The following is a 576,716-nucleotide window of genomic DNA, read 5'->3' as shown; positions in this document are numbered from 1 at the left end:
TACCGCCAGGGTCGTAATGAGGCCCATTGTCACTGAAAGTGAACTGGTGAGGCAAACCAGAAGGAGGGTCAAGTGGACCTTGAGTTGTGTCAAACATTTTAAAAGAATTAAGCAATCGCAGGCCACATGTTGCTGATGTTGACCGCACCAAGGGAATCGCTACAAGCGAGTGTGAACTTGTTGGAGGCATTTGGGGAAGCTTCGTGCTTAAAGATTAACACCAACAAGTCGGAAATGCTGAACCTGACGTTAAGGGCTGAGGAACGGGACAGGTTAAAGGATGGCTCGCAATTTTTGTGGAGCCCGGGAGGGATCAGATACTTGGGGGTGAGAATCACAGCAGCTCTAGCAGGGTGGTATGCGGCTAACTTCCCCCCGCTTCTCAAAGCGGTTAAAAAGGACTTCCAAAGGTGGAGAGAGCTCAGGGTGTCTTGGGTGGGGCGGATAGCCGCGGTTAAGATGGTCACGTTACCAAGGTTGCTTTATCTTTTCCAGGCTATCCCGCTGCCTATCCCGTCAACTTTCTTTAAAGAGTTGGATTCACTTACCAAGGGGTTCATCTGGGAAGGGAATAGGGCTAGGGTGGGCTTTAGGCTCCTGACGGCGGCCAAGGGAGAGGGGGGGCTGGCGCTGCTGAATTTTCAGCGTTATTACGAGGCTGCACAGCTTCGTGTCATCAGGGAATGGCTGACGGGCGACGAAGGCTTGCTAGATAAACTGTGGGTGAAGATGGACAGGGCGGTGGCGCATCGCAACTTACCCGAAATGTTATGGCTTCCCAAACCGCTTAGGCCCCGCACCTTTACGAGAGCGCTATTACTAAGCTTATGGCTGATACCTGGGACAAACTGGCGGGCTCGGGGGTATAACTACATTCCCATCCCCCTTCACTCCCATCTTTGGTAACGGGGACTTCACCCCGGGAATGGAGAAAGGGCATTTGTTAAGTGGCAGGAAGGAGGTTGCAGGAAACTGTCTGATATGTTCCGGGAAGGGGAATTGTTGTCTTTTCAAGACTGTAAGAGGGAATTTGCAGTCCATGAGAGCGAGAGATTGCGGTATGCGCAGATCCGGCATTGGGTCCTGCACCCAGGGGTTAAACAGACGGCCACCCGAGACCCAACGCTATTTGAGAGATTTCTCCTCACTAATGATGGATCGAAAGGCCTAACTTCTAACATCTATAAGATTTTGAACAGTTCTAACGCAGACACCCAATGGCCCTATCTGCGGGAATGGGAACGGGTATTGGGGTGGGAGATTGATAGGCCAGATTGGGAGAGTCTATGGAGAAAAGTACCTAAATTGGTTAAGGCATCCTAACTGCAAGAAACTTGGTACAAGATATTGTATGGGTGGCATTATACCCCTGCCAGGCTCCATAGGATGTACCCAAAGATTTCAGAGAAGTGTTGGAGGGGATGTGGGCTAGTAGGCACTGCAGAGCATATATGGTGGTCATGCCCAAAGATTGAACGATTTTGGGGGGAGATACGGAAGGCACAAGATCTGGCCTTCGGCCCGGGTGACGAAAGAACACCGGTGCACATTCTCTTAGGCATTCGGACAAAAGAGGCGGCGGGTGAACCTAGAGGGAGGGAGAAAGCGAAAGCGATACTGACGTTAGCAGCTATGATGTTAATAGCACAGAGATGGAAGCGCCCTGAGGTCCCTGTGTGCCAGGACTGGCTCTGGAAAATGTGGGAAATAGTAGCTCTGGAATGGGCAACTTATGCCATGAACAACAAAGTACAGAGCTTTGCGGCGGACAGGGGCGAAATGTTGGATTTTCTTAAAGATGACTTTAGGGTGATGTGGTGCCCGCAGCGCCTGTGACTGTTGGACCTCCAATGATCGCGAAATGTCTACCCAGCGGAACGGTGATTTGGGAGGTGGAGGCTCGTTGTCTGGGAGAGGGCAGGAGGGAGGGGGGAACGGTTCTTGCTTTTCTGTTTAATGTGTTGCAAAATTCAATAAATACATTTTTCCAAAAAAAAAAAGAATGAAGTAAGTTTAAGTGGTAAAGAGAAAGTCTTGGGGAAAGGAACCCTGAGATTTGAGAAACCACACGTGTTGTCTGGAAAATGAAGCCTCAAGATCTTTTGATTTTTGAACTGTGTTGCTTGGAACTTGGGAAAGAGAACCAAGAGGACTGTTTAGAACTGTATTGCCTTGAACTGGAGAAAGATAATCTTGAGACTTTTCTGTGGAACTTTCTTACGCTTGAGGGAGCTGAAAGAGAGCTGGGAGCTGAAAGAAGTTCAGAACTTTGAGTTAAACACTATGGGCCTCATCACGAGTTTAACCCTTAAATGCGGTGGTAGCGATATTACCACCGCATTTAAGGGTCCGCCAGATCATGACAGAGCTGGGGGTAAATCCGTGGCGAATGTGCAGATTTTCGGTGCGTTTACCGCCGGCGGTAAATCTGCCGGCGGTAATAGCGTGAATTTTCCCCATTGGGCTGAATGGGAAATGAGGAATTCCCGAATGGGCCCAATGGGGAATGGGCAATAACCGTTCCGCCAAACCCGTGATCCGGCGGGGGTTTTTTCCGGTAGGGCTATTAGCACCGGCGCTATCGCCCAACTCGTGATGAGGCCCTATTTCTTTTATTATTGACATCCCTACACATTGTTAGCTTTAGTTGTGAGGGCAAGTATAGTGTTTGGACACATACCGACTTTTAAATTGAACTCAGACTTTCCTTAGTTTCATTCAGATTGGGAAATCCAACCTTAGAATAGGGCATGTTAGGCCTTCTTCATCCATTGTGTTGGTGGAAAAACCTGATGGAAGCTGTAGATTTAGTATCGACTTCAGGAAAGTCAATGCCAGATCTGCCTTCGATGCGTACCCACTGCCACGTATTGATGACATTATTGACTGGCTGGGTAATGCTATTTATCTCTCTACCATAGACCTTACGAAAGGATTTTGGAAGTTTACTTTATATGGTCTTGACAAGGAAAAATGTGCCTTTGCCACACCTATAGGTCTGTTATATTTTAAAGTCCTCCCATTTGGTCTACATGGGGTCCCTGCAACATTTCAGAGGTTGATGGATAAGATTTTACAACCCTACTCTGACTTCTGCGGGGCCTATATAGACTTTATTGTAATACGCAGTGGGATGTGGGAAGATCATTTTCATCACCTTTACACCATCATGCGAGAATTGAGAAAAAGAGAAATGTAAGTTGCCTCAATCCGCAATCAAATATCTGGGATTTCTCATGGGTAAGGGCACCGTACAGGCCCAACTGGAACACGCCATAGCTGTCCTCGATACCCCCACACCAAAGACCAAAAAAGACCTTAGAGCCTTTTTAGGATTGATCGGCTGCTACTGCCGGTTTATCCCAAATTTCTCAAGTAAAACCGCAAGACTCACAAATAAACTGAAAAATGCTGCGCCCCAAAAGATCAGGTGAGTTGAAGAAGATCAAATCTGTTATACCACATTGAAGGAGATGCTTTGTCAGAACCCCATTTTAAAAGTAGCTGATTTCTCCAAAGAGTTCATCCTGCAAAAAGATGCCTCTTTATTGGGACTGGGAGCAGTTCTCTCTCAAGATCATGATGGACTGGAACACCTCATACTCTACATCAGTAGGAAGTTATTCTCAGAGAGAAGAATTATTCAGTTATTGAGCTTGAGGCCCTGGTAATCAAGTGTGCCATACTCCATCTAAAATACTACATATTGGGTCACAAATTAAGACTAGCTACAGATCATTCTCTTTCAGTGTGGATCCGACAACGAAAAGAAACCAACCCGAGAATTATGCGATGGTTCCTGGACCTTCAGCCATATTGTTTCACAGTGGAACACTGGAAGGGTCGAGATCAGGGCAATGTCGACTTTCTCTCCCGGTTTCCCTGTGAAACATCCAGGTCCAACCGGCATAGGGAAAGGGTATGCGAGGAACCCGAGGGCACCCTCACTTCTTTTCCCTGTGGACCATCCTCTCAGGTGGCCAGGGAAAAGCCATTGCTTTTGGATCCTGACCCTAGGGGTGGATATGTGCATTGCATCTGTGTGGCCCTATGGGGGAAGCACTAACACTTATGTCTCCCCACCCCCCTTAGCAAAAACAAGTGATTGGACTCAGAAGAGCGAAAACAAAACACATAAACCATATAAAATCATAAAACAAATGGCTCATTATAGGCCCTTTATTCACACAATATATGTATATATGTATAGATACAAATAAACAAACATAAACTGAGATATATACGAATTTGAATAAAGGTTACATCACCGTTAAACATGAGGCAGAAGAAAACTTCATCTTGGCCACTATGACACTGCTTAGTCCCTCAGCAGGTAGGCAAAGAGATCACTTCGTCTAACGGGGTCTGAAGCGGAGCATCCTCCCTTTCAGCGAGACTGCATCACGCAGGGGTCCAGATTCAAACTAACTTTTGCCATACAATGCTCTCTCCTTTATGGGGGAGTTTTCCCGCCCTTCTCAGTTGCGTTTTGCTCTTGGCCGAAGAGCAGATCACAAGTCGAAGGGACAGAGGGTGTAAAAATCCTGTTATAAGTGGAAAAACCCAGCGCCCCTCTCTCTCGCATTCATTCCCAGACCCCTTATCATGCACCTGCAGTGTACTCCGACTCCATTTCTGTATTCGCCCTTCAATGGACAATACAATAACTATTCTCTGCAGTAGTAAGTCCACTCGAATAATATTTGTGTGACCTTGTTCTGCTTTCGCTGCTACTTGCCTATTCTATACTTGCGGAAACGCAGACTTTATTACTGTAATGGGAGATGAGTGCTCAAAAATGGCTGCGCCTCGGCCCCATTTTATTCTGGCTTGCATTTTCACACAAGCATTACACTCCACCCCTTGAACACTCAACTACCATAACCCGACGGTCGTTCAAAAGACATCCCAAATCTACTAATCATTCTCCATACATTAGGAATACATGAAGCACAACAACAAAAACAAATTACTACCATAGAAATGCCAAAAAGCCAAAGCAATGCAGAATGCAGTGCTTCAGGAATCCATGATAACAAGTTTCCCCACCAATCTCCATCTTGATCCAGTGTCACCTGTGCCACCAGATCCTTAATACCCTTGATATGCTTCTCAATATAGCAGGAATGGTCACCCAGGTCAAAACAACAAATCCTTTGCATTGTTTCACAACCTAAATTATGCTTCAAAAACAAATAATCAATAGCTGCTCTGTTTAGCAATATAGCTTTTCTAAAATGTCTGTTGTCTAACAACAACTCTATCAAGGCATGTGAGGTTTCATTCATCCCCTTAGCTACCAAACAAGCAAGTTTAATCATAGTTTTATAGCCCCCAACAGCTAAACCCCAAATCCTAACACTTCAGCTTCAGAAAATAAACGTACTTCAGAATTGCAATCCGGAGTCAAAGCAGTATATGAAGCGGCACGTATAGAATGTGTAATAGCAGGTTTAATTGGATACATCATTAAACCAAACAGGGCTAAAGCACACAGGCTACCTGAAATATTAGCAAGAATAAAAAAATAAGTAAAATTACCACAAGAAAATAACCAACCACGTGGAGGTTTTACATGTTTCAGGTGGCTAGCTGTGACGATAGTAAAGTTGCATATCATATTGTTCGAGACATCAGTACACACCTTTGTAGATCTAGTACCTAATCGTCTCTCAAAATCGGTCCTTTTAACGTCTTTGCCAAATTTCAACTGTTGACATTTTTAAATATAGGTTGGATCACACGTCATGTGACAGCAAACGTCCGCAGGAGCAATATCATGTGTCATGATACGGATTATGTTCCTCCATTTGTGAATACTATCATCACAGAATTTATAGAACTCATAAATGGAAAATGAACTTATAATATATGAATGCTCCACTAAGGAATTGTTGTGCAAAACCCCAAATAAATATTTCAAAACCGAACTAGGCATTGGAATCGCCACAAGACAAGTAGAAATCAAATCAGCGGAGCTGTGCACATTCGTTAAACAGAAATGGAAAATGTTCAATACTCGCTGGGCCAAAAAGACCCAAACATTTTCAGGTTGCCTGACCAATGCCGAATAACCGTGATGGGAAAAAGAAGATGTCATTCCAGAAGGAGGCAAAGGCAGGATTTCTTTGCTCACGCTGTTTCCTGAATGCAATATGATAGGCTGCAACAGATGCATCCTCAGGCGCAAAGCTGATGGGCGGAGCGTTAGTCTTCACCCAGATTCCTCGCTCCACTTGGAGAATAGAAAAATCTGCCACATCCTCGGACATGAACTCGGACCCTCCCGAATGGACTCACAGGCACTCAACACACTCAGGATCTAAAGCAACATTTCTGAAAAAGAAAATATCAGTGGGGTACATCACTCACATAAATAACATTTGTTAGCCGGGATATGCATCCATTTCTTTTTCTCAGGTCCCATCACCAATCCCAGTTGATCATCCCCAGCTGCGATTACATCAGCCGGCACAGGCGGACCAGTAGGTTTCTCAACCCATAACTTTGCACCAGGCACCATTGCATCTGATGAGCCAGATCCTTTGTCTCCACAAATCGTTAATACCGTGGGAGGCTCACCTTTCTTTACTGTGGATACTTTAATAGGCACTAATATTAATTGTGCAACTCTGTCCCCTTTATGTATAGGCAGTACATTTTCACCACTGTTCAAAAGAATAACTTTAATGACGCCCTGATAATCAGCATCTTTAATTCCACCCAATTCTTGAATACCTTTTAGGGCTAGGCCAGATCTTAGGGGAATCAATCCCATATGTGCAGACAGGATTTGTACACCAATTCCCGTGCCAATGACAACAATGCCTTTTGGTTACAGCCAAATGTCCTCCATCGAATGCAAATCCACCACAGCAGACTCAGGAGTGGCACGATAAGGAGCTAAACACCAGGGGAAATTGCCCAATACAATAAGGTCTCACAGGATAGATTTGGCTTAATTTGCAAGGCTGGTGATAACATGTGCATTAATGGAGTTTCACCGTTCGCGATGGGATGGTTATTCAAAATCTGAACAGCTTCAAATATATATTCCCGCCAACCTCGCAAAGTACCATCTCCAATTTTGTGCAATGTTTGCTTCAATAAGCCATTCATTCTTTGAATCAGACCATATGCTTCCGGGTGATAAGGGACATGAAAAATCCATTCTATACCCTTATCTTGACAATAATCAATGACCATTTTCCCTTTAAAATGGGATCCATTTTCACTTTGAATTTGTAAAGGGACACCATAATATACGGCTACCTGGACCAGTAATTTAATCGTGTTCAATTGGGTAGCACTCTTGCACAGCAAAACCATTAGGTAGCCGGAATAGGTGTCCACAATAGTGCATGCATATTGACAACCCTTACTCATGAGCATGGGACCAATATAATCAATTTGCCAAATTTGACCAGGCAATTTACCTCATCTCAATGTACCATGAATTATGTGTGGAATAGAACAAGGTTTCTGATGTTGGCATATAGGACAATGCAAAATCATAGCTTTCTCAATCTCTAGCAGGATACTAATTCCCCTATCTTGTGCCCTGCTGATAGTAGCCTTCTCTCCGATATGTCCACTCTTCTGGTGGGCCCATTTGGCAATTCCCTCCAAATCATCTTCCTAAGCCCTTAAGGCCATGATTTCATTCCTTGCATGTTCATCTGCAACAGATTTGAACCAACCTTCCAATGAATCCATTGCACAAGGTGCATCCACGTGATATACTGTCACATTAGTATGCATCAGCATGTCAGCAATGTCTTGCCATATCTCTTTTCCCCACACTTCTTTCGCATGGATTTTCCATCCATTCTTTTTCCAAGTTGGTAGCCAAACCACCAACCCATTAGCAACAGACCATGAATCAGTATAAATATGACAGTTACCTGGCGATTCTTGTTTCAGTGTCTGATATACAACATACAGTTCCGCAAATTGGCTACTCTTCCCCTTTCCTGAGGTGGTAAGCACCTTCTTCACCTTGGGAATGTATGCAACCGCTTTCCAATACCTTTCGATTCCTACATATTAAGCTGCGCCATCAGTAAACCAAGCATGTTCAGCTTGTTCAATAGTCTCAATTCTCCATATGGGATCCCCCACGTAACTGGAGATTTCTCAATAATCATCTCACCCTCCGGTTCGAGATGCATTAGCATCACGCCTGCTACTTGTTCATGCAGTTTTGCTACACTGCTTTTACCAGGCTTGGCATGATCTTTAATGTACCATTTCCATTTAATAACACTAGCTTCTTGTGCATGACCAATTCTGTTCAGAGCCCAATAACAGGCTTACAATTGTTTTTCAAAGGGGGTATATCTATCACCTGCATCAGGTAATTTCCTACTCCAAAATCCTAAAGGCACTCGCTTTCTATCTTGTTTTTGCCATAGGCTCCAATTTGCATTGGAATCTTGCGTGAACACATTCAGCTCCACCTCACCATTCCTCAATGGCCATAAATAAAGCACTTTTTGAATGGCATTTTTCGCTAATTGGAATGACATTACATGTTCTTCACTACATACAAACTCACATTTCTTACCTGTAATCTTATAAAGGGGTGCCAAAATTTGCCCCAAATGAGGAATGTGTTGCCTCCAGAATCCGAACAACCCAATAAACTGTTGCGCCTGCTTTCTGGTTTTCGGAGTCGGAAATTCAGGAATCTTTTGTTTAGCTTTCGGCACCATCTCTCGATGCCCATTGTGCAGTTGGATTCCTAGAAAAATAACAGTCTCTGCCGGAACTTGTGTTTTAGCATAATTTATTTCCCATCCTTCCTTGCGTAAACGCTCCCTAATGAGGTCCAAATGTAACTGCACACTTTGTTCATGCTTACCTTGAATCAATATGTCATCAATGTAATGTACAATTTGCACATCGGGTTTACATGGAATCTTGTACAAATGTTCAGCCACCAGCCGGTGACAAATTGTTGGACTATGCATATAGCCCATAGGCAGGCGATTAAAAATATACTGCATTCCGTTCCAAGAAAATGCAAATTGTTCTTGGAATTCATCCGCAATCGGTACGGTCAAGAGAAAATGGATGTTTCACTACCCTAACGTCAATACTCAAAAAGTTTAACTTCAATTTATCAAAATATACCGGAAGTGCACTGCAAGTGCTCTTGGGCTGGCCTGCTTCTCTGTTCTGCTGCGCTACGCTGATCTGATTGAGCCGCTTTGCTCATCGGCATTTCGCTTGGAAGATTCCTGGCAGACTCGAGTCTGCAAGAAGAAGCCGCGTTGCCATAACTGTGGGTGAAACGCTCCAAGGACTTTAATTCATTACTAAAATAAATATACACATGGGACTTTGACTTTTCCTGGGATAGCGTGTTTGTGGTACTTACACGTGGGACTTTGGACTTTACTGACAACTCATTGTTCTTTTCACGTGTTGGTCTCTCCTTATGGAACTATCTCTATCTTAGAGTTTTGCCATTTTATGCTATCTTTCTTTGTTTTCATTTTAGATTTGTCACTTATGTAGAGGCTGCGGCCCCCACCCCCCAGCAGCCTACTTAGTGCACTCTGCACACGCACCCGGAAGTGCACTGCAAGTGCTGTTGCGCTGTTTAGGTGAGAGGGGTGAGGGGGCCATAATCAGGGTAGGGAAACCATTGACTGTATCCCAATGCATTGGTTAAGTGTTACAAATTAACTGCAGAAAGCTTAGAGCTGACTGCTCAAGGTCATCGTGGTCTTCGTGTGAAATACTTGCAAATTAACGATATTGCACCTGGTGTGAAACCTCTCGTCAGGAATATTTAAGGTGCTTAGTCGAGTTCTATAAACAACTCGGCGTTGGAACCGGGCTACTTAGTGTTGAAAAGGGCAACATATTTAAGAAGTGGGAAAGTCTAATAATGCATATACTGAGACCACATTAGTAGATGAACTGATACCAACAAATAGTGAATCGTGGTCCTTGGGGACTCTCCAAAAATAACCCTCTTGGCAACTCTACCAAATCAGGATGTCAGTCCCTCTATTAAAACTATAAAGGAAGAAGGGTTTGTCCAAGAGGTGACGTTTTCATTAATGCATGCACAAATTCACGCACAATTTCATGCTTGTCACACCATTGGGCAGGAGGGTTTGCCCTCGCCGTCCAAAGGAAACAACTATCCTGATCTCCCTATTCAAAGTAGTTTCCTGAGTGTTTGGGAGAATATTACTCACCTATCTACGAAAGCGATGTCCCTTGAAACTCTAAATCGCCCCATCTCGGATGTTTCCATGATGGCTCAGGCTGTTAGGGTAGAGTTGGGCAAACACATAATGCTTTCCCTTGGCCCATCCACCCCGGTAACTGCTTTAGAGTTCTAGAGATGATATCGATAATGTACATCTACACAATAGTCGACTACCAGAAGGCAGTTAACATTCTCAATGGATGAACGGTAGGCCTAGTAGAAAGCCGTTGCCTTCTGCCCCTCTGTTCAAATGTTCTTTTTCTGATCATTCCCCGTAATCACCTGAATTCTAAATTTATTAGATAAAGGGCACAAGTTAACACAGCTGGTAATAAGAGATCTGAAATGTATATCGTCTGATATACTTATTAAGGTAAATAAATTAGAAGGATTCATGTTGGGAAAGGCAGCTGTTCTTGCACAGACTGCGGTGAGGGAATCATCCCTCCGTTTAACATCTATGAGATCTCAAGGCTCACAAATAAAATTTTCTGCGGTCAGGTTCCAATTATCCAGCATTAAATTCTTGTGCAAATCAGGAAATGCTACCTAAGCTATCGTTTGCACAAGTAGTGAATACCACCTCTGTAACAGACCCTATACCTAATGAACCTGAACTTGTTAAATTATTCCAACATGTTGAGGGATTGTCTGTCAAAATTGTGAAATGGAAATAGGGCTTTCCAAATTCATGTCCACAGTAATCACATCGATAAAATTCAAGAGTACTCAGGATACTGTGGATATGGATTTACCATCTAATGACCCTCTTGACAGTCCAACGGTTCTAACGAATCTATTAGAGCAGGAACAAAGAAGAGAGGGAGTCAAGTTACAAGTCATAAAAACTCGAATTACGAGGGGTGCTTTCTATCTAGGTGACAAAAACAGATTTAAAAGCCAGGAAAAGAAAGGCTCAGAGAAATCATCAGCAAAAAAATTGTACTAAAAAAATTGAAAACATTGGCTTAAATGAGGTGGTCATTTCTGATCTCGATCAGTTAGATGAAGAAAGTCGTAAGGCTCTCCAATTACATGTTACTACTTTTGACTCTTCTGTGAAGAATAAAAATAATAAAAATGATAACAAAATGATAATAACAAATAAAAAAATGCAAGGTGAGGCAAAGAGCTCACCCCAATTGGGTAACAATCCCATTAATGAAGCATTGTGTAGTAAAGTCCCTTCAGACCTATTGGAGAGTAAACATATGAGTGAGTCTAAAGAATTTAAACAGTCTCAACTCTCCACATTTTATCGTGTGGTAGAAAAATCTACACAAAAACAAGGTCAGAAATGCTTGTATCCGAAAACATTACTCTTATCTGCTCAGCTCTGCAAAAGATCCCAGAGAGGGAGTTGCAAACTAATAACAACAGGATGATTGAAGTTGCAGGGCTACAAATAGAGGATATGAGTTCATGTCAAGATCCTCGGTCCCCAATTGTGGCACTGAGGATATCATCCCAAGAAATAAAAACAAACAGGTAATCTCCGGTCAGAGGTGTGTTCCCACTCAGGTTAAGTTCGTAGCTGATGATATTGGGGGAAAATAACAAAGCTCTGGTAAGCCTAATGAAGTCTACTGTGTTGGAATTGATGCCGGCTCTCCCTAAACCTAAAATTTGGCAAAACAGGCTCTAAAAAAATGGCTAAAGAGGCACAAATCATATATGCTACAAGCCGATAATGAGGCGATGTTGAGAGCTCTAAAACAGAGTTCAGCACGTCAGTTTTAGTGCCCGTTAAATCCATTGGAGTCTTCTCAGGTGGCATTACAGTCAAACTGTATTATGGAGGAGACCTGGGTTGCTTATCTGGGTTCCCTCTACGTGGGAAAATATGCCATGCCTGAGGCCCTTAAGAAGCTCAGAAATCAGCCCTGGGAATGTAATTTTTCAATTTTGGATATTGAAAAACAAATCAAATCTTCAAGCTCCTCTAGGGCGTGCGGACCGAATGGTTTAGCAAATGTGAGTATGAAGGCTAATCCGGAGGTCTGGTCAAAAGCCCTCACATTACTGTTTACAGACATAAAATTAAATAGAAGTATACCCGCTTCATGGAATGTTTCTTATATTATTCCTATATATAAGAAAGGAGATAGATGTATGCCTATTAATCACCGACCTATCACCTTGATGGATGTTGAATCTAAAATATTTGCAGGTTTAGTGTTGAATCATGTGGTAGAATGGGCGTAATCAAATAACATCTTATCAAACAGCCAGTTTGGCTTACCCAAAAACATGGGGACTGAAATTGGGGGACTGGTTTTTACCCTACTCTTGGAAAGAGCATGTAGGAAGCTTGCTACCCGATTTACATTGCAGCAATCGACTTGTCGCTTGCATTCGATCAGGTCGACAGGATATTACTCTGGACCAAGCTTTTGCAACTAGGAATCCCGTGCGGATTGCTAGCCATATTGATTCATCTTCATGAAGGGTCATTAATACAGGTGAGACAACATCGAAGGTAAACTATCACGTCAAATAAAAACTACAAACAGTCTCAGGCAGGGGTGCATATTTGCCCCAACACTCTTTAATTTGTATGTGTTAGATGCAGGTAAGAGCATAGATGCAGCATTACTAATATCTCAAAAAATTGAGGGTAAAAAGATTAATTGGTGCGCCTATGCGAATGATTTTCTGTTGATTGCGGGACGCCGATAGGCCTGCAGCGTAAGATCAATGCACTCTCTGTTTACATTAAGGGTAATAGCCTAGTAATAAACAAGAAGAAAACTGTGAACATGCGTCTCACAAATCGTAAAAAAACACCTTATTTTAAATGGAGGCTAAATGATCATAATCTGATAAAAACACGATCAATGCACTATCATGGCTTTCCTGTGTTTGACACGTACAAAAAATACTTGTTTTTGAATTGTATCATGGAACGGTTGGGTAATCTGATACCCCAAATGCTAAAAGTGGGCCATGAATACTGCAAGTATTCTTTGACACCTATGCTCAGGTTTTAAAGGCTCAAAGTGATCCCGAAATTAATTTATGGTTTAGAAATAGTACCACTCTATTCGCCACCACTCTAGAAGAGGCTTGAGGCAAAGGTTTGGCGAAAAGTGATATTCTATTTACCCAAATGTGTACCACTTCCTACCTTGCACTATGAATTAGGATTGTTATGCTTAGAGTGTGTGGTACAATGGAAAATAATGATCCTATATCGAAATTTGATTCTGGCTAAGGAGAACTGTCAAAATGGTGATATAGGGGACAAATTAAGTACGGGTTGCTCAGAGTCACCATGGCTATTGACCCTACAAATAGACTGCCTTAAAGTAATGAACAACATAGGATTATCACATGCGGATCTCATGGCCAACCCTGCCAGAGTAAAACACCTTTTACAAAACAACGATTGGGCAATGACCATGGATAGTGTGCTGACGTCTACTATCTACTACCATTTAGTTTCGCATGGGAAATCCATGGGTAATCCTGAATCCTATCTTTCGAGATTCCCAGATCATAAGTGGCGTATTGCCTATTTAAGGTTTCACTTCAATGTTCTATTGACAGGTGAAATATTGGAAGTTAGAGTGGGGGGAAAAGGTAAACATTTTCCCTGTCGCTTCTGCAAGAGTCTTTCTGCGAGAGAAACTTTGAAACATCTCTCATTAGAATGTGATGCTATTAAGCCTCAAAGGCTGAGTGCCTTTGGTAAGTTTGTCTCAAACCCTGAACGTGTATATACTGATGTCATTTGGTGGAATATGTTACATGGGAAATCTGTTGCACTAAAACTGGCTATTGTTACATATCTATCTGAAGTATGCAGGTTATTGACTATTCCAGGGCAAAAAGAAGTAAGCAGTTGCATCTTAAGTCAATGAAATTGCATTGGTTTGTGGCTCCGAGGACTTTTATGGTCGATTGTAAATGTGTACAAACTTACTGATGCGCTGTTAGCAATGTTTTCAGAGAACAGGAACATACTATGAAAACTATAATATACTTGCAAAATTTTGAGTATGATTGGATGGTATGATCTGTTTTCTCCTTTATATTTTTAATTTAGTGAGCTATTAGAATACAGAGCATTCCTGCTATCTGTTATTGTGTATGTGCTGTCAAATGGTTTTATTTATTTTATCAATTGTTTTGTAAAGGTTTTCTTGTGTCTTTAGAAACCAAAACAAATTTATCAACACGATCCTTTGGCATCCATATCAGCACAAAGATCCTGCTCACAGCGCCAAAATGTTTTGTGTCTGTTTGGCCCTATGGGGAAGCACTAATACTTGTGTCTCCCCGGCCCCCTTAGCAAAAACAAGTGATTGGACCCAGAAGAGTAAAAACAAAACACATAAACCATATAACATCATAAACTAAATGGCTCATTATATGCCCTTTATTCACACAATATATGTATGTATGTATAGATACAAATAAACAAACATGAACTGAGATATATAGGAATTCGAATATAGGTTACATCACCGTTAAAAATGAGGCAGAAGAAAACTTAATCTTGGCCACTACGACACTGCTTAATCCCTCAGCAGGTAGGCAAAGCGATCACTGCATCTAACGGGGTCTGAAGAGGAGTGTCCTCCCTTTCAGCGAGACTACATCACCCGGGGGTCCAGATTCTAACACATTTTTGCCATACAATGCTCTCTCCTTTATGGGGGCATTTCCCCACCCTTCTCAGTTGCGTTTTGCTCTTGGCCGCAGAGCAGATCACAAGTCGAAGGGACAGAGGGTGGAAAAATCCAGTTAGAAGTGGAAAAACCCAGCGCCCCTCTCTCTCGTATTCATTCCCAGACCCCTTATCATGCACCTGCAGTTTGCTCCGACTCCCTTTCTGTATTCGTCCTTCAATGGACAATACAATAACTATTTTCCACAGTAAGTCCACTCGAATAATATTTATGTGACATTGTTCTGCTTTCGCTGCTACTTGCCTATTCTGTGAGGCCCGCGGAAACGTAGACTTTATTACTGTAATGGGAGATGAGTGTTCATAAATGGCTGCACCTCGACGCCATATTATTCTGGCTCGCATTTATGCACAAGCATTACAATATGCCAGGGAGGATCACCAGGGTGGAGGGCACTTGGGGAATGGGGAGAGGATGTCCTTAGGTGAGACACAGCATTCCACTTTCCTTTTTCACAATGAACCCTCTTTCCCTCAAGGCTTTGTAGGCTACTGTCAGCCCTTTGCATTTTCTTCCCTTCAAACTGTCCCCCAGAAACACTACACCAACACTGGGATGAGGAAGAGACCAACTAGTGTGAAGACATCATGAAGCAAGGCACAGACAACAGATTCAAAGTTCAAACGAAAATGTATTTACTAACTTAAATGTCAGGATGGCGTAAGGACTATCTTGCCCTATGCTAAGGTGGGATTTCCCTACCTAAAGAAACTAAGCATAGTCTGAGTCAGTAACTTCAACCTAAAAGTCTGTCTGTGTCCAAAACCTATACTTGCCCTCACAACTAAACCATACAATGTGTAGGGATGTCAGCAACAAATGAAATAGTGTTCCAAATAAAGTTCTGAGCTTCTTGCCACTCTAGGCTTACTTTCCAACGTCGCTTCCCCAAGTTCAAAGCAGCTCCACAAAGCTTCGGGGTTCCTTCCTCCAAGTAGCCAATAAGGTTCCAAGATGGCCTCAGGATTCCCTTCCCCAAGGCTATATCACAGTTCAAGAAAATGGTCCCAGGGCTCACTTCCCCAAGGACATAACACATTTCCAAAATGGCTTCAGGGTTTCTTTCCCCAAGGCTATAACACAGTTCCAAAATGGCCTCAGGGTTCCTTTCCCCAAAGCTATAATTCATCCTGCTTGCCAATGTACAATCAGTTATAGTCCCGTAATTCTCTCCACCAGTTCTAGGTCACTTTTATAATCCTTCAGGTTCAATAGATACAGATTCCTATTTTTCCCATTCACTTCAGCAATCTTAATTATCAGTGAAGACTCTTTATCTGGACATTCCTTGACTTTTCCAGACAGGGTACTCACGGTCTAGGCGCTGTTGTTGGACCACACGGTCCACTCATTACAGGTCACACAACCGATAAATATAGGTTTCTTGCCCACACATGTTTCTCTCCCATCTTTGGTTTGCTTTGGTTTGCATTCACTCTGAATTCTCCTGGCCAGTTTATTGATCTTGCCACCGTGCAATCTTCCACATAGTACACTTCTCCTTGCCAGTGCCTTGACTTTGCCACAGTGTGTTCTTCCACACACCTCACTTTGTAGGGCTCACTCTCTTCCACGACCTTGGTTTCACAAACTTTGTGAATGGTCATCACTGGCTTTTCAGCTTATTCATAACGTTTCATGTTTTGCCTTTCAAAATATTCATCACGTGTGTCTCACACCCGTTTCCATTTCATTCATAGGTTTCTCACAGTTTCCCTTCAATTTGGTATTCAATGATATTTGCAAAGCGTTTCTTTACTTCGATATTCAATAACACAAACTTATTTTTTGAGCTCTTTAACTTTAAAGTTAGGCGTTTTGTTCATAGTATGCAAAACCCCCTTTACTTCGGGCTCACAGTCACTTGCGCTGACATTGCCCTTCAATCTGCATCCCCATGTGCCTTGCAAAAGCCCAAGAGCGCCCCGGTATGAGTGATCCCTTTACTTCACTCACCGGTCCTCAGCGGCACCTCCGGGTGGTCTCTCTCTCTCCCTCTGTTCTCAACTCCGCGCATACGTTCCTGTGGGTCTGCGCACAGCGCTTGCCTGCTACGAATCCCGCTGAAGGTTGCCGGTAGCTCTGCCTTTCTTCCGCTGAAGCTGCCAGTGGCCTGCATCACCTGTGAGTCTATCATGCCCCACAGCTCCGGCAGTGGGCACTAGACAGAAAGGACTCTGTCAGCCTGGATCCTTGCACGGCCCATTCGGGCCCCGCTGTCACAGCTTCCTGACAGCACACACTGGCGTCCTGGCCTTCAGGCAGGACCCTTCTTGACAGCCTTCTTCTCTGCAGGACTCCACCCCTCTCAGGTTCGCTTCTCCCTGCCCGCTCTCTATCCTGCTGCTCTCTCTTTCCCTGTATTTGGTTCCACCTTTTCTGTACCGGTAGCTCATTAACAGGTTGCAGGTGTGAGCCCTTGTGTGTAATTGATTGACTACAATTACTAATACTCTCAGGACATGCCAGATCCCCACAATGGTTCCCAGGCCTCTTCCTCATCTCAGTACCAGAGTGGTGAACCTGTATGTTAGTGTGTATAAGTCCTAGTTGCCTTCTCCTTGATCCAGTACTAGAGTGGTGCAACTGAGAGGAAACAAAAGGAAGTGATTGACAACAATCTATAGAGTAACGGGAGGGTAAGGCTTGTTCTCACAAGAGAACGGGGGGTACCATGTCTCACCTACAGACACCCTCTTCTCAATCGCCAAGGAACCTCCACCCTTGCATCTCCACCCCCAGGGTCAGGATCCAAGAGCGATGGCGTTTCCCTGGCCAACTGAGAAGAGGACCCAAGGGTAGTAGCTGTGAGGATGCCTTCAGGTTTGAAACCTGAGGTTATTCTCACTTCTAAAACCCCAGATTGCCTTCTCAGGTAGCCAGGGAAATGCCATCATTCTTGGATCTCCACCCTGGAGTTGGAGAAGCAAGGGAAGATCACCGGGATGAAGGGTCCTTGGGGATTGGGAGTGGTGTACATACAGGCGAGACATGGTATCCCCCTTTTCCTTTTAAGGACCAGTCTAACCCTCCCCAACCTTTATAGGTTACTGTAAAGCTGTTCCCCTAATTTCCCTATTTGTTACACTGGACAGTACTGGGACGAGGTAGAGGCGAATAGGAGTAGTGAACACTATACCATTTCAACACACTAGTACTGGGATGAAGAAGATGCCTGCAGAGTGTTATAAGAGTCAGGCATATCCCCTTAATTGAAGTCAGGCAGACCCAATTTAGAGAGCACACTTGCAAAGAGAGCAAGAGGGAGGCCTGCGGGGGAGAGACCAGCAGGGGATCATTGAGAAAAGGAGGCAGCCGTGGTGGGACTGTAAAAGGAGCCAATATGTCGGCATATATCCCATATGTCATTGCCACAGGCCTGGGAACATCTGCGACACTGAGGGAGCAGCAGGAGCTGTAAGAGCGCCAGGAGAAGAAAGGACGCTGACCACGTCTGTGAAGAAGCCTACAGGCGTGCAGAAGGAAACACCCAGCAGACAAGCTGGACTTTTAGCAGTGGATGTCGTGGCTTCAGAAGTGCAAAGGAAGCAGCAGGAGCTGCCGAGAGGAGACTCCTGAAGCCGTTGAGTGTCAGGGAGGACGCTCAAACACTGGGGTGCTCCTATCGGACTAGAATTAAGCAACAGTCTGTCAAATGAAACAAAACAAATGGCTATTGAATACCGAACTGAATAGAAACTTTAAATTAAGCAACATGAGTACATATTGAATACTGAACATATTGAACAACGAATTGAGTGAAACCTTGAAACTAAACATATTTAATATTAAATGGAATCCAACCTTATGGTCAAAGCAGACAAAAGAGAACCGCCCAAGTGTCCATGTGAAAGTGAATGACAGAAAAGGGCACAAGTGTGAGAGAATGCCATAAAAGGTTGGTTAAGAGCAAAATAACCCCAAAGATAACTTTTATGAGCGAATGCAGTGTGGCAAGGTCACAGACTGGCAACAGGCATGTGACATGTGATGGGAGCGCCATGAGGCTGACAAAGGGAAGCCAGAGGAGTGTAAAGCAGCACACAAAGCCAAATGCTGATAAAGAGGATCTAACTGAAGGTGATTAGGTACACAGAAGCTAGTGCCAAAGAACCTGTGTGGGCAGAAGAGCCCAAGGAGCCTGGTTGTGCGACCTGTGATGGGTGGACTGTGTCGTCTGACAACTGCGCCTAGACCAGTGAGCCCTGAATGCTGAAAACCAATGACATTGAGCCTCATTCCGAGTCTGGTGGTAACTGTGCCGGTGCTACCGGCGGGCTGCCCCCGGACTCAGATTGATTTACTGGCGCCTGACTTCCCGGTGCTACCTGGAGATTACAACCCCGGCAGCCTGGAAAGTCAGGCGCTGGTAAAATGTTGTTCCCCATTCCCATAGGATTCTATGGCAATTGGGAACCGGAAGTACCAGCACTTTTATTAACAGTGCTGGTACTTCCGTGATGGTCTGGCTACCGTGGCCGCTGTGCCCGGCAGGGTCAGACCTGCCGGGCACGGTGGCTCCTGCAGGCAGACCTGGAATATGCCGGTCCGGAAAAAAACGGTGCCGGTAAGCTGAACACCATGAGCTCTAGGGAAATGATTTTTTCCCTACTGGGTACTTGATAAGACCAAGGAAAGAAGAGACTACACGTGTTAACCTCCACATGTATTCTAGTGGGAAGAATAGCTTAGTGTCATGTATACTTCACTAATTTGCAAACGATACAGGTTACGACCAGAAAAAGGATACAGGTGATGAGAGTAACTTCTGGATCCCTTGCAAACCGGACAACAGCTTGAAGGTAGAGAAGCCAATTATAGAGCTTCCAAGTGATGGCACTCTATGACTGAAAACTCACAACCAGAGAGAGGAATCACTGCAAAGGGCGTGGAGCAACAGTTAAACACCAACCTGTGAGAAAAACAATGGATCATGAATATTATTGTCACTTGCTACTAATCTCTCTATTTAAAGTACAAGGCCACCACTAACCTGTGGACGTTGAAAGGGTTGGAGCAGTTCTGACAAAACACACAGGAAAAATAATCCAATTGGAAATAACGAAAAGGAGGGAAGGTTAGTAAGGGAAACTTATCCTGAACGGCACGAGGGTCACGCTAGATACCGGGTTGGTGCACCACAGGATAGCGTCCAAAGTCTTGTGCACTAATCCTTCTTTGAAACAAACTTAAATATCAGTACTTGTCGAAATGAAACAATTCTTGCCCTTGTAGGTTGGTATAGCAGTTTAGGGAAGTTGATGTCAATGTGGGAAGGACCCCTATATAAACATATATTCCTTAGTGAAATAATTAATCTTACTTGGGTTTCAGATAGTCCTGGATTGCAGCGGTAGTCAGAAACTCCAAGAAATACTGCTGAAATGGAACACTGGACAGTTGGTGAACAGAATCCAAAAAGGTTGCCGCCTTGAGTGCTTCCTGGTAACACATGCAGAATGAAAACACGTTTCAGAGGAGCCGCCGCATGGTAAATGGACTGGAGACACACACAGCCGTAAACGTGTTCAGAAAAGTTGTTATATTCAGTCCCCACAAGAAACACCTGTGGCAACGAAACAAATCCAAGGGAAACTGCTATGTAACTGGCAGCTGTTAACGCACACACAAGCGAGCAGAAGTTCAAAAGGTGGCCGCGTAACTGAATTACAGAGTCAATGCTCCCGCTGCCTGATTTCCTGAATTCGAGGCGGCGGGAACGAGGAGACAAGAAAGTAGCGAGCGGTGCGCGAACTGCTCAGAACTTCAAGCAAACGGAGCTCAGAATAATGCACCGCTAGCCGGAATGAAGGAAAGGCTGAAAACAATTGATGCGAGGAACGCAGGTTAGCTTCAGACAGAGATTCCAGATGAAATGCAATCAGAAGCAGCGAGCGTGAAGCACAACGCTGCTAATAAGCGCAGCGTTTGAAACTCACGTGATAATGCCATTCAAGTGACCTTAACGACGTGCATAATGTAAACACTGTTTTCCTGGCAAAATGTCAAAAAGTCTCCACCTCGAATAGAATGGTTTTACTGTTCTATAGGCAGAACGTGTCCTCTGAGAAGAGGGGGCCCTAGGGACAAGTGCTCCAAGGTTGCCATTCGTGACACTTAGTTGGTTAGGGGTTGATAAACAAACCCCATCTGAGAATGGGGATAGAGATGGGGTTCACACTGTCTTTCTAGGGATAACCAGCCCACTGGTATAAAATGTAACTTTTTAAATCTTTCCTCAGTTATAAGAGATATAGGACTTGACCCTATGCTGGGAGAAGTGATGTTATTCTCCTTACTCCCAATTGTAGGGCTTGTATCTACTATGCTCATAGTGGGTCCCCAGTTTGTATCAACTGTTTCACATCCCCCTTCTGACAATACATGTAAGGGGTCAGCAATGTGAATCAGACAACTGTTTGTTGATTGATCAAAATATGCCATTTTATTAAAGAAATAAATGAAGTAAAATGCCTCACTGTCCCTACTTTGCTGTCGCGACACTCTCTGACCTCGCACTTCCCTACATTGCTGGCGCCTTCCAGGGCGTGTTTCGCAGAGTAAACGAGTTGTTGTGCCTTTACGTTCCAGGCACACAGCAACTCGTGGGTCTACATTTCCCATGATGCTGTGAACAAAGTCACCTGATGCTTCCACGTTCTCACATCACAACGCTGTCTGGAAGTCTTCTGAGCGTCGCAGAGACATGTATTTGTACACTCGCGGAAAGCAGTGCAGTGCTCCTTAAAAGTTTGTTGAAACTTGCAGCAAGCTCCGCTTTCCCGTTCTACTCTGTGCCTTCTTGCTCCTGCTGCTTTTGACTTGTTTCTGTTACCCGGACTGACTGCTCTTGCTCCTTGCCTGTTGTGATCCCTGGTGATACCGCTGGACTCATTCCTTGGCTTTTGAACCCTGTGATCGTTATTCTGGATTGTGCTGCCTTCCTTGTAACTGCTGCAACGTTTTGTACTTTCTGTGGGTTTGATTTTTGCCTTTTTCTTTTTTGTGTATTGATCTACCCAGGAATTTTGGATTACCTCTACTGAATCTGCTGGGTGGAATTGCTGGATTTTGGACATTGTGGCAACTTGCAAGAACTAGACTTGCCTCCTATTTTTGATCCTTTGTCCTTTAAGATTGCTCCCTTGTGTCATACGGGTCAGGTTTGGATACCAAAGAACTCTTGCTTCCCGTATTGAACTACCTCTGACGAAGGTACCTGGAGTAGAACTGCCATTGACGCTGTGGTAGGAGTTCTCTGTGTCAAAATAGGTTCCCCACACTTTCTATCTGAACAACAGGTAGGAGTTGGATGCAAGGGAGGTGGTGGTGTGTTTCTTGTTCACTGTTCTGGTATTGAGCTCACTTGTGTTTGTTTTTTCCCTTTAGCACTGCTGGTTGCACCTGCCTTTTCACTTGAGCCCTTAGCCTGTCAGGTTGTTTCCTATTCACTGCAGGCTGTGCTCTTGAGGGAAAAGTCTCCCTGTGAAAGGAGAACCCAGTCACTATACTCAGGTGACTGGGGTTATCTGTGTTCAAGCAAGTCCTTGACAGATTAAGGAACCTTATACTTACCACTAATGCTATGGATCCAGGAACTGATCCCATGGCTGCCTTGTTGCAGGCCTTTTCCGCTCTTTGCACAGAAATGGTGGCTGACCATACAGAGTTGCATCAACACATGACTTTGTACATCCATTACCCCCGGATGATGAGTTCAGAGACGGTACTGCTGCCCCTGCACATCCACTGCCTACAAAACCAAGCATACAACCCCTAGTTCTACCTGGTCCTTTTCCTTTGGCCCCACCTGAGCGTTTTATGGGTGATCCTAAAACCTATACAACATTTGTTAATCAATGCAGGTTGCATTTTCTTTGTCACCCACTTACATTCCCTGATGCCTCCACTAAAGCAGCCTTTGTGCTCTGATACGTGGGGGGTACATCAGCGGCTTGGGCAAATCCACTACTAGAAGTCGTTGACCCTGCATTATACGATTTCAATACCCTTTTGAGGGCCATGAACCTGGTCTTCGATGCCAGGTGTAAAGCACAGGCTTCTGATCTAGAGTGTTTGGCTCAGACACAAGGAAAACAACCCTTGATTTTGTATCTGGCACATGTCAAACAACTGGCGGTCGAAACTACGTGGCCAGAACAGAAAAAAGCTGCTGTGTTCTATCGTGGTCTTTTGGATGAGCTGAAAGGCACCCTGTAGATGGTTCCGTCACTGCCATCTAGCTTTCCGGACTTCTTGGACCTGGTACTACAAGTGGATGCTCGAATGGTACAAAAACGTGGCGAACGTAGGATCTTGAGTATCAGAATTTTGTTGATGTGTTTGATAAAACCCAGTCGGAATAACTACCCCTACATCGGGAATACGATTGTCCGATAGACTTGATTCCTGGTACTCCCATACCACATGGGCATATCTATTCACTCACAATCGATGAAGAACAGAAACTCAAAGAGTATCGAGGCAGTTGATGAGCAGGTGCAAGTGGATCTAGCTCAGGAAAAACTGAGACTACTCAGACTTCTACTTCAGGAGAACCAGAACCGATGCAAATAGGGGCGACACATGGCGCTTTGACCAAGGAAGAAAGGGAGAGACGATGACCAACAATCTGTGTCTCTATTGTGGGCATACAGGTCATTGCGTCTGTGTCTGCTCTAAACAACATCATCCTAACAGGAAGAGGGTTTTCTTCCGTTTGAGGGTTTCCCTGGAAGCCCTGTCCTGCCCTGACCTTAGAGCCGGAGAGGGTCACCAGGTATTCCTTCACTGCATCTGATTCTGCGGCATCTGCTCCAGGTTGGTGCTTTTCCTGCTATTATTACTCCTTTGCTTGATTGGGCAGTCATTATAACAGTTAGCAATGGCTGATAACTAAGTCCACCATGGATCAGGTGCAGCAATTAGTTGCAGCCATCCAATCCTTGACAGCCGACGTTCAACACCTCAAACAAGAAAACACAGCCCTCTGACAGCAAATGGTGCGCTCTCCCCTTTGCTCAGAAATACCTCCCGGTCCACTCCCTGGGGGTAGATTTGATGGCAATCCTCATCGTGTTAAAGAATTATTGGAAGCCTGCATGGTGCAATTTGAATTCAAGGCTGCCTTTTTCCCTGCAGACCGAGATAAAGTAGGGCATATGATCTCCCAAATGATGAGAATAGTCTTAGCATGGGCTACCCCATTACTCGGTAGTAACAACCCTATTCTAGATTCATAACCCGCCTTTAGCAATGCCATAAAAACCATGTTTGGCCGACAAGAGATCACCATTTACTCGCAGGAACATCTTCTAGGTTTTAAACAGGGTAAACAAGATCTGTTAACCTACATTACGAGATTCAAGCAGATGGCCACCGATACAGCATGGCCGGATGACGTCTTGATTACCATCTTCCACAGGGGATTGACCGAGGAACTCAAGGACGAAGTGTCTCGAGTTACCTGACCACACAATCTAGCAGAGGTGATTACAATTGTAATGCCACTCGATTACCGGCTATAGGAAAGACATGCGGAAACTAGAAAAGGGAGACCATCCCGAATGTACTCCGATGCCCCCCTCACTCCCAACAAGTCAGTTACCCCTGAAGAACTCATGCAGTTGGGAACGGCTCATGGCACTTTGTCTACTGAGGAAAGAAACCGTAGAAGGACGCTCAGTCTCTGTATGTACTGCAGGGCCAAGGATCATTCATTCCAGGAGTGTCCCATCGCTCCCCGACGTAAACAAGGAAGACATGAAAACGCCAGTGCCCTACTGTAGGGCGAACCGCGGTTCGGGATGACGTTTCTGGTTCCCAACGACCTCATTCAATCGTTCCAGACACAGATTCTGCTGATTCCCTCATGTTGGTTATGCTAATTACTCTATCCTGGGAAACCTCTCAGATTGAGCACGTTCCCGCCTTGTGTCAGGTAAGGACAAAGGCAGTGAATATGGCAAGGAAAATGTGCACAAAATCACACAGTGAATAGCTTTGAGTTAAACAACATGCACACAGGAACCAAGTCTCCTGTATACTAAAACCCAGGAGTGCAAACAGAGTGTGACAACAATACAAATATATGAAAAGGGATGTGGGGTAAGCACTTAGAAGCTCCTTATGACTGCAAGGAAAGTCGGCAAGCTCTTTACCCACAATTGGTATTACAGGTACTGACAGCGCTAAACCCACGTAGAGGGCAAGCAACGACAGGATCTGTGATCTAACACTCTTGATGGTATTGAATAAGGAAACTTAAAAACAGTACTCACGAGGACGAGAAATACCACTTGAATGTCAGCAAGTCCACGAACCCTGTTGATCAAACAGGGATCCAGAAAGGCTATAACAGCAATGGGAGGATAACTAAACACATACGACTCAAGACATGGGGCAAGAAGGAATAGTGATTACAGAATTGTGAGGAAAACATAGGCATTCACACAGGAGCTAGCTACAACAGCACACCACACCTAATGATCAATGGGAAATAAATGCAAAAGTGCAAGGGAAAACATGGAATGGATTCCAAGAGAAAGTAAGGAACAGGAGCAGGGGAAAACGAAATTACAAAGGCAAACTTCCCGCACCCTTCCAAGGAAAAAGGCAGGAAGCTAATCTATAAAGAGGAAAGACTAAAGCTTCAAGGTTTACAGCAGCAAAGGACAAAGTCAAAGAAATATAGAACACAGGCAAACTGGGCTGCACCAAAAGGGAAAGCACTGAGAAATGCTGCCTGCAAACAGAGGAAGACAGAAAGGGAATCTGGGAAGCAGAAATCAATTACCCACATCAATTCGAAATCCAGGGATAAGGAACAAGGAATAGAATTTGGAACTAGGCACAAGGCTTAAGAATCAGGAACAAGGGACCAGTCACAAACAGGAACACTGCATCAATGACCAGCGCTGGACTGAAGCAAACTGAGGCTTTTAAACCTGCTTAACGAGCACACGCCACAGGTGTGCTGCTTGCTGCACCTGCAGCCACAGGGGTTGCCTATCCTCCACCTAGCCTTGTCCTGCAAGGGTGGAGATGAAGCTGTGGGCCAGGCATTCTGGGAAGCGTAGTCATTTGATTAAAGCAACGTACTGGCTGCCAAAAACCTGGAATGGATCCAGTAGGGAATAAACCCCAAATGATGCCCCCAAGTGGTGGGAACGGGAGCGAAGGGAGCAAATCGTGACACCTTGACAGTGGAGCTGTGGGAAAATGTATTGACAACACTTGGGCAACCAAGAAAGGAATACCCTGTACCACCAAAGCAGTGTTTATACCAGTGGAGAGTGTGGACGGAAGTCCTCTCACCCCTGGCCCCATCACGGAACAGACGCACCCCCTTCGAATGGGGATTTCGTCCCACAGAGAAGAAGTGGTATTCGATTTAATAAAAGCTGCTCATTATCCGGTTATACTCGGATTACCCTGGTTAAGACGGCATAATTCGTATGTGAACTTGTCAGCAGGTACCTTTTTCCTGGGGTCGGAATATTGCCAAAAGCACTGTATTCCTCGTAAGAGCGGAGAACCCCATCCATTGGCTATCTTAAGGACCCCAAACTGTACTACTGATCTGAATCATGTCCAAGGGGTTCCCACTCCTTACCTACCCTATTAGGAGGTATTTTCCACTTCTGAGTATTATGAACTCCCTCCACATAGGAGGGACAATTGCACCATCAACCTGGTACCTGATAGTCCTTTGCCCTTTGGGCGCATGAACATTCTTTCAGCCAAAGAGAAAGAGGTTCTTAAAGAATATCTTGAGTCCAACCTTAAGAACGGTCTTATCACCGAGCCCACCTGTCCAGCTGCAGCTTCTTTATTCTTTATTCCTAAAAAGGACACCACAGAACTCTGACCGTGTATAGATATTGGAGGTCTTAATAAAATCACAATACCTGACCGTTACCCAATGCCTCTAATTCCAGATATTCTAAAAACTGTTAAAGAAGCTCGACTGTACACCAAATTATACCTGAGAGGAGCCTACTATCTTATTCGAATTAGACAAGGAAATGAGTGAACGACAGCATTTTGCACCCCGTTTGGACACTTTGAGTACAGAGTAATGCCATTCGGACTATACAACTCAACCGCCGTTTTCCAACGGTTTATGGATCATCTTTTCACAGACATTCTTCTGCACTTTGTGATCGTCTATTTAGATGACATTCTGGTTTTCTCTGCCAACGTCGTAGACCATGTGCAGCATGTCCAGGAAGTGCTACGGCGACTCCAGCAGAATCATCTATTCTGTAAGATCGAAAAATGTGAGTTTGACAAGGAAATGGTCTCCTATTTGGGATATATTCTATCAGTTGAAGGGATCGCCATGGATCAAAAGAAGGGGACTGCTGTCCTGGAGTGACCAGCCCCCTCCAGAGTGAAGGATATCTAATGCTTCCTTGACTTTGCCAATTATTTCAGGCTTTTTATTCCCACATTTTCAGCCATTATTCGCCCCTTAACCCTGCCACTCAAAAAAGGAATACCCTTTGTTTGGAACCACTAAGCCCATCTGGCTTTCACGTCGTTAAAGGAATTTTTCACATACGCCCTGTTTTACTCACCCCAGACCAGAACAAAAGATTTTTCCTGGAGTCTGATGCCTCCCACCACGCTTTGGGAGCAGTCCTCTTGCAGGAAGATACCCAAGGATGAGAGTGCTCAGTGGCATATTTATCGAAGACTTTGACTCCTGCAGAATTAAATTACACCGTATTGGAAAAGAAACTTCTCGCGATTAAAAGATCCTTCGAGGAGTGGAGACATCTCCTGCTGGGAGCCAAATATCCGGTGGAAGTACGCATAGATCTCCACAATCTTAGAGCCTTACAATACGCCCAAACCAGAAACAGTAGACAAGCCAGATGGGCTCATTTCTTTTTACATTACAACATAACTGTTACATTTATTCCAAAACATGTCAACCTCCAAGCCGATGCTCTCTCGAGGAAAGATCCAATGAAGGACGCTCATTTCCTGTCCAAACCCGTCTTTCACAAGGCAGTGTTTGTACATGCTATTTTTGATTTACTTCAATCGATCCAGTCTCAGTCCAGACATTTGCATACCACCGACCCTCAGATCATAGCAGAACACTGACTCAGCAGAAGTGAAGGATGCTACTTCCACGATCACCAGGTGTATCTGCCCAATACCTCCCTACGTGAAGAAGTTCTTTGACTCTGCCATGACTCACAAGCAGCCAGACACCGAGGGGTTGCTGGTACGATTGATCTCATCCAAAGACATTTCTGGTGGGCATCCTTGAGAAAAGACTTCCAGGAGTACGGTTCATCCTGTGTGGTATGTCTCCAGACCAAGATACCACAGGCTCACCCATTGGGACATCTGGAAAAGATGCCGGTACCAGACAAACCATGCCAAATTATTTCTACAGATTTCATTGTGGACCTGCCGACATCACAAGGGTGTACAGCAGTTATGGTAACTGTCGACTTCTTTACAAAACTGGCTCATTTCGTCCCTTTACCAGGGATTCCCTTGGTAGCTCAAATGGCACGCATTTTCATCTCTCGTATTTTTTTGCTACATGGACTCCCAGAAGTCATCATATCTAACCGGGGCTCCCAGTAGACCTCAAAATATTGGAAACAGGTATGCTCCATTCTTAACATCCATTGAGCCCTTAGCTCGGGTTACCATCCCCAGACCAATGGTCAGACTGAGCCTTTAAACCAAACCCTGGAAGGTTATCTCCACTGCTACATCTCATCTGCCCAGGGCAATTGGAAGGAATTGCTTCCAGTAGCTGAATTCGCCTACAATAATGCTACAAATGCCTCCCTCAAAATCAGTTCCTTTTTCTGCACCTTTGGTTATCATCCGGTCATCTTCCCTACTTTGGGGCCTCTGGCCTCTTCCTTCCCAGACATGGATGGTTTTGTAGATAACATCAGACAGGGTCATGTCACGCCCCGGATCGTCTTGCTGGAAGCGCAGGAACGTATCAAGTGTTGGGAGGAGCGACGTCGTTCTCTGGCCCCTGTGATCCATGTGGGGGATAAGGTTTGGCTGGCTTCCCGTTTTCTCCCCAGACATCTGGTACCATCTAAACTTTCTCCCTGGTATTTTGGACCTTTCAAGGTACTGGGACTGAGGGGTTCTGCGGCCTTCCTTCTTCAGTTGCCTCCACCTTGGGCCCGGATCCACCTGGTCTTTCATGTGTCGCAATTGAAGCAAGACGTTCCTGGATGTTTTCACCGTACGCATGCTAAACCACCTCCTCCAGTCTCCACTCCTTCAATCCCAGAGTTCAAGGTTGTGGGTATCTGTGATTCACGGTTCTGCAGAGGCGTTTTACAGTATCTGGTGGACTGGAAGATGTGTTCCCCTGCGGACTGTTCATGGGAACCCGCTTCTGCGCTTCATGCCTCTTGGCTGGTTCGGCAGTTCCATTTTTGGCACCTTGGCAAACTGGTGGCTCCTCCTCTTCGGAGGGGGCATACTGTCATGTCTCGGCCGCGCCACTGGTCTCTTTGGCACAGGTGGCGCCGAGTCGCTTCTGTATTACCTAGTCCTCCCAACATGGCTCAGGGAAGTGCAAACAGCATTACAGTTGTTCATTTGGGATCTCGGCTACAGACTCCGCCCGGCTCCTGCAGGGACTCATCTAGCAGCAGAAGCAGAGCAACAGTGCGTTGCTACGTTTTACCAAGCTACACTCGTAAATTCGTTACATACCTCAAATCGAATCCTATCATTCTTACTGCCTATCTTAATCCTGTGTTGTTTCTTTTCCCAGTCTAACTTCGAACCCTCTCACGCATCACCCGGCATCTGCGTTCATTTCTGGCAGGTCAGTCCCGGCTTTCCGATCACGGCCCTTCGACTCTGCTCCCTCTCGGCTACCACACGCTGATCGTAGGAGGAAACGTGTGCTCACCGGAGAACGCTAACTGTATTTTCCCAGGTACGTGTCCTCCCATTTCCTTTCCCTGGTTGTGGGCTTAAAGGCTAGGAATTTATTTCCATTCGCTTTCAGGTCCGGTCCTACTCTTCGGTACGTTCACCGAAAGCGAGAAGACCTGCGTTCCAGTCGCTGAACACTGACCGCCTCCCCTGACCTCTGCGGCCATTATTCTCCTGCTCACCAGCGCTTATGGTAGGCTTTCAGGGTTCCACTTTTTGCCCTCATCTAGTCTTGTCAATCTCTAACCTTTCCTCTCCCTCACATTTTCCATTGAAGAGCGTACTGGAATCATCCCGCTCACGGAAATAATCTGCTAACGGCCATTTACATTTGACAAGGGTAAACCTTTACTGTAATACACAGAATAGAACCCCCTTCCACAATTTCAGAACTAATCTGTTTCATTCTCTTGCAGACCTGCCAAGATTTACCGCTTCAACCACATCAGCACGTCCAATACCATCTCCGCTGAAGTCCTCCCTGTAGTTAGAGAGACAACCTCATCCTAACAGGAACAGGGTTTTCTTCCCCTTGAGGGTTTCCCTGGAAACCCTGTTCTGCCCTGACCATAGAGTCTTTGGGCTGCATCTGATCCCGCCTCATCTGATCCAGGTTGGTGCTTTTCCTGCTAATATTACTCCTTTGCTTGAATGGGCAGTAATTATTACAATTACGTCCTGATGTGCCCTGTATGCACACAATGTAAAATTGTTCCTGGTAAACAGGTGGGTCTTTTGCAAGCTATGCCAATCCCGCATAAACCTTGGTTTATGGTTTCCATGGATTTTGTGGTTGGAATGCTGCCAGTGCAAGGCATGGCTATCGTATTGGTGGGGGTTGATGCCTTTGCGAAAATGGCATGCTTTATCCCTTGTCGAGGATTACCAACTGCTGCTTTGTTTTTTCCCAACATCGTTCAGAGTTTTGGGCTGCCCTCTATAATCATAACGGACCGTAAAAAATGTGAAAACATTTAAAATAAAAACATTTTTAAAAAATAACGGACCGTGGATCACAGACGGATGGTCAAACAGAAAGAGCTAACACACTGATGGACCAGTACCTGCATTGCTTGTGTTTTCAATATCAGAATAATTGGCTTATGGTACTAGGAGCAACTGAATTTGCATAAAACAACTGTGTGCATACTTCAGTGGGCTTTTCTCCTTTTTTTGCTCTACATGGACAACATCCCGTACATTGCGTGCCCTGATTCCTGCGGGTGTGGTGCGTAAAAAATAGATTAAAAAAAAAAAAACATTCATACAGGTGCCACCTGCTCCTGTACACGTCCCTGCCACTAACATGGCACTTCGATCTCTGTTACGGGTTTGCTCTTTTGTGGCACAGCAACTCAAAAAGGGCCAAACCGATACTAAAGCACAAGCAGACAAGCACTGGCGTCCTGCTTGTATATCAGTCTGGGGATAAGGTGTGGTTGTCCACAAACATTTAAACATCTCTGGGAAAAGGAAATTGCTTCCTCAGTATTTTGGTTGTTACAGTGTAGATTGGTGCATTCATCTTGTTGCAGTCTGACTGTTGATTCCTTCTACTTGGCATGTGCATCCCGTCTTTCATGTTGCATTACTCAAGCCATATGTCATGGGTACCCGATTGCCACAGAAACCAGCTCCTGTTCAAGTCCAGGGTGAGGACGAATACGAGCTCCAAGCCATCCTTGGAACTCGTGTCCAAAAAGGAGTCGGTTACTATCTGATCAATTGGAAAGGCTATGAAGGTGACGAGGGGAGAGCGCGGCGAATGGAGGAGGCACCCCGATAACCGGGGCAGGGGCCTTCCTCCTTTACGCTCTCTGGCCCCTCCCCCACAGGGGCAGGGGAGAGGGCGGCAAAGGAGCAAGGGAAAAAGGGCGCCAAGAGCCCTGGAAAAGCCTGCGAAGGGCAACAAAGGAAGGGGGCGGGGCTTGGGGGATAAAGGCGGCGGGTGCCCGGCACAGGAGCACTTGCAGCTCTTCCAGCAGCCGGGCGCCCGTCAAGAGTGGAGGACTCTTTTCTTCGTTTGGACTTCTTTGGACTTCGTGTCGACTTCGTTTCGACTTCGTGTGGCAGCGGTTTCCTCGGACGGCGGAACAGTTGCCTGGAGTTCGTGTCTGCCCGCCCGGGACTTCGTGGCATTGCGAGGAAGCGGCGGCTCTTGCAGCGTGGCGAGGAGCAGTCGCCGAAGGTACTGAAGCAGGCGAGGCCAGCTAACAGAGCTTCGAGGCAGCAGGGAGCTGCACGCTCAGAGACAACAAGGGCAGAGTTTTCCCGCAAAGGAGGCGCCAGGCAGCTGGTCAACGAGGCGGCGGGGTCCTGCAGGCTCACGGCAGTGCGTAGCAACCTGGGAAGCTGAGGTGAGAGGCAGCCACTACCCTAGGTTGGGAGCAGCACGAAATAGCTCAGTGGGGAGAGCCGGAGCCCACAGTGCTAAAGGTCCACGGTTCGATCCCTGTTTACGGCAGGGGATAATTTTCAAAAGCAAGACGCACGGCGCGGGGAACGGCTGCGGGCACAAAGGACTGAGAAGGGGCTGTACTAAGGCGGAAGCGGCGCAATCGGAGGGGTGGATGACAAAGTGCCGGGTGTGTTTTTAAACCCGGACAGCATTTTAAAGAGTTTATTTGGGCGACGTGTGCTGTACATGAAAGGAAGAAGCACATAGGAAATTGAGTTGGGAGGACATTACCTAAAGAAAATCATGCAGATGCAGGGAAAAAACCAGGAGGATCAGCAGAAGGATGACCTGGAGGCATTTTTGATGATGGCAAGAAGGGCTGGGGACAAATACGGCACCAGCTGGATGCAGTTGATGGCAGCACAGGTGGGAGCCGAGATTGCGGGGCGCAACCAGAGGTCCGAGTCACCGCTCTTGTTTCCACCTACACCCATTGAAGAGGCATGGGTGGAAGTGCACTCGCAGGAAGGGAAAGAACTGGACATCGAAGAGCTTGAGGAGGAGGAAGAACCAGTCGCCAAAAGAAAAAGAGTGATGACCAAGAAAGCGAGGGACAGCCAGCAGCCAGCGGCGGCAGCACAGAAGCGGAAAGCCAACCCCAAGGGAAAGGGGAGGGCGCAGGAGGTTGAGGCCATTCCGGCACCTGTCCCTGCTGAGGCTCCAAGACCAGTGGGAGGTCCTCGCAGCACACCTGTAGCCACACCGGCGGTGACAGCGGAGGTGCCAACCACCTTGGAGATGGTGAAAGGTATGTTCAGGGAATGTATGGAAGCTTGGGTGACGGGTGCAAATTGTCAGTTGCCTGTTAATAATAATGCTTTGAACATGGTGGGTAAAGGAACGCAAGGTGGTAGTGGGGTCACGGAGCAGCTTGGCTCGGGGGCGGGGCAGCCCGTGGCGGGCGTAGGGCAGCCAGTAACGGGAGGGAACCCGGGGCAGATGGCGACGCAAGGGGCAAATACCATCTACACGCCGCAAATTGGGGGGACACCTTGGTGGAGGGCACAGGCTCCTTTACAGGTACACGGGCAGGAGCTGGCCAGTAATAACACAATATACGGGAGGCCAATGCCGGGGTTTGCACCGGCCAGAGTGGCGATTAATGCATTGGCATGGCACATCCCGCTGGCGTACAAAGAACGGGTATGGAGGAAGGAGTTCATGGATATTATGGAGTTGTTGGGGATGGTCCCCTCGGGACAAGGCTTCAGCGAGCCCACAGAGAGGGAAAGGGAGAAGGAGAGGGAGAGGCCAAAAATAGAGCTCAATATACATACCTGGTTAAGGGCGTTCAGGGTCTATGCCACTATTATGTTAGAAAAATTCCCTCAAGACGGCGTGGCATTGATGGCGTACGAGCAGTATATTCACGAGCAATACTTGAAGCATGGGGGGGATACATGGAGCAACTACGATAAAGGTTTTAGACTCAAAATGCAGGTATGGCCAGCAATGACCTGGGATGAAGTGGATGTGGGGAGGCGCATAGACACGAAAACGGTCCCAGCCAGGCCGGTAGATGAGAGCGTGGCAAGCGAAAGACCGGCCCAGGGCAGGGGCAGGGGGTCCTACTCAAAAGGGAGGGGGTCCTTTCGTGGGAACTCCTCTTGGAACAGCCGGCCCAATTACCAAGGGGAGTTGCCAGAATGTTGGTTGTTCGCAGAAGGGAGGTGCTCTTATGGTAATACGTGCAGGTTCAAACACTCAAAGGCTGCAAGCGCAGGGAGGCACAGCCCCACCAGCCGAGAGGGTAAGAAAAGGGGCAACGCAAAAGGCAAGGAGAAAAGCAAACATGATTGAAACACAGCTGCCAACGCCAATACGTTTACAGGCCATGATGCCTTTCCTGAATGCATATAACGACAAGGGTGACGCAAAACTGTTATGGGAGGGTTTCAGGTGGGGTTTTAAGATTCCTTTCCAGGGGCAGATAGGACTTAAGGAGGCATGTAATTTGAAATCAGCGCTAGCAATGCCTGAAATCTTGGCGCAAAAAGTGGGGAAAGAGGTACAATTGGGGAGGGTGGCCGGCCCCTTTCGCACACCTCCACTGGAAAACCTGGTAGTATCCCCGTTAGGCTTGGTACCTAAAAAGGAGAAAGGGCAGTACAGACTGATACAGCACTTATCCTTCCCCGAAGGGGAGTCAGTGAACGATGGCATTTCGGGAGAGGAATGCAGGGTTCACTACGCAGCATTTGAAGATGCAGTGGACTTAGTAAAAGCAGCGGGGGTGGGGGCCCTCATGGGGAAGGCGGACATTGAGTCAGCCTTCCGGTTGCTACCAATTCACAAGGACAGCCATCATTTGCTGGGGTTCAAGGTGTTACAGGATTACTTCTACGACAAATGTTTACCGATGGGGTGTGCAATTTCATGTGCGTATTTTGAGAGGTTTAGCAGATTCCTCGAATCTGCAGTAAGGCAAAGAAGCAAAGTCGGGGGGATGGTGCATTACCTTGATGATTTCATGTTTGTGGGGAGCAAAGGGACACAGGATTGCAAGAACCTTATGGCGGTATTTCAGGAGTTGATGGAAGAATTTGGTGTACCTCTGGCTGGGGAAAAAACTATGGGTCCGGTAACATCATTGGTGTTTTTAGGGATTGAAATTGACTCTGTGGCAGGGGTGTGCAGGCTTCCGGGAGACAAAGTACTGAAGTTGAAGGAAGTAATTGCAGGATTGTTGGGCAGAGAGAAAGCCACTTTCAAAGAACTTCAGTCTTTAGCGGGCAGCTTGAATTTTGCAGGCAAAGTGATCCCTCCAGGTAAAGCATTCGCTAGAAGCATAGAATTGAAAACAGTGGGCTTGAAGCACGCGGGTCAACACGTGCGCCTAGGAAAGGAGGTTAAGAAGGACCTGGAAATGTGGAATACCTTTTTGGACCATTTTAACGGGGTATTGGTGTGGAAGGAACCCCTGGGGAAGGGAGATGGACCGAATCTGGTTACCGACTCGTCAGGGGCCCTAGGTTTTGGGGCCATCTTGGGCAAGAGGTGGTGCGGGCAGGCCTGGCCGGCCGAATGGCGGTCCAAGGGGATCTCCAAGGACATTACGGTCCTGGAGTTGTTCCCGATAGTGGTGGCATTTAAGCTCTGGCCGGAACAGATGCAGGACAAAAAGGTGCTAGTTTGGTCGGACAACCTAGCGGTGGTGCAGATTATCAACCAGGGAACGAGCAAGAATGGTAGGGCATTGGGGCTGCTCAGGGAATTGACAAAGTGCCTGCTGCAGCTGAATGCAGAGGTCAGGGTACGTCATATACCCGGGGTTAAGAATGTGGCCGCTGATTCTCTTTCTCGTTTGCAGTGGGGAAGGTTCCGGGAAAACCATCCAGAGGCGAGCGCAAGGATGACACCCTTCCAGACACAATGGTGGGGATTGGTTGGGGAGATCTGAGCGCACTGATCGACACAGCTCTCGCACCAGGCACTATGCGAAGATACAAGGTGTGCTGGGAACGATTCATGGCCTTTCAGAGCAATATATTGCCCGAGAGCGAAAAGGGCAGGCCTGTGCGTGCCTTTGTGGGATGGTCCTGGAGCCAAGGACGGTCCAGGGCGTGGGTGGCGTATCACCTGGCAGCGATTGCTCAATTCTACAAATTAAGGGGCATGCCTGACCCCACTAGGGAACATTACATTGTCATGGCGATGAAGGGCTGGGCCAAACAGGTGATGGCGAAGCCTGACGAGAGGCGGCCCATAGATGTGGGGAAGTTGCATAAATTGATCAGGAGCTTGGGGGTGGTGTGCAGGGACGAGTACGAAAAAGGATTGTTCTCAGCAGCCTTCTCTCTCGCATTTTTTGGGGCTTTAAGGGTAAGCGAGCTGGTGCCAGCCAACAAGAAGGGTAAAGGTTTGAGCTTCCTGAGGAGCTGTGACCTAAGGGTACGGGGGGAGCGGTTATGCATATTTCTGAGGAGGTCCAAGACCGATCAGACGGGGAAAGGCAGAATGATCACGTTGGGGAGTATCCAAGACAGTCCGGTCTGCCCAGTAGGATGCGTGAGCAGGTATTTGAGTCATAGGTGCCACACAGGAGACGAGGCCCCTTTTCTGGTACACAATGACGGGTCAGCGCTAAGCCTGTTTCAGTTTAAAAGGGTGTTGGACAGGACACTGGGGGAGGCGGGGTTCTCAAGAGGGTTTTTTGGGACACATTCCTTCAGGATTGGGGCCGCCACAACTGCGGCTGGGATGGGTCTGGGAGCAGAGACAATCAAACAGATTGGGGGCTGGAAGTCAGGTTGTTTTAAGCGGTATGTCAGGCCTGAAAAAATGTAAGACTAACAATGCCTCCCTCCTGTTTCCTCGCTGTAGCACCAAGGCGGGGAAGGCGGCGGTCTGCCTGGGTGGTGGGCCATTCGTTTGTGGCAAGGGCCAAGCGAAGCTGGTCAGCCAAGCAGGAGGTGCTGACCGCCGGGGAATACCGGGTGCAGTGGCACGGAGTGTCGGGCATGAAATGGGCTCAGTTACAAGGGCACATACGCAGCCTCCTGAGGGGCCACCGGAGGCCTGACGTATTGGTGGTCCACCTCGGTGGCAATGATTTGGCGGAGTTGGGGAGGGGGATCTTACTCAGGGAAATGATGTCCTCATTACAGGAGCTAGCGGCTGAATTAGGGGACACGGAAATCGTGTGGTCCGAAATCATTTCGAGGTGCGAATGGAGGGGCGCCGAGAGTCAGGCAGCCGTGGAAAACTCAAGGAGGAAGTTGAACTGGGCCATGGCTAAGTTTTGCAAAGGGAGAGGCCTTCAACATATCAGGCATGGCTTGATCAATCTGAAAAACAAGGAGTACTACTTGAAGGACGGGGTACATTTATCGGAGCAGGGAATGGATCTGTTTTTCTGGAACATCTGCACGAAACTACTGGAGTTATAAACTAGGAAAGGGGGGGAGCCACGGTGGGCGGTAACCCACCTTTGGCGTGGCGGGTTGTGGCAACATAACATAAGACAAAGACTCCGAATGAGCCATTGCTAAACCGGAAGGGGCTTCGCCCATTCTAGACAGCGCCTCCTGGGAGCCTAAACGGCGGGGGTGTCTGGCGGTAGCAATTGGGGCTCAACTTCCCCCCAACAAACGGCGCTCCCCCAGTCCGCAAAGACCTGCATGGGCAGGCGGTTGCTCAGACTCGAAGGCCTGAGGGGAGTTGTGCCTGCAAACAATATGGAGGAAAAAGGGGTTAGCAGGACGAGGAGCAGTCACCACACCTGTTGGAACTAAATTTTACCTGTTTGCAGTGGTCATGTGTATGTAAAAATAAATCTGCGGCCTTGTTATGCCAAACCAAAGGAAATGTCTCTTGCAGCACCTTACTGGAGGGGAAACGTAAGGGCTGACAGAATGTGGGAGGTCGGATACAAACGGCATAGCTATTGGATAAATGCCCAGGTTATGAAGGTGACGAGGGGAGAGCGCGGCGAATGGAGGAGGCACCCCGAAAACCGGGGCAGGGGCCTTCCTCCTTTACGCTCTCTGGCCCCTCCCCCACAGGGGCAGGGGAGAGGGCGGCAAAGGAGCAAGGGAAAAAGGGCGCCAAGAGCCCTGGAAAAGCCCGCGAAGGGCAACAAAGGAAGGGGGCGGGGCTTGGGGGATAAAGGCGGCGGGCGCCCGGCACAGGAGCACTTGCAGTTCTTCCAGCAGCCGGGCGCCCGTCAAGAGTGGAGGACTTCTTTTTCCACCCACCCACCCTACAGCTACGGCAGAGCCTGGACGTCGTTGTCACAGGATGGACAGGCGGGTTGTGGCAACATAACATAAGACAAAGACTCCGAATGAGCCATTGCTAAACCGGAAGGGGCTTCGCCCATTCTAGACAGCGCCTCCTGGGAGCCTAAACGGCGGGGGTGTCTGGCGGTAGCAATTGGGGCTCAACTTCCCCCCAACAAACGGCGCTCCCCCAGTCCGCAAAGACCTGCATGGGCAGGCGGTTGCTCAGACTCGAAGGCCTGAGGGGAGTTGTGCCTGCAAACAATATGGAGGAAAAAGGGGTTAGCAGGACGAGGAGCAGTCGCCACACCTGTTGGAACTAAATTTTACCTGTTTGCAGTGGTCATGTGTATGTAAAAATAAATCTGCGGCCTTGTTATGCCAAACCAAAGGAAATGTCTCTTGCAGCACCTTACTGGAGGGGAAACGTAAGGGCTGACAGAATGTGGGAGGTCGGATACAAACGGCATAGCTATTGGACAAATGCCCAGGTTATGGTCCTGAGGACAGGACCTGGGAACCCGCTGCAAACATCCACGCCCACTGTCTCATGGGCTCTTTTCACACCTCTTACATGCAATCTTTACAGGGACATGGATCTTTGAGGAGGGGTACTGTCGTGACTCACTTACCACCTGTATACTTCCCTACGTTGCTGACGCCTTCTGTGGCGTCTTTTGCAGAGTAAACGAGTTGTTGTGCCTTTACGTTCCCGGCATAAAGCAACTCACAGGACTACAGTTCCCATGATGCAGCGAACAAAGTCACCTGATGATTTCACGTACTCGCATCACAATGCTGTCCGGAAGTCCTCTGAGCATGGCAAAAACATGTATTTATACACTCGCGGAAAGCAGTGCGGTGCTCCTTAAAAGTTTGTAGAAACTTGCTGCAAACTCTGTTTTCCCGTTCTACTCTGTGCCTTCTTGCTCCTGCTGCTTTTGACTTGTTTCTGTTACCCGGACTGACTGCTCTTGCTCCTTGCCTGTTGAAACCTCTGGACTGATTCCTTGGCTTCTGAAACCTGTGATCGTTATTCTGGATTGCACTGCCTTCCTTGTAACCGCTGCAACATTTTGGACTTTCTGTGGGTTTGATTTTTGCCTTTTTCTTTTTTGTGTATTGATCTACGCCAGAACTTTGATTTACCCCTACTGAATCTGCTGGGTGGAATTGCTGGATTTTGGACATTGTGGCAACTTTCAAGAATTGGACTTGCCTGCTATTGTTGAACCTTTGTCCTTTAAGATTGGGCCCTCGTGCCGTACGGGTCAGGTTTGGATGCCAAAGAACTCTTGTTTCCTGTATTGAACTACCTCTGACGAAGGTGCCTGGAGTAGAACTGGCATTTACACTGCAGTAGGAGTTTTCTGCGTCATAATGGGTTCCCTGCACTTTCTATCTGAACAGGTAGGAGTTGGGTGCAAGGGAGAGGGTGATGGTGTGTTTCTTGTTCACTGTTCTGGTATTGAGCTCACTTGTGTTTGTTTTTTCCCTTTAGCACTGCTGGTTGCTCCTGCCTTTTCACTTGAGCCCTTAGCCTGTCAGGTTGTTTCCTATTCACTGCAGGCTGTGCTCTTGAGGGACAAGTCTCCCTGTGAAAGGAGACCCCAGTCACTATACTCAGGTTACTGGGGTTATCTGTATTCAAGCAAGTCCTTGACATTTGCTGAGGATTTCCCTGCCTAACCAAAGTTAAAGGGAAACACTCTAACACAGGGTGTCTGGCCCTCACACTAAGCAACAAATACACAATGAAAGTATTGGGCAATTCAAATAACAAGAACAACATTCACAGTTTCTTTATAACCTTAGTTATATCCAAATAAAGTGGATGGGTTACCTTCCCCTGGATTCAAAGTGAATTCTGTTAATGTTCAACCAAAGAAAGAAATGAGGAAATCCGGGTAGATATGACAGTCTCAAATAAGTTTTTGATATTTCAAATGTCACAGTAACATTTTGTTCCAACAGTAGGAAATCTTTTATCCTTGGTGAAATGTGGACTTTCCACTTCCTCAGAACAGCACCAATGGTAATCCCAGCCACGATGCTTTGTCACCACTCTTAGTAATCCAAAACGACTTGCTACAGTTCTCAAGAAATGTAACTTCTACAACTGTCAGTTGAACATAGTTCTTGGTTAACAGTTAGTATGTCATTAGTTACAGGATTAGGATTCACAAGAAGTAAGTTTGTATGGATGATTACACAGTGCTGCTGCTTCTACTTTAACAAATTCACTTCTACTCAAGTTTACCATGAGACCAATCTCCTTTGCCTCATAGTATTCCACTTTGTTTAAGCCACTGAAATGTTGCATCTACTGACAACGTGATAAACCACCACAGCTGCAGTACTTTGGAATACTACCACAGCTTCAGTAAGTTGGACTTCAAGACAGTTTTGACAAGATTCACTTCAAGTACTTCAGCACTTTCAAGTAGATAAGGCATTCTTCCTCTGAATATTTCTCTTCAAAAGGAGGCAGCCTCTTTGCCATTCTTGTCTGTCTGCCACAATAGCAACCTAGGTTTTGCCTTTATGACTCACCTCTCTCTTTCTTGGCAATATAGGTTGTGCCAACTTCAAATAATCTTTACAAACTACCTGTTTCCCTTCCAAAACTTTACCTTTACCTCTTTGCCAACTGTTAGCCCAAGTAATTACCCAGAAGCCTTGGTGCCACTCTCTTGACTCCAGGTATTGCGTGAAAACTTGTATCTTAGACCGAGTTGAACTGTTATTGGGGTCACAAAAATAGTTAGATTGCTCTTTGGCTCTGAGAAAGGCGGTTTTCACTCTTAGTATGGGGAGACTCTTGGTTTGGGCAATTCTTGTTCTTCTCTTCAGCTATAGATACATGTTTTAACTGCTTAACTTCTTGTATAGGTAATGAATGCCTGCATGAAAGTAAAGAGTTCGGTCTTCCTGTGGAAAGCAAAATAAGGCACACACAACCACTTCTTTATGTAGTTTTCAAGAAGGTTTTAGCAATGGCCTTTGCAACGTTTACTTTTCATAATGAGCGACACACAACTACTTCTTCATAAGGTTTATAGTCTTTAAGGGTTTAACAATGGTCTTTCACAGCGTTTGCTCTTCACACGAGTAAAAGGAATTACCCAATACACACGAGAACTACTTTTCCACTGTTCCACTGTTCCCTTCTTAAAACTTCAACAAACAACTGCAGCTCGCTTCTGACTATACGCAAGTGAATAGGAAACTGGATACTGTTGCCGGAAGTGCTCGCGCAAGGAATCAGAATGCCAGGTCTGACTCACCGGCTTCTGTAAATCTTTTTCTGTGGCTTGCACAACTTCCACGATTTCTGCTACAATTTCTACTGCTCCAGGCTTTACAGGGACCCACACCCTTACTCGCTAGAGGTGTGTCTGGTTCAGCCTCTCATTTAAGGAGCCCTGCTCGCTCCTGAGACCCACGGCTTGATAACAGCTTCTTGCCTCGGTCTCTGACACGTTCTCTGCTTGGCAACCAGAGCAATCTGGCTCATGTGGGGAAAGACAGCCTTCCTGCACACCTTCTGCTGCGCAGTCTCTGCTCTTCAGAGTTTGGGGGAACAGGACTGAAAGGAAGCGCCCCCAATTTCAGCACGATCCTCCCCGCAATGAGAGACAATAAAGGACTCTCCCGTAATGGGAATAAGGCCAAGACAGAGTGCGGGTGAGCGTAAGTGGGAGTTTATCCAAAGAATGTGGCATGCAAAGAACTCTGCAACCTCCGAGAGCGCTCTGTCTGACAATAGCAAAGACAGGCGTATTTCTAATACAAAAAACGTCATCAGAACCTACATACTATAGGGGGCACAAGTTATTTGGGATTGGGTGGCGTCGACTAACTATAGGTGTTGCTGTAGCGTGGTTGGTCTTGGCGAGAGGACGTCACTGGTCAGCCTCGTGGGTTGGGCCGGGCCTGGCATGCCGGCTTGAGGTCATCTGGGCGGTGTTGGTACGATGGGGCAGCCTGTGACAAAGATGAATACCTTTCCTGACTTATTTGCCCTAGGCCATGCACATTGCAGTTACTTAAAAACGACATTTAACTTTCATTATAAATCTTTTCATTAGGCCTTTGTTCAAATAGATACAACACGTGAGGAATGCACCTTGTGAGGGGTCTGGTGGTTGTCTGTCGGGGTGAGATTTACCTGTGTCCGTGTGACTGGTATTTTAGGTCGAGGGGCTGGGCTCCGGGGCCTGGGACGGGTGGTACATGCCTGTCTGCTGCGTTAGAAGTAGTTATAAATGGTCCACTCTGTCTTGTCCCAGCGTTGGGGGTCGCCCATGCACGGGGCCATGCTTAGGGTGGTCTGGGGGGATTGGGGGATTTACGAGAAGGTGCTGGTAGATCTGTGGATTCAACCGTGGGTTTTATTACCGTGCTGTAAATAACGCAGGTGGCGGGCTGTGGCCTTGGATGCTGTAACGGGGCCTACAAATCTCTGAAGCGGCTCCAGCTTGGTTGGGGGAGGTGGGGGAGCGCGATACAGGCCTTAGCTTTCGTGTCTGGCAGGCTTCACAGGGTGGGAGGGAGAATGGCCTTGCACACATTCACAAAGGTATTTTCCTCGTGCATTGTCGACTTTTGGGTGCAGAACTTCTATAACGTCTGCTTCATTTTAATCTACTGGAACACACATATATTTCAATTACATTAGACATTTCTTTAACACATTCAATCTGAGTACCTTTCTACTGTAGAGCATTCTATCTATTACAGTGTTCGATTCATTATATACACTTTACACTATTGAGGTAGCGCTAGGTTGTGGACCGCAGAGAATGGTACTCGCCACTGCGGGTGGCTAAGAGGACATATATGGGTTAGGGTTTCGTACACAAAACTTAAAAACATTCTCACATATATGGGTTACACGTGTCATTGTATACTTATGTACATCTGTGCTCTAGCAGCATTAGTGTGGTCATGGTGCAAAGTCATTTAAACGTTGCATTTGTATGGTTAATTCGCATTTGCAGGTTCTGTTTAAGAGAATTAGTTCTTTGACACTGATGCTTGTACAGTTTTTCCCCCGGCGCCCCGTCCGTGCTGATCAGGTCGCGCGGGGCGCAGTATTACATTGTGGGCTACAAAATGCTACAGTGTTACCATTGCGGGCTAGCTCATACCCAACTTTCTCATGGGAACGCGCTCGCAGCGGATCTGCCACGGTGCTGCGGCAGCAGGGATGCTTGAAAGTTCTCCAAGGGTGGGGGCCGCGCTGCAGTGCGCTAAACTCACGCCATCTTTGCCAACCAAGATGGCTTCTAGGCCTGTCTGAACTGTAGTGTATGTGAACAGTGGATATGTGGGGGCAATGTCGTCGGTGGGCGCACCCTCCTCCACCTGGGCCCGGGTGGCGTGAGGGGGCACCCAACGAGCCATGGTCCTCACCTGGGGAGAATGATGCAGGTGAGGGGGGCCTTTAAGGCCTGTCCTCCCCTACATTTCCCCCCTTTCGTTACTAAAGTAACGAATTCGTTAGCTCTTTCTTTAGCTCTTTCTTTAGTTCTTCTAGCCTTCTACACTCTTGTGCTTCTATCACTGCATCGTCCCATGCGGGTGTTCCTTCTATGGGCATCCATGCCCGGCACACCCCCCTTAAGCTCTCACCTCTTCTAGCATATTCATCTGGTGTACATGTTAAGTATATACAGTCACCGGTTTCCTCCAAATCTACCCAGACCTCCTTATACCATTCCAGTTCCACATCTCGGGGTTCCTTGATAGTGGTGTGCCATAGTTTGTCTACTATATACTTATCACGGTATATGGGCACTAACTGGTACCTGGGAGTGTTATCTGTCCCTGTCTGTACATGTACTTCTTGTGTTGCTGTAATTGTACCACCAGAGTTGCCCATTGTCACCATCATCATTGCACCGTTAGGCACTGCATTAGCACAACATCGGAGGCCCACCTGGCACAGGCAGAAGACCACAAGGAGGAACACCACGACTGGCACCAGAAATTTCATTGCCATTCCAAGCCACGATGGAACCCAGGAGAAGATATTGTCGAACCACATGCTGTTTTCCGCTCCGCCTTCCATCTTCATTTTCTCCCCCAGGTTATGCACTGCCTCGATCACGTGGGACAGGGAGCCGTTTTCCGCGTCCTCAGAAGGTACGAAAGTGCAGCAGGCACTTCCTATTTTTCGGCAAACACCACCGTCCATCGCTGTTAACAGGTCCAAGACATACCTGTTCTGCATTGTCATCAGTCGTAGAGCTCGTAGTTCCACCTTTATTATGTTGAACCCTTCTTCAGTGTCATTTGCCAGCTGAATTAATTCCCAACGCGTTATCTGGAGCCATTTTGCATTTACCCTTGCTTGGATACTTGGTATTAGTGAGGCAAAGAATGTTTCTACAGAGCTGAACAGTCGATACCTGTCCGGGATCTGTGCCAACAAATCAGATGAGGCTTTTGATATGTAGTTTGAGGCTCTTCTGTTCCGCGATAGCTCTTCTCCCTTCTCTCCGGAGGACAGGACATAGAGGTGTGATGTTGCAGTTGGAGGGGCCACACCTTGGCCTGGTGTCTTTTTATTTTCGTTGACGTGGCTTTCTGGGATCACCATTAGGGCCGAGTGCAGAGTGGCCATTGAGCAGCTGCCACTCCATGCCTGGGGAAGGTGCAGGTAGGCCTGATTCCCACACACCCAGTATGTGTCCATTAATGCTGCTGTTCCTTTTTTCATGTCTGGGATGGTGAGAGTTTTGTTACAGTTCTTGTTGATTCCCATTGCCACCTTCCCTTCTCCCTTGAAACATAGTTCGCTCCTTATTTCACTCTGTAGTTTGAAGGGTTTCTCCATCGCCGTTACCCATGTTAGTTTGGAAATGTGTTCCTTCCATACTGATGTGCACGTTTCTTCTATCCATTTCAGCTTGTCCGGTTGGACACCTCTCAATGCTTCCGCTTTGCACAGTACTTCTTCATCTTTCCATTTGTTGTCAGAAAACAGTGTCCCTTGTATTGCAAAAAATGGTTCTTTAAGACAGATCACTCCGGATGCTTTTGGGTAGCAGGTTTTTTCTGTCTGCATAATCTTGAAAGTGACGTCGTGTGCCTGGAAGGTGTTCTTTATTCGGCATAGCGTGAGATGAAGGAGACATTGGGCATCTATAATGGGCAATTCTTTGGGTAGCAACACTTTGGGTGTGCCTGATGCATGGGGGATGAGAGAGCAGACATAACAGCTCTCGTTCGTTGTTTGTTTAGCTGTTGCACTCATATCTGCATACCATTTATTTGTTTGATGGGGGTGTCGTGGGTCTTCCATTTTGTCTAGGCCCAACCCATAGTACTCATCATACCCCCTCCTACTTGTTTCCCTTTTCCGCCTATTATTTTTGCTATTCTTGCTCCTTCTGTTTCTTTGGTGTGCAATAGATGAAAGGACAGGCCCCCCTTCTGTCTTCCCACCCCCCTTTTCCAGTTCCTCATATGACTCCTCATGTTCTGTCATCATTACCACCTTGCCATCTTCCTCAAAAAATAATAAATCATTGTTTTCCATGGGGGCGGGGTGGGCAGTGGGGCTGTTATATATTTCATGTAGGGGCATCGTGGCATTTTCTATTTTTGATTTTGACAGGGCATCAGTGGGTGGTGTGGTATAGTAACCCCATACGAGGTTTGATCCATCCCACACCAGAAAATCACCTTCTTTCGTATATACACTTGTAGTTGAATTGGTCCCATGGGCTAGGGTGATGTTGCTCCCCCCTCCCCCCTCGTTCATCTCGATAGAGATGAACGCTATGAACCAATATGTTACTAGACAGAAAATTGATATAAAAAATACTATAACACACATTGATAGTCCACATTCGTATGAGTACGTGCATCTCTCTATTATCATTTGTCTAATTCTAACAAATCTATCCGTTGCAGGCTGCCCATTAGATGCCATGGTAGCTCCTGTTTGAGATACAAAAGTGCATTAAGTACAGACATGTAAACATTCTCCATATTGTAGTACCTTATCTTGACCGGGTATGGAAGTGGGTGGGGGAGGGGGTGGTATTCACAGACAAGGGCATATACAATCAGAGCAATAACATCAATACAACACCTTATATATATAGAGAGAACTTCTTTAAAACCAAACCAAAAAATGAAAATTCACATAAAAACCAATAAAAATCAATACAATTGTCATTTTGCCAGTCGTTTCATCATTGATCACTGTACATACACCGTCCTTTCATCCCTTCTGCTCAATCTCACTGTCCGCTGTTGCCTGTGCCTCGTCCTGTACTTCGCCTTCCACAGCGCTATATGCTCTGCGTACATCTGTCAAATGCACCCAGTATCTAAGGCCCTTTACTTTTACTGCCGTGGGCGTGCAAAATACTACTTCATAAGGGCCATGGAAACGTGGTGCATTCCACCTCCGCACAAAACTTCTGACATATATAAAGTCACCTGGCATTAACTGTAATTCTTTGTCAGGCCCTGTCACTTGTTCTGTTGTATTTCCCTCCTCCCTTGTAAAGGGCGGCGCCAGTTGTTTCGCTATTATGCGCGCTGCCTGTGTCAATTTTTTCAAATACTCTGTGAATTCTTCTCCCAACACCGCAGCGCTTCTGTGTGCATCAGAACGTTCACGGAGAGGCGACTGTGTTGTATTCATTCTCCTCCCCGTGACAATCTCATGTGGGGACAAATGGTGGTCCTTGCTAGGTTGGTTGCGTAATTCGAACAGGGCCAGGGGTAGGCAGTACATCCAATTCTTTTTTAGTGAAAAACATAGTTTTGACAATCTACTTTTTAACAGGCCGTTCATCTTTTCCACTACGCCATTACTTTGAGGATGATAAATCGAACATAATTTGTGTTTTATCCCCAACAATGTGGTCACTTCTTTGAATAGTTCATTGACAAAGTGTGTGCCGTGGCTGAGCGAATCACGTCACAAATTCCCCAGCGCGGGAATACTTCCCTCACCAAGAACTTCGCGGCACTTTTCGCGTCCGGGCACGCGCAGGGACCTGCCTCCACCCACCTCGAGAAGGGACATACGACCACAATCATGTAACGAGCCCCGTTGCACCTTTCTCCCATGTCGACATAATCAATGTGGAGCTCTCTGAATGGGCCATTGGGTTTTGGTATTGTGCCTCTCAGTGTGCGTAATGTCATTCCTGAGTTGTAAATTTGACATGTTGTGCACTCCAATGCCAACCTAGTAATGTGTTCCTGGAGGCAAGGTGCGAACCAATCTTCTTGTATCTCTGCCACTATGTGTTGTTTTGCATTGTGTGCAGGGAAGTGTAGTTGTTGAAATGCTATTTCTAACAATGTGACTGGCATCACTGCTTTTCCTGAACTCTCCTGTCGCCACAATAAATCTGTTGGTGATTTGCTGCACCCCCTCTTAGTCCATAGTGATTTCTCCTCTGCACTCGCTCCCTCTTGCAGCTCTAAAATTTCTTGCGTAAGCATCATATTATAGCCTGTAGGGATCTCTGGGCTTGTCGTGTTGTGCAACATGAACTCTCCTACCTCACCTTTCTGGAAATACGAAGCTTCCTTGGCGGCGGCGTCTGCTGCCGCGTTTCCCAAAGACACTACATCTGTGTTAGACGTATGTGCTTGGCATTTCACTATTGCCACTGCCGTGGGGTCTTGTAAAGCCTCAATCAACTCTTTCAATAACTCTGCATGTTGGACCGGTGTTCCATCTGCTCGTCGAAACCCTCTCCGCCCCCACCGTGCCAGCCCTCCGTGTACTGTAGTTGTCATGTACGCTGAGTCAGTGTATATTGTGACTGCGCACCCCTTAGCTGCATGCAATGCTTCAATTAGTGCTATTAGTTCTGCTGCTTGGGCTGAATAGTGTGATGGGAGGCGGTACTGCACTAGTGTCTCATATTCACCTTCCTCTAATCGTACCACTGCCATGCCCACATGTTTCTCTCCTGTTTCCATGTCAATTGATGCTGACCCATCCACGAAATACACCTCTCCTTCGTTTAGTGCATTCTCTGAAACCACCTGATCCTCGCCTTCGTCCCCTGTGTACGTTGCACAGTTGTGGTTCTGCATGTCTTCTATTGTGCATGCCTCTGTAATGAATGTGGCTGGATTTACTGTTTTACATCTTACTATGTGGATGTTTGCACTGGACAGTATTATCTCGTATGCTGTGGCGCGTTGTGTTGTCAATGTGCTCTTTGATCGTTCCAATATTGCAAAAAGTGAGTGTTCCACAAACAATGTAACTGGACAGCCCATTACTATTGTAGCACTTTTTTCAATTGCGAACGCGGCTGCGGCGAGTGATTGCTCGCACGCGAAATGGCCTTGCATTACTGCGTCCAAAGTGCCGCTATAGTAAGCCAGCGGCTTGTGGCCCAATGATGTCTTTTGTGTCAGCACTGCTGTCATCAATGTTCCTTTGCAGTGTGAAAATAAGAAAAATTCGCGTCCATAATCTGGGTTTGCCAAAACGGGAGCGCTTGATATTAACTCCTTCAGTGAGTTAAAGGATGTGTTCATTTCTTCCGACCACTCTATGTGTCTGTTTTCCTGTTGGGCTTCTTTTAGTGTCTGCAATAAGGGCCTCGTGTATGCGGCGTAGTCTAATATCCAGGCTCGACAGTAGTTACACATACCCAGGAATTTCTGCATGTCTTTTACTGTTTTGGGCTCCCCAACTGCTCTGATTGCCTCTGCTCTGTCTGGTATGATCCGTTTCCCATCCTTAGATATCAGCTGTCCCAAGTATAGGACCTCTGTCAGGCAGTATTGTAACTTTCCCTTATCCACCTTGTATCCTTTGTTGGCCAGTAATGTCAGGAGTGTTATCGAATCCTCTCTACACTCTTCCTCGTTCTGAGCGCAAACCAATAAATCGTCTACGTACTGAATCACCGTACTTTCTACAGATAAGTTCCCCAGATCTTCGTGTAGTATTCTGTTGAATATGCTTGGGCTTTCGCAATATCCTTGTGGTAATCTGCAGTGTTCGAACCTCCTCCCCCCTAGTGTAAATGCTGTTAAGTACCTACTTTCTTCTGCTAGGGGAATTGAGAAGAATGCATTTTTCAGGTCAATCACTGTGAAATGAGATGCTTCTTTTGGGATGTTGCATAGTATTGTCGCCGGGTTCGGCACTAAAGGGAACTCTTTCTGAATCACATCATTGAGTGGGCGTAAATCTTGTATCATCCTCCATGAACCTCCCTTCGCCTTTTTGATCGGGTAAATGCATGTGTTACATGGGGAGTTTGAGGGCACTATTATTCCTTGTGCTAGTAGTGCATCGATCGTCTCTTTTATGCCTTCTTCTGCCTCGCGTGACAATGGATATTGTCTTACTCGGGGTAAGATTGCTCCTTCTTTTAGTTTTATTACCACAGGTTGAACTCCATGTAGTAACCCTACATCATGGGGGCCGTTTGTCCATAGGTTAGTGGGTACCAACCTCATGTCATCATCGAAAAATGTGTGTGGTGCTCCTACCACTGCCATTAATTCAACTGGGATTTCTCTGACTGTAACTATAATGTCGCATGGCATTGCTAGCTCCAGCACTATTTCGCCGTCTGTCTCGGCGTCTGAAAAAAGTTCTACGTCTGACAGCTCCCGCAGTGGGATGTTTGCATCTGTACACAGTACCGTCCGCCATTCACATCCTTCCATGTCAATACCAATCACACATATTCTATTTGCTGATACGTGTACTGCGTGTAAATCCAAAGACAGCACTGACCCGAGAGTTGTGTTGGGGCACACTATAGGGCGGAAGAGGAACTCTGCTGGGATCCTCCAATCCATTCTTTTCAATTCTGGTATTATGAGAGCCAATGTTCGTAGGCCTTCAAGAAACATCTCTTCGTTTTTTGGTAATCCTCTAATCTCCTGCGTGATTGCGTGGCTCTCTCTTACTGCCATTATACGCAGCGGACATATGCCGGGTGTTGAGCATACTATACCACTCCCTGTGAATGATATGGTCATGTTTAGTTTGCTTAAGAGATCCCTCCCCAGCAAATTAATTGGAGATCGTTTGTAGTACAGCAAGGGTGCCTTCACTGTCTTTCCTCCTACTGTTACATCCAATTCTTCTGTGTAAGGAACTTCAATTACAGCCCCAGAGAACCCCTGCGTCTCTAACGTCTTGTTAGATAACGGGAACCGGCCCTCTTTAATACATGATTTCTCCGCTCCCGAATCCACCATGAATATAAATTGCTTGTCTCCTATCTGCGCCCCTATCAATGGTTCCTCTGATGCATTGTGGGTCGTAGATAGAACTGGACACGCAAGTGTTCTCTGTGGGCTGTCCTATGCAGGGTGTCTCTGTGCCCCCCCTTGATCGAAAATGTTCCCTGAAACCACTGAAACTCCGCTGTAAGGGGCGGGGGCGGGTGCTCCGTTTGCTGCTGTGGCGAATGTATTGCCTGGCGTGTACTGTGTAATGTCATTATTTTGTGGGTGGTTTTGTGTTCTGTACTGATGTCCTTGTAGTTGTGCATTACCTCTTTGCCCTGTGTTTCCTTGTTGTTGATGCTGTCCCATGGGGAGGCCGTATGGGCTCCCTGGGTGGGGGTGACCGTACTGGTCCCCCTCTTGAAATCCGTTGTTTTGCCTGCTTCTGCACTCCCGTGAGTAATGTCCCCACCTCCCACAATTCCAACAGCTCCCCTGCGGACCCCTGGGACCCTGCCACCCATTTCCTCCCATTCCTCCATACCCTTGTCCGCCTCTTCGACCCCTGTACCCACCTCTTCCCCCTCGTGGGGCCCACTCTTGCCACATTGGACCTCCGCTCTGTTCTTGATCGTTCCATTGCCGCTGTCCTTGTCCTGCCCAATTAGCTGCTATTCTTCCTTGTATTGCTATCTGCCCCTCCTCTCTTTCTTCTCCCTCCCTCATGAGTGGGAGCCCTGCTACCACAGCTGCGACCTTCACCAGCTTTGACTGCACTAGCTTCGCCTCGTCTGCCAGCCTTTTCTGCGCTACTTCCTTCTCTCTTTCTTTTATCCTCTTACAATGGTGCACAATTATGCTTTGGATCTCTGGCCACCCCTTCGCCTCAATGCCCGCTATTTTATCAAGCGCCTTCTGCACCTCTTTTGGGAGCCCTCTCTTAATGATGAAATAAAACAGGGACGTCGACTGGTGCCAAGGCTTGCCCGTTTCCGCTCTCCACATCTCCTGCACCCTAAGGATGTAATCCATAGCATCCTCCCCATCATTCATCGTACATTGCATTACTGACTGTAAATCTGGAGTATCTGGGAACGTCTCCCGCAGCGCGTCCCATACCCTTGCCCGCACTGTATTAAATGAAGCCCCATCATGACGGTCACAATCTAATGTCACGCCTGGGAAACCAGCCTTAGCCCATACTCTGTCTGCTTGATCTCCTACTGCTGATACTATTAGGCTTTTCACATCCCCTACTGCCAACGGTATGCCGGCCGTATGTTTCTCGAATGCATATATCCACTTGCTCGCCCCACCTGACAACGGGGGCAATAACTTCATTAAATTAGCTTTATCCATCTGGGCCCAGGGTACATAATTTGGCCTCCCTCCTCCTCTGTGTATTAATGGGAGCTGCAATTTCCCTTTTGTAGTTGCACCTTCGCTTGCCTTAGGCGTGGCTGTCCCCAACGATGCCATCTTCCCCACTCTATTCCTTAGTCGTCCCATCCAGTCGTCATCTATCGTCCCTAGTGAGCATGCACCGTCCATCTCCTCGCTTTCCCCCCCTACTGCCATACTCAACCTATCACTTTCCTCCATGTCGCCTCTAACATCACATAACAGGTCCTCTCTGATCCCTGTCTGTCGTGATACATCACCAATACTCCCCTCCTGTGCGCCCAACTCTATTATCCGTGTCGGCTCCTCCTCAATCCTGAACAGTATTTCACCCTTTTTCCATCCTTCCTCTACTTGCCTACTTTCACTTGATGCTCTAGACGTGCGTCCCGATCGTGTTGGAGTGCATGCTGTGCGCTCGCATATGTCCTTTATTCTCGAAAGTTCATCTCTTGCTATCGAGAGCCTCGATTCTAAGTCATTCGTTAATTTTTCCACGTCCACTCTTAGTGTGCCTGTCTGGGCCCGCTCCCTGGTACTTTCATATGGCGGGGGGGCTGTTGGTCTTTGGGGCGTTGTTGTTGTAGGGGGAGGCACATAAGTGGGATCACTATACCCTGCTGCGGGGGCTGGCTTCTTTAATATCGGGTATAAACTAATTACTTCTGTTGGTTGTTCTGCATTTGGCTGCTCCTTTTCCTCTCTGGGAATCATAAGCGGGTTGTCTGTGGTGGACGGTAAATCAGTGTTTGGTGACGGAGTCTTGGGTGGGGGTACTTCCTCAAACAGTCTCCAGAGATCTAGTATCTCCTTCCTGTTTTGCCACTGTTTTCCCTTGTATTTAATACGAATACAAGTCAATACCATATCTAGAACGCTTTTGTCAAAGGACCCCCCTTCAGGCCATATCTGGGGCAATCCCTCCCCCTTCAATTCTGTTACCCATTGATCGTGATACTTCTTTATTCGTTCCACATACCCTGGTAAGCTCTTACAAATATGTGACAAGGGAGTTTCTGCCCCCATATTTTAAATCAATGGCAGTGATCGTATACAGTTCCTTTTGCTTTTGTTAGATACAGATGTATGTATGTATATCTTTATGGCACAGACAAGAGCGGACTCTCAACGATTTCACCCAAGTTAATTCACTATGCCAATTATTAATTATTCACCACACCTCATTGACTTCTCATTTCTATACGATCTCATATGCTTCTCCTCATAATTGACCATCCACTAGTTATGACCGCCACTCTCTTGCACACCCTAACGGTCAGTTCTCCTTCTTCGCCACTCACACGATGTGCGCACACCTCACAGAGTCGTCCCACTCACACCTCGCTCTTCCTCCCTTTCCTCCCTGTCCAGCTGTCCCTGTTCTTCTGCTCACGTTACTATGTTCACGTCTGTACGTGTCACTACTTTATTCCCACTACCCCAATTGTGCTCCCTATTTTCTTGTTCTCTATGAGTATATGTACCTTATACCCCTTTTCAATTCCGACCCCTGCCCCTTGAAAGAAAGAATAGAAAGAGTAGCAGTTACTAAAAATATTCTCCGTGTCTCCCTTTGCCAGACACCTTAACTTATATTTCACCTCTTCATATATTCCCAGTACTAGCCAAGATAGCACTATGCGGCGCCGCCTTCCACCCCCTTTCGGAGCTAGGTTTCCGTCACTTCTACTTCTTCATTTACTTCTTACTCCTAATGGCCATATGCAAAGAAAAAGATAAAGAATGCCTCAAGACTCGTCTTTAGTAGACCCCCGTAACTCCCTCCTACTACCTGTCCACGTTCTCTTATTCACAAGTTCCCCTCCCACTCCCTTTATGATCGCTCGCACTCGGTACTCACGTGCCCGTCTTGAACCGATAGTCTCCGAAACTGGGTCCGTCCAGGCGGTGTGGCCTTCCTGCTCAACGGTCAGCCCCGGCTCCGGCGAGCGGTACTCAAAGGGGATTTTTCAACCGGGATCCCGTACCCCCTTTAGTTTGAGTGCGCACTTCTGAGCGTACCGGTCGCCGGTGGCGGGTATCTTCCCGGAGCTGGCTCACCGTGCGTTTCCCTTTTTGACCGGAGATTCTCGTGCCAAAAGGGGGTCGTTAAAAGGAGTTGGGAAAAACGATCTGGAGATATCACGCTATCGGGGTCACCACTGAAAGGAAGCGCCCCCAATTTCAGCACGATCCTCCCCGCAATGAGAGACAATAAAGGACTCTCCCGTAATGGGAATAAGGCCAAGACAGAGTGCGGGTGAGCGTAAGTGGGAGTTTATCCAAAGAATGTGGCATGCAAAGAACTCTGCAACCTCCGAGAGCGCTCTGTCTGACAATAGCAAAGACAGGCGTATTTCTAATACAAAAAACGTCATCAGAACCTACATACTATAGGGGGCACAAGTTATTTGGGATTGGGTGGCGTCGACTAACTATAGGTGTTGCTGTAGCGTGGTTGGTCTTGGCGAGAGGACGTCACTGGTCAGCCTCGTGGGTTGGGCCGGGCCTGGCATGCCGGCTTGAGGTCATCTGGGCGGTGTTGGTACGATGGGGCAGCCTGTGACAAAGATGAATACCTTTCCTGACTTATTTGCCCTAGGCCATGCACATTGCAGTTACTTAAAAACGACATTTAACTTTCATTATAAATCTTTTCATTAGGCCTTTGTTCAAATAGATACAACACGTGAGGAATGCACCTTGTGAGGGGTCTGGTGGTTGTCTGTCGGGGTGAGATTTACCTGTGTCCGTGTGACTGGTATTTTAGGTCGAGGGGCTGGGCTCCGGGGCCTGGGACGGGTGGTACATGCCTGTCTGCTGCGTTAGAAGTAGTTATAAATGGTCCACTCTGTCTTGTCCCAGCGTTGGGGGTCGCCCATGCACGGGGCCATGCTTAGGGTGGTCTGGGGGGATTGGGGGATTTACGAGAAGGTGCTGGTAGATCTGTGGATTCAACCGTGGGTTTTATTACCGTGCTGTAAATAACGCAGGTGGCGGGCTGTGGCCTTGGATGCTGTAACGGGGCCTACAAATCTCTGAAGCGGCTCCAGCTTGGTTGGGGGAGGTGGGGGAGCGCGATACAGGCCTTAGCTTTCGTGTCTGGCAGGCTTCACAGGGTGGGAGGGAGAATGGCCTTGCACACATTCACAAAGGTATTTTCCTCGTGCATTGTCGACTTTTGGGTGCAGAACTTCTATAACGTCTGCTTCATTTTAATCTACTGGAACACACATATATTTCAATTACATTAGACATTTCTTTAACACATTCAATCTGAGTACCTTTCTACTGTAGAGCATTCTATCTATTACAGTGTTCGATTCATTATATACACTTTACACTATTGAGGTAGCGCTAGGTTGTGGACCGCAGAGAATGGTACTCGCCGCTGCGGGTGGCTAAGAGGACATATATGGGTTAGGGTTTCGTACACAAAACTTAAAAACATTCTCACATATATGGGTTACACGTGTCATTGTATACTTATGTACATCTGTGCTCTAGCAGCATTAGTGTGGTCATGGTGCAAAGTCATTTAAACGTTGCATTTGTATGGTTAATTCGCATTTGCAGGTTCTGTTTAAGAGAATTAGTTCTTTGACACTGATGCTTGTACAGTTTTTCCCCCGGCGCCCCGTCCTTGCTGATCAGGTCGCGCGGGGCGCAGTATTACATTGTGGGCTACAAAATGCTACAGTGTTACCATTGCGGGCTAGCTCATACCCAACTTTCTCATGGGAACGCGCTCGCAGCGGATCTGCCACGGTGCTGCGGCAGCAGGGATGCTTGAAAGTTCTCCAAGGGTGGGGGCCACGCTGCAGTGCGCTAAACTCACGCCATCTTTGCCAACCAAGATGGCTTCTAGGCCTGTCTGAACTGTAGTGTATGTGAACAGTGGATATGTGGGGGCAATGTCGTCGGTGGGCGCACCCTCCTCCACCTGGGCCCGGGTGGCGTGAGGGGGCACCCAACGAGCCATGGTCCTCACCTGGGGAGAATGATGCAGGTGAGGGGGGCCTTTAAGGCCTGTCCTCCCCTACAGGACCCTCTCAGAACAAGCAGGTGAAATCTGCTGTATCCACGTTCCGGCATCCCTCTGGTTCTCCCACTTCTACTTGGTTTGACAGCTACATGCCTTCTTCTTTCTGCTTCTACTGCCACAGCACGCACTCCAGTCACAGCTCCAGCTGCTTATGATTGCCTACACCTGATGGTCCCATGTATGCCTCCCAGGTTCCTTCAGGTGTGGGCTGTTAGGCTTAATTGCCTGACTACTGCTACTGCATACCTCTTCTGCCTTCTTCCTTGTCCCAGTACTCGTAGTCCCCACCAACAAAGTTAGTTCTCTTAAGTAACTTCTGATTTTTAAGAATAGATGTAGTCCCCTTAAAGTTATTTAAAGAGAAATCATTAGAATGTGTAGTTACAGAGGAAGACTGTTTACTTAAGACGATACGTCTAAATTCCTTTCCATTATACATTTGGGAGTGAGGAGGGTGTTTATCTTTGAATAATTTGAAGGGTCTTTCTGTGGATAAAGCTTGTTCAGGTGTTATAGTACCTGTGCCCAGACCCACAGATGTTATATGTGGTTCAGATATATTATAAAGGCAATAAGCCATTACCTGCTTTGGCAATTAAGAAAGATGTTCTCTTTCAAAGGACACATACTGTGTCTCATCCCACGGGATATCCTCACCACCCTGGGTCTTGTCTCCTCCCAGGTGATCCTCCCGCAGCACACACCCCGAAGGTCAGGATCAGGAAGTGTCTGCTTTCCTTTTTCCACCTGGGAGGAGACATTAGGCAGGGGTTTAGTGAGGGACCGATAGGATTCATCACAGATTGTATTTTAAGTACAAAACTGCCCACTTTATAGCTAGGGTCTCAAGCTCAATTGTGGCAAACTTATTTTCCCGTGGATATAATATCCGAAAAAAAGAATCGGATGTTTGATGCCATTATGATCCTGGGAAAGAATAGCCTCTAACCCAGCATGTCTGTAAATAAATTTTTTATTATTAAAATTGGCTACTTTTAACACTGGCTCACTGCGCACAATTTGTTTCAATTTGTCAAAAGGGTTTTGGTCTTCTGGACTCCATTTTATCTTATGTGGTTTGCTTTTTTAAGCTTATCATTGAGCCAAGAGGTATTAGTGGAATAACTGGGAATAATTTGTCAATAATACCCAACTAACCCAAAAAGGCTCTCAGATCCTTCTTTGTTTGGGGTACTGGGGTTTCCTGCACAACCTTCACCTTTTCATTTTGGGGTTGAACAAGTCCATTTCCCACAAAGAAACCGAGGTACTTGACTGCTGACTGTGTCAAGTGATATCTTTTCGGTAGTAAGGCCGGTTTTCTCAGGGCTCTTATGTCTAAATTGAGATGATGCATATGTTCTTTCCATGTACTACTATGAATGATTATATGATCGATATAAGCCCCACAGAAAGAGGAGCATGGCCAAAGGACTTGGTTCATTGACCTTTGAAATGTAGCTGGTGCCAGATTGTCTATCCTTTGCATAGGATAACTGTTGAATTGGGACACTGCGTTCACCTTCCTGAAATTAATGCAGAATATACACGATTGATCTGGCTTGGCAACGAGTACTATCAGAGAGGACCAAGGACTCTGGGATAGTTCAATAATGTCAGAGCTCAACATCTACTCTACTTCCCATCTGGCTATCCCTTGCCTTGCTTGAGGGATTCAATATGGATTTTAATGGATAACCTTACCTGGGGGTGTGCAGATACAGTGGAAAAAGAAATCTTTACTCTGCCTGGTTCATTTTTAAAGACTTCCAATAAATCTTGTAGATCTTATTTCCGGGTCTGTGATAGGTGGGAATGAATCAAGTTTTTTTAAATCTGACTCCTCTGGTGAATCAGTTAATGTCATCACTCCTTTCCCGGGGATAACCTCTCTTCATGTGGCCAGGGGACAGCAGCTACTACCTGACCCTGGGAATGTCTATTTGAGGGAGGATCACATGAGGGGAGGCGACCCTCAGGGGGATGACACATCATCAGGTGAGACGCGTTAGCCCCGCCAACCAAGGGACCTTAAACCCCCTTTCTACAAGCCGAAGAATAATCCCTTCCCTAAGATCAGTACTGTGATGAGGGAGAAGAATGGAGGAATGAGGATTACATGTACGAACCACATACAGCAGTTTAGTCTTTCCCCAAATCTTATTGGCCAGAGCCAGTATAAAAAAGCAAGGAAGTGTGAGAGAGGCCCTCCCTGGAGGACTAGGGAACAGGAATCGTTTGTTACAGAAGAAAGAGTTTTGGACTGGTGTTCCAGAGGAGAGAAGGGAGAACCCTTGTACCACAAAAGCTTGTGGAGAACTGGGGAAACCCACGGGACTTCTGTGGCCCCCAAAAAGGGGGAGAACCCCTGGACACCAGCAGTGTGGAAGCTCCCTCACTCTGAGAGTTTTTCAGCTTACGGCAGAAAAAGAAAATACTGCCTGGGGAAGTCGAGCCCTCTCTGGGTTGACCGAAGGACTGTGAGGACACCAAGATGACTGTGGAGCCGACAGGCTCAGGAGAAAGGCAAGAGACAGAGGACAGCAGAGGCCGGATCCTTGTGTGGCAAATGCGAGAGGGAAGGAAGAAGACACTTCCTAGCAGCCACAGGAACCTGGGCGCATACACACCACCACCTGAACATGGTGCCATAGCACAGAGGAAAATGGGAGCCGCGAAGGATGTGGAAGCAGTACAGTGAAGCTGGGGAGCCCACGATGTGGAGCCGGGACACCAGAGTACTGCCGCCTGTCTACCGCGAAGGAACCGAAGGACGCCACAAGACACCGGTGAGGCCTAGAGAAAGAGAATGGGACATCAGGGTGCTTCGGCAACGCTGCCAGAGAAAGACAAACATGTATGAAGGATCTCCTTCACATCTGCCATTAACTGGCTCATGAAGGTAGTCCCTGGATCTGTTAGGATATCATTCGGGAAACCAATTTGTGAAAAAAATGGGATAAAATGTTTCAAGATTTGTTGGGACGTATTGCTTCTGGGTCTCGAGTAGCATAATCTACAATTACCAAGATGTAACGATTCCCCAACCTAGATGGCTCAAAGGCTATGTCCATACCTATCGAGTAAAAGGGTACATCAATGACAGGCAAAGGTTGGAGTAGAGCTGGAGGAGGTATTTGGGAAGTGCTCTTTTGAAACAGGGCACAGGTAAGTACGAAGTTGCTCACACCGGCATAGTTTCCAGGCCAATAAAATCACTGTATTACCTGTGCCTGTGTCTTGGCTGTCCCAAAGTGACAACCTGTTAAGTGGGAGTGGGCAATTTCCAGCACCATCCTCTTGTGACTTTTAGGTACCATAATCTGACATCTAGGAGTACCATCAAGGCTAAACTCACCTCTATACACTAGCCCATGCCTGAGAAAGAAGAATGGTCCCCCTTTCAGCCTTCCCTCTTCTTCAGATACATGTTGAAAAGCCTCTTCTAGCAAGAAGTCATTCTGCAGAGCGAATGCTAAATCCGGAATGATCTAGCTTCCTCGCCATTGGTTTTTGGTGGTACTGCCTCAGATGTTAATAAGGGATCTTTATCTGCCTCCTCAAAGCCCATTCCTCCTCTTTCAGTTTTATCGGCTTTTCTGATTTCCTCTATTTTGGGAAACACAGCTCTCTCCAAGATCCCTTGAGCTATTTTCACTCCTACCTTTATTTGATATACCTCTTTACCACTGTTTTGAATTAAGATGTTCACATCACCTCTATAGTCGGGATCTATGACACCTGCTAAAATGTCTAGTTCATGTCGTCAAGCTAAGCCAGACTTAGAGGCTAATCTGATGTAAGTGCCTGGGAGGGTACTAGAAACAGGTCAGTGATTATTAAAATCCTGTCTTGGGGGTGGCACCAAATGTAGCAGTTCGTATGGTTCACATTAATAAAACTCTGAGCCAGTAAGTAGATGGTTTGGATTATAACGTAAACCCAACTCTTTATTTAATAATTATTTGTTTTGAACACAAGGACAAAAGGATACGGTTTCTCTTGAACCTCTTCAGCTTCCAACCATACTTGGCTTGAGGGAACTCAGGTAAGAGTCACTTTAGTTCTTTAAACAATGTCTTCCCTCTCGTCTCTATACTTCTTTTCCTTCTATGCAGCTTTAACCTTTATAGTCTGGAAGGATAACTTACTCCTCTAGTTGTTACTTTCTGTTTCCTTCTTTATCTTTTCTTTATTTATTTATTTATTTATTGTCTAATCTCTTCAGACTTGTTCTTTGCTGCCAGTCTCTGCTATTTATTCAACTAGATTTCACAGGTGGCCCTTGTTATAACTGGAAACATTACTTGACACACTCTCCTTTCTCCGATGCTCTTGTGCACTTTCAATGTAGACTCTCTCTCTCTTTATTCTTTTCTAGTCACGTGTATATCATCCTCGATATTAAAGTCCCTTCAAATTCTTATCTTTATATTGGTCTCACATTCCTTGTTATATGCCCAGTTTTTATCTACTAACACTCAACGTATTCTTGTGTCCAAATAGCGCAACGTCGCTAGGTAAAGAACTCACAGCGCAACGGCGCTTCGTTTCCAATACTCTATGGGCCAACGTTCGCCTCTTCGTTTTAACTTTCTTCTTCACAAAAAACGCAACGGCGTTATTTTATCTTAACTGTAATGTCTCGGTATTAGGCTGAGCTTGGTCTCGTAAGCATTGGTCTATCAGGCAGAACTGCGTTCTCTTCATTCATTCAAACGCGAGCGTTTGCTTACCCGGTTTGAATGAGCGTTGTTCGCCTTCATGCGACGGAGCTGCCTTTCGCCCCTGGCGATAACGATCGCCTCCTTCATCCGATGTGCCTCTTCGCTTCAATTCCTCCAGCGATCCGGCTCATAGCTCAGACTGTCAATCTGGCGTCTGTAATCTCTGTTTTTTCCCAGAATGATAACGATTGTCCGGAATTTTCTCTCTCCTTTCTCTTTTTGTACTTTTCTTGAGACACTCAGCTGCGTAGATCACCGACTTCAGCTGCCCTCGTCCCGTACCTCAGTACGCCCAGCTGTAACTGTCGTCTTCCCCCTCCTCCGTTCCCTAGACAACCAGAAAAATAAAACAACAGCGTCAGACCTCCGTGATTCGCTGTAATCACTGTCCATTACTTTGTCTCCAGCGAACCTCTGCAGTTAACCCTTGACAGCCCGGCTTGTCCGGTGTGTCATTACATTGCCAGAGCCAGCGCCTGATTGTAGATCTCCTGCACGTTTCCCACTGGATTCATCACACACCAATTCTCCCCTACTACTACATAGGTCAAATTCGAAAGATCGGATGTTTTGGTGGCTATGTTTTTCAAATCTGAGGGTTCCCAAGTTTGTGTTAACTGAGCCTGATCCAACTCCTGACACCATATGTGAGGAAGCAGGAATGAGATGTGGACATGGAGGACTCATGTTTGTGGTTATAAACATTTATCCAAGTAATAAATGGGTTAAAAATTCCTCATTATCCCTAATCTAGGAGGTATTTCCTTACCGCAACCCAAAACAAAGGGCCTGTCATGTGTCAAGATGTCCAAAGCAAATATGTCCTGTGTCCGAAATCCTATCCTAGCTCTCACATTATAAAACTACCTCTAAGGTGTAAAGGGTAAAAGTATTTGGTTCCAAAAGTGTACAAAAGGTACAACTACAACAAAAAGGTTTCCACTTAGATGATTTTCACAGTTCCTGGGAATTACTTCCTTCCCCAGGTTTCTTTACATCAAAAACGAAAGTTCAAAAGAATAACCAAATTCTTTGTAGCCCAAGAGGATAACCCTCTCCTCCTGGTGTTGCAATTCACTCCCTGGGAAATGACTCCCTTACCCAGGTTCTTTCCACATACAATACAGTTAAGAATCCTAAGGACATGGATCTTCCTTTGAATTCTCTTTCAAAGTTCCACAACTGTATTCCACAATCCTCAGGCCATGGATCTTCCTTGGGATTCTCCTTTCAAAGTTACACAATTTAGGTGCAGGTCCCAGACTCGCAAATGCCTGGTATACTCTCCTGCCAGGACTTTTATACAACACAGCTGTTTATGGGTGTGGATCCCAGTTATGCTCTTCACCTGGTGTTATTTCCTGCCAGGACTCTTATATAACATAACTCTTTCTCCATTTGGGTGTGGGTCCTAAATTCACACAACATCAGGCAACAACCTTCTCCATGCTTTCCATATCAACTGGGTCAGCGACCCTCTGCTTGGCAATTCATTATTCTCTTTTACTTTACAAAGCTCCCCGCCCACTAAAGTAGTCTCTTCAGGCTTTCCCAGGGTGCAGCGCTTTTGCCGTAAAGTGACCCGGCATCCCACCTCTTCCCACTTGGCTCACCAGTTTGAGGTAGTAACTTCAATGTTCCCCGCGCATCTGGGTTGCTGCTGCTTGCCGGAGCTTCGGGGTAGGCGCTCGTTTCTGCTCGTCTTCCCGTTTGGTCTCCGGCATCTTCTGAGAGCCATGCCTGTCTCAGACCTCACCCTGACTGACATTCGATTCTTCGGTATTCGATGAACAGCATTTCCCAAAATGCTGCAGGCCTTTGTAGCTCTGCGCTCGCTTCCCACAGTCCATCCGGTCCTGTCTGCAACCCAGCCTTCTCCAAGCTGGGAGCCGTCCGCTCCTGTCAGGGACCTCTTTTTTCTCCGCATCAGCTTTCGGGAATTTAAAGGTCCGGCCACGGCGCCACTCCTTCCAACATCTAGAGCATGTTGTTGGCTGTCAGGCGCTGTGGATCTTCATTGCTACGTTCCTCTTCCTCAACCCAATAGTGTAGATTGGGTCATGTACATGTAGGGAATAGTCAGTTGTGTTTGCTGTCTCCTTTTCTACATAACAATATGTCATGAAGGCATGAAGAATGGAGGGGTCCTTCCTAAAAGAGAAAGGGGGATACCATGTCTCATCTGACAAAGTCTCACTCACCTCCTTATGGTCGCCTCTCCCCATGTAATCCTCCCTTGCATATTTCATAGCCACTCCAGGGACAGGATCAGATAGCGGCTGCCATCCCCTGGTCACATGAGGAGAGGCTACCTCCGGAAAAGGAGTGATGACATCATTAGATTCATCACATCACACAATGCACACCCTCGAAACAATTTCAAAGAAAGACATAATGTTCCCTGTTTCCCCAATACATTCTGAACATCACAAAATATCAAGATTGAAATAACTGAAGCATCTTCGAAATTAATCAACAACTATTTTTATGACCCTGACTTCACTTTTCCTAGTGTGGAGGACTTCTCCACCACATTAGAATAGCAAACTACTGCACTGGAGGACGAATGGCTACTATGGGAGTCAAAATACCTTTGCATTTGACAGCTGGCTGCTACAGATTATACAAATGATTAAATACAACTATAGAATAAGTAGGAGGATTTGTGGGAAGCCAATTGTAAAGTTTATTAGAGTGGTAGGTACCAACCTGAAGATAAAGTTTAGCTGTGTCCACCAACACAACACATTTATGTGGTCCTCGCAACCCATTCTTTGAAAAGTGCCTGCCTGAAATGTACTTTGTTCTTCTGCTCTGTTGTACAGTGGATTAACGTTCAGTAAGATTTCATGTTTCTGTAAATTTATAGGACTTGAGTTCCTTGCGAAAACCGCTTATTACAAATATCAGAGAAATTACTTGTTAGCTGCTATTAATCAGGCCTGGAATCTCAAACAAATAACCACAGACAAAGCTCTTGCCGGCAAAAGGGTCAGGCTTGCTGGTGATGGACAATGCAACAGTCCTGTGTTTTTCGGCAAAGACTGCACTAACCTCTTCCAGGACATGGACACCCAAACAATTGTGAGTTCTGTCTTGGTGCAAGTGTCTGAATGTTCATCCTCTGTTGCCATGGAGAAATATGGTTTCATTAAATCCATTGAACTCCTGCAATCAAGCTGAATGCAACTAGAACGGATAGCCATTGACAGGCACATCAGAATAGCAAAGGCCATGCGAGAAACGATCCTGCATATAAAACATCAATTTGATGTATGGCACATCGCAAAGTCAATATCCCAAAAAATAACAGATGCTGAGAAAAAAAGGTTTAGAAGACATTTTCAAATGGTCACAGTCTATCAGCAATAATCTTTGGTGGAGTTAAAAAATGTGTGAGGGTTCCTTATATTCTTGTTGAGAAGTGGTGTTCAATGACCCACCATTGTTCAAACGTTCACTCATGGGAGGAAAACCAGCATTTTCACGAGTGTGTACTGTGAGGTACCAGAAGTAAGCCTTGGACTGTCACTATTATCAACTGTACACTTGACCTGCAATCCAATGTCCCTCATCAGCTTGAAGATATGATATGGATCCCTTACTCTGTGAGAGCCTTGAATAAACACATGGGTCATTCAGAATTGGAGAAACCTTCCAAAGAGTCATGTCCCCAAAACCGATTTCTGTCCCTAACTCTATGAACTAACAAAATGGTGCAAGGATGATCTCACTCTAAAGAAAATAGTGTTCATCAAGCAAACGTACATGTTCTCAGTCAGTCAGGCTTTCAAAGGATTCAAAAACAATGTGCAAGAAATAATGTTCCAATATTATGGCGCTCCTTTCCCCTAGACTTCAAAGAGGACACGTCTTTCCAGTCTCTTCTTATAAAACACAAAGTGGTCTTCCAAACAATACTACAACACGTTTCTCAGTCTTAGGGTTTGAAACCACTTTAGTTCCATCTTTCTATTTTGGGTGTAATCCCAGAATCGCAATACTTGAGGGGTCTTGATGTACTCAACTGCCAAGACCCAGTTATATCATATATTCTCCTTTTTTGTTTGGTGCTCCAGCCCCTGTTATTTCTGATTATGTTTCAAGTCCCAGACCATTTTATCTCTCTTTTGGGTTCAGGTCCCAGACTCACAATGCGATTTCAGGCTTGTTTGGTTTACTGTCCTGCCAAACTCAGCATTCCTTCATTTCAAACTTGCTTTCATGCAGAGCCCCCGACTCCCTTATGGGCTCTACTTCAATTGGGTGAAGGTCCGTGACTCGCAGTTGCTGTCACAATAGCCTGGTTCACTCTCCTGCCAAGCTAATGTGTCTTTAATCTTGCATTTATTTGTCATGCATTCATTTGCCATAGATGCATTATTGATTGGGGTAAATACTCCCCCGGCATTACATATTTTTCTCAGTGGATTAGACCAAAATGTTCTCTGACCCTTATTCGGTCCTTTCTGTGCTTTTCTCTGCGTCCCCGGACTTCGTCTTAACTACCACCAGCATCCGTACCTATGTTCTCGGTTTGTTCCCTCTGGGCTGTCGGATTCCGTCCTGAGGCTACAATAGCCCTCTGGCTTGTTCTAGTTTCGGTTTCTCATTTGCAGCGTTATGCGTCATTTACTCGGTCGGCCCTCACCTCTGCGTTGCTGTGACATGGTAAAATGCCCTCGTTTCTATTCAGTAGGTGAGCTTGAGAATTGCCAGCTTCTAGGCTATGTTTGTTCTCTCTCCTTCCCCGGCAGACTGTGTCTTCTCTCTGTGTCGCTCTTGCGTCTCCGTGCTCTGCTCTCCAGCTGAAAGCTTCGTTTCTCCGGTCACAACTACCTGAGGGATCTTTCTCTGCCTCTCAGCTGTACAACATTTAAACTCCTGCGTTGGGAAAGGGAGTTCTTCTGAACCAATGAGAGTCGCAAAAAACTACACTGCTCACTTCGGTTTACCAAAGTGATCTTCATCCTCGCAGTCCTCTTCCTCGTCTCAGTACCTGGGTCCAGATATAATTAGGCAATACTGGTTTGCTCTTTGCTCTGCATCAACAAATTAGTTGAATTGGTTTCACAATAAAACATATCAGTCACACCAGGGCACATGGGAGGGAATTTAATTCCTGAAAAGGGGTTAAAGGACTGTCAGCCGAGTTATACCTGGTCTCCTGCAGATGATCATCACCAGTCCCATAAAGGTCATCGCTTCCCAGGTGATCCTCCCCCTGTGCACAGCCACCAGTGCGATTATTTTACTGTGGACCCACCACCCTGGCTCCCTGGGAAAGGTCTCCCCTTAATGGAGAAGGGACGATATCCTCAGATTCGTCACAGTACATGGACCATTGAGCAAGGAGCACAAATGTAAGAAAAAGTGGTTGATGCAAGGCTCTCCTCCTCACACAGCCCTTGAAAACATTGTGTGCGACAAAACGCTTACTAGAGTTTTGAATGGCCTCACAGAATTTTGCCACACTGGTGATTTGGAGGTTTTTCATAATATGCGCCTAAAGTACATTTAAATATATAAACATACATAATTACATTTTACACCTCATACCCAAGGGTTAACTTATAATGGTTTTAAATGGGGGCTATTGCAATATTGTTGAAGATGGTGATTCTGCAGTGGTATAAGATGGAAAATCCTACCAACCTAACCTCCATAACAACTATACTCAATCTGATACCATACGCCATGATCACATGAGGATTTATCTTGCAGACAGGACATGGACTGACAGGAAAAGAAGAATTAGTTGTGTGGTTGATATTAATTGTGCATCATGGTCTGTACTTGCACAACGCATAGCAAACAGTATGACAGTGTATGGATTTCATCATGCAACAAACAGGCACTTTATTGTAAAGTAAAAGCAGATTACTTCTCTGAGGCATTACAAAGGCATGGAGGCATTGAATTGGTACAGACTGACTGTTCCACAATTCTTCAATAGGTATATGATTGAAAAAAACATTAATGGGGGGGCGCTTGAGAGCCACGCCAAGATGGCTGCTCCAATGTGAGCTCCTGGAATACCCGCCAGAAATCTGGTGAATATCTTGTTCCATCGGCAATGTAGCACCCTGCATTGCTACTTCTTTGTTGGAGGAGCCAGTGTGTGGAAAGCTAGAGTCCCTGCAGCCCGCGGGTGATGACATAGTGCTGGAAGTTGGTGCGTCTGCCGTGAGGCCCAGGAGTGATTGCTGAGGTGATGGGCAGTGCAGCTGAGTTAACATAACCAAGGCCCAGCTGGACGAAGGTGTGGGGGGCCCCCATAGTCCTGAGGCGAGCCCTCAGGACTATGATTTATGACAGAGCGCCAACGTTATGGCAGACGGAAGTCCAGGGGAGAGACTGTATTAACTCCCATCGGGGCAGGAGAGTGTCTGGCCTTGGCAGCGTGGCCTGCATGGTGGAGCTGGGCATTCTGGCAGCGGAATGCGCCATGGGAGGAAAGAAGGCTTTGCTTGTGCAGGGGGCGCCAGGTTCGCATCCCCTACAGAGCTGACGGGCGCAGAGTTGGTTTTTCAAAAACTAGAGTCTCCATGATTTGGTCTTTCAGGAGGCGTTCTGGGAGGGGCTAATTCACATCTTTCAGAAGAACAAAGGGTCTGTGTCTTCCTATGGAACTCTTTTGGAGGCCTTCAAGTGTGTGATTCAGGGGATATGTATTGCGATAGAGGTATGGGTCCTAAAAGGTATACAGGCTAAGCTAGCTGCCAGTGAGAATCGACTGAAGAGCTTGGAAGCTGAGGCGGAGTGCCTCACAGACTCGGGGCTCCAGGTGCATTTTCATAAGGACCTGGGGTTGTTTAGGCAGAAGGTCGAGAGGAAGGTGAGATTCCTCAATCGACAAGTGGTGGTGCAGCAGTATGGCAAGGGGCAAAGGCTGGGGAGGTGGCTGGTGCGAGCGATAAGGGTGGAAACTGCAAGGACCCATATCTCAGCTATAAAGTCACTAGCATGGCACCTTTTACAGATGGATGAGGAGATTGCAGGGGCGCTGGTAAAATGTATACAGGGCGCTAAACTCATCCAAAACCAGGGTGAGCCAGTTGATATTGATTAATGATTTAGCTCTGGTAGGGCTGTACTGGCTAGCTCAAGAGGAGATAGACCTGTTGACAAGACCGCTTACTGAGCAAGAGATAAATGCAGCCATTAAGACACTCCTAGCGGGAAAAGCCTCTGGCCCAGATAGGCTCTCAGCTGATTTTAATTAAGCATATGCAGCAATCCATGTCCCTCATATGCTAAACATGTATCAACAGGTGCTGGACGAGTGCTGTCTCCCTGAATTGATGCAGTAAGCGGTGGTCACCTTGATATTAAGCCAGGGAAGAGCTCTGGGGACTGCTCATCCTATCAGCTGATTTCTTTGATAAACCTTGATGACAAGATATTGACCAGGGCACTTGCAATCAGACTTGCCCCGTTAATGCAGAGATGCGTCTTGGCTGACTAGGCAGGTTTTATCCCTGGGAGGTCCACCTCGTATGGGTTACGCAGGGTATTCAGCCTTCAACAGCATTCCCCAGTGGTGGAAGCCCTTCTTGATGCAGAGAAGCTGTTTGATTCAATAGAATGGTCTTTCCTATTTTCCATTCTTAGGCATATGGGCGTAGGGGAGGAGTTTATAGCCTTGGTTTCTCTGTTATATAAGGACACTGTGGCAAGGCTATGGGTGAATTGCAGACTATCTGGCCTTATTACGATGGGAAGAGGCACAAGACATGGGTGCCCTCTGTCCCCTCTTCTGTTCAACTCTCTGGGGGGTTCCACTGCAAGGGTGGTCACATCTAGGCACATCCACAGGGTAATAAGTCTGCTCTTTAATAAGTTGGTGATCTCACTCTACATCAACAATTTGAAATTGTTTAATGACCCCAAAACGAATTTAGCACCAATCATGGCTGACGTATTGGACTTTGGGCGGTACTCAGGGCTCAATATTAACCAAGCTAAGTTAGTGTTTTTCCCCCTAACCGACAGAGCGGAGAGGTTCCGGGATGGGATGAACTTCCAGTGGCATACTGAAAGTACTTGTTATCTTGGGGTGGTGCTTGCACAGTCTCTGGAGGTTTTATATCGGGAAAATGATGGGGCAACATTAACATAAGCTGAAGAGTCTCTTTGGAGATGGAAGATTTTGCCATTGTCCCTATACGGATGGATATCGTTAATAAAAATGGTTATCCAACCCAGTAGTTTTTTTGACACTTTCCTTAATGCAGCCATAGTGGTTCCCTCTGCCTTCTTTAAATCTTTGAGATCTTTGATTACAACCTTTCTATGGCGGGGAAGGCAGGCGCGTGGGCGCTGGAGCAAGTTGGTAGCTCCATTGGGGGGGGGGGGTCTTGCGCTCCCTGACACTGAAGCTTATTGTGTTGCAGCACAGGCTTCATTCTTTGCTTATTGGTATGACCCAGTCCGGACAGGTCGCATGTCCAGATTGAAAGAGCGATGGTTGCACCGTCACTCCTGAGAGCAGTTATTCTTACCTCACCACAGCGTGTGGCTAGAGCTAGAAATATGGTTGAGATTTTGTGTGGAGCCTGGCAGCGGATTGAGAACGTTTCACAGCAAGAGGTACTATATTCCCCACTTCTTCCTGTCACGCATGTTCTGTAGATCCCACTGACGGGGGAGAAAGTCTACACACAATGCATGGCCGGGCTGGGATTCTCATGTTGGCAGGATATGTGCCCTAGGGGGCAATTAATGATGTTGGAAGAGTTCAAAGTAAGGGACAGTGTGTCAGCGCTTGACATTTTCCTGTGTTTTAGGCTATGGGCTGCACAACAAAGCTTTACATGGAGCATGCCCTCTTTGCGATACTGCATAAACCAAAAAGCACACTAACAACCCAAAGAGCAAAAGGGTACGAAATACTATTATCCAGACCAGAATTGAAGATCGCAAGGTGTAAAAATGTTAATCCAGCACAATTAATAGCAGATGTTCAGCAACCAGGAGATAGGGCTCATGATTGTGCGCAACACATTGAGTTCTTCACTGAAACACTCAAGGTAGAGGATGATGCACTTGAGTGGGGGGTGGGGGTACTGTATATTGACGGGTCCTCTACAATTGATCAAACTGATGGGATTGGGAGAACTGGAGCAGCAGTGTTAAGGCTGAAGGAAGATTGGACAAGTGAAGTGTATACAATTTTCATTTGTCGCCACATTACTCAGCGCAAGCTGCAGAATTAGTGGCATTAATTTTGGCATTACAAAATAGTGTGGGGAAGCAAGTGAAAATGTATTCCGATAGTGCGTATGTCACCTCCACAGTACATTCAGGGTTGGCAAGGTGGCTCAGAAGGGGATTCAGAAGGGCAGATTGGACCCCAGTGCAGAATGCCCTGCTCCTAGGAGAATTAATAAACGTCATAACATACCCAGAGAAAGTAGCACTAGTGAAGTGCCAAGCGCACACAAATGGAGAAGATCCAATATCAAGAGGAAACTAAGCAGCAGACTATCAGGTAAAACATGCATCATATTTCAGAGAATTATGGGACTTGAAGGAGGAGCAAAAGCAAAGGGGAGGGTTGAGAGATGTTATTGAAGAGTGGATACACCCACTTTCCCGGAAACACAGATAATGGAATTGCAGGCAGCTGCACCAAGAGATGAGAAGGAACTTTGGGTGAAGAGAGGGTGTTCAATGTCCCCCACTGATGCCCTATGGTGACAAAACAACACAGCGAAAGTAGTCATGCAAACACCCCAGACCCTGATGACCCAAAGACAATTGGGCATGCTATGCTCAGACGTTCTCAGGTAAATTGAGCCTCCCACAGCAATACTGGTGCAGATTGACCAGTAATGAACACTGCCCCATCCCCAGGACACTCAGTAACCTAAGTAGAAGTAGTCCTCACCCATATTCCCATATCATACTCACTGCCATAATGTGGAATATACAAAGACATCATATTGTAGCAACATGTTTTAATTTGCCATTCCGCACGCATAGTTCGTACTACCGACTACGAGTAACACTGTCTTAACATTTCTTTTTCCTCACACACGCAGGGTTCTGTGATTGCTGATTGTTGAGTGTAAAAGTGTTATAAGGTGTAGGTGTTAGGGAATAACTCTGATGTTGCCTCCTATTGAGCACCCTGAAGCACTCTCTGACCAATTTGTCCATGCTATAAGAAGACCCATGCATTTTAGGCCCCGATCTCCATGAATTTACTACTACACATTTCTTGAATACTTAGTACAAACATACCCACAACTTGAGCAGAGAGCAGACCCTGTTTTACCCACACTCCGACATCCCTCCATACAGAGGATTTGGGAACAGATGTTTGCATGGGCGCTTAATGATTATTTAGTACGCTGAGCTTAATCATACTTACAAGTACTAACGATAACGCCTATTTTTAGTAATTTTTAGGTGGGCTACTTTATCATCTCAATAGCTGCATTGGCAGTGTAAGTAACAATGATGAAAATAATAAAAAATAGTACTGTTTATTGTGTGGTTACTGCTTTCTGCTAGACTTTTAGCAACTGATTTCTGGCAGCTCTTTTTGCTTTGCATGTCTCCGCTGTATCCCATACTAACTCCCTGATCCAAGCTGCACGGACTGCGATGTCAGGCGGTACAGGCGATACTGCTGAAAAGGTAAGGAGAGGTAAGCGCAGTGTTGCCACAGACATGAAAGGGGTAGAAACGTATCTCACAGAGAGCGCACACATAACCAACAACATTTCGTGTAAACACATGTCCAAATTGGGAGGGACAAAACTGATGAGAGATGTTATGTCTGCTCTTTGATCCCCTATGCCATGAGCGCCTCCAGGAACTTCGGAGCAACAGAAATACCCAAAGCAACAGCACAATGCCTTATGCACAATGCCTTATGCACCTGGCCATGTTTCAAACTCCGGGAAGATTCCAAGGAAAGCAGCCACCTTAAGATGGATGTCCAAGGCGACCTTCCATATGAGAACAGTTCTATCAAGACATTACCCATGATGAACAATTACTGGCAACTCGCTGAAAGCCTGCAGTACATTACAGAAGGACCAGAAAAAGGAGAAACAAAAACTATAACTTTGAACTACCTACCATGCAATTGGAGAGCAAGAGAGATAGGAAGGGGTGCTGGGAAAGACCACAAATATTGATCTATGGACAAATATACACAAATGATGGCTGGGGGTACGGAGCAGTGGGAAGAAAAGCAGTAACATTTCCAAAAACAGCAGTGAATAAAGTAAAAGAAGAAAATGCCAACTGCCTCAAGGAATGGGACAAAAGAGCAGGATTAGAACTACAGCGGCTCTCTGCTTTCAAAACAATGGTGAAGAAGTGGGGGAAAATGTCAGATGCAAGAGAATAGAAATAATACCAGAAATGGGAACAGGGACAATTGTCCTAATGGACCACTATTGGGCTTGTGGAGTGAAGGCATACAACAAGCTACCTCCAAATTGGGGGGAATATGCTCCCAGCCACGTGAATATGCCCTCTCTAGTGGTGCCACGGAAGGACCTCCAATTAAATGAATTCCCAAAAATGCAGTACAACAGAAGAAACCAACCAGAAGACGCCAGCAAACACCAGATGCTCAGCAGGGTGAAGAGAGAGGGAAATTACTTGTGGGGCCGCTCAGAAGCAGCTCTAGACGAAGTACCAGCTTCCCACCGACTATTAAGCAGAACACAAATGTTCTTTGCATCACTGTTTCCTGGGGTACAGGTGTATGGCAATGCCAAATGGCTGCAAATCACCCACTGGGAACGTAAAGTCACCATCAATTCAACGGTGAATAGGTTCAACACAATAAAAGAAGAGCTCAGAGCGATAAGGCTGGTGGCACTACAAAGCAGATACGTCCTAGACCTTCTAGCAGCAATGAAAGGAGGAGTTTGCTCAAAAATAGGAAGTTCCTATTGCACGTTTATTCCTGTCAAGGATGAGGACAACGGAACACTATCAGACGCAGTTGCCCAGTTGGCCCACATGCATGCAAAGATGAAAGCGGAACCGATGGGGGCGGGAAAGGACAAAAGCTGGTTTGCCGCTCTCTGGTCATGGATGCCTTCCTGGCTGGCAGATAGCCTGAAGATACTGGCTGTAGGGATAAAGAGTGCATTGCAAGATGTCAGAAGACAGTGGAAGAAGTGGTAGGGATACAACTACTTATGGAACTCAAAAAGGGAGAGCAAATGGATTACATCATCAAGGAACGAGAGAGGTTGAGGCAACAGATAGCAGCATCTGAAATATACCCCCCTGGAATGAAGGGGGAAAACCCGCGCAAGCCAAAGAAGTACAAGGGAAAGTGGCTAAACTGCAAGCCCGAAGGAGTTTGCGTCTGCATGTACTGGTAATTTGAGGATCATGTCAATTACTATGGGCACTTAGCCGGAGTAACGAAGGTGTGGCGTTTGATAGACAAAGGAAGAAATTATGGTGGTGTGGTCGACAAGTTGACCAGAGGGGGTCTGAAGAGGGAGGATCAGGACATCCCCCCATCCCGGAAGACCCTCTAACAGAAAGAAGCATTTGCGACAATATGGCCATTGTTCATATGAGCTTACACCCATTCCCACTGCTCCCACGATGGATATGTATCATGAGAGATACCGTCCCAGCAGACCCTACAATCCAGCAGTAGTGCAGATCTTACCCAGAGTAAACGCGGAAACACAAGATGGAGCTGGAGATGGTTACATGGTCAGACTTGACTAAGCACTAAGAAAACAAGCCACTTGTCGTTAGAGATACCATGATGACTTAGCTACGCTAGACATGAAGCATATGTGCTATCCGCACACCCCGGACACACACACACACACACACACTCTCAACTACATGAAGAATACAGGCATACAGCTCTATAGTTAGAGGACAGTGACATATACATACTACAGAGTTCGTGTAAATGCTTGCAGACGCTCATATGCAAATAACCCCATGGTGGGCAGGAGCACTCACAAGACCCGACAGCCATAACGTACTAACCTACAGACTATAAGAAGATGTGCACAGTAGAAGCCAGAGCATGGCTTAAAAAATTTAGTAGGCCACAAGGAACGTAGAAAGGGACCCCAAGCCTCACAGAATGCCATGCAAGCAGAACCATTGTGGCAGGAGCAAAGCTGCCATCAAGGTCGCTATGTTGCAAATGACATTCCTCTCTCTGAACCAAAGTAACACCGGCTGCAGGAAAGGTGCGCTCTCTGACAAAATACAGAATAATTCAGATCTCCTGGGCTCACAGACGTGGTCTCCAAGCATGTGACCTGCCGAGCAGAGGGGCTGCCAAGATTTGGGCCGTCCAGACAATAGCTGCAACAAAGTTGTTACTGTCACATGACAGTTCAGCGTTGGGAACCGGAGCATGCTCCGGGCAGCTATGGGCTACACACCGTTACGGCACTGACACATATTTGCACCTTGCAGATACATAATTGCACAAGGCCCCATTCACAGGTGATCCGCGGCTGGGATCAGAGTTAGTCCTAGGCTTGTGGGGCTCATAGCTCATCCAATCATAGCCAAGGACCCTAGGGGTGGACTAATCACAGGGCTTGCTCACTGTAACAAATTTCAAGTAACAACTTTTTGGGAATGGCTAAGCATACCACCTGACACTATGTTGTCCAATAGCACACCACCTCCATGCATTTCTAGATGGGCCTATCCCGAGTGAAGATATGTTTTTGAGACGGTTCCCGAGAATTACGCTAATCGTGATGTCAGATGACATCAAAACTGGCCTGCGAGCCAGCTTCTGTTGAGAGATGCGTTGATGTCCTTCCATGTATGTGATCCCTGTGGTGCTTTGGCTATAATAAACCAAAGTAATTCCTTGCCTTTTGTGTGGACCTGGCATTCTTGATTGGGCAGGGGGAAGGAGTTAGGCCTTCCACGAGTTTGCACCTGTGTGCTCCCCAAGTGGCTCGACCGGGCCGGGCGTCCGCCCCTAACAGCTTCTATGCGCTAAGGGATGTCATTACAGATGTAGTGGGATTGGTTCAGAGTGACTTGTCTATGATTAGAAGTGAATCAAGAATCTGCAGTAAGTCTTTCTGTGGTAACAGATTTTCTGGACACTCTTAGCAGAGGAGTCCCAGATTCAAATGTAATTTCTTGGCCAGAACAAATAAATGCACTTAACTTGTCCAAGGTTGCCATACACCAGGGAATGTCAGGCTCTATGTTCATGTTGCTTAGTGTACTAGGTTTTGCAGCATCATCTGCCTGGGTACCAGGCTTGATTAATTGGCTTTTGCATGGTGTGTTAAATATTCCCCTTCAGACGACATCTTCCATGGTATGTCAGAAACTGCATTCCTGTGGTAATGTGCACTTGGTTAATTAATCTTGGATCAGTGAAGACTATGTTATCGCTTATTCACATGCCTGGGTGTCACCTTCAAGTCCTGAAATAACACTGTACTCATTATGTGAATGCAAAGGCTCCATTCGCATAGTTTTCGCGTATGCTGCGCCAGTGAATTCATGTGACAGTAACACTAAATGCACACTCCATGTTACACCAATTGCATTTTTTCACAGTCAAGTACACAAGTTATCTAATGGCTCATATCTGGTGCAATGCAATGAGTTATGTTGCAATTGGGGTACCAACACTAGTACTGTGAGTATACAAGTGAAGTGCTGTGGGTTTATTCTGAATCCATCCAGGCCACCGCAATTCAAATTTCTATACTGGCTTTGTCTCAAGTTACAACCATTAGACTTTCCAAAATTGAGCTTGCATATGGCAAGCCTGCAAAACATGTGTCTAAGAGTATGCAGCAGTGAAGCTTCTTATCTTGAAGCACACTCTGCAGTAGTCAAACAGATTGCATCTCTACTAGCCTCCAAAGATACAATGAAAGAGGCCATGCATTCTTTAATTGACAGCTCACAGTTAACTGGCATGAATACTGGTCTTTCCGTGGTTACAATGGCTGCCACAAAAGCTCTTTCGAAAAGGGCTGATCATGCTGGACACATGCATTAAAACACTGACTTATTTGCCAATTAGTTCATTTTGCGGACAGCTGCTCATACTTGTAATCTCTAATTTATGTTGCTGTAGACACTGAATTAAGAATGTTCGCAACATGAAGCGCCTTGAAGCAACTCATTTTCGGTTCATAGCTGACCTATGCAGACACCTTGGGTACAAGCAATGTTCTCAATTTCAAAAACATTTCATTTTCTCATTGAGCAGGAAGAAGTCTACTGTATCAGCTATTGCCAGATGCGTGGTGTGTGCCAAGGAATCACTTCTTGTCAAGAACGTGGGGGTCAGAGTCTCATCATCCAGACTTGCATTGATTGTGGCATACCAAACTGGCCAAAACGTTGTGTCTGCACAGAGATGTATGGGGCATCCAGAGATTCTTCCCTCAAGTGTTCTACTGTGATTTCCTTGAAACCCCCAAAAACCACGGTTCACCAAGGGAGCAAGTCAAGGAAAAGGAAATCTCTCGGAGAATGATGAAAGCGACAACTATATCCAGATGTCTCCCGTGAGACCAACACACCAACAAGGGAAACAGCTGATCTTCCAGTCGCAAAGCCTGATTCAAGCCAGACACAAGATCAAAAATGCCTACTCTCAAACCCTGAGTTCCAGGGAGCTTCCACAGTCGAGACAAGTGATGGATACCTCTGGTTACAGGAGTGCATGGCAAAATGAGCCAATGCCCATGTCCTTGCAGAAATATGACATGTACATTTTGTTTCCTTCACCACTTTGCTTCCTAATGCATATCAAAAGAAGATTAGCAGCAAACCCTCAGTTCAGAAAGCCTGAAATTCTGAGAAATCCGCCACTGTTGGCATCACAATCACGGTCCATAGAAATGAAAATATACCTACTTATACCTCAAGGTACAAGTTTGTGCACACAGCATACGTACATCTTCGATGACCTCCACTTGCAAATCACTGTGGGTAACAGAGGCACTCACATTTTGGTCTACCTCAAGGAGCACCAATTTAAATTGTGGACAGTTTACACATGTGGTCATATGCTTAACATCAGACGTTCTAAAGCGCATTGGGTCAGGAGTCAGGAGCCAAGTTATGCTGGCTGTGTAACGCTCACCTGATTCCCACAGAGACGCTGACCCGAACTGGACGGCTACCGTTTCTTCTATCGTGAGGTGCAGGGCCCGGAAGATGCTCTGGACGGGGCCTCCGAATTTGGATTGCCTGGCTTGTAGAGTAAGTTTTCTGCAGGTGGAAGAAAAGGGATTGATTACCAGCTGGGGTGGATATGTGTTCCCACCAATCTCCCGTTTCTCACTCTTCTTGACCCCCAACTTGGTTTCTGCGAGCTCTCACCTTAGGTATTGTAAAGATGAGCTCTCCATCCTGCTTCAGGTGCAGGGGTGCGTAGAATCCAGTTACTTCACTGGATGGGAAATAGTTGCGGACACTGTGTCCTTCGTCTCTCCTACGGTAGCCGTAAGTATGAGTGTCTTTTCTCCAAAAGAGCCGGGGCCCAGAAACCTAAAGCTGGTAAGTCTCTTGGTGAGTATTTGTTCTCCGTGCTTAGTTAGTGCTCACCATGTATTCCTCTTATGCAGGTGCTGGGATGTAGCTGGCGTCGTAGCCGCGGTGGAGGAAGGTAAGTGAAAGAAAAGCGACTGCTTACTTCTAATGATTGTCTTTTTCTGCTTACAGGGGCCGAGATGCTGCCGGCGACACAGCCGCTATCGCGCGTGATGAGGCACGTAAGTGAGTGGAAGAAATGTGGCCGCTTTAGAGCGGGCACCTCTAATGACTGTCTTTTTCTGTTTTTCAGGTGCCGACATGCTGCCGGCGTCGTGGCCGCGGTGGAGTTCAGCGAGGCCACGGATGGGTAAGGCAAGACGGCACGGCTGCGAGCGTTTGAGAGCGCTGCTAATCTTGTACCTTTCCTTTGCAGGATCGTCGGAGGTAGGATTGCTGAGGCCGGATTCCGGTAAGTAATTTCTAATGCTTGCCTTCTCTTTTCTTGTCTGTTTGCAGGTGTTCCGGGTGCTGGCGGGCGTGTCAGGAGCCAGGATGCAGGAGCCGACTCGGTGAGCGTTTTGCTGCTGATGCAGAATAACGCGAAGCACGTGTATTCCATCGGGCGTGGTTTAAATAGCAGAGAAGTGCTTCAGGTGTGTGTTCTTCCACCGGCCCCACCCAGGTAAGAAAAGAGTTCCTGAATAGAGGAAATAGTTCCTCCCAGCCCTGATGGCTGGGGACTTCAGCCAGACTGGATTGTTCTGGGTAAGTATGCAGCATGGTCTGCCTCAGGTAAGTCCACCCAAGCATTATTACACAGTTTATCAATATGAGCCCGGCGCATATGGCGCCGGGACTGAAGTCCTTTATGAGCCTGGCGCCAAAGGCGCCAGGACACGGTCCAAAGGGCCCCTGTAGGGGTCTGCTTCCGGGGGCGCTGGGCCAGTCCTGGCTCCTCGGGAGTAGTGCTCATGACAGCACCCCCCCTCAAGGCCCCTCCCAAAATTGTCTTCCCCGGGGGGTTTGGTTTATCCGGAAAGGTTCGGTGAAATTTCTTGATTAGACGAGGAGTATGGACGTGGTCATAGGGTTCCCATGACCTCTCTTGAGGCCCGTAACCCTTCCAGTCAATCAGGTAGAACAGCTTTGATCTGATGATCTTAGAGTCCAAAATGTTTTTAATCTCGAATTCAGGTTCTCCATTCACTTGAATTGGTTCTGGAGGTTTGGTTAGTCTGGTTCCAGATTGCATGGGTTTCAAAAGCGATACGTGAAAAACAGGATGTATTCGCATATGAGCTGGCAATCCTAGTTTAACGGCCACTGGGTTTATTATGGCCGTAACTGGATATGGCCCCAGATATTTGGGATTAAAAGTGCGAGGTCCTTTGAGTGATAAGTGTTTGGTGGACAACCAGACCTGGTCCCCAATCTGGTATTGAGGGGCCTCGCTTCGGTGTTGATCTGCTCCTCCCTTGTACCTTTCTTTAGCTTGTTGTAAATATGCAGCAGCTTCTTTGAAGGCTTTGGTAATAGCAGTGTGTAACTGATCCACGGCGGGTGTTCCAAGATCTTGAGGTGGATTGAGGTTGGAAGTTCGAGGATGAATTCCATACAAAGTGTAGAAGGGGCTTTGCCCGGTTCCAGAGTGAACGGAATTATTGTATGCATACTCAGCTATCCAAAGGATGTCCTTCCAGTTGCTCTCTGACTGTTGTAGCATGCATCGTAAATATTGTTCGAGAGTCTGGTTAGTTCTTTCAGTTTGACCATCGGTCTGGGGGTGATGGCTGGTTGAGAGTCTTACATCGATTTGAGCCAATTGACAGCAACTACGCCAAAAATGGGAAATAAACTGGCTTCCTCTATCTGAGATTAGTACCGATGGGAATCCGTGTAACCGGACATGTTTTCAAGGAATTCTCTGGCTAGTACCGAAGCTGAGGGTAAGCCTTTTAACGGAATGAAGTGGGCCATCTTGGAAAACAAATCCACAATAACGAGAATAGTGTTGTACCCGGAGCAGGAGGGTAAGTCTGTGATAAAATCCATAGAAAGGGTGTGCCAGGGAGACGGTGGAAAGTCTAATGGTTGGAGAAGACCAGCCGGTCTTTTCTTTTGACCCTTGTTTTGAGCGCACACACCACAGGACATCACAAATTATTTTATGTCTTTTCTCCACGAAGGCCACCAGAATTGTCTTCTCACTTTCTCTTCTGTTTTGGCAATGCCAGGGTGGCCCTCTATCAATGAATTGTGATAGCAGGAGATTACTTGCCTTTGCAAATCGGCGTGTGGTAGGAATAATCGTCCTCGGAAATAAGGCAAGTCATTGTTTAAAGTGAAATCCATTTCTTTTTGTAGCCAGTTCTGCAAGTCTGTTGGGTTCAGAAATTGTTTAACTTTTGCCTCAATGTCCTCGATGGATTGTGAAGAAATCAGGGCCAAGATCCTTTGTTCAGGAATTATTGGTACAGGCTCTGGTTTGACAATGGTGTCTCCCATTCCAATCCGGGAAAGAGCATCTGCTTTGCCATTTTTGCTGCCGGGGCAGTAAGTGATCACAAAGTCAAATTTGGCAAAGAACAGTGCCCAGCGGAGCTGTCGAGAGGATTGAGCCTTGGCGGTTTTCAGATACTGTCAATTCCGATGATCGGTGATCACCGTGATGGTGTGTCTGGCCCCAAGGAGATAATGACACCAGGCCTTAAAGGCGGATTTAATAGCCAACAGTTCCTTGTCTGTGATGGCGTAGTTAACCTCAGGCACCGAGAATTTTCGAGACCAGAACGCCACGGGATGTAATTGGTTAGTCTCTGGGTCTCTTTGTGAGAGGACCGCTCCCATTGCTAAGCTGGATGCATCGGTTTCGACGATATAAGGGAGATCTGGGCGTGGGTGCTTCAGTATTGGCGCAGAAGTAAACTTGACTTTTAGCTGTTGGAAGGCTTGTTCAGCTTCTTCAGACCACTCAACACGTTTATTCTTTCTTAAGAGAGCCGTGATGGGTTGTACCACTCGTGAAAACTCCGGAATGAATCTGCGATAAAAATTGGCAAAGCCTAACATGCTCTGAACACCTTTTACAGAAGTAGGTGATGGCCATTTGAGAATAGCGTCCACCTTTCGCGAGTCCATGTGGACGCCTTTGGGTGTCAGGATAAAACCCAGAAATTCAACTTCAGTGGCATGGAAAACACATTTTTCAAGTTTGGCAAATAGCTTGGGTTGGCGAAGTTTTTCAAGTACTGTTCTAACATGATTTCGGTGATCTGCTTCCGAAGAGGCGTAAACAAGAATGTCATCTATGTAGACGACAACACAGACGTCAATGAGCTCCCTGAGGACATCATTCATAAAATATTGGAAGGCGGCCGGTGCATTACATAGTCCGAAAGGCATCACTTGGTACTCAAATAACCCATATTTAGTGCGAAACGCCATCTTCCATTCATCGCCTTCCTTGATCCGTACCAAGTGATAAGCCCCCCGTAGGTCTAGTTTTGTATATATGCAAGCATCCTTCACCTGGTCAAGGAGTTCTGGGATCAGAGGTAAAGGGTATCTGTTTTTTACCGTTATCTGATTCAGAGCGCGGTAGTCTATACAGGTTCTGAGGTCACCTTCTTTTTTTGGCACGAAGAACAGAGCCGAGGATGCAGGGGACTTCGATGGACGAATAAAACCATTGGCCAAGTACTGGTCCAGGTACTGTCGCAGGTGAAGGTTCTCGGGCTCGGTAAGGGCGTAGATCCTGCTGCAAGGAGGAGTTGCACCGGGTAGTAGATCTATCTGGCAATCGTATGACCTGTGGGGCGGTAAGGTGTTAGCCTGTTCCTTTTGGAAAACATCTTGAAACTCTCGATACTCTAGCGGTAATTGCAAATTGTCTGCCGTTACTGACGCTAGGCCAATGTCTGATCGTAGATAGCAGGTTTGTGCACACTCTGGGAACGTTATCGTCTTTGCTCGCCAATCAATCTGAGGATTGTGTTTTTCCAACCAAGGGATTCCCAGAATTATTTGAAATTGCGGAGCCTTGATCACGTCGAACACTATTACCTCCCGATGCCCGTCTTGGCCTAGTAATGTCACTTCAGTAGTGGTATGGGTTACCGGCCCGGAGGCGATCTCAGTACCATCCACAGTGGTGATGACATCTTTAACAGCTTTTGGGCAAAGAGGTAGGTTCATCCTGGAAGCCAACTCGCGGTCCACGTAATTTCCTATAGCTCCACTGTCCACGTATGCCTTAGTTGTATGCAATCTTTCTGGCTGCTTCGGATTAACGAGGACCATTGGCATAATGAAGTGCAAGGTCAAAGAACTGGTTTTTAAGCTCGGCAAGCGGACCTCTACGCTTGTCGGGCAAGGTCGTTTCCCGGCTCAGACTTTTCAGAATTCTTGTCGGAAGCTCCTACGGTCTTCTTAGGTGGTTTTACAGGGCAGTCTCGAAGGAAATGTCCCGAGTTCCCACAATAGAGACACAGTTGCATTTGCCGTCTTCTGTCACGCCCTTTCTGGGTTAAGGGGCCCTTTACAACCCCAATCTGCATAGGTTCCGTGCCATCGACACTTTTGGAGTTGCTCTGAGTCTTAGTGAAGATTCGGGTTTCAAACCTGGATTAATCCGCCTTCCTGTTTTGAAGCCTGTGATCTAATTGGACCACCAAATCAATATAATCCGAAAAGTCCTGAGGTGGATTTACGACCTGGGCCAGGACGTCTTTGATTTCGCCGCGTATACCTCGGTTAAATAGCGAGATTCTTTTCTCCTCGGGCCATCCAGTTTCCACAACTAACCTATTGAAGGATGCAATGTAGGCTAAGAGATCCTGGTTGCCCTGTCGTAGGGAAAGGAGTTCATTATCCAGGGCCTGCCCCTGGGAATGCCTTGCAAAAAGTCTTTCCATACTCGTCTGGAAGGCTTGGAAATTCCGAAGGATTGGATCATCTTGTGTAACCAGTGGAATTGATACGAAAGTACAAATGCTACCTTGGTCTGGTCATTCGGGAAGGCCGCGGGCCTGCAGAGAAAGTGCAATCGGCATTGATTTATGAACACTGCAAATCTTTTAGGGTCTCCAGCAAAACGTTCAGGTGGTGCCAGTGGCACATTTCCAGGTAGGTTGATTTGAACGGGATTGGTTGAAGTAACTGGGGTAAAATTCCCCCCTGGATTGGGCAGAGGGGTTTGCCCCGCTTGGCTCTGTAATAACTGTCTGGCAAGGTCATCAGTTCGTTCCTTTGACACTATTAACTCTCTCCTGAGGGCGTTCGTCTCCTGGCGAGCAGCATGAACTTCAGCCCTTAATTCCCCCAGTAGCTGGGCCAGTTGATCTGTATCAGAAGTTTCCATAGCGCCTGGGTAGGAGATTATTGGTAGGCTTCGCGTTCTGTAACGCTCACCTGATTCCCACAGAGACGCTGTCCCGAACTGGACTGCTACCGTTTCTTCTATCGTGAGGCGCAGGGCCCGGAAGATGCGCTGGACGGGGCCTCCGAATTTGGATTGCCTGGCTTGTAGAGTACGTTTTCTGCAGGTGGAAGAAAAGGGATTGATTACCAGCTTGGGTGGATATGTGTTCCCACCAATCTCCCGTTTCTCACTCTTCTTGACCCCCAACTTGGTTTCTGCGAGCTCTCATCTTAGGTATTGTAAAGATGAGCTCTCCATCCTGCTTCAGGTGCAGGGGTGCGTAGAATCCAGTTACGTCACTGGATGGGAAATAGTTGCGGACACTGTGTCCTTCGTCTTTCCAACGGTAGCCGTAAGTATGAGTGTCTTTTCTCCACAGGAGCTGGGGCCCAGAGACCTAAAGCTGGTAAGTCTCTTGGTGAGTATTTGTTCTCCGTGCTTAGTTAGTGCTCACCATGTATTCCTCTTATGCAGGTGCTGGGATGTAGCTGGCGTCGTAGCCGCGGTGGAGGAAGGTAAGTGAAAGAAAAGTGACTGCTTACTTCTAATGATTGTCTTTTTCTGCTTACAGGTGCCGAGATGCTGCCGGCGACACAGCCGCTGTCGCGCGTGATGAGGCACGTAAGTAAGTGGAAGAAATGTGACCGCTTTAGAGCGGGCACCTCTAATGACTGTCTTTTTCTGTTTTTCAGGTGCCGAGATGCTGCCGGCGTCGTGGCCGCGGTGGAGTTCGGCGAGGCCACGGATGGGTAAGGCAAGGCGGCGCGGCTGCGATCGTTTGAGAGCGCTGCTAATCTTGTACCTTTCCTTTGCAGGATCGTCAGAGGTAGGATTGCTGAGGCCGGATTCCGGTAAGTAATTTCTAATGCTCGCCTTCTCTTTTCTTGTCTGTTTGCAGGTGTTCCGGGTGCTGGCGGGCGTGTCAGGAGCCAGGATGCAGGAGCCGACTCGGTGAGCGTCCTGCTGCTGATGCAGAATAACGCGAAGCACGTGTATTCCATCGGGCGTGGTTTAAATAGCAGAGAAGTGCTTCAGGTGTGTGTTTTTCCACCGGCCCCACCCAGGTAAGAAAAGAGTTCCTGAATAGAGGAAATAGTTCCTCCCAGCCCTGATGGCTGGGGACTTCAGCCAGACTGGATTGTTCTGGGTAAGTATGCAGCATGGTCTGCCTCAGGTAAGTCCACCCAAGCATTATTACACAGTTTATCAATATGAGCCCGGCGCCTATGGCGCCGGGACTGAAGTCCTTTATGAGCCTGGCGCCAAAGGAGCCAGGACACGGTCCAAAGGGCCCCTGTAGGGGTCTGCTTCCGGGGGCGCTGGGCCAGTCCTGGCTCCTCGGGAGTAGTGCTCATGACAGGATGTTAATTTCTAATGGATTCTCAAAGAATCCCTTGTGTTACATTCAAACTATTGCCAGTAAGGAGTTTGAATTAATCTAAATACCTCACATTAAATACATGCATTCAGTGGTGTAAATGTAAAGAAATTGGTGGGGGATCCCACAAGGAATGGCGTGGGGGTGGAGTTTGGGGTGCGGAACCCGAGGAGGCAGGGTTAAGGGGGGGAGAGCTGGCAGTTGACCTCCAATCAAAGGAAATGTCCAAAATAATAGTTTAAAGCTGCACTATTTCTTTCATGCTGCTTCTTTTCCAAACTATATATCAATGCCAATTTAAACCACTTCCATGGCACTGGTGATGAGTTGATATACTATGCAGTTAATAGTTTTGACAAGTGTTGCTGAGTAAATATTCTTTAAAATGCACAATTTGCATTCCATTTTATTAAAAAAAACGTCCCCTTGGGTACTATTCAAACACAGTGATTTCTGTTCGCGATAAGCAATGTTTTCCTTTACTTGAACCACACCCAGCACAGCTCCTGCAGCTCCCCTCTGAAAGCAGTTGGGTGGCTGCATCATTTGTGATGTTAATAGGGGTATTTATTTATGCAATGTTTGTCGGATACAGGTATCCGACAAATGTTGCAAAAATAAATAAATAATCCGGGTTCATGTATCGACAAACATTGCATAAATAAATAAACCAGGTTGTGGCTGAGGACTGGGTCGTGGCTGAGGACTGTAACTTCCTCTTGTGACCTCTTGCATGGGGTCACCAGAGAAAGTTACAGTTTACTTGCAGGCGCTCTTTTTATTTTTCCTTCTCCCCAACACAGAGCAGGGGTTTGGGGCAGCTGACTCTGTCCAGATCCCAAGATCCGGCTACACATCTGGTGCCGGATCTCGGATCCGGCGAGTGCCGTCCCAATGACCAGCCTCATTCATGTATTCTTAGCTAGTTCCAGTAACAGTAAATTGGCCTTATCCTGAATACCTCACTGTTAAATACATGTATTCATTTATGCGTATGGTAACCATAACCAATAACTGTTTTGAAGTGTGATGCATTTATTAATTACATTTCTTTGTAGCACCTACAATACGTTTCTAGGCACCAAGCAACTCATTTACTTCTGCATGCAGTAATCATTACTCACCATTGCTAAGATGTGTATGCTTTATTTTTGCCACAGACCTAGGCGTCCTGTTTTGCAAATATAGCTCCTAGGCATTTTAATGATGGCTCCACAGTGCTTCAAATCTTTGATCTATGACAACTGTCTTGGGGGGGGTGACATGCACTCAGCCTAATTTAAAGAAATAGTTCGCTCAGAAATATTATTGGCTAAAACGATGGGCAATAGTTTAAAACATATTTTGAATGAAAGTTCCTATGTAAACACTTTGAGCAAACGAGGCTCAAAGCGTTTACATGGGAGCATCTATTTTGCCATTTCAGGCAGCCTCCTCAGCTCTGTCCTGGCGGCACTAAACAAGCAGCAAAAGCCCCATACTGGGAGCTTTTGCTTACTGCAGCCACAGCAGAGCTGAGGAGGCTACCTTCACATTCATTTTATGTTTTCGGTGCTCCCCAAGCCCAGAGAAGCACAGAAAAGGTAAAATAAAGGCAAAAAGCCGAGGCGTGTCAATTAAAAATACAACTTTGTTGTATTTGTGATTGCCGTGGTTGGAAAACCACAGAAATCGTAAATACAACAACATTGTTATTCTGACTGCGGCGGCTTTCACGTGCAGTCTCCTGGGCTCCCGCAACCCTGAAGAAGTCCAGGAGACTCCAAGCGAAAGCCGCCGCATTCAGAATAACAACGTTGTTCTATTTGTAAATACAGCAGCATTTACAAATACAGCGTTGTATTTCTCACTGCAACAACTTTCGCTTGGAGTCTCCTGGACTCCCTCAGGGTTGGGTGAGCCCAGGAGACTCCACGCGAAAGCCATCATAGTGAGAAGCACTGCAGCATTTCAAAACACACCCGCGTTGTGTTTCTGCCTGCAGCGGCTTGCACTTTGGATCTCCTGGGCTGGGGAGCTCAGGAGACCCAAAGTGAAAGCCGCTGCAGGCAAAAACACTGCGGCATGGAAACACAACCGCGTTGTGTTTCTCCCGGGCAGCGTTTGATTATTGGCCATCTTTTTAGCGAATAATATTTATGAACGCACTATTCGTTTAAGACAGCTTTTCATATCTCATGCGGCCTGTAGCCATTGAAGCAATGAAAGATGTCCAGCAAACTTTAACATAGAAAGTTAGTGTGTGACACTTGCTGACAAAATATTTGTAGGCTCTGCAAGGTCAACCAATGTCAGATTCTCTCAGATAACATTAGGTGTTATCTGAGAGAATCTGTTTGACCTCACACTGGTCAAAGTTAACACCAAATGGTGTGAAGTCATAACAGGCTGTTAGCTGTCATTTGTGGTTGGCTCATCTGCATAACAGGAAAGCCCCACTTCCTGGACATTGGTTGACCTTGCAGAGCCTACGAATATTTGCTCAGCAAGTGTCACACACTAACTTTCTATGTTAAATTGTACTGAACATCTTTCATTGCTTCAATGGCTACAGGCCGCATGAGATATAAAAAGCTGTCTTAAATTAGGCTGAGTGCATGTCACCCCTAATGGTGTAGTCTGTGAGAATCCGTATGACCTCTCACTGGCAAGTGTTATATCTGATGAGGATTCAAGAACAGGAAATGGACAGACATGAACAGAAACATTGTGCACATTCGCACAGTTAAGGCGCCATAGAGTACCACAGAGAAAAATAGGTAACAAGTCAGAGAGATGTATCTTGATAACAGATAGCCAACTAATGTAGTAGCCCGCAGAAGCATCCCATGTGTAATGCTGCAGAGCTTCACAAATAACAGAGTACAATGAAGGCATTTACTAAACGGGTGCAGAGATCTCACTGTGAGGCGCAAAAACCTACCTTACGTAGTTTTACATAGGAGGCCAACCTCGAAAGAAGACAGTAACACAATGGGCCTCATTATAAGTTTGCTGGTCCGGTAACAACGGTACCGGTAAGCTTGCAGGTACTGTTGTTACCGGACCAACAAACGATGAGGTCTGCTCGTGGGTGCCTTCCCACTCACCAGGTCTGACCTGGCGGGCGTACTGGCACCCGCAAGCAGACCATGCCGGATGCACCAGCACCATTGAGGAATGGTGCCGGTGCATCCGACCTCCCCTTTCCCATTGAGCCCTATGTGGCTCAAATGGGAATGAGGAGAATTTTTTTCTGGCACCCAGGAATGGGCAATTACTGGGTCTGGCGGGGCCAGAATGCCCCGGTGATTGCCCATTGCCAGGCACTAGTAACATTTGCAAGTTCAGCGGGAGCCTGCCGGTGTTACCGGCAAGGCTACCGCCTCACTTGTAATGAGGCCCAATAGCTCTAACCCTAACTGGTACAAACAGCGGATATGAGGAATGCACACGTGCAGGGCCAGCATGTTACTTGATACATATATAGCCCAGCACAAAAACGGAAAGGAGGAAGCCCAGCAGATTTGCCAATCCATTCAAGCCAGAGAGGCTGCAGAGGAGTGCAGAGCAGCAGCATAGGAGCGAGAGAGCCAGGCCCAGCTAAGCAGAACTCATCAACCCAAGAAGGAGCTGTTTCATTTGAAGCACATTCTGCTTTAAACGTGAGTGACAGATGGGGGCTTGCTGTGTGCATGGAGACTGATGGCGTGCAGTATAGTGTAGCATAGCTCAATAAGAGATACAGAATACCCATGCGTTTAAACAAAATCCACAACTTGTTCTATTATTTACACATTCAAACATGCTCTTTGCCCACATGGCAATCTTGTTCATATGTGTGATGTTATGCTATGCTATATCTGCTTTTGCTTTAGCTTGTTTAATGAAAATAAGAACGATAGGGGGTTGTAACGCTTAGCTGTGAACTCTGCGGGGACGCCCTTGAAAACTCTCTGGAACTTCTGACAAGAAGCAATTTCTGTAGCAATGACAAGAGAACAAATGCCCTTCTTAACCACTGCTCTCTCTCTGAAAACCTCACACCATTTGGTGACTGAAGTAACAATAACGACAAAAGCTCACCTTGATGTTTAATTGTGTAAGCTCTCCATCCTGCGTCACGTAGGGGCGCATGTCCTGAAAAGTGGTGACGAAGTGGAGAACGAACAATAGGGCACTCTATAATAATATGACTGATGTGGAACCTAGCTGAAGGAGGAATATAACAACATAACAAAATGGTGCCTAATATATGGAGCGACTGGTAGCAGCAGTAAGTTCTAACATGTATTAGCGATTGGAATGGAGAGTAAGGCTCTAATAATCCCTATCTCACTAAATACCTAAACTAAATATAAGAAAAGAAAAAATAAACTAAGCGATCTCCAAAGTCATGAAGAAACTGAACAATGTGTGACAGGACCTAAGCAGAAGGAAACGTTATTCAAGGTGTGCGCGAAGCAACGATAATGCGCACACTGCGGGCAATGCAAATGAAAATGTAATTATTGAATAACCAACAACTTCCGTGACCAATAGATACAACCTCACACGAGTGCCACCCAAAATCATCTAAATACACTTGGTAACTAGAAACAGTACTTGCGTGAGGAACAGCAATTTTCAGTCAGGACCTCTGAGGAGGGACATGGGGCGAGTGACAGGAAAAATAAAATAACCGTAAAGGGACTGGGTGCTATATTATGGGAGGGAAGAATAATAACAGATAAGGGGCAAGACTTCGGAGACTGAGGAAAAGGCAAGGGGCTAAAACAGGGGGGCTAAATGCTGTGACTGGAATTCTATGATGACCGCGGTAAGCGTCCGTACTGCAGGGCAGTCAGCAACGCAAAGCGCGAGTCCCTCAGGAAACAACTACTTATAACAGAGTCGGTCAAAGACTAGACTAATAATGTTAGCTTTCTCAATGGCACAACCTGGCGGCCATTGAGGGAAATTAACTTCCATTACTTTCAGTATACAACTGACTTAACAGCAGGACCTCTCAATACCTTTAACAAGGTTAAACCTTAAGGACCCATAGGCTTAATTTGGAAACTGGCGGGTGATCATGACAGTACCCCTCCTCGCCCCCCCCTCAAAGATTTCCTTCCCGGTTTGGTAGGGTGGTTTCTATGGAATCTTTTTAACAGTCTAGGGGCATGAATGTTCTCTAAGGATTCCCAAGATCTATCGAGAGGACCATAACCCTTCCAATCAACCAGGTAAGCGTCCGTACTGCAGGGCAGTCAGCAACGCGAAGCGCGAGTCCCCTCAGGAATTCGACTACTTATAACAGAGTTCGGTCAAAGACTAGACTAGTAATGTTAGCTTTCCCAATGGCACACCCTGGCGGCCATTGAGGGAAATGAACTTCCATTACTTTCAGTATAAATCTGACTTAACAGCAGGACCCCTCAATACCTTTAACAAGGTTAAACTTTAAGGACCCATAGGCTTCATTTGGAAACTGGCTGGTGATCATGACAAGGGTCATATTAAATGCATTAACATGATAACTCCTTAGTCAAGTGTATGATTCAGAGTAATGCATCAGAGTGGTATTTATGATTCTAAGAACTTTACAATTCCTGACTGTAGATGTTTAATCATGTTGATAAACACATGAACCTAGGCATGCATGTCTTTTAGCGCTGCGACACAGCCTAGGGTGAGTGTTGACATGAATGACTGATGATCAGGGGTTTGTTTTCACAGCCCCAAATGAGGTGGATATAAGAGGCTCATGGTCACGTCTAATTATAGGCAATCAAGACGGTGCTGGCTCCTGCAGCTGCTCCAGGGATGACTAGACAACTGCTTCTTTCCTCCTTTTCTACCTTGCTTGAACCAATGAGTAGCCGGCAACCACTGGACTGCTCATTATCGTTCATAAGAGTAATCTTCATGGCTCTGCACCTCCTCATCATCTCAGTACTTTTAATCTGCGTGTTCTACTGAGAGTCAATGGAGTTCTTCGTCTCAGTACTTCTACCCTTGATCTCCCTTGGGTTGGTTGTACTCAGTCTCAGTACTGTTAATATTATGGGTATGAGACATGTACATGAGGAGATAGGGTAAAGGAGGGTTAGGTGAAGGTAACCGGGTGTTATACCATGTTCTACTCTGTCGTCCTTAGTCCCACAGAGGGATCCCTCCCAAGAGGTCCTCCCACTGAGTACTGTGATAAATCCTGCAGAGTCCTCACAGAGATCCTACCTAAAGTCTTCTCCCAGGTGGCCAGTGGAAGGCAGCCGCATCCTGATCCTGGAGGCGGTATTAGCCGGGAAGATCACCTGGGAGGAGAAGGGTCCCAAGGAAACAGGAGGAATCAGTTGGGTGAGATGCTGTATTTGTCTTCCACAAATAAGGAAATATCAATAATACCAGAATATGGGGGCGTGGCCAACTGGCGACCGATGAAGACGTGAGCCCGTAGAGCTCCCGAAGCCACCAGCTACATCCTGAAATATCCTGCGAATTTGGGCAAATCCAGCCCTAAAAAGGTTCCTTCAGGGTGGCGGAAACCTAGTAGGAACGATATCTGCAACTGGTGCTAATTCCGAAGCGTCATTCCTGAGATATCGGCAATTGGAGAGAGAAGCAGTCGGCGCCAAACGAAAATCAAAATGGCCGACGGCGACACAAGCTAGACCTACGGGCGCTGTCTCTCGCGGAAAACGAAGGGAAATCGTGTGAAACTGGGAGAGACCCAACCCGCAGAGCTGACGCCATCCTCCGCCGGGGAGATCAGCCGCCCCGACTCTAACTACCGTTGCTGACCTCACCGTGGCCCTCCTTGGGCTAGCCACCCTCCGGGACGACACCCCGGCTTCGCCGAGGCCTGCAACACCAGCGTACCGTGGGAGACCATCACAACAGGCCAAGCTGAGCGGGCGCTCCGATCCTTCGTAGAGCGCCTGCCACCAGCAGCAGCGATCGCTGCGGTGACGAACGGAACCTGGAGAGCGGTACGCGGCGGAACCGGTAAGGAGAAGGGGGAGGAGGGGAGGCGATCTCCTGAGCCACCGAAGCATAGCAGACGGCACCCCGGACTGACCGTCCGCCAGTCCGCCTCCGCTCCCCCGACCCACTGCTAAGAATAACCGGAAGGAATCCACGAGCAGTACCCCCCCATACACCAGAAATGAGCAAAGACAGGCTTAGAAGAACTGGAACCCAGAACACTATGGAGCAATACACAACGTCTGCCCCGACACCGTCCATGGCCCAGAATAGTACTGTCGAATCACCAGAGCCTGAGGTCGACATATCCCTTAGAGACGTGATGAATGCTATCTCCAATTCTCGATCCGCCATGGAAGTCAAAATGGATAGCATCTGTACAGAGGTCTCCCTGTTGCGCCATGACCTGCAGAAACTATCATTTCGTACAGGGGAGGCGGAAACGCGCATATCAGTGGCAGAGGACACTATGAGAAATATGGGCCAGCAAATGAACGCCGCACTAGATCGCATTAAAATACTGGAGGAGAGGGTGGAAGAAGGAGAAGGCCGATCGAGAAGGAATAATATCCGAATCCTTGGCCTGCCTGAGAAGGAAGAAGGACCCAGCATGGAGCTGTTCCTCGAACAATGGTTCGCAGATCTATTCGCTCCCAAATCCCTCTCAAACTTCTTCTCAATTGAACGGGCACACCAGATACCAACTGGCAGGCCAATTCCCGGAGCACCGCCACGAGCGATAATAGCCAAAATCCTAAATTACAGAGATCGGGATGCGATACTTCACATGGCAAGGACGAAAGGGGCCATGACATATAACGGCTCCAGGATAGCCTTTTTCCCCGACTTTACCAAAGAAGTACAAAGAGCAAGGCAATCCTTTGACACTCTCAAAAGGCGACTGCAAGGGCTGAATGTGAAATACGGCTTGCTATTCCCAGCCCAGCTGAAAATCTACCATAAAGGCACCACAGTGCACTTCACAGATCCAAGGGAGGCATGGAGCTGGGCGGAACGCAACCTAGAAGGTGAATGGGGCCCATGGAGAAGGCAGGAAAATCGGAGGAATAGACCCCGTCCAAACAGGCCGCCAAATGAGCCGCCACAGCAACCAGTGGAAGAAATACCACAGAATGCCGATGTTTAAATACAACCGACAGACAATTGCATGTAACGCTCTCCGCAAGTGAACAAACGGAGGCACAAGCTGGAACGAACACTACTCAGAACGGCTGGCGGCTGCGATAAGACGCACCACGCAAGCCACCCCCCCATTGCAATCGGCATAGAACGACCCTTGCAATCACCCGCCGTGGTATCTCCAATCCACGGCGGCAAATACAAAACACTGACTCTCCACTACGGCGCCTCCAACGCCATAGTGACAAGTGATACCCCAAGTTCAGCGGTTTGACTAAGTTTGGTTGTGTGGGCGACAGATGCTTCAGTTGGGGAAGGAGTATGGGGTGGGGGGAGAGTTGGGACTTGTTCGAGTTATTTGTTGGCAACGAGGAAAGCACGGCGTAGACAAGCACCTTGAGATGGGAAGACAACAGGGCAGTCCAAACATCCATACCGCAGGACTCCTCTCGTCTAAACTGCTATCATTGACACTGACAATCAAACAAGATAAGGAATGAGTGCGAAAGGGCCAAATACCAAAAAACTTAATATCATGACATGGAACGTCAATGGCCTGGGAAACAGTATCAAGAGAAGACTGGTAACACAATACCTGAATCGTCACAACCCGGATATAGTACTGCTTACCGAGGCTCACAAGAATGGTAAATGCCTCATTCAGAGACCAAACTGTCCCAAACACCATCAAAACAGTTACGGTCACTCCCTTACCAAAAAAACCAGACCTTAACCAACAAGACCCTGCCAACCTCAGGCCCATCACAAATTGCAATTTTCTGCTGAAAATTATGGATAAAATAGCTACTGACCAACTTCAAAGCTACATTGATGGAAACAACCTACTTCATCCTTAACAATCTGGGTTTAGATCCAGCCATAGCACCGAGTCAGCACTATTGGACCTCCAAACCGAAATGCTTTCCATTCTGGACAGAGGTAAGGCGGGGCTGCTGATACTACTGGACCTTTCGGCGGCGTTTGACTTGCTAGATCATGTCAAACTCCGCGAGGCCCTTGAAAAATCAGCCAACTGCTCAACGGGAGCCATTGAATGGATTGCCTCTTTCCTACAAAACAGACAATCTAAGATTGTCTGGGGAGACAAAGCATCTAGCGCTAAGCTAGTCGACTGCGGAGTCCCTCAGGGAGCCAGTTTCTCCCCATTACTTTTTAACCTCTATATGCGATGCCTTTGCACCATGTTATCCCAGATGGGCATATTCTTTACCAACTTCGCTGACGATACCCAACTGGTATTTGAACTCAGTGGAAATCATCAAATAGACAACGATAAACTTATCATCCTCTACAACACCATCGAACACTGGATGAAGGAAAACTGGATGTGCCTAAATGGCTCTAAGACCGAGCTCATGATCTTTGGATCCACACAAGCCAGAAAGAAATTGAGCCCTGCCTTTAACTCATTCACCATCAAAAACATCCAGATCCCAATATCAGCAAAAGTAAAGACCCTAGGCGTGTATCTTCAAGCCTCTCTTGGCGCTGAAGCACACACAAGTTACCTTAAAAAAAACTGCCAGTACCATCAAATTCTCCTTAAAAAGATCAGGCCACTGTTAGACCAAAAGAACAGCACCATCATTGCTAGGGCCACTATACTATCTAGATTGGACTACGGAAACTCCATACTCTTGGGAGCAAATAGCAAGTGCCTGAAAAGATGCCAAACCATTCAAAACAACGCCATCAGTACGATCGCTGGAAAATCATGGAGAGAACACATCTCCGGAGAAAGGAAAGCCCTTCACTGGCTGGCTGTGGAGGAGAGAATCTCTTTTAAGTCTCTCACCATAGTACATCGTTGCCTCTACGGCACAGCCCCGGCTTACCTCAAGAAACAGTTTAAATGGTATGAACCATCCCGGAGCCTCAGATCATCAAACACAGGCAAATTACAAACCATTACCACTAAAAAACAACAAGGCCTTGGTAAGGCTTTCCCGACTATAGCCATCGGTAAATGGAACGACCTACCCACCTCACTTAAACTTGAGCCCAACTATCTCATTTTCAGGAAAAAACTGAAAACCTTTCTTTTTAAGTAAAACCTAGAAACACCCAGTACCACTTTGAGTTAATTTAGGCCTCTTCCGCCTAGTCCCGTCATCATTATTTGTTGTCTTGTCTATATGTTAGCGTTCTGATGCCTGCGGGCTTTAACGCTATATAAACAAATAAATAAATAAATAAAATAAAATCTAGCTGGCACACGATGCCAATTCTTCAAGAGAACTAAATACCGTATAGCAGTACATGCAGGTTTTTCAATGGGCTCGCGAGGTGTGTTAATATTAATAAACAAGAGAATCCCTATTGAGATATCCAACATAACCCAGGATACCGGAGGGAGATTTGTCTTCATAAAAGGAACGTTATGGAATCAAACCATTGCCATACTGGCGGTCTATGCTCCTCCGGCGCTTATAACTACTTTACTCGACGATATCACACCGATCATAGCCAACAATACTGCAGATATATTAGTAGTAGGTGGAGACTTCAATGACGTAATGGACGTCAATCTAGACCGCACACATATAAGAGGGAGAAACCCAGCGATATCAACAAAAATAGCCAACTTTGCTACAGCAATGGGACTGAAAGATGCATGGAGGGATCTGCATCCGACGGAGAAGCAATACTCTTTCCATTCAGGCGCACACGCATCATTGTCTAGATTAGACTACTTCTTCCTCCCTGGTGAAGACATACATAAGGTAACGGAGGCAACACTACAGCCCAGAGGGATCTCAGACCACTCTCCGCTGATGATCCTACTCGAAACAGAAAGGCCCATGCCTCCTCTGACCTGGCGCCTGAACTCATATTATCTAGGATTCACGGAGCTAGTAGAAAAGATGCAGGAAGCCACTGCCTCATATTTCGAAATAAACCAGGACTCGATAGAAGACCAAGGAACCATATGGGAAGCGTACAAGGCAACTCTGAGAGGTGAAATACTGAGCTGGACTGCGGCTCACAAAAAAGCACACAGGAAGGAGGTCGAAGACGCTGAAACAGAGGTCAGAAATGCCGAAATGCAATATATAAATACAGGCGCACCAGATGACAACAGAACTCTGCAAGCGGCACAAAAGAAGCTGCATAATATCACACTCACCTGTGTGAAACAAGCACACAGGGCTATGCGCACTAGACTATACGAGACTGGAGACAAAGCCGTCAAGATGCTGGCGTGGTTGGAGAAAAGAGAGGAGGGGCAACGCCAGATAAGATGTATAACCACCATGAATGCAGAACGGACCTGGACTGATTCAGACATTGCTGAAACCTTCGCAGAGTATTATGAGGCACTATACGCTCCCCCGACAACTGCAGTGGATCCCAGCATCCTGGATACACTCACCATTCCGCACCTAAGTGACACGCAAAGAATGAGCTTAGACACAGACATTACAGAGGAAGAACTGTCAACAGCCCTATTCCAACTCCAAAATGGGAAAACCCCAGGGCCTAACGGCTTCCCGGTGGAGGCTTGGAAAAAGATCGGCAATGAACAAATAGTACCACATATGCACAAAATGTTCCTGTATGCCAAAGAAAGAGGAATCCTGCCCCCGGACCTGAGAAAGGCCACTATAGTGGTGATACACAAGGAAGGCAAACCAGCAAACATATGCAGCTCCTACAGGCCGATCTCACTTATAAACATAGAAGCCAAGATATTGGCCAAGATATTAGCTAACAGGCTCCAGACAGTCATAAACACTCTTATTCACCCAGACCAATGTGGCTTCATGCCGCAGAGATCCACACGAATGAATATACATAGGCTGCACGCCGTCATTGAAAAGTCCCCAACACTGCGGGAGTCACTAGCACTCCTCACGATTGACTTCGAAAAAGCCTTCCATTCAGTCCACTGGGAGGCTTTGTGGAGCATTATGGGTAGGATGGGATTGGGTGAGCAATTTATAGGCTGGGTCAAGCTGCTCTACAATACACCGACAGCTGAGATAAGGGTAAGCGGATGGACCTCACGTAGCATTAATCAGGGTAAAGGGACCAGGCAGGGCTGTCCCCTTTCGGCGATGCTATTTGCACTGGCAATTGAGCCCCTGGCAATAATGCTGAGAGAATCACAGCTGTGGAAAGGGTACCAGTGGGCCCGAGATTGGGAGGATAGGGTTTCCCTCTATGCTGACGATCTACTGATCTATATGAGCGATCCATTAGTGGCATACCCCATCGTCACCCAAATACTAAATAGATATGGAGCATTTAGTGGTCTACGGGTAAACTATAGTAAATCCATTCTTTTTCCGATCCAAGGAACTGATGCGACAGCTCTACGCAATTGCCCATACAGAATAGAAACTGAGCAGTTCAAATATCTTGGGGTACAGGTCACGACGGACCTCACGAAATATGTTTCCCAAAATCTTCACCCAATCAGAGATAGATTCGCAAACGATGTGAAACACTGGATGACCCTACCTCTCACCCTATTAGGAAGGGCGGCAATGTTTAAAATGCTCGCTCTACCACGATTCGTGTACATCCTCCAAAACGCTCCACTGTATGTACCCAAAATAGAATTCCACAAAATAGATGAGATTCTCAGGAAGCTCCTTTGGGGTGGAGGGCACCCACGGATTGCACTTAAAACCCTTCAACGCTCCGTATGGGAGGGAGGTATAGGACTTCCCCACCTACAAACATACTATTGGGCAGCCCAGATGCCGATAATAAATGACATCCTTCATAACAACCCTGAACTACCACACATTAAAGCGGATAGCCAGATGAGTGCCGGGCTTACCCCACTAGAGACCCTCTACAATAGCAGGGTACGCATGATCCCCAACACAATTAGAGCACACAGAATGCAAATATGGCTAGACGCACACAAGCACCTAGGATGGGATGGGAAGCTCACGCTGGCACAGCCCCTATGGCGTAACAGACGGTTACCGGAGCTTGGTAAACTGCCGAAATGGGCCGCCTGGGAAGTAGCTGGGATAACAAGGCTAGCAGACATAATACAAAACAGAGTAATAATGCCATTCCAGACCCTGAGGGACAAATTCAACCTACCCCCCACTGAACACTTTCATTATAGACAGATGCATCACGCACTGACCACATGTGCGATAGATCCACCGAACATTCCAGATTGCACGCCAATTGAGAGAAACATTGTGGTAGACTGTATTGATAGTAAAATAACCTCCATAATGTACAATGCAATAGCCTCTTTCGCCACAACGGAACTTACAGACTTGAAAACGAAATGGGAAAGAGATGTGGGACCAATACAACCGGAAGAATGGACCAAAGCACTCATGTACCCAAGGGAAGTCGCCATGTCGGCTAGAATCAGATTGATCCAACTTAAAATTCTACATAGGGTATACTATCCGAGAGAAGCCTTACATCAATGGGGGAGAGCAACTGACCCCAACTGTCTAAGATGCCAACAGGCGAGAGGGACCTTTTTTCACATCTTGTGGGAGTGCCCACGAATCCAGATATATTGGCAGAAGTGTTGTGACAGATTATCGGAGGTCATCGGCCAACAAATACCTATGGACCCCAAACTGCTGTTACTTGGGATGGATGACGACTTAGATATTCCCCGATTTGAGAGACTCATGCTGGCAACAACCACAGGACTCGTAAAAAGGAATCTGGCCCAACTATGGGGCTCACCCTTATCCCCACAATATGACCAATGGATAACGGATGTAGATATCTGTGTGCAAATGGAAAGGAGAATATACACTACCAGAGGGTGCCCAGGGAAAGCACGCAAGATCTGGCAAAAATGGGAAGACACATAGGATTTTGTGAACTCATGCGTAGACTTGATAAACGTTTGGAGTCCTGCAGAGACCCATCTGCACCATGTATAATTTGGACACCTGGTAAATCATTATATGAAGGACTTGCTATTCTGAAACTTGCAATGTGTATGAAGAGCCGTGCTTACTGAATGCTTGTATGCCCGATCGATGTGATCATATTATTTGTTGTTAATTTGTATGTTTATGTTTATAAAATGAATTAAATATGTTATCCAAAAAAAAATAATACCAGCATATGTAATGGCTCACTGTCAAAGCGAGCATTTATTTCCCAAAACATACTTTGAAAATCACTGACATTCATAGAGATGAAAGCTCCAATGACCCGACAAAGGGAATATTAAAGATGAGTCCTTAAATATTACCAACTTAGATTCTGAGAACCATAATTCCCCGATAAAACGGAATTCGTCATTGAATACTTACACTACTACTTTAGGGAATATAATTAAGAGGAGAAATTAATTGAGCATTGAAATTTCCATTAGAAAAGCTGATTTTAATATTGTGGACTCCAAGTCCCACAATGCCCAAAGTACTGGGATGAAGAAAAGGCCTGCATACGCATGAGACAGCAAGTTGCAGCCTAATGGTGTTAATGACCCACACCTGAGGGAGACTGGGGGCGTAAAAAGCCCCCTTTTGTGCAGGCCTTAGGGAGTAGCGGCAGGAGGTTGAGTAGTCGTGATTTCTCCACATTGCATCAGAAGCAGTATCTAGAGGAGATCGGAGATGCTGGAACCACTGTCGTTTATCAAGAAGTTGCTGGTCATGGCAGGGTCTCTTCCTCTGGAGGCCTTGATTGCAGAGGTTGCGCAGTGGGAAGCGTTAGATTGGAAAGCTTTCCCCTGAAGACCAGAATTTCAGAGGTCACGCATAAACTTTGAAAGCTTCCCCCCAAAGTAAGGAGTGCTTCGGTGGCAGGCGAGCACCGGAGATCCTCGGGACAGAGAATGCTCCATTTTCGAGTGGCGCGGGAGCTACAGGTGACCGAAGGAAGCATGTTGCTGGGCCTTGCAAAGCAGCAGAAGCAGAAGACCCGGAGGCAGCGTAGCGAGTGGACACACACACGCTAGAACTGGTGAGTTCACTATTGCATTGTGACCCCGTAGTGCTCCATAATTGCCCGCTGACAAAGCCGGGATACCCTAAGAATAAGGCTAACACAAAGACAGTGAAGTGGCATAACCAACACATTGAAAACAAAACAGATGTAAAGCTGCATAATAATCTGTTCGCAACCCAAGCTGATTTTAAGAGGAGAAGGTGGCAAAATAAGAACTTGTCATATTAAAAGCTTACAGCAAAGCAGTTTGTATGATCGGTACCCAATGGGCCTGAGTGGCTCCAGTTCTATCAGTATTCAGAACCAGCGCCTGTAATTTGGAGATCGTGCTTAGGCCAAACTCTTTACGTTCCTGATTGAGAGCGTGATTCCTGACACTCACCTTATGGTATTGAACTGTACGAATATGTTATCTCTATTAAGAGAGGTTCTTGCTCTGTCCAATATCATCTCTAAGGACTTGGATGAATTTTTTTTATAGATCACTACAGAACTGATCATGCAGTGATCTATGTAAACTTGAGAATGGTCTAAGACATTCTCTTGAAGGAACGAGATAATCTTAGAATGCTGGGATTTGATCTGGTTTCCTTTACTGATAACAGGCTACCTGTGGAGGCTTCAGCAATGGAAAGGCGACATCAGACAAATGCAGAGCAGGCCTCCTTCTCTGGTGGTGGTGTAGCAGTGGAAGAGCAACTCCAGTTATTGAAGCAAAGGATTATGGCCTCAGAGGAGAGTTGTGATTCGTCTTGGATGCTGGGTACTTCTCCAAATTGGACTATCCAGCAGCCCCCCTGAAGCATTGGTCCTTCCAGTCCTACTTGTAACTCTATCATCTCATTGAACACGCTTGGCCATAATCACTTGTTTAATAACGTTCAATTGTGTCACAGCCTTAGGAGTTATACCATTATTACTCTTTGAGGGTCTTGGCCTAGGTCCTCAGTATCCATCAAGGGGTATGTTTTGTCTTTTCAAGGAGCCTGTCAGGGGGTATCTGGACGCCCTTATGGTGGTCTTTTGACTCTTGTGAGATCAAATCCGAGGTCAGTATGGTGGCAAATGTTGACATCAGTTTCGGGATGATGGCCACACATATCAATATTCAGAGGAGAGGTGGCTCAGACCTTTTGATAATTAATGTATATTGGCACCAAGGTATGTGCTCATTGGATGATGAACTGGATTTGATAGCATCATTTATTCCTGAGTGGCTTAATGACTCTCCTATGGGCCACGTTTTACTGGTAGGAGATTTTAATTTGGACTATCTTCAAAGTCACACATTGTTTGAGGTGTGGGACGGGACAAGTCTATAAGGTGCTAAAGTGGTAAATGGGAAAAGGTGGCTAGAAGGTTTCACAGGACTGGGCCTGTCACACATGAATGGGACCACTCACGGTGACATTCATCCTCAGTCCACATGGACCAATGCCTCCTCTAATACTATTATTGTACTATATGTTTGTGGGAAGTTGGCTTTGGGAGAAATGTTCCTGGCTTGAAATATTGCCTACAGACCTGACTGACCACTCTATGCTAACGGCTCATTTTGATACTCTCACATTGGGAGGTTGGGTGGATCACCACATTAATGGTTAACTGACATTCTCCTAAACAGTAGGGAGTAACCGGGTCTCGTGGTCACCAGCATTTGCTCAGTGAGTCAATGAAACCTTTACAAAATGTATTGCCTCAACATCTTGGGAATGGCAGGTTCAAACAATTACAGTGGATAATTTTGAATATTTTGTGCATAATGTAATGGAAGTTAACCTACCTAGGGAAAAACCTATCAGACCAGGTCCGGGGAAACATTGTCACAGCTACAGTATTAAATCAGTGATTAGGAAAAGAGAACGGAGACGGCTGACTAGGAAGATCCAGAGTAACAAATTCCTTACAATTCTTGAGAGAAGAGCTCAGACAAAGAGACTACGTCAAACCTAAAAAACTGTTGGAGTGCTTCACGTGCACAGATGTATCAGTTAGACACTGAGATTATGCTGACAGCCCTCTGTAATAAAAATACTAAGGCTTTCTGGAGACAAATGAAAGATTCTGATGCTCCTCGGTCTGGTAGGTTGGTGAACGCCATTTCAGAGGATGACTGGGCATGATTTTCAAATCCCTTTATGAATTGCTGGAGAGGTCCTCTTACGACATGCAGGTGGTCCCTTCTTTTTGTAATGACACATAGAACATCCATGTTAATTCTTCAGTTGTCTTGGAAATAATTAAAGGGATTAGTTCCTCTCGTGCTCCAGGTCCAAACAGGTTGTCGAATTACCTATTTAAGTTAGATTCGATGACCTGGGTGGGAATATTGACAATTCTGTTCACTCATGTGATGTGTCTGAGCAATATCCTTCTTCTTGGTTGCGGGCACATGTGGTTCCCATCTACAAGAGGGGTTCTAGATCAGATCCATGCAACCACAGGCTCGTTGCGATTCTGGATGCTGACAGCAAAGTCTTTGCTAGCACTCTGCTTCAGCATCTAGAATCCTGGGCCAGTGGATCAGGGATAACTTCAAAGTGGCAGATAGGCTTCAGCAAGAACCTGGGCACATCAATCAATGGCTTAATGGTGAAATGGATACATCATCATGCTTAGGGGAAGGGTAGTAATCCCGTTTATGTTGCCTCTGTTGACCTCACAGCGGCTTTTGACACTGTTAATCGAGCTCTCCTGTGGTATAAGTTACATGGATGGCGTATTTTTGTTGCAGGACTATTGAGGTTTATAGTAGGCCTTTATGATCACTCCACTATACAATTTCATTTAAATCAACAGGGATCACTGTCTTGCCCAATTCCCTCCAGGAGGGGGGGTTAGGCAGGGGTGCCTTTTGACCCTTGCCTATTTAACTTGTATATGGCGGTTATTGGAGAATACCTTCAACCTAAAGCCTTCCTAACTTCAAGACTCCACAAGTTAAGACCTTTATGGCTATCCTATGCAGACAAGCTTTTAATTTTTGATAGCACGCCCATAGGTTTGCAGCATCTTCCTGAAGGATTTTTCAGTTTCGCGGTTGCTCATTCCTTGTCAATTAACCCCACCGAGGCTAAGGTGATGCAATTTTTTGGAGGAATGAATTTGGTTTCAGACATGTTATGTAAATCGAAATTTTATGCGGTCATATAACAGTCCCCAAAAACATATTTCTTCAAAATGGCTGCCATGATGTTGCAAATACAATCGGAGATGCACTCATGAGGAAACCACGTGACCGGTTGCAACCAATCACGTGGCAAGATGTCGGAACAGCACCGAAATATCAGGCATCCACAGATGGCCACTGGTAGCCGTTTCCACTAAGACGCGAGTCGAACGAACAAGGTAAAAAGTAAGTATCTTTGCTTATGCAACGATCGCGCTTCCTTTTTCGTTTTCTTCTAAAACAGTTAGAGTTGATCTCGGGAAACTCCAATCTCGAAGATGAATGATCAATGTGTTATAAATGCATATTCGATTTGACTGAGGTACAAATCGCGCGTAGTATAAATGCCTTGAGGCAAATGCTACGACGCTGTTTTGTTTTGCTGCAACGAAATGAACAAATGGAAAAAAGAGGAATTTAAATGAAAACCAAGTCCAAACAGTTATGTTATAAGAGAGTGTGAAAGTGAAAAATGCGCGCAAATAGTACTAAGTGTGGTGTCACGTGCCCCGCGAGACGGAGGTCACGTGACACGGAAAAGGGGAAAATAAAGTTACAAACCGGAACTGGCGTCACAGCGCCGGTCCGGGATTCAAACCGATAGAGAGTGGTCGCTTCTTTTCTGTGCGTCCGCGAGCTCCAAGCGTTGCGCGCAGCATCTCGGGGCCGGAAGAAGGCCCGAACGTTACGAGCGGTGGGGGCCGGCTCTCTCACCACGCCACCCCCGCCTGCAACATCACACTGGCGACGAAGCGGGATCGGCCCGCACCCTGGAAAACACGCAGATCCGCACAGCATCAACCCGCCCACGAAGTGAAAGCGCAAGAAGAAAAAAAAAAAAAAACAAAGATCCACACAACCACTCCAGAATAACCCTCAGTCTCCGTGAAAAACAGTAGGAGGCACCCAACAAGCCACGGCACAGCGTGCACCTCGCCCCCCCCCCCCCAACACCTCCGAACACTCCACGTGCAGAGGACCAAGATCACAAGGCCCACCGCGCAGTGAGAAGCACCTCGCCGTAAAACCAAGTAAGGAGTACAGTGGCAGGGGAAAAGCGAACAGGCAATACGGCAATAGGGCATTCCAAAACATGTCCAGCCCAAACACCAGTCCTACGAGAACCAGCATAGGCGCATCATCCAGAAGGAGCCTCACCCTGGACCCCCCAGACCCAACACAAACAACGTTTATGCCACCTTTTGACCCTTTCACCACGGGTGCAGCCATAAGGTGGGAGATATGGCTACAACAATTTGAGATGCACCTAGATGCGAGAGACATTACCGTAGCGAAAAAAAGGCGCATTTTCCTCCTACTCAACATTGGAGCAGCCACTCTACGCCTATTCAACGCCACCCCGAACCGGGGCAACAACAACAACTATGACGCAGCCAAAGCCGCACTTACGAACATGTTCAAACCTGACCTCAACCCGGACTACTAACGTTTTCATTTCTGCATGGCGAGGCAGCGCGAGAAAGAGACCGTAGACAAATTCCATGCTCGTCTACGAGAAATGGCGGTAGGATGCGAATTCCCGGATGAAGAGTTCGCCATCCGTCTCCAGATCATCAATGGGATATCCTCAGAAAAACTGAGACGGGCCATCCTGTCCGAGAAAATCATCCGTCTCTCTCGCATCCTAGAAATGGCGCGTCTCCGCAAGCAAACAGATGATCAAGTAGCGATCATGGAAGCCGCCATCCAAAGAATGCCGCTAGACAACCCCAAACCCACGGAAGACGTTGCAGCCATTTCCAAGCATCAGAACAGTCGCACGAAACAGAGCCAAAGGCCCACTACGACACAAGGGCGAGACAGAAACTGCAAGTGGTGCGGAGGCTCATGGCACAAAGGTGATTCGTGTCCAGCATGGGGTTCCACGTGCAGGAAGTGCAATCGCCTTAACCACTACGCTGCAGTGTGCCTGAATCCACCGAACAAACATGACGCAACGCAACAACCCTCGCAAGATCGCAGAAAAAAGTTCGCGCCTAGAGAATCTTCCCACCAACAAGAACGGAAAAGTCAAGCAAGAGCCGTCGACGACCTCCAGAGATCACCTGACACGTGCAGCAGTGACGACAGCGATGACGACTCGTCCCCAGAGAGGAGAGACAAACCTAGACGGAAGAAGGGGAGCAGGCGGATTCACAGGGTACACCTCATCTCAGCGATCGAACCTCATCGAACACGGAAAAGGAAAAGACCATCGTGCACAGTTCTTTCCAACGGAACACCCCTGAAGGTAGTCATAGACACCGGCGCAACCGTGAACGTTATGCCGGTGACGGCATTCAACAAACTCTGCCCAAAGCCTACACTTCAGAGGAAAAAAGTCCAGCTATATGCATACGGAAGCAAGAAGCCATTGCCCGTACGAGGATCGTTCAAGTCAGACTTTACTCACAAGAACACTAACTACAGAGCACGCATCTACGTAGTAGACGCCGGCTGCGAGACACTGATGAGCTGCAGGACAGCAGAAAAACTAGAGCTGATCCACTTCGCCTTCGGGCTCCTACACGACAATCTCGACAACCTGTTGGAAAAACACAAGAAGTTGTTCCAAGGCATCGGGTGCCTAAAAGGGAGAACCATCAAACTCCACATAGACCACACTATCGAACCCAAGGCAGTACGGCATCGTCGGATCCCGTTCCACCTGAGAGGAGCCGTAGAGAAAGAACTAACCAAGCTAGAGGAGGAGGGGATCATTGAGAGAACGTCAGGACCCACCCCGTGAGTCTCGCCCATGGTAGTAGCCCAGAAGCCCAAACAACCAGACGCGGTAAGAATTTGTATCGACATGAGGCTTCCCAACGCAGCCATTGGGAGAGAACGTCATGTAACACCCACGATAGACGAGCTCATCGTAGACCTTACCGGAGCCACCATCTTCAGCAAACTCGACCTCAGATCAGGCTACCACCAACTGAGACTGGCCAGAGAGTCGAGATATATCACTACATTCTCCTCTCACCGCAGCCTAATAAGGTACAAGCGTCTCAACTTTGGAATATCATCCGCCGCTGAAGTGTTCCAGCATGAAATCCGTAAGGTCATCACTGGGCTAGAAGGCACTACCAATATCAGTGACGACATCCTTGTGTATGCGTCGAACAAAAGAGATCACCGCAAACGACTGGAAGCAGTCCTATCAAGACTAGAAGAATCAGGCCTGACACTCAATGCAGAAAAGTGCGAGTTCAACAAAGAGGAGATATGCTTCTTCGGCCACATTTTCAGCGCCAAGGGCGTGTCCCCAGACCCATCCAAGGTTCAGGACATAAAAGACACCAAAGCACCGCAATCAGCCTCCGAAGTCCGAAGCTTCATGGGAATGGCAACATATTGTGCACGTTTCATCCCTGACCTCGCCAGCACAGCAAGCCCGCTCAGAGAACTCACGAAGAAAGACCAGACGTGGGCATGGACCGAAACCCACCAGAAGGCGTTCCAACAGATTAAAGACACCCTTTCGGCGTCCACCACCATGGCATTCTTCAACACCGACCGGCAAACCGAACTCCTGGTCGACGCCAGCCCTGTCGGCCTCGGAGCGGTCCTAACACAGACCGACAATGAAGGAAACGTGTTCCCCGTGGCATTTGCCAGCAGAGCCCTCACAAAACCTAAACAAAACTATGCCCACATAGAAAAGGAAGCCCTAGCCATTCTATGGGGGTGCCGGCATTTCAAAGTATACCTGCTAGGCAAACGAGCAAAAATACTCACAGACCACAAACCACTGATCCCAATATTCCGGGGGTCTGCTCCCCACCCACCGGTGCGCATAGAGAAGTGGATGCTGCAGCTGCAACCCTACAACATTGAGGTAGAATACCGCCCGGGTACTGACAACCCAGCAGACTACTTATCCCACCACCCGCGGCCTGCTACCGACAGTGAGAAGCGTCAAGCAAAAGAAACTGACGAACACGTCTGCCACATAGTCACCTGCGCAAGACCAAGGGCCCTGACCCTGCACGAAGTAGCCACCGAAACTGAAGCGGACACCATCCTACAACATACTACCAATACCATCCGATCAGGAAGCTGGAAGACCTTTCTCACGTCAATAGCCCAGCGCACCGCGCCGGCCCAAGCCAAAGTCAGAGCCCTGTTTGGGATTCGACACGAACTCTCGGTAGCCCCTGAAGGTGTCCTACTCAAGGGACACAGGATCATACTGCCAGAGTCGCTAGAAGAAAGAGCCCTCCTCCTAGCACACAGTGGACACCAGGGTATGGTTAAGACTAACGCCTATCTGAAGTCTAGGATGTGGATGCCGAACATGCAACAAAAAGTGGTAGAGCTAGTAGATGCTTGTGCAGCCTGCCAAGCATCCCGGAGACCGGAAAATCCCGAACCCATCAGCAGTGCCCCAAGGAGCTGCAAACGCTGGGACGCGGTCAGCATGGACCACTGCACGATTGCCGGGGAAGGATACCTCCTCGTGGTGATCGACGAGTTTAGCCGATACCCGGAGGTGGAACACGTAGCATCCACCAACGCAGAGACCACCATCCTCGCACTCGAAAAAATATTTGCCACTCACGGGATTCCGAGAAAAGTGAAAAGTGATAACGGACCATCCTTCACCAGTCAAGAATTACGCGAATATTTCAAAGAAGTAAACGTCAAACACCAGGGAATCACCCCAAGGTGGCCCCAGGCGAATGGAGAGGCCAAAAGATTCATGGGGTCGCTCAACAAAGTCATCAGGATCGCAAAAGAACAAGGACACTCGTGGCTGAAAACAGTTTACCGGTTCCTGAGAACACACAGACAAACCCCACACTCCTCCACGGGCATCAGCCCGGCAGCCCTCATGCTAGGCGTACCCATACAGGCAGAGCTGCCCATACACCCCAATGGATAGCACCGGAACCCGACATCCCCGCCATAGATGCCAAGCGGCAGAGACGAAATGAACAAGAAAGCATCGCCAGGCGAGCCCGGCACAGAGAGCTGGTGCCAGGGGACACCGTCATCGTCAGGAACCGGGCCCCACAAAAAAAAGATGTCCCTCAACTTCGAACTCCAACCATGGACAGTGAGCACCGCAAACCACAGCATGGTCACAGCCACTCGAGGAGGAGAGACAGTGACGAGAAACGTGTCGCACTTCAGGAAAGTACCCCCAGAACAGTGGGAGGAACGGTCGTCACCTCCAAGAGAAGAAACAGAAACACCGCCCTCACCCCCCGACCAAGTGGCACCAAGGAACACAGCCACCCCAGGAACCGCAGACGGCTCACATCAGCAAACAGGAGGAGGCGAGACCCGGTCCCCTACAACAGGGGTACCCGGAAAAAGAAACACACGATATCATCTGAGGGAGAAGCCCCAGCCGTCATCCCGCCTCAAAGAATACGTGGTGGACAGAATAAGCCAGCCAAGACCACGCCGAGGCGAACCCTGAAGACAACCGCAAGTTTTGACCGAAATGTTAAAGTGCATGTTTGTAAGCGCAATTTTGACCCTAGTGTTAAGTACCAGTTAAAGTGTGTAGTTTGACAGCCGTGCAAGCACCTCCAATTTGGGGAGGAATGTGGTGTCACGTGCCCCGCGAGACGGAGGTCACGTGACACGGAAAAGGGGAAAATAAAGTTACACACCGGAACTGGCGTCACAGCGCCAGTCCGGGATTCAAACCGATAGAGAGTGGTCGCTTCTTTTCTGTGCGTCCGCGAGCTCCAAGCGTTGCGCGCAGCATCTCGGGCCCGGAAGAAGGCCCGAACGTTACGAGCGGTGGGGGCCGGCTCTCTCACCACACCGCCCCCGCCTGCAACATCACACTAAGAAAAAGAATTTAGAAAGAAAATGAATACAATGCACGAGAATATGCAAATATGGCTATTCTTTTAAAGTAAAAATATATGTTAGGAAAGAGATAAAATAAAATGGGTTGTCCCCATTTTTCTCTTGTTTATAGGGAAAGACCTGGACAAATATTTGAGAAATTATTTCTGGAAAAAAGCAGATAACGGTTCGGAAATAAACATCCAGCCAGAGATATCACAGAATGAAGAGTGAAGGCCCATACTAGATAGGTCTGTAAAAGCGACTGAGATTAGAATCTGATTTGGGAATAATGATGACAAATCTATACTAAAGGGAACAACCAGAAATATATTTCCTTCTATTTATTTATAGATTGGGTGAACAATATATCCTATTGGAAACAATTGGAAACAAAAGACCAGTGCAAATTATCAGCAATCCGACTACGCTGTTCAAGGTTGCAGGTGGGTAGATACCACACTGATTTTAAATAAGACATGGTTGTCAAATCTCCTAGGTTTTAACACAGCATTGTTTGCTTTTTATTTTTAGTGATTGTGAGAAGAGAGCTTGAAAATCAAAGTTAACTCTGTCCTGAAGATGGCCAAAAATATCAGACAATGATGCTAGAGATGGCTTCTAATTCACTTTTGAATATGGCCGACAACTCTGCAGGCCCTCCACCGCCACTGCTGCGGACGGCCTCCCTTCTGGACATCTATGACAAAGCTTATCATGCATGTCCAAAAAACAATGGTCATGCCACAGTAAGCATGCTGGCAGCATGTTCCTTTGGGGCGGCACGGCCCCTAGGGCCATGGGGCACTGGTCAGCCGCACAGACTGGTCATGCCTCGGGCAGCCCTGAGTGCCCATGTCACACACCGATGCAAGCTGCAGCTTCTACAGTGGGCCATAGGAGGATGGCACATGGAAATGCTCATTTGCATTGCCAGTGATACCGAGCAACATGCCAGCATTTATGGTATGAATACATGCGGATGGCAAAATGCTGCATTTCAACATGAAAGGAGACCTTTTTTCGTCACAAACGGAACGCCATGTGCATCCATTTCAAAACTAAGTAGGAACACAAGTGCATTAGCTTTCACGACACAGAACTTTCACTTAACAATTCAAGTAAAGGTCGATGAAGGCAATGTGAAAACTCTGAATGGAATGTGACAGTTGAACTATGCCTTGTAGTAAACAACGATTTCTTGCAATCATTATATTCTCAAACGTTTTTAATGATTTCTCTCATGTAATCTATGTTTAACTAGAACGTAAAAATATAACAACTTGGTAAAGTCCCGACTGTTTGCATTTTCCTAAAAGTGTAAGTTGTTTTCTTCTTTTTGGGAAAAGAAAGAAACCTTTTATGCTGGTTGTGTGTGTGTGTGCGTTGGTTGATCTTCCCGGTTTTGCAATAGAGAATTTTGATGACGTAGGTGATGACAGGGTACATTTGGCTACGCTGTGCACCAATGTCATGAGAAGAGGTAGAGCATATCAGTTTGACATGTCGCTGTAAACTTGAGGGGTGAGAGATCTGATTTACTGCCATGAGGGCACTTGAACTCAGAGCGATGGATGAACGGATAAGATTAGTACAAGATGGCAGCTTCCGACCCATGAGTTGCGCATATGTAAATGTGAGAAAACTGAAGGCAAGATGCATAGGAAACCAATTTCGGATCGATCAATATATGTTCCAAAATATGGAAAGAGTGGTACTTATTGAATCTGTGGTGACAAAGATGTACTCGAGATGTTGCGACACTTGTTTGCTGAATACGAAGCGCTGAATATGAGAAGGATGCTATATCTAGGTAAATTTGTGCATCACATTGCAAATATAAAATCAGATGATTTCGGGATTTGCTGTTCGTCGGGAGAGAGCATCGCTCTAACTGTTGCATAGTTGTGTATATTGTAGGGAAGGCATGGTAGCACAATTATGACACTAACACAATGGATACAATTTGTAAAACCTTTATTGAAAATATTGGGGTCGGAGAAACTCCTATTTTGCCCTATAACTAATATGGGAGTAGTCTCGACCATCAAACGATAAACAAAACAGTCCTAGTGAAGTCCGTCAAATCAAAATGGCCTATGCTAACAAAAACCTAATGCCTGCCCTATCTCTTGTACATAAAGTGTATAAAGGAGAAATGTATGCAAAGGAAAGAAAAATCAGTGTTCAAAAGAATAAAGGTAGTTGAACCAGCTCTCCTCCTCATGTTAATCCTCATGGAGTAAGGCTACCCTTGTAGGTAGGATGACACAGTCTTGCTTGGTTTCTGACACTCTAAGCAGTTCCAAACCGGGGTTTGAGGCCTGCCTGGCCTTCCACATTAAAGTCCATTTCTTGACTCTCAAAATCATATTCCAATGTAAAGTTCACAAAGGTCCCCATCTGCTGGGCTCATAGCTTACAGCACACAGATCACGTAGGTCCCCCTCTGCCGGGCTCAGAACTCTCTCATCACAGTTCTACACAAACTTGTCGGGGGCCTCTCTTCTGCAAGCTTATTATACGTTGGGTCTCCCTCAATCAGGCTTGGACCCCTTTGCCGGATGTCGAAGACTTTCAAATGTGCGTGGCTCTCTTTATAGACCACCGCAGGACCACTTCGACTCAAAGTTCACGCTTAAATCACTTTTGCTTTTTAACCTCAAACAATGTACCTTTCACAGAGACTTTGAATGGGCTACTTCCTTTTGTCGGACCACTGCGTTACTTGGGATCGCTGATCGCACAGCTGCCTTTTATTTCAAAGTTCATTCACGGGACTACCGTTCTTTGTGTCTCATCCTCACACATGCAGCCTTTACTTGTGATTTAATGTTTCTACTTCATTCGAGTAAACACACACCGTCTCTCAGGTCACTTGCCAACTCACCGGCTGTGTGTGCTTCTTTCTTGTTTTGCCATTTCAATTCACGAGTCAAGGTTAGTACCACAGACTTGGCCTCGCCTCCCCAACTCTGCCATTCACCCGGGAGGGTCGCTGGTGTCCGTGGAACACAGTGAATAATCGCAGGCCCGCTGCCCAGAGCTAACCCACCTATGCCAACGCCCACGAGTAATCCGGTTCAGATTAATCTACCGGGGACAGTGACATTTGCTCCACCGGAGCGTTTCTCGGGGGACCCCTTGTAAATATGCGACCTTCATGAATCAGTGGTGCCTCCACTTTTTGTGTCGACCTGGGGCGTTCCAATGACCAATCGCGAATGGCTTTTGTTTTGTCCTACTTGAGTGGTAGTGCAGCGGACTGGTCGGTGCCATTCATCAGCTGGGACGATCCGCTGTTACATGATTTTGTGGGTTTCCAGATGGAGCTGGAGAAACTTTTCGCCGTCGCTCTCATGGCCAGGCCTTGGACAATGAGCTCTTATCCCTCCGACAAGGGAATCAGGATCTGTTGGCATACATAGCCACCTTTGACAGGTTGGTGGTTGAACCCGAATGGCCGGAGGACAAATTAAAGGATAGTTCCGGGGTTTTTTTTTTTTTATTGTCCCTACGGTTCGGCCATGTGTTTTTAAGCATAAATCGGTAGATCGTAGAAAACTTTCCTATGGACCTTACCCGACTTTTCGTCCATTATCACACTCGAAATCAGCCTCCATTTTGTGATAATCCTATCATTTCCCCCCATCGACCTGGCTCACCTGCGGCACTAAATCAAATCCCCCGCCCCTGAAACAGACTTTATCAAAACATTCATATTCCCCGCCTCTATCCGTGACGTGACTGTGCTGAGTAGGCAAACGCGCCCAGGCGTCTTCTACGCGACTCCACACAGAACCCGGAAATCAACACTGATCAGCTCACAACACAGCGCGCCACAATTCGGAATATGAAACTGTACTTTTAAATCAAAACGCAAGATTGTAAATTTGGTAAAGTACATTTATTTGACATCAAATGTTTAGAGAATATTCAGCGATTTGCATTTTTATTTGCTCACGTTCCAAAAGGTTCGTTTTGGGGCACGCGATGTTCCTTTGCTGTACACAGGGTCTTAGATCATCTCACAATACAGCGCCACAATTCGGAATATGAAACTGTGGTTTAAAAGCAAACGGCAAGATTGTACATTTGGCAAAGTACATTTATTGGACATCAAATGTTTAGAGAATATTCAGCGATTTGTATTTTTCTTTGCTCTCGATCCAAAATAGTTCGTCTTGATGCAAGCGATGTTCGTGTGCAGTACACAGGGTGTTGGTTTACGATAAAATAAGCTCTTCGGTCGCACTGATAATCACTAGGCCACCACAACGGTATGTATGTTGCATCTAGCCGTTAGTACCGCGTAAGGGCATACTTGTACTTGGCGATCGTCCCATAAAATGGTCAGGGTGGTAACGTTGTTCACGCGGAGAAGCAACTGGCGGTTAAAAAAACCATCCGCCGGTGTCTGGTACTCGTGACACAGACAATAATGAAGTATGTACCTGTTTTAAAAACATAAAAAATGAAATTAGTCTCACCATCAGATCTTTATTAAAATTATTCATTTCATAGCTAGGACAGCGCTACTGGGTATTATACGTCATTTCCAGTAACCCACCCCCTCTCCTCCGCCTTTTTCAGAGCCGCCTGAGCGCCAGTGGACCACTTTGTCACTGATATGATATAATATGGCATTTGCAACGCGCCTATACACAAGTGTTTGAAGGCGAGGCAGGGAGGGGGGGGGACAAGGAGAAGACAGACAACGATCCTACTAGGCCAGGTGTCATTCAGATCGCGCAAGTGCAGGGGTTGGGGGAAGGTAAAAGTGCAAGGGGAAGGGGGGGTGGAGTACAAGGTAAGTGGCATAAAATAATAAATACATAGGGCCAGCTGGTGGCAAGTGCAAGGTAAGTGCAGAACAAGTGCTGGGAAGGGGGGGCTGTAGGATACTGAGACAGTCCCCCAGTGCAGGGGTTGACAGGGAGGCAGTGCAGGTGGAGAGTGGAAGGGCCCAGGACCGAGGTCGCAGACAGTGGACCAGTTGTAGCAGGGGAGAGGGAGAGAGAAAGCAGAAGCAAAGAGGAAGGTTTTGAGGTGCTTCCGTAAAAGATAGATAGTGCGCGGTACAAAACAATATGCCACATAGAACGAACAAGTACAACTTAACCCGTCTTTAAAGCCACTGTATAGTAATTAAATTGCGGTATAAACTCATCTAAAGAGTTACTTACATTATATTTGCATTTTCCATTGTGTCTGTGCGTAGGGCAGCCCCGAAATACCACTCCTTCTATGCCGACGTTATTTCTTCTAATGAACGTGGCTATCGTTTCTGAAATTTTATTCATTATCGTTTCTTACGTTATTGCACCACACCCCCAAAAAGAAGTCTTTCGGGATGGTCCCGGCCTGTCAAGGTCAAATAACAATAGAACCTTATACTGAGTCGTGGGCCATTCCGGCACCCGAGCAAAAAATCAAAGCAGCTGACCTTCACTTTGAACGAGCACACATTCCTAGTTAGCTACATACATTCAGTGTAAGGCCATCTCACAGGACTTGAAATTTCCACTCCATCTTTGCATTTTGTCTGCGTGCTTTGCAGCCCCAGAGAAACATAAATATTTTTTGAAAAATTATTTATGAACAAGGTTGGATAGACACATTGCATGTACACTGAGCAATCACTTTTATTTACACATTACATAGATACACATATTCAATGGGCCTGCGACATGAGGAGACTCGAGAGCAAAGTCACAGGTGACACCCGGGTGGTTCGCACTACTGCACGGTGAAGGGAGGGGCAAGGGTGGAGAGACACATTGCATGTACACTGAGCAATCACTTTTATTTACACATTACATAGATACACATATTCAATGGGCCTGCGACATGAGGAGACTCGAGAGAACAGACAATCAAATTACAATCATTTAAACCGTGATGTGTATTTCTCAATGAGCTCTGCTTTAGGTGGACATGGAACAGAGGCAATGTTGGGTGGCAATGCAGTTGTCCCCTGCACAGGTTCGTTCACAACTCCATGTATGTGCCTATCGAGGACATCTACGATAAGTCTCTCAATAAACTCATATTGCATATCCTCAAACACTGGTTTGATCACCCATTGTTTACTTCTTTTAGTGAAGGCCTTATTCTAGCGAAGCGTCCCTAAAGTTCCGGTCGTCCTACTTTGTTGACGGCCAACATTATGGTTATGTGCCAAGACCGCTAGAAGAGTCCGATTTATCATGCCCTCCATGCCAAAATGCAATCGTTTTGGCCTGTACTTTAGGCACATATTGTGGAACACCTCCAAATCTCCTGTGTGGCAGAATTCCGTGAGTCCCCTCAAATCTCTTGTTATAGTTTTATCAAATACAATCTTTTCAATGGCTTTGTGAGTGGGTGATGAAGGAATCAACCACTTCTTCTTCCGTGCCTCCTCTGTGGACAAATGGCCATGTTCACAATTGTGGAAATGTTGGTTTGTGGACCAGTGGTGAACGTTGATACAGTGTAGCATTACTGACCGCCATTTTTCCAGTAGAATTTCCAACGACCCTTCACATGTTTTTGAGCTCCACCAAAGATGGTTGCTGATTGACTTGGACCACTGTGAAATACCTTGCATATCTTTTTTTTTACCTGCAGCCGACATTTTTTTATTGATTGTTTTTGCAAGATGCCATACGTCAAATTGGTGATTTATATTTTTGTACTCTTCTCTCATTGTCTTGGCAATTGAAACGTGTCTGTCCGTGGCTATCAGGTCGATCACCATTCCCTGCGATTGTAGTTCTTGCAATGATGCTACAAAGCCAACTTTCTCCATGGCCACTGAGGATGTACTTTGTGACACCTGCACGACCACCGAACTCACAATTTTCTTACTTTCCATGTCCTGAAAGTGGTAGGTGCAGTACTTGGCTGAAAATCCTGGGCTGTCGCACTGTCCATCACCGGCTAGCCTGAACCGTTTGCCCGCGAATGTACTTTCAATAGACATCTTTCCATTCTCCAAGCTTCGCTAATGGCTGGAAATAGATAATCGGTTTGGTATTTGTAGAACTGAGTTTTCGCAATGAAATGGATTCCCACAAACTGAAAGAAATACTGTAACTTTTTAAAACTTGAACCACTAAAAAGTGCGGCCGATGCACAAAGTAGATTGCCTGCTGGCAGTTGCCCCAGCATGGGTTGTGCAGACCATGAGAACGGATGATATTGTGTACAGGTGGCATGTATTTTAAGGTTAGTGCCTCGAATTGCACGAGTCACATTAATAAATGGCTCCCCACATACTTCCCCACCAACCCAATGCCCACATTTCATCATCATAATAAAATCCATCAAACAACTATCGAATACAATGAATTTGGCCTCTTTCCTTATACTGTCACTCTGCATCCCAGCTGGTTCCGCCTGTAACGTTGAGGACATGTCACTCACATGAAAGGTACAATCTCTGATATCGTCTTCCGCTATGTTCAGTGATATTGATGGTGTTTCATTGTCGTCCATTTCATTCTCTTCCATTGCAACATCTGTTGCTTCTCCGGCGATGGGAGAATAAAACAATTTCTTCAACTTTCTCGCGGTCTTAGTTTTTGCGGGTGTGGATTCTGTGAATTGATCTCCGACTGCATCCGAACTACCAGGAGGACATTCACTATCAATGGCTGGTGGTGGTATAGCTCCGTTGTCAATCACTTCATATTCTTCCCATTGGCACGATGCATCTCCAGTCTCAAGTCCCTGCCAAAAGGTTTGACAAGCAACATCTCTCGTTCGCTTCACTGTCTGTGTAGATCTAGTTCGTACACCCACTCGCAACTAGAGGACAGATTGGAAAAGGGATGTTCAGTTTAAACACAATTTACAGTATTGAACTATTAACAGTGAAAAACAACATAATATAGTGACCAGGACACTAACCTTCTTTTGCTTTCTTTTCTTTGAAACTTTCTTGCCTCGAACTTCAACATCTGGACGCTGTTGCTCCGACTCGTGTGTGCATGTCTCCACTTCCTCTTGCGCTGCAACGACTATATTTTCATGATAAGCACATCCATCACGCACTGACGCTCCATCGACTCCCTGAAACATAGAACTTTCATTAGTATGTATAATAATAATGAAAACACAAAATGTACTTGGGGACCAATACCCACGTACATCTCAATAGCAAAACACGAATGAACGCTTTGTGTAGAACATTCAAACGACAATTATTCACGCATTGTTGATCTAGTTAGATGGAACTGTCAAGATCCATACCTCGGGCTCCGCATAGACTTCCATTGATGATATTATTGAAGATGACGCTTCAGTAACTCCCTGAAACACAGTAATTGCATTAGTATGGTTTTCTATTTTGTTAAAAAGAACATAAACTTTGTGCAGGCGTCAACGGCTCATCTAAATAGACCTGCACAAATGATCAGTTGTCTAAAATAAATAATGGATATCTAAATATGATTCGATTTGCTCGATCATTGGAAGTGTCACCACCCAGAGATCTGCATCAACTACTAGGGCTGATGTTCTTGTAGAAGAAGCTCCGTCATCTCCCTGAAACATAGTACTTGCGTTAATAAAGACGGAAGTATAGCGGATGTAATCACGTCATATGATCTCGCTTGATCGAACTGTCAGTATACATACCTCGAAATGCATAAGAACATCAAGGGACGCTGTAACTGCGGTGCACACTTCTGCAAGCTGTTGCACCGACCCGTAACTGCATGCTCCCCCTTCTTCTTGGACTAATGCTCCATCGACTCCCTGAAACATAGGACTTTCATTAGTAATGAACACAATATTGAAAAAAGAAGACACATAGGAGGGCGACGACAGAAGGACATATCAATGGCTAAAAACGAAAGAAACATTGTGTGTAACAATCACGCTACAAGAATGCAAGATCTGATGATCTCCATCGATGGAACTGTCCGGAAACGTACCTCGAGCATCTGAGTGACATCAACGGTGTCGTCAATGCGTTGGACTCCTCAGCATCTCCCTGAAAGACAGTACTTGCATTATTTTGGATAACAATAATTATAACTGAAAACAAAGACTAGAGGACGAGTACTAGGGTGTACCATTAGGTAAAATAATTACACGATAAATTAAAACTATTGATTTACATGCCTAAAACAAGTCAGTGGCAGAATAGCTAAGTAAGATTACCCGATAGGCGCTTGAAGTGGCTGATGACTGCAATAACGACACGGATGGAGAATCTTCCGCCTTCATATTGAGTGGATACATAAATGGGGAAATTATTGTTAGCTAATGCTACACACTACCGCAAGGCCGAGAGCTAAATCCGTAAACTTGACTCACCAGTGGAGGGATGTGGACGAATAGAGTGGGAATAGCGGTTGAGAGCAATTTTCGCGTCGCTAGTGGTGTTTTCTTCTTTATTAGCAATGATGTGGAGTACATGTCCGAGCTAAAGTGCCTGCTGCAGATGCGGTATCGATCACCCCTCTTGTCCGCAAAGACTGCTAGGACTCTACTTTCTAGCTCAGACGGTGGATATCCGCAATATCGGACCCATTCTCTTATCTGATCTATTGTCTTAGGGAACACATGCATTATAGTACCTTCTGATTTATTATGGGTCTTCGAAGGGCAACCGACAATGGAACAGGCAGGCATTGTGGAAAGTTCTGAAAAGTAAAGATCAACAATTCTCTATGAATACCAATGTGTTAAAAAATTAAATGACACATAAACGGTTCAATGCAAGGTTCGTTTTGGTTCTTGGAACTATACACGTTATTCACATGCGGATAAGTATTTGAATAACTTAAAAAAAATAGAAAAATAATTTGACTAAACTCAGAACATGTGACTAGTTCCTTGCATGTACTGTCGTGAACGAAAAGAAAACATGGATGCAATTTGATGACTACTAGCAAATAGATATAAATTAAAAAATTGGACGCAAAATGATTATGGTACATGGCCTTACCTTGACGAACAAACAGTTAGATGCAGGGATCAGAGTAGTTTCTTGTCGTAGAACAGGGAGCAGTTCACAGGTTGCAAACTGACGAGTTTGCTCAAAGTGGTCAGAAGTGGTCACAGAAGTTCACAGAGACGAAGAGCAGATAAGCAGCACCTTCACGGGTTGACTAGCAAAGCGCAAAGAAGTTCTCATTAGAAATATGAAGTGGGTTATAAAGAATTCGAAACAGGGGTGTGTATGTGAATGAATGACGTGTATATGTCGTGGCATTATGTGGATTGCAGGGGGGGCGTCCAGCGTGAGGGGGGATGCTTGGCAGGAGACACGGGGTCTGGAGGTAGACGTGGGAACAACAACCCATGCTCTATAGACCACTTTGAAGTTTACATGGTCTTTGGCACCTCTTGGCCTTTATCGCTCCCTGACAGCTCCACTTGCCAGCTCAAGTACCCCGGTGCGAACTGCCTTTGATAGGGCGGGGGGTGGATTGGGGCGGTGGTCGTGCAGACAAGACACAGGAAGACTTGTGAATGGAGACACACTTATGTGGATTGCAGGGGGGCGTCCAGCGTGAGGGGGGATGCTTGGCAGGAGACACGGGGTCTGGAGGTAGACATGGGAACAACAACCCATGCTCTATAGACCACTTTGAAGTGTACATGGTCTTTGGCACCTCTTGGCCTTTATCGCTCCCTGACAGCTCCACTTGCCAGCGCAAGTACCCCGGTGCGAACTGCCTTTGATAGGGGGGGGGGTGGATTGGGGCGGTGGTCATGCAGACAAGACACAGGAAGACTCGTGAATAGAGACACACTTATGTGGATTGCAGGGGGGCGTCCAGCGTGAGGGGGGATGCTTGGCAGGAGACACGGGGTCTGGAGGTAGACATGGGAACAACAACCCATGCTCTATAGACCACTTTGAAGTTTACATGGTCTTTGGCACCTCTTGGCCTTTATCGCTCCCTGACAGCTCCACTTGCCAGCGCAAGTACCCCTGTGCGAACTGCCTTTGATAGGGCGGGGGGTGGATTGGGGCGGTGGTCGTGCAGACAAGACACAGGAAGACTCGTGAATGGAGACACACTTATGTGGATTGCAGGGGGGCGTCCAGCGTGAGGGGGGATGCTTGGCAGGAGACACGGGGTCTGGAGGTAGACATGGGAACAACAACCCATTCTCTATAGACCACTTTGAAGTTTACATGGTCTTTGGCACCTCTTGGCCTTTATCGCTCCCTGACAGCTCAACTTGCCAGCGCAAGTACCCCGGTGCGAACTGCCTTTGATAGGGCGGGGGGTGGATTGGGGCGGTGGTCGTGCAGACAAGACCCGTTTGCTGCAGGGCCTCACCAAGGAGAGGCCATCTAACTGCATGTAAGAGGCAGGCTGCAGGATCTAGTACATGGAAGGCAGGGGGGTGAGTTTATAAATACCTCACCCTCCCAGGAGAATATATGGGTGCAGTTCACCCTGGAGACCATGGATGCCTAGGCAGTTAGTCAGCAGCAGGCTGGCCTGTGGTGGCAAGGCGGCACGGGCCAGAGGGGGTCATCTCTGTACCCGGTGCCCAAAAGGATGATTTATTATGATCAACCATATTGATTATTTACCTATAACCATGTTTTGTATCAATAAAATCCAACGGTCTTTTATTGCCAACGCTTGAACAAAGTGGTGTGGTAAGTATTTTCGGGGGAGGAGGCAAGGCCGGGAGGCTTGATGCCAACCCGCAAAATAATATATGTATGACTGCTGCATATGGGTTCAACGGTTATGTGGATTGAAGGTGGGCGGCCAGCGTGAGGGAGGATGCTGGCCGGAGACATGTGGTGTGACAAGACAAGGCACAGGAAGACTATTCAATGGAGACACACTAGATTCATTTAAAAAATCAAAACAACCTTTGTTAAAATATATGTTGGGCTTTATTTTAGATCTTAATTTCAATTGAACATAAATAATAAACATTACACATTGTAAAGTTCCGGTTGCAGCACATCCAGGGAAAACCCGCGGTATTGTCCACTGTCGCTGGGGAAATGTTGTCTAATGGCAAGTACCGCACAGGCAGGTATTACTCTCCGAACGCGGTGTCCGAGCCTCCCGTGAAGCAACGATAGGCCACCAGCCTGTACCACCTGTGAAAAAGAAAGATGCAAACTGTATTAAAATGACAAAACTTTCTTATCAATGTCGATTCAGGTAAAACATGTCATTCTGCTTTGAAAAAAATTATATCTAGAAAATGCACAATATGGAACCAATTTACATGCGTTCGAATGATATGTAGATGTAATTTTATATGTGGGAGACGACCATGAAATAGTAGTGGCATCACTGACATCACAACCAGAGTATACTTACTCGTTACTCGGATTACGCGGACGAACAGTGCCGCGAAGTTCGTGCATAAGCACCATCATCATCCTCAACACGGTCCGTGAGAGGCAGGCTTCCCTGAACTCTGGCAGCTGGGTGATGCATTGCGGACTTGGCTCGCCTTCCGAAATGTAGGCCAAGCACCCGGAATTTTCACGGCAGCAGCAGTTCTCCTCCTCAGTTGGCATTAGCTCGCACCGATTGCACGTGCACCAGGTGGAGACGCCGTCCATGCGACTAGGCCCAGGCTCTTCATCCGTTGACTGGTCCTCCCAACTGCCGTCCGAATCCCCATCGTTTTCGCGTGCTTGCCTTTCCAGTAGTTCCTCCTCGGTGTACTCGGGCTCGTACATATACGGCATTATTGTAGCCATTGTGTGGTAAAGAAAGTAAAATAATTTACAGAGAAGGTACAGGTGTTCACAAGGCCTAGAAGCGGCGAAGGTAGCTGACCAGAGCACAGAAACGAGTCACAGAATACTCAAAGTAACACAGAGAGAGGAATGGAATCGAAAATCTGCTGCTGTGTGTTGTGAAACGGTGTGTTTATACTTATTGAGGAGAGAGGCGTCCTGCCATTTCCATGGCGACACTTCATTAGCTGAGGCGCAGCGATTGTTGACACGAAACGTGCTTTGGCGTTGGGAAATGGGCGGTACGCGTCTGCTGATGTCAGGCTCAGGGGCGGGGGATTTGATTTAGTGCCGCAAAGGCAGGTGAGCCAGGGCGATCGGGGAAAAGATAGGATTATCACAAAATGGCGGCTGATTTCGAGTGCGATAATGGACGAAAAGTCGGGTAAGGTCCATAGGAAAGTTTTCTACGATCTACCGATTTATGCTTAAAAACACATGGCCGAACCGTAGGGACAATAAAAAAATAAGTCCCGGAACTATCCTTTAACCACTTTGTTCCACAGGGGCTTACGAGGGGAGTTAAACGGTGTATTGGCCCAAGTAGTGGATCCACCCAGGGACTGTGCCGAGTTCATTAACCTGGTTGTGCAACTAGACCGGCGATTGCAGGATAGGAGAATAGACGGAAGCAAATCAGATTCACGTCCCATGTTTGCGCGTCTTAAAGACCAAGCCCAGCGGGGATCAGAAAACACCATTGAACCCATGCAACTGGGAGGGTTTAGGCCTCCGTTGACCAAAGCTGAACGAGATGAGAGGAGAAAACAGCAGTTATGCCTGTACTGTGGTAAGGCCGGCCACTTCCTTAAAGACTGCCCTGTCAAGTCGCCAAGAAGAACCGTCGGAGCTACAGACAAGGAGACCCCTAGTGAGGAGTCGGAAAACTACCAAGCCCGGCAATTGTAGGGGTCCATTTGTCGAGTGAAGAGATCCAACTACAGATCTCCCATTTTGCTCTACCAGTGATCCTAATTACCCATCAAAATGCATTCTCTGCAAGCTTACATTGATAGCAGAGCAGTGGGGAATTATATTGACCAGGAACTTGCAGCAAAGATGGGGCTGCTACTCTGCCCTAAGCCTACCGCAGAGACTGTAACCACTGTAGATGGCACCGAGATCGCCTCTAGTTCCGTGTCCGAATGCGCCACAGAACTCACCCTCCTATGTGAAGATGGTTACCGCAAAATCATCACCTTCGACCTTATCAAAGCACCGCAGTTCCGACTAATCCTGGGAATGCCGTGGCTGGTCGCGCATAACCCACGGATCAACTGGCGCACCCGCGAGTTGGTCTTCGCCCATAGCTGCTCATATGCTTGCTATCTAAGCGGACCGAAGGGAAAGCATGCCAGTTCACTCGTTCAAGATGGTACTATAGTTGCTACCCTACCAATGCAGTTCAGGACTTTCAAGACGTATTCCAAAAGGAGCAAGCGAACACTTTGCCACCCCAAAGGCCATACGATTGCCAGATCGACCTATTACCTGGATCCCAAATTCCATGTGGGCGAATTTACGCGCTCACTGAACCTGAAAACCAACACCTGAAGACGTACCTGAAGCAATACCTGGCGAACGGTTTAATTTGTCCTTCGAAGTCATCGGCAGCCGCTCCCTTATTCTTCGTAACGAAGAAGGAAGGAGAATTGAGAACGTGCATCGATTACCGTGCATTGAACCAAATCACCGTCAAGAACCGCTACCCCTGCACCTGATCCCAGAGTTATTAGATCAAGTCAAGGAAGCTCAAATCTACACTAAGTTGGACCTTAGAGGTGCTTACCATCTGGTGCTAATTAAAGAAGGGGACGAACGGAAAACGGCATTCCGTACCAAGTACGGCTTATACGAGTATCAAGTGATGCCGTTTGGCCTGTGCAATGCCCCAGCTGCATTCCAATACTTTATGAATGATGTTCTAAGAGAGCTGATTGATGTCTGCGCTTTAATTTACATCGATGACATCCTGTTGTATTAGGCATCCGAACAAGATCACGTTAGGCATGTACGGGCTGTTCTTACCAAGCTCCGTCAACATCATCTCTACGCCAAGCACGAGAAATGTTCATTCCACGTTACGGAAGTAGAATTCCTGGGGTTTGTCCTCTCACCTAAGGGCATACGGATGGACGCACACAAGGTCGATGCCGTCCTGAACTGGCCAGCTTCGAATTCAATCAAGGGAGTCCAGAGCATGTTAGGCTTTGCGAACTTTTACCGCCGTTTTATCCCTGGGTTCTCTCAAATAGTGCACCCGATCACTTCACTGCTGAGGAAGTGCAACAAGACGTTTCGTTGGACCGAGGAGGCCGAAAAAGCCTTTCAGGAACTCAAGACGAAGTTCAGCACCACACCAATCTTGCGACATCCACGCCCAGATCTCCCCTATGTCGTGGAGACGGATGCTTCCAGCATGGCGATGGGTGCTGTATTATCGCAAAGGGACCCGCGCACTGGCCAGCTACATCCGGTGGCCTGGTCACGGAAATTCTCGCCGCCGGAGCTCAACTATGCCATCACGGATAAGGAGTTGTTGGCCATTAAGGCTGCTTTCAAGGCTTGGCGACACTACCTGTTGGGAGCCAGACACACTATCACCATGATAACGGACCACCGAAATCTTCAATATTTGAAAGATGCAAAGGCTCAATCTTCGCGGCAACTACACTGGTCTCTTTGTTTTGCAGAGTACGATTATGTGATCACGTACCGACCGGGTGTTAAAAATGGCAAGGCTGATGCCCTTTCATGCTTGGGCACTGAAGAAATGGTGCATACACCACCTGACCCCGTAGCCATCAATCCTGGGGACAGAATCTTGGCATCACAACTACCATGACTCAGGACGAGCTGCTGTATGAAGTTCGGCAAGTGTTAACTCAGGAGCAACTACGAGAGTGGAATTCAAGAGGAGAACACTACAGTATTAAGGACCAACTGCCTTGCTACAGAAATTGGCTATTCGTGCTGGTAAAAGAACTCCATGAATAGGTCATTTTGGAATATCATGGAAGGCCACCCGGGAATTGCCAAAACCTTGGCTAAGGTGAAGCGAAGTTGCTGGTGGCCAACGTGGCGTAAGGATGTAATTGAATTCATCACTTCTTGCGGTATCTGTGCTCAGAACAAATTGTCAAAGCAAAGACCCGCTGGACTCCTACAACCTTTGGACATTCCACCGGCCCTGTGGCACACGTTGTCGCTCGATTTCATTACTGATCTACCCTCATGTCAAGGTTACAACACCATTCTGGTGATGGTGGACTTGTTTTCCAAAATGGCCCACTTCTTTGCGTTTAAAGGTCTACCTAACGCATCCGGTCTCGCCAGAACCTTCCTTGAACATGTGGTACGCTTGCACGGGTTCCCATCAGTCTTAAATTCGGATCAAGGTACCTAATTTGTGTCTAACTTCTGGAGAAAGTGTTGCTCGTTGGCCCATATAGACATTCGATTGTCCACTAGCCATCACCCCGAACAGACGGTGAAACCGAGTGGACGAATCAAAAACTCGAGCAATATTTGCACTGCATGCTTCACCAAGTAGAAGGGGATTGGACGGATCTCTTATGGATCGCAGAGTATCCTTATAACAACTCATTGCACAGCAGCACTGGGCAAACGCCGTCCTTTACGGTATATGGAAGACACCCACGCACCTCTGAATTGGAGGTCCCTACGACCCTGGAAATGCCGGCCATCACAGACCTCCACGTGACCATTTTGCAGGCTTTCACGAGAGCCAAGGAACATTTGCATCAGGCCAAGGCGTATCAGAAAAGGTACATGGACCAGCATCGCACCAAAGCCCCAGACTACCAAATAGGGGATATGGAATGGCTAGCCTCAAAACATATACGCCTAAAAGGTACTCAGACATTTTGCCCACGGTTTTGAGGGCCGTACCCAATTGAATCCATCATCAACCCATCCGCAGTAAAGCTGATGCTGCCAACCCACATGCGAATACATCCAGTGTTTCACGTATCCCTTCAGAAGCCAGTGCAGCCTGGAAAGCGGGTAACTACCCCACCAGGGCCCGTAATCATTAATGGGGAACCAGAGTACAAAGTGAAAGACATCCTGGACTCCAAGTACGTGAGGACGAAACTCTATTATTTAGTGGACTGGAAGGGGTATGGTCCGCAGGATAGGACATGGGAGCCCAGTGAGTACATTCATGCTCTGCGACTGATTCAGCGTTTCCATCAAGAATACCCCACCAAACCAGGACCAGACAGAAGAACCACCTCGTGAGGGGCTTTAGGGGGGAGTGCTGTCACGACCTTAACCCCTGGCCAGGACACTCGGGGGCCTTTGGCCCTCGCCACGGTATTTTAACAAAGCCTCAAGGGCCCAATCATGCCCCTCTCGGGTGGCCTGGAGTCAGTCCTCATTTGGCAGGTGTAGTTTCCATTGGGCAGTGGACCAACATGGCTGCCCCCACAAGGATCAATGTGGAACTGCAGCATGCAGTCTAGCATCCAGGGCGTGGCCCGCCCCGAAGGCACCTGGGATACCTGTTGGCTATTTAAACCACGCCCGACTGGAGGCACGCTCTTCGCGTTATTATGCTCTTGCAGCGTGGCGTTCACCGGGCCCTGCTCAGCATCTTTGGTCTGCATCGGCGAGAGAAGAAGAAGAAGAACCATGTTATTTATACTTACCTGCTCAGCATCCAGGTCCTCTAATAATCCAAAGTCTTCCCTGGAATTCGTCATCTTCATCCAGCAACATCCTAAGGAAAAGAGACAAGAAGAAGACAATTAGTAAGTGAGTATTCATCCGCTCCATCATTGCCAGGCTTCACTTACTTACCAAACTCTCCTGGAAGTCTACCGCAGTACGTATACTGTCCATCCGGCGTCTTGTTCCATTTGGCCACAATCTTCCAGGAGTCTTCGGCAACCTGCAAGGAACAGCACAGGTTAGCCCACTTCAAAGGACGCTCATAGCGCCGCACCGTGCACTTACTTACCTTCTTGAGCTTAGACCTCCACATCAGCTCGACGTCTCCATCATCCCTTCTGCATCTGCAAGAAGGAAGGCCAAGGTTATTCAGGGCAACCACAATTACGGACATTCATTCTTAATCATCATACAAGAGACTTACCTAAAGAGTGGAGTCGCAGCCGGACTGGACGCCAGGGCCACAGCAGTGAAGTAACTCTGCAGATCGGTGCCCAGCGACGATGCGCCCGTGCTCTACACGGCAGGACGGAGAGCGCACCTTAATGAAAACCAAGGTGATTAGGGCTCCCAGGGAGGCATCACTAGGGAAGCACGAGGAACGTGGGCTCCGAGAGAGAGAGAGGGTTGTACCTAAACCAAACTCCTGGTTTCCAGAACTGGCCCTTAGCAGCGTGAGCCACTGAGAAGGTGCACCGGTCCCAGAAGCATTCCAGACCAGTCGGGTGGCGTCCCTGTGGATACATGGTGAGCGTTACACTCTTGTCATATGTGGACTTCTGTTGGGCTTGAGCTTTCTCCATGTGAGTGTGGACTATACTCTGGACGAATTTCATGTGTTCTCACAATCGGGTAGCTGTCTGCGAGTGTGGAATAGGTGCCTCTTCTCTCTCTTCCCAGGTTTCTTGGAGCATGTTTAAGACATCTCTTGGTTCTCTAACATAAAGTAATTAAAATGGAGAGAATCCGGTGGATGCTTGAGACGTCTTTCTTACTGCAAATAGGGGCCATGGGATCATTCGATCCCAGTCTTTCCAATCTTCATCTACCAATTTCCTCAAAATCATTTTAAAGGTTTTGTTAAATCTCTCTACCAATCCGTCCATTTGGGGGTGGTAAACTGAGGTTCTTAAGGTGGTAATGTGTAGTAATTCCTTGACTTCCCCCATAAGTTTGCTCATGAAATTGGATCCCTGATCCATTAAAATTTCCTTGGGGAAACCAACCCTAGAAAAGAATGGCAATAGATGTTTTAAAATTTGCTGGGTTGTGTTGTTCCGCATGGGAAAGGCCTCTGGATACCGGGTAGCGTAATCAAAGATTACAAGAACATATTTATCATGCAGTCTATCGGTTTCTAACGGTCCAATAATATCCATCCCAATTCGGGAGAAAGGGACTTCTATTATCGGTAAGGGATTTAGAGGGGCAGGTAAGGAAATATGTGCACTGGTTTTCTGGCACATTTCACATGTTTGAATGAAGTTCTTTATGTCGGCATGGATACCTGTCCAGTAGAATTTCCCACTGATGTGAGCTTGGGTTTTAGACTGCCCTAAATGTCCCCCTGTCAAATGATAATGTGCAATCTCTAGCACGATCTTGCAATGGGGTTTGGGTATTACTAACTGAGTTATACTCAGGCCTTCTCTGGAGGTTTCTTTTCAATATAGTAATCACTCTTTCAGGAAGAAAAAGGGGCTCCTTTTTCGGGCCCTTCTCCCACCGGAATCCCTTGTAAGAACACCTCTGCGAGTGCCACGTCATTTCTGTGGGAGAAGGCTAGATTGGGAAGGATGGTAGGTACTTCTTCCCTTTTTGCCTCAGCGATAGATGTTTCATCAGCTTCCTCAAAGCCTAAGCTGCCTCTCTGTTTCCTCTGGTTCGCTTTCTTCCTTAAAACGGGGAAATAAAGCCTTCTCAAGAATTCCCTGTGCAATTTAGTCCCCACAGTGTATTTCAAATAGAGTTTCACCATGGTTCTGTAGGAGAACCTGTTACACTCACCTGGTCTCTGCAGAAGATTTGGGGCACGGTTGCAGCCCTCCCAGGAATTAGATCACCCCCGTCAGGCCTCTCCCTCTTCAGATAAGCTGTAAGCAGTGGCAACTGGTGACACTTCTCCTGCGTGGATAGGAGAGAATGTGAGTGCGCTGATCTGTGACTATTGTCCTCTCAAACTCTTCTCCCCAAGGTGTGGTTTGTGTGAGCATGTACCGGCCCATAAGGCTCACCTGTTATTTATTGATGATAAGATCTCCGTCCTGCTACTTCTGGCAGGGGCACTTGTCGATGAGACCTAGTTCCTTCACTGATCCCTGGTAAGTAATAGTCCAGTCCAGCTGCGACTATGCTTCTCCTGGTTGGTAGTAAGTGTCCCTCAATATCTCTTATCTCTTTCCCTTTCTGTTTACTCTTTGTCTCTTCCTCGTTTTAATGTCTTTGTATTATTGCTACCAATATTGTTGTCAATTCCTGAATAGTGTTTCTATTCTGTTTTCTTCCCAATAGGTGGAAATGCGGCCCAAAAGCAGCAGTGGGGCACGGGAGGTGGCCGGCTGGTAGATGGCTGAATCCGCAATGTCCGACAGCAGGTAAGTGATGGTTTAAGGAAAAGCGTGAGGTTCGGTGATAGAGCAATCTTAAACTGAATGTCTTTTAAGTGTCTAACCTTGTCTTTCGTTTTTCCTTGCAGGTGCTGCTGTGACGGACGGAGCGCGTCGTGCTGCGGTGCCAAGATGAAGATTTCAGCGTTCCGGAAGATTTGAAGACGAGCTGCGGTGCCAAAATGAAGATTTCAGCGTTCCGGAAGATTTGAAGATGAGCTGCGGTGCCAAGATGAAGATGTCAGCATTCCAGAAGATTTGAAGATGAATGTCAGGATCAACGAAGACGCGCGCAGGTAAGAGCAGGTTTCCCCAGGTGGTAAGTATGATGGCAGGAAGCAGGATTTCCAAAGGTAAGTCTGATCCCATGCAGCGGTGAGCGTTACGCTGCATGAGAGCGTCTGCCTCAGGGATCGGAGCAGCTTATATATAGCCGCGATCGTGGGCACGCCCACTAGTCCTGGCTTCCCTGCCACACCCTGCCACTCCTAGAGAGTCAGCACGTGCAAGGCAACCTAATAGCAGCAGCCACACCCAAGAGTACACGTGGGGCTTCTTTAGTGAATGGAAGTTCCCATGTTAAATGCACTTTGAACCCAAAATGAGGTGCTATGTCTATAATAAAAGCACTCTTGTCCCAAATAAATGTTCTTGCTTACTGTCATTCATGAGCCTGGCACCAAAGGTGCCAGGACTGTGTTCATCCGGGCCCCCTGTGTCTGTGGCCCTTTAATGTTTGCGTTCCTGGCCCGATGACCATGCCAGAACCTTTATGTGTCCCTGAAAGTCTGGATCTATGACACCAGCTAGGACATCTAAACCAAACTTACACGCTAGGCCAGTTTTTAGGGGCAATTATATATAACAACCCACAGGGGTATTAGGAGTAAGTCTGTGGGAATCATCCCTCGTTTCCCAGGGCGGACAGAGGCTTCTCTGCTGCTACAGATATCAAAGCCTATGGATTCTTTTGTAGTGGTGGAGGGCTCGGAGGCTCTTTGACTACATTTCGGGAATTTTAGGGTCCCCCAATTTGTCTCAATTGAGTCGCATTCCCACTTCTGACACCATTTTTAAGGCAGGCATGGTATCACAAGTATGACACTGACACAATGGACACAATTTGGAAAACCCTTGTTGAAAATGTTGGGGTCGGAGGAACTCCTATGTTGCCCTATAACTATGTAGTTGGAGTAGTCCCGACCATCAAACGATAAACAAAACAGTCCTAGTGGAGTTTGTCAAATCAAAATGGCCTATGCTAACAAAAACCTAATGCCTGCCCTATTTCTTGTACAAAAAATGTAAAAAGGAGAAAATGTATGCAAAGGAAAAATCAGTGTTCAAAAGAATAAAAAGGTAGGTGAACCAGCTCTCTTCCTCATGTTAAACCTCATTGAGTAAGGCTATCTTTGCAGGTAGGATGGCACACTCTGGCTCATTTTCTGACACTCTAAGCAGTTCCAAACCGTGGATTGAGGCCCGCCTGGCCTTCCATGATAAACTCTTTTTCTTGGCTCTCATATTTCAACGTAAGGTTTACAAAGGTCCCCCTCTGCCGGGCTCAGACCTCTCTCATCACAGTTCAACACAAATTTGTTGGGGGGCTCCCTTCCGCAAGCTTATTATACTTTGGGTCTCAAACACACAATTCATTTGTATATAGGAAGATAAACTTTAATACTATTAACTTTTTCTGATGATGCTGTTTCTTTCTTCCTTACTTTAGTTTCCATTTATGTGCCTTTTGATTTATATGCATTGTGGGTCTTCATATGTATTGTTTGTACTAGCACAAGTGTGTAGGAAGTCTTGAATTGTTAGCTAGTTATTACATGTTTAACATTACACAATCACCCATGACATCTTGTTACCAACCTAATAAAAACAACCCCTTGTAGGTAGGGACTTTTCATCAACATTAATTTCACATGTGATGTCATCAGTGAGGTCATTAATGACATTTGTGATGTCATCTTTGATGTCCTGGGTGTTTGTCTTAGCAGTGCACGGTGGTGGCGCGAGTTATGCTAACCATAACTGCCGAATTTCTGAGGTTTTTCGGTTTTACCTGTAACTAAAACGTCTCTGTAACAATGTTTTCCCACTGAATTTCATAGGTTTTTATTAGTGCAACTTAACCATAACATCCCCTTAACTAAGTTTTTTAATTGAATTTCATAGGTTTTTATTAGTGCAACTTAACCATAACATCCCTTTAACAAAGTTCTTTCAGTGAATTCATGTTTTTTTACCAGTGCATGCTATTTTCCTACATCTTACTAATATCATACTTAAGCAATATTTTTGTCCAATTTACAAAGTTTCACCTTAGAAATCTGCCATTTCCCACCTTGTAGCATAATTTTTAACACGTCAATACACTTTTTGCAACTTTTTGAAATAATTTTGCATCCATAGACCTCCGGGAACGTCTGACTTCATCGCAGACCTTCTGGACAGTGCCACGTGACCATACGCTTGCGCGCGGCATGTTGAAGTGTTCCCGAAGGTGTCTGCACTTCGTGATCGGATCCGTGCTTTGAAGACAGTTTGGAACTGCATTTTCTACTGATCTAGGAACTTTCAAGTTCAAAATTTCCCTTGCACACCTTCTACACCTTTTCGTACTCATTATCCATTACCAATCTAGTACACAGTAAATATTTCTTTTTTTTTTTTTAATTTCTTTATTGGTTTTAAACAACAACAAAACAATAAAAAGCAAAACACAAAACATACAATCTGGCATGACACAGCATCATTGGCGCGTTAGGATGTTCCTCAGAGCCTGCCGTACTTCCGCAGCCTCGGGGTTCTCAGGCGACCGTATCTTTCGTGTCCATGTATAGTTCTATACAGAGGCGTCTCGCCGCGGCACTCGTGCCGGGTAAGCTCATTCTTGCTCATCATTCCGCTATCCCCATGGGGTCCTCATTATCTCCCTCTTCTCTCGTGTCGAATAAGTCCTGCATCAAGGAGTTCCATGCGGCCAACTTGTGTACTGTTTCCCCTTCCCCACTTTTCACCGCTCTTACCCACACCACAGTCTCTGTCTGCGCCCACTTTCGGAGATCTGACCACCATGCATCTATGTTCGGGCCCTCCTTTGACTTCCATGCCATTGCTATCCTTCTTTTAGTCAAGATGCATATTAGGTCCTTCATTTTTGCTTGGTGCGATTCGTGTCTGCTTCCTCTCGGGAAGAGGCCTAGTAGGTATCTCTCTGGATGCTCTGCTTGTAGCTGGAGTCCGCCTGGTGCTATCTTGATTCTAATTCTGTCCCAAAAAGTCTGTATTACCGGGCATGTCCAGAACATATGGAGCACATCGGCGTCCTCGGCCAGGCAGCGTGGGCACCTGTTTTGGTTCTCCGTCCGCATCTTGTGCATCCTCTTGGGGGTGAGGTATGCTTGGTGTGTGATGTAGAGCTGTGCCTGCCTGAACCGTGCATTCCTTGAAACCTTTTTTGGGTATCTTTGCACCCTAGCCCATTCTTGATCACTAAATGGCCTCTGGAGTTCCTCCTCCCAACGTCGCCTCGTATTTGATCCATGCGGGTCTGCTGCTTTTAGCAATTGTTCATATAACCTGGAGGTTGTGTGGGTTCCCTCCGAGATGTCGTACCATATGTCTAGCTCTATCATCTCCTCCTCCGGGTCTATCCATTCCGGCCATCTTTTCTTGATATTTCGTATTATGCAGTTGTAAAGGATGAATTGGCCTTCGTGTATCTCGTGGTCATCTACTAATTCTCGAAAGTCTGCCCACCTCTCTCCCCTCCTCAGGTCTCTGATTTGTGCTACACCTTTGGCTTCCCAGTGCATTCGATACGTCGCCAGCATGTTAGTGTTCCCCCCTAGGAGGCCCGCCAAAGGGATCTGTGTCGAGCATGGGTCCTTCGTACCCTGGAGTTTCCATGCCCTTTTCCATAGCCCCACTGCAACCTTAAGCATGTTCGGCAGGGTCCTGAGCTGGGGTGTGTCAAGCCACAAGATCTCCCTCAGATAGTATCGTTTCAGTGCTGGCTGAAAGATGATTGTGTCTATCGTTTCATCCTCTCCTAGCCACTTGATTGCGAACTGCAGTTGTCCTGCTAAGTAGTACTTTTCGAAATCCGGTAGCCTAATGCCACCGTCCTCGTAGCCTTTCTGGAGAGTTTCCAAGGCAATTCTGTTCCTCCCTCCTCCCCAAAGGAAATTCCGTGTTATTGTGTTTAGTCTGTTGAAGAAGGCTCTGGGAATGGCGTGTGGGATGTTTGTGAAATAATATAGTAGGCGCGGTAGCACCACCATTTTCAGGAGGGCTGCCCTCCCCATCATCCCCAGTGGGAGTGTTCCCCAAAAGACCATTGATTTCTGTGTTCTTTCCAGTGCCGCCAGTGTGTTCATCCTATGGGTGTCAGCAGTGTCGTGGTGTATTTCTATTCCGAGATATTTAAAAGAGTTTCGTGCCCATGGCAGGCCCAGGTCTGGGAAGCTGTCCAGAGGGACTTGCCTTAGCCCCGCCAGGGGGAATACCAGGGATTTATCCTTGTTAATTGCTATGCCCGATAGTCTAGTGTATGCTCCGATCGCCTCTAGGAGGCATGGTAGATTGGTGGTCGGGTTTTCTACGTATAACAACATATCGTCCGCATACAGCGAGATTTGGTGGAGTACCCCGTTTATGTTTATCCCGGTATCCCCATATTCCACTCTGAGGAAGGCCGCGAGCGGCTCTAGGGCCAGGATATATAATAATGGCGACAGTGGGCATCCCTGTTTGGTGCCCCTGTATATTCTCCACTCCCTTGAGATGAATCGCCCCGTCTTCACCCTCGCTCTAGGTTCGTCGTATAGCAGTTTGATCCATCGGAGGAATCCCTCACCAATGCCAAAGTGGGCGAGTACGCTCACCAGCCACTCCCAACGAACCGAATCAAACGCTTCGACAGCGTCCAAGGACACTATCGCGCTCTCGCCTTGTCTTTGATTCGTCTCTTCTAATACATGGTGCAGTCTGCGAAGATTCCACGACGTGTTCCTCCCCGGGACGTAACCTGTTTGGAGTGGACCAAAGTGGGCACAACTCGTTTCAGGCGGTTGGCTAACACCGCCGTCAGGATTTTAGCATCCTGATTGATCAGGGAGATTGGCCTATAGTAGGTACATTGCCTGGGCGGCTTCCCTGGTTTTAGGATCGGGACTATCGTCGATTCGGACATGCTGGGTGGCAGCCGATTGCTCTCGTATGCGCCATGATACGCATCAAGTAGCTTCTGGGATATGGTACTCTTGAATGTTTTATAAAACTCCCCCGGGAGTCCGTCCGGGCCCGGGGTTTTCCCTGTGGGGAGCTCCATAATCACGCCCTCTATTTCCTCTACCGTGATGGGTGCATCCAAGGACTGGGCCTGTTCTTCTGCCAATTTTGGTAATATGATTTCTGCTAGTGCGTCCACTATATCCTCTGAATCTATCTCTGGGTTCGGGGCATATAGTCGCTGATAGAATTGGGTGAATAAATCGTTAATATGTTCCTGATTTCTGATCTCTTTCCCTGTGTGGTTTTCTAACACTGTTATGGGGTCCATTTTGTTTTCCTGTCTAGTGAGCCATGCTAAAAGTCTACTGGGTTTATCCCCTTCCGCATGCAAGCGTTGTAGATATCTCCCGTAGTTCAACCTTCCCAGTTTTTCCCAAAGTACCATACAGTCTGACCTCAATTCCACTAGCTCTCGGGACTCACTCCCTCCCGTTCCCGCTTGCCGCTCTTCCTTTTCTATCACCCTTTCAAGTTCACCGAGCTCTTTCGTAGCTGCTCCCGTTAACCCCCCTGTTCTGCCTATTGCCGCCCCCCTTATCACCACTTTGAACGCGTCCCAAAGTGTAGAACTACTTTCCACGCTGCCCTCATTCTGCTCGAAGTAATCCTCTATGGACTCTTGGAGGTGTTCCTCCAGCTCTCCCTCTTTTAGGGCCTCTGCCTGGAGCCGCCAGGTGGGTATCAGGTGTGCGCCCATGTTGCTAATACTGGGGCGTGATCGGAGAGTGTGCGTGCTTTGATAGTGATTTCCGTGAAGTCATGTAATGATTCCCTGCCCGTGAATATGTAGTCTAATCGTGTAAATGTCCCATGCGCAGCACTGTAATGTGTATACCCCCTCCCCTCTCCATGTACCTGTCTCCAGATGTCGACCAGTTGTAGTCCCTCTAAGGTCCTATGGAGTTCCTTCGCCGGGGGCGCTGGCTTCCGGTGCCTGTCGTCCGACCTGTCCAGCAACGGGTTTAAGGTGCAGTTGAAGTCGCCGGCCCAGATGAACGTCGCTTCCCTGTACTGGGCCAGCCTGGGCGCCAACCTTTTGAAAAAATCTGCTGCGTCACAGTTCGGGGCATAGGTGTTGATCAGGCACTCTTCCTTATGTTCCAGCATTCCGTGCACCAACACCATCCTCCCCTCCGAGTCCGACTCCTGCCGGAGCATTTGAAACGGCACACCCGGGTCAGTCCATATCAATACTCCCCGTGCATAGTTTGAGTATGTGGCGCTATATGTTTGTCCTCCCCATTTCTTGGTCACCTTGGCCTGCTTTTGTGAGGTTAAATGCGTTTCCTGGAGCATCGCTATTTTGACCTTCATTCGATTTAGCCATGCATAGACTCTAAGTCTCTTGATATACGCATTGAGGCCTCGCACGTTCCAGGTGACTATTGATGCGCTGTCTTGCCCCATTGTGTTTTTTCGCGGTCCGGCTTCCTCATCCCACAGCCGGGTCTCCGTGTCGTTCTCTCAACTCTCCTTGTGTGGGAGTCTCCTGCAATTCCTGTTGCGGGGCCCCCGCATCTAGTGCGGCCATGACTGTCATTTATTTCCACTTGCTGTATATGCCTCTGGTCACTTTCTGCTCGCCTCTTCCCATTATCCTTTGCGGTCGTTTTTCCGTCGCCTGCGCCATGTGCTGTCCATTCACCACACTCAACTTTTTTAACCCAAACAAAAACTAATAAACAAACGCCCAGCCACCCTTCTCCTGCTCAGGCTCCACCGCTTTCCTCCTCGTACTCCCTGGAAAGGGGCCGATTTGCAGCGGCGTGATGCCTTAGAACTGGCATCCAAACTTGGTGATCACTCTCACTGTGCGGGGGCGTCGCCTTTCTCAGCTGACCTGGAGTAGAGTGAGGTTGATCGCTCCTTCATACTTGTCTTCCGGCTTAGTTGCTTATCAATTGTTTGGTGACATTACGCATGGCTGCGTTTTCTCTCCCTCGTTTTACATTATCAGGGTCTGTTTGTATTGTTGTTGGCACTTCTCTGCCTTAGCTGGGGGATGCCCTGTGCGTCCATCCACCTGTGGGCCTCCTCCGTCGAATCGAAGAAACATGATTTGTCCTGGTGTATCACCTTGAGTTTGGCGGGGAACAACAGCATGTATCTCACCCCTGCACGCCTAAGCCGTTCTTTCGTTGGGCCAAACTGTGCTCTCTGCTTTTGGACCAGGGCTGTATAGTCCGGGTAAATCGTAATCTTAGAGGAGTGTCTGACAATCTCCCCCCCCCTCTCTTGAGAACGCCAGTATTTTGTCTATCTCTGTAGTTCATGATCCTGGCAATTATCGGTCTCGGAGGGGCGCCCGGCTGGGGTCTTTTTGTCAGTGCTCTGTGTGCCCTCTCCACCACAAAGCCCTGAGACAACCTCCTGGAGAAGCATGTTTTCTATGTACTCCGTAGGGTCGTTGCCTTCTTCGCCTTCCGGAAGTCCGATTACACGAATGTTGTTCCTCCTAGCTCTGCCCTCTGCGTCCTCTGCTCTCCGTTCCAGGGCCTTGACCCTCTGTAGTACCTCCGTTAATTGCGTCCGTGTTGTGGCGACTCCTGCCATGTTTTGCTGCACCTGTTGCTCTGTCCCCCCCACCCTCTCCGCCAGGTTCCTCGTATCTTGGCGAAGGAGGCCCACATCCACCATCACCGCATCCAGTTTGTTTTCTAGCGACACCTGTAGGGCCCCTATTGTTGCGTCCATTTTGTTTTCAAGAGATGCCTTCATGGCGGCTATCGCTCCTATGATTGCGCCGTCATTTGTATCTTCTGTCGGTGGAGGTGCAGCCATTTCCATGTCTGTTGGCGTTGTCTGTTTTTGCCCTGGTGTCTTGGTGTAGGTGTCCATGGTGCTCTGCTTGACCTTCCCTTCGTTTTTCTTATTCAGCATTGTGCCCCCGCGTGTCCGTCCGCCCTCAGTCCCATGGACAGCTGGGCCGAGGGTGGGGACGACGTTTCCAAGGCGGGATGTTAGTCCTGATAATTCCGTCTCAGTGTTCCCGACCCAGCTCCTCCTCTATCTCCTGCGGGCCTTGAACTTTGGCCCTTCACCTTATTGCCTGGGCGCCACGTTGGTCCATCAGGGGCCCAGAGTTGTCTCAGTGGTACGATGGCGGCAGTTAGGCAGCCCCGCCCGGTGCGTGTTGGTGTCGCCTAGGCCGCTCAGTCAGTAACCTAGAGCCGGGGGGTCCTACCGCTTCATCCGGCGTGCGCTGCCCGGCGTCTCCCCCGCGGGCCCTGGTTCACCATCAGATGTCCGCTGCGCGGCGACCTCCCTTCCGCTGTCCGTGCCCGTCGGGCTCCCCACGAGGGCCGTCTCCTCCGGGTCTCTCCTTCCCCCCAGTGGGGTGCCCTACGTCCTTATCTCGCCGAGCCTGTTTATTGTTTTCCTCTCCACGAGGGGGGAATCGCTGGCTGGTCTGCTCCTTGGCCCAGTCGGATTTGCCCTTCACTTCGAGGTCGCGGCTCCGTCCGCCATCTTGGATTTTCACTGGGCTTTCTTGCCGTCGGACGTTTTACTATATAAACACTCCGTTTTTTCTCGGGCTTTCGCTCACATGTTGCAGGAATACTTCTTCCTCCTTCCTCTGCGCTCGGTCCGCTGCAGCGCGCCCTAGGATATCTCTAAGTCGGATGTGTGCGCGGATCGTAGCGGGAGCTCCGTCTCAAGACGACCTCACTCCATGGGCTCAGGCCACGCCCCCCCACAGTAAATACTTGGATGAATTTTATCAAAACTGCAATTTATCTTAAAAATGGCATTAGTTATTGCCATCCCTCCTCCCCCAAGAGCCACCACCACCGCCACCACCACCAGCTGGAGGACCTTGACAACAAAAAAAGCATAGTACTTTCAAAGACAATGAAGAGGACCAAGAAGATGAGGTAGAGGAAGTGCCTACTTCTAGCACCAAGATCGAATCATGGGTGTGCCAGTTCTTTGTTACTGCTGGGAGTGTACCAAAGGCTAAGCTACCAAAGTGAAATGCACTGAGTGCAATTTTGTACTCAGTCGTAGACTACCTGGACAATACTCCTACTGAACCACCTCCATGCGCCGCCACCCCAAATCCAATGACCGCAATGCTCTCACAAAGGTAGTTCCTTTCTCAGCAAGTAGTAAGCTGTCTTCCTCCACCTCATCTTCCTCAACAAGAACTGTAACCATACAGCCTGATGTCTTGCGGGCTTTGGCGCATTATAAATACATAAATAAATAAGGAGGGCTACGGACCATTATCATCTATTGCAACCCCTGAAATGGGGGATAAATGCCATTAGCACCCCTGGTTCCCAAAGCGGGAACCCAGGGTGCTAAAACATAGATGTTTCTTCCTATAGCGTCCCGTTGTAAGAAGGAAGGATTTTCTTCCTACAGCGGGACGCGAAGGCATGATTATCCTCCCTACAGCGGGAAACGAAGGAAGGAAAATCCTTTTCCAAGACACCCAACATGGAAAGAGAAGATGGGGCTCCGTACACAGCCCCTTTTCCTTTGCCATGGCAGCCTGCAAAACCCTATGATCATATTACCACAAGCACTTTTTTCCCCTTTCAAACCTATTCTACTTTCGAATAACTTTACCACATAGCCGGTCCCAGGTAGACATAGCCACTTTAACACTATTTTTCATCCATAGCGTTCATGGCCAGTAGCCAGATTGTCTGCATCATGACCTTATGCCATGACCCAGACTGTCTGGCTACTGCCCATGGCCACAGGCTATACCTCAGTCACCAAAGGTATATGACTATTTTTTGTACCTACATTATGACACTTGTCAAAAAATAAAACACGGGCACATTCGCAAAACCATGCTTTAATGTCCTTGCCAATGCTCCTCACGAGTTTGCTCGAAATCCGCCCATGTTTTTTTTTTTTTATAAAGTGTCAAAATGTATGTACATACAATAGTCATATAACTTAGCCCACACTTGAGAAATCCATTCAGTCTTTACACAAACATTGAAGGTTGGGTCTATAATCTTAAAACATTTGTCCCACATCCCACTTCTCGTCCATTTTCAAACCCCCTGAGATGAATGTTAAGAACAGAATATCGCCAGTTGCAAACAACGTCTGGGAGGATCTTTCTGACATTGACGACATCAGGCTAGCCATAAAAAGGCTAAAACCATCTAGAGCGCCGGGCCCTGACGGAATTACTAACATCGACCTAAAAAACCATCCCGCAGAATGGGCCTCGCTTATCAGCAAAGTGTTCAAGAACTGTACTCCGTCTAGATCAATTCCGGAGTCCTGGTCTACTTCAGTAGTTGCCCCCATATACAAGAAAGGGGACAGGTCGGCCCCGGTCAACTACCGCCCAATCGCCTTGTTGGACACTATTGGAAAGATCTACGGGTCGCTTCTCCAAAAAAGCTTTCAATCCTGGTCCAAATCGGCAGAATGTAACGATCCCTTCCAAGCGGGCTTTATGAAAAACTGCGGAACCCAAGTCAACATATTGATTCTCAGCATTTTGAAGAGCAAAGTCATCGAAGGGTCCGGGAAGATCTTTTTAGCCTTCATAGACCTTACCCAGGCTTTTGACCAAGTCGATCGAGAGCTACTATGGACCAAACTATCTGCCTGGAACTGCCCGGCATCATTACTGGCACCGATTAAAGCTCTCCATACAGCAACTTCTATGAGAGTAAAATTGAACCGTCAAGGGTTACTTTCTGAAGCTATATCGACCTTCAGAGGGGTAAAGCAGGGCTGCCCCCTTGCCCCGGCCCTGTTTATCTCCTTTTTGGGGGACTTCAAAGAAAGCGCAAGCCAAATAAGATCTTTTCCACCTAAAATTGGCCAAACACCTTTAGCCAGGCTTCGCTACGCCGATGATATTATCCTTCTCGATCAAACAGAAATTGGCCTACAAAGGCAACTTAACAACTTGGCCTCGTATATATCCGCTAACAACTTGGAAATCAATAAGGAGAAGATGAAAATCTTGATAATAGAAAAATGCCAGGGGAAGAAGCAAAGAAAAAAACCAAGCTGGAACATTGACAAAGTGCCCTTGGAGAGTATCAAAACCTATAAATATCTCGGCGTAATGATTGATAGCTCCAAATCTGAACTCGCCATGCAGCACCATCTATGGGACAAAACCCGAAAACTAACAACACAGGCGAGGATCATAGATAGGAAGTTCGGACGCTTCTCGTTGATGCCGGTGCTCAAATTCTACAAGGGTAAGGTAGTTCCTTGCCTGGTCTACGGAGGCGATGCCCTTCCTACCCTCCCGATAGCTTTATGGGGAAAACTGGAGGGGTACTTCTGGCGGAAGGTCCTCAAGCTTCCGAACTCGGCACCGATTGCAGGTATCAGAAGGGAGCTAGGTCTTCGATCGCTGAAAGCAGCTAAAGAGGCAGGAGAAATGTCACTATTCAGGAAAATACTTATGCCCGAGTCACCTCCGCTATACAACCTGTTAAATGCAGAAATGAGCAACAACACCTGTAAGATGCTGACCACATGGGCGTCTAAACAAAGAGCTATTCTTGAGAACATCGCATGCACAGAAGAGACATTGATTGGTAACCCAGTCAAAGTCACACAAAAAATGCACCAAGAGGACTGGATTGAAACCCACACAATGGCCGAAAAGAACAAACTTCTAAAACATCTCCCGTCTCAACCTAAAAAATTGAATGCGATTCCTGAAATAATCAAAATATTTCCGGACAGAGCTCTCCGCTCAACCCTTCTAAGGGTGAGATTGAATCTTTTGCCTACCAACGAAATACGGGCCATAAGAGGCCTTTCTGACTCAAACCTCTGTCGACTGTGTAACACACACTCCGAAAAGGAGTCAGTGAAACACCTTCTCATGAGTTGCCCTAAGACCATCAAATGGAGAAGAGTGTTTTTAGGTCCTCTACTGAAACCCTTTTCACAGTATGATGAAGATGTGTGGTGGTCCCGTTTAATGAGTGGCTCACGGACCACGTAGTCTATAGCAACAGCCAAAATTCTTAATGCCGCGCTGGACGAATGCGCAAAGAAAGGTTTGGTCAACGTCAGTGAATTGTACTGAATCGAACCGAAACGAACTGTTAACTGAAAACACCCACAAACGGACGGTCTAACAAGAACTAAACAAACGAAAAAAGGAAATTAAGTGAAAAGAAATGAAACGTAACAACAATTTTGCAAAATCATAAAAATGATAAAAGCAAAAAAATAAAAAAAAATACAAAAAAATAAAACATTTGTCCACATTCGGCAAATAGCAGCAAAGTTATAAGCCATCTAAAAATGTTGAGACCCCCCTCTAATTTCACCCCCTCTTGAGAAAATCCCACCAAACTTTAGAAAACCATTTATATCTAGATCCAAAATCGTTTTGCCAAATGTTGTGCAGATTCGTCAGATGACACCACATTTATATGACTTTACAATATTTTGTTCCCCCCCCTCTAATTTTGCCCCCTCTTGACAGAATCCCATAAAAGTTTGCATTCAGGATTAGATCTAGAATAAAATTGCAAAATTACATGCAGCTTCATGCAGCTTCATGCAGCTTCATGCAGTGGCGCAAAAGTTATAAGCCATACAAAAACTGCTTTTCCCTAACCCTGTAATGAAGAAATAGGTACATATGTCCTAGGACATCTCAAGTGTCCGCGAACACCATAGGACTGCCCCAGGACGTCTGGAGTGTTTTCTGACTGTTGGGGGTGAAACAACCTGTTTTTTGGCTTCTTATGGCCATATCTCATTCTCACCCCCACCCCACATCCCCAGAGATTGTTTGTTGAGTTTGACAAGTGCAATATTGCTTTTTTTAATGTTTTCACTGCGCTGTCTGCAGACCCAAAAAAAGTCTGCGAATCCAATATGGTGGGCGTTTCAGGAAAACTGACGCATTTCACGTTTTCTCACCACCCAATCAGCGACCACCTCCCGATGTCCGCGGACCACGCAAAAGTCTGAATTTTTCTGGACAATCAGAGGCCAGTCCGCAGACCAAACAGGGAAGCGAGTCCGCGGAGCAGACATACATATAACTAATTTTGTTGCCTTGACGGATTTACACCAAATTAACAAAAGCACGCTGTCGGGACCAAGCCGCTTCTCCTGCTGCAAATTTGGTGAAAATCCGTCCAGCAGTTTGGGCTGTAGGCGTGACCAATGTTTTTTCCCATTATGTCTATGGGAATAAAAGAAATTTTGGCACCCCCCTATAACTTTGCCCCCGCTTGACCAAACATCACCAAACTTGCAATTCAGAGTGGGCCATATACTTTTTTTGCAAAGTTTGGTGAGGATTCGTCCAGGAGGAGCAAAGTTATAAGCCACTCAAAAGGTGCTCTTCCTATGGGTTTAGCAACTTAACAATAACTACATGTCCGCTACCACAGGCCATGTAATATATATATAGGCGGTCGCTGCCCTATAGTTAAGGTGAGCCGGACTCCCATAGAAACCACTCAAAAACGTTTGATTGAAGTAACAGATCTGATTGTACTTTCAAAAGTGATTAAGGACTCACGTCCCCCCCTGCACCCACTGACTGCAGTTTCTTAAAAAATCATTAAAAACTAAAAAAGTTATTAAGAAGACAAAACTTAAATGTTTGCCAAAAGTGTGGCCTCATTTTCCCCATAGACAAACTAGTAACATTTTTGCCAAATCGCACAGCCCAAATGCTGGACGGATTTGGACCAAGACCGAAACTACTTGGCCATGAAAAGTTGACTCGCAATCCATTCTTAGTCTGGGGTTATTCCATGCAGTAGTTATTTCTCTCAAAAATAGATAGCTATTTCTCTAGGATTTACCCAAAACCGGGGAGGGCCACCATCTTGTTTTTCTCTCGATTCGAGAGATAACTGCGGTTCTAGCCAAGGATAACGGGAAAAGAAAAGTAGTTAAATATATCTATATGGCTTTGTTTTGTATGTTTGTGGATTTTATTTTTGTTATAAGTGCTAAAAGTTATAACTATATAATACGTTAAATACATTTAAAAAAAGAACAAGGCATAATCTTTTGTTTTTATTTTCTGCAGGTGCAGCGTTTTTGACCGCAATCCAATCCTAGTGACAGAGCTGTTGGAGGGCGGGGCTTTTCAGCGCGGCCACCTGTATTTTCGTTGTCATGCTGTATGTATGTGTCAGAGCATCTGTGATGGGCGGGGCTGCGAAGTGAGCCTGATCCCGAAGACTGCCGAATACCAGCTCCATCATTCGGCCATGCGGATACAGAATATTTTATAACACCGGTCCGTGCTCATCATCCACAAAAACATGTGGTAGCTAGTCGCAGCACGTGCCGGAGCCCGTGAGGCCTCCAAGCAATCGGCGTGCAGGAGCCTGCAATTGACTTGCTGCGCACTCATGCATGCTGAGCCACGAGGAAACAAAGCTAGGTGTGCCAGTGCCACTTTACAACATCTGACTGATGAGGATAGACAGAGGTAATGGAAGTAATGCAGGAATTTCTCTACCTGAAACCCAGCCCTCTGGTCCTCTCTCACCCCATGGCAAGGCAGGCCTACTCCTACCTCCACGCCCATCCAGGAGATTCAACTGCTAGGCTAAGGGCACAATAAAAGAGAGGGATGATGGGAAAAATATCTGCTATTCTATGCAGGCATGGGTATACTCATGATTTTCAAAACTCGAACACCCCACCAGTGACTCGTATGATATTGCAAAGTGGACATTAGCTGATTATTTCAGCCCCCAAGCTAGTGCGGATTTTGAAGCATGTTCAACAACGTCAAGCAAAGCTGACAGAACACGACCACTATGCACTTTTCTAGCCTTTCGACCCTAGTGTGGGTATTTGGAGGTGGGCGGGGGGGGGGGGGAGCTTTGGAGAGAGTTGTGGGAGTGAGAAGAAGATTGAGTTGAAGTAGTAGGAACAAGGCTGAAGGGAGGTGGCCAGAGAGGAAGGAGGGGAGGAGGTGCAGAAGATCAAGGCAGTGGGGAAGAGAAATATCAAAAGGAGTGAGGGTGGCTGGACGGAGAGCTAAAGGAGACGGGGAAGGAGGAAGGAGGAAGAAGTATGGCGGGTGTTGGAGGTGCTATCTAGAGAGGGGGGAGTGTATTTAGTCGGAGGTAGGAGGATGAATGTATACAGGAGGATGTGGGTGACAGCCAGGGAGAGGAGGGGAGTAGGGCAGCTGGAGGAGAGGTTGAGGAACGTGTTCTGAGGAGGTTAGAGGTGATATTGGAGAAGAGAAAAAGGAGTGTTTTAAGGAGAAAGCCTAAGGAGGAGGATATTACTATCAGAGAGGAGTGTGAAAAATGGACGTTCACAGTGCCAATACCAGTACCAAGTCTATGACCCAGATTGAATTAAATGGCAACTCACCAGGATAGTGCTCATTAGAGATCCAGAGAAGGGAAGCGTGGAAATCCACCCCAAACGGCATCAGGAAGCCCAAAAGAACCAAACAAAGAGTGCAGAGAGCTCCCGGGTAGCACGACGGCACAATCTGAAGTAGGGATACGGAAAAAGAAATCCTACAGCAGTTCAGGAATGATACCAGAAATCCACAAGCAAAAGATACAGCGTATGCCAGGTCCAGATGTCGTCCAAGTTGGTGCATAGGGAAGCTAGAGGTGACAACATAGCAGGTCCAAGACCAGGATCAAGAGGCAGCCCTAAGTAGGTAAGCAAATAACCACAGGCACCAAGCAGAGAGAGAGTCCAAAACAGCAAGGAAAAGGGAAAGGCAAGGTCAATCAAGGCAGGAACGACACGCGAAACTCACTTTAGGTTTGCCAAGCTCAGAACCTTGCTCTTGCCAGCTTCTGGTCTCCTCAGTCTTCTGCCGTATGACGTTGCGGCATCATGTGCCACTCTGTATGCCGCTGCGTGATGTCAGACGATGTCCCACCATTCTGCGTTTCTTACAGAGTGGTTTGGGACCTGGCCTCCCAGTTGCCACAGCAACCGTCATTCTACCCCATACCTGCCATAGTGGAATGCAGGCATGTAGCACTGGAGGCTGTATTTCCTGACGTGAGGATTGGGAAAAAGGATCAGGGGAGGCAAGAGAGGAGCAGGCACACTCTGACTGAGTGGTATGAGTGGAGCATGGCTGGAAGTATGAGCATCTAGTGAAGTGCTGAAGAGTGGACTTGAGAGGGGAAGGAGAGGAGAGGACAAAGTGTACGGGATAGGTCCCCTTCAGCCACAGACCGTTGCGACTTGTTGAGGAAGACAAGGATGTGGTGTTGGGGGCTAGAAGTAGGTCGCTAAGACAGGATGGTAGAAAAGGAAATGGAATGCAACCCGCAGAAAACCTCTGGTGCCTAGCCTCTTGTTAAAAGCTATGGGGTGTATCCCAGTATCATCCAGCTCTAACTTCTACCACTATTCAGGCCTAGCGTGCCGGGACATGTGTGCCCCTCAGACCCCGGTGAAGTGTCTCCCAGGATTTGAGAACGAGAAGCAGAGGACCTGAATATACAGAACCAAGGGTCAGGAAAAAAAGCGTGGGGACACAATCAAACCCACTAGATGGTTAATGAACATGGAGATAAGATAAACCTCGGAAAAGGATCCCCTGATCGAGGATTAGGAAACCCAGAGATGACGTTGTTGGAACCCTAATGTGAAGATGTCCTGTTGTTGAGATATATTTTCCTTAGTTGGCCCACTTGTGCAACAGTCCCTCGTTAATCTTTAAAACGACTAAACGTCCATGTCCGCCTTATATTGATTCTACTTTGTTCATAATAGAATTGTTTCTCCAGCACGTCATCCAGCTTCTTGCATCTGTTTTTATGGGTCACAGAATAAAAGGCTTGCTTGAACATATCTGCAGTGAGCACTGACCGTGGCCAGCGGACATCAGCAGTGGTCACTTTCCCTCTTGCATGGCCCCACTCAATGCCCTGGTCCCGCTAAGCCACCTATAGTGTGCACTGGCTATGGTCTACAGCCATGCTCAGAGGCCATATGGGCTGGGGCATGAACTACTTCGTTCCCCCCATAATGGGCACTAGCCACAGGTTTCGGCAAAGACCAGTGGACACTTTGCATGGAGCATGTCCTACACCATGCTCCAGGACCCCACCAAGCTACCCTAGAAGGGGCATTGTCCATGGCCTTTGGCAATGCCCAGCAGTCACCTGGCTCAGGGCATATTACACCCCCTGGCATCCCTTCACTTTTCCTAAGTGCTTGGTGGCCTCCAGAGGTCTTCAAGGTTGTGTCAGACAGGTTTCACAGAGCCCTGTAAAATGATGCAGACATAAATAGTACATTTTGGAACATAGTTTTAGCCCCAAACACATCATATTGTTTTTTGTTCAACTGGGTAAAACTTGATGCCTCAAATTAAAAGTTGTTGACTCTTTCAGTTACACACATTGGTTAATAGTACCGTAGAAATTGCCCTTTTGGGACTGCAATAGTCTGGGTGAACCCTGATATCGCAAACAGGAATTTGCCCACTTTTGGACACATTTACAACAAAACGGACGGATATGTGCCCAGGATTTTTATGGATTTGTTTTCTTTTGGCTTCACGGCGGAAAAGTCATTCTCAGTTGCAGAACTCTTATGCTATACAATTTGAGTATGGGGGAAGGACATCTGCACCAGAGATTGAGTTCTTCAGCTGCGTGCAGGCCATCCATGCTACTTAGACATGCAAACACTATTGACAATGTGTTTCTTGAATCCTTAGTCTTTCCATTTCTCACTCAAGTGATCTTAATCTTGAACCCCTTATCATTTGAAATGATGTAACCTACTTCGATGCGTAACACATTCCCCCAATTCCTCTTGCGCCAACAACATCTTTACAGCAGGTTTTCTAAAGTTGCAGGGGATGATTTCGTCCATTGCCTGCAGAATCCCTTTGCGCGATATTAACAAGACCTTGGCAAGGCTCAAAAAGCAGAAAGACAGACGAGGGCTGTGAGAAACCTCTCCATTGATTGGTGGATCAGATGTGAGGAGGACACAGGGCCCTGCGTCCACCTGTGATACAACACAGCTTCCGAACCAGCTACATCATGTGTCCGCTCCTACATCCTCACTTTAGAACACTTTTCCCATTGAGAGTGTGAACTGCAGATCTAAAGCACTGGTATCTTTTCACCAACATTGTAGGGAAATGGCATAAAGCATCATGTGACCCAGCCACCCAGCGAATATAACCAACAAAGGTGTGTTGAGCTTTGACCCAGGTATTTGACAATAATTGATCAGTCTCTGGACATGAGCATGATTAAATCCAACAAAGGGAACATAAAAAATCCCACAAAAAGTGAAAAATTGGAAAAGAACTTCAAAATCCTACAGAAGCAGAAAAAAGAGAGGGAAAAGGCATTAGGATCACTGGTGGAAATCCTGGAGACTCTTGAATTACCATCCATCAATTCTTTATTGGTTCTTGCATGGGAGGGCATGCGGTCCATAAAACGTTCAACCGAATAAAGGTTTAAGCATCATCACAATTGACCAATAGAGCGGTACACAGAAATAACTTAAAATATCCTTCGTTTATTGATATATTTTTTTCTAACAAAAACATCTACTCAAATGTTAGCATGTTTTTAATTATTATTTCGACAGAAAGGTTTCATAGTAAGGCTTGTGCACAAACCCCCGGTAGTTTGTGAGGGAGCAAATCCACACTGGCCGTTCAGGCCCACAACGCGTACTGCGTCTTCGTCCAGAACATAGTAGGAACATTCATTCATGTGCTCCGATTCTCATAGTCGATTTACATCCAGCTCATCGAATAAATAAATTCACACTTTCCTCATAAGTTTACAGCCAGAGTTTGAAAACAAAACGTTTTTTTTAAAAAAAACCTTCACAAGCTTAAGTCAATCGGCAAAAGTATATTTGTTTATGGAGCCTGTATAGACATGGGCAAAGTGAGTCGACTTTAGTAGAAGCAACATGGTATGTACATATACATTCACTTAAATCATGTTGTAATACTATCACTCACAGCAGACATGTCTCATCCCAGTTTTTCAGTAAGTTGGGGACCTCATAGCTAAACATTATTTAGAATCATAAAAATATATACCTTACAGTGTCAGCATTACTCTATCTGCATGGACAATATACAACAGGTTTTTTAAAGACTCCCTAAACAGGTTTATAAATACATTTACTACTCTTGTATAGTTGTTTCATAAGTTTAATAAACAATGTTGAAGGCTTAGTCTTCTGGGGACAATATACAAACAGTGCCTGAAACAGGTACCCCTGCCATCAAGCAGCTTCAGGACAATATTATTCACAAAAGAGAAGTTCACGTGGCCACAGGAGACAAGAATGACAGCATTTTCCATGCCAAACAGTCGAGCCACATTGGTCGTCTGTATGGGGCCGCTGAGTTCTGAAGTTGGCTGGTCGGCTCAGCCTTGAGGCTCACATGAGTCGAAGTCTGGCTGTACTGTAAGCGACCTTAGTACTGCTCAAACCGGCACGCAGTTTCAGGACAGGCCACCACCGTTTGAGATCACACTCCCACACAACACTTCCCTACAATGCTCCGAATCATCCCTTCTGCACATGCCAGCTTGTTCTTTGTCCCAACAGTTGCTTTGTTAGAAAGCGCCTCATTCTGGCTTCTCCCACTTCTCAGAGCTGTTGTAATGGCGGTTTATTATCACGCTGACTAGTGGTACTCAATGTATAGACCTTGGAAGGATGAAGCTCAACGCAGACTTTTCACCGCATTTGGTGAATGGACGTTTTACCACATTTTTTGCAGAATTTTATAGGGGCGGGGGGTGGGGAAGTATAGTTTTTTAAATTGATTTTACTGTAGTGGGAGAGGGGTGGGGTATGTACACGGGAAGTATGGGAAACGTGACCCCCATAAAATAAAATGACCACCACGGGGAAGAGTGCCAGATCCATCCATCTTAACATGTGTGTTAAAATCTACATAGCTCGTGCAGATACTTTCTCTCTTATGACTCGGATTCCTTTTCAGTTTTATTTACTATAGAGTAATTATCCACAGAGCAGTTGTGGTTATTGAAATGAAACCCAGCCGGCGCAAAAACACACTCATAAGACCACCATAAGTACCTGGGATTCTCTGGCTGGCCACGAATGACCATAGTCGGCGTTATTTACAATGGACATCGGCACTGTTTTCATCAAGGACTGCATAGAGCAGATGTCTCCAAATCCAGTCCATGTTTTCCAGATAACTGCACAAAATTAATGGAAATACAGTGAATTCAAGCGGGAGTTACAAATATGGTCAGTGCTTGTCGAGCACACTCTGCGTGTTTTGGGCCGGATTGGGAGTACCCTACAGCATAAAAGTGTGCACAATGCCAGAAGTCCATAATAATGAATAAAACTAAACTACATAAGCACCTCAATGGGTGCATGGACGAAGGCTGCATTAAGCACTGCAGGTCCCATATGCCCTGGCAGAAACCCACGCTGGGCAGTTTCTAGCCAACTTAGTGCCCAGGGCTAAACACTAGAATGCGCCCCAGTCCCCCGACTGGCACATATCACTCCCAAACTACACCTGTTTGTCTCGGGACAAGACCCCCTCCTCAATATCAAGCAATCATTGCTATACAAATGAAGCTGGTTTCATTGCATTGTAATTGAAGTACTTTACAGAAGAAATCTAATGTGAAAACACAGCTGTTGCTGCCCAAGTAAGTCGTTCTTCTGTCGCCTGCTCTTAGGGAAGGTCTTGCCTGAAAGCAGTTTCAAACTGTCCATACTGCCACACTACGGTATAACCAGCCTGCTGGGGTCTGAGGGTCCACTGACCACTGGCCCTGTGTTGCAGGCATTCTGTTCGTACCGCCTCACTTGTATTTCGCATGGGGCAATCCTAGACTAACCATATGAATTAATTTCCGATACAAGGCCATCATTCCAAGATGGGCAGTCTGCTACACTTCTTTTGTACTCCTTCAAAATACCTCAAAATACCTATATTAGAGTGGAAACGGGGACAAATAGCACAAATGGGTGTTCCTGTCTGCTTTGCATTAAATCACAAGAGTGTTTCAGGAATACAACAGTGATCAGATATCTCTATATTTGATCAACAGACATCTGTGATAAAAGGGTATTGCGCGGTTTGTCTGAGTTTTTTCAGGAGTTTTTCTGATGGAATTTTTGCTGAACTTAATGTATATAGGGGCAGGGGGTAAAAAAGGTGGCGGGCTGAGGTAGGTGGAATAGCATGGAGACAGAAAAGGCTTTGGGGGGAGCCCCCCCAAAATAAAATAAAAATGTTAGTTTTTTCAATTGAATTGTTTTGGCAAAAACTCCATTGAAAAAACTGCCAGCGAAAGAAAATAGAACCGATAAAAGGGTTGCATGTGTGCATCTCTAAATACATAACAGACACATGGCTTGGTGCTCATATCACACACACAATAACATTAAAATGTTAGTAACCATGACCCATACATACTCCTTTGGACAGCTTACATTTTTGGATTCAACATCAGCCACTCAAATAGGGTGCAAGGGCTCTTTTGCTTCTTGTTTCTGGAGAATTTTAGATGATAAACACAATCCATCAGTTTCAGTTTTGGCTTTTAATGTTGTTGGCACTGCTTGATGGCAGAGCCATGGTATTGGGAAGAACTAGGAATGTCTAGACCTGGGGCCTGCAACATTTGGGTCTCCAGATGTTTTGACTAACATTCCCCTAGATATCTGGCTACTGACTATGCTGCTTAAGGATGATGGGAGTTGCGGTCCAACACATCTGGAGACCCCTGGTCTAGACAAAGTACAGGAATCATTTTCTTTGAAGTGTGTGCTTCTATAGACACCTAAAACCGAGCACACAATGGTCTTTATATGAAGGCTTCTGTGGAGCAGGTAGGAACATCAAGGGCAAAGAATATCTTGGGTTGCCAAGAGGGGGTCGGACCTCGGAGACAGCAGTGCAGTAAAGAGTTATTTGTTTGGGGGTAGATTGAGGGAGTCGAAGGAGCACCCAAGGTCTAAACATCAATAACAAGGTTCATTGGCTGCACAGCTATTGGAGCTGCATACTAAAACATTGTTGAACTAGGCATAGTAATGAGGTAATGAGGTGCATTCCCCTGTGTTGGCGCTATCAGCAATTGCTAGGGGTCAGGAATGCGTTTCATCTGATGGGCTGGATGTGGGTTCCAGTTTGACAAAAGCAAAACCAAATCATGTCTATGTGAAGCCAGAAGAAGTGAACAATTGATTGTCATCCTTGATAATGTGCTTAGATGAGCAAACACATTGTTTTGATGTCACCTTCCTCAAAATGTATATTTTATTTTATTGTAGAAGAGATTGATAGAACTAAACAGATCATAATAGACAGACTTAGCTTACACCTATTGGGACAATCTGTTAACTTATTTGGAGCTATAATAGGATTGTGTCATTGCGCTGCAATAAGGGGACTTATTAAAACAAACAGCAGTGAAGGTCAGGACTGAGGTGTACCTCAGAGCGGCATGTTAGTCCTAGTGTTATAACAGCATGGGCTGGTTCACAATAAGTTGCAATGACAGCTGTATGAGGTTGCCTGCACTCGAAAAGCAGCCAGTCCGGAAGGTCAGAATTGAAGTAACTCCAGGAGGGTGAGGGAGCCCTCCTAGCCACACACGACATCCAATTCCACCAATACGCGGACACACAGCTATACCCCAAGATCGACTCCATCAAGGACAACCATAGGCTCAAAACCAGCCTCTCGCCGATCCAATCATGGATGTCCAGTGCATACTTGAAGCTCAACCCCTTCAAGACTGAATTCCTACTCCTCACCAACAACACTGAGCACCCAGACATACAGACCTGGCGTTCAACCATGAACTCTGAGGACTTCACACCCAAGCTCACCTTGTGCGCCAAGTCCCTTGGTTTCCACATCGACAAACACCTCTTCTTCAAGACACACATAGCTAAGAAAACACAGACAGCTTGGTATCAGCTCTCCCTCCTGTGAAAAGTCAAGCCCTTCCTCCCTCCAGACAGCTTAGAATCACTGTTCAAGCGCTGTTCCCATCACACCTGGATGGAGGCAATACACTCCTTGAAGAACTGCTGTAATCCTCCCTTATGTGCCCAGGAACACGCGGCTGCACGCCTCATCAAAGGTCTACACAGATATGATCACATCACCCCGGCACTAATCGACCTTCACTGGTTTCCACTGCATGCACAAATCACCATCAAGTCTTGCTGCATCATCATAAGGCACTCGCCCTCAAGTCACCCAGCTACCTCGGGACAAACTCTTCATCTCCGGCAGACAGCACACAACCAGAAGCCAGGACACGTGTAGACCTGAAATTCGCTGCTGCAAAAAGGAAAGGACCAGAAAGCAAGCCTTCTCTGCCTACGCCCCAAGACTATGAAACCTCCTCACCATCAGATTTACCCCCACGCTCCTACAATTCAGAAAAGAACTCAAGGCGCACCTCTTCAAGGAGTCTCTCCTCCTCAATACCTAGGCCATCATGGTGGCCCTTTCCTCCATGCCACCCGGTACAGCTGTACCCCTCATCTGTTCCCCTCTATATCCTACCCCTTGATGTATATCTGTTCTGTTGTTACCACTGAAAAGTAGTCTGTTATGCATCTGTAATGTTTTACACCTCTGTAAAGCGCTCTGTTATTTGTCTGTATTGGTGTATACCTCTGTAAAGCGCTCCTTTGCTTCTCAAAGCTAGGTCTGTGCTCAATAAATACCATAGTAATAAAAAAAAGAAGTACATTGTCATAGCGGTGGGTGGGCCAAGTACTAGAACAGCAGCTGTTGTGGCACATTTGAGTGAAGCTGCAGTGGCAGCACTATGTGTTAGAACAAGTAATGAACTAACAAGGGAACAAGGTGCCTTTCAAGAACTTTGTGTTCATCAAAGTAACGCAATTGCATGACGTTGCAGGTCAGACTGAGGTACAAAGTCAGTGGGATGTGTTCACAGTAGTGTAGTAGCATGGGGCTCTGCGGGAAAAGGGTTAAAGTGCTTTGACAGGGCTATGTTTGCCTCCGTATTAAAGACTGGCAGCGGGCACTTCAGCTAAGGTGCACTGGCAGAGCTGTGTGTGGGTCCCAGTACCGTAGCAGCTGCAGGGCAGCATTGGTCTGCACTACAAGAACTGTATATGGGCCTCAGTAAAAGAACAGCATGGGTTTCTGCAGGGCAGAATTGAGGTGGTTCAGCAGAGCTATGTGCGTGTCACTGCTGGAAAAGTAGGAGAAACTGCAAGTCAGGATTGAGGGACATCTGCCCCTTTACCTATGTGTACGTGAGTGTAAATTCAACTATAGACAAGCCAAATCTAATGACTGTCATTGTGTGTTTCTGACACAGTTTAGCGTCATGTGCCACCTAAACCAAAATTAATTACAGCAACATTAATACCTACTTCACATTAAAATGTTATGGAGTGAAGCATTATGTGGCCACATTCCTCGTAAGTCTGTCTCTTGTTAAAAACAATATCACGTAAGGATATCACTTAGGGGCAGAGAAGCCATAATCTCACCGAAGGAGCATAGACAACAAGGGAGCACATATTGACCTTCAAGTATTTTGTGATGCACTGGCGTTCATTTGTCACAGCGTAGAGTGTTCTTCGATCTATGAAATCTTGTCCAACGCAAATAGATAGACGTCTAAAGCTTGATCACATATCATTAGGTAAAAAAAAATGCAAAGATGAATAACTGTCTTTTAAAATTCCAATCCTTGTGTTCCATTTGGGCAATAGACCAGACGGTCACCACCATCCTTGCAAAATTCAAGATCAAAATAATGCAGAGAAAGGTCTGCTCAGTTTGCACTGTCTGTGATTCCTCTTGATCTAAACTTCCTGCAACGGTTCATGATCTCATGGTCATCTGTTCTCCAGGTGGATGTCTACTGGCATGGACATTACAGGATCTGGCTGGCTTCCAACGCTGTTCTTCCCTGATGCACTTAGCGTTTTTCTTTTGGCAGTTGTATTTTGGGATCCAAACTCGCGCTCCGTCCGTAAATTTCTGTTGGGAAAGAATTGACTGCATTAAACTATGGATAAACATCTTTCCCATAATAGAGACTTCACTATAGTTGACAGGTATACGGATGGGGGAAAATTATTCTTGATATTGTGTTTAAACTCTTATTCTAAAGCATACATCAGTTTAAGAGATCAACAGACAATTTGGTGAATAGAGATTTCTTGTTAAGGACCCATTTCTAAGGAGCCATTGGGACAGGTTGAGTGTGAATTACAGGTTTCAAAAGTGGAAAAGCTTGGCATGATGGTATGACCATCAATTTTTTTGAAATACTAATACTGATAATAATCAGAACAATACTAAAACAATATGCTCTTTATATCCGGATTTCTAACATGTGTTTGCCATTTTCATAGCACTGTACATCATATCTGTGACTATGGGCCTCATTTCACGGTAGGTGGTAAGGGTTTAGCGGTACCGGTATTTTACTGGTACCGGTAAATCCTTACCGCCTTACTACGAGGTCCCTTTGCGGGTTGGGAAATTTAACGCCTGCTTTTTGCAGGCGTTAAAAACCAACCCGCAAAGGGACCAGTGGAGCTAATTACGGTACCGCAATTTGCGGTACCGTAATTAGCGCCTTCCCCATTCCCATAGAGCCCTATGGGGCAAAAATGGGAATGGGGAAGGGCAATGGTGGAAGGGGGAATTACCGCCCCGCCAACCTTGGAATGGGGCGGTAATTCCCTTTTCCACCAAGGCGGTGCCGGTATTTTACCGGCATGAACCATGGCGCTATTAGCGCCATGGTTCACCGCCTACCGTGTAATGAGGCCCTATTACTCAATTTAACAGTACTCGATTTATGGACATCAGAAGGATGACAGGTGGTGTCATCTCCAATGGAATTCCAACATGAGACCCTGTGATCTCAGCAGTGCTTGCTAACTCACTCAGCTAATTAACGCTCGTTAGCCTCCCCATAGCACAATTCAGGCAATTTCTCATACCGAGATGCTCCAAACCAAAAAAATGTCATTGTACCTCTAAATTTGTTTTTATATAAAAGATTGAAAACATTATTCCTTGCAGCATCTTGGGCTAACCAACAGTTTGAATTCAACTGGAAAGATACTACTGGGGGTGGTCTGCTTAGTCAACATTGGTGGTCCGCTTGGGAATATGACAGCTCCTATACACATCTTACTTTAAGAGTGAATAAGAGACTTTGGTAAATTCAAAAGAGGTACCTGGAAACTTTGGTAAATTCAAAAGTGCCTGGAAAATTTGAATGAAGTGACCAAGGAAATAGTTTGAGGCACCATGATTGATGTGATCTAGTTAAGCCATAGGCTAGACAGTATTTCATGCATAAAGCTCACAAATAAGCACAGGAGTCATGCGATCATAGTTTGGTTGAAGCAACAGAATTCTCAAATGTTCCCATTCTATTTGTGAGAAAATCCTTTTTTATTTTCTTGGAATTCTCTGACTTGTAATTTTGTCTTTTCCATTTAGGATTACAAATCCTAGAATTCCAAGTGAAAAAAACAGGTCTGGATGTCTTTCTCACACATAGAATGATAAAACGGGAGAGCTTTGAAGCAGGGCTATCCAACCTTTGCCTGTCCCGATGTTTTGGACTACAACTCCCATCAGCCATAGCTACCATAGACAATGAGATTGATCATCCGAGTCATAGTCCAAAACATACAGTGATCCACAGGTTAGTCAACTGTGGCAAGTCAGAAGAGAAGGACACAAACTCTTAAAACATTGTGCATCATATAATCTATTAAATTAAATTAAAAGCCTACCTTTCCCTATCCCTTTGGGTTGTCCCTACCTACGTTACTAAATAAGGTGCTTGTTCGTCAGTCATGAATATCCAAATAAACAAGTCTGCTGTCCACAACAACCATACTACTTGTGTAAACTAACTTAAATTAGTAGAATGACTCCCTTCTCCTGAAAGTACTCATGGTACCCGTATATGTGTTCCTTGTGTTAGGAGGACACTGACTCACAGGTGGCATGCTTTTGGGAAAATACTTATTTATGCCAAAAGAAAAAAGGAAACCTAGCCATCCCCTAATCTAAAAGTGGTTTCCCTGCGTCAACAAAAACTAAGGAGCTGTCAGAACGTCCCTAATTAAAAAATACAACAACAAAAAAAAAAAAAGAGGTGATGGCTGGAAGGTTTAGCATTAATCTTAAACTCTGGCACTGCTCTGACCAACACACCAGACCATGGCTTGGCAGGTGAAGAACAATGGTCTGGAGGGTTGCCCAGAGCAATGCCACAGTTTAAGATACATTTTAAACCTTCCATTCATTGCCTCGTTTGTTTTGCCATAGCTAAAAGTCCACTGTCGGTGTCCAAATCCTACTTCAATCCCTTACAATTACAAATGAACTAAACTGGATCAGTCTCTTCGGAGTCCAAAAGAATGACTTCCTTATTCTGGGCAAACACAGTTCACAAGTAGGTGAACTGTCTCCCTTCCGCTGGCCTTTCTCAGGCTTCGATTTACAGTTTCGCAAAGTAGGGGGACTGGCCTCCGACCCTTGCATTTCTCAGGCTTGTATTTATAGCTTCACAAAGTAGGGGGAAAAGTCTCCCTTCCCCTGGCCTTTCCCAAGCTTGTATTTACAGTTCCACAAAGTAGGCCCTAAGTCTCCCTTCCTGTGACCTTTTTCACACCCCTGTTGAGCCCCACAAGTGACTCACTTGACCAGATCTGTTATTCGACCTTACCAGGTACTTCGACAAAGAAGATGGCTTGTTGAAGGACCTTGTCCTCGTGCTTGGTTGCGTAGGTTTGATTGCTTCTTCACAGTACCCCTGGTCACTCCCCTGCCAGGAATACTGTCTGCTCCAGAGGGTCCTTGATCCTGTTAGGCTTTCTTATCCTTGGGTCCCAGACCCCTTCACATTTGTTTCTCTTTCTTGGGTCTTCGACCACTTTGTATTTGCTACTCCGGTCACAGACCCCTGTTTCTATGTTTCTCTCTCTCGGGTCCTCAACCCCTTTGTATTGGCTTCTGGAGTCCCATACCCCTTTACATTGGCTTCTGTAGTGCGCTTGAGGTCTCTGAGCTGCTTTGTACCTTCTGCATGGGCTCCCAGTCACTCACCTCAGTCTCGGACCTCCTTGCGTCTTCCAACTGTTCTTCTGCGCTGTCTCGAGTTCGCATGTTGCCATATGCAGCTCCCCATCACTTTCCAGGAGCCTGGCTGTGCGTACCTGCGTCTTCCTCATCGCTCTTCCATGTCGGGAAACTCAGCCTCTTCCGGCCTTTGGTCCTCATTCCTCTTCCAAGCAGGTAGGGGTTCTGTTTTTCCTTCCACCACGTCCCGGTCAGTAGCTGCAGGTCCAGCTGTTCCATATGCACCATGCTTGCCTTGCTCGCGGTGTCCCTCAGAGAGAGACTTACAATGTTGTTAGTCCCTCTTCTCTATTTAAGTTCTATGGAATACAAAAGCTAGACTGCTGAATGCAATGGTTTTGTGAGTTCTTTCTCATGCAGAGCTTCTTCCTCGTCTCAGTATATTGACAAGACAGTTCAGCTGAGTCAGTCCTGATCTTCTTCGTCTCAGTACACTGAGGGAATACTTCAGTGGAGTCAGTCCTGACCTTCCTCGTCCCAGTACTAGTGGCACTATTGCTAAAGCAAAAATAATGGGGGGGAACTTGTGTCACCAGAGGAAAGAAAAGGAGGCGAGGGAAGAAAGGTAGGTGAAGGTGCATTAAACAGCGCTAACCCATGATGTCCTCTCTGTATCCCAGAGGGGGAATCCCTCCCCATGAGATCCACCCGCTGAGTACCACCCCCAGGGGGACTATCAGGTAGAGGCCTCACCTCCCTGGCTTCATGGAAGGAGTCTTCCCCCCTCGGGGAGAAGGGATAGCATCACAGGATTCATCACACTTGTTAGTATTTGATTTACAAATAGTCTCTTGTGACTTTGTGAATAAGCCTCTTTAGTTCATCAACAGCATTATCAAATCTTCCTTTCTCTTTGGGAATCCCTTTTGGGACTTTCACATTATATCCATAACTCTTGTTGCTGTGGTTAAAATATCTTGTTAAAATATTCCTGTTCTGGTGACTATTTCCTCCTGGACAATTATGTATCCACTTTAGTTTGGCTACTTCTCTTGTTATATATTACAATTGTCTTATCTTTCTCAGACTCTAGTTCCCACTTGGTTTTCAAATACAGTCCATTTCAAATTCATCCCTGAGGAGAGTTGTTCATGTGGTTTAATGATGCTCTGAGTGCCTCCCGTGATTCCTGTCCTTCCCTTTGTTCATGACGGGGGACGTCCTTGGGAGCTATGTCGGTTAGGCACCTCTCCTCTACTCAAAGACCGCTGCTTGCTTCATTTCGCTGGCGTTTCTCTCTATGCCTTCACTTGCTTCTTCGTAGTGGCCGGTATTGCACGGCATAAATGGACATCTATCGACTTGCTTTTACTGGTGGTCTCGGAGATCGTTTGTGGAAGGACTATCCACCACGGTTGCTTATTCGTGGTCTAGCCGACACCTCTTTGCAGCCTTGCTGGCTTCTCTCAATTCGGGTTTGCAATGTCGCGGGTGTTCTGCACTGCGTTCTCTGGTGAGTTTGAAACGTATAGGCTTCTGGGTTTCTGTCTTCCCCAGTTGTGATGTAGCAGAGGAGTTACCCAAAACTATGTACGTGCTCGTCTTTCTCTGCTTCTCGCTGCCTTCTCCCAGAGGATTCCTTAAGCAGCCTCCTCGCCTTTTATTTAAAGGGATATGCTCGTCTCCTATAGGATAATAGCATCGGTTGGGTGCTTCTTCGTCCCAGTCTTGATAATGTATATCTTTGGGTCCTTTTGATTAACCTGTGGAGGCTACAATATGTCCAGCCTTAGGTAGATCCTCATGGAAACTGGAGTCCTTGCTCACAAAGGGGGAGTGTCTCCGTGTGAGGGTATTGCAGAGCAGGCTCACCTCCCTATCCTCACAGGTGTGGGGGGGCTCCCCTTTGGGGACAATGTACAAGTTCCTTTGATTTGTCAAACAACCCACAGCTAAGTAGTTGGCCAGCTGACTGACAGGAAGCAAAATATGCGCAAAATGAGGTGACAAGTATGGCGCACAAGACACAATCACAATTATTGTATCTTTTCTGCATTCCGCACAGGGATTGCAAAGGAGCATACCAGATTCATATCCAAGTTACTGGATACTAGGATCTGCTACTGGGTTGATACGGAGTGGGATGAAAAGAGACAATTTATAAAAGCTGGAATATTCCCAGGGTTCATTGTCAACAGGATCGACTACCGGGTTGATGGGGAGTGGGAGTGAAGAGACAATTTATAAAAGCTGGAAGAGACCAAGTGTTTGTTACCAATAGGATATGCTACTGGGTTGATTGGGAGTGGTGGGTGAAAAGAGACATGATTTATAAAAGCTGGAAGAGACTCTGTGTTTGTGGCCAATAGGGTTTTAAGTATCCTAATGCACAGTCATGATGACATCCTTTGCAGCACGACATGATGGGACTTGGTGTGTGTGTGGCCCTCAAAATGGAGAGGGAGTGAAGATCGGCCCTCGCCCTACTGACAAATTGACTTTTTGGGTTCTGCCAGAGCAGGCTGTGGGTTACAAATCCTACCCTAGTGCACTCCAAGGGCGGTCAAGTATTCTCTCAAGGGCTGTGCTCTACCCAGCGATATTCATAAGTTTGAACAGCAACCTACACTGGCAGGTTACAGCAGGTGATCTTTGTGCAATCTGAAGTCACAGGTTAAAATACCTGCCGGGTTACCACAGTCCGTCATCCTTCCGAGGCTCGTACAGCCAGTACAGCTGAGGTAGGTGATGGCACACATTGAAGCGGTAGGAATCTGGCATGAAGCGCTATGTACACATGCGATATAAATATTGTGAATGCTCCACAAGCCGAGTGCACATTTGGTTACAGGTAAATATCAACCACAGAACCCCTGGAAGAGCAACACAGATTGGAGCTATTAGTTACCTGTTTTTGTTGCAGGAAAGGTAGCACCTCACTATGATAAGCCTTAGTTAAGTCACAATCCCACTGTTGATTATCAAAGCACTGGTTTGACTTAACCAGTGCATAACGCGGGTGGAAACACTTTCTGCATCACCCAACCTGGATCCATTTTAAATGCAGGACATTTTTTTGACACTTATCTTGACAGCATCCACACCTCTTTGCCATGAGCAGAAAGCGTGGGTGTAATCTTAGATGCATGTCAGCCCCCCTGGCAGCGGGTGCCACCTGCAGGGAAACACTGCAATTTCAAGTGAAGGCGGCTTATGCAAGCCCTCATGCCACTCTCCAAGGATAAGTATGTGTTGCGTCACTGCAGTGAACAATAGCAATACCAATTTTGCATTATAATATAATGATTGGTGTCTAATTGCCCCCCCCGCCCCCTCTTGCAATGTCTTAATATGTGCTATTGCACGATTATTGATACCGAACATGCCAGATTTGGAATCTGTGACAGCAGTTTGCACACTGATACCTTCTGCACTGTCGTTTTTCATCACATTTTCTAATGCACTATTTGACCAAAAGTGGGAGTTTGTCTTCTCACCAGACTTTTAAGACCGGATCGTGTGTGAAAATACTTAAAGAGGTTTCCTTGGCTAATGGTAGCAGAGAACGGACAATGTAACATTGTTTGAAGGCGCGAGTTAGGTTTAATACCATCTCTGAGAATGTCCATCAATATCGGATGCACATCTGGTCTACATCTAATCATTCCCAAAACCAGATGTTGAAAAAGAGGAAGCGAGCCATTATTCTTTCAGGAAACACCTATCTGTAATCTAGCTCAAGAAGATAGCAAACAACTGTTTGAATCTTTAAGGACTGAAAGTAATGACCGCACAAGGCATGATTGACACCCATCAACAAGGATCTTGTAAATTAATGAAATTTTACATTACCTATTGTACATTTTCAGCGCGACCAGAACGAGTGTGAAAATGATGATCACTCCAACAACGATGGCCGCTACTATCGCACCCGCACCTGAAAGGAGAACAGCGTTGAAAACGTATATTCCAAATTTGCACCCCGAAGCAAGACAAAGTTTTGGGATGCAAATCCCCCAAAATAGCCAAACACACATGCAGCGCAAATAGGGTGGCGAGACAAGGAATAGTGTGTGCTCCATTTGTAAGATGAAGAGGCTGATCAATTCAAATATGCTAGAAGATGGGCCTCATTACAGTTTTGCTGGTCCAGTAAAATTGCCGGTAATTCCGGAACTGGCAATTTTACTATACCGGCACATCACACGTTTGCCGGTGGAGCACTGATTCACCCCCAGCCAGGAGCTGGAGGTAAATCACGCCCCTACCAGCAATTACCAGTGCCGGTTATTCCGGCAACACCCTCCATGGAGTATTATGGTACTTCATGAGATGGGGATTTACCTCCTTTCTGCTGCCTCTAATATCCCGGTAGTTCCAGGATATCAGGCAGCGGAAACGGTTGGGGCAGTTTGCCAGTATCCCGCCGGAATTATCGGCGGGATACCGGCAAACTTTTAATAAGTGCAATTTTGTTCTCGAATGAGATTTTATTGTCTGCTTTATTTTGTCCCCAGGATTTTTGGAAAGTTAGACATTATAATTATTGGCAGCGCACCATGCCTGAATAGCAATAAGGCAGCTGGGAATGAGAGAGGAATGAGGGGAGGTAGAGAAGGGAAGCTTAAAGGAAAGCTGTGTGTCCTCTGCATAACACTGGAAATGAGGAAAGAAGGTGGCGATCAAGTGGGCAAGAGGGGCAAGGTAAATGTTGATAAGCCACGGTGAGAGGATAGAGCCCTGAGGGAGGCCGCAGGTAGAGTGTGAGGTTGAGGAGAGGAAAGGGCCCATTTGAACCTGGGAGGGCCGATTGGAAAGGAAAGAGGTCAACCAGGCCAGAGTCCGGTTTGTGATATCCAGAGTATCGTGGAGACGATTTAAGAGGGTGGCATGATTGACAGTGTCGAAAGCAGAGAACAGATCCAGGAGGACGAGAACAGAAGGAGAACAGAACAGAAGTCAAGGTTAGTGAATAAGTCATCACGGGTGTTCAGGAGAGCATTTTACGTCCATCTGGCTGCTCTGAAACCAGACTGGTGGTCATGGAGGCAGCAAGCAGCTTCAGTGTGGTGGGTTAGTTGGGAGATGGCCAGCTTCTCCAAGATTTTTCCCAAGAGGGGGTTACTGGAGATAGGGCGGTAGTTAGCCGGGCAGGAAGGGTCTGCTGACTTCCATTTTAAGAGGGGGTGCATAAAAGAGTGTTTGAGTGGGAAGGAGCCAGTGGCAAAAGAGTGGTTGCAGAACTCAGCTGCCAAAGAGGCAGCAGGGGCAACAACATCCTTGATAGTTCTAGAGGAGCAGGGAAGCACCTGTTTGGAGGAGACTTTCATAGAGCAAACAGTCTTGGCGACCTCAACAGGTGCTATGGGAGAGGAGGAGGAAGTAGTAGGGGGAAGTAGTAGGGGGAAGAGAGAGGGGCCAAGAGAGGCTTGGATGCAGGTGGTGGAGGGAGTGAAAAGGAGAGTGAGGACAGGATGTCCTGAGTTTTTGTTGAAGAGTGGGAGGACACGGCCATGTAGAGGGCCTGGCAAGGGAGAGGAGAAGAAGATACTGCAGTAGGATTGGCAAGTTCCTTACAGATTTTGAAAAGTTCTGCCGTGTTGTTAGTGGCCCCTGAGATGGGGGAATGGATAAGGGCCCAATTCTTGGACCAAATGGAGAGTCTGTAATGCCTTTGGAGCAGGCAGCAGGCCAGTTTGTCAGAGGATGTACGAGACGCCAGCCATTTCCGTTCTGCAATTCTACACTTGCTATTCACCAAGGTTATGTTGGAATCGTGACATGCAAAAAAGTGGACCTTGGTGATGAGGTTAGCTAGACAAAATTCATAATTGTTTTCGATACAACACCATCAATTTAATTTATTACACAAAGTATCAAACTATTAAAAAACCATACAAATTTTCAGTAAAACATACATTTGACATCTATTTATTACCACCTTTCATAGCCATACACTCTCAAACACGCCCAATGCCAATATTTACAACACAACACAAAAGGGTCCACCTATAGCTGGTGCCCTCCTTGTATTCCTACACCAATTTTGTTATTTATGTTACACCCATATCTCCTGTAGGTATGTATATATGTACAATAGCATGACTTATTGACAAAGTCTACATATGTTTTGGTCGGCTAACCAAAGGCTTGAAATTTGAGCCAAGCGTGATTCCGACCTTCTTCAGGACAAACAATGAAGTGCAAATCTTTCCTCTCACTCGCAACATACTCTGGTGGCAGATGCCTTCTAATATGCTATTGTACATATACATACCTGCAGGAGATATGGGTGTAATATATAACAAAATTGGTGTAGGAATACAAGGAGGGCACCAGCTATAGGTGGACCCTTTTGTGTTGTGTTGTGAATATTGGCATTGGATAAGTATTTTGATACTTTGTGTAGTAAATTGATGGTGGTGTATTGAATAGAATTCTGAATTTTGTCTATCTTACCTTATCACCAAGTTCCACTTTTTGCATATCATTGTATTATTGACCGGAAGGACCTCAGTATTTACGGCTATCCTTATAATCTACACGTAGGTTGGGATCGTACCAACCTTTGCATTTGGTGGCAGGCTTCATGCTGATCCTCATGGCAGAGGCAAGAATGTCAAGGGTGTTGGAGATGGAAAGCTGAAAATTAATAAGAACTGACTCAGAATGAGAGTCAAGAGCAGGGGGATGGCAATGCAGATAAAGGCTTAGCTGGGGAGCCCATGAGCTCCAGGTGAGAGGAGAGAATGGCCAGACCAAGAGACAGGTTTGCTGAGAGGGTTAGAGAGAGAGAGAGACAGGTCCGCTGAGATGAGTGCATCAAGAGTATGCACTGCTGAGTGGGTTGGACCGTAGGGAAGAATGGTGAGAGAGAAAGAGTCACCGAGATTGCGGCGGGGAAGTAATGCACCAGGAGAATCCAGGTGGATATTAAAGGCTCAGAGGAGAAGAAACTTAGATCTAGAGGTCAGGAGAGCAGAGGTGAGGTCAGCCCACTCCAATAGGAAGAGGTATGCCGGCCCAGGACACTTGTAGATGGTAGCGAGGGTGATTGATAGGGTAGAAGAGATGCCAAGCTTGCAGACAAGATATTCAATGGAGGAGTAGGATTAAATGGATATGACAGAAGCAGGGATCCATTCAGGAAAGACAAGGGCAACGCCCCCTCAAGGCCAGTTAGGCCTGGAATTGGAGAGGATCTTGTAGCCCTCAGGAAGAAGTGTGTCAAAAGCAGTGACAGAGCTGGCATTGAACCACGTCTCGGTGAGCGCAATGACATTAAGGTCAAAGTCTTCAAGGAGGCGAGAGATGTCAGAAGAGTGTTTGGCAGCAGAGTGAGCATTGAGGGTAGCTAAGGGAAGCTAATGCCACCTTTAACCCTTTGTGGGTACAGGGGAGGGGTACCACCACTTGGGTGGGGGGGAGGGTGAGGAAGGACAGGGGTAGAGGACAGAGGAGTGGCAGGGGGAGGGAGAGAGTTCAAAAGAGATGGAAGATGCCTATCACGGAGGAACAGGTTGGGCTGAGAGCCCTGGCCCATGATACTGCTATTAAAGTAGACATTAATGATGCACCTGGGTGATGAGAAGTGTGTCAAGAGCACTTCCCATCTGGTTCCTCCATTAATGGGTGAGGAAGAGAAAGGGGAGAGGACAGAACCCATATGGGGGGTCCATAGGTCAGGAGAGGGAATGTTGGTGATAGTCTGCCTGGAAGAAGCTTAGCCATAAGTGTCGGCAATGGGCAGACCAGGGTTAGAAACCACAAGGGCTTTCTTAAACGTTGCCTTCCAGGCTTCGAGAGAGAGGGGGGGAAATAGAGAAACAGTTAGAATAAATGGTGGAGATGGGGAGCACCATGGGGAGCGCAGGGGAGGGATAAAGATGCCCAGTGGAGGGAGGGCTGCACAGTGCATAAAGAGCTCACCAGGCAGCCTAGCAGCCAAGTAGTAACAAATGACGCACATACTTTTTAACAAGAATCAGAAGAGGGCAGCAGAGTTAGAAAATGCCCATGTTTGAAAATTCAGACGTACGTGGGGAGCATCAGAGCAGAGCAACACATTTTAAATACATCACAGGAATGGAATTTCAAGAAAACAGGGAGAGAACAGCCCTGCGTAGACAACAGGTATTAGAGGTGCCTAAATATGAAAGTCACACAGTCATGATATCTAAATGACCAACATCCCAGAATCCAATTTACACTCGATGTAAGTACTCCAAGTGTACATTTTCTTGACACTCTAATCACTCCAAATGACAATAAGCTTATACTATCGATCTAGCACAAACCAACAGATGTCAACAACACACTGCACTAGGCAAGTTACCACCCCTCACATCTTAAGAACAACCTGCCGTTAAGCCAATAGATGAGAACGTGTAGGGTCATCTTTGACGATGCCACATATCAAGAAGCAGTAGAAAATGTCACAGACAGGTTTAGAACAAGAAGATATCTGGACACCTTCTTAGAGAAAGCTAACAATAGGAGCAACACACAGACTCGTAAGATTCTTCTCACACCCAAATCAAAAAAGATTAAGCCCCCATTTGTACTTCTGAAGACATTCTTTAAAAAGAAAGTAGACAGATCCATCACATCATCAAAAGGAACTGGAGAATCACAAGGTTAGATCCTGAACTTACCAAATTATTCCCCAAACCACCCATGATAGCCTATACTACAGCCAGAAACCTCAGGGATAACCTCATGAAGGCAGAAAGACTTCACTCACAAAAACAATGTTTCTGTCTAAACCCAAACGCTAAACATTTCCGTGTCTTCATCAGTGGTCGAAGTGTACGAAAAGAAGTAGTGGAACTATGTTCCCTACCGGTCTGGCCCACACCCCCCACACCTCATCCCTGTGCCCCCTTCCACACACAATCCAAACCCCCAAACAAACACACCTGCTATTTATGAGATTGTATAGTGCAGTGCACTGAAGTGCAAGCTTCAACTTCATCCTACACTTTTATTTTACAACTAAACCATTCCAGAACGGTTTCTTTTTAAAATAAAAGGATAGGAACGGTGAAACTTAAAAATAAAAAGTATGGGAACACCGCTCCTGACCGCTCCCGCCCACTTCGACCTCTGGTCTTCATTGCAATAATATATAAAAAGGTGACCATATCAGACATCCCTGTACTGGACACGTACAAATTCCTTGTATGTGGATTGATCTGTCCATGTGGAAAATTCTATGTAGGTGAGATCACAAGGAAGATCAAGGAGAGGTTAACAGAACATAAATCGAACATCAAAACCAATAATCCGAAATCACCAGTTGCCAGACACTTTGCTGAAAACGGATGTACTATAGCACAATTGTAATATGTAGTTCTGGAGATTGTCAAGTCCCCATCGAGTGGAGGGAACACAAATATTCTCCTAGCAAAGAGAGAAGTTTACTGGATCCCCAGGTTAGATTCCATGACCCCCCAGAGGAACGAATGAAGAGTTCTCCCTCACACAGTTTCTCTAAATGTGATTATGGTTTTATACTGTTTGTATATTCTTTGTAGACTGTTGTCTTTAAAAGTCCTCTAGAATTCATCTGACCACACGTAAAACAATTATGAATACGACATAATGGAAGCTGAATGGAATATAATAGAACGATCATATAACCAAGATGGCATACATATACCTCATACAGTGATAACATGCTTAAACAATACATGTATAGAATATCCGATATGACATCTGATGTTATAGACATAACTTTGTTTTCCACAATCTGGCTATCCCACCCGAAATGTTACTATTTGGAAATGTCAAAATTGAATGATCATGTAGCAAGGTTGTAATACCAACAATATGCAATGGGACAACACTATTATGTTGGACTAACTCATTGAAGAAAATGTATCACCTATGGATGACTATGATGTAACTGTATCTTGCAAAATGCTATTGTGATCATGAGCTGTAATTTGCTGAATACATGAATACCCTTGGAGATCAGGGGTAAAAAAATGTACTTACAGGTTGTTAAATTTACATTTTTTTAAACATTTAGTTGTGATTACTGAACTTGGGAATGATGAATGAGGCATAAACAGCTGAGATACAAACATGATGAGATGCATACAGGCATTGCGGTAGCTAGCCGCACATAATGTAAACAAAGGTTCTTACACAGGACGTCAGCGCGCCCACGTGGACGCGCTGTACGTAATTTACAAATGGCCATTTTACCGCACATAGCGTTCCTTCTAAGCCTTGCGATAGGCATGCTAAAAGCTACTCCTGAACGCTGGTAAGTCTTATTTGACATTATTGTAGAAGCACACAACTAATAATCAGAATGGACTTTAGAAAAAGGAACTTAGACTGTTTTATTGATATTTACTCCCCTTCAGTTTTAAGGAACGGGATGTCCTCCTTTTACATTCCACACCTAATGAAGCCTTTGTTTAGTGACTAAAAGCTACTCCTGACCACTGGTAACTCTTACTCCACATTATGATAGCAGCGCACAACTAATAATTAGAATGGGACTTAAGATAAAGTACTTAGACCATTTTATTTACTTTTACTCCCCTCCAGAATTTAAGTAACTGGATAACATTCCTTTACATTCCCAACCTCCATGCCTAATATAGCCTCTTTTTTAGCAGCTATCTTGTGACAATAAGGTAAGCCAAGGCTTCAGTTAATTAGCACATCCAGATGATACTTATACCACCTGACTTGAACATTTATGTTCCTTTTTATACTATCTTCAATTGAAAAAGAGATAATACTACACTAAGCGTAATGAACTGCACTATTTCTAAAAAGCACTGTCCGCCAAGTAGGCATTGTGATGCAAAATAGCACATAGTACAAAAAGATGATGACTAGCAGCGACATATATTACCTTGTTTGGCATTCTTTTCCAGATACATGAATTTAACTATAAATAAGGACAGCAGAGCTAGAAAACTAGTTGACTCCCAAAAAGCAGTATATTATCCACCGTCATCATTGAAGGTGATTTCTATTTGGGTACGAGATTGATTTCTTGGAATACAAATGTATAGTTAAGTGCAAGGCTATTATGCAAGTCTATGCAAAAAGGACGAGCATACTTGTCCTTGGCACTTAAGGGGTTAAGAGTAAGAACAACAATGGCTTAAGTTCTTCCAATCATTTTGTAGATATACTAGAAAGGTTGAAGCTAGAAGACAAACTAAGATTTGAACCGTATGGGTTTTTGCTCCTGATGAAGGGAGACCTTCTCCCGAAACGCATCAAGCTCATTTTATCATATTTGTAATTCTATTTTTGAAATGTGCCGTTTTTTGAGAATAAACTGCTCACTCATGAAATTGTTATATGTGAAGAATTGTTATATGAGACACATAGTCTAGAGGATACCAGAATCATTATTTAATACTCATATATGTATATATATATTAGGTGTGCAGGGGACGGGAGTGTCCACCAATTGAGGACAAATTACTTTTCCTGATAAGTGGTAATGCTGCGATTTGGGTCCAGTCTGTAATTTCAGTGCTTGACGGCATTCTTTTCCAGTTCTTGTCATACAGCAGGGTGCTCTTATTTTTTGAATGTTTGACTTTAAAGAAAGAAAGTAATATCCTGTTCTTTTGAGCCAACTGCAAAAGTACACAAACCACCTGATAAACCAACATGGCAATATTTAAAAAATATCCTTATAGAAACATGTTCTATACAAAGTACCATTTTTATTACTATGGTATTTATTGAGCACAGACCTAGCTTTGAGAGGCAATGGAGCGCTTTACAGGGGTATACACCAATACAGACAAATAACGGAGCGCTTTACAGGGGTATACAACAGTACAGATGCATAACAGAGTGCTTTTTAGAGGTAACAACAGAAAGAGATATACAGCGTGGGGGGATACAGAAGGGCACAGAGAGGGGGTACAGATGTGCACGGTGGCAGGCAGGAGAGTGGCGGGTGGCGTCTAGCGAGTCAGGTGGCACGAGGGGTGATGTGATGGCCTGGGTGTTGAGATGGAGATATTCCCTGAAGAGGTGGGTCTTGAGTTCTTGTCTGATTTGTAGGAGCTTGGGGACACTTCTGATGCTGACCGGGGTTCCCTAGTCTTGGGGCGTAGGCAGAGAAAGCTTGTTTTCCGTCTCCTTTCCTATTTGCAGTGGTGGATTTCAAGCCTGCACACGTCCCGGCTTCTGGTGGTGCGCTGTCCGCCGGAAGTGATGATGTGTTACCGTAAGGTGACTTGAGAGCGACTGCCTTTTAGATGATGCAGCAAGACTTGAAGGTGATTTGTGCATGCAGTGGGAGCTAGTGAAGGCTGATGAGGGCCGGGGTGATGTGGTCGTATCTGCGTAGACCCTTGATGAGGCGTTCTGTAGCCACGTGCAGGACACTTCTTAGGGGCATGATTTTAGCTTATTTCCATTATAGATGGAAGATTACAAGTACCAGAATCCTAGTTGATGATAGCTTTAAAAAAATCTCATTGGGGTTCCACTAGTGTTTTTGAAAGAGGGGAAGGGCTGCAGCTGTCTTGTGGCTGTCCTGCGCGCCTCCAGTCCTCGGGGTGCTGAGTGGATGCCGTCCACATGACCTCAGGTGGAAGAAAGAGGGGACTATAAAACCCCATCCCAGGCACACTTGCGGAAAAGCCCACTATAGGGGAAGGGCTGCAGCTGTCTTGTGGTTGGGAAGGGCTGCAGCTGTCTTGTGGCCACCGTGTGGAGCAGCGGGTGTCCGGCCCCACATGTTATTAGAGTTAGCACTGTTTTATCGGCCATCTGCTGGCCCTCTATGGTGATTAGGTTTCCCTTCCCTCGGCCATAGCTCAGCACTGCCACCTGGTGTTGTAGTGTGGTGTGGTGGGACTTGTGGTTTAAACTTACCAGCCTGCGCCTATTCTGAAGCTGAACAGAGTCCCTGGAGCTGTGTTACTCCACTGCTGGCCTTGATTATTGGATGGGATAGCTACAGTTTTGTGGAGTGAGAAGTTATCTTGGAAATTGCTTTTGACTGGAGAAGTAAGCGCGAGGTAAACCCGAATTCATCTGACTGCTTGGCCCTGCCTGCACTGCACAGCACTGTCTGGACATGTTGAGCCCGAGTGCTTTTGCACTTTATTCGGCCACTATAGAACTGTTGTCGTGCTTGGTACTTGGTAGTAAAGGCAGGCAGTCGGACTCTGGCAGCCCCGTGTTGCATTCGGGCGTTCTTTGCAGGGAGACCAGTCTATTCAATGGAACGTCATTCTGTCCATGGAACTTCCCTTGAATGATCTCGGAATGAATGTTAGTGTTTTTTGTTCATCTACTGCTACTCATTGCTACTGCCCTTTCAAGCAGAAAACCAACTAGCAGCAGTTGCTGGTTTATGCGAAAGGGAGTGAAGTGTCTCGCATTACGACCAAGGGGAAGGCGAGTGTCCCTGTGTCTCCCGGAGCTGGGCAGAGGAACATGCAGAGAGAGGGTGTCCCTTTTCCCAGAAAACAACATTACGGATCTACTGAGCATTCATTGATTAAAGATTATACTGGCTATGATATCAGGATTGTATAACTGGAACATTTGCACAACCTGCTCATTTGCACGCCATGCTTATTTGTGCAACTTGCTCCTTGCACAATAAGTACAATCTGTTATATTTTGCACAGTCTTGTTCATTTGCACGAATGATATGACCGGTTATTTAAAACGCGCTTAATACCCAGAGGTTTCTAAGCTCGGACCGGGGATCGAACCTGTGTGGCTCTGTGCTGTCTTACTTCCAAGGCGAGCATGTTGCTGCTGAACTATCCTCCCGAGACTAAGCACTGATAATTTATCTTGGTTTTAACAATGCTGGTAGACTAAAAACTCACGACAACGGGCCAAAGAAAAGCGGCCAATTCTATCTCCCCAGCGGAAGGCCATAAAAGACTATTTAAACTAATTAAAAATACTTATAACAGAGATCAAAGATATTTTAGGTGACATCGAAGCCATTGACACTGTTGATGTTGGGAAAGGTGCCATTGTGGTACCTGGTGGACGAATCCTAAACTCTAATTGCGGTATGATTTCTAAGGCACCCGACTTAACGCCAATATCCATGGACCGGGTTGGACCCAGACGTATCTTAATCCTGCCATACTGTGTGGACCTAGCGGTATTGAGTTAAAGAAAGTAGGAGATGTTCTGGGTTACAAACCCCCTTGATCAGAGAGGAGGAAGAAATGATGGGATTCCGATCTCCGGCACTGATATTTGCCCAGGAAGAGGTCCTATTGAATGCCACCTGTTTCCCACAGTAGTGTGAAACATCAAGCAGAGCCTAGGTGGGCGGGTCCATAGGGAAAGTTCTGCCCCCAGAGGTAGCGCTAGGAAGGGCATAGAAGCTTTCCCACCCTACAGCTTCAGGTCGATTAAGCTCAGTGACCAAGTATAGGATATGATAAGATGTGGCATTTATAACGCGCCCGCCTGTGCACAGGTGTTTCTAGGCGCGAGTATAACCTGTGTAGATATATCAAAGACTGCAGACCAGTCGACTATGCCCAATCCCAGTGATCCTCAAGAATTTGCCATTGCTACAGTAAAAAGCTGTGGAATTCTGAATGAGGAGGCTCTGGTTCAGGTGGTAGATGAGACGGAGACCGGGTGGACTAAGGGAGGGAGGAAGAAGGTGGGGAAGAAGGGTGAAAGGCTTACTTGTACACCTGGAGTGCAAACCTTTATTGCTGAGCCCACGCCCGAGTATACTCAGTTGCAGTAAACCCCAGCTATAGCTTGTGTTTGTGGTGTTGGGGGTTTTAGTGAAGTAATGGTTGTGTTAAATACCACCACAAAGCAACTAGCAAGCTTGAAAAAGGGATGTGACTAAATTGGTGGAGGCCACTGAGTCAGGGGCCATAGGGCAAACTGTACCAGATCATGGTAAAGGTAATTTAACTCTGATTGGTAAGGCAGTGAAATCGCCTACAGCGATGGCAACAAATGGTGGCCTGGCAATAAGGTTATTCACATTAAAGCTGTAACAACGAAGGATGTTCAGTGCCCTGTAAAGTCCTTTAAGTGCCCTGGTTCCTTTATTAAAGGAGGAGAGAGTATAGGCAGCAACGGGCCAATTACGGGCGTTTTTCAGCCCTGATAATCCCACCTGATAATGTATATAGGAAAGGAGGTGCCAGCGGCTATGCTAATGATTATCGGGGTGCCCACGGTCAATTACCCCACCCCTATAGGAAAGGCATACATTATGTTGATCATGGGGGGTATCCATCGTTGGGCGGGGGAAGAGATGTGTTTATGTACGATGTCCCCCAATTGATTGCAGCCTATTATGAGGACCAAGTGTCATTTTTTAAAAAAAACAATTTGTTTTATTTTTTACATAACCAATACAACTTGCAGACTTGTTTAATCATTTACAAACCATTACACATCAAATGTTTCTGTCTGCTTCCAACACATCCCCCAAAACCCCCCAAACCATCCCAGGCCTACGTCACACACAATGTACCAACTTCCTTCTTTATACCTCATCAACCTTCCTGGCTTCCGTATCCTCTTGTACAAGAGGTTCCTACAAGCCTTTGACACCCTGTTCAGAGGTGGTCAGATCCGCTATCAATTGTCTCCCAGCACCCACCCCCCTTCCTCCTGTTCCGTTTCCTTCCTATCGCTACCTGCAACACCACAGTCTCTGCGCGAGGAAGCGTAAGATCTGTAGTAAGTGGGGCCTCCAGCCATAATAGAGGGACCATACTTGGACTAAGGCTGGTGTACTTGTGATAGCACTGTGTGAAAGGGTGCCAGTCTCTGCGTTAGCCCATTTTAATAGATATCTCCACCACGTCTGCACTGCTGGCCTCGTTCGTGCTTTCCACCCCATCGCTATTCTGCGTTTCACCAGTATATATACCAAGTGCTTGAGCTTACTCACATGTTCCCTAACAGACAAATAATGGGGGATCCCACATCCAGGGTTATCTCTGCCTTCGCTAATGCTTGGGCTACCTCTCCCTAGAATCTGCATATCTCTACGCAGCCCAGAACATATGCACCAGATCTGCATTTATATTACCACACTTCGGGCACGCTTGTGTTTCCATTTGGCTGAATTTGGCTATTTTGGTTGGGTCAGATATGCCCTAAAATTGGATCTGTTGTAGTCGTGCACTCCTCAGCACCTTTTTGTGATACCCCATAACTCTATTCCACACCCCGTCCGGACACTGGCTCCTGTAAGTCTACTTCCCAGTTCTGCCTCGTCTGACCTAATTCCCTTCCTACCTTGGACATCAGTAGCTCATATATCTGCAAGACTTCATGTACTGCCTCTGATACGTCCTATAATGTCTCTATATGCTTGTTTAATTGTAAGGCTATTTCGGACTCAGGCCATCTGCTTCTTAAACTCCACAGGAGTAGGGAATATGTTAGGTGTTTCCCACGGTGTATCCCGGACTCTCTTATCAGTTCCTCAAAATCCTTGGACAACCCCTCCTGTAGCACATCTCCCACCGTCGCCACTCTCATGGGTTCCCAGTACTTCCTATCGTTGAGCCTCACTTGTTCATCCACCCCTTCCAGCACCACTGGTGGGATCTGCAGAGTACGGTGTTGTGTTCTCCAACAGGTGGCAGGCTCTGCGTCACATCAGGCACCCCAGACACAACAGTAAGTGCGAGCCATGTAACTTCGTTCAAAAAGAACAGAGTACTTTCTGCCCTCAGTAACCTTGATTCGGGTGTTTGTCCATCTGACAGGCATTTGGCCACAAATTGCAGTTGGCTAGCTACAAAGTACACCTCAAAATTGGGCAATTTTATCCCCCCTTGTTCGTATGGATTCTGTAGCTTCCACAGTGCCACTCTGCACCTCGAATTATGCCATAAGAAGCTCCTGCATATGCTATGCAGTTTCCCAAAGAACTTTTTCGGTATTGCAAACGGGATATTTGCAAAGCAAAGAAGGAGTCTCGGTAACACCACAATCTTCAGTAATACTGAATGACAAGTAAAGTTGCTGGAAGCGGCTGCCTTTGACGTTGAAGGCGGCAGTGCGGCTTGACGACGGTGTACGCGTATGCGTTCGGAAGGCTCGGAAGGTCCCTTCCTCTAATGCTTTCAGAGGACCAGCGTTTGTTACCGACAGAGACTGGGGCTAAGACTTCATGGAGGCGCCAAAACGCGGGAGATGCTGGTAGACAATTCCACGGTCTCTGCGTCACCAAGACACCACAACATGCCAGTTGAGTAAGGGAGCTGCGGCTGGCTCACTGGTGTGCGAGGGCTTCCAGGACCGGACCGGATGTGAAGTAGAGTGGGGCAGCGGCGTGGTGTTTCCTCCCTTCCCTGCATTACATGCATTTTCCTCCAACATAAGTACTGGTGTATTGGTGCTTTAGCGGTGAGGTGATTGGACCGGGCGCTCCGGTTGATTACTTCTGTTGGCCTTGGACTGCTGTGGTGGCTGGGTGGTCAGTGTAGGGTGTCTAATTTCTGTATATGCCCCTGCTGACCTGCTGGTCACCTAGTTGCCACGACCCCTGGTTGTGACTGCGGGCACACTTGCCTTTGAGCAACCAGGGTGTGGCATACTCCTGTATTGGTCCCTATAGGCTTGTTGGTCACCTGTTCCCCTGAATCCTGGTTGTGACTGTGGGATTATTAACCTTGGAGCAACCAGGTCTCTCATCGGGTATATGGTGAGATTCCTCCGACACCTTGGAACTCAGTTGTGAGGGTCGGTGAGTGAAGTTATTCACCATAAGGTGCCTCACTCCAGCGTGAGGAAGCGTAAGATCTGTAATAAGTGGGGCCTCCAGCCATAATAGGATGACCGTACTTGGACTAAGGCTGAGGCTCATCTAAATCTTTGCCCCTCTAAAAGGTTATATAATCCAACAGCATATTGGGCCTTGTCAACAATCAATGACTTAATCTTTTGGCACCACTGCATCAATTCCGAGAGCCTGCGGACGTTAAAGGCCTTTTACAACATCTGGCTAAGGATTGAAGATACGTTGGGTATCAAGATTTGAATAGCATCCGGAAAATAGTGTGTGACTTATCATACTATATACTCTTGCTCATGCCGTGTGAAGTGATAAATTATGGTCTTAACTGCCAATTGATTAGAGGTTGAATATACTCCTGCCCTGACTCTCATGGATTTATCTTCAGCACATCAATCAGTGATTCTCAGTGTTTTGATGTGCTGTTGATCGTTGCTTTTTATCTTTTTAACTTTATTTTTCGTGCGCATTTATCTTCATGCTCATTTGTACAAACAAGGTGGAAGATTAATTTGGGTGTGTGTTTTTTGATTATTTGTTTTTATGTATACCAATTTCACTTTATATGCTCATATTTGCACTTTTGTTCTTTTATCTTTTATCGGTATCTAATTTTCCCATCATTGTAAACGTCATATTGGAATGTGATATGTATCTTTTAGGATCGCTTGCTAATTGTATTTTTAGGGTCTAATGTATGTTGTTCTAAGCTATTTGTTTTTAGGTACTTTCTACTACATGTTCATGTCTAAATTTAGATTATGTGTAAAGTTTATTAATTTAAACTGTATCACATTAAATAAATTATTACTGCATGTCCCATCATGAACAACGGTAATCATGTCCAGAACGACATGCAGTTTTCAATTTTGCTGACCTCCAACGTGTTTTGTATATGTTCAATCTGAGGGTCGTGGTAGATGTCCACCCTTAAGTACCAAAACATATCTATTTCCCACTGGATTGGCAACACCGGCAGTTTGTGTACGGGCTTCCCAGCGTACTCACCCAAAGGGAACAGACTCGACTTCTGTGGGTTAATATTTATTCCTGACAGTGCGGCATATCGTACCATCACATCCAGGATATATTGCAAATTCGTCTCAGGGTGCTGCAAGTACAGGAGGATGTCATCCGCATACAATGAGATCAGATGCTTCCCTACCAAAGTACTAATGTCTGCCTCTCCGCATTCTTCCCTTAAATAGACCGCTAATGGCTCCAATGTCAGGATTAAGAGGATCGGGGACCATGGACATCCCTGCCTCGTGCCCTTACTCAACTGCCACTGCTCTGAGATACTAGTGCCCATTTTGACCCTTGCTACCGGTTCATTGTACAGCAATCACACCCATTTAATATATGTAGGCCCAATACCAAACTCTTTCAGCACCTCAAACAGCCAAGCCCATCTGACTGAGTCAAAGGCTTTTACTGCATCCAGTGACGCTACAGCCAATTCCTGTGTTTTTACCTGGGTATACTCTGTGATGTGATGCAATCTCCTCAGGAGGACCAAGTGTCATTAGAGAATAAATCCATACATTGGTTGCGTTATGCAAGAGGTTGTAAGTCTGCAATCCGGGAAGACATTGTTCATTGTGTGAGAGGTAAGATACCCGAGGGTAACCAGAACTTTATTCAAATAACACTTATTAACCCGGGCTTGGCTGAGGGGCTATTGTCAGTTGAGCTAAGATCATGCACCCCAGCTTGTACCAATATTACTTTACGCCACAGATTACCAATGTCTAATTACCCTTCCTCTAGTGCTCCTAACAACCTGAGTTTGCAGCAGAGAGTTATGGATGGGACTGCTGAAGAGTTGGGTTGGATTGATTGACTGGCTGGGACAAGCAACATGACTCCTCTTAGTGTGGCACAGGAGCCTAAGCAGAGCCCGCAAGTGGGAGAGATCCTCGCCCCAAAGTCTTAAGGCAGTTATTGTGGAATGTGGCGGGGGTTCATAAACTTATGCTGGACTCTCAATGGGCTTGTTTCATTCATCGATTCGACATTGTATGCCTTCAGGAAACGTGGGCTACGGATAATATAGAACTACAAGGGTTCTGCCTAGGTCTAACAAAAGTCTCTAGAGGAATACCTAAGTGAGGGTTGTTCGTATTGATTAGCCCAGCATTGGATTTGACAGTCAAACCATTGCAGACGGGCTCAGTTGATATGCAGTCTTGATGCGATTACCCCGAATAGGAAGCATACACTGTTCTTTAACATTTATAATAGGCCCATTGGAAGTGTTCCCATGGGAAGCCGCAAGATCATGTGTCATATGATTACAGAAAGCCAGAACATTGATAATCACCCACCCTTTATTATAGCTATGGGGGATTTTAATGTACAATATGAACCTATAGAAGAACTAGACGGATTTTGGGATGATCAGGATGTAGCGCTTGGCATCCCCAAATTGGAGTCTGTTAGCTCTAGCAGGCTCCATCAAGGTCGCCAGGTTAATAAATGAAGTAGGGCTGCGTTTCTGTAATAGGAGGGTCGATTCAGACAAATCTGCAGTAGCTACTTATGTAGGGCACAGGGTAGCTTTTGTATAGATTATATTCTGATTAGTGCAGCCGACTGGGATATGGTCTCTAGAATGGAAGTAATCAATGGGACGGACAGCGACCATCCCCCACTTTTTTTTTTTTTTTTTTTTTTTTTTTTTTAATACAACAATTTTTTATTGTTTTTTCACACAAAGAAAACACACATCTCGCACAGCGAGAAAACAGTTACGTTCCTCCCCCACCCACCAGCAAAACACTTTACACCTATCCATTACTATATTGCTCCTAAGCGTTGTCAACTGTCTTTAACGTGCCAGTAGCATGTAACTCTGTAATATCCGTTCATGTCATTGGGTGCTACCTCCCTGCCGCGCAGGGGGCATCTTTCAGTGTAAGTCTTCCCATTTTTGCCAAATTTTCGGGCCTTTTTCAGGGCATCCCCTGGCCGTGTAGATTCTTTTCTCCATTGCGACACAAATGCTCACGTCCGTAGTCCATTGTTCATATTTTGGCGCTGATTCTGAGCCCCAGAGTTGCGCTATGTTTCTTTTGATTATTGCACTGGCCGTGAACAACAGCACTTTTTCATACCGTGACAGTTCAATCTCATCATCTACCCCTAGTAATAGCAGTTTTGCATTTCTGTGAACCTCTTTGCCCAAAACCCTTGAGAGATCGTCGCAGCACTGCTGCCAATAGTGTTGAATTATGGTGCAGTCCCATAGAATGTGGAAGAAGGTGCCCTCATCTCGTTTGCATCTCAAACACGTGGAAGAGGAAGCCCTACCCCATTTGAAAAGGGCAACCCTCGGGTAATATATTCTATGCAGTATCTTTAGTTGTACCAATCTCAGTCTGGAGGAGATCGCTATTTCTCTGGGGAACATCAGGGCAGTTACCCAATCCTCAGGGAGCATACTACCTATGTCCCCCTCCCATTTCGTTTTCAGGTTCGTCAGTTCCTCGGTGGCAAATGACGTTATGACCCCGTACATGGTAGATGTGACTTTACTTTTAATCATGTCTGGGAATAGGTTACGTTCCAAAGGGGTGTATTCCGGCATGTCTAACATCGCAGGAAGATGAGTTTGTATGGCGTGTTTGAGTTGTGTGTAACGATACTGCTCTTTAGTTGTCAGGTCGGAGTTGGCGATTAGGTTCGCGAGAGGTACCAATTCGTTATTTTGTATTACATCGCCAATTTTGGTGACACCCGCCTGGGTCCAGGAATGCCATTTTGGAAGTTTGTTCACTTCCGGAAGCAGTTTATTATTCCATAAAGGTTGAGCTGGGGTCAGCTTATTATTCCAACCTAGGTATCTGTGGACGTTCGACCATGTTAGAGATAGGTGTGAAAGCATGGATGGGGTAGTGGCTCGATCTTTTCGTCGGTAGAGGTATCGCATTATGGGCCGTTCCTTTTGGGTAGGGTTTGGTTCTCTGTTGTGTGGTAGTGTCATGTCTGCGTGGAGTTTGTCGTTCACTATTGCCATTTGACTGGCCCAGTAATAAGTTTGCACTCGGGGCAATCCAATCCCACCCTCCCATACAGATCTTTGTAGCGTGGTTAGTGCTAAGCACGGGTGACCTCCCTTCCATAACAGCTTGCGTAGCGATTGGTCTATTTTCCGAAATTCGTTAGGAGCTATGGGTAGCGGTGCATTTTGAAGTATGTAAAGGAAGCGGGGGAGTGCCAGCATCTTAAATAGTGCGGCTCTGCCTAGTAGCGTCAGTGGTAGGGACATCCAGTGCTGGACGTCTTCTTTAAATCTCGTCATTATTGGATGCAGGTTATTGGGCCCATAATCTGTCAGGTTGTTCGTGACTTGTATGCCTAGGTATCTGAACTTCCTCTTCTCCACATGATATGGACAGTCATCCGGTACCGCATTGTCTATGTGTTGCAGTGGAAACAATATGGATTTGTTCCAGTTGACGCGAAGACCGCTGAATGCGCCGTATTTGATTAATAGTCGCGTCACTATGGGGCAGGATGTACGTGGGTCTTTCAGGTATACTAACAGATCATCTGCGTAGAGGGATACCCTGTCCTCCCAGTTGTCCGCCCACCTAAAGCCACTCCACGTTTGCGTAGATCGCAGTAGAATTGCTAGGGGTTCAATTGCTATTGCAAAGATCAGGGAAGATAGGGGACACCCTTGTCTCGTGCCTCTGCCTAGATAGAAGGGGTTGGAGACGTGACCATTCACTTTCGTGACTGCTTCGGGGCGATTGTAAAGCAATTTGACCCAGCTCTTGAAGTATGGTCCAAAGCCCATGCGTTGCATGATCGCCCATATTGCCTCCCAATAGACTGAATCGAATGCCTTCTCGAAGTCTACAGCGAGTAAAGCCAAAGGGTCCTGGATCTCAGGTGTTCTCTCCAGTGCAGTATGCAGCCTGTATATGTTTTGTCTAGTAGACCGCTGTGGCATGAATCCACACTGGTCGGGATGTATGAGCGTGTGTATGACCTGTTGGAGGCGGTTGGCTAGCACCTTGGCTAGCACCTTGGCTTCGCAGTTTATAAGAGAGATGGGCCTGTAGGAGCTGCACTTGTCGGGGGGCTTGTCTGCTTTGGGCAGGACCACGATTGTGGCTTTCCTTAGATCAGGGGGGAGACAGCCTTGTGAGTGAGAATGCTGCAGTGCGCGGAGTAAGTGTGGGGAAATTATATGTGCACCTATTTTTTTCCATGTTTCAATGGGGAAGCCATTCGGGCCCGGGGTTTTACCTGATTGGATTTCTGACATGGCTTGGGTCAGTTCGTCTTCATTGATTGTCTGTTCTAACAGGGTGGACTGATCCGCACTTAAGGTAGGGAGGGCAATCTCCTCTAAGACATTCATCACAGGTGGTGAGGCTGGTGCCCTGTATAGCTCAGCATAGTATTTTGCGAACCCCTCCGCTATGTCTGCGTCTTTCACCAATGGGTCTGATTCCCCTGTTGCTAGTTGCCTGACCTGGCTGGATCCCAGGTCTTTGCGTTCCAGCCATGCCAGCATCTTCCCGGCTTTATCCCCCGTTTCGTATATCTTTGCACGCATTGCGGTGTGCGCCTGCTTTGCGTTGTCTAACGTTATGTGCTGGAGTTGCGCCTGCGCCAGTTGTAGTGCACGGTGCGTTTCCAAGTCGTCATGGGCTAGGTGTTCGGTCTCTGCTTTCTGCACGTTTGCTTCGGCATGGTGTATTGCCTCTGTTTGTTTCTTTTTATGGGCTGAGATCCAGGCTATTATTTCCCCTCTAAGTACTGTCTTGAACGCCTCCCACAAGATTACCGGGCTATCTACTGAGTTGGTATTCCTTTCAAAGTATTCTTCAGTGGTCTTTTGGATGTGTTCAACCAGTTCTGGGAAGCCTAAATAGTAACTGTTCAGTCGCCAGCTGGGTGGTGGGATCGAGTTGTTGGTATTAAGTGTTATCACAAGCGGGGAGTGGTCTGATATACCTCTGGGGATAAAGTGTGCCTCACGGACTTCGTGCATGTTGTTCAGTGGCAATAGGAGATAGTCTAACCTAGACAGCGAGGCATGTGCACCGGAGTGGTATGAGTATTCCCTTGTGGCGGGGTGTAGCGTTCTCCACACATCTTGTAGTCCCAATGCGTCTACGAATGTGGCGAGTTTTGTACGTGCATTCGGATTTCTAGATCTTCTGTGTGTTCTGTCAAGGTCCACGTCCATTACCTCATTAAAGTCTCCCCCGATCAACGTGAGGTCTGCAAGGTTGTTCATGATTAGAGGCGTAATATCGTTGGTCAGGGGGGTCAACAGGTTAGGAGGTGCATACACCGCCATCATGGTCACTGAACGCTCTCCAATCGTGCCTGTCGTGAGTACAAACCTCCCTCCCGTGTCTTGCGTGGTGGATTTGGGGACAAAGGGAAGTCTTTTATGTATAAGGATCAGTACCCCTCGTGACCCCATGGTGAAACCGGCGTGGAATGCTAGTCTGTAGTTGGTGCGTCTAAAGAATAAGCAGTTGGTACCGGCCAGGTGTGTTTCCGTCAGGAATACTACATCCGGGGAATGTCTATTCAGCGTTTGCAGCACTAGGCGTCTTTTAATGCAATTGCCGAGCCCATTGACGTTCCAAGTCAACACTCGGATTGTTCTATTTCTGGTCACGTTAGTGATTCCAGCCCTTCGTCATGTGTTTCAGCGATAACAGGGTGCCCTAGTCCCCCGATAGCACTGTGGCGTTTCATATTATAATGAGAGCAGTCAGGGTTGAGACCAGGCTGGTGTTTTATCGTGCGTGGTTCCATTTGTGATGTGTAGAGTGCTAGCAAGTGCGGATTGACAAATGGTGCGCTAAGGGTGGTGTAGTCTTTAGTGTTACAGGTGGCGTGGTATCTCGGAACATAACTAACTTGAAACAAATCCCCATCCCCCCTCCCTATACTCCTCCCCAACATGAAGTATCTGTCGCCCTAACTCTACTGGCTACAAACAACTATATCGCCAGATTCAACTTAATGTGAGCTGTTTACACCTTTCTCTCGACTTACTGTTCTTGTGCAAGTCTGGTGTTCCAGGTCACAAGTCCCGATCTGAGGGCGTGGCTTTGGCCGATGCAGTGAGTGCCCCCGTGCTTCCCAGGCCGCGTGCCTTACATAGCACGGTGTGATCTAATAGTTCGTTAGGTGTGTCGTGGTCGGACAAAATGCCTCATCAGTATCACTGTTTCAGTCCATTTCCTCTTGTTGTGGTGGGTCCTGCACCGGGGGTTGTGGAACTGGGCGTCCTCTGTCTGGCGGTGGGCGGCGGTTTCTGTTTCTGCCTCTGTTGTTTGCGAGTGTCCAGTCGCCTGCGATGTGCTGCTTTGCCCAATTCCATGCTTCTTTCGGGTCTGAGAAATGTATTGTTGTCCCACCATGGTAAATTTTGAGCTGGGCCGGATAGAGCAGGCCGTATTTAACGTGTAAGGATTGGAGTTGCCTTTTGAGCTGATCAAAAGATTGCCTGGCTCTCTGGACCTCCCTTGTGTAGTCAGGGAAGAATGTCACTCTGGATCCATTGAAGGTCAGTGTGCCTTTGGCTCGCGCCGTCTGGAGTAGTGCATCTCTATCCCTGTAGTTCAACAGTCTTGCGACTATGGTGCGTGGCGGGGCGCCGGGTATCGGTTTTCCAGAGGGGACACGATGCGCGCGTTCGATGGAGAAGAACTTCGAGAATGTCTGGGGCTCAAACATGTCGGTGATCCATTGTTCTAGGAACAGTTCCATGGAAGGGCCCTCCGTTTTCTCCGGTACACCCAGGATGCGCACGTTGTTTCGTCTCGATCGGCCTTCGCTGTCCTCGGCCTTCTCCTCTAATGTTTTCAAGCGCGCCACCACTCCGGCCATCCTCTGTTCCATGGTGCGTAGCCCATCTTCATTCCCAGAGATCCGCTGTTCTGCTTCTCCCGTGCGGGAGGACAATTTCTGGAGATCATGGCGAAGAAGCGAGACATCTGTACTGATACTGTCCATCTTTTGTTCCATGGAGGTCCTGGAGTTAGTTATCGCCGCCATGATGTCCTTTAGGGATATGGCTTGTTCTGCTTCTAGTATGGGATTTGATTGTTCGTGGTCCGTTTGTGCGTTCGTTGCGGCCGTGGTGAATTGATCTATCCTACTTTGGCTGGTCCCTCTTTTTGATTTGTCCTTAGTGGCCGGCATGGTTTGTGGCGTTCAAACGGTACCGTCCGGGGCAGATGTTTCGTTGGGCAGCGTCGTTCGGGTGCGGTCCGCTGGACTCCGTAGTGGGGTTTAGTACGCAGTTGGGTCTGTGCGGTGTCCGAAGCCGCGGCCACCAATCAACGGTGTCTCGCCGTGAGTAGATGTGCCGTGAGGTAGTTTCGCCTTGTATTCCGTTGTCAACGGTTCCCGGGCAGCGGAATGGACAAGGATGTAGATCGGTCCCACGGGGTCTCTGTGCCCCAAAATGGCGGGTTCCCGCTTTCCCTTTATCTCCGTCTCCGTACCGCAGGATAGAGGTTGTAGTCGTCCGGTAACGGGCAGGGGTCGCCTCGGGAGTTCAGCGGTCGCTCCGGTGGCCTCTGTAGGCCACGGCCGCATGTGCGGGAGTATTGGTGCGAGGTCGCGTGCCTGCTATCACTGACCATCGACGCCGTGTCCCTTCCTTGTCCTCGAAGTTAGGATCCTTCGTTCGCCGTGCGGTCCGGCTCGACCTCGACCCCGGTGTTCAGGCAAAATTCAGTAGCGCTTGTTGGTGTCCACGGCACCCTTTGTTCATCCGCGGTTCGCGGCGGCCATCTTGCGAGCTCCGCGGCGCGTCCGCTTGCTTTCAGAAATGTCTTATTAAGTGGGTTCCGCGGCACCGATTTCTTCCAGGAACCGGTCGGAACATTCAGCAGAGGTTCCCACGTCGAATAGATGCTTTTTGGTTGTGTAGGAAGCAGGATTGTTTCAGGATACGGCTAGCGGCCCGGGAGCGAAGCGATCTCACGTCCTCATCGCTCGGCTGTTGGCCACGCCCATCCCCCACTTTTTGTCCAGTGTGGGGAGGGAAGGACAACTCTGGAGGACAAAGGGGTGGAAGTAGGATCTCTGTTGCTGGTAATCCGAAACAGGTGGTCAAACGGTCATCTATTGCCCAGAGCGAGACCCTGCCGAGCATTTTTGTAAGTATCGATCCCCATATAGTGGATATTTGTCTAGCAGTTCCATGTCTCCCACTGTGGGAGATCTATATATAGATATGGTGATAGACCTACAAGTAAATTCAGGAAGTATAGCCTGGCCAACAAAGGGTGGTTTGATGATGACTGTCTGTCAGACAAGCAGGACCGAATTAACTATTTTAAAAATGTGGTTATGAGTGACAAGCCCCATCTGAGGCGCCTGCGGGCTAATTACAAAGCGGTCGTGGCCCTTAAGAAGTCACAATATTTGAAGAACAAATGGGATGAGTTACTGTCCTGTAGTGTGAATGGTGATCATGTCAATTTCTGGAGGCTGGTCGGAGGAAATAAGGTGAAGTTGGTGGGTCCTGTCACATTTCACCTGTTGAATGGTTTAACCACTTTAGTAAACTTTACAAGAAAGGACAGAACGAGCCACTCTCATACGCACAGCAGTCTGTTAGGGAGCATTGCGCTGAACCCCCATTGATGTTTTCAATCACTGAAGTGGAAGAAGCTATGGGTGTGGCAAAGCCATATGTTTGGGCCCCCCTATTGCTGCGACTATTTGATTATGTCGCAAGAACGGGGAATGTCCCTTAATCATGGCGTCAAGCTATTGTTATATCCCCTTGTATAAGAAGGGACAAGGACCTTGGGAACTATAGACCGATCTCACTGCTCGACGGGGTGGGAAAGGCATACGCAAAGGTGCTGCTGGCTCGGCTGCAGTGTGGGTTCTTGAGGGTAATCATATAAACCATCTGCAGGCTGGATATCAGTCAGGCATTGGCACAGTGGACCAATGACTTCGACTGCATGCAGTTTTGTCTAAATGGATCTCCCTACAAAACAACAGGATCCACGCCGTATCTGTAGATTTACGTGCAGCATTTGACAGTGTTTCACGCTGCAAGCTTTAGTCAGTGCTGAGAAGTAAGGGTATCCCAAGGCCATTGCTGTTTAGTATTCAATCATTTTATATTAAGAATGGGGCTTCTGTAAGGTTGCGCCTGGATGGGGTTACCACTGAAACCTTTTCGGTACAGAGGGCATCTGACAGGGGTGTGTGCTGACCCCCCTCCTATTTTGTATGTATTTAAATTTAATAATTGACGAACGGTTAGTGTGTGGTCTTGACCCTCCCAAACGTGGTTGTGATATATACCCAGCCCTCTTTTATGCAGATGATACAGTGCTGCTATCCGCTACCCCTATGGCCTTAAGGCATAATTTGAAGGTTTTTATTAAAAAGTGTAATGAACTTTCAATGGAACTTAATATAGCGAAAACTAAGGTAATGGTGTTTGGTCGCAGATTGAGGATTTTAATTAAAGAGTGTGTTTTAGAGCAGGTATGTTTTTATGATTACAGGGGGGTTAGGTTCTCGGGAGATTTATCTTGGCCTGCATTGCATTACACTAAGGTTGTGACCACCCTAGAAAAATACAGCAGCGGACTTCACAATTATTTTTAGTACACATGGGAGAGGAGCAATTCCCCCCGCTCTAAAACAGTATAAAGCCCAGGGATAGGCGTCAACCCTTTATGGGGCCGAGATGTGAGGTCATTGTACGGGCACGCAGATCAAGGTGGCTGACCATCAGTTCCTGTGGTCTTTACTCTTGCAAACTAAGGCACCCTAATGGCTGGTTTGCACTGGGAATTTGACCTCATTACTTTTTGCAAAGTAGCGGCTAGTAAGCCACTATTATTCTGGACTAGACTGTGGCGTACGCCCGAACTTGCAAAATATAGGGAAACGATCATCAGCCCGCAGAATGTGCATGGGTCGAGTTTGCTTCCATGATTCAAACCTGCAACCTGCAGATCTCACACACACATCACAGCAGTAAGCGCTCAATTTACTGAGCTATCTTACCGGCTGTAGCTATCTTACTACTATGGAAAAATTAGCAATTACATATCTGGATGTTCTCAAAGTCAGAAAGTAAATTACACTCTGTAGTGGATACCATTAAACTGGTAATTGAGATTCAACAGCAGGCCAGTTCATCTGCAGGTCTGGTGCAAAGTTGGCCACATGTCAAGGCTGCATGGATCTACTTTTCAGGCCTCAGAAGTTGGCAAAATACATACCATTGGGAGGGTTCATAATTGTGTATTAAAGAATTTAGAGTAGCGCAGGGAAAGCAGCGCACTCACACAGCATCCCATACTCTGGGCACCTGTTACCTCATACACGCACACACACATCCTGAACAGAATGTCATGGAGATGGGAAAGATAGACACATTACAACAAAGCATTACTTGTGGCACAATGAAATCAAGGGCCACTTTATGTCCTATGGTCAAACATTTCTACACTGTGCACAAGCTTTTAGGCACAAAGATTTTGTCAAGTGACTGAGGACACTGTGGTGGAATGTCTTGTGATGATCGTAACAGAGACAACAGCAGGAAAAAAACATGCTGTAACTGCAACTTACAAAAGGCAAAATACATAGTCCGAACGGGTGCTTATTCTTCTCTAAACGCTTTTTGGAAGTTTTTATCGGCATCGTGAATTTGAGATGTTTAAGAACAGACTGTAAGTCTAACAATTATTGTATAGAATTCCAGAAAGACAAATGATTTGCTATTCATAGTCTTTCTTATTTAGGTTCACTGCTCAAAGTGTTACATTTGTGGAACCCCCTGCTTTTTTTTGTTCTTTTTTAAAGAGGCCTGGTCAAGAAAGCAAGCCACTCCAGAAGCAAAGAGGCACATATGGCACTGGCCAAAGCCCAAGAGCTTCAATTACATTTTTTAGGGGTAGCAAGGAGGCAACAGGGATAATAAGGGAGACCTCAGGGGTCACAGCTGCAACCCCTGGTGACCCCCAAATGACGTCCCTGTGTGGCCCCTGGGTATGCGCGAGATTTGTTCTTTCCACTTCGTACCAGCACCCTTAAGGTGGCCACTTTTACTGCAAAATGGACTAGTCCTTCCGACACTCAATGCAAAGTTTGTGGTAACCCAGAGGAATCGTTAAATCACTTTTTCACTCTTTTGCCCTGGTTATCAGGATATTTGGAGGCGCTTCTTTGTCCTTCTCTTTAGATTAAAGCATAGTTTTGCACATGGAAGTGGGCGTGGCATATTCTAAAAGTACCACTGATGTGAGTGAAGTTTATTATATTACAAAATGTCTCCATAGAGCCTAGTTCAGAAGGGCGAGACTGATATTGAGAGGCTGTGAAGCGTTTTTTTTTTTATGAAGTGTTTGTTTTATGTATCTGATGACATTTGTATTCCTGTTTATATGTTTCTTCCTTGTATTGATGAAATGTAGTGATGATTGGTATTTGTTATTTTTGCACTGAATTTTAAAACTTGATCTTAATCTGTCACACATGTATTGATGCTTTTATGGTACCCACTGCCGAATAAAGCTTGTTTTGAACAAGCAAAATAATCTGTGCACTACGGTCACCTGTTTGTATTAACTGTTTGAAACAGACGAGCCACTTGTTATTCATGATGCGTAAAACATTTGGAATTTCAGAAACAGGCAAAACTATTTTTGTGTAAAATAAGCAAAATTAGCGCACCAGAATTCTAAAATATCTCCTTTCTGTTTAGGACCAGTGCCCCTTAAATAGAATTCATAAAAATAAGAGCGAAGGATAGGCTAAAGAAGGCCACCAGGACATGGGGAGGCAAAACGTTCGACCAAATACAGCACTGTATTGTACAGTGAGATGGGTTGATCTGTTCAGGATCAGAGTATTATCCAGTGGCAAAGCCAGGATATGGTCCTCAACTCTTTGGTTCCATCGTCTTGAATTTGGCTACCTACTAACATGCTCTTTCTTGGGAGAGGCTGTCCAGTTTCTAGGTCCCTTATTTGGAAGGACCGAGCACTAGACCTACACTATACGGATTCTAAATTAGTTTTTATACCTAGCATTTCCAGGTGCAGGTACTTTGTGTTGTAGCACGGTAAGAGTCACCATCATGAACGTCTAAAAAACCATGCTAACCCAATACTAAAACCCCAATTTTCCGCAAACACTTCTCCTACAGAAACTCAGACGACCACATCACAGCACAGCAAACCGCCCGTAGTTCAACGCAGTGCAACAACATACAAACTACACATAACCCTGCACAACAGCACATGGGAATCGCTCAGACATGAAAATCGCACCTAAGCTCAGCGAACGGTGCAAACCGAACTGAAGCTGCCAACAGAACATCATCTCTCACTTTCCTATTCCCACTGCACCTTACTAACCGCTCCCACTCCCTCCCTGCTTCACACCATCCTTTTCAAATGTGCCAGAGCACCCAAGGGGACCACTCCTGTGGTGATAGTGCGCAGTACAAATAACCATTAACATTAACATTATCAACACCAAAGGTGAAAGGCTGAGTCTGAATTGGGATTTTGATGCGCCATATGAATTCTTTGCAACAAGTGCAACAAGTAACACACTGAGCTATCTTCTGAACAGTCACTGCACTGACTTAGTAATATGCATTTGTGCGATCAATCTGTTGCAGAAAGCAGTGAAAATGCCACACACGTTGTGCTATATTGAACACACAAACTATGCACTGCAGCGAAGACTCAACACATTACAGGAGGAATTGTTGAGATTGCAACTCAGCCTTCAACACCAGCCAGGCAGTCTCTGTAGTGCACTACGCAATCCCCTGACATGTGTTATTTTGGTTTATGCTGCTCATTTTTGCACTCCACAATCCGGGGGCTGTCCAGATGGCTAACCTGCCCGGTCGGTACCAACCATAGACAACAGAGATTTTCATATCAACACGCAGGTAATGGGTACTTCCGACCTGCATCCTTCCATCAACACCAAACGTTTCTGCATCTGCTTTCCTGCTATCTGATGAACACACTCTGCCCTCCTTTCCTACAGACCCATGCGCAGTGACGCCAACATTATTGGCAGAAGGGCGCTATACAAGACCACTTTACATTTAATTTTGTAAAAATATGTGTACTTTCATCTTTGAATCAGGCAGCCAGGTGTGGTCCACTTTGAGCTCTGAAATGTGGAGGGGTAGAAAGGTTTGTATGGGGGCGGGGGTATGTCCCCCTCGATTCCTACATCACTGGTTGCACCACTTCAAAACAGTTCAAATCCTGCCCGTTCAGTGAAAGATTTTTTTTAGCCCAGTCTCATTGGAATGGCTTAGCACGCAGGAAAGCGACCACTGTGCAATGTCTAAGAGAGTCGAAAAGCGGCCATTTTCAGGTGTAATCCGGATGCGTCATTTCCAGGATATGGAGAAGCGTGAGCCGACAAGTCGCCACTTTTGCAAAAGCGTGCTAAATAAATTACTTGACATAGTTAATCAGTGGCAAAGCCCCAGCTCCCCTCTGGTTCCTAGTGCACGCCACTGCCTCCCGCTGACGCCGTATTATCCACCCCCAGCACTCCACCCCGACACCAAAAAATGCCTACGTCACTGATTGTTACTCTGCAGTTTACTGTGCGCGGGTGCGTTCGATAAATCAGATGTGGAACAAGACTTTTTATGCTCTTCTGCCTTGTGGCCACTGGGTGGCGCGCTTGCTGTACTGTTGACTGCTAGCAATGTGGACAAGCTAGTTGGTCTGCTTGTTAAACGAAAAGAAAATACAAATCCCAATAGGAAAGCTTAGGGGTCTGTGAAACAGGAGTGCACTGCACCAATCAATTTAGTCATGCCGCCATATCAGGCAAGCTGCATCAGTATCACGTATTGCTGCACACACACACTGCTTGGAAACATGTCCTGTAACACAAGGTCATGTTTAACTTACAAGACATGTTTTGTATGGAGTGTGCGCTGTCAACACTTTGATATATAAAACAGTATCAAATTCAACCCAGATTGCTGAAGAATCTTGCTCCAAGTGTAAATGAAATACCAACAATGGATAAAAGGTGCCCCTGTTGGGTGACTTGTTTAATTTCACATGTAAAGGTCTCATTTTCTGCCCATTTAGAAGCCAAAAACAATCAGTTACCTGAGCTCTTAGGTTGTTGTGAAAATCATGTCAGATGCTATTGCGATAGTGCTGTCACCCATCTCTTATCATCCACATCCGTACAGATCCACAATATATTACCCTTCAGTGTGTAATGCATCGCTGGCTTGAATGCCACAGTGCAGGGCAGACGCTGAGCGTAGTCCTTGGAACCAAATAAACCGCTGTCTATTTAGTAAGTAGTCCGCCATTCTGACCTATAAGGTGGTCTAAAGTCAATGGGCCTCATTACGAGGTAGCCATATTAGCACCATAGCTACCCCCTTACCGCATTCCGAGTCCGGGTTCCCGAAATAGGGACTTACCGTGTCATTCTAACCTTGGAGGACCCGGTAAGTCCCCATTCCGGGAACCATTCCCCATTCCCATTCGAGCCCCCATAGGGCTCAATGGGAATGGGGATGGAGCTAATAACGGTACCGCAAATTGCGGTACCGTTATTAGGTCTGAAGTCCCTTAACGGGTCCCATCCATAAGGCCTGGTAAAACCAGGCGTTAAGGAAGGGACCCGCTAAGGGACCTCGGAATAGGGTGGTAAGGGATTACCGGCACCGGTGTCCTTACCGGTGCCGGTAATCTCTTACCACCTACCTCATAATGAGGCCCAATGTATTCAAGCAAGCCCCAACCTGGATATTGAACTGGGTGAGTATCGAGTGGGATTTACCGAGTAATGGGCGCTATGGAATTACGAAATACAAACGATAAATTAAGCTCAGGGAGCGTGACTGCCGCACCCCCGTACAACTGCAGAAGAATCCCAACCTTCACGAATTTGAAAACAAGAAATGTTTTGTATGGGGTGTGCGCGGTCACTACTTTGATATACAAGACAATATCAAATTCAACCCAGATTGCTGAATAATTTTGTTCCTAGTGTAAATGCTCTGCACTGTGGCATTCAAGCCAGGGATGCATTACACACCGAAGGGTCATATATTGTGGATCTGTACGGATGTGGATGATGAGAGATGGGTGACAGCACGATCACAATAGCATCTGACATGATTTCCACAACAATCTAAGAGCTCAGGTAACTGATTGTATTTGGCTTCTAAATGGGCAGCAAATGAGACCTTTACATGTGAAATTAAACAAGTCACCCAACAGGGGCACCTTTTATCCATTGTTGGTATTTCATTTACACATGGAACAAGATTCTTCAGCAATCTGGGTTGAATTTGATATTGTCTTATATATCAAAGTAGTGACCGCGCACACCCCATACAAAACATTTCTTGTTTTCAAATTAGTGCAGGTTGGGATTCTCCTGCAGTTGTATGGGGGTGCATCAGTCACGCTCCCTGAGCTTAACTTATCCTTTGTATTTTGTAATTCCATAGCACCCATTACCTGGCAAATCCCACTCGACACTCACCCATGTTTAATTTACGACCAGGGCACACATGGTAAGGGTGGGGGGTATTGGTTGTTTAGTGCTAGGACAGTTTTTCTGAAGTCCATTCATCGGCATAGTAAAACCATTCAACTGAGGTAGTACACGACTCCATTCTTAGTATAAGCCTGCACCACTTGAGTATATGGTAGCGTAGAAAGAGCATCCAGGCTTATTTTAGGAGGCAGAGTGGGCTGTAGGAAGGTACATGGAACCTGTAGTATACCAAGCATTCAATAGAAACGCAACCAGAAGTATTATATATCAAATAAAGGTTTATTATAAATACAAATAGGCCAAGTCAAATCAGGGGTAAGTACTGGTCATAGAGTCGAAACACATTATACAAACACACCACAATGCTTGAAGATACACAGACCAAAGCATAAAACCTTCTCCAGAATACCAAACAGTAATTCTAGGGAAGTCAGACCTTGTCATACACATTTAGTATAGGCCACACCTATTCATGGGGAGTAAAAACTATCAGTTACTTTTTGATCACAGTAAGTCAACGGTAGTAGACCCTGTCGGTTATGCAGTGATGCAAAGGAATCACACAGTAAACCAACCTGCAAGTATACTTTCCTGAATAGCGGAACACACATTCAAGGAACAGTAACAACATATAATTATTATTCAGGATAACACACAGTTATACTGGGTGAGTTCATTTAGTGTAATATACAATTACAGTTGCTTTTCAGCTCAATGGAACACAGAGTAATTTAAGCAAGAACTCTTTACACTAATTTAGGATTGCACCAGGCAGACCAAGGTCAGCTACACCTACAGAACACTTTTTAAGAATGGCACACTACCATTCTAGGCAGGTATAACCTAATTTTGTAATATGCTATTGCAGTAGCTTTTCAGGCCAGTGGGACACAGACTGAGGTAAGCAATAAACTTATTTTAGGATGGCAAACAACTAACTCAAGGTAAGTAAAACCCATATACTTTTTAAAGGAGCTACCAGCAACCTAAAGATAAGTATAACCTTTGGCAGACTTATTCTAGACAGTCTAACAGCAAGTCAGGGGAAGCAACACCCAATTGGGGCACTCAAACATTTATAACATAACACAAATAGTAAAGTAAAGCCAACAGCATTACTTTTAGGGAAGAGGCACAACCAATTCACAGGTGAGTAAAATAATCTGATACATACTTTTCAGAATGGCACAACACATATTCAAGGGAAGTAAGAACTTTGTAACTGTTCACTCTCAGAGTTACAGTTACCAACCAACTCTTTCACAAGTACTTGTAAATACTTGTTATACTTTTCAAGACATAATGGTTTACTTATCCACTCCTTCCTAGAGGACTCCCAATCACAAGAACACCCCAAAACGTTAAAGAAATCACAAAGGCTTAAGGTAGGTAAATGCCCCAGCCAACATAGTAACTTATCATGGAAGAAGAGTTGCAGAAAGAAGACGTCATGATCTGCAGCCAAAAACCTGGTTGTTGAATTCCTTTATCATGAAGACAGAAGACAGGACACTGGAAGGGCTTTTGCTGCAGGGATAATGGAGAAGGCTTTTGGTAAGAGGATCTTTGCATGTTTTACTCAGCACAGAAGAAAAGGTTGCAACAGGGGAGTCTTCAGGATCTGCAGCCAAAAACCTGGTAGCTGAATTCCTCGTCATGAAGACTAAAGACGGGACACTGGAAGGACTTCTGCAGTGGGAAACGATGGAGAAGGCTCCAGGCAAGAGTTTAATCACAGCTGGATGTGGCTCTGTGTGTTTTGGCTCATTTTTCAGGGGTCAGAAGAAGACTGAATATCGTTGGTTAGAGTTCCGTTGTTTGCGTGGTTCAGCACTCTGATGAGGGGACTTTCTCAGACTCAGTTGATGTCTCTGGAGGTCCCACAGGATGATTCCAAACTTTCAGCTTGATTCGGAATTTGGATGACCATGCATCGCACAATGGCTTGAGATCCCAGGGTATTGAGGTATTGCAGCCCCACAAGAACGCAGCATGATGTGGGATGGGTCAAAATGCACAACGTTTTGAGTCAAGTAGATCTTACCAGTCTCTGGGTTGGGGTCATCTTTTTTGGGATACCCAGGTCGATTGGAAGGAAGGGTAACATCAGGCTCTGGTTAAACAGCAGGCTCTCCTGTCACTGGGAATTGCAGAGCAGATGCCATCGTTTCTTAATCTTCCTCTTTGGCTTCAGCTCCAGTTGTCGACTTGTCAGCAGCTTCCAGGTTTGGAGTATTTATCAGGAACTACAGCCCAACATCTGCCTTCTCTCCCTGCATTTTACAGCAAAGGGCGGTTTGGATGTCCAATCAGGACAGCCAGTCCCCTGTGGGAGTGTGTTCATTTTAGGCAAGGGTAAAGACAAAGGGATGCAGAGTTTTGGACTCCTCCCTCGCTCCCTGCCTTTCCAGAGACTCTGGAGCCTGAGCGGGGAATCCACAAGATTCCCGCCAAAGACAAAACAGCCAATGAGGTCGATCCCACCTAGAATGGCAGGGGAAGACCCCAGAAACAGCAAGCACACAAGAAATGGTAAAAAATAGAAGGAGCCCACCATTTTAGCAAAATGGTGTCCCTTCTTTGCATTACAGAGGCTGCATTAACAGCCTGCGAGCAATGAAGACTAATACGCCATAAAAGTAGTGACACTGCCACCAGCCATTCAAGGAAACTTGCAATTGCAACACAATGTTACCAGTTAAGTAAGAAACACCCAGCGCTACACATAAGGTGGGGGTTTGCAGGCTCACTATATAAAATGTAAAGAGGATTAAAATCCCTCTTTGCTACTTGGGAACAGTAGTTCACTCAAGTACATGAAAGAGAAATTAACAGCAGAGCCCGTAGGGGCAACCCAGCCTAAGCCCAAAAGTTGTAGGAAACTAGAACTTCAACCATACACTATGGAGAGACATAAAAAGGTCACCCATAAATAGAGTAAACACAAGGTGAGCGGGGAAAAAAGATTGCCCTTCACCTAGGGATAAGGTAAAATAGTTACCTAGTGAAATCAAAAAAGTTCTGGGGTTGACGCAGCTCAGGAAGATGTATCATTGATATGAACATCTTACCTAACAGTCAGTGGAAGGACAGCTTGACAGAAATACCTGCTTTAGATTCTCTGAAGCCAGTGCTGACGAGACCTTTTCTACAAAATCCTCGATTGTGTCGATTGAAGACAAAGATTGCTGTTGTATTTTGGAGTACAGACCACTAGGTGGCAGTACAGCAACAATGGAAGCACATTCTAGCCAAACAGGAGCCGTTTAAGAAGATTTATCAAGGGGGTTATGTCCTATTGCAGCAGATAGGTTGACCGTGTTATGGCCTATATGACCTTGCTTGGGTATAGTTGGAGGCCACCCCCAGTGGGTATTTCAGGTAGATGGGCATGCCCATGGGGTCGTGACTGCTGGCTATTTCCCCAGGCAATGCCCTGCAGGCACTGCAAGTAGGCTCTATCTGCACAGAGGGGCTCGCTGAAAGGATTAAGTGGCCGCAAATTTACTTGGCCGACTGAGCTTTTACTCCCTTCGAAGATGGCCGCCTGGGCCGACTCATTTCCATTGAGTCTAGCTCTTTGTGCCCTCGCAACACTCTACCATCTCCAGGCTGCATCTATTGTAGCAACCCGGCCCTCCAATTGATGGAGGCATGAAGCAATCAGAACTTCCCCCCGCCTGCGGGCTTCGCCGGCCCACCACTGAAGGCTCATGCTTGTCTGGGCTTGTCCGGATGGCGCTGCGGTGCTACCGCTTCTTTATCCTTTCACACTCCTGCACAACCTCTTTCTCCAGCCTTCACTTCATGTCCCGCCCGCTCTACCTGTGGTGCTGTCCTATTTTCTTCTCTTCCTAAGGTAAGGTGCCCCCCTCTGTTCCCCGTCTGCACTTCCTTGCTTACACCTGCCTGCCCCCCCTTAATTCTCACCCCACAGCAGCACTTGCCGTGATGTATGCATGCTGACCTTATCTCAGTCTACTTAACCTCTTTTCACCTTTCACTTCTTCCCCCTGAGCTGATTGCTGCCTCCTCCCATTGCGGTATTGTATCATGATACCTCCTCACGTGTTTCTCCGTTACTCGCTTCTGACCTCACTCCTCCGGGTGCAACCTTGCCGCCCACTGGCTACCGGGGTTGCAGCGCTCCTGTACCTCCCGTTACTTCCTTGTCTGCTCGTTGTTCTTGCCACTCGTCTACTCCTCAGGCCCGCTCATTTGACCACTCTGGCCTGCCCAGGTCTCTTCTTGTCACCCTATCACCAGTCCCTGATACACTGCCCTTCTGTGCTTCTATCTGTATCTTGTCCCTTCTTGTCCCTGCATCTGCCCCATAACACACAGTGATTCTCACGTTTCTTGCTTGTCAGCTACCTACAACTGCGTAATTGACATTTTTGAATTGCCTTGCTGTGTTTACACATTCCTGCCTTAGTCCAAAGGTTTGTCTACTCCCTCCGCCCCGTGCTGTGTTCTTACCGACCTCGCTGTTACCACCGCTTGTCTTTTCTCAGCCCCTGTGCTGTGGCTTGCATTTACCGATCTACAACCATTGGTCTGACATTTCGAAGGCCTGTACTGTGTTCTGCATTCACCTGCCTGCAACCTCTGGATTGCCATTCCTAATGCCTGTACTGATTCTCATGTATGTACTGATTCACCGCTCCACCTGACTCTGCCTCCTACAATTTTCTTGCACCGGATGTAGCCCCTCGCTCCTCGAGGCACGGCTTTTCCAGCCTGCAGTCGCCCTTACCTGCTTATTGACAATTGCTTGTCTGCAGGTCTGAGGTAGCCCCTCTTGCCATGAGGCGAGGCTGTGCCAGTCTGTAGACTTTCATACATGTTTGTCACAATTTCATGTCTGATTTTTTCCCCTTTGCAATGTTCCTACTTGAACCTGCACTTTTAATTTGTTTTTCATTTGTACCTCTACCCCTTTCTCCCCCTACTTTTCCCTGCCTCCCCCTCCTCCTCTTCTTTCATGTCTCAGCATTTGCATGATATGAATCGCCTCACAGCCTTGTAGGAACACTTTTTGTTGTTTTTCAACCTTTCCTCCCCTTCCAGCGCTGCCCCTTCTCCCCTTACCCCTTGCACTCATCCTATAGCCCTTGCACATTCTGAATGTTTCAAGACCTTTTAAGAATGTTTTTGTTTTTGTTTTATACCCTCTCCCCCATCCCTTCCCCTTCTCCTTGTCTTGTTGCGCCTTGAAACACAACTTTGCTATATTTATTTTTTTAATTTTCTTATTTATTTAGCAAGCGCTGAAAGCCCGCAGGCATCAGGGCGCCACAAACACACACAAATAAAAAAATGTAGGACAACCCCATTATGTGCAAGCCCACAGGGGTACGGCGGATAACAAGTGTTTTTAGGGTGTGCAGTGCATGTAAGGCATGTCCTCAGGCACAGTGGGCATGAGCACTACGCGTGGAAGTAGTCCACTAGACCCACTACCGGCCGGGCACGCTCACGTTCCTTCTACATACTGGGGCTTGTAGTTTACATTTTCGTGCAATGAATGGGCTTGCAAGCAGTGGTCGAAGTGTACAAACAGAAGTAGAACTATGTCCCCTACTGGCTGCCCCTTCTTCCCACACAATGCATCGTCAGGCCCCCTCCATCAAGCAATACCAACCACCAAACACATGCGCCTACTGTTTAAGGGAACATTCAGAGCAGTGCACTGAAAGTGCACGTTTCAACTGCTTCCTACATTCCGGAACGGTTTCTTTTTAAAATAAAAGTATAGGAACTGTAAAACTTAATTAAAAAAAGTAGAGGAGGACCGCTCCCAGCCACTTTGACCACTTTTTACAAGTGCCAGCATGTAAAGCCAAGCTGGCTGAAAATTTTACCTAAGCCCTGGAGTAGGTTGCCAGCCATATGTTACAATCTGAGATTGACCAGCTCCTCAAGCACATACAATTCTTTGGTTGTACACTCACGGAGGTTCTTAATGATCGAACTAACATTTCCGTTAAATTGTGTGTGAAATATAGATTCTTAATTAAGCACATAGCTTAAGGTTTACGTAGATATACATGAAGTGCCCTTACTTTGATACAGCAGTTGTTCTCTGGAGAGCGTGGTTATGTGCGCCGGCGTTAACGTTGTGTTCATCGACTGCGTCGAAGCTGCCATCTTGACGGTGGTCTATAAGGGGCAAACATAGGAAGATGAAAAATGTGTGACTGTCTTACTCAAAATAGACATAATCGGTTCTACATGAAAATGCAAAAAATAAAATATTGTTCTACATTGAATAACATAAGTAGGTAAGCCAAGATATTTACCTGCAATATTTATCATAGCATCTTGATATTTTATCATGCCTACCCCTTTCTCTAACCACCCATAAAACCAAGGCACCCATGCTTTATGATTGGAACCCTCAAACCCAAAACAATCTCCTGTTCCAACTAACCCTTAAATCCCCATACCAATGTACACCCCAGTAGTGGTACCCCATTACGCACTCTTTTTTTCCATCTCCAAAACGCTCATCACCTCCCCACCTGTCAATAGTCTGTTAATGATTGTTTTATAACTTGATTTATTTCTGCCACATATAATGAACAACTGTATAAAAAAGTTATATTTCAATCTACACTTTTCATTAGAAATGTTTACTTACTATTTACTTATATATACAAGAGGAACAATGGCTCTTTTGATCGCAAAAGAAGATAACATAGATAAGAAATCAGATTATATGGGAAGCAGTGAGCGTCTTACAATGGGGCGAGGTTGAGGGATATTCTAAGCAGGTTGTGGAGGGGAGTAAATGGAACAGTCACTGGGGACAACATATACATGGACATACATAGATTAACGATGATGAACATTGGGCATTTTTAAGTGCTGGTAGGCATTACGGCCAGCTGTGCTCTGGACGTGGCCATGATGGATGAAGTGCTAGAGACGGAGGCAGAGGAAGTAAGAGACAGAGCAGTTTAGAGGCGAGGGAGAAATGCTGGCTAGCAGGCAGATGACAGGTAGGTTAAGAGGGCAACCCTGAGGGAGGAGCTAGGCTTCAAATCAAATCTGTGTGGACTGTTTCTCGGATTTCCGGGGGAAGAGAATTCCATGTAAGTGAAGCAAGAAGAAATAAGGCGCTGAAGTGAGAGGAAGCACCAGGAGGGTGAGTAGCCACAAGGAAAGTCCAGGAGGCAGACCAGTGATTACGAGAAAGCTTATAGAGTTGGATAGAGGAGGATAGATATGGTGCTGCCTTACCAGGGATAGAATTGGATAGAAATGTGAACCAGGAGATGAAATGTATATCTGGCATTGTTTTGCATTTGCCATCTAGACTGGTAATGGTAGGAGGAAGTATGTGTGAGGTGAGGGAGTTCAAAGAGAGTCCTGGTAGAAAAGTAAATGATCTTGTTGAGAGGACAGAAAAATAGTTGGGGAGACCAAAGAGAATGCTGGCACAGTAGTCCAGTTTAGAAAAGACAAGAGTGGTTAAGAGATGCTTGGTGGTGTTGAAAGGAAGCCGGTACCTGATATTCCTAATATCTAGGAGGTTGAGGTGAGCTGCTGTTCCAGTTTTGGAGATCAAAGTAAGTAGAGAAGGTGTGAGAAGGGTCATAGATGATGCAGATGTTTCTAGTTGAAGAAGAGTAGGGGAGAGCGTCAGGTGGGAGCTCGACAGGGAGAGGAAGAGATGAGAGAGAGCTTTTGGCAGGGTCTGTTTTGGGAGAATTTGACATCTGAGAGTGCTAAGCCAGCCAATGTTTAATGGCAGAGAGACAGTTGGATATTTTGATAGAGAGTTCAGAGAAGAGTTTAGGAAAAGAGAAGAAGATATGGGTGTCCCAAGAAGCAAGAGTATCAAGGAGATCAGAGTGATCAACAGTGTCAAAAATAGCAGACTAGTTAAGAAGAATTAGGATAGAGGATAGGTTGGAGTGCTTAGCAGAGGTGATGAAGTTGGACACATTCATGAGAGCAGTTCTGTGGTGGGACAGGAGTGTAAACCTGCTTGTAGGGGTTCTCAGATTTTGTGGATTTCTAAGAAATTAGTAAGACGGTTAAACACAACCCTTTTGAGCACTTTACAGTAGTGCGGAAGGAGAGACAAAGGGCGAAAATTAGCCAGTTGGTTCTGGTCAGCCCTTGCTTTTTTTTTTAGGATAGGGCTGCTTTGGAAACAGAGGCAAAGCAAGCAGAGTCGTAGGACAGGTTGAAGAGTTCAGCAAGGTGAGAGGCCACTAAAGGGGCAATAGCTTGACTAGCGGAGGAGCAAGAGGGTCTGATGGGGCACAAGAGGGGTTAGCTTTCATAAATAGAGATAGCTCTTTGTCAGTATTAGTGTGACAAAAGTGAGAGATAGAGACAGAGGATGATGGTCGAGTAGGCAGAGTGCAAAATGTAGGGGGAGGGAGTGTCAGGAAGGTTAGGAGAGAGTCTCTAATTCTGAACATTTTTGCAGCAAAGTATTGAGTGAGGTCATTAGCTGTGAGAGTGGAGTTGACAATCATAGACTTAGGAGGAATGAGGAGTGAGTTTAGGGTGCCCTGCAGCTGGTAAGGAAGGTTGGCGTTAGAGTCAATGAGGATTGGGTAGAATTCCCTTTGACTATCAAGAGTGGACTTAAGAGAGTTCAGGGCAGAGAGGTAGAGTTGCAGGTCCCTGTGAGAGTGGGTACACCTCCATTTGCGTAGCAGCCGACACATGTATGTGTAGAGAGAGCCTATGAATGGGGTGATCCCTGGCTGAGGATGCAGAGACTTAGGGTTGAAAGTAAGCAGTGGGAAGTGAGAGGAGAATGAGTTATACAGTAGGGCCTGGAAGGTGGAGAAGGCAGTTTTGGTGGAAGAGGTATCGGGTGTGAAGGAGGAGAGTGAGCACTGGAGGGCAGAGTGAAAGTGGGGGAATGGCAGAAGGTATACATGTCATTTTAGTAATGGGTGAAGCAAGTGGTGAGGAAAGGTCAGAGGATGGAAAGGAGATGATGGTAGAAACAATTGAGTGATCACAGTAGTATTAGAGGCTGAGAAAGAGGTGGAGATGAATAAGAGATCCAAAGAGTTACCCCCTATGTCGGTATGTAGGTTATGGATAGAGCGGAGAGTGTGGCCACTAAGAAAAAATGGAAGTTCAGGTTTCTAAGAAGTGGTTGGAGAGGGAAGGTTAAAGTCAATGAAGAGAATGAGGTGATGTTTAGTGGAAAGAGAATCAATGAGTTGCCCAAAATCATTAAAGAATGGTATAGTGGGACCAGGAGGGCAATAGATGGAGATGATGTGAACCGAGCAAGGCAGAGCAATAGTAGAGATGCTGAATTCAAAAGAGGTAGGAGAGGACGTGGTATTGGAGAGTGAGGCGGGAAGAGAGTAGGGGTCTGACGCCTCCACCTCTGTGGAGTCGTGTAGGAACACTAAACTGGCAGTGTCAGTTGGAGAAATCCAGGTTTTAGTGGTAGCAAGAAGGTCTAGAGGAGGAGAGCTGGAGTGAAAGTAGTCAGTGTTAGGAAATATTTCTATTTACAGCACCTTTCCTTCCATTTCTATAGACCCCAAAACTTTTATTTTTATTTTTGTATATGACCTGCTCTTTTTACAGTGCAGTGAAGCCTTTAGCTTCACTACACTGGCTTTTGCTCATTTGTCATGGGGAAATGGACATGTCCTTCAGGCTGTCAGTACTGGGAAACATTGTTTCTCTTAGTCTTGTTACTTGGTTACTACTTTTAGTGGTATCACTTGTGGTAACTTTTTATCATTGCACAGTGCATCTTACAATGCAGTACAATGGGGTACACTTTTTATTTTACCATAGCCTAATACTCAGAGGATTTCTGGTAACTCTAGGTGTGCTAAATGGACAAGCTGGTGGCAGCAGTTACTTTTTGCTATTTTTTGGTGCATTTTCTTTTAGACTTACCACGTTTACCGTGTTTTGCTACTAACTGTGGCTAGTGGTCAAACATGGCCATGCCACAAGGTTTTTCGCTTGTCCTTTGGCCATCTTGTGTTTTACCCTTCTTCCTAGCCTTTGAGGCCAGGAAAATCCTTATATGGACTACCAGTGCCCGGGCGAGCTGAGACACTTGGCTAGCTACTGGAGGGCTTTGTGTGTTTGCTGCCAGGATGTGGGTGGGGACTGTCTTTCTGGTCCCTGATTGGACCACTGCTGGTGTGTGTGTGTGTGTGTGGGCCAGATCTGTGATTGGCTAGTGTGAGTTCCGCTCTTACCTGACTTTTAGGATAAGAAGAGGACACCTGCACCCACTCTAAAGAGATCCTGGAAGAAACCGAGGGAGCCAAGACTCCTGTCCAGCGCAAGACCCGCAAGGAGACCGGAGACCCGTTGGAAGGCCTGGCGGCCAACTTCTGCTGCTGTCCTGGAAGATCCATGTCTTGTAGGTAATCTTCAGCAGTCCTGCAAAGAAGCTGTGACTCTTGGAGTGGAGGGAACAGCCATTCGCGACGTGAGCTCGGAGTCCTATGAAGAAGAGCCTTCGGAAGGGCCCCTGGACCGCCTATTGGCTGACCAGCTCTGTTTTGGGATACTGTGCTGCAGACGTTGCCATTCCGAGTTGAGCCATGGAACTTGGGGAACTTCAGTGTGTGCAACAAGACATGCCTCTGCAGAATTTTGTGGTCCTAGCATTAAGGAGACCCTGAGATAGGAGGCAAAGTCTGACTGCGGCAAGTGAATCCCTTTTCGTCGCCGTGCATTGGTACCCGTCATCCGTAACTGCTTGCCTGCGTCCAGTACTGTCCTACCTAAGAGGAGCACTGCATCGAGTTCTTTTGCATTTCTCAACTGGAAGACCTTGCACCAGCATTAGTCGCCAACCGTAGGATTGTGCAAATCTGCAGCCCCTGGAGAGGGATCAAGGATTGAGGCTGGCAGCGGGAAAAGTGATCTCAGACCCTCTTCTTTCAGACTTGCTAAGTCCCATGAAGAATCGGAGTACGGGGTGGGGAGATTTGAAGCAATACTTGCCTGAACCCCTTAACTCCCTTTTAACATTTTGGTAACTTTTATAAACTTGTGTATTATTTTGGTTTTGCCATTGCTTGTTCACACATGCACTCCGAAAGCTGAGGACATGTTTGTTAGTTCGATTAACTTGTCCCCTAATAGTTGGAACTGTTTATTGGACCCCAGAGATACGACCTTCACAAAACTATATGGAACTTTGTTGAACTTTTGGGTACAAAGACCCATACATTTTAGGGATGGACTTCTGAAGTTAGGATTGAATCTCTGGACCAGTAGTGCTTATACTAATCTGTACCATCCTTTTCAGGGGTTTGATGTGTATTTTGCCCTACTCCAGTGATTGTGTATATGTATCTATTATTAATGTTGTGTGATATTATTACCTATTCATAGTCATTTTTTACTGTGTTATTTGGCTGTAAGTAAAGAAGTACTTTTATACATGAGTTTCCAAGTGTGTTCCTTGACTGTTTCACTGGGTGTGCTCATTGTGGATCCCATACAAACTCACCACCTCTTGAGACTTAGCCTAGACCGAGTGGTCTAGGCTAAGTCTCAAGAGGTGGTGAGCTTGTATGGGCCTTGCTAAATTGAACTGGTTTGGCTACATCTTCCAGAGATTTCCATGTCACAATACTAGGTTGGCCTTCTATACATTTGTCCACCAATCAGTCCTAACAGTCAGTGATACATGATGTTTTGTTGATTACAGACTGAGTATCCCAGAGCGCAATGTACAGTTGATTAGGCAAGGACGAGCATAGAAGTGGAGTCTCAGAGGAAAAGAGGCGAGGTGGATAGGTGTTAGAGGAGGTATGGTTAGCTCATCAACTTTGTTTCTTACAAGGAAGTGGAAGAGAGATTGAGTAATGGGCGTTTCGAGTTGTGAGCTATATAATAGGGGTAGGAAAGGAGGAAGTGGTTGCGTGATTGGAGAAAGCGTAGGGAGAGGGGATTAGGAGGAGCAGTAGGAGCAGCGGAAGTGAATGCACTATAGGTGAGTAGCACAGTGTGGAGAGAAAGCACAGTAATTAGGAGGCTGGGGTACTCACAGGTGCAGGTTTATGCAAATAGTTGTTTTAGTGGAGTGTTGGAGTTTGATTTGAATGTTTATGTGCTGTATGCAAGGTACTTTTGTGGCAACCTGTGGCAAACAGGGGCTAATAGGAAACACAGAATGAAATGGAGAAGTATTTAGTAGCAACCCTTAGCTCGGACTTCCCTTAAAAGCGGACGACAGGGAACACAGAATGAAATAGAGAAAGCTATAGCAGCAACCCTTAGCTCGGTCTTCCCTTAACAGGGAACACAGAATGAAATAGAGAAAGCTATAGCAGCAACCCTTAGCTCTGTCTTCCCTTTGCCCTGGACTCCTGGGCCAATGGACGCCCAAAGGACAGTGCTTATATGCCCAAAGGTACTTTGTCAGAGGTCACAGGGCAGTCCCTAGATCGATCGTGGATGCTTCTTTTGGGTCCCCCTATGTCTGCAGGCAGCCTCTGGCAGATGGAAAGAGGTGTTCTGGTGGTGTTGGGGTGTTGCTTCCACCCCAGTTAAAGCCCCTCTTGGAGGGGAAAGAGCTTCCAAAGATGGCGATTTTGGGGCTAGAGGTCACAGAGCAGTCCCTAGATCGATCCTGGGTGCTTCTTTTGTGTCTCCTGCTAATTAAAAGAAAAAATATGTTTTCTTTTTCTGTGTGTTCTATCGAAGAACTTTCGCTTCAGTATTTTTCTAGAACAATTTATTTACTGCCTTTTTTGTAGCAAGATGTGTGCGGGTGGGGGTGAGAGGAGATCCATACTGTCACAGCCAAACAGCCACCCTCCATTTTACGGCAAAAATATAGTTAATAAAAAGTGTAGTAAAGAATCTGCAGTGAAATTTCATCAATAAAAAGTCTGGATGCCCATTATTTCACTTTTTGTTTTGCTTTAAAGATTTTTTGGGGGGTATTTTATTTAGATTTATATAGCGCCTAACGTCTAAGCGCTGTACAAAGATAAACATGGTACACAGAGAGTGAACATGTTACAAATTAATAAACATTATGACGAAGAAAACGTTTTTTTATGACTTTTTCACTGGTCACCACATCTTTCTACTGCTACTCTGACAGAAATTCCCTTTATTTTATAGCTTTAACCCGGATTCCTCGATAACCACAGCATGAAGTAAAAGTAGAGAGAATTAATGTGATAGTGTTCGGGGCCATCATGATGGAACCATGCGAGCATCATGTCAGCAGCATTGTGAGCCGGGCGCACCAGGGTAAACCTAGGCCTTGAGGTGTTTTCCGAACCAGACTTGAATGGAAAAGAAAATCACACAAAGAGAGGCATTCCGGATAGGCATAGCTCCTGCAGCGCCACCCTGTGGAGCCGGGCAGCATTCATGGAAAGGCCGCCTGACTCCAAAAGGGCCCTTGTACAACCTTGGCGTTCAGGGCCCGGCTTGGGTCACCATGCAAGAAAGCCACTTGGGAAAACGGTACTCTCCTATGATTCCCACTGATCCAACACCCCGCTCCTCGATAACCACACATCTGTTATAGTTATCTTGTTCAGGAGTCCAAGAGTGGCAAAAGGGAGGAGGAGGTGAGAGATCTAAAAAGAAAGGAAGAACAGAAAGAGGAAGTGACACATCCAAGGAGAACGGAAGGATGGTGAAGCATTCAAGGACATGGGGTGGCAAATCGATGGTGAAAGGAGGAGGCAGAACATATAAGGTGTGAAGAGGGAAAGGTAGCCCAGATAGTGATAGAGTAAGAATATGAGGTGGTAGGAAAAGGTGGAGGAAGAGAACAAAGAGGAAGGAAAGGAGGCAGGCATGAAACATCCAGAGGAAGGGGGATGGAACGCAAAATACAGAAGAAAGGTGTAGAAACCTCAAGGTCTGGGGAGATAAGAGGAAAAGGAACAAGGAGTGAAGAGTGAGCGGTCAAGGGCGGCAGGGCCAGCAGGAGAAAAGTAGGGGGCAACAAGCAGTTGGTGCTTTAAGGCCTGGGTCAGGATCCTTCTCCTAAGCAAGTGGAGAGGGGGCATCTCCAGACTCCGAGCTTTTACAGAAGCAAGGAAATCAGGGGGGGATCCCTGCTATGGTCATACGTGGATGGTGTGCATTTCCAAGAGCAAACAGGAAAGGCTGAAGTACCCTGGGGTCCGTCTGTTCTACAGCTTCTGACGTTGGCACCCCATCGGACAATGCAAGGGTACTGGGTGAGAGTAACTGAAAAATGAGCCTAGGAGGACCAACGAGAGACTCCGACAACATCTGCAGTGGCCAAGAAAGAAGTGTTCAGTGCACCATACAATCCCAGAGACTGTGAGTGACTGGTTAAACCAATCCAAGGGGAAGCTCTAACTAAGGGAGAGAGGACGACGGTCCTAAAGGAAGTGAGGGATCAGGTGGGATACTGGAGTGTCCATCTCCATCTCTATTGTCACAGTCAAACCCAATCTCTTTCATAAGCAAAACAAACAAGTGAATAATGAACTTACTACTGGCCTTGAGTCATTTCTTGGATCCTGGACCATCACAGCATGTGTAGTCAGGGAAAGTATTTGCAGGGTCAGGCGTTAAAGGGCAAATCGCTTCAAATTCATCATTTTAAGACAGATAGCCATATATTATTGTTCAGATGAATGTTGTTGGGACAGCACCCGCGGTGGAATTGTGCATTCTGCTGTGCCTGGCCGCTGACTGCGGTGCTTTGTGCAGCCAGCAATTGCTAACCTGAAACAGTGAGTGGGGGTATACAAGCCGGGAATTTACACTTGCCCCTATCCACTGGCTAGTGATAGTTTCTTGGCGAGTAAGAAATGGCATGCTCTGTGCATGTGAAGAACTGGGGTGGTGAGTGACTTTTCATGTCTAGCTAGTAGCTTTCAAATTGACATTGTTACATCTGTCCGCCTCCCTGCCTGTGATTGTTTGAGCCAGAGTGCTCTTGCAAAGCTAAACATTACAGCTGAGCAGTGTGGACATATATCCCAGCAAGGGGAATATATATTTCTGCTAGGGCGGATGATGGTTCCATGTCATTTCAATGCCTGTAATTACTTCGAAGTAATGACTTTGAATTTTCACTTTGATTTTCTTTCTTTTAAATTTCGGGTGTTCCCCCTGCCCTCTTCACTTCTGACCCTACCCCAAGGAAGCCCCCCCACCTCGTTTCACCCCTTAACAACAACCCCTTATATTTTTCAAAGTAATTACATTAAAGTAAATTACTTTGAAGTAATTACTTGCGTTGAAACCACAGGATACCATTGAGATACAGTATTAAACCGGGTATATAAGAAGTTACTGTGAGGAACCTGAGGGCGTCCTCACTTCTTTTCCCCCTGCATCCTTCTCTCAGGTGGCCAGGGAAAGACCATCGCTTTTGAATCCCGACTCTGGGGGTGAATATGCGAGGGAGGATCACCTGGGTGGAGAGAACTTGGGGAGTGGGGAGAGGACGTCCTTAGCAGAGACATGGTATCTCCCATTCCCATTTCAGAATGAACCTCATATCCTTCAAGCCTTTGTATGCTACTGTAAGCCTTTTCCCTTTTCTTCCCTCCAAAATGTCCCCAAAAACACTACTTCAATCCCTTGGATGAGGAAGAGACCAACTACGAGGATACATCCTCATTTGGGTGTGATAAATACATGTCAGCCTTATATTGTTACTACAGTCAAGTACCAAGATGAGGAAGAATCAACACAGAGTTATGCACACTTCCTTTAATTCAGATATCCCCCAAACACCACTCTGGTACTGAGACGAAGAAGACGGCTATGGAGTTGTACCGATGGAACAGCCAGGCATGTCCATCTAATGAGTTTCACTATGGTCAGGCAATTGAACTGAATGACCCACACCTGTGGTCATTTTACAATTCCAATAGGTATAAAAAGCCTTGCCGCACATCAAGTAGGAAACACAGAAGCTGGCTGCAGAAGCGGGCTGGAGAAGGAGGAGCAGGAGACACAGGAACCAGGATTCCCCCTTCATTGAAAAAGCCCATGAAAGTGTCCATAAAGAAGCCTGTGTTTTGCAACAGCCGCTTATGTGATTTTCAAGTCAAGAAACAGACTTATCTTTGTGAACCAGTGAAAAGTACTGATGACAAGAGAGCTGGGAAGTGTCCCAAGGAAAGGTATTGTTTTGAAAAGCTGGAAGATTTGAACTCTTGGGGAAGGGAACCCCCGATATTTTGTGAACTGTTTTGAACTTGGGGAAGGGGAAGATGATTACAAGCTAAGAGCACGAAGAAGCTCAGAACTTTATTTAAAACACTATTTTATTTTGATGCTGACATCCCTACATATTGTATACAGTTAGTCTTGAGAGCAAATATAGGATTTGGACACAGACAGTGTTTTGATTTGAACAGCCTGACACAGACTATCCTTAGTTTTCTTTAGGTAGGGAAACCCCACTTTAGCATAGGGCAAGTCAGGGTTTAATCCATCCTGCATTTAAGTTAAATACAACATTTGAGTACAACTTTGAATCTGTTGTCTGTGTCTACGTCATGATGCCTTCACATTACCTAGATATCCCTTCTCAAGGTATGAAAAGCCAATCATCTAAAAATATACACGGGGCAAAGATAATCCAGCAGTGTATTACGTTTGGTACAGAATATACTTGCAATTTTAGAAAAGAACATGACACAACACCATTGTTTGGTCTTGATGAAAGTGGGGAGTGTGACCCGGCAGAAACCGGCCAGCCATTTTCTCTTGAGTGTGTCTTGAGAGGGAGGACACCAGATAAAATAAATAATATCATACTATTTGGAACTTTTCTTTAAAAAAATTCTAAATGTGGCTACCGACATCATAATAAATTGACTTTAAGAGACCACACCTCATTTTCAATCTTTTGGTGGGCCTTTGTGATTTCAATGTTGGTTTGAATTACTCTTGGTGACATGTTATATAGCTAAATCTTTCTAGTACACCTTAGTGGGACCAAGGATTGACCATTGCTGCTAGTTTCTCTACATCATTCTCACATCCAGGCAGATTTACGAAAGAGAATCAGCCCATGCAAAGGGATTCTGCGTGGGGAGATTTACGTCTGTGAATCATTCCAGCTATAGAATGCTGGTGTTTTGGACTATGTGGGAGGGTATGGGGTGAAACCCCATTAAAAAAAAGTGTAACGTACAAGTGTCGACCAAAATGTGGTTGAAGTAAATGTGGTCAATGACACCTGTAAGGGTGCCGAGTGAGGAGACTGACACACGTGGCATGATTCACAAATCACATTTTATTTTTGGTTTCCAAGAAAAAGAAAACCCTACCTATCCCTAACTCCAAGAGGGGTGTTCCTGCCTCAACGTATATACTAAGGGTCCTGTCAGAATGTCCGAAATCAATAAAGTTCAATGTCCTGTGTTCAAAAACCTCAGTCCGTCCCTTACACTCTTACAAACACAAAAAGGTTGTTGGTCCAGAATAATGACTCCTTCTGAACAGCAGGTTCACACCCAGATTCTCCCTGGGGAGTTCTGCCTGAGAGAATGACTTATTTTTCCCAGACAGCAATCCTTTTCCTCAAGAGGTCAACGAAGCAAAGTTCCACTCAAGGCAAAGCAAGTTGAGTTTATAAAGTTCCCTTTACCAGGAGGAATGGCTCCCTTGCCCTGGCCTTTCCCAGGCGTGTATGACACAACAACACAAAGTTCTCTTCACTAGGGGGAATGTCTCCCTTCCCCTGGTCTTTCTCAAGGCTTTTATTACTCAACACAGTTCACAATGCCGCAGGGACTGACTCCCTTTGACCAGGCTTCCCTTCCAATTGCAAAATCTCTCATAGGTCCCAGACCTCTGCTCCTTTTTCTTTCTGCTTAGTCCTACTTGTTTCACTTCTCTGCCAGGCATGATCCTTAGAAAAAGTCTCTTGTAGGTCTCAGACCTCTGCTTCTCTCTTTTCCTGCTTGGGCTAACTTGGTTCACTTCCCTGTCAAGTATGATCCTTAGTAACTTGCTGTGTGGTTTCCTTTCTTCCCATGGGAGGAGGTCCCACACCCCTCTTCTTTATATTCAGGTACTTGGAGCCCTCTTCTTTCAAGTACCACCACAAGTAAGATGACTTGTGTGGTTCTCGTGTAGTGTGTCACAGACCCGTATTCTTTGTGTGCGGGTGCTGGGAGCCCTCTTCTCTCAAGTACCACCATGAGGAAGAGGACTCATGTTGTTCTCACATAGTGGTTGGTCCCAGACCCCTCTTTGCCTTTTGATACTTGGGTACCTTTCCTCCCAAGTTCTGCCATGAGGAAGATGACTCATGCTGCTTTCGTTTAGTGGGTCCCAGACCCTTAAGCTTCTCTTGTTGCGGGACAGACCTGGTTCACTTGCCTGCCAGGTACTGTGACTATGAAGATGCTGACTGCACCTTATTAGTTTCCCACCAGCCAGCCCGAGTGCTCTCCCTACCTCTAGGGATCCTTGCAGTGGGCTCTGGTCTGTCTGGGAACACTGCAGTCTCAATCTTCCTCTCGGCAGCGCAGTTTTTCCTTCATGCGCTTCCCAGGCTTCAGGAACACAGAGTTTCTCTGTGCCAGCTCGGCTTCTGATCCTTCCACTCAGGACTGGCCCTGGTCCTTGAAGCTCCCTTCTTGGTGTCCTGGTCTGCTTCTTTCCAACTTCCAGCACTGTGCTGGCTCCTGCAGCTCCTCCGGGGAGGACTAGACAACTGCTTCTTGAGTCTCTCTTCCTTTTCTACTCTACATTGACCAATGAGCAGCTGGCAACATCTAGACTGCTCATTATGGTTCCTAGGAGTACTCTTCATTGCTCTGCACCTCCTCCTCATCTCAGTGGTTGTCAATAGTAGATCTTTCAACCCCTCCCTATTCTTCCTCATCTCAGTATTTCTACCCTTGATCTCCCTTGGATCGGTTGTGCTCTTCACAGTCCCAGTACTTTCCAGGGAAATTGTAGGGTGACTATAACTCTTGATTCTATTAGGGAAGGAATTGTTGTTAAGGTTATATAAAGGCGGTCTATGGTCAAGTGATTGGCGGGGATACCAGGTTCTCTTAATATAGTCGTCACTGGTCCCACAGGGGATTTCCCCTCCCATGAGATCCATGCACTGAGTACCAACCCCAAGGGGACTATTGGGTAATGGCCTCACCTCCCTTGCCTCATTGGAAGGGGCTTCTCCTATGGAAGCAGTGATGACACCCTAGGATTCGTCACACAGGCAAGTGGACGCAATGTTTTGAGAATTGGGGGCAACATTTTTTATTTTAGTTTTATTTGCACAGTAAAAGCGTGTCACTTGAGTGCCCACTGGGTAAACACACAGCAAGGCTCCTAGGCTATCCAAAGAACATGATGGATTCGATGTGTTTTCATAGCCTTCTTTTTTTCCCCCCAAAGCTGCAATTTGTTTGTGCAGTTTTGATCGACATGAAGTACCCACCTTTTCTTTTTTTTGTTTTTTTAATGTGGGCCTCCTGCATGCCCCTGCCTATGCCATCGCCACTCTCCCACTCCCCCATTACCACATACACATGTATATGTATATGTAGTTGTTCGCACAGTTTTGGTCAAATTTGACCAAAGTGTCTTTTGGTGAACAGCGATCATTCACCAGGATTTCCCTTTTTACCTTTCAAAATCACCATATGTTGCTAAAAGCCACACTTTTATTCAGACTCTGGTTCACTAAAGAGCAGTCACCATATTTTGATGATCAAATGATTAGTGGTAGTGACATCACTCGCCCACTGATTTCTGTCTGAGGACCGAAAAAGAGACATCACAAAACCTATGAACCAGATGTCAGACATTTGTGTTACTTTTTGACAAATTTGTATTAAAAAGACCAGCAAAAACAAGTGACTAAAATTAAAAAAAGCTAACAAATCTAAGTGTGAAAATCAAGTGGTTGGATAAGTTAAATCCGAGTTGCAAAGCCTTCCAAAGAGATGGCTACTGTGGCGTTTAGAAAGAGGACGGAGACGCTGAGGACATTTTAACTTTTTAAAATTAAAATAATAAAGATAAGGACGATCTTTCCCTATTGCTAGAGGGTTACCCCAGCCTATACAAATAACTAAAGGGGCTCATATGTCCACAGTCCAAAACTAGTTCTAACTAACCCTACCACTATCTCAACTAATTTAAATTATGCTATGACAATATCTCCCCTCGCCGGGAATTCCCTCATGGTAGTCTCTTCATCAGTCAAATGTTCCCTTCAGTAAGTTATCTTCAAAAAGTCTCTTGTCACCTTCTGGCTAAGGTCTTGTAATTCTTTTACAGTGCACTTGGGATTGAGCGCCTCTCTTGGGACAGTTGTTCAACAGTTCTTTTTATCACTCTTTCTTGTACTTTGATCCAAGCTTATACGCCTTTCTGCTTCTTGTAACCTAGGCCTTTTTAGGTTGGGTATTCTTTGTAGGGACTTGACCTTCCCCGTCTCCTGGGGTTGCTCAGTTATCTTATCTCGCCTCTTTTCTGGTTCTCTTGATTTTACTTCCCATTTGTATTTAGATACTTCTTTGTCTGGTTTCCTCCACTCTTTATTTCCTAAACAATGGAATACTTTTGACTCTTCCAGGGTGTTTGTGCCCAGTTCTTAATATCTTCCTTTTAAGGCTTATTCGTTATTCTCTTTTTCACAGTAGGCCAGTTCCACTTAAATGGCTTTATGTCTAGTATCTTGTCAATTTCACTGGGGCAAGCTTCTCTTGCTCGATTCGTATGTCCCGGTGGCCTCCAGGTTCTCCCATTCATCCTGTGAACTCTGTATCTGCTGGGGAACGCTATCAGGTTCGGCACTAACTTGGTTCTCTCCCTCTGCTCTGGGTTTTCGTGATTGTCCTTGTTGTCGGTGTCCCGACCCCCGGTCATCTCTCTCGTTGCACCCGGGTCTGCATGTGGGTCGTACGGAGTCTTGTGGACTCTCCAGCCGGGTGGTTTTGACTCTTTTTGAAGTGGCGCACACCTACTATGAAGTCATTGTGGTCATGCCATCACCTGGACGAGGATCCCCTTCTCCTCGGGTCTCTTCTTCTCGGAAATGCCAGGCCTGCAGTGGTTCATTCTGCTGCTTAGGGCTCTTCAGAATGTCGCAGGCTCTGTGACTCTCCTCTGTTCTGCCTCCTCCTGGCGTCACGTCGTCAGGGGGCTTCCCCTGCTTATGCTTTTTTCTCTGGCTCAGTGCTTTGCCTCCCCTCTGCGGCCTCTCATTGTTCAGCCTACTGGTCTCCGTTAAATGTACGTCTCTTGATCATAATGGGGTATTTTAGTATTGTCTTCAGCCAAATCTTTAGCCGAGTCTCTGGATCTAATAATGTTCTTCATATCTCATAGTCCCATATATACTCCCATGGAGGATGTCTAGGGAGTTCCTCACATGAATGGGAGTCCTTGTCCCCTAAGGGGAGTCTCTCCCATTGAGGTCCCACTTGTCCAGACCCCTAGGGAGGCTCTTGTGGAGCGGGCTCACCTCCCCACCTCAAAGGGAGAGGCTCCCACTTGGGGAGAAGGGTTGAATACCCTTGATTTGTCACACTACCCACAACCAGGAAATCATTAAAGGGTGGACCCTCACTGTATACTAATGGGCATTGGGCACAGTGCTTGATTTGCAAAAAATAAGCACCAGGGCCTAAATATTTTTTAGCACTCCTGTTACACATCGGGGCATGCAGCTCCCAACCCACTGTTGCCACCACCCACGGCTGCTCCCCACAGTGTCAGGATATTTGGGGTTTAAGCTGTAACTCCCACCAGCTCATATGGGGCGATGGATAAACGACCAAGGCATAGGCACGGTTTACAGATACCCATCAGTCTAACACAAAATAACTCAACATGCTAGTTGTGTCTTGAAGTAAGGGAATGATTTCAGAGCTTTTTAAAAAACACATCAGTGTTAACATGTGCTCCAATTCTATAAGTGGCAAGTGGAACATTTTGACCATCTAGCCACAGAAAAAGATCAAATGTACTTTTCTCATTTAGAAAATTTATGAGCAAATTCTGAAAAAATCATGACTGACCTAATGAACTTACCTGTCAAACACTGCAGCTAGAGCCTTTTGTATAGGTTGGCACTCATGACAGGCACTGCTCATGGGCATTGATGTTTTCCCTGTCCGTTTACCCTGTGTTGGACATGCTAAGTCACTCAAGCAAACCTTGCTCTTTGAGGAACATCTGCCAATGCAGCTTGCTCCAGGTTTGCCCCAGGGGTGTTGCTAGGTCTGGAAAAGATCCGGGGCTACGCTAATGTCGGGAATGTCGGGACTCGCAGCTAGCTAGCCTTTTGGTTGCGGCCCCTGAGCTTCTATCCGGGGCTACAACCAGGAGACCCGGGGCTATAGCCCCCTAGAAACTCTTTAGCAACACCTCTGTCCAGTGGTCGAAGTGTACGAAAATAAGTAGTGCAGCTATGTTCCCTACCGGCCTGCACCCACTCACCACAAACCCCATTACTGCGCCACCTCCCACACACAATACATACCCCCAAACAAAGCTGCCTGCTGTTTAAAGGAACGTTCATTGCAGCGCACTGAAAGTGCACGTTTCAACTGCTTCCTACACTTTTATTTTACAATGAAACCATTCTGGAGCGGTTTCTGTTTAAAATAAAAGTATAGGAACAGTAAAGCTTAATTGAAAAAAGTAGAGGAGCACCGCTCCCGACCGCACCCGCTCACTTCGACCACTGCCTCTGTCCAGAAAACCACAATCCTTCTAATTTATCCCTATTTTAATTAAAGCCGCAAGCCGATGGGCAAGCCTTCAGTTTGGTGAATGGCAACAATGGCTTCCGTGTTTTGAGTTTACGTGCCGTGCGGCATGGAAGCCGCCTTGCGCGAAACCGTCTGCCAACGTTCAAAATGGCTTCCTACAGCCAAGGTCCATTATATTAGGTGTCTAAACAAAGCTAAGCCTTTTAATTAATGACTTTTAATTTATTCATAGATATTCTATATCTGTAGACCGAGTCTGGTGTCTGTGGAGCTTACTCAAGTGCGGCTAGTGTGTATGCAAAGATCCTATGTAGGTGTTGCCATTGCTCTATGACGTGAAGCGGGAAAAAGCAAGTGTCCCTTCAATATATTTCCAGAAAAACTCAATTTTTCAAAATGAATAGCACTCCATGTTGCCCAAGTAGGTAGCACTTTAGAAGTAATCGAAGAGAGGCTGATTTGGAAAGGTGCCAGATTGCCCTTTCCAGCCATAGGATGGTAAGCAACTCTTTCAGGACTGCTCATGCATGGCTAAGAAGGGCATCGACACCTAGGTTTATCTCAGGTTACTTTTACTTGTAGACAAAAAAAGATCTCCAGCCTTTTATTGGCACAATGGGGTCTGTGCCGTCTCCACACGACTGGCGTGTGGGCTTAAGGTCGCGCTGGAGGCAGAATAATAAAAACCTCCACACAGCATCAGGGCTGTGCGTGCTCTGTAATTCTCGCTATACAACCAACTAACTTTGCAGGAAACACCAGTGACGTGTTTCCTGCCAACCAGTAACAGACGTAAAAAGGGGCAACAATGGCCCGGACATTAGAACGCTTCAGGTCCAACTTCACATTGGAAACAAGACTCCCTTTCTTTATTTTTAATGTATAACATTTTCTGTAGCGCAGTCAAGGACCCAGAAAGGTGTCAATGCACTTTAAAATGAAGTCAGGAAAAAAATCTTTGGCGTTTAATTTAAGTTAATCACATCACAGCAAGACAACAAAGGGAAGAGAGTCAGCAGTAAGGCTCCCCTTTGCATCATAGCGTCTGGTTGGGGCGATTCTTAGACGGAGAAGGTGGTGAGGCGGGTCGATGGAAACGGGAGAAGCAATAGTCCAGGCACTGCGGATGCTAGGATTACTTACCGGTAATCCCCTTACACTGGGTCCTTCTCTTCCTCGTCAAAGTCCTTAGATTATGAGGCCTCAAACCGCATGACAGGAAAACCCAGTGAAATTAATTATGAATTCCACTCGAGGCTGGCTAGCCCCTCCCCCTCAAGGAAGGGGTATAGCACTGGCCGATCCCCAGCACCTCCTGTTATCCAAGCATAAACCTCCCAATATTCACCAAGGGTACGGCGGGTGGGTTGTATGACTGATGAGAAAGAGAATTATTCAGAGTAATGAGATTACTGGTAAACAACCAGAGCATTACCTCTTCTCTCTCTTCCTCGTCCAAGTCCTTATTTTACGAGAGCTCAAGAGCACTGTGCCAGATATCGGAACAAAGGAAACCAACACACCAGACCAGTAGATGCACTGCTAATTTATTAAAGGTGCAATTTAATCATCAGCGCAAGACAGACCTGGAACCCAAAGAAAGCCTGGTGGGGCCCCACGACCAACTTGTAGCGCATAATGAAAGTGTCCGGCAACAACCATATGGCCATCCTGCAGATATCATCAATTGGAACCCATTTAGCCACAACCCAGGAGGCGGACATAACCCTTGTGATATGACCTAACATTTAGCCCCGGGGGAAGAGTTCTCATCCCCCTGATAGGGCAGTCCAATGGTGCTCCAGAGCCCCCTACTCAAGGTGGTAGTGGAAGGCCTTTTCCCTGCATAACATGGCTCAAAAGACACAAAGAGATAGTCCCCTTCCCTGCACTCAGACATTCTGTCTAGGTACACCCTGACCACACTCCCAACATCAAGGGGATGGGGGCCAGACTATTGGGTGTGCTAGGACCCAAAGTTGGAAGGATAAGGCCATCATGGAGGCGGATGTCTGATAGGACCTCAGGGTGAAAAAAAGGAGAGGACTGAAAGATCAGACCCTCAAGAACAAATGTAAGGAAGCTGCCAGATCCTCAATATCAGATAAGGGGGGCCCCCAAGACCTGTGCACCATCAGCTGCCAGCTGAGCTCTCAAGGAGGAGACGGGCAATCCCAACCTGAAATGTTTCGTTAGGAACCCAAGCACCTCAACAGGATCACAGACCAGCTGCGAGGTTTCTAGACAGTATGGACAGTGGATAGACAAGGTGTTGGTGGTGGCGGCGGCAAAGCAAGTTCTGAAGTTGTGGAAAAGGGTTGAATGATTTACAGGTTTTGTCAGACTTTGAGAGAGTTTAATTTCATAAGCCGTATCGAGAAGACCTGTATCCAGAACTTTGGATGCCCTTTTACAGTTTCTTTTGCTGTTGCACAGTGTTTGATACTTTAAGCGATGTTGCATAGGTTGGCAGGATATTCTGCTATTGCCGGTGGAGTTTTATCCCTGGTGTTATGTTGTATTGCATATGTTTTGTGTGGTTCGGCTTTCTTTATGTGACAAAATGTAAAATCTGTAAATAAAGAGGATAAAAACATTTAAAAAAATAACCGTCCTCTGTCCCAAAAGTCCTCTTCTGTTCCTATCACTAAAAAGAAATAACTAAGGAAGAAAGGCCAGAAGGATGGCTCCATCCTACGGAAATAGTGCAACATAATCCTAACTAGAGAATAGTTCATGTTCAAATGAAGGGCCAGGAGAATGACTCCCTTCTTCTGGTTTATTAAGTTCCAACTGTGAATGAAGGGCCAGGAGAATGGCTTCCTTCTCCTGGTTTATCAAGCTCCAACCGTGAATGAAGGGCCAGGAGAATGATTTCATTCTTCTGGTGCAACGTAGGCATTTTTAAAGATCAAACAATACTTTTCAAGAGCCCTTGTAGCTCCTTCCAACCTCCTTTTAGGGTGAAATTAAACTCCTCCTTCTCCTGCTTTCTCCCCACGGAGGAGACTTAGTTACTTCACCGTTTTGAACTTGAATGTGTCTCAAACAAGCAGTGAGATTCAAAGGGCCACTAGGCCTAGAACGACCAGTCCTGGTGTGATCGTCTTCCTTCTGACTCTTAGTGGTGATTCCTAAACCAGGGAGGCCAATCCGATTGCTTCTTAAGTCTTTCTCTCTTATAACACACTCACAGTGATGAAGGGAATCACGCCCAGTGTATTTGATGTTTAAGTTTCTATTACCGCAGTCTCCACAGTCTCTCTTAGGAGGAAAATCAATCCCGTAGCTTCTCACATCGGCTTTACATTCACCACCCCCTCTGAAACAAGGGATATGCTTCTTATATGTATTCCCACTTGAGGCCCTTTGTTTGTAGTCACTGAGACGGGTGAGATATGCATTGACTACTGGGGATGAGGGAGATCGCTTTTGATGCTGCTCTTGTCTGGCCCCACTCTGCTACCGGGTCTCCTGTGTTACCTGTTACCGGTGCTTGTAGCGGAACATGTCACTGGTCCTTCCAGGGGCAGTGAATCACTGTGTCAGCTTCTATGACTGTTTTCCTCGCTCTCTTGCACCCACTGCGACTCCACAGGCCCCACTACATCCCAAAAGTGTCAGCGCCGATCTTGGAACAGCCGGTTCAACCTCCACGAGGTCGCGCCACCGTTTTCCAATTTCAATATTCCTAGTAAGCCCTAGCTCAGTCGGGCTGCAGCCAACTCACTCGGTTTACCCCAGGTGTCCTCGGTGGTATGGATCAGCTTCCCCAGCATTTGGTCTTCTCACCCATTTCGAATCTCCCAGCTTCTCCAGGCTTCATACCTGGTGCTTCTCATTTCAGGTAGTCCTTCACCTCTTTTTATACAAATAGGCTGGGTTGTCCACAGCGTAAGATCACAGTCCTTCCCCCGTTTCCTTTGGCTCACCTTCATCCTTCCTCGTGGCCACCTCGTCTGAGTAACTAGTGGGCGAACACTCCACATGCTTCCTGGAGTGTTCTAGCTCATCTCAATAGCTTCAGGAAAGACTTGTAAATGCCCTGGAATTTTATTGATTTTACTGTGTTTAACCTCCGAGTAAATATAGGTTGAAGAATTACAGTACCTTTCATATGGGCTGATAATACCTTGTGGAGGTCTTAAAGTCTCAGGGGTTACAGAGTATGGAGGTTTCTGAACGGAAAGGGAGTCCCTATCCCGAGAAGTGGAGTATCTCCCTGTGAGGTCCTCCCACCTTTTACCAGCCCTAGGGGGAGTATTGGGTAGCGCCCCCCTTCCTAGCCTCACAGGGATGGGCTCCCCTCTTGGGAGAAGTGACAAGATCCCGTGAATCGTCACACCACTCAGGTTCTAGTACTAGGATCCTCTGGTGCCCCACAGGCTGTGTTGGCTGAGGTGCTGGGACCTGCGAGCGTGGGCCAGCCAGGGCTAGCCGTGCATCAATAGCACCATTCACGGTCTTGGTAATAAATGTCCTTAAATCAGCTGCCGTCAACGTGATGGAGACTGAGGTGGGGACCAGGGAGTGCCCACCCAGGAGGATCCATTGGCACTACTTCACGAGGAGGTGGAGAATGAGGTCTTCTTTCAGATGGGGGATCGACTCCTGGATCTGCCATGACTCCTGCTTGTACTAGAGAGGGATCTCAATCTGCTCCCGTTTTCATTCAGCATACTGGGAGGCACACAACAGACACACTGTCCGCAGTTACCTGTATAAATGTGCAGGGTGTGCAAGCACGCCCTGGAAAACTGGGCATTCCTTCTCAGACACCTGTACCCAATGTAGCTCTCCTCCTGCATCCAGGCAGAGCAGGTGAGGGAGCACGCCACCCTCACCCACCGGGCAGGAGAGCGAGAGCCCGCCCCTCATCCATCGGTGAGGTGTCAGGGTGAGCAAGGTGGAGGAAGCCAGCTCCCCCGCCATTACACAGCAGGCCCCAAGACGACTCCTGCACAGCTTCATGCCGGAAGACCACCCCACCGGAGAGCCCGGGATGGGGGCTCTTTCTTTTATCCATCCACCATGCTGTCAAGCACGTACTGCAGTGTGGTGCGGGGGAGTCCAGGGGGCTCCTCCGGGAATGGAGGAGCAAAATTCACTGGAATAACACATGTTTGTATCTTTCCCTGTATGGTTATGCTTGTGTGGGGGTGGGTGGGCATGAGGTTGGCAGTAGGCCAAGTAGTGTTAGTCTGGCAGATATGGGTGTGGGTGAAATTAAGGGGGTGGGTATGACATGGTTCAGGTAGGATCGCTGTGATTGAATTGGTAGGGCAGCACCTGATTGAGAGTCTGGTGGGGTGTTATTGGAAGAGGTGTCTGATATGGAGGATGGGTGTCAATTGGGGTCGAATGTGGATGCCCAAAGGGCTGGGGAAGATTTGGATGGCATAGTTGTGTCCGGAGGTGTGTGTATCCTTGGGGGTGTGCTATGCGTCCGATTGGGGGGTACATGTGGTCTCCAAAGGGTGTGTATGTCAACTTTTCTTAACTCTCATGCTGGACTTCCTTTGCATCTTGTACTCGTGGTGGCCCTGAATCATGCTGTTCCCATCTTCATCTTGTATCTAGGCTTGCAACATTATGTGTTACTACTGACTTCTGCAATGGTATTCACTCTCCCCTTGCTTCTCCACTTACTTTTGACTGCTAACTCTCTGTTCTCTCCTCCTCTCCCTTTCTCCCTTTTCCTATCTCCTCCCCTTACTTTCTTCTATGCACTTACTCTATCAGAATTGTCCCTGGACCTAGTATGATAGCAAAACTCGTCGGTCTCCTTGCCCCTCTCCTTACTGTTTTTTTCCTCTCCACCATCCCTCCAGCACTATCTGAAATGTTGTCAGGCCCAGTATGATAGTCGCTAGTTTTGTTCCTCCCCTCCCTTTCTGCACCCCTCTCCCTCACCTTTTGGTTTTCTCCTGCTCTACCAGAAATGTCGCCAGGCCCAGGACGGTAGTCGCCTGTCTGTTTCCATTTCCTTCCCACTCTCCCCCTCCCTTCCTTATCTATGTCTTAGCTCTTGCACTATCTGAAATGTCATCAGGCCGAGTACGATAGTTAATTTCACATCCTTACTGTTCATGGCCTGTAAGAATGTCATTGTATTTTCCCTTGGTCCCTCCCTTGCCTTGAAGCGCTTTGAAACACATTGTGTATAGGCGCTATATAAATAAACTATCATATATCATATCATATGACTTGATGCCATGCCTAGGGTTATGGTTGCCTGATGGTGGAGTTTGTGGGTGTCTGATGTGGGTGTCTGATGGGTGTGGTGGCTGGCTATTGTGAATCTGGGTGAGAGTCGGATAGGGACTTGGGTTATATGATGGGGTACCTGGTGAGTCTGGGGAGGGTGGGGTTTAATTTGGATGTCTGAAGTGGGGATTGGGGCAGTGTTTGAGTGTCTGGGGGCAGTTCCGGTGCATTGTGGGCATCCGATACAGTGACTGGTTATCTTGGCGTGTCTGATGAACATGTACGAGTCTGAAGATATAGGTGTGTGTGGATGTCTGATGGCGGGACAGTTGATGTCTGTTGATAAATAGTCATCACTGTCTAACTCAAAATTGCCAAAATATGATGGTTGAAAAGTGACTGTACAGGTGTGAAGTTAAGATAAACCATGCAATTGGCCACATATACTTCACTTGTTTTTAATCAGTATGTAGTCGTTTAAGTTTATTTTAAAACTTTTATGTGTGGACTGCTCTTTTGGCGATGCCAGTGATGCGATCAGTGTCCTGCACGCCCCCATGATGTTATATGGGATGCCCTTGGGATGCGCAGAGGGCGGCACGCAGATAAGGTGGCATAGCTTCCAACTCGGTGGTGGCTGGGGACCTTTTTAACTGAAGGGGCATCGCATTCCTCAAACAACCAAGCAGAGGGTTCTGGGGGATTTCCCCCCTAGGAACACTTATCAACTAATTGGTAAAAATGGTGCATTCTGCAGCACACCTGGTGAGACATTGGGTGAAAAGCAATATCATTTCCAATCATTTCTATAGGGGAAAACACGGCTTTGAGTTTTTAACATGCTAAGGCTTTTTATGAAAAATATGGGGTTGAGGACATAAGTAGATGGCCTACATCGGTCTGTTTTTTTCTAGGACAATTTTAGGTTCATATTTCAGCTAACAACGTAGTTGTGTGCACTCTGGTGATATGATATATATGATATGATATGATATGGCATTTATAACGCGCCTATACACAAGTGTTTCAAGGTGCGACGTGGCAAGTGAGGGGGAACAAAGGGAAGACAGACAACAATCCTACTAGGCCAGGTGTCATTCAGATCGCGCAAGTGCATGGGAAGGGGGAAAGGGCAAAGTGCGAGGGTGCAGGGGGAGGGGAAAGTGCAGTACATGGGATAGGAGGATAAGAATAAATAAACAGCCAGCTAGTGGCAAGTGCAAGGTAAGTGCAAGCATAAGTGCAGGTAGGGGGACTGTAGGGATACAGAAGTGTGGGTTTGCCACTCTGACCGCCCGAGGTCCAGCACCGGGGCGTGCCCCTGAGCTGCAGAAAGGTATTGCCACTTAGTTTCAGTTATTTTGCAGCTTATTTCTCTCATGCCATCGCTCAGTGTTTCCTTGGCAATACAATATGCCACACTCTCAGACCAGAGTCTCAGGTAAGCAGTGGTCCACCAACAGGCTTTCGTCTCTGCATCACCCCGATTTTACAGCAAGCACCCCTCCTCAAGACAGACTCATTCTTCTCGGTGACATTATGTCATGACATGTTATGACATATCACAGCCCGTATCCCAACACGTATGGCATTACATAACATTTAGGGCCTGATTCATGGAACGTATTCCTATGGGATTGCACCATTATAAACCACTTCCATGAATCAGGCCCTTAGTTATCTGGCACATCATGTCACGACAGATGTCATGCCATTTTATGTCAGGTCATTGCGATGAAATGACATCTGCTCGGTAGCATTACAGGGATGGGTAGTGGCTAAACTTCCTGTGCCCCGCAATGCAACTAAACAAGGAGTAACCCCAATACTAAAGGCGAAACAGGCACAGCCCGAAAGGTAGATCTCCTTCACCTTGTGTGTTAGCGCTGGCCCAGGGCAGGCCATACTCATCGGGAGGGGTGTGATTTAATAACCGCAGCAACCCAAACAACGTAAGTGCACTGGTTTCAAAATCAAAGAATATATATCCAATCAAGGTTCCATAAAAAGAGTAACGTTTAATCAAACAATAATGTGAAATCACCCAACTAGAAACACTACCAAAAACCACACCCCTGTAAAGAAAATATAGACAATGCAGACTGTCGTAGAATGGCGCTCTGGGTAAAATAGTAGGGGCGTCCATGCCCTTAATTGGCACAATGTCAACGTTTAAGAAAGTGTCCGTGATGAAAAAGGCAGAGAAAGAGGGCTTAAAAGTCGCTATAGTCCCAAGAGCGGACAGCGACCCTCATAGTTAGGGGCTTCTCAGCTACGAGCCCGGCTTCTTGGCGCTATAGTTCCAGTCGATGCGATCACACAGGTGATGGTGTTGAATCGATTCGATGATACAGGTTCCCGAAGGGTTGAATCAGTGTTCGAGACAGTGAGACAATGGGCCTCATTAGGAGCCTGGCGGCCCCGGAATGAATGGTGCCGGTAAGGGACTGGCACCGTTCATTCCGGGCCACCCTATTACAAGGTCTGCAGCGGGTCCTGCCCTGGAACGTCTGGTCAGACCAGGTGTCCTTAGCGGGACCCGCTAGCATCCTCCCCATTTCCATTGAGCTCTATGGGGCTCAAATGGGAATGGGGATTAATTTTTACCGGCGCCCAGAAAAGGGCAATTAGGTCGGTCATGGGATGATGGTTTCTGCTGGGTCGAGTCACCATTTGTGAAGGCGGTTTCTCCCGCAAAGGTCGAGAAATGGGTAGAGCTGACGTCTGGATGGTTTGAGATGCAGCAAGAGGTTCAAAGTGTTCACAGAGTGCCAAAACCAGGACCAGGGGTCCTGTGTCAGTTCCAAGGGCATTGAGTGGAGTCAAGGATGTTCAAATATGACCCGAGGTGATGAAACAGGATTCCAGCTGATCTTGCTCTTCTGGATGACCCAATACAGTGGCTCCAGGACAAGGCGAGTCTTTCTTTTGCACTTCCTCCCCTGCAGTAAAGGGGATACGTCACCTTAAGTGAACAGGAGCCTGGTTCCAGTGCAGCCAGAAGAGAGGTCTTTATACAGTAGCAGTCACACATCTGTTCCCAGGGGATGGTTAGTGGATAGAGCTCTCCTCTGCCTTGAATGCCTTCTGCCTTCAATTCCCTGGCAAAGGACTTTTGGATTGACTGTACACCTAACAGAGAGCCAATGAATTCTTCTTGTTCTTCAGAGAGTGCAGAGAGGAATAACAAAATGAGATGGTGTCCCTCTCCTTTTTAAAGTCAGAATGCCACAGGTGGTTGGTCCAAAGCAGGCCCGGTGTAAGGGGTCCAATGCACGTTGCTGTTAACAAGTGCCCTTTGCTTTATAACATCACACCCAGAGAACGTTGCCTGCAAGAAATTGAGGGACAGCAAAAAGGAAGGGAGGCCTAACAGATACTGATATTGTGGGACAGAATGCCAGGCCTACCTTCCCTCTATGGCTATTCTACCTCTGACCCCTTCCAATGTCTCCTTACTTGAAAGGGACACCAATAGTCAGCAAACCGGTGTGAGGCTGGCTTTGTTATGTCAGTGCTTCCGTTGAAGCGCCCGGTCCCGGTGAGACCTCCTGGGGGACGTTCCTATGCCTTGGGGGGAAGGTGCTACCCTTCCCACAAGAAAATCAAAGGGGAAGCATCCTGGCTATGGCGCAACATGGCTGTAGTGGAGACAGTCAGACCAGACACCAATTCATTTCATTCCTGTCATAGATGGCCCTGCAGAAAGAGCTGACACCAGTGAGATATCACATTTCTTTGGCTGTATAATTGTGTGCTCTTATCAGTCACCATGTTGCAACTAGGCATGGCTTTTATTGAAAGATTTATGTGCTGCATGACTAAGGGATACAATAATGAGAATGTATATCAGAGGTACAGACAGTAAAAATTAGGGTGGCCAAAAAAAAAAAAAAAAGGGACAGGCCATAGACATAGAAGTAGGACTACAGTAAACACAAACAGGGCTCTGATAAAAGTGTAGTCCTATTTCTATGTTGCTGGCCTTTTGCAAGGGGGGTGTGTGTTCACAGGCACACTTCTCTCATCTGAGGAGAGTGGCCAGGGAGGGCAAGGGGGTGGAAATGGGGCGTGCAAAGCATTCAAGCATGCATTAATGAGCAGGAATAGTCCACCGGGTCCGATGTTGGGATTTAGGAATTGGTTCCCGGCAATAACTGGGACCATAGCCACCCACCCATCCAATCCCGGGACAGGGTTTATTAAATTAAAAAACTCTTCACTGCTGTGTCCACCTCTGACTGCAGTGGACCCTGCTCCTTTCCGGCACCAACAAAAGATGGCGAAACCTTCCCGGCAAGTCGTGAATGGGTCAAGAGAACATAATGGAAATTGATGTGGGGCCTAACAGAAACTGGTAATGATGTGCAAAGTGCGCATAATGTAAATTATCAGTGATCTGCTAAGTGTGTACACTGCCAATGGACCATAATATGCCAACTCAACATAATGGAAATTAGGAAAGGTCTGTTTGGTTGCCGTGAGCAGGGGTGGACTGGTTTATAGGGAACTCTGGAGATTTCCCGGTGGGCCTCTGCACCCGGGGCCTCTTTTGTGTGATATTTCCACATTTTCTCATAGGAAAAGGGTTGGGCTTGATCAAAATGTGTCATATAGGGCCACTTTGAAAATTATTCCCAGGGCCTCTTTTGCGCCCCCAGTAATTATTTCCAGGGCCTCTTTTTGTTCCCAGTCTACCCCTGGTCGTGAGATAACTTGATAACAAGGCATAATGTAAACTGCTAATGTGTTTACCAGGTTTCAGATATAAATTTATGAATAGCGAAGAGAATCCTAATATTGCCAAAAAATGTGGTACCTTAGGGTGACATTTGTGACTACGTGTTTTAGTTATCTGTGCTGCAACAAGATAGCTCTTCTGTAACTGTCGTTAAGCGGATGTTGCTGCCTCCTAGCAACATGTGTGCATCTATTGGTTTTGCAGGAAAATGACTGTATACGATAACCTCCAGGAAGCGTGGACTCAGCGCTTGTGTTTATATAGAGTCCTATTTTTATATCTTTCAGGAGGGCGTTAATCAGTTCTCAGCACCATGGAGAGGGCTTTCTTTGCCATTAGAAACCGACAGGCTGTTAAGAACCACGGCTACGTATCTGGGCTCAAGTGCAAGCGAGTTTCATTTTTAATGGTTCTAAAACATAGATTTCATGAAATCTCTCCTAGAAGAGATTTTGGTTCTTTTACAATTGAATACAACATTCCCAAATTGTCTCAGAGGTACAACTGATTTGGTTAAAATAACAGGTTACATACTTGAGATTAAAATACACATGTATAGATTTGTGTGCAGGTGGTTTGTTGACACCACTTTTCATCCTATGGGACATGGCCAGGGTCATGAGCCTGTCAAGGGGTAAGATGGGCACCCTTCTCTATCTGTTTCAAAACGTCACCCCTGGTGCCACTATGTCTCTTAATGTCTCCCAATATAGAAGCAGCTAAGAAGTCTTGGTCCGGATTCAAACAAAAGGTGAAACGGCAAACGGGGCAACAAAGACGACCCTGACCCTTCACCACAAAAGCATCCAATACTGCAGACAATCTTAGAATTCATCAAAACAGCAAGAAATCGAATTTCCAGTCCCACCACTTGACATAGCAAAAGCAGAAGAAACTTCAGAGCTGGTTAGACTTTCAGGCCCCGTCAGGGGTGGGTGGGGGCCTGCCACGTCCCAACACCATGCCTCAGTGCCGGGGTTTGGGTAGACAAGCTCCCAGCCGCTCCTTAACTGTGCCAATGGTGGCGTCCTCGCCGCATGGGGCAACGCCAGCATGATGGAGCCGCAGTCAGTGGCGTAACACAAAAGGTGGGAGCCCCCCTGCGAGCCATGCTGAGGGCCGTCCCCCTTCAAGCTCGGCAACAAAGTAGGGCATGCCTAGACAACCATGCATGCATAATGTGCATGCTGATCGTGCTTCTGGAAGGAAATGCCGCGCTCTGCATTAGGCGAAAGATGGAAGTGTGTGCTTTAAGCAAACCTTAAATCTTTCAACTAGCGTAGAAACGGGGGGCTACGCCTGGCTCCTGAGTCCTGATACTCAAATGTACCAGCCAACTCTGTGTGTGGCCAGTAATATTATGCACAGTTATGATACCATAAAACAACATGTTCATGCTGGCACTGCCAGTATTCCCATGTATAAACATTCTCTATTTGGCTTTGCCAGTAAAACTCTCCTATCCACAAGAAGAAAACATGTTACTGCTGCTGCACATATTACTTGCCCAACCCCCGCACCACAATGTAAGAATACTCATGTTGACTTTGCCCTCCATGCAGTAAAACATGCAATGCTACAGTAAGGAACCATTTCCTTGTTTGGCTGCACATGTGCCATCAGCCAATATGTAAGAAGACTCACCATGTTGACTTTACCTTTAACACCAGTAAAACCTGCGATGCCACAGTAAGAAAACATATATTTGTTGACTGCACAAGTGCTCCAACCTCCCCATGTAAGAACAGACATTATGTTGTCCTTGCCCCTTGTGTGAGTGATGACCTGGCCAAAGAAAGAACATTTCCAGTCTGCCTGCCCTATTCTATAAACCCCCACCCCACCACCATGTAATAACATGAATCGAGTTGGCTTTGCCCAATAATACCAGTACAATATGTAAGGAAACATCCATGATACAAGGCTGGGGCCCCTTGCCTCGGCCCCAGCCTTGTATGCTGACATTCATACCCATTCACCCAGCAGCCACTCACCCACTGGCGGATGGTGATTAAGTTAACTGGAGTGGTGTAAACATTTCCCACAAAAATGCCAAAGCAAGCAACAGTAGCAAGGGAGTCCGTACCAACCATAAACTGGTTCAGGTGGGGAAAGGTTCCTCTGTCCCCGAGAAATATATTTCAATACTGAAGCCCCAATGAACAGAGTGTGGACAAAGGTGAACCCGGCAAAGGGGTGTCCACAGCGAAATGTTTAAGAAGACATTAGGACCCGTGAATGTCACAGGTGAGATTGTTCTGAAAAGACGTAGTGAACCCGACGGATGGAGGCAAACCGTTGAGAACGGTCTGAGCCCAGCAGAGGAGGATCCAGGGGTGAAAAGCTAACACCCACCGACACGTGAAGGTAGCAGACCAAGTTATTTGAATCCAAGCCAGAGTGAACCCAACAGTGGGAGGCTGATATACGAGAGGGATCTGAGCCCAGAAGAGGGGGACCCAAGGGTGAGGAATCTCCACCCAAAGTGCAACCAGAAAGGAACATTTGTTGAACTTTTGTTTATTGTTTTGAACTCGTCAGGCCCTCAGAAACAAGAAAACATAACCACTGAAGGTCCTGATAGCTTTAAGAACTTTTTGGGCATCTGAGCCCGGAAGAGGGTGTTCCAGGGGTGAAAACCGATCACCCAATGTACATGTGGAAAGGACATTTTGTTTATTATTTCAAACACATCAGGTTCTCGGAGGCAAGAGACTTTTTATAGAAAAGAGACTCATCCACTGACGATTCTGATATCTGAGAACGGAAAAGTCGTCTCATGCTGGGGAAAGCTCGAGCATGACCCCCGGCTTCCGTATCCTGACTTATCATTTGTGAACACTTCTTTCTTTCTTGTGAACCTTATCCCACACTCTTTTTGTATTAGTTGTAAGGATTGGCAATAGGATTTTCTTAGTATAGGCCTTTTTTATTTTGACAAGATGCCACTAGGACTGACTTATTATTATTTGATGGTCGTAGCTTGCTCCCATCTTAGATTTAGGTTTAGATTAGGGGTTTTCAAACCCACATATACAGTTTAATAAACACCCTTGGACTGTGATCACTTGTGCCTGTCTTTACTATTGCCACCATGACTTCCTTACAGAGGTGAGAAGAAAGAGGAGAAGCTATACCAAAGGGTGGAGGTGGGAAGGTGGAGTGTGAGATCAAAGGGACAACAATACAGTGGGAGGAGAACATCTAAAGAGACCAGGATAGTGAAGGGTCCGGCACGAGCGGGCGTGCAAGGAGTGAGAATGACACTGGGCAGAAGAGGGCACCATCCCTAAAGTCCCTAGAAAACGAAGCAGGTTAGATCAGAGAAAACTAGAAAATCCCTAGGGTGTCGGTTATCTGTTGCATCAGGGAAAACCACAAATAGCCAGAACACAAACAGATAGGTCTCCCCACTAACGAGATACTAACATCACCATTGCAGATGGCTGAGCTAGGGATGGGGTAGACTGGCGGAATCAGATAGAGAGGGACGGCTAACTTCCCTTAAGACCGCAGTAGGTTTTAATGTTTTTCCAGGGAACCCCTGGACCAAACTATCTGTAAAGTCTGTGACGATTCATGTGATTCTGTCACTTCTCCCCGTGGGGGATCCTTCCCTATGGGACTGCAGAGATGAGCCCTCTACCCAATATTCCCCCTAGGGGTGGTAATAAGCAGGTGGACCTCATAGTGAGAGCCTCCCCTCTAGGGGATAGTATGGGTGCAGAAGTTGCAGAAGCAAGATAACTAACAAATGTCCCAGTCAAAACGTCCAGAGCAAAAAGTCCAATGTCCAATGTCAGAATCCTAGCTGTGTCCCTCACACTCTAAGTTAAACTAAAATAAAAAGGAGGTCTTCCATGCCCAGAGGAGTGACTCCCTTCCCCTGGATAAAAAGACAGTTCTGGGTTTGTCAGTTCTTCAATTGTTGGGGGGGGAATGTCTTCCTTCCCCAGCCTCATGCTTGTTCATGCTTATAACCCAGTTCAAAAATTGGGGAGAAAGGTCACCTGCTCCCCAACTGGCCCTTCTCGGGCTTCTTCTCTGTCTCTGGATCCCCGGCCCTGGCTAGCAGACCTGGTTGTTTCCATCAGGCACTGTGACAAAGGAGAGGAGTTTGGATGCTTCTCCAAAAAGTAATAGGTCCCTGGCTCTGGTTGGCAGACCTGGTTCTTCCTGCCAAGCACTGTGATGAAGATGAGTGGCTTGGATGCTACTCCAAGCTGTGGTGGGTCCCTGATCCTGGTTTGTCAGTTCTGGTTTCATCCTACCAGGCACTACGACGAAGAAGATGAGTTTGGAAGATTCTCCAAGTTCTGATGGGTCCTTGACCCTGCTTGTCAGACCTGATTTCTTGCTCTATCAAATTTCTCAGTCCCAAACACAGACTTGGTTTACTCACCTGCCAAGTACTGCCTTCATATTTATCTCTCTCTCACAGTTCTCTTTATGGTTCACATACGGACTTGATTTACTCCCCTGGCAAGTACTGTCTTCATATGTATTTCTCGCATAGTTCTCGTTATGGTTTTTCTCTTGTGAAATCCCTAGGTTGCCTTCCCTCCAAGTACTGCTACAAAGAAGAGTAAGCATTCTTGAGGCTCGATATATCCTTTTCTCTTAAGTGTTCCAGACCCTATTCGCCTTGCTACTGTATCTTGGTAAAGTCTCTCTTGGTATCAACTAGGGGTTACCTTCGCTCCCCCACTTTCCATCCACCATGCTTCTCAGGGTTTCCTGCACCCTCTGAGGACCCCCACCCATAGGTTCAGCCAACTAAATACCTTTAGGGTCTTGGCTGCAGCCCTCGGGTTGGTTGTCACTTCCCTGTGTCCTTCTTTGCTGCGCCAGCGCTCTGGGTATTATTTCGGCTTGCCGCACTGGCTCTGTGATTTCAGACCCTCTTTGGCGTCTCCCTTCTCTCTAGGCCACGTGTTCCAGCAAGGCTGCACTGCTGGCACTTCCCGCAGCCAGCCTCTCGGTTTTCCCAGTGGGTTCTGCGGAAACTGCTCCTTCAGCGTCTAAGTGCCTAGGTCTGCTCTTGCTGTCCCAGTCTGCGAGCCTCAGTGCCTCTCGTGGTTCCTCTCAAGAGCATCTGACATTCAGGTAAGATCGTTGTCAGTTTTTATGTCTGTTCCTGTCAAGGTCTGCTGTTGGAAGCTAGACCGTTCAGGTAAGTTCACTTCAGTGATCCCTGCAGATTCACGTCTCCTCCTCATCGGAGTCCTTTTCTGTGTTGGAGCCTCATGATAGTTACCCTTGTTCTTCCTCGTCTCAGTCCTCTCTACTTCCTGTATGTTACAGAAGCATATGTGATAGGAGGACAGGGGTGGATGGAGTGGGGGTTCAGGAAAGGTGTAGGCATTAGGTGAATACTGCATTCTCCCACAATAGTCATCACTGGTCCCACAGGGGGCTTCCCTTCCCTTGAGGTCCACTCCCGGGGGGACTATCCGGTAGGAGCCTCACCTCCCTGGCCTCATGGAAAGGGGCTCCTCCTATGGAAGCAGTGACGACATGCTGAGATTCGTCACAGGATAAGGACTCACTTTCCTTTACAGAACTCCCTCATAACCTCTTAAAGGACATCCCCACACCCTCTCATCCTTCTAAGGTATCAGTCCCTCAAGTCCTTATTTGTTATTGTAATACAACATTCACACATATACTCTTTTATAGTACTGAGAAGAGGAAGAATGGAAAAACCATAAAGAGTGCTGGTTGGTTGGCAGCCAATCATACTGAGATGAAGAAGAGGGAGAGAAGAATAGAAACCAATCCACAAAGACAAAACAAAGATTGTGCATTTACGCTGGGGAGGGACCAGCTGTACACAAACAAAAGCGAGAAAGGACCAACCTTCAGTGATGGAGGAGCCCGGGACATTCAAATGCGGAGCAGCAGAGAACCGAGAAGTGAGAGCAGGGTGAACGACGGTCACAATGGAAAGTGGTCCATCCCGACCATACTACGAGTAATGGGAAGGCCATCCGTCAATTCAGACAGAAGAAGAAGAAATCCAGGCATTGGCGTGACCCAAGGAGGGTGGACTGACTGGTCCATGAACGACACAGATACTGTGAAGGGCTCAAAGGATGAGGCAAACCACCAGGAAGAAGATGTGAACAAGAGTCAGAGGTTCCACGGTGGAGAGAAGTGGCCTGGACCCCACAGGAAGACCTGTTGAGGATCGCCCTCAAGACAAAAGGTAACGGGCATAGCAGGAGACCCGGAAGGGGGCCAGCACATAACCACATCAAGGTTGTACATCCACGTCACAGTGGTGACCCTTGTGAAACCCAAGAAAAGTATGGGAGTGGTATTCCTCATCACAGTGGTGACCCCTTTGAAACTCAAGAGAAATATTGGAGTGATCTCCCTAGTCATAGTGATAATACTAAGAAAAGCCAAAGAGAAGAAACACTCGAGAATAATCTCCCTCATCATAGTGATAGTGATAATTCTAAGAGAAGCCAAAGAGAAGAAACACTCGGGAGTAATCTCCCTCATCAAACTGGCAACCCCAAGAGAAGTCACAGAGAAGAATCATTTGGGGTTAGCCCACCCTTAATACAGAGGTAGTTGGCAAAGTAAACGAAGTCCAGGGTGCAACAATAGTGATCTTCCTCGTCGTAGTGGTGACAGTGAAATTAATAAAAGTCAAGATTGCCTCTGGAGTATTCTCCCTTGTCACAGTGATTGTGTTGACAGCAGTGTAGAGATGGCCAGACCATAGATAACCCTGTAGAGATAAGGAAAGCTAGTCCCTTTTTTATTGATTAGATAATAAACTAGATTTTAATAATGCCACCTCTTTGTCCGAATCCTCACTCCACCTCGCCACAAGTACCAATGAACACACTTGGAACTACTTTGAGAGTCAGCATGGTTATTTGTGATGGGCTATTCTGTCACACCTGGTTTTCACCTGTGTCCTGGAGAAAAGACAGGCACCAACTGGTGCGAGCAGACATGGGCGCTGCAGTCAATGGGAAGGTTAGGTAGGCACAGAATCTCTAGTCCCACACTGTAAAAGCAGACAGACGGTTAGTCAGATGAGGCTGTAGGAGGAGGTTAAGGTGAAGCGGAGTGCTGGGAAGTTTCTGGCAGGGCTTAGTAAAAGTGAGGTGTTTGTGAATGTTACCCAGTGTGTGTGTATAGTGTTGTGTAGGAAGTGGGGAGGAAGGCACAAAGAAGAAAGAGATAGAGAGAGACAGAGAGAGAGAGAGAGAGAGAGAGAGAGAGAGAGAGAGAGAGAGAGAGAAAGAGAGAGAGAGATAGAGATAGTGTGGGGGATAAAGGAGTGAGTTTTAGAGTGTGATGCTAGCAGAAAGGGGTGTCAGAGTGGGGTGCAAGGAGCAGGGTGTAGGAGGAAAGTGGGGAGGGGGTGAGAGCAGTGAGAGTGAGTGTAGTGGAAGGGTGAGCAGACCACCAAATCCCGAGTTTGGGGAAGAAAAACAATAGTAGCATTGAGAAGATAGAGTAGTAGTCTAGAGGAGAGGATAGAAGAGCAGGAGCAGTGTGAAGGGAATGGTAGTAGTAGGACGGACTGGGGAGCAACCTCAAAGGGTGGAGGTGAGTCCTAGAAATGTGGTAGGTCAATGGAGGGAAGTATGGAGAGGAGAGAGCAGTAGTAATTGTAGTGCGGGATGTGAGAAACCTAGGGGTGTTCGACCGAGTAGAGCCCAGGAATCCCTTATCCATGTGGCCAGGACACGGCCTTCGCTGTTGGATCCAGTTCCAGGGGGTTGACCCGTATGGGAGGATCACCTTGGTTGGGGAACCTGGGGTTGCGCCCCGGGAAATACCCCAGGTGAGACGCAGTATTACATGGGGGAAGACGACGAGGAGGACCAAATCCCTGAGGTTTCAATAAGGAGTTCTAGATCGACCTCTCTTCCACCCTATGTATTTCCCTTACCAAAATTCAACAACCCCTCCTCATCTGGTAAACATATTTGGAATCCAAACCCTGCTACCATGGAAAACTACATCTCCCAGAATCCCTGGTTTTCTGTTGCCTACCTGAGTACTCCCAGTCATTCCACTCAACGTCCCTTTGAATATTATTTCCTGAACACCCAACCTGCTTTAACAAAACACTACCATTCCCACAATCCCGCTGTTCATTTCACAATCATGAACCCGGTCAGTCTCACTTGTTTCCCAAACTTTACCCATCTCATCCTTCTAAGTTTATCAGACCCCTTGGTACAACGGTTGTTATTCTGTATAACACCTTTTCCCAATCCTAAAACGTAGGACAACCAGACACACTAACACCTCCTCTTTCCGACACGAACACTGTTTTACCACACAAAAGAAAACAGACTAATAAAAAAACTGTTTACCTGACATGTCCCAACCCCAGGGTTGGGCAAAGTCAGGCAATTAACCAGAATCACACACACCTGATGTCCCTTTCCTTTCCCCGCAAAGGTAAAGGGTGAAGCACAAGAGCACAGGACGAGCAAGGCAGATTGCACGACGTGAGAACCAACTCAGCACAGCAGTTCAAGAGGAGGAGAAAGACGGTGCAGACTGAGGGGGTGACAAGGATAGAAGTGGCCTTGCCATTCCCGTGCCAGGCCTATGAAACCTCCACAAATGGAAACATAAGACTGCGAACAAAGGCCAGTGTGTGTTACAGCATATGTCTATGGTATGCAAGACCGTCCTCAGCTGATAACCAAGCTGGGGAAGGACGTCGGCCTCAGTGGTACCAACCTTGACAGCAAGGATAAATAAAGGCAAGCGGTTCATCACAGCCAGTGAGCTGAGGGGAGAATCGATAAGAAACCGAACTGTCTTGAACGCAAAGTAGCCAACGGCTAATTTGAACTTTGAAATTGTAAAGATAAGGTTGAAGAAAGAGGCAGACAACCAGATACAGAGGAGGCTGGCATCACGTGGATGTTCAGGCAGGAAACTATGGACGATTACCCGATGGTAGAAAGACTACCATAACCAGAAGCCCTTGGAAAGAGGTGAAGAGAGGTCAAAGTGGTCATACAGGGGTCTTGTAAAATCCTCTGTACTGTTGAAAGTCTTTGACGGCAAACTATAAAGAACGCAAGCAAAGTGAATACTGCACCAAGAGAAAGCAAGGGAAGTGAATCCCGCAATCATAAAAAGTAAAAGAAAATTGGGAAGTTGCAAGAATGAACCTGGCAGAGGGATGTCCACGAGAATTATTTGAAAAGACATTAAGACTGCTCAAAGTTAAAAGGTGAACTGTCTTTGTGCATAGCCATAGTTAAACCAGAAGAGGGAGGCTGACGATTAGAAGGGATCCGAGCCTGAAGGAGTGAGATTCAGGGGTGGAAAGGCATCACCCAAAAGTTGACTACAAGAACTGTTTAAAAGGACATTAAGATTTGTGAAAGCAAGAAGTATTGTAGAACAAGGGGAAGGAAAGTGTCCCCCATTGTCATTTGGGATCCGAGCCCGGTCGAGGGAGATCCAGGGATGAAAAGCTTGCACCCAAAGTTCACTGAGAAGAGACCTTTTTTTTGTTGTTTTATTACATTTCTTTTGGAACTATCACACCCTCAGAAGCTGGAGGCTCAGCCACTGAAGGTTCTGATACCGATAAAGAACTGTTTGAGGGGCCTATGCCCGGAAGAGGGGAACCCAGGGGCGGACACATCACCCAACGTGGAATAAGAACATTTTGTTGGTTTCTTTGCTGGATGCATCAGGCCTTGAAAGCAAGAGACATTTTAATGAAAAGAGACTTTTACCTTCGAAGAACCTGATAGCTGGAACGTAACAGTCAGCTCTCGCTGAGGAAGCCTGAGCATGTACTGTGCTAGCTGGATTGGAACTGTCGGCTCGTGCTGAGAAAGCTTGTGCGTGCTGTGCTCCAAAGTCCCACCTTGTTCCGTACTGAAAACGTGGGGAAGGGAGACCCCTGGCAATTATCTCCTGACTTATTATTTGGAACACTTCTTTTCTTTATTGAAACCCTATCCCACACTCTTTCTATAATTAGTTGTAAGGAATTGACAATAGGTTTTCTTACTATAGGCCCTTCTATTTTGACTCAACCACCTTATTTTTCATTTGATGGACGGGGCTTGCTGCCATCTTCGATGTAGGTGTATCTTAGGCGTTTTTCCACCTTGCATTCTTTGTTCAATAAACCCCCTTGAACTGTAATCACTTGTGTCTGTCTTTTACTGTTGGCACCATGAGTTCCTTACAGGGGAGCATACTAATAGTGAAAACAGGAGAGTAGTAGTGGTCGGATGAGAGTAGTAGTAGCAGTAGTGCAAGGGGAGTAGTTGTGGAGTGGAGAAGGGAGAGTGGTGGAAAGAGGTAGTAACATCAGAGGGCAGAGGTAGGGGGTAGGAAAGAAATATCGGAGAGAAAGGGGGAAGTAGGAGGAGAGTAGTAAAGAGACAGTAGGACTTGAAGATCAAATAGCCCAGTCAGACCCCACCACGGTAGAACTAACCATCGCTAGTGTAGAGCAAAGCCAGAAGGTCCCGGAGGGAGTTTGGATAGCCGGCATATTAGAAAACCATCAGTAGTCAAAGCCAGCTATAAGGCAGAAGGGGCTCACTAGCCCATAGCACTAGTCATGGGTTATGGAGGGAATCCCCTGGGAGACTATAGAAGGACGGCCCCAGAGACACTTCCCAAACCCCATTTCCAGCCGGTGGCTTCGCTTAAACCACCTGCCTTCTTTCTATACTGGGTGACCTATGCACTAAAGAAAGAACAGTCAACATGACTTTTCCTGTAACTCAAAATAAAAGCCGTGAAACTTCGTGGCGAAGTTATTCAGGCCATCTGTGACACCCATCATGTTTGGCAAAATCTGGGCCAATGGGTAGGGAAATGTTAACAGCTGCTGTCCATGCATGGAGGCAATTTGAATTGTAATCTACAACATACTAGTAGTATAGAAGATCATTGTTAATCTTATTATATATATAAGTTTCTTGATCATAGCCAAGGGGAGAGGAAATCTATAAGCGTGTCAAAAACGTAGCACAAGATTAATTTCAGACCTGGGATTGCCTTGTTGGGCGGTATCCCAGTGGTAAGACCGCTGGGATACCGCCGGGGCTATTAGCGTTACCGCCAAACCCCCGATCACGGGTTTGGCGGAACGGTATTTGCCCATTCCTCATTGGGCCCATTCAGGAATTCCCCATTACCCATTGGGCCCAATGGGGAATTTTTGGCGCTACTACCGTCGGTGGTAGTAGCGCACGGTAGTAGGGCTTAAAATCGATACATTTGCAGCAGATTTACCCCAATGTCAGAGCTGGGGGTAAATCCTGGCAACCCCATGATTTGGTGGACCCTTAAATGTGGCAGTAATAACGTTACCGCCTCATTTAAGGGTTACCGCCAAACTCGTGATGAGGCAGTAAGAATGCACAGCAGCGGGAAGAAGTAGCTCCAAGGTAGCGCTTCAACGCCGGTCCATCACACATCTGAAGAGCGATTCCCCGTCAAGTTTCTCCCCCTTCTGCACATGCTGAGCACTTGCCACCCTGCCCCTGCTATGTTATTTAAAAAGCACAGAGACCCCCCTGGCTAATAGTAATACAAATCCCCACTTAGCATTTTACTAAAGATCAGCAATGGCTTTAAGAAACAATATAATGTCTAAGGATGGCGATTCTCTCGTAGAGCTTGCGGACTCATTTATTCCCCATTATTAATACCATTAAATGCGGATTAGGGTCGAATGGGAGGCCTGGGTTCCTTTGGCGGCCTCATGCATGGTCAGTGTGGGTCCAACCAGTGGGTCTAATAACCTTTAAAAGGGGTCTGTCCTCAGGCCATCCAGTTAGAGAAGCAATTCCATTTAAATTCTTTCGCAACCCTCCTAAGTACACCTTCAGTCAGGGGCCTATTAATCTAACTTAACCACAAGCAGATGTAGCTTTAAAAGAAAGACACTGGCCCACTTAAATCCCTTCCTGCATCTCCAAATAGCACTGCACGCAAATCCCCAAGAATCTCTTGTTTTATGAAAGAACAACTTTTTTCTGCCATGCTTGTTATTCTTAGAAAGAATATAAATAAGCATCTGGTCTCCATGCCCTGTGTTATCTGTGTGCCCAGTTGGTTTTCTGTATGCCATGCCATCCTCGCGGAGATCCATGCCGCCAGTAAACCGGCAAGGGGTTAATTACTATTCAATAGCTTCCCTACACAAAACATGCAATCCAAAGACCCAACCACATACGATATGATATGATATGATATGATAAGGCATTTGTAACGCGCCTATACACAAGTGTTTCAAGGCGCGACGAGGCACGGAGGGGGGAACAAGGGGAACACAGACAACGATCCTACTAGGCCAGGTGTAATTCAGATCGCGCAAGTGCAGGGGGAGGGGGAGGGGAGAGGTCCATGGGGAAGTGCAGTACAAGGTAAGTAGAATAAATAAATAAAAGGGCCAGCTGGTGGCAAGTGCAAGGTAAGTGCAGAACAAGTGCTGGGAAGGGGGGGCTGTAGGGATACAGAGACAGTCCCGCAGTGCAGGGGTTGCCAGGGAGGCAGTGCAAGTGGAGAGTGGCTGGGCCCAGGACCGAGGTCGGTGAGAGTGGCCCAGTTGCAGATTCAGTGCAGTTTCAGTGAAGAATTAGCAGGGGAGAGGGAGAGAGAAAGCAGAAGCAAAGAGGAAGGTTTTGAGGTGCTTCCGGAACCGGAGATGGTTCTCCTCAAGTTTCAGGGGGGCAGGAAGGCTGTTCCAGAGGGAGGCCCCTGCCGCGGAGAGAGATCTACCCCCAGCTCGTTGCTTCGAGAAGCGGCTGACCCTGAGGGAGTTGGAGACGGATGAGCGAAGGGCTCGGGAAGGAAGATATTTAGGAAGAGAGAGTTGAAGGTATTTAGGCCCCAGGCCCCAGAAGGCCTTGTGGACAATGCAGAGGGTTTTGAACTTTATCCTCGCAGCCACTGGGAGCCAGTGTAGAGATTTCAGTCCTGGAGAGATACGGTCCCTGGGCTTGAGGCCAAGGACAAGTCTCGCAGTTCTGTTCTGGATGAGTTGCAGAGGGCAGAGTGTGGAGGCAGGCAGATTAAGATAAAGGCTGTTACAGTAGTCCAGTTTTGAGAGAACCAGGGCTCGGGAGACAGCGAGCTTCTGGGGGAAGGAGAGGAAGGGAAGAATACCTCTGAGGAGGTGCAGCTGGTAGTGTGACTTCTTAGAGACGTCAGATATATGAGGAGAGAAGGAGAGTGTGGAGTCGAAGATAACCCCAAGGTTTTTTGCCTTGCAGGTAGGAGCAGGAAGAGGGCCAAGAGAGGCCTCCAGAGAGCTGCAGGGAAGGAGGGAGTGGGTGTGCCGATGAGCAGAATCTCAGTCTTACTGGCATTAAGGCAGAGGTCATTGGCGGCACACCATTCCTGGATAGCAGACAGACAGTCAGAGATGAGGGAGGGAGAGGAGGAGGCCGAGGGTAGCCTGAAAATGAGCTGGGTATCGTCCGCATAGCACTGAAAGTTGGGGCAGAGAGCGGCGAAGCGGTGGGCAAGGAGTGCCAGATACTGGTTGAACAGCCAGGGGGAGAGATTAGATCCCTGGGGGACACCACAGGTGGAGAAAAAGATGTCAGAGAGGAAGGACCCGAGTTGGACCTGGGAGGGTCGAGTGGAGAGGAAAGAGGTCAGCCACGCCAGAGCCTGACCAGTGATACCCAGGTTATCACAGAGACGGTTGAGCAGGATGGCATGGTTGACAGTGTCAAAGGCAGAAGAGAGATCGAGCAGAATGAGAACACACGGAGTGTTGGAGTCGAGGTTCAAAAAGCAGGTCCTCACGGATGTTCAGGAGAGCAGTTTCCGTGCTTCTGGCAGCTCTGAAGCCAGATTGATGGTCATGAAGACTGCCGACAGATTCAGCATGGAGGTTAAGCTGGGAGATGGCCAGTTTCTCCAGGAGCTTGCCCAGGAAGGGAGTGATGGAGTTTGGGCGATAGTTAGCCGGGCAGGAGGGGTCAGAAGAGGGTTTCTTAAGAAGAGGGTGCACAAGGGAGTGCTTAAGGGGGGATGGGAAAACTCCAGAGGCGAAGGAGTGGTTGCAAAAGTCAGCCAGGGCAGGGGCCAGGGAGTCAATGTGGTCCTTGATAGTTTTGGAGGAACAGGGGTGAACCTGTTTAGACGAGACTTTCATAGATCGGACTTGTCTGGAAACCTCGTCAGCAGAAAAAAGGGGAAAGGCAGAGAAGGAGGGAGGAGGGGTGGCTGCAGAAGGGCCCGAGGAAGAGCCGGACAGAGAGGGAGGGAGGTGGTAGGAGGAGAGTGAGGATAGGATATCCTGAGTTTTGGAGATGAAGTGAGAGGCCAGTGCAGTGCAGAGGGCCTGGGAGGGGACAGGAGAGGTAGAGACTGCAGCAGGGTTGGCAAGCTCCTTGCAGATTTTAAATAGTTCGGCCGAGTTGTTAGATGCCGCAGAGATGCGGGCTTGGATAAGGGCTCTCTTCTTGGTGAGAACGGAGAGACGGTATTGCCTTTGGAGCAGGCGGCAGGCCAGTTTGTCAGAGGATGAACATGAAGCACGCCATTTCCTCTCTGCCACCCTGCACTTGCGTTTTAGGGTGACGAGATCCGAGTCATACCAGGAGTTACATTTGGCTTTGGGCTTCAGGCGGATTCTCATGACAGGGGCAAGGATATCAAGAGTATCAGATATAGGAGAGTGGAGCATGGAGAGGGCTGTGTCAGGGTGGGAGTCAGCCGAGGGAGGAGGTGGGGGTGAGAAGGTGGCTGCGAAAGCCTCAACTGACACGCGCTTCATGGGTCGGATGACCGAGAAGGTGGGTGGCAGTGGTGAGGGTGGCTTTGCCTGTGGGGTAGGGAGGGTGAGGTGGGAGGATAGGAGAAAGTGATCACTCCAGGAGAGAGGAGTGGAGAGAGGGACGGAGAGGGGAAGGTCAGAAGAGATCAGAGCATCAAGAGTGTGCCCTGCAGAATGAGTAGGCCCAGACGGGAGAATAGAGAGTGAGAGAGAGTCGCAGAGGTCACGAAAAAGTCCCGTGGGGGGACAGGAGGCATCCAAGTGGATGTTGAAGTCACCAAGAAAGAGGAGTTGAGTGGTAGAGGACAGGAGTGAGGAGGAGAGGTCAGCCCACTCAGAGAGGAAGGAGGAGATTTGACCAGGTGGCCGATAGACAGTAGCCAGGGTAAGGGAATGGCTAGGAGAGAGAGAGAGAGACGGCAGACAAGGCATTCAAAAGAGGAGTAGGTCTGTGTAGGAGTGACAGAGGCAGGAATCCACTCAGGGAAGATAAGGGCCACACCCCCACCAGCACGGTTGGGCCTGGGCACGGAGAGGATCTTGTAACCGTCAGGTAGGAGTGTGTCAAGGCTGGTGACAGAGCTGGCCGTGAACCAGATCTCAGTGAGACCTAGGACGTCAAGGTCCAGTTCCTCAAGAAGGTGACAGATATCAGAAGAATGCTTGATTGCAAAGCGAGAGTTAAGAGTGGCAATGTGGAGAAGGTTGCCATCCTTGAAGGACTTCCGGGGAGGGGTACAGATCAGAGGTACGCCCTGCGGAGGTGTAGAAGAGGGAGGTGACGAAGTAGCACGAGAGGGGGCAGGGAGGGAGCGTAGAGGCAAGGAAGCCGAGGACAGAGGAGGGGGGACAGCAGGAGAGGAAAGGAAGTTGATGAGGCGTGGGAAGCGTCTATCAAAGAGATGAAGGTTGGCCTGAGGGCCTTGGACCAAGACGGTCCCATTAGTGTAGACATTAATGATGGCCTTAGAGGAGTGGAAGGAGGCCAAGAGGACATCCCAGCGGGTGCCACCATTAATGGGAGAAGAGGAGAAAGGAGAGAGCACAGAGACCATATGAAGGGTCCATAGGACAGGCGAAGGTACGAAAAAGAGGATGTCAGTGAGAGTTTCCTTGGAGCAGGCACTAGTGTAGGTGTCAGCGATAGGGAGGCCTGGGTTGGAGCCCAGGATGTCCTTTTTAAACTTTTTCCTACCAGATTTAGTGAGGAGAGCTGGATAGTCAATAGAGAAGCAGTTAGAGAAGATAGGCGAGATAGAGAGCACCATGGAGTAGGAGGCAGTGGGGAGGGGGAGACAGACGATACGAGAGCACAGAGAGCACACAGGCAGGAAGTAAGCGGCAAGGCCAAGTTTACCACATTTCAGAACGGTGAGTGCGTATTAGGTACAGAGGTCACCTAAGTGTGAGAATCCTGCGAGGGGAGAAAAACCCTAGTTACCTCAACTCAACTCAAAAGCCCAACAACAGGCAACTCAAACCTCTAACCATACACAACACAAACCCCCCCCAACCACAGGCAACCCAACACCTCAACCAAATGCAACCCTAACCAGACACAACCCAAATCCTTAACCAAATGCAACCCAAATACCCAACCACACACAACTCAAAAGCCCAACAGGCAACCCAAACCCCTAACCATACCCAACACAAATCCCCCAACCACAGGCAACCCAACACCACAACCAAATGCAACCCGATCCAGACACAACCCAAATCCTTAACCAAATCCAACCTAAATACCCAACCACACAGAACTCAATAGCCCAACAGGCAACCCAAACCCCTAACCATACCCAACACAAATCTCTCAACCACAGGCAGCCCAAAAACTCAACCAAATGCAACCCTAACCAGACACAACCCAAATCCTTAACCAAATGCAACCCAAATACCAGACCACACACAACTCAAATCCTCAGCCACATGCAAACCAAAACCCAAACCACATGGAACTGGAAAAGAATCAACCAAAAGCCAAACTACACGCAACTCAAAAATGCAAGCATCAACATTTAGAAGGAGCAGACTGCGCAGAATATGGTTATGGATCACAGGCTGTCTGTAGATTGTTAGCATGCTTCTTCTAAAAAAACATGCAATGAGCTCCTTGCTATTAGGCAATTACCATCTTATCAGATCATTAACTCATCTCCAAGTGGGTGGAAGAAATTCCAGTCCAGGCACATCTTAAAACAACTTTTTACCTCCCCCAAGCACACACCGCTTGGGTTTAACCTTGCCTGTGGCACAGAGACCTGGTAGCAGCAATGCAGGATGATCTTTTGGAGTTTATTGATTAATGTGGCATGTCCTTGTTGTTGGACCGCTTTCAACACAGTGGATTCGGCCTCCGTGCGATAGTGCCTCAAGGTACACGGCCGGTCTCTGAAGAAACTCTGGATGAGATTGCCTTATTTCTTTAGAGGCACTGCATGAAGCTGGGTTCCTTTTAGTTCCGCAAACTCCTCTGTGCTATGTGGATTACTCCAGGGACCCCATGGTTGCCCTGTAATTTCTGTTATATGAGCCCGCTGTTGAACATTATCCTAAAATTCGGATTGATACATCATTCTCAGGCAAATCTATCCAAAATGGGTCTTCCACATCATACCATGCGCACCACCCAGAATGATGCAATGACTGAAAGCCAATGATTGAAAAACAGTAGTCTGATAGCTCTGCAATTTTGAATGAATCAAACTCTGGCATTACACTGTGCAGCCCTCTAGTCCAGGGGTCTGCAACCTTTATGTTAGCAAGAGCTACTTGTAGTTAATGGCCAATAGGCAGGAGCTACTTGCGAGAGCTACTGGGATGGTGATGTCCATAAGTATGAGAATTTGTACCAAGATTTTTTTGGGTGGTTCATTTGCTCTTTCTATGAAAAAAGGAACAACATATGCATTTACCATGATATTAACAAATTGAAAAACATATTTATTTCATTATTTTCTATTAATTGCCGTCTCCTGACAATTGTCAAGCATATCAGAATGTAGGAAACTAATCGAGACATTGAATGTGAAGGCTGACACTGCTTGCTATCCACAGCGGTCAGTTATCAGGGGTGTAGCTTGAAACAGCAACGGCACCCGGATGCTGTCAGAAGGGATACAAGTTTTGATTTCAGGAAGTTCATGTCTGAACAAGGCAAATTCGTAGAGATAGGCAATTACATAGGCTGGTAGTGCAGTTACCCTCCTTGCCATAGTGTTTGCACCTAACTGCACACCTGACATGGCAGGAGCATTCAGGGCAGCTTTTAAATACCTTACAACAGACTCAGCCACAGGAGTCACTGCGCCCTTCAGAATTGCACCATTGGCAAAAGTACATGAGTTTTGTCATCAAATAATAAGCAACTTTGAAGGATGCCTCTGGAACAGCATTGCCGTGTTTCGTTTAGCTACCTTTTAGGATCGCAGTCAGCTTCCTTTGGAGAAGTGTTTGTATAATGTGTATGGAATATTGAAAAATATCTCTCAACATTACACTTCTATTCTTCCCTCCCCTCCCCCTCGTTACCCCTCCCCGAGTAACTTGGGCACTGTAGATTCAAGGCAGATAAATGCTTGAATCTCTGTTGTGCTGGTGATTCGGGCAACCCATCTCATGGATATGCGACTCCATGGAATGGGGAGTTACCGGCGTCTTTGCCGCCCGTAATATCCTGGTTATTCCGGGATGCCGGGCGGCAGAGACGGTACAGTAGTTTCCCGGTATAATGCCGGAATTACCAGCGGGATACCGGGGAACTCGTATTGAACCTCAGAGTGTGGGAAATCTCTTTTGAATCACGAATAATGGCACGCAGAAACCTGAGATGGGCATAAGGAAGAGATCAGAAGGAAATAAGATGCAGTCTTAACGCATGAGAAAGACTGCCCTTTTAACTAAAGCCACATGAACTTTTCTCAATGTGCACAAAGCAATGTCCAATGTTGATTAGCAAAGTCAAGATCATTTCACCTTTTGTGGTGGAACCAGCCCTGGTATCATTAGGCACCAGGATGCCCTCAAATTTCTATTCAAAATAATAGATTAAGGAGGACAAGAGTCACATAGTTTTCTCTGGATCCTCACAAACTGCGCGTATCATACTTTCTGATTGCACCTGCACATAAATTGCAAGCACATGATTCACAAACAATTCCATGGGCCAGAGTCTAAAACATTTGCAATTGAGCAAATCAGAGATGCCCATGAGCATTTCGGATTTGCAACTGCTACAGTGTACCTGATCTACAAAGGTCAAGATGCAGCAAATATGGAGATTACTAGAGCATCTGCGCTCGCTTCTGCGATCTGAGTGTGATCTGCAGGTCGCAGGTTCGAATCCTGGCAAGGCCAACTCAGTCTTTCATCCTTCCGAGGTCGATAAATGAGTACCAATTTCAGTTGGGTGATATTTTATGTAAATATGTGCTCTGTGAAGTGCTTTGGATTAAGGCGCTATATAAATAACACATCATTATCAATACATGCAATTCTCGACGAATTGGCCAAGGGCATCTCACAGATGCTCTGGCCATCTGCAGATTTGCTCCAGTTGTAGGGTGTGCGGATCAGGTATAGGGGCGCAGCTGCAAATCAGAGATGCTCCAGTTCAAATCTTCTGGAATGCAGCCCATGTGCCTAGTGAGCAACGTGCACCTGCTGCAAATTGGGGCTGCTAGGGTGTCTGAATCACCAAAAAGTAGCAAATGGCCAGGAGCGAGCCCCTCAAAGGGTACTTGCAGATGGGAAATAGAAAATGAAATAAACAGCTAGGTGTCACCCATGTGCAGCACCTGTCCAGGTCTAATCCAGCCACAGCCGGTTTGCATATGGAGATTAGGGTAAATGGAGGGCTATCTCCTGCCTACTGTGCACATGCGGCGCCATCAGTGCACGCCAAGAGTGAGCATCTGCCTGCACAAGGTGCACTTTTGTCGGTGCAAATGAATTTGTGCTCTAAGAAAAGCTTTTTTTCCATGCAACTCTCGGGGCCTCATTACGACCCTGGCGGAATGGGTTAACGGGTGCCGCAAATGGATGTGGACCTGTTATTGGATTGGATTCTGCCTGATTGCAAGGTCCCCTTCTGGGACCCGGTAAGGACACCTGGTAAAACCAGGCATTGTTACCGGGTCCCGCGAGGGGACAAGGGAGCTAACAACAGGCCGGTCGTAATGGGGGCTCGAATGGGAATTGGGAAGGTCCGGGCCCGGGTTCCCTGAGGGAGGAATTACCGGGCCCTCCAAACTCGGAATGGTCCGGTAATTCCCCATTCAGGGAACCTGGACCCGGACCCGGTTTTGGAGGCAGCCATGCCGCCAATAGCAGCATGGCTACCGCCAAAGCCGTAATGAGGCCCTCGTACACTTAATTTCGCAGACAAGGTGAAACATGGGACCAGGATAGAACCTATCATACAGTCAGCTCACTTAATAAAGCCTAAACTTCTGGCCTAAAAAAATAAAGATGAGTATGCAGAGCGGATGCCGGGAGGTGGGAGGGCATTATCAATATTCCTCCCATGCAAACCATGCATTAAGCCACAGGGGCTCTTGTGCTTTTCAGGTGACTGTGTCTGCCTGTAAATGGTCATCTTAAAAGGGAAAGTACTCTCAGCACTCAAGGGCTTCCGATCAGTGGCGTAACACAAAATGTGGGGGCCCCCTTGCGAGCCATGGTGGGGGGGCCCCAACTCAGCAACAAATCACGGGTCGCGCCACACTCGGGGTCGGCCTAGATAACCACGCTTGCGCAATACGCATGAACGTGCTGCTGCAGGGGTACACTGCACTATGAGAAAGATATAAATATGTGTTTTAATGCATTATATAGCACACATTCTGAGAAACATTGGCTAAAAGGCCAAAGTGTTTTCAATTGTTTTGTAGGGTAACACCAATCTAAAAACCAATACATGCAAGTCACCAACAGTGCTCAGGAACATTAATTCTTTAATTAATACAATGCTTTGTTATTTAAAAATGCCACGTCATAATGAAAACATATCCAACTGGCTGCACAATGTAGACCAGTCTAGACACGAATTAACATATTTCAGTAAAGCATGCCAGGCCACTTTTAGACACTGGTTGCACCAAAATGCCAGTGGAAGCAAGAACACTTATCATGGTTATTTTATCACAGATGCCCAGACACATCTACAATGCTGCAGTAAATGCCAGTCTAGCCAGGTATTGGCAGGACTGCTTTATCAGAGATGCCCAGTTAAAAAAAAAAGTCAAGCCAAACTAAGAAATTAATAGACTGACTGCACCAAAATGCCTCTCTGGCCACTAATACCACATAGCAAGCCTGTTTACCCTGGAAATGGATGCCCATTACAATTTATCTCACAATCTTCATCCCAACCCTCCCCCAAAGACCCCACACATTCCCTCTCACTCCCACCCCTTGCCCCAACCCCCAAAATCAGATTCTCACCCAGAATTACCTTCACGTTCTTTTTCCTTGTCACAGTCCTTGCCTCACAGGTAAGTACTGGGATGAGGAAGAGTGGGACTAAGAGTAATGAAGATTACAGGTAACTAAGCCAGGCATTACCTCCATGTCCCTCTACATCATCCCAGTATTTGTGTATGAGTCAAAATGCCTCATACACAAATACTGGGATGAGGAAGAACAGGGCTGTAAGTAATGAAGATTACCAATAAGTAACCAAGGGATTAAACACAAGTAGTGGACGCAAAACACTATTGAGCTGGCTGTGCTTCAGCCCACCGCCCCCTGCCCCCCTTGACATTTTGGGCTATACGGACTCAACGAAGCTGACCTACAGAGCCGCTGCCGGACAGAACAGGACACAGATGTTAAACTGCACCTGGGTTTCGCTGTTAAAAAAGGCCCAGCAATTACTAACGTAAAGCATTTCACTGATAGTCCCTGCATTCAAATGCATAATTCTTTAGGAAATTGAAATCTTGATGTGGGTTTAGTACTCTCATGCCAGGAAAGTGATTGGAAGAGTAGAGAGGGGACAGGAGACCGCTTATTCTCACAGCAGTCCATTAGTGGGTGCTTTCAGACTAGAAGGAGAGAGTTAACTGCTTGTAACATTGAAGCTGCACTAGAATAGTCTCATTAGAATGCATAAAGAAGTTAGATGCCGCACACAAATAAGTTTGCCCCTCTCCCACCACCCGTGAAGTTAGCACCTCTCCCAACATTTGAAATGTTAGCACCCTCTCCCGAAATGTAGGTTTTGTTGCGCCCCTGAAAACAAGCACACACACCATTCAACATACACACAGGCACACCCAGGCAGCCACCCATACATTTAAGTGTGCACCCTTTCACCATACAGGCACACCCCCCCAGGCAGCCACCCATACATTTAAGTGTGCCCCCTTTCACCATACACTCACACAGGCAGTCACCTATACATGGTCTCGGGAGCATAGCTCATGGGCAACGCACTTGCCTTGAAAACAGGATGACGCAAAGTAACACAGGTTCGATCACCGGGTCCGCGCTTAGAAAACTCTGGATGTTAAGCATGTTATAAATAACCAATTACATTTACGTGAGCATCCTTTCACCATGCACTCGCAAAGGCAGCCACCTATACATTTAAGTGTGCTCCCTTTCACCATGCACTCAACATGCATACCCAGCCACCCACACATTTAATTGTGCACCCTTTCACCATACACTCACACAGGCAGTCATCTGTACATTTAAGTGTGCACCCCTTCACCAAACACACACGTCATGGGGTTGAGGGGAGGCTATTACTTCAAAAAGAAATGGTTTCTTTTTAAAGTCACTCCAACTTCATAAGAAAATTATTTCTGTTAAGGACCGACCATAATGGAAATCATTTCTTTATGAAGGCAGAGAGACTTCAAAAAGAAACGATTTCTTTTTTAAGACAGAGTTCGCCCACCTCATGACATGGAGGCCTCCAGCCTAGAGGCTTCCATGTCATTGGGTGGTGGGAGCACTCAGGCTTCAAAAAGAAATAGTTTCTTTTTGTAGTCACTCTGCATTCGTAAAGAATTTATTTCTGTTACAGTCATTCTGCCTTGTCGACATTGAACAGTATTCTGGCAAATGACTGTGTAAAGCTTAAAGCATACCCATTCCTCTAAAGAGGGGGTTTCTGTGCAATGGGGACTTGGACAACAAAGGGATTCAACCCTGGAAGCTCTGGTATTTTGGACCGAAAATGTCCTCTGGAAGTGTCTCCATATCATCTCCCTTGGTCTCCACTGGAATACCGAAACTTAGCAAGTTATTGCAGCTGGCCCTATTCTCCTGGCCTGCTGCTACGCTCTTAAATTCGTTCAACTCTATATCTTTGGACCCATCCTCTGGCTACACCACCCAGTCAATTCACCTTTGGGACGGTAGCGGTCTTCTGGTTGGGCCATTATGTGTTTCTAAAGGTCTGCCAGGTCTGCTGCTGCGACTTGACTACGAGCTTGAAAGTCTTCCATGCGAGGTTGATAAAGCGAGTTCATGAAGTTAGGTTATATTTAAACATGCTACTTTGCAGCTCTTAAAAACAATGAGAATAAGAGAGTAAGTGGAGTATAACGACCAATTATAATTTGAATGCATAACAAGCATGGGAGTCATGTATGAATTAAGGGCAACTCAGTGCAACATTCCAGTGGAGGTTTTACCTCATTCCGCTGCTCCTAGCCTCCACTTCAAGACTCCATTCCTTGCCTAATCTCTATTTACTCAATCCTGCATCTGATCCTGTTATCCAATTTCTTAATCCTGCATGTCGGGTTGTCTCCCCTTCCAGTCCCCAATCCATTTACCCCTGCATCTACTCGCAGTCCCAAACCTCAGATCCCTGCATCTGCTCCTAGTCTTCTCTTCATGTGTTTCCAGTCTCCAATGGATGAAGACAGGTTTTTTGCCGGTAGGCCCTGCTTCCAAAACTCCTTCATTTGTGCCATCGCCTACCCTTTCCCAAATCCTGTTTCTGCTACAAATCTCTACTTTCTGAACCATGCTTCTGCCTCCACCCTCCACATCTAGAACACTGCATCAACACCCAATCTCTGCACTAAATTCCTCCATAACGCGCAACGTACAGTCTCCAGTTGCAAAGATCTTGTTGCTGCATCTAGACTCCATTTTCAGAATCCCTCTTCTGCTCCTATTCTCCACTTCCTGCATCATGTCCCTAAAGTCCATCTCCACTTATCAGGATCCTACTCCTACGACTAATATATACTTGTTGAATCTTGTTTCTTAACCTTGTCTCCATAGCATCCGGCCTCCATTTGACTGAAACACGTCTCTGCATTAGCCTTCAACTTCCTGTAGTGGATCTTAAATCCCCTGCTAATCCCTGGCAACACCTTTTGGTGCCTCTTTTTTGCTGCTCTTTTTCTAACCCAGAACATTCTTTTCTTACTTAACCTGCCTCACACCCTCTTATGCATTTGGTCAGCTGGTACAAATGGATCTGATTTATGTGACCTTGACTCCACTCAACCCATTAGACGTGAGCCCTTTTATCCTCTCTTAGATCATAGGATGTCTCTCGCCCAGGCATCTGAAGAAAAAGGCAAATTCCTGTTTGGTTCTGCCTGCCATCCACGGCTGACAACGCCCACATTGCCCTTCCATTAAGGGATACCAGTAGCGTAGACTGATCCAGCCTCCAGCAGCAAACGTGGAGAGGGTAGAACATGTGAACTTGTTCTTCACAGCTTCCACTGCTGTGCATGGTCCCCTCCCCCTGCCCCTCTTCCCGGGCTTCATTTAAGCAGCCTCCTTTAGGCATCCTCATTGTCGGGCATCCTCGGCAAAGGAGAACAATGACCATGACGTTGCCTGTCTGTGCCTCTATGGACATGGCAAGGCAATGAGCAGACCCAGGCCAATGAGCAGACCCTCAGCACCATACAACTAGTAAAACCTAATCATGTGTCTCTCAAGCATCCAGATCATCCCCACACTCTCTCCAGGGACTGCCTGGGCAAATGCACCGTTCCATGCTAATATCTAACCTTCTCCAAATCCCCCACACCGTCGCTCACCCGTACTCCTCATGTGGACATGCTCTTTAATGCGGAGTAATGCCACTCCACCATCCTACATGCAGCAGACATTACAGACATTAATACCCACAATAAACTCAAGGCTACCTTCCAAAGCCTTGCCCACACCACCCTCCTCTTATATTTTAGTAGTCCTCAACCTATCCAGATGCAGCATTCAACATGTTGGAAACGGGGAGGTGTGGCAGACATCAACAAAATTGACTTACCTGGTACGGTAAGTGATCAATCACCATTTGGTTCAATAGAAACTCTCACTTGCCGATTGCTCTATCACACAAGAGCCCAGCCACTGTCCACCTCATCTACAGACTGGCTCAATGGTGTGCAACTTCCTAGATGAGATTGCAGACTTACTTTTACAGCTTCAGTCTCTTGTGCAACCAACATCTTCTTTGGAGACTTCCACCTTCCCTGGGCACAAGCATCTAAAAACACCAGAGACGCATTCCTGTCCCACACAGAATCACTGGACATAATCCAGTGTGCACCAGCCCCCACACGCATCAGGGGTGATATCCTAGACCTCATCTGAACATCTTCCCACCTCTTAAAATTCACAGAACCCATCTGACTGCATCCTGACTGGATAGACCAAGCTGCCATTTTAGTCTCCTTATCACATTCCTGATAGCTCATAGGGGTCAGGATAATCTCCCAAATGGAGTCTTGTCATGCCTTCAAACACTAACACTGTCCAGTAGAGGCACCGGATAACAGTTTCTCTAATGTCCCCACCTCTGCAAACATCACCTTGCTGTTAGGAACCTTTAGCTAAACCTCAAAGGAGTAGGTAGATACCTTTCAGAAAAATTGGGCCACTCTGGAAACAAACTGTCGACCCTCTGGTATACCCAAGAGCGATCCATCAACAAGCGTTCCATGAGAGCCCTTGAGAAATGCTGGTGTGCGGCACACACATCTAGGACCTTCTATCCCTCAAGGCCTTACGTTACTATGAGTGGATCCTGACATCCTAAGCCAAGGCTACTTATTACACCACTATTACAGCACCCTCTAACGGGAGCGAAAACCTGCAATATTGTTCTCGCTTTACTTTGCCAATGCTGGTTATATTTTTTCGGAGGTTTTACCCCCTCTTTACTTTGACAATGCGGGTTCCTATCTTGGTTCAATATTGTCTCCCTCCTTTCCTTGGCAATGATAGTTGTTATTATTATTATCATCTTTATTGTTTTGGTTTGTATAAACCTTTACAAAATTATTCATGAAATTCTTTTTACAAAACATTTTTAAAATACACAATTTAAACCAATACAAACAGACTAATCATACTCATTACAATCCTATAAAAACTAAAGTGTATACCTTAAGATAATAATTCACTTTGTTAAAACTACCAACCTTTCTTAAAATTACCAAACATTAAAAGACCATTTCACATCACATTAAAACACGTAAAACTTCATCATTTTAAACAGTACTTATAAAAGTAATTCATAACATATCTCATATAATCCTTCAGTTCATTTCACGTATTTCAGTAATTCATGTTACATCACATATTATCCTCAAGAATTTATTAACTCGTGTTTTCATTATCGTTGAGTTACCGTGAAGCATCTCGTACCAAATATTTTCTCTATTTACATTTGATGTATCATTAACAAACTTTGAGAAATATTCAATCCTTTGCTTCATCAGTCTTGGACAAATCAATAACAGATGTAATAGTGATTCCTTTGTATCAGGTATATTACAATGTCTGCAAGTTTTATAAATCATCTCATTTTTGGCACGAATGCTTTGTATCTCATAGGTATTCAAAACGTTAAACCGGAATCTCATTGTTGAGTTACGAAAAGGATCTCGATGGATATTTCACCAAGTATTTCTCTTGTACTGCGTACCATTTCCAAAAGGAGATTAGCTGTGTATATGAAGACGAATTTAGAACCTCCACCTTGTTCTCTAGCCAGTCATATGCTTTTATCAATTTGTTTACTTTCCGTGGGTTTACTATTAAGGTCTCATTTGTAAGTCCGAGATCCAATAATTTCTTATCACATAACTTTTTATAGATCTTTCATAAAAGCTCCATTTAGATCCTTTCCCAGAGTTTGATACAATGAGTTCATTTCTCCAAGAAGACACTTATGCAGTAAACTTAGTTTTTTGCAATATACTATACTTTGTAACAATGTCAATCCTAGTTCATAGCGTATCATTTCCATAGGAATACATTCCGGTATAAAACCTTACGCCATACACATGCTTCAATGTATTTTAGATATGGTAACAAGTCATTTGAACAGAATTCAAGGCCATAAGCCAATTTTGGGATTGCTTTTGTGCGGTAGAATAGAATACAAGCGCTTAAAGTAAATTTTCCATATCTCCTTTCTATTATTAACATCTGATTCGAATGCATAATGCTTTCATTTTGAGTTCCTTCTTCATGTCGCTAAGTGTATGTGTACTGGAGAATGTATAACCCAAGTATTTCAAAATCGGTTGATTTTTTTATTTTTATGCCACCACAAAACATTACCAAAGATTCTTGTTTCAGTGGTTTGGTCCCTGTTTGATAAATCACTGTTTTGTTTGGGTTTATTAGCAGTTTTCTTTCATTTATAAATACTTCAAAAGAAGTCATCATTCTCTGCAGACCATTTTTTGTTCCATCGAACAGGAGGTAGTCATCTGCGCATGCAGTCCACTTTATGGTTGTATTACCAATCTTCGGGGAGACTAAACCGCTTGTATCCAGAATTTTACCTACCCGGGATACATATAGATTAAATAATGTAGCATCAAGTCTACAACCCTGACGCAGTCCATTGTTTGCAATAATTTGTTCTGTTAAGTCACCTTTATTACTTAGGCATACTTTCAATACGGTATCTGTATATAGCATTATTATGAGTTCTAATAGACCTTTATCCATTCCTAGATCATCAAGAGTCCTCCACAGTATATGTCTATCAACCTTATCAAAGGCCATGGAGAGGTCCATTGATGCAATATACAGGGCATGATTACCTTTCGTCTTAGCCTTCTCCTGCAGACTTGTTACTATCAAACCTCCCATATCCGTTCCCATTGATTGTCTAAAACCTATTTGTCTTATATCCAGGATATTATTGAGGTTAATCCATTTATTTATTTCTTCCAGGACTATTTCAGTAAATATTTTTGATTCAACATCTGATAGCATAATTGGTCGGTAGTTTAGAGGGTTAAGTCGGTTACCTTTTTTGAATATTAGGATTGCATACGACAACTTCCAAGATATCGGAATAGTTTTACCCCTTATGATCTGGTTAAATAAGCAGTTCAATAGGTTGGCCCATAAGTCACTATTATGTTTTAAAGTAGTGTATGATAAATTATTTGGACCAGGGGTGGACGACCCTTTTGCCTTTCTAATATACTTCAAGATGTTCTTTGTTGAAATGTCCAAAACCCATCGATGGATGCTATTATAGTTGATCATTTCCTTCACATTCGAACAGTTATATAAATTCTCAAAGTATTTCACCCATACGTCTCCTGCTATCGGATTCATTGAGAGCTGTAACTGCGTAATTTCAGTGCCATTTATGAGTGACCAAATTTTGCGATATCATTGCTTCACCATCTCTTTGAGCCATATGTGCTTGGTGAGATATGATCCAATTTTTATATACTTGTTTGCAATGCTTGATTTTTTTTATAATTTCATCTGAGGTATACTTTGATTTTTTTATACTACGCACCTCTTGACGCAGTTGTGACTTTCTTTCCTTTATTTCTTTATCAAACACATGAATACTCGTACGTGCTATTTTTTGATCATATGTTTTCCTTACATTTGTTCTGTCTAACGTTTGTTGTATATAATCTTTGAAAGTTCCACCGGAATAGGTTACCAATTTCCACTCAAGCGGATAAATCTGATAGTCATGTAATAGTAAAGAATTAACCTTTTCTAGGTTATGACTGGTCCATTTAACCCTATTTCCTGCTACATTAATTTCCAAGCGTACATCACATAAATCTGTCATCAGTTTTTGTTTATACCAGGGAAAACATGTTGATATCATTGCATGATCACTTTCCTTAATACCATGAACTTTCATATTACATCTAACTTCAATAAAATGATTGCTTACTATTATATAGTGTAGAATTGAATTCAAACCTCTAGATTGCCAAGTAGGAGTGGTGTTATACATTGGTTGCATTCCCCAATTTGAGGCGAATTCCAGCCATATTCAACCTCTATATACTTTGTTGGTTGCTGAGGTAGAATTAGCTCTTAATGATGCCAACACCCAAGTAGCGTCAGGAATCTCTAGATTGCAGTCAGCGTTCAGATCACCGGCTAATAAAAGTGCCCCCATTGGATATAATTCAAGCCAGTCCGCTATCCTGAAATGTAGGTAATCCAATAGACCGATAAGCTGTTCATTTGTGCGTGTGAAGCTGCACCTCGACTGGTGCTGCGGCATGTTGCCGACCCGCACGAGTTAGGAGGCGCTGCCATGTCCGCCCTTTCACTTACGGCAAAGGAGGCAAGGGAAGGGAAACCCGCTGCGGGTAACCGCGGCAGGGCCGCGGAGGGGGCCGCCGGGTACTCACCTGATCACCCCGGTCCGGGGGAGGGGAAGCAGTGCACACGAGGACATCAAGATTCGGGAGAACGGCGCCCGGCTCGCCGCCCCCGTGATACTCCTGACGGTGCCAGAGCTGCGCATTACTGGGGAGGGACGCCCAGCATCCGGATGCGTCCTTACACGGCGCGGCCACAACCGCATGGCCAACGCAACCGCCCACCACCACAAGGGGAACGGGAATGGCGACACCTCAGGATGGCAACCCTTAAGAGGGGCGGGACCACGTCCCAGGAACCAATGAGAAGGGGGTTAACCCAGACCCTCAGTGATTGGTGGGGGCTTGAAACCTCCAGGTGTGTTAAAAGCGCGCCAAACGAGACTAATGGGTTCTCATTCCACAGGACACGGAGAAGAGAGAAGAGAGAGAACCAGAGTGGTGGGCCTATCCGAACAGCGGCTCGAGATAGGACCAAGCCAGGACTAAAGCCGCCGTACTACAGGAGGCCAAGACTCCGGTGAAGCTAACCGGGAGACTTGATAGTTATTCCTCCAACATTTGCTACCTTAAACCAGTGAATAAATATTGTTTCAGCAATTGCCTGTCTCCGACTATAATTCCATACTTCACACTGGCGACGAAGGTGGGATTTTAGACAGCGCTATGGAGTCTTTGATAAAGTCCCTGTCTGAGGGCCAACAACAATTGCAACAGATGGTACAACTGCAGTCACAACAAGCAGCTGCGGATCGGCAAGCCTTTCAACAAGCCATCCAGCTGCAGGGCACTATACTGACCACCGCACAGGATAAACAGCATGAGACCATGTCCCGTCTCTCCGATGCAGTAGCCAGTACTAGAAATCAACCACTGGTGCCCTCGGCCCTCCTACAAAAGTATAGGGATGGGGAGGATCCTGCCTTCTTCTTTACTAGTTTTGAACGCATAGCCAGAAACGCCCAGTGGCCTCCGGACCGGTGGGGCCAGTATGTCGCCCCCCTACTGTCTGGGGTGATGCAGGGCGCCTACCAGGCGGTAAACCCCAACGGCAACACACCGTACGGAGAGATCAAGGCTGCCGTACTAGACCGCTTAGGCCTGGATGACGAGGCATACCGGATCCAACTGAGGGAAACCAGGCTCAGGGCCGGGGAGAGTCCACGCCAGCTATACTATAGGATAAAGGATCTAGCCGAGAAGTGGTTGCTGGCTCCAAACCCCGCTAACCAACCCTTGATCAATAAAATTATTCTGGAACAATTTGTTGAAGCCCTGCCCGGCCAGATGCAGAAATGGGTCAGGCAGCACCATCGGCCCACCCTAACCGAGGCTGTGGATATTGCATCTGCATACCAGAAGGCCGGCCACTTCCGACTACCACCTACAGGGGTGTCAGCCCGCATCGCCATCCCAATACCCGAACCCCATGTGATTAGGGGTAACCGTGCCTTGCCCATAAGATGGAGACCCTCCGATGAGAACACCAGGAGACCCGAGGACAAGAGACCAGGAAGCGAGGAGAAGGCCCCAGCACCGACCCCTGGTTACAAGCAACCGCAGTGCTATGAATGCAACGAGTGGGGCCACATAGCCCGGTTTTGTCCCAGGAGAAGAACGGGTGAACCCATGGACATCGGCTATCTGAACCCGATAGATGAGGACGGCGCCCCAGGACCATATGTGGTGGACATTCAGGTCGACGGCAGGCCATCACGGGCACTTTTGGACAGCGGCAGCAGGCAGACCGCTATATCACCAACCGTGAGTAACACTCCCTGCTTACCTAACATAACCGTACCTATCAGATGCATTCACGGGGACACCAAGTGTTACCCGATGAAGGATGTAGTGATTGACTTAAATGAAACCTCCTCTCCCTTGAGGGTTGCCGTCCTACCTTGTCTTCCCACCCCGGTGGTAATTGGAACCGACCTCCCCAGTTTCGATCAGACATTAAGGGATGTAAGGGAAGGGCAATCCACACCCAATTCCGATGTTGCAGGGACGGACCCCATTTCCCGGGAACCACCACCTGGGCGAAAGAGGCGGACCCGGATGGCATGATGTCAGGCCAGTTATATGACCCGGCCTATCGATTGGAAGCTCGAAGGTAACGAAGACACCATAAGGGGGGAGACCCTAACCGACCCCACCATACGAGTGGCCATGGAAAGGGCCGCACGGGAAGGGGGACCCAACCTAGCCAGAGGCCCAGGGTTTCTACTACGACAAGGTCTCCTATACCGGAGGTATAAGGGTGACGACGATGCCACAAAGGAACAACTTGTGCTACCGAAGAGCCACCGTCTTATAGTACTACAGTTGGCCCACAACCATCCCTGTGGGGGTCACATGGCCTCTCTTAAAACCCAACAAAACCTACTAAAGAGGTTTTACTGGCCAGGCATTTATGGGGAGGTCGCCCAATATTGCAAGAACTGCCCCACCTGCCAATTGACTAGCGGGGTTCTACCCGCAAGGGCACCGCTACAGAAAATGCCCCTCATTTCAATCCCATTCCAGAGGATCGGCATGGACATAGTGGGACCCCTGGAACCAGCCAGCCGCGGCTATAGATACTTACTGGTCGTAGTCGACTACGCTACTCGGTATCCAGAGGCCTTTCCCCTAAAGGGAACATCGGCCCGGGTATTGTGCGACCAGCTAATTCCATTCTTTGCCCGAGTGGGGATACCCTCTGAGATAATCACCGACCAGGGTACCAATTTCATGTCTACCCTCCTAAAACAAGTGTTTGGACAGTTCCAGATCAACCAGTTGAGAACCTCAGTATATCATCCCCAGACGGACGGGCTGGTGGAACGTTATAACCAAACAATTAAGAAAATGCTAAGAAGGGTGACGGGACCAGCCGGGAAAAACTGGGATCGGGTGATCCCCCTGGTGTTAATGGTGTTAAGAGACACCCCCCAGTCGTCCACCGGTTTCTCTCCCTTCGAGCTCTTGTTTGGGAGACAACCTAGAACAATACTAGACCTGGTTAAAGAGGAATGGGAATCCACTGAAGAAGTATCTTTAACCGAATATACGGAAGAGTTAAAGGAACACCTGACCGCACTACGTACACTGGCCCAAGACAACCTTGGACATGCCCAAACAACTCAAGAAAGGAATTATAACAAGGGGAGCCGAATGAGAACCTTCAACCCAGGGGACCAGGTATTGGTACTCCTGCCTACCAGCACCAACAAACTATTGGCTAGATGGAGAGGGCCGTACAAGATCACTGATGTACTAAGCCCAGTAACCTACCGGGTACACCAACCTGATCGTACCACCCCAGAGAAGGTTTATCACATCAACCTTCTAAAAAAATGGAATAAGCCTCTTCTGGGTGCCTTTGTATGTATCGAGGAAGCCAAACCGGACGAGATCCTGAACACCGTTCCTGATACCCTGGATTCAGTCAATTGGGGAGACGCCCTAACCCTCGAAATGAAGACGGACATCAGGGACAGGCTGTCCCCTTATGCGGATGCCTTTTCTGCCTTACCTGGACGAACCGATGTTCTTGAGCATACAATCAAAACAGATCCCGGACCACCTGTGAGGCTTAGACCGTACCGGATACCCGAAGCCAGGCGAACCATCATCAATTCCGAGGTGGATGAAATGCTAAGGATGGATATCATCGAGCCTTCTGTCAGCGTTTGGTCGTCCCCCATAGTACTCGTCCCTAAACCGGATGGCTCGGTCCGTTTCTGTATGGACTACAGACAATTGAACGCGGTATCCCGATACGAAGCCTATCCAATGCCTCGGATGGACGAACTCCTGGAGGGCCTTGGGGCAGCCAGCTTCTTAAGTACTTTAGACTTAACCAAGGGCTATTGGCAAATACCCCTTCGCTCCCAGGACAGGGAGAAAACTGCCTTTTCCACTCCACAAGGCTTATATCAGTATAAAGTCCTGCCCTTTGGCCTCCACGGGGCACCCGCCACGTTCCAGAGATTGATGGACATCATACTGAGACCGCATGCCGGATACGCTGCTGCCTACCTGGACGACATTGTGGTATACAGCCAATCCTGGGGATCACATCTAAACCACCTAGAACTAGTAGTGGCTGATTTACAGAAGGCAGGACTACATATCAACCCCAGGAAGACTACGATGGGAACCCACGAAACCAAATATCTGGGCCACATAGTGGGTGGGGGAGTGCTGAAACCGCAGTTATCCAAAACGCAGGCTATCCATGATATACCGACTCCCACCAACAGGAAGCAAATACGAGCGTTCCTGGGGTTGATTGGGTATTACCGAAGATTCATCCCTGACTTCTCCTCGATAGCCGCTCCCTTGACGGACGCATTGAGGCTCAAGGGGAACCCCAACCTGACCAACAACCCGAGCGCCCTGAACGCCATAGCACACCTAAAGCGAAGGATCACGTCCAACCCGGTCCTCTGCTGCCCGGACTTCCAGAAACATTTCTTTTTACAAACGGACGCCTCAAACCAGGGCCTGGGAGCTGTGTTATCCCAGATGAATGGGGAGGACCTGCAGCCGGTGTGCTTCATCAGTCGGAAATTGTTGCCCCATGAAGCGGCTTACTCAACCATTGAGAAGGAGTGTTTGGCCATCAAGTGGGCCGTTGACTCACTTCGGTACTATCTGTTGGGTCGCCGGTTCACTCTGTACACCGACCATGCCCCCCTCCAGTGGCTGGCTCAACATAAGGACACGAACCAGAGGGTGCTCCGCTGGTTTCTCTCCCTTCAGCCTTTCGACTTCGTCACGTTGCACAGGCCCGCCAGGTTCCAGCTGGTGGCTGACTATCTGTCTAGATGTGCACCCTGGCCCGAACGGCCTGGGATTGGGGTGGGGATGTGTGAAGCTGCACCTCGACTGGTGCCGCGGCATGTTGCCGACCCGCACGAGTTAGGAGGCGCTGCCATGTCCGCCCTTTCACTTACGGCAAAGGAGGCAAGGGAAGGGAAACCCGCTGCGGGTAACCGCGGCAGGGCCGCGGAGGGGGCCGCCGGGTACTCACCTGATCACCCCGGTCCGGGGGAGGGGAAGCAGTGCACACGAGGACATCAAGATTCGGGAGAACGGCGCCCGGCTCGCCGCCCCCGTGATACTCCTGACGGTGCCAGAGCTGCGCATTACTGGGGAGGGACGCCCAGCATCCGGATGCGTCCTTACACGGCGCGGCCACAACCGCATGGCCAACGCAACCGCCCACCACCACAAGGGGAACGGGAATGGCGACACCTCAGGATGGCAACCCTTAAGAGGGGCGGGACCACGTCCCAGGAACCAATGAGAAGGGGGTTAACCCAGACCCTCAGTGATTGGTGGGGGCTTGAAACCTCCAGGTGTGTTAAAAGCGCGCCAAACGAGACTAATGGGTTGTTCTCATTCCACAGGACACGGAGAAGAGAGAAGAGAGAGAACCAGAGTGGTGGGCCTATCCGAACAGCGGCTCGAGATAGGACCAAGCCAGGACTAAAGCCGCCGTACTACAGGAGGCCAAGACTCCGGTGAAGCTAACCGGGAGACTTGATAGTTATTCCTCCAACATTTGCTACCTTAAACCAGTGAATAAATATTGTTTCAGCAATTGCCTGTCTCCAACTATAATTCCATACTTCACAGTGCGTGACACTGCATTCCAATAAATATTAATTATCATAATATCTATATCTGTTGGGGTTGGTTTTAATTTAAAGGTTCCAATTATCACGCAATCCATTATCTGCTGATTGGACATCATGGTGATATTTACATCTGATCTGTACGCCATTAAGAGACCTCCACTGGGGCGACCAGATGAGCCTTTATTTGCTTTCAAATTTATGGCACCATAGCCATCCCACAACAAAATTCCAGTTGCCCATGTCTCTTGTAATAATACAAAGTCGTACTCCTCTAGTGAACTCACAAGTTCCTTATTTGTAACCATTTGTGAGTAACCCCTTGTATTCCAAGAGATAATGCTAAAGTTCTCATATTGGCTAAAGCGGTTTCTTCGCCAATTTTAAATTCTCTATCGATTATCTGAGTGACATTGCAAGAGACATCCATTCCTGCATGTCGATCAAGTGAGACCTTGCTTCCACTAGTGCTGTTCTATCATATTCTTTATCTACCGATATCTGGGCTCCACTTCTATCATTACCTGAGACCACTGGCACATGTGTGTTAAACTCCTGATTTTTAGGAGCGTCACTACGCACAACATCCTGAAATTGTAATACATCAAAGCCTCTCTTTTGTAAGGCTCTAGCCTCCTTTAATATTAATGTCCTTACCAGTGGTGAGTTTATAATCAATCTAACATAATCATATTTCTCATTATGAATGAAGTCCACAAGTTGGATATCAGCAGATGATATTAATCTTAATTCAGGTATTTCGCTAAATAAAGATAAGAGGTAATGTCCGTTAAGTGAGCTTGGTCCTCCTTCATCAAACACATAGTATATAACAAGGCTTGGTACATTTGGAAAGGAAAGACGTCTTAGATTTTGAATTACAGGTCTCTTAGCATCTTTGTTCCAATAATTGGAATCATACTCTGATGCAGATGTATATCCACCATTTTGCGTGGAGTTGATTACAGGCTCCTTATATAACGAATAATCGTTTGTTCTAAGTACGTCAGCAGAATGATTTAGATTAGTCACCATGCGTTTTGCTTCACTAAGCTTCTGATTCAAAATATCTTCTATAAGTGTACTTATGTCAGCACTATTTAATTGTGGCAATTTTGCCGCATTAGGACTAGACATCTCACGATCAACACTTGTTTTTTTGTGTGCATTATTGTCTATTGTCTTTTCCTGTACTTGCACAGTATTAAATACTTGTGAGTCATCTAGTCTGCCTTCTAAACAGCGTTCACTAGTGCTGTTCATAATTTTCCCCTTTGCTTTTTTGGTGTATCCATCGTATTAGAATTCTTGCTTTTTGCTTCGTTATTTTTGTTCCAATAGATCTTCAATAATTGAGATTATAGCTTCACCATTGAGTTTAGAATCTTTCATGACAATGTTATTCAGAGCCTCCGTTGGTATCATTACACCATTTATTGTTACTTTGCTAGTATCTTCATTTACTATGGAGTTACTGCATTTAGATTTAACCTCTGATTCCATAGATTTATTTTCAATTATCATTGCAGAAGGGCCAGTTGATACGTTTACACTTTTATAGAGACCAGCTGAATGTTGGTTACCATGGCTTCCGAATTAATTTTATTAACTGGAGTGTTTGGTCTGGATGAAGCCTCTGGATTTTTGAAGATGTCAAAGATATCTTACACACCTCTTTCAAGCGCACGTAGATTACTATCTATCCTTTCTGAGGTCGTTTTATTATTCATTACCTCAGAAAGCATAGATGTCCCCTCGCTGTACTCAGGACGGGGGAATAAACCATTCTCATCAATGATACCAGTCACATTTTTAGTAGATATGTCATTAGTGACAGTAACGCTGTTCTTACTTAGGACTTGTACGTTCTTATTTTTATTTGTTGTTTGGCATTCCGGCCATAATTCGCGTATATCCATATTTCTCAGGAATTTACGTGAGGTCACATTACTAGCCTTTGTTATTTTAGCCTGTTTTTTTCTTTGTTTTTTCTCTTTTCTTTTCCATATTTTCTCAACAAATGTTGAGTTTTCATCGTCGCTTATCACAGTCACACCACCATTTTCCACGTTGTCAACTCCTATATCTTTCCCAGCTAGTGCTGGTGTTATATTCGCTTCAGGGATGGTATGTGTTGGATCTTTTGTTACATACACGTTTGTTGTTAATTCATTTATTTTTAGGGACTCGCTTGCCAGTTGGTCATCGTACTTATTTTCACTGACTGCTCTGTTGGTATTAATTGACAAGCCCTTGGAAGCATGCATATAAGTTTGCTTGTTTACTGTGGTCACTTCACGTGTTTTATTCATCAAATCGTTGATGAGTTCGGGTAAAGCTATATATGCCATCACCATTTCTTTTAGTAAATTCGTGTGTATTTTCAATTCCGACAGGATTAGTGAGTGTTTCTCTGTATTTAAAGACACTACATCAACTTCAGTGTTTATGTTACCAATCATAGGCTCAATCACAGCTTCGGAAATCATACTCTTATCTAAATGCTGTGACATAGCTAGCAGAGAGTTTTCAACTGAATGAAATATTTGTGGAGTATCTGCATACTTATGAGTTGCTAACCAAACCTGCTAATTGAATCATCCCATTCACAACTCCATCCTCAGCAAACAGTGATTGTGAGCTTTTTCGCTCAATTGAACATTATCACTATCATCAGAGATTTCAGCTCCTAATCTTTCTTCTAGTGAGCATTGTTGAGCACAATCAAGAAGTTCCTCCGTTAAGAAGGGTGAATCAGATTGCGAGGCTGCAACGGCACGCGTAAAACTCATGCGAGTAGCCATCTGATTGATAGGCAAAGCTGGAGCCAACTGTTTGCTGATTACTGATTTCTTAACACTCATGACTTGGGCAGTATATCTCTTTACCTCATTTAATTGTAGGTATAATAGTCGAGTCAAAACAGTGTAAGCAATTAGTATATATACTTCTTACCAGCCCCACCAGCCCCACAGCCTGAACAGGCGAAACAGGCCACTTGAGAGGCCACTTGCTGAGGCGCGCGCTGATGGCGCACGGTCTCGTATTGGTATGGGGTCCTCCCCTTCAGTGGGCGTGGCCTATGATAACAGAATAGAATCTGTATTAATATAGTGAACAAATTATGTTATATATATATAGAAGTCCTTAATATATATATTATGTATTCACCAAGTCCTTGTCACGTGTTCACTCGAAAATTGTGTTCCTTTCTTCCTGCATGAAAATAGATGAAGCAGAAGGCTGGGAGTCACGGCAGAGTCTCCAGGCGAAACAGGCCACTTGAGAGGCCACTTGCTGATAGTTGTAACCTTTCAAGTTTTGCCTTCTTTCAAAGTAAGTCTAACACCATCATGACTTGATTGCTTTAGTTCGGTATTCAAAATGTATGTTAGCAGTCAGCGATCGACTACGGAGCGCCCCAGGGTTACCTAGTAACGTCCAACTCACTGGTCTCTCTCTACACGTCCACACGATCCGCTGCCACTGCCACTTCTGCTTCTTCTGGTGATTCCTGAATGTTTGGCAGCTGCAGTCGTATTCCCATGGTCCACACCATTTGGGAAAGGAACCGGTCTTGCTCCTCGTGCACTCCTTTTATTGCCAAACACCAGGACAAGGCACGCAATATTGAGAGCTTCTCTCTTGCATGGGGCAGCTTGTACAACACTGCTTCCCACTGCGCAACCTCTTCAATTCAGGTTTTCTGCTTGGAAGACCCCGTCAGAACCAGCATCCGCTTTAACCATAGCATCTGTCAGCTTCTGCTGCTGCAAAGGCAGTTGCAAACATCTTCTACTGCTCCAACTTCTTGTTCTAAAGGCCTGCACCTGTAGGGGCTTTATATATTCAAACTTCCTGCTCAGGTGTGGGTCATTAGAACCACTAGATATCATACTGCAGTTCTGCACCTCCGAGCCCCTCCTACTCGTCCCAGTACTTAGGGCATTGTGGGACTCGTAGTCCCCAATGTTTTGGTTACTTTTTATATCACAGGCCTACATTTTACAATAGGCCATCAAAACTGTAGGATCTCTGGGGAAGTTAGTTAGAAGGTTCTCCCAGTTCTCCATATTGGAGTACTGAAATATTAGACTATATCGAAATATTGAAATAAGAGACTTTGAATGACAAAGAAACTTTGGCACAGAGTCTTGAACTGCATCCTCGTGCTAGAGAAACCAGAGAGTGTGAAAAGCTCGGGTGTGCCGCCATGTCCCGTGCTGAAAACGTGAGGAAGGGAAGCCAACGTCTTGGATATACTGACATATCATGTCTTGAACACTTTTCTTTTGCATAACATTTTTTCCCACACTATTTGTATTTAGAAGTAAGAATTGCAGGTTTATTAGTATAGGCCCTTTTATTTTGATAAGACACCACTAGGACTGCGTTATTATTTGATGGTCGTAGCTTGCCCCCATCTTTAGATTTAGGATTCGATAGGTGTTTTTCAAACCCAGTTGAAGTTCAATAAACACCCTTGTGTCTCTATCACTGTTTGATACCATGCCTTCCTTACACTGGGCAACTGTAGCATACAGCCAATAGGCTCAAACGCAGGCTGCCAGCAGAGGATGTTCACGGAGGGCCTATATGGCTCCTGCCATCAGCTGGTTATGTTCCGGAACTATTAAGTGTCCGGTAGCCAATCGGTAAAAAGTCAGTATGAAATCTGGAATCAATTCCAAACCGGGACTCAGCTCTGGATCTTGCGGAGCCTTCTGGTCTTTGCCTTTAAACATTTGAAGCATCTGCAGGTGCAAGGGGTCGGCTTGCTTTTGGCTTGAGTCTAGCATACATCCTGTATAGGACTCTGCCGAGAACCAAACTCCAGTCCACAATCAATTTTAGTCTTTTCCATTATTTTCAGTCTTGAGTTCATGCAAAACACAGCCAGGAGGTGGAGTTAACTACTTGCAGGTGGGTCCATTGGCCGATGCTTTCACCTGCCAGCAGAAATCCTCTTAAAGCACTTCGATATCTGTGGCTCAGTGTTCCTGCTACTGCTCTTCTATCAGTGTCTCTGTCACTCTGAACCAGATCCCCAGGCCATTTGGCTGGCTTATTTCCTTTTCTCTTGACTGGCAGATTCCTCTGCACTCCTTTCCAGCTAATAGCCTCATTTGCATACTCCCTGCTTTGCAGTTTGAGGTCTGGCCTGCAGGCTCTTTGTTTCTGCTTGCAAAGTACCCGTGTGGTGCTGATCCCAGCGTGTTTCCAGTCTCCCATGCAGCACTGCTTACATGTTTAATGGTTTAATGGTTGTAGGTACTGTCACAGTATTATCTGTCCCATGTTGCTATTAGGAATACCGATGGTCCAGAGTCCAGGTTTTGTATTTATTTTTTGCTTGACTGTTACGAGTTTTAATTCGATGGTAAATGTTTCGATGGAAAGACCGGATACCCTGTTACGACTACCCTTGCTCCATGATAGATTTCCAACAGTTTCAAAGTGTCTGAGTTAGTGCCAACATGTGGTATAATGTCAGTTCAAGAAAGGGAGATTGCTCTCCACTTCTTTTCATTCTATTAGCTTCCTTTCTCATGTATATACACCCCCTACCTCAGCTCCATAGTTCCACTCACTGACTACCAGATCCAGCCGACCTGTTCCTTTATTCTCCATCATCGATTTCCTTTCTGCTGCTTAATGAGCAGTTATTAACCTCGGAAGAGGGCTGTCCCTACCGGTAACAGCTCTCTGCCCAAGTAAAGGGCCACAGCAACTGAAGGGTCCTTTAAAGGGGCCCACGATACCGCTGCCAGGACGATTGACCCACCGCTGATCGTATCATCTCCATTAGCATCCGTGAAAACCACAGTCTTTTGGTACAAATAAAAGAAGAAAACTAACCTGGGACCACTGAAGTCATGATGTACTTCCACAGTCTGTTTTCCATGTTGATGACCATGAGATCATCAACAAGGGAAATTGACTTCATGAAGATGAGCACAGCTTCAGGGATCCAAGGCAAGTTTTATTTTTGATTTTTCCCAAAAGAGCCCTTAGCACCCACATGTGGTCTTTGCAGGTGCCAAGGGATGAGCGGCCCGCTGTGTGGGAGCCAACAGAACAGGAAGAGCATGAGGGCACAGGCAGATCAACACTCAGTCTGCTTGCAACGCAGGCTTGTGCTATTGAACACAGTCCGCATTCGATCATCCTGCTTGGCCAGCACTACGACTAAAGGTGCTAATGAGACATTTTCAATCCCTGTTCTCTTGGGATTTGTATTTGTTTCAAGGTGCTACCTATCTTTTGCTAAGGGTTCCAGTGGTAGGTTCTTCATAGCATCTTGCGTGCGCAAACAACCTTGTCTCTCTTTATACATGGAGATGATGGGTAATTGTGTAAGAGTAATGGCTGCCATATGATGCATTGATATCTCTGCAATTTCAAGGTTTGCAAACATTCATGCAACCAAAAAAACTATAATTTCTTCCATGGTGGTTTGCCTTACCAGCGCTTCATCATTTGGCCTTGCACCTGTTACGCATATTAAAGCAAAGGAAAAGGACAGTGGGTGTGTATCTCCTGAGCTCTTTATACTGCAGGTGCCAGCAGGCAGTGGAAGTTGACAGGTATGTTGGCTGAATCGTATCATGATCCTTGAGTTGAGCATGTCTACTGGATCTGGCTATCCTGGACCAAATCATTGCCCATTGGCCAGGGTATTTACCCAACTATCTGTGCCAGTCTGCCACAAAGAATATTATAGTCACTTTCTCTGAGTGGCCATCCAGAGGTTTGTATTTCTCTTTACATTTAGTCAAGAATTTATTTGCACCGCCTCAAAAGGACTTGGAAGCCTATGCACAGCCTCGCCTGCCTCATTTCAGAAAACTCTTTGTTGGCCTTAACTGGGGAAAGACCAGAGCTGGTAAAGATTGGTGTACATAGTGTGGGAAACCCAGAGTTTATTTTTAATTACACACCTATCCCAGATGTCCATAGTAAGCGGCATCTGTAGTGTGCTTTCCTCCTACAACTTGATAATACGTATGTTTATGCCTGCAAGACATTTGTCAGTGATCTGATCCCATTTACTACCCCGACCACAAGTGCCTGAATGTTTCTTGGTAGTAATGCTTTGCATCACCCCATACCTCTTGAGAAGCATGCCGGGCAGTTTCTTTGTCTTTATTGTAGACCCGTTCACAAGGCGGCCAAAGTCTGGGCAGACCGCTCGCCCGCGAGACAGTGAGTCATCAGCTCCTCACACCACCAGACTCTTGGCACCCACAGGGCAGGGGAGAGAGAGAGAGAGACAGAGAGAGAGAGACAGTGAACAAGGTTACAGAGAGCCTGCAGAGCATCCAAGGTCACCACACACTTCTCCCCAAGACTGGCGTGCTGACACCCTGGCCAACACAGACAATACATCATGTACTTATGACAGAGCGCCTTTCATATTCAAACAAGAACTATTACTTAACCAATTTCAACGGCATCATAACGCGGCACCTAACATGAACGGGAACACCCTACAATGTGGTATGCCACTGATGCAAAACGGCGGACCCGCGTGCAAGAAGCGTGAGACTGAGAACCAAGGGAGAGCAAGACCAAAGAAGAACAGAGAAGAAACCAGGAAACCCATTAGTTCCAAGATGTGAGATCACAGGGAGAGACACTGTGATGAAAGAGGCCAAAGGGATGGGAATACCAATAAGCGCAAGTTTGGTTTGCACTGTGGATCATCCAGAGGGGCCTCAGGACACCAGAATCCCCATTCAGATTTTCTGGTTTACATTCACCATTCCCATTTCTCGTTTTGACCACCCTGAATTATACTCTCGACATAAAAGAAATGTGTTTTTTCCTGCATGACACAATGTTGCGAGTTTGCAGCTTCCCTGACTCTAGTCCAGTGTGGGCCGAAAGGTTTCAGTAGCATTGCTCCTCCCAGCAAGAAATTAACCTACCGGGGATACAATGTTCCTAGTTCCCCATATTCTCAGTGAAACAAAGTGCTTCAAAAGGATACACAATGTGTTGCCAGCCTTGAAATCACACTGGAAAACTGAAGAGATCAGTAACCAGGAGGGTCAGAGGGGTTAGATTAAACCCCAATATGACATACACACCACTTATAACCTCAGTCTAGCCCTTGTATCCCGAAAAAGCCTCAACTGTACACTGGGAGGACAACCAATCATTCCCCTCACCAAAATATCAGCCACAGGTGCAGACCCTAATTAGGAAACACACCAGGGGGAGGAGGGAACACACTCTAAAAGCAACCTGCTCCAAGCAGTGTCAGAAGGATCCTGTTTGGTGAAGGCTGGAAACTGAAAAGCAGTGGAAGAATGAGAGTTGAGCAGGAAGCAGTGGTAAAAGCTAAGGTGTTCAAGAAGGTGTTCAAGAAGGAGGTGTCAGCATCAGAGGCTGAGAGTAGACATAAGGAGGTGGTGGGAACTAGGAATGGGAAGGGAGAGGTGTTGACACCAAAGGGCGATTGTGAACAGGAGGACTGTCAAGCTTGAGAGGGAGGTCTGACAACTCCTCCCTAACCACAGAGGCCGAATGGAGTACAACCCTCCCCCCGTGGTTGGCATGGAAGCCTGATGTGATACTAAGAGGACACCATGCAGCAATGGGGGAGACGAGGGTTAGAGAGACGTTGTGGATGGGTATGCGGGAGGTTAGGGAAACAAGGAAGAGGTTGAGGGTACATGATTGGATAGGTAAGGGGTACTATAGGGAAGATACAAACAACACATACAAATATCTCATGGGTCCTTTCCATACTCTTACCTCCCTATTGCACCTGCCTACTAACGTAACCCCTCTATGCTGCTATGTTCTGAAGCTAACTCACAACACTGATGAATTGAGCAAACATAATGCCGCACATGACATGGAAGCTTAAACAAAATGTAATGCAGCACATCAGATCGAAGACTGAAGGGGGAAAGCATCCACCGACAAGCAGCATGAGGCAATGTTAGCAATATACATTAAATTTGTAGATGCTTTGCAAGTGTTTAACATAAATTAACTTCTGAAACAGTTAACTGCGAACATGTTTAAATAGCTTTAGCCTGCAAACACACAGAATGTACTTGCTAGGTCACAGCTGTTGGGCCGCCTTCAGAACATGTACAAATAGTGTTAAAATAGCTAGGAGCAGCTGCAGAAGGAAATGGGAGACTCAGGCTGCAGTTCAATTAACACCAAGCCAATGGCTGTTGTTTTGTAATCCATGTTGTGAATTGTATATATATCCCCTTTATGATTGGAAGGGGAGCAGAGACGGAGAGAGAGGGCTCAGATGGTGTTTTTACACCAACTGAGTAAAGCTGCAGCTACCAAATAAATAAGTCTCTCACTGAGCATTTTTAAAATCAATACTCTGTCCTAGTGCTTTATGGTGTCTTGAGATTATTCAAAGAAAAATAGAACTATTATTTTTATTTAACAGAAAAGCAAAGCAAATTTAACACCATGGACCGACCCATCAGCTGAACATGTTTACCAAACTGCAGAGGTCTGCCCTAGTGTGACTTCTCCTGTTCCCAACTCGAGTTGAAGAGTGACTGGCACCTATCACTGCCAACACACAGCATGCCTCTCAGTTCCACAAATGTTGCACTGGTGCCCAGCAACCCTGTTATTTCACAGGGTAACCCCACTAACGGGATTCATAATTTGCATAGCCAGAAAGTCTTAAACACCTCTTATGAACTTCAGAACTCAACACACAGATTACTTATCTCATGCTTGGGGCACACCTGGCCACCTTGAGTGGATGAAATGCAGGCAAAATCAGATTCAGGGTCGTGACGTCCGTGGTGGCTCTCTGCCATGTACCCAGCTGTTTCTCCAGAGACTCTCACAGGGATCCCAGGCCCCGCAGGAGTGGCGCTCAGACATCGCATGTAGAACGCAGACTTGAACTCACCACTGCAGCCCGGTGTAAGGAAGGAGGGGGGCAGTTTAGCCCCCCCATACATTCTACGCAAAAAAGGACCACTTGCTCTTGCACTAGTGGGGGACACCTCTGTGCCCTTCTGCAGTCCTAGTGGACAAGGCTCGAGCATAAGCAGAAGTGGGGCTATTGCAAAACACACTTGGACTCCATTTTGTGTACCCTCGACTCCATCTTTCAACTAGGCCACATTCTGACAGTGCAGAGTCTCCTCTCCCCTTCACAGCGCCGTGCACACAGTGAGTGCTGACAACCCCCACCTTTTTCTCCCCTGTCTTTGCTTCCCAAGTCCCTTTCTCACGGATGCTCTGAGGCAAACTGTTACACTTAAACAATGTATCTTATCATTCTTCCTCTGAGATCACTGTCCTGTGTGTGACCGTGCCGAACCATGACTTGTAGTTCCATCCATCTCCACGAACCTGCTTGTGCACCCCTCACCCCCGCTGTTGGAAAATTACTGCTTGTTTAAACTTGTGCCCCACCAAAGGTATTCTTTTGATGTTACAGAAGTGTGACCCTGCTGTTCTGCCCACTTCAGAGTACCCCCCAGTAAACCCAGACCCCTGTCACAGTATATTCTGTCTTAAACTAACATGTGTTACTCCATTCTCTTTCCCGCTCTGATGTGCCAGACCTGACAGCTATCAATCCTGACCTCCACAGGTTACCTCAGGGGCAAGACCCCCAGACCCTCCACCCTACCAGCGACCCCAATGAGAGACAATACAAAAACATGTGTACAATTTATAGACTTTTAGGATTTACTCAAAGGTGTATTGATGCTCATTGTTTATTACATGTCTAGAATAAGTGTGTAGATCAGTCAGTGAGGTGAAGCCACATCTCCGACTGGCCTAACCTTCACCTCACCCAGTCCGGCCCAGCTGAACCACATGATGTCCACCCTCCCGCCAAGTCATCAGCCAATCCTGTGGAGCTGGCCCATAAAGAACTATATGTGCATCCCCTCTCTAACCAATGAAACTGTAACTAGTAAACATGTATAGAAATCATCACTGATGACGCTGTAACCCTTTAAAACATATTGTATCTGTATTGTTTGCCAGAGCGCTCTTGAGGCAGCAGAGTTTTCTGGATGCTGATTTTTATATAAACACTTTGATGACTCGCACAACCCATTCTCTTAGTCTCATTCCATCCTGGGATGTGCCCTTTATTCTGAGTTTGTTGGTGATGTGGGGAGTGGGCGCCTTCACCGGCATTCCTTATGTTGATGCCGTCGTCACCGCTGCTGCCCAGGAGTAGTGAACTCCACTCAGAACACGCTGCTTGCCCGTGCCTCATCAGGAAATTATCAGCACCTGGCCCGGGTGAGTGGCTTACTTACGAAGCACCAGGCACACGTATGCATGCATTTTCACGTGACGCACAGCCTCATGGGACTTTATGTCTAAATAGAGAAAAGGGTCCGGGGCCCCAGCGCGATGCACATCCAGGGCTTATTAGCCTGCGCTTGGTAGTTCTGGCCACAACAGGCCTTACACAGGTGGGAAATGGCCCCTACGCTGCCTTCATACCTAACGAGGAGGAAGTCACCAGAAAGAAAATGGTAGCAAACGAGGGAGATAGAGAGAGGGAGAAGTGTAATTAGAGGAGTTGTTAGCATCAGGAAGGTGGTAGGAGAAGACAAGAATATCAAAAAGGGGTGAGAAAAGTCAAAAGGGGGTGGTCGGAGCCGCGGTGCAGGCGAATGAGGTGGCAACATCAAAGACCAGCATCGAGATAGATCTTGAGAGGTTGAAGAGAAAACACCCAGAGGAGGAAGCGACCATGGCTCTAAAGGTGGAACAGAGGAGACTCAGGGGATAACATCAGGAGGAGAAAAGGGCAATGAAACAGGAACTTCAGGTTGTGAGGCAAAAGACGAGGAGGAGAGAGAGAAATCCAACCTATCTGGTTAGAACAGGCATGTGCCAGCGGGACAGGTTGACCCAACACAGGACCAGATGGTGGGAGGAGGTACAAGCTGGGTCAGGAAGATTACTGTGAGTTTACAGAGGTGGGGAAAGGGAAATCATGGGGAAGGCTAGGCAGACCCCCAGGGCCACTCCCTTGCTCTTCCTGCCGGCTACATCTACCGACACGCCTGCAATAAGTGCAGAACAAGGGTTCAGTTCACACAAAAACCCACAACACCACAAGGAGTGTAATAACCCCTCCTGAAATTTACCAACTGGGACAACTGCTATTGGGGATAGGGGCATACCCCTGCCTGTGAGAGAAACATTGGCAATGTGGGAGGTTTCTGAGGGCAAAGAACTCACTGCACTGAAAAGAGCTATCCGGACCTATTTTTTTTTCAAAACTTTATTTATACATTTAGAACTTTACAGAAGCAATAGAACATAATACAATATCTCAAATGCACAAGGTGATACTTATTCACCCATAATTTCCTAAATAAATCTTTAAGAAGTAACAGAGGGGAACTAAATACAGGGAGTAAGGTGACAGAAGGTAAAGGAAAGAAATAAAATGAAAAAACAAAAAGAAAGCAAAATAAGAAACCTAGAACACGATCTATTTTAAGCGTAGAGATCATTAAATGCACCCCACATCCTCTCATATTTATCAAGCTGATCTTTTGCTTTAAAGGATATTTTCTCCCTCTTGGACAAAAGGGACAAACCCTGCAGCCAGTCATCAATGTTAGGAGAGGTATCACTTTTCCAAAATTTAAAAATATGCTTCTTGGCTAGCAAAAGAGCTCTATATATCCAAAACAGTTTAGTTGTAGTTAAACCAATATTTGAAGGCAGTAAACCTAGCACAGCAACAGGTGGAGCTCTGGGTATAGAGAGATCCAGAACCAACACCATCCTCTGGAAAACCCCCTCCCAGAATAATTCTATTTTACCACAACATGTGGAGTGTGGTGCCCACCTCCCTATTACAGTTCCAACAACAGTCCACATTACTCAATGTACTCATTCTCATCTTCTATGGGGACCAATATAAATAACGAGTAATTCTTTGTTGTGTATATCTCAAATCTAAATCCACTTTGTATTTATCTGGACCTGCACATATGTGGCTCCAATCAATATCCTACAATGTGCAACCTAAATCTGAATCCCAATTCCCTCTACCACACTGTGATGGTAACTTAGATGCAGAGTATGCATTCAATTCATACAGAGTAGATGCAGACAAGGGCACAGTCCTTGAGAGAACAAAAGTTGTAGGCGAGGCATGCATTGTAGCATTCAACGGCAAGAAAAGTACAACAAAAAGGTCCCGCAGAACATTATATCGACAAATTTCAGACGCTTTCAGCTTATACTTAAAGCGCAGAAACTCAAAATCAACCATATTCTGACCATCATAAACCTGTCCAATCTTCCATTTACCAGCTCTCTGCCACGAGGCCCATGACAAGACATGGTTATTCTGTTTCACAGCCTGGTTTCTCCATAAACTAGAATCTGCACACAATAAGTATTTCTCCTCACGAATCTCATTACTTTTACGCCATTCCTTCACAAAGTGCTTTACAAAAGGCGGAGTGGTACCAACAGACAGTCTCTTATCCATGAACAAAAGAACATCCGGTGGGACGGGAGAAACGGATTCCTCCTCTATTTTAATCCAACCTGCACAAGTACTGCGATCAGACATCAACCAATGATGCAACGTGCGCAGCGTAAATGCAGAGTGATATTGCTTTATGTCGGGAAAACCAAAGCCGCCTAGCTACACTGACTTATAAAGAACATCTTTTGGAACTCTCGCTCTACTTCCTTCCCCCCACACAAACTTATCCAAGGATTTATTGATGCTACCTAATACATTTTTTGAAAGCGGTAGAGGGAGCATGCTAAAAACATATAAAAATTTCGGAAGAAGGGACATCTTAACTACGTTAACCTTCCCCCATAAGGTTAGTTTTAACTTCTCCAATCTACAGCAAAGACTGTCTACCTCTGCAACTTTCAAACAGATATTGTATGCAAGCAAGGACTCCACATCCCTATTTATATAAATACCCAAATATTTAAGACCTGACCCAGCCCACATCTCCCAATCCACCCCGAACAACCCCCTATGACACGATGCTGAAATCGGATAAATCAAAGTCTTTGCTACATTAACTTTATAATTAGAGAATTTGCCAAATTCATGCAGAGTTGCTAAAAGCTCCTGATATGAACGCTCTGGGTTCGAGATTAGGATTAAGAGGTCATCTGCAAACAAAAGTACTTTGGACACATATTCCCCAAACGGCAAAATCATGTTTGTTGAGTTGCCCAATCTTTTAAACAAGCTGCAAATATATAAATAAAAATCTGTTGTTGGCATCCCTTCTTGGTCCTAAATTCAATCGTGTGACAAATCCCAGAAAGTTCAGCTACATAGAAATTCATTGCATAAATGTGCATGATGCAAAAACATTTATTTCCATATAAAAAATCCAGGGGCATTGGTACAAACGTCAACCTGTGACTCATTCTCTAGATATGCACGTGTTACACACACCCTTCAAATGAATGCAGACTTTCAGCGCCATTTTCACTTTGTAGTTATGTGAGAGGAATGAAAACTAGCTATGCTGCAAAAAGGCATGCAAACATTTCAGACATATGTCCATCCCCAATACATAACAGCAGATCATGAAAAATGCTAGTGGACAGCATTGAAAATGAAAAGCAAAAATACTTAGCTCAGTGAGTTGCTGATTCGATCCAGTCAAAGTTGGAAGAGTACCACTGAGTTGACTAATGGTAAAAACTGATATTTATAGTGCTACAAAAATGGCAAACATAGCAATTTTCAAAAGAAACTTACATATCTGGATTTCTATTTAACAATTATACCACTGTGTAACTATAAATTTGTATTTTTTTGTTTTAGAACGCGCCCTATGACAACAGAGACGTTTCAAAGCGCTAGGAGGTAAGTGTGGGTAGAGGGAGGAACATAAATACAATTGATATAGGCAAAGAGGGAGTGCAGCAAATCAATCACAGTGCGATAGAGAGCACAGCACATTCCTAATTAGGAACAGATAATTACATTGTAAGTGTAACTGAACCATATAGCTGGTCTAGAACTCGGTCAGTATATCTGAGGCCGTACAGGAAACAGTGCTGTGTAAATGGTTTACACCAGAGAGTGAGCGGTGGGTACAGGACGGATGATCTCTTCAATAAGAGATAATTAGGTTCAATTCTTAGAAATATTGGTCGACCTTTGGAGTTCTCAGTTGAGATGACTCCGAAAGCTCTTCCACTGTGACACAGTCTCTTGGCTTTTGTCAGAACCAGAAAGTAGTCTTCTTCTGACCCGTTTCTCCTGCTGGGATGGTAGGGTTTTATGAGAACTGAAGTACCACGCGGGGGCAGCAATTGGGTGAGACTTATATATTTATTGGAGTCTCTGTAGAACTGCTCACCAGCAGAGCATCCACTTCTCATCAAGTTTCTCTAACAGTCCTTCATGCATTCTCATTCTAGCACTTACTCAAACACGTACATTCCATGCATCCACACATCACATTCCACACACTCACGTCATCAAGCATACTACACACTTCCCTTCCCCAACCAACCATAATGGTAGAAGGGTTAAAAGAAAAAAGAAAGAGAGAGAAAGGAAGAAAGAGAAAATCTGGAACATTGAACCAATGAACAGCCATTTTCTAAACACTCTTATTCATTTCTGTTGCACATGCCAACTGCATAGTCTTTGAACCTTTCAGGATGCCTTGTGGGTCTTCCTAACTTTCTCAACACGTCAACCATTTCTTTGCTCTCTCCACCAGTGGAAATAGCAGGAACACTTTGAACTTCTACTTTCGCTACTCTACTCACATTCCAGGTCCTACCATCCTCAGTCACGACTGCATTATGGAAAATACTTTTAATTCTACACAGTGTTGACCATTTTAATGGTCCACTTCTCAAAGACTCTGGTAGCTTCACTCTTACCAGATCACCAGTATGCAAACAGCACTCCTTGACTGCTTTCCTTCTGTCATAGTTGATTATGTTGGACGTTTGCCTCTCTTTGACCTGTGCCCTAGCTCCCTGCACACACTTCTAACCCCACATCGCTCTCTTCATCAACGGGGGACACATTTTACAATTCACCTTCCTTCCCTTACTCAACTCAGAGGGGGCCACACCTGTTGCTCCATGTGGCGAATATCGATGCCCCTCAATCTGAATCCTACTTTCCACCACTCTTTCCCAATCTTCTCCATTCACCAAAGCCCATTTTATGCAATCTTTTACCACTTTGTTGAACATTTACGGCCCCACCATTAGCTTGAGGATGATATATGGCTGTGTATTTATGTTCAACTACAGTCTCTAGCCAGGTACAGACACATTTCTTTAAATTTGAATTGGATGCGATTGTCAGTGATCACCACACACAGGCACCCTTCACGCTTAAACACTTGTTCCATGAACTTAATGACATCCTTGGTGGTAATACTCATAGTAATTTTCACCTCCACCCACTTCGACAATATATGCACCAAAACTATGCAGTACTTCGGTACACCCTTGCTCTAAATGGGTGCCACAATGTCCATACCACCTTTCTCCCATGGCAATTGAGATACATAGACCAAGGTCATGGGACTCTCTCTGGTTACCAATCTTGTTTCACTCAATGTGAATGCTACACAATTTCTTACAGCCCGCTCAACTTCTAAATCACATCCTGGCCACCAATACTCTGCATGGACAGCTTGTTTAGTTTTGGGAATGCCTTGATACCCTTAAAGAACAATTTTGACAATTCTTTTTCTCACTCCAATTGGAGGTATGACTGGCACCCCTCATGGTGTATTCATCATTTACATTAAATTCATCCCTCATCATCCATAACCCTTCCAAATCTGAACCCATCACACACTCCTTTGTGATAATTCCATTCTCCTTAAGTTTATCCTTCACATTATTAAGTGTCCCATCCTGTGCCATACCATCATCCCATTCTTCCTTCCCAATCATCTTTTGTTCCGCCAACAACACACAATCACGTTCACTTTCATCTTCTTCATCATCAACGCCCATAGCCGATCGCCGGAATATTCTTCTTCCCCGCAACATATTCGACTTCAAAGCGATACTCTTGGAGTGTTACGGCCCATCTCCTTATCTTGGACAACACTCCATCTAACACTTTCTTGTGCAAAGGTTCTTTTAGAGACATATGATCTGTCCGTATTGTGAAGCTTGAACCCCACAAGAATGTTTGAATTTCCCAGCAGCCCATTTTATACCAAACAGCTCTTTTTCAATGGTTGAATAATGGAGTTCAGCACCTTTCAGTGTACCTGAACCAAAGGCAATGATGAGTTCTTCACTCCCTTCCATCTGCGTAAAAACAATAACCAATCCTGCATTGCTTGCCTCAGTGAAGAGAACAGTTTTTCTTCCTATTTTAAAATTCTTTAGTGAAGGAGTGTTCCACAGTGCTACTTTGATACTACTAAACTTGGAGGCACATTTTTCCAACCAATCAAATAAAGCCTTACTTGTCAATAACGATCTCATGCTGACAGTTTTGTCTGCAGATGTCTGAATTAATTTTGAATAGAATTCGACCATTCCAAGGGAAGAATGTACTTAATCTTTATTGTTTGGTTTTGCCATACTTTTCATGTTATCTACCAATTTTCCTTTAACTTCGACACGTTTGGCTTAGATTGTGTGTCCAAGGTATTCAATATCTTCCTCATTGAACTTCAATTTTTCCTTACTCAAAGTGAGCCCCTTTTCTATCAACTTAACCCATCACTCTTTTCAGGACCAAATACAAGTACATCATCCTGGAAGCAGATTACACCTTGCTCATCTTTAAATATTTGGTGCATGATTCTTTGAAAAACAGACGCCACCTACACTAGACCAAACAGCATCCTAATGAAATGAAAAAGCCCTCTGGTGTAATAAAAGCTGTTCGTTTTTTGGACCCTGGTGTAATTTTATCCGGTGGTACGCTGATGTAATATCTAATGAGGAAAGCCCTTGTGCCTCCCCTAAAGTCAAACACGTTTCTGCAATATTCGGAAGGGGATGCTGATCAGGTATGACACACCTGTTCAGAGACCAAACATCAACACTCCTCAGTCCTTTCAATTATTCCATCTTGCTCCAGTTACAACAGATCCTTTTTTTACTTGATCCCTCAGGGTCAAGGGAATAGATCTTACTTTATGCATAATTGGTTTTGACCCCAGCATTAGTCATATGTTAACCACAAATCCATTTAGATAGCCTATGTTTCCAGAAAAGAGTTGTTTGTGTAACTCATCAGCTTCACACTGAAGTACACAATCATCATCATTGGGGTCCAGTTTGATGCTCAATCCTTTCTGTTGTAGCCAATTTAGCAAGGGAACACTACCTTTTTCAGTAACATATCATTTTCCCAATGCTGATCTACCCTTGAACAGAAAGTTCCCTTTGAACCACTGTGAGAAACCTGAGGGTATTCTCATTCCCTATTCCCCTGTATCCTCTTCTCAGGTGGCCAGAGAAAGGCATTGCTCTTGGATCCAGACCTTGCAGGTGGCGATGCAAGGGAGGATCACTTGGGTGGAGGGAGACCTAGCAGTGTAGTACCCTTGGGAGAGACATGGTATTCCCCATATCCTATTGAAAATCAACCAAATCCTTCTCTGACCTTTATGGGTTATTATAAAGCTACTCTCCTCATTTCCCCACATATGACACTTAACAGTAGTGGGACGAAAAAGAGGCAACTAAGAGTAATGAACACCACACTCTTTCACCACTTTAGTACTGGGACTAGAACGATGCCTACAAGGAGCCATGAGGATCAGGCATGGCCCTTTAATTATGGACAGGCAAGTCTCATTAGAGATCCACATCTGCATTCTGTCAAGGTGCTGCAGGTGTATAAAAAGAAACCAGTGTAGCAGAACATTGAGCAAGACAGAGGCATGTGTGGACGAGACAAGCAGGGGACCGTGCTTTGAGGAGGCAGCCGTGGTGGGACCGGACGAGGAGCCAGTATGCTGGCAAACTTCGCAGAAGACTAACACAGGACATAGCCATTGGGTTGTGCAAGTTGTGCCAGTCTGGGAGCCTCCGTTACAGAAGAGCTGCAGCAAGAGCTGCGAGAGAACACCAAGGGCCTAGGATGCCGTCAGCATCCAGAAATAAGCATTCTATTAACTGGCATGGAGAAAAAGACACGCGAGCAGAGTTCTAGTGGGTGAGTTTCCTGGCTTCAGTGATGCAGGAGAAGCAGAGGGAAGCACTGGCACTCACAAGCCAGTGAGTGTTTGGGAGGACATGCGCATACCGGGGAACTCCTGCGAATGTATATCGAATACAGAACTGAATGGAACTTTACATTTAAGCGACAACAATGCTAATTGAATACCGAATGAGATGGAACTTTAAACATTAAGCGAAAACAATGTTCACTGAATACCTAATGAAATTAAACTTTAAAACACAGTGAGATCAATGCATATTGAATACTGCACTGAATGGAACTTTCACAAATAAGTAGCAGGAATGCTTATCGAATACTGAATTGAATGATACCCTAAAATTAAGCATTCAAAGTGCTGAATGGATTGAAAACCTTCATGGGCCAAGCAAATAAAGTGAATAACCTAAATGCCCAGGTGAAAACTAAGTGCATAAAAGGGCACAAGTGTGAGAGAACCACAAGGAGGTAGGTGTGAGCAAAACACACTTAAATTGAACTTTTATGAATTTTATTTTGTTTAATTTGTTTTTTATAAAGCACCTAATACCGTACCAGAGTACAGTTTCTACACGCAGATTTGGGATTAAAACCTCTGTTGCTCTGTGTGGTCTTGCTTCCAAGACCAGCGCGTTGCCTCTGTACCATCCTCCGTTCACATGAATGAATGCAGTGTGGTAAGGCCAAAGAGTGGAAAGGATGTGTGACCAATAATGGCAGAGCCAAGAGGCCAGTGAGGAAAAACCAGAACACTGTAAATCAACACATCAACGTCAAGAGGATGAGAATCAGGATCCTGGTTGCTCAACCTCTGATGGGTGGACCATTTGTACTGACAACTGCGCCTACACCAGTGAGCCCTAAATGTTCAAAACCCAAAGACATTGAGATGATGAAGTTAAGTCTTGGGGAAGGGAACCCTGAGACTAGAGGAGCTATGTGTGTGGTCTTGAGAACAAAGTCTCAAGCCTTTGTTTTCTGTGAACTGTGGCACTTGGAACTTGGGGAAGGGAACCCCGAAGATTGGTTTTGGACTGTATCACCTTGAACTGGAGAAAGGTCATCTTGAGACTTTTCCGTGGAATTTTCTTATACTTGGGGAAGGGGAGTGGAGAGGAAGCTGCTGGCTGGAAGAAGCTCAGAACTTTAAATTGAACAATATTTCTTTTGATTTTGACATCCCTACACATTGGATAGTTTAAGTTGTGAGGGCAATTATAGATTTTGGACACAGACAGACTTTTTAGTTGAACTCTTTGACTCAGACTTTCCATAGGGATGTTCAGGTAGGGAAATCCCACCTTAGTGTAGTGTGACATTTGATTTAATACATTATTTTATTTTAACTAGTCTGTTGTCTGTGTCTTGCTTCATGATGCCTTGACACCACCCAAGCACTTTCATGCTGGCACCTTCATATGCTCATGGTTTTATGTCAACCTCACTCAACGATAAGTTGGGAAACACCTCTTCGAAAAACCTTCTTGGGAAGCAATCTATATTTCGCTCCCGAGTCTATCATCTTTTTAACTTAATGCCCATTGATGGACACCAAATCTTTAGGCCCCTCTACCTCTTCGTCCTCTTTCAACAACGAAAACAACTTCCTCTTTGTTCTCATGCCTGAAACCTGTTCTGAGGCAATTGCCTGTCCAGTTCCACAAGAGTGCGGTACCGGAGAGTCAAGGAGGACTCGGGGAGCCTCTTCATCATCCCAGTGCAGGCAAGTTAAAGAACGTTGAGAAAGTAGTGAGCAGAAGAAGCCCTTGGAGGGAACTACAAGAGTTGTTGAAAAAGTTGAAAATAAGATAGCTTGAAGAGGCTTATAGAGAACTGGGGACAATCTAGGAGAAGGCATTCCTTCTCCTAGCCCGACCTAGATATTGTGGAACTTTGTTTCTTTTATTTGTGAGCTTTGGAGCCTAGCCTTCGGTTGTGAACCTTGGAACATTTCCTGCATTTGAGAGAACTGCATCTTGAAAGACTCATACCCAGGAGAAGGGAATCATTCTCCTGGGTTGTAGAAGGACCTTTTTTTCTTAGATTAGGAATTTTGTTTAAATTGTAGGGATAGAATAGGAGTTTGGACTAGGGCATTGAACTTTTTGATTTGGACTATGCAGACTTCCGGACTGTCTGAGTTTTAGTGTGTTTGAGGTAGAGAAACCCCTTCTAGTTGGGGATAGATGGGTTTGATTTTTACTTTAATAAATGTCTATTGCAATAACTATGCCAACGTTTGGTCAGACTCCTCATCCCATGCCGTCGCAGTGCTTCTTTGACTGTTGTGACACAGATGGTTTTTACTTTTCCCACTGGTGGCCATTCGTTTTTGGTGATGACTACACAGCTCTATATGGTTTGGATATTTTTTTAAATAAAGAATGCCACATATGTGCTAGTACCAGGCTTTGTTATGCTATTTTTAATGATCAAACAAGGTAGGGTTTGTTAGGATATTTAAGTGCAGTCCTTTAAGAAGCAATAGAATATATTTGTTATTGTGCTGGCCAGCAACATACCCGTTGCAAGGCGGTGGTTGTCTGGCACTTCTGAGACAAACAGGTCATAGTGTTGCAAGTTGGACAGAACATTGACCCAATCAGATTCTTTCTTTGGACTTGATAAATCTATCCTCCAAGGACATTGCACAATTCGTACAAGTCGTCCATGGCTGACCATTCCTATTGATCTGGCGTGCATCCAATTGCAATCCTATTGATCACAACACTGGACCCAGGCTATTTGATTCTCAGGAACCAGGCTGAGAGGAGTCTCTAGTGATAATTGCCAACTTATTTCTACGATATCAAATATGTATGCATAAATTGTCACCGTTTTGTTTGCAAAAGGTTTTATGGAAAGGTTTTTCTGAATAAACATGAATTGACTGATTGAATTGATTGACTGGTACCATTGTAAATCAACCCAAGTGATTGGTGGGTAGGAATGGGTGAATGAAAAGGACTAGCTGGTATGCATCTCATTCCAACCATGACATGGTTGGTCAGCGGTCTCACCTGCATATTTCAATCCACTTGTTTGTCTTACTGCGATTTGAAAATAGGACCTGCAGGTACAGCGAAAGAGTCCCAGCAGCAGGGGTGTTGCTAGGTCTGGAAAAGACCCAGGGCTACGCTGATGTCTGAACTGTTGGGACTGGGGGCTAGCTAGTTTTTTGGCTGTAGCGCCTGAGATTCTATCCGGGGCTACAACCAAAAGATCTGGGGCTATACCCCCTTTAGCCCCCCCCCTAGCAACGCCCCTGCCCAGCAGCATGTGCATTTATCCCCAGAGATAAGTAATTGACTTTGCGTCCTATGTCAAGCAGGTCGCACAGGAACACATGTGACTGAAAATTGATGATTCTAAACAGATCTTTACAGTGGGATGTTTTCACACTTAAGTATATAATAAACAATGGTGGCAGGGAGTATAGAGGAAGCAACTCAGTCAGTTCCTGTCAGAACCCTGCCTCTGAACTATCTGCAGGGATAAGGAGGAGTCAGTCACTTGACAGGTCACTCCGCCATTCTCTCTTCTCAATTTCATAAACATTTTACAACTGAGTGGAGTAATCTTATAAGAAAACATTTCTTAACAATCTAGTGCCTCTGAAAGACTATATGCTGAGAACGCTCTCATTTCTATTATTACGCACCACAAGGGGTAATAAAGGCGGAATCAGAGCCACTCAAACACCAACATTAATGTCAATTCAGTTATCTGGCGACGGCGGGGAGTGATATCTCAAGTACCATTTGCCTAGAGTCGTACACTGCTCTTCCAGATCTATGAATTCATCAGGAAAACAGTTTAGATCCCAGGATGAACAGATAAAGGCGTTCACCAGCATAGCACAGCACTTACTCTTAGCAAACTTGAGCGACGGGGGCTTTGCTGCAATTTCTGCTCTTTGCACTTTGTTAGGCCTAAGGCATTCTGTATGATTATTCAAATTTTACTCAAGGGAGAATTGGTCGAATTTTCTTTTTTCTACAAGGACATTTTACTTCAAATGTATGCGGGGGGAGACCCCTGCACATCCCCCAATCACACTCTACCTTTAGTATTCCCCTAACCCTCCTCCCTCATATCTATTTGAGGTAAAATGCAGCAAAACAAATTCGACCAATTCCTCGATGAGATATACTGCGCCCAAATCTCGTGTTACCGCCTAAGGCAGAGAATAGTCAGTCCTCATACATAAGCTTCCAACCTCTTATTTCATTTTATGGATCGTTGAAAGCATTATGTCTTGTTATGTTCTGTTATGCTATACACTATCTCTACTGTGCCCTTTGCCACCGTAGTGTTATTGCAACTCTATGCACAAAAGAGACCTTTATACATAGGTAGTGAACTGCTGCCAATTATGTTAATTATGTAATGTGTACTGTACAGAATTGGGTCCTCTGTAATCCAAAATGGCCCGCATTACATAGACCGCATTCTGGAACACCATCCCAGGGGCTATCAGGACCGCTTCAATGCTTGCGCAATTCAGGAAACAACTGAACACCCTGCTCTTCTGGGAATTCCTAGGCGTGACTAAGTTAGCTTTGCCCCGATTCTACCACCACTCCCGACCCATTGTAAACTGCCCTCCTGCTCACGGACTATAGTAAAAACTAGCTCTTAAGCTATGCTTTCACTATACAAAACATATACAAAATACAAACACAAAAAATACATTATAAAATTCAAGGTGACTTGAAACAAATGCATTTACCAGTTGATTCTTCTCAGAGAAAGTGAAAAATACAGAAATGTCCTAAGGGTGCGAAGTTGTGGAAAGCAAGACATGGATATCTGACTGATCTGGCTACCCATTGATAATGAAGAGTCAATCATTAACCCTAGATTTCTAACCTTCTGGGCTGGGACATTTAACATACCATAGGGTGTCTCACCTGCTTCTCCCCAGGGATCTCTCCCTCTCAGGTGGCCACGGCACAGCCATCGTCTTTGGATCCAGACCCTGGGGCTGGACAAGTGTGGGAGGATCTCCTGGGTGAGGAGTCTTCGGGGAGTGGGGGTAAGGCGACCAATGGTCAGACACAGTATTCCCCCCTTTCCTGTACACCAAACACGTCGTATTGTTTGGGATTCTCTGATGTCGCAAACCCCCCCCTTTCTACACTAACACTGGGCAGAGGAAGAGGGCGACTGAGACTAAAGAGGCTAACCCTTACATATCACATTGGACATGTCCCGCTAATCAGGTCAGGCACTTGACTTTAAGTGCATTTATCTGATACCAATTAGCTCTCCTCACACGGATAAAAGGCAAAACATAGAGACACACTCTGAGCAAGGCGGGACACGAGCAAGAGCAGAACTTCTGGGACGAAGGCAAACCGACTGGAGCCGACCGACAGAAACGAGAGCAACGGGTCGAGGAGTGCAGGAGTTCCCTACAGAAGGTTGGTGCCTCCAACAGGCTGTGAAAGACACCTGGAGAAGGCTGTACCCCAGACAAGAAGGCTGCATTGTGTTTCAAGGGTGCCAGCGACCCTCCCGGGTGAACGGCAGAGTTGGGGAGGCAAGTCCAAGCCTGTGGTGCTAACCTTGACTCGTGAATTGAAAACTGTAATGACAAGAAAGAATCACACACAGCTGGTGAGTTGGGAAGTGACCTGAAAGACCAGTGTGTTTTAAGGAAAGATTGAAGTTGCAAACTTATATCACACAATTGAAGGCTGCACGCCTGTGGATGAGATGCAAAGAAAGGCAGGTCTGTGAATGAACTTTGAAGTAACGATAACTGTGAAATCAGCGATACTGAGTAACAGAGTGGTCTGGTGAAAGGAAGTAGCCCACTCGAAAGTCTCTGTGAAAGGTGAAATGTTTGTAGCGATAAAAGCAAAGTGATCAAAATTAAGAATAAAATGTGAACGTTGAACTTTTGGTGATTAGAACATTGAACTACCCAGACCAAGAAACACTGGGGCAAATAACACAAGAGTGTGAGTTGAAGGGAAAGTCGAAGTGGTCCTACGGAGGTCTGTAGTAAAAGCCACACACATTCAAAGGTCTTTGACATTAGGAAACGGTGTGAGCCTGGAAGTGCAATCATTTAGGGGAAAAGAACCGGTAAAGGATGTGAATTAAGCTTGGGGAAGGGATCCTGTGCAAAGTCTTTTGAACTTTTGCTTTGAAAGGTCTCAGCCCGACTGAGGGGGACCGATGTGAACATTTGCTTTTAGCGGTCTGAGCCCAACAGAGAAGGACTGGCATGAACATTTTGTTGAACTATGTTTTGAAAGCTGGAAAGAGACTTTAACTTGGAAGGCCAGGCAGACCTCGATCTACGCTTTGAACTGCCTTTGTGTTAAGAACCTGAGCGCGTCATCCTGCCTATGGGGACCACCTTACTCCGTGCTGTCGAATGTGGGGAGGAGCGCTGACTCAGCCACATTTACACTGATTTTCCTTTGCATACATATTCTCCTTTACACACTTTTTGTACAAGAGATAGGGCAGGCATTAGGTTTTGTTAGTATAGGCCATTTTGATTTGACAGACTCAACTAGGATTGTTTTTGTTATTATTTGATGGTCGAGAGTACTCCCATCCTAGTTATAGGGCAGAGTTGGAGTTTTTCCAAACCCAGAAACTTTAATAAAGGTTTTACAAATTGTACCATTTGTGTCAATGTCATACTTGTGATAACATGCCTCCCTTACAGACAGGACATGGCCCAAGAGCAGGTCATTGACAACGGTGAGCCAAACGTTACCCACAGATTTCTAACCTTCTGGACTGGGACAGAACATGGCCAAGAGCAGTCCATTGACAATGACGAGTTAAGCATTACCCCCAGATTTCTAAACTTCTGTGCAGGGATAGGACATGGCCCAAGAGCAGTTCATTGACAATGCTGAGTCAAGCCTTAGCCCCAGACTTCTAACCTTTTGGGCTGAAACAGGACTTGGTTCAAGAGCAGTCCATTGACAATGAAGAGTCAAGCCTGACCTGGTCCAGAAAAGGACTTGGCCCAAGATCAGTCCATTGACAACGGTGAGTCAAGCCTTACCCTCAGATTTCTAACCTTCTGGGCTGGAACAGGATATGGCCCAAGAGTTGTAGGTCAGGGATCTACGTTAAAACAACACGTTTTTACTGCACGGTCAAAATCCTTGAATGTAAACAACAAGGTTTTTCTATTTTAAATGCAGGCGGTGACCCCTGCGTCCCCCCCTAAATCCCTCAATTTTAATATATACCCCAACACAACCCCTCTCTATTTTTTCGTTTCTAATCATTGTTTTCTATGCAAGGTTTTCAACATTGCAGTAATGGTTTGCGTTATAATGGGGCGATACCGTAGGCCAGTAATTATCCAACCATGTCTGGCCGGTTGATACGGAATAAGGATTACTGTATAGCGATCAATTCATCTTTGCCCCCACAGATGTTGTAAACTGGGCCCAGGCTAATCATAACGACGTCCTTAGAAGGCAATATAAGGAGGGTGCGCTCGACTGAAGGGACGTGGTACTGAGTCCCACCATACTGAGGAAGCCTAATATGTCGGTCACTGAAGGGTTCCAAAAGAAACGTGGACTTGGGTAGACATACTGCCATTTTTAATGGGACGACGTGTGCGAATGGACCTTTTACAATGGATTGCTAAAGTTTGCACCTGTGTCCAAATCAAGCAGATTGAAAACATAAACCTGTAAATGCAAAAAGTGTGGATTTTCAAGTGAATTTGGTTGAGGAACTGTTTCTTTCAGGAATGCTGAAAAAACCTAGAGGATTGGGGAAAATATGTATTACTTTGTTCCTAAACTGACCATGAATTACAGTTTTGCTGCATGGCCATTTCAAGTATTTAATTATATGCACTGCTCATTGAATGATATGGAATAAGAATATTTTTTTTCCGAAAAGAAAAAAACCTGCTAAAAAGTCACTTAAAAAATCGAGTTCGTTTGGAGGTGTCTCATATAAACATTTGTACATTCGGTGCCTTTGCTTGAAAAATAAAGTATGCACATACATTAGAAAGTCCTAGGGGGGTTATTATCCTGGGAAAACAGGTCTGAGCAGTCTACACTGGCGTTTTTGTGCCTGCAGCAATGTTTGCATCTGAGAGCAATTTATGTGCAAGTTGACATGGCGAATGACTGCGGTAATATTTCACCGGCTGAACAGGACGGCAGCCATGTCAGTAATGAGCCGGTTGCAATTAAGAGGCCTGTGGCAACATTTTACGGCAATATTTGAAATGTCGAAAGAAAAAGTCAGCAAGAGAGTTGAAAGCAATATCCTTTACCTACCAACTTCAAATGCTATGTTATTATTTTACAAACGGCTGCCAATGGTGTATTACATTTGATAAAATTGCTATTGAGGCCATCAAGGACTGCTCCCAGACCAGTCACTTTGTACACTGACACCACCAGAAGGAAAAAGACGGCTTAGGGATCGCTTTGCTTCTGGTATTCTAGCAGGAGGAGTCAGGCCTCCGCTAGCTTGTGTCTCATCATGGAATCGGCAAGTCATCTTTCAGATGGCCACCAATGCCAACCTCACTCTCCCATCCTCCATCTCTGACACCCAACTTGTTCATTCCATCACCCAAGGCTCGCAGCCTTGGGGCTCTACTCAAGAGATAACTTAAACCCAATATATTTATCACTGTCAAGGCAGGCCAGACCAATCTTCTTAATATTAGGAATCCCCCACCTGCACTTCACCCCCACAGCTCTGCCAAAACTCAATTTTCCTCCCTGATGCTCTGCAAACTGGACTAATGGTCCAAACAGATCTCCCAACAAAGCTCTCAACTTTGCCACTCGCGCGCTCTACAGCCGGCCTAGATCATAATCCACCTTGCCGTAATATCACAACTCCGGGTGGCAATCCATGCAAAAAAGTACTCTCTTCAAATGTGTACTTTAAATCTATTTTTGCCCAGCCGCCTCACACTCTGCTCTACCTCTTTTATCACCTTCTATCTTCTCGTGCCACCTACCACTTCCTTTTCCTACTGGCCCATCTCTACTTCAGTGCTCTCAGATGGCATCCAAGCAATCCAATCAGAGCAGTTATTAAGCTAACACCTAACCTTCACCTGCTAGCCAGTGATGTGACAGTCTGTATGCCCTCAATATATACCCACTTCCACTCTGACCCACCCTACCTGATGCTCATCAATTATATATATCCAAGTAAGCATTCATGTAATTTCTGGCCCATGGCATAAGTACACACTGTATTAATGTTTATCCCTCCTGTGGCTAAGAATCCCCTTTTATATACCAACAGATTTGCCCCTGAATGGTTAGGCTCGCCTCAACCCGGCATAATCATTGAAACCATGCCACGGCACAGTGAAGAGGAACTGCCTACGCTGTAAATGTTTTGCTCTGTGTGTGACGCTTAAGGTAGGAGTGTCTGAACAATCAACCAAATAAATACAAAAATACAGAAGCATTGTACCAGTGCAAGAGCAATTTTGCACAGTATTGGCACTAATGCAAAGATTCCCATTCTTTCTTTCATTTTTGCACCAGGTTATATATACTGTGTCTTATTAGTGGTAGGCAAAGATTGCCTTGGAGCAAAAAAGCATAATTATTTGCAGATGCAGTATTTCTGTAATGAGGCCCACTCTTAATTACAATATAATTACATGTCACAACACTATTTCCACGCCCCCACCCAGACCTTCGGGATCATTGAGCACCGTGTTTTAAGCCCCTTTGGTCTCTGCTCATTTGAACCCTTGTTTTAGACCTCCACTGTTCGTTATACCTTGGCACATGGAGCTATCATCTTGACATCCTGACATCTTGCATCATTGAGATTTGCATGCATCCAGAAACCGTACGTTATAATCTCGAGCACCCATTTAATAAAACATTTAAAACATATAAAACTCGCGTCTGGTCTCAGTTCTGCGAACACTGTGTGATGAATCGTGCAGAGTCCTCACAAATCCCCAGCCTAAAGTCAACTCCCAGGTGGCCTGATCCTGACCCTGGGGTGGGATTAGCCGGGAAGATCACTGGGGAGGAAATGGGCCACAGGGGAACAGGAGGACTCTATTGGGTGAGACGCAGTATTTGTCTTCCTCTAGGGAAGAAATATCAGTGATGCCAAAATATGTAATGGCATGCTGTCAGAGAGAGCTTTTAACTTCCCAAGTTGATTATCTTAATGTGGGTGGAAACATACAAAACCACTTATTCATTGGTAGAAATAAAACCCCTTTTAAAACCATGCAAAGTCATAGAGGGGAAATAATAGTAAAGATGAGTCTTTAAATAATACCAATTTATACAATGAAGATCTTCATTTCTCTGTAAAGACACATATTTAATGTAATCCTTATGATATTCCTTTGGGGAATATAATTAAGGAAAGAACTTAGCATGGTATTAATATTCCCATGGGAAAAGCTGATTTTTACATAGTGGACTCCAAGTTCCACAATCCCTGAAGTACTGGGACGAAGAAGAGGGCTGCAGAGGCACGAAACTGCAAAATGAAGCTTATTAGTGGAAATGATCCACACCTGAGGGAGACTGAGAAGCTTAAAAGGACCCCTCAGGTGCAGGCCATAAAGAAGGAGAAGGAGAATAGTAGCAGTAGGAGGTGGAGTAGTTGTGAACTCTCCATGTTGCAGCAGAAATAGAATCTGGAGGAGAAAGGCGATGCCGTCCCCACTATCGAATGTCAAGCAGTTGACGGTCCTGAGAGGGTCTTTTCTATAGAAGCATTAATTGCAGAGGTTGTGCAGTGGGAAGCATTGGAGTTGCCAGCTTTCCCCCTGGAGACCGGAATTGCAGAGGTTGTGCAGCGGAAAGCATAGACTTTAAAAGCTTTCCCAGAAGTAAAGCTGTCTCTGGTGGCAGGCGAGCACCGGAGAGTCTCTGGAGCAGAGAGAGCTCCTTGTTCAAATGGCACTGACTGCAAGAAACCATAGGAAGCAGGTTGCCGGACCACGAGAAGCAGCAGAAGCACAGGATCTTAGTGATTGTGACACCAGAGCTCGCCGTAATCAGTCACTTGCCAAGTCTGGGTGCCTTAACGTTAGAAATAATACAAGCAGAGTGAAATTAAAAAAGAAACGTTTTTTAAATACATAACTGACAAAGCAGACAAATCACTATTTTACAAACCAAGCAGACTTAAAAAGAAGCAAGTGGAACAATAAGAACTTAATCGCCAGACCAAAATGGTGTGATTATATGCAAGTGGGTCAGATTGAAGGCCAGCAACAAGAGGGGGCAATCATTTGAGAAACCAATACAAACAACTATTCCCACAGCCAAAAAGAACTAAAACAAGGCAAGTTAAAAAGAACAACTATTGTGAAAGCCAAGAGGGGGTAAATGAGAATCTAAATGTTTGTAAAATCTATTGCCCCTATTTGAATTAGCCCATAAGAGGAACTGGCTTATAATCACATTGCCAAAGAACTGTCAGAGTGAGATAGAACCATTGTCAGCATTTGGTTAATGTGGAAGTGGGGAAACAATAGATAGAAGGCAATCAGGAGTGGAGTTTAACCTGCGTTGTGTGAGGCTATCACATTTGTGTACCAAAGAGCACCAGTGTGTTTCTTGTTTCCCAGAAGCAATACTTGAATTTGAAGTTGTGGAGTGGAAGTGGGGAGCCAAGAGTGGTAGGAAGGCTCCCCTTCTGGTAAAAGGTATTCAGAAAGAGTTGAGCATAACCTGCATAGTGCGTGGCAATCACAAATGTGTACCAAATAGCACCAGTGTGGTTCTTGTTTTCCCTGAAGAAATTCTTAAACATGATGTTGTGAAACAAGAGACATTACTAATTTGTTGGATGCTAACCTTTACCACAGAAGTACTCATAGATAGTAGTTTATTCTGGCCTGGCAGGAGAGTACACCAGGTCAGAGGACTTTGTAGCACATTAGTCTGTTTAGTCTGTTCTGGCCGGAGAGTCCACCAGAATGGAGAACTTTGCAGTAGTATGCCTAGCAGGTCAGTGGACCAGGTAGAAGTTCATAAAGTACTGTGGTGTGGTGGTGAAAAGTCATAAAGAAGAATAGTTAGAACCACTGGGATGTCTTTGTGAAGTAGTACAGAATCCTTCTGACAAACATATATTGCTGAAGCAAATGTTGTGTAAACTGCTGCAGAATTATCTAACATTATCAAAGCAAGTGTTTTGTTGCAGACGTATCCTGACAAAAAGAATTTCTGTTGATCCTAATGAACTAAGGATGCGTTCTTGGTTCATGAGAAGACGATTGTTTTGAGTTATTTGTGTCACAAGTGGAAAGAGGAAAAACCTTGTTGAACAATTCTGAAGTACTGGAACCTTTGTTGTCAAGTTGGAATCAAAAGAACTATATTGGAGCTGTGTTAGAAGGCAGGATTTCCTTATTCTTTTGGAACTGTTCAACAGAAGCCTGCATGAATCTGGGGGAAGTGGAATTCACCCAGAGTATAAGGAGAGACAGTTATTATGATGCAAACTTAACTGTTATATTCTTTGGTTTTTGAACTGCGATAAATAACATTTTTCAGTTGTTATATGTACAAGTGTGATGGACGAAACATTTTGTTAGAGTGTTTCCTTTATTTTATTTTAGGCAGGAAATCCTTTTCAGGGTAGGGATAGTGAGACATGTATCCAACCTTTTGAGTTAATAAAATGGCATCTTTTGAAAAATCTTCACAAAGTTGTCCGCCTCACATTTCTGACCCCTCACAACCGTAATAGGCAGATGTTCTACCGGCCTGTCACTGTTCCAATAATTTGAATGCTGGTAGAACAGTACAAATATTGTCACTGAAGCAGATGGCCACATTAGTTGGACTGGGGCAAAAGCTGTGCAAGTAAATGTTGTTGCTGATGTTAAAACAAATATTATGCTTCGATATTAGCTTGGAGTATGCATTGGGAAACAACTCTCAAAGTGATGTTGTGTAGTTTGTCTACCCTGCCACCCCTCTCAGCTGGCTGATTCCAGCCATTTTTGAGAAATAAAATGCACCGTACAACCACCCAAAACTAATACAACATTGGTATTCTTCAACACGTTTCTTATGATGCATGTCCACTGACAAAGAGGAAACACATGCCTACACACTACACAGTGATTTATTTACAGTGACATCCAAGAGGTTAACAACCAGGATGGCCAGATGACATGTCAGTGATTGAACACATTAAATATATTACTCTATATAATCATTAACTCTGTGTTACACTCACTTTAAATATTAAGTAGGTACATCTGTAGTATATTTAAATTCGGTCTTGGGAAGCAGTCTTGTAACGTTAGGCATGGTTTAATTTTAAATGTAAGAGAGTATATATGTTTCTGAAATAACTTCTTTTTGTTTTGAAGTGTTGTTCATAAAGAGGACCTTCGCATTCCCAATGTTTGTAGACTACTTTTTTAAAGGTTGCAACCTTAATGCTTTTTTAAACTGAAATGTAAATGTATATACGTTATACAGTCGAAATTGCGGCACTAGAGTTAAGGTTGCATGTCAATTTGTATAGGAAAAGAAAACGGGTCTTGCTGTAACTTTTCATCTCACCTATAAAAGTTGACCATTTGGTAGGAAATGGACTAATGACCAAAACCAACGCTCTAGAACAGGTGTTTTATGCATTGGGTTTTCCATACATTCACAAAAACATGCTTTTGGGATGCATATCCCAAAATAATCTGCTTCGATTTTTGACATGGACATTGTGCTTATCTTTGCATGCGGCACAAATTCAAAAATTGAGTCTTCAAACCTTGAGATATTAACTTTTTAACAAACAAAAATTGTACCCCAACCTTCGTAAATATGCAACTTGCTAAGGTCAGACACTCTTAGCCAATGGTGCAATGCAACTGTAAGAAACTATGGAAGCAAAAATATAAGAAATACAAACACACATCACAAATGAATAATTAACTATATAAATCTAACAACGTGCATTTGCAACAATACAACCATGCAGACAATCAAAAATCATAAGCCATCAACAAATATACACAAAAAAGTATAGCCACCGGCAAATGCACAAATCATAAATGAAATTCAGAAGACCAACATGCATTGAGAACATGACAACCACAGAAAGAAATTCCTAAGCGACTAACAAAAATGCACCCTGAGTGAATCAAAGTGGTCACAACATGAATTCATACCATGCTCATTCTTCGAAACATGCAGATTCCGGAACAAAGAACTGTGACAAAACAGAGTAACACAGAATTAATGTAAACACACCATGAATATATCCACAACCCGCAAATGGCACACACTCTTACTCAAAAACATACACTGCTAACAGATACATTAAATGGGCAATGGTTAAAATAACATGCTTTTATCACATGCCAATACCTAAACATCCAGACTTAATCGAAGGAAGCTGAAACAAACACACTTGTGGAAGGAAAATGCATGTGTCAACAATCAAAACAACCAAATAAAATAGAGAACACCCATGCCATGCATGCAGTCAATTCACCACAAGGACATTCTTCACATAACTATAGAAATATCAATTCAGTCATCAAATCACACACACAACATACAACCCACTCTGATTGGTTAAAAACATTCAGGACATTCCGTACAGCTAACAACATGAACAACATTCTCTTTCTTTGCAAACCTCGAACAGAACTGACCTGTGGAACTTGTGTTGCGGCCAACACAATCTAAAAGCTTTTAACCAAAGAAAGGCTTTGCCAACCTTTACAGAGGTTAGTGGTTTCACAACTAACACTGTTTAAAAATATAACAATATTGATCCAATATGCATTTAAAGAAATTATCAAAAACTGTTTTAAATAACCACTCAAGTTTAAGGGCTAAATATGGTTGGGAACATTACGATACTTATATTTACTTCAAAATCATTTCAAAAAAGGTAGCAGGTGCTCCTCTCCATGTTCTTTGAGAGGAGCGCCTGCTAAGTTTTTGGAAATATTGGCAAGGAACTTGGGGTTGTTCACCCTGAGTTACCTTGGGGAACCCAGACGTTGACTCCCTGCTCACAGTGTTCAGAGAGGCACAGCTCCACCTCACTGATGAGGCCCAACAAGGCTGAAACACGTGTATGGGGTTGCTGTTGGTACTCTTGTTCAGAGGGGAATTGCCATAGCATTTCGCTGCTGGACTGCCTATGTGGGTGGGACGAAGACTGATATGCAAATAGTATTTCCCATCTGTTAAAGGTACAGTGAGCACAAAGCGTGTGCTGCAAACTCTCATTTCAAAGTGGGAAAGAACCACAGAACAGGTTATCATGCCATGTTCTTTCTGGAGAGGAGTGCCTGCTACCTTTTTTGAAATATTTACTTTAAATTATGTAACCTATATAACCACTAACAAATGAATTCACTTGTAACTAACAAAAGAGTCATCTCAATAAAAAAACGAAATGGAAAATCATGTTTCAAGTCAACAAAATGCATGCCATTCACCTAATCATGCAGGAAGATGTCATACTATGCATACATATTCTGCATATGCAAATGACATGTGCACAGGAATCTAAGCAGAAATTATACACACAGGCGATACATTGACAGATGACAAACATGATTACCGACATTGACCACGAAAAGAAACAAGGCACTTGCAGTGAACAAAAATGTACTCTTGTAAAGAATGCAGGGAAAAGTGAATTGAAAACTTGAATCCAGTCTTGCATTATATTGGGGGATATGGGATACTAATACTTAGGACGTATACAACTATACTGAGTAAACACTATTTCATTGGGAATCGAAACATAAAATTCAACAGGAAAAGAGATCATGCTACAACAAATTAAACAAATGTATTGTAAACTGAAAATATGCAATTCTATCCTTAAGAAAAACATGCAGATCAGACACACTTTACAAACTAGCGTAATAAGCACAAACCAAATGCTGACACACTGCACACATACAAGAATACAGTCAATACGCTGAACTGTAAAGAGAATACACCATTAAAAACATCCATCTTCCATAAATGCAAATCAAACATATACAAACATTAGAAAAATACTCTACTCTTATAAGCACAATGTGACAATTTTTCACAAAAAGAATAAGTAACAACCAAAAGCAAGCCAGAAAAGTCCCAAAATAACATCAGCAAACAAAGTAAAAACACCAACAATACCACAGGCATAACAGCCCAGTCAAAAGCAATGCTAGCTTGGTTTTATGCACAGTGTGCAGTAAGTAGTGTGATATTTAGTAGCTTTTTATTTTTTATATGCAGTAACCATAACGGAAACACACACACACAAACACACACACCCGCCCCCCTACCCTCAAGCCAAGGCTCTCGATTTAGTACTCTTGGCACACCTAGCCCCTGTGCTAAACCACATTGTTCTATGTACTTCGCCTGATGTTTGATATGCTCCCGCTACAAACAAAAAGTTTCTATGCAAAGTGCTCCACACCGTTGGAGCTAGATTTCTGATATTTCAAATACTAAATACAAAATGCAACACTCAGCAAATAACATGCTAGTTTTAATGGAAAAGAAGTTGAAAAAATAAATATCTTTTTATAGCAGTCAGGTGATGTTTGTGCTCACGGTCAATTAAATCTCTTCATTAGTTGCACACATTCAGAGGTCTTTGCATCTCTAGCCATTTTAGTCAGGTGTTTTCTATTCAGTCCATGTGCCAAAGTCTGAGGTTACTTCAAGTCAGACTGTATCCATGCTGCTGCCAAGGAAAAGAAGAATGTTGGTCCTCCAAACACAGCTCTAGTTCTGAAGCTCTCCCATAAAATATGCTTTATATTTAGAAAAGTGGAATGGGAGGGGACTGTACCCTTGGGATAGCAGCAGCATACCAGTTCGAATCTACCCAGAAGCTTCTGGTCAGCCCATAATCAAAATACAGCATTAGCTGTTGATGTTTGTAAATATATCTTCTTTTCTAAAAGTCAATGCTAGAGAAAACAAACATTTCAGATATAGTTCTGTAAGGGGATTGTGACTAATCTAGGGAATTTGTCCCCACTTTACAAAGGGGAGTGTGAGGAGCCAGGAATGAGACGTGGACACAGAGAGCTTATAGTTTTGACTATAAACCTTTTTATTTCAAAATAAAATGGGGTTGGAAAATGCCTTGCTGTCCATATTCTAGGAGGTGTTTCCATACCTCAACCAAAACTAAGGGTCTGTTTGTTGTGAAGATGTCCAAAGCAAAAATGTCCTGTGTCCGAATTACTATTCTGGATCTCACATTCTAAAAGAAACTCGAAGGTTGAAAGTGCACGAATGTTCAAAAAGGAAAAATGTAACTCCAACACAAAGGTTCCCAATGGTTAAAGTTCACAGTTTCAGGGGATTGATCCCTTCCCCAGGTTTTCTCTTTACAATACTTTAGACTCCTAAGGGTATTAGTCTTCCTTGTAACTCTCTGATTAACAAAAAACAGCTGGTATATTGAACAACTTGGTCAGTGTCATAGTATACCTGGTGTACTCCCTTGCCAGGATTCTACTCCTTTTTAATGCAACATTTTCTCACAGTCTTGGCTTTGACTGGTGTCTTCTTTTACCAGCACTTCCTCATGTAAGTCGCTTTACACTCTTCACAACTTGATTCTGCCTGGCACACTCTCTTGGCAGGGCTTTTTAATGTTCTTCAGTTAATATACGTACAAAATTAACTTGACTTGCTTAACACACTTATAAACTCAACTGTGCCTGGTATACTCTCCGGCCAGGGCTTTACTTGACTGTGCATGGTATACTCGCCTGCCAGGACTTTACACATTTGCAAGCTGGTATATTTCTCACATTCATTCTATAAGTCTTTTTCTGAAAATATTGGGTCTCATATTCCCTCTCATTTGTTCTGGTTTCCTTTATCCTTCTTTGCCATTGTTGCTAAAGCGCCCGGTGTCCAGGTCCTCCAGTGCGGGGTCGGCTTCTCATGGCATTCTTCGGTTCCTCTGCAGTAAACAGGAAGTGGCGTGGTGTCTTTTCTCCACTTTGCAGGCTTGTGGGATTCGTCCGGCAACTTCCATGTCATTCGCAGCACCTGCTTGCCTTGCCGAAACACCCTGGTGCCCCAGTTTCTCACTGCAGCACTATCCCTGTCCCTGCAGGATCCTTCCTCTGTCAAAGATTTAAAGATCCAATGAGAGTTTTTTCTCATTGCAGAATGTTCCGCCTGTGTGAAGGCCCTCTTTCTAGGCCACTCAAACTGGTGTTTCGTTGCCGCTGTGAGTGGCCTCTGTAACATGAATCACATTTCTCCTCCCAAACAAGCCACCCTTGCTCTCAGAGTAGCACCACTGAATTGATAGCACCCGAGGAAGAGCACTTTTGTAGAAACATTTTGAGATGAAATGGCTGTGGTGAAATCATTTAAAATTAATTGTAAAGATATATCCGACTGAAACGCAATCAAAAAATAAAATCAAGATTTGTGAAGAAAATTCATGTATGTGGAACACTATTGTGATGGAGCATTAGGCGTAGGGTGGTCATGACCTACATTTAGGAACACGGTTGCTGTCTTTGTATCGTGAGGCTTAGGAGACTGTGCACCAGCTGTGTAAAAAAATAAAATGAGGAGCAGACTTTTTTGGATGATGCCCATAGGCAACCATGCTTAAACTACTCCAGTACTTCCTTCTAAAGTACTAGAAACCAGCATCACTGGAAAATGCTTGGTACTTGTTAGCGTGCCATGGCGGACACCGCCGCATCAGCAGGCCCGCCGCGCCTACCTGAAGGTGGAAGGAGGCTCTGCTCCTCATGGACTGAACATCAGAGGTGCGGGCCTCCATGACTGCAACGGACCAAAAGCTTCGGAGGACAGTTCTTGTCCCGCTATGGATTGCCGTGGCATCTGAGATATTCCAGACGCTACGGTTGGCATCATTTCCTCACGTCTAGCCACCAGTGATGTGGACGTCGCATTGCATGCAATCCGTTCCTCTAACGGCTGCACACATTTCCAGATTCGTATTGCCACGTTGCTCCAGACTCGTGCATCATGGCGCCCAACCATTGTGCCATTCTCATACGTATTTAGGTCGATTCATTAGATTAGAGTAGGGGAGGCACCCAGGATCATTCTCAGAGGTTCCATGACACCCAGGAGTTTCAATCAGAGGGTAAGAGGAGGGGCTGAGATACTGACTAACCAATTGTTGTGAGCTGGGTTAGTTTCCTTTAATACATACTCTTCGGTTTTGTATTACTGTAGCTCCCGTCTTCTCCTTGCTACCAGTTCCAGAGGGGTTGTGCCCAGCAGCACTCCTGCCTGTGGATCAGGCCACAAAAATGGTTTGGTCCTTAATCTGTTGGGCTTGCTCCTTTTAGGACGTGGAGGGCAGCGTCCTAAAGCTTCTGAGAGCCAGGTTCTCGCCAAGAGAGATCTGACAGTACTCCGAGATTTCTTATTATTTCTTCTTCTAGATCTGAATGGCGGCTGATCCAGTGACTACCATTACAAATGCACTACTACTTATTCAATAGTATTTACTCTCCTGTTCCCGCACCCCCTCCTACTATTTCTCCTTTTCATGCATCTTCCTGACCAGACTATGGTCTGGGTGCCCCGGAAGGGGGCATAATGTGTCAATTTCTTGGCAAGGTTCCGGATCCTTAAGACCGCTGTGGTGGGGATGGGTACAGTATAAAAACTTGGTCTTGGTTTGTTGGTCTAGACGGAGGTGCAAGGGTTTTTATGAAAGATTGTGGGGGGCCTATGGCTGTCTCTCTCTCGGTCTCATTTAGCATTGAGCCTCCACCCTAGCCCAGTTGCCCCTAACCCCGGGTTAGTGGATACAGAAGGTTGATCACATTATCTCATTGCTATGTAAATAAGAAGGTAACCACCATGTGGCGGATGTACCCGTCTTCTGCAGCTGGCAAGATTACCACCCTCAAGCCACCTACAATACACGCTGGCATGACATGCAACCCATGCTGCTTAAGGCACCCTTGCCACAAAGCATGTGACATTGGAAGGCCCCACTGATGAAGTAGTCCCCAGGCTCAAAAGAGAAACACTCTCACGACCAGATCATAACAATATCAGGCTTGTATTTAGTGCTTTATGTTGGATTGCTTACACTTCTAAGCACTGTAATAACAGATGTTATTATTATCCAATGTAATAGTACTACATCTATTGACTTGTGAGGCATGAAGGGATTTGAACTTGGTATGCGCATGGTGGCCCCATTACAGATTCCAACATTTTACCCACAAGCAATCATTTCTGACATACAGAGTATACCAGTTGGGGAAAGATTATACTTTTACCAGGTTTGGGCAAGGCCAACTGGGAAAACGTGGTGAACAAAGACTCTGGCACTAAGACTCTTAAATTAGGAGTTCCCTGTGTGCTTTTAAACGACTTACAATAGTGTAATCGACTTGTCGGGATTGGTTCTAACAGACCTTGCTCTTGCACAAATAACTTTTATTGAAAAGAAAAACCCACTTAGACCTACCCGAATGGGCTCACTCTGTGGGTGCATGCACTATGAATGGAATAAAGGGTGTCAGAGGTCCTCAGATGATGCACAGAAAACTAGACCCTGAAGGTACACTTCTAATAGTTTATTGACAGTCAACCCAAAGAATAACATTGGTGCAAACAACACATAAGGAACACAAACCACGTCTATCACACTGGGTGTGATGGGTCCTCACCATCCATTGTTAAGTGTTGGGGGTTCCCACGCTCTTCTTCTGTAGCCTTACTAGATGTTGGATTTCCGGGGACCTTCGCCCCAAGACTCTCCATGAGGCAGTCACAAGTCGTATGCCAATCAGGAAAGGTCTGTCACCAGGTTGTGGTACATCATCAACTCTGCAGCGGAGTGTTTGGGAAATACAGTATACAATGCAAGGTACTTTATTTGCATTACAATTTAGTCCATTATCGCCAAAGTAAATGTATGAGGTACAAAGAATGTTAAATTCTCTTCACTAGTGAGAATGTTGGTCTTCAGTTATCTAATGCATGAATCGTCTTCCTCCTCCTCCTACTCTTCCTCAAATGTTAATGCCCCTTCTCCTATTCCCTCTGTACTCAGGGTGTTCCACCCTTGGGTCCCCCAACATGATCCTCTTTTGACCCCCATGCCTCAGACTCGTTTCTCCACCCATCTCTTTGACCTACCTTAGGCTAACCAGGCCTCCTTGTTCCTTCCTGCTTTGTCTGGATAGAGAATAGTGCTTCACCTCTTCCTTCCCTCTCGGTGTTATTTCCCCTGCCTCCTGAGGACTCCTCAACGTATTCTGATGTCATCTCTTCGTCTTGATTTCCACTTCCTCCTGATGTTACCACCTCCTTTGCCTGATGACCAACTCTGATGTTACAAACTCCTCCCCACTACCATTACCTCTGGATGTTACCATCTCTTCCAGACAACCACCTCCCTAGATGTTATCACCCCCTTCTGTTCCTTCTCCCCTTTCTCCTCCAGTTCAACTAAATATTACTCGCCATGGGCGTAATTTTAGGGGGGGCAGGGGTGTTTGTCCCCCCCCACCCCAACTTTCATGGCGCACTATTTTGTCCCCATTCATTTGGCTGGTGCACCTTTTCTTCAGATGTCATGTCCCCCACAACATTTTCAGCAAAGTTACTCCACTGTTACTCACTAAATGCCTGCCATAACCCCATCCTCGAAAAACCCACAAGAACGGACTGGGGTATCTGGGTTTTATACTGCTCTCGTCCCTCCCCTTCAGTGGGATCCTGAGAGTAACTGCACCCTTGGCCTGCGATTGGGACTGAGCAGGGATTGGTTGTTATTTTCGAGCGCACGTGGGGTTGCATTGGACACAGGGTGGGGGTGGCTGGACTAACCCTTTAACTAACCTGTCCGCCATCTTGGCATTCACTCATTCCAACCCCCTCGCTGGTGCTGCCTGTGCTGTGCTTAGGCCCCCTCTTTTTTTCAGCATCTAGGTAAAGCATGCATGCAGTGAAGTTGTAAGACTATTCCTCTGCATGCAAAGAAAATGCTGGGAGAACATTTTTGTGCCACTTCATTTTTCATGTGATACAATCCGTGGACAAAAAGCTGCAAACTTGCAACATTGTATCAGCTGGATTCCAGTTTCAACTCTTTGAAATGACTTTCCTGATGTTGTGGTCTGACTTGTAACAGTCTCTAAATGCACTCTTATAATGGCGACTAAAGGAGAATGGCCCACTTAAAAGGGAACATGGGTTTTTCAATTCAAGGACTTTGGGACTGCATAGAGGGAGGGGGCACAGGCTCTCTGCGTCGTGGAAGGTCAAAGTGTTTATGATCATTGGACTTGGTATAATCCTGGTAAGAGCCCACCTATTGTCCCCTGCCATGTGACGGGGCAAAGGGAGGGTGACCCATATCGCCCCTAAGCCCACCATCCACTGGCTCAGGCTCCCGGCCCCTTGATTCACCGCTCATGTAGCACCCAGAACCAGGCAGGAGTCTTCGTCACATTGGGCAGAACAGATGAGGTCATGCCATGCGTCACATGCCCTCTCAACCACCAGCCCACAGACGGGTGCCTTTCTGATACAAGAAGCAAATGCAGTGCACCCCACAATCTAGCAGCACAGAGAGCACAACAAAGCAGCAGCAACAAAAACATTCTGTGGAAAAAAGAAAACTAGGAGGGCTTCCAGCATACAAGTCAACAGTGACCGAACATGCTAGCTACATAACAAAAGATGTTATGGCCCATGTGAATGAAAAACGTATTCGCCTCCCCCACATTCCTCAACTGCAGCAGTTTGGAAGTCATGATTCGCAGCGCTTTGAACCAAGAGCATCACTTTGGGGTATGCTGTGAATTTCTGATGTTAATCACAGATATTATTCAGTACAAAACTACTTTAGGCTAATAACGTGCGTGTCCTACTGCATGCTCCATGATGCAGTTACACAAATAATAGTCAGGGAAATATTTGGAAAATCTAAATTTTCGGGAGCAAAACAGTTTTTGGCAAATGTGCTTGGCTTAAGTTCATAGAGAACAGATATCCTAATTAGGGAATAACTTGATCAGATGCTAGGTTTCAGAACAGCCGAGCAATTTAAAAGCCCGAGTGGAGTTCATCTTGAGCTGTAGCCAGAAACAAGTAGCATTTTTAAATGTTGATGTGATTTTGGAGCGGGGCCATCTGAGATCCCACTTTTGTGGGATAGAAGGAGAGACCGGCCTTAAGTGCTGTTTGCATCGAGCCATAATTCCTGAAACACGCCCAAGAATGACTGGTCACAACCCCAACGCTTAAGTTCGGCTAAAAGGATGTTGGACCGTCCAATCTGGATACACCCCAAGATAAAACGAAGGACACACATTCCCACTGGTATTGAGGACTATTTGCATAACCATTAATAAACACAATTGATTCATTCTGGCAAAATGGGGCCTCGTGGAATATCATGTTTGCTACAAACATCACCACCATCCATCCTAAATCTCTTCGTCTTTGCAATTTAGAAAGGACAACCCCATATCCTATTCCTGCTGCAAATGTATCATTTTAAGAACCGTGCAAGCACTATTGGCCTGGGCAGGGAGGCAGGGCAGACATTAAAACCATGTATCTTGAGGCCATGGGTTGGCTTCCATTTGGGGTTTTACATTTTGTTTGCAGGCTGCCTTGCACACAAGGCTTTAAGTGGGCCGGGCCCTGGCAGTCTCCAAAAAGGGCACCCCCCTCACCCCGCTAGCCCCCCCCCGTCCCCCCACAAACCCCAGCCACGCCGACACCTGAGTCAGCCTAAAGATGATACTTTTCCAGAGTCAACTTTTAGTTTGATACCGGAACAGGGTGTGCGTTTACCATTTCTTTGTGGAAAGCGGGAGCATGCCAGGGTTGTCTGATGGGGCTGGTTGACGTTTGGATTATTAGATTAAGCCAAACAAGCAGGCGATGAATGGGAAGGCTTGAGCCAATGATTCTGAACCACCGGAGGATCTTCTGGATAGCCGCTTTCCAGTCCATCATTTTTTTTAGCACCTTTGTTGCATACATATGCAAAAGGGCAATGGAGAGTAATTAGCCAGGTGCAGCTCCCTTGTCTTGACATGGCGAGGAGGGATGTCCACCTGGGTCTCCATGGTTACACTTAGGAAGACTCAGAGAAATTCCACTCTGCATTTGAAACGGTTCTATATTAAAATAGTGAAATTAAATTAACGAGGCCGAAAATAAAGATGTTTTTTGTCTCTACATGTTGGGGGGAACCCCTACCCCGCACATCCCCCTATCTTAATATATACTCTGGCCTTATCCCACCCCGTATTTATTTATTTATATACCAAATTCCCGCATAAATTCGACTTCAAAAACTCGTTATTTTCGGCGTCGTTGTTTTGGTTTTCGTTTTTTGGGGTTGGGGGGTTACCTTTGAATCGTGAATTTTAAAGTTATTACTATACACTTTCTATCGGTGTATCACTGCTTTTCTGTCTCTGTCCTATACGAGCTCAGTGTGCCTTCACTGCATTAAATAAAATAAATAGATGAAAATATCCCACCAGTAATGGTGGAACTTTGAAAGTGCTAAAGCCACAACACGCCATAATTTCCCACAAGCCTGTTCGCCAGTTACTTGCCCTATGTCCTCCTTCTAGCTCAGGGGTGCACAACTGATTTTGACAGAGGGCCGAAAGTACCTTACATGAGGGCTATAGTGGGCCGAAAAGTAAAAGTGGGCGGGCGGTAGGCGGGACATGTCAGGAGGCTTTTTCAACCCCCAATTTGTATTAAACACATGGAAAAAGAATATGTTTTTGAGGGGTAACTATTTTTATTGCATTTCAAACTTACATTTTGTACTACACATTTTCCATTGTTATAATTTATTTCGATTCTATGCCCCCTGTCCCCCTCACCCCCCCCCAAGCAAACACTATGCCCCCTGTCCCTCACCCCCAAGCAAACACTATGCCCCCTGTCCCTCACCCCCAAGCAAACACTATGCCCCCTGTCCTCACCCCCAACCAAACACTATGCCTCCTGTCCCTCACCCACCAAGCAAACACTATGCCCCCTGTCCCTCACCCACCAAGCAAACACTATGCCCCCTGTCCCTCACCCCCAACCAAACACTATGCCTCCTGTCCCTCACCCCCCAAGCAAACACTATGCCCCCTGTCCCTCACCCACCAAGCAAACACTATGCCCCCTGTCCCTCACCCCCAACCAAACACTATGCCCCTTGTCCCTCACCCCCAACCAAACACTATGCCCCCTGTCCCTCACCCACCAAGCAAACACTATGCCCCCTATCCCTCACCCCCAACCAAACACTATGCCCCATGGCCCTGTCACTCCCAACCAAACACTATGCCCCATGGCCCTGTCACCCCCAACCAAACACTATGACCCCTGTCCCTCACCCCCCAAGCAAACACTATGCCCCCTGTCCCTCACCCCCAACCAAACACTATGCCTCCTGTCCCCCTCACCCCCCAAGCAAACACTATGCCCCCTGTCCCTCACCCCCCAAGCAAACACAATGCCCCCTGTCCCTCACCCACCAAGCAAACACTATGCCCCCTGTCCCTCACCCCCAACCAAACACTATGCCCCTTGTCCCTCACCCCCAACCAAACACTATGCCCCCTGTCCCTCACCCACCAAGCAAACACTATGCCCCCTATCGCTCACCCCCAACCAAACACTATGCCCCATGGCCCTGTCACCCCCAACCAAACACTATGCCCCCTGTCCCTCACCCCCAACCAAACACTATGCCCCCTGTCCCTCACCCCCCAAGCAAACACTATGCCCCCTGTCCCTCACCCCCAACCAAACACTATGCCCCCTGTCCCCCTCACCCCCCCAAGCAAACACTATGCCCCCTGTCCCTCACCCCCCAAGCAAACACTATGCCCCCTGTCCCTCACCCCCAACCAAACACTATGCCCCCTGTCCCCCTGACCCCCCCAAGCAAACACTATGCCCCCTGTACCTCACCCCCCAAGCAAACACTATGCTCCCTGTCCCTCACCCACCAAGCAAACACTATGCCCCCTGTCCCTCACCCCCAACCAAACACTATGCCCCCTGTCCCTCACCCCCAACCAAACACTATGCCCCCTGTCCCTCACCCACCAAGCAAACACTATGCCCCCTGTCCCTCACCCCCAACCAAACACTATGCCTCCTGTCCCTCACCCACCAAGCAAACACTATGCCCCCTGTCCCTCACCCCCAACCAAACACTATGCCCCATGGCCCCCTCACCCCCAACCAAACACTATGCCCCATGGCCCAAACCCCCAACCAAACACTATGCCCCAAACACACTCAAGCATGCACCCATACAGACCTGAACCCCCCAAATCAGCACACACACAAACATGCACCCATACAGACCCAAACCCCCCAGCCCCCCAAATCAGCAAACTCTCAAACAAGCACCCATACAGACCTGAACCCCCCATCCCCTCCAACTCAGCACACACACAAACATGCACCCATACAGACCCGAACCCCCCATCCCCTCCAACTCAGCACACAAAAAACATTCAAATACATCCAATACCCCCCCACCCCCGCATCTCAACATACACTCAAAATACATTAAAATTCCAACATTCATACACATCCGACACACCCCCCCCACCCCCGCATCTCAACATGCACACAAAATACATTAAAATTCCAACATTCATACACATCCGACCCCCCCCCACCCCTGCATCTCAACATGCACACAAAATACATTAAAATTCCAACAATCATACACATCCGACCCCTCCCCACCCCCCGCATCTCAACATGCACACAAAATACATTAAAATTCCAACATTCATACACATCCGACACACCCCCCCCACCCCCGCATCTCAACATGCACACAAAATGCATTAAAATTCCAACATTCATACACATCCGACACATCCCCCCCCCACCCCCGCATCTCAACATGCACACAAAATACATTAACATTCCAACATTCATACACATCCGACACCCCCCCCCCACCTCCGCATCTCAACATGCACACAAAATACATTCAAACACATCCGACACCCCCGCATCTCAACATGCACACAAAATACATTCAAACACATCCGACACCCCCGCATCTCAACATGCACACAAAATACATTCAAACACATCCGACACCCCCGCATCTCAACATGCACACAAAATACATTCAAACACATCCGACACCCCCCATCGCAACATACACACACAAACAAAGTAAAACAGACCCGACACACAAACACAAACAGACCACTTACCGGAGACATGCTGGAACTGGAAGGCAGGTAAGCAGGAACGCTGGAATCGTACTACGGCTGGCGTGGTCCAAGGCTGAAATGCCTTCCGGCATCAAGCCTTATGGACCACGCCAGCCGTAGTGCTGGCCCTCCATTGGGTCAGCACACACACACTACGTGGCTCGTAGGAGCAACGTGGTGCATGTGTGCCAAGCGAATGACGGCCAGCGTTTTGTCCGGCCCGGAAGACAACAAAGACTTTCCTAATGGAGGGCGGCCGCGGGCCGCCCTCCATTAGGAAAGTCTTTGTGCCTCGCGGGCCGGACAAAAGAGCATGGCGGGCCGCAACTGGCCCGCGGGCCGTATGTTGTGCACCCATGTTCTAGCTGGTCTTTATTTTGCGCGTCACCGCAGATGTATTTATTCGTGCCGCGGTTGCACGCCTCATCTGACAGAATCTGTCTGCGATTGGTCCAGCAGGAACCAGTCATGGAATCACGCTGTACCCGGAAGTACACTTCAGATTGTGATCGCGAGCGAGTGCCTGTGGCTAAAAAGGTGGAGGAAAAGGAAACCACAGAAGGAGACCACGAAAGCACGATACACTAGGAGAATTGTGTTGTTCTGTATGGGCCCGCTTGACAGTTACACACAAAATGTGGCAAAATATAATAGTGCCACATAAGAAATGGGGCACATTGTCGTTTATTAAATGTTTACTATTTCAGCAGGGGATTTATTTTTTGGGGGGGGGTTGGTCGGAGTGTAGGGCCTGGTGAATAGGGGTGGAGGTGACATTGATATTTCTCCAAATCTGACCATGCGGGCCAGGGGTGGATCGACTCTATTGTTGTGGGGGCCTGCTATGGACAACCGGAAGGCCCCCCGTGGTGCTATGAACATCAGCACTCTGGAGGGCCAGTGTCTCTGGGGGTTGGGGCCTGCTATGGACATCCAGCAGGCTCATGGTGCTATGGGACACCAGCACCATCTGGACTGGGGGCAGTGCGGACCATGCCTATGACCATGCAGACCTCTGCCACCGTACTGGTCCGAGGGTCCCACGGCATCATGGCCTACAGGCCCGTCATCACATGGTGGGTGCCTGCAGGCCTCTACATGAAGGAGATGCGTACTCAGTCGTTCCTCTTTGGGAGTCTGCAGCTGTTCTGGTGCACGTGTCTGCAGAGGCTCCTTTTATTAGCTTGGGCCATGACACAGGCATGTTAAAAGAGCAATACAGAGGGGAGGGACACATTCCCTTAAAGGGGCAACACACTGGGGAGTGTCACACACCACAGCTATGAAAGAGAGCAGGAGAGCAAACATCCGTGACACACTGTCACATTATGGCTAAGGTTTGGCACCATGTTTTTCAAAAGGTACTTTTTTATTTCTGATAAAATCGTTTCAATTTTTAAAACTTGCAAGATCTATAGAGTGTATGAATTGCGGAATAGGAAGAATACATCAGTGTCCAGGTTATTCCTTCACTCTGGTACTGCGTATGGACAGTACCTACCACTTGTACTGCGTATGGAGTACCTACCACTTGTACTGCGTATGGACAGTACCTACCACTTGTACTGCGTATGGAGTACCTACCACTTGTACTGCGTATGGACAGTACCTACCACTTGTACTGCGTATGGAGTACCTACCACTTGTACTGCGTATGGACAGTACCTACCACTTGTACTGCGTATGGACAGTACCTACCACTTGTACTGCGTATGGACAGTACCTACCACTTGTACTGCGTATGGAGTAACTACCACTTGTACTGCGTATGGACAGTTTCTACCACTTGTACTGCGTATGGAGTACCTACCACTTGTACTGCGTATGGACAGTACCTACCACTTGTACTGCGTATGGAGTAACTACCACTTGTACTGCGTATGGACAGTACCTACCACTTGTACTGCGTATGGAGTACCTACCACTTGTACTGCGTATGGACAGTACCTACCACTTGTACTGCGTATGGAGTAACTACCACTTGTACTGCGTATGGACAGTACCTACCACTTGTACTGCGTATGGAGTAACTACCACTTGTACTGCGTATGGACAGTACCTACCACTTGTTAAAGACTGAACTGACAATGTTTAAGAAAGAACTGTCATGGCACAGGTGGCCATACGATTTGGAGGGCCCTGGGTGACAAAACATTTGTGGGCCCCCATCATTTGCATATGTAGTGACGTCACCGAATTAGTTTTTAATACTCGAGGGGATCACAGAAAGCTACATTTAAAGAAATTGCCAGAAATAAGCTGAGACATACTTTGCCTATCCTCAGTTAAGAAAAAGTCCCTGTTACTATTACATATGAGGCAATATAAGGTGTCTTTTTTTCTTTTCAAGAGTAAGGCACATCGTGAGCTGAATCGGTTTTGGGCACTTCTAATTATGACAGATAAGCCTCAGTGAGAAAAATTTGCCCAGGAGCACACTCTTTAGTTAAGCGACGAAGCCGCGATTTGAGACCAGTCTGCAACTCGGGTACATGAGCACATATCTTCTCAGCTGCATATATAGGGAACCAGCAGCTAACTAGTTGACTGGCAAGCTCCAGCTGACTAGTAGTGTGACAGTCATTTTTGATTTATTCCATCTGTGGGTGGGTCTGGGAAGTGCTGATGTGATTGGATGTCCCGTGATCTTTGCTCTTGATTGCCCAGCTCCCCTCTGCCTGGATACATTGGCCCGCTGTATACTCTGGTGTGCAGGTCCGCCGACATAAATCTGATATCGTCCTGGGAGGTTAGCTCAGCAGCAACGTGCTCGCCTTGGAAGCAGGAGGACACGAAGCAACACAGGTTCGATCCCCGGGTCCGTGCTTAGAAACCTCTGGATATTTCAGCGCGTTATTGATACGCAACTAAGACAAAAACAATTAAGCAACTAAAAAAAAAAAAAACATTCCTGTAACAGCGCCTCGATGTGAGCGCTTTGAAAAAATGCAAATAACAAAATAAAATATTTGATTGGCCTGGTAAGATCTTAGAGCTATCCCTATCTTTAATAGTCCTATTCAGCTAGTAATACACGCTAGGAAGAGACGACTGCAATATTTCCAGCTCCGTGCAAATATGGAGTTGATTTGTCAGATACCCCTAAGCCAGCGATAGACCGGAGTCACCTGCAAGCGCCAAAAACAATAGCGAAACCTGAGGTGGCTAGTAAATCTAAAAAACGGACTACCTACTGTTCCAAACGCTCAGAACTAAGCGTAATAGATGAAAATGAGGCTATTGATGAAATCGTAGCTGATCTCAATCTAGCATTGGTACTAAACTCCTAACACAAATAATGAACCCTGATGTTAGTGGCAATGCTGCTAATGATGTCACAATGAATCTGCCTGTGAAAACTAGCACGAGGAGTATTCCAGGGCAGCCAGAACATGAATATCCTGTAGACGTTGAACCGATTAGTCGCACTGTACCCATGTATCCTAAGACACAATTGCAGGCATGTCCGGAGAATAATGTGGAGAACAATGTAGTGTTGATATCGGCATTAATTCATGAGGTTGAGGTGACTGCACAACAAGGGTGTCCAGTCAAAGGATCTAAAACAAAAAGATTGAATGCCTTTTTTTCGACACCAAATAACCCTATATTTCACCTATAACCCACAACAAGTGGCTAAGGCGCATTAGGTGAACGATGTGAATGACTGAAATGCTGAAGGTTTGGATGTACTATTTCATTCTACTTATACACCTGTTCATGAAGTAACCAACAAAGGTATCTCCCCTGCCATGACGTTTGATGCAGACCTGGGGGAAATACATGGTAAAGTACCAGTGAGGCGGGGAAGTATTCCAAAGACGAGTGAACACGATGGAGACGTGGCTGATACCATGGCTGACTGAGCGTCAGCAGCCACGTGGCCAGCCATGAACCTGATATAGATGGCACTGGAAATGCTAGTTTGACATTCAATGAGATGTTTAGTATCTTTGAAAACCTTCTATCCAGTGTGGTTGAAAGATGCGAGCGACTGGAAAATAAGCTCGATATCCAATCGATCTTGCTACTTAAGAGTATTCATAGAGGCCAAAAACCCTTTAGAGAGCAAGAGGTAAATATCACTATATCTAACCATCCTGAAGGACTAGAAGACGGGATGGGGGTAATTAAAAAACACTGGCCCAAATAGAGAAACCAATCCCACACAACCAAGAAGTCAGAAAAAGAAGGTGACTTCACAGGCATGTATGTACAACAAGAAGCGCCAACAATGTAAGAATGCATGTGCAATAACTGAGGCGGAGGCTAACTGTTATTCAAAATGTTGAGTTGCCAAACACAGATACCAGCAGGTTAGTTAACCAAGCTGAGCGAGACGATGGTTTACCTCTAGAGGCCGCTCTGCTCACAAATAAAAAGCACCAGGTGATTCTCTATAACTTTAGCCAGAACACCCCTGAGATTGTTACCAGTACCTCTCCTAATAATGGAAACTCAACTGGGAGCCAGGCCAACGCAGGGAAAGGGAATTTACCTTGCCCTAAACAAAACAAAAACAGGCAAACAAAGAACGAAAAAAGACAAGCAAACAATATAGATGGTGCACTAGAAGATATTGAATGTCTATTCATAAGCGAATGTACCCCCGTGATTAGCAATAACATCACCAAGAATATGACAAGTGATAGACAAATTGCGACTACTGCTTCCCAAACAGTGATGGCTACCAGGCTAACAGAAAATGTGTACATGAGGGATGTAGCATGAATAGTAGAAATGAGACGGAGGCTAGTGGTGGGGGCTATTGGCAGTGGTTGCCCTCTGTTTTTATGTCACACTTTGCAACAATCGGGGTCATTACGAGTTGGGCGGTAAGGGTTTACCGGCATCGTTAAGGATGCCGATGCCGGTAAACCCTTACCGCCCTGTTCCAAGGTCCCTTAGCGGGTCCCAGCAGGAACGGCTGGTCTGACCAGTCGTTCTCTGCGGGAACCATTAAGGGACCATGGAGCTAATAATGGGCCCGCAATTTGCGGGCCCATTATTAGCGCCTTCCCCATTCCCATTGAGCCCTATGGGGGCTCAAATGGGAATGGGGATTGGTTTACTGAATGGGGACTTACCGGGTCCGCATAGGTCAGAATGTCCCGGTAAGTCCCCATTCAGTCAGACCGGACCCAGACCCGGGTTTGGAGGCAGCCATGGCGCTAATAGCGCCATGGCTGCCTCCAAACTGGTAATGACCCCCAAAATCTCTATCACCTGAATTTTTCATGCTCTTGGAATACGAGGGATTTTAGCCATCTAACTGCTGAGGAGGGGTTGTTGAACCACACACACATTTTCTGTTAAGGGGCATTACAAGAAACCTGGATGTTGGGAGCTTGCGAGTTTGATGTTCGTAGTACAATGCATCAACTGTCAACCGAAGGCCCAACTGGACGGCCTAAGGGTGGATTATTGATCATTGCCCGCCACCCATGGGTACTGAAAGAGTTACATGGCTCCTCTGCAATGATCTTGGGAGCTAAAGCCTGTAACAATATGAGCAAGATGAACATTCTGAATATCTATGATCCTCCCAGTGCTGTAGCCACCGCTCAGAATGGGAAAATAGCTAAACAATTACTGGATGCATGTGATCCCAATGTGCCCCTCCCGATTATGGGTATAAAAACACACCACTTTAAACAAAGCTTGGGCCAATAATGCTCACTACTTTAGCATGTTGTATAGATGGAAACTCAACAGTCGCCAGTAGACTCCTCCTTGTAACTATGTAAATAATGTAATGTATCACCTGCTGTACACCGGACTGTCAAAATTGCTGGATATAAATAACCATGACAACAAATGTAACTTTTCTCTGTGAGACAGCGCACAGATGCTTTTTGGCTTGGCGCGCTATATAAGCACCTAAATAAATAAATAAATGGGTGATTTCAATGCCAAGACAGGTAGTGGTGAAGAGGTAATGGAGCAGTCAAAGTTTCAACCTTTAACAAGCCGTCAGCGTTAGATCGCCAAGGCTACGCCTGGATGACACTATTATATTCTTACCCACTTATCAGATTAAATGGCTTCTGCAGAAGTGACTAACCTAAATCGTATACACAGGTATGTGGTAAAAATGCCTTCACCATCGACTAATTATTTGCTAACCCTGCGGCAATGTTGTTGGTGGAGGATATGGCCATTGTGTCACAAGAGGAAAGTGGCCCTATGCCACTTTGTTTTGCAATGAAAGTGTCTCCCACCATCTTAATAGACTTTTTGGAGATAACTGGCCAATTCAAGAAGCAACAAAAGCATGGCAAGCCTATAAAAGTACGCATGAATGCTGGAACTCATCCGAAAACAAAGATCTATGGTTCGATACAAAAATCTCTGCCGCAAAAAAATTATTGAGAAGGCAGATTTCTAGTATATTAAACTTGGCAAGTGTAAACACCTCTGACCACGAGGTGAGCACGAGCATTAAAAAAGCTAAAAGAACTGATCGCAGATGGCTCAAAAACGTCTAAAAACATGTGAAAGAGAAGTCTGGCTAACCATACTCGTATCAGGAACACTAACAGGGTTTGGGCAGTGATTAGAGGGTCCGCAAAACTGGCGGTATCCATATTGAGTGTGGCTGAGAACGCATGGTCTGAACATATTGCTACCACTTTAAATAGCCAGACACCACCAGATAGGGCGATAGAAAGACCTTTTGGAGCATGGATCTGCAAATCCTCCGTTGAAAACTTGACTCGAATTATCCGCAAATTACATTCATCTCGAGTGGCTGGTCCAGATGGAACCTGCAATCGTCTAATGCAAAAATCCCCAGGACTGTGGGCACAGGCTCTGCACATACTCTTTACAGAGATTGCTAAGAGTGGTATTCTCCCTTCATCTTGGTGGGAGACCCATATCTTGCCAGTCTATAAGAAGGGATCCTGTGCATTATAGAATGTTGGCAATGTTGGATATTCCTGCTAAAATGATTGCCATGGTCCTACTAATTGAATTTACCTAATTAATTAATGACAATAACAACTTGCCAACCAACCAGATTGGCTTTAGATTTAACTCCAACACCACCCACAATCTGCTGATATTAATAACAGCAGTGACATATGTTAATGTGATTAAATAATCAGCGGTTTATGGAGCCTACATAGATTTTAGCGCTGCCTTTGATACAGTGATGTGCGATAGGTTATGGTCAAAGCTGACAGCTTGGGATATCCCCAGAGGTATGTTAAATATGTTTATGTTACTCTTTCGGGCCACCAGTATAAGAGTACGTCTTGAAGTCGAAAGCAAACTCTTACCAGAAGAGGAGTTAAACAGGTCTGTATATTGGCCGCAACCCTGTTTCATCTCTATCTAGCAGATTTTACGACAGCATTTTGTAGTTAGGAGTCTCACCCAATTAAAATTGGTAACCAGAAAATTAACTGGCTGGGTTATGCAGATGATTTACTGTTGCTAGATCAAACCCAAAAGGGTCTCCAAAAACTACTAGAGAGTTTGCACATATATGCCAAAGAGAACGGCCTCAAAGTGAATATCAGCAAATCTAAAATTACGATATTCAGGGGGAAATCCACGTGAGCTGGTATACAATATGTGTGGAGGTATGGTGGTATGCCTGTTGAATGTGTGAAATAATACAAATATTTGGGAGTGATTGTTGAAGACCCTCTTACATGGAAGTGCCATTGGAATGAGACCAAAAACAAATGCATGAGAATAGTATATGCATTGAGTTCCTTCATTGGGCGTCAAGGAGGGATATCCATGCAAACTATTCTACTATTGTATTCTGCTAAGATTATCCCTGTTTTAATTTATGGGATTGAAGTGTGGGGGCATAATCTAACCAAAGAGCTAAATTGTTTTGAAGCAAAGATGCTTAGAATGCTTGTGGTTGGAAGTTCTGGAACCGGTGGAGGTTTTGACTTTCTCAGTGAGACGTTCTAGTCCTCTCCAATATGGCGGAAGTTCCTTTAAATCCCGACTTCGCCCACAAGCTGGTGCGTTGTATCTGTTTTTCTGGTTTCAACGCTCGTAGCTTGTTCTACTGTCGTTTCTACGTTCCAATGACTACCCGCTAGTGCCTTCGTTCCTGCTATCCCCGTGTTCCTCCTTCAGCTCCAGTCTGCTTGTTTTCTCCTTCTATTACTTTCTTTCCTGCTCCCTCGGTGGATTTTCGCTTGCACTATTATTCTGGTTCTGTCCTTTCTCAGGCGTCTGCCGTTACGCATGTTGCAACCGGCGTCGCCTTTCGCCTGCTGCGTACACCTTGTTTTCTTTTTTTTTTGTTTACTTACCTGTGATCTTGCCTTCTTGGTTTCCAGCACCTTCTGCACCAATCTTGTTTCTTGCAGAGTACCCGCTGGGTCGCGAGCGGTTACAGCGCTCTACCTGTTTTCTTTCACTGTCCTCGGCGGCGTCTATTTCGCCGTGCCTAACCGTTCCAAACTTTCTCTCTCTCGGCAGGTCTTCCTACTTCGTATGCTCCCAGACTCCTCTTGCTTTAATTAATTTGCCTAGCCTCCGCTCTTCTCTTACGAGTCTTAGTTTCCTTTCCTCTTTTATTTTCTCTTTACCTTCTATCTACTGAATTTCTTATTTTTTCTTCCTCGTACTTGTTCTCCTTATCTCATTCCTTCTAGTTTCCTTCATATCCTTTTTATTCCCTTCTGCTTATGTTTTCCTACTACCATTCAGTCATTGGAGTTCTATCAAAACTATTTCATCTCTAGTCTGGAACATATTTACCCTGAACCATCTATTTTCTTTTGGACTTTGTGCATTGAAATCTGTGCCAACACTTGTGGAACCCATCTATGGACTAGGGTTTTTTCTGCCTTCTGGCTTTTTCCCCTGGTATCAAGGCTGGCCCCCTGGGGTCCCCCGAGGGCAGGTCTCCATCTCTGCCAAGGTGGCCTCCGGTGGGGCCAGACCTTATTTACACGATTGGAAGGCTCGAGTACCCAAGGTCAAGACTTCTACGAAGAAGAAGAGCCAGAGGAAGACTAAGGCAACTCTTCAGGGACTAACCTCAGGGGAATCAGGTGAGGAGAAGGGAGTGGTAGACCTGGAGCCTGACAATGCTTGTCACAATGCCAAAGAGTCTCCCAGTAGAATTCCTCCAGTTTGAGTTTAATATCAAGGGAACCATGGCTGTGTTCATTTCAAGGGTCACCTTCTGGTATGAAAAACTGCTATCCTTGAATAATGGCACTATTATTGTGAGCTTTTTGAAAGCCTTTGCATCGATTGAAGCATATGAATACATGGGGCCCATGGCAAAGATTAGGAAGAACCACCCAACTTCGCTTACCGGTTGTAGTCGGAACAGTAGCATGATTAAACCTTGGTCATGCAAAAGATTGTTAAAACAGACATTGATGAGCTACAGCTATGAGTCTAATCTAATCAAACTAGCGACTAATGTGAACAGTGGGCAATACGTTCCCCGCAGAATGCAGCGTGCCTCTATGCCGAGCTATGTGATGGTGTACCCTAGAAGCTCGAAAAACAGACAATATTCATTGTTGCCATTCAACATATGCCTGGTGCTTGAAATTTTGGGAGCATGCCTTAAAATGAACAGCGAAGCTCGCTTATGCCACCAATATGGCAACAATAAAAGTGAGTCTCTGGAGCACATTCGGATAGATTGTGAACGTCTAGATAACCTGAGAGGTAAATGGATAAAGTCATATAACAATAAAACAGACTGTGAAAGGTAAAACCAGTATGTGGCATACATTTATGGAAGGTAACGTCACACATTCTATTTATTTTATGGTGAGATTTTATATGCAATGTATTGAGATTTTAGAAGAATTGTCAAGAGGTGTCTTTTAATTATTCAATATAATTGATGAATATGGATCAATGTTTTGATTGTGAAGAGTGGTGCCCCACTCTAGCAGTTGTGTCTGTTTGCAAACCCAGATTTTATTTGTGTATAGTGATGTAAGATATTATTAACTGATGTACAACTGATTTAAGATGATGTGTTGTAATGTAAACATAAACATATACAAAGCCGTTTAGGCTGTAATTATATTAAATAAATAAAGAGTGACGAGTAGACAATTATATGATGCCCCAGTGGGGGTCATTTGTCTCCAGATCATTAAAGAAAGGGTGGGCGGTTTAGGAGAGGGGAAGCAGGAGGCTGGAGAGGGAGGATGCGGGGGGCGGCACGGCGACTTCATGACTTTGCTGGGACAGGCAGAAAAATAGAACCCCTGTGCAATTCAATTCGTGTGTCCCCATATATATAAGCGACAGTTGGGAGCTGCAGGGCTCCAATGAACTAGAGGCCCTGGGCTATGGCACAGACTGCCCATGCCTAGGGCCGGCCCTGTGCCTGGAAGCTCTCAAAATCATGCGAGTAGCATCAGATTTCTGACCTGTATCTGTCAAATGGTATGTGACTAGCAGCACCAAGTTCTTTAAATGGGCCGCCCTACCCGGCCCTCAGCACCTGCACCGGGTCCTCTCCAAGTGAAAATGCCAGACTACTACCCAATTATGTGGCCGGGTGGAATGATGGTAACTAGGCTTTATTAAATGTTGATGACCTCGAGGCAAATCTCCCGCACTCTTGTTAGAAGCCGTGCTTGCTAGCCTCTTCCCCTCTCTCCCACGCTGCGCCCCATCCTTCATCGTCCTCCCCAACACCGCATCACAAAAGGAAAGCCACGGATTTGCACTTGTTACAGCCACTGCGTGCTGACGTAAGCGCACACTAGAGAGCCTCAGACTTCACACCTTCTTTGGATGACGATGGCTGGGGCTTGTCTTGCACAATACATTTGCATAGAAGAATTTTTGTGAAGGATAATCTTCACATCTGCTGTTTAGAATGAACAGAGTTACATGCAAGGTATACACATCGCTCTGCCCACTTTAGAGTGAACAGGGTTGCATGCAAGGTATACACATCGCTCTGCCCACTTTAGAATGAACAGGGTTGCATGCAAGGTATACACATCGCTCTGCCCACCTTAGAGTGAACAGGGTTGCATGCAAGGTATACACATCGCTCTGCCCACTTTAGAATGAACAGGGTTGCATGCAAGGTATACACATCGCTCTGCCCACTTTAGAATGAACAGGGTTGCATGCAAGGTATACACATCGCTCTGCCCACTTTAGAATGAACAGAGTTGCATGCAAGGTATACACATCGCTCTGCCCACTTTAGAATGAACAGGGTTGCATGCAAGGTATACACATCGCTCTGCCCACTTTAGAATGAACAGGGTTGCATGCAAGGTATACACATCGCTCTGCCCACTTTAGAATGAACAGGGTTGCATGCAAGGTGAAGCATTTTTGCGGCACAGTTTGTATTAGCTGGAGGGTGTAAGATTGCCACATTGCAGGAAATAGGCAAAGTGCAAGGCTACAAGAGAGCCAGGGTATCATTATTATGTATCTTTTGTATTAATTTAATAGGAAGAGTCCTAGATGTCTCTGGCATGGCAGAACAGTGTTTGATTTGGCTACATTTCTGGTTTAATGTTCATGCCTATTTAATAGTATTAACTAAATTGATCATTATCAATTGTAATGCTGAAAATATTCCCCTTCTATGTTCTCCAATCCCCCAAACACCCACACACCTCTCTCACCAACACACATCTCACCAACTCTCTATTACAACTTACAATACTTAACCTCTCACTCTTTCATACAAATACTCATGTGCTAGGTCACACTGTCAAGTCACAATTTGCACTGCCCAGCCCCTGCCACACTCCAAATCATACTCCCAACTCACACCTTACACTCTACAATTCCTACCGCAATATACAGTCCTTCATTCTTTTGTGCTGCTTCTGCATCTTGCATCCTTTCTCCCATGCTATTGCACTCTTCCCTCATCCTTTTTCCCAATCTGCAGCTCACTGCCGCTTTCTGGCCAACCGCTTCCTCTCTGCTTTCTGGCTCACTGACCACACGCTCCCTCTACTTTCTGTACCTCTGCTCACTCTCAGATTTCTCGCTCACCGCATCACTGCTTCCTCTTCTCTCTTGTGCAGCGCTTACTCCTCTGACCCACTGCTCTCCCTCTGCTTTCTTGCCCATCACTTCACATCTCACCCATCACTCTCCCTCTCTCTCATAGTGTAACCATTTTTTTTATTTTCTTTAAATGTAGATTTTGACCCAGTTCCTCAAATAATGGGGCATTTCAAAAAAGAACGGAGGATATGCTATTTTTAGACAACCCATTTTTGGAAATGAGCAGGTCACCTTATTCTCAAAGGTGACCGGCGCATTTCCACAGGCTTGAGCTGGTGCGCAAATTGTGCGCTGGCCAGCTGCCTTGAATGGTGTTCTGGGTTGTTTGACCGAAGTGTAATTATTTGCGGCGGAATTGACCGTAGTCAATTTCGCTGCGAATTGATTTGCACTTCAGCCAAACAACCCAAAATGTACCTTTCACCACCACCCCGCCCTCTCCCCTAGTTAACTGCTTAGTCGCTGCTGCTTCCCCTGCAACCCTGCGGTGCCAGATCCGTCCCTCGAACGCGGGTCGGATCCGACTCTGCAGGGTCCCTTTTTCGTTATTTTCTTTTTTCTCTGTCCCCACCTCCAATTTTGAGGAAAAAGGGGAAAACATTCTGCAACCACCCTAGACCAAAAATACTGAACATGGGGAGCAGGTGACACCCCCGCAACACATGTTCAGTATTTATCAAAATCGATTGAATAGTACTGGATGAAATAGGTCAAATTGTAACATTCGACAGATTTTTGTCATCAAAATGGCCAGTACTTTGAATAGAATCGCTCTCCCGACAGTGTTCTGCAAGCTCCCAGCGCCTTTCACAGGGGGAAGGCCCTCCAGGTGCCTGCCACTGTAAAATGCGACCCAAAAAATGCATTTTTAGCCTGTTTGAGGAACAGAAATGCAAGCGACAGCAGCAGTTCATACCTTAAAAGAAATGCATGACAGGGTCAGGAAAGACCCTGGGCCTCATTATGACCCTGGCGCTAAGGGATTACCAGTAAGCGTACCGGTAATCCCTTAGCGCCTGATTACGAGGTCCCTTTGCGGGTTCCCACCTTAACGGCTGGTTTTACCAGCTGTTAAGGAATGGACCCGCAAAGGGACCTTGGTGCTAATTGCGGTACCGTAATTACCGCCTTCCCCATTCCCATTATGCCCTATGGGGCAAAAATGGGAATGGGGAAGGGCCATGGTGAAATGGAGAAGTACCGCCCCGCCAACCTTGGAATGGGGTGGTACTTCCCCATTTCACCATGGCAGACTTGTTACAATACCGGCAGCAACCATGGTGCTAATAGCGCCATGGTTTAGCGCCGGTGTTGTAATGAGGGCCCCTGTCATGCAGTGGTAGCCCCACATCCCGTGCGCGTAGGGTTGCCTACAATTTCTGTACATTTAAAAGTGCATCTTGCTTGGAAATGAGGGATGCACTTTTAAATTGACAGAAACGCCACTTTATTTGATCAAGGAGGTGAAAAAGGCCATCTGAATGGGCGCGCATATAAAATGTGCCCATTCATGTGTCCCTTGTGGATTGGGCTGCACTTTTTGGGGGCGCAAGTGATGAGATGTGTTAGCGCATTTCATTTCTTGTGTAAAAAAAAAAAGTTGAGAACCTGGCACCCTGAGTATTATTTTTTTTTAAACAGTAATTTTTGCAGATTACTTAGAAAAGAAATGTACAACAAAAAAAAATAACATTTGGCCGTTTTCGCAGCATTTTGCGGGATCGCAAAATCGCTATAAACTGGAGGGTCTGACTCACGGTGTCCTGCACCTCGGATAACAAGTGGGCCTTACACAGGGAGAACATGATTGGAGGGAGAGGGCGAGAAAGAACGCGTGGATGTGACTAGGAAGACACGGGGGAACGAATAAAAATGGACAGAAAGGACAAACAATGCAACTATAGAGAGAGGAACTAGAAAGAAGGCCTAAACAGAGAGAGAGTGAGTCAAATAGCGATTGACCCACATGAAGGGGGAAGTAGATCTAGACAGAGTGAAACAAGGGCGGTCAGGACGAGACAGAACCGGATGGTGAGACACATGAAGCGAGGGAGACCAAGGCGGGCGGTGGACACAAATAAAGTGGGAAACAAATAGAGGTAGGGGCGGTGAATGCACTGTGAGAGGACTGGCAGAGGAAGAGGCCGAAGCATGAGAGAGGAAGAAGAGATGGAGTGAAAGGGAAAGAGAGGAGCAAGGAGGCAAGAGTAAAATAAAGCCTAAAGAGGAGGGGAAGAGGGAGAAAGAGGAAGTGATGGCAGGCGAGAGAGGGAGAGAGATAACAACAGTTTGTGTGCAAGAGAGTATCAAAGAGGAAGAGAGAATATGAGACAGAAAAGGCGAGTGATGAAGGGAAAGAAAGAGGTGATGAAACAACAGAGTGAGTGTGCAAAGATCCCTAGAGTCATGGAGTGAATGATCCAGCGACAGAGAAAGAAAAAGAGGGAAAGAAAATATAAAAAAATGTAAACCAAAATCTTGAAGGTGCTTTTGTGCCCGAAAGCAACATAGTGGAATGGCGAAAAAAATGTTTTTAGAAATAAGTCCAAAAGAGTAAAAGCATGAAATAAGGTGAACAATATACCACTTACTTGTGAGAGACTGTCCACGATGAACAGTTCACATGAGACCCACAGATACAGATCATAGAGACGCCTAGCGCCAGCGGGGGAGAGACGCCGAGGGCGAAAGAGAGTGCATGCACGACATCACAGAAAGATAGCACGAAACACACTGAAAGAGTAACAGAGAGTATTAAAGGATAGTTCCGGGACTTTTTTTTTATTGTCCCTAGGGGTCGGCCATGTGTTTGTAAGCATAAATCGGTAGATCGTAGAAAACTTTCCTATGGACCTTACCCGACTTTTCGCCCATTATCGCACTCGAAATCAGCCTCCATTTTGTGATAATCCTATCATTTCGCCCCATCGACCTGGCTCACCTGCCTTTTCGGCACTAAATCAAATCCCCCGCCCCTGAGCCTGACATCGGCAGACGTGTACTGCCCATTTCAAGCACGTCTCGTGTCAACAATCGCTGCGCCTCAGCTATTGACGTGTTGCCATGGAAATGGCAGGACGCCTCTTTCCCCAATAAGTATAAACAGACCGTTTCACAACACACAGCAGCAGATTTTCGATTCCATTCCTCTCTCTGTGTTACTTTGAGTATTCTGTGACTCGTTTCTGTGCTCTGGTCAGCTACCTTCGCCGCTTGTAGCCCATGTGAACACCTGTACCATCTCTGTAAATTATTTTACTATCTTTACCGCACAATGGCCACAATAATGCCGTATATGTACGAGCCCGAGTACACCGAGGAGGAACTACTGGAAAGGCAAGCACGCGAAAACGATGGGGATTCGGATGGCAGTTGGGAGGACCAGTCAACGGATGAAGAGCCTGGACCATGTCGCATGGACGGCGTCTCCACCTGGTGCACGTGCAATCGGTGCGAGCTAATGCCCACTGAGGAGGAGAACTGCTGCTGCCGTGAAAATTCCGGGTGCTTGGCCTACATTTCGGAAAGCGAGCAAAGTCTGCAGGAAGGCGAGCAAAGTCCGCAATGCATCACCGAGCTGCCAGAGTTCAGGGAAGCCTGCCTCTCACGGACCGTGTTGAGGATGATGATGGTGCTTATGCACGAACTTCGCGGCACTGTTCGTCCGCGTAATCCGAGTAACGAGTAAGTATACTCTGTTTGTGATGTCAGTGATGCCACTACTATTTCATGGTCGTCTCCCACATATAAAAGTACATCTACATATCATTCGAACGCATGTAAATTGGTTCCATATTGTGCATTTTCTAGATATAATTTTTTTCTAAGAAAAATGACATGTGTTACCTGAATCGACATTGAAAAGAAAGTTTTGTCATTTTAATACAGTTTGCATCTTTCTTTTTCACAGGTGGTACAGGCTGGTGGCCTATCGTTTCTTCACTTGGTGGCTTCACGAGAGGCTCGGACACCGCGTTCGGAGAGTAATACCTGCCTGTGCGGTACTTGCCATTAGACAACATTTCCCCAGTGACAGTGGACAATACCGCGGATTTTCCCTCGATGTGCTGCAACCTCAACTTTACAATGTGTAATGTTTATTATTTATGTTTAATTAAAATCTAAAATAAAGGCCAACATATATTTTAACAATGGTTGTTTTGATTTTTTAAATGAATCTAGTGTGTCTCCGTTGAATAGCCTTCCAGTGCCTTGTCTTGTCACACCACATGTTTCCGGCCAGCATCCTCCCTCACGCTGGCCGCACACCTTCAATCCACATAACCGTTGAACCCATATATGCAGCAGTCATACATATATTATTTTGTGGGTTGGCATCAAGCGTTGGCAATACAAAGCCGTTGGATTTTATTGATACAAAACATGGTTATAGGTAAATAATAAATATGGTTGATCATAATAAATCCTCTTTTCGGGCACCGGGTACAGAGATGATCCCCATATATTCTCCTGGGAGGGTGAGGTATTTATAAACTCACCCCCCTGCCTTCCATGTAGTAGATCCTGCAGCCATCCTCTTACATTCAGTTAGATGGCCTCTCCTTGGTGAGGCCCTGCGGCAAACGGGTCTTGTCTGCACGACCACCGCCCCAATCCACCCCCCCGCCCTATCAAAGGCAGTTCGCACCGGGGTACTTGTGCTGCTGGCAAGTGGAGCTGTCAGGGAGCGATAAAGGCCAAGAGGTGCCAAAGACCATGTACACTTCAAAGTGGTCTATAGAGCATGGGTTGTTGTTCCCATGTCTACCTCCAGACCCCGTGTCTCCTGCCAAGCACCCCCCCTCTCGCTGGACGCCCCCCTGCAATCCACATAAGTGTGTCTCCATTCACGCGTCTTCCTGTGTCTTGTCTGCACGACCACCTCCCCAATCCACCCCCCCCGCCCTATCAAAGGCAGTTCGCACCGGGGTACTTGTGCTGCTGGCAAGTGGAGCTGTCAGGGAGCGATAAAGGCCAAGAGGTGCCAAAGACCATGTACACTTCAAAGTGGTCTATAGAGCATGGGTTGTTGTTCCCATGTCTACCTCCAGACCCCGTGTCTCCTGCCAAGCATCCCCCCTCTCGGTGGACGCCCCCCTGCAATCCACATAAGTGTGTCTCCATTCACGCGTCTTCCTGTGTCTTGTCTGCACGACCAGCGCCCCAATCCACCCCCCCGCCCTATCAAAGGCAGTTCGCACCGGGGTACTTGTGCTGCTGGCAAGTGGAGCTGTCAGGGAGCGATAAAGGCCAAGAGGTGCCAAAGACCATGTACACTTCAAAGTGGTCTATAGAGCATGGGTTGTTGTTCCCATGTCTACCTCCAGACCCCGTGTCTCCTGCCAAGCATCCCCCCTCTCGCTGGACGCCCCCCTGCAATCCGCATAATGCCACGACATATACACGTCATTCATTCACAAACACACCCCTGTTTCGAATTCTTTATAACCCACTTCATATTTCTAATGAGAACTTCTTTGCGCTTTGCTAGTCAACCCGTGAAGGTGCTGGTTATCTGCTCTTCGTCTCTGTGAACTTCCGTGACCACTTTGAGCAAACTCGTCAGTTTGCAACCTGTGAACTGCTCCCTGTTCTACGACAAGAAACTACTCTGATCCCTGCATCTAACTGTTTGTTCGTCAAGGTAAGGCCATGTACCATAATCATTTTGCGTCCAATTTTTTAATTTATATCTATTTGCTAGTAGTCATCAAATTGCATCCATGTTTTCTTTTCGTTCACGACAGTACATGCAAGGAACTAGTCACATGTTCTGAGTTTAGTCAAATTACTTTTTCTATTTTTTGAAAGTTATTGAAATACTTATCCGCATGTGAATAACGTGTATAGTTCCAAGAACCAAAACGGACCTTGCATTGAACCTTTTATGTGTCATTTAATGTTTTAACACATTGGTATTCATAGAGAATTGTTGATCTTTACTTTTCAGAACTTTCCATAATGCCTGCCTGTTCCATTGGCGGTTGCCCTTCGAAGACCCATAACAAATCAGAAGGTACTATAATGCATGTTTTCCCTAAGACAATAGATCAGATAAGAGAATGGGTCCGATATTGCGGATATCCACCGTCTGAGCTTGAAAGTAGAGTCCTAGAAGTCTTTGCGGACAAGAGGGGTGATCGATACCGCATCTGCAGCAGGCACTTTAGCCCAGACATGTACTCCACATCATTGCTAATAAAGAAGAAAACACCGCGAGCGAGGCGAAAATTGCTCTCAACCGCTATTCCCACTCTATTCGTCCACATCCCTCCACTGGTGAGTCAAGTTTACGGATTTAGCTCTCGGCCTTGCGGTAGTGTGTAGCATTAGCTAACAATAATTTCCCCATTTATGTATCCACTCAATATGAAGGCGGAAGATTCTCCATCCGTGTCGTTATTGCAGTCATCAGCCACTTCAAGCGCCTATCGGGTAATCTTACTTAGCTATTCTGACACTGACTTGTTTTAGGCATGTAAATCAATAGTTTTAATTTATCGTGTAATTATTTTACCTAATGGTACACCACAGTACTCGTCCTCTAGTCTTTGTTTTCAGTTATAATTATTGTTATCCAAAATAATGCAAGTACTGTCTTTCAGGGAGATGCTGAGGAGTCCAACTCATTGACGACAACCGTTGATGTCACTCAGATGCTCGAGGTACGTTTCCGGACAGTTCCATCGATGGAGATCATCAGATCTTGCATTCTTGTAGCGTGATTGTTACACACAATGTTTCTTTCGTTTTTAGCCATTGGTATGTCCTTCTGTCGTCGCCCTCCTATGTGTCTTCTTTTTTCAATATTGTGTTCATTACTAATGAAAGTCCTATGTTTCAGGGAGTCGATGGAGCATTAGTCCAAGAAGAAGGGGGAGCATGCAGTTACGGGTCGGCGCAACAGCTTGCAGAAGTGTGCACCGCAGTTACAGCGTCCCTTGATGTTCTTATGCATTTCGAGGTATGGATACTGACAGATCAATCATGCGAGATCAAATGACGTGATTACATCCGCTATACTTCCTTCTTTATTAACGCAAGTACTATGTTTCAGGGAGCTGACGGAGCTTCTTCAACAAGAACATCACCCCTAGTAGTTGATGCAGATCTCTGGGTGGTGACACTTCCAACGATGGAGCAAATCGAATCATATTTAGATATCCATTATTTATTTTAGACAACTGATCATTTGTGCAGGTCTATTTAGATGAGCCGTTGACGCCTGCAGAAAGTTTATGTTCTTTTTAACAAAATAGAAAACCATACTAATGCAATTACTGTGTTTCAGGGAGTAGCTGAAGCGTCATCTTCAATAATATCATCAATGGAAGTCTATGCGGAGCCCGAGGTATGGATCTTGACAGTTCAATCTAACTAGATCAACAATGCGTGAACTATTGTCGTTTGAATGGTATACACAATGCGTTCATTCGTGTTTTGCTATTGAGATGTACGTATGGGTATTGGTCCCCAAGTACATTTTGTGTTTTCAATATTATTATACATACTAATGAAAGTTCTATGTTTCAGGGAGTCGATGGAGCCTCACTGAGTGATGGATGTGCTTATCATGAAAATATAGTCGTTGCAGCGCGAGAGGAAGTGGAGACATGCACACACGAGTCGGAGCAACAGCGTCCAGATGTTGAAGTTCGAGGCAAGAAAGTTTCAAAGAAAAGAAAGCAAAAGAAGGTTAGTGTCCTGTTCACTATATTATGTTGTCTTTCACTGTCAATAGTTCAATACTGTAAGTTGTGTTTAAACTGAACATCCCTTTTCTATTCTGTCCTCTAGTTGCGAGTGGGTGTAAGAACTAGATCCACACAGACAGTGAAGCGAACGAGAGATGTTGCTTGTCAAACCTTTTGGCAGGGACTTGAGACTGGAGATGCATCGTGCCAATGGGAAGAATATGAAGTGATTGACAACGGAGCTATACCACCACCAGCCATTGATAGTGAATGTCCTCCTGGTAGTTTGGATGCAGTCGGAGATCAATTCACAGAATCCACACCCGCAAAAAATAAGAGCGCGCGAAAGTTGAAGACATTGTTTTTTTCTCCCATCTCCGGACAAGGAACAGTTGTTGCAGTGGAAGAGAATGACATGGATGACAATGAAACACCATCAATATCACTCAGCATAGAGGAAGACGATATCAGAGATTGTACCTTTCATGCGAGTGACATGTCCTCAACGTTACAGGCCGAACCAGCTGGGATGCAGAGTGACAGTATAAGGAAAGAGGCCAAATTCATTGTATTCGATAGCTGTTTGATGGATATTATTATGATGATGAAATGTGGGCATTGGGTTGGTGGGGAAGTATGTGGGGAGCCATTGATTAATGTGACTCGTGCAATTCGAGGCACTAACCTTAAAATACATGCCACCTGTACACAATATCATCCGTTCGCATGGTCTGCACAACCCATGCTGGGGCAACTGCCAGCAGGCAATCTACTTTGTGCAGCGGCCGCACTTTTTAGTGGTTCAAGTTTTAAAAAGTTACAGTATTTCTTTCAGTGTGTGGGAATCCATTTCATTGCGAAAACTCAGTTCTACAAATACCAAACCGATTATCTATTTCCAGCCATCAGCGAAGCTTGGAGAATGGAAAAAATGTCAATGGAAAGTACATTCGCGGGCAAACGCTTCAGGCTAGCCGGTGATGGACAGTGCGACAGCCCAGGATTTTCAGCCAAGTACTGCACCTACCACTTTCAGGACATGGAAAGTAAGAAAATTGTGAGTTCGGTGGTCGTGCAGGTGTCACAAAGTACATCCTCAGTGGCCATGGAGAAAGTTGGCTTTGTAGCATCATTGCAAGAACTACAATCGCGGGGAATGGTGATCGACCTGATAGCCACGGACAGACACGTTTCAATTGCCAAGACAATGAGAGAAGAGTACAAAAATATAAATCACCAATTTGACGTATGGCATCTTGCAAAAACAATCAATAAAAAATTGTCGGCTGCAGGAAAAAAAAAAAGGTACGCAAGGTATTTCACAGTGGTCCAAGTCAATCAGCAACCATCTTTGGTGGAGCTCAAAAACATGTGAAGGGTCGTTGGAAATTCTACTGGAAAAATGGCGGTCAGTAATGTTGCACTGTAGCAACGTACATCGATGGTCGACAAATGAACATTTCCACAAATGTGAACATGGCCATTTGTCCACAGAGGAGGCACGGAAGAAGAAGTGGTTGATTCCTTCATCACCCACTCACAAGGCCATTGAAAAGATTGTATTTGATAAAACTATAACAAGAGATTTGAGGGGACTCACGGAATTCTGCCACACAGGAGATTTGGAGGTGTTCCACAATATGTGCCTAAAGTACAGGCCCAAAAGATTGCATTTTGGCATGGAAGGCATGATAAATCGGACTCTTCTAGCGGTCTTGGCACATAACCATAATGTTGGCCGTCAACAAAGTAGGACGACCGGAACTTTAGGGACGCTTCGCTACAATAAGGCCTTCACTAAAAGAAGTAAACAATGGGTGATCAAACCAGTGTTTGAGGATATGCAATATGAGTTTATTGAGAGACTTATCGTAGATGTCCTCGATAGGCACATACATGGAGTGGTGAACGAACCTATGCAGGGGACAACTGCATTGCCACCCAACATTGCCTCTGTTCCATGTCCACCTAAAGCAGAGCTCATTGAGAAATACACATCACAGTTTAAATGATTGTAATTTGATTGTCTGTTGTCTCTAGTCTCCTCATGTTGCAGGCCCATTGCATATGTGTAGCTATGTATTGTGTAAATAAAAGTGATTGCTCAGTGTACATGCAATGTGTCTCTCCACCCTTGCCCCTCCCTTCACCGTGCAGTAGTGCGAACCACCCGGGTGTCACCTGTGACTTTGCTCTCGAGTCTCCTCATGTTGCAGGCCCATTGCATATGTGTAGCTATGTATTGTGTAAATAAAAGTGATTGCTCAGTGTACATGCAATGTGTCTCTCCACCCTTGCCCCTCCCTTCACCGTGCAGTAGTGCGAACCACCCGGGTGTCACCTGTGACTTTGCTCTCGAGTCTCCTCATGTTGCAGGCCCATTGCATATGTGTAGCTATGTATTGTGTAAATAAAAGTGATTGCTCAGTGTACATGCAATGTGTCTCTCGAACCTTGTTCATTTGCACATTAAATTAAACCAAACAGTAATATAAATCATTTTTACAAAAATTATAGAATGTTTCCGTATTACAAACACATGGCCGACCCATAGGGACAGTAAAAAAAAAAGGCACGCAGACAAGATGCCCTTACACTAACTGTAGCAAACTAGAAATGTGTGCTCGCTCAAAGTGAAGGTCAGCTGCTTTGATGTTTTGCTCGGGTGGCGGAACGGCCCACGACGCAGTATAAGGTTCTATTGTGATTTGACCTTGACAGGCCGGGACCATCCCGAAAGACTAAGAAAAGATAATGAATAAAATTTCAGAAACGAAACGATGAGCCACGTTCATTAGAAGAAGTAACGTCGGCAAAGAAGGAGTGAGTGGTGTTTCGGGTCTGCCCTACACAGAGACACAATGGAAAATGCAAATATAATGTAAGTAACTTTTGATGAGTTTATACCGCAATTTCATTACTATACAGTGGCTTTAAAGACGGGTTCAGTTGTACTTGTTCGTTCTATGTGGCACATTGTTTTCTACCGCGCACTATCTTGAGGAGAACCATATCCTTTTACGGAAGCACCTCAAAACCTTCCTCTTTCCTTCTGCTTTCTCTCTCCCTCTCCCCTGCTACAACTGGTCCACTGTTCCCCTGCTACAACTGGTCCACTGTCTGCGACCTCGGTCCTGGGCCCTTCCACTCTCCACCTGCACTGCCTCCCTGTCAACCCCTGCACTGGGGGACTGTCTCAGTATCCTACAGCCCCCCCTTCCCAGCACTTGTTCTGCACTTACCTTGCACTTGCCACCAGCTGGCCCTATTTATTTATTATTTTATGCTACTTACCTTGTACTCCACTCCCCCCCCCCTCCCTGCCTCGCCACGCCTTTAAACACTTGTGTACACCCAGTAGCGCTGTCCTAGCTATGAAATGAATAATTTTAATAAAGATCTGATGGTGAGACTAATTTCATTTTTTATGTTTTTAGGTACATCCTCCATTATTGTCTGTGTCACGAGTACCAGACACCGGCGGACGGCTTCTACAGCCGCCAGTTGCTTCTCCGCGTGAACAACGTTACCACCCTGACCATTTTATGGGACGATCGCCAAGTACAAGTATGCCCTTACGCGGTACTAACGGTTAGATGCAACATGCCTACCGTTGTGGTGGCCCAGTGCCTCGTTGTTGGAACAGCCATGCGATTATCAGTGCGACCGAAGAGCTTATTTTTATCGTAAACACCCTGTGTACTGCACACGAACATCGCTTCCCTCAAGACGAACTAATTTGGATCGAGAGCAAAGAAAAATGCAAATCGCTGAATATTCTCTAAACATTTGATGTCCAATAAATGTACTTTGCCAAATGTACGATCTTGCCGTTTGCTTTTAAACCACGGTTTCACATTCCGAATTGTGGCGCTGTATTGTGAGATGCTCTAAGACCCTGTGTACTGCACACGAACATCGCTTCCCTCAAGACGAACTAATTTGGATCGAGAGCAAAGAAAAATGCAAATCGCTGAATATTCTCTAAACATTTGATGTCAAATAAATGTACTTTACCACATTTACAATCTTGCGGTTTGATTTCAAAGTACAGTTTCATATTCCGAATTGTGGCGCGCTGTATTGTGAGCTGATCTGTGTTGATTTCCGGGGTCTGTGTGGAGTCGCGTAGAAGACGCCTGGGCGCGTTTGCCTACGCAGCACAGTCACGTCACGGATAGAGGCGGGGAATATGAATGTTTTGATGAAGTCTGTTTCATGGGCGGGGGATTTGATTTAGTGCCGAAAAGGCAGGTGAGCCAGGTAGATGTGGGGAAATGATAGGATTATCACAAAATGGAGGCTGATTTCGAGTGCGATAATGGGCGAAAAGTCGGGTAAGGTCCATAGGAAAGTTTTCTACGATCTACCGATTTATGCTTACAAACACATGGCCGACCCGTAGGGACAATAAAAAAAAAGTCCCGGAACTATCCTTTAAAGAGGCTGCGTGAAAGCGGGAATGAGAGCCCCAGAAAGAAAGAATGTGGCCATGAGAGAAAGGGAGAGAGAGAGGGGGGGGGGAAGAGAGGGACAGAGAGAGAGAGAGGGGGGGAGAGAGAGAGGGGAGAGAGAAGGCGAGAGAGAGAAAGAGCAAAAGAGAAAGGGAGAGAAAGAGGGAGAGAGGGGGTGAGAGAGGCAGAGAGAGAGAGAGGGAGAGAAAGAGAGGAGAGGGATAGAGAGAGGGTGGGAGGTAGAGAGAGAGGGGGCATAGAGGGAAGGAGAGGGGGGAGAGAAGGAGAGAGAGAGGGGAGAGAGAAGGAGAAAGAGAAAGAGCGAAAGAGAGAAATAGAGAAAAAGAGAGGGAGAGGGGGAGAGAAAGGAGAGATGGAGAGAAAGAGGGGGAAGTAGAGAGAGGGATATATATAGAGAGAGAGTGAGAGATCGAAAGAGAGAGGGATAGAGAGAGGGGGAGAGGAGAGAAGAGAGGGAGAGAGAGGAAGGGGGGAGAGAAAGAGAGAGGGGGAGAGGGGGAGAGAGAGAGGGGGAGAGAGAGAGAGGGGGAGAGGAGAGAAGAGAGGGAGAGAGAGGGAGGGGGAGAGAAAGAGAGATGGGGAGAGAGAGGTACAGGGGGAGAGAGAGAGAGAGAGAGAAAGGGACAGGGAGAGAGAGAGAGAGAGAGGGACAGAGAGAGATGGAGTGTGGGGGAAAGAGGGAGAGGGGGGAGAGAGAGGGAAAGAGAGCAAGGAAGAGAGAGACAGAGAGAGACAGAGAGAGAGAAATGGACAGGGAGAGAGAGACAGAGGGAGAGAGAGGGAAAGAGGGAGAGAGGGAAAGAGAGAGAGGTAGAGAGAGAGGGAAAGAGAGCAAGAGAGAGAGAGAGAGAGAGAGAGAGAGAGAGAGAGAGAGAGAGAAAGAAAGAGGCAGTGGAAATGATTATGTTGTGTCTTTATGTTATTTATTGCCTTCCACGGGCAGCATTGGGGAAGCTTTGCATTGCCTCGCCACAGGTTGTACAGTGCTAACTCTGTGCTACACAGCACACGCCTTCCCAATACTGCCCTAGATTGGGGTGTGCCCGCGCTTCTTTTTTCCCCCATCAAGCACTGCCACTGATGCAATGCGACTCGAAGCGCTTGCTGGCATATGTGGCAAGTAGCCCTCAAAGACAGATCAAGGTCTGCTGCTGGTCATGGGCTTTGAGGGTTCTCGGACAGGTCACTGGTAGTCCTCAAAGGCAAGTGACAAACAGCACTCAAAAATATGCGACAGAAGGCACGCACTATAACACCACGTGACATGACACGCAGCAGCCCAGCAGAGGCCCCCAGCACTCACTATTGAAACCCTGCCGGGCCTCCTCATGGCCCACTTGTGTGCTTTCTTTTATTTGAAGGAAAACAGAGTGTTACGAGTTTGGCGCAATCTACATCCACCGCGCGCGCGCATTCCACTGAGTGCACTGAAGAGAGAAAGGGTACTCACAGAACCAACGAGGTGCGAGACTGGCCATATTTACAAGAACTTCTCGAAAGTCTCTGTGCGGATAAAGCACAAAAGCGCAGCATTGACTTCTCCGAGAGAGGGCTGAGGAACTAGACAGATGTTTAGCGGGATTTTTGGGGCAGACACAGGCACCTCTATTGAGAATCTGTCGAGAACCAAAACACGCTTTACTAATAACAGTTGGGCATTCGTGCGCAGTAGCTCCCCTTTGGGGTACGGCGCTGTTTATATCGGGAAGGCTAGCGCCTTGTATCGGTCTCACGTTGACCTCACACTGTTTCTACGTGGCTTTTTTTAATCCAATATTGGGCATGAAGCCCACATTTCACAGTACTCGTATTATTTTCAGCAATGGCCTCTAGATACCCGCTCATATCAAGACCAACTTAAAATGGCGACCCCATTTGAACAAAATGCACGCGCTTGCCGCAAGCAATCAGAGGACTGCGGTTTAGCGAATCTGTCTTTTCAAATATTTTAAACACAGTAAGCATTACAAGGCAGAACATTATTTAAGCAATATATACCGAGGTGGGGGGCATGCATAACAGCGCTTGGACCCAAGTTTGTGAAAGTCTTAACACAGGCCTGGCCGGGAAAGCGCCCAGGGTTCACCCTGGGCATGCCAACCGGTGTGCGAGCGGCTTTTTTTTTTAAAGGGGAATTTAGCTTCAAACTACTTGCTCTGACCAAATTCACTTAAAAAAAAAAACAACCAAAGATGGCTGCCACACACAGAGAAAAAGAGGCATGGCGAAGGGTGCTCCAGCAAGGGACATGTAGAGAAGATAATTGTGAAGCAGAGGGGGGGTGGTGGATAGATGTGGCAGGAGACATGAGGAGTGAAGAGAGCTTGTTCGGGGGACAGTGTGTACGGAAGGAAATGGCGGCTGGGGATGTGGCCACGCCGGGCTGTATGGAGTGCAGCTTTCACCCTTGGCCACCTGATTCTTTGGCTCCATCCCCTGGGTGTTAATATACTGAGTGAACAATCTCAAACTAAAGCCTGCAAGCGTCCGAGGTGGCAAGGTACCAGGGTTGCACTGAGACAAAAAAAGGGCCCGGACACCTCAAAAAAGTGTCCCTCACCTAAACATTGCCCCTCATACCCTCATGCGTGAATCATGTCAAATCACAACTTTACAGAAAATGCTACTCATGGAGGGTTAATGGTGTTGGTCGCATGTAATGATTTGTTTAAACACTTGAGAAACCGAGTGATAACATTCCTTTTCCATGGCCCCAGCATTTGATAATAATTTGTTATTTAAACAGCGCGTTTGACAAAGCACTGTACCTAGCACATATTTACATACAATCATTCCCAACCAAAGTAGTTGGTACTCGGTTATCAACCTCTGATTAAGGAAAGGCTGAATAGGCCTTGCCAGGATTTGAACCTAATACCTCCAGATCATGCATAGATCGCAGCAGCGCCAGCGAGCACTCAACCTGCTGGTCTATATTACTGGAGTAAGCTAGGAGGTGCAAGCAGTTCCTTCCTTCTTCCCTCTTATCATCCATCGCTCCCTTATCCCTCCCTCCCTTCCTTACTCTTGATTTTCTTCTTTCTTTTTTCTTTTGTTCCTGCTTCTACTTCCCTTCTCTCACCTTTCTTTCATGGGCATCTTTCCTCTCCTCCTTTCCTTCCTCTCTCACATTGTTTCCTTCCTGTCTCCCTACCATCTTTCCTCTTAACTTTCCCCCATCCTTCTACCCTCCTTGTTTTTGTCTCTTCTACCATTCCTCCTTATTTCTTTCCTTCCTCACTCTCTGTATTTCCTACCCCATTGTTATATTGGGAAATAGCATTAAAGATAAATTATTATGCATTGGTCAACAGGCTAGGGTGCACTTGAGTCGCGTGCAAAGACAATCTCTGCAGCATTCTTGAATCACAGCTGATATCAAAAGGCAGCTGTCTCACCAAGCCCTTAGTCGAGACAGCATGAGAGTGTGATAAATCCATGTTCAGACAGAAGCATTTAATATAAGCATGCATGAACCCCACATCTGGGTCTGTCTAGGTATAGATCTCTCACGGGATTTGGAGCCAGGATTTACAATGCCTGTATGTTTTGTCTAGTCCTGCGGGTAAGGTGCCAGGAAAGGGTGATGTTTCAGCATACAACTTGACAATGCCACAATTAATCACAACCATGGTGCCACCACACACCTCATGCCGCTCTGACAATCCCCAATTTAAAGCAATGCCACACTACGGTTACCACCTCCCCAATTCTACAGTGTGAGAAGCATCCCTTGTTAAATCAGGGTAATGCACCTAAATTACAAAGGTGCGATTGCTGGCTGGAAAATGAGGAAAACCTGTCCTCAGCGCACCATGTGATGCTCATACCAGTATGACACAGCGTGCTGCAGAACTGGCACTAGCGATACCCTGGCTTAAGATCGCTGTATTCATACTTTAGTCAAGTGAGAAGCTCTCACTTGCCACAACTTCCTGTTTTCTGTACTAAACCCTGAGCAAACATTCCCTACACCAGAAAACACATATTCAAAGGAAACATGGTTCAATAAAACATATGTCTCTCGTGCTCCCTCCCAGGCACACACATGGCCCAAGAAAACAGGTCTTGATGCAACTTCAGAAAGGGTCCTCAATGCAGCCACTGAATCTGAACTATACACAGCCCTCAATGCACAGGGAAGCACAGATAAAACATTGTTTCACATCATTTTGTGTATTGGGGCTCAGCTGTGCAAGTGCACAGGCACAATGAAAGGTAGGATCTGTACATTGAACCATACAACCAATATATATTAAAGCAGGCTGTTTGGAATAAGGGCCAGCGTTTAGATGCCAGAGACCGTGACTAACGTTGAAATAAATAAAACAGAGCTTTTAAGAGAGAATAATGATTGTAGGCCTCAGCAAATGCAACCGTCTGCAAGCACAGATGTTATTTTTATTTCACCCACCCTTGACCTGCAAAGGTAAGGAGGAAGCAGTGTGCAAGGCATTCTGGGAAATAGTTTTTTAAAATAAATTAGTTTTGCGGATTGCCTTAATCCCCATATTATGTATACATGGTACATTCTGAAATATCATCCAACAGAATGCGACAGCTGTTTGCTGCAAAGTTTGGAAGCAAAGTCAAACACTAGGCTCCAAAGCCAACCGTTTGGACTGAGAGTGAAAGGACCACGTTATGACAAATTATAGTGCACACTTGTGCTTGCCAGTACAATTGACTGTGTACTATAATTGTATACTGGAATTTATGAAATCCGCTTTTACAAGCAGCACTGTGCATTGGACAATCCTAGTGAACAGGCATGCACAAAATACATTTACATGCAGCAATATTTACTACAGTTTAAGGGAAATTTCCATTTCTGTAAACTTAAATTATGAACTTTGTCCTGGGCTATAGCGGTTTGTCCATGTCGAATTTCTGCAATTTTTAGATGATAAGAGCTTTCGGTCATGGGTTAAAAAGAGACACGTGGCGTGGATGCAGTTCGCTTTCAGTCTTAGAGAGCTTTCAGAGAGGCTTGATCATGACCTGATAAGTGTGACATACATACAATCTCACTGCATGAAGGAGCCAACAGGTACAATAACATAGACCCAGTGCAGCCCAGGCCGAAACATAGAGCTTCCTGCACATATTTATCGTGACACTGGAGCCACCTAAATATTGTATTGTCACCACTCCCTCGCAGGCCCACCCAATTGAAACCTTTGCAATTAACCGCCTTAACTATGCTTTTTTAACACTGACACATTGAGTAGCATCACATGCCTTTACAAGTGGGCAGCACTGAGTGTTTTCACCACAGAACACCATCACATTCACATGCCTTTAACACAAAGTAGCACTGACAGGAGCGTAGCACCTTTGACAGCAGCATAAACATCTCTTTAGCTGAGTAGTATCACAGAGCAGCATTAATGTGTTATACATTAGGCTGCACGTTTGGGAACTCTGTCCTGACTCTGCCGCAGCAGATAACCATTTCAGAACCAGTTCCTCCTGATTTGCCTAAACTGTAGTCAGACTTCCTCCATTTGTGGACCCCTCCCACCGAGTAGCACTCCTAAGAAGTGAGGGCCTGGGCGATCTTAAAATGGATAGACAAGCGCAGACTGTCTTGAACGTGCAACCAGAAACCCAGAGCCCACTAGCCAGCATCAGTGGGGCTTCCTCCAACAAACCAACTGAGCTGCACCATAAACGCCTTATGCACAGATGGGCAACATGGACATCCAGGTCCCTATCAACCCCTGGGCTGACATTATGAGAAATTGGATTCAATTGAATACTTGTGGCCAGGCTTGATAGAATATGGAGGGTGGAGACAGGAAGATGAATGTAAAAGGGGACCGGGAATTTGGAGCAGGTCGAAGCTTCAATTAGTAGAATGAAAGACTGCACAATGATACTATTTCCGAAAACTTCACATCAACCAGGATACCTGGGCCCTGCATGCGCCACCAGGACAGGACCTTTTACCTTTCCCTGCACCCGGTCTGTCCACACTACTTTAAGTGTGTTGTTCTGGCATTCATTCAAATTGGCAATCCTGCACACGCACATTTATGTACACACAAAAAAAGGTTGTTTTAGGATTCAGTGTTCCCCTCTCCTATGGTGCACTTTTGTAAGGACTAGGACTACTACAAAGACCGGCCCCCCACCGCTGTCGAGCCAACACTGAGCCAGGTGTTGCAAACAATGACCCACACAGACTGTAGGATTATTTAGCGTGTTTTTGGAGTGCAGCACCACTGCATGGGATCAATGTATTGCTATAATGTGGTACAGCAAGCCATGTGTTTCCGGTGTAACATATGGATATGTAAATGAAGACAGGCTGCTCAGTCAAAAACACATCATTTTTTTTCACATTTAAAAATGCACCATTTTTCATTTTCTCAGCTTAAATGCCTCTGTTGTAGGGGACACATTAGAGGATTAATGAACTAATATAATTAACAGTACTAACATGATTTTAACTTATTAATATCATAATGTGTTTTCCAAGTGCAAAATGAGGCAGGCTGAAACTCATTTTAAACGGACATTCAGATTTTTTTTTCTTTTCGCTTTCTCTGTGCTTTTCACGGTCCTTGCTAAGGAAACAAAACTCGAATAAGCAGGAAATTAGTGGATACAGTTTCTTACTGAAAAGTGAGCTATTGTTTGAAGAAGGAGGGTATGACATGATAGATTTTATTGGATGCACGTCACATTAGGGGCTGTAACAGAGGTCTCTTGGTGCATCTCGGGGAGGAAGAAAGGCAGTGGACATTTTGCACAGCTTTGGTGAGGACTTGGCAGGAGTTGCTGTGGGGCTGCCTGATTGAGGGGCGTCGTTCCAGTGTACTGCTGACCTTCACAGGCTGGAGATTCCAGTCAATTGGCACCGGCTTGAGGACCAAAGATTGCAGATTGGAACTGCATGTCCTTGCCGGGTGCTCTAAAAGGATGCCCTGAGCCATTTAAAGAAAGCGACCTGTCCAGAGAGTTCGCATGCTGAACTGCTACAATTTTGCTGGTAATTATCTTACACAAAGCGAGAATGCAGTGTGTGAATGAAATCTATTTCAGTCAGGCAGCGTAGCGATAGCTGCATTCTAATGTTGCCATTCAGAAATGCAAGTCAACTGATGCACTGTTCTTTTTATTGTTGCAAAGAATCTAATGAAATGCCATGTATTTTGCAATTGTTTCCCTTATGTTTATTCTAGAAAAGACTGCCTCGCAAAACTGGTAATGTATGATTTTTTAAATGAAACTGATGTAAATCACAATCTGTGTAAAGGCTTCTATTTGCTTCTGTTTTTCTCTGGTGCAGTTAGCCCATATCACCTGATAAAAGGGGAGGTTATTAGGTAATATATGCCAAGCATCCCATGTGGGAAAAGTTATGTTATGAGTAATTATATATAGCTTTGTGCGTGGTTCCACTCAGTGTGTGTGTGTGTGTGTGACTTCTGAGTGGAACACAATCTGATAGTCTGCTGGACGTACATGAGTCAGCAGAGAGAGAGGCCTCTGGAAATAGTTTCACTAATGTAAATAAATTAGTGATTATACCACATGTTATTGTGAATACTTTATGGAAGCATAGCTCACTGGTGTAGATAAATCAGTGATAACAGCCATAAGTGGCACTCCATATGAAAATGTGGTGTTCTTGAATAATGTAGAAGCCTGAGGCCTCTAGAGATCACAAGGACAGTCTAAACAAAAGAAAGGGGTTTTGTATGTTGGGGCCACAAATAAAACAAAGAAATTATGCTCATCACTATACCACAACAAAATGCATACCAACTAAATGTATCTGTGTACTGAAATAATGCATAGCCACGATACAACTATGATACCAAACCCAATCTGAATGCAAGGAGTGATGGTTGCTAAATTACTTTTATTCTTGGTGGCAAGAAAATACCGCTACGCCCCAAATCTACACAAAATACCCAACATAACCACGACATGGCTCCCTTCCGCACCAGCTCCGGATACAGCGCCAGGAACGGCATTGAGTTTAAGTCATCTCATGCCCCCACCACCATATGCCATGGATGGGATGGATGCTGCTGCCTGCCACCGGTGTTTGAGAATACCTGATCTTCATTCAAAAGACACTCATTTAGTCTGATTGGAAATGTGATTTATTTTTCATATTTGTTTTGGTCTGTGCTCAAACATCCCCTTGTGGTTCGCGTTGCATGTGTTGTTAGTCATGCTGACATGATGATTGCACGGCCGTGACACACACTCACTGAGTGGCAGTGCTCTGGCCCTTTTTCGACTAACAGAGATAGTAACAATTAATTACAAACACTTCACTTGACTTTTCTCGTTCAGAGTGACTGCCTCTTCTCTGACACCCAACCCCCGCTGGCCCGTTCAAGTTTATGTTTTTATTACTTACTGTGTGTAACCCACATGCACAAATGCTGTCTCCAGAGACTCTCCATTGAAGTTTACGGCTGGGCTGGGCAGCTCAAATAGGCCCCTCGTCACTGCAAGGTACTGTAGAATTGTTAAAATGATGAAAGCAAATTGAAATTGCACTGTTTCACTAGAATAGTTTATCATTTCCATTTTTAGTTTTCGCTATTAGGTGCTGCTGCACCACTTACAAGCCACAACTATTCCATTAGAGCGCAGGTAGGGGGAGACGGCATATGAGGATGGACACAAAGCTTGTAGGTGTTTTTTGACTACTTGCCCAACCACTGACTGCCAATGGCCATGCTAATTCCTAAGGCTACTCCCACTGACTTCCTGCCTCTCCCCACCCACAACACATCCTCCTGGGATCTCTTTGAGCTTGCTTTAATAAAGCCTTATCATCAAACATTGTGCTCAACGTGCCTGCCTCTTTTTTCAAAGTGCTACTGGTGTATTAAACATGCATTCATTAGATCTGCCTTCATCCACTCGATTTATAAGCACTATACGTGTCCTTCACTGAAGTCCTGTTACAAAACAGGCATAAGCAAAGCTGACAGTTCTAACTTGTGTATAAGTATTAGGCTCTTGCCAGGTACTGCTATTATATGCCCCATATTCACACCATTTTGCGACTGCAACCATTGGTAGCCAGTTAATACCAGTACAGCATAGCCTGGCAAATGCATTTCCTATGCCTACACAAAAGCCCAAACTGTTGGCATTTCCAATGCAGGTTTATAAAAGAGGCCTTTATTTTCCAGACTGACCACTATTTCATACTACACTCAGGGACCAGTAGAAAGTGACCACACACAACCAAAGGGCCCCACTGTGCCCAACGTGTCATCTATTGCTGGGAGGGTGATGAGCGATGGCTAACTGGCTCCCTAGGAGTCCTTTAGGCTTTCCCTAACCTAGCCCGCTTAGTAGTCGTAGTGAGTTAGGGATGGTGCCTTCTTGCAGCCGGTGTCACTCTTCTGTCTCTCATGATTCCGGGGGTTGGGAATGCACTGCCCTCTGTGCTAAAATGCTCCTGTACTAAGTGAAGCCTGTTTTCAACAACTTGCAACAGCCACCTTTTCTCTTTGGCCTTCTCTGTGGAATGGTTTTACGTTTTATAGTTTGCAATTTCTGCAGCAGAGGTCTGCAACCTTTGGCTCTCCAGATGGTCTGGACTGCAAATCCCATCAGCCCAAGGTAGCATAGGCAATGGAGAGGGATTATGGGAGTCATAGTTCAAAACATCTTGAGAGCCGCAACTTGCAGACGCGTGCTCTACATTGTTGTGCTTACCTATTAAGCAGGGGTTCCAACACTCTAACCAATACGTTGCAAAACGTAATTAATTTGGGAAAACATGCATAGCCTGATTTAGGAAATAATTTTCTTAATTTGCATGCACCACTTTGCACACGAATCACAGAAGTTAATCAGCCCATGCAAAAGGTTTCACACTACCAGATTCACTTTTGTGAATCAAGCCTTCCTGGCGGAACGCGGGTAAGGGGTGTGCCACACGAGTGCCTGCAACGGATCAAAGCATCGCCATTCACAGAGGGTGCTTTAATCTGGAGCATCCCGGCAACTCTATCCACTGCACCTGGTCTCCCCAGTTGGAGTGCAGGTGCATGGCACTGTGGAATGCTCCCATGATGCTCCCTTGCATCTTTTCTCTGCTCAATGCAGAAACACTAATGCTTGGCATGAGCGTTTCCATTCAATTTTCACATTTCTAGAAACAGAGCTGGAGATGTAAAGAAAGGCAGCCTCTGCGGTGAAGGTTCTCCAAAGTGCACTCACTCTAAGTGTGCTTACTGACTCCACGTGGGCAGGGGGCTATCGCAGACCTGTACACAGTTGTTGCCAGTCAGCCAATGAAGATCTAGGTGTCGTGGTTGGGGAGAAGACTTATGTATGCAGGAGGAGTAGAGATGGGGGAGCCCGGGAATTCATGCCTAGGGCTGAGCCAAGCCAGGGGGGTTCTTACCCGACTCTTATGGTCAAGCACGAGCCGAGGCAGCAACTCACTATATCAGCGCTTTGAGGACAAATCAGTGGCAGTATTTGTGATATAAATATCACGTAGAACAACACAACAGACGTGCCAACATGCTCCATCCTTTTCAGGAGATGGTTGTCCATTTCTGTTCTTTTTAAAATTTTACATTTGGGGCTTTAATCCTACATTTTTGATAGTGAAACCCAGAACTACAAGTCCCAGAATGCAAAGGAAAAAGGCAGGGCTGACCTAGCAACGCCAAGATGGAAAGTGGCATGTTAGAATTTACGCAAACGTGCGGATTTATGGGTTTTACAAGTTACACTAATACTTGTCATTTATTCACCAACCTGAAAAGTATGTAAATGTATAGGTTACTGAAAACGAGTTATTATTCTCGCTTTAAGCTTCCTCGCCTCGAATGGGCACTGCAGGCATCATAATGTAAGGTGCAACAGCATACATTCTTCTACATTCAAGAGAATAAAAAAAAGGCAACTTTTTTTCTTTTTTTGATTTCTAGAAAAGGAACAAACACATTAACTACATTATTGGAGGCAGAGGCATTGCTGAGAGCACCTGGTCTTTTGGTCTCCTATCCTGGGAGGGAGAGCAGTATTTAAGGATGTGCGCCAGAATGGTTGAGTGTGGGTTCGGTGGGTGAAGACAGGAGTTGGAGGAGGATGTCCAAGAGACCAGTGGAGAAGAGAGCGAAAGGAGTGCAGGGGCTAATAAGAGTAGAGGGTTCTGTGCAAGAGACCAGAGGGGGAAAAGAGCGAAAGGAGTGCAGGGGCTAATAAGAGTAGAGGGTTCTGTGCAAGAGACCAGAGGGGGAAAAGAGCAAAAGAAGTGCAGAGGCCATTAAGAGTAGGGGGTCTGTGCAAGAGACCAGAGGAGAAGAGTGAGCGAAAGGAGTGCAGGGGCTATTGAAAGTAGAGGGTCTGTGCAAGAGACCAGAGGAGAAGTGAGCGAAAGGAGTGCAGGGGCTATTAAAAGTAGGGGTTCTGTGCAAGAGACCAGAGGAGAAGAAAGCAAAAGAAGTGCAGGGGCCACTAAAAGTAGGGGTTCTGTGCAAGAGACGAGAGGAGAAGAGAGCAAAAGGAGTGCAGGGGCCATTAAGAGTAGGGGGTCTGTGCAAGAGACCAGAGGAGAAGAAAGCAAAAGAAGTGCAGGGGCCATTAAAAGTAGGGGGTCTGTGCAAGAGACCAGAGGAGAAGAAAGCAAAAGAAGTGCAGGGGCCATTAAAAGTAGGGGGTCTGTGTAGTGTTTTTGCAAGAGAGTGGAGAGTGTGGGGAGTAGGAGTGGTAGTAGTAGTAGTTGGGAGAAGAGTCAGTAGTTAGTGGGAGTAACTAATAAGTAGACTAAGCAGTAGAATGGTAGTTGGTAGTAGAGGGTGCTAGCGAGCATTAGTAAGAGACTGATAGTAGGAGGAAGTTAAGGTAGTCAAGGGATAACGTTAATAACGGAGTAGGAACAGTAGTAGAGGAACAGTAGTAGGAGTGACAGGGAGTAGTGGGAGAATAGGAGTAGCTAGTGGTAAGAGTAGAGAGAGCGCCTAAAGCAAGAGGCAAGGAAGTACAGTGGAAGGAAAGAACAACAGAGGTAGCAGAGGGTAGTGACAGTAAGAAGTGATTGAGTTGAAAAGTGAGAGGAGAAGTCACATCAAAGGCTGGAGGTGGAAAGGCAGAGTGAAAGATCAGAGGGACAGTAGTATGGTGGGAAGAGAACATCTGTTGAGACCAGAGTAGAAAAGGGGCAGGAGAGAACGGGCATGAGAGACAGAAGAATGACACTGGGTGAAAGAAGGCACCATCCCTAACTCCCTAAGATTACGAAGCAGGCTAGGTTACGGAAAGCCTAGAGGGGCCCTAGGGAGCCAGTTAGCCATCGCTGTAGGAACGTTCCTAAATAGTCAGAAACAGACAGCGAGGAGTCACCGATCAAATAGCAACTAACATGCCCATTAGGGACGCTTAGGTTAGGAGAGTGTGGAGGCGTCGGGGGAAGTGGATACAGTGAGCAATGGCCCGATCGCCAATTCCCCAAGAACCTGCTCATCGATGAGAACTACCTGAGAACCGTTGGCCCAAGCTATTTGTAAAGTTCCAATAAACACTTACTACCAGTGCCAGCGTGGTTGGGAGGCCGCTCGTGAGCTTAACCATGATGACTGTTTGTCTGTGAGCTCCCGGCACACCCCGAAAATCCGGTAAATATCCTGCTACTACTGGTCCAAGCCGCCACGATTTGTACCCCATCTATCTACCGTGCAAATACCCCAGGCATAACCTTGGGAGATCTTGTCTCATGGCTCAGCACTGACTGGTTGACACGAAGTGGAAGCGTTACCATGGTGGGGAGGCCTGGAGTGGAGCGCGGCTCTGTGTTGGGGCTGTTGGACGTGTCGGGTGTTCGGTGGTGGAGATGGTAGCTGAAGAGCAGCGGATGGCTAGAGAGGAGATGCAGCACCCAATGGTCTTGCCCTAATGCAGGAGGACACCAGGAAGCTTTGTCAAACTCTGCAACACCTGAGCTGCACCAGAGGGGGATCAACGGCGGCCAGTGGACCATTGGCCCTGGATTGAGCTGTATTTTCCCTGGCCTCCTTCAACATATGCTCCGTCCTGTTGCAAGCGGGTACTAACGGCGGATCCCTAGGTTAGTCTGGAGAGGCGTACGTGGAAGTCAACCTACTGTGTCAGGGTGTGCCGTTTCCAGGGTAATGATTACGTCAGGCACGTGGACAGGTGCCGAGTGAGGCCACGGCCGAGCGCTAGTGCGCGAGACTCGATGTGAGCCCAGCTAGGCCGAATTGGTCATAGGCGGTCATTGTACTCTAATGGCAGAGGTGTTGAGGCAAGTCTGGTGTTTCAGTGCGAGCGGTTATGTGACCGCTAGAGTGAATTTGTCAATAGTCGTAGCTGCATTCTAGAGTAGGTGAGATTGAGGGCTCAGCCCCTGACCCACTTGGGGTCAGTGCACGCAATCGGGGTTTAGGGATGATGCAAACGTTCTTCCAGGCGTGAGCGACCCCTTCCCCTCATACTCGCCTGCATTTGACGCGTCTTGTTAAATGAAATCATTATTATGGAGTTGTCGATCTATTGCGTGCTCTGAATGACACAAGGCCTAGTCAGATCGTCGTTTTGTCCTCCCTCTGTTTCCCCCTCCTTGTCTGGCCGCACCTAGGAACATTTGAGTACAGGCGCGTTATAAATGCCACATCATATCATTAGAAAGTTGATGCAAGCATCTATAAATGCGCGTTTCGTGTTAGAGGGCCCTTGTTCAAGGCAACTGAACTGATTACAAGGTATCAACTGATTACAAGATGTTTCCATCTCAGGCAGGTAATGCTGCCAAGTGCGATATTATTTTTGCTGTTTTAATGCTTAATGCATTAGTTGTTCTAGCTCTGCCAACCCTACATTTGAGATAGGCATTAAAAAGTGCCATAATCACCTACTTGGCATTAGTGCGTGTGGGCCCTTTCCACAATCTCTGCAAGGCCGCTTCTGCGGCAGTAAAGCGGCTGCTGCCCGAGTCCAAAGGGCACTTTCTCTGTACCGCGGCTATAGCTGCCTGCTTTCCGCTGCCATCGCTTCTTTATCTGGACGCGGGTTTCCTTTCCACTCGGAAATTCCAGGGAACATATCTTAGACTAAACGCACACATGATGCGGCTGTTACTCCGGGTGCACGCTTTTAGGAGACAGAACTCCCAGGCTCCCAGGATGTGTTGCAATCCATCATGTATTGCCTTTACTCGAAGAGCCGCACATCCTGAACCGTACAATAAGATACGGAGGGGACATGGAGGGGATGGGGAGGGGGAGGGGGGGTGACTGTAGCGAGGCCCCCTGCCCGATCGTTGGAGTGTCCAAGGGCGCTGGGCACTGTCACCGTGGCAGGATGCTGTGTGGTGTGAGGATAACCAGGGCGCTTGTTCTTCTTGCTGATAGGTTTTTATCCATCAGCAGTGATTTTTGGATACCGAGGCTTGAGCCTCATTACTCCATCTTCTCGGGTTGAGTGTGTAGTCGTGGGTTTGTATTCTTCTTGGTCTGTGCGGTCTTGTCACAGTAGGGCTGGTTTCACAGGGTCTTCGCAGTGATGGGCTGCGGGTAGCGGTCGAAGGGGTTTGCAGTGGTGGCAGTGAGTCTTCTGATCAGAGGGTTCGGGTTCTGATCCAGTCCTTGGCAGAAGTTCGTACTCAGCTTCGCTAGATGTTCGTCCAACATCTTGATGTCCAGGTCTCTGTGAAGGTCTGCTATCCTTGTGAAGATTGGAGCTCTAGACGATATCCGCAGGGCCTTGTTCTGGACTATCTGAAGACTCTTCCAGTGTTGCTCATGGCAGGTCATCCATGCTGGGGAGGCATACGTCAGGGTTGGTCTGATGATCGCCTTGTAGATGTTGATCTTTGTCCGGAGGGGCATGGACTTGCTCTTCAGGAGTGGGTACAGCAATGCCATCTTTCCTGTTGCCTTCTGCTGAGTATTCTTGATGTGGCTTTCCCAGTTGAGTTTGCTGTCCAGGGTCACAGGGGTGGAAATGGAAACAATTTAAAGGGGGATCCCACAGGGGCTTGGCTGGGGGTGGAGTTTCGAGGGGGTGGAGTTTTGAGGAGGCAGAGCTGGCAGTTTGAATCCGCTCAAAAGAAATGTTCAAAATAATAGTTCAAAAATGATGCAATTGCTTTTATGCTGCTTCTTTCCAAACTCCACACTGTACATCAATTCCACTTGCACCCAAAATACTGTTGGTAATGCAGTTATTTTTAATACTACTGTAAAAGGCTACCAGGGTAGCTCAGCAGGTTGACCAGCTGGCTGACGTGTTAGATATTTAAAACCTGTTGTTAATCGGGTGACTTTTTGCAATTCGTTATAATAAAAAAACGAGTGCTATACAATTATAAAATGTGTTTGGCCAGGGGATGGGTTGGGCTGGTCGATGGGTTGGACTGGGGCTGGTCGATGGGTTGGACTGGGGCTGGGATGGGTTGCTTATATTTAGGGCAGAGGTGGGGGTATGTCTGCCCCTCTAGTGAAAATCAAAAGTTGGCACCCATGACCTCACAGTTTAATTTCCTAATAACTGTCAGTACAACAGAAGCATGTATTAGTGATGAACCAGTTTAACAAGCATATAACATCTTTATAAATAACCTGTGATGAAGCACAAAGGAAGGGGCACACAAATTACAGAGTATTCGCGTGGTAGTCTGACCCAAAAAAACATTTAAAAGAAAACACGTGAACTAGTGAATGTAAGTAGCATTTTTGAGTTAGGAAATGACTTTGTTTTCTATGAAAGTGTGAAATGCTAATTTGGAAAACAATACTGTGCCCAGCATGAAGAATGCCTGCTTTTAACGATGATGGCCCCCGCACCTGTGATAGTCATGGCCCACTGATTCCTGTGGTGTCTCTTTCAGGACAGAAGAAAGAAAACGGGCTGAGCAAAGAAGTCCAGGAAACATGCAAGTGACACAAGTGGGGAAAGGAGGACAGCGCAGATAAGGTCACCGAGCCCCCAGCTTCCCTCGTCGAAGCTGGTGGCTCGGTAAAGGTCTGGTCAGGGCTGAGGCAGGCCGGGTCCAGAGATCTGGCCGGACATCTGATGCCAGATCTCGGACCCAGCAAGAGCCGGCCCATTGACCAACGCCGGCCCATTGAGCCTTCCAGCTCCGCCATGGCCGGATTTGAATGCAGGGGGTTGGCACTGTGGCACACAATCGCCTGTCCTGTTACTTTAAGGGACCCCGGAAGTTATAAGCATGAGTTTGTTAGTGCCCCATAAAACACCAGCTGCCCCATCACTATGTGGAGCCTGAATTAAGAGGCACAAGTCAAAAATATGCCGCAGAATCAAGATGAAAGTTAAAAAAAAGAATATGCACGAGTCACCACACTGGGAAAATCGCCCATGTGCACACATTAGGCCAGGAGCTGAAGACGCGTATCAAAGTTCAAAGTTGCGCCTAGAAACCCTTGTGTACAGGCGCATTATGATATGATATGAAATTATATGGCATTTATAACGACAAGTGTTTCAAGGCGTGACTCATCAAATCATTATCATATCACAGCTTTCCTGCGCTGTACTCATCTCCACACGCGCAGAATAGGAAACCAAGATGGCCGACAGCTGCAATATTGGCTTGGTTCGTGGCTCCTCAGGGAGTGTGCGTGGGAAATAAGGAAGCTGGAAGGCTGAAAACTAGCAAGCCTGATCTCATCACAGTACAATGTTTAAAAACGGACACACACCTGAAGACAGTTAGGAGAGGGCAGCCCCCAGAGGCGAGTCCCAATACCTTCTTAAGGAGAATATCCAGGGAGAAGGGCCTTGGGTTTGTTTGGCAAAGGATCAAGGAGGTGCTGGGAGTAGGAAGGTGCATGGAGACTCTGAGCAAAAGGAAGAGAGCACTGTGATGAATCAACTTCCGGGGCACCTGTGGTCCAAGGATAAAGATCGGTTTCTAAACCATCAATCAGCCCCTCACCTCTAGTACACCAGAAGGGATCAGAACAGATTGGAAAAACAAGTCAATTATAAACCTCCATGTCCAATTTTGGTAACGTGGACGGAACGACAGGCTTATCTCTGCCAGGTCGTGGATCGATGGTTAGTTGCAACACAGCGAAAATACAATTATTACCCAATGATCAAAGGGACTGTTTAGTCAAGGCTGTATACAAATGTCTACTTTATTATTATCACAACAGAGAGTTCTAGCACACTATAAAATACAACCCACCCTGTAAAGGAATACAGAGGACAGACAGTTTCATAAAGGAAATGGTATGCACTGTGGATACTGACAAGAGGGTAGTCAGTAAAGTAATTAATCACAATAGCCCAAGGATACTTGGTTTCAGCACAAAGGGAGCAATGGGTCGTAAAATGTCACTAGGGGCCTTACGAGAAGGACCAGCAGGACAGAACCATAATGTACCTTGTGCTTGTAGAAGTTCTTGGTGATTGTCAGCGTCGAGTCAGTTTCAGGGAGCTTTGCAGCTTCTGTGACAGAGTTCAAGATGGGAGACAGCTGCAGGTATCAGGCTGTAGGCAGTTCGGTGAGTGAGGCTGGACGGGCGGCTGAAGGCTGGCCTAAATGGCGGCTCAGGGTCAGGAATCGTCTCAGTGCTGGTTGGCGGGTCTGAAGCACTGGTCGCAGCATCTCGGACAGCGTGAGAAACTACGACGTGACAACATTCAAGGGTGCAGTCGTTTACAGCTCAAGGGGCCGACTGGCTCAAAAATGTCTTTAAGGCGGATGCTGGTTGATGCTTGTCGGTGCACTCTTCCTAGCTTCTTTGCTGGGCTTATGTCGTCCATTAAGTCGGACTGCCCAAAACTGAGGAGAGTGTTGCAGGCAACAGCCCTGTCCTTTGTATGGTTCTGAGACTCTCTGGTACTTCCCACCTAGGAAGCGTTGCTTGCAGAGTCTAGCAGGGCACGCTGTGTGCTGGCTAGGTACCGGTTCTGAAGCTGATAGAGGGTCCTCTGGATTCAGTATCTCCTTCTGTTCCATGGGAGATGTTTAGTGGAGGGATCTTGCTTCTCTCTTGGAAATCGTGGCCTTCCTTCACTGGCAGAAGCTGTAAAGCAGACTGTACCTTCATCCAGGGTCCAAATGAGTTCTTCTTGCTACTCCTTCCAAAGTCTTCAGATGATCTGCTAAGTGAGGGGCTCTTTTAAAGCCAAATGGGCCCCAGTGATTGGTGCAGGCTAAGCCTACCTTAATGAACCAATCTTGGGTCCCCACCAACAATCTTCTGTTATGCGTGAGGTCATAACCAGAGTGCATGAAAGGTAAAGGGGTGAAAACATGTAGTACCAAGTCCTGTCTGTTGTGTATCAAAGGGTCTCTCTGGTTAATTGAGCTCTCTGTGGTCCTTAATCAAAGCACAGGTCTCCCTTGAAAATATGGCAAGACCAGACTTTCTGTCTCCATCAAATCACATACTTCTTCTCTCTGAAATGGGTCCCCCTGCAGGTGTTGCCTACTGTATACAGTTGTCCCAGACATGACATTCACTGCCCTTCATACTAAGCGGTGGGAGCTGACTTCAGGTTGACACAGATAAATATCAAAAAGGTGTTGGGTGTCCTGTCCCCTTTGCAACCAGGCCTGCCGCAGTCTTGCTTCAATTAACTCTCATCATTATGTGCCACCACCAGCAATGGGCAGGGCGGATCCATGGAACCTTTCATATTTAATTGGGCTGGCCATGGTAGAGGAAGGTGTTGCACTCCTTCTCTTGGTGCTTTCATGTACTCCTGGCCGTCACATTCCAACTATGTGTGACAGGGAGGACTGCGCCTGTAGGCTGTGTCCCCCCAGAGTACACAGGTCTATGGGTTTTTTGTGCGGTGATCATAAGAAAATATGTGCGGATTAGCCCCACACATTTTCTGAGGTTGATCTCCCATCATTCAATTTCTTTAAAAAATATCAAAAAAGCCCAGACGAGTGTACACCCGCCGTGTGGATGGACAAATTCCTCACAAGGAAGTACACTAGGAGGCAGGTGAGAAGCCAGGCGATGGAGAGGAAAGTCCAGAAGAGTAAGAAGGAGAAAGATGAGAGAAATAGCTTGGAAATGGGAGATATCACTAACAAAGATGAGGAGGTGGAGATAAATAGGGAGTTTGGAGGCGATATGAGGAGGAGGTGATTTGAAATGAGGAAAATGGAGATTAGATCAGTAGGAGAGAGAAGGAGGAAAAGGATCCTAATGAGGACGGCCTAGTAAAGATCAGAAGTAGTAAGACAAAGGGGTACAACGTTCTTCCATCGCCTGTTTTTTTTCACAGCTCTTTTTGCCGAAAATGTATTGCCGAAATAATCATTGAAATAATATGGCGGGGGTAAGGGCATATAAGGGGTAGGTTAGGGGGGTATATGGAATAAATAAGGGAGCGGCCCTGGTGGGGGAACAAATAAAAAAAATGAATAAGAAATTGGCAAAAAGCGCAGCGAAATAAAACCCTGGGGATGAATGAACATAGAACCGGAGAAGGATGGAGTCAATATTAGGTGCAGCATGGGGGAGGCTGAAGGAGAAACAGAAAGATAAGGTCGATGAGCTAGTAGAGAGGAAGGGGAGGAGGGAGCTATAAGGAGGAGGTTGGAGAGAACATTTGGAAGAACGACAGAGGAAGGAGTTTGGTGAAGCCGTTGTGTTATGCCCTGATCCGACTGAGGTTGTGAAGGAGAGAAAGACTAACACTGAGTCTTAAATGGTTGGGCCTGGTAAAGCAGGAGTATAGTGTTGAGAGGGGAGAGAGACAAGGAGATGTTACCTTAGATACGAGAACACGGTTTGACCTGTGGGGTAAGGAGGTTGTGATAGTGTAGCAAGCTACCCTCTTGAGTTGCTAACCCTGATTAGTTCCCATAAGTGCTTGTTTTTCATATCACCTCTAGCCAGAGCCTGGTTCCTTGGTTGGCATAATGTGTGGCTGCACAAGGACCTTAAGAGACCAAGAAGGAAGATCCCTCACCAGATCCAAGATCATAAAAGAAGCATGGGCCCTGTGATTGTGAGTCACCTTGTCATCACCCTCATAAACTTTATTTGGTTGATCAAGCATAAAAGTAGATGAATAAAAAACAGCAAATTAAAAACACACATATACAATCAGATACAAATATTTTCTTTAAAGTGCAAGTGCTTTACAAAGATTAAACAAAATGTAGACTTGTTAAGGGCTCTGGTATCCATCAAGTTAAATGCTAACCCACAATAGTTGAACGCGTTTAAAAAAATAGACTATATGTTGAAAGATTTACTGGGTTCATTGGAATCCACCCGTATGTGATAGGTTATTTATACTGCGCTTAATACCCAGAAGTTTCTAAGCACGGACCCGGGGATCGAACCTATGTTGTTCTGTGTCGTCTTGCTTCCAAGGCAAGTGCATTGCCCCTGAGCTATGCTCCTGAGACAGGTCCTATTGGGGAACAGAAGAGGAGAGTCAAAGGCTTGTAGCCTCTTCTATGCTCTGATTTTGCACCCTTAGTAGCCTGGCTCTGTGAATATAATGTGCCGTAGCACGCACAATATGTACATCTGCGCTATGCCTCAAAACGTTTACACCACTATCGGAGTCGCGGTCCTCGGATTCTCTAAACATTGGCAACATATACATTTTTCTCAACTTAATTGTTCTAGTGCAAAACAACAAGAGATGCTAAACTGTTTCATTACCCTCCTTGCACAAAGGGCACATACTCGTGTTGACAGATAACCATCGTAGGGTAAAACAAGCCAAGGGCAGATTCCCCAAACGAAAGTGCAAGTACAAGGATTTTTCATAAGCTGGATAAATATCGTCTATGTATAACTTAAACCCATGTGGATGCCTCTGATCGAGAGGGCTAAGTTTCAAGCGAGAGGCATCAACCAACAAAGTGTCGCGGCCCCTCTGCCTGACCTTACTCCTGTTACTCTCTATCAAAGTCACCTTGTATTACCAAGCAACCAGTGGAGGAACCGGGACAGCGGCCTGGCTGGAGGAGATTTCTTGTAAAGAAGTAAAGGAAACATTCTTTTGGGTCTGGATCCACCCCCCTCTCAAAGGAAGCTGGAGTGAAGGCTGACCTCTCAGAGAAGGTGACCTAATGGCTTGGCGTATGCATATACCATACCCTTTGCTATTTTGGCTACGTTTTAAAACTCCAAATAACATCTACGTTGCCTTCATGTTTTTGGTCTGCCTCATGATTGATCCTTGTACACTTTGCGACAGGACAATAATATATATCTGCCCCATGTCCTTCGGGAGGTTCTCATGCTGGTTTTAGCTTGGCATGCTGGGACTTGTAGTTTTGCATTCTGCAATATTGCACTGAAAGGACCAGAATGCAAAGAAAAAAACAGTACTGGAGAACTGTCCCTTGCTCTCGTGGCAACACTGGACATGTTTATTCTTTTTTATTAGCACCCTGACCGGGGGCGGGTGGGAGCAGGAAACCGCCCAGCCAATCAGGAACCTTGGAACGGGGTCTTTACTTCATGGGAATGCCCTTGTTCCGAACCTCCTCAGAAGCGGGAGGTCACAATATTCCTCGCCGGGACAGCAAGTAAGTGACAATGTGCTACCCCGCACCCCTTTCCCCTCCAACCCCAATTTCCATATTATCCCTGGCACACCCCTCACCCCTGCCACACTACCCAGCATCTTCCTTTTCTTCGTTAGCACCGGAATCACTAGGTGTTCCAGGCACTTCCCTGTTGCGTTAATGGCTACCATGGAAAGGGAGGACGGGCTATGTGTAGTTCCCTAATCCCTTGTCCATGACAGCCATCTTGTTTTGTAGTTTTTCTAAAGTTGAGGAATGGGAAACAAGCTGTTTCCAAACTTAAAAACCCATCAAAAAAGATTAGCATCTGGGAAAGCATACTAGGGCTAACATTAAAGGCAGAGAGTATTACCTGACCCGGTAATGCCCCTGCCCGTCGGGGTTTATTGCTTAATTATGGGTATTTATTAAGCACAGCCCTAGTATCGGGAAGCAGTGGGGCTCTGTACATTCGATGGTCCCGGGGGGTGGGGGGGGGGGTGGGGGGAAGAGACAGTCATTAAAACTTACATTTATTACAGGCATACCGTTTAGGAAGCAGGAAGCAGTAAACATTTACAGTGCGCCAGGAACTTGTAACATTTCTGTGATGGGGAGTGCTAATGTGCCGGGAATGGTAGTGGAGGGGCCGGGAGAGCTTTAAAGGGTCCGTCATTAGGAACACAGGGCTGGGTGGGCTCGAGGGGGGGGGGGGGGGGGGGAGTTCGACTTCTCACAGGTTTCAATACAACCTGCAATAGTGTGAAACTTGCGGATGCCGCCGTCAGAATGCTGTCACGGACATGCCATTTTAAACAACTCATCTAGTTAGGGCCAATCGTGGGGGGGGGGGGGGGGGGGTCACAAAGAGGAGAGGGGAAAGTCGAGCAACTTGCCAGATCCTTTTCAAATTGAACATTTAATAGTAGTTGGTGGCTTTGTAACTAAATCCATAATCCTGTCCACTATTACACCGATCACTCCAGCCATGAGCACTTAAAAGAACACACACATCTTGGTTTCATTTATTTATTTAACATTTGTTGCTGTACCTTAATGTGGAAATAAAACATTCTTGCCCGTTGTTAGCATGTTTTAAAAACAATGAATAATTAATGTTCAACTTGTTTTATTATTTTATTGCACCCGGTGAGGAGACGGACTCCACAAATCATTCTCCCCTCCAAAAGCTAAAAGCCCACATTGCTCAGTGTCCGTACTCCACTTTTTGTGCAGTTTGTGTCTCTGGTTCTCTCCTCATGTGCTCCAAGTACTCTATTCCTTACCACTACAACCATCATTCTGCTGCCTATGACTCTCCAGATGTTTCGGACTACTAATCCCATGACCCCTCACAATGGACGATGTTGGTTAGGAGTGATGGGAGTTGTAGTTGTAAAGATCTGGGGAGACAATGCTTGAAGAACCTTGCCTTAAACTTATCATTTTGTTTCAGTTTTTTTTTTGTAATCGATTTTTTAATTTTTTAAAATCTGGCTTTGTTTCTTAAAAAACGTGATTTAGGGTCTATACTTCCAGGCTTGCACTGGCCTATAGGGCATAAGGCCCATGGCCGAACCAAAAACACAAAACACTAGTGTGGGTCCGTTTTTCTGGTCAAAGTGGGCCATTTTTGTGGACAATTTGGGCCAGTTTGATGAGTTAATACACTCTGCGGCTAGTAGTTCTGACCGGAGTTTCTGAATAAATATTCTTTAAAATGCACAATTCCATCACACTGTTTCCGCCTCGGTTTCTATTCACAAAAGCAATGAATATTAATTTGCAACTGTGGGCCACTTTTTCATTGGTGCCCATTTTTATGGCCCAGTCCGACTCTGCATACTTCTACATCGAGATTTTAAAGTCGAGTTTTTTACTGGATACCCCAAAGGCAACCACTCTCCAATTCTCATAAGGCAATCCGGCCAAGGTCCTTAAGTTTAAGGTAATCAGGAAGGCAAACCCCAGAGAAAGTAGACCGAGCCAGAAAGTGCTTCCCAGAAACAGTTCCCGGCTGTTCCCGGGATGGCTCCACACACATAAGCAGCAGATCCTGGACGCCGGCACACCAGTGAAAACATCCCAAAGTACACAGTGGGGCACTTGCTTGGCATGCGCTGGAGTGCTCGTCAAAACCGGTCTCGCTTGAATGGGCGAGAGTGGCACAGCCATGGGCAGAAGCAGGCCTCAGTACCCGCATCTCACCTTGGATTGCAAAGCGCCTACGTTCGCTGAATGGTTGGCCTTTAGGCGCTAGTTCACAGACCCAGGGCCTGAAACATGCAGCGAGAACCGGCTGCCCTGCGAGATAATTTGAATGATCCGACAATTTTCCCCATTCAAAGAAATGCGGCCTTGAAACCATTTGAAAAAAAGCGAAACCATGTGTTGGCGTGCGTGTGAAAAGTGACCGGGAAGAATCATGCCATTGCGGGAAGCTTAACACACGTGTTTATGATAAATAATATGATAGGTTATTTATAACACGCTTAATACCCAGAGGTTTCTAAGCGCGGACTGGGTATCGAACCTGTGTTGCTCAGTGTCGTCTTGCTTCCATGGCAAGCACGTTGCCCCTGAGCTATGCTCCTGAGACAACCTTATAGTTTACCTTTATACAGAAGAATCAAATGATTGCCCATTTAAAATATTGTTTAAAAGTAAAAACTTGTATTTTAGAAATGTTCTACAGTGCAGAGCTGGCTGCAGAGAACCTGAGAAATAAGATTTATTGTAGCAGGAGCACCTGAGGCGTGAAGTGATGTTGATAGTGCAGTCCTGTGTAAAGGGTCCGGAATTTGGCCCACCTTGCCAAAATCATGGTGTGATGGCAGTGGGGCATATATTAAGTTCAATCAGTCCCAGACAGCACACTGTATAATTGATTTATACACTTTTACCATACATTAGTCACAGTTTGCCCCAAAATCACAGCAGGCTATTGGTGGAACTGAAATTAGCCCCAGAGGTCGAAGTGTGCAGGAACTAAAGAGTACAACGTTCCTCTACTTTTCGACACCCAGAGTACCATTGCTGGAGAGCAGCCGAAGAGCATTTTTGTTTTTTGCTCCTCCCTACAGAGGATTCGATCCTGGGCCCTGATGGAAATGCTCTAGTGTCACATCGTGTTGAGCTATCTTATTGGCAAAGGTTTGCTTCTGTTTATTTTAATAGCCTACTTCGGACATGAAGCCCATTCCACAGCTGCTACATGGCACTGCTGCTTCAGTGACCAGCATTTGTCAAAACGATTAACATGAACTTGCTGCATGCACAACTGTGTATGTAGGTAATGAGTGGGAGGAGGTGTCTAGTCATTGGCATGTTATCTTATGCTAGGCTATCTCATTGAGCATTTGTACAGCACCTTTTTTTTTAACCATTGGTATGACCGCAAAGCGCTGTGGGGTGAACACACTTGCGAACCTTACAGTGGAGAGAGAAGGGTAGTAAAAAGTGCTTGGGTGCACTCTGTATATGTGCAGCCAGGACGGTTTACGTGGTGTGTAGCTGCATTCTAATGCTAGGTGTAGTGCGTGGTTGTGTGACATCAGTATAATGTGGAGCAAGGCCGAATTTACTTGGCTGGCTGCATTCTGGCGGTGGTGCAGCTTGTGTATGAGATTATGTGTGCAGTTAGGCTGATTGCTTCATGGGGAATAGCTGTTTTCTAAAGACTGTTGAAGTGTTCATGTAGGTGCATACGTATGTGTGCAGCGGGGCCGAATTGATCGAGGGATATATCTGTTGGTGTAGAGGAGAGAATTGAATTAGCATATTGGTGTGAGTGTCTGTGCGGATTGGCGGGAGTCCCCTGTTCCTGAATTACCTTCGAGTGCCTGCCAAGGTGAGCGCATCTCCCTATTTTAGCAGTTTGACGCTTTAGTTCTCAGAGAGACATTTTCGGTCTAGTGTGGAGTTTGTTCTGATTACCAGGCTTGAGCCTGTCTTTCCCTGCTTGCCAGTGTCGTCAGTGTTGAATTGCCCGCTTTAAACCTTTAATGTGCTAAGCGACTGCAGGTCTATGCTCATCTCTGTGTCTTGTTGAGTCTGCAATGGATTTTGGATGACACCTTCTCATTGTGCAGTTACATCCGGTTCTGTACTATCAGGCTTACGATTACATCCAGTCTTGACTTGACAGATTACTCGTCTGTTTTAAGAGTTTATTCCCTTAAAAGGTGGAGCAAAGTCACTCCATTTGGAATGCTAGAGCATAAGTGCCAATGGGCCCTTTTTTCCGGGTTCGGGGTATTGGATCAACAGCGATTGGTCGGGTCTTCCCATCTTAGTTTATGACCTGAATGGTGAAATTACACAGCATCACTGTCCCTTGCTAGAGCTGAGTGTGCCAGTGAACGTTTCTGATAGGAGAGCGAAGTGCATATTCGCAAGAGACTAAGAGCAAGCCCAATTGAAGCCACAGAACATAGGTGATACTGGGTCCCGGGAATGGTGTTCATGGCAAAAATTCCCAGAACATGGTAAGAATCATCTAACCAGAGGGCACCTTGCATACCTGGTGGACGGCAGGATCAGGCCCAATTGTATCCTCCGAAACATAAGTGCAACTAGGCCGTGGGTTTGTAGTTCTGCACATCACTTCCCAGATCTGTAAGATTAACAAAGATAGACATCACCTGTACTGAGAACATAGTGCATACCCGGAGGAAGACATTGGTCAAGCCCAGTCACGGCACAAGAACATTCCTGCTGCTAGGATTCGGCTAGGGAGTCTTGGGCATCAGTTTTCAGATATACAGAGATAAACCTTTCTTGGTCTGAGAACGTAGTGCATACCTGGTGGAAGACAATGAACAAGCCCAGTCATAGCATAAGAGCATAAGTGCTACTATGAATAGTCTGCCACTCAAGAATTGCGCCACACTAGTCAGTTCAAAAACTCAAATAAACATCCTTTATTCCTTAAGCGCTCTTAAATTCTTGTTAACACGTGTTTCGGCTACTCAAGAGCCTTTCTCAAAACAAAACAGGGCCGTCGTATTCCAATCTCGTCATACATAGTATATATGTCTCGGGATGTTGCTTTGTAGAATACTTCGATCATGTTTTCATTAGAAAGTTGCGGTGAAAATTTAGATTTAGGTTTAAGTTCCTTCTCTGTAAGGCAAATCGGTCTGATTTTCAAGTCATGAAGTGTATTGTGAATTTCACTATCTTCTCCATCTCCCAATGTTTTTAAGGTATGAATGTTCTCAATATCCTCCATGGTCAAATCAGTTTTTATCAGTTCTTGCTCCGTCTGTACAAAGCCACTCTTGTGAGCGGTGGCAAAAAACTTTTTCAATCTTAGTTTTCTTACAAATTTGAATAAATCTATCTGAGTATTAATGAGATCCAATTTGCAAGTCGGGGCAAATGATAGTCCTTTGTTCAATACAGTTTTCTCTTCATCAGTTAGAGTACGTCTTGATAGATTCATCACCAAATCAGTTATTGTTTCTTCCTGGCTGCCTCCCGGGCGGCCGCCCGCGTTAGACATCGAAAATCTTCCAGCGCATCTGGGTTGCCTGTGTCTACAACACCCCCTCCTTCCTCTCCTCCTTGGGTAGAAGTACTCTTGGTTTGTGCATTTGGCAGTTGAAAACGGACCTGTTTTTGGTTTCCTACTCTCGTTCCTTTCTTATATCTTCTTATTTGATTTAAAAAACCAGCATGTTGTTGATTACTGGCTTTAGATTTGTCCTGTCGTGGTTCCTCTCCCTCAGCTCCTTCCTTTTCTGATTCTGAGTCCACCTCTGAGCTGCCAGAGGATGTATTCGGTGTACTGGCCTTGGATAGCGGTTTTGTAAATTTATCAAATTTCTCCTGAAAAGTATATACACGGTCCTCTTTATAGTCCCTTTCATCCCTGAAGAATTTGCACAATTTTCTTAGTTTTATATCATCCTGATAGAATTTTAATATTTCATACATTTTTTTGTAGTTCTTGAAAATCAGACCGATTTGCCTTACAGAGAAGGAACTTAAACCTAAATCTAAATTTTCACTGCAACTTTCTAATGAAAACATGATCGAAGTATTCTACAAAGCAACATCCCGAGACATATATACTATGTATGACGAGATTGGAATACGATGGCCCTGTTTTGTTTTGAGAACGGCTCTTGAGTAGCCGAAACACGTGTTAACAAGAATTAAAGGGCGCTTAAGGAATAAAGGATGTTTATTTGAGTTTTTGAACTGACTAGTGTGGCGCAATTCTTGAGTGGCAGACTATTCATTCATATGAGTAACCAAGGAGGTAGGGGACTGGTTCCTCCAACAAGTGCCACATAGGATGCGACACGGCTGAAAAGCTGAATCAAACCAATCTAGGTCGCCAACAGGAGAGGTTGCACCGACAAATATCCCAAAACATTAATCTGTTTAACATACAGGTACAACAGTTTGCTGACCCAAGGACACCAAGAAGGAATGGCGGAATATATGTTGAATCGTGAAGAGGATGCTAGCAAATTATTTACTCCAAAAGGCAGCATGGAGCATGGTTTCTCTAACCCCGGTACAAAGAGAACAGAAGATTTACGATATAAATTTATTAAACTTGAACGAATTTCTAGAAAAGAAATAGATAAGTATTGGGAATTGATATCACTAAAAAACTATATGAGTAAGAAACAAATACCGAGAGGCCTAAGAATACTTATATTCCCTGACCTTACAAAGGATGAAGACCAGGATCTGGCAGAGGAATGGGAACAAAACCTTAATGCCAGTTCAGATAACATGATAAGGATCCTAATCCAACATGCAGAAAGAGAACATGTACGTGCAACGGAACAGATTGACATAATCAGCAAAGAAATTGAAGAAACTCAAGCGCTAGAATCAACTAAGGAAAAGAACTACAAAAAAATGTATGAAATATTAAAATTCTATCAGGATGATATAAAACTAAGAAAATTGCGCAAATTCTTCAGGGATGAAAGGGACTATAAAGAGGACCGTGTATATACTTTTCAGGAGAAATTTGATAAATTTACAAAACCGCTATCCAAGGCCAGTACACCGAATACATCCTCTGGAAGCTCAGAGGTGGACTCAGAATCAGAAAAGGAAGGAGCTGAGGGAGAGGAACCACGACAGGACAAATCTAAAGCCAGTAATCAACAACATGCTGGTTTTTTAAATCAAATAAGAAGATATAAGAAAGGAACGAGAGTAGGAAACCAAAAACAGGTCCGTTTTCAACTGCCAAATGCACAAACCAAGAGTACTTCTACCCAAGGAGGAGAGGAAGGAGGGGGGGTTGTAGACACAGGCAACCCAGATGCGCTTGAAGATTTTCGACATCTAACGCGGGCGGCCGCCCGGGAGGCAGCCAGGAAGAAACAATAACTGATTTGGTGATGAATCTATCAAGACGTACTCTAACTGATTAAGAGAAAACTGTATTGAACAAAGGACTATCATTTGCCCCGACTTGCAAATTGGATCTCATTAATACTCAGATAGATTTATTCAAATTTGTAAGAAAACTAAGATTGAAAAAGTTTTTTGCCACCGCTCACAAGAGTGGCTTTGTACGGACGTAGCAAGAACTGATAAAAACTGATTTGACCATGGAGGATATTGAGAACATTCATACCTTAAAAACATTGGGAGATGGAGAAGATAGTGAAATTCACAATACACTTCATGACTTGAAAATCAGACCGATTTGCCTTACACAGAAGGAACTTAAACCTAAATCTAAATTTTCACCGCAACTTTCTAATGAAAACACGATCGAAGTATTCTACAAAGCAACATCCCGAGACATATATACTATGTATGACGAGATTGGAATACGACGGCCCTGTTTTGTTTTGAGAAAGGCTCTTGAGTAGCCGAAACACGTGTTAACAAGAATTAAAGGGCGCTTAAGGAATAAAGGATGTTTATTTGAGTTTTTGAACTGACTAGTGTGGCGCAATTCTTGAGTGGCAGACTATTCATTCATATGAGTAACCAAGGAGGTAGGGGACTGGTTCCTCCAACAAGTGCCACATAGGATGCGACACGGCTGAAAAGCTGAATCAAACCAATCTAGGTCGCCGACAGGAGAGGTTGTACCGACAAATATCCCAAAACATTAATCTGCATAAGTGCTACTATGCTTCTGGTTTGGAGTCTTCGGCATTACATTTCCAAACTGGTTTAGGGTAGTATAAACAATGTCTTGGCTCATGAGAGCAACTTGGTGTTTATTTCTGAGCATGTAGGGGGTGACAGGTTCATAGCGTTGAATTGAATTGATCTCTGGAGCTAGCTTCCATGTCCCGGCTGTTCTCACCTGCCTGGATTGGTGGGGTTCAGAGCCATTTCTTGGGTGTTGGTGGTGGGTAGAGTGGCCAAAACAGTCCTTTAGGTAATTTGGAGGAAAAGCCAGGTTTTGAGTGCTTTCCAAGAAGCCATGTAGTCTTGGCTGTGTCAAATGCGGTGAGGCACTGAGTTCCACAATGTTGGCACCAGGGTAGAGTAGGTGGTCTCTCCAATCCTGGTTGAACTGGAGGCTGAAAGCACTAGCAGGAGGGCTGTGCTTGACAGTAGGGTGCGGGCTGGGAGGTAAGTCATAATCTATTCCTGTAGGTATTTGGGGCCGGCTGCACCCCATGGTGAATAATGCACAGATGGCCCTTCATCCAATAGGGAGCCAATGCAGGGTGCAGAGGGCAGGTGAGATGTGGTCCCCTTTTCCCAGTGCAAGAAGCAGTCTTGCAGCCAAGTTTTGGACTCTTTGTAGTTTGTTTAGCTTGTAGACTGGTGTACCCAGCTAGAGGGAATTTGTATAGTCCAGTCTGGACACAACAATGGACATAATTGGTGCCAGTCTATTGGGGTAGGCCAGATACAGGAAGATGTGCTTCAGAAACCGAAGGTGGAAGTGACAGGATTTGAATACATTGCTAATGTGGCGAGACAGGTTTAGGTTACAGTCCATTGTGCAGCCAAGGTTTTTGACAGTGGTGGAGGTAGGGGAGGGGATTCCGAGGGATGGTGCCCAGGGAATCTGTTGCGGGAATAGCGCTGTATTGCTCCACACCATGAACTCCATTTTCCCTGGGTTCAGAAGGAGATGGTTACTAGTCATCCAGAGGTCAATGTCTGTAAGACACGCTGCCAGGTCAGGGTGAGGATCGGAGGTCGATTTGGGAATTCTTAGGATGATTTGTGTGTCATGTGTCTAGTACCAGCAGGTGAGGTTGTGAGAGCAGGTGATCCCGGGCAGAGGGTTCATGTACAGGTTGAAGACAAGGGGTGCGAGGCAGGCGCCTTGGGGTACTCCAGTCCTCACTAGACATGCAGTAGTGAGGAAAGGGGGAGAGAGGCGATTTGCTGTCTGTTGGCGAGGAATGAGGCGATCCAGTTGTGCGCCACTATTCAAATTCCTAGAGATTGTAGTCCGTCAAGGAGGATTGTGTGGTTAGCAGTGTCAAACGCTGCTGAGATGTCAACAAGAACTAGTGCTGTACATCCTTCTGAGTCTGCAGTGACTTTAAGGTCATCCCAGACAGAGATCAGTGCAGCCTCTGTTCCGTGGCACGGATGGTAGGCTGATTGCGCAGGGTCTAGCAGCTTGTTGGATTCCACAAAACAGTTGAGCTGTGCGTATGCAGTGCGGTCAATGAGCTGTGCCAAGAATCGAGTGTTGGAAATGGGCCTGTAGTTGGTTGGTTGGCTGGAGAGGGTTGAGGGATGCTTTCTTTAGAAGGGGTTTGACATGCATGATTTTGAAGGGTTTTGGGAAGATGTCGGAGTAAGGGAGTTATTAAGGATGGACCTCGCCATTTCTCCTGCACATGTGGAGGTGAAGATTTCTTTCAGGATAGAGGCGGGACAAGGGTCAAGGGGGGAGCAGGAGGGTCGGCTGTCGGATAGTGGTTTGATGAACTCATCACTCGAGATAGAGTTGAAAGAGCAGAACAAAGGGGTCTCGGAGGGCAGGATGGTTGATTCTTGCTGAGCAGGTGTAGGGCAGGCAGTGAGGGAGGAACATTTGGCATTCAGAGTGGCCGTTCTGTCTAGGGCTCTATTGTGGAAGTGTTCCGAGAGGGAGTTCCAGAGCGTTTGCGAGGAGATGCTCGGGGCACAGGTGTAAGAGAGATTTAAGAATTCCGTGATGATCGTGTGGAGTTCTTTGCTGCTGCTGTGGCTGCTCAGGATTCTTTTATTGTAATAGGCTTATTTGACCTTTCGGATCTCTGAGTTGTAGTCTTGTGATGGTGGATGAACAGTGATTTGCTTTGCAGTGTTCTGAAAGCTTGCCATTTGCGCTCAAAGGAGCGGATTTGGGTTTTAAATGCCTTCAGGAGAGGAGTGAATCACTTGTTGTTTGGATCCTTGCAGGAGGGAGGGGAGAAGGAGGAGTGAGTCGTTTAGCCAGGATTCGAAGAGCACAATGGGTGCGGTTCTATCCCTGACCGAGAGTGAGGGGAGAGGAGGGCGCATAGCAGGGCTTCAGCCTGGTCAGGTGAAACCTTGACCGTGACCTTGTTCCAGCACTTGACCTGAGATGGAGGGAAGGAAGAAGGAGGAAGTCTTGGGAGGCGGGGCATGTCCCTTTTCATTAATAAATAAAATGATGTGGGTAATCCAGTTTCTGAAAGGGAGGCCTGCTAAAGAGACCCCCCTTTCATAGAAAGAATCTCCATGCCAAAAGCATAGGCATACATGTGTCCTTGCCGCACCAGACCTCTCAAATCTTCACCTCCTGCATCCGTCACAGAGCAGGTCCAAAGGTTAATTGTGAATTCTTGACAGCTGTTGGGACCCTAGGTCCCAGCAGATGAAGTAGTAAATGTGCGCCCAGGATCACAGAATTAGTCGGAGTAATACTCAGTGATGGAGGACTCAGGTGCACGTCAAAACCCAGCTTTATTCAAACAATGAATCATAGCCAGGACAGCATACAAGCATTTAGTTCTCAAAGCTCTCAACATTTTCGATGATTGCACGCAAGTTTTATATCACAATTACCTCAGCGATGACATCCCACTACACTATCAGGTTACAAAACCTACAGGGAAGTTGGGTTGGTTAATGTTCAAACTACATATAGGTTTTATATGGGTTATTAACTTAATTGGACTACACCTATTTCATGGCTCCGCATGGACTAATTCCCACTATACAGGGACGTCATTTCACCAAAATGCCAGGGGTAGCGGAAGTGACATCACACAACCTTTGGCCTCTGATGACATCATGGGAAGTGATGTCATTTGAACCCACCCTGAAGTGATATCGCTGGAAGTGATGGAACACGACCTTTCACCCCATGCCAAAACAGGAAGTGGCATCACATAGCATTGTTCCTAAGTACACTATGAAAAATATAGTTACGATATCACTAGAATGTGATAAACATTTCATACAAGAATGGATCCCCATATGTTTCGTTAAGATGAGTGTCTATAGGCCCATATTACCAAATCACTGTGAATGCAAGCAGATGTCCATGGCCACATGATAATGATGTTATATTATATAGCACTTATGCTTAAGCGCTTTATATAGATAAAATATACATACAATATCACCCAATCTGTGTTGGTACTCATTTATCGACCTCAGAAGGATGAAAGGCTGAGTTGAGGTGTTTGCGGACAGACTAAATCAGGGACTCACTCCCAAAAGTATGCCTGAAATAAACCTTTATTATTAGCAATTATTGTATAGAATTCAAGAAAAACACATTTTTGGGTATTCCTATTCTTTCTTATTTAGGGTCACTGAGGAAAGTGTTAGACTTGTGGAACCCCTGTTCTTTTTTATTTTGTTTTGTTTTTTCTAAGAGGCCTGAATAAGAAAGCCAGCCACTCCAGAAGCAAAGACCCACATGGCGCTGGCCACAGCTCAGGAGCTTGCATAAAAAAAGAAGCATTTTTATTTCAGGGGTAGCAAGGGAGACCACAGGGGTCACAGTGGCGACCCCTGGCGAACCCTAAATGACATCCCTGTCCCTCTAGATACTACTTCTAATACATCACTACAGGGACAGCTAATTGGTTGACATTATCCATCACAGGTGGTGTGGCAAGGGGACTTTCTATTTGTTGCCACCTAGCTTACTAACCTTGGACACTTCTGTTGGGGCCTCAAGATATGAGTGAAGCATAAGTGGGGCAAGAGAATTCTGCAGTCTGCCATCATTCCAATTAAAGAATACTCCTGTTCATCCCGGCGCAATGAGGCCTGCCCTTTCCTTTGTAGTTGGCCTTGTGTTTGTGCGTGTATTGGGGGAGTTCTGCAGGTGCCTTATCTGAGTTCTTCATGCCTGGATCACGTGTTAGGGTACCATGTTTGAGAGTGGATGTCATTCTATTCATTAAGCTTTGAACTAATTCTAATGTGCATGTTGTGTTCTTTGTGGCCACTTGGGACACTATTCAGTTACTTTCTATAAAGTCTTTTGGTTTACTGTTCTCATGCACCTGAACATCAATGGTTGTTTGTGCTTTTTAAAAATTAACTTGGGAGTCCACTGCTTCTTGCCCTTGGAATCGTTATCTCATGCCTGCGTTCTTATTCATTTATTACTCCCTTCATTGTCCCTGACCTTGGCTCTGGCTGTGAGCTACTGCGTTGGCTGCGCACAAGTTTATAGAATGCATGTGTTTTTGTAAATTAAGCATCTTGAGTTGTGAGGCCTTGCTAATTCTGAGACCTGCTGCAGGCACTGCGTTGGGAAAAGGGCTGCACTCCTGTCTTCCTGTTTCCATATTGGCGACCTATAGCCATTTCTACTCGTCTAATATGTCTGCCATACGCTGATGTCCCTTCCCGTGTATCTAGCATCTTATTGACCTATAATTCAACTGCCCTATTGGTGTAGAGAGTCCCTTTCTTGGTACACAGGAACCTCCTGTCCATTTCTACTGTGTTGCACTATTTATACTGCACACTATTTGTGGATTCTACAACTACTTTTAGTCCTTACCTAATCCTTTATGGCAGATTGCAGATACATTCACTTTGGTTAAGCATATTGTTTCATGGGGCTCAGTTGAACTCATGTTATCAACCACACCTAGGTTCATGGGGTGGTAAGGCTGTCTCAGTTTATAACGTCTCTTGCCCTTGTGCTATTGGGGCAGAGTCGGGGCAGAGGGTATTAATAATGTATTAATCTGCATCACCACAGAGGCAACATTGTAACTTCTGCAACTCTGAGCTAAAGATAATAATTATTGCCTTTTCAGACTGGCGGCAGAGTAATCTCAAAGAATTAAGAATTAAGCCATTCATGGTTATGATATGGTGACTAACAAGAATGCACAATTATTAAAGACACAACACTTTAATATCATACAGGTGTCAACCCTGTGAATCCAGGTTAGTGAGGTCATGGTGCTGTATATTTATGGCTACCCTGACTGTTTCCACTGTTCCAAGTGACACAAAAGACAAGATGTTTCCCTTCTTTGATTCACAGAAAGTAAGGGTAACACCTCCACTCAGAGCACAGGTGATTTCTTGGGAACCTTGCTGCAAATTGTCGCTCACATAACAAAGGCCTGCCAGCGTGCCCAGGCTCGGACTGACCTATAGGGCAATAGGCCCATGGTCGAATCAAAAACACAAAATGCTGGTGTGGGCCCGTTTTTTGGGGCAAGGTGGGCCACTTTGACCAAAAAAACTTTCTTTTTTTGTCTATTGGGGCGAGTTTGATGAGTTGATTCACTCGGAGGCTAGTAGTTATGAGCAGTGTTGCAGAATAAATTTGCAGCACACCTTAATAAAAACTCCCCATTGGTTACTATTCAAACAGTGTCACAAAAGGAATGAATATCCATTTTTAATGGCGGGCCACTTCTTCATTGGTGCCTGAGACAATTTTATGTCAAAGTCTGACCCTGAGCGTGTTGCACACAAAAGGGTCTTTGAAGTCAGCTGGATTGGAAAGGGAACATAGTTCGAGTAGCCTGAGATGGGGTATTAACATCCTGGCTTTCTGTTGCGGTGCACTTCCCTCCTGTCCCCTCCATTTCCTGCAGAACTAGGCACTCTGGGTGTGTTGTAATAAGGCAAGTGTCACTTGTTACAGCGACAGAGATTGGACCCTTTACAACAGGCTTGCTTTTGTCCAATCTCCAGTGACTATTGCCTTAGAAGGAAACTGACTCCCACTCCTTCCGTGACTCAACTTTGGACATAATAATACGTTTCGAAGACCTCTGACAGAGATGAAGGCATAAGTCATCTAAGACCGATGAGAGAGAAGAGGGAACTGCTGTGGACCAAGGCCTTTGGCTCTGCCAGCTGCTCTGGAACTATTGAGGTCCTATTGAGGTCCTGCAGATCTACACAGAGCCTAATGTCTCCATTTGACTTTGCAGCGACCACCACTGGTGACAACCACTCCGAACTCTCACTCATCTCTATGATTCCTTTCTGCAATAATGACTCAATTTCCAATTTAAGTTTCTCGCTCAGATCGTGAGGCACTGGCCTCACCTTGTGTATCTTAGGACTGGCACCAGCCTTTAACCGTATTTCATGCTCAAACCCTTTCAGCCTAACTTCAACCCTAACTCCTCTTGAAACACCATTGGATATTCCTTCTCCCATTTGTCTCTCAGCTCAGCCACATCAATAGGTTCTTCGGCACTTGCTTGTATTCTAATTCCCAATTTTCGCTGTTCACCCCACCCCAGGAGGGACAAACCTTCTTGAGTAACATACACTTCTGAATCACAGCTTCTCCCTTTGTATTTAATGGAAGCTTGGAACTTCCCCAAAACTCCAATTCTCACATTGCCATACGCATATGGTTCTATCCTGTGCTCCTTTAATAGTTTCACATCACCCTGCATAAAACTTTCAAAAGTTGCCTATGACATGAGGGTCCAAGGCGAACAACTGTCCACCTTCATTGTTACCATTCTACAGTTGACCATAAACACACCTCCCTTGTGTGAAACCTCTGATACTTCCAGCACGTGTTTGGCCTGACTGTTTTGCAATGTCGCTGAATTCTCCTCCTGTTCAGGTACCCTTCCGCCATACTCAATGTTTTGCATCAGCCCAGATTCCCGACAGACTCTCTCAAAGTGTCCCTTCTTTTTGTACTTCAAACATGAAAAGTTTCTCGCAGGACAGAACATACTTGTAGATATGTGGCTGTTGCTCCCGCAACTTAAAGCATTTAACTTCCTTGTTAGGATTTCGCAAGGGAATCCCTTTCTCAGCAGCCGCTTCACCTTCCTGCTTGTCTCCTTTCATAGATGACATGCACTTGTGGGTCTGTTCCATACTTCTTGCCGTTTCCACAGCTGTCTCCAGTGACACATCTTTTGACAACAATCTCTCCTGTATTTTTATGTTATTGGTACAACGGACTAGTTGGTCCCGTATAAGTGAGTCTGTTAGTGGTCCAAACTCACACTTGTGGCTGAGGGACCTTAAGGCTGCAATAAAATTCTCCACTGGCTCCTGTGGATCCTGCGCCCTCTGAAAAAACTTGTGTCTTTCGAATTTAATGTTTTTTTTAGCTCCAAAATGAATTTCTATCTTTTTCTCTACCACAGAATATTGATCCAAGTCCACTTGGCCCTCTTGTGGAGGTTCAGGTAGTCCAACATAAACGCTTCTACCTTCAGTTCCCAGATTGTGGAGCAATATCGCCTCCTTTCTTGCTGGAGCAAACCTTTCTCCCCCTATAGCAATCAGGTAAGTGTCAAACAGCCTTTTCCATCTGTCCCACCTTATTGGCGGAGTGCCCAGTTCTGACAGAAAAGGCGGTGGTGGGGACATGCTTGCTGCAGCCATTGTTATTGGATATGCTTGTGTACTGTGGAGAATAACAAATACACCAGCACCTTTGTGTGTCTTCCTGTATTAAATGTCCCTTATCCTGTATATTTATATTTTTGCACAACATTTCTATTTATTAACAGCCCACGTGTCTCTGCATCTATCTGATCTCTTTGGAGTCTTTTCCTCCACACTGCCAATTTGCAGAGGCCCTTTCCTTGACCTGTTTAAGCTTAAACAGTTTTCTCTGGCAATTGGGCTTGTCCTCTTGGTATAATGTGCCTTATCCAATGGGAGATGGTTTGCTAATACATTGAGTGGACCTCCCACTCTGGGTGTGCCCAGCTCTATCCCCTTCTAGCTCCTCACCTCAACATCCAATGAGAGCTGGGGTGGGCGGGTCCAAAACAGGATCGATTGCGCTTCGCTAGTGCTGGAAGCTTGGAGCGGGGCTAGGGAGACCGTCCCCCTGCAGCGCCACCTCACACTCCTGGCGGCACTCCCCCAATCGGTTGTGGTCCAATCAGGCCGCAATGCAGAGGCGTCTGCTCCGCTGCGGGTCCACTACCGCTTCGCTGGCAGGTCAACTTCAAGGGCAGCGTGCCCTCGCTGCTCGTACTCCGTGGCGGGCTCCTAGTTCACCTCGTCGCCAGTGAAAGGAAGTTGCACCGAGCCAGGTAAGTTAACTTTAGTTTATTGTAAGGATCCCCCACGGAGCCAACACCTGCCTGTCTCACTCCGTCTCCAACTGCCTCTCTCCGGTCACGCAGCTGCCGTGCTTCGAACATAAACAAAGGCTCGCGTGACCGCAGCAAGGCACGGAGCGCTAGTGAACCATGTAACTCTCTACAGGAATCCTCAAGCCACGGGGAGGCTCGGAGCGGGGATTGCACCGTTTTGAGCCTCCTCATTGGCTGAGGGGCTGCCACGCCCCTCGTGGGAACAGAGTAGCCAGCACGCACGGCGTAAAAGGGAATACCGTGTGGTATGGCTCGCAAATGAGCCAATCACCACACTGTATTCCCATTGCGCCGCGCGTGCCGGGTACTAATGGGGTTTATAGGACAGGATAATGGTTAGGGAGGGGAAGGTGGACGAAGACTTGATTATTTTCTTGGTGGATCCACAGCTGTGCTCCCGTTGAAGGCACATTCATTTGAGTTTCACACAATCTGTAAGGCGGGTACCGTGGGAGGGTTCCATGTAATAATGTCGCCACAAAAATCTCGCCATGCAAAAATATCACCGAAAAATGGCCGTTTTTTGTGGCGACATTATTGCATGGAACATGCGGGGGACACCCCCGCAACCCCCAAATTTAATTTAATTTGAATTTGAATTTTTTTTTGTCCCTCTCCCCATATATATGGTCACCTAAATAATATCGCCACAACATTTTCCCGGCGATATTATTTACGGCGACCATATATATGGCGATATTATTACCTGATACCCCGTGGGAGGCAAGTATGGGGTTAAGTATGGGGGCAATACAAAGATTTCAGAGGGGGTTTGATGGAGTACTCTTGGCATTCCCCTATGGGATAGGAATGGGAGTATCTCCTCGCCTCTCAGGACCGGCCAAAGTGTCCATTTTGGGGATGGTACTCGGTTGGGCTGGGAGGCATATTGTGCCATCATTCGCTTGATGCCCCCCTTTGAAGCCAGTTCAGAGTTCCCTAATCTCCAGGGGATTGATGGCCACCGTTACCAGGGAAACCCTTATTCATGACGCATCCCATTGAAGCAAGTAAACACATTGTAAACAGACTGGTCAGCGAGGAACTTGCACATTGGTTGCCATTCTAAACCGTGTTAACCTTTATCAAAAGGGGAAGAAAGGATGCCAATACTGTTTTAGCAAATCCACGGTTTATTACACCTGACAGGATTTATAAAGGATGGCAGTTTTATATCTCTTGATGAATTACAGAATGAACTGCGGGCCAGAGTGGAAATTTCCATTGCCTCCAGTGTTGAAATTCTGCGTGTACCAATGTCCAATCTACACTAACTAGAATATCTTCAGTCCTGGATTACAACTTGTTCCTTCTTGTTCTCGCGATTGGTTGATAACCACAGATTTTTAAATTGCTTTATTTACTAATGATACTTGGTTTACAGAAAGTTTAAGCATCAGTTGCCGTAGATAATAGAGCACAGAAATGTAAAAGAAGAAAATGATACAAATATGAATATATCAAATATAAGAAACCCTAAAAATATAGAGTAATTTTTCCAAACGGCTCTCCAATAGATTTTGTCAGTCGACCTTTCCAGAGGAAAGGGCTCTTTGCGGATGCCTAAAGCTCAGATTCCGTGATAGATTTTTCAACTACATGGAGCATGTTCACGGCTTGTAATCAGTAAAGCAAGGACTTGAAAGTCTTATGAAATAGAATTCTGCTCCGTAACAGAATCCACTAGGCAACAAAGATCAAGCGCTGCTATGATAGGGAGGAGTGATGGGACAGGTGCCTTCATGAGTTATCAGCATTAGTCAGGATTCTGAAAGAGGTGTAAACATCTGAAGCTTGAGGTGATATTTCAAGCCTCAGGACAACAGTTACTTATGTACTCATAACTGCTACCAACATCTACTGCTTAATTTTTAATCAATGTGTTGGTTAATTTTGTCATGCAATTTTATATAACATGAATCACACCTCTGCGCGGGTGCCGGGCAACTCAATTTTGGAGCGAGCAGCATGAAATCGGCAGAGAGGCTGGGAGAGGTGAGTGCTCCGTTGGAGGCAAGTAATCCAGGAACTAGTGGCGAGAGAACCGTGGAGAACCTCAGAGGCCACACTGACCGAGGACATGGCTCCTAGAAATCCTGCTAGAGTTGGAAAGACTCACCCTCCAGAGTAAGCACCGATGTGGTATAACAGGTGCTGCGAGGGAAAGGCAAGGTATCAGACCCAGGAGCACTGCAAACAAGGCAGAAAAAGTATGAAGCAGAGTACCTGTACACGGCCGAGTGTAAGAGAGTCTGCTTGAGGTAAGAGTGCATCATTTGAGCCTGAGGCTGCTTTCTGGGAAATGTAGTCGAAGTCCCAAACAGTACGTAAGAGATTTTGAGAGAAAGAGACCCCTAATACTGCATTCTAGAGTAAGGAGTGAATGACTGCCTACTTGCAGGTAACCACAGCCGGAGAAAATGGAGGACAGTCCTCAGCAAAGTAGAACTATGCAGTGAAGACACTAATTCCTCTTTAAAAACAGGCAATCAGAGAGCAGGTGATCAGCTGGGGTGGCTGGTGCAGCAGAGAAAACCTCAGTAGGTGCCCGGTGTGCCAGGTATAAGCAGGAGCAAGAAGGACATAGAGGCGTCTGAGCTGGAGACCTGATCACCAGGCATGAGCTGAAGTGAGGCAGAACAAGACCCTTTGGTAGGAGTCTGTACCACCAGACTGGGGCAGAAGAGAGGCACATGGGAAGACCCCTGCCAAGGAACCTGGGTCATCAGGCTGGAGTGGAAGTGAGGTGGAGAAAGGGACCTCCTCCCTTGAAGGAGCCTGGATCACCAGGCAGGAACTGATGCAAGGGGTAGAGCAAGACCCTTCACCAGGATCCGGCAGCATTAGGAAGGAGGTGAAGCAATTAGGAGAGCGAAACCCCCATGGGAGGAGCCTGGAGCACCAGGATGAGGCAAAGGAGAGGCAGAGAGGGAGACCCCTTCCCAGGAGCCTGGATCACCAGGCAGGAACAGAATCATGGTGGAGGTCAACAACCCCTTGATCACCAGGCAGAGGGACTGAAGGGAGGCAAAGACAGGGCTGTCACGAGGCGGGCCAGGGGGGGGGGCAAACTCCTGTGTCCTTCATTCACGCAGGGGACTGTGCTTTCTGCTCTCTGACCCTGATTTTGCTGTTTGTTGCAGAGCCGTTTGCAAACCGCAAAATAATGGGAGGCAGCCAGTGACGAACTGGGTTAGGAGGGCAAAGGTGCTTTTGACCCCCCCCCCCCCCCCCCCCCGCCAGGCCGGCAGGGCCGTTGCTCCGTGGGCTGGCACTGCTGGTTTATGTAAAACATCAAAAACATACAATCTTCTCTCAGACCAACGGTGCAACCGACAGGACTGAAAAGCAGAGACTATTTGCAGGCTTGCCGGGCTTCTGTGAAGCACATCACTACAATGTTTCAACTTTACCCTGGCAGCGCGGCCCCCTTGGCTCTCCACAGTAGAGTGAAAAACAGCCCAGGCGACAGGACGGCTCCCTTCCAGCCAGCACCCTTACTCTTCACAATAAAGCCAATACAATTCTTCTCTGAAGTTTTGAGATGCCTCCCAGATGCCCTCCACCTCACATGATTAAACCCCAGACCAACGTGGTTGCATTTTCATTTAGCTACTAACAGGTAAGATGCCCATTTTTATTTAAGTAAAATTCAATACTTGCCCTAGTTTGCATGTCTGCTAATGCGTAATACCCAAGCAGCACTTATTTATATTTTTCACTCCGTGATCATTCCCTTCTAAAACGAAAATGCGTACGTTACATGAAGTTATGGAAGCGTGCAGTCAGAATTTCGCAAATTGGTTATTCTGTAACAAAAGTAACATTTGAACATTTCCTTTTAGATAATTTACCTCGCAAAATAGGTTGCATTGGAATGCTGTAACTGAAAAATCATTTTCTACACAAAGTGTAAAGCAGCAATTTAGCACAATTCTTTGAGACCATTTAAATTGTGCACACCAATATAAACCAGCTCAGTAATAGAGAGCTTGGCCTGATTTACAAAGCGTTTTTGAATGGGACTTTCCCATTCAAAAACGCTTTTGTAAATCGGGTCCCATGCCATCTGATGGACGCTCTCTTTAGTGAGTGACGGGTGCAGTGGGGGCATGGGAGGAGTCCCCTAGTAATTATTGTTGCAGTTGTTTAATATTATAATGTTCATTGTTGTTACTGTTCAAATGGAACCTTCATGCCCATACGGAAGTCCAAACGTTGCTCCTATTAAAGGAGACATTTGATGAAATGAGACAAACAATGTAATTCAACATTTCTATCAAGCCCTACATCTCCATCCAGAGATTTACAAATTAATTTCTGACATATGTTTGTGTATTCATTACAGTTCAATGTTCATGGTGAAAGCAAGATTTGTGGGGCCACGAAGGTTCTTTTATAAGCAGCTGATTCCTCTCTCTTATCAGCTGCGAGATAAACAACAGAACATATAGCTTTCTGTCTGTGCTCAGGATGGGCGTTAGCAGAGCGTTTTGGTCCACCATCTCATGATTGCTTTTTTTTCATCTAAAGGGCATCGTTCCTTTTTATTCTACTAAAATAAACTGCCCCATGCCCTTTCCTCTGCCTACTCCCTGGGAGTTAACTTTGCCAATGCAGAGCATCTGACCAACCTCTGCAATGTTCAAAACTGGGGTCAAACTGCGCATAAATAAAAGAGCATCCACTGTTAAATCTGAGCACACACACACACACACACACTTACACACTCACATGCTTACTTCAGTATAGTGCATATAGATTTCCCCAGGATTGTGGAGCTGGATCTGAGATCCAGAGAATTTTTTTTTGCCAGGTAACGAATCTGGGAAGATCCGTCCCAATGATAGCACTGAGTACAGATAGGGAGAAATGGCATGGGAGGAGGGACACAAAGCTTGTAAGTGTTGTTTGGGTATTTGCCTACCCGACTGCCTATGGCTATGCTACTCCCTATGACAATTCCCACCTACTTCCTGCCCCCCCATCCAAAACACCACCATGTTTGAACTCTTTGAGCTAGCTTTAATCAAGCCTTCTGATAGTTAATGACTTGATGGAAGTTGTAAACACGCCAGTGGTGTAATACAAATGTCTTGTCCAGGTCTATCTTCAGTCACTCGATTTAAAAGCACCATGCATGTCTTGCACTGAAGTCCTGTTAAAACCAAGCATTGGCAAAGCCAACAGATTTGACTTGTGCTTAAGTATTAGGCATTTGCAATTCACTGCTATTAGATGCTGAAGTACTAGAACCATTTTTCACGTGCTAGCTACGATGGCCAGTTAATACCAAAAACACCAGCAGTGCCTTCCCCATGCCTACACGAAAGCCCAAACTGTTAGCATTGCCAATGCTTGTTTTGCTTTACCCATGAGCCACAGGACCATGCTAAACTGGACCACACCGAGTATAGGCCAGTCTAGCTAATAACACTTATAATGCACAGCCTTCCTGGACATACTTTCTGTGGCATGGCATTTTTACGGGGTGGGAGTCCACATATGGTAATACTGACTTATGTTGGCACAGTCTGTATGGAAATACATGGGAACAACCAGCATGAATATATTGTTATTCTGGCATATGTTGTGGGCAAAGGCGGCATGAAATGTATTGGAAAATGTTCCTGTGGGTGGTTGGTGACTTGGAACTATTGAGTTTTTCCATTTACCTTACAAAGCCAATTGCAAACTGTATAGCTTTCTACCCAGTGTTGCAAAGAAAGTGCTGTAAAATGCATACTTTTGACCCAATGTTTCAAAACATTTATTGGGGGTCAGAAACCCCCTCAAGCACCCCTTGTTTGGTTTGGGCTCCATCACTGTGCTGTGTCGATCCTGCATAATTGACGCAAACATTTAAGCCTCTTCAGTTCAAAAATTCACCAGCCTCCACTGCACATCATTTCTGTCACTGTGTATGATGTGTTTTAATGCGCACACAGGGGCAGGGCGCTTCTTAATGCTGGCGTCACGACCATACACCCTCATGCCATTCTATACATCTTTAGGTATATGATATAGAAGTTAGTCTGGCATAAACCTTTCATCATCAGAGAGATCTAACTTTGCTATTTTTTATTTGCAGTTGTAGTAATAAACCATACTTGGGTTCCTCCACACAAACAAACTCAAGGGCAGATTTCTCGCGTCTCCTGTTTGCGGCGGTGCCACTGCTGGCCCAGTGAGGGGGCCTTGCCAAATATTTTGCCCTGGGCCTCACCACACCTTGTGACAGTCCTGGGCAGAGAGCGAGACCACTCGGCAGGAGCCTGGATCACCAGGCGGGGGCAGAAGCAGGGCAGAGAGGGAGAGTGCGAGAGGGAGAGTCCTGGGCGTGAAGCTGGATCATCAGTTGAAAGCTGAAGCGAGGAAGAGGGTATTCTTTCAAGGGCCTGAAAAAACATACAACTTTTTTTTTTTTATGGTGTTTAATACTGAAGACCAGCCTCTAAGCACAGGGATGGGATTTGAACCCATTGTGCTCTGGGATGTCTTGCTTCCAAGACAAAAGCATTGCCCATGAGCGATCGTCCAGCTCATAATTAAATCTCTTTTTGGCAATTTCATTTATTTCAATCATTGTTATCATTCACTATTTTCATATTCTTACCTGTTAGTATACTCGCATATTATTGCAATATTGGTCTTTGAATGATCATTGGTTTACTTGCCACTTTTCCACAACTTCACTTAACTGCAGAAAAACCTTTGTATTTGGCAACGGTCAAGACACTCCTCTGTTCTCCAACACTATGTCACTGCTCTTCAGAAGTACTCCTCTGCTCTTGACTCTGGCAAACAGGACTTCTATCTTGCTCTCATTTAATCTCAATCCTCCACCAGAAATCTCTCAACTCAATTCTCTCACTTCCTAAACCCTCCTCTATCTCCTGCACCATTTCTGCAAATAATCCTGTCCTCTACTTTGCTTTTAAAATGTATACCATCCACAGTACCCTCGCTACTTACCTTCTATCCCCTCCTCCTGCTCACTTTTCTCCACTGCTCCTTCCCCCTCCCGCTACTATGTCTTCCTTTGCCCCCCACCAACCCTAATGAGATTCTTGCCCTACTCCTCATGGTGAACCCTTCCTTTACCCCCACTGTCCCTGAACATTGCGAAGTACATAGCTCCCAATGTTGTTCCACATCTTGCTTCCCTCTTCAACTCCTCTCGTCCTATACGTCAGCTACTAGTATCCCTCTCCTTAAGAAACCTGGCCTAGAGCCTAACTGCCATGCCACCATTCATCCTTTCTTCTACCTCACTATTCCAAAATCCTACAGCGTGTAGCTTTCAACCGACTGATTTCCTTGACACACACAACCTACAGGATCCTCTGGAATCTGGCTTCCGACCTCTGCACGCTGAGTCAGCTCTCCTCAATGTCAGCAACTTCATTTCTTCTGCTCATCATGCTAACCGTTCATCTATTCTTATTATTCTCAACCTCTCTGCTGCCTTCGATACCCTTACCCATTCTGAACATCTCTAAAAACGATCTCTCCTAGGTATCAGGGGCAAGCCCTTCGCTTGATTTGCTTCATATCCCGTCCCCAGACACTTCCAGGTGTCCTGTAACAGCCTTAACTCCCCCTCACCCTCCTTAATGTTGGCATTCCCCAACGGTCAGTCCTGGGTCCACTTCTCTTCACTCTCTATGCCTCTGCCCTTGGCACCTTGATCTACTCCTATTGCTTCTCCTATCAATTCTTTGCTGATGACATTCAGATCTTCCTCTCCTATCCCTCCTTATCTGATGAGCAATGGTTGAACATTTCTAACTGTCTCTCGACCATCAAATACTGGATAGCATCCCACTTGCTCATGCTCAACTCCACTAGGACTGAGGTACTCTACTTTCCATCGAAACAGGCTATCTCTTCCACTTCCCCTCTTCTATTCTTCTCTCCAGACTACCTCCCCTACTCTGCTTCTGCTCACAACCTTGGTGTTGCCTTCCACTCTTCTCACAACTTTTTGCTCTTTTGCTCTTCATCTCCAAATCTGCCACTGCGGCCAGACTTAATCTCCTCAACATTAGAAAAATAAGACATCTGTTTCCCTTCAATAATTCTTAAGCAACTAATCTCCTCATTAGTACTCTCTCAATCTGACTACTGTGCACGTCTATTCTACGACCTTCTCAACTATGCTTTTTCACCTCTCAACAAAGTCCTCAACTTTGGTCCTGTACACTCTTCAAGCTTCCCTGTTTCACCTCCACCTCCCCAGCCTGCCGTCACTTAGTCTGGTTATCCATGAGACAAACCCATTCTGATCATCTTCAAAACTATACACAGACGTGTCCCACCCTACCTATCAGCCCATCTCACTCCCTACACTCCCCCTCGCTCCCTATGATCATCCATTGCACACTTCTTGGCCACCTCTCGTGCCCCTTGTGCTCCCTCTCAATTACGCACTTTTCCTCATTTCCTTACTCTGGAATGCTCTTCCTCTCCCTCCACGCACTTCTCCCACTCTATCTGTATTTAAATCCAACCTCCTAGCTCCCCTCCTTTCTGAAGAAACACTTGCGTAGCATTCTACTGCACCACATCTCCCCATTATCCTCTCCCCCTACTTCTTTATGATACCCCCATAGCACTTCACCCTCACCCCTTCATTCTAAAACTTAGCACTTCTACCACGATCCCGTTCCTATATCATGTTCGACTGTCCTTGTCCCTGGTTCATGTTTCTACCTCCCCTGCATCATCTGGTCTTATATCCACATCTTCCCATCCATTGTTAAGGTCACTGAACCTCCGCTCTGTAAATCAATGTTAAATGGATTTGTATGCATTTTTGTTCCAAAAATGCATTGTTTACCCTGTACTTTTCATAAAATAAATAAAAGTCAGAAAAAAAAAGATATCAGATCTAGATAATATTGTTTGATACTTGAATAACCCCTTTGACTTTAGAGATGCCCATCTGGCGTAATATGGGCCAGATTTGGAAGACACAGACCAGTCCCCCATTTGGAACCACCACTTTATGCCAAGTCCATCATCCTTTGCTGCATATTCTTATGAGCCTGAAGCTGACAGGCAGGTTGGCTATGCTCTGGTTTTTAAAAGAACCCAAGGGGAACAGCTCTGATCAAGGGGATACCTCTGGCTGTTGGTGCTAGCCATTGACTTCAGGATATCTTCAGCCGTACACAGGCATCATGGGCAACACAATCCCCAGAGGATCTGGGGCCTTTTCCAACCCAGCTTGCTCTTCTAGCCATGCGCATGTTCCACTCAGGTTTCGGGATTAGGCCAATTCTGTTTTTTTATGGAGCGGGCAGACGTTAAGATTAAGGAAGTGGTCGTTTCAGCATGTTCCACTCTGAGCTCTGGAACCAGAGTCATAGGGCCTCATTACTGCTTTGGTGGTAGCCATGCCGCTATTGGAGGCATGGCTGCCTCCAAAACCGGGTCCGGGTTCCCTGAATGGGGAATTACCGGGCCATTCCAAGTTTGTAGGGCCCAGTAATTCCTCCCTCAGGGAACCCGGGCTCGGACCTTCCCCATTCCCATTCGAGCCCCCATAGGGTTCAATGTGAATGGGTGCAGGGAGCTAACAACGGGCCGATTACGACAGGCCCATTTGTTAGCTCCCTGGTCCCCTCGCGGGACCCGGTAACGACGCCTAGTTTTACCAGGCGTCCTTACCGGGTCCCGCGAGGGGACCTCGTAATCAGGCGGAATGGGTTTAACGGGTCTGCATCCATTAGCGGCACCCGTTAACCCATTCCGCCAAGGTAGTAATGAGGCCCACAATGTCAACAAGGGTGGTTGCTTCAAGGGGAATATGTAAAAGGTAAGTGACCAGGGTCATGTCATTTTCTCACTGATGTATTCTGTAGCACTGGTGTCTCTTTCAAGGATACAGGGCTGCAGTGAGGAGTCGGCACTATGTGGCCAGAGTGGTTATCTCTCAATGTCTTCAAGTCACTAAACTCCAGGACTCCACTGGCCTCCCGTTAAAGCGGAATAGTACCCGGCATGAGGGATGTCTGTGGAGCTTGCCAATTTAGCATAACCTCATTCCACCCATCACCATACCATCTCCATTCTTGGACGCTACCCTGGGCAGTACAAACCCTGCTTTTAATTCGGTTCTTGTGTTTGTGCACGAAATGAGGAGAATCATTTTTCAAATTTGCCTGGAATTTGGCATGCTCTAAGCACCAGGGCAAAAAGGCAAACTTTGCCATGCTGCAATTATGCATCGAAAAGGTTACTTTTTTGCACTAGATACATTGTTGGCCTGGTGATTATAACATGACAAACTGCACTTGTCATGTTGCAATGGTTTTCTAATATGTCCCAGTGTTTTTAGAAATGGGGCAATCTTTGACCTATTGCTAACACTGTGCAATTCTGCAGTTGCACCAGTGTAAAATGTCTGTAATCTGGGCCGGAATGCTCAATGCATCATTTTAGTAAGGTTTTAAAAGACACATGCTTAAGTAAACCAGAAAATAAATTGCTATTAAAGCAAAAAACGTACCTTACATGGGACTTGCCAAGGTAAGAGAGATCATTGCATTTCTTTTTCAGTTTGGTTTTAAACAACGGAATGTCAACAATGACCTGAAGTCAATTCGAGTTTATTGTATTTTATTACCATCATAGGAGTCCATTAAACTAATCTGGATAGTAAAATGTTTATTTGGATAATTCCCAAAACAACTGAGGAAAAGACAGCCTCATTCACTATATCTTTGCACCCAGGGCGGGCGTCGCAGCCAATCAGCTTGCTTGGTTTACGGTCTGAATCCCACAATCCAAGCATGCGTTCTGAGCATGCTCTGAGCTTCACGCGCCCGTTCCCCATTTCCCCACACCTCCCTCCAGTTACCACTCCATCACCCCCCACCATTCCCCATCCCACTTACCCGATTGCTCTGGTGACGGCGCCACCGCCGGTGCTTCTGTATCCCGGGCCACCATGGAAATGGAAGAGGGCTCTACATGGAGCCTCGCCTTCCATTTCCATGGTGGCCAGCTTAGATGAGTATTTGAATGGACAGGACGCTTCGAGTGTGCAACATGTTCATTTAAACAAATATATTTCTATCAGCACTCCGGATTAAAAACCCTGTTCCCAAATAGTGGTAACACGCTAGACGGTGGGACATACTGGGTGGTAACTTGGGCCTGGGCCGTTATCTCCCGATCCGGCCTGCTGGCTCGGCTGCTATTGCTATATTAAGTACGACTTGAACACAGATAAGCATTGTTCCGATATCCACCGAGGCGTAAACCATATATAAGAACAAAAATAATGTTGTAAAGATAAAAATACCTATTCAAGCTATCTCAATAAAGCGCCTACTGTGTAAAACACAAGCTGGAAATATCGCTTCAGTATACACATGGGTTTGTCCAACTCCAGGGATGAGGGATCACAAACCTGATCGATTTTCAAGCTACCCCTCTTATATATTCATGAGATCAATCTGGATACTTTTAAAATGATTGTATGCAAATGTATCTCATGAATAGTAATGAGGGAGATCCTGAAAATATGACATGTTTCTAGGCCTCAAGTCCTGGAATTGGACAACCGCCTTTAGAGGAACGATGACAAGATTCCATGGTCTAAAGATTATAGATTTAATGACGGGACGATATAGAAATTACATTGATTATCTGTTGCAAGAAATATTCCAGCAAAGAAAATTTGTGGGATATTCAATTGTACATTTTGGAAATATGTTTTAACCTGCGCGGAAACAAGACACCTTACAATTGCAGACATACATTTAAAGATTGTTTCAAAGACCCTGAACTCCAAAGGGACGACCTATACATTGATACGTTCCAATCACCCCTGAGCAAATTACTCGGCCCGGAGCAGAGCTCTCATTGATGTCTCCTCTTACGGAATCTCAACAAGGTGCACTTTGATTGTAACTAGTGCATAGAATGTGGAACATAGGAAGGTGCTGTTCGAGTCAATCGCTGTTCGCCTTCGCGTCTCTCCTAGTAAAGGATTTCTCTTTACAAGGATGCCGACCGAACGTCTAAAATGTCTGATTGGCGTAAACATTTGAACGATCCCTTTTAGGCAATGTTTAATGGGGACTGTCAGTGTTGGTTGGAAGACCTATAGCTGTGTTGCTCTTGCTGTTACCATGTAACATTACCATAACATATGTAAACGAGAGATGATTGCAGCCTCCAGTACAAATCAGCAGATGTTTGTTGACTGAGTATAAAGACCAGGGCATGACTTAGGCCAGCGTCTTTACAAGGCTCTTCATGATGATGACACTGACTCCGGCGGGCCCTTAGTGCCTCATCGGCTAATAATACTCAATGGGATCTTGGATGAATACAATGAACACCAGTTTACGAGCAGACCACTTTAGGACCAACAGGAAGTACAGGGCAAATCGCAATGAGCCAGTAGTATCCGGGACAACGGCGGAGGAGGGTGTCACAGAGGTGTGCAGTGACACAATCACCCGTTAAATCCGGATGCTGCTCCAATGCTCTTTATAGCATTAATCCCAGACTCCACCTCTAAGTGTGGGACTGTGTATCGAACCCATGCTGCTTAGCGCAGCCTGGTCTTCTTTCCATGACAAGCTCTTTGCCCCTGAGCGAGCTTTCCTCTAATCGACGAAGGGTGGCTTTTTAAATTATTTTTTTATGTTTCTCCGTAAGTAAACATACTACTGTGTGCACGAGATAGCAGCGGTCTTAGCGTTCACAGTTCAACATGTCAACATGTCAATATCTACATATGGGTCTCCCAGAATTAAATCCACTCCATGTTTTCCAGGTCTCCACACGCAATCCATGTGAATCTCAAGGAGCGGGCTTAGGAATCCTGGATTCATTCCAGTTCATAAAGAATAGATTGTTAATGGCATCACCCTTGAGCATCACCCAGCGTCCGTGCAATGACAGGTCTAGGTCAGTGTGAGGACCATAGTCCACGGGTCTCTGGGTGAACAAGCAACTTTGCATCTAGACTTCGGGACCCTTTATTCCAACTGAGGGCTCAAAGGTTTCTAAGTGCCTTCAACCAAGTTGAGGGCACTCTGTGGTAAACAGCCCCGCCCCCGGACAGACTGACCATCAAACATGATACCCTTGGAGTAACAGGAGCAGTACTACCAGACACCGTTTCCTAGTAAGGAAATAGATGCTAGGTTACGGACGGAGGTAGCCCCACACCCCTCACACCCCCCACTGCTACTGACTCACAATAGGATGAAGACATAGCAACTTCTTGCACCGAAGCCAACCATTAAAGGATTTCAGCCCCTGCCAAGCCCAGGAAGAAAAGGTTCCCAAACAAGGGTAAAATGGGGCAAGCCACTTCTGCTTGAATCAGGCAGGGCACAGTGGAGAGGTAAGCTGATCACTCCCCGGGACTGCATACCCCCGGTGACCCCTGTTGGTAGCCTGAATTTGGCAGCAGTAGGGTTAAATACTCAAGTCTTTCATGAACATTTTTTGGAACCTTTTCCATGCGAAAATATAATTGCCTTCCAGCTGGACCCAAAAGCCCTGTTCTTTGACGTCACTTCACTGATCGGGATCGCGTAACAGCTGGGCCTGGTGGTGCGCTCAGTGCTCAGGCGGACGTCAATACAATGCTCTTTATTTTCTACTTGACATCTTCTCATTTTGCAGTCGGTTGAACACATGCACCGTCCCTTATTTTGTACATATTTTCAAGCAAGTTGTTTTTTGCCACACATGCCATGACACAACACGTTGTCACGCTGCCCCTCCGTTCGTCGTCTACCTTTGCTTTCTGGTACTTTTTGCATGAATTCATATGTTAGAATTGCTCTCCGAGTGGGCAAAGTGTTGCTGTGAATTTGTAGGTGGTGGTTCGATGTCCGTCTGGGTCTCAAATTCTTGGGCCACTAGAAAGGATGCACGCAGAATGAACCGTGAAATGGCCGCAGCCGCTACAAAGGATGCACGCAGAATGACCGTGAAATGGCCGCAGCCGCTACAAGCGATGCACGCAGAATGAACCGTGACATGGCCTCAGCAAGCGGTCAACGGGAGAGAACGTCGTGCGCTGGAACACAGAAGAAAGTCGCAGCCGAGTTACAGGCGCTGCATGGGTTCCACATAAAAGGAATGCGTAGGAAACGTGAGAGAGGATGTCCAATGGTAAATATAGTCGTCGAATATTCTGTTCTGGGTATGGACATCGTAGACAGACTGCCATGGATGCAGCTCACGAGGTTGATAGAAGAAGAATGTTTTCAGGCACAGAATTTAAAGCAAAAAGAGATTTTGAGTTAAATGGCTTGGGAATGAAAGAGCGGCCCACGGGGCGGTTCACCTTCAGGTTCTACTACCAAAGCCGGTCTACGACAACTGGTTTTGGGTTCTTGGTGGGGCAGACGATCAAGAGCGGTTGAGATGTATCTGATATCAGAGCAGTCACCGCCACCAAACGAGTGGCTACACCGGTCTGAAATCGACAGCTATATGGAGACCGACGCAGGACGGTGTTGAGTCAGTATTTGTATCACTGGTGGGGCTGTCAAAGTGGATTTTGGGAGGTTGAGCAAATATCAAACGCCAGAATTGAGTGCTTTTTCATTGTGTTGGAAGTGGCGGTGAAATGTACTGAGGTCTAAGGAGAAATGTAGGTGGAGGTGTCAGGATGGGCTTGTCGACTGACCTACAAAAAGTTGGGTTTTTACACTGAGCACCAAACATCTATAGGTCTCCCATTCAGTTTAACTGTATGTACTGTCATCAAAACACATTATGTAGTCATCATAGAGTTTGGAGTGACCAGGGATGCCCACCACCTGTGCGAAGAGATAACTGGAGGCAGTATATGATATGATATGATCTGTTATTTATAACGCCCTTAATACCCAGAGGTTTCTAAGCACGACCGGGGATCGAACCTGTAGTGCTCCGTTTCGTCTTGCTTCCAAGGCAAGCACGTTGCCCCTGAGCTATCCTCCCGAGACATTGACTGGAGATTGCCTGGAGCTTCTCCACTTGTTGCAGGTCCTCAAGTTTCCTGGTGCAAGAGAGAGAAACAGCTGTCAAGTGGAGCCAGAGAACTCACGCTTGCGATATGAAAGGCATGAAAGGAATGAACTCCAATCTGCAGAACAATACTCCTAGATATGATACGATATGTTATTAATAACGTGCTACCCAGAGGTTTCTAAGCGCGGACCCGGGGATCAAACCTGTGTTGCTCTGTGTCTTTTTGCTTCCAAGACGAGGACGTTGCCCCCGAGCTATCCTCCCTAGAGGTAGAGGCACTACTGCAGGAGGAGTCCTTCTTGATAGTGGGTCCAAGTGTCATTCACAAAAAGCCTCCAAGGTCTTTGCAAAGAAAATACTTCAATTGAATATGTTCAAAACCATGACGTTGGTTCACATTCGGGCATCCAAAGGCCAGCTGCCCTACTGTGGTTCAACAGAGAAGACGGTAGTGTCTCTTGTCGATGGCTGTGCCGCAGCTGCTCCATGATGCAGCTTCCTACCCTGGAACCCACTGGCCCCAGCGTAAAAAAAACACTGACAAAGAATCCACGTGGTTAGTCCTCTGGGTCCACGCCACCACAAAGCGAGGGGATGTCGGACTGTCTTGGGTGGGAGCGAGAGTGGATAGGGTTCAGGCAAACATGGACATGGGGTAGCTGCAAATCCCGTTGCAGGTCTGGATAGAGATCCTCTGGGGGTCTGTTGAGGGCAAGGTGGAACGGAACAGGATAGCCGAACAGCAGGGCATGCAGGGATCTTGATAAGTTAAAAACTTCCTATGAATTGGGGATAACTTTCTTTACAGAGTCTGCTACGCTGTGCATGCCATGTCTCATCTCCATAAGACTCACATGATATGATATGAAATGGCATTTATAACGTGCCTATACTGCACAAGTGTTTCGAGGCGCGATGAGGCAAGGGAGGGGGAATAAGGGGAAGACAGAGACAACGATTTTACTAGGCCACGTGACAATGAGATCGCGCAATTGCGGGGGGGGGAAGAGGAAGGAGGCAGTGCAGTACATGGGAACGACAGTAAAAATAAATAGAATAATAAAGCGTTAAGTAAAAGTGCGGCCAGCTGGTGGCAAAGGCAAGGGTAAGTGCAGAACATCAAGTGTCAATTGCTGATAGAGGGCTGTAGGTATACAGAAAAACAGTCCTAAATGCGGGGGATGCCAGGGAGGCAGTGCAGGGCGCAACTGGCGGGGAAGGGACCTGGGCCCGAGATCAGAGGGTAGCCAGGTTACAAGTGGAGTTTCGGTTTCAGCCAGGAGTTCAGCAGGGGAGAGGAGGAGAGAAAGCCGAAGCAAAGAGGAAGGTTTTGAGGTGCTTCCGGAACCCGAGATAGTTCTCAAGTTTCAGGGACGCAGGAAAGGGTCTGCACAGACTGTTTCCGGATGCTGATTCCTTGTGCCAGCTGCCATTTTACAACTCCCTAATGCCGTTTACCTGGATCCCGGCCTCGAACGATAGCACCATTTCCAGGCAAGTGGCTTCTTTCGATGCAGAGTATGGGGTGGGTGTAATGGCTTAAGAGGCGGCAGTCCAGTGGTGCCGACATCAGTACTATTATCTCAGCCCTCAATCTGATGGTCCATATGGTCCAAGACAAAACATGTACTCCTTACAATGACTCTCATGGAAGACCGAGTCTGATTGCTACTTTCCCCTACCCTGCATGCATGTGCAGACCTCTCAGACATGACACTGGGCATCATTACGAGTTTGGAGGTATTTCAGAGGTAAATTCTCTGGAATGCCACCAAATGGATTTACAGTTAGGTCTTGCTGAATTTCCGCCTGATTACAAGTGGTGGTAGCGGTGTAAATCCCCATTTATTGAGGATCCATTGGACCCACTGGGGCTTTTTTCAGAATTACTGAGGCAAAATTACAACTGCATTAATTCCACCAATTCTGCCCATTTTTGGGCGTTGAGTGGTAAGATTTACCTCCAGGGTTTTGCTGGAGGTAAATCTTCCACTCAAAGACAAAACTCATAATTTGGCGTAGTGGTAAAATTGTAGGTACCACTTACTGCCACACTGGCCCACTAACTTTGCAGAGAACTCCGGGTAGGAGCCGAGCTGGAACAAATTGCAGTCCTCACAAAGTCAGCACTCTCACTCCCGCCGACTCACATGTGAAGACAATCTGTGGTGACCTGCCATTCTCCACAGATAACAGAGGTGGCACAGTACTCAGAAAACAGAAGGCAGCTGACCTTGCAGAGGCAGGCATCCACCATGACACCCACCATAGCACTTCCTTAGGACTTCAAAATGGAGGATAGGGGCTTTAAACCCTTGGCTGATAATGATCAGGGAAATGTAAGTGCTCATAACAAAGGGGAAGAACATAATTGCAAACAGCAGAATGACCCAATGGGAGAATCAATACTGGGAAAATCACCCATAGAAACGGGGCACAACTAATCGAGACCAGAAGTTAAGCAAGGACCAACCAGATGTTTTACTAGTTAGCCAGCCTAATGGGCAGCCTTATAAAAAAAGCTCAGAGTCCTGCAGTGAGGGGCACCGACCGAGCTACTGATCTAGAGGCAGGAGAAAGAGTCAGAGTGGGGAGAGACCGATTCCTAAGGAGGAAGGTGAATCCCGATGAGAGCTATATTTCAGAGCCCAGCAGGAGCCGGAGACCGCCTAGGAGAAACCAGGGACGATGCCCCGAATGCCATGCAAGGGATAACTCAGCTGCAAAAATAAAAACGGAGGGTAGCTTCACCCAGAGGGGTGATGGTGGCAGGTGGGTGAAATTATCAGACCCTGACAAAAGACCCAAGCAAGAGGGGAGAATGACTTGCTGGTAGGACCGTTTCAACGGTAGTGCTATTGGCCCAGGACGGTGGCCGACGACTAGAGGTTGATAACATCTGTGCCTATATCTATTTCCTAATATTTCCCAACCAAGTGGGGATGAAGTTGGTTTGGCGGTGTCAAAAGAACCATTATCAGCCAAGGAGAGCAACCTGCAGCTCAGGGCAATAATATCGGAGCTAGATCTGTAGATTGAGCAGCGCAACAGAAACAGTAGCGTGCAGGTCAAAGCAAGCAGTGAGTCGAGCGCTATATCCCTGAGACTCTGTACTAGAGGAGGAAATATTAGAAGGACCAGTTGACCATTGGTTCCTTAGAAAGACCCTTGCGCCTTTTGAGTACAACCCATCTTGACACCATTAGTATTGTTATCCCGCTTGTTTCTTTGTTGGAACACTAGGTCCTCTAGGCATTCAGCCCCCCTGCCCCACTTCCCGTTGCTTGTGAATCCAGGTGGCGAATGATACACTCCCGGCATGTGTGCCTGTGGATCCACGCGCATTACTCTTGAGTACCGTGAACACCCAACGGATTTCACTACTTGGGGCTGCGGGAACCAGCGCCTTGCCCAGGTGAGAATGGATTCTGCCCATTGAAGCTTTCTAGATCAGCATATCCAGCACAGACTGCATCAGGGCCCTGCAGCGGAAACCACGAGGGATGTAGAGAGAAAGACACTGGGTAGAATTGTGTGTTCCTATAGTTGATCATGTTCAGCACCAGGTGCCCTATCATGTCACGGTCAAAATGCACGCTGAGATTAGGGGCAGAGTGGGGAGGAGGGTCGGGCTGAGGGAGATCAGGGAATTTCCGGCTTTCCAAAACGGAGCCGTAGGTGGTGGCAAGCCATCCAGAATTGGGTGGTGATGGGGCGGTTATATGCACTTGGCCCAAGTCACGGTGAAGAACCACCTTTGCTGCCAAAGGGGTAGAGGTGATTGGAGAAGACAAATTAGTAAATGACAGAAGCCAAAGTGGTAGAGTGGGAGAAGATGATTCAACAGATGACAAACTTAAGGGGTGTCAACTGGTAGTGGGGTGAATTCTGAGTTGGCAATTGTAACCATTGGAATGTCAGCTTAGTGTTCTCATTGGACAATCTGTGGACTATAAGAACCAGTATGGCCTGTAAAATGATTCACATAGCCCACTGATTTCTCAGAACTGTACAGTCAAAGGGGGCTACTCGCAAGGCTGGAGTACCTGCAGCCAACTCCCTGTGAGTGCCCAGGCAGCTCTCTGGCCGAATCCACCCAGCCTGCGGCAGGGAGTGGACTACAAGATTATTAAAGTATGTACTCGATAGTTGCAAGATCAACGTGGGTTATAATAGATTTCTAAATCCAACCCTGACGCTGAGGAGGTGTTTTCAGCCGATAAAACGTGGTGTTCAGGGCCTTTAACGTCTTGTAAGGCCTGCTCTCTAAACAGACAGACAACGTATACCCACCATTGTAGCTCTCTGCCACTGCACTGGTTGCAATGGAAGTGCCAACATTGCAAAATTCGAATTAAGTGGTACAGGCATTAAACATTTTTGTTCATACGTTCAAAATTAAAAATATTAGTAGTAGGGTATTACTAGTAGGGTTACAGAATCTACTTTTGAAATTGTGTCCGTCATCTGGGAATGGCACTTTAGCAATATATGCTATGTTTGTCACTTCGTAATGGAATGTTCCGGAGATATGTAGCAATAGTTATCCTCTACATGTAATAGACAAATGTCATATACATTAAATGTAATCATTGTCTTTTAGAAATGTTATCAAATTGCATTATTGGTAATTATCACACGGATTGGACACCCGCGTTTGTCACGTTTTCATTTCTTCAAAATGGCTCCACATCTTTAATGTAACTTTTGCCCAGTCTACAGAACTGGTTTTCTGACATTTATCGAGTTATGAGGGTGAATTTATTCTACATGGTCCTCTAATATACCACACTCAACTGATAGGCATAATGACCTCTTGTTGTATCGGACTGGTTGACATTTGTAGATGTGGACATCATATGAATCTGGAAGTTCTTTGATAATACCAAGAATGGGACAGTGTAGCGTTAACCTCCGTTCCAAGGGCTGGAACGGAGGTAACGGTCCAGCAGCCCGAATTATAGGCTCGAGCAAAGCGAGGGCCTATAACAAGAGTTCTGGGCCGTTACCCCCGTTGAAGCCCTTGTATCCGGGGGTTAAGGCTATTAGCACCCATCCCAAATGCTGGGATGGGGCTAATTGAAAGTATTTTCCGGCTGCGAACGTGACACCTCGTGGCTTCCCGATCGCCGAAGGAAAATACTCTTCCAAGATGGCCGCTATGGAAAGGGTAGGCGGAGCTCCGTACAGAGTCCCTCTTCCGTTTCCACGACGGCCTACGGGAGCTAGGAGGAAGGAGCGAGTACGGCCGAGGATGAAATCAGGTAAGTGGGGTAATTCAACCAGCAGTAATTCCGCCAAGAAAGCCCTATAGAGTCCAATGGACTCTGAAAAAGTGGTGATTTACTCCACCACTTGTAATCCAGCAGTGATTTCGCCAGACCAAGTGTTGCTAATGGTAATTCAGTTGGGCGGTATTCTGGCAGATTTACCGCCGGAACACCACCCAACTCATAAAGAGGCCCTATGTGTGATCTTGCTATACCAGTTCATACTGCTACACTCGAGGTAAATACCATCCCACCACAGTGGAGTATAGTGCTTAAAAGGGCCTTGCCTTGAAAGGTTTATATCTTTCGATACTGTTCATTTTCATGATCCAACATGAACGTAACACGATTAGGTGCAAACTGTGCGTGATGTGCCTACATCTTTAAGTTCAATGAACCCCCACCCCATCGTGCTCGGCAGCCTACAGTGTGCCGGGTGTTCCGGACTACCTCTCCCATGATTCCCCACCATTGATCTGGTTGGTGAGGGCTGATGGGAGTCCAGTCTCAAATATGGTTGCAGAGCATCGCCCTTGGAGATCTGCCCGTTTCACCCTTACAGCTTGTTGCAGACATGAAGTGTTTGATGTATTCTTAGGCGATTTGGAAAAGGGGGGAGCCCCCAGGCCGGAATAGGAAGCATGTGGGTTTTCGGTGGGTTGCAGATAAATCATCGGACTTGGGCTCTTGACACACAGCTGTCTCGCGGGGGTGTTGCCAGATGCAGAACGACCATTGGCTCTTGCAAAAGACGTGACGGTAAGCGTTGCGCGAGCCATCAATTCATTTAACTTTATTTGACAAAGATAGAGTGTCGCTTCACGGGCTCTAAGCAGAGATTTTCTAGTTTGTAAAGCTTCCCTGCTGCCTGACTGGGCACCGAGGCCAAGCACGTGGATGTGATTTGTAACAAAGCACTTTCGGCAGGTCCCCGGATCATTCTGTCCTATCTGGGAACCAGTGGGCACATCTGGTGCCTGTTATCTAAAGAGCATCTAATGACAGGAGGGTTTAAGATGTGGTTTTGTACAGTCTAAATGTGGGAAGGGGCCTTGATCTGTTTTTTTCTCAGACCAAGACTCAAGGGCTTGCAGAGGGATTGGGTGGCACGAGCATGTGACCCGCAGTAGCGGAATGCCAAATGTGGGGGGTGGGGGGGACCTTTAGCCAAATGTGCTGAGAGACCCCGTTATTCCTGCCACTCTGGTGTCCTGAGCCAACCAGAAATCGTTGCTTGAAATGCTGGAGCAATGCTTCTTAAGGATAGTAATTCCTCTTGGCGGTTATATAGCTTGGCAACAGAAAGCAATGACATGAGTTTTGTACCCATCGCCAGGAGAAGCCACCTGTCTGGACTCTCGGACCAATCTGGACAATTCGTCCATTCTCCCCAGGGGGGGGGGGGCACCCCCTTTGAGGCTGGGGAGATGAGGCAGCTCAGCAAGACCCTCCATAGGGGTCTGGGTAAGTGGGACCACAGTGGGAGTGACTCCCCTCTTGGGGAGAAGGACTCCCATTCTGATTAGAAGCTCCCTGTTCGAGCACATCATCCGCCTCCATGGGAATCGGAAAGACTGTTTTTACCCCTGTTTTGGATTCACGGAATAGAGACATTTCTTCAATTTCTTTGGCTTCAGGTAATGCTGCATTCCGCCTGAACGCCAGTCAAGGAAGAATGACACACCTCTTTCTTCTGTAATGATGTACAAAATACCATAAGCAACGTGGAAGTAGAGGGAGAGAAAACTATGCAGAGGAGAGCCTCCGCCGGGCAAAAGTCCTGGAAGGCCGGAGGCATGCTAGACCGCAGAGCCAGCGCTGTCATGGAGAGAGAAGGAGGTGCTGGCAAGATGCTGGAAGGCTGGCGCCTTGACCCTCAAAGAAGCCTGGGTCAAAAAGGAGAGTGGGATGGTAAATCGGCCTTCTGGTTGCGTGACCACACGGAAGCTGTGGTGGCCTGGGGCACGTTAACCGATGCCAAGACCAGACTGCAGCGGAGAGACCAAATTCCCAAACTCCACCCGGGAAGTGCATTAGCTTCCAAGCCGAGCAGTGGAAGGGAGGCAAACACTTCCAAAGAGATAACCCGTTGAGAGGGGTGAACAGTGATAATCCTGGCTGGGAAAACCATAAGGGTTACGGGAGCCAGATAAACCCAAATTGATATAATTAGAGGGCCATAGGGCTGTGGAGAGCCCTGAGAAAATGAGGGACAGTGAGGGACAGTAACATGCAAGTGTGGGAAAGACACAAGGGTTACGGGGGCCAAGAAAGCCCGAATGGGCAGACGCCCCACCAAGGCACAGCTGAAGTAAGCCTGCTTGAGGGACAGAAAACTTCGGCAAGCCAACGAATCGTGAAAGATAACAAGTTGAACTGGAGAGAAAGAGAACCTGGAGGGCTTCAATCGTTAAGCACCAAACCAGAACATTGTAAAGTACCAAGTAGGAAATTAGGGTATTGTATTAAGAAGTCCCTTTCTCCCTGGAAAGAGGGAACCTTGTGGAATCAAGACTTGGCATACAAAACCTGAAGAGAGGTTCAGAACATTGTTTCTTTTGGACTGAGCACCCTTACATTTCAGTTTGTTAGGCAAAGAACTTCCCTGATAGTAGTAGGGCCAGACAGGCATTTTCTGTTTATTTAAATAAAACATCCTTAAGGTAACATTTCATAGTCCGAGTCCTTCTGGTTCGCCACAACTCTTAGGCCATGCTCATTCTGCACAAGAACGCAAAGAAAACATGGTGTGTTCGACCTTTTGAGGTTTATCGACAAGGTGCAGCCTGAGCCCATCAGCACAGTGGGCTCAGGACACGTAATGTAAACCTAACATTTAGGGAGACTGAACGGGAAAAGCAAAGCATGATGGCCGAAAAGTCTTCAGTCAGTTCCTCTGAACCACTGCAAACTCCTCTGGGTAAAATTCAATTTTAATTTTATTTAATTCACATACCATTTAAGAAGGGCACACACAAATCAAGACTTATTTGCATATGGTCCCCTTCGATAATGACAGTGATAAGTTAAATACAGAGTAGCAACAGAGAATCCTGAAAACTGGACCACCGCCTGCATTCAGTTTCAGTCAAACTACTAGTAAGTTTTTGCTTCGCTTGTACTAACTACTGCTCTGAAGTCAATGTGTTGTGGAAAACAGCTGCAGGACTCAATCTCGGGTGAGGTTAGTTTGTCAAATCTTCAATAGCAACACTGCAAGACTAACACAGGCATCGCTGTGCAGGTCTCTATGCAATCACAGACGGTCTTACCCCAGCCCAAATGTTAGTAGCCTTTGTAGACTTTTCTGTACATTGGACTTAATGCAATGAGTGGAAGATTTCATGATCTCAAAAGGGAGCATTTCAGTTTCGAGTCTACATGAAATAACCCACACAGATGTGCATCTCAAACACAATTAAGCCTTAATATTCTTCGAACAACATTTGCTTTAAAGCAACATTATCAATCTTCTCTGATATTGTTTTAGCAGTGTAAGCATGACTCATAATTTGGTAAAGCTGCATATTCTAAGCTTTCAAGTCAATACGCGGTTAGTTGCAAAAGTACCTTTTTCCATTCTGCATGCAGGCCCACACTTCCAAAAGGGTTTCTCTCTCCAACTGCACTTGGATTCATACTAATATTGAGGCCTACTCTTTCTCAAATCAAAATGCTCTTTACAGTTGCATAAAAATCACTTGATATTACATTTTCCATGAACCTTCTTTATGCTTACATGTGCATGTTTCCCTGGCAACCGTAAAGTGGTGTACAGCAAAACTCCTTAATCACTAAACAACTGATGGCTTAGAAAGCCACCCTTGGCATCCTCAGCCGCTAGGAAGAAATTCTGTTTATATTTTCTGCACCTCTATGGCCCTCGGAAAGGTTTGACTGGCTCACGCTCTGAGCTGAAATTATTACCATTTCAGCAGCTAGTAATGGCAATGGCGACAAACGCAAATGACAAAATACAACTTTTACATCAGTCAATATACGTCGAGCTACGTTAGATTTTAAGCACATTGGAAATAAGCATTGGCATAGCCAATTCATCTGGGGGTTGTTTACGGCATTGTGTAGGTATTTCCCGCTATAGTCATCCCGGGGCCAGTCCCCGTTCAGATTTTTTGACTCTTTATGTGGGTTTGTTATCTCTTGCCAGCTTGGTCATGGCCTCTTTGCCTCTTCTTTCAGAAGGACATTGGCAAGGCATCCTAAGTAAAACACCCGTGTCCACACATTCTACAATGGTGACATCCAGGGGCGTTGCTAGGGGGGGGGGCTACAGGGGCTATAGCCCCTGATCTTTTGGTTGTAGCCCCGGATAGAATCTCAGGAGCTACAGCCAAAACACAGCCTTTTCCAGACCTAGCAACTCCCCTGGTGACATCACACCTCAGTGACCTCACACGTGACACCAAGCATCTGATTACGACAGCATCTCTGCCCCCCGACCCCTCCACGGTCTCATAGAGTATACACTAACAACCTTTCATGATATGGTATGTGTCCTTTTGCAATGGAGTACTTTGCGTCCAGACGGCTGCGCACAGCACGGCACGTCTATAATGTAGCGCTTCGTCCAGTCGATTGTTTTCACCTTCAACATGTAAAATAAAAGTTGGCCAATTGGTAGTTCTGTCACTAATCGGCTAAATTATATATTTTTTAAAAACACTACTGTCCAGTTCGAACTCAAAGACAATACATTCTTTTGCCAAGGAATGAACATTCTAACCACATGTCTGTTTTCAGCTTGCAGATCACATGCTGGCATGAAGTGCTCTATTTCAATCATGTACATACAAAATTGGTAAAGTGTGAATGCCAGGAGTACGTCCAATTTCATGTAGGTGAAAACAGATGGAGCAAAAGCTTGTCCTAAAGTAAGAGCCACTATATGGTATGATATGATAGGTTATTTATAACGTGCTTAATACCCAGAGGTTTCTAAGCCCGGACCAGGGGATCGAACCTGTTTTGCTCCGTGTCGTTTTGCTTCCAAGGCGAGCGCGTTGCCCCTGAGCTATCTTCCCGAGAGTGGGAGAACGTCTGCATTCCCATTGGCAGCTAGATGCAGACCAGGATATTCAGGTGAAAGCATCTTCTAAGAGTAAAAAATGAGGCTAGAGTTGATAACACCACACATGGAAGTTGAACACAACAGGGAACAATAGTACAAGAATATGAGCAAAGGGAGAGTTCTCTCAGAGACAATCAGTTTTGGATGGCAATACCCATGCATTGCTTCCTGCCGCTGCAGTGTCTGCATGGACATGCATTACAAGCAGTGAGAACAGGTGTCATAATTAATGCTAATGTTACTAAGTCTTGTACCGCACACTGTTGCCACTTGCGCGGTAGCGTGGCGCTCTGGCGGATCTGCAATGGAAGGAAGGGTTGTGTTTGGTAGTGGTATTGAGAGGGAGAAGAGCAAGAGAGCTTTGAGGTGCTATTGGCTGCTTCAGTTCGGAGAAACCAGTCACTGACGTTGTTGCGTTTTCGGTCAGTAGCCGACATGTGGTGTTGAGGTAGTGTTGTGCCTGGTTTGGGTTATTTTATTTTAATTTTTTTTTATTTATTGTGCATTTGTAAGGCGCTTATACATCAAGTACATTGTGTTTCACAGCACCCACGGGGCAACGGGGAGGGAACATGGGAACGAAAGGCAAATATGATAACAATGAAGAGAAAGAAAGAGGCGCTCCTACTAGGCCTTGTGAGCATTCATGTTGGGTGCTGTGAAGCGTGTGCGGTAGAGGTATGGTTGTGTTTAGTTCAGAGTTTGAGGGTGAGCATTCAGAATGTGTTTTTAGCCCGGTTGGTTAGGAGCAACTCATTTCCCCCTCCCAACAATCCCCCTAAGTGCGGTACCTTTCTTACCCCCAACAATCCAAAGACATACAAAATAAGTGTCAGGTGACTGCTACCTCCCTCGGGAATTCCCTGGGGGGGGGGTCGTCCCCCACCATAAAGCCCACTCTGACGCAGCATTAACAAAAGTGTTGACAGCAGCCATTTAACATTTTGAATGACATGATATGACTAGATGATATGAGTCATTTATAACGCGCCTTAACATTTTGAATGATATGATATTATATGATACGATGAGTCATTTATTACGCGCCTGTCCACAAGTGTTCCTAGGTGCAAAGGCAAAAATGTAGATTTGAAATGCGACACAAAAAAAATGTATATTTCAGCATTTCCTCCCCATCAAACAGTATAATATATGTTACCCTTTTCTTTTTTGCAGAGACCGTGCGGTACTTCTCTTTTACGAAGCTAGTGTTTGCACTTGGTAGCCCCTGTAAGACTCACATGCCTGGACCCAGCTGTACTCAGCTGTTGAGCGTTAGTAAGAGCAACACAAATGTCAGGAGGTAACTTTTTTTTTTTTAAACCAATTTATTAAATATTAACAGAAGAAATCAGTGTAACAAAGAGATACAATAGACAATTATCCATACAATAATAATGAAAAATATATTGAGAAAAAAAAAAAATTATAATAATATTCATTACAAAAAACAAAAATAATAATATGGCGTCCTGTATTGCTTGCTGTGTGTTTTTGCCGTTTATTTTGTATTTTTTACCATTCATTAAACTCGACTTTTCCACTCATCTGGATTCGAGTTTTTTTTTTTTTTTTTTTTTTTTTTTTTCATTTGTTGGGATCTACTGACCTCGTGCATGGAGTGCAGGTTTTTTCTATCCTCCATGTGCTAACATATATATATATATATATATTTACTAAAATAATAATAATACAAATTATAATAATAAATAAATCAATAAAAGGGGGCAGAAAAGGTGTGATGCAAAAGTCAAAAAGCAATAGCAATTCATAACATTGACCTGAAAACAACCTTCTAGAAAACTTTGGCATAGCAACAAACCAAGAAGTAAAAGACATGAACATTATAATGAGTAAATTGAAACATGCATGTCTACTTATCTGAATACAGGTAAACTCGACACAGGAAGCTCCAACGACTGACTTACCCTTATCCAAAAAGGCCTTCCATATTTTATCAAAAATACGTCCTTCCCCATTCACAGAATATATCACATTTTCAATATTGCTTGTGCGATACATCTCCTCCATCCACATGTTCAACGTCGGGTGAACATCTGATTTCCAATTTCTCAGGATCAGTTTTTTCGCCATCATAGCCCCACGTAAAATCCATGTAATCTGATGTTTCCCTAAGTCGTCCAGCATGGTGGATTCCCCCAGTATTAGAGTTTCAAAGTCAAATTCCAAATCTGCATTGACAACCTTGTTCATCATACTTGTCACATCCGACCAGAAATTCCTCACCCTGTGACACTCCCATAGCATGTGTTCCATAGTGCCACGAAAGTGACCACATCCCCAACAGCTGTCTGACTCTGTTAAATTTTGTTCCTTAAGTCTTACTGGTGTCCAGAAAACTCTATTCAAGAGCATTACTTGTCTGGATCTCTCTCCAACATTCAGGGACATTCTTTTAATATTCCTACATAAGTCACTCCACCTCTCTGCAGTCATCTCTTCTCTCAGATAGCAAGACCATTTGTCCTGGAGCTTCGCATTAGCATTAGTGAAACCACTCAACATTTTATACATTTTAGATGCTGAATGATCACTTCTGCCAATCTGTTGAATAGTTAGAGCCAAATCAGAGATAACCAAAGATCGAATGTTCACAGCTCTCCTTAACTTTCTGTATTCGCCATAAGTACCTGTAGGTAAATCAAACTCTAGTTTCAAAATCCGAAATGTTTTCCAAGCGGTCCCATCGAAAAGATCTTCAACTTTAACAATCCCTGCTGCGAACCACTCTGGCCAGAACAAGGTCTTATTGTTCAGTTTGATATCCGGGTTCAACCAGATTGATGACATACCCGTTTTACCAGGCATAAACCCGGCAGACTGTTCATATGATCTCCATGTGGTTCTAAGGAAACTTGTTGGAACAGAAACGTTTTCCCGATCTGTCATGACAGTGGAAAGGAGAGCCCAAGGGCACAAGGGGCCAGCACCCTTTGCCTCAGCCACAGCCCATTCATCTTCCATATCTTCCAAAAAGGGCAGGACATGCCTCAATGAAAATGCTTGATGATATAGTTCGAAATTCGGGACATTCAATCCCCCTCTGTCCTCTTGCAGCTGCAACTTCCATATTTTTAATCTCGGTGTTTTCTTACTCCATAAAAAGTTCTGCAGAATACTTGAAATCATTTTCCAATTCCGTTTACAGACAGGAAGGGGGATCATATTCAGAATGTAATTTAACTTTGGAGCTAAAATCATCTTAATAGCATTAATTTTCCCGCCAATGGATAGGCCAAGATCACTCCAACGGTCCAATTCCAATCTTAATCTTAAGTATATCCAAATTCAGGCCCATCATGGTCCTCAGGTTCCCGGAGATCCAAATTCCCAAGTACTTCATTTGTGTCGGACACCATCTGAAACCTACGTCCACAAGTTCTCTACAATTAGTCAAGTGTGAACCTGGTAGAGCCTCCGATTTGGTCCAGTTGACTTTATAATTTGACAACAGGCCGAAATCTTCAATCAAGACCATCACTTCTGGAAGAGAAGAAGCCAGTTCCTGGACGACCAACAGTAAATCATCGGCATACAGCCATAGTTTCTGGCATACTCCATTGTAATTGACTCCCACTATCTTGACATTAGATCTAATCGTCATCTGCAAAAGGTTCAATGGATATTATAAACAGTAGAGGAGATAAAGGACAGCCTTGCCTAGTCCCACGTTGCAGTTCAAAACTATCCGATATAATCCCATTTGTGTTGACCTCCGCAGTCGGATTTGTATACAACAACTGAATCCAGCTTAAAAACTCAGGACCAAAATTCATCCTCTCCATGGCATTCATCATAAAACTCCATCTCACACGGTCGAATGCCTTCTCAGCGTCCAGAGACAAGGCAACAGCCTCCAACTCGTTCTTTTGACATATTTCCAGGGTAAGCAGCAGCTTTCTCATGTTGACAGAGGAGTGCCTTCCTTTAATGAAACCAGCCTGGCTAGGAAGAATTATTCTAGGAAGCATTGTCTCCAACCTGCTCGCCAGGATCTTTGACAGGATTTTAGAATCGCAATTCAACAGGCTGATCGGCCTATAACTACTAGCATCCAGCTCAGGACGACCTTGTTTATGCAAAAGTGATATCGTGGCATGTCTCAAAGTTGCTGGTAGCAAACCCTTCAGTTTACTATCTTTAAACATCCTCCTCATCAGGTCCAATACCTCCTCCGGCATCCCTCGATAGAATTTGATCGGGAATCCGTCCGGGCCAGGACTCTTCCTCAAACCGAGCCTCCAAACAGCCTTTTTCACTTCATCAAGAGAGATCTCTGATTCCAGAATATTTTTCTCCGTATCCGACAAGTGTCTTAACTCCACAGACTCAAAAAATTGCTTCATCCGGTCCGAGTCTATTAGAGATTGTTCACTATACAAGTCTTTATAGAAGTTCCTGAATATGGCATTAATTTCAACTGGGTCTCTGGTCACAACTTGCCTGCCGTTAATAGCTTTAATTGTTCTATTCGCCTCCCTCTGTTTCAGTCTATGGGCCAGAAGCGTGCCACACTTTTCACCTCCCTCATAATACCTGCATTTGGTTCTAAAAATCATGCACTCTGCTTTTTCACTCAAAATCTTGTTCAAATCATATTTCATTTTCAGTAACTTGGTTGAACTCACTGCATCAAATCTACACATTAGCCCCTTCTCCAGAACCTTCATTGAATTTTTCAACTTCTCAGTTTCCTCAACATTCTTCCTCTTACGAATTCCAGACAATTTCATTGCCACACCACGCATCACACATTTGAACGCCTCCCACGCCGTGTTGGAGGTAACTTTACCAAGCAAACCTGTGGGTGGTCTAACCTTGGTGGGTTTGGATGTCATTTTAATGAACCAATGCAGTAACTACATTGCCCTTTTTTACTATTGGCTTGGTTACTACTCCCCTAATCGAAAAAAGAGTAGAGCTGGTGCAGTGATGTGCATTACCTGAAATATTCCCCAGCTGCAATAAGGCCCGCCCTCGAGTTTCCCTTTCTGCTTCCTATAGGCCTGAATTAGAATTAACTTTTTTCCAGACTTGTCAAACCAGTTTTATTATCCTTTTTAACACCAGTAGTTTCATGAGCACCTGATACGGGGCCTCTCGTGTCAGGCGCTTTACTCCATGGAATCCAGCGGCTAAGATCTGTTACCATTACAGGCCAAAGTTAAATCCCGATTTTTACAGGGGCATGTGTCATGGTGTAGCTTTTTCAAATTGAAATAGTGGAGGACGTGGCAGGTGCATTTAGCGTAGGAACTCAACCTGGCTTTAAAACAATACTTTAGCCGGAAAAATAAGTAATCGCATCATGCCCCGGACACAAAGGATCTTTCAGTCCAGATGTGGTAGCTTTCATAGAAAAACTCCCCAAGAGGGCCATTTTCAAACCATCAGGGCCCTTCAGGATATAATTTAGCATTTAAAGCACATATTTCTTTATAATAAGAACACAGCATCTCGTATACAATAGATTAACTTAAGATGTGAACAAATGTGTTACAATTCTATAGTTTTTCAAGTCAGGGAGATTGAATCTGTTCAGAAAGCTTAAAATCAATAGAAACAAAGTGATTAAAGCAGAAAGCCCTTCCTATGAACTGAAATCTCCCATTTAAAAAGTCTGGCTGGAAGATCAGTGACTGCACTTCTTAGGACACAGGCTTGTGGGTTCTTGAGGCGGGGGCATTTCTTTGATTTCCTTTCGGGTGTATGTTGCATTTTGAGGTGGGTGTGCTTCATGGAAGTGGGTTGGGGTTTTGGGTCGTTTCTGAACACTGTGCAGGCGGTTGTCATGCATCACACAGCTCAGCGAGTGCACACTGTGTTGCGATCTTCCTTCAATGTGCAAGGCACAGGTAGGAATCCTTCCACGCCCAATTCCTAAGCCTGTGATCCATATGGGTTTCGATGCATTGAATACCATTACATGGGATCACAGTGACAAGTGGTTACTGCCACACATGGCAACAAATCTGCTGTAGCAATTGTTTATATCAAAACAAGTTATTCATGTCATTAATGTATTCATTTGTACAGCGCACAAACCTTCCCATATTATTTTTTAAACACAACAGACAGATAATTATGTTCAATTGCTAATATCACACGCACAAAGAAATGAATAGGCGTTTGTAGGAAAGGCACAATCCAAAAATGCAGGCTTTTAAAGAGTGGTGAATGGGAATTTTAAATGTATTTGGAATATTGCACACAAATTCAATATATATTAACCACAATCTTGGCAATAATGGGATTACTTAAAAAATAAAGTCGACATGTGGATGAGAAGCATTTAAAACATCCTGCATTTAGTATCAATGACAAGGAACTGACGAACAAAAGGAATGAGTCCTTTTTTACATTAGCACCCCAGGTTACCAAAGCGGCAACCCGGGGTGCTAACAAAAAAACTAAAAAATATCCTTCGTTCACAGGGACGCCGCGCACCTCCCGTTTAACAAAGGAAAATCCTTTCCCAAGAAGGCCGCCAGGTAAAGGGAAGAGGGGCTCCACACAGAGCCCCTCTTCCCTTTCCATGGCAGCCAACCGGAGCGCACAGGACGGCGGTGAGCAGCTGCAGGCGGCGGCCAGTGCCGTCCCCGCCAAAAGGTAAGTGGAGGGTGGTGTGTTTAGAGCAATATTTAACACAAAAAAATGGGGGCCGTAACGGGGAGGCAGGCTGTGGGTTCCGTAGAACATGGGTTGAGATCAGAGATTTCAGTCCGCGTTCTGCGGAATCCGATTGGCTGAGCCCCCCCCCTGCCCTCCGCCCTGGGTCCTAATGTTTATTGCGACACCAACTGCCCTCCCTTATTTCTTTCGTCCCTTCTCCATTTTCCCTTTCACCATCACAGACCCCCATAGGACCAATACACATCCTGGTCAAGCCTTGGTACTGGGAGAGCTCTATGGTTGTAGTCGGCAAAGAACAATGGACTACTTACTTAAATTACCATGGCACACACATAAGCAAGTCCTTCTTTGATTTCAGTAACATGGCAGCCATTGACAAATGGGCATGCCATGCAATTGAAACACAGGGATCTGGAGCCTTCGTTTCCCTTCTTATTGAAGTACTAAAATATTTAAAAAATACTTTTTTCCTTTTTCCGAACCCTTTTCAGAATTTAGTGCAGTTTTGGAAATTGCTGCGAGTTATTTAGCCTGGTTAACCTGAGACCAGGAGCTACTTTTGTCTCCCCGGGCCAACTGGTACCTTACAAACTTGCATATGTCGCATTAACTTATGTACTACCCCTCCTAGGTTTTCATTGAATCACAACTTTTCCAAACATACTCTTGAATAGATTTTTTTTTAAAGTGTTTGTACTTTCAGATTTGGAATATATAAGTTATTACAAATACATTGTTCATGAATTCTGAATTGAGTCCCGAGGAAGCAGCATAAATTGAGAAACACGTCGACTTTGTTTTAAAGAAATAACTATCACCTACATAAAACACTTTGAAAAACATTGTTCTCTGTTTTGTAAACGATGCAACTCTTACAGCCTGTGTAGTACATCAAAGAAAAGTGCAGCCCAGATAGCATACACCCTTCCCTCCCTAACCTGTGTACCCTGCCTGTAAGCTTCTTTATGTCATGGCTATAACCCATCTGTATCCCCTGCCTGCTGTCCTCCCTATCCCCTGCCTGTACTCCTCAGTACATCATAGAAAAGAGTAGCACATACTTGTTCCTTCTTCAACAGTAGAATGTTTCTGCAGGTTCAAAACAAACACACATATTTTGACAATTTGTGTGAAAAATGAAACCTATTTAATATAAAGCAGCACGTGAGATAGAGCAGTGGATCAATGCCTGGGCTACATGGATGGGAAACCAAAACCACTTAGTTGAAAGTCAATATTTATACTCAAAAGGTGGAATTTTTCTTTCTCCGAAAATATAAAAGAATCTCATCACTTTCCCATAATGCCATGTGAACAAGCTTATGCAGCATCAGGACCCATATGAAATGCCCGTGTTTTATTGGATGAAGAAATTCTAGAGTGGGGAAAAAGAAAATCAAAGGATGCTGTGTGTTTCACTATACATTATACGTTACCTCCAGAGGTGGCGAGTGTGTGAGAGCGTGTGTAAGGTTTGTGAATGCCAAGCCTAGTCAGAGAAAACAGATCTATCGGAGACTCTAGGCACGCTTAAATTCATTGACTGCACCTCTGTTGCTTCTATTTGCAGCAAAGTGTGGCCCTGTACCTGTGTCATTTGCCACATCAATGCCTCTCTTTCATCATTTCCCATTATTACAGGGAGTGGGATTATTTGCTATCCGTAGACCAGAAGCGAAGGTCTCTTATCTGCGTCACAGTGGAAGAAAGCTAAGGAATCGACTTTTCAAGAAGGGATCTATTTAACTTACCATCTAGACACACAACACACAGAATAGAACCTACTTTAGGTCAAAATATTCAACTATTGATCAAAATAACGCCAACACCGACTCACATAGTCCCAGTCCGGTTGTTCAATCAGAGGTGGTTCCTAGATCCCCTTGAAATGTGTGTAATGTTATCCTATCCATTTTAGGAGGTTTAATGAGATAACACACTTGATATTTAACATTTATGGTGACATTTTATAGGAAGTGTGTTGAGATATTTGAGCTACTACGAATTAATGTTTTATTTTGTTTTATGTTACTACATATTCGTTTTAATTTTGTGATATAGGTAATGTTTTAATGTATTGTATAAATGTGTTTTTATATGTTGTATATACAAAGCCTTATGGCTATATGTATATTAATAAATACATAACTACATATTTAACATTTATGGTGTATTTGAAATGCATTCAACAATGCAGATGTATTTGATATTTATGAAATATATGATAATTGTTTATTGTTCTAATGCTCCCTATTTCTTAATTAGATGGTGAAGTGAGAGAGGCGATTTCCCTTTCTTAAAACAAGTTCTTTTTTTTAAATTGTTTATCCGGTTTTATGGTGTTATCATTTTACTGTGATACATTGTTTTTAATTCTGATGTATTGCTCGTTTGTTACATACTTCATCATAAGTTTGACATAACCTTTATTAAGATAGATTTTAATAACCAGTGCATTTCATAATATAACTGCTACAATGCTAATGTATGTACAGCTTGGGTGCAGCTTTGTGGAACATGTTTGCGATTATGTATGCCCAGTGGTCCAAGTGGGCGGGAGCGCTTGGGAGTGGTGCTCCTCTACGTTCTTTTTATTGTTTTACTGTTCCTATACTTTTATTTTAAACAGATATCATTGCAGAATAGCTTAGTTTTAAAATAAAAGCATAGAAAAAGTTGAAACTTGCACTTCAGTGCTCTTTACTGAACATTCCCTTAAACAGCAGGTGTAATTGTTTGGGGGTTGGGATTGGGCGTGGGAGAGGGCGTGGCGATGGGCGCTTGTAGAGGAGCGGGGGCAGGCAGCAGGGAACATAGTTCCACTACTTCTTTTCGTACACTCCGATCACTGCCTATGCTTTTTTTTAGTTGTAAAATACCAATAACTTGGAACGCACAAAAAATGAAAACAGCTCTACTGGGAACACAACAGAAATTTGATGGTGGTCCAGGCACAGAGGTACACACAGATACAGTTTAAATTTTGCCAACACACAGCAGCACAACAGACATCGGTTGGTGGGACAGAACTCAATACCAATAATTCACAGTACTATCAACCAGGTGCATGGGTGTAATTTTAGGGGGGTACAAGGGTGTTTGTTCCCCCCAACTTTCGAGGCACACGAGTTTGTCCCTCTCATTTGGCAGAGGCCCCTTTTCTTTAGATGGCTTGTCCCCCCAACATTTTCAGCAAAGTTACTCCACTGACCAGGTGATGCTCAGTCTGCATCATCTTCAACAGTACAGCTGGACCGCCCCAGCCTGGACTTGTGTTTTGGGAAGTCGGGGTGCAGGATCCTGGAAAACCCTCAAATAGTTGTAAAGGGCTGTGACTTGTGTTGGTAGTGCATACACACACTTTTGGGGAACTGCAGATTTGATTTGATAAAAGAAAATAACCTTGAGAACTGACATTCCATTGTCCATCTCTTTCTGACCCACTGAACGTTGTGACATGTTTTTGATATTGATATTGATATTTTATTTCTATAGCGCTCGTAAACAACAGTTCCAGAGGGAGGCCCCAGCCGAATACAGAGATCTACCCCCAGCTTGTTTCTTTGAAAAACGACTGACCGTGAGGGACTTAGAGGTAGAGGAGCAAAGAGCTTGAGATGGGAGGTATTTGCGAGGGATAGCTGAAGGTATTTTGGACCCATGCCCCAGAAAGCCTTGTGGACAATGCAGAGGGTTTTGAATTTAATGCTTCAATCCACTGGGAGCCAATCGAGAGATTTCAGACCTGGAAAGATACGAACCCAGGGCTTGAGGCCAAGGACAAGTCTTGCAGTCCTGTTCTGGATTAGTTGCAGAGGGTGAAGAGTAGAGGCAGGTAGATTTAGAAAGAGGCTGTTACAATAGTCCAACCTGGGGGAAGGAGAAGAAAGGCAGAGTACCTCTGAGGAGGTGCAGTATGGAGTTTGACTTTTTGGAGACCTCAGAGATGTGGGAGGAGAAGGAAAGTGTGGAGTCAAAGATGACCCTGAGGTTCTTAGCCTCGCAGGTGGGGGTAGGAGGGCCAAGGGAGGCCGGCCATAGAGTGAGGGGAAAGGATGGTGAAGGTGTGCCGATGAGGAGGATCTCCGTCTTGCTGGCATTCAGACAAAGATCATTGGTGGCACACCAATCTTGAATGGCAGTTAGACAATCGGAGATGATAGAGGGAGAGGAGGTGGCAGAGGGCAGCCTGAAAATGAGCTGAGTGTCATCAGCGTAGCACTGGAAATTTGAGCAGAAAATGGCAATGCAGTGGGCGAGAGTTGCCAGGTATTGGTTGAAAAGCCAGGGCGAGAGGTTAGACCCCTGAGAAATACCACAGGTAGAGAGGAAGACAGATGATCGGAAGGACCCAAGTTGGACCTGGGAAGGTCGATCAGAGAGGAAATGTTTCACAAATAAATTACACTTAAGCGTGCACACCTCACGCATACCACAGTTTAAATGAGCGTGGGTATGGAATTCACATACTTCATGGCTTTTACCGCTTTTCCATTGTACCGGAGAGTAGTGCACAATCTGCATAGAGCACACATGCTCACTATTAGAACATTTGTAGAAATGTGCAATCTTTTCACAAAAGAACTATTTTTCAATGAAATATGTTTTGAGCTAATGTCTCCACTCTCTACCTCCTCCCCTCAAGTAGTACTGTAAAAAGAGTAATGGTGCGGAGAGGCGTGAATAGCAGTTTGGAAAAGAGCAGAGGGGAGTAGAGGTTGAGCGAGGGACAGAGAGACACAGAGACACAGGGACAGTGAGACTTCATCAGCAGGGGGGCGGGAGGAACAGTAGATCGGGAAAGAGAGTGGGAAGAAGCAGAGGAGAGTAGAAAGAAGGCAAAGGAAGGATAGAACCTTGGGTCAAGGGCTACAAGGGCATGCTAGGAAAGAACCAAGTGGGGCCTGAGTTTCTGAAAAGAATGGTCACGTGAGAAAAGCTCAGGGGGAAGGCGCAAAACAACGCAGAGCAACACAGGTTCGATCCCCAGGTCCGCGCTTAGAAACCTCTTGGTATTAAGCGCGTTATAAATAACCAATTATTATAATTATAACCTAGTCTGATACAGACCACTTCATTGAGGAATTTAGATCAGGGTCCACCGATATTGCTCTCAGTGGGAGATCGCAATATCGCTACAATGGGCGTTTTCCCTTAGGCCATCACTACCAGGCAGACAGTAGTGGGGGCTACTGAGCAATAGAGACCGCCCTGGGGTTGAAGGACACCTGGGTTAGAGAGGGAACTTCCCATACCAGATGAAAGAGAGACCGGGACGGCCCTTGGTGCCCCTTACCATTCATCTAATAAAAAAACCACAAACTAACTCCGAGAGCAGGTGTGTTCTTAAGGCCATCCGTGACATGCAGTTAGTTTTAAAGTTCCGGCAATGTCTGCTGGCGGTGCGTACAACTTGCACACACATTTCTGACTTGATTCACCCATCTCATTATTTCCTACAGAATGCATAGCCATCCTCGATTTTGCAGTGTACACCGCACTTGCTCCTGGGCGCATCTATTTGAAATAAACTCGGTATGATCGGTGAATGCAGAGCTTTGCTAAAAGGATGAAACCAAAGAAGGCTGCTGAAAGATGGCCATTTTCTTTTTTTTTACCAAGGGCCCCACTTCAAAGCACGAAGACTGTAAAGAGAATTTTCTATGATCAATTCCTCACACCACAAACTACCTCTATAAAATAATGACAATTCAAAAAGCCATTCACTTTCAGCTGTTTCCTAAAATCTGAAATGTTCCTCCTCTAGTAGAATCGAGAACCAAATATGCGAACACATGCACGCTAGCCAGAGAAATGGCAGTAGACAAAATTCTATGTAAAAGATGGTCGCTTTTGTATATGTCAAACTCCTAGAACCGGGGTCATACAAATACCAACATTTCCAAATAAGTGGCATTCCTACCAACAATGTCAATGTTTAAGTTGACACAAAATTGAAAGAAATACAGAAAGCCTCTTTCATGTGGAACATGTGTCTTTATGGTGAGTCCTGCATAATGCCCCGACCGTAAGAAAATCCCAGCTTGGCAGTTCATTGAAGCCATGTGCCGGGAGCCAGGGTGCCTTTTGGTGTGCGTTGCGCTGTACCTTGGTACGAAATGGATACCACAGGATAACATAACACATATTAGTACCCGGCGAGAGTCAAGCAGAATGCAACATGCATTCCGATTGGCTCTCACCGGGTCGTTACCTGGCCGAGAATCCTTTGAGTCTTGGTCAGGATTACAGCCGCCTTGTCCTCGGCGGGGGCCATGGTAGCCCCTCAGCCAATGAGGAGGCTCGAAGCGGGGAAATCCCCGCTCCGAGCCTCCCCATGGCTGAGAGGCTGCCTTCGCCCCCCACCCGCGACTCAGGTAAGGATTTTTAAAAAAAGTGTTTCCCCTTTCCTCCCTCCTCCCTGCCCTCCCCACCCCTCTTACCTTCTTGCTCCTTCTTCCCCGGCGGGGGGACGATGGCAGCCCCCAGCCGTGTGGAGACTCGGAGCGGGGCCATCCCCGCTCCGTGCCTCCACACGGCTGGAGGCTTCCATCATCCCCCGCTGGGGACGCAGGTGCGTATTTATGTTTTTCTTCTTCCCCTCCCTCCCAACCCCACTTACCTTCTGCTCCTTTCTTTTTTTCGGGAGCAGACGCGCTGGGAACACTTTTGTCCCCAGCGTGTCCACTCCCTATGGCCGCCATGGAAACGGAAAACGGACTCCATTTTCCCTTTCCCGGTGGCCATTTTCTTGGTCGTTTCTTTTATTTATTTTTGACAAAAAATGCTTTTAGTGCCCCCGTCACGCAGATATTGCGGGCTGGGGTACCAATAGCAATATGCCCCTTGCAGCGGGGGCATTACCGACTCTGGTAATGCCCCGGGGCCTACCCGAGTAGCTCGGGCCTATAACTATGGGCCCCGGGGCATTACCTGAGTCGGTAAGGCCCCCGCCGCTCTGGGGCATATTGCTTAAACAATGTCCCTTTCAATGAATGCATTGTTCGGTCTTCACTAAAATACATATGAGGTAATGCTTTCCAAGAAGTTCAACGAAGGTTATATGCCAGTAAAAAAAAAATAAGGGTTGTTTCCAAAAGACCAGTACTTAATCCTATTCAATTAATACCACCACGCTTAATTTTACAAGCTAACTAAAAATGCACTTTCAAAGGGAAACTACCAACTCTTAATGGCTTGAATGGCTCCACAGCACCAAAAACATTGCTAATTGTTGCATGCTGTTTTACAGTCACAATTACAGCACATATGTTGCCTTTTTCCACTTCAGTAGCAGAAGTGATATCTCTCAAAGGCTTAGCTTCCATGTGTTTCGCCGACTGATCATTGAACGCCTGGAATGTAGGAACGGCCAAACTGTACAATCCGCAATAGTCCGACTTCTTAAAATGTGGTCAATGATCTCTACCAATAATTAGCACAGCCCCCTACTTTCAAAAGTAACTTGCTCCTGATGGGCAAGGATACAGAGAAAAGGGTGGTCCTAAAGATACAGAAGCACAATGACACATTCTCGCAGTACCAGTCTGGGTTCCAGTCTGGGTTTCAGATCTAGCATTGCATAACAACAGGCTCCATTCTTGCAGTACCATTGTGGGTTTCAGATATAGCATTGTATAATAGGCCCCATTCTCGCAGTCTGGGTTTCAGATCTAGCATTGCATAACAACAGGTCCCATTCTCGCAGCACCAGTCTGGGTTTCAGATCTAGCATTGCATAACAACAGGCCCCAATCTCGCAGCACCAGTCTGGGTTTCAGATCTAGCATTGCATAACAACAGGCTCCATTCTTGCAGTACCATTGTGGGTTTCAGATATAGCATTGTATAATAGGCCCCATTCTCGCAGTCTGGGTTTCAGATCTAGCATTGCATAACAACAGGTCCCATTCTCGCAGCACCAGTCTGGGTTTCAGATCTAGCATTGCATAACAACAGGCCCCAATCTCGCAGCACCAGTCTGGGTTTCAGATCTAGCATTGCATAACAACAGGCCCCATTCTCGCAGCACCAGTCTGGGTTTCAGATCTAGCATTGCATAACAACAGGTCCCATTCTCGCAGCACCAGTCTGGGTTTCAGATCTAGCATTGCATAACAACAGGCCCCAATCTCGCAGCACCAGTCTGGGTTTCAGATCTAGCATTGCATAACAACAGGCCCCATTCTCGCAGCACCAGTCTGGGTTGCTGATCTAGCATTGCATAGCAACATGCCCCATTCTTGCAGTACCAGTCTGGGTATCGGATATAGCATTGCATAACAGGCCCCATTCTCGCAGTACCAGTCTGGGTTTCAGATCTAGCATTGCATAACAACAGGCCCCATTCTCGCAGCACCAGTCTGGGTTGCTGATCTAGCATTGCATAGCAACATGCCCCATTCTTGCAGTACCAGTCTGGGTATCGGATATAGCATTGCATAACAGGCCCCATTCTCGCAGTACCAGTCTGGGTTGCTGATCTAGCATTGCATAGCAACAGGCCCCATTCTTGCAGTACCAGTCTGGGTATCGGATATAGCATTGCATAACAACAGGTCCCATTCTCGCAGCACCAGTCTGGGTTTCAGATCTAGCATTGCATAACAACAGGCCCCAATCTCGCAGCACCAGTCTGGGTTTCAGATCTAGCATTGCATAACAACAGGCCCCATTCTCGCAGCACCAGTCTGGGTTTCAGATCTAGCATTGCATAACAACAGGCCCCAATCTCGCAGCACCAGTCTGGGTTTCAGATCTAGCATTGCATAACAACAGGCCCCAATCTCGCAGCACCAGTCTGGGTTTCAGATCTAGCATTGCATAACAACAGGCCCCAATCTTCAGATCTAGCATTGCATAGCAACAGGCCCCATTCAGTTTTATCGTCCCTGGCCTGCACTCATTTTCTAAGTGTTGCCTCCCTTATGTACAGTCTTCTATATTTTTGCGTACTGCTTATCTTGACTGCTTACCCTTGCTAATGCTTCTTGTAAATATGTGTATTGTACACTGTGTAATTGTACATTGTTGTCCAATATGTAACTGTAACAAATGATATGCGCCCAGATGCCTTTGAGCCAGGCGCGCTCTACAAATAAAATAAACATAAACATTCTCAAAGTACCTTCCGGGTTTCAGATCTAGCATTGCATAGCAACAGGCCCCATTCTCGCAGTAGTAGTCTGGGTTTCAGATCTAGCATTGCATAACAACAGGCCCCAATCTCGCAGTACCAGTCTGGGGTTCAGATCTATCATTGCATAGCAAAAGGTCCCCTTCTCGCAGTACCAGTCTGGGTTTCAGATCTAGAATTGCATAACAACAGGCCCCATTCTCGCAGCACGAGTCTGGGTTTCAGATCTAGCATTGCATAACAGGCCCCATTCTTGCAGTACCAGTCCGGGTTTCAGATCTACCATTGCATTGCAACAGGCCCCATTCTCGCAGTACCAGTCTGAGTTTCAGATCTAGCATTGCATAACAACAGGCTCCATTCTTGCAGTACCAGTGTGGGTTTCAGATATAGCATTGTATAATAGGCCCCATTCTCGCAGTCTGGGTTTCAGATCTAGCATTGCATAACAACAGGTCCCATTCTCGCAGTGCCAGTCTGGGATTCAGATCTAGCATTGCATAACAACAGGCCCCATTCTCGCAGTACCAGTCTGGGTTTCAGATCTAGCATTGCATAACAACAGGTCCCATTCTCGCAGTACCAGTCTGGGATTCAGATCTAGCATTGCATAACAACAGGCCCCATTCTCGCAGTACCAGTCTGGGTTTCAGATCTAGCATTGCATAACAAAAGGTCCCATTCTCACAGTACCAGTCTGGCTGTCAGATCTAGCATTGCATAACAGGCCCCATTCTCGCAGTACCAGTCTGGGTTTCAGATCTAGCATTGCATAACAACAGGTCCCATTCTCGCAGTACCAGTCTGGGATTCAGATCTAGCATTGCATAACAACAGGCCCCATTCTCGCAGTACCAGTCTGGGTTTCAGATCTAGCATTGCATAACAAAAAGGTCCCATTCTCGCAGTACCAGTCTGGGTTTCAGATCTAGCATTGCATAACAAAAGGTCCCATTCTCACAGTACCAGTCTGGCTGTCAGATCTAGCATTGCATAACAGGCCCCATTCTCGCAGTACCAGTCTGGGTTGCTGATCTAGCATTGCATAGCAACAGGCCCCATTCTTGCAGTACCAGTCTGGGTTGCTGATCTAGCATTGCATAACAGGCCCCATTCTTGCAGTACCAGTCTCAGATTCAGATCTAGCATTGCATAACAACAGGCCCCATTCTCGCAGTACCAGTCTGGGATTCAGATCTAGCATTGCATAACAACAGGCCCCATTCTCGCAGTACCAGTCTGGGTTTCAGATCTAGCATTGCATAACAAAAAGGTCCCATTCTCGCAGTACCAGTCTGGGTTTCAGATCTAGCATTGCATAACAAAAGGTCCCATTCTCACAGTACCAGTCTGGCTGTCAGATCTCGCATTGCATAACAGGCCCCATTCTCGCAGTACCAGTCTGGGTTGCTGATCTAGCATTGCATAGCAACAGGCCCCATTCTTGCAGTACCAGTCTGGGTTGCTGATCTAGCATTGCATAACAGGCCCCATTCTCGCAGTACCAGTCTGGGTTGCTGATCTAGCATTGCATAGCAACAGGCCCCATTCTTGCAGTACCAGTCTGGGTTGCTGATCTAGCATTGCATAACAGGCCCCATTCTCGCAGTACGAGTCTGGGTTGCTGATCTAGCATTGCATAGCAACAGGCCCCATTCTTGCAGTACCAGTCTGGGTTGCTGATCTAGCATTGCATAACAGGCCCCATTCTCGCAGTACCAGTCTGGGTTGCTGATCTAGCATTGCATAGCAACAGGCCCCATTCTTGCAGTACCAGTCTGGGATTCAGATCTAGCATTGCATAACAACAGGCCCCATTCTCGCAGTACCAGTCTGGGATTCAGATCTAGCATTGCATAACAACAGGCCCCATTCTCGCAGTACCAGTCTGGGTTTCAGATCTAGCATTGCATAACAACAGGTCCCATTCTCGCAGTACCAGTCTGGGATTCAGATCTAGCATTGCATAACAACAGGCCCCATTCTCGCAGTACCAGTCTGGGTTTCAGATCTAGCATTGCATAACAAAAGGTCCCATTCTCACAGTACCAGTCTGGCTGTCAGATCTAGCATTGCATAACAGGCCCCATTCTCGCAGTACCAGTCTGGGTTGCTGATCTAGCATTGCATAGCAACAGGCCCCATTCTTGCAGTACCAGTCTGGGTTGCTGATCTAGCATTGCATAACAGGCCCCATTCTCGCAGTACCAGTCTGGGTTGCTGATCTAGCATTGCATAGCAACAGGCCCCATTCTTGCAGTACCAGTCTGGGTTGCTGATCTAGCATTGCATAACAGGCCCCATTCTCGCAGTACCAGTCTGGGTTGCTGATCTAGCATTGCATAGCAACAGGCCCCATTCTTGCAGTACCAGTCTGGGTTTCAGATCTAGTATTGCCTAACAAAAATAATGTTAAAAAAAATTCAATGATGTTTTTCGTAAAAGCTCCCGCTGTAAAACACCCATCATAAAAATGCGTTAAGGTGAAATAACATGGAACCCTGCGGCAGGACTGGCTCTGAAAACATGCTTGTAGGTCTCCTACGCCTAGGCCGGAAGTGGTCCCCATTGCTCCCTTTAGAGGGTCAGATTCCATGCCCTCTCACAACATATACCTTCATGAAGATGGCCATCACATTTTCAGAGCATTGACGACTCAAGGATTTAAAGCTTTGATATCAGAAAGTGAAATATAAGCAACAATTTTCTTAAGCCTATAATGTTAATTAGTAATTTGTGAAGGAATCCAGAGAGGGCATACTCGATTTGACATGTATTTTGTTGCAATCACTCCAGCATATTTAGAAATGTTTTTAAGAGACCCTAAATGCTTATAAACATTTGTAAAATGTAATGTCACAAACTCGAAATATTAATTAGAACACCAAGCAGATCTAAAATGGGGGACCTGAAGGTGAATAGAGCAGTATTATACCATCTTGGATTTTGGTTCTATTGATCCACATCAACCTTATTGACAGCTGTAACTGATAGGCATTTTGGCTTGACATTACAATCTTCTGGACAGTCTATATTGATTGACCTAATCAAATTGAAAATCACTTACCAAGTATGCCGTACCACAGCACTTACCGAATATACAGTGACCCATGTGAGAAACCTGAAGGTGTCTCCCTGGCTAAACCCTGGGGATCTGTCATCAGGTGGCCAGCACACGGCCATTGCTATTGGATCCAGTTCCTGGGGGTGGATCCAGTTCCTGGGAGTGGACTAGTGAGGGAGGATCACCTGGATCGAGGGTCCTCTGGGAGTGGGAGTGCGACACCAGCAGGTGAGACACGGTATCCCCCTTCCTTCAACACCTTTTTCCCATCCTCTTCCACAGGACATTAAAAAAAGACTGCCCCCCCCTTTCCCTACACAAACACTTTCGTAAGACACACAAAAGAACGGATTAACACCAGAGCCGTTTACCCGACATGTCCTGAAACCAGGGTCAGGCAAAGTCAGGCAATTGATCAGTAGCACACACACACACACCCAACAGCCCTTTGCCTTCTCCACAGAAATAAAAGGTGGAGCAAGAGAGCACATTATGAGAAAGGCAGGCAGTTCGAGAGGTGGAGAAAGGCAGCGAATATCAAGAGGCTGAAAAAGAGATAAACGACCTTGCCCTTTTTCGATGGAGACCTGCCTTGACTCCAGTTACGAGGAAAGCCAAGCGGTTCCTCACAGCCGGTGAGTCGAGGCGAGAACCGATAAGAACTGGGCTGTGGTGAATGGAAGTCGTAAAGGGGCAAGTTTAAGCCAAGTTCAAAGAACTGTAAAAAGTGTTAAGGGGAGACCAGCTGCAGAGGGAACCAGCACCACGTGCTTTGAAACACTTGTGTATAGGCGTGTTATAAATGCCATATCATATCATATCACGTGGGTGCTAACTCGAGAGACTATAGTCGATCCCCATCTGAGTAAAACCACAGATACCAGAAGGCCATAGGAGAGCCCGCCAAAACAGGTCAAAGTGGTCATACAGGAGGTCTAGCAAAATCCCCATACAATCAAAAGTCTTTGATCTATAAACAGTTGAGAGTACCAGGGAAGTGAATCCCATATTGAGAAAGCAAGGGAAGTGAATCCTGCCAGCATTGAGAAGCAAGGGAAGTGAATCCTGCATCGTGAAAGTAAAAGGGAAGTGAATCCTGCCAGTATTGAAATTATTGAAACGGCAAGAGTGAACCCGAAGGAGGTAAGTCAGAAAAGAGGGGCAAAGTCTAAAGTCCCAAGAAACAGTGTGTTGACAAATATGAACCCGGCTGAGGGATGCCCACTATAACTGTTTAAAAAGACATTAAGATTTCTGAACCAGGAAAAGCCGTAAGTGAACCCAGTGGAGGGAGGCTGAAAGTCAATAGGGGTCAGCGCCCGGAATAAGGGGATCCCAGGGTGAAGAACCCTCACCCTAAGTGAAACCAGGAAACAAACTGTCCTTTTGTTGAAGGAACCTTTGTTGGTTGTTTTGATAGTTCTGAAGATAGAAGGCCCTTTGAACCAGGAGGCAAAACCACTGAAGCCCTTGATATTGATAGGAACTGTTTTTGAAGTTTCTGAGTCTGAATGAGGGAGATCCAGGGGTGAAGCCATCACTCAAAGTCCATTGAGAGAAGGAATTGTTATTTTGAGTTACAATTTGTGAAGGGTCATTGCCCGGAACAGGGGGACCCAGGGGTGCATCCATCCCCTACAAGGAATATGTGAAAAAGGAACTTTGTATTTAGTTTTTTATTTTCCGACCCTCGAAGGCAAGAGACCTTTGTGTACAAGAAACTTGGCCATTGAGGCACCTTATAATCTGAATCAGAACTGTCAACGCATGCTGGGAAAGCTCAAGTGTGTGCTGTGCTCCAAGATCCCACTTTACCTCGTGCTCAAGGCGTGGAAGAAGGGAGACCCAAGCTACCGCAACCTGACATATTATTTGAGAAAACTGCTTTCTTTCCTTGAAAACTATCCCACACCCTTTTTATATTAGTTGTAAGGTTTGGCAATAGGTTTCTTAGTATAGGCCCTTTTTACTTTTACACAACGTCACTAGGACTGCCTTATTTTCATTTGATGGTCGACGCTTGCTCCCATCTTAGATTTAGATTTAGATTAGGCGTTTTCCAACCTGTATACAGTTTAATAAACACCCTTGAACTGTGATCACGTGTGTCTGTCTTTACTGTTGCCACCATGAGTACCTTACACCCACACCACTTACCAAGTATGTGCAGTGCCCCACACACTTACCAAGCATACAGTGACCCACACCACTTAACAATCCCACCACTTCTCCTAGCCTAGATCTGGCTCCTCACCCAAAGCCCATAGCTATAAACTACAGTGATATATTCCTCCGAGGGGTTCTGAATGACAACTGATAGATGATAGCAAAGCCCACTTACCCCCCACTCGGTCATACAGATTTACTGTGAGATTTCAAATGGGGTAAAAACAATGTTAGTCCCCATTTATGGACTTCATAAAACTCTATGGGTATTTCATCCAGTTTACCATGAGCCGTAATTAAACCTCGGTAAAGCCGCTGAATTTTGGAGGTAAGCCTGTAAAAGTGGTGGTAACAGAATTACTGCCCCTTTACTGCCATGTTTAGCCACATGGCCGAACTCGCAATGAGGCCATATGTGTTTTATGCTTTGTTTTTAATCGTACAATGCCTTTATGGAACTTTTATCCCAAAATGAAGTTTGCACTGACTGATATGTTCATTCCCTCACCTTCTAGTTGTCTATCTTCTTACTAGACACTGCCATAATTTCAGTACAGCGCCTCTCAATGTCCTATCAGACTTCCGGCCTCAAGCCCACTTCAACGTAGGCCATCAACATGCATTGCTTTTGAACATCCAACTGCTAAGGTCATATGCAAAATGTAAAGAGTCAAATTGCCTCTCGCATCCCTCTTGCCATGTTGCAGCACCACGAGGGGTTATAATGGCCACTCACAATATTACTTTATTTTGAGTCACAGAGAAGCATGGTGACACCCCTTGAGATGAATGCTAATAAAAACACAATTCAAAAACTGCCCTTGCATTTTGTGCGGTCATTGGACATTTAAAATCTAAGAAAATGGCTAGATGATATTTGTGATGAATCTGGTGGGTCATCACTCCTTTCCCAGGGAAATCCTCTCCCCATGTGGCCAGGGAAAGGCAGAAGCTACCTGATCCTGTCCCTGGGATTGGCTATCTGCGGGAAGACCACACGGGAGCCGGAGGGACTCGCCAGATGAGACATGGTATGCCCCCTTTACCTTAGGGGATAAATATAACCCTGAAATTCCCTGAGTCTCCATCACACTAGAACATCAACAACATTATTGCTGTAGTCATTCTTCCACGTCCAGTGTTTGTGATGTTGATAATCAGCTTAAGTTGGACCCGTTAGATAACTCTACCTTCTCTTTTGTCACAGAGCTACAAGACAAGGAGAAGGAAGTGATGAAGAAGAGTAGGGCTGACTTGAACAACAACCACCATCCCCCGCTCTGCGGAAACACAGACAAGGAAGAAGGAAGAGCCACGTACAATCCTGGCCTACTCATAGCACAGGGACGAGGAAGAGGGCCGGAGTAACTAAGATTACTAGAGCCAGAAAGCCCACTCTGCGTTCTAGCTGTTGGAAGAGATTGAGTGGTGGCGGGACATTCAAAGGCACCACAGCTGTTATAAGGACCAACAGTGGCTGACAGAGAGAGAGAGAAAGAGAAAGAAAGAGAGCAGGAGAAAGAGAAAGAAAGAGAGAGGGTGAAAGAGAGAGAGAAAGAGAAAGAAAGGAAGAGAAAGAAAAAGAGAGAGAGAGAGAGAGAGACACACACAGCCTGCAACGGCATCCGTTTTCTTCTGACAGTATTTGGGACACCAGAGGAGAACGAGAGAGCCACAAACTGGGGAGGCACCTGACTTGTGCTGACACTACGGCAAGCAGGTTCCGGGGGCACAGTGCAGAGGCCAACAGAAACGGTGTGCAGAGGAGCCACCCCGGTAGAAGTTTGCTGCTTTTTGACAATGGGCAGCCGAAGCTGCTAAAGTCAGAGGAAGGTGAAGCAGGAAGCGAACAACTCGCCGATGCAAGACCAGTCAATAGACCGGGAGCGCAGACGCTGGGGAAACATGAGGAATGTTGAAGATGCCATCCATGACCGGTAAGGCCATAGAGAGTGAGCGGGTTACCGGGGAGCATCTAAGTGAATGCATTGTACTGCATACTACACTAGAGAACCTAAGTGTAAATGTTACTGATGCGAACATTGTTGAAAGAACGAGGCTAAGTAAAGGCAGAGTGAATATTACTCGTATGAACATTGTTGAAGCAACAAGCCTAAGAGAAGGCAGTACAAGTAATACCAATACAAACCTTGTTGATAGAAAGACCCTAACTAAAGGCAATACAAGTATTTCTGACACGAACATTGATAAAAAAAAGAATTTAAGCGAAGACAGTGAAATCATTGCAAGTATGGACAGTGCTTAAGGCAAAAGCCTAGACAAAGGTGATGGAAGTAAGAAGGGGTTGTGACCCGATATTGGAACATGGTTATAAGCGAGATAAAAGAGAAAGCGAAACAAAGAGTGAACAAGCCCTTGCAGGTTAGTGAACCAGGCAACCAGTGACTCTGGGACTCACACCTAAGAATGAAAGCGATGACACCCTGGCATGTGAGTCAACCAGGGGTAGCAAGGATATAGGATAAAAAGGGAAGGTTCATCCCCCTTTCTTCAAGAACAAGGAATAAGGAAGGAGGATTGAGAGAGCTGAGGAACACCTCCCCTAGTGCAAGTGTGTATCAGATAAGGGCAGACTCATGCCCCTTTCAGGATTCAAGAGAACTGCACGAGAACTGTGATAAAACATTATCAAGATCACTAGAAGAAATCTAGGGGATGGGAAGCCCCTTTCTTGGGACAATGCGCTCTCCCTAGGGACCAGCCAACGGAACCTAAACAAGCTACAAGTAACACAATATAACGCCATCAGGGCAGCCCTTAACATTCCGAGAAAGCATCATATCTCTGACACTAGACAAAGTTTACATTGGTTATCAGTGAACCAAAGAATCACCCTCAAATCCTTGTCACTTACCCATAAATGTCTTGCCAATCAAGCACCAATATACCTGTCCAACCAATTTACACCTACCTCGTCTGATCGCCCCCACCGAGCAGCCCAAGTACACGGCCTCTTGTTACCCAGGTTCAAACTGCAGAATGCAGGGGGTTGCAGTTTCCCAGTGCTCGCCACCAGGCTGTGGAACTCACTACCTAACTCCCTTAGATCAGAACCTTTATTCAATTCATTCAGAATTAAAGTTAAGACATGGCTTGTAGCGCAGGTCCAGTCTAACCAACACTAGACACATTGCTCATAACAAACATACGCTCCTTTCTGCACCTTTGTTATGCCTGTTATATATTGTATATATATCAAAATATGTAAATTGTATATCTAAAATTGTGTTATGTATGTAATTGGATATGTACTGTGATGTATCTGCATGTATCACAAAATCATCTGTAAATCTATGTAACTGTACAAAATGCACCCAGATGCCGTTGGACCAGGCGCGCAATCCAAATAAACAAATACAAATACAAATTGGTGGAACTTTGATTTTCTTACCGTTTGTGCACCTTAGAACTTTATGTTTGGAACTTCAAGAATATGCTATACATTTATAGCTCAAAGAAATCAATCCCCATTTCACCTTGTATTTAGTTTAGATTGTGAGAAGATAGCCTGGAAAGTCCCAAATTACACAAAGGTTTTGGAGCCAGTTCTAACCAGACTCAAACAGACATAGACAAAGTGTAAGGCAAAACCCAGCTTTATTATCATCAATATAACGCAGGGACAGCATACAAGCATGGAATTCTTGGTGCTCTCACCCGTTACATAAAAACAATGGTTTATATATCCAACATTTGTCATAACTGACATCATACTGTAATCTTAGTTACGAAAACCTACGGGGAACGGGGACTGGCCAATAGTGGTGATTACATATACATCATATAGGGGCTACATTTCTGATTGGTTAACGCTTGTCTGATGGCTCCTGCTGAAACCACCTCTAAATTGATAAAGATAAAAAAGACATAATATCTGCAATATGTAATTGGCTGGTACCTTACTTCATGGGCAGCGTAACATGGGGGGCTTTCATTGGATGTCTTTGTACTAACTAACCTTGGACAACTGACAGACAGGAGTAGGGGGAGAGAGAGAGGTGCACTGACTGCTTTCCTTTCAATTAAAGACGATACCATCCCTCATTTCTAGGCATGAGCCAGGGTGATCTCTTTGTATTTGGCCTTATGTGGCATCTCGTCTCTGGGGATATGTGTAAGGAGTAAAGCAGGTGTCCTATCTGTGTTAGTTGCTACTGAATAGACCGTGTTTGGAATAATTTCACCATTCCTTTATTGGAATTGTAGCTACTATTTATGCATGTGTTATGCTTTCTCTTGCCACTGGGATACTCTTGAGGTTTTCATCATAGAGTCTTTTGGCTTGTAGTTGTCGTGCACTTGCCTTACAATAATTCATATGGGAGTATCCTTCTTGTATCCTGGGAATTGCTATTGTGTGTTTTCACTGCAGCGTTCTGACCCTCCCTTAATTCGCAGCAACCTTGGCTGTGGTTGTCAGCTCCTGCCTGAGCTCTGCATGAACCTGTATCTGTATTTTTGTGGTTTTGCCATTTTGAGTTCTCGTGAATCCATGAGGCCTTTCGTTTAATTAGAAGCATGGAAAACATGGCTGCCCATTAACGTTTCGTTTCTATGTTAGTGAGCTATATTCACTTGTCGTTCATGTTGCATTCAGCCTATACATTGCTTATGTTAGTATTCTTCATGTCTTATGGATTCTAACTCTAGACTTGACTATTGTAACAATCTCTTAGCGGGCACCTCGCAGTCCAACATTCAAGCCTTGCAAGTTGCACAGAATAACGCATTTCATGCCATCCAGGGACGGCCCAAATGTGCTCATGTCTCGGAGGTAAGGAAGGCCCTTCACTGGCTGCCTGTAAAACACAGGATCTCTCATAAGATCTTGACCTTGTCTTTCAAATGTCGAAGAAATGCCTGTCCTGTTTATCTTGTTGACAGAGTAAAATCTCAAGTAAGCGGAAGCTTCTCCACCTACCCTACCTTCACCCAGCCTAGACACAAACTGACACGTTTTGGAGGTACATACTTCAAGCACCGCTGCTATGGAATACACTCCCAGGACATATATGTATGGGCGAAAATCTGTCTCTCTTCAAAAAAGAAATAAAAACATTCCTGTTCAATCTTAACCCAGGCTGAACCTAGACTTGACACCCTGCTGCTGCCCTAGCCTGCTACTCACCATTTGGTTTTGTTGTCTCTGTTATTTGTTTTTTGTGCGCCCTCAGGCCTACGGGCATGTGGTGCTTTATAAAAATTTAAATAAATAAATATGTTAATATTCTTCATGTATAAATGCATATATCACCTAATGTACTCACTCGTCATGTTGAGTGCTCCTTTGCTTAGTTTCTAATGCATGCACCTGTATTGTCACAATGTTAGGCTGGTTACTTGTGCCATCTTCCACTTAGATCGTGTCCATCGCCTGTCGTAGCTGCCTGGGCGGTACGGTTGCCTTGGTGAGTAGCGTTTCTCACCTCTGCGATATTGGGCCAGGGGAGGGGCAGAAGTTATGGATGACGTATTCATCTGCCTCCCAACAAATGTAAGGGTCAGTGTAGGGTTTTGGACACAGGACTGAAGACACATTGTTTAACATCCGGAAACAGATGTTCTTTTGTTGAGGTAGGGAAACCCCTCATAGCAATCCATTCCTTGTAGAAGGAGCTCCCCCTCTGTCTAACATAGACTTCCATTCACATGCTGTACTTTGAGGGTAACGTTTTAAGCCATATATTAGCAATATGTACTACACGAAGATGCCTAAACACTGGTTGCTCAATCCTCCACTCTCCCCAACCCATTACTTTACTGGGGATTGAGGCAGACTAATTCCAATGGACGCACATACCGACACACAGACTGCAATTCACAGTACTGCACTACTGTTAAAAGATGGCAGCCCAAATGCTGTCTACACACACCCTGGTACAGCACTCCACTGCTCTCGAGCCAAGTACGTGCTTTAACCCATGAAATGAAAAAATTAAATAAAAGAAACGTCTCTTGATATTGATTGAGGCATTTGATAAAGTGCAGACCTGGCTCCAGGGAACAGCTTTACAAACAGCATTTGTTGTAGCAGGTGCAGCTCGCATATGAGTGGGATGTACCTGAGACACTATGGTGTAAGGGTAACGGTTGAGATCAGGTCCCAGAAACTAGGGGGCCTGGGAGCAGATGGCAACATGCAATTGGGACCGTTCACAATGACACAGTTGGTTGCTCCATATTTCCATTACTGGTATTTGCAGTGCAATGCTCTGGGAGGTAGTTTAGTTTAGTTTAGTTTATTTATTTGTACCGCACGCTGAACCCTGAGGTAACTGGGCTCCGGAGACTTAGCGGAGGTTACAGCAGAAAATAGACAAACAAAATAACGATAAGTGCAGATGACCGGGTTACATGGTGGTCGAAAGGCAGACATAGGTAAAGAGTGCATTGATTAGTGTGTCAGACAGAGGTGGAGTTCTTGTTGGCGAGCCAGGACTTCGCTTTTCCTCTGAAGGTCCAGAAAGAAGTTCTGCTCGAAGTTTCAGCGGTATAGCGTTCCATTGTTTCGCAGCTAGGACCAGGAAGCTGGATCCTCCTGCTTTTTTTTAGGGAGAATTTGGGGATGGTTAGGCAATGAGAGTATGGCGTTCTGGTTGGTCTGGTTGAGTTGTGTTTGATGAATTTGTCTGCCAAGCATTTGGGGGCATCATTAGAGAGACATTTGTGGACGATGATGAGAGATCTGAGGGTGATTCTGTCATGAACGGGGAGCCAGTGGACATCTTATCTAAAGCTGGAGATGTGGGAGTGCCGATGAATACTCAGAGCCGCTCTGAGGGCATTATTCTGAAGCACCTGCAGTTGTTCTGGTTGCATTCTGAGGTTCCAAGAAAGAGAGTGTTACAATAGTCAGAGCACTCTGGCTAGAGTAATGCAACTGGAAGGCGAGAGGAAGGATTTGCAGGCATTGATGAGCTTATTTGTGTAAGCTGTGGAGGAGGCTGTGGCTTTCACCTGTTTTTTGAGCGAGAGTATGGAATCTATATAGACCCCTAAGGTTTTAATTTATTTGGCCACAGTGATTAGGTTACCATCTATGTTGATAGAAGTATAACAGGGGTCCAGTTTGTTTAGCCGTGGTTGGGAGCCGACAAGAAGGAGCTCAGTTTTCTCGTTGTTGAGGCAAAGGCTGTGTTCTGCCGCCCAGGCTTGGATCTCCAGGTAGAGATTGTTGATCCGTAAGGAGTCCTCTTCATAACATCCTGATAGGGTGATGAGAACCTGGGTATCATCAGCATAATTTGTGTATGTGACACCCAGGTTATCAAGGCGGTCGAACAATAGCTTTATGAAGATATGGTATAGGGTCGGCGAGATGCACAAACCTTGTGGGACGCCACACAGGATGGGGATGGGGTGGGATGAAGCCCCCGGAGAGAAGACCCAGGTGGTTCTGTTGGCTAGGAAGGATTGGGCCCAGGTGGTCGCCTGGCTAGAGAAGGCAGCTGAGGCTGTTAGATGTTCCGTGAGGATCTGATGGTCGATGAGGTCAAAGGCTGCCGAGAGGTCAAGCAGCAGGAGTATGACCAGATTGCCCTTATCCTTTGTCTCGTCCATCTGGATTGTTAAATTCAGGAGGGCTGTTTCGGTTCCGTGCCTTGGTCTGAAGCCAGATTGTCTAAGGCTCAGGAGGTTATACTCTTCCAGGTGCTTCTGGATTTGCAGATAGGCCACTCTGTCTAAAATCTTTAGGATGTAGGGGACGGTGGTAATTGGCCTATAATTATTTGGGTTTTTGGGGTCTAGGTTAGGTTTTTTTAGAAGGGGCATGACCCAGGCCTCCTTGAGGCTGCCGGGGACTGAGCTAGTTTTGAAGGAGGCATTGATTAGGGCTGTAATGAAAGGGGCTAGATCGTTGGCGCCTTCCTGGATGATGGGGCTGGGCAGGAGTCCCCTTGGCATCTGGATGGCTTGAGTCCTTTGATGATGCTTTCCTCTTTTTTAGTTGACACCGGAGTGAAAAAGAAGGGTGGGCATGTTGGAGGATTAGAGGTGGGAGGTGGTGAAGGGTTTGCTTTTTTGGCTAGGCTGAGCTTTTTCTGTTCAATTCTGGATGTAGCATGGTGATTCTGTCTGCCACAGCTTTTTGGATCCTCTCACACCAATCTGTATCTTTCACACAGGTTTCTGAAGGTGCAGAGGGGGACTTGAGTTCCCTCAGGATGATGAAGAGCTCTTTTGTTCTAGATTTGGCATTCTCTATTCTATTGTCATAAGTCTCTTTTTTGGCCCTGGTGATAGAGGTTTTGTAGGTGGTGGCTGCTACCGTGAATAGTGTTTTGTTGGCCTGGTTGGGAGTTTTTCTCCAGGTGGCTTCTGCCACTCTTTTGGCGTTCGAGGGTTTTAAGCTCATGGGTGAACCATTTGTTTAAGTGGGCTGCTGGTTTAGCTTTAGTGAGCTGATTCGAGTGTTTTATTATAGAGGTCAGTGAGTTTGTCCACATCTAAGTTGGAGTAGTTAGTGGGCATAAGGATGTGTGGATTAGGGGGCGAAGGCTCTGCAGGGTGATGTTGCGGTTATTCCTGGCAAGAGTTTGCTGGACAGTAGCTGGAGGGGTGTTTGGTTGCGTCTTCCCTTGAATGGCGAATGAGATGGTGTGGTGGTCAGACCATGCGGTTGGTTTATTTGTAATGATGGAGTGTGGAACAGTTGTGGTCTGCCAGCCAGTCCAAGGTTCGACCTTTGTTATGTGTAGGGGCTGTGATCCTGTGCTTGAACCCTAGTTGTGAGATAGTATTTTCCAGGGAGAGTGCATTGGCGTCATTAGGATCGCCAAGGCCCAGATTGAAGTCCCCTAGTAGGATGACTTGAGATCCTGTTTTGGTATTAGTGGCCATGAGGCCGGATATCACTTCCTCAAATGAGGAGATGGGGCCTGGAGGTCTATATATGAGGTGCATGTGGATGGTTTGTGTAGTGGAGAGTTGGAGCTTAACAGAAAGGAGTTCTGTGGACCTGAAGCTGGACGCGGGGTCAATCTAAGGCCAAGGGTTGTTTTGGCGATAAAGGCTACTCCTCCTCCTTTACCCGAGTCCCTGTCGTTCCTTAGTATTGAATATCCTGGATGGCAAGGGATAATGCTGGGCCTGATGCTTGATGCAGCCAGGTTTCAGTAATGGCCAGGAAATGCAGGTTGTTGGCGGATATGAGGTCTGCCATGTCCAGCGCATGGGCCACCAATGAATGGGCATTGATGAGAGCACCTTTGATCAAAGGGTGTTCAATTATGCCGATGGGGGCTTTTTGTGCATTGACCAAGATTTGCGAAGGGTTGGCTTGAACTTGGTTACGATCAGAATGGGCGAGTGGGGGTTTTTAATGGGAGACCTGGGAGGTAAGGACCGGGTGCATAGTCTTAGGTTTCTGTCCTTCACTGGGCATGGATTCCAAGGTGCGGGAGGAGCAGCAAAAGGACCGATCCATTCTAATGGGCTGATGGAGTAGTTTCGCAGGTTGATTTGTTTAGTATTGACATACCCCATGGTTCTGGTGTATGTGAGACGTTGAGGTAGGGGTGATTGAGGTAGTGGATTTGTAGGGGGGAGGGTTGTGTTGTTGGGGTGCAGTAGGTAAAAGGTTACTGTCAAGGTAAGAGTGGTTATGTAGAGGTTTACCATGACTGGACAATTTGGGTCTGGGGTTTACTGGAGTTTTGTTCTGGCACAATGGACGGGTACAAAATAGGCACAGTTGGCTAAGCCCAATGAGCTAGCTCGATTAGGGATCATACGTTAGTGCAGTTTTGTTACAATGTACAATGTAGGTGCAGTAGGTTAGTTCAGTTGTGGAGAATAGGCTAGTTCAAAATAGGTACAGTGGGCTACAACAGGGCTACACAGTGGGCTACAACAGGGCAGCATAGGCTAGTTCAGAATAAGGCACAGTGGGGTACAACAGGGCAGCATAGGCTAGTTAAGAATTAGGCACAGTAGGCTACAACAGGGCAACATAGGCTAGTTCAGAATTAGGCACGGTGGGCTACAACAGGGTAGCATAGGCTCGTTCAGAATTAGGCACAGTGGGCTACAATAGGGAAACATAGGCTAGTTCAAAAAATAGGCACAGTGGGCTTCAAAAGGGCTACACAGTGGGCTACAACAGGGCTACACAGTGGGCTACAACAGGGCAGCATAGGCTAGTTCAGAATTAGGCACAGTGGGCTGGTTCTGTCAGGCACAATGGGCAAAAATTAATGGAAGATACAATGGGCTAATACAGTGGGCATATTCAGTAGGCTAATCCCAAAAAGCACAGTTACCAGTGTGGGGGTAGGCTAGTCCCATAAAACACGCCCAAAAGGGTGTAGTAGGCTAATTCAGTAAGGCACGTAAACAGCAGTGCGTGGTAAGATGGTCGCATGGAGGCAATCAGAAGTAGGAGTTTGAGTCCGTGCACTAGAGCGCTATAGGTGTATTTAGAGGGGCAAATGCTGTGTGCTAGCGCTGGTTAAAGGTTGTAAGCTCATGGATCACGCAGGCAGTAGAGGCAGAGCAATGGAGCTGTTAGAAGAAGTACTTACATAAGTAACAGGCCAGCTTGAGCAGTGTTGTTCGGGAAGTGATCAGCTGAGGCGGGGTGGCTCTCAATCACGGAAGCGAGCCAGTTTTTTTTAATGGGGTGCACGTAGATCAGTACTCCTGGAGTGAACAGGGACAAACAGGGCTGCAGGCCTTATAGAGGGTTTGGATGTGGCCTAGCAATGCATATGAAGCCCAGCCTCGTTCTCAGGCCGCATCGCGCCCAACATTTTGAATATTGATTTTGTCAGCGCGTGTGGTCCTGAGAGGGGCACAAAGGTGATTGGGCTCACTTATGCAGGAAATCTGCACAGGAGGTTGCAGGCAGTAGCCCAGGCAGGGCAGGGGGCAGTACCTCAGCGCGATACTCCCTCAACAGGGAGTTTATGAATTTGACCAGAATCCCAACATTCTCAATGATGGAATATACATTAGCACCCGTGGCAGGGGAGCCAGCCAATCAGGATGCTTGGAATGCAGGCTGAATCTCACGATCGAAGCTTGACTTTCAAGCAACCTGATGGCTGCGCCCCATGCGCCGCCTTCTTCCCCATCCTCCCGTATCCTACACACTGGTCATTTTTCCCGTCCCTCCCCAACCCTCTGTCACACTCACCTTATTCTTTTGACGGCAGCGCAACTACCGCTGATCCAGCATCCCGGGCCGCCATGGAAGGCCATCTTAGGTAAATATTTTGACTGAATGGATGCTGCAAGCACGGCCCGTTCATTCATACAAAATACATTGCTACGCCCGGGCTTGTAAATTGGGCCCCGGGCCGTTACCACCCAATATGGCCCGCCGGATCAGTTGTTATTGCTTAATTAAACCCCAAGTCTCCAGGTTCCAAGGCCACTGGACTACTTCTAATGCTCTAAAACTACCTTTTACCGACATGACTATTCTTTTCTTTGATTCTTGGGTAACCCAGTCCCGAAACCTTCTCAGGTGCATGCTCGGTCTTCCCTGGGTCTTGCCCTTGTCCTATAAATGTGAAATTAAAAAAGAAATAAGATCCAGTCTTTGCCCTTTATGACACATCGTCGATAATCCTTTCTGTATTACATTTCCAAGTCTTTTTGTGGCAGGCAGTTTTTTTAAATTGAAATCCCTATAGTGTGCCAATAGTTGGATGTTCCTTTGACCACTTGTACCCACGCATGAGACGGGCACATTGTAAATGAACAGCGGGAATCGGCCCCTCCCAAGCCTGTGCTGCCAACTTCCTTTGTCTGTACTTAATCAACTTTTCGCATTGACTTTCCAGTTCTCCGGTTTCGCGCATTGTCTCTCCTGCGCGGGCTTTAGGCCTGAAGGCCTTTATTCGGCTTTCGCAGCCAGCGATCTTCATCAAATCACAACTGGAAGCTTTTAAGGAGAGATCTCTGAGTTTTCTTTTCAAACCTCTATCTTTGTTCGCCCTTCTGGAATTACTTGCCTAAATACCAAGCCAAGGTCTTGTCAAGAGTTCAACGCTCTTTAATACAGTAATCGTTCACGAGTTCCAAAGGCAATTTGCTGCGGTCTGCAGTATTTCGGGGGACATTACAAAGAAGTTCACTTTTCTTTCACTTCTCGAGTTCTTATTGAAGACTTCTTCATTTAAACAACTGGATCTCCTCTCCCAGTATCGAAACTGGTCTTTATTTATATATTGGCTGAAAGGAAAGGTTGTTGGTCAACTTGTCAAGCCAAGACAGGATTGTGTATGCCGGGGCCAAGAAAACGAGTCCAAATATGGCTTCCCAGACCCCATGCATCCCTTCTTTTTTTATTTTTATTTTTTTATTGTGATTTAACCAAATCTTGGTTTTTTACACACTATTACAATGTAAAAAAATATAAAAATACAGTACAGCCATTACAATTCAGACTCAATTACACTTAAAACAAACTATTTAGAGCAGTATATACAATCAGAGAACTAAAAAAGAATATAAACAATTCTTTCAATAACAGAAGAACAGCATCAAGAAGACAAGGATATAAAAAAAAAAACACAACCCTAAAGAATAAGTTTGAGAGAGAGTAGAGAGAAAATGGAGTTCACATTCCTCACAGGAAGGAAATTTACCAGAATTCCTGTGGAATAAACCCTGTCTGCTGCAGAACTCTTACCACATTCAGTATTAATTTTGCCTGGTGTCCTGGGATCATTCTTTCTCAAAACGTATTTGATGAAAGACGGTCACTAGTCTTGACGAAAGGGGCCAGATGTTGTACCCTGCTGTCCCAGTTCTTCCGGCAAAACCTCAGTATGTGTTCAATGGTCTGATCTCGGGGATCAGTACATTCAGGACATGAGTTGTGTGTAGGCCCCACTTAGTCAGAACCGAGCCATGCATCCCTTCTTTAAAGGCAGCAATCGCCATATATTCGAAGAAGGAGCATTTGTGGTCTTGCATCCTAAGCTAGCATTCACCCTTTCCATTGGTCTAAGGGTTGAGTATGCTGGACAGGGATGCTTTGACCGCCAAGCGTGGACCGACAGGGAAAACCGGTGAATTGCATTCTTTACCCCATCATGAAGTCAGGCAGCTTTTTGAAAGCTATGAGGAGAACGGTTCATTCTTTTGTGGTTCCGTCTACGATACCAAATACACTAGAAATATCCTGTGGTGGAACATCCTGAAAGACGAGTCGACTCATTGTCACGGGGCATTTCCCAGTGTGAATGAACAATTCTCTTACCTCTCCTCCTGGCGCATATGTCATTTTTGCACCATGGTAGGCCTGCCTTGTTGCAGTTGCCCAAATTGAACCCCCCCGCCCCCATGGAGTGGTTTGAAATTAGTACCCACAATCCTCAGAAAAGGTAGATACAGGCAGACCAGGCTGGGGTCCGGCTAACACCCTCCCAGTCCCCGGGCCTTGAGGGGATGAACAAGGGACCACTAGGATTGGGGTTACTGTTTGCCCTCCACTTTTCATGGGGCTGACATTCCTTCCCACGTCTTTTTGTGCTCCACTGATGCACACTGCCAAAAGGCTGTCCAATTTTTCTTCCTGGTAGTGTTGGTTTGGAGCTGCATAAGGGGTAGGCACACTTCCAGGGGTTTCTATTTGCCTCCTCTAGCAGGGCACACCGCACGAGATGGGCCGAATTTAGTAATACATTCCTGAAAAGGGAGACTAGATTGTTGGGAGGTAGTGGGGGAAAGTGAGATGTGGGTTGAGGGGGTTCTATGTTCATTTATCGACTGTCATTTTTTTGATGGGTTTTTTGCCGATTTGTTTTCTCAAAAGAAATCATCGGGTATTGTTTTTTTCTTTTTGAGAGGATCCTACCAACCTCTCCTTCCCTATTAAGTAAACACTGTTCCCTACCCCACCCCTTACATACCCTTCCACACACACCACTATGGTTTTCAATGAGTTTTTTCGAAGAAAGAAAATTCAGCAAAAAAAAACATTGAAGAAATGTCTATTGGTAAATGAACGTCGTACCGGGGTGAGGCTTTATAATGGGGTTAAGCAATCGGAAGAAGAGTGCTGAATCAAGCAATAGGCCCCAAGCAGGGGGGGGGGGGCATTACCACTTCTGATAATTCCCTGGGGCCCATAGATACAGGCCTGAGCGAAGCAAGGGCCTTAACGAAGGCCCCAGGGCATTACCTGAAGTGTTAATGCCCCCACCTGCGAGGGGCCTTTTGCCATTAGTACCCCGGCCCGTAAGACCGCCAGGTCAGACCTGGCGGGCGGAAAGGCACCTGCCCACAGAACTTTGAGTATGCCAGTCCGGTAACAACGGTGCCGATAGTTTACCGGCACTGTTGTTACCGGACCAGCACACTCGTAATGAGGCCCTAGGTGCAGTCCCTTCTTCCTTTCCGTGACAGCCTGTCACGGATCGGGCGTGGACGCGCTGGTGACAGAAGTGTACCCAGCGCGTCCACTCCTGAAATGGGCAAAAAAGAAGTTAAGTGGGGTTGGGAGGGTGGGGAGGGGATTCTTTGGATTTGGGGGAGGGAACAACACTTAACTCGATCCCCAGTGGGAGAAGATGTCAGCCTCCAGCCGTGTGGTTGCTCGGAGCGGGGATTACCCCGTTCCAAACCTCCTCATTGGCTGAGTGGCTGCCACACCAACCTGCCGGGGGCAGAAGGAAGGAACGTTTTGGGGGAGAGGGATTCCTGGTGTGGTAACGCCCCGGCGAGGGCCAATCGGATTGCATGTTACAATCTCATTGTCCCTCGCCAGGAACTAATATATGTTCATGTGTTTCCCAGAAAGGACAGCTCATTAAACTTTGCAGTTAGGTAGTGAATTTGGATAGTAAGAATAAGGACTTTTCATTGTTTGAAGTGGATGAAATAAGTATAGCTTGGAGGCTAATAGGCCTCTAAGCTTGAACCAGTGTCAATCAAATTTCAGTTACACATGACCTACTCCTCATCATTCAGAGATTGATGTAGCAAGCACTATTAAGGCGTGTAATGTTTTAATATGGAGAGCTTATGGCAGGTATGTGCTGGTGAAAGTCCTACAGCACTAGGACAGAGTTGTTCACATGTTGTATGTTAAGCATGCATGCTGCAGCAGCCCATTCTTGTGAGATTGCTTATCTAAGTACTATTGTGCTTGTTCATATTAGAAAAGGGAGTATTTATGAAAGGAATGCACAAGTTCGATCCCCGGGTCCGCGCTTAGAAACCTCTGGGTATAAATAACCAATTACAATGAATCCTGAAAAGGTCAATGAGGCCACGGTAGAGTCAGTCACATACCCAGCAAGCAGGAGGCCACAATGCAAACTTAAGAGGTTGTTTACATAAGTACCATTGGGCTTGGTATTATCACAAAAGGGAATGCTCACAACAGTCTGTAAAGCATTTGCCTTTAAAAGGGCCTCCTAACCTTACAAACATGCATGATGCAGCCCTTTGCCATCATTTAAATGGGTTCCTTTCATAGGAGTGATGTTACAAATAGTATCACCAGTGGCCGTTCTGTAGTAGTGAAAAGCCATCAAAGAGCTTCTTCATCAGTGATTGTGTTAAACATAGTTTTATATGACATTTGAAAGCGAGACTTGATAATGCTTTATGCAAGAAGAAAACCACCATATGAGTAGCAAGACGTTATCCCTGCAAGCTACTCACGGTTTCCTTTAAACACAGTGGTCGAAGTGAATGGGAATGGTCTGGATCAGAGTACCACCACTTTTATTTTTTACTGTTAACAGTTACGCTGCTTTTTGCAACCATTTTCACCATACCGGCACTGTTCTCTGTGAAGTTAAAGCACATTTCTCCACTTTACCGCCCAATAGCAGTTACAGCTAAACTGAAATCTGGTTCAACTCGATTGGCTGTCAAACAGCATAGCTGCAACTCTTGAAAAATGCGTTGCACGTTGCTCCCTTACTTCTTACTTCTCCCCCGCCAGAGTCACAGTTCCACTACTTGTTTTGGTACACTTCTATCACTGTTTAGACATTGGCTGGCAGAAAAGTCTCTTACCTTCTCAACACAAGGTTTACAGACACTTTCAACAGACTGCAACTGTCATAAACTTAACCAAGACTGAACACCTAAACTTCTCTCTTGAAAATGTGGGAGGTTTGTCAAACCTTTCATATCCTGAACATATGTGCACTTCTAAGCGTCATACGTGTGCCTGTAAATGAATAACAGCTAACTGGGTTAATGTATCCACTGTCATGATCTGCATGTTGCTTGAAGGCCCATCCCTGACACAGTCTACTCTTTCATTTCTTTAACAGCTATTATGCAAGTCTATGCAAAAGGGACGAGCATACTCGTCCTTGGCACTTGAGGGGTTAAAGTGTTGAAGTGTACAATATGAACAATCTCTCTTCTTTAACATCAGAGAACATTTACATGCATAAACGTACCATACAGAATTGTATTTTCTGACATTTATGTGACACTTAATGGACCACCACGTGCCCAGATTTTAAGCTTCACTTAAACAGAAGATTGACCCAAAATGAGCATGCTCATTGGAACGCTCAGAGAAGGACAGCCAATCAGGTCCACAAATACCAAGTTCTGTAGCAACAGACAAATGACTGAGGGAAGGGACAGGTGGAAGGGAGAGGTGATCCTGCCGGCACATTTACATGCCAATAGAAATATTACCCGCCAGCCCATAATTAGTTAGGCAGACATCTCTTTGATAAATAATGCGAATAGATCCACAACTTAAACAACATGTAGGAACTGTACAGTGTGAACGTTAGTGACATGTAAAAGTAGAGGCGATGAGGTTATGAGTGGAGGTGGGTGAGGCACGGGAAGGTTAAAGAAGGTGCGGGTGATAAAGTTGAGAACTGTCACATGCCAACGGGTCAACAGGCAACTCATAGTGAGGGATACGGTTTCAAGAGGTTTTATTAAAGAACACAACACTAAGGGATTAGGGAAGGCTGGATAGTATGTGGTGGCACAACAAAACAAGAAATCCTAATTGCCAGGTACCATGGTTCCTGGCACCATGCATGGTGCTCATCGCGGTGTCTCACGGAAAATGCACAAAGGGGACTGCAAGTCCCGCCTTCCATAGCGTGCTGCACACGTTGTGTACGCATCAGCTAATGCTGCACAGTGCGCCGGTCTCGGGAAGCGGAAGACGAGCACACGATCAAAAGTCCAAGCGTTCCGAGTCTTTGTGCTCCTCAACTGTGAAACTCACAGCGAGTCACTGGCAACCTGCTCTCCTTCCCTTTGGTTGTTTTGAATCCTGGAACGCTCTACCTCTGGTTTTCTGCCTCCTCGAATGCTTTGGATAACTGACTCTGATATAGCTTTTGGTGAACTGTGTATGACCTTTGGATTTCTACAAAATGGATTGGATCTTAATGGCCCCTCTTGGATTTGTTAATTTTGGATTGCCTTTTCAGTTTGGATTGCCTTGTTTTATCCCTCCATTTCACCCCCTCCCCCGCTGCCTATTTAGTAAGGCCTAGTGACGTTCAGGTTTTAGCTCCTTCCCTGTTTTCTTCTTCTACTGGTCAGTTCCCTTTTCCCGCTGGCCCGGACCTGCTCCTCACATATTGCAGGTAATTGATAAGGACATTGCTGATAACAAGCGCATTAGGGGGGACTTGCTGTTCCGGGTGGCACGCCTCCTAAAACCTTCCTTTTTCTCAGTTAGTTGGTTAGCAGAGTTAGTATTATTTCTCTCTAACTGATAGACTGGGAAGAAGGCCAATCAGTTCATCTGGGGCCTTGCGGCTATCAGCGATCTTCTTTGCTGGACCGAAGTCCTTCCAGCTCTGTCAGAGTGTGCCTTTCGTTGGTTATGATCAAGAGTGCCTCTTACGGTCCACAGTGTTTAAAAGTGCCCCACAGATTACGTGTTCTTCTGGCAAGGAGGTCATACATCTGCTTCTCATCCTGGACACTAGACCTCTTCTTCTCATCCTGGTTGGTGGACGTCTCTGCTGATACCAGGCACCTGGATGTTTAGGGGTTCTCAGGCTTAAAGCATTTTGGAACAGACCGGGCCTTCGCAGTTCTGGCCGTTAGGGCCATCCCTTCTATTTTTTGTTCTTTTGGTGGAGTTGGTTTTCTTTCTTATATTCTTTTACCACTCCCTCCTTAAAAATTGTCTCTTTGGTCTCCTTGATGCCACTGCACATCCTGACATGCACTCTTTCTAGCTGTTTCAGTGGTCTTCTGTGGTGCGTCTCTCTCTCAGTTTCTCTCCCTCTCGCTATCTCTCTCATTCACAAATACCACGTCTGTTTAGATAAGAGTGCAAGTGCATGTTAATTAAAAATATATGAACCGGTGTTCCATAGTGTGTTCTGTCATTTTTTAAGCAATGCAGATTCTTACAAAAAATGGTTTGATGCATTTTCTAAAACAAATATAAAATCAATCATCAATTAGACACTATATACAAATAGCTATAAATGCACACTGAACCAGAGAATTAATGAATGGATATAAAGCATTCTGAACAAAGCAATTGCTGAAATCATGATTCCAAGATGGCAGACACTTTTCGGTAAAGTATTTTGCTCTTGGTAGAGTGTAATGGGAGGAAGCAAAGAAAGTGAGTGTGCTCTGAGCGTCATGCAGCTAATCGTATCATAGCCAAAAGGGATGTCATGTCTTGGCCAAGATTACAAATGACGATGACAGTTGCTGTAGATATTCAATGCAAAGAACATTAATTCCTACAATAAAGTGATAGTGATATACCTGCTATAGAAGAGGTCACAAGAGAAAACTTTGTCAAACTTGATGATGGCTATTACAAAAGATCAAAAGTGAATTGGCCTAGTGAGGAAGGATTGTCAAATGACTCACCTAAAAACACATAGATAAGATAGGACTTGTGGTACAGCAAGGCCAAAAATGAGGTATTTAACACTCAAACAGTCAGATTAGGACAGACAAGAAAAACCAAGGTAAGAAAAAGAAGGATTAATCCAACAAACACAACACTTCCCGGAAAAACAGTACATTGAGTTGGTCCCATCAAGGATCATAAAGACCAACATGCATTTACACAATGAAATTATCCAGGGTCTATTTTCTGTCATTCATTCGATTTGACTGTAAAACTAAAGAAACAACATTCTATAAGCTTTATGTAGCAAAATAAATTCATGTAAGATAACGCCAATTCTATAATGATAGAAAGGGCTTACTCTGAGAGACATGGGGGACTCAAGGCAATAGTCTCCTGAAGAATCTCCTGTATTGTCTGTGTGGAGGGAAACATGTCAGACATTTATATGGCATCAAGACTTGGATTACATGAGAATAATGTTTAGTGTTTCATATATACTTAATTTGTATTAAAAAAAAAACACAAAATATTGTATAAATTGTGTGTTCTACAGGATGGAGCATATAAGATTTTGAGTCATGATGAAATAGGGCATGAAAGTGACAATCTGTAAAGTTCTATTTGTGGAGGGCAAAGAATGGATATATGCACAGTCTTTTTATGAATGGTTGTATATAACTGTATAATTATTCTATTTTCCAAGTATTTGACCAAATAAGAATAAAATATATTTTTCATAAGCACATAATAGATTACATGCAGTTTAGTGTTTAAAAAATAGCAGTTCAGAGAGACGAAGAATGTATTGGATTGACTGCAACGTTGCTAGCATCAGTTCTCACAGCTGCAAGGAAGGCATGGTATCAACAGTAAGACAGATACAAGTGACGACAGTTCAATGGTGTTTATTGAACTTCAAAAAGGGTTCAAAAAATGCCTATCTAATCCTAAATCTACAGATGGGAGCAAGATACGACCATCAAATAATAATAACGCAGTCCTCGTAGTGTCTTATCAAAGTAAAAGGGCCTATACTAATAAACCTTTTTCCAATCCCTACCTCTAAATACAAATAGTGTGGGAAATAATGTTACAAAAAAGAAAAACGTGTTCACAAAATGAAATGTCAGGATGTTCAGGACGTTGGCCTCCCTTCCCCATGTTTTCAGCACAGGACAAGCTGGTACACTCGTTCTTAGCGCAGTCCCTGACTTCTCTAGCACAGGGATACAATTCAAGCATCAGGGCCTTCCGTGCCCAAGTCTCTTTGCCTTCAAAGTCTCTTGATTCCGAGGGCCTGATGCGAAAAAACAACAATACAGTTATTTTCATTTTCCAAATTTTCACAGTGTTCAATTCTTCAGGCAACTCACTATTCACCTTGGATCCCCCTCAGCCCAGATCCCTTCAACACAATGTTCATAATTTATTTATACAATGGATTTCTCATAAAGTATTCTTGTTTGGGTGACTCACGATTCACCCTGGATTCCCCTTCAATTGGGCTCAGATCTTGGATCCCCCTCAGTCGGGCTCATATTCCTTTTAACACAAGCTTGCTTTAACAAAAAGCTTTTTAGCTGATCGCCCTCTGCCGGGCTCAGACCAACTTCAACACACGATTTATTGAATTATCAAAGACTTTCGAATGTGCACAGGGTTTTTGCTTGACCCGTTGTAGCAGTGGCGTTGTTAGGGTGGGCTGATGGGGCTATAGCCCAGTGTCTTTTGGTTGTAGCCCCGGATAGAAGCTTTGGGGATACAACCAAAAGGCTAGCTAGCCCTGAGTCCCAACAGTCCCAACATTAGCATAGTGTCATGACCCTTAACCCTGGCCATCACTGGCAAGTCAGCCTTCCAGTTAGGGCCAGGTCAAATGCCTTAAAACCTTATCCAAGACTCTCTTGGAGTCAGTCCTGGCTCCTTTGGCGCCGGGCTCATAACCATCATGAAGACCAACATTAGAATGGGACTATTTACTTGGGATTATTTCACTTGGGGGGTTCAGCCAACATGGAGGCACACACATAGCTAAGTTACAAGGAACTGAGCTATGCGGTCTAGTCTTTTGGGTGTGGCAGGCCTGGGACTACTTTCCCTGGACTACTTTGGGTGTGGCAGACCTGGGACTATTTTACCTGGACTACTTTACCGGAGACTATTTAAACCACACCCAAACAGCAGAACACGCTTCGTGTTATTCTGCTGTGGGCAGCATAACGCTCACCATGTCCAGTTCTTGATGCCAGCTTACCTGAAACCAAGGACCTGCAGAGAGAGAAAGAACACTACGAAACTTACCTAGAAAAGTATCCTGTCTTCAATCCATCGCCGACTTCAGTTCCACTCACCTGAAGGTACGAACTCCATCATCCGGCACCGCATGCATCCTGGAATACCATAACCTGGAAAGAGGAGGAAGAAAGACAGCATTAATAAGCGTTTACTCACGTTTCCTCCCGAACGAAGACAGCCACACAATTCTTACCTGGGTAGTCATCTCCTGGTTAGTATCATTGCTGGAACATCACGGCGCTCGGCGAAGAACATCGCGACCTGCAAGGAGAGAAAAGACACAGGTTAGCAATATAAAAGGCAAAACAGCACCGCACATTGTGCATTACTCACTGGACAGCATCGCGCACACCGTGCTTTCGCCTACCGGCTCATGCTCGTCTTCAAACTGCATGCCTTTTCATACCTAAAAGGAAAGAAGCAAGACATTATTATTCAAACTAAGAGGAACATAAAAACTGCATATAAAGACTGTAAAGCAGCAAACCTACGGAGTCGCAGCAGGCCTGGATTCCCACAGGGGGCTTGCACCGGTGAAGTAACTTGGTCACTGCACGCCCCCCACATCTACGCGCCCCTGCCACGAGGAGCAGGACAGAGAATCCACCTTTTACAATATTAAGACGCATCTTTAACCAGAGGCCTTACCAAGGGACTGGGAGAGGATTTGAGAGTGCAAATCATCCAACCAGGGCTCAGTGGCGTCCTCGTGGATACCAGGTGAGCATAACACATAGCCCTGAATCTTTTCCAGAACTAGCAACAGCCCTGCGGTGCAGGACCACTTTGATTTCACAATTCTTTGTCACATTTGCCACCTTTCAGCTGGATACCTAACATAGGCTTTCAAATGAGCATCCATGTGGTGCCAGAGCACTCTGCCTACGGTATCGTACCTTGGCTTCAAAGCTCAATCACTCATCTGCTGGTTTACTTTCACTCTGGTTCCCCGCAACCGGGGTTAAACTATTTAGCTTCTACAATTTTCCAGACTTCCCTCAGTCAGGCACGAGCCTTTTATCATTCACTAATTCCCCTTTGCTCGGGATCTCAAACATTCATGTTTATTTTATCTCCTCTCGACCTTCATTCATTCACAGACTGGTTTTGTGCATGTTGCCTCCGACTCACCGGCTGGGTTGAATATTCGGCTTTTTCTTCTTCTTCTTCACCAATGGGTCTCCCTCTTCCGGGCTGGGACCCCTCTCAAAGTTCACAAACGGTCTCCCTCTTTCGGGCTCGGACCCTTCTTCGATTTATGCAAAAACTGAAAAAACTGTCTTTGGACTTCCAGTCCCATAATTCACTTCTGGATATTTTGCTCCCTGAAACAACATATTGGTGGTTTCAGGAGCTGCAGGAGTACTCAGGGTTTTTACCTGGGGCCATGGCCTTGCCAGCTGCCCCCCAGAGGCCTGGGCTCTCCCTTTTTTTCACCCAGGGGAGGAGTGTTGCTGTGGGTGCCACCAGTCAGCCCCAGTTTCCTCCGATTTAGGCTTCCTGGAGGCACAACTTTCACTCTAGACTGCAGCCTCCCCTGCGCAGTCAGGCTCAGTGTCTGTGTAGGCCTTCCAGGTTCCTCTCACCTCCTTGTGTCTCTGACTGGGTTTCTGGCACCCTCCAGCATCCCTAGCTCGCTCGCACTGTACTCTCTTTCTCTGACTTTAATACTTCCTGGGAGTGTCAAGTGGAGTCAGGTGTGAGAAGTTATAAATGGAGGTCTGACCTTGCCTGGCCTCAGCGGGACAGTCCTGTCTTAATATGGCACAGTCGTTCTTCTGTCTCCAAGTGGTGTTTTGAGAGATCTTCATTCTCTTAGTTCCCCTCTTCCTCGTCTCAGTGTTTGTAGACACAAAGAGTGTGGAGGGATTGTGGGAGTTGTAGTTTTTCTGATTAATTAGGGAAAAACTGTGTGGGGATTTGTCCAAATAAACGGGGTGTGTGTGTGATGGTAAAAAATGTGTTTGTGTGGTTTCACAGAAAGGTACTGGGCATAATGGAACGGGTTTCACAATATTCTATTTCAACTGAAGGAAGGCAGGTATGGGCATATCTGAAACAAGGGGAATAGTCCTGCTGTTGTAGCACACAGCGTGATATATTTATTTCCTTTCTCCCGTTTATCCCATGCCTCGTTTCAGATTTTGCACTTGTTGGAATTGGGGGGGGGGGCAATGGGACAGGATTCAGAATAACTTATAAAGGTGGAGGAAGTATCAGAAATGGGGGAATACTGAGTCTCACTATCGGATGCCTCACCCCCATTCCCTGAGGATCCGTGACCCAGGTGATCCTCCCGCACTTGTCCACTCCCAGGGTGGTATCCAAGGGCGATGGCCGTGTCCTGCCACCTGAGAAAGAGAATCCCAGGGTTCAGACAGTGAGACATCTTCAGGTTTCTCACACAGCCCACTTCTTGCAATCCCAAAGAGATTTTGAGTGCTGTGTCCATCGAACCCATTAGTGTTCCCATCAATATCATACCATCAAGGTCAGTAGACAGGGCAGCATGTCTCCTACTTCATGTCACGTTTGTGGATTGTATAGCACTTATGCCATCCTACGGCCACATCAAAGTACTAAAAAACAGTAAAGGCCATCCAATGGCTGCTTCAAAGCACTAAGTAGTGAGGTGGCATATAAGAGAAGGAGGGAACCTACTGAGGAGGGAATTATTGATCGATAAAGCTCTGCAGAGACCCCCATAGAGATCATCCAGTAATGTCTCTCGGCACAAGACATTGCAGAAGCCCAACAGACTCATCCTTTAGCAGACCCTTCATACACCGCCCCCCCCACCCCTCAACTTCAAGTGGACAACATGCCTTGACAATGTAACTGCTTCTAATGACCGTCCAATCAAAGTAATGGGCCCCTCTACAGCCATAAAACATCATTTGTGAAAGTTTTATAGCGGGAGCTAGATTTCTAAATTGTGGATGGATGCGTCAATTAGAATTTAAATGGCAAGTGCATTCTGTGCTGTTCAAGACGCACCAATGTAGATCAACCGTGCAAGTCCTTTTGAAAAAAGACGAGGGGCCTGTTACTTTGATTGGACGACCAATAGGAGTAAGTACATTGTCAAGGCATGTTGTCCAATTGGGGGATGTAGGGGTGGGCTCTGGAGAATGTTGCAAGTCGCTGGATCTTGGAGCCCAGCTTCTTTGAGGGTCTGAATCATAAATGTATGCAAGTGCATTGAACTCCTGCTTTGTACACCAAGTATGTGCATGTACATTGGTGGCCCGGTCTAGTGTTTTTTGTTTTTTTTTACTGAAAATCCTTTTTGTCGGAAAAACTGCCTATCTGTTCCTACGCACAATATTCTTCGCCCATGCTATACAATTATCTGAACATATTTGCAGAGTAGTCTTAACTCAAATACAGTACGCAGACTAAGACATAATTCTATATTTGATCTTCATAGAGCAAATCTTTGCAAGTTCTCCTTTAAGACTGCATTGCATGATTAAAAAGGGCTATGCCTCGACCACCAGGCTTTTACCTATGATGAATACTCAAAGAGCGAAGACGTATGATCTGTACCTAGACACATGAAAATATTGTAAATGCAATGGGAAGAAGGCCAAATATAAAATAATGACTCTGTAATTAACCAGGAGAACAAGATGGATTCTTGCAGGATGCCAACTTGACAACTGAAGTCTCTGAAAAATACAGGGTATTACATCCTCGCTTCTTCTTGGGGTTTGAAATATACTGAATGAAACCTTTAAAAAATAAAAAATAAAACCGTTTTCAGTAGGTGGGCTATTTCTTGATTATGAGGACGATACGTCAATTAAACTGAAATGCAACATAAATTATCCAGACAATATAGTAAACAGTGTCTGTGTGTACAGTAGATCACCACACTACCATAGGATACTTAAAACATTCATTAGATTGAGGATGATGAGTCAATTGGAATTTAATTGCCAAGTGGATTCTGTGCTGTTCAAAACACAGCAAGCTTGATCAAGAGGAAGTCCTTTGAAAAAATACACATGGGGCATTGAGGAGCACAGCTGGCTCTTGTCATGTTGTCTATCTATGGGAGACTGGTTACCCCTCCCTTACTCTTTAAACACACTAATGAGCCCACACCATTTACTTGTAGCGCTGCTCACCACTTTTTATATAAACAATTGGAGAAAGAACGCATATCAAATTGTTTTAACAGGTTATTTTTTTTTATGTGTTTATTTTAAACCAATGCAAGGTGACACCAGACAGACATTTCAACGGGTATCAAAAATTATACAAATAAGTTCCCCGGTCAACCCCCCTTGACCCTTATAACATGGAGCTTCCCCTCGTGTTCAGATCTCCAGGTCTGTCCCAGGCTCTGTCTCCGCCTGGGGCTCCCTCTCCGCGCCGAGGACACTCTGGGCATGTCGCGGAATTTGAATGTTAGTGCCAAAAAGGCTTCATCATATTCCAATTTATACAGGTTTTTAATTTCAAAAAATATTTTCCCATGATACAAAATTATGAAACCGCTAACGTCAACGCAAGAAACAAACAAATGTAAACAAACACTTCATCAAATAAAATGTGACTGGGGATTAGTATACAGTGATTAAATACGATACTATTGAGTAATGTTTTCAGAACCCAACAAACCCCAAAATGTCTGTGTTTTTTGGTGTTCTCACAAACGAAAAGACACAGAAAAGCAGCAAACTGATCTGGACTCGCAAAACCAAAACTGTTGTACAGTTGAAATAAGCCGATGCAGAATGAGGCTGTAGTACAGATTACTAATTCATATTTTTTTTTCTCTTCTGTGTGCTCAATAGTATTGTGTCAAATCACTGTATACTGTGTGTTTAAAGAGTAAGCGAGGGGTAACCAGTCTCCTATAGATAGACGGGTGTTTTGCATCTTGCACAATTGAGACTGATCCCCCGTTGACAAAAAATTGATGGAAGTACCCAACAGATTGACTGTCTTGTCATGTTGGCCATCAAAAGAAAGGGTGCCATTAGAATATGTGAATAAAATGACATGTAAAACAGAATCACGGAAAGCAGATATCAAATTGAGAGCCTTTAAAAAGAAAACAGGAAACCACAACATGGGCCAGGAATCAGTAGAAAACGACATAACTACAGGAATTACATTTTGAACTTTTGGGAGAAGGATAAGAATAACAATGTTTAAGTCAAGATGGTAAAGCAATGGACCACTGTCTTCAAAGCGAACTTTGGAAAGGCAAACTAAAAGAAACACACATATAGTAAGGCTATAGATATATATTATGAGAACGAGAGATTGATTTGGTACACAAAACGTAAACATAGTAATTGCAAGATCATGATTTAATAAGTGACCTATTTAAACTACAAATAGAGACACTATAAAGTATGGCCGGGAGAAAGCATTGAAAAGGTAAGCAGCCTCTGTACAAAAATAATTGGTGCACTAATGCTGCGTTACTGGTGTCTAGTAACACTTGTGTAAAGTACGTTCTAAATACCAAATCATATCATATATCATATCATTTCATACTGCAAGGAATAACACTTGGGTATTGGAATGCAACGTATAGGATTGCTTAGTAAAGCAAAAAACAAAAGGGGAGGACTAGCTATACAGAAGACCTCCCTCTGCTGCCTGAGGTCATATAGCAAGTAAAAGAAAAAAAGAGGGCATCCTAGTTCCGCAACAGCAAATAATTATAAATTAAACCAGTCGTCACTGGATCATGAGTGCATGCTTACAACTTGTCTGAATTCAAATGAACGCACATTTATTTTTGGTTAGCGTTTTTATTGCAGTACCAACACACCTCTCACTCAGCAGTGCTTCATCAGGGCTACTGTACAACTGATTTACAGATGAGCTAGTGTAGGATATTCAGCATCCATTGCAAATTGAGGACAGTGCTATTCTGGATCCTGTGGGTCTGGGAGAATAGCCCAGCACGATAAGCGCTTGCCTCAGACATGGGGCTAGTCTTCACTTCACTGACACAGTTCTTTATCCTTTTATGGTCAATAAATTGAGATCTATTTAATTGGGTAATAATAACACCTATCACTTCAGTGGTTTGAAGCACGGGCTAATGATAAAGCACTATATAAAACGTGATATAATTTGAGAGGTTGCACGTATCCATCGCCTGCAGTCTGGTACAGGTGTAATCCATTGCACATGAGTTTTTCCTTCACTATCTGACACCTAACACAGTTGAACACAAGCCTTTATTAAAGTACCCAAAGACCAAACATCAGTTGCCACTATAGTAAACATATTAACAAATGACTCATATAGCAATCACCCCAAAGTCAGGGGGTGCGGTGTACATGGGTGGCAATGGCCCACCAGCCCAAGCCTAGGCAGGGGCTGTGGGCCATTACCGGGCATGTATGCAACCCGCTGAGTGGGTGATAGATATTTGCACGTCCGGGGTGCAAATAGTTTTAAAAAAACGTAATGCGTGAGTCAGATCTCCGGAAAAAAATCAAAATGCCTGGTTCCATATGAAAAGGCTCTTAGTCCCTTTTCCATTTCAATAGCAGATGGGAGGAGTGCCGGAGCCGACACACAAAGCTCCCATCCAACAGATAAGTGGGGAGGGGGAGCTCTCTTTTGCCTCCCCACAATCAAGATGGTGCCACTCAGGGAAGGGCCTGGGTAGTTGGAAACTGCGGCCATTACATTGTGTGTTCTCGCCCACGTTTCCAGCCACCTGATTGGCTGAGGACCTTTCCCCGGGTGTGAAGTTACAATTATCTGAAACAATTCAAACCTTACCATTATGCACAGCAGTGGACATAGTGCATACGTGCCTAGAAACACTTATGCACAGGCGTGTTACAAAGGACTTATCATATCATATTATACAATTTCTTGTAAACATGTGAAATGGTGCAAGGTTTTTTGTAACTAAATCTACACGTAGAAAAATAAGCTTTTTATAAGATTCAGAACTGTCTGTATCTTGAATTTGTGTTTGAGTGCATACCCCCAAAAGAGATTGCACAGTGTTTGTTAAAAGAGGGGTATAAACAATATGAAATAAAGGGAAGTAGATATGTGCTAACAGAGAGGATGCCAAAGGCAACAGAAGGTAAATCGATAGGAGTGTTTTGGATCTTGCAGAACCCTGGGTACTTCCCTTCCTCCCTTTGCTTTCCACAGGATCAAACTGTGAACCGCAAATCTCTTTCCTACTAAAGGGTTGTTTTTTTGTTTTTGTATCCTAGTGTCAATCACCAGATTAGTAACCCTCAATGATCTGACCAGGTTTTATGAGCAAACCATTCCATTCGTGCATTGTTAGGACCCCTCATCCACTTAGTTCTTTATGCATGCAAAGTACATTGGCCTGGATTACTGCTTAAATTGGAAAGCAGGTGACTTGTAGGCCAGTAGATTTCAGAACAAATGTCAGTCTAGCGTCTTGTCCCATGATCCATCACTATTGCCTATGGAGGCTAGGGTTGATGGGACTTCTAGTTCAAAACATCTGGAGCGCTAAAGATTGCAGATTCCTGTGCTACATGCATTTGATGTTCCCAATGCAAAGGTGATCGAAGCAAAGGTAACCTCCAGGAAATTGTTCACGCTCACTGTGGACCCGTCTGTGTGTGGGGAGTCTTTGGTTGAACTGGGTGGTTCCTACTCATGGACCAGTCCTCAGTGGTCACTGTACTAGTACAGTGCTACTAACCAGGGAGGTGGACACTGTTTTACCAAGAGACACCATCAACGTCATGAAGTTTGGGACAGAGACTAGAAAAAGCAGCTGTAACGAAATGTCCTGTAGGTACTCAAGGACAAATTCTTCAATTACCTTCCAACTTCTCGAAAAGGGTCCACAGGCAATCTTGACTGATGGAGTCGCCTGACTTGTACCCTACATGTTAAGTGTACAACATTACAACATTAGTGATGTTACATTATTTACTATGCATAGTATATGGTGATGAAAGTTGAACTAGGTTTCAAACATTGTCGGTGCAAAGGCCAAGGGCAGAAAGGTGCCTGCACACAAAGGCAACCATCATCACATAGAACCAGACCTGCCTAGTCTCTGGGTTTAGCCTGAAGACTCTGGGTTTCCAGGTTCTTCCCCGGGTCTCTGGGAAGAGTGTGGAGTCTCTGGGTTTCGGCCTGTGGCAGCAAATCCCCCCACACATTCATGTGATTGGCCACTAGCAGTATGTCTGTAGCCAATCACATGGAGGTGTGGGAGGATACATAGCATTACGAGAAAATCCAGCCCCTTTTCTGGCATCACACCGTGGTGTTTGCCTTTCTTGTTAAACCATGTTGGCGGGGCAAGTGGGTGGAGTCCTCTGTGGGTGGGGCGTCGGGTGATGTGGATCCCTGGGTTTGTCTTTTTTAAATGTAGACAGGCCTGAGTAGGACGTCACCGGCATGGGCCACATCATGCCGTGCCTGGCGTCCTCCGCACCAATGACGGATTTGTGGGTGCCTAAGAGCTGTAATGCAGGTCGGGGGAGGGGAAGAGTCTTTGGGATGAGCCTAAGTGGGGGTTTGGGGATAATTGTGGGCGTGGATCGCAAACATGGGGTTTATGGGGAGATCCCTTGAAATAGAGAGCGGGAGAGGGGCACGGCAGGGTGCCTATATGTGGGTGGTCTTTTTTGGAGTCGCATTTGCAGGAGCGCAGTTACAACCTAGATCCATTTCATATATTCTGAAGAACATTCAACCCTACAGATAAAGGGGCGTATTGGCCACTTTTACTCTCTAAAAATATGCAAATACTCTCAAAAAATTAAAATAGAGAGTACGAATACTCCCAACAAAAATAGGGAAGAGACACATAGGAGTCCGTTTTCCGACTTTCATCCACACAGCTCCATGGATGTGTTTGGACGAGTAGCGCTAGAGGAAGAGAAACTACCATTATTGCTGCATGATCCGAAGTGGTACAAATGTATATTTTAATGTGCATAAATAACTAGGTGCAAAGAAGTGTTTGTTAGAAAGACATGACTGCTTTACAGTTCAAATACACATTTACCCGCTTATTAAATATTCTCATTGGGAAGTCAACTTACCTTTTAAGTCCGTAAAAAATCATTTTACTCCCAACTTTAAAAACTAGGGAGCAAGATACTCCCACTGCAAATTCTTCAGCAGTGCAGTGTGAACATTGCATTGTTTCACAACGACCCATACACAATACTTCAGTCAACATGGCATAGTGTAACAATTGTACTAATCTTGTAATATTTTATTGTAAGATATGTACAGTTCTATCGTACGTAGTACATTGTAATTAGCACTTTAATGTGGTAGGGATATTTCATTTTGATCTAGATACAGCCCCTCCCTACATAGTATGTTTACCAACAATTCTACTATAATAGTAATGTTTTATCAGTAATGCATCAGTCAATAAGTGCATGTAATTACCGGTACTCTCATTATGCATGCACTACTTACTACATGAGGGAAATTAAAAGAATTCTGCACGTGGTTAACACTGCATGATTAGAAATAGGAATGTCATGGACAAATCCTGAGTAATTCCTCATAATTCTACCTCCCCAAAAGGAAGTAACATTATTTTTTGGCCCCAAACTATGCGAGTACACCCAAAAATATTTAAGCGTGGTGCTTCCCCTTACTTGCGGGTAAAGACTGAATTGGGTTAGTAACATAGGCCCATTAGGGTATGTCATTACAAGCCAAGGTTTGGAGAGGGTTTCAAAACATTTGAATGTGCATCCTGTACTCGTCAACAGGAGAGGATACCCGGATATGCAAAGCATTCCCTTGCGCCTGCTTGGAACAGGTGCAGGGGCAGGCACAGTGCAAAAAGGATCATGGATGACCCTTCTGTGCATTTCTTTCTTTTGTCACAGCAGCATCCCTTTCACAGGGGTGACATTTTTTTCATGGTTTCTGGCCTGGTGTAAATAATGTGTGCATGTCAGGTTTTCCTGCCGACAATAATTCAATTTCACTGCATGTGCTTTTACAGGCTTAGCAGTAATCTTTGTATGACAACATAACACTACATTATGACAATTGCATTGATGTTAATAGGACGTTTATGGTATGTTCTAAGGACATTGGAGTGGGCATTACCCTTTAGTTTAGTAGAACAGATCGTAATAGAACGTATGTACACCACTGCCCTGCACATATTTTAAAGACAACCAGCTGTTCCTGGCTTCAAGTAAGCAGATCTAGGGCTACCTCTCACCATTTTAATCACTATCTGGCCCTCATTACGAAGTTGGAGGTAACCATGCCGCAATTAGCGGCATGGGTGCCTCCTTACCGCATACCGGGCCCGGGTTGCTCAAATGAGGACTTACCGGGCCATCCCAACCTTGGAGGACCCGGTAATTCCTCGTCCGAGGAACCGGTCCATCCCCATTCCCATTCGAGCCCCCATAGGGCTCAATGGGAAGGAGCTAACAACGCGTTAATAACGGGCCCGTTGTTAGCTCCCTGGTCTCCTCGCGTGACCCATTAAGGACGCCTGGTTTTACCAGGCACCCTTTGCCGGTCCCGCGAGGAGACCTCGTAATAGGGCGGAATGGGTTTACCGGCACCATTACCGGTTCCGGTAAACCCATTCCGCCAACCTCGTAATGAGGGCCTCTCTCTTTTTCTCTCTCTGTCTCTGTCTTTTTCCATGTGGCTGAGATTCCGATTGTCATGTGAGAGCCCCCCCAGCTGTTGCTAACCAGTGTGCTACCAGAGTAAAAAAATACAAATTTGGAAGGGGGAGTGGAGGGTGTTTTTTTTGTTGCAAAAGCAACTATTAAAAAAAGCACAAATATTAAATTATGCGAACATTGTGAACTCACTCTTTTTTCAATTGAGTTTATTTCTAATGATCACTTCCAGTACATATTGTGGTCATAATGTGTTGTTGCAATGATCAAAGCTCAGTATCATAGCGTAGAATAACCCCATACATTATTTGCCGATCGAAGGTTACCATTGCAATATGGACAGTCTCGTACTCTCCCGTTGCACTCTTTTGAACTACCCCTATGAGAAAGTGGAAAGGGAAAAAATAGCACTCATACGGTCTCCACCCTGCTTTTCATCAAATCAAAGAAGATTTTGGAACTTGAGAATGAACACAGATATTTATACTTGACAAACATATCTGATTAAAGGGTTTTATGCTCTAAACACAAAATGCATATTGCACCCTGGGCTCTGTGATGTAATTTTTCAGAACATTTGCACTACTCTCATAACATTTGTAACATTGCCACATATTTTACTGATTAGGACAGCCTCAGTTTTTGGATGTGAGGATAAAACGGCTGCAACATCAGTCACTCTAGGGGTCCAAGGACTGCTTTTGGTGTACTGTTGTTTCATCGACAGTCATTTTTACGACTGCCTTTTAAACGAGTATAAAATTACGAAGGTCATCGAAATTTTTTGGGGGGGTGTGAAAGTGCAAATAAGGGGATGGGGTTCAAGAATAGTTAATAATAGGTGCGGGCGGGGGTGTTTGAGAGGGGAACCCCCCCAAAAAAGGTTGTACTCATTTAAAAAGGCAGTTGTAAAAATGACTGTTGATGAAAGAACATAGAACCGTGCTTTCCACACCCGGAAGCTGTGCATATATACAGTTCCCAAGGTACAGACCTCCCTAAGAGCACAGCACTGAACCCACGTGTCCTACATTCAGCCTTATTATAAGTTTGCCGCTATCCTGGAGGTAAATCTGCTGAGATACCACCAAACCCATATTACCATTACCGCCATTTGATCTGGTGGTATTACTGCCATATTACAAGTGGTGGTAGGTGGCGTTAGTCCCCATTATTTGGAGTCCTTAGGACCCCATGGGAGATTTTGGCAGGAATACTGCCTAACTGGCGATTTGGGGCGGTAAGGTGCCAGAATTACCTCCAGCTTCTTGGTGGAGGGTTTTCCTCCACCTTACCCCCAGACTCGTAGTTTTTATACGCACTGGCCAACTTATAATGAGGCCCATAGTATGCTGGGATGAGGATTGTACTACAGTTGTGATGATACTATTATGATGGCAGATGTACAGCACTACCCTACATAGCATATCACAATCACAAAAATACTATACTTTTAATCTTTTAGTGTATGGCACCGCAACACATTTGTGTTATAATGGCGACAGTTTTAAAATGTCTTTACAGTAAAAGCAAATAGACTTCTTAAATACTTTTTCTGCAAATTAATACCAATATTGTACTCTGAAATGGACACTTCTTGTGACTCATGTCTCAAATCTGCCAAAATGGTATGTGAAAAATGGACGTTTGCACTAATTTTTTTTATTTGTTTTGTATTTAATCAATTTAGATTTTTACAAAGATCTTTTTTGGGTTTGGAGACAGATGTTTGCTGTTTTACTATACGTTCATAAGGTTCACGACGAAGACCGAAAATGAAAAGAAGAGAAAGGTTTTTCAGACGATAGGAGCGTCTGAAAGAGAAATGGTTTCTTCTGTAGGTTGGCTCTGTTGCGTTTGTGAGGTCTTCTCCAAGGCAGGGGCGTAGGAGACACATACAATCTGGGGGGGACAGGGGACATCTTGGGGATTTTCCTTTATTTATCTATTTATTTATTGTGTTTTAGTAAAAATTAGAATTAAAATAGCAGTATGTATTAAATTACAAAGATCACTGTATAAAGCAAGAGAAAAGAAGAAACGAAAACAGAAGAAAATTAAAGGATGCTGCAGCAAAGAACATGTCTTTGTATGTTGCATTTCTGGATTTTTCATCCGACTATGAGCTCATGGTAAGAGAGAGGAAATAACAATTACTTCCAGTGGGCCACCGCTAGGACGCCAGCTCGTTAAGAGGCAGATCACCTGTAAGTGAATTCCTGCCAAATAGAGGAGTTGCAGCCTTTTCTACCAACTGCAAGTTGCTACTTTTTTGTGTGGGGCAAGAAGACGTGTGTGTCTCTTGGAATGGAAGGATGGGGGTTACCAAGAAAGAGGAAATCTTTTTTTTACCTCTGAGTATGCCCTGTTATGGGAGTAGAGGGACCAGGTGTGATATTTGCTGCTTTGATTTTTCTCCAGAGGGGGTGGGGGGGGCGGGGGGAGTACAGCAAACAAGGAGGATGAGCTATCGCAAGCCCACCCCCGTATAAGCACCCCCCAGGTCCGCGGCTGGATGTGTCGGACCCGGGGGATTCCTAGTAGGTGGGGTGTATGTGGACCCACTGGGGTGGACAGAGGGTCAGCCCGCTATGTGGGCTGTCCCTCTAGCGGCCCTGCGAGGGCCGGGCCAGCCTCTCACGATGAGTCTGGTCCTTCTTATTCCATCTCATGCTGGCTTCAGAGCCTAGCCTTTCTTTGCCTTTGTTATTCTGAATGCAGAGCTGGACTCTTCCTTTCTCGTTTAACATTTGCTGCAAAGCCTGATCTATTTGGTTCTCTCATATGTTAATAGGACGGCAGAGCATCGGTACTCTGCCCTGTTATATTATTCAAAGAGCCCTTCTGGCCTTTCTTTGCCTCTCCCTTGTCCCACTGCTTGCTTGCTTAATACATACCTCCTTCCTTGAACACTAAACATATTCTCCATAACAGCAATGGCAGCTGCAGTCTGTCTTAACTTCTATTTGTTCTGTGTCTTGAATTGGCCTCTTATTTCCGCTTTTCTGTCTACAGGGGAAAGGCATTTGCCAATCACTGCCATGATGGTTCTACCTGGCCATAAGAGGGCAACAGCTAGCCAATATTGGAAGACCATGGGCATATTATGCCAGAGGCTGGCAACTGCCTTCCTAATGCCTACACAAGAGACACAACTCTTGCCTTTGTTTCTAACAGTAATTCAGTGGATGAGGAAACGCGAGAAAACACTTAGGGCCTCATTACGAGTCACGCGGTAAGGGGTTTACGGCGGCGTAAACAGCGCCGACCCTTACCGCCTGATTCCGAGGTCCCTTAGCGCCATGGAGGACTTAACACCTGCTTTTAGCAGGTGTTAAAATCCATGGCGCTAAGGGACCTTGTTGTTAATTACGCCACCGTAATTTACGGTGGCGTAATTAACGCCTTCCCCACTCCCATTATGCCCTACGGGGCAAAAATGGGAATGGGGAAGGGTAAATGGGGATTGGGGACTTACCGCCCACGCCAACCTCGGAATGGGACGGTAAGTCCGCCAACCACCATGGCGTAAACATAGTTTACGCCATGGTGGTAAAGGTACGACCCAGGCGGTAACTTACCGCCTGGGTCGTAATGAGGCCCATATTGCTTATAAATGAAGGGGTTGATGTCACACTTGGTTAAGACATTTTGATCACACCAGGATCTAATTTCCAGCTGCAACTAAGCGATTACCTTTTAGACTTCTGGCTTTAAATAACGTTAGTATCACCTGGAAAGCACAGAGGTTGACAACAGGGTTCCTGGAGCACGAGGGGTACCCTACTCGTGGGCATGGATGATTGGAGGGCATTCTTGCCCTGGTTTGGAGCCTGGCCCCTACAGCATTGATGGGGGGAGGGCCCTATTACTTTTGGTTGTACGTACCCTTTGAGGGTGGGCAGACATTGCCTCCTGCTTTAGCCCACTAACAGCTCTGCTTTGCAACTTTATCACACATAACTGTCAGGTGGCATGTAACTCAATGCTACTAATGTTATCAGCCTCAGAAGTCTGGAATCCTTTGCCACATCAACTAGGGTACAGGCTTGCCACCTGAGACTTACCCATGTCTGAGTCTGCATCTGTCGCCCAGAAAGAGCAGGGCACTGTGCCCTTGTGTGTTTTTCACACTTCTTCCTCGGATAGGACATGTGTTGTTGGCGGCGTGTTTCAGTGAGTGGCCAGAGTGAAATGTCTGAAAATTGTGATTTTTTTCCATCAAATTTCAGAGACATTTCCCTCTGCCCACCCACCGAAACACGCTGCCAACAACAGATGTCCTACCTTCCCGCATTCCCACAGGTGTCCTGACGAAAAAGGTACCTCACATGTGTGGTTGCACCTACCTCGGCGAAAAGGGAAAAGGCTAACCCGCTGATAACCCCAAGCCTTTCGGCAGAGCAGATTTTGCTCATGGGGACAACCTACAGATTTGGGCCTAGGTGTCGAAGCCACCAAGGAAAACAGAGAACCCCATGCATTTCCGAAAAGAAGACACCCGTGGAAACCCACCTTTCCACTAAAAACATTCTTGGTGGTTTAGTGACCCCCACACCCACCCAAAACAAGTTATCATTTTTTTGTTTTGTTTTTGTTTTGCCTCTTTCGTAGGGACAGATTGTGCTTGCAATCTGCCCCCAGGGAGGGCTACATGAGATTCCCCCCATCCATTTGGGGTGGGGGGGGGAGAGGGCCAACCCCCTTTCCACTAAAAACATCCATGGTGGTTCAGTGGCCCCCCACACCCACCCAAAACAAGCTATAATTTGTTTTATTTTTGTTTTGACCCTTTCCTAGGGGCAGATGGGCACATGTGTGTGGCCATCTGCCCCCTTGGGAGGGGCAAAAAAATACTGCCCCAGGCTTGGGGGGTGGCTCTGCCAATATTTGCAGTGGCCTCCTCCCCACCCCAAATGGATGGGGGCATCTCATGTACCCCTTCCTAGGGGCAGAAATCTGCCCCCAGGGAAGGCTACATAAGGTGCCCCCATGCACTTGGGGGGGGGGGGCACCCCTCCTTTCAAACACAAAAAATCCTGGTGGTCTAGGGGGCCCCCCACCCACACCCAAAACAAGTTATAATATATATATTTTGTTGCCCTTCCCTAGGGGCAGATGGGCACATGTGTGTGACCATCTGCCCCCGGGGGTGGCAAAACGTACTGCCCCACACTTAGGGGCGGGGTGGCTCCATCAATATTTGCAGTGGGCTCTCCCCTCACCCCAAATGGATGGGGGCATCTCATGTACCCCTTCTTAGGGGCAGACATCTGCCGCCAGGGAGGGCTACAGAAGGTGCCCCCCCATCCACCTAGGGTGGGGGGTAGGGCCATCCCCATTTGAAACACAAAAAATCTTGCTGGTCTAGTGGGCCCGCCCCCAACCAAAACAAGTTATAATATATATATTTTTGTTTTGCCCTTCCCTAGGGGCAGATGGGCACATGTGTGTGGCCATCTGCCCCCAGGGGGGTCAAAACATACTGCCCCAGGCTTGGGAAGGGTGGATCTGCCAATATTTTCAGTGGCCTCTCCCCCCCACCCCAAATGGATGGGGGGCATCTCATGTACCCCTTCCTAGGGGCAGAAATCTGCCCCCAGGGTGGGCTACATAAGGTGCCCCCATCCACTTAGGGTGGGGGCAAGAGGGGCACCCCCTTTGCAAAAATCCCTGGTGGCTAGTGGTCCCACCCGCACCCACCCCACCCAAAATTCCGTTTACAAAAAATATATATTTTTTTTTTGTTTGCCCCCTTTCCCTGGGGGCAGATGATCACCCATCTGCCCCCAGGGTATTGCCCTCATGCTTTGGGGGTTAGGGGGGAGAGGGCAGCTTACATAGTAAGCAGTCCCTCCCCCCACTTCAAAAACAGATCCCTGCACAACACACCAAACACAAATTCTGGGGGGGATAAATGACATTACATCCCCCCCACTTAAAATTGTGGGGGGGATTTGTCCCCCTGTCCCCGCCCCCCCATGTCCTACACCCATGCTCCAAGGCGATGTTTATGAGTTGGGTTGCTGCTATTAACCACCTTGTTTGGGCTTCTGTAATAAGTCGATTCCACCAGGTGCTTTCGTCAACATCGTAGTAGGTTATGAGCAGGGGACCGAAGAAGGCTTTTTTTTCTGGGTCTATGGCGGGACAAACCATCAAGAGATGTTTGATTGATTCTGTAGATTGCGGATCTTTACAAAGTCTACAGGAATTGTCCTTGGAGGCTGTGCGGATTGCTAAAATTTCGTGGGTCAGCAAGAGGTTTAAGCGAGCTTTCAGTAGAGTTTTCATGAGATGTTTGCTGGGGTATTTTATGCAGTATCCCATTGGCTGTTTGAGTTTGTTAAAGACCGGCGGCAAGTGAGCTAGAAGTTTGTTCGATACTGCTTTATCATTTGTTTTGATCCAGTCAAGCCATTCCATTTTTGCTTTTATTCTTAAAGGATGTTGAATTAGTTCAACTTCAACTTCAGAACAAAAATGGACGTTTGCACTAATGTGTGCAGGTCTGAAACTTTCCTTCTGTGTAAAGTGTACACACCTGGGGCTACATTATCTAAAGTTTCCCCTTGGGCAAAAATGTGGACAAAATGCATTTAAGATTTAAGACCAATTTTGCTGCTTCTGAAATGCGCAGTAAAGGAAAGACGTGTTGCCCCACAATCCGTCCTATATAAATATGTTTGCTCTAGGGCAGAAAGGAAGCAGACTGTTTTACATTACATTTCTGCATTTCTTTTTAGATTTCTCAGCAAACATAGCACCAGAGAAAGTCTGATTCAGGGCTGCCCTCTTTTCTCCATTCCCTATGACCTAAGCAGCAACACTGGTGCTCGGTGCATTTGGTCAATGTTCGGCACTGGTGCAAACGTTAGACAATCTGGCCCCTGGGCGCTTCACCCGATCCGCCTCTCTGCACTGGCCAAGGGACTGAATGGAGACATTGTTAGTCACAGAAGTGAAGAAAAACAGCGTTGCCATTCCCCGTCTCCTCCCAGGAGATCGGCAGGTCATTTTAATTTATAAAGCTCTCTTCTGTATCAGTGCAATAACAAAGCTTCAAATGCACCCATCTCGGTTTCGAGCCGACTTTAAAGCGCTCACTAAATGGTGCAGTGCCTCCCCGCCTCTTGCTTTGAAATTGTGCAAACCGGGACACAACCCGATAGCCGTGTCATTATTGCTGTGGTCAATGGGGCTTTGTTAGGAGCAGTTTTGCATTCCCGGTCGTGTCCCAGGGGAGCAGGCAACTTCCCGGATCGGTTTCTCTGTGGCTTCTACCAGCCATTAAATACCCTCAGGCAGTGGTCGAAGCGGTTGGGAGCGGTGCCCCTCTACTTTAAAAAAAAAAAAAAGTGTTACTGTTTCTATACATTTATTTGAAAAAGAAACCGTTCCGGAAATGGTTCAGTTTTAAACTAAACGTGCAGGAAGCAGTTGAAACTTGCACTTCAGTGCGCTGCACTGAACATTCCTTTACCTAGCAGGTGTGTTTGTTAGGGGGTTTGGATTGCATTGGTTCAGAAAGGGACTGAGAACCCTTCTGTTCAACTAATGCTTTTGCTCAGATCTCCGATCTCGCCGGCATACTGTTATGCCACTTTGTGTGGCTATGTATTGTCTATGTTCCATTTGTCTAGCGCCCTTAAGACTTTGGGTCAGTGGCTGCGCTATATAAGTTATAAATAAATAAGGAGGGGGCGTGGCGATGGGGTTTGTGGGGAGCAGGCGCAGGCAGCAGGGACTATAGTTACACCACTTTGTTTCGTATACTTTCGACCACTGGGCGGCGGACGAGTGCGATGCCCCAGCAGGAGAGAGAAGGCCATGGTACTTCTTACGAAACTGAACACGCCTGAAGGGTCCAACCCAGAAGCCGTGGAATAAACAACTAGAAATGTAAACAAATAAATAGATGCGTATAATGTGTCCGTTTTTGAGCAGGGTACCAATAGTCAGTACATTTTGGGGTACAATTTCAAGGGAATCATTAAGCACAAGCAAATGTAGCACGCCTGGTGATTCTAATTGACACTTTTGCAAATTGCCTGCGTACACACATCCTCGTTCGCATCCAAGGAGAACATGTGTGGGCACAACTCCTTGGCGAAGTACTTTCATATATGAAGGTGAAAGGTGAAAAGTGAAAATAATCCACCAGAACCATTTTTAGGGAAAGTGGTGTCAAACTGTGAGGGAAGTGAAATCAACCCTGGGACAAATGTTCACCAAGTTTCATTTGTCGCTGCTGATTTACCCCGCTCCCCCATTCAGACTCGCGCCAGGCAGTGTTCGAAGTGTACGAAATAAGTAGTGGAACTATCTTACCTACTTGCATGCCCTTGCCCCCCACAAACCCCATCGCCACCCCCTCCCACAGAGAATACAAAACCCCAATCACATGCACCTGCTGTTTAAGGGAATGTTCAGTGCAGTGCACTAAAAGTGCAAGTTTCAACTGCTTTCTACACTTTTATTTTAAAATGAAACCATTCGGAACGGTTTCTTTTTTTTAAAAAACTATATAGGAACAAGAAAACATAATTGAAAAAACGTTGAGGAGCCCCCTTTGACCACTGGCAATAGGATAGACGAACACTGGCAAATTGCGACCATGTTGAAAAGGTACGATTGACTTTTTGTGAATCAGCAGGTTCTACCCACGTTAGTAGGCATGTGGTGTCCAGGCAAAGTTTCAAATCAATAGTTTCGAATAACAAAAGTTCCGAAACAAAAGAAGTACTGAAAAAAAAGTTTTGAATTTTTTTTTTTTAATATTAAAGTGTTTATTTTAATTTAGTATAGTTAAATAAGTGTTTATTAAAAAAAAAACGGGGGTTTGGAGGGGACCCCCCCATAAAAATAAAAAATAAAAATTCTAAACTTTTTTTCTACACTTTTGTGTCACAACTTTTGTCAGTCGAAACTTTGACTGTCAAAACAGTCACTATGAACCTAGGCATGTCCCTAATTTTCATTGCCACTCCAGCCACACCCATTTGGCATATGCCACTCCTCCAGCCACACCCATTTTGCATATGCCTCTCCTCCAGCCACACCCATTTTGCATATGCAAACTAGGAGTTCATTGAGGTGAACCTTCTCTCTTACATTCAGTCGCAGACGTGTCTAACCCCTGAAAAAATCCAGGGTGTCAAAGTGCAAAAAAAAATCCATAAAAACACCTTCATGAGCAAATGATATTTTTATGATCAGATCTGTGTTTAAAAGGTACATTTTTTAAAACAATCTAAAATATACATCAGTGTGCTTAGGTGCAGGTTTCATGTACATGCATTCGGTATATTGCCAATGTGCTTAACTGTTTTGCATTCTGTGGAAAAAAAGCATATGAGGAATACAAAAAAAGGACTCCATTCAAAAAATAAAATGTACACTTAATCTGAATGGGCATTTCACCAAGCAACGGTACACCTGGACATTGAAAATAAATGCCAGGTTACCCCCGCACTGGCCAGGATAATGGTACTGCCCTGATGCTGCGCTATGCAATGAATTGCCAGGATTTTACTGCAGGACAGCCCAAGGGGGCCTTGAAGGGTGTCCAGGGGAGGCGCAAGTCTCTTCCAAATGGGAGAACAGTGACTGCTTTTAATAAGCAGATATGGCCAGGAGATGGAGGGCGGAGAAACAATATCTTTACTCAAGGGGGGGGGCTCAGCATAAAAAGGTTTGAATACCACTGGCCTAAAAGAACTTCAGCCGGGGTATGTTTACCACCCTGGGCAGCCCAGTCATCATGACTGCAGGCCTGCCTTGCTCATAAGCGTTTTTGTCCTCCCACTTCCACTCCCACAGTCCCCCCTTGACCCTGCCGCCACAGCGTCAGGGCTCATGTAGTGTCATTAAAAGGAAGCCAGTCTACCAGCAGCAGCACCCTGGTACCTGAAGGAACACCTGCAGCGGCCATTATATTCTACCGTGTGGTTCCCCAGTGTCACTGCAGCACCATGCTATAGCCCAAAGATGGCGATGCTGGTCCTGCCCCTCTGGGGAAGACCTAAGAGAAATGAAACAGACGCCCTCTATGTGCCCAGACCTCCACCATTCAACTCGGAGCCCCAGGCCTTCTCTTCATACTCTCAGTGTGGGGTAAAACTCACAAAAAAACAGCTGCAGCGCCAAGGTGGCATGTTGAAGGAGTTCAGCAACTCTCCTCTGAGCAACCGGCACTTAAGGTAGAGTTTGCAGCAAAGGTGTTCAGGTGCTGTTTAATTAATCATAGAGTTTTTATACTGCACCAAATCACAACAACCATAGTGGTCTCAAAGTGCCTATCCGTGCCCGGCACAGGAAAACACATTTCCTGCCTAGCCTCCGAGCTTCCTGCACAGTGTGGGGAGCAATGCTGCCAGTGTCTTGGGGAGACGTGCCCCTCTGCGGCCCGGGGTGAAAAAAAAAAGAAAACGTAATACGTGCCACGTAAATCCACTGCCTGCAGAGAGAAGGGAAAGCGCCAGCAGAGGAAAAACAAGCCAGCAATTTAGTGATTTAGTCTGGGGGTCCTTCTTAGAATTCTTTAATCTACGGGGTATGCTGCAGCGTATTACGAGGCTGTGTGTGTTTTCTTTAATTTTATTCAGAGTAAAATTTTATTGACTGGAGCAAGCCTTAAGCGGCGTCCACAAGGGCCAGGAGTGGACCCTACATTATAACATTAGCTCCATGTATGGTGATGAATCTAGCAATATCGTCACTAATCCTCGGGAGGAACCTCTTGCGTGGCCAATGAAAGGCAGAAGCTACCCGACTCTGTCCCTGGGGTGGCTATCTGCTGCAGGAGGACCGCATGGGAGAAGCCAAACTCCAGAAGGATAACACAATACTCGATTGAAATAACCGAGTAGCCATACATTCTGAGGACATACATGCACCTATACAACATACCTATATGGACTATTTTGATATAGATGAAGAATATATAGGTATCTCCAGTCCATCACGGTATCTACTCCCGCCCCCCTTTTTGTACTGGGACGAGGAAGAGCAACAGAGCAATGAAGATGACTAAGACCATTAAACCAACACAGCAGTCTAGTGTATGGAAATTGTTCAGAAAAGCCGGGAGATTCAAATCTGCCACGTCTGACAGTTGGGGGGAAGAGAGGCAGAAACCAAGTGAGCTGGTGACTGGTGCTACTGCTGAGGAGACTGCCAAATGCAAGCAAAATGAAACGAGAACGATTATGGCTGACACAAGAGGTTTGTGGGAAAAGCAGAGCGAAGGAAGCCCTCTGCTCGATCTCCAACAACAGCCGGAGGCGTATGCTGCAGGAAGACGCAACGTGAGGGCCGCACGGCTGTCGGGACGCACAATGAGTCAGCAAACCAGAGAAAACTGAAAAATACAGATGTGAGACACACAAAAGATGTCTAGCAAACACCCTGGAAGCCGAATGGGTTACCGGAGGGCGTGCAAGGGAATGCTGTGTTACAGAAGAAGGGCGAGAAAGGCAAAGATAGGCATTGGTATCTTTGCAAATAATACTGAGAAAAGGTCAGCAACCCTCCGCATGAAAAGAGACGTTAATGTGAATGCAAATAATGGGGGCAATAAAAGGGGGCAATAGCCCAAAACTTGAAAGAGAGTTTGCGAACTTGGTAAAAGGGGGTTAATAGAAAGAATCATTAGAGAAGACTAAAGTCTTGGCAGGTTAGTGAACCCGGCAAACAGTGAGGCTGGACTCTCACACACAGGAGTGAGAACGAAAGTGAACTTGCATTTAGGAAACCGTGATATACTGGCATGAGAGTAAACCAGGAGTGAGAAAGAAAGTGAACTTGCGTTTATGAGACACTGATATCCTGGCAGGAGAGTAAACCAGGAATGAGAAAGAAAGCAGATTTGAACCATGTTAGACACATCCTGGCAGGGGAGCACAGCAGGAATGGAAAGCAAAGTAAACTTGAAAACATAAAATTGTAAACAAGTATTGAAGGGAGGAAGCATTCCCCTATTTGGAGGATAAAAGAGAAAGTAATAAATATCTTGGCAAGGGCGTTTAACAGGAGTTTCAAGAGGAAAGCTTTCATGCCAATGGAAATCTAGAATTTGAGAAAGCGAATGTGAACCACGATTGAACGACTTTGTGATTACCAGAAGAAACCTAGGGGAAGGGAACCCCCCTCTTCCTTGCACACCTTTGTTATTCCTTTCCTTTTTTACACATTAGACCTCTTTGTGTTTTGGAACTTGGAAGAAAAGCTACGAGTGATAGTGTAGGTGAATCTCCCGGTGCACATTGCGTTCAGAGTGTAAGGGTCAGTTTAGGGTTTGAACAAAGGACGGAGGATGATCTTTTTGTTAACATACTGACACAGATGTTCCTCAGTTATGATGAGGAAGGGAAATCCTTCTCAGAGTTAGGGATGGATAGGAATCCCCCTAACCCCCTTATTATTTAGAAAATAAAAGTCTATAACCAGCACTTAACATGCCCCTGTGTCCAAGTCTTACTCTTGATTACTTACAGTGTCTAAACACAGAAGGTGGAAATCGCCTAATGGGAGCGCCACCACATTTACCTTATCAAGACTTTAAGTAAAACCAGATGCGCTACCAAAGGGTGGGAGTACCTCTTCCTGCTGTGCATATGACCTCTATGCCATTTTAGAACAAACATTGGCAATGCCAACCGTTTGGGCTTTTGTGTAGGCAAGGAAAAGGCACTTGCCAAGCACTGCCGTAGTGGTATTAACTGGCCATTGTTGGTAGCAGGTGCAAATTGGTGTGAGTACTTGGGCATCTAATAGCAGTGCCTGGCAAATGCCTGGCACTTATACACAAGCCAACACTGTTGGCTTTGCCAACGCTAGTTTTTAACAGGACTTCAGTGAAGGACAGACATAGTGCTTATAAATCGGGTGGCTGAAGGCAGACCTGGTTTAGCTATTTTTATTACCCCAGTAGCGTGTTTACAGCTCCAGTTAGGTCCTTAATTCTCAAAAGACCACTTTAAAAAAACATGGCAGGCTTTCGATTGCAAAGTTTGATGGTAAGGCTTGAATAAGGTGAGCTCAAAGAGTTCCCATGATAAGGTGTTTTGGGCAGGGAGTTGGCAGGAATTGGGTGGGAATGGCCGTAGGGATTAATATGGCCATGGGCAGTCAATGGGTGGGCAAATGACCAAACAATACCTACAAGCTGTGTGTCTTCCTCAAATGCCATTTTTCCCTATTTGTACTCCAATGCAATAGTTTTGGCTTATAGGTGACGCAAGCGCCATCTAAAAGCCCAAAGTTAAAAAGGAGTCATGTGCAAAGTTACTCCAAACCCTGGCGGTACCTTTACAGTTGATTTTTTATTCAAAGGCCACTGTATACATAGATGGGGACTACAAGCCATTTATAAAAGTAGGGTCAGATCACCCACAGGTCTGCAGGAGCTATGCTTAGGAATTCCCAGCACCTATTCTAACCATCCCAATTCTAACTATCCCAAAGACAGGGCACCCACCTCTCTCTTTGAAATGCCAGCTGAACTGCAAGCGTTTCCTACTGGGCACCGCCAGCGCCATCTTTGGTGTCGGCCTGGGTGCCCCTCCAGGCCATTGAAGAGCCTGTGTGCTCACGGGCTGGCAGGGTGCCCCCTGTCAACTGATGTCAGCAGGGTGCCCCCAGCCTTGGTCTGCCATAACATTCACCCATGCCCTGTTTTTATTTCTATTGAAGGTGGCTTGCACATACAGGGGCTTATTTTGGAAGTCCTCGTGCATTAAAACAAAGCACTACTATGGTCTTAAACCCCGTGTTATGCACTGTTGGATTTACTTCGTTTTTGCAAGTGGAGTGGGGTGATGAAACAGGACAAATGTTTTCTCCATGCGTTCCTGCTCTTCCTGCAAAACCGCCAGGTTTTACATCAGCACGACATGTTCATGCTGGGGTAAAACCAGGCCCGGCTCTAGGAATTTTCATCTGGGTGGGCCAGGGATGTGATCAGGGGGGCCCACATTACATTGTGTGTGGGTCTAGGAGTACCCTCAACAAAGTACTGCCGTTGATCCAAATTTCCCAGATTCGTGATCCAGCAAAAACATCTTCCCAGATAAACTGTACATAGCAAAAGAGAAGCAAGGAAAATAGTGTTGCAACATCAATCTACCTATCTTCCCTTCCCATGTGCTCTCCCCTTTCTGTTATATCTGATCCTCCTTCACCTTTCCCAGTCCAGTCACCTTCCTTTAGCTGCCCTAACCACGTTCCCATTTACCTTCCCTCCCACCCATTCACACCAGCACCCAGCATGCCATTTGTCGACTGGCTTGGGAGAATTGAGGGTGATGCTGCCTCCTCCTCCTCCTCCTCCTCCTCTTCCTTCTCCTCCTCTTCCTCCTCCTCCACTGAGAGGGCTGAGCAGTGAGGTCCACAGTCTTTGTACCATCTCAGATGGTGTCTGCCCAACAATATCTCCTTGAGCACTGTGTCTACTCCCAGAAGGCCCTAGAAGAGATGCTTGTGGTCCCTCCATCTTGTTGTGAAAGACCCCCCCACCCAGAATACTGAAGCAAGGAATAGGAGATTTTGTTTCAAACAAAATTACATTTGTTTCAAACTTCTTTAAATTTCAAGAACAGAACATACCATGTCCAATCAATACAGGTAGTCTTGTTGATCTTAACAATATCTCGAGCACAATAACATGTCCTCCAATGACATACACATGTATACAATCCTTCCTTTACCCACCCATTCCACAACCCCCCCTCTTTTGCAGCTGAACCCCTACAGTAGTCCCACTCTGAATGTCTCCCATCAATGGTTCATGGCCAAAATTACATTTTAAACACAACATGTTATTTGTTTGTTGCATTTTTGCAGCATATTTTAATTGAGTTGAGAGTGCAAGGGAGTGCTAGGGCTGTAAGGGCTTCACCAGGAGGCAGGCAGTGCTGGCTGAAGGGTTTGTGGCCTCCTGGTATTGCTCCTGGTGGGGCGTGCCCCTGTACATGATTGTTTGGTACATACTGTTTACATACTGGTTACATAATATGCAATGGTCCATGATGACTCTTCGTTTGATGTGTTTACTTTGATTTCCTATTGAATGACACAATTGTGTTCAATAAATGTGGCCCGGCTATTTTCAAAGTTAGATGTGTGTGTGTGTGTATTCTAATCCCTGTGCTGCCCATCTATTAAACCATGAGTGAGGCTTTTTGGAATAGCTTATAATGCAAACTGAATCACTTCTAGGGGCACCTAATTTTAACAGATAAGGCATAGTGAAATTAAAAAATATGCCCAAGTCATCATTTGAGCCTAGCTGAAAATGTAGCTAATTGACCACACATCTTCCAAACTCAAGTTGGTACAAACATGTGTTGAGGTTTGACTTTGAATACCTAAAATAATACTACATTTTATACAGATTACTTTAAAAATGCACAACTCACATGATACACCAACCTGACAATGTATTCATCATTGTAGAAACATGTTGATGAAAAGATTAGGGGGGGAGGCATTTTGTTTTGAATACTAAATTGCACAGATCAGAATTCTCATGTTTGCACTTTTTTGCAAAAGGGGTCATTCATTAATGTTAATTGTTTCCACCAAGTGCTGGACGAGTAAAGAGTAAAACACAGGCGAAAATCGCCGTTGCTCTTTACTTTACCACTAGGTGTCTGTAAAAGTGTAAATCACTTCCACAATTAACGATTGTGGGAGCCATCCGCAACTGATTCTTTTGGACTCCTCCCGCTTTTATTCCAGGAGTAAAAGTCAGGCAGGTCCCATAGGAATCTATTGGTTTTCTGCCAACGTAAAAATACATGCTGGTGGAATACCAATCCGATTCGGTAGGGGGAACTTGTTAAGTCTGATCTGCTCTCCAACTTCACCTGTCAAATCATACAAAATCCTGCAGCTCATAAAAAGGTGGAACTACATGCATTAAGCGCCACTTTTTCCACTCCGCTTGACCTGGAAAAAGATCCCCTATGACTAACTTTATTTTCCCCATCCTGAATAGAAGCCTACAAGCTCCAGCATAGCAATTAATGAGAACTTACAAAAAATCTTATACAGACACAAAGTGAAATAAAATGCATGACAAGGTTATTGTTTCACAGAGCTTGTTCTGTATCCCCTTACTTACTAATCACCCCACAATCACACTTAAATAGCTTCTTAAAAACCTATATAATTTTTTTTTAAAGGGCCACAGCAATGGTCACTGCCTTTTTACCTTTTCCCATCTCTAATCACTTCATGTTGTAAATAATCTGTCTCTGAGACACGTTAGAAAGATAAGATCTCACTGGGTGGGCCTGATCAGACCTGTCTGTTTGTATTTGAGGGGGGAGGGTGGAGAAGTGGGGGGAGGGGGGAGGCATTGGTATTTGTCCCTTGTCAAAATGTTAAATCCACCTCTGATTGCACTCTTTAGAAAATAGTTAAATACTACTTTTAGTTATAAAAGATGTTCACATTTTATTCTTTGCCCCCAACATTATAGAAAACGCTCTTGTTTTTTGCTATTTTACAGGTGTTCATGTTTAATTTCCAGCACTGCCTAAACACCCAGCACCCAGGATTTACATCATACTTTCCAAACAAACCCCACAACACACATTCTGTTTGATTGCAAACTCTGTAAAGTTACTCAAACAGAATGAGGTTATCAAGACAGTACTTATCCGTTTGAATCATGAAATGTTCAGTCAGAGTAGACTAGGCTTCCAAACAAAGCTACATTCTATTTAGGTTAGAGCCCCACTGGTAGGTATGCATGAGAAGATCTGAAACTGGTCAATACTTGCCAACCTAGCCTTATTTTCAGGTAGGACCTTGTTGCACCAGCTCAGTGAGGTGCAGCTTGATTCCCTAGGTGTAGCAAACAAGACACCCACATCTGGGCATATACACATTTACTTAGGGAGACAAATGGAAGCCAACATGCCTTGGCAAAGCCCACAGCTTGGGCTTTTGATTAGGCATGGATAGGCATTTGCCAAGCACTGCCATAAGGGTACCACTTGGCCATAAAATGGGAACAGCTGGAAAATGGTGCCAGTAACTGGGCATATGAGGGCATAGCCTGGCAAATGTCTGTTAATACCTATATGCAAGCCAAAACTGCTGGGTTTGTGATTGCTTGTTTAAGACAGGACTTCAGTGCAAGTCACAGAGGCATTGACAAATATATTGCTTATAAAATCAACTGGCTGAAAACATAAAGAGAATTGTACTACACCAGGAGCTCATTTACAGAGGCAATTAAGTAATTAAACACTCAAAAGAATGCTTAGATATAACACTGGCAGGCCCTAAACAGCAACACGTTTGGTGTTACTTTGTGATAGAGCTTGCTCAAAGAGTTCCTGAAAGGTTAGGTTTTGGTGGTGAGGCATTGACATAGCCATGGCTAGTCGCTAGGTGGGTAAATGACCAGACACACCCATAGGATGAGTGTTTCTCCTCACATTTTATTGCCATCCTATCTGTGATCCACAGCATGCGTTCTGGTTGTATCTAATAGGTAAAAAGTCTCTGAATCAATTCGAACCCCCGTCATTGCTCTGGGCAGCCTTCCATACCATTGTTTGCCTATCAGCCTTCGCCCTGTTACTAATGTCAGAAGCCATTCCCAAACTGCTAGACCACAGGGCCTAAAAATGCGTGTGGTTGCTTGTGTTTCAGTGGAGAGGGAACATGGCCTGGCAATTCAGATTGAACTGCACCTTTTGGTGGCAACACCAAGAGTCATTTGCTAATGGCTTGTCCCCTTCTCTAATTGAACAGACATACTACAGAATTATTGCATGGAATGTTGCGAAGAGCAACGGTAGTGGAAATGTTTAATTCAAAGCCTTGCATCTATCACTTTTTAATTTTACTACACTCTCCCCTACAGAATTACATTTTTGTTACTACCAACCTTATCTTTTCACTTATACTAAAGTACTTAATGCTGCAGAATATATATTTTGAATGGAATTTGTAAGGGCCCCAAGTCAGTTGACGCACCTTCTGCACAAATCTGTTTTCAAGCAACTATACCTGTCATTTATTGTTCGATAAAGTTAACCATTTTATTAAGCATGATGTTAAAAAACACTGTGTTCCCACAAAAAATAAACATACTTTAAATTACAGAAACCAACATTGTGATTTTAGGCTTGAGAAAATAGTCATAGGCATCCTGCATGAATAAGTGTGCTACCTCACTTAGAGGTGTGACTGGCCCTCCATCTCCCTGGTCAGTTGTCATTTTAGGGCTGAGGGTCATAAATCATTGTCTAGGGCAAGAAAACAAATCCTGGCTGGGCCTCCTGAAATTCAGCCTCTCAGAATGATGTCTCTGAGGTTACTGCTGAATGTTTAGAGTGACATCCACCCCCACTCCCTCGGTTACAAGTGGTGTATAACACCACTGACATGGCCTCCTTTCTAGGGGGGGCCAGAGGCTGGCCTTGGGGGCGCCTGCCCCCCCTGGCCACCCTGCTGGAGCCGGTCCTGGGTAAAACCATTGTATTTCTATGGAGACTGACTGTTCTGCACCTGGTAAAAAGGACAGATGTCATACAAATCCATTGTAAATGGTAGGCAGCATTTATGTTTTTCAGGAAACATAGTACGAAAAAGTGTAAAGGGGAGTTAACTTGTTTTAACACTTTTTTTACACTACATCTTGCATATGTGGAAACGTGCACCGAGGGGACACGTGCACATGAGTCAAATTGTTGGCAGTCCCCTTGAGGTAATGAGCACTTCTTTAGAAAATAACCCCTGGAGTGTTTTCTTTTGCAGGTGGAACCTGGCAGCAGATTTTGTTTGTATTCCCACCCATGGGTGTAATTTTAGGGGGGGGGGCAGGGGTGCTTGTTCCCCCCAACTTTCATTGCACACCATATTGTCCCCATTCAGGAGCACCTTTTCTTCAGATGTCATGTCCCCCCCAACATTTTCAGCAAAGTTACTCCACTGTTCCCACCCCACCTGTGCTGGAGCACAGTGCATACTGCCACATCAGGTGCATACTGCCACATCAGGTACATACTGCCACATCAGGTGCACACTGCCACATCAGGTGCATACTGCCACATCAGGTACATACTGCCACATCAGGTACATATTGCCACATCAGGTGCATACTGCCACATCAGGTACATATTGCCACATCAGTTGCACACTGCCACATCAGGTACATACTGCCACATCAGGTGCATACTGCCACATCAGGTACATACTGCCACATCAGGTGCACACTGCCACATCCGGTACATACTGCCACATCCGGTACATACTGCCACATCAGGTGCATACTGCCACATCAGGTGCATACTGCCACATCCGGTACATACTGCAGTCAGAATGTCCGAACCATGAGACTCCACATGCTAGGCTGCATGCGCTCCTCACAGATTCTCCGCTCACATGTACAGCCGGCTACTGCCCGAGCAGATTCACCTTGAGAATCAGACAAGGTTTGAGAACTTGCAAACTGCTTTTTTATGGGCATATATACATTTTTGGTCACAAAAAAACCTTTGTCAGTAGGCCCCTTATTAAAAAACTACACTTCATTTTTAACTGAGAGCTCATGGCTTTCAACCAAAGTGTAGTCAAAATTCTAATTTTGGGACAGAAATAGTTTTGGCATTACCTTCCGGAAGCAAATACTGGCGTCTGTCACGTGATAGCAATGAAACATATCTTTCGTTCAGAAATGGACAGTTAACAAATTAAAACATTGCCAGCTACTAGTTTGTAATTATCTGGCTTTAAAAGGTTTTCATTTCTGAATTTCCACTAATAAGAGCATTGTAAGAATGGTGGAGACGAAAAGAGTGGTCGCTCGATAGACCATTCATGTGTAGAACAAGTGTCCCAGTGTGCAGGAGAAACGATGGGATGCAGGACTTTAATTACATTAAATGATGGCTAGATTTTGGCATTGCATATACGAGCACACACATCAAGGACAGTGGCAGTTGAATCCCAGGGAATTGCCATGAAGGAACTAATGGAGAAAAAGAGTCTGCTTAGAAAACATACTTCCATCATGCAGTATAATATGGATATTGTCCATATGCCACAGACTCATAAGATGCTTATTTGCTGTAGTAAGTAAGTATTACAATAAAGTGCATTATGCTGCGTCTGTCTCTGAAGATTACAGGGAACTGCTTGCACTTAAGCTGTGGACTTCAACTGAGGTTTGTAAAACGCGAATGCATGCATTCACCGAATGCATCCATTCACTTTACTAAAAAATACAGAAAAATAGAGAAATTATTTGAGAAAACTTGATTTCAGAATTGATTAGAGCCGTTCAAGATGATGGATGATGAATTGGTGCCAAAGCACCATGTAGATGGGTCTAGTGTCCACATGAACTTTTACCCCTAGCCAAAACAATAGGCGTTTCATACAAGTTCAAAACGTACATGAAGGAAAAAAATAATAATTTCAAGTTGGAGCACCATAGAATGTCTATTGATTAGAGGAACAATTAATGGCTTTTCTACACCATTTGTTTAATGCGCTCTGGTCCCAAGAATTCTTCTGGCCAAACTAACATCTAATAACACCTTGCAGAAATGCATAGCATAGACCTCATTTTAAAGATCCATTTAATTACACAAATAATCATAAGTCCTTTCCATAAGTGCCAGGGAAATATGATGTGCATATCTTGATTTGTCATGAAATGCCTGATCAAAAAAATATGAATACCTGGTTAGGACATTTATACTTCTCCATATAAGTAATACAAAGGAATAAAGCCTGTTTGCTGTGAGATATAGGACCTAAAGCCCATGCGCTAGAATCAGAAATATGTTTTTTACTATCATCTCACATGAACCCAAGTTAACTAACATAAGAAATACATATTTGAAGAAAGATATACTCTCACTAGAAAGGGTAGGGCTGAAACAGAAGTTCAAACCTCCTCCTGATGATAGTAAAATCTTTAGACTCATAGGAGCCATGAGGTGGAACTTTGTGTGTGCGTTAGCGACATCAAGCCAATCGGAGATCCACCCACAGAGCCAGAAGGGGGACAGAGCTGGCTACCTGCATCCAAGCCCTGAGAAGGGAAAATCGGATTTCAGGTGGTCAAGTAATTTCTCTCTCTATTTAGATCAGAAGAGGAACAGCACCAACCACAGGTTCTTAAGAGCTTAGTTCTTGATGTGGACTCCTATCCAAAGAAAATCTATTCAACAACCGAAAGCATAAGTGAACTAATAGCCATTTTGGTTAGAGGCTATAATCCAATGGTAATTGAACATTGGATATTGGATGCAGGGGTATTTGCACTTTGCAGATGGAAATATATCATAATTAAACTTACTTGGTTTGTTTCAGAAAGCAAATCTCTCCTGGAGTCTGTGCTCACTGATACATAACGAGTCACGGATTTGGAAAAGGAATACAAAAGCTCTATTCATTGCCCTGTAAAAGACTTGTTATGAACTCATGTTTCTGCTTCTAGTATTTCGAACACTGTGGGAAGGCTTTAAAAAAAGGAAATAGCATCTAACGAATCATTAGTTCAAATCTATTCCTGGCTTCGCCTGTCCTTGACACTAACACCAAAACTGATTTTCTATTCTTTCTTGGTCCAATACAGATATTATTTGCAGTACAACCTTTAAAAGCTTAGGATATTGCTCGCATAATGATTCCCAAAATATTCTCCAGATTTTCTTGCAATTTCAGCCCAAAACTCAAAATATTAAATGTTTCCCTGTACCATAAACAGGTAATGTGCATCAGATTAGGAGGTATTCCTTTAAGCATTAAGCAAAAGTTTCCTTGTGATATGTTTCATATTCTCTTTATTTTATGACTCACATGATTTATTTACTAAAATATTAAAATAAGTATGTATGTTTGTGCGTTATCCAAGTTTTGTGATCAGTCCTATCTATGCTTTGATATTTTTGTGCCCGTTGTTAAATTAACTCAAATACAAGGATTTATAATTCACTGATAATTGATGGATGTATATGTGAATGAGCAATGTCCGTTCTGTATTTTGTGGAATATTTTTATTAGCATACCAAAAATAGGCAGGTTCTGTTATGACAAATTATATGGCATGCCTTCTATAAAACTTTTTTTTAAAGTATTCAGATTTCTCCATTAACATAATACGTATGCAACTTACATAGTACTCCATTTTTTAAAAAAGATTAGAAATATATAACATAGTCCAGATAAAACATCATCATTTGCGGCTTAATTACCTTCAAACCTTCCCTCACAAACCTGTTTTAAATTGTATTATACCAAGCCTCTTCTTTAAAGACTGATCTAGATATTCAATAGGGCCATAAAGAAATTGTGAGTTGGTACAATTAAAAATTAAAAAGATCGGCTCCTTACATGATCTACCATTTGTTTCCAGAAAATGAGGTCATTACCAGTGGCGTAACAGAGCATTTGGGAGCCTCCTGCGAGCCATGCTGAGGGGTCCCCACCAGTTCGGCAAATAGAATGGGTCGCGCCACACTCTGGGCCGGCCTAGATTACCACGCTTACGCAATATGCATGAGTGTTCCGCTTTAAGGGTGTGCTCCACACTGTACTAGGAGCAGCATATATATATATGTGTGTGTGTGTGTTTTAATGCATTATACAGCACACTTTCTGAGAAAAATTGGCTAAAAAACCAGAGCGCTTGCAATTGTTTTAGTCCAAAAATACAATACATGCAAGTCACCAACAGTGCACAGGAACATTAATGCTTTCATTAATTGAATGCTTTGCTATTAAAAATGCCATGCCACAATGAAAACATGTCCAACTGGTTGTACAATGTAGAGCAGTCTAGACACATAATAACATATTACAGTAAAGCATGCCAGGCCACATTTAGATATACCTAGACTGGTTTCAGAAAAATTGCAGCCGAAGCAATAACACTTATGTTTTTTTTTTATCACAAATGCCCAAAGAAATATACAATGGCCCAGTAAGAAATGGCCAGACTGGCAGCAACCAAATTCCAGTCTATCCAGGTAATTACACTGAGCAGAACGACTTTATCAGAGATGCCCAGCTAAAGAAAGTCAAGCCAATCTAAGAAATGACTAGACTGGCTGCACCAAAATGCCTCTCTAGCCACTAATACCACATATCATGCCTGCTTAGCCTGGACAAGAATGTCCATCACGATTTATCCCACAATCCCTGCCCCCCACACATCCTCTCTCCCTCCAACCCCCTGCTCTAACCCCAAAAATCAGCACATCAGCCCAGAATTACCTCCATGTCCCTCTTCCTTGTCCCAGTGCTGACGTTTGAGGCACCTTCCTTCATAGGTAAGTACAAGGATGAGAAAGAGTGAGGCTAGAAGTAATGAAGATTGCAGGTAACTAAGCCAGCATTACATCTATGTCCCACAAAATGCCTCATACACAAGTACTGGGATGAGGAAGAATGGTGATACAAGTAATGAAGATTACCAATAAGTAATCATGGCATTAAACACAAAAAAGCAGTGGCAAAGCAGTGGCACAACACCATTGATCTGACTGGGCTTCAGTCCTCTTCCCCACTCCCTGAAATGTTGGGCTATGTTGACTCGACCTAGCTGACCTACAAGGCCATTGCTGGAACACAACAGGACACAGATGTTAAATGGCACCTGTGTTTCGTCGTTAAGGCCCAGCAAATACTAACGTAAAGTATTTCACTGTTCATTTTTAGGTAGTTGAAATCGTGATGTGGGTTTAGTACTTTCATGCAAGGGAAGTGATTTGAATGGTAGTGATGTGGCAGGAGACCGCTCATTCTCATATTAGTCCATGAGTGGGTGCTTTCAGACTTAAAGAAGAGATTTAACTGCTTGTAACATTGAAGCTGCACTAGAATAGTCTCATTACAATGTGTAAAGAAGTTGGATGCCCCCACACAAATAAGTTTGCCCCTCCCCCACTGCCCTTGAACTTAGCACCTCTCCCAACATTTGAATGGTTAGTGGTCTCCAGAAATGTGGGCATTGTTGAGCCCCTGAACACAAGCACACACACCATTCACCATACAGATGCACGCACATACATGCACACCCAGTCACCCATACATTTAAGTGCGTACCCTTTCACCATACAGGCACACCCAGGCAGCTACCCATACATTAAAGTGTGAACCTTTTCAACACACTCACAAAAGCACACCGAGCCACCCATACATTTGAGTGTGCACATTTTAACCATACGCTCACACAGGCATACCCAGGCCGCATCAGGCACTCACTTATTAATGCACATTACATTATATACATACATATACACACACTTACATGCACGCACACACATTTAAAGAAAATACATTTTCTTACCTTTAATCCGTTGGTCCAGGGAATGAGACCTTCAGCTCCCTGAAGTAGCCAGGAATGCTTGTTCCTGTGTCGTGGGGTGGAGGGAAGTCCAATTACTTCAAAAAGAAATGGTTCCTTTTTGAAGTCACCCTGACTTCATAAAGAAATGATTTCCATTTAAGGACCAAACCGGATCAGAAATCATTTTTCTATGAAGGCAGAGTGACTTCAAACAGAAACTATGGGCCTCATTATGAGTGTCGCGGTCCGGTAACAAGGGTGCCGGTAAGCTTACCAGCCCCCTTGTTTCCGAACTGCCACACTCAGAGTCTGCCTGCTGGGGCCACTGTGCCCGACAGTTCCGACCCTGGCGGGTGCAGCGGCCCCACTAAGAAGACTCACCACGGAAGCACTGGCACCGTTCGTGACGGTGTAGGTTCTTCCTTGAACCCATGGGGACTAACATTTTCCGGCACCCAGATTCCCGGTCCGCCAGGACTTGTAATGTCCCAGTAGCACCGGGAAGCTAGGTGTTGGAAATGGTGCTACGAGGACGGCGGCAACCTGCCGGTCGCACCGGTGAGTTACCTCCGACCTCTTAATGAGGCCCTATTTCTTTTTGAAATCATAGCCCCTCCCGCCGCCTCCCCATGCCTTGGAGGCCACTAGCCTTTAGGTTACCAAGTCATGAGGTGGAGAGCCCTCGGACTTCATAAAGAAATAGAATCTCATGTTTTAGTCACTCTAACTTTAAAGAAATTATTTCTGTAAAAACATTCTTTATGAAGGCAGAGCATGACGTTTCCGAGGCCAAAACAGAAACATCCGGTCATGCAATACTTGGAATATTATCTAAGATAACAGTCTTTAGGTGAGGAAGAAAGGGGTGAGAAGGGGTATGGTAAAGAGTTGCTCAATGGATCCATGTCCAGCTGGTCATCGTTCTGTTATCAATCTCCTCTATGGACGCCCCTGATGTTCAAACTCCTATCCTGTGATTCCTTGTTGCCCAAAAGGAAAACATTGTCAGACAAAGTTTTAAATCATGTTCCTCGACATGTACGTGGCTTCAGCCTTTTCTGGTGCCGTCTCCTTCCCGATTGCCATTCTGACAATTAGGGGTTCACACGGCCACGAGTAAAGCATTTAAAGATCAACTTGTCACCCTTAACGTGGATCCCAATGTCAAAATGTGTGTTTAATTCATAACAGATGCGTCACCACAAACTTTATTTGATTAGTGTTTTTTTTTATATTAGCACTAAATACCAACAGATGGTAGATTGGTAGTTCTGTGTGGAAGGAGAAAAACTGGAGAATGAACTGGATTGGGGTTTGTGAGGATAGGATGGTCTTATTCAAGGTGCAGGAGCAGCCGGAGACTTAGAGGTAAAGCGATCTACGTGCACAGCGGGGTAGTCTTGGAAGGCCAGAGTCTAGCCCGGTTGTAGGAAACCATTCTTAAGGGTCGGGTCATCTAGTATGGTGAAAATCCTTTGGATAGGTAGTGTGGGGTACAACCCTCAATGAGTTATTGGGTCAAGCGAAAGTAGATTAACTTCAAGGACCAGGCAACCTGGCCTAACTTTTTCAAGCAAACATCAGTGGAGTGGTTTAGTTCTTTTTTTACACTACATCTTGCATATGTGGAAACGTGCACCGAGGGGACACGTGCACATGAGTCAAATTGTTGGCAGTCCCCTTGAGGTAATGAGCACTTCTTTAGAAAATAACCCCTGGAGTGTTTTCTTTTGCAGGTGGAACCTGGCAGCAGATTTTGTTTGTATTCCCACCCATGGGTGTAATTTTAGGGGGGGGGGGCAGGGGTGCTTGTTCCCCCCAACTTTCATTGCACACCATATTGTCCCCATTCAGGAGCACCTTTTCTTCAGATGTCATGTCCCCCCCAACATTTTCAGCAAAGTTACTCCACTGTTCCCACCCCACCTGTGCTGGAGCACAGTGCATACTGCCACATCAGGTGCATACTGCCACATCAGGTACATACTGCCACATCAGGTGCACACTGCCACATCAGGTGCATACTGCCACATCAGGTACATACTGCCACATCAGGTACATATTGCCACATCAGGTGCATACTGCCACATCAGGTACATATTGCCACATCAGTTGCACACTGCCACATCAGGTACATACTGCCACATCAGGTGCATACTGCCACATCAGGTACATACTGCCACATCAGGTGCACACTGCCACATCCGGTACATACTGCCACATCCGGTACATACTGCCACATCAGGTGCATACTGCCACATCAGGTGCATACTGCCACATCCGGTACATACTGCAGTCAGAATGTCCGAACCATGAGACTCCACATGCTAGGCTGCATGCGCTCCTCACAGATTCTCCGCTCACATGTACAGCCGGCTACTGCCCGAGCAGATTCACCTTGAGAATCAGACAAGGTTTGAGAACTTGCAAACTGCTTTTTTATGGGCATATATACATTTTTGGTCACAAAAAAACCTTTGTCAGTAGGCCCCTTATTAAAAAACTACACTTCATTTTTAACTGAGAGCTCATGGCTTTCAACCAAAGTGTAGTCAAAATTCTAATTTTGGGACAGAAATAGTTTTGGCATTACCTTCCGGAAGCAAATACTGGCGTCTGTCACGTGATAGCAATGAAACATATCTTTCGTTCAGAAATGGACAGTTAACAAATTAAAACATTGCCAGCTACTAGTTTGTAATTATCTGGCTTTAAAAGGTTTTCATTTCTGAATTTCCACTAATAAGAGCATTGTAAGAATGGTGGAGACGAAAAGAGTGGTCGCTCGATAGACCATTCATGTGTAGAACAAGTGTCCCAGTGTGCAGGAGAAACGATGGGATGCAGGACTTTAATTACATTAAATGATGGCTAGATTTTGGCATTGCATATACGAGCACACACATCAAGGACAGTGGCAGTTGAATCCCAGGGAATTGCCATGAAGGAACTAATGGAGAAAAAGAGTCTGCTTAGAAAACATACTTCCATCATGCAGTATAATATGGATATTGTCCATATGCCACAGACTCATAAGATGCTTATTTGCTGTAGTAAGTAAGTATTACAATAAAGTGCATTATGCTGCGTCTGTCTCTGAAGATTACAGGGAACTGCTTGCACTTAAGCTGTGGACTTCAACTGAGGTTTGTAAAACGCGAATGCATGCATTCACCGAATGCATCCATTCACTTTACTAAAAAATACAGAAAAATAGAGAAATTATTTGAGAAAACTTGATTTCAGAATTGATTAGAGCCGTTCAAGATGATGGATGATGAATTGGTGCCAAAGCACCATGTAGATGGGTCTAGTGTCCACATGAACTTTTACCCCTAGCCAAAACAATAGGCGTTTCATACAAGTTCAAAACGTACATGAAGGAAAAAAATAATAATTTCAAGTTGGAGCACCATAGAATGTCTATTGATTAGAGGAACAATTAATGGCTTTTCTACACCATTTGTTTAATGCGCTCTGGTCCCAAGAATTCTTCTGGCCAAACTAACATCTAATAACACCTTGCAGAAATGCATAGCATAGACCTCATTTTAAAGATCCATTTAATTACACAAATAATCATAAGTCCTTTCCATAAGTGCCAGGGAAATATGATGTGCATATCTTGATTTGTCATGAAATGCCTGATCAAAAAAATATGAATACCTGGTTAGGACATTTATACTTCTCCATATAAGTAATACAAAGGAATAAAGCCTGTTTGCTGTGAGATATAGGACCTAAAGCCCATGCGCTAGAATCAGAAATATGTTTTTTACTATCATCTCACATGAACCCAAGTTAACTAACATAAGAAATACATATTTGAAGAAAGATATACTCTCACTAGAAAGGGTAGGGCTGAAACAGAAGTTCAAACCTCCTCCTGATGATAGTAAAATCTTTAGACTCATAGGAGCCATGAGGTGGAACTTTGTGTGTGCGTTAGCGACATCAAGCCAATCGGAGATCCACCCACAGAGCCAGAAGGGGGACAGAGCTGGCTACCTGCATCCAAGCCCTGAGAAGGGAAAATCGGATTTCAGGTGGTCAAGTAATTTCTCTCTCTATTTAGATCAGAAGAGGAACAGCACCAACCACAGGTTCTTAAGAGCTTAGTTCTTGATGTGGACTCCTATCCAAAGAAAATCTATTCAACAACCGAAAGCATAAGTGAACTAATAGCCATTTTGGTTAGAGGCTATAATCCAATGGTAATTGAACATTGGATATTGGATGCAGGGGTATTTGCACTTTGCAGATGGAAATATATCATAATTAAACTTACTTGGTTTGTTTCAGAAAGCAAATCTCTCCTGGAGTCTGTGCTCACTGATACATAACGAGTCACGGATTTGGAAAAGGAATACAAAAGCTCTATTCATTGCCCTGTAAAAGACTTGTTATGAACTCATGTTTCTGCTTCTAGTAATTCGAACACTGTGGGAAGGCTTTAAAAAAAGGAAATAGCATCTAACGAATCATTAGTTCAAATCTATTCCTGGCTTCGCCTGTCCTTGACACTAACACCAAAACTGATTTTCTATTCTTTCTTGGTCCAATACAGATATTATTTGCAGTACAACCTTTAAAAGCTTAGGATATTGCTCGCATAATGATTCCCAAAATATTCTCCAGATTTTCTTGCAATTTCAGCCCAAAACTCAAAATATTAAATGTTTCCCTGTACCATAAACAGGTAATGTGCATCAGATTAGGAGGTATTCCTTTAAGCATTAAGCAAAAGTTTCCTTGTGATATGTTTCATATTCTCTTTATTTTATGACTCACATGATTTATTTACTAAAATATTAAAATAAGTATGTATGTTTGTGCGTTATCCAAGTTTTGTGATCAGTCCTATCTATGCTTTGATATTTTTGTGCCCGTTGTTAAATTAACTCAAATACAAGGATTTATAATTCACTGATAATTGATGGATGTATATGTGAATGAGCAATGTCCGTTCTGTATTTTGTGGAATATTTTTATTAGCATACCAAAAATAGGCAGGTTCTGTTATGACAAATTATATGGCATGCCTTCTATAAAACTTTTTTTTAAAGTATTCAGATTTCTCCATTAACATAATACGTATGCAACTTACATAGTACTCCATTTTTTAAAAAAGATTAGAAATATATAACATAGTCCAGATAAAACATCATCATTTGCGGCTTAATTACCTTCAAACCTTCCCTCACAAACCTGTTTTAAATTGTATTATACCAAGCCTCTTCTTTAAAGACTGATCTAGATATTCAATAGGGCCATAAAGAAATTGTGAGTTGGTACAATTAAAAATTAAAAAGATCGGCTCCTTACATGATCTACCATTTGTTTCCAGAAAATGAGGTCATTACCAGTGGCGTAACAGAGCATTTGGGAGCCTCCTGCGAGCCATGCTGAGGGGTCCCCACCAGTTCGGCAAATAGAATGGGTCGCGCCACACTCTGGGCCGGCCTAGATTACCACGCTTACGCAATATGCATGAGTGTTCCGCTTTAAGGGTGTGCTCCACACTGTACTAGGAGCAGCATATATATATATATGTGTGTGTGTGTTTTAATGCATTATACAGCACACTTTCTGAGAAAAATTGGCTAAAAAACCAGAGCGCTTGCAATTGTTTTAGTCCAAAAATACAATACATGCAAGTCACCAACAGTGCACAGGAACATTAATGCTTTCATTAATTGAATGCTTTGCTATTAAAAATGCCATGCCACAATGAAAACATGTCCAACTGGTTGTACAATGTAGAGCAGTCTAGACACATAATAACATATTACAGTAAAGCATGCCAGGCCACATTTAGATATACCTAGACTGGTTTCAGAAAAATTGCAGCCGAAGCAATAACACTTATGTTTTTTTTTTATCACAAATGCCCAAAGAAATATACAATGGCCCAGTAAGAAATGGCCAGACTGGCAGCAACCAAATTCCAGTCTATCCAGGTAATTACACTGAGCAGAACGACTTTATCAGAGATGCCCAGCTAAAGAAAGTCAAGCCAATCTAAGAAATGACTAGACTGGCTGCACCAAAATGCCTCTCTAGCCACTAATACCACATATCATGCCTGCTTAGCCTGGACAAGAATGTCCATCACGATTTATCCCACAATCCCTGCCCCCCACACATCCTCTCTCCCTCCAACCCCCTGCTCTAACCCCAAAAATCAGCACATCAGCCCAGAATTACCTCCATGTCCCTCTTCCTTGTCCCAGTGCTGACGTTTGAGGCACCTTCCTTCATAGGTAAGTACAAGGATGAGAAAGAGTGAGGCTAGAAGTAATGAAGATTGCAGGTAACTAAGCCAGCATTACATCTATGTCCCACAAAATGCCTCATACACAAGTACTGGGATGAGGAAGAATGGTGATACAAGTAATGAAGATTACCAATAAGTAATCATGGCATTAAACACAAAAAAGCAGTGGCAAAGCAGTGGCACAACACCATTGATCTGACTGGGCTTCAGTCCTCTTCCCCACTCCCTGAAATGTTGGGCTATGTTGACTCGACCTAGCTGACCTACAAGGCCATTGCTGGAACACAACAGGACACAGATGTTAAATGGCACCTGTGTTTCGTCGTTAAGGCCCAGCAAATACTAACGTAAAGTATTTCACTGTTCATTTTTAGGTAGTTGAAATCGTGATGTGGGTTTAGTACTTTCATGCAAGGGAAGTGATTTGAATGGTAGTGAGGTGGCAGGAGACCGCTCATTCTCATATTAGTCCATGAGTGGGTGCTTTCAGACTTAAAGAAGAGATTTAACTGCTTGTAACATTGAAGCTGCACTAGAATAGTCTCATTACAATGTGTAAAGAAGTTGGATGCCCCCACACAAATAAGTTTGCCCCTCCCCCACTGCCCTTGAACTTAGCACCTCTCCCAACATTTGAATGGTTAGTGGTCTCCAGAAATGTGGGCATTGTTGAGCCCCTGAACACAAGCACACACACCATTCACCATACAGATGCACGCACATACATGCACACCCAGTCACCCATACATTTAAGTGCGTACCCTTTCACCATACAGGCACACCCAGGCAGCTACCCATACATTAAAGTGTGAACCTTTTCAACACACTCACAAAAGCACACCGAGCCACCCATACATTTGAGTGTGCACATTTTAACCATACGCTCACACAGGCATACCCAGGCCGCATCAGGCACTCACTTATTAATGCACATTACATTATATACATACATATACACACACTTACATGCACGCACACACATTTAAAGAAAATACATTTTCTTACCTTTAATCCGTTGGTCCAGGGAATGAGACCTTCAGCTCCCTGAAGTAGCCAGGAATGCTTGTTCCTGTGTCGTGGGGTGGAGGGAAGTCCAATTACTTCAAAAAGAAATGGTTCCTTTTTGAAGTCACCCTGACTTCATAAAGAAATGATTTCCATTTAAGGACCAAACCGGATCAGAAATCATTTTTATATGAAGGCAGAGTGACTTCAAACAGAAACTATGGGCCTCATTATGAGTGTCGCGGTCCGGTAACAAGGGTGCCGGTAAGCTTACCAGCCCCCTTGTTTCCGAACTGCCACACTCAGAGTCTGCCTGCTGGGGCCACTGTGCCCGACAGTTTCGACCCTGGCGGGTGCAGCGGCCCCACTAAGAAGACTCACCACGGAAGCACTGGCACCGTTCGTGACGGTGTAGGTTCTTCCTTGAACCCATGGGGACTAACATTTTCCGGCACCCAGATTCCCGGTCCGCCAGGACTTGTAATGTCCCAGTAGCACCGGGAAGCTAGGTGTTGGAAATGGTGCTACGAGGACGGCGGCAACCTGCCGGTCGCACCGGTGAGTTACCTCCGACCTCTTAATGAGGCCCTATTTCTTTTTGAAATCATAGCCCCTCCCGCCGCCTCCCCATGCCTTGGAGGCCACTAGCCTTTAGGTTACCAAGTCATGAGGTGGAGAGCCCTCGGACTTCATAAAGAAATAGAATCTCATGTTTTAGTCACTCTAACTTTAAAGAAATTATTTCTGTAAAAACATTCTTTATGAAGGCAGAGCATGACGTTTCCGAGGCCAAAACAGAAACATCCGGTCATGCAATACTTGGAATATTATCTAAGATAACAGTCTTTAGGTGAGGAAGAAAGGGGTGAGAAGGGGTATGGTAAAGAGTTGATCAATGGATCCATGTCCAGCTGGTCATCGTTCTGTTATCAATCTCCTCTATGGACGCCCTTGATGTTCAAACTCCTATCCTGTGATTCCTTGTTGCCTAAAATGAAAACATTGTCAAAGTTTTAAATCATGTTCCTCGACATGTATGTGGCTTCAGCCTTTTCTGGTGCCGTCTCCTTCCCGATTGCCATTCTGACAATTAGGGTAAAGCATTTAAAGGTCAACTTGTCACCCTTAACGTGGATCCCAATGTCAAAATGTGTGTTTAATTCATAACAGATGCGTCACCACAAACTTTATTTGATTAGTGTTTTTTTTTATATTAGCTCTAAATACCAACAGATGGTAGATTGGTAGTTCTGTGTGGAAGGAGAACAACTGGAAAATGAACTGGATTGGGGTTTGTGAGGATAGGATGGTCTGATTCAAGGTGCAGGAGCAGCCGGAGACTTAGAGGTAAAGCGATCTACGTGCACAGCGGGGTAGTCTTGGAAGGCCAGAGTCTAGCCCGGTTGTAGGAAACCATTCTTAAGGGTCGGGTCATCTAGTATGGTGAAAATACTTTGGATAGTTAGTGTGGGGTACAACCCTCAATGAGTTATTGGGTCAAGCGAAAGTAGATTAACTTCAAGGACCAGGCAACCTGGCCTAACTTTTTCAAGCAAACATCAGTGGAGTGGTTTAGTTCTAGACCCGTTGGCATTTTCGTCACATTTTTCAAGAAGTCCTGCCTTAATGCCATTACCACTGCCAACACATGAGTAACTCGTTGAGGAATTGGGGGGAAAGTGACACCAACATTCCAGGCATGAATATTGGGGGTGGGAGAAGATCCTGAAGCCAATAGCCAAGATAAAGGTAGATAGTCCACGTCAACGGGACCCACCGATAAAATATCAGCCTTCGTGGTTTTTACGCAAAGGCTGTTGGCTACCATCAAATGGTGTATAGAAAGAAGGTACAGACTATCAGACGGGCGAGTGCGACCCCAAGCGTGGTAATTACAGCACGGAAACATACAATTTGCACTGCATGTGCAGTTCTGTTCAGCTTATGCACATGATTTGCCCGCTATGCTAGGAGGCTCCCATTAGCTTCAGTGCTTTGGATGAACCAATTGGACACCCCAGTACTACTAGTGCAAAATTCCTTGAGCAGTGGTGTGTAATGGGCTGTAACGATGGGCGGCGTTGATGAAATTGGCATCATTCTTCTATAGGAGACAGTACTAATAAGACGCCACACATTTATCATGCAGGCCTCGGGAATTCCTCATCCTTGATCCCTAAGGTAGCTTGGATATAAGTGGCACAGCTAAGATCCTGGATAATACATTATTTTGCAGCTGGATTAAGGACTGAAGCATCTATTCCACATTAACACGGCGAAATAGCGACGTGTTGGTATGCGTGACAATCGTTATCTTGCATTCTGGGACTTGTGGTTCGGCTTTTCCTGTGGAAGAGTGGGCCGACAAGTCCAACCATGCAACATTCTGCAGACAAAAAGAGGTGGGTGGCTGTAGGTGTTACACAAGATATTGGGGCTACTTGGCACCTGCGCTGCCGCTCGCTTGCACCTTCACATGCTAGCCTGGCACTGAAAATAATCTCCATGCCAAAATAAATCTGGAACAGTCGGATGCCGACCATGTTGGGATGTCTACTTTTGGCCTGTGTTGAAGGTGGCAACCTCTTTCCTGGTATCCCACGAGTCTGAAGATGGCAGTGGTGTGTACAAGGGCACTTCATGAAATGCCCCACCTGTCTGGCTCATCCTCCACAAGCATGGCAACGGTCACCTAGGATGCCACTGGAAATGTCTATTGCCCAATCAGGAACCAGAAAAGAGGACACCGGATACTGCTTGACACAAGCTTTAAGGTCTTGGGCTAAGCTAAAACCAAAGAATTTACATTCATTTTTGGCATTCTTTCAAATTGCCCATGCATTATCGTATTGATTATTCTGTGCCAATATGTGAGTAATTGTGTAGCAATAGTAAAGAAATGAGCACAGCAGATATCAGAGCTGGATTACTTGGGGACCAATCCGGTATTACAGCCTCTACAGAAGGAGAGCTGGTGGAGTCAGAGTCAAGAACTAGCCCTTGCATCAGCAAATCTGAGAAGACGCGTAGTGCGCGCGCACCAAATGCTCTGTGTATCCTGGAAAGAGATTGGCGCTATGCAATGAGAAACCAATAGAAGGATCTCAGGACCTGTGCCAAAGAGCCTGGCCTGAGGGCCCTGACCAAGACCGGGGCGGCACGTACGTGGATCTAGTCCAAGGTGTGTAAGAAGTAGTCAGGCACTGCCAGTTACAGACTATTGGCCTAATCAAGACCTGCCAACAGGCCCCAAAGTCATGAGGGCCATATTCATCCAGTCCTGACTTTTAAGTTAGCTTAGATTTGATGCATCTAGTTGGAGGCCCACGCTTAAAAAAAAAAAGCGGAAGCACAGATCGCTTTCCAGCTGGCACAGTAGTGGGACAGTTACCAGAATCACCCAAATCGAAGAAGGGCTAAGGAGGCTGCACCCAAAAGGAGTCGCTGGCGTGCCAGGCATTACTAGTGAATCGACTTTGCACTGTGGGCGGATGTGTGAAACCCACAGGAACACCGGCATTGACAGGGTTAAGAGTGAACGGCTGTACAGCTCCCAGGGCCGTCACACACCGTGAACATTCAGGAGGTGCTTCCAGCCATCAGTGTGTGCTGTGGGAGTGCAGGTCCACAGTACACCGATTAGAAGGACAGGAGGAAAGGAGAAAGCACACAATGTGCCTCGGGCGATGGATGTGGTAGTCAGGGTAACGCGTTCGCAAATGTCAGCGCTCCGGAGAACTTCTTTTAATACGTGTTTACTTTTCAATGTACAATATAACATTCTATAGGTACACACACAAAATGCTCCACAACTTAAAAGCACGACGGGAAAAGGGCACTGAAGACACAACGCTAAGTTAAAAGTGTAACAATAATGTCCGGGAATTTGCCCCAAATCGCTACAAATAGGACAAGTGTTATCTCACTCGGATGCAAGTCTTTTAATTTACTCCTAACAAAAAAACACCCAACCGTCTGTCTCCCATCTCGAAATCGTGTAGTGGCTGAGCAAGTTATTAACATTCTCCAAGTAATTCGCGTTAAACTAACTAGGTTCCGGGAACTCTTAAAAAATCCCCTCTGCGCTAGCGCTTACTGGACTCCATGTCACCCTCCATCTGTTGGCTTCTCCATCTTTCCGCGCTCCCTCAAGCGAACCGATTCCGTATGAGCGCACTCCAAATGCCAGAACACAAAAAGAACCAATCGCAAGCATGTCTCCTTTCAGAGAGAGGCGGTATTGCCTGCGGTAATCCCAGGTAAAGGGGCAAATTACGAGTGTGGCGGTGCAGGAAGAAATTGGCGGCAATGGAATTACTGCCACTTTTCCTGCTCCGCCATACTGCGAGTGTGGCCTAGGGGTGGTGGGGGTAAGAGGGTGAGGTGTTACCTCCGGCATGGTGCTGGAGGTAAATCTTCCGGCTTTCTGCAGAAAAAAGGCAAATTCAGCAGAATTAATTCAAATGGCCTCTCAAAAAATGGGGATTAACTCCGTCATCGCCACTTTGGATCCAGCAGGAAGTCGGGCAGACCAAGTGGCGGTAACAGTAATTAGATTGAGTGGTATTCTGGCAGATTTACCGCCGAAATAACGACCAACTCGTAATGAGCCCCAAAATGACCATTAGTGCATGACGCAGTAACTTGAAGGGTCCACCTCATTCCAAGTCAGGTGGATCATTCAGTTATTCCCCAATTTTGAGGTCCCATGAGAGTACTTTGGGGAAATGAGGTATAACCTCATGCTGTCATGGTTTTGCAAGGAGGACATTTCCTCTACACAAAAACATGTTAATTTCAACAAGTTTCGGCGAACTCTGTATTTGTTAGTGCAGTAAAAAATGTCGGTCATTCCACTAATGCCAATTTTTTGCCGCACTGCCACACTCTTAACAAGGCGAAAGACTTTCTCGCTTTGAGGAAAAAAAAAAAAAAAAAGGTCCTTCCCAAAACATACAAGGAAAAAGCTGCCCACCCGTTAACAGTTCCAACATCCCTCAAGGCCAGCCTCTGCCTCACGCATTCTTCGTGGGGTCCAGTAGAAGCATCAAGAAGGTAGTCTGATAAGTAACCAAGGAAGCTTCTAACCTACTTACATTATATTTTAATTATTGGTCAGTAGGGACCACATGTCCTACACCCAAAACCTCATGTGGCATTTCCCTTTCCGCTTACGACTTAGGTACTCCGTGCGCGCTACACAAATGAGCCTACTCACTACACAATGCCTCACTTCCATGCACATGCAGCTATTTAGCACTGCCTTTGTACTCTCTGCAACCTCTCCTGGGTAAATCCTCCTCTGAATAGACCGTACCGGCTCCAGAGAACAACCAGAAAAACCCTCCAATGGGGGGAAAAGCAAAGCCCATTTTTAGTTTTGGCTGAGCGGGAGAGCCACTAACTGGCAGCGGTTGTAGTGCATCCGGCAGAGCGGCTAGGGCAGGCGTCTGCAACCTTTGGCTCTCCATCTGTTTTGGACTGCAGCTCCCATGCTCCCTAGCCAGCATAGTCAATGGCAGGGGACAATGGGAATTGAAGTTAAACATCTGGGAAACCAATGGTTGCAGGCTCCTTGGCTAGGGAATAAACTGAACAAACCAAACACTCCATGCTGTGTGTCCTTCGGCCAGCAAAGTAGTGCACTGCAGAAAGGGTACACACAGCATGGAATCAGTGTAACGCTCCTCACAGCAGGGGCGCGAGTAGGGTAAAACGAACGTGCCGCTGGGCCACCAAGCCATTGCTTTCACTTCCTACCTCAGCTTCACAATCCCTGACAATGCAACAAGGGCCGGCAGTTTGATGGCTGAACCTGTCAATGGTGTGACAATCTGGGCTTTTGATGTCAATACCTGTTACACAATAACAATACATGTGACATGATGTAACAGCAAGAGAAAAATAAAGCATTAGGCACAGATGTTTCTCGAGGATTCAACCCTCAACAGGTAAGGTAACTCTGCAATATAGCTTTTGCTAGACTTTACGAATCATTCACAAATACCACATGTGGTATCAAGTTAGCCAAGTATGATCACGATGCAAACCATTTCCATGTATTTATCCAGATGCTGTGCAACTGAATGACTATATTAGCCAAGAATATATTGGACCGAATTAACACAACAGTGTTCTCGTATAGAAACAATAAGGGGTGAGCAATGTAAATATTACTTTAATTTAACTAATGACAGACTCCAAGCACATTTATCTGATGTCGAATTTGGGACCAGAAGGGGTAACAAATGAGACGTTATAAAACCTAGAACAATCCTGCAGAGAGGATACCCCATGCCTGGTCCACTGGTAGTGAGTAAGCTGCACTCTCCAACAGAAACAGAATGCCAATGACAAGCACTCTTATGTAGCTCCTACAACAAACGAAAGCAAACTCCTAAGCGCTAATGAAGGGGTAAGCACATGGCCACTCCATGGCACTCTTACCAACCTCTGCAGCTAAAGCAGCCCCTTCTGCTTGTATGGAGAAAACAAGACAACGAGGAAGAGGTTCTGTGGCCAGTGTCAGAGCCTGAACCACTTCTGCCTACAGTAGATTATCCTGCCGTCACGTCAGCCTAGAGGTTACTTAGAAATAGAGTATTAGGAGGCCTCAAATGGACACATGTACCCTGGAATGCTGCTTCTTTGAGTGCCTACATCTACTGTAATACATGGCATCCTGGGATACCCTCATACATGTCGGCAATAATGTTCTTATTGCAGACTGGTTTTGACATCACTACTGACCTGACAGAAGAAAAGAACTTTACACTTGCTCTGTAATCAGTAATTACGTTTCAGTTGTGACATCACAGTGCCAGCAGAGAGCATAATTCCAGTTGCCACAGAAGCACAACACTCAATTAAAGCCATGCCAAGCTTTTCCAACTCCTTGCTTGGAAAATAGTTGCCTGTGACACTTTACAGCCATCAATTGACAAGGAACTGTTTAATGTGTGCACTGAATCTGCATGTTATGGCGGTTATGTATATATGTTGGGCTCTGATGTCACATACACAGACCAGCTGTGGAACCATATAGTCTTGTCCAGGTCAGGCTTTATTGTACATATTTACATCTATACAGGATCCAGTTTCTCTTGATATGTACAGTCCCATTACTGGTAAACACGGTGGACATCACAGGTACAGAGACAGGTAAGTACAGGGACATAAAGGGACAGAGAGGCCCACCAGCCATCCTTACACACCCAGCTCAGGCCCCCAGCTGACATTCATGGAACACTCACAGACCCACTCAACATTCTCCTGAGCTGCCCATCATTCATACATCAACATTCCAATGGCATGCACTCCTGGCCAGTGACAATACAAGACTTACATCACAACATCTCCCTTCCATACAAAAGCACACATCACAACATAAGCCATGACAAGCTTTTCCAAATCCTTGCTGGTAAAATAGTTACCTGTGACACTTTACAGCCATCAATTGACAAGGAGCTGTTTAATGTGTGCAGTGCCAGACTTTTACACATGGGCGCAAGAATCTGCATGTTATGACGGTTATGCATAGATGTTGGGCTCTGATGTCACTGTTACACCTATTGGCCGTTGGTCCCTTTGGTCAATCCGCATAAGCGACTACGGTGCCAGAGTATGTGCCAGAGTATGTACATCCAAGATGGAGGACCGCGGTACCGCCGGGGAGGAGAGCAGCGGTGCAGTCTCTACACGTCCGCAAGAGACGCTGGGGACCGCTCACGTGATTCCATATACAGAACAGAGATCAAGTTTCCTTTGCGTCGCTACTGTTGTTGCTGGCGCTCCGTGAGTTCGCTTCTAGGTGCTCCTAGTGTTTACATCCTTCTTTGATCTATCCTCTTACCTGGTATCTCTAACCATGTGCTTCTGTTCCATTTAGGTCTTCTTTGCAGGCTCTCCCCTTCACCCATTCTCCTCGAGTTCTAATATCAGAGGACTGTGTTCCCTGTCTTTCCGCCAACTTCATTTGTACAGACTTCGCATCTCTTCCTATATCAGATAAGAGTGAGTTCCTTCCTTCGATCGTTTGAAAACTACTTGTCCCTATTAGTCATCCTAACTTACCTCATTGTTCGTTTTAGGGATCCTGGTTCCTAATTACTTCAGTCCTGGTACACTGGAATCTCTCCCTGATTCTTACTTAGAGCCTCATCCAAAGGTGTGGGAATCCCTTTCCTTATCGCTCCTATTTTTCTCTTCTCTCTCAAGAAATCTCTGTTCACCCCTGTGTTTCTTGAAACAAACAGGGAAAGCTTGGAAAAGCTAAAGAGCACGGACTAACCGTGGTCGTCCTTTTAACCGTTAACGTGGAAACATGTGGTAGCACATAAACAACGGTTTTCTAGGAAGGTAGTCATTCAACGAACATGTCAAAAATGCAAAAATTGGGTCAAGCGAGTGCTCTCACTCTAACACAAACAAGGGGCCACCCGGCTCAGCTAAGAACACCATTTTTAGTTTTTACGACGATTGGATCATTTTGTCTGCCTACAGACACGGCCAGTAGTATAGAAGGTTGAGGGACAGCTCTCTCCTCTATATCTGTTAGATAGGCGATACACCACACGCCACCCAGGGACAGGCACCCCTGCCAGGGACAGGGTGGTGTTCTTTAGGGTGAGATGCGCTGAGCCAGGTGGCCCCTTGTTTGTGTTAGAGTGAGAGCACTCGCTTCACCCCTGTGTTTCCCCATTACTAGAGGAAGCCTTCCCGCGTCCAGGACCCCTCCAGTCTTTGGTGAGAATCATTGGCACGGCAACTTCTCCATCGACACTCAGATCAAGCCAGGGTTTTCTTCCCGAGAGGGTTTCCCTGCCGGTCGTGTTCTTTCCACCCGGGTGTTTACCTTCGGGTAGGGAGGGACAGGTCGGTTGGGGAGCTTTCTCTTTCGGCATTGGCTCTTCCATCCGATATTCAGCTGTCTGCCAAGGTGAGAACGTATTTGCTTCTAAATTGTATATATATATACGAGAGTGTTGAGAAATAACCTGTTATCAGTCTTACAGTTGACAGTCACATACTCAGACCAGCTGTGGAGCCATATAGTTTTGTCCAGGTCAGGCTTTATTGTACATATTTAGATCTATGCAGGATCCAGTTTCCCTTTATATGTACAGTACCATTACTGGTAAACACGGTGGATATCACAGGTACATAGACAGGTAAGTACAGGGACATAAAGGGACAGAGAGACCCACCAGCCATCCTTACACACCCAGCTCAGGCGCCCAGCTGACATTCATGGAACACTCACAGACCCACTCCACATTCTCCTGAGCTGCCCATCATTCATACATCAACATTCCAATGGCATGCACTCCTGGCCAGCGACAATACAAGACTTACATCACAACATCTCCGTTCCATACAAAAGCACAGATCACAACATAAGCCATGACAGGCTTTCCCAAATCCTGGCTGGTAAAATAGTTGTCTGTGACACTTTACAGCCATCAATTGACAAGGAACTGTTTAATGTGTGCACTGCCAGAGTTTTACACATGTGTGCATTAATCTGCATGTTATAACCTATTTTAAAGCACAAAAGGAAGACGTTTTTTGGATGCATTTTAGTAAAAGTCAGGAACACCTTAGGGGCTGCATATAACGTGTGTTAAATCCAATCAGATTCTACATCGATTCTACGGATCTGCAGATGAATGGACTCTAACATGTAAGCAAGAGGCCAGGTATTAAAGGGACTGGGAGTGTGTGCGGCCATGTATTATAAAAGGAATAATGTACCCCCTAATGAACATAAAAAGGATACTGCAGAGTTTCATGACCTTCTGATGCAACTCAGCCTCGTTCCTCTATTGGACCATGGAACTCCTCAGTGACTTTCACTATCCTTACACCGTACGGTAGGTAGTACTTTATCCCATATATTACAGGTCACTGACATAAACTGCGATGCAAAATGTGACTTTATTACTGTTAGGCAGTCAGAAAAATGCAAAACATACTTGCTGGGGGTCCATTATTCTATATAATACCAAATGATGTCGGCCAATCATTATTGGCGCCAGTTGTTGCAGTGTTTAGAGCAACTGCATTGATTGAATGTGCAAGTCCATGAGTTATAATTAGAATTATACGTGTTCTCTTATAACGAGCTTAATACCAATGAGTGGTTTCTAAGCGCGGGATCGCGATTTGAACCGGTGTTGCGCTGCGTTGTCTTGCTTCCAAGACAAACGCATTGCCGCTAATATATCTTTCCTCCCCTCCGAGTGCAGGTTTTCATTAACACAATAGGACCGCTATACATCCTAAGGCAGCAGCTCCCTCTAGCAGAGCATTCTGTGGGATCGGGCAGCCTCTACTGCGCATGACTGCATCGGACAGACATAAATCTGGCCTTTTATATTATTAATAGATAGATTCGTATCTTAAAGTGATTATAAAAAGGACCAACATGGGCAATTTGGAGGCTAATGTTCTATTAAAACATCTACAGAAGGAAGGGTCTTGGTTGGGGGTTACTAGTAACAAAGCCGTTCTTGAACCCGCTACCTCTGAGGTGGCTAATGGTAGTAACAAAGAGGCACAGTTACTTCAGGTTTTTGGATAACCACTGGCTACAAATGGCCATCTTCAATTAGATTTAATCTGGATATCTAACTAGAAAAGTTGTGATTCGTTTTCTCGCGAGAATTATTGAGATGATCAGAAAGCTCAGCGAACTGAGCACGCGTCTCTCTCCTCTGCGGTCAACCACAAAGGGACGCTGGCTGACTCTGCGAGGTTGATAAATTAAGTAGAAATACATTTTGTAAAAGTAAAACCTGTACTTACAGTGATACAAAAAGGCAAAAACAGTGGTAGCACAAAAAAAACAAGTTGCTATTGTTATTATTGTTAAGCATTTTCTAGACATGTTTCTCCCAGGAAGTCATGTGGTAGCAAGTCAATGAATGCAGCAGCAGAGGAATCGGAGCCCTATGGCATCCATACCGTCCAACCATATGCTCAATGTCACTACGAAGACAACAGACCCACCTCTTAATACTCACAGGGGAAGTGGCATAAAAGGAACGGAAGCATTGGGACTATAGGACACGAGACCGACTCTTTCCCCGCCCTAGCAGCCTGTGGGGGCAATCTCTTCATTCCCCTGTAGGCCATTCCGCTGCTTAATGTGTTCTGTGCTTTATCAATAGCAGTTATTGTCGCAGGATAACTGCACGCACACCAGAAAATTACGCAGGGCAGCTGAACCAATGGCCTTACGTGGGGAAAGGGCATTATCCAAAGCGATAACGACGGACGACCCACCCATCAAAGCTTCTAAAAGGCTATGTGCACCAACAGAAATCAATAATTCAGTTGATTGTGACATCAGTTTATTGGTACACTTTAAAAAGGGGAAATGTTGGTCAGTGTAACACAAATATTACGTAACCGACACATTGCAATGGGAGGGAACTGAGTCATTAGTTATTGCACAACGACTCACATGTGGAGTTTGGAATTGTCAAACGAATATTTGTGGAAAATATTGATGGCTGCTTCTTTTTTAAATGTAATCCCCAGCGCTGCTACTGTCAGAACGCCTGGCGTGCAGCTTATACGAGGAGTTATTGACTGCATTTGGATTGGTTCAAGAGAGGTCAATAATGAGCTGAACCGATGGATCTGCCTGGCTGAGAGGCAGGGAAGATTATTGGAAGGCGACGCATTATGGAGTAATTTGCTGCTGGTTGGTGGAATACTGGGTTGGCGGAATATTGTGCGCCGGATACATCAAGACATTTCATTTCTTGTAAGGAAATAGTGTAAAAAAAAAAAAAAAAAAAAAAGCATTATGCAAGGCGAGTTTAGGACGGGACAGCACCGACGAGAGGGGGTTGGGGGCTGGGGGAGAATCCACAGACGGGGGGCAGGGAGGTTGCCTAGAAGCAGTTGCGCTTGTGGGCAGGTTGTATGTTTGAATACATTTGACAAACAAGATGCCTGCTGAAAACCTACTGCCCGTTCTTTGGCAACCTCTCCAAAGGACGGCCCGGAAACACTGACTGCAAACGGTGCCTAGGAAGCACGCTTTGCATATAAAGCGATGAAAGAGCGCCCACAGGGAAGGAAATGGGCCGGAACCAGGCAGAGCGCAGCTCTGATTAATGTGGTCTCGCCGGAGCCGTCGCTGGGATATCCCAGGGAAATCCCAGGCCTGTTCTGAAGCCTGAGCCCACGTTTCACAAGACTCAGCACGGGCGAGTGACTACAGAAACAAAGCCTCAGTACTGTTCAGAAGCTACCTTCTTCTTCTTAATTATCGGAGGTGTGGGCGGACCCACGCAGGCGCTTCCCAAATAGCTAGATATGGATTGCAATGTATAGGCATTTTATTGTTAGGATGAGTATTGTGACTGGTAAAGAGAGCAGAGTCAAACTGCTATTACTCCTCAAAGGGGGTTCTTGCTGAATCACGATCAGATCTCTTTCAAATAAAAAATGGAGCGCATTCTTAAGTACCCACAATGCTTTTTGCTTTTATGCAAATAGCCATGCTTGCGTCGCATGAAGAAATACTGTTGGTATTAAGAAAAATCTAAGACTATGTAGACTATGTGGAATGATAAACATTGAGACCGCAACACTTTTGATATGCTATTCTTAAAGTTTCATTCAGCTGCGGGAAAAATATTTGACAAGATATAAGAACTCCTGTTTAGAGGAAAAGATTTTTCACACGATGAAATTTTATGAGTTGATTTTAAACATTTTAAAAGAGTTATCTGATGGGATTTATGTATGTTAATATGACTGTTTAGAATTGTGATAGAAATGGAAAGAAAATTGTGTTTTATATATGTAAAGTCTGTTACGGTTATGAAAATATTATTGCTAAATAAATAAACACTGTTGCATGACCTGGACTGGGGCCATGCCCCTCGTCCTCAGTCCCTTCTCCCCTCAAGAAAAAGAGGGTTCTCAGAGTCATATTCCCAGCAGAACCAGTACCTCTATATACATACACAAACCCGACAAGCAGGTTCTCTTTAAAAACCACACGAGTTATCACCACAGATGGACCAAGGGTTTAGCTGCTGGCTGTGGAACCAGTGCACTCGATTTCTAATCTTGCCTTCCTCATTTTCCCACCTTGGGCCTTACTGAGAGTAATACCGCCAAACTCGATTACCATTAGTGCATGTGGCAAATATCCAGCGACAGGAGTTATGAAGACCCAGTGGTGATTTTGGAGCTCTGTTGGCCTCCTTTGGGGACACTCAGGATTCCCACCTTATTTTATTTATTTATTTCATTTGTTCCCTTGTTAACACTGCATCCATTTTCGCATGAATGTGGTGGAAATGACCTACCCAAAAAATACAGGAGTACTTTTTAGGGGTTCGGTACCAAACCCCGTAAATACCACCTGTTTTAACCCTACTGATAAGGGGGCACACTGTGTGATCCTGGACAGACCGCTTTATCCACCAACGTGGGCCTCACCTCGCTCGCCTGGAATTGATTTGAGAGTGCTTAGAAACGAGTTTACCCACAATGAATGGCTCTATAAAAAGCTGGAGTTGTTTGATGTGGCCTTCTAAGCGCTGTATTTGCACAGGGTGGTGAGTCGGTCATTAGACCAAGTTTCCTGGGCAGGTGTGCACTGGCCTATAAGTAACCCTGGAGATTTCCTTGTAGGTCTCTGCTCCCTGTGCCACTTTTGTGTATTAGCCGAATTGATTTCCGCATTTTCTCATAGCAAAAGGGCTGGGCTTGCTGAAAATTTGCATATGGAGCCGCTTTGAACATTATTCCTAGGGCCTCTTTTTGGTCCCCAGTCCACCCCTGTTCCCAGCCCACCTCCTAAAACTACCACCCTGAAAATGCTGCCCAAAACAGACTGAATACCGGAAAAGGAAAAGGGAAGTCACTGGCAGGGAGGGCGTGTTGGTTTCGGGGGTTACGATGGTAAACTCTTGCAGGGACGAAACTCCTGTATTACGGAGGTCGCTCCGGGACAGGGTGGTCTTGTGGAGGAGCCGCCTCCAGTGGGCGGGAACCACAGCTCCCTCCTGTTCCCAAGGCAGCGCGTTACTCGCGGGGCCATCCTCCCGGAGTCCCGGGCCCGGTGCCCAGGCCATGACAAGGACATACCTCTGTCACAATGGAGAGATCACACATTCCTAAACACGCTTAGCTGTGCGCTGCCTCGGTTTTACAGCACACTCACCTCTGAGGCATCCGCAAATCTGGTTTCAACACACCGGTCAGGATTCAGGGTGGGGATTAAACAAGAGGAAGCCTTAGAGTGTTGCCATGGACACCTCGCACCCCAACCCTTTACCGCCGGGGCGCTATGAAATGTACTTTATATTTAACACCACATTGGGCCAGTTTTAAAATCAGGGTTACGCTCCGAGCTGTACTTTTCATTGTGCAATCTGTAAATACGATTGTAAACAGATGTTCATGAGTGGTACTGGTAGCCCCCCCCCCCCCCCCCCCAAAGACATCTCAAAAGCTCCCCTTTCCAACCCATCAATATAGCACCCAGTTATCCTGTATGTGGTGAAAAAACAGGGTTTATGCAGTTCACATTAAACAGCCGTGACCAAAGCACAAAAGGATTTGCTTAGGATCACAGGCTTGAGTTAAGCGGTGAAGCCAGGATTTTTTTTCGACCAGTCGGTCACCAAAAGGATTTGGCCGCATATTATCACGGGTCAAGTTTTGAAGATTGGTGTGTGTAATTATACTGTGTGTTAATTTTGTGTCGCATTTTGGTGCTGCTGGCGGGGTCCTACACAATGGATTACGAAAATGTTGGGACCATGACGAAATGATGAACTAAGATGTTGCTACCTGGGTTGTGGGTTGAGGGGGTCCACTCTCGTCCAAAAGACCAAGCAGGCAGTGACAGTGGCTGGCCCCTCGGGTTGCCCCCTGGATGGAAATGTAGGCCAGGCTTGGGCATTGGACTGTCCAGCCAGACATTGGAATTAGGATTTGCAATGTCACCCTGGAACAGCTCAGACAGCTAGTAGGCCAGACTGTCAGCTGGCGGGTCAAGGTCTGGACTAATGTCTCCCAAATGGAATGGATCATTTTGTCCCGTGAATGGAATGGATCATTGAGGAATATATGCAGATGGTACTATCTCTCACTTGGGGCGACACACAACCCCAAACATGCGTCTGCCTACCCTCACATTTTGTCAATGCGTGGTCAGCACTTAATACACGACGCTACACTGGTTCTATCTTAACAGAGCTTTCACGTTTTCCATGAAAAGCTCATCCAATAATGTTTTCCCCCCTTTGCATTTTGGGACTTGTAGTTTTTCTTTTCCCATTTAGAATTTGGGAAAACTACAAGTCGCAGAATTCAAAGCAAAACTAGGGTGGGTGGCCTTTCCTTGCATGGCAACGGGAAATTTGATAGCTCTCTCTTACAGGTATGTTTTCTTTCTTCCTCCCATTCTACAGGAGTCGTCACTTCAATGAGCAACCGTACTTCTTTGTGACTGTGAGAGAAAACACACACACCAGTTTCTGTTCATGGCATCATTTTGTAATTGTTTATTCATACAGCGCTTATACACAGGTGGAGTGCTTCAAAGCGCTTCAAGGGAATACAGCAATCGTTCTTAGGCCTTGAAGTTTCCGAATCATCTAAAGTAATACGTGCTGATGCTGTAAGTCTTGGGGCTCAGCCCTGGCGTGCACTGGCACACATTAAGCACTGGTGGGCAGACACAATTCCCCAATTTTCTGCAGAAGGTTTACGTGTTCTCATATTATGCCTTGACTCATTAAGAAAGCTCTTTCCCAAGAGTGTTTAAGTGGTGCACACACAGTGCTCACAGTTGCGCCCTGCGTGAGAAAGCCAATCAGTGCTGTGTTTGCTTAGAACTCTGGGACTGGTAGTTACCCTAACTCTAAATAAGAGTCCCAGAATGCAAAGGAAACAAAACACAGGCAGGACGCGATAGCCTGCTGAGGCATGGCAAGGGTACTTTTTCAAGCCTTGTGCATACGTCAGTAGGCCAGTGCCCACAGGTCGCTTAGGGGTATCAGTGAGGTATACAATTTGACTTCATTAATTAGTCAATCGATAGGTCATCAAGCCAAGTTTTAGTCTTTCATTTTGGAACCAGCAGTGTTGCTTTTACAAAGATAAACTTGCACTACAAAATGCAAAGAAAATCAAAATGAAATCTGGATGAGGCACCACAATGTAAAGCATGTTGTTGCTTATTGTTGATTCAGAGCTCTGAAGTAAGCCATCCAGTTCCTTTTGCGCTTGGCATTCTGGGACTTGTAGTTTTCCTAAATCACAAATGGGAAAGAAAAAACGAGTCCCAGAATCGGAAATGGAAAAAAAGGACTAGGTGGCCTACTAAGAGGTCTGTTGATTCGGGGCTAGGGTGACCAGATGACCCCCCACCCCGCGCCGCCACTGCAAAGTCACGTTTCCATTTTTATGCTGTCATTCTGTTGTAGTTTTGATTACCTTCCATTCTATACGCCCGGGACTAAAATCACCCTCCCTAGTGATTTGTTAAAGAAGACAAGTTAGGACTAGAAGAAAAGCAGCCAGCTGGTCTTACCTTGCTTTCACCTGTCCTGTGATTTCTCTTCTCTCCCCGCGACGGTGACAGGGGACGGGTCACTCCTTGCCCCCAGCATTACCCCTGGTCCCCAGCCAGCGTTCGGTGTCCCCCCCCCCTCACCCGCGGCGCAGTCCCGGGATCCAGAAAGCCAAGTTCGGAGAAGTTGCTGAGCGCTCTGCCGCTCACAAGGGCCGCCTGTTCTCCATGCTGCGGGAGCCTGTTTTTCAGGATCGGCCACTCCTGCGAGCTCAGGTGAACCAGGCTCGTCGCGCACAGCAGTTTCTGCCGCTGCTGCTTCTCCGAGTCCTCCCCTTCTGGGCAGAGCTGGGCTGCTCTGCCTCCCCGTGCCCAGGGAGAGGAGGAGGAGGAAGAGGAGGCGGGAGGAAATGGACGGGACGGGGTGGATGGCTGGGGCTGTTTACTTTCCAAACTTTCCCTCCACCAGTCCCAACACCTTGGGATTTCTCCTGGCAGAGCACAGACCCCAACCTGTGGCCGCCTGAATGCAAGCCGGGGAGGTGTGGGCAGTGTGCACCCCTCTTTTAGAAGGAGGACACACACAGGAGATACTAACCGCAGGCCTTAAGGGATGCCTTAATAATTGCAGAGTATTTCACATGATTTGCAGTTTCATGGTTCCTAAAGCACTGGCAGAGTATGCATTTTTAAAAGTAGAAAACAAAATGAGCTCTTCATAAGGGACAGGAGCGCGGATGCCGGCTTCCCATCGTGATTGTATTGTGTGATCTTGGGCAAATAGCCATGCCCATAGATGCCACATAACTGCCTGCCATCGAGGGAATCTTGTAACAGTGGCTTTCCCTTTCCTAAAGCCAGGGCTTTAAGTGGGTGGGGGCCAGCCGGGGCTGAGTCCCGGTGGGCTCTGAAATCTCGTTTTGAGGCGGAGCCCTGCCAGGGCTCACTAGTCTCCCCTGGCAGCCCCGGCCACTACATGACAAGGCATTTTTTCTAAAGCCTGAAGCTCTCGCTCGTGTGCGAGAGCTTCAGTCGTCGGAAAACAGTGCCTGTCACCCATAATGGTGGCGCCGCACCTGGGAGTAGGCATCCCTTCAAGCAAGCGATTCCCGTGGGCTGGTGCCACCATTATGGAGAGAAACGTGAGGCCACTGGAAGCAGAGGCCTTATTTTCTAAATCCTGAAGCTCCTGCGCATTCACAGGAGTTTCAGTCTTTAGGAAAAAGGCCTCAGCTTCCGGTGGCCTCACCCTTTCAACCTTATTGGTGATGCTGCCCCTCCCCAGCTGGCGAGGGGCAGTTAATGCTGAAAAGGCGAGGGCTGCCCCCTGCCAGGCAACCCTATACAAAATAAATGCAGAGATCAGGTCCCTCTTCCCCCATGGGGAGAGGGTGCTGATCTCTACAAAATGCTGCCTGGCAGGGGCGCCAGTAGCTCATTGAGCCTGGGCTCGTCAAGGAGGCGTGGCGTAACGGGCCAGCAGGCGACCCTGCCTTTCAGCCACACCCCCTTGATGAGCCCTGGCTCATTTAGCAGTGCCACTTAAGGCACTGCATAAAACACTGCACCCTGATTCTTTAACCCAATTCGTTAAATTGATGGAAATCAAGAATGCACTGTTTCCAAATTAACGCCCAGGTACGCCTGTAGTGCTGTGCACCACAGACACGTGAACAGTGGCGTACCGAGTGGGGGGCTAAAGACGGGGCAGCTCCCCCTGCTCCTCAGTGGCTCTTTTAGAGGCAGACCGCGACTGTTGGCAGTGTGGCACCTCTCGCGTTCGGCAACCCCATAGGGTGCCGAACGGCAAAGGTGTCCCGCTGGCAGGACAATGAGGGAGCCGAGCACAGTGTTCCTGCTCAGCACCAGGGCCGGTCTTACACCAGAATGCACCTCAGGCAGGAAGCATCGTTGGAGCCCCAGCCCCCAACAAAAAATTACAACAACATAAATTGGGTACAGATCAGCAAAGACCCTCTCACTATAGTATTTTGGGCGCTTGATTCAGGGTGGGCTATGGTTAGAAATCATAAACTAATTACACCTGCCTAATCTTCCCTGCAGAATATTCCTACCATACAATGCATCATTTAGCAACATAATTAATGTTAATCATTCTCTTGAACACTGGCTATAAAAAGAGGCATGATAGTATGACTTCAATTCTACAGTTCACTGTATAAATATGGCTTCTGCACCAACTAAACGTAAGGATATTAAGATGGAGAGAGTTAAAAGGTAAGGATAAATCGTATTGCTTGGCAATGCTCGGATACAAGCGTCCTTGGTGTTTGGTGTGGGCAATGCCGACACATGCCCTTACAATGCACAGTCATTTACAAAAGGAATGCCACTGAGTTCTAGGTTGAGGGGTTGCACACTGCGAGCATACTTAGCAGACTTCTGCAAAGAGGTTCTATAACAGCGACTATGCCAGCATTTTCAAACATGACAAAGGAGGATTTCTGTGCTATAAATGAAGTTACAATGCATACATACACACATGCTTTCAATCACTGCATCACTAACTAGTCGCCCAAACATTAGTTTGAGTCCGATATGCCTCACGCTGCATTCCTATCCTGCTGTCCAGTCAGACCCTTGCTTCCATTTCCAAACTCTCTGCCACTACTTGATGTCCAAGTGCATAGCTGCCATGTCAGCCACTTAGAGCCATTCCTGGCTTTTCTCTTTGCATGATTGCATTTGTAGTTTCATGTTTCCTCTGCTAAGTATGGGCCTACAAATTCCAGCATGCAAAGTCAAAAGCAAGAAAAGGTTTGTGGTATTGAGCATGATATGGGACTACTAGACAGCTATGCAAGTGTTCATCAAAAACTCATGCTCCCGGCGCTTTTTGAGACTGCTCTTCACACTCTGCTATGCCCAGCGGTGTGCTTTTAAATGCTCCTGTAGCAGATGTGTTACCATGTATGGGTTTTTAGGTAAACTAAAGCATGTCTGTGCCCTATATTTTTAAGAAGATTGTCCCTTATTTCTGAGAACACCCCATGGTGCCCACAGTAGTGAGACACCAAATGGTTATTTTCTTAAATCCTATCAGTTTAAATTCTGGTTCTTAGGGTTTTCAATTCCCGTTATACATGCATGATAGGACATATTCTAGAAGGCACAGAGATCTAAGTGCCACAGGACGAGGGACTAAGCATGTTCAACCTGACGGGGAGCCAGGTCTGCTCCCAGACACACATATGGTCTGGTGCTCCATCGTCGCCCCACTACATTTTACTCCTATGCCACCGGCATCCCTGGGTGTCTGAAGGTTCAGAATAGGCGCCTGAGTTTCAAAGTGCGTGTAGCGTGCATTTGTCTGAGTGTAAGTGTGTGTGTGTGTGGGCAATGCTGGTCTTTTCATCAGGCCATGTATCTTTGGAAATGTCAACGTTAACTTGAAGGATTAAAAGCACTTCTTTTAATCCTGCGAGTTCATTTTGCCTCCCACTCACACCTCGTTCACACTCCCATTCACACATGCTGGCGGTGGCACCCCCCTGCAGGCTGGCACATCAGGCAGCCACCTGCATGGCCTTGCAAAGACCGGCCCTGCTCAGCACTGTAACAGTTTTATGTCACGGCACACTCCTGCCAGGGATTTCTTCCGCTGCCGATGAATGTGGTGCACAATAAAAACGCTTAGTATTTTTATTTGAACCCTGGGTTCTTTATTGAGAAGGCCTCCAACCCCATGTCACAATGCACCATGAACCAGGCCGGTGTGCACTAATGAAAGACTTATAAATGTTTATGGTTCAATGAAAAATCAGAGCAGAATCAAATAATAAAGTAGCAAGGAGTCAATAGGAGGAGGGACAAATCGGAATGTGAATCCAGCCTCCCACCCCCAGATGGGAGGCCAGAAATGAAATTGAAAAATGAGCAAAATGGCATGCTCAGATTTTACTTGTACATCAGTTCACAATTGCGGTAGGATTGCTAGGACAGAAATTTGTGTCGGTGCACTTAAATGATAAGGAAGATTACAGACTACTGAGCAGGTCACCAGAGCAACGTGAACACAGGTGAGAAAATCGATTTTGGGAAGAAAATGCAAAAGAAAACACAGACAGCAATGGAAATTCGTTTTTTACATGGGCTTTAAAATGACGATCAGCTAAGAAAAGGTGCTTAGCTGTCCAATTCTGAAATCGGTATTTAGGATCCAAAACACAGGCAGATGACATCTAGGATTCTGAGGGAAAGGGATTACTCTTACTAGGATGATAGGGTGGGTTTTTCTATGGGAAATGCAAATCGGGTTTTATAAAAAAGCGCAATACACATGCAAATTCGGTTTTGTTGCGCCATGACTAGTCTACTGAGACTATATTTTAAGGACTATAATTATTAAAGAAAGGCACTTGACATGAGGTGCTTGATTTCGAATGGCAACCAGCTCACAGTGAATCTCTTTATAGGGGAATTCATTGATTTACTTCCAAATGGTACTAAGGACTTACACAGATAACTGAAAGAATTAGGACAGGAATACGCTAACAGATGTGGACTAACACAGATTCTTCTATGGAAAAGGTGAACAGAGGACACTGACAATTTGGGATATTACTGGGATTTTAATCGGATTTGAATAGGATGCAAGGGTCAAAAGAGCAGGAAATGCAGTTTTGGGTACTGGGTGATGTGTTATTTACAAGGTAAGCTTGAGTGTGGGAATTTGAACAGACAGCCAACGAGGTCTCTGGACAGTGGGGCACATGATCTGTTCATTAGGACAGCAGGGCCGAGAGATCTGGTCACTGGGACAGCTCGGCTCTCTTGCATGGGATTAGCTAGGCAAGTTCTGGTCACTGTGGACAGCGGGATGGGTCAGCTGGGCAAGGTCTGGTCACTGGGCTCTCCTAAAGGGATCAGCTGCCTTTCCTCCTTTCTCTCAGGGTGCTTGGGTATGCCTGGATCTGATGGGTGGTTCTTCCTAGATCTGTATGGTCCTGCCTGAATGGAATCAGCTGCTTCTGGATCTAGTTTTTGAGTCTGAATCCCTTGTGTTTCTCTGTCTCCTGCTTATATAGCCAAAGTGACATCATAGAACTTTACAATCTGGGGGAAGTACTCTGGAGTTGCCCCTCTGCTGGGATAGGGCAGTCTCCCAGTGTCCACTCCTTTCCCTGGGCTGATTGGTTCAGGGGAAATGACATCATTTTATGTGTGTGCATTTATGACTTTTTGTTTGTTTCACAAAGCCTATTTCTTGACAAAATGAGCTATGGAGCAAAACCTCAAATCTATACAAGTCACCATCATAAAAAGCAGATATGCATATTCTATATGTCACAGGGAATTGGACAGTCCGATCGCCAACTCTGTGTGATGTTGCATCACCCCTTGGCACAATTTCGTCATTTTCAAGAAGAGCCTACTATTTAAAATTCTGCAAATAGCTACGCACATGCCCACTGGCATTTAGCATATTTTCAGCAAGTTTCATGTCTGTGCCATTTATAATTCACCCCGAAATGCATTTTTACTGCCATTCTATTTCACCAAGTGCCAGAAACACGCACTGGGTCTCTTTATGCTGGTCCAAAAATCCCGTGAAATACTGGCATAATATCGACTTATTGTTTATTTAGGGTGCTGGACAAAATGTCTTAATGTACAACCGTTTTTTAAAATCCATGGTCTGGATGAGTCACTGTGTGAGGGGTCCAGCAAAATCCCCACAGCCAAATTGTCTCTGCCAGGCTTGGTTTGCAACAAAGGGCTTCCTGGGAGAGGGGTGCTGAAGGAAATCACACCTCTTGGTCAACACTGGGCTACACTCCCTTCCTTTGTCTCTTTGGGCAGTCCTGCCTGCTAGTATAGCAGAACCAGCAATTATCACACTGTCAGTCCCAGCACATGTCCTCGCAGCATCAGTTCACTTGTAGGTGCGAAAGTGGGAGGCAAGCCTTCCTGCCAAACTGGTTTGACTGGAATTCCTGGGCCTCAGTCAGGCTGATTGAAGTCTTTTGGCGGGAAAGAGTATAATGTGCATGGCTTTGCAGCCCCCTCCACCTACATATACAATCCTGCTTCTGTGCAAGCACAGGGTGTCATTTAATATTTAGTTTTAAAAACTGCATTTTCCTGATCTGCACAAAATCAGGTCTACACGTGTATTTATTTCTTTTCATGTCAATTTCAAAAATGCGGTTTCTGCCGCACACAGTTCCTTGTTAATTAACCTTCGGGAGGGCTTTTACAGATACAGTCAGTTTCTGGACACAGAGAGATGCTGCCAAGAATTTCTTTCATCTAGACATGGATAAACAAAACTCCATGTCATTTCTTTTGCTTCATGTAATTCAAGCTCGATGATTCACCACAAAAGAAAACAGAAGCCGTGCTGACTGAAAACACAGAATTATTTGGTCTTCAAGTATTTTTATCAGTTCTGGAGATGTATTGCCTTGCTGCTAGGCAATCAGATGAAATACACAAGGAGGGCTGTGTTTCAATGGAGCGCATAACTTTGGAGTGTTTAAAATGAAAGAAAGAGCAAATTGTAATGCTGTCTTGACTGCTGGGCGCAGCTTTTAGTCTTCACATGGCAGAACAACAATTGCAGCCGTTCTGAATGCAGGCCACTTTTCTTATGGTTTAAATGAAATAAATCAACTGCAGCCCAATCTTTGGGTGGCAGTGTTTGCATCTCACCACACATGTGCCAAGCAAACAAAAAGCACAGCCGATGTTGTGACCTTGTTTAATGCGATTTTTGGGGAAGGGAATTTCTGTTACGTCCTTAAAATGTACTTCACTGCACCCTTATTGTCCTGGCACAGATCATTAGAATGGGAGCCATTAGACATTGATGGGAGGGAGGGCAGACTATTGGCAGGGACCTTTTTCCCTTAAGAAAAGAGAATGGGCACGAGAAGGGTGCATAATTCAGCATGTTTTAAGAAACAAAGACTATGGCTTTAAAACTGAAGGGGGATTTGTAAGGCACACATTAATCTGCATGATACTATTGTGACTTTGCATGCCAGATGGGGAGAATCCAACTAAAGCCATCCTCTTGTTGCTCAACATATTTCTGTGACAATGTATATAGTGTACAGTTTTTTTTTTATTATGAAAGGCTAGTTTATTATGTAATGTGGTTTGCTTCCAAGGCATTGCTAGAAATAAGCATACGAAATGCAAAGCAATACCTTAATAAATATCTATAGCAATTTATCTGGGAAGATGTGCTGTGTTGCTTAAACTGTCCACATCCCAGTTTCACCATTTAACCAAAGTGTGTGACCCTGGGCAAATCATTTAATTGTTCTGTCTCTTATCTGCAGCTCTGTAAGTGATTCACTTCATAGCTTATTGTAATATATCATGCTGTTATAAAAAAAAGCCTAATGACTATAGCGTTGCTCCACATATGATAATAGTGCAATTTAGGTATTTAGCACCACAACGTTATTTGCCACTTGGCCTACTTATGGCAACTTATTCTAAAGTCACTTCCATGCTGCCTCCAAGTATCAGATTGATGAGCACTTAGGGGCTGTTACTGTAACCCTTCAGTCCCTTGTTCTCCCTTGCACTATCCAGATCTGTGCTGCCCTGGCTGCACTTACTTAGAGCATTGCTGCCCAGTTTTCCCCACCCCTCTCCGTCTCCCCTTGCACTTCTTGTTCTCACACTTGCACGATCTGAATAACACAAGGCCTGGTAAGATTGTTTGTTTTGTCCTTCCTTTGTCTTCCCTCCCTTGTCTTGTCGCGCCTAGAAACACTTGTGTACAGGCACGTTATGAATGACGTATCATATCATAATGCTCCTTGCAATGTCCTTTTCTGTAAAGTCACTTCTGTTGGTGAAATCCATATGTAAATTTCGAGGTTTGCATGTATTTTGCCCCACAAGGCCGGGACAGAGCTCTAATAGATGAGTTTTCTGAATCTGTAATGGTCCTGCAATTTTCTTTTTTTTCAGACAAGACCACAACTGGTCAGTTATTCATGTGCTAACAGAACTGAATATTAGATTCTGCCCGGTGCCAGCTCATATCTGATGCTGCATCAGCTGTTGTAACCTAGTAGATTGTGTATTTTGATCCATCCTTGGGTATTGCAATCAACAGTTGTGATCAGTGGGGTCCATTAAATCAATTGCTTAAAAATTGGCGCTTTAAAGTCCATGTTGTAAAAAGCTCACTCTGCGTGAGTATAGGCTGAAAGTAATCTATAGTGTCCATCTTTCATGTATCTGGACATCTGCAGGATCACGTGAGCCTCTGTGGTTTTTTGTATTAAAATGGCATCTGCCACTAATGTTACCAAAAAAGTTGCTTGCTGGGGCCTGAATGAGACCATATGGAATCACGCACACTGCATTTTCGGGGGCCTTCAGGACTTTTTTTGTGGCTCGCACCTCGAACTCTTGCAATGCTGGATAATCCCCTGCACGAGAAGATATCTTATAACTCTGCCCGTGTCTCACTTTCTCCACCAACAACGGGAGCCCACAGAAGGAACCAAGTCACTGCAAATCACTTTTCGAGTTTGTGTAACTGATTAGATTTTAACAAAAATCAATTCTTTTTTGTCATAATTTGCTTCCCCATTTTGAAAGAATCAATGTGTTTCTAACCCAAATGTATTGCTGGTGTGGACCTTTAGCTCCGCCCCTTACCCAAATTAGGCCCACCTCTAGAATTAGTAAGTGTGCCTTTTGTCCATAAAGCACATTTATTATACAAAAGGCTGGGAGGGGCGTTAGATGACATCTAACAGTCACACTAACCCTGGTCTCCCTGAACCAAAAAAAGAACACATATTATATACAGTTTGCAACAGTTAATACACTCCCCCAGATACCGTTACAAAGGCATCCCCCCAAACATGAGTGGTTGCCCTGTACAGAGAAATCTAAAACCCACACAGTTCATTGGACACAGACATAATACAATCCCCTAAAAATGTATAATTACAAGATTTACATTTTCAACACGCCTCTTCCCAAAAACCTCCCATATTTGTTGGCAGCCTTGCCTCTTAGTTACGCAATAGCAGAATTCCTATTAATGACGCACATTGACCTGCCCTAAAAATACCTAAGCACATGAAGATGAGAGAAAGCCATGTACATTCCATCTGGACCTATTCATGTTTGCTAACCGCATTGCCCAAACCTGTCCGTTGTCCGATTGTTATGACTTCTGACCTTTCCCATTCACATGAGTTCCACCCACTCTCTGACAACACAATCGCTCTCCTGAAATGTATTACTACCAATCTCCGTAAGTGCCCTGGGAGAAGCCACCTGTTCCAAATACCCCTGAAAATGTACAAGATGCCTATCCCTTACAACAATGAGCTCTCCTGTTTACCAAAGATCATATCTTCCCTTCACCCTCCAACACTTGAGCCATCTGCAAACTAACCGCAGCCACCCTGTTGATCAACTTACAAAACCTGTTCCTTGACTGCTGACTGGACTTTGCCATGATTGCAAAAACACCATTTTAATTAATCCACTATATGCAGACCCGTGATACACAGAGCAACCACACCTCATATATTTCATATCTTTTACTAAATTCGAAAAATACTTTCCATACATGTATACCAGTATGTGTGCATTTTATACCTATTATGATCTCCTCTCATGACCACCATTCATACAGCTAAACGCCACATGCACATATTGATCGCCTGCTTCACCTGATTGGAGAGGGGCTCTCCGTGTGACAATGTTTCATCGTTATGTTTCTGCGCGCATGCATATCTACAAATGTATCGCCTCTACACAAAATAACACAAAGTAACCAAAATGTAACAATGATTCCATTTAGCATAAATATTGCAATATTTGTAGCAATTTGCGAATGTGACACAAATGACGATGATGACGTGTCCACCCCCCAGTCGGTGGTATGGCACGCAGAGTTCAAACCTTTCCTATTTCCCAACATTCCCCCCTTTAGTTAATCCATTAACTAACAAACCAATTTCCAAATCATCAATCTCACTATCTTTATGGAACAAATCTTCACAACCATTTTCCCATACTCCTCTGCTAGTCAACCCCAATTTGACTCATCATTAGTTGCACATTCTACCCATTGTTCTACACATTCACTCTAACCTGGGGAAGGACGAAACCCCCCCCCTTCAATCATTCCACAATCCGTTTGAGTGCCCATGTGAAGAGAATTGGTCCTATACCTACCCTTAGACAGGGCTACAAGAATCATGGCAGTACTCCTAAGCATCTGAGTAGAGCAGCATTGAATCCCACGTGAAACTCACTGCACTCCCGACAGTCTGTATAGATAAATCTGGTTTTGCATACAGTTAAGTACTCGTCATCTAATTCTAGGTGCAAGGGAGAAAAGACAACCCTGGCACAGGGGTTGTAAAGCTAACAATAAAGTTCCCAAATTGGGAACTCCTGTCCCTTGCACACTTTCCAAGGCTATAAAGCCAAACCTTTTAAACAATGGTTCAGTTACCAATTTTAAGACAAGTTGTCAATATAATATTTTTGTAGGAACATCACAGTCATATGATTAATAAGATTTCAATAATGGTTTATCAGATGGGGTTGTTCTTGGCGTCCAAAGATTCAAGATAGATCATGTTCATTATTTTTCATAAAAATGTATTCATCCTGCCCAACGCGTTCACATAACTCTTCATCAGGGGTTGTGTTATATTTCAGTTCTAAAGAAAAGTATGAATAACGTACAATTTAGTGGAGTTCATATAGTCTACCCAAACACTTAGTTCACATATCTCATACATTGACATCTTGGCATATCACGTCAAGTATTAAACAACTTTTTTGCATTCAGAGTTATCGAACCAATATCTACATATCACTTCTGTCTTCTAGAGTGTCTCAATCTTATCAATTATAAAAGCACCTGAATCTTGTATACACATTAATGCTTTTTTGTCAATACATCATCAAAATAAATAGCGTCAGTATCTTAAAACTGTCCATAGCGCCAATGTTATCCTTTATTTATGGAGTTACCATCTAAATGTATTCATGGTCTGTAAATGTGCAGACGGACTTAACTTTTCACCTAACATGTGATAGTTCCAAGTTTAAGTCAACCTGTTCTCATCAAATGTGAGTTGCTGATTCAGTGTATGGAATGGTGTTAACAATTCGTCCCAATAACCTCAAAGGACTGAAAAAGTCTAAAAATTAAAGAAGGGATTGATCATTTATGACGGCTAGAAAAGCCCTATCACAGGATATTAAAGCCATATCATGACTGTGCATATAGAGTGGTCTAATATAATGTTAAAGCCACACATAATCGTACCTTTCGAGCAGCATCAAAGACATAACTGACAAGAAAAAAACTACTAGATAAAAAAAATAAACAGGTGAAAGTACTTTTAAGATTATGTTCATCCACGATAGCACCCAAGAGAAAAGAGAGTCCAAAAAAGTATTGTCAGTAATTCCCACCTCCCTCTCCATCGCTCCCTTCAGATTTTGCAATCCAGTAATTGTTTGAGCCAAAGTTTCGTTATCCAAGTCATTAGGAGGCACATGTGTGCAGCAACGTTTGCCCAATTCATGGAACACCCCTCCCCCATAGCTGTAAGGAGGTCCAAAATGTAGCGATTCTGCAGAACCACAAGATGCAAAGCCCTAAATTCCTCTTTGATGGCACTGAATGCTAATACAGAGGAACTGACAAATAATAGCAACTCATAACGGGTTATTTGAAGCCATTTCGCATTAACAGAGGATTGCACGGCTGGTGCCAATTGAGAGGAGAAAAAAGTTTCCGTACATCTAAACATTTGAAAACAATCAAGTATGTTCCTTAGAGTCTCAGAAAATGCTGCTGACAAATAGTTGGATTTTTTCAATCTCCTTAGAAACTCTGTTCCTCCAGTGGTCTGCAAAGTTCATAGATCGTCCACGTCAGATGACACAAGGGGTGCAAGGGTCACAGGGGAGAAAGGGGGCACAAATGTGTACTCAGACAGTGTCAGGTGGCTCTGCAGAATCACAAGGATGGGCACATGCAAAGTGGTGATGCTGCATACACCTCTCCAGACCGGAGGGATTTGTTTGTAGGAAAAGGGCCTACACGACCAGAATAAATTGAGAATCACTGCCGTACCTCCAGCCAAATCAGAAATACGCAGAGTGGTGCTGCAGTTTTGATTTGTGCCCACAGACACCGTGCCATCACTCTTAAAAAACAGAAAAAACATGTAAGTAACTGGATCTTAACAGGTTTTTCATGCTTCTTGAACATGTCAAGAAATTCACATATTTTCTCCAAACCTTTCCACATGCCAAATTCATTTGTACCACCCCTTCTTCAGAGAGTCCCACCATCCCTCCAGCCTTGCAACTCATTACCCCTTGCTTCCATTTGTTGTTCACAATAATAAGACCCTCAAGGTTAAGCTGCACTCTTTGTGTACAATGAACATCTTTGCGATCTTCCCCATTTGAAATTGAACATTCTTCATTGATTGGAAGGACACAAGCTGCTACAGATTGCCCCTGACACTGCTCTCGAACCCTGCATAGGGCTAGGTGCACCAGACAACGTGCATCTGCCACTTCAACCTCATTAGGAATAAATAATCCAGGGACACCAGCGGCATGGGGAATTAGGGAGCAGATGTAACATGTCTCAGTTACTCTCTCCCTTCCCACTCTCTCCATGTGCTGGTAACATACATTATCAGCTGCAAAACTGTGTGTGTCATTAACAATTTCTAAAGTCCCATCAGAATCATCAGATGCAAAATCAATCTCAAAACTTTGTTGCGTTTCTGATTGTGCATCCATTGTACCCAAATAACCCAATGTTTCATCCGGCTGTACATATATTTTGTCCAACAAATAGGACCCAAATAGACAAAAAGAAAAGAACTATATAAATTGTTGAACACATTGTCAATTTCATTCCTTATGTTTGTCGTAAAAAACAAACAAGTCCTAAGTAATCCTTCTACAACCAATTCCTACTCATACAATTCTAAACTTTAAGACAATATTTTAAAACAATTCTCTGCTTTTGTATGCTCTCCTCCCCCCTGTCAGCTGGAACAAACCGTGATCCTTAGATTCCACTTAACTTAATTATTAGTAGACTGCTGTTCCTCAGGCGTCAGTAGGGGTGTACTGGCGTCCCTCTGAACATCGTGGAGATGCACCCATGCTTTAATGCCTTCCACTTTCACAGCCGTAGCAGTAGAGAATCAATCGTGTTTTTCTGATGAGATGCAGTAACCTGTGAGGACACAATTCTGACACTCTTGGTTAAAGCCTTAAGATAGTCCCCAGATTCACTCCCCAGAATTTCTGCAGACTTATATGCATCTGTACCTATGTGTGCCGGTAAGAGAGGTGTAAACATTCTACAACTGGTCACCACCTCAAGGGGACTAAGGTGGTGATTCTTTCCAGGCTTATTCTTCAAAGAAGACAACGCCAATGGAAGGCAATATAGCCATGGCTTATGCAAATCAGAACACATTTTTGACAAAGCCATTGAGATGCTCCACGATTCCTTTGGCTGAGGGTGGTACACTAAGCACAACCTGCGCATATCTCCACCCCAAACGTGAAGTAATTTCAGTGAACAAAGCATTAAAGAAGTGAGTCCCATTATCAGACCTAAACACTTCACAAATACCCCACCATGGAAATACCTCCCTCAGCAAGAATCTGACCACTGATTCGGCATCAGGGTGCACGCAGGGTCCAGCCTCAAGCCATTGAGAAAATGGACACACAACCGCAATTAAATGAGGATAGGTGCCGCACCTTTGTACCATATCAACAAAATCGACATGCAATTACTAAAAAGAACCTGAAGGTTGGGGTATAACCCCTCTTACCACCCTCATAATATTTCCTGGATTGAATTCCTTACAGTGTGTACAATTGCCAATAAACCTACTCACCTGCTCAGAGAGGTTGGGCACAAACAAATCCTCCTGAAGTTTCGCTGCAATCTGTTGCCTAAGAAGTATGTGCCCGGAAATGCAGTTGCTCCAAAGCCACCAGAAGCAACTCTACGGCCATCACTACATTCCCCATTAGGTTCTGCCTCCACAACAAATCTGCGGTTGAGAGCGTACACCCCCTTTTCGCCTAAAACCCCTTTTCCTCCTGTGGTGCTTTTCCCTGCAGTTCAACAATTTGTAACAAGGTGACAGCAGTATACAGGACCGGCAACTGTGCCTGTTGGGACATCATTTCCGGGTTTGGGTTATCTGGGGGGGGCAAATAAGTTTACCCTTTGCCAATCAGTCTGCAACATTGTTACCAAGTGCTACAAAGTCAATATGCGCAGCGCATTTACCAACCCCTACTTCCACAGGCAATGTTAACTCATCGATTAATCATGAAAGCAGTGCAGCATGCTGAATAGGGGACCCATCAGATCTTCTAAACCCTCTTCTCTGCCATCTAGATAACCCAGAATGTATTGTTGTGGTAACATTTGCAGAGTCGGAGTAGATAGTGACTGCCTTCCCCTTTTTCATTTACAGGGCCTCAATAAGCACCACCAATTTGGCTGCTTGCGCAGAGTAATGTGACGGCAATTGTTTCTCCACCTCTACCTGGTACTTACCACCTACAAGTCTTACAACTGCTGCTCCTGTATGTCTGTCACCTGTGTCCTGATCAATTATTTATGATCCATCAACAAAAAGTGTTCCTCCTCTCTCCAAAGCATCTTCTTTAACACTTGTATTTTTTCCCTCATCTTCCTCATAGGTCACACAATAATGAACATCATTACCAGGCTGCAATGGGTCAACCAAAAATTTGCTGGGTTTACTATGTGACACCTCACTGGTCGTACAGAAACATTTGACAAAATAACCTTGTACCCTGAAACTCTCTGAGTAGTCAGTCGATTTAGATTTTTCCAAAATTGCAAACTCTGCATGCTGCATGTACAGTGTCACGGGGCAGGCCATTGTAATGGCACAGGAATTTTGTATTGCAAAGGTCACTACCGCAAGAGAATGCTTGCACGGAAACTGACCCTGTATAACTGAGTCTAAAAAGCCACTATAATAGTTTGTTACCTAACAATGTTTTCTGTATTAGGACCGCTATCATTATCTTCCGATCTGTATGCGAAAAATGAAAAAATGGCTTTTGGTAATCCAGAAACGCCAAAACCAAAGCATTACTGGTCGCAGTCTTGAGCTCCTGAAAACAAGTTCTCATTTCATCTGACCACTCGATCGTACTCTGCTCTTTCTGTGCTTCCTTGAGAGCTTGCATCAGGGGCCTTGTGTAACTAGAGTAGTCAAAAATCCAAGACCTACAATAGTTACAGAGCCCCAAAAACTGTTGCATCTGTTTTACCGTAGTTGGTTGAAGTCTGTTCTGGACTGTGGTGGTTCTCACAGGCATTACCCTTCTCCCTGAAGACGATAGCACTTGTCCCAAATACACTACTTCGGTTTGACAATATTGCAGTTCTTCTTTGTCCACTTTGTAACCCTTCTGCGCAAGTAGGGTGATGAGGCTGACTGAGTCTCCTCGACACTGTTCCCCCTGAAGCACTATAAACCAAGTAAATCATCCACGTACTGAATTACAGTGCTGGACATTTGTAAGCTTCCCAAATCCATCTGAATGACTCTGTTAAAAACACTTGGAGATTCACAGTACCCCTGGGATAACCTTGTGTGTTCAAATCTCTGTCTACGATACGTAAACACTGTGAGGTACTGGGAATCGGAGTGCAAAGGAACTGAGAAAATGGCATTTTTTAAACCAACAACTGTGAAGTGGGTTGACCCAGTAGCAATGTTACAGAGAATGGTAGCAGGATTTAGTACTACTGGAAATTCTGCTTCAACAATGTTGTTCAGAGGCTGCAAATCCTGAACCACCCTACAACTTGTCCCCTTCACCTTCTTCACAGGTTAAATGGACGTGTTACATGGGGACCCAGAAGGTTGCATAATGCCTTGCTTCAACAATGCCATAATGGTCTCAAAAATCCCTTCGTCTGCCTCCTTAGACATGGGGTGTTGCCTAACCCTTGGTAAAATTGCTCCTGGTTTTAATTTTATTTGCACTGCCCCTACACATTTCAGTAACCCCACATCAAGTGGATTGCTGGTCCATAAGTGGTCCGACACTTTCTCCAAATCCTCCTTCCAGTATGGTGATTTATTTATTTTTTCTTCTCGCGTTCAGCATTGTGCGTGGTACCTCCCTTTGCTCCACAATTACCTGACAAGGCACCCCAATCTCAAAAACCATTTCTCCTGCGTCTTCCGCATCCTCAAACAATTGCTCATCGACACGTCTTTTAATGATGAGGTCAGATCAATACACAAGACTGTGCGCTATTCCCCTCCTTCCTCATCGGTACCTGAAAGAACCACCCTGTCCTTCGCAACCTCTTATTCCAAGTACCGCACTTAACACTATCATTACCCCATAGGAGAATAATGCAGAATGGACTGGCACCCCCTAATTGCGCTGTCGCTGCAATAGACAGGGAAAAGTGCTGCTTCTGTTAATGGGTACAATCCTGGAGGTGAGCAAACCATGCCGTCCTTTGAAAAGGTTATCGACATATTAAGCTTGCTCAGGAGGTCCCTTCCGAAAAGGTTTGCCCCAGTATCTCTCCAGTATAACAAGGGAGCAGATAAAGTTTGATTTACTTACCTTGATACGCAAATCTTCCGTTTATGGAACCGATAGGACAGCCCCAGAATATACCTGCGTGTGTATTGCTTTGCCTGATAGGGGCTATCCACCTTCTATAATACAGGATTTCGTGGCCCATGTGTCAACCCTGAAAGAGAATGTCTGTTTACCTATCTTTACACCTATCTGGGTTCCTCATCCGGACCTGCAGTAACCAATAGAATTGGACATGTCAGAGATACCTATGTTATGGCCTATTCCTGATACATTTGAGCACCAGGATGCGAAAAAGGGTTTCCTCCGAGTATACTTGCTCCAGTATAATGGGTAACTGTCCCATTCGGTAGCGGATTCTTCTCGATGGCCTTTACTGGCGCCTAGGCTGACATGATCGGGGCATGAGTCTGTGTCCTTCCAGTTCCCAGGTTCTGATCAACCTGGACTTGCTGCAATGGCACAGAGCTCAGGGCATAGGGCGATATTTGGGTATTCATCTGGTAGTGACCTGAGTTAAACGACTGCGGTCGAATTCGACAATCCCGCAACACATGCCCCATTCATCCACACACCCAACACTGCACTCCATACTCCCCTCCCAGAGGCCCAGTGAACCAGGGCCCCTTTCCTTAAAATCCGCTGAATGACCCTACGCCTCATGAATATCCCCCCCACCCAGTGGAAATCCTCTCATCGGTCTTGGTCCGGGTACATACCTGTCCGTCCATACTTGTCCCATTCCAGAGTCTATTTGTCCTTGTTGTCCCAACTGTCCCTCTATGGGACAGGTTATCATTGCCCCCTTTAAACAAATCTTTGTTAGTTTTTTCTGGACCAGTTTGACATGCGCCTTTTGTGCCTGGTCCATACTCTCCTTTTCCTGTCACCTCTTACAAAAATGCACAATGTGCACCTGTATCTCCTGCCAACTCTTCGCCTCTATCCCTACGACCTTGTCTAGGTCATGATGTACTTCTTTAGGAAGTCCCTTTTTCAACATATAATAAAAAATATCCACATTTTTGTCCCAGGCTTCTCCTGTCTCTGCCCATCACATCTCTCGAATCAACTGAATGTGGGCCAGTGGGATCCTCGTCTAACTTGACTTTTTGCCAAAACTGAATTTACGCCTGGCGTATCAGGATACATCATCCTCAGTGCTCCCCAAACTTGTGCCCTATAATTATTGAAAGGTGGTCCATCGTGGGTGTTTGTGTTTAATTGAATTCCCGGATACCCCGATTTCTTCTACAACTCGTCTGCCCATTCCCCCACCAAGGCTGCGAAAAGGGTTTTCATGTCCCCAATTGCAGAGTAGTGTGTATTGAGTCACTTTTGCCTTTACTAGGGCTTCCCCTATCTGGCCTCACCCTCTCGCTACAGCCATGGGGACTCCACGCCGCGTCCAAAGACCCCATGGCGCACTTTGCATAGTCCTTACTAGAGCCGGAGGCGTAGCCTCTGCTTCCTGTCCACCTTGCTCGTTGTCTGTCTCCCAGTCATCCTCCTCTTCCTCCTCTGTCCTTTCTATCACATCCCCTGATCCTTGTGTGGGGATGACCACACCCTCAGGGCTGCCGTAGCAAGCTGCCTCTCCTCCCCTTCATTCTGCATCTATAGCAGTGCTTTCTTTTTCCATGTCTACACTTACTGGGCCTCATTACGCGGTAGGAGGTAGCCATGGTGCTATTAGCACCATGGCTATCCCCTTACCGCATTCCGGGTCTGGGTTCCCGAAATAGGGACTTACCGGGTCATTCCAACCTTGGACCACCCGGTGAGTCCCCATTCCGGGAACCATTCCCCATTCCCATTCGAGCCCCCATAGGGCTCAATGGGAATGGGGATGGAGCTAATAACGGTACCACAATTTGCGGTACCGTTATTAGCTATGAAGTCCCTTAACGGGTCCCATCCATAACGCCTGGTAAAACCAGGCGTTGAGGAAGGGACCTGCTAAGGGACCTTGGAATAGGGTGGTAAGGGATTACCGGCACCGATGACTTTACCGGTGCCGGTAATCCCTTACCACCTACCGCGTGACTGTCTTTATGACAGGGAATCTGACCATGTCTTCATCTTCCTTCCTCCGATTCCTGTGTTTCTCTGTTCTCATCTTCCTGCTTTTTACTCCTATCCTGTTGTACCCATGCCACTTCGCGCTCTACTAGCCTTGCCGCATCTTCCCGATTCTGCCGTTCTTGCCTTTCCACTACTCTCCGTAATCTATCCTCTATCCTGGAACCAGGGGGCAATTCTCCCCTCGCTGACTCTCCTTCAAGCCTACTCCTTACAAGCCTCTCTTGCTCTGGCTCTTCTAGTCCCAAGGTTAACACTGATTTATCATTAAAATAGACTTACTTTTCTTCTTTCCTCTTCCATTCGGGAACCGCCAACAACCTTTACCAAAGAAGGTGTTACCATTCTGCTTCCCTCATGCTCCTGTCTCTTGAAAATTAGTGCCGACGGAGGTGTTACCCCTGACCGTCTCATAACCACCGGAGTAGTCACTTGAGAATAATGGAGGTTCAAACCTTGGATTTATATACCCTTCTGTGGGCAACAAAGGATAGCACCCATATGGGGGCGGTGCAGAACAAATTCCTACACCTGCCTTCCTTGTCCCTTCTTCCATAGCCACAACCTTCTGGGCCTTCCCACCCTTCTCGTATAACCTCCATAGATGCAAGATATTCAGTCTGTTGTTCAATTACAACTCCTTATGTTTGGTCCTTAAGAAAATATGCAGATTTTCCAATATATCGGTCACGGTACTTGCCCCCAGACATCAGGAACAGACCAACTAGCCCAGGGTATTGGCACCCATGGGGACCTTCAAGGCCCCAAAGGATTCCCTAAGGGCTTCCTGGACTCGGTCCTGGCGCCGTTGGCGCCAGGCTCATGCTGCCATCTTAAGGAAGGCAGGTTTCAAAGGGAGAGAACCACGTGCAGACCAGTCTGAGGCAGGCTGAAGGGACTACTTTACCAAGGAACTACTTGCTAGGGTGTGGTTGGAGGGACTACTTTACCTGGGGACTACTTCTTGAAGGCTATATAAACCACACCTTTGCGTTATTCTGCATCCTGCAGCGTAACGCTCACTGTGTCTGCAAACTCCAGGCTAGTCTTCAGCCACGCCCGTCCAGTTCTCTCGAGCTACCTGCAAGGAAGAAAGAGAGAGAAGAGAACAGAACAAGACTCTTACCTGATGCTCCATCTCAGTCGCTCTGGAGTCTCCGCTTATGATGAGCTGAAGAGGAAAAGACACCAGGTTAGCTGCGTAACGCTAATACTTACCAGAAGGCTGCTCTTTCCAGCGATCCATCGAAGCATCATCACTCGATCGGCGCTCCATCACCCGAACGCCGCTCCGGAGCTGCCGCATCTGTAGAACACAAAAGAAGACATCAGGTTAGCCGCGCAGTGGGGAAAGGCCTCATTCAGACTTTTAAATCTTGTGCAGCACCGCTACTCACCTGAAGGCAGCACTTCCTCGCGGTCAAGCAAGACATCACCACGCAATCTCTGTCTTGGATATACCGCACCTGCAGAATACAAAGAACAGCAGGTTAGTTGCGCAGAGAACAATACTGTGTGGAAAGACTATTGCATAACGCTGGCGCAAAAGCTACCTTGGAAGCCAGTGATCCATTTCAAGAAGGGATCCCGCTCCATATTAAGCACCGAGGGGAAAACTGTATGGAAGAGGCACAGAAGTGAACTTTTGCTAACTTGAACTCTTAAGCAATCCATACTTTGGAATAAAGACTTACCCATTGAGTCACAGTTGTCTGGAACTCTGCAGGATCAGTGAAGTAACTAGATCCTTGAACTACTATGCACCCCTGCATACAGTCGCAGGATGGAGAGCCCACCATTCATAACATAAAGGTGAGACATAGCAGAGGGGTGCAAGAAGAGGTCGCGGGAGGCAGGAGTTGCTCTCGTCCTTATGGTTGGGTAACATTTGATTTAACATTTTAGGCAACCTGCTTTCGTGATGAATAGGGGAATCCGAGGGGAGCACAAGGAACCACTCAACACCGGACCGCTCAAAAGAGAGGGCTCCAGTATCGCCACAAATAACACACTGCGCTGAAAGACTATACCTCAACAAACTAGATAATAAAAAATGTAATAACATAAACGATTCATACACTTCCTAAACACATTCACTCTTCAACCTGCTTAGTCCCTTCTAATCCCACAAACACATTTCTTGCCCTACCTAAAAAAAACGGTTTCCTTTTTTTTCCTTTTACACCACACTTGGTTTACGTGGACGTTGAAACCTCGAAATGCTCCAAACCGGTGCTCCCCGATTGGTTCTGCTTTACAACCGGTCTGCGGAACCTCCGCCTCGGGGTCCAGACAGACCTCTTGGTGCCTGCAAACTACTACTGTTTCATGCACAAGCTGGTCCCTGCAGAGAAGGACCACAGACGAGCTAGACTAACACAAGACCCCCAATATTTTCAGAGATCCTAAGGCTCCTACCTGGCTCACCAAATTGTAGGTGTGGAGCTTTAGCTCTGCCCCTTTACCCACCTCTAGAATCAGTAACTGCACCTTTTGTCCATAAAGCAAGTTTATTGTACAAACGACCGGGAGGGGGCTTCGATGAGATCAAACAGTCACACTAACCCTGGTCACCCTCAACCACACAAAGAACACATATCATATACAGTTTGCAAAAGTGAGTACACTACCCCAGATACCCTTAGAAAGGCATCCCACAAACATGATTGGTTGCCCTGTACAGAGAAATCTAAAACCCACACAGTAATTGGACACAGACATTATAACACAATCCCCTGAAAACCTATAATTACAAGGTTTACATTTTCATCACACCCCTTCCGAACACCTCTCCATATCTGGTGGCAGCCTTGCCTCTTAGATTCACAATAACCGAATTCCTATTAATGACGCACACAGACCTGCCCTAAAAGTCCCTAAGCCCATGAAGATGAGAGAAAGGACACGTAGATTCCCTTTTGACCTATTTGTGTTTGCTAACCGCATTGCCCAAACCTGTCCCGTGTCTGATTTTTATGACTACTGACCTTTCCTATTCACATTAGGTCCACCCTCTCTCTGACAACACAATCGCTCTCCTGAAATGTATTACTATTGATCTCCGTAAGTGCCCTGGGAGAAGCTACCTGTTCCAAATACCCCAGCGAGTTCACAAGATACCTATAACTTACAACAATGAGCTCTCCTATTTACCAGAGATCATATCTTCCCTTCGCCCTCCAACACTTGAGCCATCTGCAAACTGACCGCAGCCACCCCGTTCACAAACTTACAAAACGTGTTCCCTGACTGCTGACGGCCCTTTGCCATGATGGTGAAAACATCCTTCTAATTAATCCACAATACGGGGACACATGATACACAGAGCAACCGCACCTCATATATTTAATATCTTTCACTAAATTCGATTACTAGCCACATTATATGGGTTAATTGCAGGTAAGTCACTGGAGCGGACACCCCCCGCTAAACAAAAATGGGCCGATGAGCTACAATTTGAAATCTCTGATTAAAAGTGGGACAAGATGTGCTCCTCGCTAACCAGGATTGTGTAGCTTAATTCTAGATTTAAACTCATTCAATACAAAATTCTACACAGACTACATTACACCCGCAACAGGCTTAAACTCGTCTACCCAAGGAATGATGGCACATGCCCCTGCTGCCAAGCAGAGGAGGCGGATCACTTGCACATGTTGTGGGGCTGTGATAAACTGCAGGTGCTTTGGAAGCACGTTCTAGATACCCTATCGCAAATGGTGAATCTCACACTGCCGTACTCGCACATGAGTGTTCTGTTTGGGTTATGTGAAAATGTCCCAGAGAGGAGAACAAGATCTTTCCTTAACATGGGATGTATTGTGGCCAAGCACTGAATATTACAAAAGTGAAAGAATGCTGAGGCACCAAGGAGCAAAGACTGGATGTCTGACATGATTTGGGCTGAGAACTGTGAGGACCTTTATATTGCCACACTGCAAGCTACATCCAAACCAAAGGGCATATGGTGTGAATTTTGGGTCTACCTGGCCAGTTTCCATTCTACTGTCGATGACTCCTGAGGGCGACTAAGGTGGTGGGGGGACTCAGCACATCCCTGTAGACATGTTTCCACCATGCCGTCTGCCAAATGTCATTTTGTGCTGTTGATATTACGTACCCAGCTGTAACACCAAGTCCCAAAACCTCATTTCACTCATGTCTGCAATGCCTGCCTTTCGACTACTGTACATGTGTGCCCGCGAAGAATAAATAAAGTTTCAAAAATAAATGATCTATCTGACTGGTAAAGTTAGAATTATTAGTGAATATAGTGATGTCCAAAGAGATGCAAACATTCATGGAAGGGGAAGACACGTCTCCTTCCATGTATCCATCCACCCATTGTGTGGGTAATCCTATGGCATGGCAATCCAAACTATAATTAAAATCCCACCTGCCCAGATACATAAAAGGGGTGGTAGGCAGTCTTTAGCCCTCCCTCAGGATCCCACAGGTGGCAGAAAATCCGCACGGCATCTCCATTTGATAGGGAAACATGTCTTTAGGTGCCATTAAAAGATTCGTGCTAAAGGTACAAATTCCAGTATTTGCCAAATACCGCTATTTTTTTCCAATCCCCAATTCAGAGGTATGGTGAGAAATAGTTCCCGTGGTAATACAAGCCAAATGTTCAAAAATAACATCTGCAACTTTTTTGCCTCAGCCCCAGAGGTGGAGGTAAACATTTTAAGAAGATTTTTTTTAAAGGTACATCGCATAACGGGAAGCAGTTCCCTTCAACGCAGAAAATATACATATTTTCTTTAATGTAGATGTAGAGGAGCAGGTGGATGCATTTTCCCTAACTTGCACCCCCTGACCTCTGTCATATTGGAACAGTAGAGAAGAGCCCTTTATGGCACTCCATGTGTTGTCCCTATACCACATTGATTGTACAAAAGACAATATGCACTCAGACAACTGTATCGAATATATCCTCGAACTGAGAGAGTGGAAGGATATTGTGTGGAAAGATGTCGGCATGGACCATTGGACATCATGGAGCGCTGAGTGAAATCTGATGAGGGCAGAGTGATGTCATGAAGATGATGTAGGACGACATACTGAAACTAAATGAAAATACTTAAGAGTGACGAGGTAACTGAAATGACAAGAGAAACATGTATGAAAATGATAAAGTAATCATGTATGCAAAAGAAGATGAAGTATCTTGCTGACCAATAAGTGTATATACGCAGCAATGCAAGGTAGATAAGACAGATAGAAGCTTGCTATAGTATAGAGCAATATATAATGTGGCTAGGACGGCCATATTTGAAAGATGGATGCCGGCTCGTGCTAAAACTCAATCCAGCCACCTCAGAAACAGACCACAGTTGCAGAGTCAGGAGATACCGGAGAACAGTTAGTGTGCAAAACAAAGAGGAGTCTATGTTTGCCTGGGATCAAGGACCCTATTTTTAAGGAATAGCTGCAAGGCACAAAGGGAGGCAGATGGATAAGCAATGGACGTATGACATAGTTCTCTTAGATTAAAGAATAAAACATTTGCAAGAGCCAAGTATTGGACAATTACAAATGTATAAAGTCTACACAAGGTAGAGTGAGCAAGTCTCTAGATGCCAAGAGGAGCAATGACACCCAGCATAATTGAATCAAATAGCAGTAAACAAGAGGTCGAAATGGACAAATTCGTGACCTCTTCACACGTGATTCAAAAGTCGTAAACAAGGTATTCATTAAGCTGTGGATGAAGATGGTGATGTGCTTACACGCCCTTCAATGTCCCAGAACAGAGATCAGGCTATAAGGTCAACTACAGACTGGAAGCTTTGGCTCATGGTCAGACTGATGATAGACTCATTGCGAAAGTGGTGAGTAATCTGACGGGACTCAAGCACCTGGGTTTCGTTTTGCTTACATGCTGCTAGCCGAGCCGAATGTCCAAGGTTTGGTGAGGATGCAAACCCATCAGTGGGTCTATGGGGTAACCTGCTATACAATGTTGCACAGACCAATCCGCTGCAATTTTGTCCGCTATAATCAGTATTCTACATATTTAGAGGCAGTTCAAGGCGTGCCTTACAGACAATGGTGTACTAACCCCTGTGTATTCTATAAGTAGATATGTTCCCCTAAACAATCCCTCCCGTCAATAGGTTTTACAGTTTGCCACGTAGGATGACATCATAGATGACGCATATTGGGGTATAAAACCTCTGTGTAATCAGGTTTGTGTGTGTGAGTGTGCATGCTTCAGTCTAATGTCTGCCAGTTTGCCCAGCTTTATTACATTGAGAATAAAGTAGTACTTTGCCATATTCTTTGAGTTTGTCCAGTTATTTGGTCTGAGATCTTTATTGGTAATCCCATCTAGCATAAATACGCTAGCATAAAAACGCTTCAAGGTGCTAGAGCACAGAGACATGGGGAGGGGCTGATAATGTAGGCTTCTCAAATGCCCACCCTCTCACCAATTTACCTATGTAATGCATAAAAGGGTCAGAAAAGACCCTTCTTTGCATTTAATTTTTTTCCGCTAGTCACATGAATCACTGCTGTGCATCATTGACCTCAACCACCACTACGAGGGTGGAAATGGATTTGAAAAAAAACGGAATTAGAAAAAATATAAATTGGATTGCTGGAATCCCACCACTGGTATTCCAGTGTTATTCCTTGTTATGGGTTAATTTTCAGGCATACCGTTGATGGTATTGGTATACCTCGTGGTATTTTTGTTATAAAATCCACTGCAACTCGTAAAACTGCCCTTCAAGTGCAAACATCTGGAGCAGGAAGCTTGTAAAGGATAACTTTGATGGTACACATTAAGGATTTAATCTGAGGTCTCTTTTAAAGTTCATGAAATGTATGTTCAGAATACGGTGACGGTCTGACTTGTCAGACAAACCGCAGCGCTTTGAGACCAATACAAATACCACATAACACCACATACATCAACTGTATGCCAGTTCCAAATCATAGGAGCTTGAGTAAGAAAACCTCTGTTCCCAAAAGTAGTACATTAAAAATTGAAAACCCGGATTCTCAGATTAAAGGGTCTAGGCAGGGCCAGCCGTAGCTCTGACAGGGGTCCGGGGCGAAACAAAAGTTGGCGCCGCCCTCTCTCTCGGTCAAGGCGGGGGGGGTGAGATGCCAAATTTGGGGTTGTGCTGCCACACTAGCATGGGCAGCTTTTCAATGGCTGCAGCAGCACCCTATAGAAATGGAACGCGCCCCACTACCGTGCTGGAGAGGGGAGTTTATCACTTCAATAGATCGCCGCTGCAACACCAGTATGGGGCAGCCTTTCAAAGGCTGCCCCATGCTGACGTAGGAGCAGCGCCCTATTTAAATAGACTGTGCCCCGCTTCAGTGCTGAAGCACCCCGCGCCAGCATAGGAGTGGGCACTTTACATTTCAATAGGGTGCCTTCACAACACTAGCTCGGTAGAGCGACTCCCCCTGGCTGGCATGGCAGCAGCGCCAAACTGGTACCCCGGGCGACTCCGGAATCCCTCTGGACTGCTTTTCTCCCCCAGTGATTCTGACAGTATGCCCAATAGCAGGGCTATTATAGTCTGCAGGAAATCAGCTTCTGGTGTTAATAGCTGACCGGTTTCGCCTGGTTTCAATAACTGTTTTTGACATGCTGCAGGCTGAAGTTTTCAATAATTATTCTTATATAATTATAGTTCTTACAATCTTAAACAGGCAAGGGAATCACATTTAAAAAGTTTAATTAAGTGGAGATGGTTTGCCAAATGATCTAGGATGTTGATGTATGTTGTTGTGTACGTGATACACATACGGGCCGGCGCATGCGCAGCTGTTGAATAAAGGCGGCGCCCGGCGGGAGTTGGAGCCGGAGCGCCGGAGCAAGCGGACGTCTCCGTTGTGGGTTCTTGCGCGGCGTAGCAGCGCGCAGGGCCCAGACACGGGGGGGCCGCACTTCACCACCGTGGGCCCTCCGACCATCACACTGGCGACGAGGAGGAGCCACGGCCCACTTCCGTGCCCGGCAGCAACGGAGTGATTAAATCCGCCGTGTTACGGACCGACGGAGCACCGGCGGCCATTTTCTTTACCCGCTCCCGTCACACGTGGCGACCGTGGTTGCGGCCCATCAGGGTGCTCGTGCGCCACTCGCCAACGGCGGCGGAAGGATAAAATAACAATTTTTGGAACGCCCACAGTCTTGCTGGCGCAAGACTGGCAACGAAGAAGAAAGAAGGGGATTTCGCTCCCAACACTACCGCAGGCCCGAGACAGCCACCCGTGAGTACCCAACACCAAAATGGGTGACGGCGCCGACGATGAGGGTGCTGCAGCCCCGATCCCCCGCAGAGCCCGCAGCTCCCTAGCCCCCATGCCGGAATTCGATGCCACTGGGCCCCCTTCCAAACTAGGCCCGAAGTGGCTATTGTGGGTCAAAAGGCTGGACATGTTCTTTAGGGCAGCTGGGGTTGACGATGAAGACGAAAAGATTGCAACCATGATCTACTCGGCAGGCGCAGAAGTCCACAAGATCTACGACTCTCTGGTCATCCCCGTGGCCACGTACGACGCGGTCAAGCAAGCACTCAAAGACCACTTCTTACCCATGGCCAATGTGGATTTTGACAGGTTTGTCATGAGCGCTGAGAAACAATCGGACGATGAACCCCTAGACAAATTCTGCGCCCGCCTAAGACACCTGGCGACCTCTTGCAGATGGGCTGACGAAGAGGAAATGGTCCGCAACCAACTACTGCAGGGGTGCAGCTCCGGGAAGCTTCGGAGGCAAGTGTTGAGGGAGCCTGGCCTGACCCTCCAGCAGATTCTAGACCTGGGCAGAGCACATGAGCTAGCAGAGGCCAGAGGCGCGAAAATGGACGCTGCCTCGCGACCAGGACACAACGAAGACGCGTTTGCTGTAGGACGGTCGACTGCGGGCAGGTCGAGATGGGCGCCGAGAAGGCCCGACACCGCACCCACTCCAAACAACGCCCCATCGTGCTCGAACTGCGGGTACGACCTCCCACACAGCGGCGACTGCCCGGCGAAGTCGAGAACATGCGCTCGATGCGGAACACCGGGTCACTTTGCCAGAACATGCCGCGCAGCGGTCCCTATTCCAACAGCGAGAGGACCAGAGAGAGTGGGGCGAGGCGGTACTCGCAGAGTGAGAGGTATCTCCTCGATTGATCAAGGCCTGCAAGACCTAGACCTCGCGGAAGAAGAAGAGGAGGAGGAGGAAGAAGTCTTCTTCATCTCCAGCATCGCGAACAGTCCTAGCTCGAAGCGCCAACCCAAGTGCACCGTCAACATCAAGGGCATTCCCACCCCTATTCTTATCGACACCGGAGCTTCAGTCTGCGTGCTAGCCACCAAACACTATGTAGCCCTGCCAGGCCCACCAGAACTATCAACATCAACGGCTAGGATATATGCATTCGGTGGAGACACCCCCTTACCCATCCAGGGTGCATTTATCGCCCCAGTATCTCATGGACAGAACTCTATCAAGGCAAGGTTCTTTGTCACCGACGTCAGCCCCCATTCTCTGCTGAGCTGTGCCGCGTCAGAAGCGCTTGACATTGTCCATTTCACATTTGGCGTATACCACGCAGATCTGAAAAGCATGCTACACAAGTTCGAGAGTCTCTTCAAGGGTATCGGCAAACTGAACGCCGACCCTATTCGCTTACACATTGACAAGTCCGTAAGACCGACAGCCCTCAAACACCGCCGAATTCCATTTCACCTGAGGGCACAAGTGGAGGTAGAATTGCGACAGTTAATGGACCGAGACATCATTGAACGGGTAGAAGGGCCCACCCCTTGGGTCTCGCCCATCGTAGTTGCCCCGAAGCCGAAACAACCAGGGGCTGTGCGCATCTGCGTGGACATGAGACTCCCAAATGCCGCCATCAAAAGAGAGCGCCACCTCACGGCCACCCTGGATGATATTGTAGGTGAACTCCAAGGCGCCAAGGTCTTCTCCAAACTGGACCTCAGATCCGGCTACCATCAACTGGAACTTCACCCCGAGTCGAGGTACATTACTACGTTCACAACGCACGAAGGATTGTACCTATACAAGAGACTCAACTTCGGGATCTCATCCGCAGCCGAGGTCTTCCAGAACGCCATAAGAGGAGCATTGTCCGGCCTGAGGGGAGTCATCAACATGTCCGACGACATTTTAGTCTTCGCCAAGTCAGAGAGCGAACACCTTAAAAGGCTGGAACGCACGTTCGAGAGGCTCCAGGCAGTAGGCCTAACACTGCACCAAGAAAAGTGCGAATTCCTTAAAGATCGGCTGGAATTCTTCGGGTTTACCTTTCATGCGAACGGCATTTCACCCGATCCCGGCAAAGTAAAAGACATTAGAGATGCACCTCCACCCACATCTCCAGCAGAAGTTCGGAGCTTCTTGGGGATGGTCAATTATTGCGGTCGGTTCATCAAAGACCTCGCCTCCCTATCAGAACCACTGCGAGCACTCACCAGGAACGACGTACCGTGGCAATGGACAGCGGCAGAACAAAGATCATTTAATGCCATCAAAGAGGCCCTGTCAGAACAGGAGACAATGGCCTACTTCCACCCCAGCCGGGAATCAGAGATCGTGGTTGACGCCAGTCCTGTAGGCCTTGGGGCAGTCCTCATGCAGGCCGATGAACTGGGAGCAATGAGACCCATAGCATACGCTAGCAAGGCCCTCACCGACACGGAAAGGCGCTATTCACAAATCGAGAGAGAGGCCCTTGCCATCCTATGGGGATGCAAACATTTCAGGATATACATCCTCGGCAAACCTGTCGTCGTGGTCACGGACCACAAACCCCTGATTCCCATCCTGTCCGGCACTTCTTCCAAGCCGCCTCCCCGTATCGAAAGATGGATGCTATCGCTCATCGAATACAGCGTCAGGCTGGTGTACCGCCCAGGCACCCACAACCCCGCGGATTACCTGTCCCGCCACCCAGGCACGAGGGACGCCCTGATTCCGGTGGAGTTGTCAGACGCTGGGGACGCTGTGCATCTCGTCGTTGAATCAGCCCTACCAGTGGCCCTGTCGAGGGAGAACATTGCAGATGACTCGAACTCGGATGAGGCATTCTTGCGAGTGAAAAGAGCGGTAGCCACAGGAGAATGGCGGGACGTCCTCCTGAACAACGCCCGGAGAAACCCAGAGGCGCAGAGAGACCTGCAATCGTTATGGAAGGCTCGACACGAGCTCTCGGTGTCCACGGACGGCCTGCTACTGAGGGGAGAGCAGATCGTGATCCCCAGATCCCTGGTCACAAGGGTCCTCCAGTTAGCCCACACTGGACATCAAGGCATGGCGAAGATGAAGGCGCGCCTGAGACTGAAAGTCTGGTTCCCAGATCTGGAACACCGGGTGACCGAATTCGTAAAGGCCTGCATCCCCTGCCAAGCCGCAAGTCCGGCGGAAAAGAGCCCGCCCATTCAAGCCATGACGCGGAGCGACGTGCTGTGGGGTACCGTCCACGCAGACTTCGGCTCGACCGGCAGAGGCCTATACTTCTTAGTAGTGACTGACCAGTGGTCAAGGTACCCGGAGGTGGAACTCGTGGAATCCACCGCCAGCGACCACACCATCCTGGCCATGGACAAGATCTTCGCCACCCACGGTTTCCCGCTCGAGATTTGCTCAGACAATGGTGCCCCGTTCCAAGGGCAGCGTTTTGCCAGGTACTGCGCAGAACGAGGCATCAAGCACCGTAAGGTGACCCCGCTGTGGCCAAGGGCTAATGGAGAGGTTGAACGTTTCATGCGGACTCTTAACAAAATCTTTCGCATCTCTGTTAATGGTGGGGAAGACCTGCGCCATAACCTGATCGAGTTCCTCCGTGAGTACCGGTCCACCCCACACCAGTCCACCGGAATCGCGCCCGCCGAAGCACTGTTCAAACGCATACCCAGAGGGTTGATACCGGAAGCAGGTGAACGACACCCAGGGGTGATTGATGACGCACAAGTGGCAGCGGACAGGGCCGCGAGGAACGAGAAGGAGACAATGAGGCGGAAGCTGCCAGAAAAGGAGATAGCAGTGGGTGACACCGTCCTGGTCCGGAACAGGAAGCCAGAAGGGAAACTATCAATGACTTATGAAACACACCCGATGGGAGTTACCCACGTCAAGGGATCCATGATCACTGCAGCGAACGCGCGAGGGACGGTGACCAGAAATGTGTCCTTCTTCAAACGCATAGGGCCAGCAGCCTATGGAGAAGAACAAGACCCCAGCCAAAGTCAGGCGGCAGAAGCACCGCCGGAGAGCGGTGGGCCGCTCGGAGACCCTGAGGGGCCAGAGAACCTCGAAAGGGGCCCACCCCGGTATCCCCGCAGGGAAGGGCGCCGCCCCCCGCAAAGGTTCCAAAACTTCATTATGGACTCAGCGACATGAGCAACAAAGTCTGTTAAGTATAAACTGTTTTGAGCCACGTTGGCCCCATGTTCAATGTTTTGTTGTTTGAGGGGAAAAAGGAGGGATGTTGTGTACGTGATACACATACTGCGCATGCGCGGCCCCCGGGCCGGCGCATGCGCAGCTGTTGAATAAAGGCGGCGCCCGGCGGGAGTTGGAGCCGGAGCGCCGGAGCAAGCGGACGTCTCCGTTGTGGGTTCTTGCGCGGCGTAGCAGCGCGCAGGGCCCAGACACGGGGGGGCCGCACTTCACCACCGTGGGCCCTCCGACCATCACATATGTCTTTTGCGTTGCCACAGTATTCTAGGATATCATGTTCTTAATGCCCCTGGGAACGTGACATTTAAAGGGCAGTTTGCCATATTTCTCCTGGTTATCATGTTACTAATGTCTCTGGGAACCTCACCTTTCAGTTCCAGTATGCCACGGTTCTCCTAGTTGTCATGTTCTCAATGCCACTGGGGACTTCACATGTAAGTTTCAGTATGCCACATTGCAGCTGATTATCATGTTCTTAATGGCTCTGGAATGTAACCTTTAAAGGCTGGTTTGTCATATTTCTCCTGGTTATCATGTTACTAATGTCTAACTCCACCTTTAAATCTCAGATCCCGGTATTCCATGTTTCTCCTGGTTAGCATGTCCTTAATCCCTCTGGGAAAGTAACATTTAATGGCAGGTATGCCATATTTCTCCTGCTTATCATGTTACTAATGCCTCTGGTAACTTCACCCTTCAGTTCCAGTATGCCATGTTTCTCCTGGTTATCATGTTATTAATATCTCTGGGAACTTCACCTTTACATCTCAGATCCCAGAATGCCATGTTTCTCCTGGTCAGGGGTGTTGCTAGGTCTGGAAAAGATCAGGGGATAAGCTAATGTAGGGATTCTGGGCTAGCTATAGCCTTTTGGTTGTAGTCCCTGAGCTTTTATCCAGGGCTACAACCAAAAGACTTGGGGCTATAGCTCCCACAGACACCCATAGCAACACCTCTGCTCCTGGTTATTGTGTTCTTAATGCCCCTGGGGTCTTCACTTTTAAAGGCCAGTGTGCCATATCTCTTCTGGTTATTATGTTACTAATGTTTCTGGGACCTTCACCTTTCAATCCCAGTATGCCACGTTTCTCCTGGTTATCTTATTTGCAATGCCTCTGGTAACTTCACCTTTATATTCCAGTATGCCATGTTTCTCCTAGGGGTCTAACCTCTCTCCCTAGCTTTTCAACCAATACCTGGCACCTCTCGCCCACTGCATTGCTGCTCTCTGCTCCAACTTTCAGTGCTATGCGGATGACACGCAACTCGTATTCAGGCTCCCCTCTGCCACCTCTTCTCCCGCTCTCTTCTCCGACTGTCTGTCTGCTATCCAGGAGTGGTGTGCCGCCAATGATCTCTGCCTTAATGCCAGTAAGATGGAGATCCTCCTCATTGGCACACCTACACCCTCCTTTCCTGTCACCCTCTGGCTGGCCTCCCTTGGCCCTCTTCCTGCTCCCACCTGTGAGGCTAAGAACCTCGGGGTCATCTTCGACTCCACCCTCTTCTTTTCTCCTCACATCTCTGACGTCTCCAAGAAGTCAAAATACCAACTGCACCTCTTCAGAAGTATTCTTAATTTCCTCTCCTTCCCCCAGAAGCTCACTGCCTCTAGAGCTCTGGTTCTCTCTAGGCTGGACTAGTGCAACAGCCTCTTTCTAAATCTGCCTGCTTCTACTCTCTGCCCTCTGCAACTCATCCAGAACGGGACTGCGAGACTTGTCCTTGGTCTCAAGCCCAGGGAAAGTATCTCTCCAGCACTGAAATCTCTTCATTGGCTCCCAGTGGCTGCAAGGATCAGGTTCAAGACCCTCTGCATTATCCACAAGACCCTCTGGGGTCTGGGTCCTCAATACCTCCAACTCTCTCTTCGGAAATACCTTCCTACTCGAGCTCTTCGCTCCTCCACCTCCACCTCCATCAGTGTCAGTTGCTTCTCCAAACAACGAGTTTGTGGTAGATCTCTCTCTTCGGCTGGGGCTTCCCTCTGGAACAACCTCCCTGCCTCTCTGAAAATTGAGGAGAACCATCTCCGGTTCCAGAAGCACCTCAAGACCTTCCTCTTTGCTTCTGCCTTCTCTCTTCCTCTCCCCTGCTGATCTCCTGTCTGTACTGCACTGGTCACCTGGATAAGCTCTGATTTCGGGCCCAGGTCCCTGCTCATCCAGTTGCACACCTGCACTGCCTCCTGGCAACCCTTGCACTTGGGTCTGTATCTGCAACCCTACAGTCCCCTTAACTGCACTTATTGGACACCTGCTGTCTGCACTTACCCTTGCACATGCCTCCTGCTGGCCGCACTATTTGTTATTTGTTTGATCCCATGTATAGCACTGTCCCCCTACCCCTCCCCTGGGACTTTTCTCCTCTCCCCTCTCCCCTGCACTTGTGCGATCTCAATGTCACTTGGCCTAGTAATATCGTTGTCTCTGTCCTCCTTCTGCCCCCCTCCTTTGAAACACTTGTGTATCGGTGTGTTATAAATGCTATATCATTTCTTATCATATCCTCCTGGTTATCCTGTTATTAATGCCTCTTGGAACATCATCTTTAAAGGCCTGGTTATCGTGTTCTTTTTTCTTCTAGCTTTTTTTTTTTACAACTTTATTTAACTTTGCACACAGATTATGCAGTTACATTTGCGACATTCAGTTTCAGTGATCATAATACATTTATTGGCCAATTTCACATTACATTTACATCCTCAGGGGGTGGTAGCTCTGCTAGATGCTGTTTGTACCGTGTCCATATTTTTATAGGTCTAGAGGGGGTTATCACTGAGTCTATACACAGTTCTTCGGTGTCATTAGCCCACAACATGTCTCTGTTCCAGTCCTCTACTGTTGGCGGGCGAGCGTTTTTCCACCTCATCAGAATGACCCTTTTTGCTAACAGCAGACTTAAATTGAGCAGTTTTCACGAAGTTGGGTTCATTTTCCCAATCGCCCCCAATATACACAACTGCGGTGTCCATTCGATCGGTTGGTCCGCCATCTTATCCAGAGCTCCACAGACCCCCGCCCAGTATTGACTTAGTTCTACACAGTCCCACAGCATATGGTATATATTAGCATTTTCAGAATTGCATCTTGGGCAGTTGCCAGAGAGAGTGGGATATAGACGCTTGAGTTTCGCTGGCGTCTAGTGGGTTCTATGGATAATTTTATAGTGTATCAATTTGAATCTCGAGTTGCAGGACACCAGCTTAGTCAGTGCCCAGATCTGGGACCAATCCTGTTCTTCTATCGGCTGGTCCAGATCACGCTCCCAGCCGGCCTTTGAGGTGTGGGGTGTTTTCGTGCGTGTTTGCATTATAGTTTTGTAGAGATAGTGGAGGCCGTAACCTTCTGAGTCCCCCCCGTGAATATGTAACCAATGCCCATGTTTATTTCGGGTTCGTTTGGTAATGATGGGTAGATCGGTTTTGTGGCTGTTGCAACCTTGTGAAATTGATGTCTGTGTGCGTTTGTGTTTCCTACCGTGTCCTTAATCTCATCCCACTCCACAATCTTTTTGTCCCGAAACATCTGTCCCCATTGCGTGATTCCTTTGGCAGTCCAGTGTATTGCCACCTCACGTTCTAAGGGGAAAGGTGTGTGGGGGTCGCCCCATATTGGCATGCTCGGGTGGTATAGTTTGCCGGCTGCAAACATATCATTTATTCTGGTCCATGCAGTGATTGTGACATTGGATGGATGCATAGTGTTATATCGTTTAGGTGTGGGCCTAGTGATTTTCTGTAGGGCCAGTATCGCTTCCTGTTCCCTCGCGGGAGGGGGTGGGGGTCCAGGGTTGAGGAAGCATGTAGCCCAGTCGGCAGCGTAATGTGCCTGCGCTGCCAGGTAATACAATTCCACGTCAGGAGCCATTAGGCTGCCTCTGGGATACGTATCTGTTAGCACCCTCCAGCTCAGCCTCGAGTGACCTCCCCATACAAACGCTATGCACGCACTATTAATTTTGGAGAAGAGTGTGCGACCCGGCCACACCGGTACTGTACTGAACAGGTAGAAAAGCTTAGGCAGAATGATCATTTTAATTAATGCTATCCTACCCATCATTGATATTGGAAGGGAATTCCAGTGCTTTATTTTGGTGCAAAGTGCGTCTGCTAGTGAGGTGTAGTTTAGTGTTCGGGAGAGTTGAGCGGATCTGGCGACTGCCGCACCTAGATAAACAATGTGTAATGGACACCATATAAGGCCATGGAGGTTCTGGGGCTGCATGGTGGCATCTGTGAGTGGGAATATCTCCGACTTATTGGGATTTAGGCGAAGACCTGAATATTCACCAAACTCTTTCACTGCAGCCAGCACCTTGCCCAGTGTGCGATCTGGGTTCTTCAGGTATAATAAGATATCATCCGCATAAAGCGTTATAACATGTGGGTACCCTCTAGCCATATCCCGAATGTGCTCAAACGGAATCTGAGTATGTCCGCAAGGGGTTCAATAACCAGGGCGAAGAGTAGTGGGGAGAGTGGGAAGCCCTGCCTAGTACCCCCCAGTAGTTCAAGTATATCTGTGAAAGATCCATTAATTCTGATCTTAGCGTACGGTCGCATGTAAAGTATTCGGGTCCACCTTATGAAGTTTGGGCCAAATCCATAATTTCGCAACACCCCGAACAGGAACGGCCATGAGACAGTGTCAAATGCTTTCCTCATATCTAAGGAGACCGCTATACCTTGGGTTTCTGGGGGTATCGTGGCAATGATTTGGTGGCATCTCCTTATATTCGTTGACGTAGATCTGCCTAATATAAACCCCGCCTGATCTTTGTGTATCATATATGGCATCAGTGGTGTAAGCCTAGATGCTATTATTTTGGCCAGGATTTTGTCATCAGTGTTTATTAGGGATAAAGGTCGGTATGATCCACAATCCCCAGGGGGCTTCCCCCATTTCAGCAGGAGAGTAATTATAGCTTCCCTGGTGGTCTCGGGGAGTTCCCCTGTGTCCAGAGCCTCCATCCATACAGCGTGGAGCCTGGGAACCAGTTCACTACTAAACTCTTTATAGAACTCAGCACTTAGCCCGTCTGAAACCGGCGCTTTCCCGTTGGGGAGAGCTTTTATTGCATCGAGTATTTCAGGTTCGGTGATGGGTAGCTCAAGTGTTTCCCTAGTTAAATCTAAAAGGGTTGTGGGTATCTGGGCCAGGTAGCTCTCAATCTCGTCATCTGTTGCAGTGCTTTGCGGGGAGTATAGGTCTTTGTAATAGGCATAGAAGGTCTCCTTCATTTTGTCCTGGTCGGTGGTTACCGCGCCATCTGGCATCTGTATGCATGGTATGGTAGTGGGGCCATTCTCTATGCGTACTGTTCTAGCTAATAATTTCCCCGTGCGTTCCCCTTCCCCATATCTACGGGCTGCAGCTGGTCGATCAAAGTATCTGACCTCTTGTTCTGCGGTCTCGGTGTATTCGTCTAGTTTGGTCTTTAGTTCAGAGCTGATTTGGGGTGACGGAGAGGATGCATACTGTGATTGCAGGGATGCTATTTGAGATTCTAGCCTAATTAACCTATTCCTAATGTCTTTAAGGATTCCCCCCTCTACGGATATTGAGTGACCTCTGATGCAGACTTTGAACGCCTGCCATAGTATAGACTGGGTGGAGACAGAGTGTTCGTTGTTATCAAAGTAGTCGTGTATATATTGTTTCATCGAGGTGTTATAGACCAGATCTTTCAGGGCTGCCGGTTTGAATTTCCAAGGTGGTCTGGAGAGGACCCGACCAGGGATTCTGAGTGTTAGCTGTATCGGTGAGTGGTCTGAGTACGTTCTTGGGTGTATATGGGAGTCTGTGACCCATGCCATGCTGTCCCCATCTATGAGCCATAAATCTATCCTGGAGTGCATGTCATGGACTGTGGAGTAATAGGTGTATTCTCTACTGATCGGGTTCAATGTTCTCCAGGCATCTTTTATTTGTAGATCGGTCATATGTAGGTGTATTGCTTGCGCGGCTTTAGTCAGTGTTCTAGCTTGCGTAGATGTGCGATCGAGGTGTACATCTAATATTGTGTTAAAGTCCCCACCACAAATCACCCGGGCTGTCGGGTATCTTGCCAATTTTTCAAACACTGAGGCATAAAAGTCTGGTTGGTCGATGTTCGGACCGTACACGTTGAGAAAGACAAATTCTTTATCATATAGGTTGCCATGAAGCATGACATATCTCCCCCCCCCCCCCCCCCGGGACACACTCAACATCAATACATTTAAAGGGCAGTGTTTTGTGAATCAGAATTGCTACCCCTCTAGCCCGGCTGGAGTATGTCGTGAAATACTGATGTGAGCCCCAATTAGGCATCAATTCTCCTCCTTGTCGTGGACAAGAATGCGTCTCCTATAGGAAGATCACCATGGCCGGGTGTCTATTGAGATAGGCCAGTATCTTCCTCCTCTTAATCCTGGATCCCAGGCCCCTTACATTCAAGCTAAGCATATTGATGTTGTCTTTGTCTAAGCTAGCCATTATCTATGGGGTGTACAAAGCCATGTGGCCTCTTATAATCTGCCATTGTGGGATGGAATGACGACATGTCTGAAATCTGTGTGCTTTTTTTTGTATAACAAAACCCCGCAACTCCCGTGTAAGTCCCTCCCCCCACCCTCACAGTTCCCCAAACTTCAACTGTGCCATTAGATATCGATCCCTCCCCACCCAACAACATTTCAAGCACCTGCTACAGGGAGGGCTGCGGCGTCTCCAGAGCCCAAGCCAGCTTCACTTATAGGTATTGTGTCCGGTTTACGCACGTTGCTCTCGCACATCCTACTGACTTCTGGGACGGTGTTTCCATAGCCGATTAGAGATGTACATTCTACTTTAGTGTCCCAGATGCGGGCCTCCAGGGTGGAGGCTTCAGTCGTTGCTGTTCCTTTCACTTCAAGAACGGGATGAGAATATTTAGGTCTCAGTCTTGTTCGAATCGCCCACACTTTAAGTCTGCCCCATGTTGGGAGGGATATGCGTTTCTATAAAGGGCGCTGCTTCTTCGTGAAATGTGAAAAAGTAGGACTTGTTTTGATGCTGGATTTTGAGCCTGGCGGGGTAGAGCATTGCGTATTGAACTTGCCGTTCACGTAGCATTTTCTTGACTCCTGTAAAAAGCTTCCTTTCCTGTTGGACCGCCAAGGTAAAGTCCGGAAAGATGCGGATAACATTTGCTTCCCGTTTGAGCTCCTGTTTTTCCCTGGCGGTTTTAAGGATCAGATCTCTGTCCCTGTAGTTCAACATGCGTGCTATGATGAGCCTGGGGTATGCCCCGGGTTTCGGGGCGAGTGATCTGTGCGCCCTCTCGACTATGAACATCGGTGACCATCTGGGATCACCCAATAGTGTACGGAGGAGATCTTCCACTGCCTTCTCCATTGATCCTTTCATGGTGCCTTCTGGAATGCCAATAACACGGATCTTGTTTCTCCTAGATCTTGCCTCCAAATCTGCACATTTGGACTTCATCGTTCCAAGTTCGATAGCCATTGTGGATACCGTGGTTTTCAGGGGTCCATCATTGTAGCCGGGGCCGCCTGGTTCTCCTGCACCAGCGTTTCCTGGTCTGTCTCGGGGTCCGCTTCTCTCTGCATCGCGGTCGTGAATTTGTCGATGGTTCCTCTGCCTTTCTTCGGGCCAAAGTTCTTGAGCATCGTCCCCGGAATGGGAGATGTGGGTTATCCAGGCGCTGTTGGTTCCACCACGATTCGCTCTGCGCTATATCTGCCGGCGGCGGTGGAGTCGGTGCCCCGTCGCAGTTTTATTAGAGGGGGCAGACGTTTCTCACTGTCATATATGGACGAATGGAGCGCTAGTTTCGGTGCGCCTACGGTCATCAGTCCCTGGGAGATGGTGGGCCGCGTAGGCGGTGTGGGGAGGCCCCCTCGGGGATAGCTGGGTGGCGTGCTGGTTTTGAGGCGAGGGGGGCAAACCTCTTCAAGTGCGGTCCGACCACAGGGCAGGCCTTCACCCGTCCGGGCCTCTCAGGCTCCCATGCGAAGAAGGCGGCAGGTGGGTCAGCGGGCGGTGGACGATATCCGGGGCAGCCGCGGCTTCCTCACGCTGGGTGGACGGCAGGAGCGGCCCGATGCTGCCGCGCCGGGGCGGGGCTCCTCTCTCTTCCCGCCGGTCGCCGATCTCCGGGCCGCCCGGGGATCATCCGGGCCTCTATCTCTGGAATCCCCGCACCGATCAGTCTGAAATTTCGTGTGGGGTATCTGAAGATATTGTTACCCGTCCTCTGCAAAAATCGTGGGTAACGGCACCTGCAAATTGTCTTTTCTGGCTTTGCGGCCCTGTGTCTAGCCGGAGCTCACACGAGAGCCGCCATCTTCTCTCGTGCGCAACAGCGCCCCCTGGTTATCGTGTTCTTAATGCCTCTGGGGCCTTCACATGTAAGTCCCAAAATGCCATGTTCCTCCTGATTATCCTGTTCTTAATGCCTCTGGTAACCTCACTTTATGTTCCAGTATGCCACGTTCCTCCTGGTTATCTTATTTGCAATGCCTCTGGCAACTTGACCTTTATGTTCCAGTATGCCATGGTTCTCCTCTGGCAACTTGACCTTTATGTTCCAGTATGCCATGGTTCTCCTGGTTATCATGTTACCAATGCCTCTGGTAACTTGACCTTTATGTTCCAGTATGACATGGTTCTCCTGGTTATCATGTTACTAATGCCTCTGGTAATTTCACCTTTATGTTCCAGTATGCCATGGTTCTCCTGGTTATCATGTTACCAATGCCTCTGGTAACTTCACCTTTATGTTCCAGTATGCCATGGTTCTCCTGGTTATCAGGTTACTAATGCCTCTGCTAACTTCACCTTTATGTTCCAGTATGCCATGGTTCTCCTGGTTATCATGTTACTAATGCCTCTGGTAACTTGACCTTTATGTTCCAGTATGCCATGGTTCTCCTGGTTATCATGTTACTAATGCCTCTGGTAACTTCACCTTTATGTTCCAGTATGCCATGGTTCTCCTGGTTATCATGTTACTAATGCCTCTGGTAACTTCACCTTTATGTTCCAGTATGACATGGTTCTCCTGGTTGGTTATCATGTTACTAATGCCTCTGGTAACTTGACCTTTATGTTCCAGTATGCCATGGTTCTCCTTGTTATCATGTTACTAATGCCTCTGGTAACTTGACCTTTATGTTCCAGTATGCCATGGTTCTCCTGGTTATCATGTTACTAATGCCTCTGGTAACTTGACCTTTGTGTTCCAGTATGCCATGGTTCTCCTTGTTATCATGTTACTAACGCCTCTGGTAACTTGACCTTTATGTTCCAGTATGCCATGGTTCTCCTTGTTATCATGTTACTAATGCCTCTGGTAATTTCACCTTTGTGTTCCAGTATGCAATGGTTTTCCTGGTTATCATGTTACTAATGCCTCTGGTAACTTGACCTTTATGTTCCAGTATGCCATGGTTATCCTGGTTATCGTGTTACTAACGCCTCTGGTTACTTCACCTTTATGTCCAGTATGCCATGGTTCTCCTGGTTATCATGTTACTAATGCCTCTGGTAACTTGACCTTTATGTTCCAGTATGCCATGGTTCTCCTGGTTGGTTATCATGTTACTAATGCCTCTGGTAACTTGACCTTTATGTTCCAGTATGCCATGGTTCTCCTTGTTATCATGTTACTAATGCCTCTGGTAATTTCAAATTTATTTTCCAGTATGCCATGGTTCTCCTTGTTATCATGTTACTAATGCCTCTGGTAACTTGACCTTTGTGTTCCAGTATGCCATGGTTCTCCTTGTTATCATGTTACTAATGCCTCTGGAAATTTCACCTTTGTGTTCCAGTATGCGATGGTTCTCCTGGTTATCATGTTACTAACGCCTCTGGTAACTTGACCTTTATGTTCCAGTATGCCATGGTTCTCCTGGTTATCATGTTACTAACGCCTCTGGTAACTTGACCTTTATGTTCCAGTATGCCATGGTTCTCCTGGGTATCATGTTACTAATGCCTCTGGTAATTTCACCTTTGTGTTCCAGTATGCAATGGTTCTCCTGGTTATCATGTTACTAATGACTCTGGTAACTTGACCTTTATGTTCCAGTATGCCATGGTTATCCTGGTTATCGTGTTACTAACGCATCTGGTTACTTCACCTTTATGTCCAGTATGCCATGGTTCTCCTGGTTATCATGTTACTAACGCCTCTGGTAACTTGACCTTTATGTTCCAGTATGCCATGGTTCTCCTGGTTATCATGTTACTAACGCCTCTGGTAACTTGACCTTTATGTTCCAGTATGCCATGGTTCTCCTGGTTATCATGTTACTAACGCCTCTGGTAACTTGACCTTTATGTTCCAGTATGCCATGGTTCTCCTTGTTATCATGTTACTAATGCCTCTGGTAATTTCACCTTTGCGTTCCAGTATGCAATGGTTCTCCTGGTTATCATGTTACTAATGCCTCTGGTAACTTGACCTTTATGTTCCAGTATGCCATGGTTATCCTGGTTATCGTGTTACTAACGCCTCTGGTTACTTCACCTTTATGTCCAGTATGCCATGGTTCTCCTGGTTTTCATGTTACTAATGCCTCTTGTAACTTCCCCTTTATGTTCCAGTATGCCACGATCTTCTGGTTATCATGTTCTTAATGTCTCTCGGAACTTCCCCTCAAAGAACCGGTATGCCATGTTTGTCCTGTTTATGCATTTAATGTCTCTGGGAACGCCACTTTTAAGTTCCAGTATGCAATGTTTCTACTGGTTATCATGTTCTCAATGGCTCTGGGTATTTTCCCTTTAAATCCCAGTATGCCATGTTTTTTTCTGGTAATCATGCTCTTGATGATTATAGGAATACTGCTTTAAAGCTGTAGGATGCAGTATTTCCCTGGTCATAAGCGTATCCATGTATTTTATGGCCTTTTCCAGTCCCAACATAAGTGTTTCTCGGTAGTCTCCCTTTCTGTGTATCCTCAAAAGAGATTGACTTCAAGTCCCAGCATGCAGCGTTTCTCTGTACGCTCCCTTTATCAGTGTCTCCAGGTATGTTGCCTCAATGGCGCCGAATACAGTATTCATCTTCACACTTTGTTGCCCAGCGACTCTAGTCTAGGAACTTAAACACCTGAACGTTCCAGAATGCCGAATTTCTTGTTCTGGGAGATGTTGCCATCTGTAGAACCTGGATGCAGAGGGGAGACAAAGATTAGTCTAGAGAAGTGGTTTAACTAATATTCGGCATGCATTTAATAATATATTAAAACCTAACTTGCTTTTACACTATACACTTCATACATTTATATTTGTATGATGAATGTTATGCTGCTGTAAATCTATTAAAGGATTTTATACAAGATAACATACATTTTATTAATTGTTTGAAAGGAAGTGGCAATGCTGGGAGAATTGGGTTTCTCCGGACATGGGTAGTGGAATGCAGGAATAAAAGGGTACATGGGCGGCAACATGCCACACACCCATCTTCATGAATGGAGAATAGGGGCTTACAAAAGAAGTTATGCAAAGAATGTTAACACGTGGTTTCAGTTAAGGAAGCTGGGCCAAAAGAAAAAAAAAATCAAAGAAATTAGATTGAAATAGAAATGAGGGGTGGGAGGTTGCCTATTTTCAGCTAAACCAAATATATCTATATTTTAGTAACGTACACGTGCAGTAGTATTGCGCAGTGCCCAACTTGTCTGAGCACAATCTCCAATCAAGGTTTTCACCCAATGACATTTTTTAGGAAGATTTCCATGAATTGGAATTTCAGTGCAAAATAAATTGTGACGTTCGCATGATATATAATATAGCCATGTAGGCCAAGGGGGGGCATTATCGTGGTATAATAGACCACCACCAAGTTATGGCCCAAGTGATAATGACCTCTCCCGAAGTCTATAAGGCTATTAGCACCTGCAGGTAATATCAGTAAAGATTTTGGAATTTTGTGATGAAGTAACAATGTTACTTTAATAGTGAGTACATAGACAAACTGAGTTAGTAAATGGCATGCTTTTTGATTTTGTAATATTCAAATAAGGCTGTCTTCATAAGTTTAGCATTTAAATTGCCAATTTAGTCATACATAAAGTGGGTTTAACATGAGCGTACAATGGGTGTTCAGGAAAATTAAACATTTTCTCTGTAAGGGAAAGCACGTTCCCATGTTTTAAACTTCTCTTTGTTGTGTTAAATGGGATGCTGCAACAAAAAAAGTTCCAAAAGAGGAACTGTTTGTTGATAGAAAATCTTGTCTGAAAATTGCATTGTTGTTGTTTCCCTGTTTGGTTTTGAAGACTGACAGGCCGATTCATGGAATCAACGTGCGCCGAAAAAACGGCGCACGCGTGCGAAAACGTGCGATTCGCAGAGAAACAGCGAAAATCGCAGTGCAAGTGCGATTATCGCACAGAAAACATCGCACATCAATTCATGGAAGTCCGTGCACGCGCGAAATGTGGGATGTGCGCTGAAAAAGTGCGCGGCGCACGCTGGCGCACAGGTCATCGAACGCCGTGCGATAAGGCCACAGCGAATTCGCACATAGCGCGGCGCACATAACAAAAGTAGGTGTAACACGGGGCGTCACACGCAGAATGGGGAACAACTCGTAAAAATGTGGGCGTCACGGGGGAAGTACAGGAGGCAAGTGCGCAGAACGCCCACACGCTCGCCTACAACACGTATTCATGGAATCGAATAGGGAAAAACAGCGCACGGCCAAAGTCGCGCACAGGCCCATACATGTCCGCCACACGAAAGCAGGCGGTAGCGTCCCTGCGCAGGAAAAAAATGTGTGCCAAAGTTCTACACGCGCGAGAAGGCCCACACGCGATCGGGCCTGGGGGAGCGTGTGCGTGTATTTCAGGGGTGCGCGTGAAGTTCCACACGCGATTGGCCTGGGCGCGTGCATATCAGGGGTGCGCGAGAAGTTTCTCACACGCGATTGGCCTGGGCGTGTGTATTTCAGGGGTGCGCGTGAAGTTCCACACGCGATTGGGCTGCGTGCGGGTATTTCAGGGGTGCGCGAGAAGCTTCTCACACGCGATTGGCCTGGGCGCGTGTATTCCAGGGGTGCGCGCGAAGTTTTACACGCGATTGGGCTGCGTGCGGGTATTACAGGGGTGCGCAAGAAGCTTCTCACACGCGATTGGCCTGGGCGCATGTATTTCAGGGGTGCGCGTGAAGTTCCACACGCGATTGGGCTGCGTGCGGGTATTACAGCGGTGCGCAAGAAGCTTCTCACACGCGATTGGCCTGGGCGCGTGTATTACAGGGGTGCGCGTGAAGTTCCACACGCGATTGGCCTGGGCGCGTGTATTTCAGGGGTGCGTTAGAAGTTTCACACGCGATCGGGCCTGGGGGAGCGTGTGCGTGTATTTCAGTGGCTCGCAGGTGTATTCACACGCGATTGTCCTGGGCGCGTGTATTTCAGGGGTGCGCGAGAAGTTTCACACGCGATCGGGGCCTGGGGGAGCATGTGCGTGTATTTCAGGGGTGCGCATGAAGTTCCACACGCGATTGGGCTGCGTGTGGGTATTCCAGGGGTGCGCGAGAAGCCTCTCACACGCGATTGACCTGGGCGCGTGTATTCCAGGGGTGCGCGCCACGTTTTACACGCGATCGGGCCTGGGGGAGCGTGTGCGTGTATTTCAGGGGTGCGCGTGAAGTTCCACACGCGATTGGGCTGCGTGCGAGTATTACAGGGGTGCGCGAGAAGCTTCTCACACGCGATTGGCCTGGGCGCGTCTATTTCAGGGGTGCGCGGGAAGTTCCACACACGATTGGCCTGTGTACGCAATTCCATTGGACCAAAGGCCCTGACAGCGCAGGCGCGTCTGTGACGTGACACGCGGGGGCGTGTCCCTGTACCCGGGGGAATGTTACAAGACCAAAAACTGCACGTCCGAGTGTCAGCCTGCGTGATTGGAGGATAGTGCCTCAGTGCGTATAGGCGGAAGTCACGTTGGACGTGTGGTGCAGTTTAAAAGGTGCGTGTAGTACGTCATTTCCTTGTACGTGCTTCCCGTGGAGAGCGAGTGGGTGAAATCTGTACTTCTTGTCGGTTCACGCGCGATTTACTTCACAGCGTTTCCAGTTCGTACTCCCTGTTACCTCTGTCAGTATTTTTCTGATTTTCTTTTCGACCTGTTTCCTCAAACAGCGTTGACTTCTCCTTTTGTCCTGTCTCCTCAGACAGTGTACAATTCTTCCTTTGGCGGGGGTGTTGCCAACGCGCACACGCGCGTATTTTTCACGCTCTTTTCCCAGGCAGACGGTGAGTCGCGCACGTATTTACCAACGGTGCTAGCCCCGTGTGTAGCGTACCCCTTCAGAGGTCATTGTAGGCTGCGTGTGACACGCATACCTTCATTTTTGTGTTCCTGGGTGCCACAGCGTAGTGCAGGTTCCTTTTCCCACGCACGTGTTCTACGAGGGGTCGCGTGCACGTCATTTTCTGTTTTAGGGGTGCCTGTGCCTTGCGTGACCTGTCATTTTTCCCCAGGGGTTACATACAGCCTTGCTAGAGCACTTGGGTACGAATTCCATCTAGTACCCTACCCCTTTGACCTCCAATTGCCCAGGACAATTGTCCACTGCAACTCCCATACGCACAACTCCATCAGTGCCATGGCTGGGAGGCGAGCAAGTGGTAAGGGTGGCAAAGGTGGCCGAGCCTCAAGAGGTGGGCGTGGTGGGCGCGGTAGGGGACGTGGCCAGGATTTGCAGACTCCCCCAAGCCCCCCACGTGTGGAGGACCAGTCAGGGACACACATCCCCCCCCCCATGGTTGAGGGAAACGTGGCTGACACCATCCCTGCTCAGCCCTTGTTGGACTGGCCCGTTGTGGCACCTGACCTAGCACAGGGTGACTCCCAGGCTGACTTCCAGGTCGCCAAGTCTAGGCCACGGGTGGCGGCGCAAGCCAGTGTCACCAGGCCACGTGGTACAGGGGCAGCCATGTCATCTGCTGCCCCGAGTAGGCGAGGTGGGGAGATTGCAGGGGCAGATGCAGCTCTGTCCACCCCAGCTCTGACTCCCCCAGCAAGGACAGTGTTGGTCCCGGTACATCAGACTGAGGTTCCCCCTGCCATAATCACACTTCAGCTAATGCCTGCAGATAGTCATGTGGTCAGTGTGCCATCGCACACTACTACTACACAGTCCACCGGTGCTCCTGCCTCTAGTGTCCAGAGCGGCGTAGGGCATTCCGGATCCCCACTACCCACAAAAAGAAAGAGGAAGAGTGCTCGTCTAGTACAGGCTGATGACCCCGACACGGCTACACGGTCCGGCACGCCAAGGAAGCCTAGCTTCAATGATGCCGAACTGGATGCACTTGTGCAGTATGTGTCCAAACATGACGCCGAAATGTTGGTCACTTCAGGGTGTAGGATTACACCAGTTCGACGTCACGCACACTGGCAGTCCATCGCGGACAGCATAAGTACCCTTGGGTTTATGAGGCGCACAGCTGTTGAGTGCTACAAGCGCTGGAACGACCTTAAGCGTAGGGCAAAGAAAAAGCTGGCCTCAAGTCATGCCGCAACTCTGGTGACTGGAGGTGGGTCTCCACAAGAGGACATAGAACTCACTCTACATGAGCATGTTGCTGGGACCTACGTCACAGAGGAGCAGCTCCAAGGTGTGGGAGAACTGCCAGATTACGAGGCTTTGTCCGGTGAGTGCACATGCATGTGTGTGTGATCCATGTGTATGTAGTTTGTGGGAGGGGATTCGGTTGAGTGCCAGGTCAGGGTGTGTGTGCCTGAGTGTTTTGTCCCACCCATGTGCGTCATCCAATGCATTCTGCGCCCCAGGATTTGGGTATTACAGTGTCCCTTCTGGCCACAGTAGGCGTTTTGCACTACATTGCGCCAGTTGCCCTTGAAGTGGCATCTTGCTACCACATTGTTCCGTATTAAGCTGTGTTCATTCAGGCCGATTGTAGGAATTCACCTGGTTCTACTGCGCATCACTCTGCCCCATTGTCACATATATGTCATGCCCATGGTACATGCCATCTGTGTGATGGCATGTGTCATGTATGTGTATTGGACATGCCACTCACAGGCCAATGTGTGATGGCACTGCTAGCCAGCATGCAGCTGATGTGTTGCTCTCCCATCTTGGTGTCATCAGTGTCAGACATTTTCCTCCCCTTCCAACTCATGGACAGTGCATGCATGGGAGGGTCATAGTCATGTGGGACATGTGTAAATCAAGTACTGGTACTGTGGCTTGTCTGGCCTAATAGCGTGCCATGGTGCTAATGCCTGTTTCCATTTTTTGTCTTTCTTGTTTTTGCAGAGGATGACGCACCTGATGCTGTTGAGGGAGAGGAGATGGTGCAGGGCCAGGAGGGATCTGTAGCATGACCAGGCACCAGTGGGGGATGTGGTTTGGTGGTGGGGGAGAACCCTCTCTTGCTGCAGGCCATACTGTCCCGGGGTGTCCCTGGCTGCACCTCCCCAGAACTCTTTTCAGGTGTTGATTCGGATGAGGCTTATGTGGATTCGCAGGTATGTGTTCATGGAAGGGATACTGTTCTGTCCGACCCACCTGCACCAGGGGTAGAGCCCACTATGGGGATGTCAGTGTTGGTAGGTGCGCCTGTGGTGGTTACGGATGCAGGGCCACACTCCGCAACATCTGATCCTGTTCCTGGGCCAGCAGTTCAGAGGGGAAATACAGTCCTGCAGCCTCAGGCAGTGCCGACACAGCAAGGCGCAGTTCGCCTTGCCCCAGACAGGTGTGGTGCCCGCCAACGCGGTGGCCGTCCGCCACCAGGCAATACCGCATGGGAGCAATCCATTTACGGTATGGCCAACCAACAGGCAGCATCATCCGAAATGATTGCTCAGGTCATGGAGAGGGTGGCCACTTCCATTGTTCCCCCAGAAAGGCAGATGGAGCTACTACAGCAGGCAACAGACTCCATTTGCCAATCAGTCAGGGAGGACATGTTGGCGTCCAACAGGGACAGACAGGCGGCCCTGGACAATCTGAGGGAATCAATTTCCATAGATGCCCAGGGACAGAGGGAAGCCCTGAGGGGAGAGGTCCAGCACCTCAGGCAGACTCTTGTGGACCTTGAGGCTTCCACTGTCACCAGGACGGAACAGCTGCTTGAGCGCGTCACCCGTACGCTCTCAGCAGAGATGCAGGCAACTCAGGCAGAGGTCCGGGCAACATGTCGGGTGTTGCATGGGGATCTCCGCACCATATCCCTCCAGAACGAGGCCTTCCAGGCCTGCATGCTTGCTGCCATGGAGGACCAAACTAGGGCATTGCGTGGGCTGCCTCCCATGGCACCACCACCTCCTGTGGCAGCAGCAGCAGAGGTTGAGGAGAGCGAATCCAGCAGTGAATCTCCCACTATTTAGTAGCCGTGCAGGCCATGAGCCCATGGAGGTGTTTTTTTTTCGCAACATTCACGCAGGTGACTGTTGGTGGGCACCCTGTCCTCGGACCTCCTGGGTGGCCTCCCCCATCCCCCCTGGCCCACACATGGCCATTTTTGATTTTTGATTTTTTGTTGCAGTGTGTTGCCTTGTGTGGCTCCCACTGTATTCCGGCTGGGAACATGCAGGCTTGTCCTGAGTTTGGGTTAGATGCTTGGGTCAGTGAGACACACACCCCTTCTGCTTCCCGTTTCCATGGGCTTGCAAAGGGTGTGCCCAAGTGACAGTGAATTACACAGTGACGTTGGACTCCCATGAGCTTAGTCTGTTGTCAATACAGTGTATACATTCCTAGTGCATATTGTTGTTGTATTGTGCACTGCATGGTGTATTGATGTGTGCTTGTGCATCCATGTCTCCCTCCTGATTTGCAGGTTCATTCCTCATGTCTTCACAAGGCCGTCCACTTTGGAGATGGGGCTCATGTTGTGAGCAGGGGACTTCCAGATGTGCGTGGCAACAACACTGTGCAGTTGGAGGTGGTGGATGTGCTGGCATTCTCATGTTGTAAGACTACGTATCCTTTGCCTTAGTACTGTCATGTTTATGCTATGTCGATTGTATTGTGGTAAGTATTTGGTCATGTGTGTTGTTGTTTCTACATTCATGTGGGCATATTGTGTGTGGCCAGTTTCCATTAGGGACACTGTACTTTGTGACACGTGTCATGTTTGGGGGATGACTTTGTTTGCTCTCACATGGCATGTCATGCCATGGTGTGTTGGGTGGCGGTGCTGGGGAGGGGTTGGGTGACATGGCACTGTTGTCATGTTGTGTCTTGCAAGGGGGTAATGATTTCAGCAGCATAGAAGTGTGTCTTTTGAACACTGCATTGGTGCTGTTTGTGTAGTTTGGGAAGCACACAATGGAACACTTCCAGATGTACAATCTCAGGCTGGTATGCTTGTGACAGTTGACTGTCCATTGACACATCATAATTGTCAGTAACAATCATCATTGATTGTCAGCTGGTATGTGCCAGGGCTGTGTGCACTCCACAGGGTTGTGATTTTATGTGAAGTAATTAGCCAAGAGCTGCGTACGGGCTGCCTCACCCCGTGCCCTTTCCCCTCCCATGCGCAGTGGGCATGCATGTGGTTGGGGATGTGGGGGCACCACCATGTCCACGGCCAGGCCCCGGCGTGTTGCAACGTTGTTCAGGACACATGCTGCCACTATGATCCTGCACACTACTGGGGGAGCGTATAACAGCTGCCCGCCAGAACGGTCAAGGGAGCGGAAGCGTGACTTGAGCACTCCGAATGTGCGCTCCACGATGCCCCGGGTTGCAATGTGGGCTGTGTTGTATCTTACCTGGGGCGGCGTGGTGGGGTTCCGAATTGGCGTCATCATGTGGGTGCTGAGAGGGTCGGCACTGTCCCCTGGGGAGGTGGTGATGGGTATCATCAGTGGGGTTGTGACATTACTCAGTATCTGACATGCATGCATGCGCAGTGGCATTTATACTCACCGAGCAGCCATGTATCGCCATGCCGCCCAGTTTCTATGTCCCGGTTTAGGGTAGACATTCTGTAGATGAAACTGTCGTGGGTGGAGCCTGGATAGTTGGCGTATACTGAGGTGATGATTCCCTTGGCATCACATACTACCTGGGTGTTGATGGAATGCCAGTGCTTGCGGTTTCTATAGATGTGCTCAGTTTCCCTGGGGGGACGTAGAGCCACATGGGTGCAATCAATGGCACCTAGCACTTTGGGGAATTGTGCCACCCTGTAGAAGTCCTGGGCAACAGCCTGCCTTTCTGCAGGTGTTCTGGGCAGGTATATGTGCCTGCGGACTGATGGGCGTGCAGTGATGATGGCCAAGACCTGGTGTAGGCAGCATGACTGCGTGGCCTGTGACACCCCCCCCACTATGGCACTTGTCCGCTGAAATGATCCAGTGGCCAGGAAGTGCAGTACATTGAGGACCTTCTCCAGGGGGCTGAGTGCTTGGGAGCACAGGGTGGTTGATGTGAGGTCATCCTCCCACTCACTGACCAGGTCAAGTATTATGTGAGGTGGAAACCTGTACCTCCCATACACATGGTCATCAGGCATCCCAAAAAGGCTGGTTCTGTGTGTAAAAATTCTGGCCCGGACTATCCTCCTCCTCCTCCTGCGGTATCCCACGGCCACTGCTGCTAGGAACGGTATGTTCATCCTGGCGTCTGAGCTTGTTTGTTGTTTGCGTGGACTTTTATGCTGTGCGGGTGGACGTACGCCTACTTCCTGCTGGCGTACGTGTTTCCGGATTGGCCACGTTCGTTTCCATGAATACGTGTTGTAGGCGAGCGTGTAAAACTTCCCGCGCAGCCCTGGAATACCCGCACCCAGCCCAATCGCGTGTGGAACTTCTCGCGCACCCCTGAAATACACGCACACGCTCCCCCAGGCCCGATCGCATGTGAAACCACCCGTGAGCCCCTGAAATACCTGCACGCAGCCCAATCGCGTGTGAAACTTCCCGCGCACCCCTGAAATACCTGCACGCAGCCCAATCGCGTGTGAAACTTCCCACGCACCTCTGATATACACGCACACGCTCCCCCAGGCCCGATCGCGTGTGAAACCACCCGTGAGCCCCTGAAATACACGCGCCCAGGCCAATCGCATGTGGAACTTCTCGCGCACCCCTGAAATACACGCACACGCTCCCCCAGGCCCGATCGTGTGTGAAACCACCTGCGAGCCCCTGTAATACACGCGCCCAGGCCAATCGCGTGAGAAACCACCCGCGAGCCCCTGAAATACACGCGCCCAGGCCAATCACGTGTGAAACCACCCGCGAGCCCCTGGAATACACGCGCCCACGCCAATCGCGTGTGGAACTTCTCGCGCACCCCTGAAATACACGCGCCCAGGCCAATCGCGTGTGAAACCACCCGCGAGCCCCTGAAATACACACGCCCAGGCCAATCGCGTGTGGAACTTCTCGCGCACCCCTGAATTACACGCACACGCTCCCCCAGGCCCGATCGCGTGTGAAACCACCCGCGAGCCCCTGTAATACACGTGCCCAGGCCAATCGCGTGTGGAACTTCTCGCGCACCCCTGAAATTCACGCACACGCTCCCCCAGGCCCGATCGCGTGTGAGACCACCCACGAGCTCCTGAAATACACGCGCCCAGGCCAATCGCGTGTGGAACTTCTCGCGCACCCCTGAAATACACGCACACGCTCCCCCAGGCCCGATCACATGTGAAACCACCCGCGAGCCCCTGAAATACACGCGCCCAGGCCAATCGCGTGTGGAACTTCTCGCACACCCCTGAAATACACGCACATGCTCCCCCAGGCCCGATCGCGTGTGAAACCACCCGCGAGCCCCTGAAATAAACACGCCCAGGCCAATCGCGTGTGGGACTTCTCGCGCACCCCTGAAATACACGCATACGCTCCCCCAGGCCCGATCGCGTGTGAAACCACCCGCGAGCCCCTGAAATACACGCGCCCAGGCCAATCGCGTGTGGAACTTCTCGCGCACCCCTGTAATACACGCACACGCTCTCCCAGGTCGCGTGTGTTACTTCTCGCACTGGTACAGGGTTGGCGCAGCCCTTTGCGATGGTTTTGCGATCTTGATGGCTTTTCCTTGCGCGAGGGCGTTCTTGGGGGCGTAACTGGCGCTGCTGCAGGGTCGCTGCAATACTCTGCGCCACGTCTGCTTTTGGAGGCGAGAATCCATGAATACGCTGTGCGCGGGAATTGGTTTTATCGCACGCGGCTGGCGCAGACATTCGCACGGGCACGCTGTGCGCCAGCCGCGTGCGATACTTTTGGAAGGGATTCCATGAATCGGCCTGTGAATGTTCATAATGCAATCAATACTAGTAGTTATTGACTGCTGTCTGAACGGTCTGATTGGCTGCGAGGGGGTCAGTATTCTCGCTATATGCTAATCTTAGATAGGAGGATGTACTAAACCAGTGAACGATAATGAGGGGTTCATTGGCTTTCAAAACGAAGAAGCAGTGGTTGTGGGTGGTCCAATCAGTGACACGATCTTACATCACGGCATCTTCATTGGTGGCCTTCTTTACTGTACTCGTCCATCGCAGGATACTTCGAAAAGCAGAAACACAAAGGTGGGGGAAAAGAGGTAAGGGAAATAGTAATGGGCAAGGGAAGGGGTGGTACAGGGGCCTGCAACTGTTACAAAAAAATTGAATGATGATTAAGCACAGGAATAAAGCCCACGCAAGTAAAGATGAAAAGGCATGGGCCCCGATTGAGTCTGTGCAACGCAGATGTCAAAGTGGGAGGGAACTAAAGGGTACGACGTTCCCTTATTTCTCAAGGAAATCTGTTAAATTTACCTTACTTTATGTGACCTGGAGTATCGTTCCAGGACGGTAGGAAAGGCCACTTTAAAAAATAAAGAAAAATAAAAAAAAAATATCCCCAAGCTAGAGGTTTGAACCTATGCTCTGCCTGTAACAATCCTGTGTTAAACCTCATTGTGCTATCTCGGTGTTGTTTATTTCAAAGGACTGATCAGGCATGAAACCCATTCCCAAGCAGTCAGGCAGCAATCTGGGACATGCTGTAGGCGCAGGGGTGTTTGTGTAGGCACAGCGGTGTTTGCAGCTGATGGGAGGGGTCTGTCCGTGGCTACGGTCCTGAGCATGTCATTTGAGAGGTGTGATTGGAAGAGGAACCTGCATACCGAGGACGGACAATGACACTAATAGTGGGCATTTAATTTCATATTCTTTCACTATGTTTCTACAGACTTGCGAGAACTGGTTTAAAAAACAGCGTGGTGTATATCCGAGGGGAGGAAAGGAAGGACCCAGGTTGAGGGTTTGAATTTGGGAGGTGAGAGTGGGGGAAGGACGGTGGGTATTTGGGAGTGAGGGGAGCAGAGAGGGCGGAGCAGAGGGAACGTCGTTCCTCTACTTTTCATTGTACACTTTGACCACTGGTCCTATGACACCACACAAGCCTAGTTTACACCACTGACAGGTGCTCAATACAATGATACTTTGCTGCATACTTGCCAACATGACCCATTCCAATCTGTAGGTGGTTATTCAGTCCTGTTTTTTTTCATTTGCATCCTGGGATTTGTAGTTCCACTTTTCCAATTATAAAACTCGAATGCAAAGAAAAAAAACAGGACTGCATAAGCACCTACAGATTGCAATGGGTCATGTTGGCAACTATGTCACTCCGCCCTGGTTTGTAAGCTTGCAAAAGGATGGATCGATGCACGGAGTAAACGTTGCATATGTGGTGGGAGAGGTTGAGCGCGCTTGACTTTCTCGTTGTGTCTAGAAGATCATCTGCATCTGCTTGTAGTTTAGCATGCAATTATCCCCAGGAAGCCTCGATGGATAATGGGGTGCAGTTCATGACCTTTACGGTCTTCAGAGTGATTAATGGTCACCAATTTGCAACAGTCTTTTGATTGCTGAGGGTGCGTGGATATTCAAGCGCTCTGATCAGGGACAACTTGAGAAGGTGTGCAAAGTTATGTGATTTATCATGAGCTTGGGCATCTGGGAATATGATTAAGGCGTGCATTATGAGATGGGCAGATGTTTTTTCAAAAATACCGCCAGCAGAAAACACCACTTCTGCCAGTGGTATTTATACAAACCTTGCCACCACTGAAAAGGTTGCACGGTAAGCCTTTTGCGGACTGAACGTGAGAGGAGGCTGCGTGGTGGCTTTTAGAGGCGTGAAATATGGTTAATAAAAGATAACAACGGCGTGTGCTTCCCTCGCATGAGAAGGAGGCATAACACTGCAGCTGCAAGGTCTGAAGGAAAGTATAAGCCTAGCGCCCCTCAAAATAAGCCCAAAACAGGCAGAATCCTGTCTGCGAGTCCACAACGTTATGTGGGCGTGGCCTAGTTGAGGCCATAGGAGAGCGCGGAGAAACAAGGACATGACGTTGGGGTTTGGGAGGGGTGGGCACGGGTTTCCGGCAGTTGCCGTTCATGTACTAATAAACGCAGTTGAAATGCCGCTGGGCTCCGTGTATTTATTTGGAGCACTGGCCTTCCCCGAACCTGCTGGGGATTCTACAATGGCAACGAGGGGTGCTTGACCCACTCGTGCCTAGGAGCGAGGCCTGCCATTGGGCAGTTTAGCACATCGGTGCGCCTCCCGAGCACGAACGGTGCTCGAAGATACTAGGCCCGCTGCGCAGACACGTGGAACACACGTGTGTCCGACACACACAGCAGCGACCGCACACGGCCGCCCCGGCACACCAGCAGCATCTCAGCTGAAGCAGCTGATCGATGCGTAAGAGCCGGAATGGACAAAACGGGCCCATCGCACCGCCGCGCATGGGAGCACGTGTTACGCTCACGCCCCCAGCTGATTACAACCCGCGAAGAACGCAGGATCACAGCAGCAGCTTGAAGGAAGCAAGCAGAACCGTGAGTGTGGGAAGGATAAATACCCCACAACCCCAATAACATATCTTAGCCAAAGAAAACGCCTGAGACATACCGAACATTAAGCACTGCACACCACGAAGGTCTCAGGAGACCACAAACCACAGAAAGCACCACAAAGCAGAATCTCAAGATGTCGGACACAGCTCAAGCCACCGCATCCTCATCAGGAAGCGCAGACAACACTCAAGGACCGACACAGGAGGCAAGTGGCGCCGCGCAAGTCATGCACATGCCGGGACCATTTGAAATACGAGACACTTCAAACCTGGGACCTCGCTGGACCACGTGGTTTCGAGATTTCAAGTTCTACGCTGGGGCCATAGGGCTGAAAGATGATGAACGACTCAAAAACACATTATTCATGGCAGTGGGACCAGCAGTAAGAGACATTGCAGGCGAATTACTACACCTGCATATCAACCCGAACATTGAACCAGTAGTGCAACACTACCGCGGCATACCAATCAACATTCAGCGTCAGGTAGAGGAAGAATTGGACAAACTCATCAAAATGAATGTCATTGAGCCCGTCTCAGGCCCCACACCATGGGTATCACCCATTGTCCCCGTCCCTAAGAAATCCCCGGACGGTTCCATACGCCTGTGCGTCGACATGCGCAGAGCAAATGTAGCCATTGAAAGAGAAAGACACCAGTCACCCAGAATAACGGACATGATCCACCTCTTACATGGGGCAAACATCTTCTCCAAAGTGGACTTAACTAAAGGATACCACCAGATTGAAATTGCACCAGAATCCAGATACATCACCACCTTCGTGACACACCTCGGCCTATTCCAGTATAAACGACTCAGTTTCGGCATTTCGTCGGCAGCTGAGATATTCCAGGAGGAAATACAAAGAGTAATCAGGCACGTGCCCGACTGCCTGAATTACTAGGATGACGCACTTGTATACGGAAAAACAGAAGAAGAACATGACAGAGCCCTACACAGGGTGTGCCAGGGCCTGGAAGAAGCAGGACTCACACTGAACAAGACCAAGTGCGAATTCTCAAAAGGCGCGCTGAGATTCTTCTGGCACATATTCTCGGAAAAAGGGATGCACCCAGACCCAGATAAAGTTACAGCACTAAACTCAGCCCCGCCACCCAAAAACACGTCAGATCTGTGGTCGTTTCTGGGTCTAGCCAGCTATTGCTCCAGGTACTTGAAGGACTACGCCACCATTAGCAACCCGCTACATCTGCTCACTCGCAAAGACGCTCCTTTCACATGGTCCACAGAGTGTCAGCAGGCGTTCGAGAACATCAGGAACGCCATCTCACATGCGGAGGACATGGCATATTTCGAGACCCAGAGAGACACCAAAATCATTGTGGATGCCAGCCGAGTGGGACTGGGCGCCATACTGACCCAGAAAGACCTCATGGACCCACCCAACATCTACATCGTAGCCTATGCCAGTAGGAGTCTCACCGCCACAGAACAGGCATACTCACAAGCAGAAAAGGAAAGCTTGGCAGTAGTGTGGGCGTGCAAATACTTCCATCTGTTCTTATTCGGAAAGAAGTTTACGATAGTAACAGATCACCAGGCACTACTAACCATCTATGGCGACCCAAGAGCACGAATGCCCCCGAGGATAGCAAGATGGAGCCTACGCTTACAAGATTATAAATTCACGGTGGTGCACCGCCCAGGAAAAGACGAAAACCCGGCGGACTACCTATCCCGACACCCCACGGGGCCAGCAGAACCACAGCCCTCCATAGCGGATGCATACATAAATTACATAATACATCACCTGCAGCCCCTGCCGGTAGGATGGCTGGAATTGAACAAACACTCGGAGCAAGACCCAGCACTCCGGATCGTGCGCCACTGCCTACTATCAAACAAGAAGGCACTTATGAGGCAACAAGCCAGCTCGGAAGCTGAAACAGTACGAGAAGATGTCAAATGGCTCGACCAGGTGCGAGATGAACTAACAGTGGTCGAAGACCACATAGTGCTCAAAGGATGCAAAGTAGTAATCCCAAAGGAACTCCGCGAACGGACTGTGCACTTGGCACACGAGAGTCATAGAGGAGGGTAGCCCCCAAGCGCCTCCTCCGTCAAAAAGTGTGGTTTCCGCAGCTCGATAAGCTGGTGGACAACGTCGTGGGGGGATGCCACATCTGCGCACAAGTAGTGCCGCCCCCACATCCCAACCCCTTACAAATGTCACTGCTGCCTTAACAGGTCTGGGAGGAACTCAAAGTGGACCTCTTCGGGCCCCTGAGAGATGGCGCTCATGTAGTGGTGCTTATGGATCACGTTCCCGGACGCGCAGATAGTAGAGAGCAGCGCAACCGCCAGCGTCATCCCGGCCATAGACCGAATGCTATCAGCATATGGAATACCAAAAATTATAAAGTCGGACAATGGCCCCACATTCGCAAGTCACGAGTTCCACAACTTTGCCAAATACATGGGATTTCAACACCGCAAGATCACCCCGCGATGGCCACAGGCAAATGGCATGGTCGAAAAGTTCATGGCCAGAATCAAAAGAACACTACAAATAGCAAACATTCAGAACAAATCATTCGAGCAGGCCATCACCCACTGCTGAGAGAATACCAGCACACACCCCACAGCACAACAGGGATATGCCCGGCCGATCTAATGTTCCGACGACCATTTAAGACGAGACTACCGGAAGATCCCAGGACACCTGAAATGACCACACTGGAACAAGAAGCCAAAGACAATGATGAAACAGCCAAGGCAAAGATGAAAGAAACGGCAGACCGTAAGAGACGTGCAAGAGAAACACCTGTACAGGTGGGAGATGGAGTGTGGCTTCGGCAACCGAAGATAAGAAAAGAAGACGCCACGTTTGCACCTACCCCACTTGTAGTGACACACAGGAAAGGAACAATGATCACCGCACAAGGAAACGACTGTTCGTCAATAACCAGAAATGCATCATACTTCAAATGTGTAGTCTCCAACCATGATGGGACAATGGAAAGGAACAGCGAAAGTGAAGAAGAAAGAATGCAGGATGAACCCTAACAAGGTGATGGAGAAGACTCTGAAGGAGAGGGAGACACTGAGCTCCCCGCAAGGGAGTGGGCCACCCCCAGAAGCTCACGTCACCCGCAGAGAAGCCGCATAAAGCCAGTCCGGCTCATTGAAGAAATGGGGTAAGAACGTTGACGTTAAAAAGGGGGGAGATGTCTGCGAGTCCACAACGTTATGTGGGCATGGCCTAGTTGAGGCCATAGGAGAGCGCGGAGAAACAAGGACATGACGTTGGGGTTAGGGAGGGGCGGGCACGGGTTTCCGGCAGTTGCCGTTCATGTACTAATAAACGCAGTTGAAATACCGCTGGGCTCCGTGTATTTATTTGGAGCGCTGGCCTTCCCCGAAACTGCTGGGGATTCTACAACTCCCGTCAAGGACATCCTTTGGGCGTAGCTCGGGGTACCAGCTGCTACCCCAAGCAATCTCTTCTGTATCACTTGTACTGTCTCTGAAGCCTCATAACTACTAAGGCTCATCGTGTGAGGAGTATGGCAGCGTCGGAACTTCACGGTTTATGTTCTCAGACCCGGATTTGTGGGATCTCTCAGTAGGTTGGGAGGGCAGGTCTGAATGACTGACTGACTCCTTGAAGCTGGATGGGCCCCCACTTTGGGATTCTGTTTCTGCTTGCTTGGGTCTGCCTGAAGCACCAGGCCTTGTAGGTAAATCTCTCTTTCTCCATTTCTCTCTTTCGCATTTTCTCTCTTTTTCTCTATTTCTCTTTCCCCTTCTTTTTCTCTCTCTTTATTTTTCTCTTTCTCTCCTTGAATGTTCCCACACAGCAGCACAACTGTGACGCCTCACTGGTATAGGATGAATTCTTGGAAAGATTAGGGAGATATTGGCTAGTATATTGGAGCAAAGGTACCCATGAGTAGAAAGCAGTCGCACCATAGAGGGGGCAGGAATTGGAGCCTAATTTGGGGCCATTGTCTACTTCTATCCTCTCTAAGCAAGCATCCAAACTCTCAGACAACTTGATTTCACTCTGGCCCTAGTTTCTACTGTACACGACTCGTTAATGGTGTCAAACACCCTGTCCATACACATATCCCGACTTGAAATATCTAGATTCTGGATTCCTCCTATCAAATACTACTATCTTTCCTGTGAATTCTTCAATAGTTCACATTTATGTGCTAGCCAAACTACCACAACCTATAGATCTGTAATTCCTAAATGCATATTACTAGTTCTAAACATTCTCCTTGCAAGAAAAGCCATCAAAATCACAACCTCTCGATTTTTACACAGTCTCATATTACAATTCCACATCACTAAAGAGAAATGGGGCCTCATATGAGGTGGGCGCAAAGGGATACCGGGCACCGTTAAGGACATCGGTGCCGGTAATCCCTTTGTGCCCTATTCCGAGGTCGCTTAGCGCGTCCCTTCCTTAACACCAGGTTTTACCAGGCGTTATGGACGGGGCCCGTTAAGGGACTTCAGAGCTAATAACGGTACCGCAATTTGCGGTACCGTTATTAGCGCCTTCCCATTGAGCCCTATGGGGGCTCAACTGGGAATGGGGAATGGCTTTTTCAATGGGGACTTTCCGGTCCCGCCAAGGTCGGACTGGACTGGTAAGTCCTCATTGAACGGGGCCGGACATGGTCCCGTTATTGGTGGTAGTCATGGCGCTAATAGTCTTCTACATTAGTCTCCTACATTCGCTAATAGTCTTCTACATTCAAATGAATCCATGCCAATTGTTCTGGTCATTCATGCATTGGGTGTGGGTGGGACTGCTTTGAATGTGTCCACCCTGTTTGTGTGAGCAACGGATAATAGAGAAAGCTGGGTCTTTCGAGTGGGTGTCCCAAGTGGTGGTGGCAAGAAAAGCTCAAAATTAAATGTGGCTTTGTGTAAATGTACATCAGCTAAATAAGTGTATCGTAGTGGAAAGACACCCGTTGCCCAACATGGGAGAAATGTTCGGCTTAATCGGTAAAGCGAAGGTGTTCTCAAGACTGGATTTAGTTTCTGCCTATCACCAGGTAGTTCTACCCATGACGGGTGTTTTGTTTGAAGAGAATGCCATTGGGTCTTGTTTCAGTATCCTCAGTGTTCCAAAAGGTGATGTACCGGCAATGGGGAAAGAAAAGCTACCCCAACCAAATGTTCTGCGGGATCGACAAAAAATCTCAACAACATCGATGATCAGTAGACCTGGGAGCCTGCTAATATTGCAGAAGGCAGTGGAGGTTTAATTTAGCCAATTAAATAACCGAAGACCCAGATATTCCGAACATAATGAGTTTGCAAAAGATAGTTAAAAAGCAGTGTAACACGACGGAAGAACCAGTGAACTTGGCTACACCAGAGGCCGTGCAACCACATAAAGTGGCCCAAGTAGAGGAGGTGGCCAACCAACAGGTAGTGTCAAGAGAATACACAATTTTCACCAGATCCAAAGGAGTTCAGCAATCACAAAAGAGAAAGACCACCCAGCAGATCAAACATAAGACCCAATCACGGGAAAAAAAACTAAAAATTAAAACCCGGTGGCTAAACAGCGATTCAACAATTTGCGACAACTTGTAAGAAACGTATATCTACCGGCAATTACAACAGCAACGGCTTCTGTGTCAGGAAAGCCCAAGCCAAACCCTTCAAACGAAACAACCGTGGAATGAGTAGTAAGTCACACTGACCAATGTCGGGACTCTCAATCGGATAGTTTGTCTGTGGCCCCAATGAATATCTCAATGTACTCAATATCTTCGTCATGGGGTATAGCTGCGATTTATTAGAATGATGAGGTGTTCATGTGGTAATGTTTGTATGTGAGCAGCTAGGCAGAATCGGTCAAGGGGTGTAGCTGCACTCTAATTGTGTGATGGTGTAGAGTAGAGAGTAAACATAGTGATATTGGAGGAGGGTGTTCTCGTGGAGTTATGATCTAAGGAGATCGAAATTCTGCATTTCAGGCTTGCGATTGCTTAATGGCGAATTAGTAGGGGTATTCAGTGATGTCGTTGTTCGAGATCTCATTCAGCATTAGTCATCGGGTTGTTAGAGTTCAATCGCTTCAGCAGGTTGTGGTTGGTATTACGGAAAGAGCCACGTTTTTAGAGCTTTGCAGAACGTCCTATAGTCTTGGGTTTGTCGAATATGAGGGGAAGAGAGTTCCACAGATTTGGGGCCAGGGTTGAGTATGCAGATACTCCGATCCGGACAGAGTTAGAGGTTGGAATCACTAGAAGGAGGGCAGTGCTTGATCTTAGGGTGCGGGTTGGGAGGTATGGTTTTATCTTTTCTTGTAGGTATAATGGGCCGGTCTTGTGCACTGCTCAGTGAGTGAGACATAGGGGGCCTCATTACGAGGTTGGAGGTAATGGAAAAACAATGCCGGCAAAGGATTACCGGCATCGCTTACCGCTCCGGTGTATTAGGACCCAGCAACCCGCTATTAGCGGCACCCTAAATAACGGTGCCTCTAATAGCGGCATGGGCGTGTACACGTGGCCCTTTGGGGAGCAAATACCGGCATGCCGGTAATAGGAGGACATCACAACCCACACGGACATGCAAATACCGGCATCCAGAAGCCGGTAATCACGGGCTGCACGATGCCGGCCATACAGGCATCACGGACCACCTGAAAACAGCAATCAGCAATCAAGCCAACTGCCACAGGTGCACACAATCACCACAGGTGGAGTCAATGGAGGCTGGGCCAGTATTAAATGAGCACACCCACACACCACACTCCTTCCTACACCAAAATGCTACCACTAGCTGTTGCAATCATGGCGCTGGAGGACATGCCTATACTGCTACAACTACAGCAACAACACCAACTACAGCAGCAACAACAGGCAGCACAGAGGAGACGCAGGAGGAGAAGGAGGGTGAGACAGGCCCAGAAATTACCACCAGCACAGCCAGCAGTGCCTCGTAGGCAGCCACCAATCCCTCGCATCAGACCCAGGCCATTCAACCTAACCCCTGAGCAGATCCACACCCTGTACCAGTTGGACCGGGACACCATCACCACCATAGTGGACATAATACACAATGGCATTGCCAGCCTCATAGAAATACGCACTGCCATCCACCCGCTACTAAAGGTGGTGTCTGTGCTCCACTTGCTGGCCACAGGCACCTATCAACGCACAGTGGGTCAGCTGCATGGCATTTCACAACCACTATTTTTACGCATGTTGAACCAAGTGCTGGATGCCCTCCTGAAGCACGCAAGCACCCACATATCCCTACCACGGACTGCCCAGGAGATAGCCAACACCAAAGTAGGCTTCCATGCACTGGCAGGCATGCCCAATTGTGTTGGTGCACTGGACTGCACCCATGTGGAATTGGTAGTCCCCCATGCCATAGAGGTGGTGTACCGCAATCGCAAGCAATACCACTCCATCAATGTGCAAATGGTATGTGACTCCAGCAAGATCACACACATTGCTGCGCCCAATTTCCCGGATCAACACATGATGCCATGGTGCTGCGCAACTCCACGCTACCCCATCACATGGAGCGACATGCTGGACCACGGTCCTGGCTGCTTGGTGAGTTGCCCAACTGGCCCATGGCAGTGCTTTGGGGTACTGATGTGTAGGGATGCATATTCCACCTGGGTGGGAAAGGGGGGTGCATACTCCACCTGGGTGGGAAAGGGGGGATGCATACTCCACCTGGGTGGGAAAGGGACGGGGCGATGCATACTCCACCTGAGTGGCATATGTCGGTGATTGGAGAATGCATGCCGAGCTAAACACTCCTGACCTGAACCTCCCAAACAGAACATGACACATCACTGGCACACATTTTACCATTCTTGCATATCGAAGACAACCAGTGAGAGGCACAACCAGGCCACCATGGGTATGTCAAGCAATGCATGAATGAACAGGATTGCAACTATGCCAATGTGGCTAGTGTGACCATGCACAATGTAGAATACACAGCATGAATGGGAGGCTAAACATTGTCGTACAACCACAGTACATCTGCCTCAGCATGCATTATTACACCTTGCATCATCTATTGAACGCCATCCAGACTACCACACCTCATAGCAGTATAGTATGCATCTAGGTAACAATCTTGCATACGTACAGGGACATGTGCATGTCCAAACCAAATAGCTGCGGCCATGACTCTGCTTCCTGAAGGTGGCAGCTCAGAGTGACACACACCTATTTGTATTTGCTTGCAGGTGATGGAGGATATCCCTTGAGGCTGTGGCTACTTACCCCTGTGTGGAACCCGCAGAACAGCCATGGAGAGGAGTACAATCGTGTGCACACCCATACCCGTGTTGTGATTGAGCAGACCTTTGGCCTAATTAAACGCGTTTCCGCTGCCTTAGCAGATCTGGTGGGGCACTCCTATATAGTCCTGAGAAGGTGGCAAAGATCACCATGGCCTGTGTCATGCTGCACAAAATGTGCGTCCGGAGAAATGTACCACTGCCACCTGTCATTGACATGCATGCACCGAGTGAGGATGATGAGGATGGAGACGGAGGTGAAGTAGCCCCCCTGCCAGTACGTGATGCACGGGATGGCCATGCAGTACACCAAGCACTGATTCACTAATACTTCTGAACCACAGGGACTATGATAGACATGTGTCAGTGACACACTGGGTCCATGTGGACATGCACACTGGGATTGTTGGGAGTTGGCCACTGAACACCGTCACACATTAAATGGATATACACAAAATGAACAATGTCCAGCCATTGAATTTTTTGGCACACAACATGTGTATTTGTTCAAACAGGGAAACATGTGTCCACTCCCCCCTCAACCCCCAGTGAACTCCCAAACCCACCCAACAAACCCCAAAAACCTACAGTGAACTCCCAAACCCACCCAACAATCCCCCCAAGCCCCCAGTGAACTCCCAAACCCACCCAACAAACCCCAAAAGAACCCAAATGTACTCCATGAAATGCTCCCCTTCACCGACAACCATGTGTCCCACTCCCATTCTCTGGCCACACTACTTCTGTGACTTTTTGCTGTCCAGGGGTGGCATCTCGGAGTGCCGTGCAGTCCTCCGGGTCTGGCGCACAGGGCTTGCGGGGACTGAGGATGCAGTCCGAGGCAGGTTCCACGCCTCCTCCAAGGCGTGGCCGCTGCATATGGAGCAGGATGGAAGTGAGGACTTGGGTTACTGCCCCCAGACAGCCCCTCATAAGCGCAGCTGACGCATTCATGGTGGCTGTGTTCGCTGCGATGGCCGCTGCGGTCCCCGCAATGGCAGTTGCAATACCCCTCTTTGTGTCCTCACCATCTGCAATATACTGTCGCAGGAGATCCAACATGGCCTCCTGTCGGGCCTCCACCCTCGACAGGCGTGACTCCAGGGTGTTGGTGGGAGCTGGAGTGGTGGGTGGTGCACTGGTGGGTGGTGCACTCACAGGGCCTGCGTCCTGGGTGCTGTCCTCCTTGAAGGGGCACAGGTCTGAATCCCTCAGTTCAGAGTCATGGAGGCAGGGATCATCACTGCTGTAGGTGGTTGAGGGCTCCATATGGGGTGGGGGGTGTTCAGGGGGCTTGGGCTCGGTGGACAAGTCACTACTGTGACTCCCCCAAGGTCCACATTGCCATCCAAGACACCCTTGGTGGTGGCCGGCACAGGAAGGGACCCCCCTCCGACTGGTGTGGGTGTGGGCAGCTGGGTCTGATGTGTGTCCGGCACACTGGCAGCAGGTGTTGGTGGATGTGTTTCCACTCGGACAGGCACACTGCCTGTGGGTGTGGCCTGCTTGTCTGCCATGGGTGGGGTGGTGGCGGTGGCCCTTTTCTTTTGGTGTGACACAGATGCCCTTGCGGTGTTCTCCTGACTGGCATCTTCCTCATCGGTGCCTGGGGGGTAGAAGAGATGCAGGTCATCAGTGGGGTGTCACATGCCAGAGGCATACAATCGTGCTGTTCAATATTCATTTATTCATGCATTCATGTCTTACAGGTGTGTCACACTTGGTGTTCTGAGGGGGAATATTGGCATTCACTGCATGGCAGGTGGCATGCCATTGATTTGGGGTTTGTGTGATGTGTTACATGGGCACGGTCCAGGTGTGTTGGCCGTGTGTTGGTTATGGGATTGGCACTCAGCAAGCATTTCTGTGTGGCAGGTTTTGGGCCGCAATCTGGACTTGGATATGTTGATGTAGGGACATGCATTGCCTTGCCTAGTCTCTCTTCCACATCACTTGTGCTACGTCATGGTTTCCCCTACAGGGATGTGCAGGGTCACTTACCTCCTTCTAGGGATGATGCTGCACCCATCTCCATCTCCCCGAATCCCTCAATCAACTCAGGATCGATGAAGCTGCTAGCAGTCTCCTCCCAGGGCATCATCTTTGCAGGTGAGTGGGGACCCCTGCCTGTCACCATGGCCGCCCTCCTGTTGCTTGACATGATGTTTCTGACCCTCACGCGGAAGTCGTCCCATCTCTTACGGCAGTCCCGGACAGTACGTGGGGTGGTCCCCACAGCTGACACCTTGCGGGCTACCTCCTGCCAGATTTCCTTTTTCTTGAGCTGGGCCTCACGCTTCATATCATTTGCTTTCATGATGTCTTCATGTGCAGCGAGAGTGTCCGCCAACATATTCAGCTCTGCGTCGTAGAAACGCTGTTTCCGCTATCGGGGAGTGGTCTTCCGGGTAGCCTTGGACATCCTCAGAGTATTGCCACAGAGCACAACAGGAATCGACTGGTGGTTTGGGAGGATTGCAATGGATTGTGTTTTTAAAGATGGCCGCCGGCCAATTTCCTGTTCCGACGCAATGACGTTATTTCCGGGTCCGGTTTTACGAGCCCGGTATTAGCATGTTGGTATTACCGGGTCGGTATTCAGGGGTTCCTCCTAGGCGGTGGTGGTATCGGCGGTTCCCGCGATGCCGCTATCTGGGGGTTGGAGGGCCTCTTGCGGCATGCTGTTATGGCAGTTACCGGCATGGGGGTTCGTGCGTGCTCGCACACTCGTAATCACCCACTATTAGCGGCGTCATAAGAGCTCGGACCCGCTCGTTCCACCATGCTGGTAATGACCACGGTTTTACTGCGCTACTCGTAATGAGGCCCAAGGTCTAGAAGGTGGCCCTTTGTCCGACTGGGAGCCAGTGGAGGGTTCGGAGAGCTTGTTATATGTGGTCTCTTCGTCTCAGGGCAAGGAGCAGTTTTGCAGCAGCGTTTTGGGCTCTTTGGAGTTTGTTGAGTTGGTATGCCAGGGCTCCTAGGTATAGGGAGTTGGCATAGTCCAGTCTCGACATCACAATAGACAGAACTGTGGCAAGTCTGTTCGGGTAGGAGAGGTAGGGAAAAATGCGTCTGCTAAGTTTGAGGTGGTAGTGACAGCATTTTGACACGTTATTGATCTGATGAGGGAGGGTCAGGGCTGAGTCCATAGTGCAGCCTAGGTTTCTCACTGTATCAGAGAGGGGGGCTGATGGATGGGGCCATGGGAGCAGATGTGGTAGGAGGGCGGTATTCCCGCCCACCATGATTTCAGTTTTAGCAGGGTTCAAAAGGAGGTGGTTTATTGTCATCTATCGATCAAAATCATGGAGACAGGCTTCAAGGTCGGGAATGGGGTTGGTGCCTGACTTGAGAATTCTTAGGATAATTTGGGTATCGTCAGCATCGTTGTAGCAGGAGATGTTGTGCATGCAGAGGATTCCTGGTAGACTGGTTGTATTGAGGTAGAACAGGAGAGCAGAGAGGCACATGCCTTGGGATACACCAGTGTTCACCGAGCGGGCAGTTGATACATAAGTGGAGAGGAGGGTTATTTGTTTCCTGTTGGTAAGGAAGGAGGCGATCCATTTGAGAGCAGTGCCACAGATTCCTAGGAAGTGAAGGCAGTGAAGGAGGATTGAGTGGTTAACCGTGTCAAAGGCTGCAGATAGATCGAGGAGAATCAATGCTGCGCAGCCTTCTGCAGTGACCTTGAGATCATCCCAGATCGAAATCAGAGTGGTTTCATTTCCATGTCCTGATTGTGCGGGATCGAGGAGGCAGTTGGATTCTACAAAGGAGTTGAGTTGGGAGTATGCAGTCTAGTCAATGAGTTTCGCGAGAAATCTGGTGTTGGGGATTGGGCTGTAATTCTTGGGGTCAAGCGGGTTAAGGGATGCGTTTTTTAGAAGTGGCTTGACGCGTGCTATTTTGAAGGCATCAGGGAAGATTCCAGAGGTGAGGGATTCATTTAGAATGGCTCTTGCATGTTCTTGTGCGCAGGTAGACGAGAATATTTCTTTCAGGACAGAAGCTGGACAGGGGTCGAGGGATGACCCAGAGGGTTTGCTGGCAGATATTAGGTCAAGGAACTCGTCTCTGGAGATGGGTTTGAAGGAGTCGAAGGTAGGGAAATTGGGCGTCAAGGGAATGGGATCAGGATGGGTTGGAGATGGGGGGGTGGACAATTTGGTGTTAAGGGATGTTGTCCTGTCATACCTGTATCGTAGACGAGTAGGGAGAGGGAGTCGCAGAGTGATTGTATGTGGGCGGATTGGGTAGAGGTAGTGGAGTAACTTTGCTGAAAATGTTTGGGGGGACATGACATCTGAAGAAAAGGTGCCTCAGCCAAATGAATGGGGACAAAATAGTATGCCATGAAAGTTGGTGGGCACAAACACCCCTGCCCCGCCTAAAATTATGCCCATGGGTAGAGGAGCAAATGGGTTTGACGAATTCTGATATGATCATGTGGAGTTCTTTGCTGCGATTGCCACAGTTGAGAATTTGTTCATTGTAATAGGCTTTTTTGGCCTTTCGGATTTCAACTTTGTAATTATGGTGGTGCAGGGCGAACATGGATCTGCTATAATCGGTTTTAGTTGATCACGATTTGTGTTCAAGAGAGTTATTATTTTTTTATTTTTTTTTAACTTTGTTTATTTTAGATCAAGGCAGAATGATAAATACAGACATTATATGCAATGTTTATATCGGCAGGTTGACCCCCAGTCCTTTAACCCCCCTGCGTCCTCTCTCTCCACCCTCCCCCCTGATCCGTCCGTCCCGTAGGCTCTATGAGCGGGCTCCTCCCTCCCGGGCAGTCCGGATTGGGCCTCAGCGATTATGAGTCTTCCTCCGGGCGCTCCTGGTTTTTTAAGGTCCAGAGGGCCCTGGTGGGTTTGTAGGTTAGGGCGGGGAAGCGCTGGTCGAATTCCAGCACTGGAGCCCAGATGTTCTGGAAGCGATGTAGAGTCCCCAATTGTGCTGCCGTCACCTTCTCCGCTATCAGAATGTCCCATAGTTTGGTCCACCATTGGGCAATGTGGGGGCCTTCCGGAGTTTTCCAGGTTCGGGCCACCACGTTTTCCCTGCCAGTAGGCAGTGAGTTAGTAGTTTCGCTCTGGGTCCGGAGCGCGGGTAGATCCCGGGGATTGGAGCTCCTAGCAGGATCGGTTCTGGTTTCAAGGGAATCGTCGTTCCGGTAATTTGTGAGATGGACCCTAGACAAGCCTTCCAGAATAGATGGATCTTCGGGCAATCCCACCACATGTGGAAGAAAGAGCCCGGGTGGCCACATCCTCTCCAGCAAAAGTGGTCTATCTGGGGGTTCATATGGTGAAGTCTGAGGGGCGAGTAGTACCACCGTAGCGTGATCTTGTACGCGCATTCCCTGTTGGTGATGCAGGTGGATGCGGTATGTGTTCGGGTCCATATGTCCACCCAGGTTTGATCCTCTATCGGGTGACCCAGGTCCGCTTCCCATTGGGCCATGCATCGGGTTCTTGTGGTCAGGAAGTCGCTTAGAAAGCGTCTGTACAGGGTTGATACGCTGCCGCGGGTCGGAAGGTCTCCTAGGGTGAGTTCCAGGGCAGTGGGAGGGCGTGTTGCTGCTTGCAAGGTTTGGGGATGCGAGCACCAATGGCGTAGTTGGATGTAAGTGAATCTATCCCGTTCCTGGAGTTGGAACTTCTCCTTGCATTGGGTGAATGTGAGCGGTCTCTCCCCTATATACAGCTGGTTTATGGTCTCTAGCCCACCTTTGATCCAATTATGAAAATTGCGAGGATGCATACCCGGTGCGAACATTGGATTATGGAAGACCGGGGAATGTGGGCTCAGTCCTCTTGGCACTCCCTTTCGTTTCAGCGCCCAGTCCCAAGTGCTAAGGGTGTGTTTAGTCGATAGCAGGAGCTTTCCCCAATGGGACCTGAGGGGGGGCGGGATGTGTGGTAGAAATCGCAGGGGTAGGGGTGTCCGTGATTGTTCCAGCTCCACCCATCTCGGGCGGTGTGTCGTATTTTGCCAGGCCTGGACCCGGGCCAGTTGGGCTGCCACTCTGTAGGCCTGTAGGTCTGGGACCCCCAGCCTTCCCAATTTGGGACTCCCCAACATAGTTCTGAGAGGGATTCTCGCTTTCTTACCTCTCCAGATAAAGTTTAGCATTTTCCTCTGGATCCCTCGGAGAGTTGGCGTGGGGATTGCCACCGGTAATGAGGCGCATGTGTATAGGAATCTCGGAAGGAGATTCATCTTGCATGCAGTGATGCGCCCAAGCAGTGAAATCTCTTAGGTCTCCCATCGCTTTAAGTCGCCTTCCAGTTCCTTGAAAAGTCGGGGAAAATTGGATTTGTATGTCTCCTTTGGGTCAGCCGGGATGTAGACCCCCAAATAGGGGATGGCGCTCCTTTCCCATGTTATCGGGCACATCTTAGTCAATGGTTCTCGCTCTGCCGGGGTGAGGCCAATACCCAAGGCGGAAGATTTATCGAAGTTTATGGTGAGGCCCGAGACTTCGCCATAGCTGGTGATTTCGCGAATCGCATGTTCGAGCGATGAGTGGGCCTCCGAGATCGTAAGTAAAATGTCATCCGCGTATAGGGCGAGTTTATGGTGTATAGGGCCACTTTGTATGCCCTTAATTTGGTCATTCCGCCTAATTTTTTGTGCGAAGGGCTCCATGGTGAGTGCAAAGAGCAGGGGCGACAGTGGACAGCCCTGCCGAGTTCCGCATGACAAGGGGATTGGGGCCGAGGTGTGGCCGTTGATCCTCAGGCTTGTTGTAGGGCGATCATAGTTCGCTAGAACCATCGTTTGGAAAGCCGGTCCGAAGCCGAAGGCCCCTAGGGTGTGTCTCATAAACATCCAATCCACCTTATCAAACGCTTTAGCTGCGTCGAGAGCCACCAGGATTTGTTTTTGTGAATTCCGGGAGGCGAGGTCCACCAGGTTCAGGGTTCTCCGGATATTATCACCTGCGGTCCGGTGCAGGATAAACCCAGCCTGGTCGGGATGGATGATCTTCGGCAAGATGCGATTCAAACGGGTTGCCAGAATTTTCGAATATATATTCGCATCGATATTCAAGAGTACGATAGGTCTATAAGAAGTTATGCTTCTTGGGTCTTTGCCAGGTTTGGGCAGGAGGATGGTGGTTGATTCCTGCATCGATGGGGTCACCGCCCCCGTTTCCCTGAAGGAGTTGAATAGGGTAGTTAGATGGGGGGTCAGTTGTGCTCTGAATAGCATGTAGAACCTGGTTGAGAAGCCATCCGGGCCTGGGGCCCATGTTTTGAGTGATTTGATGGCCTCCTCAATTTCCTCCCCCGTGATGGGCTCCTCCAGTTCGTCTCTCGTTGCGTCGGAGAGCCGGGGCACTTCTGCCTGCTGCAGGTATTCCTTCTGTTGTGATAGGTTTCGTGGGGTTGCCTTCATGATTTGTGCCAAGTGATCAATTGCAAGACGTTGCTTCTCGGGCTCTGAGTATAGTATGACCCCGTTGGCGTCACGCAGGCCCATGATCGCGTTGCTGCGTCTCTGCTTGGCTAGTTTGGCCACCAGGAACTTGTTCGCCTTGTTGCCCTTCGCATAATACGACTGTTTGGCCTTCGCCATTAGTTGGGCGGTTTGTTCCGCATAATGGGCTTCCAGTCTTTTCTGTGCCGTACGGATGACCCGTTGTGTTTTGGGAGACCAGCCTTTCTCCTTGTGGAGTGCCTCGGCCTCTCTTAATTCGAGCTCTAGGGCAGTCCGGGTTCGTCGTCTATCTCGGTGGTAGGCCGCACCTTGGGCTATCAGGGAGCCCCTGATTACTGCCTTCATGGCGTCCCAGTTGTTCGCTAATGAGGTGTCTGTGGCTGGGTTGTCCTTGAAGAAGTTACTTATTCCTGTTGCAATCTTGTCTCTGGTGGCCATGTCATTGAGGATCGGGTCGTACAGCATCCATTTACGCAGGATGTTGGGGTTAGGGTTATGAACCCGGAGTTCCAGGAGCACTGGGGCGTGGTCGGAGATCGCTCTTGTGCCGATGGTGACCTTTTTGACTAAGGGGAACGTGTGCGGGGAGATCAGAAACAGATCGATCCTTGAGAAGGTGCGGTGGACATAAGAGTAAAAGGAGAAGTCCTTTTCGTCAGGGTGAAACACTCGCCATGAGTCTATTATCTCCAGGGTCCTGAAGAAACGGAGGAGGCTGAGTGCCTGGGCGAAGTCGCCAGGGGTCGGGGGGTGTGATCGGTCTTTAGTGGGGTCAGGGACCCTGTTGAAGTCCCCACCGACGATCGTTTGGCCCTCCACAAAGCTGGCGAGAGATGTGCCCAAGGCGTCATAGAAGTGTGACTGTCCAGAGTTGGGGGCGTATACTGAGATAAGGGTGTACAAGTCACCCATTAGGAGGCTTTTAATCGCTGTAAATCGGCCTTCTGGGCATATTTTCGTTTCCAGAATCTGTGGGTTCAAGTCTTTCCTGAAGAGAATCGCTGTACCTCCTTTTTTGCTTGTGCCAGAAGCAAAGAATTGGAGCGGGAATAGCCGGGATCGAAGGCGGGATACGTCTGCAGGCAGCAGATGGGTCTCTTGAAGCATAGCTATCGCTGCCTCTTCGTCGCGGAGTTTTAGTAGCATTGCCTTTCGCTTATTGGGGGAGTTCAAGCCATTAACATTCAGGGAGAGGATCCGAAGCGACTGAAGGTCCTCTGGAGGCTCACTCTCCGTTCCTTGAGTTAGGGGGGGGTCCTGGGGCGGAGGTTCAACTGCCATGTCTGTTAGGGGCACTCTTGGTATCATTCTGCACTTGAGGTTTTAACGCGAAGTCCCAACGGGGGACCGCAACTTTAACAGGGCGGTAGACCGACATTGTCAGTACGGTCATACCTAAGGCCAACAGGGCCAAATGTCCCATCACGTATCGAGTACTGTGGGTTCCCAAGGAACAAGGGATGGAAAGTATCCTTGGGGTGGGTATGAACCATGGGTGTGGCCCGCCGCCATCGTGTTTAAAAAATGGCATATAGGTAGCGGGTCCTGCTTCAAGCAGGCGTATCTGTGTCCCGGCTTACTTGCTGATGGAGCTTGGGACCATGGAAGCGTCCCCGTTCATCTCTTTCTGTTATTTCATTGGGTCGACGACCAAGGCGTGCGTTTAGGTTTTGGAGAGGGAGGCGGACCAGGGTCTTCGGTCCCCTCTAGGATTGGCGTGGAAGGATCTCGGGGCACGCTCGGGTGCAGGATTTTCTCCGCGTCTTCCAGGTGGCTGATTCGGCGTAGGGTGCCATTGTATGTGAACTGAAGAGCTGTCGGAAACAGCCATCTGTAACGGATCTGTTGCTCCTGGAGGAACAATGTCAGAGGCCGAAGTGCTCTTCTTTTCTGGAGAGTGAGTGGTGAGAGGTCCTGGTAGATTTGAAGAGGGGTACTCTGAAAAGTGATCTCTTCTCCTTGGCGACTGATCGCTGATATTGCCTCTTTCGTTGTAAAGAAGTGGACCCTGGTGATCACGTCTGGAAGGGGGTCCGAATCTGTCCCACAGCGCTGGCGGAGTCTGTGGGTGCGGTCCAGTACGAGCTGTGATTTGTCCAGATCTGGGAGTAAAGCCTCAAAGAAGCTTCCCACGTAGTCCGCTAGCTTGTTGTCGGGGACCGAGGACGGGATGCCCCAGATGCAGAGGTTATTGCGCCGGGCCCTATTTTCAAGGTCTTCATGTTTGAATTCCAGAATCTCGCATTTGTGATGCAGGGAATCAATAGATTTTTGCATTTCCCCCAGTGTGGTAGCGTGATCCTGGGAGTGATCCTCGATCTCTCCAAACCTCTGTTCGAGTTCCGTGACCCTCTGATCCGTTTGGTCAACTTTGGCGGTGAGTTCTGAGAGGCAAGCGCGGACCTCAGATTTGATGTCCGCCATGAAGCCTATCAGGTCTCCTTTGGTGGCGAGAGTGCCCCTGTCCTCTTGTGGCTTCTGTGGGGTCAGTTTAGGAGGTTCCTGTTTCTTGGGTTTCTCTGGAGCCGTGAACATGGCGGAGATATCTGTGCCTTTGCTCCCCTTCGTCTGCCTCGACATGCTGCTCGTGTTAGGCGGCTCTAATTAAGAGAGTAGCGGCGAGGTCCAGGACGGCGGGGGACGGCAGCTGGAGAGCTCTGCCACCCCGGCCCCCGCTCCGGGCTAGGTTCGGGTGGGTGGGCAGGGGCGCCCCAGGAAGCGTTGGTATGGGGAGAGGGACTTCGTCAGGGATGATGCAAGATGGCCGCGGTGGTCCCGACTCGTTCTGCGTAGCGGGGGTAGGGGCGGAGGCCTGCTCTTGGCACCAACCCGGGTTGCCTTGACCTGAATCGGATGATTCTGTTTTAGGTCCCGCTCCCCCTCTCCAGCCCCTCTGCCCCCCAGGGTCCCGCTACCGACGGGTGTGGCGTGTACTGCTGAGCCCCGGATTGGCGGCCATCTTAGTTTCTTCGGTCAGAGACGGGGTAGAAGTTCAGCCGCTAAGTTCTGGTAGAACGCCTCCTCAGTCGAAGGCTATGTTTAGCCAGGTTGTGCTATGTCGGTTCCGGTCGCTGTAGATGGCATTGGCGACGCGGAACCCTGCTTAGAACTGCCAGAATTCGACGGCGGCGGTGGGCATCCCACGGGCGGCCTCAGAGGAGCGACCACATCGATGGCGCTCCAAGCCACGCCCCCCAGTTATTTTGTTTTTTGTCATACCTCAGGAGGGGCGTGAATGATTTGGGGGATGGTCCGTTGCACGAGGAAGAGGGGCGCGAGAGGAATTAGTGAGTCGTTGAGCCAGGAATATATGGTTAAGGCTCTATCGGGGGGAGCGTTGCAGGGGGGCGAAGAAGCAGGGCTTTGGATAGGTCGGGAAGGATCTTGACTTTGTTCCATCATTTGAGATCCTGGGGGCTGGCAGGGGGAGCAGAAGGAGGAGGGGCAGGGGTGTGGATAGAGAAAGGGATGGAATAGTGGTCGGTCAAGATGAGTGGTTTGGGACGGGATATATAAACAAGGTCATGGGAGCTGAAAATTGCATCGACGGTGTGCCCACCTGAGTGGGTTGGACCAGTCGTATGATGGAAGAGGTTGATCGCATCAAGACTGTCAACCAGCGGATGAGTCAAGGGGTTGTTGGAAATGTCGAGCCAGATATTGAAGTCTCCTAGGAGTGTAAGAGATGGGTGATTTACTTGAATGGTAGCTATTGAATCACAGAGGTTGTTGGCAAAATGTCTGTCTTATCCCGGGGGTCTCTAGATGAGGAGGAAGCTGTGGGTGAAGGTCAGTGGTAGAGATAGTTTTACTAGAAGGGATTCACAGGAGGTAGTGCATGTCTGGGATTCGACGAGTGAGGCGGATAACTGGCGATTGAAGAGGACTGCCACTCTGCCACATCTGGAAGGTCTATTGTGGGCGATGAGCGAGTAGTCCAGGGGGAAGGCTTTGTGTGCTACAGGGATAAAGTCGATGGAGAACCAGGTTTCGGTGATACAAATGAGGTCCGGCTTGTCAGAGGATAGGAGGTCAACAATACTGTTTCTGTTTCTTGGTACCGGGCGGGCATTATAGAGGATGCAAGTGACTTTGTGAGGGGATGTGGATTTCGCTGTGTTCATCGGAGTGGGAGCTCGAGGAGCATGGCTGCCCGCTGGGGTGGTGGGTGAGGTAGGATCATTCAGGGGTGACGGCAAGGCAGTTTTTAGTCCATTTGGTGCCCCTGGTGAAACACTAGGAATGCGCTCCCCACAACCCATCCCGTGCACCACTCCCACTGCACCCTGCATGCCAAACCCACGCACCAACCCCACCGCACCCCGCGTGCCAACCCCACTGCACCCTGCGTGCCACTACACTGTTAGGGGACTCCTATCCAAAGTCAAAAAGTCTGTCACACAAGTAATTAATTGCCATTTGCAACAATGGGCCACTTGTTTCATTGGTGCCCAAGACAATTGTATGCCCCTGTGCCACTTAGGCTGCAGATAATGAGGACTGGGCATACCAAGAGACCATGAAAATGGCATAGGATGCAGTATATACAACCAACAAAGAACACACGATGCTGAAGGGGGTTCGGAGGCATCCTAATTTAAAAAGGCAATGACAAGGAGACACCTGAACCCAATAAACAATCACTTTAATATTCTTTGAATGGGAATCAAATGTATGCTTTGATATAGTAAAGTCTGACTGTTGACTTGTTATAAGGATACATGGACCCAGATTATTTATTTATTCATGCAGTGTTTGTCGGGTACCTGTATATTTATTTATTTATGCAATGTTTGTCGGATACAGGTATCCGACAAACATTGCATTCATAAATAAATTATCTGTTTCCGTGTACCCGACAAACATTGCATAAATAAACAAACAAATAAATAAATAAACCGGCTCGTGGCTTAAAGAATACTTGCTGAGCAACACTGGTCAAAACTAGTATCAGCATAATGAAGTAACTCATCACCAGTGCCATGGAAGTGATTTAAAGTGGTATTGATATATAGTTTGGAAAAGAAGCAGCATGAAAGAAATAGCCCACTTTAAAGTATTATTTTGGGAGAGGCAGAGCTGCCTACAATGCACGCCCACTCCCCACACCACCTCCCTTACCATCACGATGCCAGCACAAAACCATTCAGTGACTAATGGCCCACCATTACCAGTTTCCTGCCAGCATTGTGATGGGATGGGCTGGTCTTAGCTGCAGGGGGACCTAAAGTGTTTAATTGTTGTGCCCCCACCCCACCCCAAGTGGCGCGAAAGTGGTCAGAGGGAGCCTCTGTCTTCTGTAATGTCACGTGGTACATGCGTACTACGTTACATTAGAGTCAGAAGGGGCAGCGCGAGCACCTGAGCAGCGAAACTTTCCCCACAGCAATGCGCCACCCTACAAACTGGGGCATTTCATCCCCTCCAGAGGCTCCAGGGACTGACGTAATTCCCCCCCCACCCGGGCTTTTGCGCCCCGGGCAGCTTCCCACCTCGCCCAGGCCAAGAAACGGGCCTGGGTGATGGGACAGGTTGCATATGGGTACGGGAGGGGCTGGGTGCATGTGGTGCCGGAGTGTCTTTTGAGAGGGTTAGGTCGATGGGGGGTGGGAAGAGTAGGTGTAAGAGTAAGGAATAAAATACCCCCAAAGTGTAGGTAAAGAGGACATGGGCCTCATTCGGAGTTGGCCGGTATACAGTAAAAGTGTTGGTAATAATGTTTACCAGCACTTTTATGAGACTGGCCAACTATAACTTTTCTGGTACGGGTTAAGGATTTACCTCCAGCTCTTCACACATACTGGCGATAAACGGCCTTTATTGCCGGGACGGCCGGTAATTGCAGCAAAATCTGCCGTTAGAATGGGGATTTTTTCCGCCCTCACCGGCACTTGTAATCTGCCGGTATTTCCAGCAGACCAAGTGCCGGTAATTGCAATTCCGTTTGCCAGTCTTCTTGCAGATCTACTGCGGGAATAACAGAAAACTTGTAATGAGGCCCAAGTCATCTTGGAGTTCTGAGTCCTCATAAAGGCACTTGACATTTAGTCTTCTGCTGCCATCAGTCATGGAACGCATTAGCATGCAGTTGGGAGTACTTTATCTTATATACTGCTCTATTACACTATCCCACAAATTGCGGAGTGGTTTAACAGCTTCATACAGGGCTGGACTGGCCTATAGGGAACTGTGGCAATTTCCCAGTAGGCCTCTGCACCCTGGGCCTCTATTGTGTGGGATTTCCACATTTTCCCATTGGGAAGGGTTGGGCTTGCTGAACATTTGTAGTATGGGCCCACTTTGAAAATAAATTCCAAGGCCTCTTTTGGTTCCCAGTCCACCCCTGACCGCATAACATTGCAGCAAGGTGGGCGGGGCCGGGCGCTCGGATGCAGTTCCCGCCTCCCACTTGTGCTCCTGCAACATGAATCAGACGCGCGGCGCTGGCTTGTTTGCTCTCTTGTGGATCACCACATACAGCAAATATTGCGTGTGCGGCGAGGGTGGTTGCCCTTGTTGGACCTCATATGTTTACCCAAGGGATCATTCGCAGCCGCTTGTGGTTCGTCATATAATCGGCGGGAAGCACTTTCTCATGCGCGACAAGTGATCTGTTTGCAGCACTCTCGCCCCTCCTTGCTACACGCGTCAGCCTAAATCCCTATAAATAACCAATATGCCACAGGGCAGGCAAATAATCAACCCCCACGGCCCCACCCCATCCGGATTTCTTTCGGGTCGTCCCTTTGTCACGTGGGTGGAGGCGCCAGGACATCCCATTTCCAGATATCCGGTTGTTTCTGTGACGTCACGGCACGCGTCGCCAGCGAAAATCCAGATGACAAATTACAACATTGTATTCCTAAATCGTCATTCATGTTTGAAATATGACTGGCTTGCTTACTTGCCAGCCATGTTGCACATGCAATTGGCTGTGACCAAATTCATTTGGCCTTTTCAGAGGTAGCAGCCCGCCAAGAAATCTTGGATCTACGAGGCGGCCTCATGCTCCGTATTTCCGCGTCCATTTTTCAGTAAAACGCTTTGGCTTGAACTGTACAGTTTTGCCTACCATATTTCTCCTTATGTTTATAATGATGGTTTGAAAAGTACACAAACCATGGTAAGGTACACACACAAATATATAAATCCTTGAATATATTTGTGTGCATGCCTTACTATGGTTTGTGCACTTTTCAGGCCATCTTTTATAAAGCAAATCATTGTTGAAAGTTAAAAGCCAAACAGGCGGGTCAGGAGGGGAGATGAGAGTGCAAGTGAGTCGTGAATATTGTGATGTCTGGCTGAGGCCAGACACTGGTGAATACAATACACGCAGCACACAAGAATGACCATACACATAGGTTGGCAGGGGCTATCTAACTTTCTTTGCGTCTCCCATTTCTCATGTTACTTTTGGTCACATGACCCTCAGTGCTCATCATGTCTGCACGTGGTGCGTGTCTTTCACAAGGATCTATGTGATTATTGCGATGGCCGAAAATGCGGACTTTTTCTTTTAAACCCCTTTACACCACATATATATGCGGGGGGAGACCGCCCCGACAGCCCCCCATATTAATATTATATTCTTTACCCCCCAAAAAAGTAGTCATTTTTGACCGTTGTAATTTTGAGGGCGACATTTTAATACGATTCCCTTCACAACACTACAACACCCCCCAAAATGAAACAGTGTCTCAGCTCATCTTTCGATCCACCTCTTGGGGCGCTGTATGATCCTTCGAGGTCTCTCCATGGCTGCTTAGGTACTTCACCTTCTCGTCCATCAATAGGCTCTGACCCCTCATCCGTCGGCTCGTCCTCCTCGCCACAGTCACCAGAACCTTCACACTCCCTAGGCCAACACGCTTCTCTTCCTCTGCCAGACCCAGATCTTCTGACAAATGCAGTGTTTCTTGTTATGATTATGTCTGGGCGGACAGCCGTTACCGTAGACCCTTTTTTCCGTGTTACGGTCAGAGGCTGTAGGTGAAAATGTGGTGCTCCTTTATGGGTGCTGGGCTGTTGCACCAGGACATTTTCTCCTTTGCAGAGATCAGACGGGCGAGCCTTGCAGTGTCGGTCCACTTATGCCTTCATTATCACCTTTGCCTTCATGTCACTTGCCCATACTTCTCAGTCACTGTCACTTTGTCCGCTCAAACGTGGGGTGTGTGGGAGCCGGGTACGCACATGGCAGCCAAACATGAGTTCTGCTGGACTCACTCCTATGGAACTGGGCGACATGTTTCTGTAGTCACGCAGAAGTTGGTAAACAGTCTGCACCAGTGTCTTGAGTGTGATGTTTGATATGCGCACTGCCCGTTTCAGGTTTGCCGTGAAACGTTCTACTGCTCTATTGGCCTGCAGCCACAGTGGGGTGACCCTCCGATGAGTGAACCCCATGTTGTGGGCGAATTCCTTGAAGTCATTTCCAGTAAACGGGGGCCCATTATCCGACTTGACTCACTTCGGGATGTCACATATAGATAAAATGCGATCAAGCACCGGTATGACTGCCGTGGTAGATTGCAGAAGTTGCACATATCGTGAATGTTCATCCAGAACCACAATGATGTATGTGCCTGAGTGGAGAGGACCAAAGAAGTCGATTGCAACTTTTTCCCAGACATGTTCATTTAACAGTGTCATTTGCAATAGTACTGGAAAGGTGCGTGGCTGCAGCGTGGGAAAGACATGGCATGACTTGAGGGTATTCTCTAGCAGGCCATAAATCCCAGCGAACCATACTTTCTGACTCAGTAGCCTTTTTGTGGACATGATTCCCCGGTGCCCTTCATGTGTCACGTCACTGGCCTCCTGATGTAGCATGGATGGTATTATGATCCTGCTTCCTTTCAGTATGACATCCGATTGGGCAACATCTCTTACTCGAAATAATGTTCCCCCCAATCGTGAGTCTATGGATGTCCCCACTGATGCTGCATGTTCTGCCGAGCACCACAGCCCATTCTTGATGCATGTGGATACCAGGGACAGGGTCGGGACTGCCCTAGTCTGCCTGGCAAGGCTGTCTAGCCTGATGGTGGGTGGGCTTGGTGCACCACATAGTTGATGTACCCTTCAGCACGGTCACTCAAGCTCTCCTGGCTTTTTTTGTGGGTGACGGGAGAGGAAGTTTAACGGTTCTAGAAGATTAAAAGCAGAGTCAATAAGTTGAGGAATGGAGAGGTTGTTTTTGCCTCCTGAGGATTCCCATCATTGGAATTTTAGGGCTAGCCTGAAGCATGAGAGTTCAAGTTGTGTTGTTATCCATCGTATTGTTATTGTTGTGTTCCATTTAATGATGTCATGTTATGTTACGAGGATTTGTACAGTGCACTGCTACCATTTGCATGGTCTCCAGGCACCCTGTTGGATCTGGAAGAGAGTGTTTGGGCTTGGTTAGTTGGGAGAAAAGCAAAAGACAAGATTGCAGCACTTTGTGTTGAAGTTGCAGAAAGGAAGTGCACAACAACCCATATTCCGTATCCTTCCAAAAAAAGAAAAGAAAGGGAAATTGTGAAGAAAACGGAAATCCAACTATTTGTCCCAAGAATCCTTACAGTTACTCAAAGAAATACCAGACCAGTGCAGATTGTATAGCAAAGAAGAGAATCTTTTCGCATCATTGTTATTGCCAGGAGTACAAGCAGCTGCCAGTGCCAAGTGGCTCCAAATCATCCGTTGGGAAGTGATACAGCTGGCATATGACACCAAACAGGGCCTCAACGCCATAAAGATGGAGATGCGAGCAATCAGGTTGATGACGTTGCAGAACCGTTATGTGCTGATTTGCTTACAGCAATAGAAAGAATGTGTCTGCAAAAAGATCAGGGATTCCTGTTGCACTTATCTACTCCCAAACTGTGCCACCATCGGGTCACTCATGCACATAATAGAGGCCCTGCACACCCTCGGCACCCACATGCAAACAGAGGCCGCATTCAAAGAAGTGACTGGTTCGATGACCTCTTCTCTTGGGCACCATCATGGATGGGGGCGATCATGAAAATATTGGTCCCAGCGACAGTGTTCATGTTGGTGGTCTTTTGTACCTGCCAGATGGGACTTCGATGCTGTGCCAAAGCAATGGCTACCACTCCAATGATGATGGTTTCAATTGGAACACAGTGCGCACCTCTCTCTTTGGCTGGGGCCCTCCTCTGGAATAGCCTTCCTTCCTCTCTAAAACTTGAGCAGAACCACCTCCGGTTTCCCGGAAGCCACTCAAGAACTTCCTTTTCACTTCTGCTTTCTAGCAGCAGAGTCAGTACTGAGGTCAGCACTCGGCACGGGCAAGCGGTCTGGGCTGCACATCCTCTACTTGCACATGGCATGTGATGCGAATGCGATCATGCAACTCAAGCACACAGGCTGACAGGGCACTTGCAGCTGATACAGTGCCGGCCCTGGGTGGTGACCCTCACAATGCGCACAGGCGCGTGTCACAGCCTGTTGGCCCGGGGCAGGAAAGAAATGTAGCAGCCACCACAAGCCAGTAATAAGCTAACAAGCCGGCACGCTCAGGGTGTCCTGGATTACGTTCCCAAGCAAGAGAAGAAGCCCTATGTCCAGTGTCCCAGTGGGTCAGTCCAGAACTTGAGGTGGGAGGGGGCAGGGCACCAATTAGGGGGGGATTGCCTTCTTTCTCGTCCACTAAGATATGATACGATATGACATTTATAACGCGCCTATACACACGTTTTTCAAGGCGCAACGAGGCAAGGGAGGGCAAACAGAGGGAAGACCGATACAGCGATCCTACTAGGCCAGGTGACATTGAGATTGCGCAAGTGCAGGGAAGAGGGGAGGGGAGATGTGCCAGGGGAAGGGGAGGAAGGGTAAGTGCAGGACACAGGGTCAAAAAACAAGTAGTGCGGCCAGCAGGTGGCAGTGCAAGGGTTAAGTGCAGACAACACGTGTCTAATTAGGGCAGGTAAGGGGACTGTAGGGTTGCAGATACAGATCCAAGTGCAGTGGTTGCCAGGAGGCAGTGCAGGTGTGCAACTTGGCGGGCAGCGACTTTGGCCTGAAGTTCAGAGGGTAGCCAGGTGACCAGTGCAATGTCAGACAGGATATCAGCAGGGAATATGATGAGAGAAGGCAGAAGCAAAGAGGAAAGCCTTGAGAAGCTTCCGGAACCGGAGATGGTCCTGCTCAAGTTTCAGAGATGCAGAGAGGCTGTTCCAGAGGCAGGCGCCAGCAGAAGCGAGAGATCTGCCCCTGACTCGTTGCTTGGAGAAGCGCCTGGCCCCCAAGGAGTTGGAGGTGAAGGAGTGAAGAGCTAGAGTAGGAAGATATTTTCTAAGAGAGAGTTGGAGGTGTTGCGGTCCCAGACCCCAGACCCCAGAAGGCCTTGTGGACAATGCAAAGGGTCTTGAACTTGATCCTTGCAGCCACTGGGAGCCAACAGAGAGATTTCAGGGCTGGAGAGATACGATGCCTGGGCTTGAGGCCAAGGACAAGTCTCGCAGTCCTGTTCTGTATGAGTTGTAGAGGACGGAGAGTAGAGGCAGGCAGATTTTAAAAGAGGCTATTGCAGTAGTCGAGCCTGGAGAGAACCAGAGCTCTGGAGACAGAGAGCTTCTGGGTGAAGGAGAGGAAAGGAAGAATACCTCTGAGGAGGCGCAGTTGGTAGTTTGACTTTTTAGAGATGTCAGGGATGTGAGGAGAGAGTGAAGTCGAAGATGACCCTGAGGTTCCTAGCCTCACAGGTGGGAGCAGGGAGAGGGCCAAGGGAGGCCATCCAGAGAGTGGTAGGAAAAGAAGGTGCAGGTGTGCCGATGAGGAGGATCTCTGTCTTACTGGAATTCAGGCAGAGATCATTGGCGGCGCACCACTCCTGGATTGCTGACAGACAATCCTGGATAAGAGAAGGAGAAGGCGGCAGAGGGGAGCATGAAAGCGAGCTGCGTAACATCTGCATAGCACTGAAAGTTGGAGCAGAGTGGAGCAATGTGGTGGGCAAGAGGTGTCAGGTATTGGTTGAACAACCAGGGAGAAAGGTTAGACCCCTGGGGAACACCAGAGGTAGAGAGAGAGAGAGATAGAGAAGAGGAAGGACACAAGTTGGATCTGGGATGGACGGTCTGAGGGGAAAGAAGTGAGCCAGGCCAGAGCCTGATCAGTGATACCAAGGTTATC

At 46.3% G+C, this 576,716-nt stretch overlaps 1 protein-coding gene across 2 annotated transcripts; it reads right to left on the bottom strand.

Annotated features, from left to right (window-relative positions):
* Window positions 1–146,485: 146,485 nt before the first annotated feature.
* NCMAP (non-compact myelin associated protein) lies at window positions 146,486–494,173 on the bottom strand. Of its 2 annotated transcripts, none has more exons than XM_069622709.1 (4): window positions 493,834–494,173; window positions 196,454–196,550; window positions 159,923–160,007; window positions 146,486–152,995 (listed from the first exon to the last, which is right to left on the bottom strand). In XM_069622709.1, the coding sequence occupies exons 2-4, from the start codon at window positions 196,536–196,538 to the stop codon at window positions 152,851–152,853; spliced, it is 315 nt and encodes a 104-aa protein (XP_069478810.1). In that variant the 5' UTR covers window positions 196,539–196,550; window positions 493,834–494,173; the 3' UTR covers window positions 146,486–152,850. The 2 variants fall into 2 exon arrangements, with proteins under 2 accessions (XP_069478810.1, XP_069478809.1); XM_069622708.1 differs by lacking the exon at window positions 493,834–494,173 and adding an exon at window positions 298,822–298,966.
* Window positions 494,174–576,716: the final 82,543 nt, after the last annotated feature.

The sequence above is a fragment of the Ambystoma mexicanum genome, chromosome 11 (genome assembly GCF_040938575.1).
Source record: "Ambystoma mexicanum isolate Mex_15411 chromosome 11, UKY_AmexF1_1, whole genome shotgun sequence".
NCBI classification, from domain to species: Eukaryota; Metazoa; Chordata; class Amphibia; order Caudata; family Ambystomatidae; genus Ambystoma; species Ambystoma mexicanum.
Note: the sequence above shows the minus strand (reverse complement) of the source record. Positions and strands in the feature narration are given on the sequence as shown.

Excerpts from the sequence above, each read along its gene's own strand:
- NCMAP (XM_069622708.1), bottom strand. Across the intron at positions 160,008-196,453 it reads AGAACAACTGCTGTATCAAA|GTGCGGGTGCGATAGTAGCG; the intron begins GTAAGGGCACTT and ends TTCTCCTTTCAG. Across the intron at positions 152,996-159,922 it reads GCGCTGAAAATGTACAATAG|AAATTTACGGACGGAGCGCG; the intron begins GTAATGTAAAAT and ends CTTTCCCAACAG.